Below are 576,716 nucleotides of genomic sequence, written 5' to 3' on the forward strand. Positions count from 1 at the left end.
GTGTTTTTATTCAAGTGCTCTAAATTGGATGGGTGGTTGCAAATCGGTGAGGGGTGATGGGTGGAGGATTGTCCATGGCAGAGTCCAGACTATCAGTTTCACAGGTGCATTGTCCAAATGCCTGTGGGAAGTGGAGCAGGGGCAGTTTAAGGTTGGACAGGGTGACAATGTGGGACAGTGGGATGACAATCAGGGCGGTATCCTTTGCTGGCGGGGGTCTTGACATCTTACTCTGTCTTCTTCCTGGTTCTCAGGGCCCGCTTGCGGGATGGTTCTCCTTCTGCAGGGGGTGGGGTGCTGGTGGCCTGATGGTCTTGTGTTGGGGCCTCCTGTCCACTAGCGCCGGCGGAGGTGGTAGGCAGTTCTTGGTGCATGCTAGTGTCAGGGACCCTTTGAGGTGCCACAGTGTCCCGCAATGTGGTTACTACCTGATTTAGGGCCACTACGATGGTACCCATGGTGGAACTTATGTTTCTTAGTTCCTCCCTGAACCCCATATACTGTTCCTCCTGCAGAAGCTGGATCTCCTGAAACCTGGCCAGGACCGTCGCCATCGTCTCCTGGGAGCGGTGGTATGCTCCCATGATGGAGGAGAGGGCCTTGTGGAGAGTGGGTTCCCTGGGCCTGTCCCCCCCCGTCGCACAGCAGCCCTCCCAGTTCCCCTGTTTCCCACTACCACTGCCTCCAGGTCCCTTTTGTTGTTGGGGTGTTGGGTTAGCCTGGGTTCCCTGTAGTGGTGGACACACCGCTGATTGACGTGTCCTGGGGACAGAGGTATGGGCCCGCTGGGTGGGTGCTGTGCTGGTGTTTCCAGAGAGGGGAAGGTCTGCTGTGGCCTGTGGCTGTGTGAGGGGAACCGACTGTCCCGAGGTCCCCAATGGACTGGGCTGGTCATCTAGATCCAGGGAGACAGAGCTGCTGTCCTCACTGTGGGCCTCTTCTGGGGGTGGAGTGGACATATGTGGACCCTCCTGCGCGGTGACGTGGCGTTCGGGTCCTGCAGGGGTATAAAAGTATGGTTATTGCTTCTGTGTGTGCCATAGCGTGCAATGGGTGGGTGCCCGTGTACCCCAGTGCTGGCATTCCTTTGTGGGGGCTGTTGTGACGGGGGTTGGGGGGGGTTGTATGTGTATGTGCAGTGGGCATGCTTAGGTGATGGGTGCCCATGCTTTGTGGACGCATGCAGGGCTAGGTGTTGGGATGGGTGGGTTGTGATGGTGAGACATTTGCAAGGAGTAGGTGTGATTGGGGTGGGGGTGATGGTGGGGGTATGAGTTGGCATGCAGGTGGGGTGGGGGGAAGAAGTAGTTAAGATTTGACTTACCAGAGTCCATTCCTCCGCCTACTCCTGCGAGGCCCTCAGGATGCAGGATGTTCAAGACTTGCTCCTCCCATGTTGTAAATTCTGGGGGAGGAGGTGGGGGTCCGCCGCCAGTCTTCTGCACCGCGATGTTGTGCCTGGATACCATAGAACGCACCTTCCCCCGTAGGTCGTTCCACCTCTTCCTGATGTTGTCCCGATTTCTTGGGTGCTGTCCCACAGCGTCGACCCTGTCGACTATTCTGCTCCATAGCTCCATCTTCCTGGCAATGGTGGTGTGCTGCACCTGTGCCCCGAACAGCTGTGGCTCTACTAGTACAATTTCCTCCACCATGACCCTGAGTTCATCATCAGAGAACCTGGGGTGTCTTTGCGGTGCCATGGGGTGGTGTGGGTGATGTGTAGGGTGGATTGTGTGGTGCTAAGTGTGGTGATGTGTATTGTTGTGTTGTGTGAAGTGCGTGCAAATATTGCTGGGTGACAGTGAATTGGGCGTCTGGGTGCTCGGATGTCTTTTCTCTGTGCGTGTTCACGAATCTCTAGGAGTGGAGGTTTGTGGGTGATGTGGGTGTGTATTTTATATTGTAATGGGTGTGTGGGAGTGGGGTGTGTATGTGTATCAGGTGTGTTTATTTTGAATTGTCCAATGTGGTTGTATTTTGTAGGTGTGTGTGTATTTTGAGCGCGGCGGTGTGTACCGCCAATGGAATACCGCGGTTGAAAGACCGCCGCGTGGATTCGTGTGTCGTGATAGTGTGGGCGTATTTCTGTTGGCGTGACGGTGGAGGTTTGGTCATCGCCAGTTTCTCTCTGCCCTTTGGTGTGGCGGACTTTTGTGGATGTCAGTATTTTGGCGGTTTGACTGTTGTGGGTCAGAATGACCGTGGCGGTTTACCGCGGCCGCGGCGGTGTTATGGCAGTCTTCTGAACGGCGGTAAGCGCCTTTTACCGCCGAGGTTGGAATGACCACCTTAGTCTCTTTTTCTGAGATTTTCTTTACCGGGACGAACCAGCAAATCAGGCTGAGTCGCGGTTGAGGCAAGCCAGCTAGAGTTGCCGTGGCGGGTCAGTCCCTCTATGGAGCTTTTTTTCAAAAGTTCTCCAAACTTCTGGGGCTTCTCCCAGATGTCCTTTTAAGGTTCTTTTGGGGTCCACAGCTCACCCCAAGGGTCCAGAAGTTCTGAGATGGTCCTTGGGGGGTGCGGACTACAACTCCCAGAATGCACCTGGCGCAAACTCCTTTTTGGCCACTGGACAGTGGTCAGCTGGTCGCTTTCTTCAGGAGTTGGTGCAGGGGACTCTGGATAGCAATTTTTCACCTGTCGCAAACAGGGAGTCCCTCCTTGAACCAGTTGAAGCCAGACAAAGTCCTTCTTGTGGTAAAGCCCAAGTGTGCAGCTGGTGCAGTCCTTCTGAGTGTAGGTTCCAGGTGCAGGCCAGGGGTCCAGCTAGGCAGTCCTTCTTCTTCTGTTGTTCTTCCTTGTTGGATGTGGTAGTGAACTGAGGTGTGGGTGCAGGTCTGCCAGTTTTATCCTTGCTCCTGGGTGAAAAGCAGGGGGGTCCTGGTTCTCCAATCGGGTGCAGGGTCCTTCCCCCTGTGATGACCACTTCCTGGGAAGTGTGGCAAAAATCAATCCCAGGAGGCAACATTCTCTAAAAATCCATCATAGCGGAATCTGATTTTTGGAGGTTACATCTGGCTGAGCCCACCCACTGGTGTGGCTAAAAATCATAAACACTCCCTCTCCTGCCCTCTCCTAATCTAATCAAGGGGGCACCTAGTTGTCTGGGGTTGCAGGATGTGGGGGTGTTGCTGGTTGCTCCAAATGTCCTTCTCTGTCTTTGAAGACCAGTTTGGCAGCCCTCCCCCTTCCTGCCTCACCATCTGCTGAGGGGAGATTCCTTCCCACAGGCACATTCCTTTGTCTGAAGCCAGGCCACTTCACACCTCATCAAGGCAGCTTGGCCAAGATGCTAAAGGCTGGCCAATCAGAGCACAGCAGCAAAAACAATGCAGGGCTGAAATTGGCAACTTTTTAGGTAAAGTTTAAAACTCTTTACCTGAACAAGTTATATTAAATCCCACAACTGGAAGTTGTGGGATTTAATACAACAATTAATTTGATACCAAACTCTTGGTATGCATCATTTAAGGAGACTTTAAAAATTAAAATAAAGTCTCCCCATTTTAGCCTATGAAGGCCATTTATTACAATGAGGGAAAAACGAATTTGGCTGTTTTTACCTCACCAGGGCATATAAAACTATTTTTATAAGGTCCCTGCTTATAGTTACATGGCACCCAGCCCTAGGGGCACATAGGGCACACCTTAGGGGTGACCTATATGTAAGAATAAGGTAGTTTAAGACTTTGGAACTACTTTTAATTCCAAAGTCGAATTTGCATATAACTTTAATTTAAAAACAGCCAGCAAGGCAGGCCTGCCTTTAAAATGACACTGGGCACCTCAGCAGTGCACCTATGGGTGCACTACCTATGCTGTGGTCCCTAAACCTACATGCCCTACCATATACTAGGGACTTATAGGTAGGTTAACTTAGCCAATTATAATTAGCCTAATTTGCATATCCATTTTACACAGAGCACAGGCCCTGGGACTGGTTAGCAGTACCCAGGGCACCATCAGAGTCAGGAAAACACCAGAAAAAGTGGAAAATGGGGGAAAGAAGTTAGGGGGCCTCTGCAATCAGCCCTGTTTTCTCACATTGTGGTATAGGTGTTCGAATTGTGACATTCTACTCACTTCTGTGTCCCTTAGATACCTACAGCTGCAGATGGATAGGAGATGGAGACATACTCCTGTGTATAGACCCCTGCTGGATTTAACTACTCTGGAGGACAGGCACAAAATACTCACCTAGAGACTGGACAGTGCCATAATCACAAAGCTGTGTGCCCAGTTGGAGACTGACCTGATATCAGCTATCCGTCATCCGACTGGGTTCCCCCCTCTTGTGCAAGTTCTATCAGTGCTCCATTTCCTGGTAACTGGTTCTTTCCAAGTGACAATGGGCTTGGCAGTAGGAATGTCACTGCCAATGTTCTCAATAGTGCTGGCAAGAGTCTTGTCCACCCTGATAAAACACAATTGCAGCTACATTACTTTTCCCCAGGAGGAAGATTTGGCCACTTTGAAGGCCTGGCTTTATGCAATGAGACATATCCCTGATATAATTGGGGTAAATGACAGTACACATACTGCGTTTGTCATCCCCCCTGGAAAAATTAACAGGTGTAAAGGAATCATAAGAGTTTCCACTCCATGAATGTGCAGATGGTGTGCCTGTCACACCACTACATCTCACACATCAATGCTAAGTATCCTGGGTCTGTGCATGATGCCTTTGTCCTGAGGAATAGCAGCATCCCATATGTGATGGCCCAACTACAAAGGCACAGAGTGTGGCTTATAGATGAGCCTTGGTCCCCACCCAATGTATGTTGGTGTATGCCAATGCTGTTGGCCAAATAGGATAGTGTGTGGCTAAATGTTGTCCATCAATATTTGGAGGAGATTCTGGTTACCCAAACCTATTGTGGCTGCTGACCACTGTGAGGAATGCCAGGAAAAGGAAAGAAGAATGTTATAATGATGCACATAGGGGAACCAGAAGGATAATTGAGAGAACCTTCAGCCTCCTGAAGGCCAGGGTCAGATGCTTCCATCTGACAGGTAGATCCCTACTCAACCAAGAATGTCTGCCAAATAGTAGTGGCATGCTGCATGTTGCACAACCTGGCCCTCAGATGCCATGTACCTTTTCTGCAGGAGGAGGAGACTGGAGATGCCCCTGTGGCAGCAGTGGACCCTGAGGACAATCAGGATGAGGAGGCAGAGGATGAGGATGTGGACAACAGAACATCAGGGATCTGTCAGTACTTCCACTGACACACATGTGTGGCAGTGCAACTTCGCATTTCTATGACTATTGTATTCTGTGTGGCATTGGCATGCGGCATTACCCACTTGTTTCCCCTACTTACTGTTACCTATGGACAGTCATTTTACAGTTGTTGGTGATATTACAACAATGTCCTGATGTGATCACAACAGCCAGCAGCAAGTCATTCATTCTATAATCTCACTATGTACAGTTCATTTGCAATGGTTGTCGCTGTTTCAATCAATAAAATGTGCAATACATGAAATACTATTAGTAGAGTTTTATCCAAGGGTGTTTATTGTAGTGTTAAAAAATAGAGGGGAAGGTGCAATGGATGGGGGAGGAAAGTCTAGGGTATTGTTCCAGTCTGTTTTTGGCACAGGTGCAGTGTCCAAAGGGGTCATAGGAAGGGCAGTTTAAGCTGGACAAGGTGAGAGAATGGGACACAAGGGGGACAATCAGGAAGGTCTCATTTCTTGGCGCTGGTCTTGGCATTTGTGTCTGGCTTCTATCTGGTTCACAGGGAATGTTTGAGGGGAGGTTCACCTTCTTCAGGGGGAGGGATGCTGGTGGCCTGAGAAACCTGTGGCCTCCTGTCCACTAGCAGCAGTGGAAGTGGAGGGCTGGTCGATGGACTGGCTAGTGGTAGGGGCCTGCTGGTGTGCTGGGTCTCCCAGCTCCCCTGCTATGGAGATCAGGGTGGTGTGGATGGCCTGCAAGTCCTCCCTGATACTGTCCCTCCTACAGCCGCCTGTTCTCCTGCAAATTGTCAAGGATCTGGCCCATCGTGTCCTGGGAATGTTGGTAGGCTCCAAGGATCTCGGAGAGTGCCTCCTGGAGAGTCGGTTCCCTGGTCCTGTCCTCCCCCTGGCACACAGCAGTCCTCCCAGTGTCCCTGTTGGCCTGTGCCTCTGTCCCCTGAACGGTGCCCACTGCCACTGACCACAGGTCCCTGATTTTCTTGGCTGTGAGATGTGGCCTGGGGTCCCTGTACAGGTGGGCACGAGGAAAAGAGGTGTGGGTACGCTAGGTGGGTGCTTTGGTGTTGGTTCCTGATAGGGGAGGCTCTGTGGTGGTCTGTGAATGGTCTTGGGTGACCGACTGTCCAGTGGTCCCTGATGGGCCAGGTAGGTCCACCAGATCCTGAAGTTCAGAGTTACTGTCATCACTGGTGCCTCTTCTGTTGGGGGACTGGCTAGTGGTGGCACCTCCTCTCCACTGACATTGGCTGGGGTACCTATGGGGATGTAAATTATGTATTATGCTTCAAGTGTATGCCATTTGTACTTCCGTAGCTTCCCCTCTATGGTTGGTGTTCCCCTGCCAGCTTTTGCTTGTGTATGGTGATGTATTGTGGGATTGTTAGTTTCCCTATTCTGTGTATGCTTTAGTGATGGGTATCCATGCAGGGCTGGGCTAGGAGGGGTATCCACGCTTTGGTATGGCATGCAGGGCTTGGCATTGGGATTAGTGAGATGTGTGGGTGCAGTGTGTGGGATGGAGTGGAGTGATGGGACTGAGGGTGAGGGTGTGAGATGGCATGCAGGTATTGGGGTGAAAAGTGTTAAATATTGACTTACCAGTGTTCAGTCCTCCAGCTACTCCAGCGAGTCCTTCAGGATGCAGTATTGCCAGTACCTCCTCCTCCCATGCTGTGAGTTGTGGGAGAGGAGATGGGGGTCCATCTGTATGGCAAGCTGGTGTCCTGCCATGGAACGTACCTTCCCCCGTAGGTCATTCCACCTCTTCCTGATGTTGTCCCTTGGTCTTGGGTGCTGTCCCATGGCCCTGACCAGGTCCATGATTCTTCTCCATAGCTCCATCTTCCTTGCAATGGAAATCTGCTGTACCTGTGCTCCAAACAGCTGTGGCTCTATCCTGATAATTTCCTCGACCATGACCCTTAACTCCTCCTCAGTGAAACGAGGGTGCCTTTGTTGTGCCATGGGTGTTGTGTGATGTGTGTTGGTGAGGGTGTGTTGGGTACTGTGGTGGGGTGTGTGCTATTGAGTGCGTGAGGGATTTATGGGTGTAAGTGGTGTGTGTGCCTAGTTGTCTCTTTGCTCTTCTTCTCAGTCTCTTGGTGGCAATTGGTGTTGTGTAGTGGTAAGGGTGTGTAGGCGTGGTGTGTATATGGGTGTCAGGTGTGTGTATTTGGTATTGGACAATGTTGTGTTGTTTTGTTTGTGGGTGACCATTCTGAGCATGGCGGTGTGTACTGCCAATGGTTTACCGCTGTTGAATGTCCGCTGTGGTGATTCGTGGGTCATAATGTGGTGGACATTGTTTTGTTGGCGTAACGGTATGGGTTTTGGGACCGCCATGTTTATCATTGACCTTTGGGCTGGCGGATTTGTGTATGTGGCTGTATTCTGTCGGATTGGTGTGTGTGTGTCATAATATGGTGAACGGATACTCGCCACCGCTGTGGTAACTTGGCAGCCGTCACCGTGGTGGTAAACAGGATTTACTGCCAATGTCATAATGAGGGCCTGAGTAACAAAAGGACATGCATGGCTTTCTGTCAGACACAACGCCACACACATTGACTCAAACATGATTAGAGTGACTGATAGCATTGTGGACTGCCACAAAATGTTGGCATTTTTCCATCATGTAATAAACAGGTACCATACAAGTTTACACATTGCTTGTATGATACAGAACACAAGTGTCTGGAAATACCTTGGATGGTTGCACCAGTACGACATTGATGTGACAGCCAAATTAGACATATGTAAGACAGAAGGGGCAGTCATGAGTGTGTCAGCATCTATTTCCCAATTGGGGTGAAGTGCAATGTTCCAAACTTTTGACCAATATTTGTTGCATTAATTGCCTACACAAATATATGGTGTCTGATTACCTGTTTTGAAATTTGTATCCATGCTTAATCATAGTGTCAGGTACAGTACTGAATAGTGTATTGGGTAGATGATGTAATACCGCTGCCAATTAGACAGATATTTGGCCACAGGGTATACACATAATCAAACATGTAAATCACTACTGAATGCGCACACATGATAACACCCAGATAGTTAATCATCATGCAAACCATATTGTAGGAAACTAACATCATCAAAACGCTTTATATGGTATGAAAATAATCAACCATATCAATAAATATACAGCACATCATATAAAAACAAAATTCTTTCAACCAATATATATGTCCCCTTATACCCTGCTCAACAAATATACACAAGTAAAAAAATTGCAATCCAGAGTTCATTAGGAAGAAAAAATAAATAAATAAAGCAATCAAGATAAAAATATAAAATCATTTAAAAATACTCTAGATTATTTCGCCAGGTTATGGCTCCCTTAAGAAAAGACCCCAGCCCACACCACACCAGTGCATCAGAAGCCATGCGCAGCCACAGAAAAGCTGGGCGATATTGCACAAAACCCCTAGGCCTCAGCAGGGGGAGTAGAAAACGCCGCCTGAAGGGCGCATAAAAAACGCAGAATTTGGTAAAATGGATCAGAGTCTGCGGAGACACTCCGTCACAGGGGAAAAGTTTTATAGATTTTTCATCATACTGACCTAACGGAAAGCATAAATTACTTCTGATTGCCCCTAGACGGAATCGTGAGATAAGAGTCCTTTCCCTCACATTTCTAATCTTCAGAAGATAGGGCTCAGGACCCACCCCCATCTTCAACATTATAAAGTCCCTTACTGATTTTTTCCTTAACTCCTCCTCCTCTCTTTTAGCCCCCAGAAATTTCAGGAAATTTTCCTTAGCCCAACGTCTGTCACGGCTGGTCAGACCCTCAGGAGCCTCAAACATATAAGGCCGCCCCAGTACATAGGCTGCTTTTCTTATATACATCAGCCACAGGATATCCTTCGCATGATCACAGGCCAGGCAATCCTGCAAGACCTCTCTGTTAAAAGAGGCATATTCATTTGTCCAAATAGAGATCCATAACAAAAAGGGCGCAAGCTGGATGGTATCTTGTAAAAACTCAAGAGCTAATTCAATATGCAGACAGAAGCCTTAGGCAACAACAATTTTCCTCTACTACAGGGGTCCTATTATCCGTATACCCCCAAAGTAGAGCCCCATACATCAGGACTGAGAGGCATTTACGCCTATAGACTTCAAGCAAGGGCTTAATAGGTTTACTTCCGACCCATGCAGCAAAGTCAAACGTGGCACCAACTGTAGCATTAAAAAGCACCCCTCTCCTGGAAACCCAAGGTTTCCATGAGCCTTTGTCATCAAAATTGACCCCTAAATAGGGGAAGCCCTGAACCTTGCTAATTACTTGAACTTTAATCTTCAGCTCCCCCAGCCTCCTGTGAGGTTTCCCAAATACCATAAAATTTGATTTTTTGCAGTTTATCTCTAAATCTAGGGCTGACATAAAGGATTCATAACCTCTATCTACATCCCGAAGGCCATTCATAGTATGGGCCATAAGCACCGTATCAACTGGTACAGTATTACATTAATTTTGGGAGCATCCCTACAGTGTTCCACTAAAAAATCAAACAGTCCATTGGTATACAAAAGAAAAAAGTGTAGGCGCCAGGACACATCCCTGGCGCACACCCCTGTTAAGCTCAAAAGCATCCGAACATTTGGAGGTATCAAAGCAACTCCACAATTTGGGGATCTAACCGGTTTAACCTCTCCCACAGCTTAATCCGATTAACCTTGTCAAAGGCACAGCTAAGATCCATGAATTCAAGATATAGGGTTCTTTCCTGGCTTGCGTGTATTTCCTAATCACCATCAACAGGCTTAAACTCTTGTTCCTGGGTCCCAAGCCGTACTGTACCCGGCTCAAAATTTCATTTTCAGCCATCCAAACCTCAATACGCCTTAAAATAATCCGGCCCAAGATTTTGGCCGATGAATCAAGAAGGGAAATAGGGCGATATGACTTAGGATCATTACAGTCCCCTTTTTGAACATAGGAATAATACAAGCTGATCTCCATGAAGCAGGAATTCCCACACTGACTGCTGCATTAAGAACATTTAACAATATGGGCACCCATAAAAGGGGACAAGGTTTATAGAGATCCATAGGAATTGAATCCGGGCCTAGAGCTTTATCGCTAGCACTACCATGAAGCGCCTCCCTTACCTCAAGGAGTGTAAACCTGATAGCTAAGCTGGGGAAATCATCAGGCTATATACCCCGATTGTTTCCTAAAGGACTCCCCTGAAAAATGCTGCAAAAATGATTCACCCAGACCTCAGGGGCAATATTACAGCCCAGGCCATCAGATGTTTCTGATTCAAAGAAACCCTTATTTATAACCTTCCAAAACAGGCCGGGGTTCTTAAACTCCACTGCATGTTCCAATTTCTCCAAAGCTAGCTCCTTGAGCTTCAACTTTCTTGCCATCAGAACACTTTTGTACTTAGCCCTCACAACTCTAACATGTTCCATGTCTCTTGGGTACTCCTTTCAGGCCTTCCTCAGGAATTTCCCAGCATCATAGCAGGACTTACTGAACCATCCACCCTTATTCTTTCGGGGGACTGAACAGCTGGGATCAAGCAGTCTTTCAAAGTTTTGTTCACTCTGAGCATCGCAGCCATAACTTCCCCTGAACTAGAAGTCTCTTCCAGAAGTATACCTGTAATCAATTTTAGGTTATCACCCACCACCCTAACTACTACTTGATGGATAGTAACCTGTTTACAACCAACTCTCTTGCCCTGGTCTTTTATCCTCACCAAAGCTGGCCCTCCTCGACCTGGTTTGGATAGAGCCTCTGGGAAGTTGAAGAGAGCTGCAAGAGGGTTATGATCACTAAGGTATTTCTCTACCACATCTCCACCTATGACCAAATCTTTTAGAGGTGGGGACACAACAATATAATCAATAGTTGTACCAGCCCCTCTACCTACAAAGGTTGGAAACTGGTGAGTGCCCACCACTTCAAAGTCACAAATATTCAACTGACCCATATTCCGTAGGCCCTTAATCAAAACCCTGCCCCTGGGATCCTGTCCACCATCTGCTGAACATACCTCGCGATCTAACTCAAAGGGATTCACCACAGTGCTGTGTCGTCCTATCTTAGCACTAAAATCACCTGACACAATACTGCAGAAATCCAAATCCACCTCCTCCATTCTGATCTTCAGTATCTGGAGAGCTGAGAAAAGGTCCCTGATTTGGCACCCCACATCCCAGACAGCGTTATAGAAATTGACCACAAAAACATTGGATTTGTTAGGGAAAACTACCCAGACAATCAGTGTACCCTGGTGATTATAATTGTTTTGAAATCCTTTTGTTGTTTTAGTAAATCGGATTAGGGTAACCAAACCACCTTTGTGGCGGCCACCGTGGGGCCGAACTGCCGGGACTGCAAATCTATAATAACCATGACCAGGTCTCTTGAAGCATGAAAAAATCATAATGCGCCAAGCACTTTATCCATGCATGGTCTGAAAGCTTTGTGTCATACCCTGCAATGTTCCAAGAGATAAGGCAGCACTTTGTGGTCTTCTCCCCCTCAGCCTCCCTAGTCATAACAGCATTAGGGGTACTGCCAAACTCTCCTGCATAGCGTCAATTCACCCCCTCCAGGTCAGGGATGCTAATAATATCATTCCTCCAGCTAGCAAGCTGTGGGATACTCTGGGCAAGATGGAAATTCCTACAACTCCTAATTAGAGACTCAGGGGCATATTTATACTCCGTTTGCGCCGAATTAGCGTCGTTTTTTTCGACGCAAATTCGGCGCAAAACTAACGCCATATTTATACTTTGGCGCTAGATGCGTCTAGCGCCAAAGTATGAGTAAAGAGCGTCATTTTTTAGCGTGAACGCCTTCCTTGCGTTAATGAGATGCAAGGTAGGCGTTCCCGTCCAAAAAAATGACTGCGACGCAAATGCGTCGTATTTATACTCCCGGGCAAAAATCACGCCCGGGAGTTGGCGGGGCAGAAAACCCCGCATTTGCGCCACTTTTTAACGCCTGGGTCAGGGCAGGCGTTAAGGGACCTGTGGGCTCAAAATGAGCCCACAGCTGCCCTCCCATGCCCCCAGGGACCCCCCCTGCCACCCTTGCCCACCCCAGGAGGACACCCAAGGATGGAGGGACCCACCCCAGGGACATTCAGGTAAGTTCAGGTAAGTATAAATATTTTTTTTAATATTTTTTTTTGTGGCATAGGGGGGCCTGATTTGTGCCCCCCTACATGCCTCAATGCCCAATGACCATGCCCAGGGGACATAAGTCCCCTGGGCATGGCCATTGGGCAAGGGGGCATGACTCCTGTCTTTACTAAGACAGGAGTCATGTAAATGGCGTCTGGGCGTCGTTAAAAATGGCGCAAATCGGGTGGAGGCGATTTTTTGCGTCAACCTGACTTGCACCATTTTTAAGACGCCCTAGCGCCATTTTCCCTACGCCGGCGCTGCCTGGTGTACGTGATTTTTTTCCACGCACACCAGGCAGCGCCGGTCTGCTTGCGCCGGCTAACGCCATTCAATAAATACGGCGCCCGCATGGCGCTTCAGAATGGCATTAGCCGGCGCAAAATTTTTTGACGCTAAACTGCGTTAGCGCAGTTTAGCGTCAAAAAGTATAAATACAGGCCTCAGTGCCCTGCCGCATATGAATATAAAACAAAACAAAAGGACCATACCAATCTTTCCCTCTCTCTGGGAAACCATGCTTTGTGTGGAGAGGAGCTGTTGGGCCAGTCCAGGATATCTACAGTTTATAATAATAGAGTCGCCATTTCTCTCTTTTAATTGGGGCCCAACCCTGTCAATTCTTCTGACAAACAAGATATCTCTCAGGTCATTGCAAGCAAAATCACAGTTTTTACTCAGCCAATGTCCAGTCTTATATTTCAGTTGGTCCGTGGATTCACTAGAGCCTCGATCCAGAGCAAGAACGTCTGTCAACACCACCACATAGGGGGGAACAGGCCGGGGGGTGCTCCAAGCAAACCAATAGGGAACTTTTCTTCATGAAATGCCGATTTTGTATTCTGCCATTATATTGGGACTCCCTCCCATTCTCCACGGGCCCATTGTCAAATTGCCTACCAACTCTTGGTCTGTTTTCCTTTGTCGCACTTATCGAAGGGGCAGAAGGAGCAGCCAGAACAGTCTCTGCACACAAACCCTGAGCTCCTGGATTAACAATGTTAGCAGGCTGCTGAGTGGCTCTCTCAAAGTCCCTGGGAGCACCCTCATATAGAAGCTCCCCCTCACACAGTTGGTTTTGGCAGTTAGGATCCAGGGCACCGCCTATGTCTGGCTAGGCCTCTCCTGCTCACACAGCCGGAAAACTACATTTTCAAGAGCCAACAATTTCGCCAAAAATAGAGTCAAACTCGCCTTAATCATTTCCTTGAATTTCGGCAATAGATTGTTTACTCCACCACCCGGGGGCAGGCTAAAGTCAATGCCATCTATCAGGCCAGTGGAATTTGCAGTATGCTTCTGACTTTCTTCGGTGCCTTTTTCTTTTTCAGGGGAGGGCTACAGCTATCTAGAGGGTGAAGTGGCGAAATGACCATTAAGAGCCTCTTACTTTTCCTTGAGAGCCCAGTCCCACCACAAGCCTCCGTTTCTGCAGGTAGGGGAATTACAGAGGCAGCAGATTGCTCCTTCCCAGAAGGAACCACTACATCTTTCGAGACCCCCAAAGCATCGCTTGCTACAGAAGCTTGGCGGCAGTCACCCATTTCCAGAGAAAGCCTCCCCTCCGCCAGGTCAATCTCCTTAGTCACAACCCCAACCGATCTTGCGAGAAAGTAGTCCAGGGCTGTATTTGAGCTTTTCTGCACTCCGCCACCATAATGGGCCCCAGTTTGCAGGCCCCTTCTCCTGCCCATCGTCACAATGCACAGTGAATGGTTTTAGATGGAACAGCAGGTCAGCAACAGACACACAAATACAAGTTGGAGTAATGAATTTTACCTAGGGAGGGAGCCAAAAGGCACTAAAGGCACTAAGGCATGGCACAAGTGCCTTCAGAAGTCAAAGAATGTAAAAGCAATAAACTCACATTTACCCTCTGTGCGCGAGATAAGAGGGGTGGCCAAGCCCGGCCTCTGTCGGTCGCTGACAGGTGAAGGATGGGCCCGCCCTTGACCCTGGCTTTGCCCGGGCACGCCCCTTGTGCGTCCCACGCAGCGGTGTAAAGTTCGCCGCTTTGAAGCACTCACCGTGGGTTCGCTCCTCCCCCTGCCTTCTCTCCTTCTGGGACACGAAGTCCCTTGACCCGTAACTGCTCACAGAGCGTAGGAAACTAACAAGATTTATTGAGACTACAACATTTCTACCTATCACATAACTAAATTACACTCTAACCTGCACTAACCTATACTGACCGAACATAACCTATCACTACAGCTAACTAATCTAATCTAAAATTTAGCCCCATCCCTCTTAAGAGACATCTGATGACAAGGACAACATTAACTAAAGCTAAACAATGACTAACTAAACATATTGCCTAAACAAATATATACATTTTTGGTATTTTTTTTTTTTTTCACAAATACCCAAACACAAAACCCACCCCACTGAAAAAACTCCAAAAACAGTAAAAATCCCAAAACCATCCCCCATAACAATACCAACTATGGCCTAAAGCTAATCTACACTATGCTAACTAACCTATGCCTACCTATCTAAACCCTACCATAACTATAAACTATTAATTCTAGGGGAAGGGAAGGTACTGGGAAAAGGAAAAAGGTCCAAAGTCAATGCCTCTTCATCTTTTTCATGAGGTACATAAGATTAAGAATTTAGTCATTCTTGAATGTGTGTTCAGCCAATTTGTACAACCTCAACTTTAAGTCTGCCATGTCCTTCCGTGTTTCCGCTTCAAATGTTTGAGCCATGATAGCTGGTATTGGCTGGGGATGTGATGCTGCTGGAGTAGGGCCTGTAGATGTTGAGGTGTCAGAACCTGCGGAACCACCCCTGACCTTCTGCGTTGAGTTTGCACTTGTGTGGGTGCTGGTGACAACCTGTTTGACCGGTCCACCATGAGGAAATGCCTGCCACAGCCCCAATGCTCTTTTGATGTTATGTCTCCTGGATATCTTGCTGTACCCTTTCTCAACAGCAAGGATGAGCCTATACCACTCTGCCCTTTTTTCAAACACATGCTTCTGTACTGGAGACATTATGGCCACTAAAATATGAAGTGAACATGTCTTGAAAATCTGCATTGGGCAGAGGAAGATCAAGCATGCAACGGAAACAGCATCTTCATCACAGCTCACCAATTTCTACAACATATTTTTCATATTGCAGGGATAAAGACTAACCAATGCTGCACACTATCAGTGCACAATTTGTTGTATTCCACATCCTCAACATGACATCAGACATACTGTCAGTACCCAAGGATAGATAATGGTGTCTTAATTGACACAACTCTTGCTCTACACATTAGGCATTGGGGTCTGCAATTCTTGCAACCTCACCAATGGTGTAGGGGGCAGGTCTACTTGCAAAACAGGACATGAAAACATAGCTTTGTGAATGTTGAACAAAGAAAAGCATGGACAACTGTTATGCATACCACATGTTTAGCTGATTGACCTAGATAACTCAGGCTAGGGATTGACTGGCCCCTATAAGTCATGTCAGTTTGACAGACATTGTCAGCCCACACAGATATGTCCAGATATGGGCTTGGATCATACGAACATGTCTCAACTACATACGTAACAATTTGCTGGGGACAGTAAACTGACCATTGTGAGAAGCATAGCACTTTTATGAAACTCTGTGTAAAATGGTTCTTCATCACTGATGCTCCACTTTTTCTGCACCCCGCCTACCACCACCTAACGCCACCATGTGTGTGCCATATTCAACATATGGAGCGCCATGGCGCATGTTAGGACAATAGCATTGTAACATTTTAAGTTAATGTGGTACTTTGCATGATTTACACCATACATGTAGGTGAATTGAGGCACATTGTAAACAATGGGAGTGACATTTTACCACCTGCCTTAAGCAGGCATTCAATATGACGCCAAAAATGGTAGATCTAGTAGATTTAACTGCTCTATTTTTGTGGGCCTCCTAATGCTGGAACACAACCCTTGCATAAATTATGACTGGTGCAGGTATCATATGGCGCTAGGGTTTGAAAAGTGGCACAATGCTTGCATTGCACTACATTGTAAATATGGGATGGCAATCTGCCACATTAGCGTCATAAAAAATGATGCTAATTTTGCACTAGGAGCCGCTAGGCTACTCTTCCATTTGGGCCTGTGTTGTGTCACTCTGCACATGCATGACTCAAGGACCACACACATCCATGACTCCCTATACTCCTGTGTCATGTTTGGTATCACATAAACATGAATATGCAAAATTACCACAGCAGTCAAGCCCCTGATGGACATGGACAGTTGTGCCTAGAAATCATGTACCGTTGCACCATGACACATGTGTGGTTACGTTTGTGCACCTAAAAATATATATGCGATACATATTGTACAAAGATAGGAATGTGCTACTTGTCAGTTTCCCTGTTCTCGTGAATGCAGGTTGGCAGAGACACACTACTTGCTCTCCTCACCTTTGTCATGATTTGGTGAAGTTATCCCTGTGGCCTACTAATGCAAATAAGGATGAAGCTACATTTAAGGGGTGCTTACAAACAGTTCCATTGACCTTAATTCCCAGGTGAGCTAGGAGCTCCTATTCCCATAAGATCAGGTCTGCAAACCGGTACCTCAGCTGGGGGTCAGTGCGCTAGACAGAGAAGAGCTAGGTAAGGTGGAAGAGCACCTTGCCCAGCCCAACTTCTGTGCGTCTGTTTGCTAGCTCATAATGACACCCATGGCCACATATTTGGGAGGTAGAGGCAGGCCAAACAGATTAACCTTCCGTATTCATCGCCAGTCATCCTCTCAGCCTTCCTTTCCCTGACATGTTGCTCAAAACCTCCACTGTAACCTAAAAATCCACTAAAATAAAATACTAATGCCCAACTAACCCCAACTACCCCAACAAATGTATCTAACCCAAAGACAAACACCATACAATATTATGACAATAACAGCACAAAATGACAAATAGAATGACAAAATGGACTTTAGGAACAAAACACAGGCAGCACACATCACAAAAGACACAAAATACATGACTCCGCACACCAGCACAAGCACCACTCAACCTCTACCAAGCACAGAAAACAAGACTGTAAAATAAAAGTGAAAGTAAGTTCACTTTTCCATGTGTGCAGCAAGGAAGTCCTATTACATCACTTCCCGGTCATATGTGTCATGTTTTCTGATATGTGTCATTTTTTTTTTGACGCATGACAGCCATGAACACATTTTTAAAGGATGGCTGATAGAGCATAATGTTTCAGTTTAGAGGAGTAGGTGTGATGTGCCAACTTGAGTAGTTGCGATGGTTAAAAATGACAGGTTGAGTCACACTTTTTCATACATGACAGGCATGTGTGAATTTTAAAGGGAAGGCTGACAGGCACCCAGAATCAAATTTCATAAATAGGTGCAATGCATCTTTATTTTTGAGTGGTAGGGCAAAATATGAATGCATGTGTATTATAGTGTGTACCGCAAACACAGAAATGTGTTTCCATGTGTATGTAGGTGTGTGGGATGTATGGGAGGACTGATATTGTTTGCAAAAGTGCATGTGTATGACACCTTTTTTACACATATATGTTTCCACATGTGTGCAATGTGTGAACTGGGAGTGTACATATGTGATGGAAATCATATTATTGGTCTAACACAATGTAATGCCAGAATTTCCACTGTTTCTTTCACCACACAGCATATGACAGCTGGCCCATGTGCAAAACATGTTAATTCACATGATAGCCTTGACATATGTTTAGCTAAGGATGGTTGTGACTTCGCCTGGTTTATGATCCAGTAGCCCATAACAATGTAACTGCAAGCATGCGTCAAACTCTGGTGTGTCCCTTTTATCACACCATCTGTACGGCAGGGCTGCTCTCAGACAGTGATGACAGACTAGTCATCTCTTTCCAATGGCGCTTTGTATGCCCATACAGCTCCATTGTTGCTAGTGTTGGCACAAGTCCACTGTGATTCCCTCAGCACAGTTCACAGGGCACAGGCAGCAGGCCCCTGACTGTGTCAAGACTGGATGTAGCCCCCTCTGGGGATGGAGGTATTTGGGATCCTCAACTTTACCATCAGTACTGCAGTTCACAGTAAACTACACAATTGTGGTCCCATACCCAACTAAGTTTTGGTGACTTTTACGTTGTTGATGTCAGGCTTGCCCTATCATTTACTAGAGACTTACTGCTTGTTTGTTTTGGACATGTCTCATTATTTGCTAAGGTTTGACATGACTATGTATAAATATGAGGGATAATTCCTCTGTTGCATTGTTTCGTCATAGATAGATTGTGTATCCGGCTCATATATGCAGACCCAGGGTATAGATACTGTCAGTTGTCACTTGCTTCTTTTGCACTTGTTTGTGCTGGCTAAGTGCACTGTTGTAGTTGTTGGTAATGTGACTGGAATGTTTACTGAGCTACCCAGTTTCTGGGAATATGTGTCTGGTGTTACATTGTTGTGTTGTACAGTGAGCATTTGTCAATGTGTATTCCTTCACACACATTGAAGGCAGATTTTGTGAGGTATGTGTCTAGTTCAACGCTGCTGGCATACTTCCTGCGGATTACCCTTAGTACATATCTTCATGATCTTCACTGCCCCTTCAAGCATGCACATCGTAGTAAGTCATTCTTGTCAACTATATTGATGGGCATAGCTTCTTCTTCAGGCTAAGCAATATTTACCCTACATTTCCAGGATTTATAAGATAACATAACTGACCCCCACACATCACTAAACACCAGCTACAGCACTTGTGTATTGTATGAGTCACCTGCACATATTGGATGTCAATGTTGAGAAAGGAATTCTCTCAGCTATCCTTTCCCATTTCTTTGTTCGACATGAGCACACACACACATCTGCATTTTACACCCTTTGTCACATGCACCATGAGTGTACTTAGATTGTGGGATTACACCAGACAGCTATGAGTAGGACATGCACATTTCAACATGTCTGTGTCCTTCATCAAATGTACATTTTGGCAAGGGTCTATGACTTGTTTTGTCATCGCCTAGCATGCATGCACATTGCAAAGTGGATTGAGTCTGACAGACTTAGACATTTAGGTGTTTTGGTCCCTGTATTTAATACGTTCCTGGTCAAACATGTGAGTGCTCCTAAGGGATATGTTTTAAGTTTTCACCTGTTATTGTGACATTCAGACATTGCTTGGTTACATAGCAGAAACAAACTTACCATTGTAGGTACTGACTACTCGTTTCCTACCTACGCCAGTAATCTGTACAGCAGTCTTCACATGTTTTTCCTGGGTTTCTGCTGTCAAATGGCAACACCTTCATGTAGTAGTGCATTGTGTGTCGTTGTTTCTTTTTTCTGTCTCTGTTCCTAACTTATTTACATCTTTTTTGGTCAAATCATGCTCTCTGAGATGTGGGTGAGCTGATTAGGTATGTGTTGGTGAAAAGAAGTACTCTAAGAAGTACTCCATGACAAATCTTAGTTAAAGTCATTTATTGACAACATTTTCCTCATTGATGATTTAAGTACAGTCTCTAAGTGAAGAAGTTGTGCACATTATTGTCTCTTCTGCATACTCGAGCAGCAGAGTTGTGTTGTTTCCCATCCTTCTGTTGTGTTTCATTGCCCTCATCCTCCTTACTGGGGATATCTACCTGTTTGTCCCAGGGGACATTGGTGCAAACACAAATGGTGTGCAAAATTGCACAGACAAGTATCATTTTGCACACAAGGGGTGGGGCATTTAATATACTTCCTCCAGTTAGACCTAAACACCTGAACTTGGATTTCAGCATGCCAAATGTCCTCTCCACCACCTTCCTGGTACTTATGTGTGCTTCATTGTAAGCCCTCCCAGCATCAGAATGTGGGTTTCCATATGGGGTCATGACCCCTGACTTGATGCTGTAACATTGGTCCACTGCAATAGAATGTGAGGCGTGGATATGTGTGTAATGTAAATTCCATGGCACTGTTTAGTTTTAAGTGCAGTGGTGAATGTGACTTGCATTTGGTATTGTGTATGTTCCTGTTTGAATGCATTGATGTATTGGTGTGTGGTGGTCTACGTTCCAGTCATGGGCTGTGCGTCAGGGTTCTGGTAATTGCAGATTATTTTCAGGCATGACAGTTCACATGAAGAAGATGTGTGGCGTTGTCTTTATTTGTCCCATAGTCCCATTACGTTTGACCTGCAGAAGAGTGATGTAGGCAAAATTTTGACCTATTTTGTGTGTTGTGTGTCATGAGACAGGTGTTGTGCCCTGTGTGTTGCATGTGAATCCCACCCCCTTGGACTTGGAATGCCTTCCTTGCAAAAAGAGTTGTAGCAAATTGCTGGCTAGCATGCATATGTGTATGTAGTCAATATGCACAGTATGGCACAGTTGGATGGGAGACACCTGTGGAACAAGACAGGGCATGAGGTACTTTTATGAACTGCCCTGCATCACCAGTCCAGCCCAGCAAAGTGCCATGTCTCCTTTATTTTGTGTGTTTCTAACCTCTACCAGTGTGCTGGAAATAATTTAGCTACAACTGTCCACTGTAGGCACCCTTGTATCATGGTAGAGAAATGGGGAGTTTACGGGTATGATTGTTACTGTGGTGTGAGATGTCCATTTCTACACATGACCTATCAACGATGGCGATGTCCTACTTCAATGTGTGCTGCAATATGCACCACACATGGTAAAAGTAAACACTATGAGAGTATCCGGTATTTTTGATGATCTTTACATGGTGATGCACTACTAGGCTGGCATTAATTGTTGGTGCAGCCTAAGGTTTCTACATCACGGTAAATGTGGGGCAATGCCAATATACAAGTTGTTTGATGGTGGCATGGTGACCTATTCCATGTTAAGTGTTATGTGCGAAGGATCCGTATTTTGTACACAAAATGGGGACACATGTAGTGGCTTGACTCCAGCTTTTTAATGCAGATGCGGCATGGCTTCATTAGAGCATCATTAGAAGTATCAGTCAGGTGGAGTTAGGAACTTGTACATGTGGACATATGTGAGGGTGACGTGCATTGTGCAAAATGTTGGTGAATATCCCATGATGGTCCACAATGGCCTGCACCTTAATTCAGTGTGTGCCTTTCCTGTTCCTATAAAGGTGTTCCATTGCAGCAGGAGGGACAAGTTGGACATGTGTGCAGTCCATTGCACCCAACACATCTGGGAACCCAGCAAATTGGTAGAATCCTTGGTTGGTCTACTGCTGCAGTTGTTGGGTGTTGGGGAACCAGATGTGGTGGGGTGTGAGGTAGATAATGGCATCCAGGACCAAAGGGAGAAGGCAGAAAAGGATGGTTGTGAGATACCTCCCACTTGTGCTGCAGTGGTCTGAAATGATTCAGAGGCCAGCATGTGGAGGACAACTTTAGCAACACAAAAGGATGATGGACGGGGTGCTGAACAATGCAGACACTCACCCCCAGTCACAGATCTGGGTTTAATCCATTGTTCTTTTGCTCACCATGCCACCCCAGTTTGGACCCAGCCATAAGCAAATCAGTCTTGACCCTGTTCCTCATGGGAACAGTCCAGCCCGAACTGCCAGGCCAGGTGCTCCCTGGACCGGAAACAAGCATCCTGGGACCGGTAACAGCATGGGAGGAGCAAGTCTTGGCAATAATGCATCCTGAGGGACTCGCAAGAGTAGCAGGAGGACTGGACTCTGGTAAGTCAAATCTTTACTACTATATCCCCCACATATACCTGAATGCCATCACAAACTCCTACCCCTACCCTCACCCCATCACTCCACCACCTCACAAATACCCCACTATCACAACCCACCCATCCCAATACCAAGCCCTGCATGCAGCACCTATGTATGGACACCCATCACAGACCTGTATGGCCACCCATCACTAAAGCATGTCCATTAGAGAGAAGCACCTAGCCCACAGAATCACCACGCACACAAGGCAAAGCTGACAGGGCACTCACAACCGTACAGGGAAACACACCCATGCACAAGATGGCACACGCAGATACAATAACAGTGCATTTTCATCTCCACAGGACCCCCACTCAACATCACCGGAGAGGAGGTGCCACCAACATCCAGTCCCCCACAGAAGAGGCCCAGAGTGATGACAGCAGCTCTGCACGCCTAGATCACGATGACCAACCTGGCCCATCAGGGACTTCTGGACAGTCGGGTACCCTGTCACTATCCCATACCACCACAGAGCCTCCCCCCTCAGGAAATACCAGGTCAGCACCCATCCAGCGGGCCCATACCTCTGTCCCCAGGACACATCATTCAGCAGTGTGTCCACCACTACAGGGACCCCGGGCAACCCCACAAACCCAAGAAAATCTGGGACCTGGGGTAAGTAGTAGTGGGCACATGGTTCAGGGGACAGAGGCACAGGACAACAGGGAAGCTGGGAGGACTGCTGTGCGACAGGGGGAGGACAGGCAGGGAATCCACTCTCCACAATACACTTGCAGGGATCCTGGGAGCATACCATCATTCCGAGGAGACCTTGTGCCAGATACTTGCCAAATTTGCAGGAGACTCAGCGGCTGCAGGAAGGACAGTACCTGGGGATCAGGGAGGACCTCAAACACATCCACACCATCCTGGTCACCATTGCAGGGGTGCTGGCTGACATGGCCAACACCATGAGGGAAGCAGTGGCACAACAACGGGCCCCTGACACTAGCCACACCGATAAACAGCCCTCCACCTCCACCAGCACTAGTGGACAGGAGGCCCCGCCGCTGGAACAACAGGCTACCAGCACCCCAACCCCTGGAGAAGGAGAACCACCATGCAAACGGTCCCTGCAATCCAGTCAGAAGCCAGAGAACATTGCCAAGACCCCCGACAGGAAATAAGACTCTCCTGGTTGTCACCCTTCTGTCGCACTATGTCACCCTGTCAACCTTGAACTGCCATTGCTCCCCTTCCTATGCCCCATTGGACAATGCACCTGTGATACCAAGAGACTGGACTCTAACTGGACATTTCTCCACCATCACCCCAGCCCATTGCAATACACCCTCTACTTATTAGCAATTAAATAAACACCCTTGGAACAAATACAATTGTGGAGTGTGTCAACTGATTGAAATATGTATTAGTACAACATTCTGAAAACACTGCAATTCATATGTACAGTATTTTATACATTGGTATGACCTGTAGTGGGCAGCAGTAAACATACCAAGAGCCAGAGTGGGGCACAGAGATCTTAAAATAGAGATGCCAAAGGGTACAGTAAGTGGCCATAGACACAGCGAAATCAGGCTGCCATGTACAATGTCCAAAACAAAACTGAAAAGTAAAGTGAAGTTGCAGAGTCTTACCTGTGTGTCACTGGAAGTACTGCTGTATGATATTACTTCTGTTGTCCACATCTTCTTTCTCTGCCTCCTCTTCCTCACTGTCCACAGGCTCCACCGCAGCCACAAAACCATCTCCAGGCTCATCCTCCTGCAGAAAAGGCACCTGGCGTCTCAAGGCCAGGTTGTGCAACATGCAACGTGCAACGATGATCTGGCACACCTTCTTGGGTGTGTAGTACAGGGATCCACCTGACAGATGGAGGCACCGGAACCTGGCCTTCAGGAGGCTGAAGGTTCTCTCAATAATCCTCCTTGTTCACCCATGTACCTCATTATAACCTTCCTCTGCCCTTGTCCTGGGATTCCTCACTGGGGTCAGTAGCCATGAGAGGTTGGGGTAACCAGAGTCACCTGCAAATATCGAGGGGCAACTGTTAGACACACACTAACCCTTAGGGACAACCCCATACCCAGACACCAACATATACTGAGTGGGGACCTTGGGCTCATCTATTAGCATCACCCAGTGCCTCTGGAGTTGAGCCATCACATTTTGGATGCTGCTATTACTCAAGATAAAGGCGTCATGCACAGAGCCAGGATACTTGGCATTCCCATGGGAGATGTACTGGTCAGCCAAACACACCATCTACACACTCATAGATTGATAGCTTTTTCTATTCCAGAACACCTGTTCATTTCTCCGGGGGGAGGTACAAATGCTACATGTGTACCATCAATGGCAACAATGATATTGGGGTATGTCCCAGGGCATAAAAGTCAGCTTTCACTGTGGCCAAATCCTCGACCTGGGGGAATACGATGTAGCTGCACATGTGTTTCAGCAGGGCAGACAACACTCCGGTCAACACGTTGAAGAACATTGGCTGAGACATCCCTGATGCCATGGCCACTGTTGTTTTGAAGGAACCACTTGCCAGGAAATGGAGCACTGACAGGACCTGCACTAGAGAGGGGATACCTGTGGGCTGGTGGATAGCTGACATCAGGTCTGGCTCCAATTGGGCACACAGTTCTTGGATTGTGGACTGATCAAGTCTCTATGTGAGGATAATGTGTCTGTCCTCCATTGTTGCGAGGTCCACCAGGGGTCTGTACACTGGAGGATGTCTCCATCTCATATTCATCTGCAGCGGTGGAAGCCTAGGGAATAAAACGGTGAGCAGAGGGTCATATTCACACATCAATTGCAATAATGATGCATCTCTTCATTTACAGAACTAGTATGTGAATCTGAGAGTCAGTTGATGTGCCAATGTCTGCTGTGACACAGTTAGGTGCCATCGCCTGTGCCCCCCTGAAATGGCGGCTGCCTGACCTGTGAGGAGGGACAAGTGGAAATGAGGTAATTCCGCTGGCATTGTATGCCTTTGCAGTAGGCAGTCGACGACCACCGCTCAACTTCGCATTGGTTATCATTGGGCCCTGCGGGTTCCAGGAGCCAATGGCGATGTACGCCGGCGGTGACGCACCACTGCGGACTTGACCGCCATTTTCTATCTCTTCACTCACTTGCTACCTGGCCTTCAACAGGAGAGGTCCTACACTGCAAGTGCTGCTGTGACCTGTGTCTAGAAGAAACAATGGCCCCTGACTTCACTGCTGAGGAGTTAGAGAGGCTGGTGGATGGGGTCCTACCCAAGTACACTTTACTCTATGGTCCTCCAGACAAACAGGTGTGTACACTGTGAACATGATAAGTGGGCCATGAATGTATGTGTGTACGCCAACGGTAGTGTTGTTGCTGGCATTGACTAAGTGTATCCTCTGTCTCTCCCCCCCCTTTTGTTTTGTCACCCTGTCCTTGTGTGCATTAGCATCATCTGGCGGAGGAGCAGAGGCACCGGCGACGGAGGGAGCTGCATTCCACATGGGCCTGGAGGCCGAATCCACCGAGGGAGAGGGCACCAGTGGGACGGAGGGTGAGGGGAGCACCACAACAGAGACAGGAGGGGACACTACAAACAGCGACTCCTCCTCCGATGGAAGCTCCCTGGTGGTGGCGGACACCTCTGTGTCCACCCCAACAACAGGTACAGCTGCCACCCCCCCTACCAGCACCGCCCTCCCAGCAGCCCCTCAGCATGTTTCCGGTGCCTGTTCACCCAGCAGGGTGGGCATCTCCTTCGTCCCAGGCACCTCAGGCCCTGTCCCAGTCAGCCCTGCTGCCCTCAGTGAGGAGGCTATTGACCTCCTGGGATCCCTCACTGTTGGGCAGTCAACCGTGGAGAAGTGTGGCTCAATGGTTAGAGCGGCAGACCCTGAAGCAGAGATCTGGCTCAAGACCAGGGTTTAAGTCCCGCTTCGGCAGGTCTTGGGCTCAATTCCCCTTGACCAGATAATTCTCGCCTCGGTGCTTAATCTAATTCATGGGTCCCACTCTGCAACTCTGGGCAATAGCTTGCTTAATCTCCACAACGGCCCCAACAGCGCTTGGATGCCTGGCTTCACCCTGGGGGTGCTCAGGAGTGGGCGCCTCACAGGGAAAAGCCAGGAGGGGTTCCATAGCGGTATGAGTACAGCGCCTTGAGACCCTAACGGGTGAGTAGTGCGCTATACAAGTGCTAATTTTAACCATTCTGAATGCCATCCAGAGTGTCCAGAGGCATTTGCAACAAACAAATGCATACCTGGACGGCATTCACTTTTGTGTGGTGGCCCAACAGAGAGCATTTCAAGCTCTGGCCTCCGCACTGATGGCAGTCATTTTCCCTGTCACTAGCCTTCCCCACTCCAACGTCCTCTACCCAGTCCCAATCCCCTCAACCCCAGAGTATCCCAAGCACACCTTCAGACCAGCATTCACCCAAATCAACACACAAAAGTGGCTCAAGCACACTCAAGCACCACACTTCATCTCACAGACACTCACATAAGCACCATCCCCATGCAGACACACCAACATCCACTGCCTCCACTGTTTACTGGTCATCCTCGTCCTCCACCTTCCTCCCAGTAGTGTCTCCCCTCATACCTGCATGCACTACATCCTCATCCACTACCTCCATCACCAGCACGCCCATCACTAAACACCCTTCACTGGCAGTCACCACTTCAACATCCATGCACATGTCCCCTGTGTCCTCTCCCACTGTGTCTGTGATTCCTCCTCCCAAAGCACACAACCGCAAGCACACACCCACCCAACAGCCATCCACCTCACAACAGAATCCAGCTCATGCACCTGCACCCAAACTCAGCAGACTGACACCTCCTACAACCACTCCCTCTTCCTCCCTTCCCAAACCTTCACCCTCCTCCCGCCCCAATGTCCCTAAGAAGCTTTTCCTAGCCAACGTTGACCTGTTCCCTACCCCTTCCTCCTCCCGTCCTTCCCCTCAGGCCAGGGTGGCCAAAACCCAGCCCAGCACCTCAGCCACCAAGTCCATGTCTGCTGTGGTTCCTGCAGCTGTCAGAGGCTCAAAGGCGGCACCCGTCAGGCCAGCCAGTGTGCCACCAACCCCGGCCAAGGCAAAGAACATTCCGCCACCTGGCAAGGTGAAGAAGGGGACAGCATCCAGTAAGGGAAGGAGCCACAACCACCCAGCAAAGCGACCTCAAAGACTCCAGCCCCAAGTTGACACCACCATCTGCCAAGGGCAGGAAGGGGCACAAAACACCAGCCAAGGCACTTCAGTCATCCGAGCCTGCAGGTGAAGGCCTGGTGGCTACCAGCACAACCGCCAGCACCGCCACCTGCACCGCTGCAAGCACTGACACAAGCACCACCGCAAGCACTGCCACCTGTACCGCCACCTGCACCGCCGCAAGCACCACTACTGTCAGCTGCAGCATCCCCAGTGGGCAGCCTTCTGAGGCTACTGGAGAAAGGCTGGAGCCTCCCCCCACCACTGGCAGCACCGGCATCCCCAACGCAGCCAGCCCCCACCACCTGCACCGCTGCAAGCCCTGGTGCAAGCACCCCCACCTGCACTGCTGACAGTAGCACCACTGCCAGCAGCAGAAGCCCCAGTGGGCAGCCGTCCGAGGCCGCAGGAGAAGCGCTGGAGCCTTCCCCCACCACTGGCAGCACCCCCACCAGCACTGGCACCACCACCACTGTGCAGCCGTACCCGTTGGCGGATGGACTGTGGCTCTGCCTCCATGGACTATCATGCGTCCTGACCACTGCAAATCTCATGGCTCTGACACCCAGGTAAGGAACTGTGACCTGGCACCCCCCAAGTGCTGCATCAATGGGCACAAAGCCCCCTCCAGAACCAGTGGAAAAAGGCATCCACTCACCCTATCATTGGCAGGATGAAGAAGACTGGGCACAAAGCCCCCTCCAGAACTAGTAGAGAAAGGCATCCTTGGCAGGATGAAGCAGACTGGGCACAAAGCCCTCTCCAGAACCAGTGGAGAAAGGCATCCACTCACACTATACTTGGCAGGATGAAGCACACTGGGCACAATACCCCCTCCAGAACCAGTGGAAGAAGCCATCCACTTGAGAGACTTTGGTCTTGCACTCCCCAGGACCAAGCAGTGGGCAAACCACCCACTTGAGAGACTGTGGTTTTTCACTCCCCAGGACCAGGCAGTGGGCGAACCACCCACTTGAGAGACTGTGGCTTTGCACTCCCCAGGACCAGGCAGTGGGCAAACCACCCACTTGAGAGACTTGAGAGACTGTGGCCTTGCACTCCCCAGGACATCGCTGTGAGCATGGAGCCCCCTCCAGGAGCAGTGGCGTTGTACCATCTTCTGGCTGAGGTCCCCCCCCACTTCCCCATCCCCCTGAGGTGCCAGTGTGTTCTCGACCTGATGCCCCTGCAGTGTTCTCTCCATTTTGAGGCAGGAGTCAAGTGTTGGCTTGGCCTATGTGTTATGGCCCAGTGGGCCACGGACTATTTTTATGTGGACATTGTCCCTCATTTTATATATATTGTACATATTGTTTATCTATGTATGAACGTATTCCTCTAAAATTCTAATGTTGCACTAATTTGACTCAATTCCTTTTTCTCCTTGCGTTCTTCCAGAGAGTTACAGGGTGTATATGTAATGTTGTTGCATGTTTTTGTGTGTATGGTGTTGGGGGTGAGGGTGGGGGTGGGGATGTTGCGTGTTGTGTGTGTGTGTCTGTGTCACACTCTTTTTCCTCCCCCCCTCCACTGTCTACTATGTGTTGTACTCACCATGGTCGTCATCGCTGCAGTTGCTACTCCTGATATATGAGAAGATACACCTGTATGGGCAGGATGTACAGCTCGGGCTCCATGGCATCCTGGTTCTTTCTTGAGTGTCGAGAGGTGAGTGGTTTCCCTTTCAAGTACTGTTTCCACCATGCTTTTGATGGCATTGGTACCGCTCCAGAAAAGCTGGCGGATGGGCGGGTTGTAATGGGGTGGGCGGTACATTGCCTTCCGTCTGGCTGTTGGCGGTTACAGCCGCGGTGTTTGCTCCTACTGCCGTGGCGGTTGGAGTGTTTAAAGTGGCTGTATGTGTTGGTGGTTTCCGCCATGGTTGTGATGCCATTTTTTTTACAGCCGTCCTGTTGGTGGTATTACTGCCGCTTTAACACAGACTGCCAGAGTTGTAATGAGGGCCTTGGTGTCATCACTGCTGTCTTCTTCGGGTGCCAAGCTGTAGCAGTAACAGTTTCATGTTGTCCAGTTGTTTGCCAGGGTTCCTTCTGTGTGTTTTTCTTATGTAGTTGTGGCTGGACCTCTTTTTAATTCCTGGTCTGACCAGGCGTTACATTTTTAATATTAATCGAAGTTAACGCCATTTTTTGGGACCGATCCTAGGCGTGCGTCATTTTTCCATTGACTTGTAGATTTAACTTTAGCGGGCTAGTGTGATTTTTTAGTAGGGAACACCTAGCTTGCATATCATTGTCTTTAAATGAAGCAAGATGAAATGGCGCTCCTAAAAAGTGATGCTAATACCTGAATGTAGTGTGCGGAAACACTACAACTCCAAACAGGGGAAGTGGGAAGCATAATGATTTGGGCAACAGTACACAAAGATAATGAAGCCCTAAAGGAATTACAGGAGGCCCCATTAGAGTGTAAAGAGGCCTAGTATTGGGAAAACCAGACCCTACACAATTGAAAGCATGGACTGTACATCAAAAAAGGCATTGAAATATAAGGTGACCTCTATCAAATGTATCAGTATAAGGAAATTAAATGTGATTCCTGGAAAGTGAGGGGAGGGTAATTGAACTGTTAAATTGTATTATTAGTTTGTAAATGGCAATAAGAAATATTTTTTTAAACGTACACTATCTATTTTCAGGTCTAATAAAATCCATCAGCCTCTGGAATTTTTCTGCATGGATCAAACTTCACAATTTATAGTTTTTTGGCATGAAATAATGGGGCATATTTACAAAACGTTGCGCTGCACAAAGTGCAGCCCCACTTTTCTTGCACACCTTAGTGCCCCCCTAACACCACCATGTGCATCGTATTTGAAATACGATGCACCATGACAGAAGTTAGGGGACTAGCGTCAGAGTTTTTTGTGTTAGCCCAGAGCTTTGCATGATTAGCTTAAAAAATTTTGAAGCTAATCTTGCAAAGCTCATTGAGTCCCATGGTAATCTCTGAGCAGGCGTTAAAAGAGCTGAAAAAATGGTACAAAGAATCTGTTAGATTTCTTTGCACCCTTTTTTCTGCCCCCCCAATGGGGGAACGCCCCCATTGCATACATTATGCCTGGCATAGGCATAATGTAGAGCAAAGGGTACAAAGTGTTAGAATGCATGCATTACGCCACTTTGTAAATATGGCACAGGGATTTTGGCCTCATTGGGCCACATTAGAGTAAAAAAATGATGCTAATGTGATGCGAGCAGCTGCTAAGGGCTCTTAAATCCAAATGTGCCCCATGGCTTCAGTTTTCTTCTGAAATGCTTCTGTAAAAGCATGATACACACACTGTCATTTTAGTTTACTCCCCTTATTAACAGACATATGGGATTCTTGAATCAGTGGAACATTAGCCATACACTTAGATAAATGGGAAAGAACTATTTGTATCCTGATAGGGTTAATCGGAACGTTCACTTTCCATGACACAAGTCTACCTACAATACTTGGCAAGAAAAATCATAAAACCAAAAACTTTATAGACAACATGATGTGTAAGGCCACAACATACATGGAAATAATTTTGCCAATGCAGGAATATTGAAAGTGAAAATGAAAAGATAAATGCAATGTAACGAGAGTGGTTCCAGATAAGGAAAATGACAGTTGGGAGCAAATGAACTACACTGAAAGTATGAAAATATATGCAACAGTTTTAAAAGGAATGAAGAGAGCCACTGGAAAAAACAGAACCTTAAGAACACCCACACAAAATGACAAATAATACAAGACACAAAGGAAAAACGAAACCATTCAATTAGATATTACAGCATAAATGGAGGAACAGTCCATCACCTATGCATGAGCACAAACAAATATTAAAATGCATTAAAATATGACAAATATGTATATCAACAGCTCTAACTAGTCATGTCTTCTCCATGACATTTTTAAAATGCATATTCCCTGAGCGTCTGAGCATACTCAAATTTCACGATTTTCTCATTGTGAGTCACAATTTCACACATGGATGAACTAAACCAAACATGCACTCAATTGCCTCAAAAATGCTTTGATTTAATAGAATTGTTTACACTTGTTAGCTGTACTGTTTGTGATGTGATGTATATGGAAATGCAGTGTTAGTCTATGGGAGAGCTGTGCCCTACACTTGTAGAAATAGCTTTTAGGTTAATTTGATTAGGATATGTTTATTCTGCAAATAAAGATGCATTTCTTTTTATTCCTTTCTCGTTTGTTTTTTCTTTATTGTTAGATTTTCTTACTTCAAATAACTCCATAGTGTGGACAAGAAGACACCCAGGCAGGCAGCAAGCATCAGACTCATTCTTATCCCAATTGTTCATTAATTTGCTCCTCCACATTCTGCTCTTATGTGTTAATGAAACCAATGCTGTATTGTGTCCTCTTCTTTTTAAGTGTCAACAGAAAATTAGTTTAAAAAAAAGATGTCCTTCTTTTAATGTCACATGCAGTCTACCCTCTGACATTTGAGGCCCTAACTTTTAACTTAGCTTTAAAAAAAGAAAATTATATTTGGAAAAAAATAATTGTAGACCGGTAGATTGGTAGACTGCACTGGAAATAAGCCAACAATCCAACCAGTCAGTAGGTTTTCTGAATGGCATACTCTGTGCTGTGTCTGAGATACAGATAGTCTTGGTACAGAAGAGGCCCCTCAAACAGCACTGCCTCCCACCAATGACTACCTGCTCCATCATCTCTGCACTCTTCATCTACCCACACCCGTAGTCCAACTACCATTCCCAAGCAACCTCCTCTCTTGAAACCACCACAACTCTTCAGCACAACACACCACACTTACAAAAACCCTCAAACCAAAACACAAAACTAAACAACCATACACCTCACAAAACGCTACCTCAACAGATCCTAGCACCAAACACAGACTCTACAACAACCTACCAAACCTCACAAGCCACTACCACCACCAACCACCACACAGACTCAACCACATCCCAGAAACCAACACAATGCACCACCACCACAGACACCAGACACCAGACACACAGAATTATACACACCTCAGCACACACCCAACAAAGATTACACAATCTCAAGCACTGTACAAAATCCACAACCTCACCTAAGAAAGCAACAAAAACCATACCCTCACTCAGGCACAGACCTAAAAAACACCATCATGTCCATGTAAACATCAAACCAAAACTAAAATCACCCCTCACTCAAACACCCATCCAAAGCCACTACCATACACCCACCTAAACAAACAAATTAAAGTTACCACTAACACCACTGAACACAACACACACAACCACCAACAACACACTCATCCCAACAACAACACCCACTACCTCCCAAACAATGCTATCATCCACCCAATCTACCCTTGCTCCAACCTCACCCACATCCACTCCTAAACCCATCAAAGGCCCACTCTTACCCCCTCCTAAATTCTCTTAGGTGCCTGAGCAACACCACCTCTAGGGGTGTGACGATCCCGTTTACTAGTAAGACATTTAGAACAATCAGGAAGCATTAAGAACAGAGTAAAAATATTTCAAAAAGTTACACATTTGCTAAGTGTGATTAATATCAGTATTCCTATTTGACCAGATTTGTTAAAAATTCAAGTTTTGTTTATTCATACAATTATACAAAATAAGAAAATAGAATTATTGGTTCAATGCACATCTTTTATTTATATTTCTTAAAAGCAAAATGTATTTTTTTTAAATATAAAGATTTGATTAGGAAGCCAAGATTTTTGAAATGTGAAAATGAGTTAAAAACAGAAAAAAAAATTGTGCATCAAATGTAAAACAAATCGTCGAGTGAAAAAAGACTAAGATCAAAAGAATGATAAAAATACATTAATGGGAAGTCAAGGTTCCAATTTATCATAATACCTTAATGTGTAATGAAATGAAACATATGTTAATGTATGTCAAGCTCTTATTAGTAAGCCTATGAGAATTATTTTAAATTTGAAAATTCTGTTACAATCGCATATATATGCATGCAAAGTCAAATATGGGGTCAATTTAATTTAATGACAAACAAAACAAATATTTTACAAAAAAGGAAAAGATTGTTTGTCTGATATAAGCTTTTGTGATGTGGTGACGCAGACATACATCAAAGTGATCACAGATTTTAAAGATGGGTAAACAAGAGATATTGATGCATGTTTCAAAAACTTTTTCCATATAAAGTAGGCCTGGGCAGAGTTTGAATCTGGTGCCAGTGCACAATGCAGCCCAGTTATGGGATACACAGTCCAGGGTGAGCTCTGCTTCGCTGGTGGGGCTAGCAGAGTTTTTGGTGAACTCTGCGCTTCAAATGGAGCGTGGAGTGTCAAAAACTCTGTTATCTCTGCAGAAAAGCAGAGCAACCCGCCCACACCTAAAATAAAGGCAATTCTGAATTAATTTTAAAGAAATGAAACATACAAAATGTATGTTTCATTATATTTTTTAAAATATATCACAAATATAATGAAAGAAAAGCACAAGTATAATTTATGTTGTCTGACCAATTTATTTTGAGCACGTAACACCAAAGCAACATATAGAAAAAGGTAAGTATGAGACCTTTTTTATTAAAAAATAACACAACTGTGATTCAGTCACTAACGTTATGGCTGATCTTGCATGTCGATTAGCAGGTAACTATAGTAAAGCAACATGAGATCCACAGTCAAAGAGCAAATGGAAAAGCTTAAAGATTTGTGTTCGAGACTTTTATATGTATGAGACCGCTATGTAAGGTATGGAGGGTTAGCTGTCAAGAATACGTCAATGGTAAGCAAAGGCTTGATTAGGCAAGTAAAATTCTAGCCGAAAGCGGCTTTGAGGCCAATACTCTGGGGAAAGCGGAGTTGGAAGGCAATGGGAACAGAGAAGGTTTGACAGAGTTTTTTAAATCACACTGCCACGATCTAAATCAGGTGGGCAAACAATTATGACAGCATACCCGACGCAATATTTTTTCTGTGGGCCACGTGATCTGCCAAGACATAAATTGGGCCCTGAGATTTGTATGTAGACTTTTTTTATGAAAGTAAGAAGGATACATTTGAAGAAAGAAAAAATGTGTCTTGGCTTGAAAAATTATTTTTATGATTTTTGTTTTATTGGTGTTGACTGGCATTTTAGTGAGTATGTATTGCTCTGTTGCAGATGCTTTGATTCATCAAAACATTGTTCACTGTTAGACTTGGCATCCTTGGTGTGGTCTCCCCTAACTTTCTGCCTTTGTTCTCAGGTTGTTGATGTGTGCTGGACTCTGTTTTTGCTGTTTGTGTTACTCTGGGCACTTGACCACTGCTATCCAGTGCTAAAGTACAAGGGCTCCTATGTAAAATGTATGTGTAATTGGCTTTCCATGATTGACATATTTGCATTACTAGTAAGTCCCTGGTACAGTGCACTAGAGGTACACATGGCCTGTAACTCAAATGCTACTAGTGGGCCTGCAGCCCTGGTTGTGCCACCCACATTAGTAAACCTGTAAACATGACTCAGACCTACCACTGCAGTGTTTGTGTGTGAAGTTTTAAACTGCCAATTCGACTTGGCAAGTGTACCTACTTGCCAGGCCTAAACCTATTATTTTTATACATGTAAGAGGTATCCCTAAGGTAGGCGCTAGATAGCCCTATGGGCAGGGTGAAGTGTATGTAAAAGGTGGGACATGTACTTATGTGTTTTATATGTCCTGACAGTGAAATACTGACAAATTTGGTTTCATTGTTGCAAGTCCTATCTCTCCCATAGGTTAACCTGGGGGCTTTTAAATATTATGAAAGTGCAGATTCCCTTTGAGAACAGATAGAAATGTGGAGTTTGGGGTCCCTGAACTCACAATTTAAAAATACATTGTTTAGTAAAGTTTGTTTTTAGATTGTGTGTTTGAAAATGCCACTTTTAGAAAGTAGGCATTTTCTTGCTTTAACTATTCTGTGACTCTGCTTGTTTGTGGATTCCCTGTCTGGTCAGTTTGACATTTGGACTGTTTGCACCTCTCTCTAGAGAGTGACACAAAGGAAGTTGGGTTGTAGCCTGCATATCCTGAAAAGCCATCTGTGCAGGGAGGGAGGGGAGGAGTGGTCACTTGCACCTGAAAGTGCTGTGCCTGCCCTCACACAATGGATTCTTCAACACCCTGGTGTGTGTCTGGGGCCAGGCCTGGGAAAGGCAGCAAATTGAAAACAACAGAGACTTGTCTTTGAAGTAAGCCTACTTCAAAGGCAGAGAGGGGTATAAGAAGAGCACCCAAAACCCCTTAAAATTAGATCCCTTCAGGAATAAAAGGAACCTCAGCCAAGGAGAAGAGCTGAATAGTTGAGAAGTACCACCCCTGCCTGTGACTGTTCTTTGTTGGGCTGTCCTGCAGTTGCTGCTTCTGCTTGTGAAAGGGGACAAAGACTGGACTGGACAAAGACTGGACTTTGTTGTGCATTCCTACTTAGGAAGAATCTCCAAGGGCTTGAACTGAGCTTGTATCCTGCTGTTGAAGTCTCAGGGCCATCAAAGACTTCCCCTGCCAGCACCTGGACTCTCTGCTTAGACTCCTGCCCTGCCAAGTGGTACCCTATCCAGTTACTGGGCCCTTGAAAGGTGAAGTTGGCAGACAAGAACTGAAAATCCACGCAAAGACAGCCGTGCGGGGACATTTTCGACACACCTTCCGTGACGTGGCTGATAAATGACGTGATGCAGGCTGAAATCAATATTCCACTTGCATCGTGGCTGTAAGATCGACACAACGTGGCTGGAGAAACGACGTGCAACACCTGCTAATGGAGGCTGATAACTACACAGACCCCACATAGCACGGTTTTGTGATACTGTGCAACTGGATTTTCAATGCAAAATTACTGGGCGTAGAAAATCAACGCAAAGCCTTCACCGACCCAAGGTGCCTGTCTGGATCGAAGCATTGCTCTCTTGCAGGAGAGAAGAAACGACGCACGCCGGCCCAACCGGAGGACGGAGGAGGAATGACGCATGGTCTTGCTTGCCAGTGAGAAATCGACGCATTGCTGGCCTATTTTGATGCACACTCTCCCGTTGTCGTAGTTGGACTCTTCCTCTGGGCAAGACTGCTGGTTTAAGGATGACAGTACTTATGTTTGTAGGTGACTATGCTTATCCTACAAGTTGCAACTGTAGTCCCAACCCTTCCGGCTCACTAGCAATACCTCACCAAAATCACAAACAGTTAAAGTTGATTTATGGCAGCCTTTACGCATGGACTCAGAAGTATGACATCTCAGGGAGTGTTGTGGTTAAACGGAGATTACCCCTTTCTCACACATACATCATGTCTAAACCAAACACAGACAATAATGAAGATGCAGTAAGGTTTCAATAGTTTTTATTTAACACAATCTGCAATCTACGATAAATTGCATGGGCTGCAAGAGACAGAATTGTAAAGACAAGAGCCATGATTATAAAGACCCCCACCATCTTGCAATAACATGGAAAGACATAGAGTGCATAATATGCCCTAATACCCTAGAATAGTAGGCCTAACCTTCTACCTAGAGGAGAGTTGGGTATGTTAAACCTAATCTGACAATGCCATGTCCGTGGAAGGAGATCCCAAACATTGCTACCTTGGAATGAGGTTTCATGCTCAGACTCCATAGGAACCCAAAGTCCGGGTCAGCGTCAAGGTGACGTTTAGCATCGATAGCAGCAATGGTATTTGGTTGGAATCCCTCTGATTATCTGTCTAAAGTGTGATGTATTTCTACAGATCTACTTGGACCCCGGACGTAGGTTGTTCCCAAACAATAGATAACACAGCATGCTTGGGACGGTAATTAATATAAACAATTCCCTCAAAAGCGTGAAGAGGGAAAGTACCTAATGTGAACGGCTATATGTCCGAACAACGCATGCTCAAACCACGCATGCCTGAACAATGAGGTCGGAACAACGACCTCTTTGTTACCACTAATGCCTTTACCACGAATGCCTTAACAACGATTTTTCGTTATGAAGGCATTCCTGGTAAAGGCATTAGTGAACGTCATGCATGGTTCCACCATGCATCCCACCTGGTCCCCCACCCCCACCCCTACAAATTTCTGTGACCTCCCCACCCCCACAACCACCCCAACTCCCACACCCAAAATTACCGCAACCCCAACCCCCTCCCCTAAAACCTAAAGCACCCCAACCCCCACCCCACCCATAACACCTAAACCCTGACCCTCCTCTCCCCCACCCCCATGCCCAAGATTACTGCAACCCCTCACCCCGCCCCTAAAACCTAAAACCACCCCAATCCCTCCCCTAAAATCTAAACCACCCCAACCCCCCACCCCACCCCTAAAACCTAAACCTTGACCCCTCTCCCCACCCCTAAACCTTAATCACCAGAGACCCCCACCCCACCCCCAAAAAGTAAAAATACCCGGGCTCCCCACCCGCCCCTAAAGCCTAAAGCACCCCAACCCCCCACCTCACCCCTAAAACCTAAACCCTGACCACCCTCCCTGTCACTAAACCTTAATCACCCCGAGCCCCCACCCCCAAAAATTAAAAGTACCCCAACTCGCCACCCCACCCCTAAAACTAAAAATTTCCCGACTCCCCACCCCGCCCCTCAAACTAAAAATACCCTGACTACCCACCCCTGCCCCTAAATCACCCCCACCCCCTAAAACTAAAAATACCCGACCCCCCTGCCCTTAAAACAACCCCAATCCCACCCCAACTTACCTCCTCCTTGATCGCATCGTCCTCCTCAGCCGACTCCCTTCTTCTGTGCCTTAACCACGCATGTACATGGTTCAGCACATGCGTGGTTAAGGCCCTGAACAAGTGTCATGACCACACAAACTTGCCAAGTCAAATCAAAGAAGTGCATGAGAAAAGCAAAGAGATATCCTCAGTGGAGACAGCAAAGCCCAAACTGGAAGAAGGTTTGCAGAGTAATCTTGCGCTTATTTCAAAGGAAGAATCAAGAAGAGAAGATCCAAGATGGCCGCTGTGAGTCCTGAAGGTTAGTTGCAGTTCTAGTCTTGCAATCGGTTGGTTGCTAGGTTACGAGCTCGCCACCTGGAAGCCTTGTACTTCAACTGAGGTCTGACAGGAATCAGCTGTGTGGAGAGAGAGCGCGCTTCAGAACAGAAACTCGTGTGAGGTAAAATTACATTTGAAGATTATATTACAGAAAACGGATAAAAATTGTCAAGGTTTATTCGAAGAGTTTGATAGTAGACCATTCCCGTGGAAGTCGGCAAGGCTACAGAGTTAATGTATGAATTAACCTTATGTTTACAAGGTTCTTGTTTAAGATATTAAAGTCAAAGAAAAAAACGAACTTTAAAAGAGCAAGTATCTACAAATGTCAAGGTTATAAACAAAGGCCAAGTTTAAAGGAGAAACGAACTGTTAACAAATAAGCATTTACAAATTCAATGGTAATAAACCAAAATAGAGTTTAAAAGAGAAACAAACTTAAATAAACAAGCATTTACAACTACAAGTTATCGACAGATGTCGGAGTAAGGAAGGAGAAACTAACTGTAATAAACAAGCATTTACAAATACAAGTTATCAACAAATGTCGAAGTAAGAAAGGAGAAACGAACTTTAATAAACAAGCATTTACAAATACAAGTATTGACAGAAGTCACAATAAGACAGGAGAAATTAAATAACATCAGCTGATTTGAAGAACGCATTATCACCAACTATATATATATATATATAGCAACATAAAACCAATCTCTAACAAAGGTTGAGAAGTTCTTCCAGAATCAGTAATAAGCATTTTTTTAAGAAGAGCTATCATTTATAGAGAGAAGCAAGGCTACAGAGAACTCAGGGTGAGTGAAGAAATAATAGAATTAAAGAGAATTAAGTGTTGAGAGTAGAAAGTGAAAAACTGATGTTGTATGTCCCTAGTAATTGCGACTGTGACTCTTGCAGGTGCTGTATCCAATCTTAGATGTGAAGAGGCAGACTGAGTACTGGCGTTCATCATTTCTGTGGCAGTCTCTCTACCATCCCATTCCCCGTTCTCCCTCCGGGGTACTCAGCACGAAGGATTAATATTCATTGTGAGTAGCTCGGGTCGGGACTGAGGAGTTATCTTCTGCTTCTGAGGAAATCGAATTGAAGTATCCTGACAACAAGGAAGTCGTGGAAAACAAAAGCGTTGTTCCGCTTTTGTTTTCCATGACTTCGTTGTTCAGGACTCGTTGTTCGGGATGCTTCCCAATGTGAACACCTACAGTTTGTTTGTCTTTTGTCGCCTGATTTGAAGCCTTAGCGCGGTAGCACTGATAACATAAACTTAAACAAATGGCCTAACTATAAACACGGCAGCCACCTTAGAAGAAATAATTAAATAAATGGGCTCAGACAGAGCAAGTTAAGTAGGTTAAAAGTCAGTAGGTGACGGGTGCACGAGTCTGCAAGCCAAAGACTAAGCTAACTCCTGTTATCCCATTAAAACAAACTAGGATTCACTACATCGTGCAGCTTTATTTTGACGGTACCCAGGTACTTTTGTGAAATAACAGCATTCTCACTGTTTTCTAAGGATTAAGACTCTTATTCTTTTGAAAGTTCATAACTTGACTTGTGTATGTTGGGTTTTTGTTGTTTTGGTCTTGTTTTGTTTAGATAAATATTACCTATTTGTCTAAACCTGTGTTGTGGCATTTTGTAGTGTTTTCACTGAGTTACTGTGTGTGTTGGTACAAATACTTTACACATTGCTCCTAAAGTTAAGCCTGCCTGCTGGTGCCTAGCTACCAACTGGGTCAGCGAGGGTTAACTGAGGGTGATTCTCCTTTTCCCTGACTACAGTGAAGGTCCTTGCTTGGATAGGGGTAACCTGACTGCCAACAAAGACCCCAATTCTAACAGTAATGATACTAGAGATAGAAGATTATGCTATAGAGATAGTTCTAATAGAAATTCTGAAGAAAATACTTATGCGAATCTACTAAATGAATATCAGTTAAACATGAACATGTCAAATTGCTGTATTTGCACTTACTTTCCACCTTCGGTTTTAGAAGCTATTACATATTTCCATCAACCAATTTCCAAATTTAGTTTAACTGTGTTTCAGTTACCATACCCAGCCTTCAATTGACATGAAGAGGTTGAAGTCACACTGCATTAACATGCATTTGGCAGTTACAGAAAGAACATGTGCTCTTTTTAATTAAATGAATTAGTTTCCTATGTGCATGTGCATGCTTGTCCTCTGTGTTTTTCATTTCAGAAATATGCTAAATAGAATATGGGGCACATTAAAGAGCCCCTAGTGCCACCGGAGCGTCACGTCACATTTGCTGATGCTCCAGTGGCATAATGTCCTGCTTCGTACTAACAAGACAGCTTTAAGCCACTTTTTGTGTCTTAACCCCCTCCTTGTAAATACGGCCCCTTCACACACAGCACTTTGCGTGGAAGTGGGGTGAAATGGGTGTTGCTGTGGGCGTGCCACAGCAACACCCATTGCATTTTGATGGTGCCTCAGATTTACAAGTGTTCGTAAAACTGAAACAGCACCACAATCTAACGCCACCCCAGGGGTGAAGCTAGCATGGTGCAAGGAGAAATGTTTTCATTTCTTCTCTTTTTTTTTGCTCTTTCTATGTGTGCTGCATTCTACATTCTGTAGCACACACAGAAAGAGCAAATCGACATTTAAGATTTTTTTTTTGCAGGAAAGTGTTCCTTCCTGCAGAAAAACAATCTCCCCCTCAATGCAGCCATCCTTGGACTATGGTGCAAGGGTGAGTGCATTGGAGCACAGCAGCAAATTTATCACCAGCACAGGGGGAAACACAGGGGTATGCGTATTCCAGTGATTATGGCTGATCCTTGCATTTTGAAAATGATTGTGCGTGACTCTGCCAGATTTAGCACAGTGTAGCGCACCGTCATTTTCTGTTAAATCTGGCCCTTAATTTCATGGTGGTGTTTATATGTCAAGCTGAAATGTATTCATTTGTGTTCCTTGCAAATAAAGCATTAGCAGAAAGTTCCTGTATTTGCAGCATCATTAAGGATCTTGGCCTGGGTATTCTCCAAGCCGTTGCACAGTCTATTGTTTTAATTTGTTGCACAAATGTCATGTTATTTTCTTCATTTCTCCTGTATTCCTTACTAAAATTCTGTAAGCAAGTAGGTGATGCATCATCTTTTATTGATTTACTAGTGGCTTATGTGAAAGCTACTTTATTAGTACAGCCTCATGATGTAAGATCTCACAATGTCAAGGATGTAGTTTTCACTTGCTGAAACCTATAAATTGTGTCCTTTTGGGAGATTTGCCAGACTTTCACGAAGGGAGAGTCCATTTCAGTATGTCAATACTCAGGGCCTCATTAGGAGTTGGGTGGTCTTGAGACCTCCAAACTCGTGGTGGCGGTCGGACCACGACGCTCTTGGCGGTCCAACCATCAGAGTATGATCCTGGCGGGCACTGCACCACTTTGTAAATCTGGCGCTGCAAATTTGGCCTCGTTGAGCCACATTAGCATCATAAAAAAGTATGCTAATGTGGCACAAGGAGGCACTAGGCCCACTTAAATGTGGGTCATATTCCTTTCCAAAATGAATAAATGTGTGAAAAGTGGAAGGGTCTACTCAGGGGTACTACCTACTTTATGTTGTCCAGTGGAAGACTGCTATGCATAGGCCCAAATGTGTCTTATAAAATACACAAGACAAAGGTAGACAAGGCAGGCAGGTACACAATAGTGAAGGCGTCCCTTGATGATCATTCCCTCACCATAGCCAGTATGTATGTACTAAATTCAGGTCATCTACAATTTTAGATACACTCTCAGCACACCTAAGAATTGGGAGGAGATTTTACTTTGGTCACTGACTGAGATAGGGATTATCCTTTTCCCCCACACCAAGCCCTTCCCTGTAAAATGTTATCTTGTGGCTTTATCCGATGATCCCATCAATGAGATTTGCAGGAACTCAGGACAAAATTACACTAAAAGGGCTGGGAGTATTCCAATTACTTGGCAGGCTATAAATGTGCATTGGCTTGGTGGATTTAGCACACAGGTGACAGGAGGGGAGGGCCAATGTCAGACAGACTCTTATAATCCATTGGTGCTTCTGATGATCTTTGGGAGAGAGACATAGGGCATGGTTACATGATGGCTACAACCTAACTCTTTGCTGGACGCTCTCATCAGGACTATAATATGAGCAGCTGTAGACCATTCTTAAAAGGAAATTGAGGGCACAGCCTCCCAACCTAACGTTAAACACAACTCATATAAAACTTGTGTGGCATGAAAATAACAGTGACTGGAGAAATCCTCTCAGCATACTCAAGAATTTGGTTGGGAGCAGGACTGCTGACAGGGCGGTGATGGAAGCCTTTAAAAAACATCAATCTCCTTTAGAGCACCTCAGATATTTTGAATACCAAGAAAACGTCAGGATACCCTCTGGTGCTGATATGCTCCATAAAAATAGACATACAAACTGACATTGATAAAACCTTGTCCTCATATTATCAGACAGTGCTATGTCCTTGAGTAACCCTCTCTCACACATAATGCTGTTTTTTTGTACTGTCCTATGCTGGTCCTGGAACCGCAACAAACACAAACATTGAATTCTGATCTAAACATATAGGTGATAAAATATGCCATAGATCAGTTGGCTGAAGGGAAGGTGCAGGGACTGTATGACTGTCTTCTGAATTTTGAACCACTTACAAAACAGTTCTTGCTGATAAACTTGTTACTGTGTATAAAGATGCATTACAAAAGGGGGATTTACCTGAATTGACATGCAAAACAGTAATAACCATCCTACCTAAACAAGGTAGAGATTCCTAGATATCAAATTTTAAAAGCTTTACCATTGTTTAACACAGAGTCTAAAATCTTGGGCAAGATGAGCGCTAAATGACTGTTTGCTCATATCTCCCAGGCCTAATGCAACATAACCAGTATTGTTTTGTTCACAGTAGAAACACCATTATTAATATGGACTGTCTACATGTCTATCATGGACTTTGTGTGTATGGACCCCTGCCCTCTAGTTGTGACCTCATTAGATATAGAGAAGACTTTTGTTTCTCTCCTGTGGTTGCATCTTTTTGCAGCACTGTCCAAAATAGGAGTTACTTGGGATATTCTGTATTGGATACAGGTGCTGTATGTGCAGATGTTAGCTAGAATTTATTATTGCTGAGATTTCCCTAAATAGATGGAGGGTCCACAGAGGAACAATACAGGGGTGCCCCCCACACCTGTTTTATTCATGTTTATAACTTGCCTTTTGTGAGCCAGAAGGTAAGATTGGGGTATTTAAGTAGGTGGCAGGCCTTATAGAGTGTCCTGTTTTGCAGATGATACCCTTTTATTCCTAAGAGAAGCAGATGTCAGTATTTCTCCCACAACCTTAATATTATCAGACTTCAGTGACATATATCCAGCCTTCACATGAACTGGGGCAAGTCATTCTTCCGACTATGACCCCAGAGTTCAGGTCTATCACACGGATGATTTGTGTAAGGGGCGGGGGGTGACCTGCATAGGATATTCAGAAACATTATAAAGACTTTCTGGAATAGGTTCTCATTGTCTTCATTGGGGAGATTGGCCAAAGGCAAAATCATGATGCTACCTATATTGCTGTGCCTTTTTATGGCCCTCCCTTTGCTTCTTCCTCAATGATTTTCCAACTTAATATTGCGTCAGCATAGACAACGAATTGTAATAGATAAAGCTGAGTGCTGCAGGATGTTGGAGAGATGGGGGCACCTTACCTACAGATATACTACTTGTCATTTAATTTCACATGGTTGTCAAGGTAGGTGGTAGTCAGTGACAACCTGATAATATAGATTTGAGGAAGTATACAGGAGGTCCAGATCTCCTACAGGTGGTGCTTTGCAGGTCATGGCCACAGGATGCTCGGTCAAGGACGTTGCATGTGATTAAGGGGTTGTTTGGTAACATATCTTGGGAACATGAAAACTACTGACCCTTATTTACTGGACTCAGCCGTATGATATATGCCCAAAATGGTGGGGGTGAAGAAAACCTGCTAAGTGTGGCCATGGATTTGGACAGTGGTGACCACGATGGGGATCTACATAGTGATGGTGAGACAATTACGTTTGGAGACTTGTTGGCACATTCAGGGCTCAGTGCTGGATATGTGGTGAAAGCAACGATTGATCATCCTCCAAATTTGAGGTACAGTATATTCTTTTGCATGCAGCATAGTGCAGAGTAGAACTATAACAATGTCCCACACTGCTCTGCCTCTCACATTATGGAATGCCTTAACAGTTCTTAAAGAGACCTGGAACAGCAGCTTGGAAGAGAGTTGTCTGATAAAGAATGGTTGCCTACTTTGGAATATACTAACACTATTATTAGAATCTGCATTTTGAATTTACTCAGTTCAGTTACCTACACTACACTTACCTTTTACCAGTCCAGCTGGTGAGGATAAATCGGATGGCATCTGCAGTGTGTCCTGGATGTAATGCAGATTCCTCTGACGTTTTTCACATGGTCTGAAATGCTGAGCTTCACTAATAGCTACCATGCAACAGTTAACAGGTATAAGAGTGGAAGATATCACAGGGGTCTGCATGTTTGCCAGATCGACCCGAACCAAGGACGTATCTATGTTTATAGATCTAGGACTGGTCCTGAGGCAAAGTGCTATAGTCATGAATTATAAGGTGGTTAGCGCGCCTGAAGTTGGAAGCCAGATTTACAAAAAAAAGGCCACCATATAAATTAATGTTATAGAAGTTACACAGAAGCAGAGGAGAATAGCTTCTTATCTTACAGCATGGGAATACGTTTTTACTGGCCATTCATTCTAAACTTGATTACATTCCTCCATGATGAAACCAAGCTCATGGATAAGAACTATTAAGAATTGACAAGGTAATGAAAGAGCCAAGGATAAGGATGGAATAGAGATGTTGATGATGGACTAGGGTTAAACACATGGAACTTCACGTGTCAATATAATAAGCTGTTTTGCTGGAGTAACAGCAATCATGATGGTATATGCACTAAAGTGGTACTGCATGTATCTTTGACATTATGGTTTTCAAGTTCCTACTGTTTTTTTTGTATTTTTATTTGGCTCTACAACACTCTACAATCCTAATGTGTACCTGGGATATATCTTGTAGAACATGCCCTGAAGAATTGTAAAAAAAAGTGGAATTACACCTGATATGTACTACTAACATACTATCAACATACCAATATAAATACCTATGCGCTATTAAAAACATAAAAACTGTACTGAGGCCACTGAAAATAAAGAAATTATACTAATAAAAAATAAAGAAAACTGCTTAGCATTTTCTACATCTGGAGCGATTTAGAATCTACAACAGGATGTGAAAAAGAAAAGACCACCCAGAGAAGGTATTATACTTATCATTTATTTTTAACTCAAATATGTATGTAGGGAATAAAGTGTAAATGTTGAAATATGAAACCACATTTATTCATGTCATTATTCATTGCACCATGATAATCAAGTCTTCTTGAACATATTCATGTTATTTCATATGAATTTTCTTTTCTTTTCTGATGATTGTTTAAATAATGGAGGAGGTTTCATTGAATCTGATAATTTCAGTTTTAATTTATTGTTGTCAAAACAATGAGCATGGTTGCACAAAATGTAAGTAACGAAAAGACTGGCAAGGCCTTTTCTGCTAATTGTTTACTTTGAAAGGTTAAACAATTATAGAATGTGCTATAAAAATAAAGACATTGAGAAGCACTTTGTACAAAAGTATCGATATAGAGGCCCTATAGAATCATATCACCTTCATTTCCTGAATGGTAAAAGAGGAATATTAAGGTATCGCTCGGTGAGCTTATCAGCTTGCCTCCCAATTCAAATAAGAACAGGAGAAACTAGACATTGGTTCTGTTGTTCAATAGAGGTATGTGGGTGTGAACCAATTTTGAAACTTGAATTAGACCCATTCTTTGATGCTAAGGTAAGTTTAGTTAGCCAAAGAGATGAGGGTGGAGTTGGTGATATTAGTATGAAGAGAGTTTTATGATTTCACCAATATATTACTATATTATTGGGTGGTCAGTCTTCCAGTAAATCTTTGTGGAAAAAATGGCATCCTCAGAAGCATTTGCTTTAGAAATGGGGTCTCTTGTTGGTAGTCAGGTTGCAATCCGTCCAAGCAGGGACCCTGCTAATCCTGCAAAGTACTGAACTAACATCAAAAATGTTAACACTAGTTCCCTAACTACCACTATGGTGAACCACATCTTAGATATGGTGCACACATGGTGGCATTGGGGATGCCATAAGTGGCACAAGAAAAGTGACACTCCAAGTGTGTTTTGCAATATGTTTTTAAATATGGTGGAACTCGGGTTGGATGGAATAGTTTGCTAGCGGCCTAAGGTAACTATAACTCGCATTCTCACCATACACAGTGTTTTCTACTATAATTTGACTTCCAATGTATCATAGATTTTTTTATTGTTGTTATAACAGTTTTCATGAGTGCTGTAATATCTGGGGTAATTAGCAGTGCATGGCGAGGGTGTGAGTTATTGTTACCTTAGGACGCAAGTTATTATTACCTGAAATAACTCTAACCATAACTGCTGAATTTCTGTGGTTTTATGCGTATAAAATCTGAACCTAATGATAACGTTCCTGTAACCTTTGTTTTTCAGTGAATTTCTAGATATTTTACATTCTAATTACTAACTATAATGCCCCGTAACCTTTTGCTTTGTCAGTAAATTTCTATGGTTTTTTTAACGTTAAGTATGATGCCCATCACAATGCACGGTGGGGGCAGGGTTGGACGCCGGAACTGGCTCCCTAATTTCTTTATTTACTACAGTGTCCTCAGTTGAAAATGCTTCCCGTTTTCTACTTAAATTCCATCAAGATGGCATTCAATTGTGACACACTTCTGTCATAAATTCAGAATTTTTGCTCTCTAGTTTCTCATTAGAACATTGTAAGCTGCTGATCACCAGAAAGTTAACTAGCAGTCTGCTGCTGATGTTGAAATTACATCTTCTAGTCCACATGTCAGAATGTTCCAATGAAATAGAGGATAAAGATATTTGAAAACTCACTTAAAACATGTGCTAATTTTTCATTGTATCAACACAAAAGGATGATGGATGGAGTGCCGAAATTTTTCAAACACTCACCTCCAGTCACATATCTGGGTTTAATCCATCATTCTTTTGCTCACCATGCCACTCCAGTTTGGACCGTGCCATATGAAAATCAGTCTTGACCCTGTTCCCCATGGGAACAGTCCAGCCCGATCTACCTGGCCAGATTCTCCCTGAACCAGGAGCAAGCATCCTGGGACCGGTTTCAGGGTGTTACCCTCCATCAGCCAGGCTAGCTTGAATCCAGTGGCACAGTGAGCACGGGATCCACGTCTGGGCATTGCTTGGTGATGTGATTCACGGACAGCAATTACTATTCATATTCCCAGTTTACAACCATTTTTCTAATATTCTTATCAGTCTGTTTACAAATACACATGTAGCTCTTCATCATTGCTTAATCCATGAGGGATCTTGGTACAAAGCCTAATAATCAGACGTGATTCAAGTCTATGTAATTTCAATTCTCTGTCCCCTCCACTTTCATTGTTTTTTATGCAGGCTATGCCAAAGTACCTCATAGTTCTCCAGTCACTGTATGCATAGCTCATATCTTTGTTATGGACTGCTCAGATGTGTTCTAATATATGTTTTTTTAAAAACTACATATTGTACTTCCTCCATATCGCCACACATGCAATCAAAGACATAAATCACATATCTGGTTTAACAAGTAATTCTCTCAGTGATCAGTGTTTCTTGTTGTGTGTGTGCCTTGCATTTATTACATATATAAAAACCTCATTTTGTTATTTTAATCCATAATGTTTGTACAGGCATAGTAAAATGGATTCCCACTAAAGTGTCCTTCAATGACAGAACTTTGTTATATGTTACTCTTGGATTCATACCTACGTTTGTTCTTATATCTGGATTTCTACTGATCAAATTCCAGTATTTTTCTAGAATCGTATAAATCAAAAAGCTTTCCTTACTGTATGTCACTATCATTCTTATTATTTCTCCTTTCAGTTCTTTATTCACTCTTTGTGTCAGAATTTGATTTTGATTACCTCCTCTGCTCTCTTCATTCCTTAATTGATACCTCCCTATTTATATCCTCGCCATCAGCATCTCTGTTCTACTTCCTTAAATTGTACATGCATGTTTCTTCTTATCCTTAGGAATTCACCATGGGCTATATTCCTGATTAAATGTTGTGGATGGAATCTTGTTCCATGTAAGACACTCTTTGTCACAGTAGGTTTGCAATTTAAAGTTGTTTCCAGCATTCCATCTTTAATATATACCTTTCCATCCAAGAAATATTTTTCTGGGTCACTGATCTTATATGTAAACTTAAACCCACAATGATTGTTGTTTAAAATCTTAAAATACTCCACAAATAGCTCTTTTGTGCCCATCCATATGATGAACAGATCATCAATGAATCAAAGGCACAAGGCAATATTTTCCACATATATATTGTTCTCCTCTCTCTAAGCTACTTCTCTCTCCCACCACCCCATGGTGAAATTCGCATAGCTGGAAAAAAAGGAAACTATTATTCTTCAAGCACAATTCAATCATTCTTAGTAGCATGCAGGAATGTTGGTGTTCTTTTATGTTTTTCTGTTGTAAAAAATGTTCCACTGCATTCAGACAAATCTCATGGTCTATCAATGTATAAAGCGAGACTACATCTATGGTTACAAACACATATTCTTCCTGCCAGATTGTTTCTATGGGAAACTTTAAAAAGTCTCCTGTATCTTTTATGAAAGAACTGAGCAATGTCACTTATGGTGCCAAGAAGTAGTCAACTTATTTAGACATGTTCTCAAATAAGGAGCAACAACTGGAAATGATTGGTCTTCCCAGTGGTTTTATCAATCTTTGGTAGAAAGTGGATAGTTGGAATTACATGAGCATCCACCTTCAAAATCTGGTAATTCCTCATCACTTAGGAGAGATTCCTAATGCGAACTGTTCAAATTTCACTCACGTTCAAGGGTCGAGTCATTAATAGGATTTGACTTTAATATCATATAACTTGTAATGTCATTTAATTGGCAAAACACCTCCTTCCTCCTTTTTCTGCTGATGTAATTTATATTGTTTTGTTTACCATCAAACCAGCCAATGCTTTCCTTTCTTCCTTAGATAGGTTCTCCTTCATATCGCTATTGTTTTTTCTTAATTTTTCCAGGTTGCTTATAACCAGTTCAAAGAATGTATCAATTTTGTTCCCGGGGCCAATGTGAGGCAGAACGTAGATTTAAGTTTCTAGGTTTATGATCATCTGTATGTATTTCCAATTTGTTCAAAACTTTAGTTCCTGTCAGGCAATCATCATGTACGAGATGATATACTGTTTTTATATCTTTTGTCTGTGCTATAGTCCAGTTAAAATCATTGGTTTGTTCTTGTGCTTTTACTGACTCCTTCGGTTACATTTTTGCAAAGTATTTAGCCAACTTTACATTGCGTACCAACTATTAGATATCAATTTTAGTTTGCACAACGTCAAAGTGTGCCTCCGGGCAAAAGGTCAATCCTTTATTAATTAGTTTTTTTTTCTTCTTGGTTCAATTGATCATTTGAAAGATTCACAAAATTAACTTTCTTCCATAGGTTTTTCCTTTTGATTCATTGGTTCCATTTCTGGCACCTCAATTAGTGCCTTCCTCTTCCTGCCCTTTCCTGTTTTGCTCCATCTTGGTGTTTGTTTCTCCCTTGACCTCTACCTTTGTCCAGTCCCCTTCCTGTTCTTCTGCCCCTCGGTGTTCTCTGATCTATGTGCATTGATTGCGTCTTCTCCCAAAAAGTAGTTTTGATGGTCCTCTGTGATGTACCTTTTCCCTCTGTTATTTCAGCGTCTGATTCACTCATAGTGCCCTTGGGTTATACAATCTGCTTTTTCTGATTGTCTAGTATTGCGCATAAATCGCATAAATTCACGACAATTCATGAATTTTTGTGGATACTGTGCATGATGAAGCAAAGTTATTTTAAACCCATAATTTGCCCCTAAAACATATCTATATCACACCCCTGGGGTCAGGGTACCTTCACCCTGACCTCTTCTGCCTCTTTCAAATGGGATTTTCACCTTTGGGGACCGTGTCCCGTGAAATAAAATGGTGGCTGAAACTTTCTAGTCAGTTTGCGGTCAGCCAATCACAGTGCTTCTTTCCACGTGCATATTCAAGAAAATTTGCAATTTTCCATGAAATATTTGTGAAATAATTGCGAAGTTGCAGGGGCCATATAGATACAAATTTGGATTTCATCAAATTTCTCATAAACTACTGAACAGATTTACACCAAATAAACAAAAGCACAATCTGCATACCAAAAGCTAGCTTTCTGCCAAATTTAGTGTCATTCCGTCCCTTGGTTCGGGCTGTAGTCATGTCTAAGGGTCCTATGCAGACTAACATGGGAAAAGCAACTTTTTTTACACCCCTTTTTCTCGGTCCCTGCTCATAGGCAAATGCACCTGGAGGATAAAAGATATATATCTTATATATATAGTAACAAAGCTGAGCTGAAAGACGTGGTGATTACATTCATTCCACACATGACCATGTGATTAGACCCCAATAAACTTGCATCGTTGTGGACCACTGCCTCAGGTTTTTTTCTAACAATCTTGTTGCCAGTTTTTTGTCGATTTTCATACTAGTTGCTATTCAAATTTGCTAGAACTAACAGCCTTTGTTGTAGTACTTCACAAAACCTTTTGATTTCTGCCATCCTCTTGTCTGAATTTCATTTTTGTTGGCATTAGGAGTCTATGCACTTTACGACAGCTAACTCATGCTAAAGGGCTTGTGCTCTCTCCCTTAAACATTGTAAAATTAGATTACATCCAATGTGCACATTTAATTTACTTACAGGTCCCTAGTAAAATGGTACTTCACGCACCTCGGGCCTGCAAATCAAAGCCTTCTAGTGGGTCTGCAGCACTTATTGTGGTACCCAGAAGGTAGACCGTTGAAGCATGCCTCAGGTCTGCCATTGTGGACTATAAGAGAGGTGTCTCCAGGGCAAGGGGCATCACACTTAAAGGTTGGACATTTGTTTTTTAAGTTTTACATATCCTGGTAGTGAAAAAGTGCCAAATTTGTTTTTCTCTACAGTGAGGCCTACGTCTCCAAAGGATAACATTGGGTTTCCTCATTATATTTATTGAGTGCTAACTTTTGATTGGGAACAGGTGGAAATGACATGTTGGTCTTTAAAGATTTATAATTTTAAATCCTCTTTAGTAGTAAAGTCAAGTATTAGGTCATCATTCAGAAAATGCCACTTTTTAAAATTGACATTTTTCCTGTCCTAACCATTATGTGGTTGCTACCCAGGACGGGTCAGATGACTTTGAATAGTAGGAAGTTGGCATTTGTGTACTCCTCCCCGACTGTGCGACAAAGGAGAGCTAGGTATTGACAAGATGGGCCATCCTAGCCGGATGAGTGGGGCAGAGCTGTTTCCTGCCACACTTACATTTCAAAGAACTGCCTCCAGCACACTCACAAATGAACTTGTTGCTAGCCTTTTGTTACCTTACTATGGGCAGAGGAGGGAAGGACATTTCTAGAACCAGATGAGGGGAATGCCTAGAAATTTCTCCTATTTGAAAGGATGGTTCAGACCAACTCTTCACTCCTGGACCTGTAGGCTACAAAAGAAGGTCTACCTTGTTCCCCTGAGGACTGCCCTGTTAAGTGAGGCCTGCCTTATTCTTCAGAGGGCTACCCTGCCGTTACTAGAGGACTATCCTGGTACCTGAGACCCGCCTTGTTCTCCAGAGGACTTCCCTGGTGCTTGAGGCTTTCTGCGCTCTCTGAGAAGGAAGACTGGACCTGCCCCCTTCATCCCAGCCTAACCTGAGTGACTCCAAGAGTCAGTTAGCTGACCTCATGTTCTGAGCTACAGAGACACAAAAAGCTCCAGAGGCCTCCCTGCAACTGCCCACCTAACCTGCTGCAACTGTAACTGTAACTGGACCTCCCGAAGCCTTGCTGGCCTCTGCTAGAGTGAATCCCTCTTCCCCAAAAAGTGCTTCTTTAAGTCCTGAACCCTTGGCTGGCATCAGTTTGCACTCCTCAGTAAGAAAAGGGGAAATCCTGAAATGTGCACCCATGATGGCCCATGTAACACTCCAGTGAACCTGACTTTTCACGCTACACTGACCACTAGAGATGGCCAGCAACACAAAGGGGGTCATTCTGACCCTGGCGGTAAAAGGCAGTTACCGCCAGTCAGAAGACCGCCATAACACCGCCGCGGTAACCCGCCAGGGTCATTCTGACCCACAACTGGCAAACCGCCAAAAACCCGACCTCCACTGAAGGCCGCCACATCAGCGGTCAGCGATAAACTGGAGATGACCAAACCTCCAACGTCACGCCGACAGAAATACGCCCATGCCATTACGACCCACGAATCTACGCGGCGGTCTTTCAACCGCGGTATCCCATTGGCGGTACACACCGCCGCGGTCAAAATACACACACATCTACAAAACACTGCCACATTGGACAATTACAAATACACACACTTGATGCACATACAAACACCACTCCCACACAATCAATACGATATAAAACACACACCCACATCACCCACAAACCCCCACAAATCGAAATTCAGAGACAAGGCGCAATACACAGAGAGAGTGCACAGGGAACGCAAACCACAACACACACAGGAACCCAACATCATCCCCCACACTACATCTACGCACAAAACACCACACACCACTACACTCATCACCACAAACACCACCCCACACCATATCCACACCACCCCATGGCACCCCAAAGACACCCCAGGTTCTCGGACCAAAAACTCAGGGTCATGGTGGAGGAAATAATTAGGGTAGAGCCCCAGCTCTTCGGCACACAGGTGCAGCACACCACAATAGCCAGGAAGGCGGAGCTATGGCAAAGGATCGTCGACAGGGTCAACGCTGTGGGACAGCATCCCAGAAATCGGGAAGACATCCGAAAGCGCTGGAACGACCTACGGGGGAAGGTGCGAACGATGGTGTCAAGACACAACATCACTGTGCAGAAGACTGGCGGCGGACCCCCACCCACTCCACCCGAATTCACAGCATGGGAGCAAGAGGTCTTGAACATCCTGCATCCTGAGGGCCTCGCTGGAGTAAGCGGAGGAATGGACTCTGGTAAGTCTAATCTCAACTACTTCACCCCCCCCAACCACCAGCATGCCAACCCACACCCCCACCCTCACCCCCAACCCCCCAGCACATATCCTCCCTGCTAATGTCTCACCAGCACAACCCACCCAAACCAACACCAACCCCTGAATGCCAACACAAACCATGGACACCCATCACCTAAGCATGACCACTGCACATACCCATCCCCCCCCCAAACCACCCTCACAACTCCTCCCACAAGGGAATGCCAGCACTGGGGGACAAGGGCACCCACAAATTGCACGCCATGGCACACACAGAAGCAATAACGCCAACACACCGGCCCGGAGGGTCCAGAAATGTCCATCCCACCCCCAGAACAGGCCCCCAGTGATGACAGCAGCTCTGTCGACCTAGAACCTGATGACCAGCCCGGACCATCGGGGACCTCTAGACAGTCGGTTCCCCTCAGGCAGCCACAGGCCACAGCAGACCTACCCCCCTCTGGAAACCCCAGCACGGCACCCACCCAGCGGGCCCATGCCTCTGTCTCCAGGACAGGTCAAGCAGCGGTGTGTCTACCACTACAGGGCACCCAGGGCAACCCACCACCCCAACAACAACAGGGACCTGGGGGCAGTGGTAGTGGGCACACCGGCCAGGGGACAGAGGCCCAGGAACAAAGGGGAACTGGGAGGGCTGCTGTGCAACAGAGGGAGGACAAGCCTAGGGAACCCACTGTCCAAGAGGCCCTCACCACCATCATGGGAGCGTACCACCACTCCCAAGAGACGATGGCGACGGTCCTGGCCAGGTTCCAGGAGATCCAGGCCATGCAGGAGGGCCAGTACATGGGGTTCCAGGAAGAACTGCGCAGCATCAGTTCCGCAATGGGTACAATCGTGGTGGCACTCAACCAGATTGTCACCACATTGCGGGACCATGTGGCCTCCCAAAGGGCCCCTGCCACTACCTTCCACAGGCATATGGACAATGCACCTGTGCGAACGAGAGTCTGGACTCTCCCATGGACATGCCTCCACCATCACCCATCACCCTTTTTTGAACTACACACCAATTGTTGCACTTCAATAAACACAATTATTGCACAGAAACCATCTGGAGTCTGCTATTTATTTTTTTTAACCAAATGTATTCGATATAACCAACCAAAAATGTCCACTTACATTGTGATGACAACATACCAGTGTCACACAGCGGTAGTCCATGGGGAAATAAACCAGAGGGCACTCCGTGGGGACCAGATCACTGAAATAGGAAGGCAAATTCACAACTAAGTTACCATACATTGGGGTGAAAGGTCAGACACTAGACAGCCAGTACTGTTACAGATATAATAAAATGCAGGAGTAGATTCTTACCCGTGTGTTACTGGAAATACTGCAGTATCACTCTGTCCTTGTTGTCTGTGTCGTCCTCTTCGTCTTCCTCCTCTTCACTCTCCGCAGGATCCACAGCGGCCACAACACCACCATCTGGACCATCCTCCTGCAGGAAAGGCACCTGGCGTCGTAAAGCCAGGTTGTGAAGCATGCAGCAGGCCACGATGATATGACACACTTTCTTTGGTGAGTACATTAGGGATCCACGTGTCATATGCAGGCACCTAAACCTGGCCTTCAGGAGGCCGAAGGTCCACTCGATCACCCTCCTAGTACACCCATGGGCCTCATTGTATCGTTCCTCTGCCCTTGTCCTGGGATTCCTCACTGGGGTCAATAGCCAAGGCAGGTTGGGGTAACCAGAGTCACCAAATAGCCACACACGCTGTCTCTGTAGCTGTTCCATCACATAAGGGATGCTGCTATTTCGCATGACGTACGCGTCATGCACTGACCCTGGGAACTTGGCATTTAAATGGGAGATGTACTGGTCAGCCAAACAGACCACCTGGACATTCATCGAATGATAACTTTTTCGGTTCCTGTACACCTGCTCATTGTCTTTTGGGGGGACCAAAGCCACATGGGTACCATCAATGGCACCAATGATATTGGGAATGTGTCTAAGGGCATAGAAATCACCCTTCACTGTAGGCAAGTCACCCACCTCAGGGAATACGATGTAGCTCCGCATGTATTTCATCAGGGCAGACAACACTCCGGACAATACCTTTGAAAACATAGGCTGAGACATCCCAGATGAAATGGCCACTGTAGTTTGAAATGATCCACTAGCCCAAAAATTGAGTACTGACAGCACCTGCACTAGAGGCAGAATCCCTGTGGGTTGGCGGAGGGGTGAAATCAGGTCTGGCTCCAGCTGGGCACACAGTTCCTGTATAGTGGCACTGTTGAGTCTGTAGGTGAGTATGACATGTCGTTCTTCCATTGTCGACAGGTCCACCAGCGGTCTGTACACGGGAACATTCCTCCGTCTCCTCGCAAGTCCCAGCGGACGGTGCCTAGGAAGGACAACATGGAGCACATAGTCAATCAACCCACAGGTAAGTTCCCACAGCCTGCACAGTACACGAATCTCTCTGGTTTGAATGGCTTGTGCAAGGCCTAGCCATGTGTGACACAGTACGAATTAAGCCATGTGGGCCCTTGAAATGGCGGCTGCCTGACCTGTGAAGTGTGACAATGTGAAGTGAGGTCATTGCGCTGGCGTGGCACACCGTGGCGGTAGGCGGTCGGAGACCGCGGCGCAAAGCAGCATTGGTTAACATTGAACCCTATGGGTTTCAGGAGCCAATGATGATGTGCGCCGGCGGTCGCGGTACGCACCGCCACGGTACGCACCGCCGTGGGCGTGACCGCCATTTTCTCTCTGCTTAATCACACGAGACCTGAGCATCCACAGGAGAGGACCTATACTGCAAGTGCTGCTGTGACCTCGGTCTGGAAGTGACAATGGCTGCTGCGACTGGGGAAAGGGCCCCGGCCTTCAGTTCCGAAGAGTTGGAGAAGCTCGTGGACGGGGTTCTCCCCCAGTATGCGCTACTCTACGGTCCTCCAGACCAACAGGTGAGTACACGGGGGCCAATGCAGAGTGGGCAATGCCTGTGATGAGTGGGGTGGATGTACGATGGAGGGGAGGGGAGCGAATTACGAATGCATGGCACGACAGATGAGAGCATGTGCCACATGGCAAGTTTGGGGAGGGGGGGCCACTCACATCGAGCATGCAGAAAAGTGATGATGTTTCTTTTCCCCCCCTGTACATGTCACATAGGTCAGCGCCCATCAGAAGATCGATATTTGGCGTGCCATCGCCAAGGATGTCCGGGCCCTGGGGGTCCACAACAGACGGGGCACCCACTGCCGCAAGAGGTGGGAGGACATCCGGCGCGGGAGCAGGAAGACCGCCGAGGCTCTGCTGGGGATGGCCTCCCAACCTAGGAGGGGTGCCAGTCGTACCTTGACCCCCCTGATGTCCCGGATCCTGGCGGTGGCCTACCCCGATTTAGATGGGCGCTTGAGGACATCACAGCAGACACAAGGGGGTGAGTACCAGCACATTCAGCTATATTTGCATGCAGTGGAGGTGCCTGGGTGGGGGAGGAGGGCTGTGGGTATCCCTAGGCCAGGGCGATTTCTGTAGGCTAGGCCCCTCCGTGAGGTATGGTCCTGTGCCCCCGCCCCCCATCTCTGAGGTGCGTGCGCATGAACGCAAGGCTGAGTGCAGGTGCCTAGTAACGCTATTCATGGACCTGTGTATTCTGTGTGGGCAGTTGTCGCCCATAGGCTTGTAGGGCATGTCCCAGTGAATGAGTAGTGTACCCCAAGTGCGCAGCGTAGTGCAGGGGGCTTCTGTGTCTGTCCTCTCCGCCAACGGTGTCCCCAATGCATGCACTCAACTTGTCTTTATTTCTCCACCCCCCCCCCAATTTTCTTTGTTTTTCTGTGAATGTGTGCTTTAGCATCATCAGGCGGAGGAGAAGTGGCATCGGCGCAAGAGGGAGCTGCATCTCACATGGCCCCGGAGGGCCATGCAACGGACTCCGACATGACCAGTGAGACGGAGGGCGAGAGGGGCTCCACCACGGGGACCCGTGCAGACGTCAGTGACACCGACACGTCCTCGGATGGGAGCTCCCTTGCGGTGGCGGCAACATCCGTGCCCACCGAAACTACAGGTACAGCCCCCACCCAGCGCACCAGCTCCACCCTCCCAGCAGCCGCTCGGCCTTCGGCCCGTGCCCGCACGGCCAGGAAGGCGGCCATCTCCTTCGCCCCAGGCACCTCAGGCCCTGCCCCAGTCACCCCTGCTGCCCTCAGTGAGGAGGTCATTGACCTCCTGAGGACCATCATTGTTGGGCAGTCTACCCTTTTGAATGCCATCCAGGGTGTGGAGAGGGAGGTGCATCAAAGCAATGCATACCTGGAGGGCCTTCATTCGGGTCAGGCTGCCCAGCAGCGATCGTTCAACGCTCTGGACTCAGCACTGACGGCAGCGATTGTCCCTGTCTCCAGCCTCCCTCTTCTAACTCCCTCCACCCAGTCCCACTCCCCTGTTCCTCTGCCTATCCCATCCACACCTACAGACCAGCCTGCACACACCTCAACACCCAAGGGAAGCTCATCCAGACATAAGCACCACAGAACACACAAGCATTCACACAAGCAACATACAGATGCAGACATGCCAACAGCCACTACCTCCTCTGTGTCCCCCACCTCCTCGTCTCCCTCCTCCCTCCCTGTGACGTCTACACTCACACCTGCAAGCACACCACCATCAGCCAGTACACCCATCACCAACACACCCTCCAGACCAGTCCGCACACGTGCAGTCACCACCCCCACTGCCATGTACACGTCCCCTGTGTCCTCTCCCAGTGTGTCTATCACCTCTGCTTCCAAACCACACAAACGCAGGCAGGCACCCAACCAACAGCCATCCACCTCACGTCAGCCTCCAGCCCAAGCACCTGCACCCAAAGACACCAGACTTGACTCTCCTACAACCACATCCTCTTCCTCCACTCCCATACCCACTCCAGCTACCCTTCCCATTGCTCCTAAAAAACTATTCCTCTCTAAAGCGAACCTCTTTTTCCCACCTGACCCACCCCCTCCATCTCGTAAGAGTTCCAAAAACACCTCAGCCACCACCAGCCCAGCAACTCCCAAGAACGTCGTGCCTGGTTTTTGGAGTCCGCCCTTTCCTTGGGCAGGGACATCGGCCAGCAGCAAAGGCACAGCCAGCCCCCCCCCCTGGGAAGAGGAGCAAAAAACTGAAGGGCAGGCGCGAGAGGCCTGATACGTCTGCCCCCAAGGAGGGTAGCCTTGCACTGTCACCTGCCACATCGGGTAAGGGAGCCAAGGGCCACGGAGAGTCTGCCAAGGAGGGCAAGGGAAGCAAAGCGCCGAAGGCAGGGAGCAGCCGACCTGGCCATGAGGGCCCCACCAGCCCCATTCCGGGGGTATCAGAGGAGACCCAGGGCCCCAGGACTCCATCAAAGGAGGGCCCCGCAACGGAAAGGTCCGATGCTGACTGAGCGGGAAGTATTGGCCAGGCGTGGTTCACTCGAAACACAAGACAGGCACTGCTGAACAGGGCCCCGCCGTGAGAAGCACCGCTGAACAGGGCCCGCCGTGAGAAGCACCGCTGAACAGGGCCCCGCCAAGACAGGCACCGCTGAACAGGGCCCCGCCAAGACAGGCACCGCTGAACAGGGCCCGACGTGAGAAGCACCGCTGAACAGGGCCCCGCCAAGACAGGCACCGCTGTACAGGGCCCGCCGTGAGAAGCACCGCTGAACAGGGCCCCGCCAAGACAGGCACCGCTGAACAGGGCCCCGCCAAGACAGGCACCGCTGAACAGGGCCCGCCGTGAGAAGCACTGCTGAACAGGGCCCCGCCGTGAGAAGCACCGCTGAACAGGGCCCCGCCAAGACAGGCACCGCTGAACAGGGCCCGCCGTGAGAAGCACCGCTGAACAGGGCCCCGCCAAGACAGGCACCGCTGAACAGGGCCCCGCCAAGACAGGCACCGCTGAACAGGGCCCGCCGTGAGAAGCACCGCTGAACAGGGCCCCGCCGTGAGAAGCACCGGTGAACAGGGCCCCGCCGTGAGAAGCACCGCTGGACAGGGCCCCGCCATGAGAAGCACCGCTGGACAGGGCCCCGCCAAGACAGGCACCGCTCCGCTGGGCCCTCCTGTCAAGCACCGCTCCGCTGGGCCCTCCTGTCAGGCACCGCTCCGCTGGGCCCTCCTGTCAAGCACCGCTCCGCTGGGCCCTCCTGTCAAGCACCGCTCCGCTGGGCCCTCATCTCAAGCACCGCTGCGCTGGGCCCTCCTGTCAAGCACCGCTCCGCTGGGCCCTCCTGTCAAGCACCGCTCTGCTGGGCCCTCATCTCAAGCACCGCTCCGCTGGGCCTTCCTGTCAAGCAACGCTCCGCTGGGCCCTCCTGTCAAGCACCGCTCCGCTGGGCCCTCATCTCAAGCACCGCTCCGCTGGGCCCTCATCTCAAGCACCGCTCTGCTGGGCCCTCATCTCAAGCACCGCTGGCCCATTGGCAGGCCCGGTTCTGTGTCGGGCAGGGCTTCACGAGGCACTCTGCCCACCATGCCTCCTCCTCTGTAATCCACCTGATGGACTGTGGCTTTGCACTCCCCAGGATGGCACAGTGGGCAATCCACCCACTGTAGAGACTTGAGAGACTGTGGCTTTGCACTCCCCAGGATGGCACAGTGGGCAATCCACCCACTGTAGAGACTTGAGAGACTGTGGCTTTGCACTCCCCAGGATGGCACAGTGGGCATGGAGGTCCTTCGTGGATCTGGCGTCGTGGACTCATGTGGCTGAGGTGCCCCCCCTTCCTTTCCCCCTGAGGTGCCAGTATTTTATTATTGTGATGCCCCAGCAGTGTTCTCTCCAATGGACTCGATCTCGTGTGTGGGCTTTGCCCATGTGTTGCTGCACATTGGCCCACGGACATTTGAACTTTGCAAAACTGTGCCGGACTTTTGCTACTTGTATATATATATATAGTTCTAGATGTGTAATAATTCTGTATATATTGCTAAGTTCACTATACTTCGTTTTTGCTATAATATAGTTCTATTTTTACAATCATTGCCTTTTGTCTTTGCATTTTTGTTTTGAGGGTTTGGGGGTGTCACTCTGACTTTTTAATCTGCATTGGTGTGTAGGTATTTCGGTGGGGGTGAGGGTGGGGGTGGGTGTGTGGCATCTGTGTGTGCCCGTAACCTTTCCTCCTCCCCCCTCCCCTGTGTCGTAGGTGCAGTACTCACCGTTGTCGTCTGCGGCGACCTTCGTGATCCTGGAAGAAGAGCAGGAAGGCAATGGCTGGGAGGATGTGGAGTTCCGGTTCCATGCTGTTCTGATTCCGCTTGGAGTGTGTCGAGGTGAGCGTTTTCCATTTGAAATGTCTGTTTCCGCCGTGTTTTTATCGGCGGGGCTCCCGCCCCGGAAAAGGTGGCGGATTGGTGAGTCGTGATAGGGTGGGCGGCACATTGTCTGCCGCCTGTCTGTTGGCGGTGACTGCCGCGCTGTTTGTTTGTGCCGCCGTGGCGGTCGGAGTGTTAAAGCGGTGGCCTGTGTTGGCGGTTCCCGCCAGGGTCAGAATTCCATTTTTTGGACCGCCAGCCTTAACACTGACCGCCAGGGTCAGAATGACCCCCAAAATCTGCATTTTGTGCAAGAGCAACAACAGCTCACAGTTACTGACAACTTTAAGTTCCAGCAATGGCCCTCTGTGATCTCCAACCAGATATTCGCTCTACAGTGATGACTGTGCGGGGTACCCTCCTTGCTCTTTGTGGCCTCCTCCACTGCAAAATGGACTCCTCTCACCAGACTTTAGGAAGGTAAGCTTTTTCTGTATCTGTCCTGCACTCCATTACGATCCGCCTGTTGTATGACTTCTCCCAGGTCTAGAATGACCACAACACCGTGGTGCTTTGTAACTTTAGGCGCTAAATTCACCTAAAATTTTGAAATTGCATATGTCTCATTCTACTCATTGGACTTTTGTTGTTTTGGTATACTTTTATGTATTAAAATGTCTCTATTTTTCTAAATTGGTTTGGAATATTTCCTGTCTTGTATTTTTTCTTTATTATTATCTGTGTGCTGCTAATCATTAGAAAGTGTATCCAGGTGCTTGAGCTGGCCTGTCGGTTTGTGGTCGCTGCCACATTATTCGATGAACCAGGTCTTCACCTTCTTGTGAAACTCAAGTAGCAAAGAGGAGTCTCTGATGTGTTGTGGGAGTTGTTCCATGTTTTGGTGCTATTTAAGAGAAAGAGTGATCTCCTGTTTTTTCATTTGTGAATGCAGGAGGTGCGTGCGCATGAACGCAAGGCTGAGTGCAGGTGCCTTAATGGGTTATGTAAGTACTTTGGAAGTTAGGAGGCATTTTTCAACTCACTGCATTTGTCAATGAAGAGCCAGGGGAGCTCCTGGAGGTGAGGTGAGATGTGGGTGCATTGTTGGTGGTTGAGTATGAGTCTTGTGGATGCATTCTGGATGGCTTGAAGTCTGATCAGGAGTTGTTTGGAACAGTGCGTTTCCATTGTCGAGCCGGCATGTGATGAGTGCTTGCATGACGGTTCTTCTGGTGTTCTGTGGAAGCCACTTGAAGTCGTTCAAGATTTCCTCTAAGTTAAGCCTGACTGCTTCTGTGCCAAGCATCCAGCAGTGCTCATGGTGCTGGACGGTGGTAAGCTGACGCTGCTACCACCAGTACTGCCATGCCAGTAGAACGCCATCAGCCGTATTATGGCCAGTAATACGGCCTGGTGGTGTTCTGCTGGCGAGACACTGCTGGAGGTAGCAGTGCCCCTTCCCTGCCGGAGGACCTCTTCGCCCAAGGTAAGTCGGGCTTCTGACAGGGGAAGGGTGGTGGAAGGGTGGGGTGTGTTGTGTGTTGTGTGTGTGTGTCTGAGTGTGTGCATCGATGTCTGAGTGAGTGTTTGAATGCATCTGTGTGCGTTGTGTTGTTTGCGTGGTTGTATGCGTGTGAGTGAATGCATGTATGAATGGTGAAGTGAGTGCATGTCTCTATGTCAATGTGCTTGTTATAAGAATGTGGGTGACCATGTCTGAATGTATGCTTGCATGAATGCGTGTATGCCAGTGTGAGTGATTGGGTGTATGCGTGGCGCATGTCTGCGGGTGTGTCAGTGTATGGGGGGGTGTTTGAATGGAGGGAGGTGGGGGTGTCAGGTGAGTGTTGGGGTCAGTGAGGGAGCCAACTACAGGTGACAGGGAAGGAATTCCTTGTCACTGGTAGGTCTTACCACCATGGTTTTCGTGGCATTGCTAACACCACAAAAACCATGGTGGTAGGCCAGCTCACAATGCTGCCGGCATTACTATGCCAGCTGCTGGACTGGAGATGCAAATCTCTGGCCCGGCGGCTTATCCCACCAAGGAGGTATGGGTGAAGAAGTGGAAGGTTGGCTGCAGCCAACCCGCCAATCTCATAATGTGCATGAATGTACCGTCAGCCTGTTGGCGGTCACACCGCCACATTAACACTCACTGCCAGGGTCATAATGACCCCCTATGTGTCTTCTCTTAAGAAGCTTGCTATCAATTGTAAATTTAGACTGGACAGTGAATTAGATATCAGATATTATTATTAAAATGAAAGTGTACATGAACTGTTGTGGGTGCACTGGTGTTTTGAAATGCAAGATTGTTATTGTACATAAAGATGAACTGCTGCCAATATGGTAGTTCTTCATTCAGTATCAATATCTACAGATATTGAAATCATGGTAGTTTAGATGACCCAGCTTTTAGCAAGAGTTGCCCAGATATCAATCACAAACATTCAGGAGTAGGATTAAGGGAAACTTTGCAAAATTGGAAAATTGGATTCAGGAAGTTCCAATTCAGAAGAAATAATGTCGGTCAAATAAAGTGTGAGAACAGAGCAAGGACACCTCTGTAGTGTCAATAAGGAGTGTAGGAATAAGAATTTTTGTGCAATGAAGGTAGAAGGTGTTTAATGATTATGACAGATTCTGGTTTTCCCTACACAACTGTTGATGGGAATGTGTGGGCAAAAAATCTTGCAAGTGTTCTAAGACATTAATTATTATCATTCAACATTAGACCACACAGCTAGACAGGTGAGCCCATAACTATGATTGGCTAAAAGACTGTTTCATTTGAATTTAAATTTAGAAACATGACAGAGAACTATAAATAACAGAATAAGGTCCCTCAATCTAGGGTACATAAATCAAAGGGCCCAGGATATCATATTAGACCAAATAGTGCTTCTGCAGGTACTTGTTATTGAAGACAGTGCTAACACAGGGAAAAATAAATGAAGGAATACCCTACAATCTTTTCAGGAAAGAGACAATCTTGATTGGATTTCCATATGGGATTTTCCTGAAGAAAAGAAGGCACTCGCAAAGTACATAAATTGAAGAATAGAAATTACAGGAAAGAAGTTAATTAAGAGATAGAAAAATTCTGAAGGCTAGCTGACTGGGTAACCCATTTAGTAATTTCCAGGAGTACAAATGACAAAATTCACCCATCCATTTACCTGGGGGATCTTAACAACATTGTTAACAAGGTTATATGAAATGCTGGTCATGACTAAAGGTATGCAGTGGTTTCCTTTAATTGAGGTATAATTTGTGTATCATTAAGTGTGTATTAATGCTGATAACAAAAAAATTGCACCGTGGGGTGTTTCCAATATGTCTGCAGGCCAATATATTGGTGAGGGTATGGAAATGAATAATACTACGACCAACTGAGAATGATCCTGAATATTTTGCGAAAACCTGGATGAACTGCAGAGTACATGGAACGTAAAATTGCTGTACAAACTTTTAACTATTTGGGGCATGAAGTCAGTGGTGAAGGAGTCAAACTGAAGAAAATGTTGGTAGAAAAAATTAAAGATGCACTTGCTCCCACAACACTATGAGAAACGGAGGTGCATTCATTGGATTAGTAGAATTTTATGCACAGTTTGTTCATAACTTCCCTGATAACTCTTATGACTTAAGACAACTTCCAATGGACAAAACCAAATCTATGTGGACGCAATGTAAAAATTCTACTTTTTAATGTAAATTCGAGTTGATTTCCAGATGCTCCCATTCAAAACACTGCTGGTCACATGTGATTTGTACTTTCACACTCAAAAATTACCGAAAGGACCCGCTCGAGTAAAAAATCTACCTGAAAGTTTTTATTGACCGACTATGATAAAAGAACTGCTGCTTGAATTCAAAACTCTGCTGCTTGAGCACAGATTTGTAGTTTTATGCACAAAAATTACCCAACTGTCATTTAGGGAAACAAATCTTCCTGAAATGCTTGTTAACTGCACACTTTAAATTAACTGCCGTTCTCAATCAAAACACTGCTTCCTGAGCTCACATTTCATTATACAAAATTGCCAAAATGTTCCCAATTATGGTGGCATAGTTAACATTTCACCCAGGCCTACCTGAGCCATATACATGATTGAAAAGAAGCAACTTTATTGTTGGAATCAGGAGCCTTAACACCATAAAACAAATGATGCTCAGTAAGTGTGCAGGAAATTATAACAGTATAGGTGAGACTAGACCATTCCACCAATTTGATTGAGGATCAAAATATAATTTGACCATAAGTCAATATAAAAGATTTAGGGGGTCATTCTGACCCTGGCGGTAGACTACCGCCAGGGCCAACGACCGCGGATGCACCGCCAACAGGCTGGCGGTGCATCCCAGGGCATTCTGACCGTGGCGGTACAGCCGCGGTCAGAAACGGAAAACCGGCGGTGTCCCGCCGGTTTCCCGCTGCCCTGAGGAATCCTCGCCATGGGGATTACGACCCCCTTACCGCCAGCCTGGTTCTGGCGGTCTTGACCGCCAGAACCTGGCTGGCGGTAAGGGGTGCCGTGGGGCCCCCTAACAGGGCCCCACTAAGATTTCTAAAATCGCGACAGGTGCAACAGCACCCGTCGCACCCTTCCCACTCCGCCGGCTCCATTCGGAGCCGGCATACTCGTGGGAAGGGGTTTCCCGCTGGGCGGGCGGGCGGCCTTCTGGGGGTCGCCCGCCCGCCCAGCGGGAAACTCAGAATAACCGCGGCGGTCTTTTGACCGCGCAGCGGTATTCTGGCGGTTCCCGTTTGGCTGGCGGCGCCCGCCACCAGCCAAACTCAGAATCACCCCCTTAATAACTAACTGCCTGTTCATTGCCACATCTAGAACTGCATGTTATCAATGAGATGAATGGACAATAATTAATTCAATATGTTCCAGACTTTAAAAGCAGGGTGGTTGATTGTTTGAGTAGGCTTCCATTACCTTTGAATGAAGTTCTGAAGTATTGGGGGGAAAGATAATAGTTTGGCTTGATTCAGTGGTGAAAGTGTCAGTGTGTTTTTGAATAACGGATTATAACACTTGAGTTGAATGTGTTTTAGTTAGCATAACCAGGCTTCAATTGACATGACTGGACCAAAGTCAGCATGAATTCACATTTCTTTCACAGTGACAAAGAAAATGTGTTTTTAAAATGCAATCAATACAATCCCTGCTTGTATGTTTTTCTTCTGTGTTTCCTTTTCAAAGATAAGTAAAATATAATTCATTTCATGGTATTTATTTGTTGAGCTGAATTCTTTTCATTTGTGTTTCTTGGGAAGAAGCCATGTGCAATATGTTCCTGTATTTACAACAAATTCTAGACTCTTTGCTGAGTCTGCCTGAGCAGTTGTTCTATCTATTGCTTCATTTGTTGCACAAATGTCATGTTACTGCCTTCATTTCCTATGTCTCATTATAATTATGCATGAAAGTAGGTGTCCCTGAATGTTTCTTACCTGATGTATTATATTTTCTTATTTTACTATTGGTTCATGTGTAAGTTACTTTATTAGTACAACCATATGATGAAAGATCTCACCATGTCGAAAGTGTGGATTTTGCTGCCTGAAACCTAAGAAGTGTGCCTTTTTTGGGACATAGGCCAGATATTTGTCTTACATTTTTGAAGGCAGCCTCCAGTTTTGAGAAAAGTGCATGTTAAACATTCCTATGTTCTGGTAAATGCAATATTGGGGCAAAATAATGTAGATGCATTCTGTGATGCACATTGTAAAAAGGATGTTTATTGAATGTATTTTATGCCAATTTGTTAAAAAAATTTTTTAGACAATCTCTTTTCCTGTGATAATATTTCACCATTCTAAACTATGTTATAATTTAAATGTGCCAGTATAAGTCTGGTTATGAGCGTTTTACAAAATGCCTCCCTTTCAATCTAATTTTGAGTCTTAAATAACAATTGTCTTTTTGGGAGACATAAATTATTAATATTTTTAGGTTTGTACCATTGTCTCTCCTACCTTTGTTTTTAATCATCATCCAAGGAGTAGCTATGACATAATGTCCACATCCCAGTGAGTTGTAATCTTAATTGTCCAACCTAGCTTTGTTGACACACATGTAACTCAGCGGGCCGCCTCCTCGTGCCCCCATTCGCCCACCGCTCACGCCTCCCAACTGCTCCTCCTTCCCATCTCCCCTTCTTAATGGCAGCTGCGTGCAACGGGCGTGCTAGAGGGAAGCCCATTTGCGATCATCCGTGCCTGGACCGCGCCCAGCGCCAGGCCCCAGCCCCCCTGGCCCCCGCGACCACCACGCCACCCGACACTGCTACAGTGCCATCGCCCTCCATGCCCTCAATGCTGGCCGATCAGCCACCTGCTTCCAAGCCACCCCGAAGCTCACCCACGGACCCGTCTCCTGCCAGAACTGCATCTTCACCTGCCCCCGAGTTGCCACCCCTCCCGCCAGAACCGGACGGAACCACCTCACATGCATCCTCCTCAACACCCGCTCCGTCCACAAGCACGCCATTGAAGTCTGGGACCTACTCATCTCATCCTCCCCAGACGTCGCCTTCTTAACAGAGACCTGGATGAACCCCTCCTCAGAACCCAACTTTTCCATAGCCATCCAAGATGGCTATAAGATCACCCGCAGAGATCGCACCAACAGACCTGGAGGAGGAACCGTCCACAGGAACACCATCAGAATGTCGACCAACACTGAAGGCACCTGCACTTCCAGATTCACATCAAAGCAAACACCACCCACCCTGAGAGAAACACTTGTCTACAGACCCTCTGGACCCTAGCCACAGTTCAGTGACTCCATCACCGACGTAATCAGCCCTCACGCCCTTGCATCCACAGACTACATCCTCCTCAGTGACCTGAACTTTCACCTCGAGAATGCCAATGACAGAAACTCTACCGCCCTGCTCGACATCCTCGGTCTCAAACAACTAGTCACGACACCCACCCACTCCGCCGGCCACACGCTCTACCCCATCTTCTCTGCCAGCAGCTACGTCACCATCAGCCACACCACCGAACTACACTGGACTGACCCCCGCTTGTTCACTTCACCTTCAAGAAGCCTACCACGCACCACCACCCTCATAAGATCCCCCGCCGCAGCTGGAACAAGGTAACTGAAGACCAACTGATCTCCTCCCTCGCCCGAGCCCCGCCACCCAACTCTGCCGACACCAACACAGACACCCACAACCTGAGGCAATGGATGGACGACTGCACCAACACCCTTGCTCCAATTAAGAAATCCTCCAACAAACACACCAACACTGTGAGAAAACAGGGCTGATTACAGAGGCCCCCTAACTTTTTGCCCCCATTTTCCACTTTTTGCTGGTGTTTTCCTGACTCTGATGGTGCCCTGGGTACTGCTAACCAGTCCCAGGGCCTGTGCTCTGTGTAAAATCAATATGCAAATTAGGCTAATTATAATTGACTAAGTTAACCTACCTATAAGTCCCTAGTATATGGTAGGGCATGTAGGTTTAGGGACCCCAGCATAGGTGGTGCACCCATAGGTGCACTGCTGAGGTGCCCAGTGTTGTTTTAAAGGCAGGCCTGCCTTGCTGGCTGCTTTTACATTAAAGTTATATGCAAATTTGACTTTGAAATTAAAAGTAGTTCCAAAGTCTTAAACTACCTTATTTTTACATATAAGTCACCCCTAAGGTGTGCCCTATGTGCCCCTAGGGCTGGGTGCCATGTAACTATAAGCAGGGACCTTATGAAAGTAATTTTATAAGTGCTGGTGAGGTAAAAACAGACAAATTCGTGTTTTCCCTCATTGTAGTGAATGGCCTTCATAGGCTAGAATGGGGAGACTTTAGTTTAATTTTTAAAGTCCCCTTAAGTAATGGATACCAAGAGTTTGGTATCAAATTAATTGTTATAATAAATCCCACAACTTCCAGTTGTTGGATTTAATATAACTTGTTCAGGTAAAGATGTTTTAAACTTTACCTGAAAAGTTGCCAATTTCAGCCCTGCATTGTTTTTGCTGTTGTGCTCTGATTGGCCAGCCTCTGGCAGCCTGGTCAGGCTGCCTTGATGAGGTGTGAAGTGGCCTGGCTTCACACAAACAAATGTGCCTGTGGGAGGCAATCTCCCCTCAGCAGATGGTGAGGAAGGAGGGGGGCTGCCAAACTGGTCTTCAAAGGCAGAGAAGGACATTCGGAGCAACCCAGCAAAACCCCCACATCCTGCAACCCCAGACAACTAGGTGCCCCCTTGATTAGATTAGGAGAGGGCAGGAAAAGGGTGTGTTTATGATTTTTAGCCACACCAGTGGGGGGGTCAGCCAGGTGTAACCTCCAAAAATCAGATTCAGCTATGATGGATTTTTGAAGAATGTTGCCTCCTGGAATTGATTTTTGCCACACTTCCCAGGAAGTGGTCATCACAGGGGGAAGGACCCTGCACCTGATTGGAGAATCGGGACCCCCCCTGTTTTTCACCCAGGAGAAAGGATAAAACTGGCAGGCCTGCACCCACACCTCAGTTCCCTACCAGATCCCCATCAGATTCCAACAAGGAAGAACCAAAGGAGAAGGACTGCCCTGCTGGACCCCGGGCCTGCACCAGGAACCTGCACTCAGAAGGACTGAGCCAGCTGCACACTTGGGCTTCACCACAAGAAGGACTTTGCCTGGCTTCAACTGGTTCAAGGAGGGACTCCCTGTTTGCTACAGGTGAAACATTGCTAACCAGAGTCCCCTGCACCAACTCCTGAAACAATCAACCAGCTGACCACTGCCCAGTGGCTAAACAGGAGTTTGCACCAGGTGCATTCTGGGAGTTGTAGTCCACACCCTCAAGGATCATCTCAGAGCTTCTGGACCCTTGGGGTGAGCTGCGGACCCCAAAAGAACCTTAAAAGAACATCTGGGAGAAGCCCCAGAAGTTTGGAGAAGTTTGGAGTACTTTTAAAAAAAAGCTCCATAGAGGGACCGACCCGCCGCGGCAACTCTAGCTGGCTTGCCTCACCCGGCCTGATTTGCAGGTTCATCCCGGTGAAGAAAATCTCCAAAAAAGAGACTAAGGGGGTCATTACGACCTTGGCGGGCAGCATCAGCCGCCCACCAAGATCAGACCCTTGTGCGGCCGCCAATGCGGCCACACTCCTGCTGCAGCCATTTGGAGATCCCCGCTTGGCCGGCGGGGAACTGGGCCGCAACACAGAAGCCGGCTCCAAATGGAGCCGACGGTGTTGCGGCTGTGCGACGGGTGCAGTTGCAACCATCGCGCTTTTCACTGTCTGCTGTGCAGACAGTGAAAAGCTCCATGGGGCCCTGTCAGGGGGCCCGCAACTCCCCTTTCCGCCAGCCTTTTACTGGCGGTTCCAACCGCCAGGAAAAGGCTGGCGGAAAGGGGACTCGTAATCCCCTGGGCAGCGCTGCTAGCAGCGCTGCCCAGGCGGATTATCCTCGCCGGGTCAAATGTGTCGGAATACCGCCGGCCCCAGCGGTGCAACCGCGGCACTTCTGCCACGGTCGTAATAGGCCAGGAAGCACCGCCAGCCTGTTGGCGGTGCCTCCGTCATTTTAACCCTGGCGGTCTCGTACCGCCAGGGTCAAAATGACCCCCTAAGTCTGAAGGTAAAAAGTTGACGGGGACCTCCCAGCCAGCATATCCGAGGAGGGCTCCAGGGACGTCGGCTCAAGATCCAGGTTTTCCCCGGTCGAAGGATTTTCACCTCGAAAAAACGACTAAGTCCGAAGGTAAAAATCTCCACCGAGGATTCCAGCAATGCGTATCCGGAGAAGGGCTCCAGGAGGTCGGATTGGACTGGCAGGTTTGTCCCGCTGTGTGAAGGTAAACTTTTGACCGTGGCCTCCCGCAGCCTCTAGCCGAGCTGGGCTCCATCGCGGTCGACCTTAAACTTTGACTTTTACCCGGTCGAGGTGCAACCAGATGACCCGATTGGAGCTTTTTGTTTCTAGGCGCTAAAAAAACAATAATTCTTTAAAAATTCATAGTTCCGGTTCCCCTTATCTGATTTTATTAGTTTTTGTGTCATTTTAAAGATAAAAATATAATCTATGTTTATAAATTGGTTTTGGATTTTTAAACTGTTTCCTGTGTTTTATCTAATTACTGTTTTGTGATATTTGAATGTTCCACACTCTGTCTCCTAAGTTAAGCCTTGTTGGTCGTTGCCAAGCTACCAAGGGTTGAGCTGAGTTTAATTTACTGAGACCTAACTGGACCTAAGAGGAGGTTAGTGGTCTATTGCTAAGTGTAGGTACCTACCTGCCCTTACCAATAACCCATTTTCCAACATTTTTAGTGCGCAGTGGTGGAATCCTGTACTTGTGTTCAGTATCACATTACAGTTTTAAGTAAAGCAAAAGTCACAAACGTTGGGAACCATGGAGCTTGATTTTGTTAGCCTACCCACACTGACAGTAGTCCAGCTTAGGGGGTTGTGTACTGAAAGAGGGTTGACTATAACCACTGACCTCAGGAAGCATGTCCTGATCAAATCCCTGACAGCATGGGCTGAGGCCCAAGAAGTAGGCCCAGAGGAAGCTCCAGAGGAGGAAGAAGTAGGGGAGGATGCTAGCTCCTACCACTCAGGGGAGGGAAGGCATCTGAGCCTAAGTGAGGATGAGGAAGACAGGTCCTCATTACACAAAGTCACTAGGGTCACACCCAAAGCTCGTTGGGGGAAAGGGGTCCCTTCAGGAGGAGAGAACCTGTCACTCAGGGAAAGAGAGCTGGAGGCCCAGCTAGCATTTATAGCTTTGGAAGCACAGAAGCTGGCCCTAGAAGAGAAAAAGTGGGCAAAGAAAGAGAAAAGAGATGGTGGCAGCGACAGAGAAGCTGAGGTGTCCATGGGTGATGGGGTTTTGCCCCGGATTACCCAAGGGGGTGGTTCCTGCTTATGTAGAGGGGGATGACATAGACAAGTGGTTGGAGGCCTTTGAGAGGGCACTCCAAATAAGAAGGGTTAGGCCTCAACACTGGGGTTCACTTTTATGGGAGTTGGTCCCAACCTCAGGGAGGGATAGGCTTCTGACCTTAAGGGGGGAGGAAGCAGATTCATACCCTAGCATGAAGAGGTGCTTAACCAGGAAGTTTAGTCTGACCCCATAGTAGTATAGAATGAAGTTCAGGGACACCCAGAAGGTCAGTACCCAGTCTTGGTTTGACTTTGCACACACCTCACTTAAGGCACTAGAGGGCTGGATTATTGGTAACAAAGTAAATACTTGTGAGGGGTTATACAATCTGATCATGAGCGAGCACATCTTGACCAATTGTACCCACGAAAGGTTACGCCAGCATTTAGTGGACTCTAAGTTGACCAACCCTAGAGAGCTTGGGGAGGCAGCTGATGAGTGGTTGAGAACCAGTTTGGTTTTCATGTCCCTGGGGGGAGACTCCAAGAAGGGGGGGGTCAGGTCCCCAAAAACCTAAGGAGGGAGGTGGTAAGCCCACCACAGAGACTCCCTCTGTACCCCAGAACCCTAAGAAGGAGGAGAGTAAATCCCACTCCCACTCTGACAAGCAGAGACAGGGAGAACCAGGGTTAAAAAAGCTCTTGGACAGTAAGGCTTGCTTTGACTGTCAGCAGACAGGTCATTTCAGAGGAGATGCAGCCTGTCCAAAGAAGGTGGTTAGCCCTGGGCTGTCCAGTGTAGCCATGGAGGAGGACTCCTCAGATGACGAAGTCCTCCTAGCATTGAGCTGGGCGACAGGACCAAATGGTAAGCTGGTGATCCCTGAGGGTGGGAGTAGGCATTTCCACCCCATTCAGGTGAATAGGATCCCTACCACTGGCATGAGAGACACCTGTGCCAGTCACACTATAGTGAGTGACCGGTTAGTGACCCCAGACATGTATGTCCCAGGAGAGACCAGGAAAGTCAGGATAGCCACAGGGGAGGTCACCTCCAAACCTGTGGCCATAGTGCCCCGAGAGAGGGAGGGTATCCTTGGCTGGTTTAGGGTGGTAGTCAGTGCTGACCTCCCCCTAGATTGTATCCCAGAGGTTAGTCTGGTCCGAAGTGGGGCGGTCGCCCAAGGCGCCCCTCAACCCAAAGTCTTGTGGAGTCAGTCCCTACAGTTAGGAGACAGTTACAAAGGTGACCGGGACCTCCCAGCCAGCGTATCCGAGGAGGGCTCCAGGGACGTCGGAGGAAGATCTGGGTTTGCCCCAGTTGAAGGATTTTCACCTCGAAAAAACGACCAAGTCCGAAGGTAAAAATCTCCACAGAGGATTCCCGCGACGCGTATCCAGAGAAGGGTTTCAGGAGGTCGGATTGGACTGGCAGGTTCGTCCCGCTGAAGAAAATCTTCAGAAAAACGACTAAGTGTGAAGGTAAACTAGCTACCTACCTGCCCTTACCAATAACCCATTTTCCAACAAACACTAAGGCCATCTGGTTCACCGCGACCCCCCAGGCCTCCAAACGGGAGTGCCGAAAACTCGAGGAGAAGTGTTGCCTCGAACAAACAGGGACCAACTACACTGCCCTCAAGAACGCCATCAGCAGGAACCACCAGCTCATCTGGATCACCAAGAGATCCTCCTACAAGGAACACATCAACAACAATACACAAGACAGCAAAGAGCTCTTCAACATCGTGAGGGAACTCGCCAACCCCAGATCCTGCTCCAATGACACCCCACCTTCGCAAGACCTCTGCAACTCCCTCTCCACCTTCTTACACCGCAAGATCACAGACATCCATGGCAGCTTCAATACTTCGACCCCCACAACAGCCGCTGTCACCACAAACCCCGACTCACCGGACAACAGCCACACCAACCTCCTGCTGTCCTGGACCCGCATCAACGACAATGATTCCATCAAAATCATGAACACCATTCACTCCGGCTCACCATCCAATCCCTGCCCTCATCACGTCTTCAACAAAGCAAGCTCCATCATCGCCCCCCAACTCCGAATGATCGTCAACAGCTCCTTCGTGACCACCACCTTCCCGGAAAGCTGGAAGCACGCCGAAATCAACGCCCAACTAAAGAAACCCAAGGCAGACCCAAGAGATCCTAAGAACTAATGGCCCATCTCCCTGCTCCCTTTCCCGGCAAAGGTCACCGAAAAGATCGTTAACAGTCAACTGACCCACTTCCTTGAAGACAACACTCTGGACCCATCTCAATCCGGCTTCTGCAGCAACCGCAGCACTGAGACTGCCCTCATCACCGCCACCGACGACATCAGGACCATGATAGACAGAAGCAAAACTGCAGGCCTCATCCTCTTAGACCTCTCGGCCGCCTTCAACACTGTCTGCCACCACACCATATGCACACGCCTCCACAACGCAAGGATCCACCACAAAGCCCTGGACTGGATTACATCCTTCCTCACCGGCAGAACCCAGAGAGTCCGCATCCCTCCCTTCCAATCTGAAGCCACTGAGACCATCTGCAGCGTTGCTCAAAGATCCTCCCTCAGCCCAACCCTTTTCAATGTCTACATGACACCGCTCGCCAACATCATCCGATCACACAACCTCAACATCGTCTCATACGCCAATGACACCCAACTGATCCTCTCACTCACCAAGGACACTGCTGAAACTAACCTCCACGATGGAATGAAGGCCATCGCCAACTGGATGGAGAGCAGCCGCCTGAAACTGAACTCGGACAAGATGGAGATCCTCATCCTTGGCCGGCCACACTAGGAACCGCACCAACACCCACCTACCACGCACGCAACCTGGGATTCATCCTGGACTCATCACTCTCCATGACCCAGCAAGTCAACGCCGTCTCATCATCTTGCTTCAACACCCTTCGCATGCTCCGCAAGATCTTCAGGTGGATCCCCACTGAAACCAGAAAGACGGTCACCCAGGCCCTTGTAAGCAACAGACTGGACTACGGAAACGCTCTCTACGCGGGAACCAAGGCCAAACTCCAGAAAAGACTGCCTCCGCACGCCTCATCCTCAACATCCCAAGCCGCAGTCACTTCTCAGCCTCCCACCTGAGAGACCTACACTGGCTCCCCATTAACAAGAGGATCACCTTCAAGCTCCTCACCCACGCCCACAAAGCACTCCACAATTCCAGCCCAGCTTACCTCAACGAACGACTCACCTTCTACACCCCCAACCTTCAACTCCGCTCCACCAACCGCACCCTCACCACTGTTCCACGCATCCACAGGACTACAGCCGGCGACAGATCATTCTCCCACCTCACCGCAAAGACCTGGAACACCATCCCCATCCAACTACGGCAGACCCCGTACATGCTGACCTTCAGGAGATGCCTCAAGACCTGGCTTTTCGACCAGTAGCAACTCCCCACCCCCTCTCCAGCGCCTTGAGACCCTTGCGGGTGAGTAGCGCGCCCTTCCAATGAGTGATTGATTACTACAGCTCAGGAGGTTGTGATCAATTCACACTGTCATTTTCATGATTACAGACACTCTTCAAACATTTCAGTAGCCAACCACTGTTATGCCATTGATTCAGATTTATGTGGTACTTCTGCATACTGTTCAAGTCCTTACACTCAGCACATCAAAGTTGAGTAGCTATTTAAAGGGCACTAGAACTCTGTATGAAGCTAAATAAATATAGTTTCTCTCATAAGAGAACAGGCTTTTAGCCAACAGATCACAGTTGGCTTATCATAGGTTAATAGGTTGTGGGCTATAGTAGAACACGCTTGTAAATCATTCTGCAAACAGCCACTCTTTCCAGTTGCCTAATTTCATGTTTTTGTTTATTAATCAACAGGTGTTTTTGTCAAAACTCAATAAAAGCTTACTCGTCTAATCTATTACATTCTGCATAACCCCAAATATGTGTGCCCCACCCAGGTACGTAGAACAAGTATTGCCTACATATTTAAACAAGTTAAAGCTGCTCTTCAGAAAGAAAAAACATTTAAACGCAAGACAAAAGTAGAAAGGTGCAATTTATGCAGACAACAAGGTGTGATATATACACATTTTACTGCTGTATGTATTGTAAGATCACTGTAAAATATGAAAATATTATTATATGGTCTAGGATGTGCTTCGCAACCAAAGATGCCCAATAAAATATATAATTTGTAATCATTTTTGTAATCATTTTTTTATTACAATTAAAACATTTTGGATGGCCAATCTTTTCACTGCTGACAAGTCCAGAGAAGGCTACTGTGCTTTTCTTAAATAGTCCTTCAAACTAAGTAAGGAGAATCCATGACAGATATTCCAGATAATGTTCCCCCATCTGCATGTTCTGTGGACTTGGTACGCAGGAGGTGCCCAACTTGCTCATTTAGAATCATATCTTTACTTTGTCTAGAACATAAGAAAATTCAATTACAACTCTATTTTAAATATGTTCCCATATTCTTGTGCAATTTCCATAATTTTATTGTTGGCGAATAACACCATCAGCAAACGAGAAGTAGAGCTATCCAAGACTTTTGACAAGCAGAAAAGCTGTAGAACCTAAGAAAAAACATGTTTACATTGGAAAAACTGGCATGTTATAATTCTGTTTGGATTTTATTCATGTTTTGAAACATTTTTATTGAGTTCTAACATACAGATTTCTATATCATACTCCCCATTAATCGTGTAATATATATAATCAGTACATGAAAAGTCCAAAACTGCATATGAATGACTTATCCTCTGAAGCATAACGTAATAAAGTACTGTCATAAATTCACCTTTTCTGTGTGGTAACCCTGGAATTTTTACCTACCCAGGAGTAAAGTTCCTGTTCTCCTCATTTAAACAATGATAAATTGACTTTTTTAACTTGCCTGTAAGTCTGTATTATATGGTGTAGAAAAAGCTTCAGGTCCTGAAAGCTAAATGCCACTTTGAGACTGCAACACCTGTTGTGCACCTACTGTTTTCGCATGAATGTTTTTTAACCTACACAGTATAGTCTGACTGCTGCTGTGTAACACATGCAGCACGTTCTGTCAAAATGACCCCTTTTTTGGTCTTGTAGTCCTCTTGTAGTCCTCAAAGTAGGGTGCATGGTAATTGAAAGTGAGATGGATAGAAACATATTATTGTCATGTCTTTACAGTGATAAGGCCCTAAAAGCTATTTTCACTGGCAGGTCTACCTGTCCTATGTAGAAAATGAGAGTATTACATCTCAGGAATGTAGTCAGCATGATCAGTGGTTTCCAACCTTTTGACTCCTGATGACCCCCTCTGAATCATTACTGGAAGCCGGGGACGCCCAAGCAACTTGTACAATTTAAATTTCAAACATTGAAATAGTATTTCGCAAAACAAATACACAAACAAGTACTCACAAATAATCTAATTACTATAGATATAATTATTTGATGTTGAAAAAATATGTAAGATCAACATTGTAATGGAAAGGTGCAACTCAGCGACTAGCTTTTCCAATGTTTTAGTTATATTTAGGAGACCAGAATCCTCAGGTCAGATTCAACATTTCCCAAGGGATTTCTGTTTTGATTTTTTAGGTATTTAAGATCTGAGAAAGTTTTTTCACATAAATATGTGGTGGGGAAAATAAGTAAAACCATAAGGGCCTCTCATCTTTCACAGTCTCTCTGCCACATGTAATCCAATTGTTTTATAGCACCTCTCATACCAGTGTAGGGTGTCAGAGCATTTTACAGGGGACAACCAGGGGTAGGATTATCGTTATTCCCGCTCATAGGCATTTTCTAAGAGTGCTTGGTCTGGAGAAGCACAAACTCAGGATTCAGAACACTACACAGTGGTTAGTGTTGACTTTAATAATAAGAATGTATTTCTATGCAAAAAAACTTTTTTAGCAGCATAAGGAGAATTAGTCTAGGAAAACAGACAACTTTCCAATTTGTGGCTTGACCATGCAGATTCCTAATGGTAGTTTATAGCTCACTGTATTAGATTATGATTGTAACTTATGTACTGCACAGTAACAAAAGCATCTGTGACAAAAGCACTGTGCTATGAACATAAAATCCAGTCTTTGCCTGATACATGTTATTTGCAGCAGGCATATTGACCATCTCTGCTATCTTTGAGTCAAAACTACCACTAGACAAAATTTCCATCTCTCTCCAGCAGGTACAATATTAATCACTAGAGTATTATTGATGCTTTTATTTTGTCCGAAAGCTGCTTTTAAAACTGCAGCACAAAAGAAGCAAAACATTTTTAAAAACATGCACATGTTTGTCAGTGGCAACAGCTGGAGAATTGCCTTCCTCCCAATCCAGACCTGCGGACCCCCAGGGAATTTTTCACAGACCCCAGGGGGTCAGCGGACCACAGGTTGGGAACCACTGAGCTAGTTATTAAAAGTCCAATTCAATTGAGAAGTGTATTTCCTTAATGAACATCACTGAAAAGTGATTTTTTTAAAGTAACGTTTTCACTGAAGTTCTTGCAGGATAATTTGCATTGACACTCAGTCCAGAAAGATGTATGAAAAAAGTGTGAAATTCCTCTCATAATCACACTATAAGCTGACCTGAATAGGCAGAGATGACCTCCTTTGAGCTTAAATGAATATGCAGAGTGGGTTCTGTGGACATTGTATTGACCACACAGTGTCAAACCTTGCCTGAGCCACATATAACACTTTGCTGCATTTGAATGGGAGAGAATGGAATGCCCGATCAATAGTTATGTATCCCCTGCCTGGTTGCTGAAGGATAATTCTGTTTTCCTGCCAGACCCCTGTCTTTAGATATGTTTTTGGTTACAGCACTTACTTCAACTGGAGTTTAATGTTCGATGTGGGAGGACACTAGTAATTACTTTAGTGCACTACCTTAGATACCCACAACACTCAAAGCTCAAGTTTAGCTTGACTGAAGATTTTGGCCATCTTCAAAATGCCCTTTCACATGGCATTTAGGGTAAGACTTGCAAATTATTAACTACACAAGAGTCATTGGCATAATTTTGGTAATTTTGTGTAAAAATTACTGAAATTGTGCAATTATGCCACATTGCTTAGTTTCAGGGAGAAAGTTTAACACAAGTTGTACCTTGTGGGTTGTTTATTTTTTTTTGCAAAGTGATGCATTTTAGGTAGATACTATTACACAAGCAGACCATTCGGGTATTTGAGATATGAACCATACATACAAATGCAACCAGTGGGGTTTTGAATCCACAAACATTTCATGTACATTTTTTCCCAGACCAGACCATTCTGGTACTTTTTGAGATTAAATCTACAAATCTAAATATGGGCAGCATTTGGGCCATTTTATGGAGTGTGAAATGCAAATTGTGTAAATGTGGAAATTTTGTGTACTTTTGCTGCTATTTTGCGTAATACAAAATATGCCCATTCCTAATTTTGGGCCTGTTTCCAGCAACATAAACTGGAACAACTGAAAAACTGGGCTTTTACCCTATTAGTTCTGGGTGTTCCCAGGAGTCACCTATCCACTAGCTAGAAACCAGGCATAAATGTGGCACACCAGGGTACCCCATTAGAAAAATCTTTGGGCCAGTGGAGAACAGAAATGGACTGGACCTGTTGCCTGTGACTGAGGTGAGCTCTGAAGGAGTGGTCCTGCTCCATTTCCATCCTGGACAAAGATGTGGACTCCAATGGTCGGATGGTTGATCTAATGTGTGGCGACAGAGACACAACAAGAGGCCTTTTCCCTTAAGTGACTGGCTAACCAGTAGCAATGGGCCTGGACAATAATGGCGGTCTCTGCTGGAGTGAGCCCTGACCCCTAAATGCTGCCCTGGGATTTTTAGAAATGACCCAGAAAAGTTGCTCCAGAAATCCTGAAACGTTGGGACTCAGAAGACTAAGGGGAAGATTTGAGAGCCCAGTGCACCACTTTAGCGGCACCGTAGTGTCATTTTTTTAATGCTAAGGTGGCCTCTTCCAGGCTGAGATTAAACAGATTTTTTCCTGAATTAGATTAACTGGGTTGAGAGGCTACTGTGTTAGTTCAACATTGTAGTAATAACAAACACATTGTAAAACATACTATATATATAGGTAGGGAACACAGTAATCTTAAATTGGTCCATACCTGATATATACTCCAAAAATACCCAGTTCAGAGATGCAGTTGGATAACGTTAAATCACTTCCTGTTTTCAACAGATAATTCTTTATTGGATTTGCCATAAGTTTTTCCATAAGTATGTAGGATGATCTGCCAAGATGGCCATTAGTATGTCCCAAAATGTGCTTTATTTCATCACCATAAAAATTGTTTCCTTAAAACATAAAAAAGTTAAATAAAGTAGCAGTAGTCCATATAACAAATACACAAATACATTTCACCCACATAAATAATACTGAACACAGAACTTCTGAAAATTAAAGTAGAATACGTGTTTCAGCAAACACAGCAATCAGCAAAATACTAAAGTTAATTATAATAAACTTTGTTTAGAAAATCAACCTTCCACCAAAAATAATCAGGGCTTTATACTTAGTTTACCCTTGATGGGAAATGGTTTCCTGCATGCAGAAGACACATAAAACTGCATAAACTTGGAGTGATGTCATAATACAATGGGACCTGGACCTTTCTTTAAGAATGGTAGCAGTGTGCAAAGGAGGTTTCTTGTGCAAACTGAAGCCTCTCTGATTAATCTATCTTCAACTGTTTTTTTCTTACTAGAACAAATGTTGTTTGGCAATTAATTGTTCAGTGTGAGAGAGGCTATGTGTTGAGATAGGAATGTTCCCTGCATTTTATACAGACTTGTACTCCAACCCCGACTGACCCAAATTAATGTGAAACTGGTATCTTGATTTTACCAGTATTGCACTAAATTAGCATGTGTGGTATGGCCTAGGCCATCCCTGGTATTGCCAAGGTCCATAAATGGTTCTGTGGCCTGCAGAGGAACACCAAGATTGTCCTTTTCTAATGACACAGGATGACTGTCCATGATCTGACTTGAAACCATAAAGCTGTGATGGTAGTGCACTGAATTTTGTTTGAATTAGCAGCCCTGGCCAGACCCTTTTTTTCTGTCAGAAAATAGTATGTCCCACTGATCTCACCTGGTTAAAAGTTCTGCCCCATTGTACTACAAGACCATTATTCCTACATCATATGTGTGCTTCAGTACATGACATGTGTCTGTGGTACATACATGACAGTGAAACTGTGATCTATGTGGAGATGGTTTATGTGAAAAGTAAGAGCACTTTTGAATGGTTCCTGGTTTTGTTGTGGCAGAAGATTCTGGATGGATAGAGCTTCCTCAAGGCAACTGATGTATATTGCTTTCAATCAATCAATTAAATATTTCTGTAGTGTGGCAATTCAACCTTGAGGGTCTCGAAGTACTAATGTCTGAGGATGGGGACCCAAGCACTGAAGTTTGGATGGAGGTAGCCCTTAAAAATCTTTGAAGACCTTATTAGCAGGAGATTGCTGATTAGATTTTCCATAGAACTGCCATTTGGTAAATGGTGGGAGAAAGTGGGTGAGTCTGCAGATTCTATTGTTGAAGATGGGGAAGTTTCTTGGCAGAGACTTCCCTTTTATCCATCTGAGATTACTGCCTAAGGAGGCTGAGTTCACAGCCAAATGCAGTGTCTTCACACTTCATTCTGCCCATGTTTGGATATTCCTCCTTGGAGTTCTATCATCACTACCTGCTGTGAGGGCAATCATCTTGTACTAAATCTGCCTGCATTACAGCCAGAAAATTATTTTTGAAAGGGAACCGTTCCAAACAAGTTCAAAATAACTTAGATAGTGTTACACCTAACACAGAAGAGAGTACCCCTGGTGGCCCCTTCAGAGGCTGAGACTCAAGAGGTGATGGGCCTGGGGACAATTTGGCTGCTGTTGTGTCTTCTTCAAAGAGCAGTTGTGACTGGGTGTATAGCATGCCCTTATTAAAGGCCATCTTGTTGCTTTGGGTCACTCCTCCACATTGGGTGCTAGCAATGCTTATCGGCCAGCCTGCTGGTTGGGCAAGGGTATTTCTTACAGCACTCTTGGGAAGCATGTGGAAGGAGGGGGCTGAACACTACAAGTAATGGTTATACCTTCTAGAAAATGTTGTAATCATTATTACCAATCCAATATAACATCCATTTCTTTAAGATTAATTCAAGCTCCTCAATTCAAGATGGTGACCCTTCCCATTATGTAATTTCCGGTTCCAATCATACCAATGTTGTCAGGTGGATATGTTTCTTCAGAGTCCTGGTTTGCCTGTTAATGGTCATAGGCACACCTTACCAGAGCATCCGGAACAATACTATTCTGCAAGTTGGGTCTGCAAACGAGGACCAACACATCTCTATTTTTCAAGTGGTTCATCACTTAAGCAAACAAGCAAGTGGCTGTACTCCATTGTGGATGAGTTTGAGTCTCCTTGCTACTCTATGAGTTGCGACTCCTTGCCCAGTTTTAGCAAGGATGGCACTCTGCAGAAGTGACCAGTTTTAATACTCGTGCGGCTTGCAGTGAGTTACACTTTAGGTATTATTTGTGGCCTATCGCTGCAGTCACTGTTGCCTTTGATTTCTGGTTGGTTGTATTATGGCAGCAAAACAAATAAATTGAGATATGGAAGACAAATTTCTGCATTGTGTTGCCAAAAGACCAAATCCAACCGATTAAGAAAAAGGTGCTGCATTTGGGTATTTTAAAGAAGAATTCAACAATTCAATCTTACTTCTTGAGATCAAGAGAGGAGCACAGAAAATGGAAGTGGAATTGTTTTCTTGGAGAGATTTGCCAGGAGTTACCTGTAATAGAATAAATCCACAGTCAGATAATTATGTGGCGGATCTAAAAGATAACCTTCTTGGCTCTGTTTGTAGTGGGGCTCCAACTAACACTGCGTTTGCCTCCATAGATAATGACCTATTTGCAGCCATCAAACAGCATTTTAATTATGGCTCCTCCTGACTAGATATATCCGGGTCTCTGCATTCGTCAAAATCATGCTCTACAAGAGGCTTGTCCTGGTAATGCCCGTATGATACTAGCGCATTCCCTTTCAGAGATATCACCTTGTAAGTCTGTTTCTTCTTCAACATCTTTGTCCATTAAAAGTGCTGGGCACACACTGCAGAGAAAGAAAAAGTCAATGGAATTTTTTTGTAGTACACCCAGCATTACCCTTTCATCAATGCCGAGTCTTGTTGGAGGTTTAGGTTCAGAGCCTTTGTTTAATCCAGCAACAAATCCTTTTGGTGACTATGGGGGTCATTAATACCTTGGCGGGCGGTTACCGCCGCCCGCCAAGCTGTAACCGCCGTGCGGCCGTACTCCCGCGGTCCCCATTACAACATTCCTGCTGGGCCGGCGGGCGCAAACCTAGTTTACGCCCGCCGGCCCAGCCGGGATGCGGCCGCAACTAAGGAGCCGGCTCTTAATGGAGCCGGCGGTGTTGCAGCCGTGCGACTGGTGCAGTAGCACCCGTCGCGCTTTTCACTGTCTGCAATGCAGACAGTGAAAAGCTGCATGGGGCCCTGTTAGGGGGCCCCTGCACTGCCCATGCCGGTGGCATGGGCAGTGCAGGGGCCCCCAGGGGCCCCAGACTCCCCTTACCGCCAGCCTCTTCCTGGCGGTGCAAACCGCCAGAAACAGGCTGGCGGTAGGGGAGTCATAATCCCCAGGGCAGCGCTGCTTGCAGCGCTGCCCTGGTGGATTATCACCGTCGGGGCTAAAACGGCGGGAAACTGCCGGCCCCGGCGGTGTGACCGCGGCGCTACCACCGCGGTCATAATATGGGTCTCCGTACCGCCAGCCTGTTGGCGGTACGGACGCCACTTTAGCCCTGGCGGTCGTAATGACCCCATATGTTTGGTTTTTTAGACTTCTCCAGTGCCTTGAGAGAATGTTGTCTTCTATTTTGCAATTGTTGAAAAGAACTACTGATAGCTCTGATCACGTGTAGAAAATGTTAATAGTAATATTAAAAGAACTTCCAATGAAATGTATGGAGAATTGATGTATCTGTTCTTACGCAGACAGGTCCCATTAATGTGATTAATAAACTTGACATAGCACTTCAAGTTGGCTGTCCCACATCACAATTATGAACACCTACTAATAAGTCAAGTAAAAAGTGGGAAGCAGATCCATTGTCATTAGAGCTCTGCTTCATGGAGAAAAGTCCTTATCCTTGAACTTCTTTAAAAGCGACTTCGGGGAAATACAAATTTCCTATATGCAATCGGGATCTGAAGTTTTTCCCATTTTTAAAACAAAGGGATTTTTGAAGGAGGTAGTTCAAAAACAATCTATGTTAGTTTCACGCCGTGGAAAAACAAAGAAGGAAGATAGAAAAATGGCTAAAAGGAAATTAAGATGTTTAAGTAGAAGAGAAGTTAGAAAAATCTAATTTACGGAGGAGACCTCACCTTTTTATGATCAACGGTCCACAGGGAAAGGGAACAGTCCAATACAGAGCTGGAGAATCAATTAATGGTCTCTGCTGGGAGTTTTGGTGACTCAAATAATGTAAAAGTAGATGTGCCAGCAAAGGTGTTGGTGCTAGGACCTGGAAGGGATGGTATTCCGGAGAAGGAAGTACAAAAGGTATCTTTGGAGACTAAGGTTTCAGTACCTCATGCCTATGTACAATGGGACATGAACGATTTAAAAAATGAAATAATGATACCACCAGTGGGATTGAAGTCAACTTTATCTGATTCTGTGTTTCACAGAGAATCAGAGAAAGTTGAAAATGGTTATCAACATCATCATGTTGTACAGAATATATCACAAAATAGAATGGAAGAAATTACATATTTAGACTTTATTGTTGTATTTCAGGACAATTCTTTCTTTTCAAAGCAATATTTTGTGTTAAATCTCCGTGTAGGAAAGTCCTCCTTTTTGCCCTGTTCCCCCTCAAACTTTTTGGACAGAAACTGGTGGTGACTGACTCTTGGCTGTGCCCTGGGTACTGCTTCCCAGTCCTAGGGCCAGTGGTCTGTGTAAAGTGGATATGCAAATTAAACTAATAATAATTGGCAGTATCAACCAGCCTATAAGTCCCTAGTATGTGATAGGGCATGTAGGTTTAGGAACCCCAACATAGGCAGTGCACCCATAGCTGCACTGCTGAGGTGCCCAGTGTCATTTTAAAGGCAGGTCTGCCTTGCTGGCTGCTTTTAAACTAAGGTTATATACAAAATCGACTTTGCAATTAAAAGTACTTTCAAAGTATTAAACTATCTTATTTGTAAATATGAGTCTGCTCTATGTGCCACCTGAAAGTTGCCATCTTCAGCTCTGTAGTGCCCTTCTCTGATTGGCCCACCTCTGGCAGCCTGGCCAGGCTGCCTTGATGAGTGTGAAGTGTCCTAGGCTGAACACAAAGGATATGTAAGGGGGAGAAGATCTGCCTCAGCAGGTGGTGAAACAGGATGGGGGAGAGCAGCCAAACTGGTCTTCAAAGGCAGGGAAGGATATTTGGAGCAGCTGAGGACCTCCCCCATTTCCTGAAATCCCAGACAATTAGGTGCCCTCTTGATTAGATTAGGAGAGGGCATGAGAGAGGTGTGTTTAGGATTTTTAGCCACACCAGTGGGTGGGCTCAGCCAGATCTAACCTCCAAATATATGTTTCAGCCATGTTGGATTTTTGAAGAATGTTGATCATTGGATTGATTTTTGCCACACTTCCTAGGGAGTTGTCATCAAAGGGGAAAGGAGCCTGCTTGTGATTGGACAATCACACCCCCCTGTTTTCCACCCCAGGAGCAAGGATAAATATGGCAGAGCTGCACCCACACCTCACTTCCCTACAAGGAAGAATATCAGAAGAAGAAGGACTGCTCTGTTGGCTCCCTGGCCTGCACCTGGACCCTGCACTCTGAAGGACTGCACCAGCTGCACACTTGGGCTTCACCACAAGAAGGACTTTTCCTGGCTTCAACTGCTTCAAGAAGGGACTCCCTGCTTGCTACAGGTATAAAATAGCTATCCAGAGTCCCCTGCATCAAGTCCTGAAGAAACTGACCAACTTACCACTGTGTGGTCGTTTTAGAGTTTGAGCCATGTGCATTCTGGAAGTTGGAGTCCTACCCCTCAAGAGGCAACTGAACCTTGTGGTGAGCTGTGGATTCTTAAAGGACCTTTAAAGACCTTACAGAAGAAGATCCAGAAGTTTGGAGAATTGTAGAGAACTTTTGGAAAAAAGCTCCAAAAAGGGACCGACCCGCTGTCAAGAGTGAAGCAAGCTTATGTCGACATGACCTGGCCTGACTTGCAGGTTCGTCCTGCTGAAAAGCTCAAGAGCCCCAGACTTCCAGGATGTACTGGGGGCTCCTGTACAATGTTGACTCAAAATCGGCTTGCTGTGATGGGTCGTCCGACATCAGAGAGAAAAAGCTCAAAAAAGTGACTTTTTGTCTAAAAGTAAAAAATTGACCGGAACTTCCCATGCAGCGTATCCGATGAGGGCTCCAGGGACATCAGATCAAGATTCTACTTTGGCCTGGACAAAGATTTTTGTCCCGAAAAATCATCTAAGTCCGAACATAGAAATCTTCACCGAGGTCTCCTGCCACCCGTATCCGAAGAGGGATCGAGGGAGGTCGGATCTGATTGGTGACTTCTTCTAGCTGAATAGAATTTTCAAGAAAACAACAAAAGTCCAAAGGCAAAATTTTGACCAAGACCTCCCACTTGCTGTAGTCGAGCAGGGCTCCATCGCAGTCGGCCTGAAACCTTGACTATGCCCCATCAAGGTGCGACCAGATGACCAGATTGGCACTTTTTGTTTCTATGCGCTAGAAAACATTAATTATTTAAAAATTCATATCTCCAGTTCCCCTTATCTGCTTTTATTTGTTTTGGTGTCAAATTAAAGTTAGAAATATGTCCTATTCTTATAAATTGTTTTTGGATTTTTAAACTGTTTCCTGGTATTAATGTTTTGTGACACTTGAATGCTTTACACATTTTGGGCCTCATTATGAGCAGCCACCCCGTGGCGGTCCTACCGCCACATTACAAGTTGTGGGGCTTGGCAGACACAAAGCCTCCACAGATCTGCCTAGCCCGCTGGTGTGGTCGCACCGCAGCTGCCAGCAGTGAGCACCTCCATCCAGGCGACAGCCTGCCGTCCAGATTACGAGACTGCAGACCGCCAGGGTTTCCCTGGCAGTCACCCCACCATGAAAACCCTGGCTGTCACGCACCTGGCCACAGCAATCTTCATTCCTGTCATCAGCATACACACATGTCTCCACACACTCAAACCCCCACTTGTTCACACACTCACCCCCACACCCTTTCACGCATGCCTGCATTCACATACACACCCATTCAGCAGACACATACATGCACTCAGACACCCCCACTCACTCACATTCATCCACACAGACACCCCCACTCACTCACATTCATCCACACTGACACCCCCACTCACTCACATGCATCCACATAGACACCCCCATTCATGCGCACATACACACACACTAACATTCACATTCAAATACATACACATACGCATTCATCACCCCTCCCTCCTCTTCATTCATGCACTCACAGTACCCCCTCCTCATACTCGCACCCACACACTCACATGCAGACACCCCACTCATCCACAATCATTCACACCCTTACCCCTCCACGCATGCATACATTGCACACTCCCCACTCTGCACACATGCAACGACACACAGGCCCCCTTCCCCCACTTTCAGACACCCACTTACCTTCTTGGTTGAGGAGGACGTCTGGGGGGGATGGGTCCTGGCGGTCTTGCACCGCCAGCACCACCACACCAGCAGGATTCCACCAAGCCGTATTACGGCTTGTGATACGACAGAAGGAGTCCCGCTGGCATGGCGGTGCTGTCGATGCACCCCCGTCTGCACAGCGACTGTCAGCATGAGTGTTGGCGATTTTCCACCAGTAACATGGCGGATGGCTGCCAGCACTCGTGATATAGCGGTCTGCAGACCGCCAGCACTGGTGGTCTGCTGACAGGTCTGGCTACAGCAGTGTGGCAAAAAGATTGCCGAAGTCAAAATGAGGGTCTTTGTCTCCTAAGTTGAGCATTGTTGCTCATTGCCAAGCTATGAAGGGCTGAGCTGTGGTTAGTTTATTGAGACCTAACTAAACCCAGTGGGGTTTAGTGGCCTATTGCTAAGCATAGGTACTTGCCTGTCCTTGCCAATAAACCACTTTCCAACATCGTGTCTCAAGTAGATCAACTTAAATTGGTAAGGAGTAGTGACTTGGAGCTGGTGGAACTATTAGACTCTAGTACAGAGAATAAATCTACAGTTATATTTAAGTCACCTGTTATTGCAAATTTAATTTCGATGAACTGTGACTTTATAACGTCTCAAGGAATTGATCTTCTTCTTCTCAAATGAAGGATTTGTTGATGGGGGAAACAATTGCTCACTAATGCTATGTCCCATTAAAGAATGCTCAGTGTCACAGGAAGAGATGGCTATTAATGCTAAATTAACTTTAATTTCTGGTTATGGTGGCACTAGAGTGGTCAAATTTAATGATCATAAAGTGGGCCTTGCATCTAAAGGTGAAGTTATGTCTCAATGTGCATGGGTAGTTAGCTGTTTAAACGCAGGGAAAATCTCAGCCCAAAATTTGCTGAAGAAGGGTGTTTAGTAGTATGTCGCACAATATCAAAATTCAATCCTGGAATATAGCTGGCTGCTGGAATAATTTGGGGAAATTCAAAATTTGGATGCATTGTCTCCTGCGATAATCTGATTGTAAGAAACATGGGCGCTTGCTGCTTTTGATGTTGAAAATGTTTATGTAATTAGCTCCAATTCTGTCTACAAAATTCTCATGGGTATACCAAGTATATAGGCATCAATCAAGCTACATTGTAATCCCAGAGCAGGTGGGGGGTCCCTGTCCTATTTTTCCTTTTATATTGGGCAATGTGTACATTCTGCCAGTTCAAGAACATACCCGTTTGTTAAGTGAGTGTTTTGATTATATTAGTGTGATCATGTGTAAGGTGGGGATCGCCAACGTTATAATCATGGGAGATTTTAATGCAACTATTTCCAGCTATTATCCTGCCCTTTTTGTGAATAGAGAAAGAGAGCAGGCTGTTAATATTCCGGCTAATGAGTTATCTTGCACCTCAGGGACAGGTAGAACAGGATCTTTGCCCTTGGGGACATGCAGAGAGTGTGGTCTCATTGTCTTTAATGGGGAGTTACAGGGTGAAATGCCAACTTGTTTCACTCACATTACAGCAAACTCAACTACAATAAATGATTACATTATTAGCTCAGTCACAGTTTTTCCCTCAGTATCTGACTTAAAGGTAAGAAAGAATGTCTGGAGTGATCCCAACATTCTGCTTCTTACCATCATTGGGAAACCTGAGGATTCCTGATAATGAAGAGGTAGGAGAAATGAATGTTAACAAGTAAGCATTTTCAAATGCAACGGTAATAAACCAAAGTAGAGTTTAAAAGATAAACGAACTTTAATAAACAAGCATTTACAAATACAAGTTATAGACAGATGTCGAAGTAAGAAAGGAGAAACTAACTTTAATAATCAAGCATTTACAAATACAAGTTATCAACACATGTCGAAGTAAGAAAGAAGAAGCAAACTTTAATAAACAAGCATTTACAAATACAAGTATTGATAGAAGTCAAAATAAGACAGGAGAAACAAACTTTCACAAGCAAGAATTACCAATGCAATAAACGTAATTGAAATCTCTAATGTAAAGTAGAAACCAACTAACATCAGCTGATTTGGAGAACGCATTATCACCAACTATATATATATATATATATATATATATAGCAACATAAAACCAATCTCTAACAAAGGTTGAGAAGTTCTTCCAGAATCAGTAATAAGCATTTTTAAGAAGAGCTTATCATTCATAGAGAGAAGCAATGCTACAGAGAACTCAGGGTGAGTGAAGAAATAATAGAATTAAAGAGAATTAAGTGTTAAGAGTAGAAAGTGTAAAACTGATGTTGTATGTCCCTAGTAATTGCGACTGTGACTCTTGCAGGTGCTGCATCCAACCTTAGATGTGAAGAGGCAGACTGAGTACTGACGTTCATCATCTCTGTGGCAGTCTCTCTACAATCCCATTCCCCTTTCCCCCTCAGGGGTACTCAGCACAAAGGATTAAAATTTGTTGTGAGTAGCTCGGGTCGGGACTGAGGAGTTATCTTCTGCTTCTATGGAAATCGAATTGAAGTATCCTGACACTATGGTGGAGAATCATGGACAGGGTCAACGCCGTGGCAGCCACCTGACCTGTGTGGAGGGACAGGTAGAAATGAGGTAATTCCGCTGACATTGCAGGAGGTGGACCAGTGGAAAAAGGCATCCACTCACCCGCTCCTTGCCAGGATGAAGCACACTGGGCACAAAGCCCCCTCCAGAACCTGTGGAGAAGCCATCCACTTGAGAGACTGTAGCCTTACAATTCCCAGAACCAAACTGCGGGCAGACCACCCACTACAGAAAGCCTCTGCATGCCTCATCCTCAACATCCAATGCCACAACCACATCTCAGCTCACCTCAGAGACCTACAATGGCTCCCCTTCACCAAGAGGATCACCTTCAACTCCTCATCCATGCCCACAAAGCTCTCCACAACACAGGCCCTGCCTACCTCCACGCGCGACTCACCTTCCACCTTCCACACTCCCACCTGCTAACTCCGCTCTGCCAACCTCACCCTCGCCACCGTCCATCGCATCCATCGAACTACAGCCGGTGGCCGATCCTTTTCCCACCTCACCACCAAGACCTGGAACACCCTCCCAGTCCCCCTACAACAGACCCAGGACCTCCTGACCTTCAGGAAACGCCTCAAGACCTGGAATCCGAGCAGTAGCAATTTTCCCCCCTCCATCAGCGCATAGAGACCCTAGCGGGTGAGTAGCATGATTTACAAATGTTTGATTGATTGATTGATTGAGAGACTGTGGTTTTGCACTCCCCGGGACAAGCAGTGGGCAGATCACCCACTAGAGAGACTGTGACTTTGCACTCCCCAGGACAGAGTCATGGGCATGTGGCCCCCTCCAGAAGCAGTGGTGTTGTACCATCATCCGGCTGAGGTGCCCCCCGTTCCTCTTCCCCCTGAGGTGCCTGTGTATTTTCGATCTGATGCCCCAGCAGTGTTCTCTCCATATTGAGGCAGGAGTCAAGTGGGGCCTTCACCTATGTGATATGGCCCTGTGGCCCACGGATATTATGGACTGGGCAGTGTCCCTCCATTGTATATCTGTAAATACTGTTTTGAAGTATTTCTAGAATTTTATCTTATTACACTCACTTCAATTACTTCCTTTTGTCCTTGCATTATTCCTGAGGTGTATGGGGGGGATATATGATGTTGTTGCATCTGTTTGTGTGTATGTTGTTGGGGGTGGGGGTGTTGCGTGTGTGTGTCACTCTCTTTTTCCTCCCCCCTCCCCTATGTGCTAGGTGGCAGTACTCACCATGGTGGTTGTCGCCGGCGTTGGTATTCCTGGTGTAGGAGGAGGCATACCTGCATGGGGAACACCTGCAGTTCGGGCTCCATGGTGGCTTGGTTCTTCCCTGAGTGTCCAGAGGTGAGTCCTCTGACTTCTGAGATCTGTTTCCGCCGTGCTTTTGTTGTCATTGGTACCGACCCGGAAAAGGTGGCGGATAGGCCTGTTGTAATACAGTGGGCGGAGCAGTGTCTTCCGCCTGGCTGTTGGCGGTGTGATAAAGTGGCTGTCTGTGTGGGCGTTTTCCGCTGTGGTCATAATTCCATTTTCTTTTTACCACTGGCTTGTTGGCTGTATTACTGCTGCTTTATCACCGACCGCCAGGGTTGTAATGAGGGTAAGGGGCATATTTATACTCCGTTTGCGCCGGAATTGCGTCGGTTTTTTTTACGCAATTCCGACGCAAAACTAACTCCATATTTATACTTTGGCGTTAGACGCGTCTAGCGCCAAAGTTCATGGAGTTAGCGTCATTTTTTAGCGTGGACACCTACTTTGCGTTCATTATATGCAAGGTAGGCGTTCCCGTCTAAAAAATCGACTCTGAGGCATGTGCGTCGGATTTATACTCCCGGGCAAAATTCACGCCCGGGAGTGGGCGGGTCAAAAAAAATGACGTATGGCCGCTTTTGCGCCGTTTTTTAGCGCCTGCAAAAGGCAGGCGTTAAGGGACCTGTGGGCTCTGAAGGAGCCCAGAGGTGCCCTCCCATGCCCCCAGGGACACCCACTGTCACCCTTGCCCACCCCAGGAGGACACCCAAGGCTGGAGGGACCCATCCCAGGGACATTAAGGTAAGTTCAGGTAAGTTTTTTTTGTGGCATAGGGGGGCCTGATTTGTGCCCCCCTACATGCCACTATGCCCAATGACCAAGTCCCCTGGGCATGGCCATTGGGCAAGGGGGCATGACTCCTGTCTTTGCTAAGACAGGAGTCATTTCTATGGGGGTTGGGAGTGAAAAAAAAATGGCGCAAATCGGGTTGAGGCGAAAAAATTGCCTCAACCTGACTTGCCCCATTTCTTGACGCCCAAGCCCCATATCCCCCTACGCCGGCACTGCCTGGTGTACGTCGTTTTTTTTAACGCACACCAGACGGCGCCGGCGGCTAACGCCGGCTAATGTCATTCAATAAATACGGCGCCCGCATGGCGCTTCAGATGGCGTTAGCCTGCGCTAATTTTTTTCACGCAAAACTGCGTTAGCGCAGTTTTGCGTCAAAAAGTATAAATATGGGCCTAAGTGTCTTACTCCATAGAAAACAATGGAAACATTGACTTTACACAAAGTACCTTGCTTGCATCAAAAATAAAGCTCAAGGGGCGAGTGTGCATCAGAAAAGTCAGCGATGTGCCATTTCCTTACTCGCAAGTGAGGCTATGCATTGTTTCTTCTCCGGTCGGGTCGGCGATGTGTAATTTTCTCGCCCTTGCAAGAGAGCGATGTGTCGATTTCTGGGCGGAGCACCTCGGATCCGCACAGGGTCTGGATGACTTTGACGCCCAGGGATGATGCGTGAAAAATCCTGTAGCACGGTGGTAGAAAACCACGCTGTGTGGGGTTTGCGTCATTATCACCAGCCACTAGTGGTTACATCGATCTCCCAGCTGCGATACAGGTGGAGCTTTGATTACAGCCACGAATCCGGTGGTGCATCCTTTATCATCCGTGTTCCAGATGGTGTGTCAAATATTTTCCCACATGGCGTTCTGTGCGTGTATTTCAAATCTTGTTCTGCCAAATTCAGCTTTCACTTGACAGGGCAGGATTCTCAGCAGAGTGTCCAGGTGCTGGCAGAGGAAGTCTTTGATGGCCCTGAGACTTCAAAACAGGACGCAAGCTCAGTTCAAGCCCTTGGAGATTCTTCACAAGCAGGAATGCACAACAAATTCCAGTCTTTGTCTCCTTTCACAGGCAGAAGCAGCAAATGCGGGATAGCCCAACAAAGAACAGTCACAGGCAGGGACAGCACTTCTACTCAGCTCTTTATCTCTTCTCCTTGGCTGAGGTTCCTTTTGAATCCAAAGCTGATCTTGAAGAAATCTAAAGTCTGGGGTTTTAGGTCTACTATTAATACCCCTTTCTGCCTTTGAAGTATGAAAACCTCAAAGGAAAGTCTCTGTTGTTCACAAGATATTGCCTTGCCCAGGTCAGGCCCCAGACACACACCAGGGGTTTGGAGACTGCATTGTGAGAGTGCAGGCACAGCCCATTCAGGTGTAAGTGACCAGTCCTCCCTCCACTGTAGCACAGATGGCTCATCAAAATATGCAGGCTACACCCCAACACCCTTTGTCTCACTATCTAGAGGGGACTCACAAAAAGCCCACCTGTCAAACTGACCCAGACAGGAAATCCACAAACAGGCAGAGTCACAGAATGGTTTAAGCAAGAAAATGCATTTCAAACTGACAAAGTAAAAACCAACTTTACCAAAAGATGTATTTTTAAATTTTGAGTTCCGAGACATCAAACTCCAAATTCCCATCTGCTCTCAAAGGACATCTGCACTTTAAAGTTATTGAAAGGCAGCCCCCATGTTAACCTATGAAAGAGATACGCCTTGCAACAGTGAAAACCAAATTTAGCAGTATTTCATTGTTAGGACATATAAAACACATCAGTACATGTCCCACCTTTAACTTACACTGCACCCTGCCCATAGGGCTACCTTGGGGTGCCTTACATGTATAAAAAGGGAAGGTTTAGGCCTGGGAAGTGGGTACACTTGCCAGGTTGAATTGGCATGTTAAAACTGCAGACACAGACACTGCAGTGGCAGGTCTGAGCCATGTTTACAGGGCTGGTAATGTGGGTGGCACAACCAGTGCTGCAGGCCCACTAGTCGCATTTGATTTACAGGCCCTGGGCACCTCTAGTGCACTTTTCTAGGGACTTACTGTAGGAGGCTGGCCTAGTGTGTAGTGGGTACCTATGGTACTTACACCTTTTACCAGGTCCAGTTTTCCTTTATTAATGAAATGTAGGCAGTGTCTAGAAGCCAGGCTCTCTAGAGGCAGCTGTGGATGAGCAGCCAAGGCTTATCTAGGAGAAATGCAAAGCCCAGGCAATACCACTGTAGTCTCATAGTACTCACACACATGAAAGAAAATACTCAGTGTTACAAAAATAAGGGTACTTTATTTTGGTGACACAAATACCAAAAATACCATAGAGGCTATACTCCCTTAGGAGGTAAGTAATATACAAATTATATACACTAGTATACAGAAATAGGCATAAGAACAGTTAGAAAACAGTGCAATTAGTGAAAATAACAATAGTTAGAAATGGGCGTAAGGAGCACAAACCATATATTAAGAAAGTGGAATGAGAAAGTCGGTCTCCTACCTAGGCAAGTGAAGTGTGTAGAGGGGAGCTGGTAATACTAGAAAACCCCAAAGGTAAGTACTAGAAACCACCCCAGTGACCAGGAAAGCCAGAATAAATCAAAGTAAGTATCCTAGAAGACACACAGAAATTAAAAGAAGAATTATGCAGGTATCAGAAGAGACTACAAGACACCAACAGTGGATTCTTGAGCCAGGAAATCTGTGGAAGAAGGAGACCAAGTCTAAGAAGCACAGAAAAGTCCAGGACGAAAAGGAGCCCCTGCAAACCCGGATGAAGGTACAAACGAAGAAACACTGGTGAAGAAGAACAGTCAGTTCTGCACCCAAGTAGAGAAAGTCAGAGATGAGTCCGCTAACAAGCCTTCGCACACACAAAGCTCACGGTTAGCGGAAAAGGCACTGTCCAGGACCAGGAAGAACCAGGTGGACTCTATCTGGGGGAGGAGTCAGAGGGGACTCTCAGCAACTCAGAGAGCTCACAGAAGACCAGGCAGCACGCACAGGAGTCCCAAAGAATGGGGACAAGGAAGGTGTAAAAGAGGCCCAGGCAGCACAACGATAAAAGCTCCCACGCTGCCGGAGAACCACTTAGGAAGCTGTGCATTGCAGGATAGAGTGCTGGGGGCCGGAGCTACAAGAAGCATGAAGGACTTGGAGGAAGGATGCTAACAAGCCTTGGCAGCTGTAAAATATGCCATGCACAGTGGTACTGTCTTGCGTGGGTAGGCAAGCTCTTACCTCCACCAATGTTAGATAGTTGGACATGAGGACCGTCGGTACCACTTCAGTCCACCATTTGTGATGCAGGATCCATGCAGCTAAGCAGGAAAGGGGTTCCACGCAGCTGGTCATCATTGCAGTTGGTGCCTGCTGAAGCAGGGAAGTGACTCCTTCACCCAGAGGGAGATTCCTTTGCTCTTCTGGTGCAGGCTGAAAATGGGCTGTCATCAGCAGATGCACGACTGGTAAACAGTTGCAGTTGCTGGCAGGAGCTGAAGATACAATGTTGCAGAAGGTGTTCTCCTTCTTTGTTGAAGCTTGTACAGCTCCTGCAGGGTCCAGATGCAGTTTCTTCAGTGAGAAGTCAAAGTGGAGGATGAAGAAGATTCCTGCTGGAGTCTTCTGATTTGAATCTGAGGAACCACCTAAAGGAGAGACCCTTACTAGCCCTGAAAAGGGGATTGGTCACCTAACCAGGTAAGTACCCATAAGGGAGGGCTCTGATGTCACCTGCTGGCACTGGCCACTCAGATGCTCCCAGAGTTCCCTGCCAACCTCCAAGATGGCAAAACTCAGGGACCCTTTGGAGAAGCTCTGAGCACCACCCCTGGGGTGTTGATGGCCGGTGGAGTGGTCACTCCCCTTTCCTTTGTCCAGTTTCATGCCTGAGCAGGGACTGGGGGTCTCTGAACCGGTGTAGACTGGTTTATGCAAGGAGGGCACCACATGTGCCCTTCAAAGCATTTTCAGTGGCATGAGGAGGCTACCCCTCCCAAGCCTGTAACACCTATTTCCAAAGGGAGAGTCTGTAACACCTCTCTCCCAAAGGAAATCCTTTGTTATGCCTTCCTGGACTCAAGCTTTTCAAGCAACAGGAGGGCAGAAACCTGTCTGGGAGGTGGCAGAAGCTTGGGCTGCCTGGAAACCCTCAGAAGGCTGAAATGACAATACTGGGGGACCTCTAAGGAGCCCCCAGAGTGCATGGAATCATACAAACAACGTTTGAAAAAGACTTGGGGTATAATTACAACATGTTTGATACCAAACATGCCTATGTTCGGAGTTACTGTTATGTAGCTGGACATAGGTAGTGACCTGTTTCCAGTACATGCGTAAAATGGTTTCCCCGCACTCGCGAAGTCTGGGAAAATGGGCCTGGAGTTCATGGGGGCACCTCTGCTAGTGCAGGGGTGCCCTCACACACAGGTACTTGCAGCCTGACCTCTGGACTTGAAGGCGTGCCATAGGGGTGACTTATAAGTGACATGGGGTAGTAAAAAATGGCAGTGATAGGACGCTTGCACCTTCTCGCACAGGCTGCAATGGCAGTCCTGCAAAAGCCTTTGCATGAGTTCCCTATGGGTGGTTAATATATGCTGCAGACCATAGGGATCCCCTGGAGCCCCAATTCCCTGGGAACCTAGGTACCATACACTAGGGACCTACGTATGCAAATTGTGGGTGAAATACTGTGGAAACAATAACCAACAAGCAAATTTAAAGGAGAGAGCATAACTACTGGGGTCCTGGTTAGCAGGATCCCATTGAACACAGTCAAGCACACTGACATGAGGCAGAATATGAGGGTAACCATGCCAAGAAAGAAGGTACTTTCCTCCACCTAGTTAGCAGGATCCCAGTAAACACAGTCAAACACACTGCCAAACAGGTCAAAATTGGGGGTAATTGTTAGAAATGGGGTCTTTGGTTGGCAGTCAGGTTACCCCCTGTCCAAGCAAGGACCCTCACTTTAGTCTGGGTAAGTCACACACAATCCAAATTATCCTGTGCCCACCATTTTGTAGCTTTGGACTGAGCAGTCAGGCTTTACTTAGAAAGCAATGTGTAAAGTATTTGTGCAATAAATCAGGCAATAACACAGTATAGCACCACAAAAATACACCACAGAGTGTTTAGAAAAATATATAATATTTATCTTATATAATGTAGGTCAAAACGTTAAAATGCAATAAGTATATGTTGAGATATCACTGTAAAATGGATATATAATGTCTTTAGTCTTTTAAAAGCAATAAATGCCTCTTTCAAGCACAAAGTACATGGTTTGCGTTCAAAATCTCAGCAAAGAACCGCAGAGGACGAGATGCGTGGAAAACAAGGGAGGCGGGTCGCACATGGTGATGCATTGTTTAGTTTTCACGCAGGGACGGCTGTGTGTCGATTTCTGGCGCTCGGTCGTGGATCCCCTTCAAGTTGTGGGGTTTTCGAATGCCCCGGGGACAATGCGTAGATTTCCGGTGCTGACAGGATGAAGTCACATGGGCTGCGTCGATCCGGTGGGCGTTGCATGGAAATTTCTACTGCACGGCAGACACTGTGTTGATTCCTCTCTGGAAGTGGGCTGCGTCATTCCTGCTCGGCTGTGCTTCGATCCAGTGGGCTGTGTGTAGAATTTCCGGTCGCTGCGCTGGCGCTGCGTCGATCTTCTCATTGCAAAGTCGGGCTGCGTGTTCCGGTGCGCTTTGAATTTTTCACTGCGGTGCAGGCTGTGCATCATTTTTGGCCAGCTGTGCATCGATTTTCGCCACACAAGGAGTCCTGTAGAGATGAAGTCTTTTTGGTCCTGATACTTCAGGGAACAGGAGGCAAGCTCTATCTAAGCCCTTGGAGAGCACTTCTCACCACAGACAGAAAGCAACAAGGCAGCAGGGCAACAGCAAGGCAGCAGTCCTTCACAGAAAGCAATGAGGTGAGTCCTTTGGGCAGCCAGGCAGTTCTTCTTGGCAGGATGCAGGTTCTGGTTCAGGTGCTCTTCTCCAGGAAGTGTCTGTGAGGAGAGTGTCCACCCCAAGAAGTGTCTGAGTTGGTAGGGTCAGAGACCCTGCTTAAATATGCAAATGTGCCTTTGAAGTGTGGGAGACTTCAAAGAGTGGCTTAGAAGTGCACAAGGTGCCCTTTCAGTTCCATCCTGTCTGCCAAGGTCCCAGTAGTGGGTGTGGCAGTCCTTTGTGTGAGGGCAGGTTACTGTATTTGACATGTAAGTGTCAAGCCCTCCACCCTCCCAGCCCAGGAAGACCCATTCAAATTACAGATGTATGCAAGTGAGGCTGTGAATCCTGTGCTTGGGGTGTGTCTGAGTGAATGCACAAGGGAGCTGTCAACTAAACCTAGCCAGACGTGGAGTGGAAGGCACAGAAGGATTTGAGTGTAGAGAAATGCTCACTTTCTAAAAGTAGCATTTCTAAACTAGTAATATAAAATCCAACTTCACCATTAAGCAGGATTTTGTATCACTATTCTGGAATTACTAAATATGACCTGGCTACTCCTTTCAGATCAGGATCTACCACTCAAACAGTATATGAGGGTAGCCCCAATGCTATCCTATGAAAGGAACAGGCCTCACAGCAGCGTAAAATGAATTTAGGAGTTTTACACTACAAGGACATATAGAACACACATGTTCATGTCCTGCCTTTTATCTACATAGCACCCTGCCCTATGGGCTACCTAGGGCCTACCTTAGGGGTGACTTATATGTAGAAAAAGGGGGGTTTAAGGCTTGGCAAGTACTTTTAAATGCCAAGTCGAAGTGGCAGTGAAACTGCACACACAGGCACTGCAGAGGCAGGCCGGAGACATGGTTAAGGGGCTACTTATGTGGGTGACACAACCAGTGCTGCAGTTCACTAGTAGCATTTAATTTACAAGCCCTGAGCACATGGGACTTACAAGAAAATTAAATAAGTCAGTTGGGTATGAGCCAATGTCACCATGTTTTAAGGAGAGAGCATGTGCACTTTAGCACTGATTAGCAGTCGTAAAGTGCGCAGAGTCCTAAAGCCAGCAAAAATGAGGTCAGAAAAAGAGAAGGAGGAAGGCAAAAAGTTTCGGGGTGACCCTGCAGAAAGGCCATTTCCAACAGTAACCAAACTAGAAAGTGGCTACTTTCCTACACTTACTAGTAAATCAAATATGCCAATCATGGAAAAGCCAATTACACATACACTTTACACAGGAGCACTTGCACTTTTAGTACTGGTCAGCAGTGGTAAAGCACCCAGAGTAGCAAAAACAGCAAAAGTCCAGCTCACAGTCAAATCATGGGAAGCAGAGACAAAAAATACAGGGGAGACCACACCAAGGATGCCAGGTCTCACAGTACTGAAGCTGTCATTTTCTTTTGCTTAATCCTTGCATTTTATACATTCTTTTGTAGTATTTACTGCTTGAATATGTCTGAGCGGACTGGGAACCAAAACCTTATCTGTGGAAACATCAAACATACATGAGGGAAGGAAGAGTAAGTAAAATGTGGTGATACTTGGATGGGACCAGTTGATAGAGAAATATTTGGGGGATCACCAGTTTGGATAATTCTGGAAAGGCAGGAGGGTTGCTGGGAGGACATGAATGGTTGGCTTGTGATCGAGAGTCAGAGCCAGAGCTTTGTTGAGGCCATATCTCATGTTGAGTTTTGAAGAGCAGGGGCCATGCTATAAATTTCAATGACTCATGCCCTACCATATTTGCAATTCTCCTGGTCCTGATTAAAGGTGGGGAACTGCCAGTGAAGCCTCCACTGCAACACAGTCTTTGATGGTGGCCCATCTACCTATATGTGCTGCCTTTAGTATGTTGTTAAGTCCAACATACTTAGGGCAATCTTCCTGTTGTTAGTCTTCCCTATCTGGGCCCACCATGCCACACAGGAAAAACTGAAATGGCCACATGAACACGTAGACAACTCCTTATGCTTGCTGGACATTTTTTCTTTTTTTCAGAAATAAAAACATACTTTGAAGGCTTGGGCATTGGTGCAACCACTTGGTGGCGAGAAAGCATTCAGTTTTGACAAAAGTACATCCACACTGTTGCCCGGGTTCTCTCAATGCAGCAGATGGTCCTTCACTTGGAAGGCAGACACTTTAATGTCCCAAAGGCATAACATATCAGATGCCAGAGTCTAAATCACCCTCTATATATTGTTGAAATATATGTGTCCAGTTAAGAACACCTTTTACAATATCATAATCCCCACAAGGTTATGGGTACCTATTTAGTGTGTTCTTTCTTCCAGTAATGAGTTCTATGCAAGAGATATTCCAACAGGTTCTGTCACATTTAGTCAAAAGAAATGGACATGAGATACCAGTCCCTTCCCTTTTCTTACCACAATTGTAAGTTTTATCTGCATCCCTAGGAGCTAAGGTGATCTAACTGGGTGAGCCCTCCCAAGGACCACTATGTTGGAAATGACTGTCATTTTCATGGCATTCCCCCAGATTTTGACCTCGTTTTACCGAACCCCTCGTACATGGTATGATCTGTACCTAGGGCCTTTAAATTAAATGCTTTTGGGCTGCAACACTCTCTGTGCCAACTACTGCAGTATCACTGCAAATCATGTCTCCAGGCTTGCCTCAGTAGCCTTAGTATGCAGTTTTAAACTGCCATTTCAATCTGGCAAAATACACCTTTTGCATGCCAAACCTTTCAGTTGTAATACTAAATCACCTCTTAGGTAGGCCATAGATGCCCACATTAGGACATAAATATTTAGGGCCTGATTACAACTTTGGCGGAGGGTGTTAATCCGTCCAAAATGTGACAGATATCCCGCCCACCGTATTACGAGTTCCATAGGATACAGTGGACTCGTAATACGGCGGGCGGGGTATCTGTCACATTTGGGACTTATTGACCCCCTCCGCCAAAGTTGTAGTCAGGCCCTTAATATTTTAAATGTCCTGACAGTGAAAAAACCTCCATAGTCATTTTTCACTTCAGCACGGCTGGCTCTCTCATAGGAAAACACAGGAGTATACTAGAACAACTCATAGTGCTTAATTTCAGTTTTGGAACAACCACAAATATGCTTCCAGGCTACCTACCCTGTCTCTGACAGATGGAGCTCACACCTAGTCCTGCCTCCCTTTAGTCTTGCTAGTCAGTTTGTTTCCAAAACCAGTGGGAAGTAAAGCTTCTGCAGAACTGGTTTGGAGTGACCACAAGGGATTTGATTTGATTTGATTTGATTTATCATAGCCACACCTCTGCTTGGGCACAGGGAGGTCTGACCAGGGGAAGAAAGGTTCTGTCCTGTTGGATTTTAGGTAGAGATGGGCACTGGGGACAGTTTACAGTACAACATGCAGGAAGTGCTGCAAACGTGGGTAGGGTCACCCCAGGAAATGTTTATCCCCATTGGTTATGAAGTGGCCATGAGTTACCCCTGCCCACAGGCTGGCACTGAACATATATGTGACATCCCTAGTACCTTCCTCAGACCACTCCTGGAGTTGTGAATAACTAGAAGAAGGACTTCTCACCTGTCTATGGAAGACTAGACCTGCTTGCCTTCAACCAGGGACCTCAGAAGTGGCATGGGCTGGCCACCCTATCTGAACTACAGGGCCAGAACAAGCTTCAAAGTCCTTTTGCTGCAACTGCCCAGCTGAGCAGATCTAACTGGGCCTGCCTTGGAACCTGCTGCTGACCTCACTGGTGTGACTCCTAACCTCCAAGTTACCCCTAGGTCCTGAACCCCTAGCTGGGGAAAGAGAGTACTCCTCCTAACCAAACTACAAAAGTTGGGACTCAGAAATTGTTGGCAACTTTTCCTCAAAGGTACTGGTGGGAGACCGGGACTGCACACGACCCAAAGCCACTGACATTTAATTGCCAGTCTGATTTAACTTGCTGGTTTACCCTGCTGAAAAAGAGTAGAATTCAAGAAAAGTTTCTAAGTGCAAACGTAGAGGACTTCATCGGTACTGATGCTAAGTACCAACTTGTCGAAGTCAAAGCCTTCGTGGTTACAAATGTCACACTTCGCCTGCTCAGAGCTTTTCCGCCTTTGTCTGTGACCAGGCCTAGACCCCGCTCTTCAGCAACCTGAAAAGGTCGACCGGCTAGTGACTCATTGATGATCACATTCTCTTGAGAAAATTGATGAAGGTAAACATGCTATTTGGGCAAAGCTGGTGTCACTCTCTGATCTGTACTCCATTACATTTGGCTTTAGCTTTTCACTTTGACCCATTCTAGAACAACTATTTGACCACAGTTGGTGATTTGTGCTTTTGGTACTATGCTTAATTTGGACTTTGAAAATTCATATCTCTGGTTCTAGCTATTCGTTTTTTTTTGTCCTTTGGTGTCATTATGATTATTTTATTATTAAAACATGCTTTCATTTTCTAAATTGGTTTGAGATTTAATTATATTATTACTATTTGAGGACTGCATAAATATTTGCATATTGCCTTTAAGTTAATCCTAGTGTCAAGCTACAAGATGGTTAAGCACAAGTTTACCTATTGACTGTTGTGTTTCACCCTGACGTGGATTGTGATTACTATTTCAGGTGGGCTCTCAATCCTTCAAATATTAATCCAACCTCTTGCACTCTAGAACAGGATCTCAAACAACAGTATATTTCCTCAAAGGTATTTCAAACCCTTGACATTGTGATCTGTAGAAATGAGCACTAAGGGCCAGATGTATCATCACGGCCTTTTGCGATTCGGAAATAGCGATTTTTAAGAAATCGCTATTTCCAACTTGCAAAGTGCCATGTATCACATTTGCGATTCGGTAATAGCGATTTCTTAAAAATCGCAAATGCTATTACCGAATCGCAAATTGCGATACCGGCCCCATTCGCAGCTATGGGCCTGTTGGCCCATATCTGCAAATATTTTGCATTTACAAAATTGCGATTTCTGAACCAGAAATCGCAATTTTGGAAATGGAAAACCCCAAGGTGCTGGAGGCCTAAGGCCCCCTCTGCTGCACCCCAAAATTATTTTGGGGGACATGTAAGGTGCACACATGCCAAAAGGGCATATGTGCTTTACATGTACAATTTAAAAATGCATTTTAAGTGCATTTTTAAATTTTGCACCAGGTTACCACCTGGTTTCAGATAATGGCATTTTGCATGTGCAAAATGACATTCTGCGAAAAATCGCAATTTGCGTTTTTTTGATGCATCTCTTTGCGACTTGGATTTTGCGACTCACAATTTGCACCTCGCAATTTCCTACTGGAAATACCGAATCACAAATTGTGACTCGCAAAACCAGGTCGCAACGCAAAAAATAGAATTTTTTGCGATTTCTCATTTTTGGTCTGCGAATGCCTTTCATGCATTGCAGACCACTTTTTTGCACTCGCAAACCGCTGATTTTTACGATTCACACTGTTTGTGAGTGCAAAAAAGTTTCATACATCTGGCCTTAAATGACTTTACCATTTCAATGTTACAACCTCTGTGTATTGTATAAGGCTATCTTCATGTGTGAAGGGTTTTGACATCAGTTCAAACATTGTGCTAGTGAAAAAAACTGAATATGATTTCTAAATACTGTAGATCGGTTTTGGATTCCAAACACAGTCACTCTGCCTATACCAACCTGATTGAATGTTCCATCCCAACACACATGTACAGTAGACTAGGGAGTCCCTTCTACTAAATGTCTCTAAGGGACTTTGGACACATACTATGTGACTCTTAACTCAAACGTACTATAAACGAGGGGTGCCATACCTCCTCCCTCCTGCTGAGGTTTGAGCACAAATTGTTCGGGATTCTTGATGGCCATTGCAGCATTCTTATCGCCTTCTTCACTCTTTTGGAAAGGAAAATAGAAACCAGTGGAAGACCATTTACTTTTCGCTCTAACTTTATTTACAATGTATTTACAGCAGAAAAATGTCACATATTTATTCTAGTAATATACTTATTATATGCCAACCTAGGACATCATTGCGTGTTAAGGCCTCATTGAGAGGAGTGACATCAAATATAACTCTGGAAGCTGAAATGCAAAACAAGCACTTGGAAAAAACATCTGTTAACAAGAAGAACATCCTCCAACAAGAGACTAGAGCTATGGCGAATACTGCAAATACATTCAACTAAACGCAATTAAATCAAATACTGCATTGACAACAATATATCTGGGTGACCTGAGTGCTGGTATGTCAGTAAGTGTTATTCCCTCCCATTTTTGATTGAATCCATGTTGAGTAATTTTAATGAGGAACTCATTGGGATCCACCTGTGATTTGTGGGTGGAACAGAATCCTGAGACAACTGCAAGTAGCGTTTTTCAGGATCCACAGATTTAAGTGGTACTCTCTGTGAATGAAGGACAAATATTGTAAAACATGTTTAGAGAAAAAAAGATAGACTGCACCTACAATGGTAAATACTACAACAAAAGTGAGTCCTATCATACTCTGCACTTAAGACAAAGGGGCATATTTATACTCTGTTTGCGCCGGATTTGCGTTGGTTTTTTTGACGCACATTCGGCGCAAACACTGCCCCATATTTATACTTTGACGTCCGACGCAGCGGGCGTCAAAGTTCCACCATGTGCGCCATTTTTTAGAAGGGGGAACCAGCCTTGCGTTAATGATATGCAAGGTAGGCGTTCCCTTCTAAAAAATGACTCCCAGGCCTGTGCGCCATATTTAAACTCCCGTGCAAAAATGACGCACAGGAGTGGGCAGGTCAAAAAAAATGACGTCCAGCCACTTTTGCGTAATTTTTTAACGCCTGCTCAGGGCAGGCGTTAAGGGACCTGTGGGCTCGGAAGGAGCCCAGAGGGGCCCTCCCATGCCCCCAGGGACACCCGCTGCCATCCGTGCCCACCCCTGGAGGACGCCCAAGGATGGAGGGACCCACCCCAGGGACATTAAGGTAAGTGCAGGTAAGTATATTTTTCCGTACTTTTTTTGTGGCATAGGGGGGCCTGATTTGTGCCCCCCTACATGCCACTATGCCCAATGACCGTGTCCAGGGGACAGAAGTCATTGGGCAAGGGGGCATGACTCCGGTCTGTGCTAAGACAGGAGTCATTTCAATGGGGGTTGGGAGTAAAAAAAAATGGGTTGAGGCAGATTTTTTGCCTCAGACGGACTTGCCCCATTTTTTTACGCCCAAGCTCCATTTTCCCCTACGCCGGCGCTGCCTGGTGTGAGTCATTTTTTTTACGCACACCAGTCCGCAGCGCCGGCTAACGTCATTCAATAAATAAGGCGCCCGCATGGCGCTTTGGAATGGCGTTAGCCGGCGTTAAATTTTTTGACGCACAACTGCGTTGGCGCAGTTGTGCGTCAAAAAGTGTAAATATGGCCCAAAGTATCTGGGAATTGTGCACAGGCAATGAGCTCTCCACCCTCTCCAGGGGTATGATATGTGTTGGCAAAAATCTCAAAGAATTCCATTGTCACCCGGGGTCAGATGTACACAGATCAGTTGCTTATTTGTTTGTTACCAGAACGAGCCTGCAGTGTTCCAAGGCTGCAGGTGCAAGCAGGCTTTAGGAATAACAGGTTAAACATTCAAAGGAACAGATGACTGTAATGCATGTTTCTATAGGTATCCGTAGTGCTTAATTTGCAGGCAACCTGGAAGAGGTTTCTTATGTATCTATCATGAACACTTCATCTTTAGTCCTGCATAGTTAAGGTGCCTACAAAACAAGGGTAACCATTAGGCAGGGAGTAGAAGGGGTGCATGCATTGCACCAATTTGTAAATCTGGTGCAACACCTTTGGCCGCGTTGGGCCACAGTAGCGTCATAAGAAATTACGCTACTATGGCACAAGGAGGCACTAGGCCTTCTTAAATCTGCGCCTACATTTTCTGGTAGTCCTTGAACCATCAGGTTATTTTAGTTGGCAGCACTGGGGAAAGATTTCATAGTGTCTCATAGTGCCTTTGCTAAACAATTGCATAGTAATCGTGCTATAACCATGACCTTGCTAGGTGGATTCATGATTTATTTTTAGAAGAACATTTGGTTCATCTAGTAAATAAGGTGCTCCTGTACAAGGAATTACAGGTAAGTTCAACATTAATTCTACTTGAAAGGAGCAGCCAGCAATCACAGCCAACTACACAGAGCTCACTCGGAAATCCCAATCACTTTTACTAGACCCCCACAACCTTCAATAGTCCACCCACATCTTGCCCCCTCCCAGGTTCAGGATACAGAATATCATAGTTCCTTGTCAGATTACTGGAGAACATCTTTCTAAAAATATAGACATCGGGCCTGATTGTGAGTTTGGCTGTCAGACTTCCAGGATGCCAAGCCGGCGTCCCAAAAAGACTTACCCTTGGAAGGTCACAATGGAGTGTTGTGTTTCTTAGTGGCTCACATCACAGTACATGTTGGCTGGTCCTGGGCTACATAATGTCAGTGTGCTTTCTTAGTCAGCAGATGACTCCAAAAGTGTGTATTGATGTCCCTGTACTTGTGCTCTCACATGTTGTGTGTTGTGTGTTGACAATTACAAAATACCTGTGCTAGGTGTTTCTTTAATATGTGTTAAACAATGAGTTACCCTAGAAAAGTACAAATCTGACCTCTTCATTTGTCTATTGCATTCGCACAAATCAACACCCATCAGAAGCAAGGGAATTGGAGCACCATGACCCAGAAGTTGTGGATCCTCAGGGACTATCTGCGGCAGAGCATCCACTGTTGCAAAGGTGGGTCGACCTGAAATGCTGGGCCCGGAAGATTGCAGAGGTCCCGCTGGAGCTGTCCCCTGACCCCCATTATAGCCCACATACTGGCGGTGGCATACCCCAACCTTGATAGGCAGTTGAGGGGAACACAGCAGCTACCAAGGGGTGAGTCCTGAGCAGATTCATACCTGTTACAGTGCCAAGTTGATGTGTTGGAGTCAGTCATCTCCCATGAATATTGGAGAAGGCCAATGTGAGATACACAAGATGAGTTATTGTTTGTGTAGGTATGGAACTTGGTGCATACTGATGTGCCTTTCTTATTGTCCTAGTGACCAAGGACACAACAGAATATAGGCCCTCATTACAAACCTGGTGGTAAATCCCGCTTTCCGCCGTGCAGAAGACCGTCAACATACCTCTGCGGCCGCAGAATTCCTCTACAGGTATTACGACCAACAGCTCAGAATCCGCCACAATACAGACACCCACACAAGTCTCCCACACCAAAGGTCAGTGATAAACTGGTGATACAAAACCGACACAGTCACGCCAACAGGAATACACCCACACTACCATGACCCACGAAACAACGTGGCGGTCTTTCAACCGCGGTATTCCTTTGGTGGTATACACCGCCGCGCTCAAAATGCGCACACATTTACAAAACACAACCACACTGGACAATTTGAAATACACACACCTGATACACATATACCCACCACACCCACACACCCAATCCAATATAAAGCACACACCCACATCACCCACAAACCCTTACTACCAAAATCTTGAAAGAAGGCCAGAGAGAGAGACTACCGAAAACAACACCAGCATCCACAGACACACAACACCATCACTTACACAACTTCCACGCACCTCAAACAACAAACACCAACACATCCCCTCACACATCACAACAGACACCACCTCACACATCACCCCCACCACATCATGGCACCTCAAAGGCACCCCAGGTTCTCTGAGGAGGAGCTCAGGGTCATGGTGGAGGAAATCCCCTGGGTAGAGCCACAGCTATTCGGAACACAGGTGCAGCAGATGTCCATTGCAAGGGAGATGGAGCTACGGTGCAGAATTGTTGACAGGGTTAATGCAGTGGGACAGCATCCAAGAACACGGGATGACACCAGGAAGCGGTGGAACGACCTACGGGGGAAGGTGCGTTCAGTGGTATCCAGACACAAGATTGCTGTACAGAGGACTGGCGGTGGACTCCCACCTCCTCCCCCACAACTAACAACATGGGAGGAGCAAGTCTTGGCAATACTGCGTCCTGAGGGCCTTGCAGGAGTGGCAGGAGGACTGGCCTCTGGTAAAACACATCTTTACTACTTTATCCCCCACACCCTACCTGCATGCCATCACGTCCCGCCACCCTTACCCTCACACACATCACCCCAACAACCCACAGATACCCCACTAACACAACCCACACATCCCAAAGCCAAGCCCTGCATGTAACACCAATGCACGGAGACCCATCACCAAAGCATGTCCAGTACAGAGATTCACTCATGCCCCAAAATCACCAATCACACAAAGACCAAGCCAATAATGCAAGCACAGGAGTAGAGGGTCACTCACCCATTGCACAAGATGGCACACACAGATACAATAACTATGCATTTACACCCGAACAGGACCCAACCCAACGTCACCGGACAGGAGGTGCCAGACATATCCAGTCCCCCCACAGAAGAGACCCACAGTGATGACAGCAGCTCTGCACGCCTGGATCAAGATGACCAGCCCGGCCCATCAGGGACCTCAGGACAGTCAGGTCCCCTGACACAGTCACAAACCGCCACAGAGCCTCCCCCTTCAGGAAACACCAGCACAGCACCCACCCAGTGGGCCCATCCCTCTGTCCCCAGGACACGTCAATCAGCAGTGTGTCCATCACTACAGGGAACCCAGGCAACCCCACTAACACAGAATGATCAGGGACCTGGGGGCAGTGGCAGTTTGCACACGGTTCAGGGGACAGAGGCACAGGATAACAGGGAAGATGGGAGGACTGCTGTGCAACAGGGGGAGGACAGGCCCAGGGAACCCACACTCCACGAGTTACTCTCCAACATCATGGGAGCTTACCACCATTCCCAGGAGACCATGGGCATGGTACTGGCCAAGTTTCAGGAGACCCAGCGGCTGCAGGAGGAACACTACATGGGGATCAGGGAGGACTTGAAGTCTATTAACAACACCCTGGTCACCATTGCAGGGGTGCTGGCAGACCTTCTCAACATCAGGAGGAACACAGTGGCACACCAACGGGGCCCTGACTCTAGCCTGGACGATTAAAAGCCCTCCACCTCTGCCGGCGCTAGTGGACAGGAGGCACCGCCACAGGAACATCAGGACACCAGAACCCCATCCCCTGCAGATGGAGAACCACCTGCAGACAGTCCCTGAGATCCAGGAACAAGAGAGAGAACATTGGCAAGACCCCCGCCAGGAAATAAGACCCCCTTGAATATCACCCTTCTGTCCCACTATGTCACCCTGTCCATCTTTAAACTGCCATTGCTCCACTTCCTATGCCCCTTTGGACAATGCACCTATGAAACAAATAGACTGGACTCTGCCATGGACATACCTCCACCATCACCCCAGCCCATTTTACAACCCCCTCCACTTATTTGCACAGGAATAAACACATTTCAATCACAAAACAATCTGGTGTCAGTGTGTGCTTTCACAAATGTGTAATTGCAAAAACTATGGATCATAGCAATGTCAATTTACTTGTTCACATACCAATGTAACACAGCTGTAGGTCAGGAGTAAACATAGCAGAGGGCACAAAGTGGGACCCAGATCTGTGAAATGGAAAGTCAAAGTGACAAGTCAGTGTCTATACACTGAGTGAAAATGACAGACTTATGCGAGCTCCAACAATAGTATGAGATGTGGGAAGCAGTGACATCTTCTTACCTGTGTCTCACTGGAAGTATTGCATGATGATGTTGTTTCAGTTGTCGATATCCTCTTCTTCTGCCTCCTCTTCTACACTGTCCACAGGCTCCACAGCTGCCACAAGACCACCATCTGGCCCATCCTCCTGCAGAAAAGGCACCTGGTGTTGCAAAGCCAGGTTGTGCAGCATATAGCAGGCCACGATAATCTGGCACACCTTCTTTGGTGAGTAGTATAGGGAACCACCTGTCAGATGGAGGCACCGGAATCTGGCCTTCAGGAGGCCAAAGGTGCGCTCTATTATCCTCCTAGTTCGCCCATGTGCCTCATTGTAGTGTTCCTCTGCCCTTGTACTGGGATTCTTCACTGGGGTCAGTAGCCATGACAGGTTGGGATAACCAGAGTCACCTGCAAATGTCGAGGGACAACTGTTAGACACACACTAACCCTTAGGGACAACTCCATACCCAGACACCTATGTCAACTGTATTGGGACCTTGGCCTCACCTATTAGCCACACACGGTGCCTCAGGAGTTGCCCCATCACATAAGGGATGCTGCTATTTCTCAATTTGTAAGCGTCATGCACAGAGCCAGGATACTTGGCATTGACATGGGAGATGTACTGGTCTGCCAAACACACCATCTGCACATTAATCGAATGGTAGCTCTTCCGGTTTCTGTACACCTGTTGATTCCTGCAGGGGAAAAAATGCCACATGTGTACCATCAATGGCACCAATGATGTTGGGGATGTGTCCCATGGCATAGAAGTCACCTTTCACTGTGTGCAAATCCTCCACCTGAGGGAAAACGATGTAGCTGCGCATGTGTTTCAGCAGGGCAGACAACACTCTCGACAACACGTTAGAGAACATTGGCTGGGACATCCCTGATGCCATGGCCATTGTTGTTTGAAAAGACCCACTGGCCAGGAAATGGAGTACAGACAGGACCTGCACTAGAGGGGTATCCCTGTGGAATGGCGGTTGGCGGACATTAGGTCTGGCTCCAACTGGGCACACAGTTCCAGGATTGTTGCACAATCAAGTCTGTATGTGAATATGATGTGTCTCTCTTCCATTGTCGACAGGTCCACCAGGGGTCTGTACACCGGAGGATGCCGCCATCTCATCACCTGCCCCAGCATATGTGCCCTATGGAGGAGAAAGGCGAGCAGAAAGTCATCCAACACTGAGGTATCACAATGTGTTATTTGCAGAAACATTATTAATCCGCAATGTGCCAGGATCTGTCTGTATTCCCAGCCTAGATAGGTGTGTCGCAGTTTTTATCCATCCCATGTGGTCCCCTGAAATGGCGGTTGCCTGACCTGTAAGGTGGGACAGGGGATATGAGGTAACTGTGTCGCGGTGGGCGGTCGAAGACCGCAGCTCAATTCTGCTTTGGTTAACATTGGGCCCTATGGGTCCCAGGAGCCAATGATGATGTACGCCGGCGGTGACGTTACGCACTGCCGCGGACGTGACCGCCATTTTCTTTCTGTCAACTCACTTGATACCTGACCTTCAACAGGAGAGGACCTACACTGCAAGTGCTGCTGTGACCAGTGTCTGGAAGCGGCGATGGCTATATTGTCTGGGGAAAGGGCCCCTGCCTTCACTTCAAAGGAATTGGAGAAACTAGTGGATGGGGTCCTCCCCCAGAACACGCAACTGTGCGGTCCTCCAGACAAACAGGTGAGTACACTGTGAGCATGCTGCATGGGCAATGCCTGCTTTGAGTGGTGTGGATGGAAGATACATGGGGGGGGGGGCAGAGGCCTGCATGTGCGGATGGTAAGTGTATGTGCATCAGGGCATGGGTGGGAACTAGTGGCCAATGAGTATGACGGTCCGGATGGGTGAGTAATTTCCTTTCCCCCTGTACCATTCCTCTAGGTCAGCACCCACCAGAAGAAGGGTATCTGGTCTACCACAGACGAAGCACCCACTGCCGTAAAAGATGGTAGGACCTGCGCCGCTGGAGGAAGAAGACGGAGGAGGCCCAGCTGGGGATGGCCTCCCAACGTGGAAGTGGTGCCCATCCCACCATGACCCCCCTGATGTCCCGGATCCTGGCAGTGGCATATCTGGAGTTGAATGGGCGCTTGAGGGCATCACGGCAGCCACAAGGGGGTGAGTACACTCTCATTCAGCTGACTGCGCGCATTACGAGGTGTCTGGGTGGGGGAGGTGGGCAGTGGGTTCCCCTAGGCCAGGGCGAACTGGGTAGGCAAGGTCCCTTGTGAGGCAGGCTATGTGGCACCCCAACCCCACTAGTGGTAAGAGCCATCTACACCTAGTCAGGCTCCTGTGACTTCCAGGTGTGCAGCAATTGGGCTTAGGCCTCATACCCCATGGTCAGGGGAATTTTCTAGGAACTGTTAGTTCATGGCGTAGTGCTGAGGGCTGCTCCCTGTGTGTTGTGTCCGCCAACGGTAGTTGCATGCACTGAACATGTTTTTCTTCTGTCTTTCCCCCCCTTTTTGTGGTCTCCCTGTTCTTGTGTACAATAGCATCATCAGGCAGAGGAGCATTGGCACCAGAGCAGGAGGGAGCTGCAAACCACTTGGCCCTGGAGGGTAAAGCAATGGAGTCTGAAGCCAGCAGTGGGACGGAGGGTGAGGGGAGCTCCACGGCGGGGACAGGAGCATACACCAGTGACAGCGGCTCCTCCTCTGATGGGAGTTCCCTTGCTGTGGCAGGCTCCTCTGTGTCCCCCGCATCAACAGGTACAGCCGCCACCCCCCCTACCAGCACCGCCCTCCGAGCAGGCCCTCAGCGTGTGTTCTGTGCCCGCTCACCCAGGAGGGTGGGCATCTCCTTCGCCCCAGGCACCTCAGGCTCTGCCCCAGTCAGCCCTGCTGCCCTCAGTGAGGAGGCTATTGACGTCCTGAGATCCCTCACTGTTGGGCAATCTACCACTTTGAATGCCATCCAGGGTGTTGAGAGGCATTTGCAACAAACAAATGCATACCTGGAGGGAGTTGATTCTGGGCAGGCAGCCCAACAGAGAGCATTTCGGGCTCCGGCCTCAGCACTGATGGTAGCCATTGCTCCTGTGTCCAGCCTCCCCCCTCTAACTTCCACTACCCAGACCCATTCCCCTGTACCTCAGCCTATCCCAAGCCCTCCATCAGACCAGCATTCACACACATCAACACACAAGAGTGGACATGGCAAACATAAGCACCACACATCCCACAGGAACTGACACAAGCACCATCCCCATGCAGACCCAGCAACATCCACTGCCTCCACTGTGTCCCCCTCCTCCACGTCGTCCTCCTCCCTCCCTGTCTCGTCTCCACTCACACCTGCATGCACAACATCCTCAGCCACTACCTCCATCCCTAGCACGCCCATCACCACACACAGCTCACATGCAATCACCACCCCCACTACCATTCACACATCCCCTGTGTCCTTTCCCAGTGTGTCAGTGAGCCCTCCTCCCAAAGTACACAAACGCAGACACACACCCACCCAACAGCCTCCGGCCCATGCAACTTTACCCAAATTCAGCAGACATATACCTCCTACAACCACTACCTCTTCCTCCACTCCCAAACCCCCTCCATCTTCCCGTCCCTGTGTGTCTAAAAAACTCTTCCTGGCTAACATTGACCTCTTCCTTACACCTCCTCCCCCGTCCTTTCCCTAGGGCCAGGCTATCCAGGTCCCAGCCCAACACCTCAGCCACCAAATCCCCAGGCACAGTTGTGCCAGCAACTGCATGGTCATCAAGTGCACCACTCGTCAGGGCTACCAGTGTGCCACGTAGCGACGGCAAGGACATTCCACCACCTGCCAAGGTGAAAAAGGTGCCCACATCCCAGAGGGAGAAGCCAAAACTAAAAGCCACCAAGGGCTCAGCAAAAACAAAAGGGGATAGTGGCAAGACAACTGCTGCACCATCAAAGGTGGGGAAGAGACAAAAGCACAAGAGCAGGTCAGGAGAGGGCACAGTGGCACCGACTGAGGGACCAGTGTCACACCTTCTGTCCACGATCACACCAACCTGTACAGCTGCGAACAACGCAAGCTGCCCCGCCACTACAACCGCCACCAGCACCGCAACCTGCACAGCCACCGCCACGTCTACAGCCTCAGCGACAGTCCCCAGCCTCTTCCCCAGTGGGCGCCGTCCAAGGTAGCAGGAGACGTCCTTCTGTGTCCCTCAGCAGGTGCTGACCCATGCACCACCGCCAGCACCGCCACCACAGACACCGCCACAAGCACCGCCCCCAGCCCCGCAACGTGCTCCGACAGTAGCTCCACCGCTGACATGGTTACCATCCCCAGTGGTCAGTTGTCCGAGGCTGGAGGAGAGTTCCTGGACCCTGGCAGCTTCCATGAGGCATGACTTCCTTCACTTTTTGCACCTGCAGGTGGAATGCGAAGCCGCAGCAGTGTGGGGTATGTCGCTGCCTCCATGGCGTATCATGCTACCTGTACCTCTGCAATCTTGTGGCACACACACCCAGGTGAGGGAATTGTACCGGCCACACTGCACGTGGAGCACTCTGGGCACCAGGCCCCCTCCAGAACCAGTGGAGATTCACATCCACTACCTCAGTCCTTGGCAGGATGAAGCACTCTGGGCACCAGGCCCCCTCCAGAACCAGTGGAGATTCACATCCACTTGAGAGACTGTGGCTTTGCACTCCACAGGACCAAACAGTGGGCAACCCACCCACTTGAGAGACTTGAGAGACTGTGGCTTTGCACTCCCCAAGACCAATCAGTGGGCAAACCACCCACTGGAGAGACTTGAGAGACTGTGGCTTTGCACTCCCCAGGATAAGGCAGTGGGCAAACCACCCACTGGAGGGACTTGAGAGACTGTGGCTTTGCACTCCCCAGGACCAATCAGTGGGCAAACCACCTACTGGAGAGACTTGAGAGACTGTGGCTTTGCACTCCCCAAGATAAAGCAGTGGGCAACCCACCCACTGGAGAGACTTGAGAGACAGTGGCTTTGCACTCCCCAGGATACAGAAATGGGCATGGAGCCCCCTCGTGCAGCAGTGGCATTGTGCGTTCATCTGGCTGAGGTGCCCCCCCTTCCCCTGAGGTGCCTGTATATTTTCAGTCTGATATCCCAGCAGTGTTCTCTCTGTTTCCAGTCAGGTATCTAGTGTGGGCTTCGCCCACGCATTTTGGGACCAGTGGTCCATGGACAATAATTGGTACACTATCCGGGCTTGTGTAGTTGGTGTACATATTTGTATATACTGAATTTAGATTTTTGACTATCTGATTTTTCATGATTACACTTGTTACAATCATTTCCTTTTGTCCTTGCATTCTTCCAGGGGGTGGGGAGTGTATATGTAATGTTGCTGCATGTATTTGTGTGTATGTTGTTGTGGGTGAGGGTGGGGGTATTGCGAGTTGCGTGTGTGTGTCACTCTCTCCCCCCGTGTTGTAGGTGCAGTACTCAACGTGGTCGTCGCCGCCGCCGTTCGTACTCCTGGTAGATGAGAAGATACACCAACATTGGTAACACCTGTAGTTCGGGCTCCATGGCGTTCTGGTTCCTCATTGGGTGTCGAGAGGTGAGTGTTTTCCCTTCTGTGTACTGTTTCCACCGTGCTTTTCATGGCGTTGGTTCCACCCTGGAAAAGAGGGCGGATAGGCGTGTTGAAATACAGTGGGGGGTACTTTGTCTTCCGCCTGTCTGTTGGCGGTTACCGCAGTGGTGTTTGTTTCTACCGCCGTGGCGGTCGGAGAGTTAAAGTGGCTGTCTATGTTGGCAGTTTCCGCGATGGTCTTGATTCCATTTGCTTTTTCTGCCGGCCTGTTGGTGGTATTACCGCTGCTTTAACACTGACCGCCAGGGTTGTAATGGGGGCCATAGTCCACTACCAATATAATCTCTTGGGCAGACACATAGCTGAGTGTAGTAGTCAATAATATCATGTTGTTTCATGTTGTGGGTATCATTTGTACCCAACAGTCCACTTGTCTTCAGTGTGTCAGCCCCAAGATCAAACAACATGAGGTAATAGATCACTGTCTGCTCAAGAGATTAGATTGGCTCCTGTACCCAACAGGCCACCTGTCTTCAATGTGTCAAGAATGCTGGTGCCTCACTACTGTCTCTCATGTGGTGGTGGCCATCATACATGTGACATAGCATACATTGTCCTTTGTGTATAGTCACAGAGCAGTCCTTTACCTTGGTAAGCAGGGAATGTACCGTTGAATTATGTGGGTAACATTACTGTTGGCATCAGTATTGTGCTTACATGTTAGCATGTGTACCTTGCACTTTTGTAGTATCATTTAATCTACTACTTCATACCTGTCTTCATGGGATGATGCCTGATTCCGTTACAAATGTGTGCATGCCAAAATCTCTAGGAAAATAGTTTTATATAATGGGTATACAGTTCATGAGGCACCACAGACTGGAGTGTGTCAACACCTGTTACTCCATGTCATTTACCATGAACAATTGCAGAAGCAATGAAGGACATGACACTTAGACCTACAGTATTTACTCCTAATGTGCACTTCCATGCCATTGATGTTGAATCATTTAACTAAGTGCATTGCATATGTCAATTGTTGAAGGTTTATTACCTGACTGTTGACATGCATCAGGGAGTGACATGCAGAAATGTTGCAATCATATGTGAGTGTGTGTACACTCTGTTATACAATGGAATCTGTGTTTACATGGTAAAAAGGTTCAGAGATATGCCTTCACATTGAGAAACATGTTAAAGGCCCTTTTCAGATTTTGGAGATTCCCTGAGCCACAACAACATTGAATGGACTATTGCCTTTTAGATTCAAAATTAGAAGGGAGTTCTCACAAATACCAATCAAAACAGGTGATTGCCCTAGGCCTAGCTGATTCCTTGTGCTGTGGATATGTGTAGACAAATCTCCTAGACATTTTGACCAGATTGTCTTCAGTGCAATTTTCAAGATGTGTATTTGAACATTTGCCAATTGCAGGACCTTGTGTGAAATCTGTGAGAATGTCCTTGGCATTGCCATTATATTTGATGCCAACAGGTTAGCAAGGAGTGCTACAAGAGCCAATTCATTCAAGGTGAAAAGGTCTCCTACTTGAACCATGGATATAGTGATTCAACAACTTCACTCATGCAATTGAAGTTGTCTCTGATTCTGCTTTTCCTATGTGCAAATGTCTACAGTTCATTTAGCATGCATGCATGTGGTGTTGCAAATATTGGAGGCACTTTGGTGGACCTTGTGGCTGGGGGCTGCTGTACATTATGGTAATGTTTTGTATCAAAGCTGTTGCATGACCCTATTTGTATTTGTCACTTCAGCATCATCACAGGCAAGTGGAGGAGACAGGGCCGATATCAGTTGGGAAGTAGCTGGCCATGGTTCCTCTGGTCATGAAACATCAGACACGGAGAACCCAGTGGCCCAGATGGTGAGGGGAGTGCCACAGAGGACACTGGCTCAACATAGTCTTCTTACAAGTCGACCTCCAATGGACACACCCTAGTGATGGTGGAACACTCTTGTTCTACCCTTGTCCTCCACCCCAGTTCCAGCTCCAACCTCCCTGTTGTTCCAGAACCAATCGGCCGGGCCCGTTTCCCTAAGTGGGTAGCCATCTCCTTTGCACCAGGCACCTCACCCCGTGCCCCTGTTACTCCTGCTGCCCTGAGTGAGGAGGGTATTGACCTCCTGAGGAGCATCTCTGTGGGCGAGACCGCCATTCTGAATGCCATTCACATGCAGGGCACCCAGCTCCAACAGATAGTTGAGTACCTGGAAAGCATTCACAGTGCTATGTCTGCCATACAGAGATCTTTTCAGGCTTTGGCCTCCTCCCTCATGGCAGTCTTCCACCCCCCACAATCCTCCCCCACCACATTCCTCTTCCCTGTCCAAATTCCCTATTCCCATACCTGACCAAAGCATACTTACACATATGCATGCACACACCTCAACAGCCACAAGCAGCACACATAAACACAAACACCACAAGATACACAAGTACACAAGCCCTCAACAGTCACTCAACCCATTCAAAACCACCATCACATCCACCATACCCCAAGATACCACCCCAAAACCCACTGACATAACTACCACATCTACCATAGCCCCAAATACCACCCTAACAGCCATAGACAAAGTCACCACTCACAACATATCTCCAGATACCACCCTACTCACATAGACACACCCATCACACCCACCTTACAGCCCACCAAGAGATGCAAATGCCCACACTCACACATGCAACAGACACCAACAAAACACAAACAGACTTCAGACACACACACCAGGACCAACAGCACCCAAATCCACAGCTGATTTCAGCACTCCCCCAACTTCCTAACCCCTAATCCCTCCTGTACACCCTCCCCATTTTCCTAAAGAACGTTTCCTGTTTGGCCTTGCCCTTACCCATGTGAAACACCCCCTCCAAAAGCAAATAGGACCCTGCCCACACCCCAACCCATGATTTCCACGTCCAAGTCCTCCCCTGTGGCAGCTGCCTCCCCACCCCACCCCACCAGGCACAGCCATACCCCACCCAAACCCACGAAGAACCTGACCCCTACCAAACTGAAGCCCACCCATTCAAAACCAACCCCACCACACCCAAGGGTGATCATTGAGGTGCTTAGAATGTCCACTAGATGCCCCATCCTGTGGAGGTTCCTGTGGTGATGATTTGTGAGGCAATTTGTGGGGCAAAGCCGTGTGCTTAGGACACAGTTTTACCAAGGACTGGCCATTGGCTTTTTCTCCATTTTTGGAGTGTTGTAAATAAAGTTCAGTTGTTTGCTGTGCTGAACATTAGTCCTACCATTATTTTTCTACCTTTTGGATGTTCACGAATGTATGACTACAGTTGTGTCAGTTTCACCCTTAAAGATGATCCATTTGATGTGGTTGGTAAGATCCGACCAGTGCTGGAGTCACCCAGGACAAGAGGAAATGTTTGATAGATGGATATGTAGAGTGTAATCCAATTGGGGTAGCATTGCTTTGTGTATTGTTTCATATGGGAAGTATTTCTTATTGGCTTGGCCAATGTCAACATGTATGGGGTTACATTTCTCTCCCTAATGTAGATTGGACATTTGTTTAATGTGTGCAAGCTAGAGGTTTGTTTGTCCACAGATGGAGGGTGTTCAATTTTGTTGCCTTCCCATACACTTGAATGGACTTGTGTCCATTTTAATGTGTGTACATCACACCACTTTATCTAAATGTGTGACATATGTTGTTGCTGGTGTATTTGCTATCTACTCTTGCACTTACACATTTGCCACATTGGCATGACACTTGGGTATACTATTGTTTGAACCTGATTCATCAGGACATAGTACCTGTGCAAATAGTTTTTTTTGAGGCATGTGCAAAATGAAATGTGTCCCAGGGCAGTAGCCTTCCTGGGGTCCCACTGATGCCACCATACCTTTTCTGCAGGGATTGTTTACATTGTGAGCTTTGGATATTCATAACACAATTCATTCTGCATTCTATTTACCTTCAATTCTATTGCATTGTGGGTGCTATGTGTGAGTCCGTCCATTACAAGTATTTTGCAGGGAAGGTGTGTTTGGGTTCAATGACACATCCATACAGATGTACATGTTCTGTCATGACAAGCTGTAGCATGTGAACAATGTGAGAGTGTCAATTCAATTTGTAGGCGTGATCCTGATGAAGATATGATGTTGTGTGACACACTGCTATGGACACAACACTATCCCTGAAACTTGTATGTACACACATATCAAGTTTTGTAGAGTGTGGAGGTGCAGTGTCAGTGAACTGGCCAAAGTGAGTGGCATAGGGCTTTAATTGGGACATATGTCGTATACAACACTGAACTGGGGCACATGACATATATTTGGGCCACGGAGCATAGCCCACATACCAGGTCAATGGTGGCCTGTGAATTTGCTGTGGAGTTGGAGGAAATGGGTAGCTGTTTGTCTTACTGTTAGTTATGTCCACAATGACGTTGATTTTGTGCACCATCTTGCAGCACAAGCAGCAGCAGGACATATAGGACTGGCTCCATGGTGGCACAGGATATGTGACGCTGCCTGAAGGTGAGTGTTGTCCTTATAACCCTCCATTTCCGCCTACTCAAATGCGATGGTTGGACTGCCACAGTCACGAAATGGCAGCCTGCCAACGATAGACACACTGGCCTATCTCACCAATGTGGTGGTCTACACTTGCTGGTGGTGTGGGCGGGGCTGCAGCGGTCTTTCGTCAATGTAACCGCATGTATTGTAATAAGGTAATCAGACCGCTAACACTGCAGTGGTTAGATCTCTGCCATGACTGCTCTTGGACCCCCAAATTCATAACCAGGCCTATATAATGAAAACCAAGTTATGTTGGAAAACAAAAATTTGTATATTCGATGTAAGCATTTATTTAAGATTTTAGGCATTGTGTGCATTTGACCTTTGGGGTATTTTATGAAGGAATGTAAAAGAATTGTCAAGTGAAAGTAATGACCGTACACAATTTGTTTACATAATTAAATAAATGAAAAGTGTTAAGGTAGAACGAGTTTCATAGCAATTGTTATATGTATTGCTATTGATAGGGATCACAGAATATCAATGTCTACTAATTGTCTTTCACTTGCACAATAGTTAAGTAGAAGCAAAACTTGTCTTCATCAAAGCATGCACGGGTACGAAGCTTGAGATAATTATCCTATGAATAGAAGAGTAAGGTCAGTGAGCATATTTAAAGTTGCTGAACTCTTATCATGCTTTAGGGTCAGGAATATCAGTTTCACACGAGAAGAAAGCGAGTTGGTTAAGGGATATATTTTCACTGTTAAGGATATATACAGTATATATATGTACCCCTATTATGACAGATTATTAAGATATCTTCAATTCCCTTTCTTTATTTACTTCGACCTGCAGATGTCAATGCCCAGCAGAGTGACAAGTCAGGGGGGTAATTTCCAGTGTTTTTTTTTTTTCTCTTTTTTTTTCATGTTTCTACTGTTCGCCAACATATTCATATTATCAGTAGTGGAGGTGGTGAAGGATGAAGAGTGCATTGCTCTTGTTGAAGTACAAGGCAAGTGATCTCTGACAAGGCAAGTGTTCTCTGACACACAGTCTGCTTTGTTGATAATATGGATCCACTTGCCTTAGTCAATGTTAGATTAACATTGCAGGACTTGCACATGGCATTCAATAGAGGAGAGCCTTTCCCATTGCTTCAACAGCTAATGATGCATGCCTGAGAATGTATGAATGCTGCTCCTGCTTAGTTTCCTTTTTAAGAAAATACAATGCTTATTGTTTGAAGTTGCAGCCAATTTCAATCTCCTGGGCCGCATTCCAGCCCATTGTTTTTTACCACTGTGCCACTATAGACTGGTAACAGCCATAGGCAAATCATGTATGATCCTCCTCCACCCAAAGTGCTTGGCTAAGTCTAACATGAACGGGAGCACTAGTAACTCCAGATTGATTTCAGGCGTATTGCGCCTCATCATTGAGGTGCAACTAGTGTCTTACAGCATAGTAAGCATGGGACCCATATTCAGGAATACCTCTTGCAATTAGGGTACGGCAGGGAAACCAATGGGCATGTATTGACCTCTTTTATGAAATTACCTCTTCTCCTCCAGACTCTGTTTCTCTTAGTTATAATCTCAATTGCTACAATTTGCTTCTGGCTCAGCTTCCCCAAGGGGAAGAGCCAGCACACCATGTGAAAGACTTTGATATACAAAATTACCTCACAGTCTTTTTCACATTGAACTGCCTCTCACAACTAGATTTAAAGTCAGTTTCAAAAGCTAGATGAAAAACAGTTGACTCTGCCATAATAACAAAGATATAGACCACCCTATGTGGATGCAGTTCAGAAATAACTCCTCAGTTCCCTTTGGACAAACTCAAATGTTTTGTAAGAGTGTGTAGAGTTTTATTACATGAACAAAGTGTCCTACAGTTTACAGTTATTGGCCTTAACATATGTTCCTGTATTTGCTTCAACTGTGCTCAATAGCAGTTTTCCCCTAAGATTGTTATTTGACATTGAATCCGGGTTGCATTTTCTTGCTGATTACTGGGGAACCTTAATGCCTACATACAGTTGTACACTCATACAGTTGCAGTGGAATTTCCTTGTAAATGATTTGAGTATTGTGAAACCACTAAAAACTGTTAACTCACAGTGAGATTTTGCATCGCTTTTCAGTTAAAGTGTCTTAACTCATGAGGAAGAAAATGTATTTGAAATTACATTTGCTTGCAACATGTTGAAAATGTGGAAAATGCAATCCTATTGCATTGCAAAGCTACTGATTTTCACATGGAAGCCCAGCGTATATAGAACTTTGTAACCTTAAAATTGGTATTGTGAGAAATACATGAAGGTTGGAAGAAAGAAAATTCACTACTTTGCCCAAATTCCATTTTTTGGACAAACGTGTTGCTTTCTCTTAATGCAGCTTATAAAGTGTAGATTGTCTAGACCTCTAGAAGCGATAGTCTCGTGCTGGCAAGAGATACTAAACAATACATTGACTCCATATCTACTGAGTTTGACAGCCTACAGGTAACTATAACTCAGGGTGCTAGGCAAAATATCAAATTTTAAATATTGAGTTTTAAATATTGTGATCCACAAATATTGTCAAGCAGGAATATCGTTGACAAGAATATTGATTTTAGAGGTAAGTAACATCGATGTTAAAAAAAACTATTTTGTAAATATTGATGTTAAAAATATCTATGTTGTTGAAATAGTTTACAAAAATACCTATGTTGTTAATATCGATGGTAGAAATATCTATGTTGGTAATATCGTTTGCAAAAAGATGGTTGTCACTAGTATTGTGTTTTCATTATTTGTATTTGTTTTAGTATATGTTTTCATTGTGTTTTAACTTAATTTGTTTATTGTAATTTTTTGTGTTCTAACTGGTTGTGGGTTTTGTAGGGGAATAGGGTGGAAGGTGATCTAATTACAATTATTAATTATTGTTTAATTATTAATAATTATTTAATTGATAATTAAATATGTACATTCCCTGATTAGTTCATTTTTGAGCTATGTTTTAGGTGTGGATTGTGGGGTTAGTAGGAGTACAGGGTGGGAAGTGAACACATTATAATTAATTAATAATGAATGTAAATTATTATTAAATATTTAATTGATAAGTAATTATGTAAATTGTGTAATTATGATATTTTTTAGATTATATGTTGTGTTTTAAGGGTTACAGGGTAGGAAATTAATTAATAAGTAATTTATTGATAAATAATTATTACTTTAATTTTTAATTTTTAATTGAAAATTAAGTTATGTTTTAGATGTGTGTTGTTTAGTTTGTACAGTAAGGGGGAGATGTATTTAACTAATTATAAATTAAAGAATGGTTTGCAATTTTTTGAAAATGTCTTTTTTATATTATTTCATAGGTCATCATCATCAACAATACTTTATTTGATTGTATCTCACAATCATAAAACCAGATAAAATATACAAAGTAACACCAAACGACAACCACATAAAATAAATAAGATAAAATAAATCAGGACATACAACAATTTATACTATATGATACAATTCGCTGCAAGAACTAAATCCAATTATTCTTCTAAGAACCAGTATAAAGTCAATAAGAACAAATATTTAAAAAGCAAGGAACTTTTGTCCTAGCTAAAAACATTTAAAAATGCAGGACCTCCACAATTTGCCTAGAAATCTAATCTGGCCTTAATTACTGCACATAAGTATAGAGCTAGACCATTACATATTTTGATTGATGGAAGAGACAAGAAATAAATAAAAGCTGGGCGACACTGTTTAAAATGCATAGAGTTAAAGAGTGGAATCATGAACCCTTTCCTTAAATCAGAGTAAAATTTGCAGAAAAAAGCTATGTGCATTGTGCTTTGGTCTGAAACTGAGTCACAAGGACATTTTCCCAGGACTGGAGTCCAGTTGTTGGTGAGAAGAAAACTGACAAGTCAATGGAATGTCTCTAATCTTAGGCGTGTGAGGACATATCGATGCCTCGGATTCAATACATATTTTAAATATGGTTCCATACCATCTGATTGCTGCAGCAGAAGGTTCCTCCTTACACTAGGGTTCTTTGACTCAGTAGCCCACCTCAAATCAGTCAGATAAGTAAGACAGATGTTTTTTCAGATCTTTCCTGGAAAGTGTTTCCATTTTTTCAGGTGTAAAATAAAACTCAGGATGGCCCAGGTCCGTAAAAAAGTTCTTCATATAATCCAGCCATGGAATTTGCAGCGAATGACTTAATGATTGAGCATCTTCTATAATGGTCCTATTCAAGCTAGCAAAATCAGAGGTCCATACTTTATGCCAGAGTAAAATTGGTTGCATACTTATGAGATCTGTGATGTATGTTACCCCCATTTCTGAATGGCACGCCAAGGTTGAGGTAGATTTTGGCACACTTAGGATGGACTTTAAAAAATCGTTTTCAGCTAGCTGAAGGGCATTGCATTTCCTATATCCCCATAGGCCTGCACCATGCAGTGCAACAGAGACACATTTTGCACTATAAATTGTCAACATGTCTTTGGGAGTGGCCCTACCGACCTTTTTAGAACTTTTCTTTACAGCCATGATAGTTTTCGTAAAAAGTAATTTCCTAGACCTAATGGCTTGCAGTCCTGTGCCTTTGTTATCAAACATATTACCAAGATATGAAGAGGTTTCTATGTCATCTAATTTGACACCCTTAAAAATGACATGGGATTTTTTTGCGGATTTTATACCACAGGTCATCGTAAAGGTTTTAAAGTGTAAGATTTTAAGGCATAGGTCTTCCATATAATTCTCAAAAGCTGTTAATAGTTCCTGCAAAGCCACTGGGGTACGAGCCATCAAGACAGCATCATCCGAGAGCCAACTTTTGGAAGATCTCTGCAAGAATAGATGGAACAGCCTCTAATTTATTAATGTATAGTGCAAACAGTAGGGGAGCTGAAACACAGCCTTGGCGTACCCCCCGCTTTACAGGAAAGACGGAGGTACACTCCCCCTGAGACCCATAATGCACCCTAGCTTTAGCTCCAGAATATAGTTCCCTGATAAAGTGGACTATTGTAATGTCTACCCCCATATACAGCAAAATGGGCCAGAGTTTGCTGTGAATTACGGAGTCAAACGCCGAAGTCAAGTCTACAAATACAAGGGGTAGAGCTCCTGATTTAGCCTTCATATAGTTGCCAATTAAAATATCTAAATTCAGGGCCTGTTCCACAGTCCCTATCCCAGCCCTGAAGCCGTATTGTAGATCCATTAGTATATTATTAGTTTCCGTCCATTCCCGCAACCTATTTAGGACAATACGTCCTGCAATCTTTGCAAGGGTATCGAGCAGTGAAATTGGCCTGTAACATGCTGGATTTTGGCGGTCTCCTTTTTTAAATATTGGGACAATAATGGACTCTGCCCAGGTTGGGATAAAGGCTGTGGCACAGCAGGCTCGTAAGACCTGTGTCAATAAGGGGCCCCAAAGTGACACATTAGACTTATAGATATCAATTGTTACTCCATCTGGACCTGGTGCTTTTCCACTCCTGCTGGCGTTGATGGCATCAATGACCTTATTTAAACTGAATGGTGGAGTAATGGGCTGGAAATCCGCTCTGTGGGCATTTGTATCTGAGACTAAGGGGGTCATTCCGACCCCGGCAGTCAAGGACCGCCGGGGCCGGGGTCGGCGGGAGCACCGCCAACAGGCTGGCGGTGCCCCGCAGGGCATTCTGACCGCGGCGGTTTGGCCGCGGTCAGAACAGGAAAACCGGCGGTTTTCCGCTGCCATGGGGGATTCCGACCCCCTCACCGCCATCCTGTTCCTGGCGGTCTCGCCCGCCAGGAACAGGATGGCGGTGAGGGGTGTCGTGGGGCCCCTGGGGGCCCCTGCAGTGCCCATGCCAATGGCATGGGCACTGTAGGGGCCCCCGTACGAGGGCCCCACTTTGTATTTCAGTGTCTGCTTTGCAGACACTGAAATACGCGACGGGTGCCACTGCACCCGTCGCACATCCTCCACTCCGCCGGTTCCATTCGGAGCCGGCATCCTCATGGAGGGGTGTTTCCCACTGGGCTGGCGGGCGGCCTTTTGGCGGTCGCCCGCCAGCCCAGTGGGAAACCCAGAATACCCGCGGCGGTCTTTTGACCGCGCAGCGGTATTCTGGCGGTTCCCTCCAGGCGGGCGGCTCCCGCCGCCCGCCGGGGTCAGAATGACCCCCTATGTTTTTTGAGGAATATATTTTAGAAAAATAGGTAACCCACTCCTCATTCATGATGGCTATTTCGATATATTTCATAGGTCAATTGTGTTATAATTTCTTTTTTTATTACATTTTAGTTGTTGTCTGTTATGTTTATGGGAATATACTGTGGTATTTTATTTATATTAATAATATTTGTGTTGATTGATAATATTTATGAAAATGTATAATAGTTATGTTATTTTAAATTTTTTTGATTAAGTTAAGAACACCTCTCATCTTGCACTGATGAATGTATAGAGCTTAGCAACAAACCCTCCTTACCCTCTTTGCTACTTACTTCAACCACTTGAAAAAGTATTCATGTTTCTCACCTGCTTCCTGTAAATGTACCAAGTCTATTTCCACCTGTCACACTAGGGAGCAAACTGGCTTCCTCACTATGCCCTTGTACCTGGCCACTGTTTTGTATCAACATCCTCACTTGTTCGTTGACTCGGCGTATGGTACCGTTATTGCACACCATGAGGCGGCTCATCAAGCACATCCCTAGCTTTCTCCTCATTCTTATGTGTTTAAAGTATGTGTAAAGGTTACACTAATGCGAAGTCTATGGAGCTTTTTCTTTACGGCAATAATAATAATAATATGTTCCTGTGATATGCATTAAAAGTAGAAAATGGAAACTGTTTCCTCATATGTTCTAATGACACCTGCCTACTAGAAAACACCCTTATGTTTTATTAAAATGATATCGAATGGTATATTACTGGTTGTATGTTGGAACCAAGCATGCCTTAACAACAAATGTCTTTACAAGGACGCTGGAACAAGAAATGCCTTGTTACAATGAAAGTCTTTACAATTACTTTTTTACCATGAATATGCCTTTACAATACATGCCTTTTCCACAAAAATTTAAATATTTTACCTGTAAGTATAAATCCCTTGTTTATATATAAATGTATGTATAATGGGTTTATATATACCTGTACCATACTTGAATGTTTGTGGTAAAGGCATGCATGATAAAGGCATAGGTGTGGTAAAAATATTATAGGTAAGTATTAACAATATCTATCTATCTATCTATCTATCTATCTATCTATCTATCTATCTATCTATCTATCTATCAATATATTGATGGATATTTTAGCTATTGTTGCCAGTAGGTAGTTATAGTTAGGACCATGTTTCCATAGGAAAGCTGTTTTTTGACCAGTCTGTATCTTTGTCACCATTTGACGGATCTTCACAAACTTTTCCAAAATAAAGCCTGCCAGTAATTATTGTTGCACATAGAAAGTTTCGGGGTGATCCGTCAAGAAGGGGCTAAGAAAAGGGGGAGGGGGTAAAATGTATGTTTCTCATGTAAATTCCTCAGGAGTTTTGAACACAACCACAGCCTGAACCGCTGGGCGGAATTACACCAAGTTTGGCGAAAAGGTAGATTTTGTTCCACAGATTGTGCTTTTTGTTGATTGGTGTAAATATGTTCAGTAGTTTTTGGGACATTAAAGGGAAAATACATTTTAATATCCAGAGCCCCAGAAAACATTGCAACATTTTCATGATCATTGCAGCGAATTCATGAATGCACATGCAAACGGAATGCTATGATTGGCTGGCTGAAACCTGACCGGAAAGTTGTGGCTGCCATTTAGGTTATAGGACACAGTCCCTGGGGCTGAACAAAAAAAAGAAAAGTGGCATTAAGGATCAGGGTAGAGGTACCCAGACCCCAGGGGAGTGATATGAGGGTCAAATTATGACCTTAAAGTAATTTTTCATGACATGACATGATTAACAAATATGTTGCAACGCTCACCATTGCCTCCCCCCATGTGACATCAGGACTAATTTGTGAATATCAGTGAAAAAACATAAAAATATTCACAGAATCAATCATAGACTAAATCATTCACTCATAGAACCACTCAGACAAGTATGTACTCACTCACAGAGTCATACATCCATTTTCAGACCCACTCAGACACTGACCCACCCACTCACAGACCCACTCAGACACTTACAAACTCACTTAGACCCTCAGACACCTAAGGTTCAAAATTCCTATGGGAATTAACATAGGAAATGCATGTTATTTGACAACCCCTTTTTCTCAACCCCTCTTGATGGATCACCCTGAAACTTTCAATGCACAGTAAGAATCACCAGAAAACTTGTTTTGTGAAGATTTGCCAAATGGCATCAATGATATAGGCAAGTCAAAAAATCCTTTTTAATTTGTTTTCTCCTTTATTATTTTATAAAGCCAGACCTACCTTAAACCCTAAAAAATTCCTTGCTACCCAAAAAAAAAACATATCCACCCTAAACACTAAAAAACCCTTACCATCCAAACACCCACACCAACCCTAAACCCGAAAAACACTCTTGCCACCCAAAAACCAAAACCCATACCCACCCTAAACCCTAAATATACCCTTGCCACCCAAACACCCACACACATCCTGAACCCTAAAAATCTCCAGCCACCCAACCATCCACACCCATCCTAAACCTTAAAAAACCCTTGTTACCTAAAAACCCATACCTACCCTAAAACTTAAAAATACCCTTGCCACCCAAAAACCCATACTCACCCAGCAGTACTCTGCTTTTGGGTTGAGTATACAAAATGTGCACATTAAAAAGGTGGTGATCTCAGACAAATGGAGCAGACATTTCCCAGGCCATTGCCGAGGGGGTGGGGGGGTGGGGGGGCAGTTGGCAAGGGAAGATATGCCCATTTGGTAAATGCAGGACACTTCAAAAATAGATGCACAGCGGTCAGGTTGGTTACTCTATGAAGCACATGTTTGAATAAAGTCATGATAAACAGTAAAATAAGAAACCCATGTGTCCTTTAAATGTATTTTATAATGGAGATCTGTTCCACCTTGTTCAATACACAATTTTGAATTTTCACATCTCAAGTGCAGAGCCCAGATCCAGTTCTGCAAGGACAGTGCTTCAACTTAGTGTATCAATAAGACCTACAAAAATATGACTTCTACATGTTCCACAATTAGGTTGCCTCGCTTATTCTTTCTTATTACCAAAGTAAACACACAATAGTAATAAGTGAACATGACTTTGTGTAAGATAGTTCTGTAATATATATTTATATTGTTTTGCATACAAAATCATCTCTGATGGAAATAGGATGAGGTTGGGGTGTGTCTAGAGAGACTGCAGGAGTAAGGATACCAGTTAGATGGTTTCACTAAGAGCTAAAAAGTAAGAACAAAGGAATTCTTCAATTGTAAGCAATGAAGGGATTAACCATGATCCCTCTTTCTCCTGCATATGATATACGATGGGGGGTTTGGACTTACCACATCCAGAGAGTAAAGGCCGGCAAATGTGGCCCGTATTCGAGCTACAGATTCCAGATCACTGGGCAGAAATTTCTCCAAGGCCCCTGGTCGACTCAGCTCTTGCTGCACCTTTTTGGTACCAGCCAGTTGAGTGGCAATATCTGGGCACTTGACGGCTTTGGACCTTTCCATCAGCAGCCGGGCCTTCCAGCCCTAAAAGAGAAAATAACAGTATTGGCCTTGAACATTTACCTATTTTGGGTTTATCAATGGAATGGTGTATGAGAGTTCTTAAATCTACTTACTATATTTCACTTGACTACAAACCTAAATATTGGATGTCAACTGCAACTTCTATGGAGTACAAGAGAATTAAACTAGCCACAAAGAAAATTTGTCTGCTGTATTAGGAGATTTACCTCTCTGTAGACGTATATCAATGGGCTTCTGAAACCTGTTTTAGGGACTTTTCTGCAGACAAGAGGCGCCTATAAAAAGGTTTATTATATGGCATGGCTTAATAGGGTTCCAATTGACATCAAACACAACTTGACAACTCTTCAGTTGGAACCCTGGGGTGTGGGAGAATGGGTAAGGGTGAAAAACTCACTCTTACCCAATAGTTGTGCTTCTGTAGTTTTATCCATTTATAGTTTTATCTATAGTTATAGCTACTTCTGATTGAACATAATTAATGTTATAAAACTCTAGACTAAAAAGGCTACTACCACTTTCATTTCACTACACACCTTCAGACCAACAAAACAAGATAAGCAAAAGCAATACACCTTTGAAGAAGACATTTAATCAGCATTTCTTATCCAGAACTGATGGAAGACCTGAAATCCATAATAAATATTAAAAACATGCCACTTTTAACAAAATATATTACTTACAGCCACAATTCCCTCAGCAATAAAAACATAAACAAACTGCTACTTCTCAAAAATCACCAAAGGGAAAGACACTCCGCCCTATGTTAACACTAATGGGCTAACTGCAAAAACATTTGGCATAAGCAACAAACTCTAAAACTGTACAGTTGCCTATAATACAGAGGAAAAACACAAAGATGTATGTTTCCCCAAACACAGATCAATTAAACCCGTAATAGACTCAGTACTTTTTCAGACAATCAAACCAAGTTCTAAGCTAACTCATAAATTAAACATCCCATGTGTTGCCCCTATTGTTGCTAACATTGGCAACATTTTCTCTATCTTAAAATACACAAAGACATAAACTCATACTGAGATGCAAAACTCCAGCTAGAGATTCCCAAAAAGAAATTTTAACAAATGATCAGTGTGAGCGATGAGGTTGTTTGTTGCCTAGGATATGAGCCTGGGTCAAGCAACAGTCAAAGTCCTTTGCAGGATGAACCACAAAAAGTAATTAAATTAAGCTGTGCGTAACCTTGATATTGTGGCACAGAAAGCAGTCAGGTTTCACTTAGAGGCCATGTGTAAAGTATTAATGCAGTACACAAGCAGTAATACAGTGAGAACACAACACAAGAAAAATCCCAAACCAATTTAGAAAACTAGAATACAGCTGAATAAATTATTTGACACCAACACAACAAAAATCCAACCTGTACAGTCGAAGTTATTAATTTTTAAAGTTTAAGGTTCAGTATAGTGCATAAATGAGGAACGTGCCAACCATGGACATCTGCTCACCTTTAGCACCACAACCAAGGGTTTAGGAGTATATGGAGACCTCTTTGGCATTCAGGACTCACTCAGGTTGGGGCCAAGTACAGATTCAAGATGGTGGGAGCCTATTATGTCCCTGTGCCTCTGAACAGAGTTCAGCAAACTAGCACTTAGAGTCACTTTGGTAGTCCTGGGTGCAGGAACAAAAACAAGGCTCAACAGCAGGGATTGCCTCTGAGGCTTCAAGGCTGGCTCTGGGCAGCAAAGCAGTTTTCAGGTACAGGAGCAATATGGTAGAGAGCACAGCAGGTCACAGGAGCAGCCAGTCCTCTGAGAGTCCTACTGCAGGTCCAGCAGTGAACTGAAGAGTGGGTCAGAAGGTCTTATTTTTATACCTTGGTGTCCTTCCCTAGAAGGTAGGAAAGGTTTCTGTCAAGGTTTTTTGAAGTTATTGGAATTTCCTAACTCCCCTGCCCAGGCTCCAAGCTGGCTGCAGTGGCAACACAATGTTGTTAGGCCTTTTGTGAGGAGACAGGGCACAGCCTATTCTGGTGCAAGTGGGGCTGTGCTTATCTCCACTCTCCCCATCAAGCCATACCTAATTCTACTATTGTGTGACTGTCTGGGAGGAATTCACAAAGTCTAACTGTCAACAACATCCAGTCATTTGACACAAGACAGGTTACAGGCACCAAGGGCAGGAAAATGTAAACTTTCTAAAAGTGCCATTTTCAAAAGTCTAATAAAAAATCTGACTTTTCCGTTAAAGAGGGTTTATCATTACAATTCCAAAGCTACAAAACATGACATATCGACCTCCTCTCCTTTGGTATTTACAACGTATCAAATGTAATAAGCCCTGATTCTCCTTGACCTTACTGCAGTCTTCAGCACCATATCCCACCACACACTGGTCAAATGACTTCACCACACAAGCATCCAAGGGGACACACTCAGATGGATCACCTCCATCCTCACCAGAAGTATATAGAGGGTCCACCTACCACCCTTCACCCCCAACCCCAAGGAAATTGTCTGCTGTGTTTATTCCTCAGCCCCACGCTCTTCAATGCATATATGACCCCACTAGCCAACATCTTCAGATCTCACAGTCACAACATAATATCTTACTCAGACGACACCAAACTCATCCTCTCACTCACTAGTGACTCCAAAACCACCAGGACCAGTTTTCATAGATGAATGACAAGCATCGCTGACAGGATGAAGAACAACTGCCTGAAGCTGAACATGGACAAGACAGAAGTACTGATCTTTGGCAACAACAGCAACCCATGGAACAACTCCTGGTGGCCATGAGGCCTGGGACCCACACACCCCTAGACCCTCTGACTATGCCAGTTATAAACTCACCATGAAATCATAGATCAACACTGTCTCCTCCACCTGCTTCCTCACTCTGTGCATGTAAGCTCTTCAAGAAGCCACACCTGCACCCAAGACACACCGTGACACAGGCCTCATCAACAGCTGACTGGACTATGGCTATGCTCTATACCTAGGAAATATTGCACACCTCCTACAGGAACTACAAACCATATAGAACACTGCAGACAGACTCATCCTTTACCTCCACTGACAAACCCACACCACACTCCACCTCAGGCAACTCCACTGGCTCCCCTTAAAGAAAAGATTCCAATTCAAGTTGCTCACCCACGTATACAAGGCTCTGTACGATAAAGAACCGGTCTATATTGACCACCGCCTGAATTCCCAGCAACTGCTGAGATGCCTCCCTATCACTTGCCCACACTCCCGGCATCTACTGGAGTGGAAGACGCTCATTCTCCTACAGTACAGCAAAGACCTAGAACAGCCTCCCAATGAAGTTCTGGACAATCACCTCACTTTGGGAATTCTGAAGAGCCTTCAACACCTGGCTGTTCGAAAGACCCTTCTGGGACCTTCAAGCATGTGGATACCCTAGTGGATGATTAGCAGTACTATATAAATCTTGATTGATTTAGTGCTTGATTGAGTGAATAGGGATTCCCCAAGTTATCCTAGAGGAGGGTTAGGCCTCACAGTAGTAAAAATGAATTTGGGAGTTTTCATCACCAGGATATCTAAAACCTAAAAGTACATGACTTCCCTTTTAATCACAGTGCACTATACCCTATGTCTGACCTAGGGTCTACATATGGGGTGACATACATGTAATAAAAGTGGAGTTTAAGACTTGGAAGGGGGGTTTAATGCCAAAATGACATGACAGTGTGACACAACATTCAGGCTGCAGTAGCAGGCCTGGGACAAGTTTTAAGGTGGTAGTTAAGTGGGTAGCACAATAGGGCTGCAGGCCCACTAATAGCATTTGATTTGTAGGCTCTGGGATGTGGTATAGCACTCCACAGAGGATGTACAAGTAAACGAAATATGCCAAATAGGTATACACCAGTCAAACCATGTTAAGAGGAGAGAGCACAAGCACTTTAGGCCGACAAAAATGAATTCAGCAAAAAGTGGCCTGATTTAAGGTCAGGTTTCACTCCCCATGCCGCGCAGCTCCTCCTGACTGCGTCCGTGCCCTCTACCCCACCCTCGCAGCTGCTGCGAGTTTGAGGCCCTCCACCACCCGCAGGCACCTGCCTGCACCTCATCACTGGTGTCTAGTGGTTGCCATAAGTACTGTGTGTCTGTCCTGTAACTGTCTTTCTTTAGCGCCTTTTTTACTGCTGTATCTCCATTTTTCAGACTCTTTTTCCTTTGCTGTGAGCCTCTTTGCCTTTTTTCTCCTTTTTCTGCCATTTTCGGCTTCTCTGAAGCCATTCTCTCTGTTCCCTTAACCGCCGCTGCATCCCCTGCGGCCCCACCACCCTTGTACCCCCATTCGCCCACCGCTCCTGCCTCCCAGCTGCTCCACCCTCCCACCTCCCCTTCTTAATGGCGGGCGCTGCAGAGGTGTACCAGAAGCAAGCCCATCTATGCCTGTCTACACCACCTGTCTGCGCCACCTGCCCGCACCTGGACCGCGCCCAGTGCAAGACCCCTGGCCCCCGCATCCCCACGCCACCTGATGCTGCTACAATGCCAATGACCTCCTCGCCCTCAACACAGGCCACTCTGCCACCTGTTTCCAAGCCACCCTGGAGATCACCCACAGACCCTTCTCCTGCTGGAACTGCAGCTTCTCCTGCCCCCAAGCCGCCAAACTTCACACCAGAACCAAACGCAACTACGTCAACTGCATCCTCCTCAACACCCGCTCAGTCCACAAACACGCCGTCAAACTCTGGGACCTACTCACCTCATCTTCCCCAGATATCGCCTTCCTCACCGAAACTTGGATGAACCCCTCCTCGGAACCCGACATCGTCATAGCCATCCCTGAGGGCTATAAGATCACCCGCAGAGATAGCATCAACAGTCCGGTAGGAGGGATCGTCATAGTCCACAAGAACACTGTCAGGATTTCGACCAACACCGATGACGCCCTTGACGCAGCCGAACACTTACATTTCCAGATTCCCATCAACACCACCCTCAGAGGAACCCTTATCTACAGGACCCCCGGCCACAGTTCAGTGAATCCATTGCCGACTTAATCAGCTCCCACGCCCTTGCCTAAACCGACTACATCCTCCTTGGCGACCTGAATTTTCACCTTGAGAACGCCAATGATAGCAACTCCACCGCCTTGATCGACAACCTCGCCAACCTTGGTCTCAAACAACTTGTCACGACGCCCACCCACTCTGCCAGATACACGCTCGACCCCGTTTTCTCCATCAGCAGCCACATCACCTTCAGCCATACCACCGAACTCCACTGGACCGACCACCGCTGCGTCCACTACACCTTCCAGAAACCCGCCACACAGCACCATCCACAACAGATTCCCCACCGCAGCTGAAACGAGATCACTGAAGACCAGCTGATCTCCCCCCTCGTCCGTGCCCCGCCACCTATCACCACCGACCCCAACACAGCCGCCCTCTACCTCAGACAATGGATAGACGACTGCGCCAACACCCTCCAGCACTAAGGCCATCTGATTCACCGCTGACCTTCAGGCCTCCAAGCGGGAGTGCCGAAAAATCAAGAAGAAGCAGTGCCACAAACAAAAAGAGAACAACCACACCGCCCTCAAGACAGCCATCCAGCAAGCACCACCAGCTACTCCGGACCACCAAGAGATCCTTCTACAAGGATCGCATCGACAACAACACACACGACAGCAAAGAGCTCTTCAACATCGTCAAGGAACTCACCAAGCCCAGGTCCTGCTCCATCGATCCCCCCCTCACAAGACCTCTGCGACTCCCTCTCCACCTTCTGCCACCGCAAGATCACGGACATCCACAACAGCTTCAACACATCTATCCCCCACGACCACCACGGCCACCACAAACCCCAACACACCCAGTCACACCAACTTCCTGTTCTCCTGGACCCACATCAATGACGAGGAACAAAACCATGAGCACCATCCACTCTGGATCACCCTCCGACCCCTGCCCCCCCATGTCTTCAACAAAGCAAGCCCCATCATTGCCCCTCAACTCCGCATGATCGTCAACAGTTCCTTCAAGACTGACACCTTCCCGGAGAGTTGGAAGCAAGCCGAAGTCCACGCCCTGCTAAGGAAACCCAAAGCAGACCCCGAAAATGTCAAGAACTACTGGCCCATCTCCCTCCTCCCCTTCCCGGCGAAGGTCATCAAGAAGATCGTCAACAGCCAACTGACCCGCTTCTTGGAAGACAACAACATGCTGGACACCTCTCAATCCGGATTCCGTGGGAACCACAGCACAGAGACCGCTTTCATCGCCACAACCGACGACATCAGGACCATGCTCGGCAAAGGCGAAACTGCGGCCCTCATCCTCCTAGACCTCTCGGCTACCTTTGACACCGTCTGTCACCACACCCTCCACGACGCTGGGATCTGCCACAAAGCCCTGGACTGGATCACATTCTTCCTCTGCGGCAGAACCCAGAGAGTCTGCCTCCCTCCCTTCCTTTCTGAAGCCACCAAGACCATCTGCAGCGTTCCCCAAGGATCCTCACTCAGCCCAACCCTTTTTAACATCTACATGGCACTGCTCACCAACATCGTCCGATCCCACAAACTCAACATCATCTCCTACGCCGAGGACAGCCAGCTGATCCTCTCACACGCCAAGGACCCCGCCACCGCCAAAACCAACCTCCACGACGGAATAAAGGCCATCACCAACTGGATGGAGAGGAGATCCTCATCCTCGGCTCCAACCGATACGCATGGGATGACTCCTGGTGGGCAGCCACCCTTGGAACCACACCAACGCCCACCAATCACACACGCAACTTAGGTTACATCATAGACTCAGCACTCACCATAACCCAGCAAGTCAGCGCCGTCTCATCTTCCCGCTTCAACAGCCTCTGCATGCTCCGCAAGATCTTCAGATGGATCCCCACCGAAATCAGAAGGACGGTCACCCACGCCCTCGTCAGCAGCAGACTGGACTACGGCAACGCCATCTATGCGGGAACCACGGGCAAGCTCCAGAAAAAATTGCAGCGCATACAGAACGAATATGTGACAGAACAACTAGGTCCTAAACAACTATAGCCTAAACCACTACTGCTAAACAACTAAAAAGTCTCTACAACTGAGTACTGAACAACTACTGTCTAAACAACTATTGTGCCTGAATAACAATTGCCTGAACAACTAATATATATATATATATATATATATATATATATATATATATATATATATATATATTCTAAACAACTAATAAACCATAACAACCAAAAAGAAAACCTTACCTTAAAAGTTGTTGTTCAGCCAATTGTTATTCAGGGACTATTGTTGTTTAGACAGTAGTTGTTCAGTACTTAGTTGTAGAGACTTTTTAGTTGTTTAGCAGTAGTGGTTCAGGCAAGTAGTGGTCTAGACCTAGTTGTTCAGGATGTTTCCCATACAGAACGCTTCTGCACGCCTCATCTTTGACATCCCACGCCGCAACCACATCTCAGCCCACCTGAGAGACCTACACTGGCTCCCCGTCAACAAGAGGATCACCTTTAAACTCCTCATCCAAGCTCAAAAAGTACTCCACAACACTGGCCCTGCCTACCTCAATGAGCGACTCTCCTTCGACACTCCCAACCGTCAACTACACTCCGCCAACCTCGCTCTAGCCACCGTCCCTCAAATCCACTGAACTACAGCCGGCAGCAGATCTTTCTTCTACCTTGCCGCCAAGACCTGGATCTCCCTCCCCGTCCACCTTCGACAGTCCCAGGACCTGCTGACCTTCAGGAAACACCTCAAGACCTGGCTGTTCGAGCAGTAGCACTCCCCCCCCCTTCCTTTCGGCACCTTGAGACCCTAGCGGGTGAGTAGCCCGCTCTACAAATGATTGATTGATTGATTTATTGATTAAAATGCAAAAGGTTTGTGGATGACCCAGACAGAGGGCCATTTCCAACAGCTAGCTTTTCAACACATTGATATTCACAACATACTCAAGATAATTGCTTTAACCAACTACTCATCATATGGAGATGACCAGATCCCTGTAAACTTGCTTAAACTAAAACTGAGCTTAAGACATACCTTCACTTATTTTACTGGCTAGATCTATCAACAGCATTGTAGACCATTGTCCATGTCACACTGCTTTCCATTCTGATCATCAGAATAGGAAATAAGGACCACCATCTAGGAGAGTTTAGACTGGATCACTAGATTAGAATGGTCCAGATTGCTCATCCTCATAGTTAAATGTGTTTTCCTCCAAGCCTCAATAACCTTCCCTTCACTATTCAGCCTCTAAGTAGGACTGCTTGTTCAAAGGCTCTGGGAAACAGATCATTAAATTGCAAGGTTTCAGTACCAACCACAATCTCACTCTGGTACCTAACACTGCAAAACTCTTGGAAAAAGTTTAATTTCAAAGGCAGCTACTAATAAACTAAAACTACACATCCTGCATATAGACACCAGCAAAGTAGGTTCTAATGTTCTAGAACCTTGAGAAAGCCAATGCCCTTCTTAGAGGTCTCCTGAAATCTATTCTGGTGCCCCTCAAAGTGATTCTCTAACTGACAGCTCACCTCAGCACCATACAAAGACACCATAACCTTGATTCCAAATGATATTGTCTCTCCCTCAAGGACAGACAAGCTACATTCCTCAGGAGCTGATTTAGAGTTTGGCAGATGGGGTTCCTCCGTCCCAAATGTGACAGATATCCTGTCTGCCATATTACAATTCCATGATATGGGCATCCTAACACAGAGGACGGGATATCCATCACATTTGTTATGGAGTAACCCATCTGCCAAACTCTAGATCAGTCCTAAAATCACTGAAACATGCATTTTACCTACTAAGCCTCATGAATTTGGAATCTACTTGAGAATGTTGTTTCTCTGGACAAATCTTCTGTCTTTTTTTAAATGGCCCAAAGGCTCAGCTATTGAAATTGCATTTACCAATCCACAAAAAGTCATACGTCCTATTATGTGGCAGTACCTGTTCCCGGTCAATGGTCATTGTACTTTACTAAATGTTTTACATAAAGTACTCCATTGCTTATGTGGCTAGGTCAGTGTTTCATAAATCATTTTGATAACATATATGGGATAAAGTACCCCCTACATTTTATTATACGGCTATTGCAAGTCACCACGGAGTTCCATAACCATATAGAGGAATAAACCTGAAGGCTGAGTTTCTCCATAAGGTAATGGAACTTCAAGGTAACTTGCAATATTCTCATAATGTACATCACTGGGTAATGTATTCTTTATAACATATGGTCAAACCACCTCCCTTACCAGAACCCACTTAAGACCTTGGTTTGTTCCTCTGTTATATGAAAGAGATAAGATGTTTGTAAACATGAACCATAAAACCTGAATCTGTAGTGCAGAATGAAATATGCCAAAAAGGTAGTTAGATATTTGTTACAAAATATATTACAATTAGCTGAATACAAGCCATATTTAAAGAAAAACACTGTGAGTGGCTACAACATTTATTTTTTACAGGTGACTAGATGAGACACAAAATATTTCCCCTCAAGCCTCTCCACCCACAAGTCCCCACTGATGAACTGATGTCTTTGGGCCAGCTGTACTGTGGAAGGGGAGGGAAAAGAAAAAGAATGCCTACTATGTTGACACTGTGCCTTACGTTCAATGGTTCACCACATCAAACTCTGAGTCTCCCCTTCATCTACTGGCGTGTAGTCTGTGCTCTCTGCACTCAAGTAAGACATCGGGGAGATGGAAAACCATCATCTGCCATTTCACCATCTACTTTGAGACTCTGAACACTTGTAGATGGAGGTGGATCACCATCCGATTTAACAATGTTTTTGCTGTTCTTAGACTAGTACAATGAACAAAATGTGCCTTTAATGGGACACATGAAAAACAAAAGGTTTTTTTTCTTTTTCTCAGTATGTATACGGGGCACCACGTTGGATAATTGTGGCTAGAGCAGACGTTTTTCTGTGACAGTCGGTCAGTCAGAGCATGGCGGATTGGTGAATCTGCAGCCAGGCTCATGAATGACCAGTACACGATGGGAGAAAGAGCTCCTTAGTCAATGGTATGCCTTTATTCTTTTAAGGTGATTCATGAATCTGCAGCTGATTCTTGAACTATCAGTATAGATATCTCTAAAATTGAACCTCTTTACACCCAGATTGAAACACATTTTAAACTCTAATTTTGCAAAAACTACTGAATGGATTTACACCAAGCTAAGCAAAGGCACTTCCTTGAGTAAATGTATTTACATGTTTGGTGCAATTCCATTCGCCCATTTTTTTCTGTATTGAGGAGCTAAAATCGTACTGGGGTAAAATTAGAAATGTCCTTGTGAGGATCCTAAGTTCCCCTTTTATCTTGGCTCCCATTAGAGAATTTGTATGAAACTAGATCACTATAAGTGCACTTTTTGAAAAAATATTTGTACATATTTGTTGAACTGTGCTAAACCTACAAAAATTACTTTTCTAAATGAAACCTTGATCTAAGCATAACTATAGAGGAGCTATCACTCACCACATTTGTGAAATATGTAGTAGAATGTAATAAATGAATGATAAAATGTGTCTTTTTCCTGTTAGTTCTTTTTTCAACTTGTACCTCTAAACCCACAGCATAATATGAACACGTTTGCAAAAAACATTAAATGTATTTAATATATAAATAAAAAAAAAAGTGCAAAAGAGTCTTTTAAGCAAATGACAGATTGGTCTCCAGAGTGTGTAAGGTTTCTGGCCCCTGGCCCAAAAAACATATTGTAGAGTACTTAAAGAAAATCATTCTGCAGGTATGATCTCCAGATGGGGAGAGGAGGAGTCTTGTAGATTCACTAACAGGATGGATGTCTGGTAATGTTCCTGGTTTATGAGCATGCACACCCACCTCTTGACTTCTGTTCCTGTTCATTGTATCAAACATCTCCTGTAGGATGTGGCTCTCCTGGCTCAGCATGCATATTAGATCGTGTCAGAAAGACTTCAGACCTATGGCAGCACACAGGACACAGGTGAGCATCGGATGACTAGCCCACTAATAGCAACTACAGTGGGATGCTCTTCTGCTGCTACAAATTTGCTCTGGCATGGTGTCCTTGACTTCAATCAAGTGCATGAGGATGCATGAATAGTAATCTGAGAGAATTATATATAATAGCCATTTGTACATTGCACTGTTACCAAAGATGGTGTCCTGGCCCTAACTGGAACAAGATTGTATTCAATGGGACCGTACTGATAATAAGTCTTAGCTGCCTTGCAAACATTGCTGAGCAGCCCATAGCCGAAGCGGCAACATATCCAGGGCTTTGGAACTAGCAGAAAAACTACTACCTGCCTAGTCTAGCATTGTTAACTCTAGGATCCTCTACTATCAAAGCTTCAAGAGATCTTAATTGCCGAGTGTGAGTATGTTCCTGAACCTTATCCTGCACATATCGTGGGCCTGGGTCATAAAAGCTGAAAATACAAGGTACAGCAAAGCTTATCCTGTGAGTCCTGGGAAGCTAATGTTGTCTCCTCGGTGCTGCAGAGGAATGGTGCTAGTAAAACAAGCAAAATCATCAGTAGATAATAAGACTAGGGAGAGCAATTTTATCATCAATGAGAACACCAAGGATACGAACTGTGGTAGCCAGACCCAGTGGCAAGCAGAGTTTCTCTGGCCAAAAGCTGGAAATGAGGTAAGAAGCTGTGGGCTTATCAGAAAAAATAGGAGTGTCTTAGCTGGATTCATTTTCATGGAGTTATCCATGAGACAGTACACCGCTGCGTGCATGGTATTTTGGAAATTCTCCAGGGGGGCACTATAATCAGAGCAGGACAGTTCCAACAAAATGAGCAACTGTGTAACATATGCATAGGTCATAAAATGAAGGACAAATGATTGAATAAAGAGTCCAATGGGCAAATGTATAGAAAGGTGGTTCCTAACCTGTGGTCTGGGGACCCCTGGGGGGTCAGCAAAGCTCCGCAGGGAGACCTTGGCTGCTTAGAAAATTAAATAATATTAACAGAATAATGAAGTGTATGTAAATAATGGGGCTGGCGGTCTTGAGACAGCTAACCTCGCAGTGGTGGTCAGACCACCACACTGCAATTCATCCTACCGCCACATTACAACACTGGCGGTCACACTGTAGGTCATCCTACCGCCACATTACGACGCTGGCGGTCAAACTACCACGGGACACAATCACCACCAGGAACATGGTTCCCAATGGGCTGATGGTGATCGGAGTCGTGCTCTGCACTGCCGCGATGGTCACAAGTCCATTTTCTGCCAGCCATTTCATGGTGGGGACCTGCCATGAAAAGGCTTGCGGAAACCCAGTATGGGCGACCAGAGAGCAGCCCAGCAACCTCTACATATGCACTGTTTGCTACAGCAGAAAGTGCTCATTGCGAGAGTTCTGGGGGACATTCGATGTAGCAACAGTATCCTTGGCTCCATGAAGAGCTGAGGCTATGCCTCTGCATGGTTTCCTCTAGTCTGACAGGGTGAACTCCTCTGATTTCAGAGAAACCTTGTAATGGGGCCGAGTGAGAGATCGCCAGCTCACCAGCAGTCTCCTATTCACTGGTCTGGCGGTCCCGATTTTGGACCCCTAAACTCGTAGTGAGGTCCAAAGTGGCTAAAGGTAAATCGAAAATTTTAAAACGTACTGTAAATGTCAAGGAATTTGAAATTGGAGGCTAAAAGTTAAATTAGCACTTTCAGATACAATAAGTGAAGCAGTGCGTGTACATCAAATAGAATATAGTAAGGACGATGTGTGGCTTTAATTGAACTTAGAAAAGATTTAACCTTTCGATTAAAATTACATTTTTTTTAATTTTTATTCATATTTGTTTGCAAATTAAATAAAATGTGTTTTCATTTGTGTTTGATGATTGCTTGTTTCAGTATTTGTTGTGTATTGTTTTACATTTCAAATCATCAACAATACTTAGGCCGGGGTTCCCAGAGTAGTACCAGCAGTCGTGTTCAGCAAAGCGAGAAAGGAGACGGCGATTTTAGAGATTTTTTCTTCAAAATAATCTGACAATTTTTTAAAAGCAACTGTGAGTGTGATGCAGTTAGGTCAGGCTAAGAATGTAATTATCTGTTAAAGCTCTCTTGTAGCATTGTATTCTTTTAGTAACTTATTGGCAAATTAATTTGCTTTAGTGGCTAAAATTAGCTTTTAATAAAATTTAAGATAAGATTAAATAATACGTTTTAGGTTCTTGATATAAAAATATTTTTTTTATTTATTATCTTTCTTTCAAAGGTTAAGGTGTTGTCCTAGATGGACAAAATATTTGGCCATTATGTTTGTCTATCTCTTTGTGACTGCATTATGTTGAGTAGTGTAGGTCCTACATGTAGGTATGTAAGTTTACTAATTAAAATTGATCAACAGTTGTAAAGTTTTTACTGTTGTAAGCAGCAATGTAATGAGCTACACATAACTGCACTAAAAGTAGGGGATAGGTAAAACAAATTGTAAAAAATAAGACAGATTCCAAGAGCAAGCTTCAATGAGTTTACAAACAATATTATCTGTGGTGTATTCTGGAAGGAAGCCAGATTATAGCAAAGAAGCAATGAATAGAAAGGAAGAGACTTAATGGTGACCAATCTGTTTCTATAAAGTAGATAAACCGAATAAAATGGTATAAAATAAAAAAAAGTATAAGAATAAGAATGGAGTGGAACAGGTAAAGTTTCCTCATCCTTAGCAGATGAAAAATGGTCACTAGGAACCGTGTGTTGAAAACTAAAAAAACACAGAAGAGATTGCCATAAAGGAAAGTTATATGGCAATAAGTAGGACAAATGCAGAAAGTGAAATAGTTCAAAATTGAAGAGTGCTGGGTAAACAGGAGAAATCGAATGTGTACGGCATTGGAGCTAGTGTAGGTATGATGCTCAGATCAGTTCAGAAAGAAATGTTACAGACCAACCATAAATCTCAGTCAATAAATAAGAAGAGGTTAACTCTACAGACCTGCTCATTATAGTTCCGCGGTATGTAGCCAGTTCTGAAATATATCACAGCAACTTCATGGCCATCTCTACAAACATAGATTAAGAAATTATTACACAGTATAAAAAAATGTATGGTCACAAGAAGGGGTCTATAAAATAAATGGTGAGCAGAGTACATAAACATTTAAAACAAGTCCTCAACAATCAAGAAGATATCTGACACAGCCCGTCTACTATTCTCAGACAATAATTTCTATAGAATTCCAAAACCAAACCTCAGGTACTACTAAATAAGTTAATCAATGCTTTCTTCAGAAGAAAGAATTTAAGAGATTGTTGTTTATTATTTTAGCATGTTATTTCAGTTAACATATTTCATGAATTTGGCAGTTTATTTGTGACTTTCTACTTCTCTTGTCAGATTCTCTTTTGGCTGGTGCTGGTGCTGTTGCATTGCAGATTAAAGTTTCCTCCCCTGTCTGCTATTCGCTTGGTTTCTTGCAACCTGGTATAGCAGCCAATTAACTAGGACTCTGGTGCATCAGCGCAGCAGATCAGCTCAAGAAACACATAAGGTAAGCTTATCTGGGTTTAATCGGGAACAGAAGCCAGAAATCCTGGCCTCCACTTCTTCTATTCCTTCCCATGATGTACTTTGCTCTGCTGCTGACCATTGCTACATGAATACTGTATTCCTGGTACCAATCTGCAAACTTCACCAGTAAGACAAAAAACAGAGTTGAACCTTCTCTCTAATGATGACATTAGACCCGTATCTACGCTGCTTCTGACATGTCATATCTCCATTTGAACTTAACTAATGTTTTGGAAACTCATGCTGTGGAAATCTGAGAGATAATATGCACATTCACTATACATTGCACATTTACTGTGTTGCGGAAGCCAAGTTGTTAATAGGGGTGGGTGACAAATTCTGCTCCTCCAGTAGCAGAGTTCACAGAACTTTGGCCACTTGGTGTTATGCATGTAAGACACAGTTCCAGGTAAATGTCCCCTAAAGGCACTAGGATGGCAGCTGGCAAGATTTTCCCAATGCAGACAGCTGTGACTGTTCGTGTTGGAAAAGCTGCCACCCAAGTAAAAAATATACTTGAATGGCTGCAAAACCAATTTTAGCAGCAGTGCCCTCAGTGCAAAACAAGCACCTGCTGCTAAAAATTGGTGCGGCCAGCGTGACATGTCAATTTCCGCCAACTCGTGGAACTCTGCAGACTCTTGCACAGCTTTTTGGTAACAGAGTCAAACCCTGCGAGTTTCACACATCCCTACTTGTTAAGTACACCTCTAAACCCCTAACAAGTAGATATTTTGCTCATAACTCTGGGGATATTGTTAACACAGACTATGCGTTGAATATAGTAGAAAGAGACTTTGCATGGTGCAACCTGATGAAAAATGCAATATTATGATTATCAAAGCTAAATATAGTGTTACCAGCAGAATTAATTTTTGTGATTTGTCTTCACAGCGCAGCTCTCGTCAGACAATCATGTGAGTATCATCAGAATGGGGGCTTTAACAGAGCTCACATATTGTGAGCCAGGAGTATGTTTCCATTGAGCAGAAGGCGTGCACTTTTACAAAAAAAGCTCATCCTCCATGCAGCTGTGAATATTTTGTTTATTTTATCCATATGCCTGAGCTTGAACTTTCTGGGGCATACACATGACATGTTAATGCTATTCAAGTGTGTTAGATCACTAGATAATTTATGGTTACTTTCTTTGTGCTTTCTTTTTCAATATTCTCTAAACTTTGTGCTAATAGCTGCACAAAGAGGTCTTCTTCATGAAAGTTCTCCTCTGCCCCACCAAAGTCGATTTACCAAAATGTTAGGGATATTGGAAATGCCACCATATGTTCTTTGACTGGTGATAGCATCACAGAAAGTGACATTACAACACTGGGCCTGATGCATTAGAGTGAGTAATGCCACTGGAACCAAGCTACACCTGACTGAAGAAGGCCCATCAGGCCAAAACTGGTCTTGTATTGCTTGTGTTCCGGTTTGGAGAGGACCTGGCTTGGCAGTTGGAGTGGACTTTTCCTGCTTGAGGACGACCAAGCCTAATTGGCATATGGCTGGGTCTAATCTGAGGTGAAATGGTGGGAAAAATAACAATTGGTTGGAATGTTACCCAGAGCGATTGTCAGTTGTTGGACTTTTTGCAAGCATTCTCCCATCAACTTTTGTGTGTCACTGATCCAGCCATCACATATATGGAAGAAGCAATTATCTTCCAGTCACTCTAAAACCCAAAACATCTTAAAAGGCGAAGCACAGCTCCGAATGACAAGGTACACATTCAATAGAAAAATAACCAAAAAGGAAACAAGAGCTAATATTACTTTTGAGGGTGAGGCATGCTATCAGAGTGGCTGGATACAGCCCTGAATAGCTCACAATATTGGGCCTAACTCCAGATATTTATTCATGTCTGAGTGCTAATCCACTAATTTATCTAGGGTTTAGGAAATGGATTTGCACCCTCTCTGCTGATAAAGCTGCCATACATTTCCACCACCTCATGACACTTTTATATTACACTTGTTAATCTTACAAATTGCTTTTGTAGTAGCTGGAGTGATATTCCAAGGCTTTTGTGATACGTTTTAACAAATGTTATCTGGGCCAATATTCCTTGTGTCTACAGATTTTTGACAACTCCAAAACAAACTGAATAAACAGTCTGTAGAATGACCCCAATTAAGTATTAGACATGGACTTTACCTAGTAGTGATCTAATGCTAATAGGAAGCAGCTTATATAAAGCTCCCCTATCCAGCTCTAGCCACTTAAAGACACAATGCGACAAAAGTACTACAACACACAGTGTAGCTAAACACATTGGAGCTCATTTCAAGGTCCCAGTATTTAAGGTACCTGTGCCTCTGTACTTTACTCACATCAGATCTGCACTCCCTGTGAGTTCTGTATAACTGATTGCAAAGGCACATGATGCCTAGGCAAATATAGGCAACACAAATCTCACTCTTTTCACCCAGGCAATATACCTGAATGGCAGATCTGGCCCAATGGATTGCATAGGTAGCAGTATCTTAGTGTTAGACCTGTTATCCATCCAAACTTTGTGCCTTCACTGCCTTACTTTACTGAACTCGGTTCTGTTGGCATTAGGACTCTGTGCACTTTACCTCTGCTAACCAGTGTTAAAGTGCTGGTGCTGTCTTCCTAAAACAGTAAAATTGGCCTACACCTAATTGGCACATTTAATTTACTTGTAAAGTGTAAATTACACTAACTGTGCCCAGGGCCCATAAATTAAAAGCTACTAGTGGGCGGCAGCACCCATTCTACCACACTCTAAAGTAGCCTTTTATGATCAGGCCGGCCACTGCAGACTGTAGTGCAGTTTTGAACTGGCATTTTCAAGTGGCAAAATAAACCTTTTGGCAGGCATAAACCTTCCTCTTATTATGTACATGCTACCGCTGAGGTAGGCCCTAAATGTTCATAGGGCAGAGTGCATAGTATTTAAAAAATAGGGTATGTGTGTTTAGATTTTACATGTCCTGAGAGTGAAAAACTCCTAAAGTAACTCTTGCTGTGAGGCTTATCGCTCCCGTAAGCCAAAGCTGGCTAACCTTATTTCAATTAGGGTTGACTTTAGATTGGGAGCAGCTAGAGATATGCTATAGACACTCAAATACATTTTCATGTAAAATTATCTTTAATGGAAAAGCCTGATTTTAGATTGGATTTGGATTGGACTATAATTTTGAAAATGCCACTTTCATAGAGTTAAGAGAGTTGTGATTTCCCATGCCTAATGTTCCTGAGGCCTTTCTAGGTGCAGGTACCTGGGCCTGTTAATGGTTTACCCATCAAGAATATATTTGTTGGATGCAGACTGTGAACAATGGGGCCTGGGTGTAGTTGAGCGAGAGACCTCATGACAGAATGACTTAGAAGGAGCTGTACCCTGCCCTGATTACATCTCAAAGGACCTTGCCCACAGCACACCATAGGCACTGTACTTCCCTGCCTTCTATCATCCTAGTAAATCTGAAGCCAGGACCAGGGGAAGGGGAAGAAAAAAACAGAACATGTTTTAGGGTTAGGTCAGGGAATTTTTCCACACAAAGGTTGGCACCTTCAGAACCATGCATCAGAACAATCCTGGACTTGTGAAAGATCCATACGGAAGACTGCCCTGCTGCCTGAAGGATTGCGCTGCTATTAGGACTGCCTTACTGTCTGAAGAAGGAAGATTGGACCTGCTTGCCTTGAACCCAGCCTACCTAGAGGGATTCTGGTATGAGATACAGGAACACAACAGGCTTCCAGAGGCCTACCTGCAGCTGCTCAGCTGGCCATCACAAACCAGACATGCCTGAACCTTCCTGGGCAAAACTGCTTCTGACCTCCTCCTGGAGTGAGTCCTGATCCCCAGGAGATGCCCATCAGATACTGGGCTTTTGGTCGACATCAGAGTGTATTCTTCCTTAAGAAAAGGTGAGAATCCTGAAGTTTGTGCTCTTGGTGACCGTGAACTGCTCCATGACAATTGCCAACGCAAAGTTCCAGTGAGACCTACTCTTTGCACTAACAGTGATCGCCTGTGATAACTGGCAATGCAAGACCTGCACTTCACACCTTCGGTAATGATCAACCAACATGAAGCTCCACCTACAAATGGCTATTTGTGCTACAGCAATTACTGCGCTCAATGCCTGATCTGCTCTTTGCACCGAAAGGCTCTTCCTCTCTGCCTCTTCCAACATGAACAGAGCTCTTTTGGATGCACCAGAAAAAGTACCTCTTCAGCGGCACTAGTTTGGCCACTGAATCCAGCCTGCGCACCATTGCCATCAGCCTGATCTTGAGACTTTCTCTCAGTCTAGCATGATTAGATAAGCATGAGTGGCATTTCTGCTTTTTAGTGTTAATTTCACAACAAACTTTAAAATTCAATATTTCTGTTTCTAATAATTTGATTGTTTTCATTCTGGTCTCATTTTATTTAAAAACAATAAACTTGTTCTAAAGTGGTTTCAGATTTTTCTTGCATTGTGGTTTTACTGTTTGTGTGTTGCATAAGTACTTTACATATTGCCTCTAAGTTAAGCCTGACTGTGTTTGAGCCAAGCTACCACAGGGTTAAGCACAGGTTAATTTATTGACTTTTCTTGTACAACCTAACATGGAATATGGTTGTTACCTGAGTAGGGCATCCACCCCTCCCAGTCAATAACCCAATTTCTTACACTGGGCACTACTGATGAGCATTGCAACCAGGAAAAGGAGATGAGTGGGATGAATTAACACTGGATATACAATCAAATAATCCAAAACAGCATAAACACTGTGCACTTGCAGGCTGCCTCTTGAAAATACTGAAGGAGAAAATCCCAGCACACAAAGAAGACTATAACGTCAGATTTATGCAAAATAAAGAAGTCATGAGAGCACACATTTATTATGATAAAAGGATTATGAAATATTAGAACACCACTAACGGGGGGCGTGGCCGAGCCGCTCAACATGGCGTACGCGAACTGAACGAGCTCCGCGCAGCGCCCGGCTTATCCAGCGTAATCCGAGGGGGGAGAGGACCTGTGAGGCCCTGCGGGTGGCCGGGTTCGGGCCGGGACGGGGCTTTTCCGCTTTTGACCGGCAGCTCGCCTGCCGGCACCAGATCGCAGGTGGCCTGATCAGAGCCGCGTGGGCCGGGGCCCGCTGAGCCGGGTCATGTGACGTTGTTGCCGCACTGTGTGGAGTGGTGCGCACGGCATTAACGGGGGCCGCGGGTTGGAGCGGCCCAGCGGAGGTGCTGCTGCGCAGCCGTTGCTTCCCTGGAGGAGGGGGAGATGGCCCAAAGGAAAAGAGGTGAGCTGGAGGTGAGGGCTGCTGGTGGACACCCCGCCTGTGGGAGTGGAGAAGCTGTGGTGCCCTGTGGGGCAAGCTGCCAGTTACCGGTGACGAAGGTGCCGTGTGGAGGAACACCCTTGGTACCTGCTGCTGCGGATTCGGCTGTCACTGGGGATTGGGGTGCGGTGTCGGAGGTGAACACTGGCTGCACCAATCAGTGCCGGACAGCTGCACCCTTGGTGGAAAATTCTTGCATTGGAACCTCTGTGCCAGTCAGGGTCAGTTGATGGAACATTTTAGGTGCAACTAGTGGTGAGACGACGAGCGTCGCCCCGAGAGCAAGTGTAATTAACCTGAGGCCTGGAACATGGTGGGGACGGGACGCTTGCGTTCTGGTACCGGAGCTGGGAGGACACAGGACACGACATTGCAGGACAGCCAGAAGCTAGTTGCAGTCCTTGCCGCAGTGTAGCGCATTGGAGACTCGTTGGAGCGGGCCCGCACATCATTAGAAGCTAAAATAGACAAGGTGACCAGCGACCTTGTACTACTGTGGAGAAGTGTGGCTCAATGGTTAGAGCGGCAGACCCTGAAGCAGAGATCTGGCTCAAGACCAGGGTTCAAGTCCCGCTTCGGCAGGTCTTGGGCTCAATTCCCCTTGACCAGATAATTCTCGCCTCGGTGCCTAATCTAATTCATGGGTGCAACTCTGGGCAATACCTTGCTTAATCTCCACAACGGCCCCAACAGCGCTTGGATGCCTGGTTTCACCCTGGGGGTGCTCAGGAGTGGGTGCCTCACAGGGAAAAGCCAGGAGGGGTTCCATAGCGGTATGAGTACAGCGCCTTGAGACCCTAACGGGTGAGTAGTGCGCTACACAAGTGCTAATTTACATTTTTACATTTACTGCATGCTGATCACCGTAAGCTAGTGGACAGAACTGGCGAAACTGAGGCAAAGGTGGACGATTTGCAGCCGACAACCTCCCGCTTGAAATCGGAGATGGAGGATGTGCTCGCCCGTGTAGCTGAATTGGAGCGTCGAGTAGAGGACGCGGAAGGGCGCTCCAGGAGGAATAATATTCGGGTGGTTGGTCTACCGGAAGGCACTGAGGGCCAGGATACGGTAGCCTACTCAGAGAGATGGCTGAGGGAACTGCTGCCAGCGGGCACGCTCACTTTCTTTTTTTCTGTGGAGCGAGCACACCGGATACCAACATGGCCCAGACCTCCCGGGAGTGGCCCTCGCCCATTCATTATCCGCCTCCTTCATTATGCAGACAGGGATGTCATACTCCGTACTGTGTGTGCCTCACAAACCCGGGTGGATGATGCGCAGATTTTGCTGTTTCCGGAATACACTCTAGAGGTGCAGAGGGATCGGGCCTCCTATCTGCCCTTGAAACGCAGACTTAGGTCTCTCAGCCTAAATTACTCCTTGTTATTTCCCGCCAACCTGCGCATCGTGGCTGTGAACAAGTCGCACTTTTTTTCCACACCTGAGGCAGCATGGGAGTGGCTCGAGTCTACGGGCCATGCTTCGGGCCGTTCAGAGGGGCGGAAGGTCCCGGTATCGCGTGGTAAGCGCAGTCGGGCCAGACGTGCCTGGAAGAGAGGTGAAGCTGGTGAGGGACCTGCAGCACATGCACCAGACTTGGAGCAGCTCATACAGGAGAGGAGAGAGGCGATTCATTTGGCCGTGGCTATTAGTGCCTCCCCGCTGATCTGGGATATTGGAGACTGAAATCTCGCAAACACCCAGTGACCGACCCACCACGTCTGATCAACTCTCTGAATTGGGCCTCGTTGAGGGCCTGCCTGTCACGCCTGCTACGGCGGACGAACTTTTTAAAAAAGTGGCCTGAACTGTGTTGGGAAATTATGCGCCGCTGGGGTTGTGCGTCTGACCTGTTGTATGTGTTTGAGTCCAGCCAGTGTGCTTGAAGTTGTGACCATATGGCAGACTTGATTGCCGAATATGGACCCCTGGCCTTGCGGTTTTGTGCAGGTGGATGCTGAGTATGAGTCTGTCCTCGCTCCCTGCTCATGATTATAGCTGATGAGAGTGGTCTCCCCCTCTTCCGATCTTCCCCTTCCTGTTCCCCTCACTATTATCTGCCATAGCTGGGCAGTGCGATTCACGTAGGGATTGTCTGCCTGTGGGATTGGCCTACCTCACACTCCTATTTGTGGAGTTCCAAAATGAGTGGTTGTGTTGTTGCACGCTACGGTTTTTGTTGTTGGATTTGGGCAGCGACCTGTTGTGTGACTGCCCTGATGGTATTGGATATGTTTTGGTTATGCTAGAAGACATATGTAGAGCATCCAGTCGGAGGTTGGGCCACTGTTAATGCGGGCTATGGTGCTATGCGAGAGGGGGGGTGTCTGTGGACTGGGGTGGTTGGTTATTTATGCCATGTCTTCATACACTGCGATCACATAGAATGTGAGAGGCATACACAGCCCTAAACGCCGATATGCTATTTACTCCTATCTTAGACAGCACGCAATCCATTTGGTGTTTCTGAAGGAGACGCACCTGGTGGGCTCGGAAATCCCCCGATTGCAGCGATGCTGGAGGGGGCAGCTCTATGCGACGAGTCACTCGGCGTACGCTAGGGGCGCCATGATCTGTATTCGAGCGGGAGTTCCCTTGCGGCGGAGGAGTGGATCCTAGACCCGCAGGGCAGATTTGTACTGATCCGTCGACGACTGGCGGGTCATGCCGTGGTATTAGGCTCCATCTCTGCTACTAACGTAGACCAGACCTCTTTCCTATGCGGATTATCCCAGCACTTAGCGGGCTGGAGTGAGTTTCCATGGCTGCTGGGTGGGGACTTCAATAGTGTCCTTGATGTTGATCTTGATCGCTCCTTCCCTCCGTTACCAACGTCTCCAGTTGTGACCGCTGCGCGAGGCCTGATGTCATGGGCCCAGCATTGGCAATTAGTTGATATCTGGAGGCAGTGCCATACCGGGGACAGGGTTTACTCATTCTACTCTGCTCCGCACTCCCTACATGTGCGTTTAGATAGGATATTTTGCACTCAGAACCTGGCCTCAGTGATCGTAGACACAGATTACTTGGGGCGTACGCACTCAGATCACAATCCGCTACTCACGAGTCTGAGCTGGGACTCTGCTCCTCCTGCCATTCCCACCTGGCGGTTGAGACCGGAAATGTTGGAAGATGCTGACTTTCGGGCGTCATTGGGTGTTGCGATCCCGGAATATTTTGAGCACAATGAGGGCACAGCCTTGTCGGGATTGTTGGAATGGGATGCGTTTAAAGTTTTCATTTGCGGGCACTGCCTGGGGACCCAGTGTAGTCTGCGCCGATCCGTTGAGCATGACTTGATCCGAGTGGAGCGTTCTGTGCTGCTTCCGGAGGGCGAGGTGGCTGGTGGCTTGACGGAAGATTCGAGGTTGTCTGCAGCTCACGCAGAGCACCTGTCGTTACCTGAGCGGTTGCGCTGTGTGAACTATGCCGCGCATTCCGCGAGAACCCATGCCTCAGCCGATAGGGCGGGAAAGCTACTGGTTTGGCTGATTCGCCGTGACTGCGATAGGGGACCGATTGTGGAGATTCGATCACAGGTGGGGGGGATGGTGCATACGCCCTGGGAAATACACGCCGAGTTCACGAAGCACTAGCTGGTGTGGCGCTTCCATGTTTGGAGGAGGAGCAGGTGGAGGCACTTGAGGAGCCTCTCGACCTTGAGGAAATAAAGTCCAGTATAGGTGAGCTTGCATCCGGTAAAACCCCGGGTCCGGATGGTTTGCCTGTTGACTTTTACAAGGCCTTTGCATCTCAGTTGCCGTCCCGGTTGCTTCACATATACGAAGAAGCTATTCAGAGGGGCTGCTTGTCAGCCTCTCAGAGGGAGGCACTGCTGGTGTCTCTTCCTAAGCCTGGGAGGGATCCAGCAGAGCTGGGATAGTACTGGCCCCTAGTGATGCTGAACACCGACTACAAAATTCTGGCTAAAGTGTTAGCGGTGCGTCTTGCCCCGAGGGTGCCGGACCTGGTCCACCCCGACCAGAACAGGTTTGTGCCGGCCAGGGACAACTCGCATAATATTAGATGGCTGTTTCGCGTCATGCAGTATGCGAGGCGGGACTGGCCGAGGGTGGGCTGCTTGGTCCTGGATTTAGAGAAGGCCTTCGACTCTGTGGAGTGGCCTTACCTGTTTAGAGTGTTGCGGTGGTTCAGTGTGGGACCCTCCTTAGCCCGGTTGGTGCGGCTGCTGTATACTCGACCGCAGGTTCGAGTGAAGCTCGGGGCGTGATATCGGAGCCGATAAATGTGTGCAGGGGCATGAGACAGGGCTGCCCTCTCTTACCGTTGCTGTTTTCTCTTGCCATGGAGCCCCTGGCGGCAGGACTGCATGAAGAGGGGACTGACTGGGGCAGCGCTCTGGGGGACAGTATGCACACAGTATTGTTGTATGCTGACGACCTTCTCCTGTACTTCCGTGATATCACGCAGATCCCCCCAAGGGTGGGGGCGCTGTTACAGCGCTTCGCGATGATATCCGGGCTCAAAATCAACTGGTCCAAATAGAGTCTCTTCCCCTTTGACCCGGGGCTCCATGATCCGGGACTCATAATAGCTGGGATTCCTGTACTGTGGCAGCCATGCATAATCCGATATTTGGGTATTCGTGTTTACCATTGTGAGAAGGACCTGATTGATGGCAACCTCACAAGAGCGGTGTCTTTGATTAAGTCACGATGTCCTTCTGGAAGACTCTGCCGCTGTCGGTAGCTGGTAGAATAGCCCTTTTAAAGATGGTGGTTCTGCCGCGCTTATTGTACTTCATTTCAAACCTACCGTACTATGTCCCTCCTGGCTTCTTTAGGTCTCTGGAGTCGGAATTGCAGGACTTTATCTGGAATGGAGGCCGTTGCAGGGTTGCCCTGAAGAAGTTGTATTTACCATCCGAAAGGGGTGGGCTGGCGGTACCTAATCTAGAGCACTACTACCTGGCCGCTCAGCTTCAGTGGGTGTCTAGATGGCTGGTGGGCACCCAGCTCACTGATATGGCGTCTGAGTGTGGTCCCTGGTCAGCGCAGCAGATCCTGCACTTATTTCATACGCTTACGCATGCGCCGACCCCGCAACAGGTGTTTCAGAAGTGACTGGGTCTGGTAGGTTTTTCTAGGTAGCAGTCTACCCAAGTCCAAAAAGTGCAGCCGCTCACCATTGCAAGTGGGACTATATTGAGAGTTAGCCAAGCTCTGGTGGCCCATATGTGAAATCAACACCCAAAATAGTTAAATCTCCTTTACCTTGCCATTGGGATGAGAGGCTTTAATCAGCAGGGTAGTTAGAAGGACTGTGCCCATTTTGGGGGGTGAATTGCCATGCCCATTCTGGACAGCCCCCACTCAAAACAGTCACTTGTGCCCAGCCTATGGCTCCCATCTGCCCCCCAAGGGGGGCAGAAAGACTGTGCTCATGTTTGCATGGTGGGGACACTACTGTGCCCATAATGGACAGCCCCCACCCCTACACTAATAAAAGCAAATAATTCCTGGTGCCTAGTGAACTTTCTGCCACCCCCCCCCCCGGGCCTAGATCAGAAAGACTGCCTAATTTTGGGGGGTAGGGGCATTGAGAGGACCATCATGGCCCTCCCCACTCCTTCTCTATTTAAATAAAACAATCCCTGGTGTCCTAGTGTGCCTTTTTACCCCTCCCCACCCCCCAGGGGGCAAAAAGTATGTGCTAACTTATTTTGGGGTGGGGCATTGACAAGGCCATCATGGCCAGGCTCACCCATACACTAATAATGGGCAGGCCCACCCCTACACTAATAATAAACAAAAACAAATCCTTGGTGTGCTAGTGGGGTTGCTGCCCTGCACTCTCTTCAGGGGGGCAGATTAGAGGCTATTGCCTAAGGTCTTAACTTGGACTTCAGGTCCAAACTTAGACATCATGTCTAAATTTACCTTTGTGAGTGCAGTCTTTAGTCTGCAGGTCTAAACTTAGACTTCAGGCCTCATTTTACCTTAGTGTTATGGGCCCTCGGTATTTGCATATCTATCATGTCTGTCACAGGCATGCAGATGGTGAGTGTGAATGTACATAAATTAATGTTTTCTTTTTGTTATGTTCTATCTTGCCTTCTTAAAGTCAGTTGCTGAAGCTATATGCCACTTTACTTTAAAACTAACTATGAGAAAGATCTTTCATTCTCACAGTTGCAGTCATGCTTGAGAATGGCATGCTTGTAATTTTTTGCAAAGAGCTGAAGGCAGCTTCAGAGCACCTTTTGGTTTAGTTACAAGATTACAAGATGAGAAGTAGGTCTACATACGTAGGGCAACAATAATGCTACACCACAGCCTCCCAACAATGGTAATCAGTTGGATAAAGCCTGAACACTCTTAAGAGGTGGGGTAGTTTAGGCATCTAAGCAGCCTGCATCAGGTGCAAGCGAAGACAGGAGAAAAGGTTAACTAATTGCATGTTTAGATAGGTATGTTTTTAGATGCTTCCTGTATCTGCTGACAGCGGACTCAAGAATCAGATGATTTGGGAGGGAGTTCCAAAGTGAGTTAATGCGTGTGAAGAGTCCTGACTCCAAACTTCTTGCATCGATACAAAGAAAGTTGTAGTTGACTGATCATAGGCTTCTAGATGGGAGATAAGGGAGGACCAGTTATAGGTTGGGGAACAGCCATGCAATGCTGTGTGGATGATGCATAGGTATATGAGCTTAGCTCTTTCTTTTTTTCGGGGAGCTTATGAAAGGGATCTAGAGTAGGTGGGATGTGGACATAGCTATTTAGGCCAAACAGGGGACGGGCATTGTGATACTTGGAGATTAGTCATAGAATTTATAAGAGGAATACAAGAAAGACTTCCTTCAAACAGCACACCTATGTTATGGGCTTTTTCCACTGGCTGGCGGCAGATATCCCAGAACTCAGGGCAGGGGAAAGGGAGATGGATTAGAAAGATGGGTCTCAGCAGTATTTCAGTTTTCTCACCATTCAGGCACAGCCAATTTTTCTGCATCCACCAAAGAAGCACAGATAAGCAGTTAAAGACTTTCAACGAGTTGCAAGAGCTGTTGTCAAGCTTTATATAGCTGTGTCTCATCAGCATACATATAATATTGACTGTTTTAGGAGTCAAGGATTCTGATGAGAAGGATAATGCACATGTTGTACAGTATAGGTGGTAGAGCTGAGGCCAGCAGGATTCCACAGAAGATTGCAGCAGATCTGGAGAGGAAAGGACTCAATCTGAACAGTATGGTATGCAAGATATGAGGATACCATGATGCAGTTCTATTGATACTGAGAGATTTGATTTACACAGTTGAGGAGTACATGATGGACGATGGCATGAATACCACTGAGAGGTCCAGAAGGACTAAGGCATAAGGCAGTCCTCAACATAGAGAATTGAGAAGTGCTTTCCTAATGTTTAGAAGCCTAGATTCTATGGCCTACTAAGATCTGAAGCCTGATTTAAGGTCAATGAAGAGGCCATAAATTGGCAACTGGTCTCTTTCTCACTTGTACCAACATAAAGTGTATTTACAGATGCATAATGCATGCTGCTTCATGTATTTACTATGGGTGTTGTAATACATCACTTTGGGAGTATGTTAAGCACTTCAATTAAATATCAGATGTGCGATATGATGCTTTAATAGTATCAATAATATAGCCCCTGGTCTGTCCACATTTAAAAAAAACAGGAACACAAAACATTTCAAAATCCCTGAGGAGTTGGCAAGGCTAAATAGATTATTTAATTTAGTATGGCCCGAATGTCATGTATAAGTCAGTAGGTCTGGCTTTTAATATGCTAAAGTGTGCAAACACAAGCATGGATTAATGCAGATCTTATGCAGTAGCACATTAAAGCCAGCCCTATTGGTTTTGCCAGTGCTTGTTCATCTTATGATTCCAAAAAAGACTGTATACGTTTGTTTCAGTACTATTTGCCTGCTGAAGCTGCACAAGTCTTACCTTTGAAAATTTTCATTTTGCTTCATGTAATATTTTGTTGTGGTTGTATTCTTCCACAAACTACAAGGCATTTGAGGATTCCTCTTGCAACAGACGATTTACAAGTATAGTGGTCAACATTGTTTACATGAGAGTCAGTTATTTCAAATTAGCTTTTAATATTTTGATTGGCAGTTTCGTATAATATCTGCAAGCTGCTTTGACTTCATCAATGGTTAATTACATTATGTGAGGGTGGATACTTTTGAATTGCGTTTCATTTTATCTAGATGGTGATTTATTTTTAACTTATTTTCACCACTTTATTTTCATTTTCATGTACCTCAAATTTTAACTTTTGAGCTGTTAGTAACAGATGCGCTTATTATGAGACACAAGTCTATAATATGTTCTTATATTACTGTAGCCGGTGGGGGTGGATTCCATTGTAAAGAGAATTTACTTTATCCATACGGTCAATATTTTTACTTTTTAGGAATGGGTTCTACATTGTGAACTCTTACAAATGCAATTGGAATTTGATTTACATTGATTTTCATTGTAAATTCTTTGGTAAACACAATAGGAACAGGTTTCACATTTTGACAAATACAATAGGAAGGAATGCTACATTTTGAACTCTGATAAATGCAGAAGAAGGCGAGATGTGGCAAATAATGCACTTTGTAAGGCAATGCTGATGAGTTCTGTTGACTAAAATACCCCACCCCGAATAGCAGCACAGAAAGGTACTATTGGTGAGGGAGACACAGGGTTGGATATACCAGAACCAATACCATTCCCCAGTCCCAGTAAGCAACCAAAAGTGTGGTGAAAAGAAGTTGACCCAGGCGTTAAAAAGTGGCGCAAATGCAGGGTTTTCGGCCCCGCCAACTCCCGGGCGTGATTTTTGCCCGGGAGTATAAATACGACGCATTTGCGTCGCCGTAATTTTTTTAGACGGGAACGCCTTCCTTGCATCTCATTAACGCAAGGAAGGCGTTCACGCTAAAAAATGACGCTCTTTGCCCATACTTTGGCGCTAGACGCGTCTAACGCCAAAGTATAAATATGGCGTTAGTTTTGCGCCGAATTTGCGTCGAAAAAAACGACGCACATTCGGCGCAAACAGAGTATAAATATGCCCCCAAGGCCCGTATTTATACTTTTTGACGCTAAACTGCGCTAACGCAGTTTAGCTGCAAAAAATGTTGCGCCGGCTAACGCCATTCTGAAGCACCATGCGGGCGCCATATTTATTGAATGGCGTTAGCCGGCGCAAGCAGACCGGCGCTGCCTGGTGTGCGTGGAAAAAAAACACGTACACCAGGCAGCGCCGGCGTAGGGAAAAATGTCGTTAGGGCGTCTTAAAAATGGCGCAAGTCAGGTTGATGCTAAAAAATCGTCTTAACCCGATTTGCGCCATTTTAAACGACGCCCAGACGCCATTTACATGACTCCTGTCTTAGTAAAGACAGGAGTCATGCCCCCTTGCCCAATGGCCATGCCCAGGGGACTTCTGTCCCCTGGGCATGGTCATTGGGCATTGCGGCATGTAGGGGGGCACAAATCAGGCCCCCCTATGCCAAAAAAAAAATATAAAAAAAAATAAAATTATACTTACCTGAACTTACCTGAATGTCCCTGGGGTGGGTCCCTCCATCCTTGGGTGTCCTCCTGGGGTGGGCAAGGGTGGCAGGGGGGGTCCCTGGGGGCATGGGAGGGTACCTCTGGGCTCATTTTGAGCCCACAGGTCCCTTAACGCCTGCCCTGACCCAGGTGTTAAAAAGTGGCGCAAATGCAGGGTTTTCGGCCCCGCCAACTCCCGGGCGTGATTTTTGCCCGGGAGTATAAATACGACGCATTTGCGTCGCCGTCATTTTTTTAGACGGGAACGCCTTCCTTGCATCTCATTAACGCAAGGAAGGCGTTCACGCTAAAAAATGACGCTCTTTGCCCATACTTTGGCGCTAGATGCGTCTAACGCCAAAGTATAAATATGGCGTTAGTTTTGCGCCGAATTTGCGTCGAAAAAAACGACGCACATTCGGCGCAAACGGAGTATAAATATGCCCCCAAATGTTTCCACTCAAAACTGACCCATTTTTTTGCAAACGGGTTTGCTGTGGTTTTTGGGCCCTAGATCAGTCAGCACCTAGGGAAACCTAGCAAACTTGTATGTTTTTGAAAACTAGACACCTAGGGGAATCAAGGACGGGGTGACTTGCATGGCTCTCGTCGTATTGTTTTACCCAGAATCCTTGCAAACCTCAAACTGACTGAAAAAAACAACCACATTTTCCTAACATTTCTGTGATGGAAAAATCTGGAGTCTGCAGAAAGCTACAAACTTGCTTCCACCCAGCATTCCCCTAAGTCTTCTGATAAAAATAGTACCTCACTTTGTGCAAGGGTACTAGTGTGCCTGTGTTGCAGGGAATGATTATTTATGTGCAGGAAGGAACACCTTCCTGCACATAAATAATCATTCATGGCGTTTTGCTCTTTCTTTCTGTGCTGCAGAATGGAGTACACATTGAAAAAGCAAAAATAAGGAGAAAAAAAGCATTTCTCCTCTTTGTGCTGTGCTAACGCCACCCCTGGGCTGATGTTAGCTTTTGGCGCTGCCTTAATTTTACGTGTCTTATAAATGAGGCCCATGCTTTCCTTGGGAAAACATTGAAGGATCTGCACGAATTACTGCATGCTGAATTTAGAATTTTGCCTAGTTATCAGAAATGTATAGCTTTCCGGGATCCACCATGTGTTTCATATCTGTTCCTGCCACAAATGGTCCAAAGCACAAAAAAATAGGAAAAACCTCCCAGTAAAATGTCAAAACTGTGTTAAAAAATGTGTTTTTCTGAATCAAGTCTGCCTGTTCCAGAAAGCTGGGAAGATGTTGATTGTAGCACAACACACTTTTGTTGATGCTATTTGTAAGAACAAAAACAGGCACTTTCTTCTGCAGCACTTTATTCCTCATTTTTCACACAAAAAAACAAAATGTAGCTACATGTTCACTAATATGGACAAAACACAGGCTTATTCAGCTGTTGTTAAAAAACTCCCACCAAAGTTCTAACATTCTGCTTCAGAAAGGTGCCCTATAATCTAATCTTTGATAGCTGGCGTATACTGTCCTCTTGGCTTTCTTTGAGAAGAGGTTAATGGAGATGCCATCATTGTGATCATTACATCAAAAATGTATTATGGTGAGACAAAGAATACATATGTAAGGTAGAACCATGAAATTGAAGGGTTTTAATTTATATTAACATAATTACCTATATTAATATTTTATTTCTATTGTTTTACTTTTTGAACTCTAAGACAAGCAGCATAGGAAGGGACTTTGCTTTGTTTAACACTGACAGACCATGTTAACCAGAGTTCAGTATGGACTATAGAAGTTTGGTTTTGATTTAGTAGGTCTGCAGTTTGATTGATTAGTATTTAATGGTGTGAGTCTTAGAAGAAACCATCCCACTAATGCCCATTTCCTCCAGCACTGTCTTCTGCGATGCCTGTAACTCACCTGAAATAGGAGCAATGGCTCCTCAAATTCTCTACTTTTTAGATGGCCATAACATCCAATATTGTATGGAGCTGTAAAAAACTGCTGTGAAGTAATTCTGTGAGGCAGGATGGATAGCCCCAGAGCAGAGTGTGAGTGTCTGTGAGGATTACCAGATCAGGTGAGAGGAATATAATCAATGTAACTGCTGCTTGGTGATGCCAATTGGTTGTGCATATGATGTGGAGATCAGTTTTCTATGCTGGGAGTTGGTAGGTGAAGGCTGCCTGGCGGGCGGCCAAGTGACAAGCATTCTCAAAAGAAAACACATGAAAATCTGGTCATTATTGCCCCTTTTTGCTTTGGACAGCCTTATTATTCAAAGCAGGTCTTCAAGTCTCACAAGTGGAGGAAGGGGAGTATCATTAGGAATGATTTTTTGCAGACATGTTTCAAAAGTAAGTCTTGTTGATTGTTAAATAGTGCCATGAGGTTATTTTAGCATTTATTCAGGCACGTTATTTTACCTCTGGGCCTGTGACCTGTGCCCTTTCACCTAGTTATAGTTCATTTTTATTACTCTTATTATTGTAGCAAAGCCTCATTTTAGTGGAGATGTTTTACTATTTTATCAGTCCCCCTTCCATGCAGAATTTGTTAGTCATTCTGTGCTCAACCCAAGGCTGCACATAATAGTTTACTGGACATTGCCAGTACAAAGAGTACGATGTCTACCCTGAACAAAAAAATATGTCTTGCCACATCAGGGCAGTTCTTAGAATATCAGATGTTTTATTATAAAACACTACACTTCCCCCCCTTGGAGGGGACATTTCAGACAGCCTGCCAGCTTATTCTGCATGTTGTTGTTGCAGTGTCTGCTGAGGCTCTGCGTCTTCTCTTCATCCATGTGGGAAGACTCCCTCTTCTCTGCCGATAGCACAGGTATGGGGATTGAGTTTCCTTCCAGCGACTAGATAGGCAGATTGGGGTTAACACTGCTATTGCTCTCATCTAGAATCTTAGTAGTGCAGGTAGGGATTTTAGAGTCACTATTGTGACAGTATGGTGGGACTTTTCTTTTGTTTAACTTTGCTAGGCATCGTTCTAATTTTGTTGTGTTTGATTATTTTAATAATTACAATGTATGCTTTTTTTTACATATAATGCAGTTGCTTTAATAAACCTATTGAACCAAATCCTGCTTCTATTTGTCTTTGCATGTATGAGATGTGTATAACTGAGAGAAAGGGGTAAGATCAATTCTACCATGACTTCCCCAAGGAGTCTAAGGGCCTGATTTAAGAAAAAGTGGTGCTACATTACATGTAGCGCCACTTTTCTTGTGGCCCCTTGCACCCCCCCACATCCACTATGCGTGTGCTGTATTTAAAATACAGTGCACCATGGCGCAGGGTAGGGGACAATAGCATCAGAATTTCTGACGCTAGTGATGTACTGTTCAGGGTTAGCGCCAACATGCTGAAAACAATGGCATGCCCCCTTATAATGCCTATGCTGAGCAGGCGTAAGAAATGGCAACAAATATGATGCACAGAAATCTTTTAGATTTCTTTGCACCATTTTCTGCCCCCCTAATGGGGAAACACCCTCCTTGCATACATTATGCCTGGTGCAGGCATAATGTGGTGAAAGGGGTTAAAAAGTGTCTCAAAGCATGCATTGTACCACTTTGTAAATTTGGTGCTGCGATTTTGGCCTAGTTGGGCCACATTAGCATTAAAAAAATGACGCTAATGTGGTGCAAGGAGGCGCTATATGCCCATTAGAGTGTTGTGCGAAAGTCTGCCACAAATCACCTTTACTCTTCGGCTCTAGTAAGCTGCTGCTAGCAAGCTGAAAGGGTTAGGCCGACAGCTGTCACACGGGGTGGGGTCAGACTCAGTCCCCCATGCACGGTGGTGCTGCTGCCCAAAATCCAGTAGTCTTGTTCATAAAATGAGAGTCCTATGACAAGAGGTAACCAACCTCTGCCAGACCTCTTCCATGGCCTTAAGCAAATAAATGCCAACAGTACTCTGGATCTCCTTAAAGAGTACTAGTCACACATTACTGTCAACCCTCTCATACCCATCCCAGAGAAGAAGTCAAACACTACTGGATGCACTCTCACTAAGAAGTAGCCTCAGAGTACAGCATGCACTCTCACACTGCACTGACCAGCAGTTACAAACTTTAGTAAACACTCTCATACCCCTCACAAACTATCAGTGAAGTCACTGAAATCTCACTAATAACTGTAGGTGCCTCTTCATTGAATTGTGAGTAAATGTGGATGGATGGGGCAATGCAAAAATTAGTCAATAGGTGGATAAATAGAAACATACGTGCAAAAATGAGTTTGTCTGTGAATGGGTGGATGAATGATGTAAGCATCCAAGTACTTTTGTTAATGGTCCAGAACGTTTGGCTCTGTCAATGCATGTTGTATTTAGGAAACTGAGACAATCACCAGGGACTTTTTGTTACTCACAAGCATCACCTATTTTAGGAGAGTTTAATTTTCATCTTCATGTCAACTATAACTAGTGCTTTCAAGACATTTCTACTCTTCTTTTTTGTTGCAACATGGCTGAACTAATTCAAATTCCTGGCTTTACCCAGGACCTGTTGGGCACCTTATGGGTTGGTCCAGAACCTTGGGGCTAGATGTACCAAAGGATTTTACCCATTCTGTGTCTATGGGAAAAAGCTTTCGTACATATGGCCCTTGATACCGACCTTGTCAATTGTCAGAGCATAACTAGATTGTTTGCTAATTTTGTTTGCTAATTTTGGTCTCACCCTAAATGTGCTATTATGTCAGTGATCAAATAAAGTAGGGTTGTAAAGTAGTGTCCCTAGATAGTAGTTATCCTGAATTGTGCTCTTGGATTTAATCAATGGCATATAAAATCTCACCTGTATTGGTAATAAATACCAAGTGTAGAGTTTAGTACTCTACCTGGTTTCTCTGACCATTTTGTTCAGGTGAAATGTGTAACTAGATCTGTGGAGAGTACACCATCCCGTCTTACTTAAAAACCTCATGTAAGCATCTAGAAAGCTGCCATGACGATGCCCTTAAAGCTAATTATTGTGAATGGATCTTACCCAATAATAAGCAAAAAGAGCTGACAGTTACTTTCTCGTTTTCACCACCCATCCTTCCTCACAAGTGACAAATGTGTGTCTCTACTAATAAAATTGCAATGATGAGGGATACCATCACCACAGTCAATGTGGCTTTTTCCATATTGAACTCTATTACAAGCCAAAATCTCCACATGTGGAAGCAGTTCAAACTCCTTTCATTTTCTGAACTTAGCTTTGTGATTATCAATTTCAAATAAGTATTTCCTTTAAACCTTGTGGCTCATCAGTTTCCTTAAGTTGACTTTAGATATCACCAAGGTCTTAGTAGAGGGCAGGAAGGCAGATGTTTGGTGTATCTGTATTTGGCTTGCTCCTTGTCCCACACATTGATCAATGGCAAAAAATAAAATAAAGTAATGAAATCCTAAGTTCAAATGGCCCAAAAAACAAACATAGGTGGGGGAGCTCAGCACTAAAGGGGTGAACTGTAAACCCATCATCATTAAATGGTCTAAATCCCTTGAGTTTATTCTTGATACGCTTCTCATCCTCCACAAACACATTAGCAACATGGTCAAAATTGCTAATCATACTAATTTGAGGGAGAACACCTAATTCCTGAACACTAAAAATATATCTTGCTCCACTTACAGTGGCTCTACACACTATTGCTCCACTCGTTTCTTGGAAGAACAAAATTCAGCCAAGGTCCTGGCACCTCACCTTTGCACAAACATAATTGTATGAGGTATTTGGCGAATGATCTTAATACTGAGATTGCTGATGACATATGGACTAAGATCAGGGCTACCATGACCTCTATAAGTATACAGCACAACAAAAATGCATAGAAAATATTTACAAATAGCTGTCACCAACCTAGTTAGGAGTGATGTTCAGATTCCCAGTTACATGTTGGAAGGGTCCAGGAGAAAAAGGAACCTTAGTCTAAATGCGGTGGTTGTGCACACAAACACATACAGGAAAGAGATCCCATCCCACAATAAAGCCATCATATGGGTGCATTTGCTGCTACTCTCCATGATCCAGTTATTTTAATACCCATGGGATACTAGTACCTTCCCACTCACAACCTCAATAGAGAAACTAATTGCTTGTCTACTATTGGCTGTCAGACCTGAGATAGTGCACGTTTGGAAAAGCTAAGCATTCCCTGGTACATATATTGTGGGGGACGACGTGGAACAGATATGCAATGGAAAAATAATTTGCCGTAATTAATAACAGAATACATAGTTGTGAGAAGGTCTAGCTACCATTTAAATCTCACATGAAAAAGAACAGAATTGTGACATTTTGCTCTGCTCAACAAAATGTGAATTTCTTTTCATATTTTGTTCCCTGGAAATTCTACAGAGGGAGGGCTTCCCTCTAGAACTCATTTGATGAATATAGTTGGCTAGTATATTAATTCTTTCATGCATTCCAATGCCAGAACTTACAAACCACCCAACAACTATGCAGGTTTGTAACTCTACAGTTGTATTGTAACTCTATGCTTGTATTGTATCTAGTGATAAGTCTATACTGTACAATGTTGATTGTAACTGTGGAACATTTAAATAAAAGTGTTAAAGAATAGAGACACATTCCAAAGGGTTTCAAGTAAATAGAGATAGGAAATAAATGTTTACACAATGGTTATTTAAACTACCAAATATTTCACTTTTGTAAACAAGCATATTGTGTTCACAAATAATGAACATTCACTATTGTGATTTGTTTCAAATTCTCAATAAACAAGGAATGAACAACAAATTGAAGCATTTGCAGTGGAATCTATTCTTCAATAGGGAGACTCAAACATACTTACATGTGCAGTCTTCGATCCTCATCCAATGATGCTCTTTCAGACACATCTTTCAGTTTCCTTCGGATAACACAGATATTTCTTTGATAGAAGAGAGACTCACACTTATATATTTATTATATATTTGTATATAAGATTTGAACTGGTTTGTCATAAAACATGCAACAATTTTAACAGATACACAGCCTTTAAACAAAATCATAGTAATACATAAATGAAAATATTGATCTTACATCATAATCAATGCCTTATATAATACCAATTGAAAATACATTTTTATAAATTGACAACTTTCTAAAGCATGTACAAAAACACCATTAGGTTGTTATACTGAACAGGCACATTTTATAAAAAAATAACCACAGCCCTTTTGTATTAACTGTAATGCACAATACCATCAGCACTGTCTTCAGTTGCATTCTTAATATTTAGGTGGCTCATCAAACCATCAAAAGTTACAAGTAACACAATATAGGTTAGATACACATAGGTGCACATGGAACTTAAACATACATATATTAAGTGAAGTATGGGTGTCTACGTTAGGTCCAAGAGGGCTGTATACATGTGAGAGTTTCTTGAAATTAAAAAAGATGTATAGCAAGGTATGCAAATGGATCGTATGTGCATACAAAATGTAATATTGATCTTCTCCTTATGAACCTAATTCGGACACCACTGTAGTAAATCTAACATAGTGCTTTGTGAATGGTTGTCTTGAGCCTGTCTTGACTTGCTCTACAGCCTAAGGTCTAGATAACAACTGCCCTAGAATGCAGATTTAATGCAGATTTTGCAACCTTTTAAAAAAAATCTAAGACTTGTCCAATGAAACTTAATGGTGTTCATGTAACAGCTTTGGTATATGCAGATGATTCTGATTGATTTAACTTACATATGCCTGAAAAGTGAAAAGGCTTCATTTTAGGTAAGTTTATTAGAACAACAAGACAATACAATCTCAAGTCTTTTCCGCACGGCTTCCTTCAACCATCCCTCACATCGCCTTGCCGTTCCTCTGTCGAGTCGCGTGCCTCCTGGTTCGACAGCAAGCACGAGACTCCACAGCACGGGCCGACAGACGAGGCTCAACAGCATGAGCCCGACAGTATAAACCCAACACATCTTCCCCCTTAACATAAAAACAAAAACAAAGTGATAAGTACAATAATAAATAATGACTTAGAAATATTTATATCAACTATAAGAATTACACAAAAATACATTTTAGTGGAACACATTTTCTATGAAAAATGTATATTGAATAAGTCATATCAAGTTGAACAAGTACATTTGAAATGCATCTAGTTAAGTAAATATCTCATAATCTTGATATTTGCTAGGGAACCTTTTACTCCTTGAAGAAGCTTAAGATATTTCATCTTCTCTTCTACTTTGCTAGTGCCTTCACCCTTACCTTTATCCTTGAGAACATTCAGTTCCACTCCATGAGCTATGGACAATTTCTCCTTATTCCACCATCATTCAACTTAACTACATTTCTGCTAATTTTATCGACTCTCTTGGGCGCAGAAACTTTTGACATACCTTTCTGAATGATACGTAAACTCTTAACCCTCACATAATCACCCACCTTCACATCAATTATGTTTCTCAGCTGCCTTTTATACTTATTCTGAGCTATCTCTCTTCTTTCATCAACCTTCTCTACCAAGTTTCTGTCAATGGCAAACTCACCCATCCACTATCTTGTTAATTTGGTTGCTGGAACTCTGTCTCTCAACAATACAAAAGGAGATACTCCTGTATCAGCATTGGGGGTGGTACGCACTGCCTACAACAATTTCTTCAATACTACCTTGCAATCCAAATGACTGGCCTTGGCTAACTGCACATTCTCCTTCATCACCCATTCAAATCGTTCCACAAGTCCATTACTTCTTCGAAGATACAGCGATGTTTTAGTATGCTTAATGCCCATGTGTGTCAGGAAATTGGCAAATTGAGTGGAAGCAAATTGACAGCCATTATCTGTCAAAATTTCATCAGGGATTCCTTCCCTATCAAAAACAGATTCTAAAAACTCAATGAGTTTCTTAGAATTTGCCACTTTTACAAATTTAAGATCGGGCTAACGGCTGTGAAAATCAATTAATACCACACCATATTCAAACACACTACTCAACAACACTATAAGACCAATAATGTCTATAGCAATTTTGCTCCAGGGTTTACTAGGTATCTTTATAGCCTCAATAGGAGAAGGTGAAGTGGCTTGATGCTTGTCACTTATAGCACACATTAAACAATCTCTTACGAAATGTTCAACACTATTATCCAATCCTGGCCACCAAAACTTGTCGCAAATTCTCTTCTTCATTGCCCGCATTCCTATGTGACCTTCAAGGCACAGCATTAGTATCTTGTTCCTCATGCCCTCCGGAACAACCAGAACATCAGACCCCATCAACCGGTGATTAACGATTGACAATTCTCCAAAAACTTGTCTGTAAGCTCCACTTACTTTTTGACCAGTATTACACACAGGCCACCCTTGAAGAATAGATTTTTTAAACTTCACTTAACTGCTCATCTTTTTCACATGCTTCTCTCCACTCAGTTTCTTTCACAGCCCCATCCAGTTGGCACTCAATGGAGCACACCAACACATCATCCTCATCAATTCCTTCTTCATCCTCCTTATTTCTACACTCACTAGGAAGATGAGACAGACAATCTGCAAGTACATTTTTTGTCCCAGGCACATATTCAATGTGGTAGTCATACATTTGTAACCTGTACTGCCATTTCGCTATTCTGGGAGTAGCATGTTGTGCTCCACTAGTGTAAAACAACTGTACCAAAGGTTTATGATCCACCCTGACAGTAAAATGCAGGCCCCACAGGTATGTTTTAAAATGCATAATCTCCCACCAACAGGCAAGAGCTTCCCTCTCTATGGTTGAATAAGTGGATTCAGCACACCTCAAACTTTGTGACGCAAAAGCAATCACTTTGTCCTTACCAACTTTACATTGCAACAAAACAGCACCCAATCCTTTTGGCTGGCATCAGGCATAATTACTATTTCATCCTTTGTGTTGAAAGATTTAAATGGAATGGCATGTAAAACTTCTTTCTTTATGATTAAAAATTCCTCCTCACACTTTGAACACCACTCAAACTTGACATTTGTTTTTAGAAGATTCCTTATGTTATAGGTTTTTTCTGCACAGTTGGGAATAAATCTGGCATAAAATTTGATTAATCCCATAAAAGACCTAACGTTATCCTTATCACATGGAGATTGGAAATCCTCAAGAGCCTTAACTAAACGTGCTTTTAGTTCTACACCTCATTCAGATATTCTGTAACCTAGATAATCAATGCATGATGTAGTAAATTTACACTTGTTTACCTTGAGAGTGATACCCTTGTCTTTTAAAATTGACAGGGCTTGCCTCATCCTTTCATCATATTGCTTTTGATCCTTCCCAAAAATCAAGATGTCATCCTGAAATGCCATGACTCCCTCCAGATTTTTGAACAAATCATCAACAACCCTTTGGAATACGGCAGAGGCCGATGCCAAACAAAATGGCATGTGTTTGAATTGGAACAAACCTTCTGGTGTAATAAAGGCCGTTGAATGTCTTGACTCAGGATGTAAATTGACTTGGTGGTACACAGACACCATATCCAACAAACTAAACTTACTAGTATCCTTAAGGGTGGACAACATTTCAGTAATGTTAGGTAAAGGGTGACGATGTACACAAATTTGTACGTTAAGATCACGCAAGTCCACACACATATGCATTGATCCATTAGCTTTTCGGGCAATTACGATTGGTGCAACCCAATCAGAAGCTTCTATTCTTTCAATTAAACCATGGACGCATTACTTGTCAAGCTCCTTTCTCAACTCCACTCATAAAGCTAAATACACTCTCCGAACCTTATGCACCTTAGGCACAGCATTCTCTGCCACTTTAATCTTGTGTGAGAAGCCCTTGAACATCCCAAGCGCATCCATGTATACATCAGGAAATTCATCTTGCCAAGCGTTCTCCTTGACAGAAAGTACTTGCCTGTAGTTCTTGCTCAAGATTACTTGTTCAGGGTTGTTAGGATCAAGTAAAATTCCCAATTTGTTTTGATCATTCCACCCAAACAAACATGTATCATCCCTTGCAACATACACAATTACTCTTAATGTACTTCCTTTAAAATTAAATTTGAGTTCAAACTCCCCTAACACCTCTATAGGTTTTCCTCCATATCCCACCGGTCTTACGTCAGACTTCCTAAGTTCATTATGATCAAAACATTCCTTTCACTCAAGAGAGTACATGGTGAACCTGAGTCAGCCATAACCCTTACTTCAAACTCATTAATAAACAAGTTACAAAAAGGTCTTCTAGACTTATTGGAAGCTATTCTACAAATGTTTCCCTCACTCAACTTCATAATTGTTTGTAATGTTTAGAATTTCATCCTCTTTACTAGTGGTTACCTCCAAGCCACCAACACTATCATTAAGTATCCTGAGAACTTGTGTTAGACACCAATTTACCTTTAGCTTTGCATACCCTTGCAAAATGACCCCTTTTGAGACACTTGGAACATTTGTTTTCCAAAGCCGGACATACACTTGCATTTCCCAAATGGAAAGGGCTACTGCATCTATAGCATTCAGATTTCCTAAAATTCTCTCTTTTTCCGGATGTCTCTGATTTAGCTTTTGTGTGACTTTCCTTAGGTCTCTGCCTAATCATCGATACACTCTGGTGTGAGTCTTTGTCATCAGACATGTTCATTTGTTCCATGTAAGTTGTTGTATTTTCTATTCTAGTTGCAATTTCTACTGCCTTTTCAAGTGTTATATTTGGTGTTGACAGCAGAGTTTCTTGCACCTTCCTATTGTTTGTTTTTTCAACGAGTTGATCTCGTATCATTTCATCTTCGCATGCCTTATAATCACACGACACAGCTAAAATTCTCAAGGCGCCTACAAAACTTGCAACAGATTCACCGGAAATTTTAACTCTTTTGTAAAATGTGTGTCTTTCCATAATGACATTCTTACATGCTTTAAATCTAACATCAAGAGACTTAATAGCTGAAGAATATTTATCAATTCCTCCATCACCCTCTCCTTCCGCCAAGGGTACAACTACTTGAGGAATCTGTTTCAAGACTTTACGGCCTTCTGGACCTAAACATTGTCGAATAATGGAAAATTTCCTTTTGTCAGTAAAGGTATCACCATCCAGAGCTTCAAAGTAAGCCTCGAATCCTTCTTACCACAATTCCCCATCTGACTCTGAAGAAGCAGGATCCGGAGTAAAACCAGGAGGTGGTAAAATAGGGTGGTGCATTTCATAAGAATCAGCAATCGCAATATGACACGCTTAAATTGATGAGATGTGCGTGACACCATTAATTGATGGATACTTATTTCCAATCAATACAATGTATAGTGCAATGTAGCATTCAAAATAACAATGATGGTGTAATGCACGAAAATGACACACCTTGTGCAAAGTGGAGTGTGTGTCACCGTTATCAGTTCAATATGTTCAATAGTAGCGCATTGACTAGATGCAGAACACTGAGATAGGCTATGCCGCATTTAGATTGCAGGTTGCAATGGTGCCACGTTGAAATGTGTGAGGTTGCCACAGCAATGTTATATACGCACTGACAGCGTGTCAGCAATGAAGAATCGCCGGCGTTATGTAGTTTTATGTCAATTAATGTTGCAGAGCACGCACGTTACAACTAGACATTCGCGCTCCAGGAGTTTAACTATTGCGCTCCCAGAGTTAAATTATTGTGAATTGGAGTAGACCGACCGGCGGAGAGCCGGAAGAAAATTTGTTCTTCCACACCTCGGTTTCGGCCGACTGTGAAGAAGACTCAGAGAGCAGTGGCCCCAAAGAAAACGCCTCACTGTTGGAGTTACTCTCAAGGGAGGGAGTACCGTGCTGGAGATACAGCTTGTTGCCAATGAAAAGTCCTTGTTTCAGGTAAGTTTATTAGCACAACAGGACGATACAATCTCAAGTCTTCTGCGCACGGCTTCCCCCAAACGTCCCTCATGTCGCCTTGCCGTTCATCTGTCGAGTCTCATGCCTCCTGGTTCGACAGCAAGCACGAGACTCCACAGCATGGACCCGACAGACGAGGCTCAACAGCACGAGCCCAACAGTATAAACCCAACAAAAAGCCAGGTAACAGTGATAACCAAGTATATTAACACTGATTATTTCTCAACACATGAGAATAAATCAAACCATTATTTTTAGTTTTAGATACTTGAACACTCCTTATCAGTGATGTATAAATGTAAACATACTTGAAATAACTGAAAAACAGAAATATCTTTGGATGGTGAGGATTATTAACCTTTCTTTGTCATTACATTTTGATCAACAGTTAGCCAAAGCAAGTTATGCCCTAGATGCAAAGAGCAATACATTGTGCTGGCAAATCTTGAAAGTTTGTTTAAAATGCTAAATCACCAATGCCTAATAACTTGCTTGCTGAGTCTGACAGAGGTTGATCAAAAATCAATTTTGAAAGTGATTTTAATACTTTTTTACTTTTTTGACAGTGTGCTTTATTTACACACGGTTTGGGGATGGTCAGAGGAGGTTTTAGCAGCCATTTTGTTTGGGCCACAGAAAAAAGCCTGTGTTCTGCGGTTTGTGGGCTATTGTATTGCCACATGCTGGAGTGAACAAACCCAATCACCCATAAAAAATGAGCTGATGCGTTGATGAGCTCTACATGATAGCTAAAGAAGGGTGAAGCATTGTGTTGACAAGTCTTGAAAGCTTTTTTAAAATTCAAATTGGCTAATGCCTGATAAACTGTTTGTTGAATCTGAGAGCGGTTTATGAAAAATCGATGTGGTTTTAATACTTTTTTACTTTTTTGGATGGGGTGCATTTTTACACAAGGTTTAGGGACAGGTCAGGAGAAGTTGTAGCAGCCATCTTGTCTGGGCCACAGAAAAGAGCCCGTATTGTATGGTGTGTGGAGCCAACAAACCCAATTGCCAATAAAAAGTGGGCCAATGTGCTGATGTGCTGCTGGTGTGCCGAAGGAGCATCAAAGACAGGCCAGTGGGTGCCAGGGGCCAGTAATTATACCAGTCTGACCAGGCATATTTACACTTCTGCACAATTAAAAATTCTATGTCCCTCTGTAAACACAGGGTGTAGCAAAATACTGTCTCAATGAAAAAAGAAGTGATCTGTAAGTCTTGTGCTCTCCCCCTACATCAAGCTAACATGAGTAACCTTGTTTCGGGCTACTTCCAGAATCAAGCTAACACATGCAAAACTAGATATAATGTCGTAAAAAGAATGAATTTGACAATGATTGGTCTGAACTGTCGTTCGATGGCATCTTGTTACACAGATGTCTATGACCTAGCTCTGGATGCACTATTCATAACCGTGACCTGGCTTAATCAAGCTACCAACCTGGCGGTGGCCTTGACACTCCCAATGTGTTATAAGAATTAAAGATGCAACAGGGAAATAGGCAGGAGAGAGATTACCATAATACTTAAGAATAATTATTTGTATTCTCTGGAACCTCATAATGCTCTGAATTGTCAAACTGCTCTATTCTCAACTGGGGTGAATAAGAAAGTTACCTTTTTGGGCATTTGGTGTACAGACCCCTGGGGTCCGATTAGAAGTTTCAGGAAGCACTTAAGGAGGCTATTTCACAATTGATGTTAAAGTTGGCTAATTTGACCACAGTTGGTGATCTAAATTTACATCTGGAGGCTCAGAACACAGCTCCAATTCTCAATTTTTTTCAAGCTTTAGAAACAATTGAACTTACCCAACTTGTTAAGAGCCCCAGTCATGATAGGGTAATTTGTTGGATCTGGTGATCTCTAATGTGTCTCAATAAGCTTTGGTGACCCCGGTTCCAGTCACATGGTCTGATCATTGAGCTGACCCCCACATTTTAGATGTGCAACCCTTATCTCGTCAGGCAGAGGGCAGAATTTTTAAAGGTAGGCAATAATAGAAATTAGATTATGACATTTTTTTGTAGGCTACAAGACAATGTCCCAAAGGATAATGTTGGTAGTAATGAGGCAACACTTATTACTATTCCTGGATAAGTTTGGAGCTTGATGAACTGAACCCCGTTACGGAGTTTAATCAGAGGAAGAAATTACAAGCTCCATGGTTTCCTGAATAGATAATTGCCCAAAAAGGCACTGTAAGATGTTAGAGTGGGCCTGGAGGAAACATCATAGCATAGGAAATAAAGAAGGTTTATGGTGCTAGATTACAGAGGCCCATTCTGGGTATTATATGACTAAATTTAAAGAACGTCAAATTCCTACCAAAGAGATATTTGCATTGTGCAGGATCTAATGGAACCAGACAACAATGTTTCTTTGAAAGATGCTTCTGATGAGAAATGTAATTTGCTCGCTGATCATTATGCTAGTTTTTCAAAAACATTTGTGAGGGCACTGCCTACTCAATTAGAACCATGTCCATTTTCTAATCTTTCCAGTTTTTGTTTGGAAGAATTTGTGTCAGTTGGCCTTGTGGGGCTCCAAATTATAATAGTCAAAATGAAACTGGGATGTCTGGACAATACAGTTAGACCAGATGTTCTGAAGAGAGCTGGTTCTGCCCTCTTCCCCATATTTTTTTATATTGTGAATTTATTCATATCAGCTATGGAAGTGCCTAGTGATTGGAAACAGGCTAAAGTGGGTAGATCTGTGAATGTAGCCAAAATGAGTCTTCAATTTCTTTGTTTAGATCTGTTTATGACTTTTTTGTGGTAGTTTTACTTGTTGCGATACTGAATGCATATGTACATGGCATTTCAACAGTACAATATAACCATCTGGCTTAGCATTCATGTACAATACTTTACTGCGCTCTCATGGGATTGAGCAAACTATGCAATCTTCAGCGACTTCCAAAATTAGTCTTCATAAGGAAGATTTGGCCTGAATGCTTTTACATTGACTACATAAAGAATGGGGATTGAGGCAACCACCTGACCTGGTACTCATTTCCATTGACCCTCATTGTCAATGTGTGATATTGACTTATGACAGGCCCCTTACTACCACAGGTCTGTTGTCAACTTTCAATAAATCATGTTTGTACAGTGCAGGTCTAGTGCACAAGTGACAAACACACGGTGCAGATAGTTGGTTAATTCAGGGGGAATCATAAAATGTGAATCACTGGCTTCATAACAAGCAACCAATCCCACCAAACATACCTTGCTAATTTGGATGTCATCCCTGTTGGAGTTCCACATACGATAACACATGTCCCATGTGATACCAGTACATACCACACAAACCAACTCATAAGTGGTTTGAGATTCCATTAAGTAGACAATTTGTCAACACATTCACGGAGAAGAAGCTTTCATTGTCACCTAAGTCTTATTGTTAAGTCCATCACATGGTAGTTGCCTGTATGAACCATACACAGCAAGTCATTTTGTCTGGACGGTAAGGTGTCTGCACAATCATGCACAAGTAGTTTACCTTTCAGAAGGTCACAGTGGTGTGTTGTGTGTCATTGTGGCTCACATCACAGTACAGGTTGGTTGGGCCTGGGCTGTATGATGTCAGTTGGCTTACATAGTAAGTGTAGGCCATGACCTAGGTTGTGGATAGCCAGCAGTGGACTCTAAAAGTGTGTATTTGTGTCCATGTACGTATCACCATGTGTGTTTTACATATGTAGTGTGTTGACAATTACCGAATGCTTGTGTTTCCAAAATGTGTATTGACCAAGCAGTTAACCATTAAAACAATTAAATAGAGACCTCTTCATTTGTCTATTGCATCCATTCAGGTACACCTTAAGTAGCAAGAGAATTGCAGAGCTATCGCTCAGAAAGTGCAGACCCTGGGGGGTCTATCACTAGTGGTGCGTCCACTGTCAGAAAAGGTGGGAGAACCTGAGATGCTGGGCTTGGAAAATTGCAGCGGTTCTGCTGGGTCTGTCCTCCCAATGTTGGCATGGTGCACGCTGGACCCTGACACACCTGATGGCCTGCATACTTGGGATGGCCTACTCCATGCTTGATGGGTATGTGGAGGAAGCACAGAAGCTACAAGCAGGTGAGTTCTGGGCAGATCCCTGCCTGGTACATTGCCAGGTTGATGTGTTAGAGGCAGCCAACTCCCCATTAATATTGGAGATGGCCCATGTATGATACACAAGATGAGTTGTTGTTTATGTAGGTATGGTGGTTGGTGCATGCTAATATGCCTTGCCTTTTGTCCTAGTGACCAGGGATGCAACAGAGTACAGTCCATTACCAATATACTGTCTTGGACAGACACATGGCTGAGTACAGTGGTCAATCATCTCATGTTGTTTCATGTTGTGCGTGTCATTTGTACCCAACAGTTCCCTTATCTTCAGTGTGTCAGCATTAACATCAAACAACATGAAGTAATAGATCAGTGTACTTAGACATGTGTCTGCTCAAGTAAGCATATTGGCATCTGTACCCAGCAGGCCACTTGTCTTCTTAGAGTCAGGAGTGCTAGTGACTCACTACTGTCTCAGATTAGATGATGAACATCACACATGTGACATAGCATACATTGTCCTTTGTGAGCAATAACTGAGCAATACTTTTCCTTGGTAAGTAAGGAATGTACAGTTACATGACTTGGGTGACATCACTACTGTTTTATACATGATCTACTGGTCTTTATGGGATAATGTTTAATTCCATAACATATATGTGCTTGCCAAATTATTTTGGAAATTATTTATGTATGATGAGTATACAGTCTATGTGGTACCACAGACAGGAGTGTGTCAACATTGTTTTTTGGGTCACACATACCCTAAGCCATTACTGCATATCATTTCTCATGAACAATAGCAGGAACAATAATGGACATGACAGGTAGACCTACAGTACTTACTCACAATGTGCATTTCCATACAATTGATGTGGACTCAATTGTCTATTTGCATGTAGGTTCATTACCTGACTGTTACATGCATTAGGGAGTGACATGCAGAATTGTTGGAATCATGTGTGATTGTGGAAACTCAGGAATCCAATGGAATCTGTGTTTGCATGACAAAAAGATCCAGTGATGTGCCTTTCCGTTGAGAATCATGTTAAAGGCCCTCTTCAGATAATAGAGATTCCCTGAGCCACAACAACATTAAGGGCCGGATTAGAACTTTGGCGGCGGGGGTTAATCCGTCCCAAATGTGACGGATATCCCGCCCACCGTATTACCAGTTCCATAGGATATAATGGACTCGTAATACCTCAGGCGGGATATCCATCACATTTGGGACGGATTATCCACCCTCCGCCAAAGTTCTAATCAGGCCCTAAATGGACTATTGGTATTAGTTTTGGAATGTTAGATGGGTGTTCCCAGCTGTATCAAGTGAGACAGGTGATTTCCATAGACCTAGCTGATTCATTGTGCTGTGGATATTTCTGGACAAATCTCCCAGACATTTTGACCAGATTGTCTCCACTGTACGTCAGTGCAAGATATGTCATCTAGCAAAGCAACTGTAGTACAACTTCTATGAGACTATTTAGACAATGTACATATTGTGACAGTGTGACATGGGTGTGTCAATGTCACCTCCTTCATGCTACTGTACTTCCTACTGCAACATGGCTGGATGAATTTCCCAACACTGCCTCATGATGTGGTATTGTGTATATGTATATGAGGTGATTGCAGGACCGTGTGTTAAATCTGAGAGAAGTAAGTTGGCATTGCCATAAAAATTGATGGCAACAGGTTAGTGAGGGGTGCTACAAGAGAAAAACCATTGAAGGTGATAAGGTCTTCTACTTGATCCATGGGTATTGTGATTGGACAACTTCACTCATGCATTTGAAGTTGTATGTGAATCAGATTTTCCTGTGAGCAAATGTTCACAGTTCATGTAGCATGCATGCATGTGGTGTAGCAAATTGTGGAGGCAATTTGTAGGACCTTGTGGCTGGGGGTTGCTATTCATTTTGGTGATTTTTTTTAATCAAAGCTATTGTTCAAGTGAGTTGAGGCACATACATGATCCTATTTGTATTTGTGATTTCAGCATCATCACAGGCAGTAGAGGAGACAGGGTTGACATCAATGGGGAAGCAGCTACTTTCGGTCATGAGACAACAGATACAGACGGACCCAGTAGCCCAGAGGGTGAGCAGAGTACAATGGAGGACACCAGCTCCATGTCATCATCTTCAGAGTTGACCTCCAGGGGACAATCCCTAGTGTTGGTGTAAAACTAATGACCTGCTCCTGTTCCAGCCTTGTCTGCCTCCCCTAGTTTCATCCCCACCCTTCCTGTTGCTCTCCACCTAGTTGGCCAAGCCTCCTACTCCAAGATGGTAGCTGTCTTCTTCGCACTAGGCAACTCACTCCCTGCCCCTGTTACCCCTGCTGCCCTGAGTGAGGAAGCTATTTTCCTCCGGAGGAGCATCTCTGTGGGTCACACTGTCTTTCTTAATGGCATCCAGGCACAGGGCACCCAGCTCCAATAGATGGTTGCATACCTGGAAGGAATTCATTGTGCTACATCTGGCAAACAGAGATCTTTTCCTCATGGCAATCTTCCACCCCCACAATCCTCCCCCACCACCTTCCTCTTCCTATTTCCCCATACCCATACCTATCCGAAGCACACTCACTCATACACACACACACCAACAACCACAAGCAGCACACATAAACTCAAATACCACAAAACACAGAGGCACACAAGCACTCAACAGTCACTTACCCCACTCACAACCGTCACCACATCTACCATCCCATCAGCCAAAGACATAGCCACCACTCCCACCATACCCCCAGACAGCACCCAACACCCACAGACCCAGCCACTACTCCCCATCCCTCGACACCACCCCAGCACCCACAAACACACCAACCACTCCCACCACATACCCAGGCACCAATCCAGCACCCACTGACCCAGCCACCACTCACGCCATAGCCCAGATACCTCTCCAACACACACAGACACAGATACCACCCCCACCCACACACACACAGCCACCAATCCCTCCTTACCCATCACATTTATATATAGCAGCTTACCAAGAAACGCAAATGCCCACACACACAACAGACACCAACAAAATACAAAACATACTTCAGACACACAGCACCAACAACACACAAAGGGCCTGCCAGGGATAAAGTGGCGTTCGTACCGCTGGCGGTTACGACATGCCACATTTTGACCGTGGCGGTACAGCCATGGTCACACCGCGGGGACTGGCGCTATACTGCCCTGGTGGTCCCAGCGGTTGCATTCACCGCCAGGGCAGCGCTGCCCTGGGGATTTTGACTCCCCTTACCGCCAGCCTGTCCATGGCGGTAGACACCACCATGGAAAGGCTGGCGGTAAGGGGACTTGCGGGGCCCCTGGGGGCCCCTGCACTGCCCATGCACTTGGCATGGGCAGTGCAGGGGCCCCCAGGCACAGCCCCATCGCAATTTCCACTGTCTGCTTGGCACATTGCCGCCGGCTCCATTAGAAGCCAACTGCAATGTTACGCCCCACATCCGCTGGGCCGGTGGGCGGAAACTCTGTTGAAATGCGGCCGGCGGGTTTGCGGCTGCATAGGCAGCCGTTTGGCTGTTCAACCTTGGTGGGCGGCCTCCGCCAAGGTTGAAATGAGGGCCAAAGTCTCATTGGACTTAGGCACATCCTCATCCTTCCAATCCCTAATCCCTCCTGTACACCCTACTTATTCTCCCAAGGACAGTTTCCTGTTTGGTCTTATCCTTATCCCTGAGAAATCCACCCCACCCACAACCCAAACCATTCCTTCCTGCTCAAGTCCTCCCCGGTGACATCTGCCCCCCCGAGCCCAGTTAAACCCCATCCATACCCAAGAAGAAATGCACTACTCCCAAAGTGAAGCCCACCCATCCCAAGACCAAACCCACCCATCCTAAAGCCAACCCCATGCTACCTCACCCACCCCTCCCAAAGGTGATCACTGAGGTACTTGGAATGCCCATTAAATGCCGCTTCTTGTGTAAGTTTCTGTGGCAGTGGTTAGGGACTTCTGGAGCACAATAGTAGGCTATGCTCATGTTTGCGTGGATTGGACATTGGCCTTTACTGCATTTTTTGAGTTTTTTCAAAAACATTAATTTGGTTGTTCTGTTACACATTGGCCATTACGTTACTTTTCCACCTTTTTGATGTTCCTGTGTAATTTGTGATGTATGACTACAGATGTGTTTGTTTAAGTGTGATTGATGATCCTTTTAATATGGTGGTGAAGATCTGACTTTGGAATCAGTGTTGGAGTCACCAAGGACATGGGGACATTTTGGGTGGATTGATGTGTAGGATGTAATCCAATTGGGGTGGCATTGCATTGGGTGTTGTTTCATATGGTAAGTATTTCATCTTCGCTTGGCCATTGGCAACATCTATTTGGTTTCATTTTTCCCCCTAATGTAGATTGGCTATTTGTATCATGTGTGCAAGCTAGAAGTTTGTTTATCCACACAATGATAGATGTTCAAATGTGCTACCTTCCTCTATAATTGAATGAACATGTATCCATTTTGCGAATGCAGGCTTGTTATGGGGTTGCTCAGGAGTGAATTCCAGGCATCCCCGTGCTATTAGGAACCTTAAAGCAATTTCCCATTTTGATCCTGTCCTGCTTCAAAACATCTATGTCCAAAGCCAAGTTAGTTTGTAGCTGTAAAATGTGTTTTGATGAAATATTGTCCCTGCTTAACTATTCTGAAATAAAATAATATGGAAAATTAAGCGGAAGAGAAGACTACATTGACGGAATAAATCACTACTGGAATAAATGTTTCTTATAGCAGAAAAAGCACAACACAATTTTTGTTAACTCCTGCTAACTATTTGCTCTGAAGAGATAAAAACATACTTCTTGTTTTTAACTAATGCCAAAGAACATTTGAATTTAAACACTAATATAAAGATGTTTACCGGTCTGATACACGAATTTCTCTGCATCATAAAGTTATTGTGTGATAACGGAAAAGTTCACTAAAAAATGAATACGACCTATGGAAATAAGAGTTCAAATTACATTCTATCAGTTACTGATATTGTATGACTCAGATTCCTGCCAGATGTGCTGATCAATGCACTTCCCACTACATTTTATACAGTGAATAATCAGACACCAAACAGCAACGCCACCAACCTAAGGAACCTGTAGGCTTCATCAGTGGTTCCGAACCTGTGGTCCGGGGACCCCTGGGGGTCCGTGAAGCCCCCTCAGGGCATCCGTGACTGCTTAGAAAGTTTAATAATATTAACAGCTTCATTGGGGGAAGGGGTGTCCCTGGATTCCAATAATGATTCAGTGGGGTTCCCCGGGTTCCAATATTGATAAAGTGGGGATCCACAGAAATCAAAAGGTTGGGAACCACTGGGCTATGTGGTTAGAATCAGAGGACATTCTTCATGTTTGTTCAAAGCCCCTCTAGAAGACCATTGCACACTCTTGCAAAGCATATAGATTATGAAAGGCATTAGAACATGTAGACAGGCAGTTGTAGCCTCATTCAAACCAGCAGATCCTTGATTGAACTGTGCAATAGTGAGATTTCTACAGAGGATAGAAATAAGTGTGTTAACCAAAGAGCTGATGAGGTAACCTGAATTTATTTAACCAATAGAGGCAGGGGGAGCATTAGAAATATCAGCACCTTACTAATTACAACACAAATATCTCAGTAGTAATCACTTTGGATAGTCCAGGGTATTTTAAATCCAATTGAAGGGAGAAGAATTAGGATATATATACAGCCACACTTTAAGCCTTGACTCCGTTGTGAGGAAGAGCGGTCTGCCACTGTGATCCAAATAAGGTATAGACACATGCATAGTGATCAGAATTGGGGTGCACTGGGCAGCTTAAAGATCAATGTCAAGGAATTGCAGGAAGTCACCTCCTTGGAGGAGGAACTTCCCAGTCTGTAAGAGCAAGAGCACTTCACCAACTGAAGCACAAGCACCTTACATGGCACCTTAAAAGGTACCCTTAAGATTAACCTCCAGGTACAGAAATTCATTATTGTCCCAGCACCATTGTACACTACCCCCCCGAACTTGAGTTCAGACCGGATGAGATACATGATCCCTAACGCTTTTCTAACTCGAGGCACAAGCACTTTAACAGCTAGCAGAAAAAGGGCAGCACCGGGCAGTGTAAAGTTAACTGTAAAGCATGAGAGACAGAAGATTCCAAGTCACATTGGTACTTTAATCCTTGGATCTTCTAACATGGCAAGAAGTAAAGGCACTATAACTTCACTAGCTTATGAGTAACACTCTAATCTTATTCATTTTGGATAGTGGAGGACACTGAAAAGACACTTTAAAGAATAGCATCTGGGCTTCTTGGTCCTACAGCACCTTACCCAAGAGACACTTTTGGTAGTATGACTCCGCCATCTCCTAATTGTTAGTAGAAAGTATTGACTCGGTCAAAGGAGTCACCATGGGGGGCTCACCACCTCTTTAAAAACTGTTTTTGTGAGGTTGAGCTATCAGTCTTATTAATGGTGTCTAAACTAACACTTCTTTATTTTTATTACACTTTAAACGAATGTTGTCTTAGTGTTAGCATAAACTCTACACTGGGAAGCCAGTGATGCTTTGATGCCAGTCATAATACTGTAAGGAAATACATACTAACTTGGTTTTATATAGGATTAGTCCAATGTACACTGTCTAAATGCTGGATTTGATCTGTGGACTACTTTTAGGAGCTGCAGTGTTTGCATGCATCACACTGGTTTTAATTAAGCACTGGTTTTAATTAAAGAAGTAATGAACTATTTTTTTAAAACCTTTTTTTACTTAAATTCTCTACACTACTATTGTAAATGGTGCTCAAAGTGCATCTGTGACATGAGAAGGTGAATTATATATTTCAATTTCAGTGTATATTTGCAACACCCACACATTTGAGAGAAACATTTTTCACCAAAGAATACCATTGTACTCTGGCTAGGTTTCAGTTTAAATGTACAGTACGGGCATATGGCAGGGAAATATCATTGCCATGTAGAAAATAACAATGTTTATATATTCATACGTTAAACCTATAGGCCCACATGGTAGGATGTAAACATAAAAATGGGGCAAGCTGCATATTAGTGTTAATGTTTCCTCATATTGAACTACAACCCAAGAGCTATTTCACAGTGGTAGACTTTTCTCTAGGATGACTCGCTGAGAGCAGAGATTCTCTCAGTCAGACCTGTGTTTGACCTAATCAGAGTGTCCACTTCCAAAATGAATAACTCCAATTCTGTCTTGGTCATTGTGCAGTAATTACCTCCCTACATGCATAGAATTCCACCTACCTCTTTAGTGGATCTTAAATGGCAGAACCAATGTGCTTTGGCTATAGGCTCCTTTCTTATTTTAATAGAAAATATGTTTCCTCAGTCTCTATTGATTGTGGAAAACTTGTGCCCACTTCAAGAGCTAGTATCAGAGATACAAACTGCTGTGATTCGTTGCAGAATCCATCTAAGACAAGAGTAATCTTGAATGACTTACAGGTCACTTACAGCTACTTTTTCTCCCTCTGCTGGCACAGGCGCAACAGAGCATCCATAAAAAGCCTCCACTCTGATTGTGGCAAGCTGGCAAAGGAGTGTGCAGGCTGAGGGTTGGAAGTGGGGCCAACTTTCACGCATCATGGGTTAGTCTAACACATTTTATTGAGTGTCCTCACATCACTGAACTAAAATGCAGGCTCACCTGTATGTTGATTTTCTTCAGCATTTCTCCAGGCACTTCTTTCTATTTTCTACAGCCAACGCTCAACTACTTGAAGTTTAGTGAGCTGGCCCAGAGATGTGACTGTGGTTGTTATGGAAACCTGCTCTGAGCCGTCCTTGTTATTTGTTACAATGTATGTGTCTGGAAACATGAGCACAGTGTCTCTGGAGAGACATATAGGATGCTTCCTGAGCAGCATGCAGCACACAGTAATCAAGCTTTGAAGACTGTGTTCAGCCAAGTACCAAGCAAATGGTCTGCTCAGACAGCCATAGCGGGAGTCACAAGGCAGCAGATGTACCAGCTCAGCAAAACAACATCTTCAAATGCAGCACAGCAACCCCAGATTGATTTATCAAGTTCTAAAACCAGGTAATCCATATGTGCAATGCAGTTATATTTACAATTCTAGTTATATTTAATCTTGCATTTCATATGACGGTATTGGTTTTTTGACGTATGTTGCATTTCTGTAGCTTGGTTCCATGCAACATATAATTCATCTATATTATACATAAACTGTGATCTGAGTTCCCTGTAACTGTCTGGATAAGTGCAGGATATGGGTGGCCATGCATGATTAAGCATGATTCAGAGCTCAGGAGTAGAGGATTAAGGCAGTGAAAGTTTTGCACAGTGTCTATTGGTGGCTCATGAAAGTGTTCAGACCCACATGCTCATCCAATCACTTGTCCCTCTAGGGAGCTGTTGAAATGATGGTGAGCACTTCCCTTAAGGCAATCCATGTCAGCGACTGAGCCCCTGCAAGTGTTCCCATTTTATGTGAAAGTGTGTGAAGGAGATACGCAGTTAGAATACTGACCAAAACAAATTGAGCAAAAGAAAATAATGTATTTTCCTGTGAGGAGAGAGGGTAGGGCTGTGTGTGTGACAGAGAGATAGACAGACAGACAGAGAGAGAGAGAGAGAGCATGTTGAAGGGATGACTCAATGAAGACAAAAAAACAGTGGGGAAGAGAAAGGGGATTACATGTGAGATATGCAGATGGAGGATTTCAGAAACATGTGAGAAGTAGCTAGCACACAGGTTTACCACTTTGATCAGAGAAAAATACTGGACATTTGTTTACATTTTAGGTTTCTGCTCATTGTTGTATGATATGTCTGGACACGGTAACAGAAAAACTCAGATTAGCACTCAAATACCAGCCAATACTTTTGAGCATACTCAAATACTAGCCATTACTTTGAGTTGCTTGAAAGAAAGTGTCACTTGAAGTGTCACACATTTGACATCATAATGTAACTCATATACACATATAAGCCTTGGAAATGTGACGTGTAAACAACCTGAAAGCTTGCCAGCTTTCAATCAATCAAGTATTTGTACAGCTTGGCATGTCCCCCGCGACAGTATCCAGATGATTGAAATAAGTCTCAATCGAAAAGCCAGGTTTTGAAACCTTTCCTGAATTTGGTCAGCGAGGGGGCAGTATGGAGGTGGAGAGGGAGGGCATCTCAGGCCTGGGCAGTGAGAAAGGAGAAGGAAAGCCCGCCGGCATGGCAGCCATGAATGCAAGGGATCTGTGCAAGGGCCTGGTGTGCGGAGGTTCCTGCGGGGTTGGTGGTGCAGGCACTGGTTCAGGTGGGCGGGTCCTTGGTGGGCATGAATGGCTTAGTAGCACTGGTGACTAGATTGTAGTGGCATATCTTCTGGACCAGGAACCACTGGAGGTATTTTAGGTGCTAGGAGATGTGGGTTCTCTTGGGCAGGTCAAAAACCAATCTGGACGCAGCATTCTGTATTGTTTGGATCCTTGCATGAGTTTGGTGTTGGTACCTGCATAGAGCGCGTTGTCGTATTCAGACAGACTCGTAATGAGAGCATGAGTAACTGTCTTTCTTGTGTTGTGGAAGACACTTGAAAAATCTTCTGAGTATGCGAAGCATGTGGAAGCAGGCTGAGGCAATGAAGTTGACCTGAAGTCTCATGGAGAGTTCACTGTCTAGGGTCTTTTTGTGGGCGTAGTGTTTCAGCGTGGGGGTGGGGACGAGTTCTTCAGATGACCAGGAATCATTCCAGAGGGTAGAGTATTTGCGGAAGGTAAGAACTTCCTTCTTGTCCGTCTTCAGCTTTAGGCAGTTGTCCTTCATTCACACTGACATGTTCTTCCTGCAGTTGTGGTAATTCATCTTGGTTGAAGTGGGGTTCGCGGTTTGGGGATCAAAGTTTTTTAAATGGTTGCTATTTTGTTGTGGAAATGCTCAGCAAGTGTGTTGCAGATCTTCTGTGATGAGGGGATTGTGTTTTCAGGGGCTGTGGGGCAGATGAACTCTCTGACAATGTTGAAGAGTTTCTTGGTTCGGTTGGTACTGGTATCGATCCGGACGCTTGAGGCCTCCCTTTCTGCTGTTCTGATCTTTTGGCAGTAGTTGTTGAGGGCTGATTTAAATGTGGCTCTGTCGATTTCATTCCTGCTGCTGTGCCATGTTCTCTCAAGTTGTTTGCATCTGCGATTTGTCTTGCTGAATTCTAGGGTGTATCATTTGGCTTGTTTGGCTGATCTGCGCGTTTTGGCTGGTTTAGTGGGAGCGACTTTTTCGACGGTTGGGGGGTAGTTGCGCTGAGTGGTGCCAAGGGCACCAGCCCATTGTTGTTGAGTGACCTTAGTCCAGCTGTTTGAGGGAGCGCTGTGGTGGGGGTGGACCGAGTATGTCTGGTGATGGTGAAGTATATGATGGAGTGGTCCCCCCAGGTGAGGTCCGAGATGTGGGTGTACCTAATTTTGTTGCTATATGGGAAACTGGGGTCCAACATGTGTCCTGCTATGTGCATGGGGCCAGTGACTAGCTGCTTGAGGCCGATGTTGTCCAGTCTTTCAAAAAGGTTGGTGGAGTTGGTATTAGTGTCGATAGGTTCTTCCAGGTGGAAATTAAGGTGTCCCAAGAAGATGTGGCGTTCGGATACTATGATGAGAGGAGTGATTAAATCTGCAATGGCCTGGCAGTCTGTATGCGAGGGTGCCTTTAATGGTAGTTTTATTGTTGGTGTGGAGCTGGAAGTTCATGTGTTCCATGATTGGCATGGTCTGATCATCATTGATCGTGCAGGTGATCGACTCTTAGTGTATGATGGCAATGCCACCTCTGTGTTTGTTGGGGCAGTCCCGGTGTTTAGTCTGTTATCCGATGAAGGTTGCTGTGGGGATATTCAAAGTGGAAGCTGGGGTGATCCAGGTTTCAGTGATGAAGGTTACATTGGGGGCGAAAATGGAGATGTCCGAGATTTCAGTGGCTTGCAGAGGGATTTGGCATTGAGAAGGATGCAACTGAATTTGTCCGCTGTAGTCTTGGTCAGTGCTGATGGTGAAGAGAAGGATACTGTGGGGGTATTGGTTGCTGGCGTGTTGGTGAAGTGGCAGTGGCGACAGTTGAAAGGTCTTGCTGCAGAGCTAGGCGATGCTAGGCAGACGTTGTTGTTGCACCTGGGATATAGGAAGTGAAGCTCAGTGGCGGAGTACCTGAGGGGGTCTGGGGCTCCAGGGTTTTCCTAGCGCTGGGCGTGGTCCAGGCACAGACGGACGCCGACGGGCTTACCTTTGGTGCACCTTCGGCATGCCGGTGGTGGCCCTGCTGAGGCCTCCATTAAATAGGTCCTGGGAGAGGAGCTAGGACTGGTAGGAGAGCAGGAAGTTGAGTGCCGGGGGTATCAGAGAGGAGGCAAGCCATCTATTAAGGCTGCTGGGCAGGAAGCCTTGGTGCTGGCCTAAGCTGAGGTTGAGGCTGGAAAGAAGCCTGGGAAGAGACCTGGTACTGCCGGCTGCTGGTGACCATCAGGTCAGGTAGGCCTGTGGTTGCTGGCAGCAGACAGGGACAGCAGGAGTGAACCTGCTATGGCTGCACATGCTGCAAACGCACAAATCTCATACACATTTTCATGATACCGCATCAACCAAGACACCTGACATTCATTATGCAGAAAGTGTTAAGAAAAGTCCCACCTACTGCCTCTAGGTGGCACAAAGGAGAAGGATACACGGAAGGGGCTAAAAACACTTATTCCAGGAGAAAGGACCAGCATCAGAAAAGAAGTGTGTCTCAAAAATGGAATAGCATTAATACAAACCACATACATAACACCAAGAGCCTCTGATAGTAACCACCACAAGATGTCCAATCAGCTTTTTATAGCCAATCACAAAAGCTACCTTTATTTATGAAATACAATTCATGCACCATTGCACTGACTGACAGCTTCAAAATGTGTGCATTGCAACCGAATAACTTCTTAGGCAGTGTAAGCATATGCACATGCTTGTAAATCATTTTGTAATGAATCCACCATCTACTTTCTGCTGAGGACTTCAGTTTTCCAAAATACATTCCAGTCTTTTTGGCAAGGGGTGTTTTGGCATCCCGCTCAAAAACATAAAAATAGATGATAACATTACAGAGTCAAATAAGGGAGAGCAGAAGGTTATGTCACTTTTTCCAAACCATCTTTATACTTTTGCTTAAGGTAGAATAATAAAGTTAGAACATCAGACCACAACTAGTGCAAAATTTGGTATACCACCATAATATTGAGTTTTGAACACTGTGGTGCTAAGTTATCCATGAATACATTGAAATACATACCTTTCATTTTCTAAATAAGAACACAACTGAACACCCATGAATTGGGAGAACTGTTCCTGTAATCTGGTAAACCTGAGACAGGAAATTTGTTAAGAGTCTGCAACTGTACAGATCTTTCCACATTAGGGTGCAACCAGTATCTGATTCATAGAAGATAATGAGTATGGAAATTAATACTGGATGAGAACTCCTTTACACATTCTTACCTGCCTCTGTAGAATATCCCTGAAATGCCTAAATCCTGATTAATAAAAGTGAAAAAAGGCAACAGCCATTTCAGTTTGTTATAATTGCATATACATATTCCTATTTTATTGCTGTAAGAAACTGTAATTTGTTTTTGGGAGTGGCTATCCCATTTTTCGCTGACTGGTATTGCTTGTTTTTTAATTATGCATGCAGGGGCTCTGCTGCTCAATCTCCAGAGCATGTGCTTTGAGCCCTAAAATATGGTAAAATTGGCGTATCCCCAAGTTATAAATGTAACTTTACAGTAAGGCTATAGCACATGGTACAGGAAAATATATCAATGTCATGGAAATGTAATTGTCACCTGTGGACTGCAGCATTTATTGTGCCATCCATTAAAGTGATAAAGAAGCAATGGTTTATGGCCTAGAAGTTTCACCTCATTTCTAAAGCCTTTAAACCTGCAGGAGAACCTGTCATAACAACCCTTTTTGACAGGAAAGAACCCTACATTTAGGTATTAACCTGCAAGTAAGGTACCAACTATTTACATGTGGTGCAGGCAAGAATTTAAGTTTGGCATGTTCCCACAGTGTTCAAGCTCTGAAAAGACATTTTCACTGGAAAGGACTTGAACTGTCGTATGGGATAATCTAGAATTAAAAATAAAATCATAACTGTGATATTTCTAGTTTGGAATAAGCTACTGTAATAATTAAAATATTGATTTGAATGTTTAATAACATCCAAGTCAATGGTGAAGTCAGATTGTAATACATATTGAGGAAAAGTTATTTTTTAAAGTTTTAATTTACCTGCCTGAGCCTCTAGTAGCCTAATTACCCCTGCTAGTACTCCTCCTTGATGAGGTGTGAAAACTGCTCCCGGAGAAGGAACAATATCTCAGGCCTTTTCACTGGAAGACTTGGGCATGAGGCATGTGACAGATATATGCTCGGGAAGGACATCTAGATAGGGTCCAGGAGCTGCATTAACTTGAAAAGGACCAGGGTAAGGCCCGTCATTCATAATGTAAAAGAACGTGGCGAAAGAGAAGTATTTTGTTCTGCCTTGCTCCATTGAAAAAGGAAGGACAGCTAGTCTCAGAGGGCCGTATTTATACTTTTTGGCGCACAACTGCGCCAACGCAGTTGTGCGTCAAAAACATTAACGCCGCTAACACCATTCCAAAGTGCCATGCGGGCGCCTTATTTATGGAATGACGTTAGCCGGCGGAGCTGACTGGTGTGCGTCAAAAAAAATGACCCACACCAGGCAGCGCCGGCGTAGGGGAAAATGGAGCTTGGGCGTCAAAGAATGGGGCAAGTCGGTCTGAGGCAAAAAATCTGCCTCAACCCGATTTGCGCCATTTTTTTTTTACTCCCACCCTCCATTGACATGACTCCTGTCTTAGCAAAGACAGGAGTCATGCCCCCTTGCCCAATGGCCATGCCCAGGGGACTTCTGTCCCCTGGGCATGGTCATTGGGCATAGTGGGATGTAGGGGGGCACATATCAGGCCTCCCTATGCCACAAAAAAAAAAAAAAAAACTAACCTGAACTTACCTTAAGTTCCCTGGGATGGGTCCCTCCATCCTTGGGCGTCCTCCTGGGGTGGGCAAGGGTGGCATGGGGTGTCCCTGGGGGCATGGGAGAGCACCTCTGGGCTCCTTCCGAGCCCACAGGTCCCTTAACGCCTGCCCTGACCAGGCGCTAAAAAATTACGCTAAAGCGGCTGGACGTCATTTTTTTTGACCCGCCCACTCCCGGGCGTCATTTTTGCCCGGGAGTATAAATACGGCGCACATGCCTCGGAGTCATTTTTTAGACGGGAACGCCTACCTTGCATATCATTAACGCAAGGAAGGTGTCCACGCTAAAAAATGACACAAACTCCAAGATCTTTGGCGCTAGACGGGTCTAACGCCAAAGTATAAATATGGAGTTAGTTTTGTGTTGGATTTGCGTAAAAAAAAAACGACACAATTCCGGCGCAACCAGAGTATAAATATGCCCCAGAGTTTTTTAGGCAAATTATCAAGTAAAAAAGGTATGAACATTGTTTTAAGTGACTTTTTTAATATTGTATAAAATATCAAATTGAAAATATTGTTTGTCTTATTTTATATTTTATTGCAGTGCATTTGAATTTAAGTGTTTAATAATTTCTTTGTGTGTTTGGTAAGATAATTTTCAATTAATATTATTTTGAAATGTGTATTTTTAGTTGTAATAATGTCTAAAACAATGTATATTTTTCAGTAGCAGGATGTTGGGTTTTTAGGGGAAAAGGTTGGGAGATTTTTAATAAATTGAGTATTTTATTTTAAATGTAATGACAATTTTTTTAATGGTATGCAAATTGATATTGTACCATCTATGTATTTATTTCATTAGCTGAATACTTTTTTCTAAAGAATGGTTTTTAAAATGTATTTTATTGTAAGTATTTGGATAATTATTTAAATTTAAAACAATTATACATTCCTTATAAATGTAAATGTATAAAAAATAAATACAATAATGTACAATATCGGTAGGTGCAGGTTGCAGTCAGCCAGGGCAGCACTGCATGCAGTTTCTCCCTGCTGATTATAACCTGGTTCACTGCCATGAAAAGGCTGGTGGAGAACAGGTGCAGGGAGAACAGAAGGGCCCCTGTACTGCCCATTCCCATGGCAAGGGCGGTGCAGGGATCCCCCCTGCCCAACATCCTTGTAATGCACATTGTCTCCTGGGCAGACAGTGCACATTACGAGGGTGATGGTGCCCCCTGCTAGCAGCAGCATTGCCGCCGGTGACAATGCCACCACCACTTTACCACTGAGCAGACCGGCCGAAACTTTGGTTTCCACCCATCTGCCCAGCGGGAAATTCATAATAGGGCTGGCTGGGAGGTTGCCACTGCAGAGGCTGCTACCCTGTTGAGAGTTTGGCAGACAGGTGTTCTCGTCCGCCAAACTTGTATTCAGGGCCTTTATTTGGTTTAAATAACAAGAAAGTACTCAAGCTAAAAATGACACTGCGCAAAGAGTTCAAAATAAAACAAAACTAAATCACCATACAATGAACAAGAGCTTCCCTGTTGAAGGCTGGCAGATTTGCAAATATCATGCGTAAAATCATAAATAGGTTCACAACTGCATTTAAACAATGTGCTAAACAGCAAGTGTGAATGAAAACAATGTTCAAAGTCTTTGGTCCTAGAACTGATCCTGAAAAAATATTTGGATTGTGATAGTTCATTCATTAAAAATAGTTCTGGGCCATTAAAGCTCATGGGTATAGATTCCCCCAATTAAAACCAAAGTGCAGAATGTGATATATTCAGTCTGCTGGCGGCCAGGAGGAGACTAGTTTTGCCCAAGTGTTTTAGATCTTATTGACCAATTCCAGTGCAAATGTTTAGCTCATATCCTGCAAAGGGGAATGGAAAATGTAACATGTTATCATCTGCCTGCAGGCACACTGTGCATACGTTGCTCATATCAGCTGTAGCTTTCCATTTTGAGCAAAATGAGTTAACAGGAAGAGTGCCATGCTGAAACATAGTATACAGTTGTCTAGCAGTAAGGATCATAATAAAGTGAGAGAAATATTCAAACCTACTCTGATTTTTAAGATCTATAAAGTCTGGGGTGAAAGATCCTTGGCTCTTATTAAGCATTACTAACTCCTATTTGTATGTCCAGAATACATGCTTAACACAATCCCTAGTAAAGGGTTTCTAGGTTGAACTGCTTTCCTAGTGGTCATCAAGGCCTAATTGTGACAGAGGGCCTCATTATGATCACCAGACTGTCAGGGTAATGGTCGTGGTTGTACTGCTGCCAAAGCGGTGGTCCAACCACGACACAACGACCATGGTGAAAACGCCACGGTCGGACCGCCTGCGCTGCCAGGTTGCAGCCAGTTGACACCTGGACGACCCTACCGGACTGCTTGCAGCACTGCCCTGGGGATTACCAATCCCCTTTCTGCCAGCCTTTGCATGGCGGTAGCCCCACCACGTAAAAAGCTGGTGGAAAGGGGATGCCGGAGGCGCCATGAGGGCAGTGCAGAGGCCCCCATGGACAGCCCCATTGCGCTTTCCACTGCCTATAAAATGCGATGGGTAGTGCTGCACCTGCTGCACTGCCACATTGGCGTTGGCTCGATTATGAGCCACCGTCAATGTTAAGGCCCTGTTTCCACCCACTGGCCCTTCGGTGAACTCCTAATAGGCCGGCATTGTTCAGGTCGCACAGGCAGCCTGATGACGATACATGTTTGGCGGGCGGCCTCCGCCACCCGCCAAAACTCATAATGAGGGCCAGAGTTCCTTAATATTAGGTAGGCACTCTATTTTATTGTTACTATTAGGCCTACTATTTCTTAAAAGCATCCTAGCATTTTTCATGAGTCTCTGCCAGTATAAAACAGGTCTTAAGGCCTGAATATGAGTTGACTGTCTGACGGGCAGACCACAGTATTGGCAGTCCTGACAGGACCACCATGCCAGCGGTCCCCCAGACCTCAATATTACAAATTATACAGGCAGGACCGCAAGCAAAAAAGGCAGACCACCAGTGGTGCGGCCGCCTGGATATAGGTGGTCCAACCTCCAGCACTATCAGCGCCAAGGTCAACCACTGAGTATATTTCAATCACATGTCACCATGGAGGTCCCCTCATGATAGTCAGCCAATGGCGGTCGACCACTGTGGTTTTTGGTCACCAAAGTTACAGACAACTGCACATTGGATGAATTAAAAAACAACACAGCTTACAGACATAGGCCAAGTGGACACACCTGCAACAAACATTATAAAATACACCCCTACACAGACCACAATCCTTTGCATTTCCAATGGAAGACAAAGAAGAACAATGAATGACAAAGAAGAATGAGCACCTTTTTGTGGAGTACATAGATTAGGCTCCCTCCATTTTCACCATCCAATAGAACCCTACACGGACACACTTTTGTCAATTCACACCCTATTGCAGTTCTCCTGTTAAGTAAGTCCCTGTCACCTTCTTTTTATTCCCACCATGTCATGTGTAAAAAATCCCTGTTTTTCTGAAGATGAGTTAAGAGTCATGGTGGTTCAAATCATAAAAGTGGAGCCACAATTGTTTGGAGCACAAGACCAGCATACTCCTCTCAGTCAGAAAATAGAAAAGTGTGACAGGATCGTCGACAGAGTGAATGGTGTATGCACCACCCTGCACACAAAGGAGGACATCACGAAGAGGTGGAACGACCTCAGGGACAAGGTTTGTTCCCTGCTTTCCAAGTACCAGCTACAGGCCAAGAAGACTGACGGTGGCCCTCCCAGTGCCCCAGTGCAACTCTTTCCCTGGTAGGAGAAGGTCTTGGCCATCCTGCATCCTGAGGAATTGACAGGAATACCTGAGGGAGTGGAGTCTGGTAAGTTACAACACAGACAATTTCACAAAAATACATTGCCTTGCATGCTCACAGCTCACCTTTTGCCACTGTCTTGTTCATGTACCTCATCAACATTCAATACCCATAGCATCTGAGTTTGAACACTGTCAGTGGTTGTCTTTGGATGCAACATCACATTTACTAAGGCCCATTACATGCCATATGCCTAAATGGTGCCTGAAATCTCACAATAACAGAAACACATTCCAGGATCCATGGTATGTCCCAAAATGAAAATGTATGCTCAAACATAAATGCAGCATGCATACAGATATGTAATCCACAATAGTTGTCAACTGTTGGGGAGTAGAGAGATTGACCTAACTGCAACTCAGAGAAGGCCCTGTTTCTGTAACTTCAACCACCAGCCCAGTTTCCACTTATCCACAGACCCCTGTTTGTAAACTCCGAAATGGAATTTACTCACCTGGGGGTATAACATTTGTCAAGTATTGGGGAGTAGAGAAAGTGACCTGACTGCAATTGCCTGGAGGCCTTGTGTCTGTAACTCCAAACACCGGATCAGTGTTCACTTGTCCAAATATCCCTGTTTGTTAACTGCCAAATGAAGTTTACTCACCTGGGTGGACACTATTTGCCAAGTGTGCGAAGTAGAGGGAGTGTCCTGACTGCAACTTCCAAGAGGCCTTGCGTCTGCAACTCTAAACATCAGCCCAGGGTTCACTTGCACAATTACCCTTGTTTGTTAAATCTCATTTAAAGTGTATTCACCTGGGAGGATACCATTTTACAGTGTGTGCAGTAGAGGGAGTGGCATGATTGCAACTGCCTACAAGTCCTGTTTCTGTAACTCTAACCATCAGCCCAGTAGTCACTTGTCCAAAGAACCCTGTTCGTCAACTCCCAAATAGAATTTACTTACCTGAGGGGATCACATTTGTCAAGTATTAGGGAGTAGAAAGATTGACCTAACTGCAACTCAGAGAAGGCCCTGTTTCTGTAACTTCAACCACCAGCCCAGTGTCCACTTGTCCACAGACCCCTGTTTGTAAACTCCGAAATGGTATTTACTCACCTGAGGGGATAACATTTGCTAAGTATTGGGGAGTAGAGAGAGTGATCTGAATGCAACTGCCTGGAGGCCTTGTATCTGTACTTTCAACCACCAGCCCAGTGTTCACTTGTCCAAAGACCCCTGTTTGGGAACTCCCAAATGAAATTTAGACACCTGGGGGGATAACATTTGCCAAGTATTGGGGAGTAGAAAGAGTGACCTGACTGCAACTCCCAGCAGCCCCTGTTTCTGTAATTCCAACTATCTGCCAAGTCTAAAACCCCTGTTTGTCAACTCTCAATTGAAGTGTACTCAACTGGGAGTGATCAAGCACAGATCATGCTCAGATCAGAGATGTGTCTGTCTGCCTACCTCCATCTTGACTTGCTATGCCAAGATGAAACTATTGCAGACAGGAATTACACCTTACCTAGTATGTAAAACAAGTATTCCTAAGGACTCAAGATGCATTGCCAGATTGGTAGCAGCAGCAGACATATTGACATAGCACTGTGCACATGATGACTCCAGTCACATATACAACAATGCCCTGGGTCTGCCTGCATCCCACTCAACTAGGCCTCCAAATGGTCAAAGCCATATCTTGACTCTCCCCTGTGTTTGCTGCACTTGTGGTAAAATGTCATTTTCAGGCCATCCTCCAAAGTACAACTGATCTGCACATCTCATAAGCTGCTTGAGTCAAATTGGACTCCCATGCTTCGTCATATCAAATCACACAATACCATGATTACTGGGCACAACTTGATGAACTACAACTTAACTTTGTCTGCTCACTGTAACACAAAACCGTTGGAGGTAGATGTCACAATACAACTAGTAACAATGTGCATTTTACATCAACAGGTGGATCTGCCTCTGGCCACACAGAGGCCACGTAACAAACTACAACTACTGCCTAGATGAAGCCCTCAGTGACAACACTCATGGACTTCTGGATGTGGAGGACGGTTCTAGCCCATCTGGGCAACCTGTTCAGACAGCAACAGTGAGTGAGTCTCACTGTGGTCACAACGTCACCTCCCAGCCCTGTTGCTTGAACATCACAGGGAGCCATTCGCCCCCAACTTGTGTCCCTAGCACAGTGTCCGCCATCTCGTGCCCCCCAGTCCTGGATCCTGAGTTGACCGAAATCAAGCAGCTACAGAGGGACATGCATGATCAAATAGAGGTCCACAATTCCAACATAGCTTTTCTAACAGCAGGTCTTTTCAAAGCCAGTCTACCCTTTCCTTTGGCTCATCAACAGCAGGTCCATCAACATCAGTGCCAGGCACAGGAAAAGAGGCCCTGCCAGAGGAACAACAAGCCCCAGACACCCCTACCTCTGTAGCAGCAGGCACCCCACCCCAAGCGGGGACGTCCAACAAAGGGTCCAGGCGTTGCGGATGGCAAGACACCCACCACTGCCAGCAATTACCCTCTTCCTCAAAGACCTCCTTTGTGTGTAACACATTCACTCTGGACTGATCCTGACCCACCTATTATTCCAATGGGAGGAGTGCTCTGGACTTTGGACTCCCAATGGTATGGCACCTACTCCAATGATTTCATTCACAATGACTGAACCCTTCACATTTGAATTTTTGTTAAGTCATGTCACGTATATTTTCTGTTAGTCGTAGTTGCATAATAAAATCACCCTTCACTGACTCATTGTCTGCTGATTTTGATTTCATATTTAGCCATGTAGATATGTCAGACCATGTGACCCATACGATGATGATCCAAAGTACTTGTTCAAGATAGGATATGTACACAGTTTGTAGCTCAGGATTACAAGCCTTCCACACAAACAAAAACATACAAGTGTCTAGTAAAACTAAAAATGTTATTAAAGTGTTCAGCATATAGGCTGTTGGTAGACCTAAAAACCTTAGGGTGGTCATCCGCAACTTTTTGCCTGCCTCCCTCCACTTTTCTGACACTGTTTTAGCTGGTTTTAGGACACTGTGCACTTATCTACTGCTAAAGTGCAAATACTCTCTCCCTTAAACATGGTAACATTGCTTCACTCTCAATTGTCATATTAATTTACAAGTTCCTAGTAAAGTGCACTACATGTGCCCTGGGCCTGTAAATTAAAAGCAACTAGTGGGCCTGCAGCACTGAATGTGCCACCTGCATAATTAGCCCATTATCCATGTCTCAGGGCTGTAATTGAAGGCCTGTGTGTACAGTTTCACTGCCACTTTGACATCGCATTTAAAAGTACTTACCAAGCCTTAAACTCCCCTTTTTCTACATACAAGTTACCACTAAGGTAGGCCCTAGGTAACCTATAGATCAAGGTGCTATGTAGGTAAAAGTCAGGACATGTACATATGTGTTTTATATGTCCTGGTAGTGAAAACCCCCTAAATTTGTTTTCCACTACTGTGAGGCCTGCTCTTTTCATAGGCTAGCATTAGGACTGCCCTCATACACTTTCTGAGTGGTAGATTCTGATCTGAAAGGGGTAACCTGGTCATATTTAGTATGGCCAGAATGGTAATAGAAAACCCTGCTTATTGGTGTGGTTGGATTTTATATTACTATTTTAGAAATGCCACTTTTAGAAAGTGAGCATTTCTCTGCACTTCAAAACCATCTGTGCCTTACAGCCTGTCTCCAATAAACGTCCGGGCTGGGCTGGTTGACAACTCCCTTGTGCATTTCACCCAGACAACCACAAACACAGGACACTCAGTCACACCGTGCATATTGAATGGGTCTTCCTGGGCTGGAAGGGTGGAGGGCCTGACACTTACATTTTAAAGGCTAGTGGCCTGCCCTCACACAATGGATTGCCAAACACCCTACTGGGACCTTGGCAGATAGGACTGTACTGAAAGGGAAACTTGTGAACTTCAAAACCACTCTTTGAAGTCTATCCCACTTCCAAGGCATTTTTTGGGTATATAAACTGGGTCCCTGACCCCACCAACTCAGACACTTCTGGACTTACACATGCATCCTGTCATGAGAAACTGCCTGGCTGCCCAAAGGACTTATCTGGAGTGCTTTGCTGAGAAGGACTGCTGCCCTGCTGTTCCTCTGCTGCCGTGCTGGCCTCTTTCTTTGCTGAGAAGGACTCAGCCTTCCCCAGCAGTGCTCTCCAATGGCTTGGATTGAGCTTGCCTCCTCTTTTCTGAAGTCTCAGGGTCAAAAAGGCATCATCTCTTCACGAAAGTCCTAATGCGTCGAAAATCACCGCAGCGTCTGCCAGAATCGACGCAAAGCCTACATTGCAACTGAGAAGATGCTGCACAGCTGACCGGAATGAGGCAGCCCAACTTCCCGAGTGGAAATTTGATGCAGCGCCTGCCTTGCAGTGAAAAATTTGATGCATCACCTACCTGATCGATGCAGCGCCCGTGTCTACTTCAGCGCATCAAAGATTTTCACCTGCATTGTACGTGGGTGTCAAAATTCCTCGCATCCAGTGAGGAACCAAGACTACGTGGCGAAACACTATGCAAACCCCTTGCAGCGTGAAAATAAACGATGCATCGTCTATGCTACGTCAGAAAATCCGATGCACACCTTATTTTTCCATGCATCCCTTCCTCTGCGGCCTCCATGCATCCTTATTTTTGACGCAAACCATGTACTGTGTGTAAAAAACAGACAACTGTTTATTTTTAAGGATTAAGACTCTTTTTAACCTTTTAAAAGTGATATTTCAACTTGTGCTTATTGGATCTCTGTCATTTTCACCTTATTTTATTCTGATAAATATCTATTTTTCTAAACCTGTGTGATGTATTTTTGTGTTGTTTTCACTGTGTTACTGTATGATTTATTGCACAAATACTTAACACATTGCCTCTAAGTTAAGCCCGACTGCGCAGTGCCAAGCTACCAGAGTCTAGGCACAGGATAATATGGATTGTGTGTGACTTACCATAACTAGACTTGTGGTCCCTACTTGGACAAAGGTGTATACCTCTGCCAACTAGAGACTCCATTTCTAACAGCCGTCAATATATCTGAACTGTTGGAAATCATAAATAATCAACTCACACTGAGTAAATGAACATATTGTACAGGTACAGACCTCAAGACCACAGAAGGAAGGGATTTGTCAGACATCGTCCCATAAAATAGGGAAACATTTCAGTGGTTGATGTCATCAGCTTGAGCATTATCACATACCATACCAAAGAAATTCAACATCACATAATCCAAGATACAGACAGATGGCAGTACAATAGCCCCTGATCACAGGGTCATCACAATCCAATGCTGATGCAAATAGTGATATGATGCAAACATACGTCTGTGCTGTGGCACAGGCACTGTGGCCTACAGTGATGAAACACATTAACAGTTTTGCCAATGTGAAGAAAATAATTACTTGGTCGTAAGCTAGGACTACATATTTTATAACCACATGATGACACATATGATACATCAAACCCACCAAAGCGCACAAAACAAGTCCAATGGGCACTTCTGACCTTCCACTCAAACACTGTGTAAGCTGTTTTGACTTAGGTCTCATACACCCAAACTCTGTGACCTACATAACCTAGAACAATCCATGTCCACTTCATATGTCAGAACAGCATCTCATACCTCCCAATGTCACATCTGTGAAATGCCCACATGAAGAGGTCATAGTGAAGGTACCTGTAGGACGAACAAAACAAGGAATATAGGCTTGAAACCATACATCTGACACAAGTCACATAGCAAGCATCTGGAAAACAAAGTACATTGCAAGGAAACTGACACAAACAAAGCAACATCATCAAGGTGGGAATGTTGCAAAAGCTATGCTACGAAGCAGCCTTTGGCTGATTTTTGCAGAGTATCAGCTCCCTAGCTGCATCCAAAACACTCAACTCCACAAATTATCACAACTATAGTTCATTGTACAGTCACAGTCATGACAGCACATTATCCACTTACGCTCATGAGAAGTAGTTGTAGATGAGATCTTCTCCTAAGTAAGCTCCTTCCTCTTTATCGCTATCATCCTCACTTGGCATTTTAAGATTCTCACCCGGTGGCACTGCAGGCCTGCCCTCATCTGGGATGTACGGGATATTCCTCCACAAAGCGATGTTGTGGAGCATGCAGCATGCCACAGTGATCTGACACAGTTTACCGGACGAGGAGAGCTTCATCAGTCCTGTTCATACACTGAAATCTGGCCTTCAGGAGCCCAAAAGCCCGCTCCACTGCCCGCCTTGTTCTTCGATGGGCCTCATTGAAGCAGACTTGTCTACAACTAAGGACGGTATGGATATGCTGAGTCTCCTGTTAAGGAATGAGTCACTCACTTCATAATTTTAGCATCTGACATTGCTCACACACAATCAGGACAGACATGACTTACCAACCAACCAGGCCCTCTCGGGGTGCAGTTGTGACATCAGCTGGGATATGGTACTGTACCACATTATGAAGGAATCTTGTGCCGATCTAGTATAACGGGCAGGCACATTTGAGATGTAGAGATCTGCCAAACAGACAGCTTGAATGTTGATAAAATGTAAGTTCTCTCTGTTCTGATAGACTTGTTCAGTGGCCTGCGGTGGCACCAAGCCAACATTTGTGCTATCAATGGCCCCCACCACATGTGGGAGGGAGGCAAAACAATAAGTCAGCCTTCACATTGGCTTAATCCTCACGTCGGGGACCCTGGTATACCTGTCAATTTATTTCAACATTGTTGAGATGAATTTCTTTAACACTAGACTGAACTTAGATTGGGACATACCAGCAGATCGGGCTAATATATGTTGGAAGAAACTTGTGACCAGGAAGTGCAATACTGACATGACTTGCACAATGGGTGACATGCAAGTTGGATTACTGTTAGCTGGCATCAGATCTGGGTTCACCTCACGGCATAACTATTGTTTGCCTATTCGGACTATATAACTGGATAACACACTGTTCATACTTGTTCTGAAGGATTGGCAGTAAACGGTAGACAGGAGGTTATCACATCCTCCCTCTCCCAGGGTACCTATGTGTGACAAGACATGATTTGTAACATTACTCATTGTATCCACAGCAACATACATGATGGATGCCAAAAATATCACATGACAAAGCATTTTTGACTGGATAAACATGACACCCAGTTCACATCCCAGCTAGCAACTAAACAAGGGTCAAATGTGAGCCCCATGGTTGTCAACTTAAGTGTCCACAACATGGATTCGGGTGACACCCAACTATCTGCTAAACAATTGTCCCTCTAAATGTGACTGTATTTTCTGACTGCCAAAAATACTGCCGGCGATGGTAGCACATGCAATGCCACCATATACCATCTGTGCCCTGCAACACACTACACTGGTGGTTGTGTAGTCGGGCTCACATACCAAGACAGATTTAGGATGTTTCTGATGATATGACTCTTATATTGTTGTTGTGACACATTTTACAGGGCCATATACAGCATTTCATGCTGTCATTCTGCCAGATAACTAACCTACTCCACTAGACGTCAAGAACCGCCCACATCCACCATTGGAAGCTGTCTGCGCAGTAGTCGGCTCCAACCATGGCAGACACAGCCATAGGATAATGCTGCTGCCTATGGCAGTCTCCACCCAATGGCTGTGTCCGTTGGCGGTGATGACCGATTATGTGGCATACATATACACTGCGTTCTGCAAATTCAGTCACTTGACTTCTGACACTGCTGCCAGCAACACCTCCACCACTTCAGCTGCTGTGTGCCACCTCTGAGAGCAACCATGCCACATCCAGCAGATAAAAGAACCCCTGCCTTCTCTCCAGAGAACCTGGAGAGGATTGTGAGTGAGGTCCTTCCCTGTATGTACATCTCTATGGCTCACCAGAGGAACAGGTAAATACAACATTGGCACTATTGACTCTATTCAACACCATCCTTTCCCTCCTCATAGGCTACATTGTGCCCATGTTTGCCAGGCAGACTTCTTATGTTGTTGTTGCAGTTTGTTTGGTATCTTGTGTGGTACCAATAGGATGTACATTGTGCAGGTATTGGTGACCAGTACTATATGTTGTCTTCATTCACATTGTGTTGTTTGATGTGCCTTTGGGGTCCTAAATCCTCTTTGTGTTGGATGCATATAACTAGGCAAGGACACTTAAATGCCATCCAGAGACATTTCCTTGTGTATGATAGTTGTACATGTTAGACAACATATATATGCATGACAGCATGAGCTGTGTATTCATATTATCTGAGAAATGTGAGAATCTTGGAGGCAATGTGTATTGTGCCAAAAATCGTTTACCCCACACCTGGGATGCTAAACTGTTGTCTGGAAGGCATATCATGACTCACTGTGCCCTTCAGGTTGACACAGAAGCCACATTGCTGAAGGCCACATGATATACTGTCATGCATTGAAGTGATGGAAATGTGAGTGTCATGTAGGTTCTGTATGCTCAGACTGCAGAGACTTGGGCCTGTCAAATGTATCTCCCAGTATGGGACGTATTCCAAGCAGTGGGCAAGGCACTGTGGCAATGCAACTGTGGCACTGTGCCCACTCCCTGTAGACCTGCAGATCCTGTCATGTGGCTAATAATAGGCTCTAGTGGCAACACTTTTCTTGAATGACTCAATCCATTCACTAGGTTAGGAATGGGTACTGATCTAAATCCCAGAAGTAGTCCATATGTGCATTTTGCATCATTGTCAATATGTGTCTTTGATTCATGACAGGTCACTTACTCCTACATCTCTGTTGTCACCTTCACAGATGTCATATTTGTTCTGTACAGGCTTATTGGACAAAAGACAGACCCACAGTGCAGACAGTGTGTAGATTCCTGGGAGACCATGACATGTGACGCAGTAGCTTGGTTACATAGCAGAAATCGTACAATGCACTTTGTATGTTGGATGACATCTCTGTAGTTTAGAAACATATGTTAAAAGGAGTATTGTGTGGTACAGGTACATACCACAGAAATCCACCCTAAAGTGGCATCAGTCTGCATTTGGAAGGCCACATGTCCACACATACACAGAAAATACACTTTCTGTACTTATCCTGCCAGCTATTTCATTGTCACTCGAGTCTTGGGGTAAAGTCTGTACTATGGTAGTTGGCTGTAGGGACTGTATCAAATGAGTCAATCTTCCAGAATGTAAATGTGTTGGTCCAGTCATGCCAAAGGAGTTTACCCTTTTGAAGCTACATTGGTGTGTAGTGTTTTATTGTGGCTCACATCACAGTACATGTTGCTAGAGCATGGGCTACCTGATGTCAGTAGGCTTGCTTAGTCATTATAGGCCATGACCAGGGTATTGGGTTAGTCTGCTGATTAATCCAAAAGTCTATAGTCATGTTCCTGTACTTATTGGCATGTGTACTTTGCTCTTGTGTTATGTTGCCAAATTGTCAATTTTTGCTTTTTTTTCCTGACATGCATGTTGTGCACAAACTTGTGCTTGTAACCACTTGATTTATCTCTTGCATCCATATAGGTAAACACCCATCAAAAGGAGATTTGGAGAGCCATCGCAGAAGGTGCGGACCCTGGAGGTCCACAGTGGGTGGAGCACCCACCATCGCAAAAGGTGAGAGGACCTGAGACGCTGGGTCCGGAAGATTGCAGAGGTCCAGCTGGGGCTGTCCTTACAACATGGGCAGGGCGCCCAGTGGACCATGAGTTCTCCTAATGGCCTGCATTCTGCCAGTGGCATACCATGACCTTGATGGGCATTTGAGGGGAGCACAGCAGCCACAAGAGGGTGAGTATAGAGCATATTCCTGCATGTCATATAGCCAACTTTTTGTGTTAGGTTCTAACATCTCCCCCTGATGATTGGGAATGGGACATGTGTGACACACTAGATGAGTAACTGTTTTGTGTAGATATGTAATGTGATGAATACTGATGTTCCTTGCCTATTACCCCAGGGACATAGGACACAAAAGGGTAAAATCTATGTAACAATTTGCTGCTGTTTCATGCATGGTTTACCTGTGTTCTTGGGATGCTTTTTGAATTCCCTCGCATACATGTGTATGTAACCAGTGTTTGAAATAGGACATATGAAATGCGGCTACATTTAATGTGATGCCACAAACAGGAGTGTGTCCCCATTAATTGTTGGCTTACGGATACCCTCAACCATCATTGCATGTCATTTGCCACGTACAACTGCAGTAACAATGAGGGACATGACAGGTAGAACTTGAGTTTTTACAAACAATGTGCATTTCCATGTCATTGATTTTGGATCATATGGAAATGTGCACTTCACATGTGTAATGGGGAAAGTTTGTTACCTGACGGTTGGCATGCATCTAGAAGTGTCTTGCAGTTGTGTTGGAATCACATGTGTTTGGATACAATCATTCATCCATGGACATCTGGGTTTGCAGGACCAACATGGAGACAGTAGCTTCCCATTGGGCAACATGTTGAAGGCCTTCTACAAGTTCTTACAAATCTCTGGGCCTCTCCAACATACAACATACAAAGGACTGGTGGCTTCTAGTGTTGCAATGAGAGTATGTTATTGTCAATGGTGCAAGACAGTAGTGGTGATTTCCCTGGGCCTTGCATTTTCATTTAGTTGTGTATTTTACAGGCACATCTCCTTGAAAAATTGCACATTTTGTCAACAGTTGACTTTTCCATGCCAAATCTGAGCAACATCAGTACCACCTCCATGATTTCATTAGGACAAATTACACATGGTGAAGTATGCACTTTTTGATAGGTTTCCAGTGTGACATGAGTATTTCAATATCACCTTCTTCAGGCTACTGTACTTCTGTCTGCAACGTCCCAGGTTTCTGGAGCATCATTTCTCAATGTTGTGTTATTGTGTATGTGATAAATAGATGGCTGCATGACGTTGTGTGGGATCTGTGGGCATGGACTTGGCACTGGCCTACTATTGTGTAACTGCAGGTAACTGAAGTATGCTGCATGAGACAAAGCCTTGATGGTGTTGTGGTCTCCTACGTGTTCAATGGTTACGGTGATTGCACACCTTCAGCCATGCAATTGTAGTTGTCTGAGATCCTGATTTTCCTGTGGACAACTATTGACAGTTCATATGGCATGCATGCATATGGTACATGTAGGAGGCACGTTGATGCAGTTTGTTGTTGGGGACTACTTGACGGCATGGTCACTAATCTAAGCTAATCACAGCTATTTTTCAAGTAGAATTAGGAACATGTGGTTACTTTTCCTCTTTGTCTTTGCAGCATCAGCTCAGGCAAGCAAGGGAGACAGGGCACAACCAAGTGGGTAAGCATCTGGCCCTTGTACCTCCAGTCATGACACCTCTGACATAAAGGGACCCAGTGCCCTAGAGGGTGAGGGGAGTGCCACAGAGAAGACATGATCAACACCACCATCCTCAAATTCTACCTCCAGTTGCCACTCCCTACTGGTGGCAGACCCATCAGGACCTGCTCCTCTACCATCTTTGTCCGCCACCTCCAGTACTAGTGCCATCCTCCCTGTTGCTCTCCACCAAGTTGGATGTGCCCGCTCACCCCAGAGGGTGGGCATCTCCTTTGCAACAGGCACCTTAGCACCAACCTGCTACCTTGAGTAAGAAGGCTATTGACCACCTGAGGAGTATCTCTGTGGGGCAGACTGCATTTATGAATGCCAGCAGACATGTGCTTTCCTGGAAGGCATTCATAGTGCCATTTCTGGCCTATACTGTAGAGATAATTTCAGGCTCTGGCTTCCTCACTGATGGCAACCAGTAACCCCCCACATTCCTGCCCTCTCCACCTCCCTCTTCCCAATCCAAACCCCCTATTCTCCTACCTCTCCCAAGCCCACAGACACATCTGCATGCACCCACCTCAACACATACAAGCAGCACTCATCGACACAAACACCACAAGTCACACCAGCACACAGGCATTCGTTATTCACCCACAAACACCACATCAGCCACCACTTCACCAGATATCCAACACCCCCACTGACCTACACACCACATCCAGCAAACCCACAGACATAACCACAGCCAGTACCACTTCCACCATACCCAGACAGCAGCTCATAACCCACCGACCCACACACCTCAGACACCATACCTCCAGACACCAGAACAATACTCACAGACACACCCACCACATCTGCCCGCAGACACCACCTCAACACACAGACACATTCACCACATCAGCCATACCCACAGACACCACCCCAACACACACAGACAGATCCACCACATCCACCATACCCACAAAAACCACCCCAAAACACATACACTCATCTACCCCTCCCACATCAGCCAGCAGCTCCACCTCCTTGCCCCACAAGACATGCAAACATCCACACACATGCAGCAGACACCACCCAAACACAGGCATACCTCACACACTCACAGACCAAAGGCATATAAACCCATACGCAAGGCAAACACTGCCTCAACCTCCAACCCACAACCCCATTTGATGACCCTACCCATTTTTCTTAGGAGAGTTTTCTTTTAGAGCCTACCCTTTCCCCTGTTCCCTCTAAACTCCATCCCAAAGCCCTAACCATATCCCAACCCATCACTTCCACATCCAAGTCCTCCCCTGTCAAATCTGCTCCCTGCAACCACCCACACCCCTCCCCAAAAGAAGAAGTCCAACTCTCCCAAGAAAAAGCCCACCTCTGGCAAAACCAAACCCAGCCATCCTAAATTCAACCCCAATCCATGCAAGGGTAATATAGAGGTTCCATGGCAGCGATTAGAGTCAAGTGTGGGCACGGTAATGTGCATGGACATACATGGACTGGCCAATGGCCTTTGTTCTAAATCATTTGGATAGAGTAAACCCAAGTTGTTCTTTTTTTGGGTACACATTTGTCCTGCAACTACGTATCTACTAAGTTGTTCCTCAGTAACTTATTTTGTATCCCTACAGTTGTGTGTGTTTCACCCTGATTGCTGATCGATTTGCTATTGTTTGAAATATCTGACTTTGTGGGCAGTGCTGGTGTCACTCAAGACAAAGGTAGATGTTGACTGTATGGATATGTGGGTGGTGATCCTATTCAGATGTCATGGCATTGTGTTATCTTTGGTATGGTAAGTACGTCATCTTGTGCTGTCCAATATCAGCATGTATGGTGTTTGAGTTGACCCCCTGATGTGGATTGTACATTTGTTTCATGTGAGGGAACTCAAGTTTTGTTTCTCCATACATCAAGGGTGTTCAATTGTGCTATCTTTCTTTGCATTTAACTGAGCATTTGCCCATTTTGGTGTGTGTTCCTTGCAGCTACTTCACCTAGATGCATGGCCCATGCTGTTGCTGTTGTATGTGCTCTCTTGACTTGCACTTACACATTATGCAGATATGAATGTCTCTTGGCTCTACTATTGTTTGTCCCTGAGGTACATGAAGGGCCAGTTTCTGTGCAAATGTTGTTTTATGGGCATGTGCAAAGTGAAATGTGTCCCAGGGCAGCATCCTTCCATGAGTGTTCCGTATGCCCCCATCCCTATTGTGTAGGTTTTGTTTGCATTGTGAGCTTTGGATATTTGTCTCAAACTTTTGTGCATCTCATCGGCCTTACATTGTGTTGCAATGTGGGTAATGTGTGGGTCCATTGATGGACTTTTTCATGGGAGGGGTGTTTTTGTTAAATGACACATCCATACATATGTGTCTTCAATCTGACAATAGTCTATGGCATGTGATCAATGTGTGGGTGTCATTTGAATTATGTGTGATAATGTTGTGTTGTTGCGGTTGTATAACATAATGTTCTGTGCCTAAGATGAGCAGATGTGTTTTTGTGGAGTGTGACAGTGAAGTGTCATTGACCTGCCCAAAGGGGGCGTTTGATGCCTGAGAATGTGTAATTCTTAGTGGATGAGTCCAACTGTGGACACACTGACATGTGTACTTGATGCCCATAGCAGGACCCCCATATCATATGGATGACTGCGCGATGATCTGTTGCTGAGCTTAATGACACAGGTAGTTGTGTGTTCATACTGTTGGTTGCGTCCACAGAGATGTATAGTTTGGATACCTTCGATGAGCAGCATCAGTGGCAGGACATGTGTGATGGGCTCCATGATGCCACAGGATGTGTAATGTTGCCTGCAGATGAGTTGCTTCTTTCATACTCTCCGTTCCTGCACTGCCTTGTGGTATCGGCAGAACCACAAACATCTTTGCTTTATGGGACCACCAACATCGTAATACAGTGGTCTGACTGCCAAGCCGATGGAGGTCAGGCCACAATAATGGCAGTAGCCAAACCTCCAAACTCATACTCAGGCCCTTAGTTAAACCATGTGTGTGCTACTTTTTGTGCCCATATCCCACCGCAGATGAAACAGGGAAGTGCTTTTAGGCAGACTCAGCAAAGATCTTAAAAGGTTTTTTTTAGTAGTAGCCAACATGGTAAGCCCTGAAAACCCTCATAATTAATTCCCATATAATACACTTCCTACTGCCTTGGTATGGTAAAAATTCAGGACTGGGGAAACCTGCCTTGTATTTGTGGAACTATGCAGTCTAAGTATCGTTGAAGCTTGTTGGCATGGGTTCAAACTACTTTTCTTAATGTGGGGAAACCAGGGCATATTCGTTGTTAGTCTAATTCCCAGGTAGTTAAAAACAAATACTGTGCCCAGACTGCAACCACCCAAATTGATGGGTCCTCTACATGATTTAATAGAGTTGATAGATATGAATTTAGTTTTGGGTTGGTTTATCTCCCACCCCAGTCAATGGAGAGAACTGTAAAACAGTCCACCAAGAACTGAAGAATAGCCAGAGTTTTTGACACCAACACGGTGTTGTCCGCAAATAAGAGAAAAGGAGTCTTTCAACTGACAATCTTTCGTGCATCATTCTTGCAGTCCTTTAATTCGGCTACCACCTCATTTAGGTAGAGAGAAAAGAGGGTGGGGCTAGCACACATCCTTGTTGTACCCCTTTTGGACCCCTGTGCAATCAGTTAGCTTGCGCTGGGTCCCAGAGCATACTTGCGCGAAGGTGTCTTGATGTAATCAGATCAAGATGTTTAGAAAGTATGGGGAATCCCATTTTGTTTCATTTTCTCCCATAAACTCCTATGGGGGACAAGATCATATGCAGATTTTTAAGTCCAAAAAACTGTGTATAAATAAGACAACTGTCTTCCAATAGATTGTTAGAAATCTAAACACCTGGTCAATCATGCTAATATATTCCTTAAAACCTACCTGCAGGTACAATAGAGAATTATGATCTTTTAAGCAATGATCACTTTATTCAAAATTTACTAGCAAAACACCTTATGGGTGGCATCAATAAGGCTTATAGGTCTGTAATTCAATGATATGTCTCCAGGGACCTTGCTATAAAATGAGACAACCTCCACCGCTTTCCAGGTTTTAGGAATTCCAACACTCTCTGATACGTTTATTTAGAAAACATTTTCAACAACATTTCAATAATGAGATTTTTAAATGTTAAATATTTGAAAATTCGTTTTTTGTAAATTTTATATCTGTTCTTTTTGGACTATGAAATCTCTATGTTATATTTCAAAGTTTATGATTCTTAGTAAATATTAACAAAAATATATCAATATATGATAGGGATAAACATATTATTTTGTATGTTAATGTAATTAAAAATATGTAGCTTCTGAGTTTGGGTGATTGTGTTTTTTTAAGTATTTGTTATTTCATATTATGGACCAAAAATGATGAGTATAGAGTATTAGTCGTGTATTTAAAATATTTAAGGTGCAGCATCTTACATAAACTGTTTTAGATTTTAGAAGAAATAGTAAATGTCCACCCTTTGGTGTGTAATAACTTCCTCAAATTGATTTAGATTGCAGTGGGAATTGTAAATATCACCCATTTACTATCCGACATCTTTTCCAAACTGATATAAATTGAGGTGGGGATTGCAAATGTCATGCATTTAGAGTTCAATAACTTCCCTAAATTGGTTTACATTGGAGTCAAAATAGTAAATGTTGCCCTTTTAGTGTCCAACATTTCTATGAAAATGGAATACGTTGGAGTGCAATTATTTAATTTCATCATTTTCGTGTGAAAAACCTTTTAAAGTTGTATTTCTATGCAGTAGGAGTAGTTTATGTTATTTAATTATTATTATTGGTATATTGAAAGATAATTTAAAAAAGTAGGTAGCCAAATATTTGTCAAGTATAACATTATTATTTACATACTTTCATAGCATAAAGGCATGTATTATATTTGCCAATTTGTATTTAAGTTTTTCAACTTTATTCAATGTATATTTTTACATTTTTAAACACATATAGGGCCTGATTCTAACTTTGGAGGACGGTGTTAAACCGTCCCAAAAGTGGCGGATATACCACCTACCGTATTACGAGTCCATTATATCCTATGGAACTCGTAATACGGTAGGTGGTATATCCGCCACTTTTGGGACGGTTTAACACCGTCCTCCAAAGTTAGAATCAGGCCCATAGTACCTAAAAAGGTGTATAGATAAATAAAACAATTTTAAAAACATTTTTATTATTAAATTAACATTGTAATTCATATTTAAATAGTATTTCTGTTACACATTTTCCAGGGTTTATTTATTTATTGTTTAACATTTTTCTAAAATTTCTTAAATTATTGCATATACATAATTGTAACATCATTTTAACATAAGACTTTTAGTATAAATTATATAATTGCATATTTTCTTATGTTTCTTCTGTTTTAAATGTTTAACATTTTTAAATATTTTTTAATATATTTATTTAACAATTTTTACTTACTTTCCCATTCAATTCTATAGGGAGATAGTCCTTTTGTAGTTTCATTTAACAACCATTTTTCACCGCTATCTTGTATCTTGTAGTTTATTTGCATCATTTCTAGTCTATTTTGGGATTCAGATCACAGTAAGGTGGTGCTGTTGGTCAGTACAGGTAAATTCCTTTTAATGGTCTTTTGTCGTTTTTTGAGGGTAGGAGAATGGAGGGGGGAGGCCAACAGGTTAGTTATACGGTTGTTTGTGAATTTTGTGTACAATTAGTTGTATTAATTGTAGTGTTTTTACTAGTGTGTAGGTTTGAGTTTTTGTACACAGTTTTAGTAATGTATTGATATGCTGTATAATATTATATTATTTTACCTGCTTTACAATGATTAAGTGTAATGTACATGCACTTTTGCTAATGTAATGGTTTTTCTGTTTTTTGTGTTTTATTTTGCAGGTTTTTTCCTACAGATGTGTCCCCTGGGTATTGCGATATGCCATGCTAAAGAGAATCTTTTTTGGTGTATAATTAAACCTATATTTCGTAACTTTAAATAAAAACGTTCTAAGAGACTTTGGGAATCTCTATTGGATTGGTTTTATGTTTGCATATTTTTAGACTTTCTGGATTATACTTTTTGACTGCATGTATACAGAAGATAATCTGTAGTTACAAATTAGTAAATCAGATTAAATTTCTTTGTTTTGGGTGGGAAATGTATTTTATTCTTCTTGTAGCTATTATGTGATTGTTATTTGGAAATGTGTATTTTGTGTGTTGCAATTATTTTATGTAAAATATTTAGATTGTTAATTGAGCTTTTATTATTTAAGATTGGAGTATCATTTAATGTTTTTACTGATGCAATAATATTGTACATTTATTATTTATGTAATAAAGCATGTGTCATGTTGGTTACCAATAATGGGAGCTTTGTAGGTTTGTATTTATTTTATAATATGCTTTTGGCTATTATTGCTGAGTAATCTAGTCTTTATGAAGAGTTTGACTTTAAATTATAGTCCGTTGTACATTGTTTTGGTTTGTGTGCTAGGTTTAGGAGCAATTTGGATTACAGATTACTCCAGTCACAATTGTTGTTGCTTTGCTATTTTTGTAATGCTTCTGTAAATTTATAGAGTACAGGTTGGGTTCTGCCTACTGTGAATAGGAAGGCATTGCGTCACCCTTCCACTGCATTGTTTGTTTTGGCTTCCTATGGCAAGGTGCTGTCATAGCAATTCTTCCATGGTATTTGGAACTTGGTTGGCATCTGTGCCCAGAGTGATGCAGTCTGCCAACCCAACTGTCTTCAAAATAATTAATTAGGAGATTTGGATTGTGTTCATTTTGTTGCTAGAAAGTGCTTACTGTTAATAAATTGCGGTGGTTAGCTACCTCAGTGACGGAGGCATAGGTTAGTGCTATATTTTTTTTAATTTCAAAGGCAATTTAATTGTTTGTAGCATATTCTACAGTTAGGGACTGATTGGGAGTTTGGTGAACGACCGACGGGGTGATCACTGCCAGGCTGGTGACCTTCCTGATGGCCGCATTTCGGAAACCGTGGCCAACTCAGTGGTCAACCCAGTGGGAAGGTGCAGCAGCATTGGCACCGGCTCATAATAGAGCCTCCGGCAATGCTTTCACACTCAGGGAGTCGCTAGCACCCTTGAAATGATCACTGCCTGCACAGAAGGCACTGCACACTTCAAGGGTGCTGGACAAGGGGCACCTGCTCTCGGCCAGCCTTTTCATTGTGGTGGTACCAGCATGAAAAAGCTGGCGGAGAACAAGGTTGTGTGATATTAATTGTTTTTGACCAATGACTTTGTGTTTCACCAGTGCGCATATTAGTTGCTCAATGTTCACCAGTAGCACATTATATATTTTGTTCCGTTTAGCTGCCTATTGGCTTTGACATGGCATTAGACATTACATTCTGTATTCAGTTTAGCTGCCTATTGGTTTTGACATGGCATTAGACATTACATTCTGTATTCAGTTTAGCTGCCTACTGGCTTTGACATGGCATTAGCCATTACATTCTGTATTCAGTTTAGCTGCCTATTGGCTTTGACATGACATTAGACATTACATTTGATATTTAGGTTAGCTGCCTATTGGCTTTAACGTGGGGTTAGACATTGCAATTGAGACATTGCAGATGAGCTGTGTATTTCCAAGCTGTGTTTTTCCACATGGTAGACCAAGCAGTGTTTTTCACACCAGACCTTAGCTGATAAGAGCACGTAGATTTTGTGTTTACCTCGCAATCCAGTCTGAGAACGAGTGAGCTCAGGAGAATTGGCCACTCTCCAAGTTTCTTCGGTTCTCACACTGAGTTTGCTTTTAAGGATGACTCTGGGCTACAGCAGGGGTAGATTGAATCTGCTTGACTTCAGACAGGAACGAAGACGTCAGTTGCCTGTCTCCCGTTTTGGTAGAAAATCTCTTTTGCGCAGTTGACGGGAGTCATCAACTTGCAGACCCTAGAAAGATGAAGCTGAGCTATAGGCCCTACGGTGATGAATTTTGACTTTTATGCTTTGCTTTGAAGTTATGCTATAATATAATCACATATATTTGCCGTGTACATTGCAACTGAACTGCTTTCATTGCTGCGACTACTTTTGAACGTGTGCTTCCAATCTACTAATTTCGTCTCTCAGGAACCTTGCGGTGAAGAAATAATAACAATAAATGTCTTCTTTAAACTCAGAAGTGCATTCCAGAGAGGTTCTGTAAGCTGTTTTATGAGATAAGAGCAGGAAAGCAGAACAGGTTGTAATCAGCAGAGCCGCTCTGGCTGATTACAACCTGCACTGCCATCATCCTGTCGGTATCCGGGATCCTGGCAGAGATGTGGTAGGTTGGCGGGTCTGCCCGCCTACCTCATAATGTGGCAGTCGGACGGCCAGATCCATGGCAGTCTGACAGCCACCAGGAGGCCGGCAGTCTTCGGATCGCCAGCCTCGTAATCAGGCCCTTAGTGCTGATTGTTGGAGGTCTCGCCATATGCTTTGATTGAAATCATAGCAACATCCTTGTATGGCTATGTGGAGGAAATGTAAAAAAAAACTTTGAATCATGGCTTGTTTAACTTCTATGATTATTATTCATGGGTAGTAGTTATTTGTTTTATGTTTAATGTGGTTAAAAGTATTAAGTAATGTTACTTTGTTTATTTGGTAGTGGGGCATATATAAAAGGGATATTTGTGTTTTGATATTCACCAAGTATGATGTATATCTGAGTGAATGGTTTAGGACACATTTTGAAAGTCTATCATTCACATTTACAGTGGTTTTGTTTTAGTATGTTGTCAGCTGTAGAAATTGTCAAACATTGTTTAAGGTGTCATATAACAGGAAAGGTTCCTTATTATTGGCCTCATTTCGAGTTTGGTGGGCGGAAAAGCCCATTTGCCAAACTCATAACAGAGCGATCCAAGATCCTGGTGGAGCTGGTGATTCACTGGAGGTCGAACCACCAGGGTTGTCATGTGACATTCGGCCCGCCACATAGGTGGCAGTCCAGATTTCCACCAACACTTGTAATGTGGCCCTATGTTTTTAAGTGGTCAGGTATTTCTATACCTTGGTATCTTCTAGGAGCAGGAGAAAGATCATTGGGTGTTATTTTTAGTTTGCGCAATTAAATGTTTTAAAAAGGTATGGCTGGTAGATGACCTGTAATATGTTCAAGGACTTTCAGGAGTATGTATTTTAGAATTTTGGTTGTGGGTTCCTGGACGCTAGTACCTACCTCTCTGCTATTCCGCAGTACCTCCCTTACTTCTATTTTTGTCACATTTAGGTGGTGGTTGTGTTCCCTACCATTAACTACAACATCATCTTTTGTAGTGGCCCTTCCATAGCATGCATTAGAGTAATATTTGGTACATTTCCAATTCACATTTTCCATCAACATACTTTCTTGGTTGCAGGTATAGCCCATTCCACAAAAAAAAATTATTATTTTCTTATGCATGTTCTCCTTTCTGTCATTATGCCTGAAAGTTGTGTAATAGTATAAATAATTACAATTGTAAAACGTTTATAAGTTTGTTATTTACATATAAAATTACTAAACTACTTTTGTAATTTATACCTACATGAATGTTCTTCTTAGATGTTTAAAACTTCTTTGCAACTTTTCTGTTGGGGGTCTTGTAATATGGAGAAACTGCTTTTTTTTCTTTCAGAAGAAAAAGTGTCAATTTCATTTTAAATGTTTATTTGCTGGTAGTTTGTAGAGGTTAAGGTTAAGTATTGTTTTTAAATTGCTATAGTGGCAAGCCTCTATTTTAGAATGATGTTTATATGCTTACTTTTCTATGTCTTGTTTCTGGTTCGTAATTAGTATTGTTTTTTTGGAAGGTTAGTACTTTTCGAAATTGTAGTATTTTCTTATAGTAAGTATATTAGAAATGGGGTCTTTGGTTGACAGTCAGGTTACCCCCTGCTCAAGCAAGGACTCTCACTCTAGTCATGGTAATAGAGAATCACCCTCAGGCAACCCCTGCTTACCCCCTTGGTAGCTTAGCAAAGCAATATGCTTAACTTCAGAGTGCTAGGTGTAAAGTATTTGTACCAACACACTCAGTAACTTAATGAAAACACTACAAAATGACACAACATCAGTTTAGAGAAATAGAAAATATTTGTCTAAACAAAACAAGACCAAAATGACAAAAATCCACAATACACAAGACAAGTTATCAATTAAGAATCAAAAAGAGTCTTTAAGTAGTTTTAAACACACACTAACACTGTTAGCATGAAAATGTACCTTGGGTGCGTCAAAAATAACTCTGCACGGGTGAGTGTGCGTCAAAAAGGGCTTAGGATGCGTCGATTCCACTCACGAGCGGGACCTTGCATCGTTTCTCCTTTCATTGGGTCGGGGTGGGTCGCTCTTCTCTGCGCAGGAGAGCGATGCGTCAATCCGGTCAGCACTCTCGGGTCCGGGCAGGCCTTGCATTGTTTTTACACGCCCAGCGGTACTTGCGTTGGAAATCCGGCCGCACAATGATTAGAAAACCACGCATCGCAGGTTTCGATCTCCGAGTCTCCGTCAACGATGCTGTGCGTGGTTTCTACCACTCCGTACGTCGATTCTTCGGTCGCGTTTCCAGCGAGCATTGATTTTCAGCCGCAGAGCCGGCGGCACCGTTTCTTCAGCTGCAGATCGGAGTTGCATCGATCTTTTCCCCGCACGGTGCTCTGTGCGTAGATTTCTCACTCTTGGGCTGCCAGCTTCTCCTTTCAGGGTCCCAGGAACTGGATGGGCACCACAGGGCAGAGTAGGACTCCAGGAGCTGGCAGAGAGAAGCCCTTGCTGTCCCTGAGACTTCAAACAACAGGAGGCAAGTTCTATATCAAGCCCTTGGAGATTTCTTCTCAAGAAAGAAGGCACACAAAGTCCAGTCTTTGCCCTCTTACTCTGGCAGAATCAGCAACTGCAGGATAGCTCCACGAAGCACAGTCACAGGCCGGGCAGCTCTTCTTCCTCAGATCTTCAGCTCTTCTCCAGGAAGAGGTTCCTCTGGTTTCCAGAAGTGTTCTAAAGTCTGTGGTTTTGGGTGTCCTTCTTATACCCAATTTCTCCGTTGAAGTAGGCCTACTTCAAAGTAAAGTCTCTTTTGAATGTGAAATCCTGCCTTGCCCAGGCCAGGCCCCAGACACTCACCAGGGGGTTGGAGACTGCATTGTGTGAGGGCAGGCACAGCCCTTTCAGGTGTGGGTGACCACTCCTCTCCTCCCTCATAGCACAGATAGCTCATCATGAAATCCAGACCAGACCCCAGCTCCCTTTGTGTCACTCTCTAGTGTGAGGTGCAACCAGCCCAACTGTCAAACTGACCCAGACAGGGAATCTACAAACAGGCAGAGTCACAGAAATGGTATACGCAAGAAAATGCTCACTTTCTAAAAGTGGCATTTTCAAACACACAAACTTAAAATCAACTTTACCAAAAGATGTATTTTTAAATTGTGAGCTCAGAGACTCCAAACTCCGCATGTCCATCCGCTCCCAAAGGGAATCTACACTTTAATCAGATTTAAAGGTAGCCTCCATATTAACCTATGAGGGGACAGGCCTTGCAACAATGAAAAACAGATTTAGCAATATTTCACTGTGAGGACATATAAAACACATTACTATGGCGGTCATTATGAACATGGTGGGAAAGACCGCCGACCGCCGTGTCGGCAGTGAACAGAATCCTGCCGTTGGCGGTGAATGGAAACCCTCCATATAATGAACGAAAAACCCAACCCCGCCAAAAATTCCCAGACCACCACTCCCTGCCATGACTCTGTCAGTGGGAATCCCGGCCCACCCCACCCCTCCACCGCCAAGCACCCACATCCCAACCTCCAAATAATGATGCACAAATCACCTCGGTGGCAAGTGGAGGCTGGACGACCATTGGCGGCTGCGACCGCCACGGCCGGCAAGTGGACTCAACAGCAAGAAGTGCACACATTGGACAGGCGTATCACCCACACACCTGACACACATCCAGAACCCCATAAAACACCCCCAGACACACCACAGAATCCCTTGCAACGAAAGCAGGATAAGAAGACGGAGAGCACCAGAGCCAGACAGCGAACGTCAGCATACAGGACACGCACATCGACCCACAGAAGAGCACCCTTACCTCATTCCCAGTCCCGACACCATCCACCACACTCACCATGCCCCCCCAAAAAAATCCACGCTTCACCGAAAGAGAGTTAAGGACCATGGTGATCCTGAAGGTGGAGCCACAAATCTTTGGGTCCGAGGTGCAGCACACACCCATTGCCCAGAAATTGGAGCTGTGGCAGACCATTGTCAACAGGGTGAATGCAGTGGGACACCATCTACGCACCAGGGACGACATCCGGAAGAGATGGAACGACCTGCTGGGGAAGGTCCGTGGCATGGCATCCAGGCACCACATCGCAGTGCAGAAGACTAGGGGAGGACCGCCACCAACACCACCCGACTACACCGATTGGGAGGAAAAGGTACTCACCATCCTGAACCCAGAGGGACTTGCAGGACTCACTGGAGGAATGGACTCGGGTAAGTCATCTACAATTACCCCATATGCACCACAGCTGCAATGCATGCACCACCCCACCCCACCCACATCCACCTGGATCTACACCCCACCCAGCCATTACCCACCACATCCACCCCCCTGCATGACCTCAACCCCACTAACAGGGCCACATCACTCCCGCTGTGCACAGCCACCCACCCCTGCACGTACCCACAATGGAACAATACCCCCCACCCACAATGCAACCCCACACTGGTGCTAAATGCAATGGCAACCTCACAAAGGCACCCTGGAAGGCCACTGAAAGTAACAACAGCACAAAATAGCCCAGTCCTGTACACCTCAAACCTACATGCATATGTAACAGACATGTCTATGTCACCCAACAGGCACCACCACCCATGCAACCCTAACAGACGGGACAAGGAGTGCCACTGCCCTCCAGGGAGACAGAGGCACCTCACAAGACACTGGCAAAGGATCCCTAGACACTGATGAGCAGGCAGGCCCCTCACACAGTCCTGGATTCTCACCATGCAACAGTCCCACCCAGGAAACCACTGACACCCCTACCACCCAGTCAAGACCAGCAGGCCAGGGTAGGTGTACCCACACCAGTGTACCCAGGGCACAGACTGGAGGAACACAGCTAAAGAGGCACAGTCTCCCACTCACAACATGCAGGAAGGCGAGGGCCCCAGTACAAGTGGAACTGCCAGATCTGTGCAGGAGACACAGGCACAGGGGGCTAGGGCAAGTTCAAGGGCCTCAGTGGGCCAGGGGGTAGGCCACAGGATGGATGCAGCAGCCCAGGATGTTATTTCAGAGGTATTGGGGGCCTACCAACATACCCAAGGCAGGTTGGCACAGATTGTGTCCACCCTGGAGCAAAGTCAGAGGATGCAGCAGGAACAACACCAACAGGTCATGGAGCAGTGGCAAGAGCACAATGCCACAATGGCCACCGTAGCTGGAGCACTGCTGCAGTTGGTCAAAAACCAGTCTGACACCCACACTGGACAAGTGGCCCCCACAACAGCCCTGGACAACCAGCATCAGATGACCCAAGCAGCAGAAACATCCCAGGAAATACCCTCCCAGGAAACCTAAGGACCAACCATGTCATCCCAAGAAAAAGTTGGTTTTGAGGACCCCCAGCCCTTACGATTCCCATCACTGTATATAGCACAATTCACTCACTTCTACCAATAAAACACATTTAACACCTGTAACTCTGTCCCCTGTCTTAAATTGTGAACAAAGTGGAGTATGGATGCAACTGGCAGAGAACAACTTTATTGTCAATTTTGTGCATGATGGTAGTCCTGTGTGCCCAAATGGTGGCAAGGAGGGAATGCAAATATTTTCAGTCAGTACCATGCAGAAGTGGGCCATGTATCGCCTATCATGACCAACCCCCCTATATGACAGAGCACACTGACAGTATTAGTCACTAACCCCAATGACAGGCTTAAGTCCCACACAGTTATTGGAAGTAGAGTTGTATCAGTTGGTTCCTGGAATTGACATCTTCCCCTTCCTCATCTTCCCCTTCCTCATCCTCACCATCACTCTCCTCACCTCTCTGAGGTAGCTGATCAGGACCTATAGCACCCTCCACCTCCAAGAGGGGGATAGAATGTCTCACTGCCACGATGTGCAGCATGCAGCAGGCCACCACTATTCTACACACCTTGTCAGGCCCATAGGCCAGGGAACCCCCATAGATATGTAGACACCGGAATCTAGCCTGCAGGAGACCTATAGTTCGCTCTATTACCCTCCTAGTACGTCCATGGGCCTCATTGTAATTCCTCTCTGCATCCGTCCTGGGATTCCTCACTGGTGTCAGGAGCCAACGCAAGTTTGGATAGCCAGAATCACCTAGTAAATGGTGCAATACAGAGTCATCATTGTTATGTCCCTTAGTCAGACAGGCTGGTTTTCTGCAATGTGTCCGTTAGTGACAGGCAAACTTACTTTTGATCCACCCTCTGTCCTCTTGTAGTTGTTCCATCTTCTGTGGCACACTATTGTTCCTCAACACAAAGGAATCATGGACTGAACCTGGAAACATGGCATTCACATGGGAAATGTATTGGTCTGCAGTACACACCAATTGGATGTTCATGGAGTGAAAGTTCTTCCTGTTTCTGTACACCTGTTCACTCACTCTTGGGGGGATGATAGCTATGTGTGTGCCATCGATGGCACCTTTGACATGGGGAATGTTGGCAAAGGCATAGAAGTCAGACTTTATGGCAGGGAGGTCAGTTCTTTAGGGAAACTTCACACAGGATTGCAGATGTACAAATGCATTCAGAAATCTTGTCAGTACCTGGCTGAATATTGGCTGTGAAAAACCAGCACCCATGCCCACTGTCACCTGAAATGAGGCCGTGGCCAGGAAATGGAGTGTAGAAAGCACCTGCACCTCAGTTGGAATGGCATGCTGATTTCAATTCCCCGGAGTTAGTGCAGGATCCAGTAATGCACAAAGGTCCTGAATAGTTGCACGTGTGAGTCTGTAAGTGGTTATGATCTGATGCTCCACCATGGTCCCCATATCCACAAGTGGTCTGTACACCGATGGTGCCCTTCCTCGCCAAAAGGGTCGATACCTACGAGGGGTTACAAAAAGGAATGATGAAGACACATACATAGGCACACTTGTCATCATATGTGCACGGCATTGTTCATTGCGTTGTCTCAATAATAACTGCTACCTGACAGATATACATGTACATCACAAGGAGGGAACAGAGTATTTCATGTGTGTTACAATAGTGAATGGACAGAGGCCTATGTGCATCATGTGGCTAGTAGGGCCTACATTGTGAGTAGCAATTAATTGTAGATGCGTAGGTTAAGGCAAAATGTCTGCCCACTTTAAATCTGCCCTTTCGTTGTGGAAGTGACCTCATACCGCTAGCGGTTGATGTCACAGCTTAAGGCAGTGTTTACCGCTGTTCACACCCTCATTGGTTAACATGGGTGACAATGGGGAATCCTGGAGTATCATGATCGACGGAACATACGGGCGTTCGTCATCGTTTGTTCACTTGACTCCCTGATCTCGTGCGGACAGGTACTCCACTCTGTGTACTGCTGTGAACTGCCTCTGGCTATGGATGTGCCACGTGTTGCAGGGTAAAGGGCCCCGGCCTTCACCCAGGAAGAACTGGAGAAGCTAGTGGACGGGGTCCTGCCCCTGTACGTGAAACTGTACAGAGGGCCAGAGGTACAGGTGAGTCTGGGTTTGGAGGGCACTGTGTGTGCATAATGGATGGTGTTAATTGCACATATGTGTGCACCTCTGAGCCTGCATGGGCCATGGTGCATGGCATGCTGCGTGCGACTGTCCTGTGTGTCTGGAAGTACTGTCCGTCCCATAGTGGATGATTAACCAGCTGTTCCTATCGTGCAAGTGCCTGATCTCTGTGTTCTATTTCTGTGTCACCCTTCTAGGTCAGCACCCACCAGAAGAGGGCACATTGGCATGCCATCGCCAAGGAGGTGCGGACCCTGGGGGTCTACAACCGGCAGAGCACCCACTGTCGAAAGAGGTGGGAGGACCTGCAGGGCTGGACGCAAAATATCATTGAAGCCCAGCTGGGGAAGTCCTCCCAACATGGAAGGGGTGCCCGTCGGGCACTGACCCCCCTCATGCGACGGATCCTGGCGGTGGCATACCCAGACCTGGATGGGCGCTTAAAGGCTGCACAGCAGTCACAAGGGGGTGAGTACTTATTGACCATACTTCAGTCTGGAAGGATGCCTGGGTGTGCAATAGGGCTCATGCTGCTTAGAGGCAGGGAATTTGACTGGTGTACATCTACTGTATGTTCCCCAAAGGGTGTACGGGTGTCCCTGTCAGGTTTCACCTACTTCTGCTCCTAAGGTATTTCAGGGGATGGGTGTAGAGCAGTATTCTGGTCATTAGTCAAGGACATGGCCATGGGCATGCTGAACGGTGCTGCCTGTTGGGTGTGTTTTCTGGGTGGGTGTATGTCTAACCATTATCTACCTGCATTCAGCTATTTACAAGTGTCTCTCCTGTTTTGTCTCCCCATCCCTGTTCTCTTGTGTTGGTTGGGTACAGCATCAACATCAGGTGAAGGAGCTGAGGCACCGGCATGTGGGGAGGCAGCGGCCCACGGATCCTCCGAGGCAGAGACAAAGGACGCCAAGGGGACCAGTGGGTGGGAGGGCGAGGGGACTTCCACGGGGGAGGCTACTACCACAGGAAGTGGTGACTCTGAGACCTCCTTCGATGTGGGTCCCACGGCGGTGGGGGACCCTAGTGCACACACTGCCACTGTTACATCTTCCACCACCCCCATTCCATCACCGCCCTCCCTTCTGCTCCCCACCAAGTTGCCCGTGCCCACCCACCCAGAAAGGTGGGCGTCTCCTTCACCCGAGGCACCTCCTCCCCTGCCCCAGTCAGCCCTGCTGCCCTCACAGAGGAAGCTATTGACCTCCTGAGAACCATCTCTGTAGGGCAGACAACCATCGTCAATGCCATCCAGGGGCTAGCATCAGAGGTGCAGCAGACAAATGCCTATCTGGATGGCATTCACAGTGCTGTGTCTGCCCTACAGAGATCTTTTCAGGCTCCGGCCTCCTCTTGGATGGCAGCCAGTTTCCCTGGCCATTCTGTCCCCCCTCCAACCTCCTCTACCCCATCCAGCACCCCACTCCCTTCACCTGTCCAAAGCACACATTCAGACACGCTGACAGGCACTTCAACACACAAGAAGCACACTTCCAAACACAAGCACAACACCTCCCACCACAAGCATTCACACAGCCAACAGACACCTGCACACACAACTACGTCCACTTCCCTCAGTGTGCCCAGCTCTTCTGCCCACCTGTCTGTCCCCTCTACATCCACACTCTCATGCACTGCACCTTCACTCACTGTTACTGCTCCTCTTCCTGCACTCACCACAATAGCTGACAGCCATACATGCACCCCATACACCACACCTGCACTCAGCACCTCTACTGTAGTTGACACATGCAGCACACTCACCAGACTTGCAGACACCCACACAACATACATCCACACTAGCTGTCTGTCTTCTCCCACTGTGTCCATCCCCCACCTCCCAAGACACACAAACGCACCAAGACACCCACCCATCAGACATCCACTACACCACAGCATACAGAGCAGTCACCTGCACCCACTAAGCGCACCCCTACACCCCATACATCCACTCCCTCGGCCTCCACTCCCACGCCCTCATCCACGCCCACGCCAATTGCTCCCCAAAAAACTTTCCTCTCCCATGCTGACCTCTTCCAGCTCACTGGCCCACCCCATCTTGTCCCCAAACGTGCACACCTCCTTGTCCTTTCTGCTCCTTCCACATCACAGCCCGACCCGGTCCGCCCTTCACATTCCTGTGCCCCTTCCCCAGATAAGAAGAAGGCCCGGACAGAGCCTAAGCCATCCAGCTCCACCCGAGCCAAACAGCCCCAACCCCCTTCAAAGGAGAAGCCCACCCCCTTCCACCCTCCACAAGAAAGTCAAAGGCCCACCCCACCAAAAATCCCCACCCCCCACCTCCCCTACTCACCTTCCGTGAGGTACCTGGATGCCCATATGGTGCCCCATTATGTGGAGTACCCAGCACTTGTGGGAGTCAGGTGGGGCCCATTGTGGCCCATGACAATTGTCAGTATATGGGCCCTGTTTGCAATGTTTGGCTCAGTGAGCTTCATATTAAAGTTTCTGTGTGGCCTGTGTTTGGGCTGCACACCGTTAACGCTGGTCATTTGTTTTACTTTTTTATGGGTGTGGGGCTTTTGTATGTACTATGGTCAAGTTGCATTAGCCTTGTGTTGGGTAAGTACCTCTTGCAGTGGGGTGTATGACTTGTGCTGCTGGGAAGGGTTGGGGGAGTGTTGCTGGATGGGTGAAGTGGGTGGGTAATGTAACTGTGCCCTTTCCTCCCTTGTGTCATAGGTTGCAGTACTTACCGTTGATGTCTTCGTCAGCGGTCTCGGTCGTGTAGGTATATGGCAAGGAGCAGGGCTGACATGATCTGCAGCTCTCTATCCATGGCTGCCGCAGCGCGTTCTGTGGGACTCCAGTGCGTGGTTCCTTATATTTTGTTCATTTCCGTCTGGCTTTGTGTGGCGGTGGTTCCCGCCCCGGAACTGGCGGCAGAATGGTGGTTCATAATTTGATGGGCGGGTTGGGCCTTTCCAACAGCCTGTGGGTGGACTCTGCCATCGTCGGCGGCACTCCCCTCCTGGCGGTGGGTGGTTCGCGGGATGCCTGTGTTTCATTTGGATCATTATTTGGCTGTCCGGACCACTCCTCTGTTGGCGGTTTCTACCGGTTCATAATGAGGGCCTATATGTCGTACCTTAACCATACACTGCACCCTACCCTCGGGGCTACCCAGGGCCTACCTTAGGTGTGCCTTACATGTAAGAAAAGGGAAGGTTTAGGCCTGGAAAGTCGAATTTACAGTTAAAACTGCACACACAGACACTTCAATGGCAGGTCTGAGACATGATTACAGAGCTACTTATGTGGGTGGCACAACCAGTGCTGCAGGCCCACTGGTAGCATTTGATTTGTGGGCCTTGGCACCTCCAGTGCACTTTACTAGGGACTTACTAGTAAATCAAATATGCCAATCATGGAGAAGCCAATTACATACACATTTTGTAAAGGAGCACTTACACTTTAGCACTGGTTAGCAGTGGTAAAGTGCCCAGAGTAACAAAAACAGCAAAATCAGAGTCCAGCACACATCAACAACCTGAGGGAACAGAGGCAAAAAGTTAAGGGAGACCACGCCAAGGATGCAAAGTCTAACAAAGTACATGAAAAGACATAGGTGTTCATTCCAAGTCTGGCGGGCGGCGGTAGCCGCCCGCCAGGCGGGAACCGCCATTTGGCCGCTACACGGCCAAAAGACTGCTGCCGGCATTACAACCTTCCCGCTGGGCCGGAGGGCGCTAACCATGTTAGTGCCGGCTGGCCCAGCGGGAAGGAGGCCTGCAACACAGAAGCCGGCTCCAAATGGAGCCGGCGGTGTTGCGGCCGTGCGACATAGCAAAAACTTCAAAAATGGGCTATGAAGCACCACCAACCTGTTGGCGGTACTTCCGTCATCCGCGACCCTGGCGGTCATAGACCGCCATGGTCAGAATGACCGCCATAGATTTTAGAGATAATTTTGGAAATTTTTTGCTATGTCGCAGTTATAATTATATTGACAGCTACATTTTAGTTTAAATACAAGTTGTATTTATTTTGCAAGGTAGATGTTGAGATGTACATATTTTGTTTTTCAAGGTTCTGGTCCAAGAATCCAGCAGAGTTTCCTCGGCCTTTGAAGTATTCATTTGATGAAAGGTGTATGCTTTATACATGGTTCATTTATTTGTTTGTGTGTTTTTATTGGTAGCATTTGTTTATGCTTTGATTTTATTGCTTAATTCAGGATTAGTGTGATTTTGTTATCAGTTATGTCCTTCAATGGAACTCTAATTTAGATTTTTTTTATAATGTTTAATATGTAGTTCAATAGTTTTGAAAAACTATCTATCTATCTACCTATCTATCTATCTATACACACACCCCCACTAAACGCACACACGTGCCCACACACAGACACGTTACCACACGCACACACAAATACACACATATGATGATGCTCTGGTTCCATATACTTGTTTTTCATCTTCTGGTAGAACTTTTTAGAATGCTTGAAATCAACCTTTCAATTCAATTGACAATATAACCTATTTGGTCACACATTAAATCCAGAATGTAGACAATGAAGTTCAAAGGTTTATTACACATTAAGGGCTAAACAGAATCTCAGAAATATGGGATATAAGTACAAAAGCACCAAAGGTGAAATGAAGCATCAAATGAAGTTATATCATATAAGCATAAGGCATACGAGAATTTCAGTTGAAGCACTATAAAAAAATAAGAAACGGAATCTGATGATTGGTATACAAATTCTTCTTCTTCCTTCCTAATCATTGAAGAAACTAAGGTAATCTAAGTACCCAAAACTGAACTAAAGAGAAATCCTAATTAAGTCTTAGGAGGTATCAGAAAGAGTCAGCATAACAGAAACCTCAGTGAAAGTTCCGATGGAGAGGTGAAGCATAGCATAAAGTTGCACAAAGGAAAAGGAAAGAGAGGTCTGTACCCCTCCAAGTCTCAATGAAATCTGCCATTGTCTAACTAAGGGGCCTGGGCAGAATGCACACAGCCACGATAAGCGGAACTCTGCAAAGTGGAAAAAAACTCAGCTGTGCTACACAGAGTGGGCTGAGTTCTTTGTTACACCCGTTTGCGTAGCATTTGATATCACACGCAATGCGATATACCTACTCACGTTCAAAATCTTGTGCAAATGATAAAACGCAATTCGCAAGGGTGTAGCCATCTTGTTTCTCAGTCTGATTTTGGTGCTGGGACTTCCACTTCAATCTGCCCTCAATCTTTCTAATCCTTTATCGCATGCTTCATCTACCCCTATTTTTTTATTTATTGTATTAGTGTTTCTTTTTGTGTCTCATTTGTTTACGTTGTTTTAATTTTTGTGTGTTTTTCGTGACTTTTTGTATTTTTATTTATTTTTTCCTTCCTTCCTTCCTCCTACCCTACCCACCCAGCACTATAGCAAAGCAGCGGGGAAACAGTGGCTGTCTGCCTTGTGGGTGGCGCCGGCATCAAGGGATCCAGCCTTGTCTGATCTTCAGTGAGAAGGAGCACTTATTTCTTATGTGCAGTGCCACCTCCCCTCAATGCTGGCAGCAGGCCTAGGAACTGTTATACCCTCTGGGAGCGCTGGCAGTGCTAGGCTAGGGTGGACAAGTTGGCCAGGGCTGCCACCCTGGTCCAGCACACCACTCAGCAGCTGACACACCGCTGGGTGGATATTATCAACTGTGTGAAGGACCTGCTCGACCTGCTAGGTGTGGAGATCCGGGGCATGGTGAGTATTATATTTTTATTGTGTTTGTGTTCTACAATGCTAACATTTTATTCCGAATAGCATGTGGCTTCCACTCACAGGTAAGGTACGTTTAGTTTAAATTAAGAAAGATTATTATTTGTTATGTGATCCAGTTAGACCTAGGCAGGTGCTCGGTGCTACATTGTTGATTTTTATACCTATAGGTAGGCATTCACTTTGGCTGATTAAATAAGAAGCCAATTCGATGTAGATTGCTCTGTCCTTCTCCTAACTCCATTGTGAATTAGTGATATCAGTGAGTTAGCATTCTTTGTGACTTTATGTGGTGTGTACTGTCCTAAGTAATTTCACAGTGATGCGAGTATGCATGCATAGAAAAAAAGGGAGACTGAGTCGGTCCATAAAGGGGCATGAGAAATGAGAATAGAATGAAAGATCATTCACTGAAATGTAGATTTTCTATTGTTCTTAAGGAAATTTGGAATAGGGATTTTAGGAGTATAGCCAACTCAACGATAGTTGATCATACTAGTATAATACCATAGTCAACCTGATTTAAGTACAATGTTATTGCATTTGCCTGTAATATAATACTTTTGTGGAGATTAACGGTACCACTAATGTATTTTTTAAATCTTTTTTCTAATATTACATCAGCACCCAAGGGCAAGAAGAAGGGCAATGCAGCGGCGGATCTGTCAGGAGCTGGGGAGGCGCCAACCACCAGTGCCGATACTGATGGCTCTGCTCATCCCAGTAAGTCCCATTATTTAAAATTATTATTATTATTATTATTTCCCTAACTTTTACCTCTCCCAACTTATATACTTACTTTTTTATACTGTCTCCCATTTTTCCAACTCCCCTATCCAAGTTTTGTTTAATTCCTATTATTTCTGCATTATCTTTATCTACTGCCTTTCTTGGACCATTTTGTATTCCACCCAATTGTTGCTCTTCAATGATTCTGAGTCATCGTCAATCATAGGCTATAGCTGTGCCCCTCTATTATGAGAAGTTTTTAGTTGTCTTGTCTGCCCCTCTATTACGCAATGCTTTTAGTTGGCTTGCGTTCGTGGCTTTTCTAATATTTCAACAAAATGCCCAGAGTGATATTTTTGACAGAAGATACTGCAGTGCTAACTGAACTGTAACAATTGCGGCTGCATTTTGTTCATTTAAAAAAATTAGAATGGTATCTAGCATCTAAAAACTGCATACTGTTTTTTATAGCTACACCAAACACCTGTGGAGCTCAAGTTTGACTACTGCAGGAGCAGATGGAGCAGAGGGAGACACAGCGGCAGGGACGGGCGCTGGTAAGTCACATTGTTTGCTTATAGACAATTACTCTAACTCACTAGCTACAAGGAAATTTCCATGATCGGATTCATGGACCCCCTGCATTACAGCTACAGCAGTGGTTGGGATACTTATGGCCTCTTCTATCTGCAACTCAGCAAAACCACATAATGTGTGCTAAAAGTTATGGCTTGATGGAAAAGGGAAAGAACAGAAGGTTAAAAGAAAGGATGGGTGAAAAGAGTGGAAATAAAGGATGCATTGGTGGATGAAAAAGGATGCGTGGGTGAGTATTGGCATTGGGTAAATGGATGGATGGGTGAAAGGATGATTGAAAGAAAGGGTGGATATTGTGGGTATTGAATGAATGGATGAAGGATTGTGAATTTGGGTGGAAGAGTGGATGAGAGAATGCAAAGCTTATATCATGGTGGCTCTGGGTGTATATAGGGGAAGAATGAAAGGACGATTGAGTAATTGCTTGGATGAATAAAGAAGGGAGCTCTTCCTTTGTGAATAGATCTGTAATGCCCCTCCATTCTTCTAAAGCAAAAGCTCTACCTACATGCCTTATCCAACCGCCTTACTCTGCAGTCGCGTAAGTCAAGTTTCTTTACTTTCCTTACTGCTAAGTGAATCAATTTGTTGGAAAACATTTGGGATATTGGGCGAGACCAGTAAGTAAAATGGAACTAGTAAGTGCCCAATTTGATTTCAAGTTTGGCGTAGTAGAGTGCATCGTTTCCCTCATCTACTTACGTCAGACAGGATGAAATATCTTCATTTCATACATGACATGTGTGTTGTACCTTATTTATTCATCTGCCTCTTTGAAAGGCATGTGGGGAAGAGTAGGGCCACTGGAATTAAAGACAGATAACTGCCAGCTATAGCTGCCCGAGCTGCAGACAGTCACAATGTACTTGAAGCACTGGCTAGCATGCCTCCAATAATTTGGCACAGTAACCTATAATCCATAGAATATAATGCCTTACTCATCATAATGAGAGGCAAATCTATTTTTCCACTAAATGTGTCTAATTAGTTACTAGAAAATCCCTTAAAAGTAAAAAAAAAATGAAATCATCAGCTTTTTAATCTGGTCTTATTCCACCTTAATTCTTTTCTACCAGACAGTTAGTGCTTCATCCCTAGGGGATCAGAAATGTAGTGCTACTGTGCAACCCACTGTCTATCATTTGAACAAGTGTTTGTTCAGACCATTGTTTACAATTAGTCTTTGTTATTCCTTGTTTTCTCGATACTGCTACTCCTGCCAGATGACCACCACCAACTAAGCAGGAGATAGCAGCCCGTCTGCGGTAGCAGAGCCTGGGAAACATTCAGGCCGAGTACCAGTGCCAGGTGATCCTGGAGAAGGAAGAGATCAAAACAGCAGCCTCTGACCCAGGACCCAGCAGAACAGCATGCCAGCACCTGGACTCCTAGCCTGAAAATCGATGATGCCACCACCAGCAGTCAGGGTCCCTAACTGCACCTGCTGCTGCACCATCCCGCTCCACTAGGGCAATTCACCGACGCCTCCTGCAGCGGATGGACCAGATGGAGAGCCAGCTTGCCAGGATAGAACAGAGCATCTACGAGCTATGGACTCATATAGACAGTGACCCTTTAAAAAAATGTTTTGTTTTGGTAGTAGGGACTTGTTGTGGATGGAGAGGACGGGGAGGAATTTGGGCTGGACATCAAGTTTGGACTTTTTGGTTTTTTTGTACTTTTTGAGGACGGGGTTGTATTTGTTCGGTGAAAGGAGCAGGACTGTTATGGGTTGAGAGTGACGGCTTTGTATTTGTAAATAACTCATGGGATATCTTTTCACTTAATTTGCCCCTCAAATCTTTATTTTTGTGTTTTAGACTTTTAGTTAGCACTGATGTCTTTTAGTGTAGCCTGTTATTTTATAATATGCTAAAAAGTGTATATCATTTCTTAGACCCTTGCTCCCTTGCCCTCTACAAATATTATTGACCACTAGGAGATGATTGCCCTTTCCTATTATGCCAAACAAACAGTACACACAGACATTTACTTCAATAGGAGTTAAATACCAGCTAAACAAATTCACTTCAATTCATAGTTCTTCCCCTACCTGAATAGATGAAGTGAGGGAGTTTTCTTCTTATTGCAGGGTTTTCCTAAGATGTCATCTTAAGGGGGTGGTAGGTAGGTAGTAGTAGGCTAGCACAGTAACAGGGAAGATAGAACATGACAGAAAATGCCACTCATATCTATGTGAACTCCAACTAGAGGATTAATCAAAGGGTTAGCCATAACTGTCAACTTGATTGAAAGAAAATAGAGAGTTAGGGGTCATCATCCATAAAGCATAACTGCAGGTAGACTGAGACCAGACTACCACAATGACAGTATTGTCAGCAAAGAAGTCCTGATATGATAATAAAATATAGGAATTTCAATTACTGCTGAGCAATGGTGGGGAGCTATAGTATAAAACTAAACTTAGGAAATAAGATCATGGAGTCAGAAGTGGGTTCGGACTCAAGAGCATTTGGACCAGGTTAAGCATTTACGGAAAACACACACAAGGTATGAATGAAGATGGGGCCAGTTAGAAATGAGGTCTCTGGTTGGCAGTCAGTTTGCACTCTCTCCAAGCAGGGACCCTCACTTTAGTCAGGGCAATGGAGAATCACACTTAGATAAGCCCTTTCACCCCCTTGGTAGCTTGGCACAAGCAGTCAGCCTTATCTCAGAAGCAATTTGGAAAGTATGTGTGCCAACACACACAGTAATACAGTGAAAACACTATAAAATGGATATCACACCAGTTTAGATTAAAACCAAAATGAGAAAAATCTAACATACACAAGTCAAGATATGAATTTGCAAAAGAATAAGAGTATCACTCCATAGAAAACAATGGAAACGTTGATTTTACACAAAGTACCTGGTTTGCGTAAAAAATAAAGCCTCACGGGTGAACTTGCGTCTGAAAAGTCAGCAATGCATCAATCTCATACTTGCAAGTGTAATATTTCTTCTCTGGTCGGGTAGGCGATGCGTTGATTTTCCCCCCCTCAAGAGAGCGATGCGTTGATTTCCGGGCAGGGCACATCAGATCCACGCATCTTAACGATGACTTTGATGCCCAGGGATGATGCATGAGAAATCCGGTTGCACGGTGTTGGAAAAACGGACTGCGTGGCGGTTTGCTCCGTTATTACCAGCCATAAGCAGATATTGCATTGTTTCTCCAGCCACGATGTATCGCTGTCCCAGGCGTGATACAGGTGGAGCGTAAATTTTTGCTGCAAAGAGGGTGGCCTATTGTTCTCCAGCTGAGTTGCAGGTTGTGTGTCAAACATTTCTCTGCACAGCGGTCTGTGTCTGAATATCTGTCCTTTTCTACCAGCTTCACCTTTCAAGGGCCCAGGGACTAGATGGGGCACCACTTGGCAGGGCAGGAGTCTCACCAGAGAGTCCAGGTGTTGGCAGAGGAAGTATCTGATGGCCCTTTAGCTTCAAAACAGGAGGCAAGCTCAATCCAAGCCCTTGGAGTTTCTTCACAAGCAGGAATATACCACAAAGTTCAGTCTTTGTCCTCTCTCAGACAGAAGCAGCAGCTGCAGGCCAACCCAGCAAAGCACAGTCACAGACAAAGGGGCATTACTCCTCCTCCTGCTCTTCAGCTCTTAGTAATCTAAAAATGTGTGTTTTGGGTCCACTGATTATACACCCTTTCTGCCTTTGAGGTAGGCAAACTTCAAAGGAAAGTCCCTGTTGTTCACAAGATCCTTCCTTGTCTAGGCCTGGCTCCAGACGTACATCAGGGGGTTGGAGACTAGGTTGTGAGGGTAGGCACAACCTATTCAGGTGTAAGTGACCATTACTCCTGCCACTCTAGCTCAGATTGTCCATTAGGATATGCAGGCTACACCCCAGCTCCCTTTGTCTCACTGCCTAGCAGGGATTGACAGGGAATTCACAAACAGGCAGAGTCACAGAATGGTTTAAGTAAGAACATAACCACTTTCTAAAAGTGGCATTTTCAAACTGACAATTTAAAAAACAACTTTACCAAAAGATGTATTTTTTAATTGTGAGTTCATGTTTCTATCTGCTCCCAAAGGGAAACTACACTTAAAAGATATTTAAAGGCAGCCCCCATGTCAACCTATGGAAGAGATAGGCCTTGCAACAGGGGAAACTGAATTTAGCAGTATTTCACTGAAAGGGTGTGTAAAACACATAACTACATGTCCCACCTTTAACAGACACTGCGCCCAGCCCATGGGGCTACGTAGGGCCTACCTTAGGGTGCCTTACATGTACTAAAAGGGAAGGTTTGCACCTAGCAAGTGGACAAACTTGTCAGGTCGAATTGCCAGTTTAAAACTGCACATACAGACACTGCAGCGGCAGGTCTGAGCCATGTTTACCTGGCAACTAGTGTGGGTGGCACAACCAGTGCTGCAGGCCCACTAGTAGCATTTGATTTACAGGCCCTGGGCACTTCTAGTACACTTTATTAGGGACTTACTAGTAAATTAAATATGCTAATCAGGGAAAAGCCAATTACACATACAATTTACAAAGGATCACTTGCACTTTCGCACTGACAGCATTGCTAAAGTGCCCAGAGTACCAAATACAGAAAAAACAGAGTCTATCACACAGTTAAAACATAGTAAGTAGAGGCAAAATAGACAGGGGAGACCACACCAAGAATGTCAGGTCTAATAGGGCCTATGGTGGTTCATGCACAGCATCTGCATTACCGGATCCCCTCTAAATGGTTGCAGTTTGTCCTGTGAGAGTACCATAAAAGGGTGTCCAAATTTCACTAAAATCCAAGTATTGTACCAATAATATGGCACAAACGCCTAGCCCCCCCAATATGTTAGGCAGACATGTTATGGTGGTATTGGCTAAGGAGCCTCACTTTGAAAGTACATTTCCAGGGCCCACAAGTTGTATGCGATTCAACATGGGCAGTATAAGAAATTTCACCAGGTTTTTCCCTTGAGACATTTTGTTTACTATCAGTGGGCTTGTAAGTTGTCCATTACTTACCAGTGGTTGGCTTTATTGTCACTCGCTTGCTTCTTCTTGGTCAGCTGCTGTAGACTTCTTGCCTCTTCATATGGTTGTCCCTTCACTGAGTATGAATGTATTACTTTTGTCCTTCCACTTCTTATTCTCTTAGGCATTGCTTTTATCTTTAGATTAAGCACACTGGTAGAGTGTGACCTCTTCAACTGGATCTGTCCCTTCCTCCTGTGTATTGCTTAGACTCACCCTCACTCCATCCCTTGATGACCATGTTGTTGCTTGTGCTCTCCTAACCTCCTTTTCTCCTTTAATTTTTTGCGTCCGGTTCTTGCTTGCTCCAACTCCTCTCTCCCACCCTCCATTGTCTGTGTGCTTGCTTCATCCTCCTCAATACCTCCTTTTGTTGTCCATGTTGCTCCCAGCCCCTCCTCCATTGTCATGTTGCCCTTGCCTTACCATCCCTTCCAGAACTTTACCTGCCAACCCACCATCTCTCCACAATAAACATAAAAAAGTACAGTGGCAGGGATGGCGCTGGCCGTGTCATGATACTCCCACATGCCAACCCTAAAAGTTGCCCAAACACCACCCGCCGACCTGCAATAAACAAATAGCTTTATGATGTGGCCAGTGTTGGGATTTCCAGTTGAAAAGTTTGTTGCTTGCCTATGAATGATGCTTCTTTATCTCCCCATGCACCAGCACATGCAAAGTAAATCAAAGCATCATGTGCATTTTTGGCTGCTCTCTAAAGTGTTAAAGAGTGGAAGATCGAAGAGTCTGATTGGACTTCTAGCAGAAAATATTCTTTTACCTTTAATCGCCTGCATATTAGTTTGTACTGATGCAATCTTTACCTGTGACGCATTCCTATCAGACTTTTTGTTTACTCCAGAGAGTAAACAGTGCCCTATTACAGTTGTAGTATTTACAGTACTCTTGAGGGACCCTGCAATGAAAAAGCTGGAGGAAAGGAAAGTTATGATCAGTGCGACTTTCCCTGCCACCATCCCATCGGGATCCCTGGTCCTGGCGGAGACAGTGGCCCCCAGGCAGTCTGACCGCCAGGATTGTAATCTGGCAGTCAGACTGCCAGGATTGCAGCGGTATAACCGTCACTAAGCGTTTGACAGTCTAAGGACTGCAAAACTCATAATGAGGCCCTAAGTCCGAGGGTAAGAATCTTGGCTAGGCGAAGGAGTGAAATGTATCTGCTCAGCATGAGTACTTTGTCAGCTGTGAAATCTCAATTCCTCCTGCTCTGAACCTTTCCTGCCAAATCCTTTGTATTTTTGTAGGACTTTGGATATGGGCTATCCATCTTCGTAGGGACTTTGGCAGATACAGCATACAAACTTGCTCCGATGAAGGATGTCAATTTTGGAGACTAAAGGGCATTACCTATGAGAGGCTTGTGCTGCCATTGCACCGCTTTTAGTGATGCAGCAACAGTGCAAACCTTTCAACCATATCTATGAGACCACGCAAACCCACTTTGCATAACTTCATATCGCCTCATAGATATAAAGTAAGACAAGGCAGCGCAAATCAAACGCAGGCCTTACTCTGCATTAGGGAGGCATTCCATGGGCATAGCAATTGGTGTTCTCACGTAACGTATGGAATTTTGCATTCCCAGATTTACAAGGCCATGTAAACCTGGGGATGTATCAAAACCTATCCCCAGGGGATGCGCAACAAGGAGATATATCTTTCTTCCTCCTCATTTTTCCTCTTTCCATGTGCTCTGCATTGTGTAGCACACACAGAAAGAGGACAAAGCCTCCCAGGATTGTGTTTTGTATAGGAAGGTGCCCCTTCCTACTCAAAAACAATCCGGCATGCATTGCAGACACCTTTGCACCATGGTGCAATGGTGCCTGCATTGGCATTAGGAAGCCAAAACAACACCAGCGTAGGGGAAAGGATAGGAATGTGCCCTATTGCATAGATATGGCACATTCCTCCCCTTTCCCTTTCATGCAGGGCAGCAGAGCGGATGACTTGCTGCACTGCCCTGCAACAATAGCCCATAAATATAGGCCTGAGTCAGACAGGAAAAATATTTGACTAGGACGTATCCGTTTGATATATCTGACCTGTGCTCCATCGCAGTTAGCCTGAAGTCCTGTCTAGGCCTTGATCAACTGCGACCAATGATTACTGATTTGAGCTTTACTTTTTGTTGGTGCTTTTGCCATAAATGCTGAAAAATGTATGTCTCCGGTACCCCTTGTTAGGTATCTTTCAGTTTGGTGTCACTTTACTCTTCAAAGTTTCTCTATTTTTCTAAATTGAGGGCAGGATTTCTATTGTTTTGGATTTTTACCTTTTAACTGATTTGGTACTGCTAAATTCTTAACACATTTTTGTAAGTTAGGCAAGCCTGATCTGTGCCTTAACTAACAGGTAGATAAACTGAAGTTTTACGTTAATGAAACTGTGTTTTAGCCTGTCATGTCTGTGATCTTATTCCTTGTGGTGGACTCACACCAACCCAAACAATAACCTCTTTCCTTAAAAGTACCTTTTAGATGTTTTGGGACAAACTCACAAAGGCCCGTGATAGTATGGAAAACGTTATTAGAGGATTACTACTTTATGTGTTCTAAACAGGGGTAGCGGTTAACCGTAAGAAATGGGGGGGCGAGTGAAGTGCCCCACTGCATCCCAAAAAAAATCCCCCCTCCCCCAAAAGCCCATAATAGAACAACCCTCCCTCCAAAACCAAAAGCTAAAACTGCTATTTAAAGTAAAATTAAATTAATGTGTACTTACCCACTGCAGCACGTCCTCCTCAGTGTTCTGCAAGCTGCAAACTGTAGTCCGTTGTGGAGCTCTATTAACCAGCATGAGGAAAGAGCCTGGATTGGATGGAGAGGGCTGGCTGGATGCTTCTTCAGGCAATGGAGGCCTGTGCTTTCTTGATACCCAGCTGTCTAAGACAGCTCGGGATAAAGAACTTCAAAGTGGGCATGCCAGGCTGGCCATTGCAAGATAGCCAACCAAAGTGACATGCACACTTTAAAGCATCCAAGCAGCCACTGCTCCTGTCCTCCGTGCTGCCAATCTGAAGCAGAGGGCACAGTCTACATGACTTTTGCCTTGGGGCACTGCAGTGCGCACATCAGGAAAAAATAAAATGGCAATTAAACTATTTCATTTCTATTTTATGTTTTTCAGCAGTGGCATGGAGAAACAGACACTGGTACTAAATCCCCTTTGTGTTTAAGCCCAATGGTACATTAAAAGTTCTTCATAAATGACAATGCTTACAGAGAATGAATTAACACTTTTAAAGTACGTATCATACCTCTTCCATAGCTCGATTTCAGTGCATCGCTGGTCAAAAATGTTCCTTTCGTACCCATCAACCAGGATCATGACATGAGCCCTACAAAATATGAATAACATTACTACATGCAATATGTGACAGTCTGGACAGCAAAGGCAAGCATACTATTGTAGGTCAGTGTTGAAAATGGCCCCTCTGAAGGGTCACCCCAAACCTTTTTGCCTTCCTCCTCCTCTTTTTCTGACCTCGTTTTTGCTGGTTTTAGGACTCTGGGCATTTTACCACTGCTAACGAATGCGAAAGTTAATGTACTCTCTCCAGAAAACATGGTAACATTGGCTCATACCCAGCTGGCCTATATAAATTACCTATAAGTCACTAGTAAAGTATACTTGATGTGCATAGGGCCGGTAAATTAAATGCTACTAGTGAGCCTGCAGCTCTGATTGTGCCACCCATATAAGTAGCCCCTTAACCATGCCTCACGTCTGCCATTGCTAGACCTATGCGTGCAGTTTCACTGCCACTTCGACTTGTCATTTAAAACTACTTGTCAAGACCTAAATGACCCTTTTGTTCCACACAAGTCACCGTTAAGGTAGGCCCTAGGTTAACAATAGGGCAGGGTGATATGTAATTAAAAGGCCAGACATATACTTATACGTTTTACATGTCCTGGTAGTGAAAAAGTTGTGAAGTCATTTTTCACTACTATGAAGACTGCTCCTTTCATAGATGCTTTAAGCAGTAATTTCTGATCTGAGAGAAATATACCTGTCATATTTGGCATGTTTCAAATGATAGTAAGAAATCCTACTTACTGGTGAAGTTAGATTTTACATCACTATTTAAGAAATTTGACTTTTAGAAAGTAGGCATTTCCCTGACCTTATGGCCACCTGTTCCTTACAGCCTTCCTCCAATCCACTTCTGGTCTGTGTTGGTTGACATCTCCCCTTATGCATTCCACCCAGACAGACATAAACACAGGACACTCAGCAGTATCCGCATCAGTAGTGGCTCGGGGGCCTCGGAAGCGGTGGGGTGGGGAGGTGTAGGAGACGGGGGAAGGAGGGAGTGAATAAACATTAAATTTAATTTTAAAAACACTTACCTCCTCTGCTGCTCCTTGTCGCTGGGCTGGAGAGAGCCCACAGCGCATGTGTGTTTTCGCTACATTACTGTGTGTTTTAGTACAAATACTTTAGACATTGCCTTTGAGATAAGCCTGATTGCTTGTGCCAAACTACAAAGGGGGTGAGCAGGTTTCATCTTGAGTATATATCTCTATTGCCCTGACTAGAGTGAGGGTCTCCGCTAGGGCAGTGTGCAAACTGACTGTCAGCCAGAGACCCCATTTCTTAAAGTGGCCAAACCAGGTCCTGATCAGCAACAGAAGCCACTGATGGGTCTAGTGAGGGAGAGTAATCCATGCAGTGATTTTGGCATGGTTGCATGCTGTCGGAGCTGCTGCCAGGAGGCCGGACACAGTCAGCTGGCATATTCAAATTCTTCAACTGGGCTCTTAGCAGGGTGTCCTCAGGCCTCCTTAAGCTCTTCATGTGCCAGGAATGGCTGAGGAATCGGCTGGCAGAGAGAGAATATGAGAGAGCCAAAGCAAAGTTTAAATAGTCATACTCGCTTAAACAACTTTGAACCTCAAGACTCTCCAATAGCCACTAAGGTGCTAGTGTGTATCATAGGCTACTCCAAGCCCCGTCCAAGTGATTGAGGAATGTTGCATGATTCTCTGAAACATTACACTTCATTAATTTGCTTTTGGAACAATAAACTAATGATAAGTGGTAAAGGATAACATCTACACTAAACTTAAACAAACAAGTCATTTTAACTACAGTATAAATAAAGTAAAAAATAAATAAATCAATCAACAACAAAGGAGCAATCAAATGAGAACTGATGGGGTCCTACCAAAATCTAAGCAATTGCAAATAACACCTCTTGGTTTGCTCTACATGGAAGGAAGTAGCCAGAGTCACACCCCCAGAAGATGACAAATAAGCAGCCCATCAACTTCAGGGAAACTGCTAAAACAAAAGACCAACAGTCACCCAGACTCTGCTAACAAAATAGAAATCTAGCCAATAATGTCTAAATTGGACATCATCACCCAACCTACTTTCAGAGACTTCAGATAGAAAAGCAGTTTAATAACAATCATGTGCCCCAAATATGAATGAAAGTATTAGCTGCAAATCAAGAGCTAATCCATCTGTCCTCAAGAAATATTGCAGCCATGAAATTTCTCCATTTTCCTTGGAAGAAATAAGGTCACTGTTGTTACCTGGATGTCTGAAAAGGCTGTTTAATGGAAAGAATTTAGTACTCCAGAATCAAAATTTTGAAGAAGAATCTCAGTGAAACAGTCAAACAGGGTCTATTACCCACCAACCTTCCTCACAGAGCAACCAAGAACCCATTCACTTAAATTGACAGGAGGGGCTGGCATTGATCAAGACTGCTGGGATATAGTCAGATTATACATGACAGCCATCTTTAAGTATACAATATAGAAAGACACCTTTGACATCTCAAGGTTCCAGAATCTTAACCCAATCAGTGAACAGGAAAACAAGCAGGAACAGTTAATACTTATCCTTTCTTATCCAGATTTAGCAAATCGACAAAACAAATTACAACCTCATAATCAATGGTATAAAAAACTATAAAACACAGACAAGTCCAGAGCAGGTAAACAAGAAAAATAAAAACTCCAGAAGGCCAACACCCACAGCTGAGCAAGGTTAACCAGCTATACAAAGCTTACAAATAAAACTCATTAAAGCAAAAAGAAAACTTGAAGATTGTGAATGGATGGAACATTACCATGTTTGTAATACTAACAATCAGAAGGAATTATTGTGATTACCACCTGAAAAAAGGTCCCTGTCAAGTAAATGTAAAGAACTTCAGCATCTTGGAAAAAGCATATCATTACACCATAATAGGATGTTCTGAGCCAAAATAATGAAACAACATATGACCAAAGAAAATACACCATGGTGTTTCAGTTCAACACCAAAGAGACTAAAGAATGCACAAAGAGCCGCAACCACTTAACAGTTGGATGATTTTCTCCATATGGGTATTTATATCATTGCTTACTGTACATCATGGCCTGTATTTATACTTTTTTTGCGCCGCATTTGCGTCGTTTTTTGACGCAAAAACGGCGCAAACTTGCAAAATACCATTGTATTTTGTAGGTTTGCGCCGTTTTGCGCCAAAAAGCGGCGCAAATGAAGCGCTAAAAAAAGTATAAATACGGGCCCATATGTTTGTTCTTATGCCAACAGTGTTCATTATATCTCATCAAAAATACTTTATATTCATCAGCCAAGACTGTTGTTTTTCACAGCTCGGATCATCTGATCAATTTTATTATTTAATTTCCTAGTGCACTGTTCTCATTGCATTTATCATACAGTGCCATACCCATTTGATGTCTGGTGTATATTGGCAATATAATATGTATATGTGAGTTTATGTATTCCTTTTTATGAGATTAGTTTGAGTATACAAACATGCAATCAATACATCTTCCATTTTTAGAGTTACCAGGCAATCGTACCATTCTCTGGAAACATTGGTTTGATGCCTTTGAAATGCATTTGGAGCTTTTCATGATCAACTGGTTAGGGAGCAGTTCATTGTCCACTGCTCAGGTAGGCAAATTCAACGAATACTATTAGCAATAGGTTATCTGACTATGGAAAATATGATTGTGGTGACTAAAAGTGTGGAATTGGCTCACATATCCCTAAAAGAGCTAAGTGTACATCCATCTGTAAAGGAGAATGTAAATTCTGTAACTAACATCCCTCTTGTATTTAGAGATACCAAAAACACAGAGAAGAGTTGTTCTAAAAGTGTTAACATATGATTTAGATGCAGAAATAGTCCACATGTCAAGGAAAGCAAAGGGTGTTCTGCTAAAAATGTAGTACGTTAAAAATGTAGCAAGGTAAGGCACTTTTCAAAAATATGTCACATTGGTCAAACAGAAGTATGAAAGTTAACAGTGTGGTAGATGATCATAGTCTAAGTGATCAAAATATGCGAAAAGAAATCCAGGACATGGTAGTGGTCATGACTGATGAAGAAGTGGACAGTGACGATCTGAGCAAATGTGGAAACCCCTACATTGATATTGTGGTGGGTGATAAAGTGTTGCATTTGTTGGCGGAATTAGGGGCACGTATAACAATGGTATGTCTCAGCTATTCCACAAGACATTGGGTAACAGGACGTTTTTCCTACCAGTTAGAGCACTGGTGACTTATGAAGGCAAGAGGATAGAATTAGGAGGATTTATTGAGGATATTCTAGAACTCAAAGGACACAAAATTCAAGGACGTAGCTGTTAGAGGCTTCAATACTTTAGGGTGGTTTTACAAGGGTCTCTTTGGAATTGTGCTCAAAACAGGAGCTACTGAACAATTACGCTAAGAAGTGCCTTCTTCAGACCCAATTTAGAATGAGTTCTCTAATGTCTTCTGAAGCAACTTAAGAAAATTGTTGGTTTCAAACATAAAATGAAGGTAAAACAGGGGGCAATTCCTGTCAAGCCTTAAGATTAGATCTGTGCCATCTAGCCCCTGGGAGGACTTAAAATGAAAACTACAAAAGAAAAAAGTGATTGAACATGTTGAGTATAGGCTTTGGTTTTTACCTTTGGTTGTGGCTTTAAAACGCTATGCAGAAATGTGTTTGTGCATTGACTTGAGTAGTCATAATAAAGAAATCTACTTAGTTTGGTGTTTCACATATTTGAAAACAACGGTGTGGTGGTAAAAAGAGACAAATGTGAGTTCAGGAAGCGTTTCTAGAACATAGTATCTTGTGTGAAGGTGTTAGTCCTAGACTGGGGTTATTCAGAGCAGTAGTTAAGTGTCTCAGCCCCAGAAATAAGGACAAACTACACTCATCTATTGGGCTGTGTTTATTCCTGGGTATGCCACACAGATGCAAAGTTTGACTAACATGTTGAAGAACAAAGTTCTGTTTGTGTGGGACAGTGATTGCCATGATACACTTAATAGGGTTTAATTATAAATGATGAATGCCAAGACTTTATGTTCCTATGATCTGTGCATACCTTGTACCAACACAGTGGAAGCAAGTACGTACAGATTGGGGGCTGTTCAGACTCAAAATACATCTTTTGGAGAGATTATTATTAGCTATGCATCTATGGTACTCCATGAACCTGAGATGAACTACTCTGTAATTGAAAAAGAGTTGATGGAATGTTAGGGTGCAAGTGAGAAATTCAGAAGTTATATATGGGGTAGGAGGTTTGTGTTACAGACTGATCACAAGCCGCTTTTGTACATTTTTAACCACAACAAAGTTAAATACACCAACATACCACTAAATGACTTCAATACTATTTTGAGGTCAAGTACATTCCTGATAAAGAGAATGTCACAGCAGACTTATTATCAAGATTACCGGTTAGTGATGTGGACTTAGCAGATAAAGAATACAATAGAGAAGATTCTTTCATAGCATTTGTAGATGGATGCGGTTAAAATCAAAGAATATGCAGAGGTTATTTGGAAGAAAGTGAATGATGAAGATGTTATATTGGGGCAAGTGAAAGAGTTCATTGTCATTGGATGGTCAAAAGAGATACATTTAAGCACTGGATTTCAACCTCACTGTAAGGTTGCAAATGAGCTCCCGATAGAAGATGAAGTAGTGATAAATGTTTACCACTATACAACATTTGTGCATTGTTAGTCAACAATGTCCATGAGGGGCATTATGGTTCCACCATGACAAAAAAGAGGATCAGGTGCCATTACTGGTGGCTCTCCACCAGAACAGAGATGTAGATATGATTGTGAAGGAATGTATTGTGTGCAGCAAAGCCAAAAAAGGACATAAGGTTGTCACACACCCTCTACAACTTGTGGTCATACCTGAAAGGCCTTGGATGAAATTTTAAATTGATATGGAAGGACCATTCAATTTTCTACCTTATCATTTATGTTATGCCTTTGTGTTAATGGACTACCATAGCAAATGGCCTGAAGTTTGTTTTTTCCGCACCCACTGCAGGTAATACGGTTAGATTTCTGAAAGATGTATTTATGAGAGAAGGTTTCCTAGAGTTCTTAATCTCAGACAACGGAGTACAATCTATGGAAATGGAATTGTTTTTTAATGAGTTTGTCATGAAACATCTTAGGAGCTTGCTTAATCACACTCAAATCCATGGTTTGGTGGGGACGATGAATAGAATGGAAGTTGATTGTGTAAAATGGCCCAAGAACATGTATGAAACAGAAGAAACCATGAAATATATGTTATGGTTTTATCATACAATGTCACATTCTCTCACCAAGTTGTCTCTGTTTGAGTTACTTAGGTTACATAAATCAAACTCAATTCTTCATCCTGCATGGCTATATAGGTCTGCACAGAACAATAATGTGAATTGTGCAGCTATGCTGAGTAGGATGGTATATGGACAGAATAAAATGAAGGACAGATATCATGACATTATAAAATCTATGACTTTCATCCTGGTGATGTAGCACAGATAAAGAAATCACATTTTATGAAAAAGGGGGATGCCAGCTATGAAGATCCAATGAAAGTTAAAAAAAAAGTCTGTGGAAATGCTGTATTGGTCGGGCGGTCATTGGTGGAATGTTGGTAAAGTTGTAAAGATACATAATGATACAACAGAGGCTAAGTAAAAAAACAGGTGTGGCAACAAACCATGTGCTGGTTGAGTCGATTGATGTTTCCACAGAGGTGAGATCATAAAGGTTTACTCGTGAAAAATATGTGCCATGGAAGTTGAGATAATTGTTCACTCATATTATCGACATTGTGCAAAATATTAAATTGAACTTGTTATAATTGCATGTTTGTACATTCATCATTACTATATATTCTTATAAGTTTCATTTATTGTTTTCTATTCAGTTGGCGCTCTTCACCACAGAACAAGCTCCTGGCCCCAAAAATCAGTCATCATGTACTTCCCTGCGTTCCACCCACCTCTACAAATATATATACTTTATTGACAGGCTTCTAGCAAGGAAATTAAGGACACAAATAAATAGTATACCAGTTCCTCACAGCTAATCGTCAGTAAGTGATGTCTCTCTGAGATATCATGTAATTTAAGTAGAAAGTACTTTTCAACAGCTTAATAACTGCTTGATTTTTAATCAATAATTCTGCTCTTTTGGCACAATGTGTTTCATATAAACCTTTAATTCTTATATACTTGCAATTTTAAGACAGTTTAAATTGTAGTGTGATTTTAACTTTGAATGTATATGTAATGGTTTTAATTAACTGAAAATAAAATTATACAATGCTTCTGTACTATACAGTTCTGTACATCATAGCATTGAAGTTTCAATTACAAAGCATTCATATTAGTTAGAAAATATTATTTAAACCCAAAATAACACCAACAAGTTGTTCTCTGAACTTCCTTGTGGTGTATCTCTCCGTTTATTGATATCACATGGCAGGGCCCCCCTCTGTGTTCATTCTTCAATCTATCTAGGGATCTAAGATCCAGTTGACCAGTCAGGCACATTTGGATCCTACCATCCCATTCAGCCAAACCTCTTAGATTGGACCATTGGTGGGAGGTCCATATCAATCATTTTGCGCACAATCACCATAAGAAAAGACAACCGTCAGCATGCATTCTATTGTCTCATTCTACTGAAGGACAGATAATTGTGGTATGTCAAGTATTTTCATAATTTAGGAAACACACTAGTGCACCTTTTGACAAACTAAATAGGTAAAAGACAAAGAGGAGAAGAACTCTGGAAGTACCAAACAAAAACAAAGGTGAAGCCTTACTTTTCAGATCCGTACAGTTTCCAAGCTGTTGCAATGCCATCACAAATCCCCTTTGATGGGTTGTTGGATAGCAGTTCTGAAGCCTCCCTGGATTTTCCTATTACATTCAGCACATGACTACAAAACAAAGAGTGTGAATGCTTTAACATACAGAAGATTTAAAGAACAAAATAAGCAGCCTCATGTTGCAACCACTCTTTTATATGACGCTCCCTAAATTTGTAATACAATTACAAGTTCATATTTTTTCATTTAGAGACAACTAGCACAGGAATAATTAAATCAAAACCTAGTGTGGTTCATATGTTTTCATTCAGAGACAACTAGCACATGAATAATTAAATTAAATCTAATGTGGTTCTAATGTGGTACTGCCATTAGCAATATGTGAACAATATTACACCCCCTCCACCCTTCCAGGCAGTAGTAATGTGGTAAGCATGGACTGGAGACAATTAGGCTTGAATTATGCAAGAGAAGCATTGTAGATTCAATAGATTGAGACGAAAAAACACTTCCAAGGTAATCACTTAAGTGCAGAAGCATCCATTCTTCCCATTAGCCTTGTAAGTGCCCTCTTCCATCTCCTATTAACCTCTGTGCACACCCATGTCAGTGAAGGAGTGGCATTGATTTTCAGGAAGCCTCTGGATATTTACATTTCTCTTAAAAAAGGATCTGGTGTAATTCTACCCAATTTAGGGATTTGGGTCACCATCAAAAGCAGGTAGAATACAATGTACAAAATCTTCATAACTAGGCAATCTTTAACCCTTACCATCATTATTCATGAGTACTAAATGCCATGTACCTTTATTAAAAGTCACAATGCAATCTCAAGGACATTAGAACCAGTTCTTATTACCCATCCATGTGTTTCTGCACACCTTTTAATACCTAATATGTTCCAGCTTTCTACAGGGTTCACCACAGTGTAAAATATATATATACCTTTGTAAAAGATGGAGACACGCTTGTCACTAGTCATTGGGTAAATTTCGGAGAAGGTGTTTGCCCATAGTGTAGCACTGGTGTTTGAAAGGTTAGGTACCAAAGAGGGATGCAACAGCTTCTTTAATTGATCTACAGAGAGGGTCAACATGACTGCCTTCATTTTATCAGATAACCATTACATACAACAATGCCCTAACGTGGAGAAGCCGACAAATTATTTATACATCATAAAACAACATAGGTGAAAGCAAAAAAGCTATTTATTCATATAAATAAATATATATATTCATTTATTTACTTATACATAAATATCAATTTAATATATTCATCCTAAATGGACAGCCCATCTGATAAAACAACACACCCAGGGACAGATAGTGTGAGAAAAATTGCTCGTGAAACATAGAAAGGAGAATAATACATATTCCAATGAATCAAAAACCTATACAAAAAACATTAAAAACAGATGGTTGGTTCTTTTTTGTTTGCTGCATTAACTCCATTCCAAATCCTCAGAGATTCTAAATCAATGCCTTCAATCCTCCAAAGATCTTATGCAGAAACCAATCCAGACTATGATATATCCGTTGACGTTCCGACCCCTCTATATCTTGGGCCAAATCCCAGCTCCACAGTGGGTCTTCTTCAGGACTAATACGATGGGATTCCCATACATATATCCTCTGACTTCTTCACTTCTTTTTTGTTGTAAAGGCATGCTTAGTAAAGTCATGTGTAGAAACGGCATGTGTGATTGTTGCATGCTACCCCCCACCCTAAAAACAGAAGTACCCCGACCCCCCACCCTTAAAAACTACCATGATACCCCCACCCACCCTCAGACCTAAAACCGACCGCACCCCAAAAATAAAACAACCCAACCCTGAAAAACAAAATTACCCCGGCCCCTCCACCCCCCTAAAAACAGAAGTACCCCAACCCCCACCTTTAAAAACGACCCGATACCCAACCCACCCTGAGCCCTAAAACCAAACCCCAACCGCCTAAAATAAAACTACCCAACCCCTAAAAACAAAATTACCCTGACTCCCCAACCCCAACCCCTAAAATCCAGAACCCCCTGCCTGCCCTGAATGCAAAACTACCCCAACCCCCGCTCATAAAATGCCACCCCCACCCACCCTGAGTACAAAATTACCCCAATCCCACACCTCTAAAAACCCACCCTGCCTTAAATACAAAACTACCACAACCCTCCACCCCCACCCCCACCCCTAATAACTCGCCCCAGCTGCCATAAATACAACATTACTTCAACCCCATCCCACCATTAAGAACCCAACCACCCACCTGCCCAGAATACAAAATTAACCCCAACCCTCGCCCCCACCCCTAAAACCAGACCCCTCTTCCGGCCCTGAATACAAAATTACCCCAACCCCTCACCCCCCTCCTAAAAACCTGACCCCCCACCCACACTAAATTCAAAATTATCACAACCCCTCACCCCTCAAAACCCACCCGCCCTAAATCCAAAATTAACATCACCCTCCCATCCCACCCCTAATAACCTGCTTGCTACCCGCCCTAAATACAAAATTACCCCACCCCTAAAAACCCAACCTCTTCAGCTGCCCTTAATACAAAACTACCCCGACTTCACCCCAAAAGACCCACCCCCACCCACCCTAGAAACAGAATTACCCAAACCCCCAAACACAAAATTACCCTGACCCCCCACCCCACCCCTAAAAACCTGAACCCCCTGCCTGCCCTAAATACAAAATTACCCTGACCCCCAACCCCTAAAATCCCGACCCCACCCACTAAATATAAAATTACCCCAACCCCTAAAAGCTAAATAACCCGACCTCCCACCCTAAAAACCATAGTACTGACCCCCTCCCATTATAAAAATAAAATAACCTAACCACCCCAAACCCTTCAACCCCGCCCCACCCCTAAAAACTACCGCCAACCGTGCCCCAGCCCCACTTACCTGACTGCGTCCTCTCCCGATGGATCTTCCTTTTTCTCTGCCTTAACCACGAATGTGCTTTGTACAGCACATGCGTGATTAAGGCAGAGAAAAATACCTGTGGTGTTCAGGTAAGCGTTGTTCTGCATGTGTGAACAATGCAGGTGTGGTTCCTGATGTGTTGTTATGGATGTTTTCCATCTTAGAAACCTTGGTGCAGTCTAGCTTCAGTGAATCACAATGTGCAGATCTGCAAGTGGATCTTTGAACAACAACGCAGACAATGATGCTAATGTGTACATGTGCAAATTCATCTCTGAATTTATCATTTTTCCTGTTAAAGCTGATAATTCTTTTGTATTTGTCAACCAGAATTTACAAAATAAGACCCTACAAATGCACTTTTTGGGATAAGGAATAATAATATTTGACTGAGTGTAGTTGTGAATAGCAAGCAATAATTCCCTTTACCGCTTTCCATCTTCTAATGAGTGCATATTTGTTAAATATGTTTTTATTTTTATAATCTACTGTTGTCACACAGTTAATCCTTTTAAAGCTAAGGACAATTTTAAATTTGTGGCAGTTTGGATATATGTCAGTACAATCAGAGGGCTCTTAAAGTTTTGTAATTCTGCAGTTTGAATATATCGTTTGTATCCGACTGGTTTAATTGTTTAAATTGTAATTGTAATGGTTTTAGCTAACTATACAATAAAGAGGCTAGACTTTTTAGATCCTCATTTTCTTTTTAGGTTGCGTGTTTTCTTTTTCTGTTTTTATTTTATTTACTTAATGTTATTATGATTATTATCATTGAAATACTTTTCCTGTAATATCGTTTTATTAATAAATAAATATATAAACAAGGATTGGTGATTTGTGATAACCCCAATCATTGTATTTCTCAGCCACCATTCTTTATAACAGCTCTCTACAAGAACACTAGACATACTACTGAGTAATTCTGACAGCTTTCACATTGGAAAAAAGCCTCATACAATAATTTCTTCACATGTGTTGAGCAAAGGATGGCAAGAAACACAGGTTGTGACATCACATTCATTAATATCCACTAGATACACTAGCCAGAGTATTTATCTTTCTCCTATTCTATAGCAAGATCAGGTTTAAACTCGGCCCATTTGAAGATGCAGCCGAGTCAAAAGAAGTTCCTTTGACTAAATGCAAAAGGTGTCTATGTATATCAACCAAAACTCTGCCTTTGATTCATGAACCTTTAGTGGTAATGCCACTGAATCAAGGACTAACCTAGACTTGAAATATCATACTGCACTGGGATTCTGACAGAATGCAACAACTGACTAAGTTGCTCACCACAACTAAGGTTATCTGAGAATCTAACATCTAAAATGCAGAAGGTTGTTACCCTTTTTGCTACTTCACCTAAAATACAAAATTACATCTTCAGTTGTTTTTATCATGGCCTACTCTCATTGTCTTGATCATATGAGCATTTAATGTGAGATCTTTTTCAATTGAGTGATTAGTAAATGCTGTCAAGAACTTGTCAGTGAAAAATGTAAGTAAGAAGTGCTGCATTGTCTATGAACAATAATACCTTTGTTGGCATTCCATTTTACTTTGCATCATCTAACTTCAGTCCTATAAAAATCTTTTCAAGAAACTCTCCAGATGTGGTTCTTCTACAGGAGACTTATAAAAAAGACTAATTAATGAAAAATACTAAAAATAATAGGTGCCAACACAACCTAGTCTCTCCCACAAAGTTATACCGAAGGCATTTGCCTGTTTGTGCTTGCTATCTAACCGAATCCTTACTGAGTTACCTTTAACTAATTCTTGCAAAATTTAAAATATCTCCAGTTTATGAAACATAGACTGCAATTGTATTTGTTATCAAGCTCTAAAGGACTTTTTAGGCTCCTAAATGTGAAATATAGTAATGTTGTCCTCAATGTAACATATTGTGTGTATATCAAGAACACATACACAGAGGCCAATGATTCCAAAACTTCTTGGGCATCACTCATGGCTACTTCTTGTCAAGGCAATGTTTGGATCCTACTGAGGAGTCCTAATGCCAGCAGAGTCAAATAAACGAATAAGGTATTAAAATGTTATTTCTTTTACTATTCTTAATAAAATAAGGCCCCATATCTTTATATTAAACCTGACGATGTCAACTGGGAGCCAATTAGAACCAGGCATTTACATTACATTTTCTCTTCAGTGTGAGTAAAGTTTGGTGCTCCTGCCTTTTTTGTTGCCTGTTCCTCCGTCGTACCAGGCATGTATGTAACCATGAGGAGATAGAACCACATTGTCCCACTTCAAAGCTCAACAGTGTCTATCACTAGTAAGAAGATTCTCTTACAAAGAGCTCAGCCACTGGGTGATAGATGGGGCAGAACACATCTTTTTAAAGTGTTTTGCTGTCAGCAATACCTGTGTGCAGGGTAACTGCTGAGCTTCCTTTTTTCCTGTTACTAAATTCTTATAGCAAGTCTAACTGATGGCAAATAGTGCACACAACTCATATTATTATCTAGGGGTGGGTGACATATTCCCCTCCGCTGTTTGAGTGACAGAGTTTTCTCATTTCTGAGTTGCACTTGTAACACAGAGTTCTCTGAGTTGCTTTTGTAATGCAGAGTTCTGGCCAAATTCTGCCAACTGCTGTGTGGCACAGTTTTTTCTCATGCGCAGCTTGCAAACAGTAAGTTAGCAAGCGAGATTAGGCATCCCCTAGAGTGATTTTGCAGACGCAAAGAGTGCACATGGCAAGATTTGTCCAACACGAGCAGTTGCAATTGTTTGCGGTCAGAACGCTGTCTCTCAAGTAGAAATTCTACTTGATTGGCAGCAAAATCAACTCGAGAAGCTGCCCCCTAAGGGGCTTTGCATGGTGCCATTTGCGCAGATTTTTCAGCATAGCTAAATCACAATATAAGCAGCAAGACATACCTACTTCCACCCATTTGCAAAATTCAATGGAATGTCGCTGAGTTCCATAGGGTAAAAAGTCAGCAAATTCCACCCAGACCTACTATTAGCCTTCATCAATTCTATAAGATATAGTCTTAGTGCCTTACAATAATGATGACCCCACAGAACATTTACCCAAGGCCTGTATTTAGACTACAAACCAGTAGCTACATATAGAGGAATATGTACCACTAGTTCTTGAGAGGGAGCATTTACTCTCATTGGACTTCTGAAGTATTTTAGATTCTTTCCTGATGACAGGAGTCATGAGTTAAGAGAAGATCATTTAAGGCTTTAATTCTATGAGGATATGCTCAACCATTCTCCTGATGTTCCAAACATACCTGTAAAGTTGCTGGATCATGGTGAGGTTCAGCCTTATTGCTACCATCAAATTGTTAAATGTGTGCCAAGTTACATAGTTAATTACAATGTGAGCTTTCTCTTGACCCTATGCTGAAGTACTCTTTGCAGAGGATTATGAGGAGGTAGTGACTACCCTGTTGAAATATACAGCATGGCAATTCTTATCTTGGTGCATCTTCCAGCCCCTGACAGAACTTTTCGGAATGCCTTAAATCTCATATTCCACTCCTCTTTCCATCAGCTCACCTAATCACTGTGAAATGAAGGCACTAGCATTTTCACTTCTAAAAGCTAATGTTGATGTGAAATTTTCCCAGCACTCATTTATCCTTACCATTAACACATTTAGATCACTCATGACTCAAAAAGAACAATTGTGTTCGATATTCCCGTTATCCATATGATATTTCCCCATCTTGCCATCCTGTGTGAGGGTGCATAAAGTATAGCCACCTTGAATCTCATGAGGTGAATGCACCAGGACAAGATCCATAGGGATCTTAGGGTCTCAGGATCAAATCTCAAAAAGACTGACTCAGTCCTTCATGCTTCATTGTTGAAAGGAGTATCAATTAGAGAGCATTCAAGGTTTAAAAGCAAAATACTAGCACAGCTATGCCTCTACCACAGGACAGCGCATGTACCAAAAGACAAGCGTGTTGGGCAATGCGCCCCCTCATTTTCATGGCTTGCCGGTGGCTCGGTCAGTGTCTGAAGAGATCTTCTTACTTGTGCACTTCAGTGATCCTTGGTGCAAGGCCTCCTAAACCTGCAGCGATGGTGTTGATTTCAACTTGTTTCAGTGCTGTGGTGCCATCAGCCTCACAATGGAACATATAGTCACACCGATTGATTCCTAAGAAAACAGACTGAGAAAAATAAAATGAATGCCAAATGAGAAACAGATACCTAGGACATCATTTCACCAAAATGAATGATCTCTAATACATGTAAAAATACAAGAAGATTATGTTATGAAGGCTTTTTATGAAAGGTAAATGTTTTCACATTTTTTTAATGGGCAGTGATCACCATGGTAAGTGGCTAACTGCAAAAACAAACAAAGCAACTGTAAAATTTGACACAACAATGTGTTTAATGAAAGTGGTAAAACAGTTGGATGTTTTTAATGCAGCAAAAGATTTTCATTATCAAAATAGGTACATTCAGCTATACAAAATACATATCAAAGTGAATATGTATGTTCCCCTGATTTGTTTTTAACCAAGAAGTAAATTCCTCTTTAAGTCTAACTTGACAGCTCAGGTGCCTGCAAGACCTATTGTTTCCATTACAGAAGAATCAGCTTTGAGACAGTCATCTTCAGCCATTGGCTTGTATGTGTCAGCTATCTTCAGCTATTGCTTTGAGGCTTTGTCAACCAACCACATGCTGGCTCAGCTACGAGGAATGAAACTCTGTCAACTAATGCTAATGGCTTCGGGTGTAACATTAACCCTCCTAGAATGAGGTGTCATTGCATGCCCTACTGTCAGGAGCACTAGCTGGTAGAAACTATTTGTTGAATCTAAAGCCATCTTGAAAACAAGGCTTTCAGAACCAAAAGCAGTAGGCATTTGCAGCATTTCAATTACACTGGAGTAATCACTGTCATTTCAGTAATACTGTGTTACTCTATGGTGCAATATTACAGATTATTACGCAATTACTCCTGCTCATGTAATTTGGAGGAAGTTTCTTAGTACAGAAATGCATCTTGGCATCCATTTTGGAAATAGCTCTAAACCATCATTACTCTTTTCATGTAGTCCAGTGTAATCTTGAGGAATTCTTAGCTATTTCTACTTGATTATGTTACACAGAATTATGCAAGCCATGCCCACCCCTAAAAGCATCACATGCCATGTGATTAAAAAACATATACAATAAATATGAGCTAGATAAGTATGGTAATCCACCATTATTTTTTCAAGGAATTTTTACTTTTTTTAAGATGATAATTTGTTAATGGGCTAAAGAACACCACATCACCAATACTACTACAATTATTGAATTATAAAATAATAGATCATAAGGACTTATCTTTTTCATGTTCATTATTTATGTGGCTAGTGTTGGTTGTTCTACTGAAAGACACATTTTCAAAAATGGATACTAGTGTCATATGCTGGTCTTGTAATTGTGTGTGCCTTGACTCCTTCATTGCTAGAGGCACTCCCATTATCAGTTCCCACTTGAGCTGGAGCCCTTGGTCCAGCTAGCACAGTGCCCAACACCATGCTACTTTCCCTACAGCCAGACACATACATGTCCCATTAATGTTTAAACATATAAATCGAACTATGGCCCAAATACCTTGCAATCTCTGCTTCTAATGAAAGTCGCATTTGTGTTGGTTACTGTGCGAATACAGGGCTGATTGCAGAGGTCCCCTAAGCTTTTGCCCCGTTTTTCAATTTTTGCTGATGTTTTCCTGTCTCTGATGGTGCCCTGGCTACTGCTAACCAGTCCTAGGGCCTGTGCTCTGTATAAAATGAGTATGCAGATTAGGCTAATTATAATTGGCTAAATCAACCTACCTATAAGTCCTTATAGACTTATGGAAGGGCATATAGGTTTAGGGACCCCAGCATAGGTGGTACACCCATAGGTGTACTGCTGAGGTGCCCAGTGTAATTTTAAAGGCAGGCCTGCCGTGCTGGCTGCTATTAAATTAAAGTTACATGCAAACTCGACTTTGAAATTAAAAGTAGTTCCAAAGTCCTAAACAACCTTATTTTTACATATACGTCACACCTAAGGTGTTCCCTATGCCCCCTAGGCCTGGGGGCCATATAACTATAAGCAGGGACCGTATAAACATAGTTTTATAAGCTCTGGTGAGGTAAAACAGCCAAATTAGTCTTTCCCTTATTGTAGTGAATGGCTTCCATAGGCTAGAATGGGGAGACTTTATTTTAATTTGTAAGTTCCCTTAAGTGCCAGATACCTCAAGTTTGATATCAAATTATTTGTTATAATAAATCCCACAATTTACAATTGTTGGATTTACTATAACTTGCTTAGGTAAAGAGTTTTAAACTCTGCCTAAAAAGTTGCCAACTTCAGCCCTGTAGTACTCTCTTGGCCTCAGATTGGCCAGCCCCTGGCTGCCTGGCCAGTCTGCCTCGATGAGGTGTGAACTAGCCTGGACTGAACACAAAGAGATGCTCCAGGAGGAGGAGATCTTCCCTCAGCAGATGGAGAAGCAGGAAGGGGGAGGGTTGACAAACCTATCTCCAAAGGCAGGGAAGGACATTTGGAGCAACCCAGCACCTCACTCACACCATGCAAATCCAGACAATTAGTTTTCCCCCTGATTAGATTAGGAGTGGGCAGGAGAAGGGTGTGTTTAAGAATTTGAGCCACACCAGAGAGTGGGCTCAGCCAGATGCAACATCCAAAAACCACTTTCAGCCATGATGGATTTTTGAGGAATGTTGCTCCTTGGGATTGATTGTGCCCCACTTCAAATGAAGTGGTCATCAAAGGAGGAAGGACCCTGCACCTGATTGGAAAAACAGGACCCCCCTGCTTATCACCCAGGATCAAGGATAATAGTGGCAGACCTGCACCCACACCTCAGATCGCTACCAGGTTCCAACAAGGAATACTACAGGAGAAGAAGGACTGCCCTGCTGGACCCCTGACCTGCACTTGGACACTGCACTCTGGAGGACTGCACCAGATGCACACTTGGGCTTCACCGCTAAAAGGGCTTTGCCTGGCTTCCACTGGTTCAAGGAGGGACTCCCTGTTTACTACAGGTGAAAAGTTGCCAACCAGAGTCCCCTCACCAACTCCTGAAGATACTGACCAGCTGCCCACTGTCCAGTGGCCATTTTGGAGTTTGCTCCAGGTGCATTCTGGGACTTGTGGTCCACCCCCCCCACACACACACACACAAGAGCATCTCAGAGCTTCTGGAACCTTTGGGGTGAGCTGTGGACCACAAAAGAACCTTAAAAAAGCTTCTGGGAGAACATACAGAAGTTTGGAGAACTTTTACAAAAAAGTCATATAAAGTGACAGACCTGCCATGGCAACTCTAGCCTGCTTGCCTCAACCGTGACCCGGCCTGACTTGCAGGTTCATCCCGATGAAGAAAATCTCTGAAAAAGTGACCAAATCTGAATGTAGAAAGTTGACCCAGACCTCCCAGGCAGTGTATCCATAGAGGGCTCCAAGGACGTCGGAACAAGATTCAGGTTTGTCCCAGTCAAAGGATTTTCATCGAAAAAAACGACTGAATCCAAAGGTAAAAAACTCCACAGAGGGCTCTCGCGATGCGTATCCGAGGAAGAGTTCAAGGAGGTTGGATTGAACTTTTGCCAGTGTGGCAAGGAGCCACAGCACGGACAGTCCCCCACCTGTCAAGCATCAAAAGTTGGCCAGTGCCTGGCAGGAGAGGGGGAAGACACCAGCCACCAAAGCCGCTCCCAGGGGTGCAGTTGGGATTGTGGAGTCCGCTGCGACACCTTCCAAGGTGGGCAAGGGGCACAAGAAAACCGGCAAGTCTGGGAAGATCAGCACGGCGGAGAAGACCGCCATCACCCCCGCTGCCCAGGAGGCAACCGCCAGCAGCCCCACTGCCCCAGACAGGACCACCAGCAGCAGCCCCACTGCCCAGAAGGTGACCGCCAGCAGCCACAGTGCCCCAGACAGGACTGCCAGCAGCAGCCCCGCTGCACAGGAGGCGACCGCCAGCAGCCCCACTGCCCCAGACAGGACTGCCAGCAGAAGCCCCGCTGTCCAGGAGGTGACCGCCAGCAGCCCCACTGCCCCAGACAGGACCGCCAGCAGCAGCCCCGTTGCCCAGGAGGCGACCGCCCCAGACAGGACTGCCAGCAGCTGAACCACTGCCAAGGACACCGCCGCCACAAGCACCGCTGCCAAGGCCCCCACCGCCACAAGCACCGCTGCCAAGGACACTGCCGCCACAAGCACCGGTAAAGACACCGCCGCCACAAGCACCGCTGCCAAGGACGCCGCCGCCACAAGCACCGCTGCCAAGGACACCGCCGCCACAAGCACCACTGCTGCCAAAGATACCGCCACCACAAGCACCGCTGCCAAGGACACCGCCGCCACAAGCACCGCTGCCAAGGACACCACTGCCACAAGCACAGCTGCCAAGGACACCGCCGCCACAAGCACTGCAGGCCCATGAGCGCCAAAAGCTCTGACGCTACTGAGGCCGCCACAAGCAGGATGAAGCACTCTGGGCACAAAGCCCCCTCCAGAACCAGTGGAGACTGTTATCCACTACCTCAGTCCTTGGCAGGATGAAGCACTCTGGGCACAAAGCCCCCTCCAGAACCAGTGGAGATTGACATCCACTACCTCAGTCCTTGGCAGGATGAAGCGCTCTGGGCACAAAGCCCTCTCCAGAACCAGTGGAGACTGTTATCCACTACCTCAGTCCTTGGCAGGATGAAGCACTCTGGGCACAAGGCCCCCTCCATAACCAGTGGAGATTGACATCCACTTGAGAGACTGTGGCTTTGCACTCCCCAGGATATAGCAGTGGGCAAAAGACCCACTGTAGAGACTTGAGAGACTGTGGCTTTGCACTCCCCAGGATATAGCAGTGGGCAAACCACCCACTGTAGAGACTTGAGAGACTTTGGCTTTGCACTCCCCAGGATATAGCAGTGGGCAAACCACCAACTGTAGAGACTTGAGAGACTGTGGCTTTGCACTCCCCAGGATACAGCAGTGGGCAAACCACCCACTGTAGAGACTTGAGAGACTGTGGCTTTGCACTCCCCAGGATACAGCAGTGGGCAAACCACCCACTGTAGAGAGTTGAGAGACTGTAGCTTTGCACTCCCCGGGATATGGCAGTGGGCAAACCACCCACTGTAGAGACTTGAGAGACTGTGGCTTTGCACTCCCCAGGATTGAACAGTGGGCATACGGCCCCCTCGTGGATTTGGCGTCGTGCACTCAACCGGCTGAGGTGCCCATCCTTTCCCATCCCCCTGAGGTGGCTGTTTTATTTCTATCTGATGCCCCTGCAGTGTTCTCTCCGTCTTGTTCGGGTATCTTGTGTGGGCCTCGCCCATGTCTTTTGGGCCCAGTGATCCACGGACTATGATGGTGGACTCCCTTGGACTTGTGTTCTTGGTGTATTTAATTGTATATAGTATAAATGTATATATTTGTAAATATTTTAGATGTATGCAATTGAATATATCAAAATTTTTTTACTCATTTCCTTTTGTCCTTACATTCTTCCGGGGGGGAGGTTAGGGGGTGTAACTATGATGTATTGATATGCATTAGTGTGTGTGTTGTAGTGGGTGAGGGTGGGGGTGGGGGTGTTGCGTGTGTGTGTCACTGTTTTTTCCCTCCCCTCTCCCCTGTGTCATAGGTGCAGTACTCATCATGGTCTTCGCCGCCGGCGTTTGTACTCCTGGTAGAGGAGCAGGAAGATAAAGGCTGGAAAAATCTGGAGTTCTGGTTCCATGGCGTCCTAGTTCCTCGTGGGGTGTGCAGAGGTGAGCGTTTTCCCTTCGAAGTCCTGTTTCCGCCGTGTTCTTGTTTACGGTGAATCCGCCCCGGAAAAGGTGCCGGATTGGTGGGTTGTAATTCTGTGGGCGGTACATTGTCTGTTGGCGGTGACCGACGCTGTGTTTGTTTGTACCGCCGAGTGTTAAAGTGGCTGTCTATGATGGCGGTTTCCGCCACGGTCGTGATTAGATTTTTTTACCGCCAGCCTGTTGGCGGTCTTACCGCCGCTTTAACACCGACCGCCAGGGTTGTAATGACCACCTAAATTTCATAAGGTAACCCAATGATATCCAACAGGAGGCCTCACAGTAGCCAGATGTAAGCTTTTCCCTACCAGAACATGTACAACATAAAAGTACATGTCCAACTCTTTAAATACTATGCACCCTGTCCTCAAGGCTTTTTAGGGCCTACCCTAAGGGAGACATATGTAATAAAAGGGAGTCTTATGCCTTGTAAGGGGTGTATTTTGCCAAGCGAAACTGACAGTTTAAAACTACTCACAAGCTGCAATGACAGCCCTGGGTAATATTTTAAGGGGCTACTTAAGTGGGTGGCTCAATATGTGTTGCAGGCCAGTAGTAGCATTTAATTTCCCTGCCCTAGGTATAAAATATGCCACCTTATTAGGGACATATAAGTAAATTAAAAATGCTAAACGGATGTAAGCCACTTTTACCATGTTTTATGGGGCGCACACAAGTACCTTAGCACTGGTTAGCAGTGGTAACATGCACAGAGTCTTACCGCCAACAAAAATAAATACAGCAAAACATCAGGGGTTAAGGCGTAAAGTCAGGGGGAACACCACCCTAAGGCTGACAGGTCTAACATTGCTTCACTTGCAATGGCATGGAATGGCTGATTGGCCCTGACATGTGCACAATGGTTGCAAGACTTGCACAAGTGGACGTTCAGAATATTGACTATTATTCGGGCTGTGGGCCCTGATGCCCGAGTGGGAGTGAAAGGGGAATGGCTTAGGTACATTTAGTGAAAAAGGTGTTGTCTATTGATTTTAAGTTCTAGCGTTTTCAAGATTATGACTCATTGTGCTATTGCATATTTTTTCTACTTAAAAGTGATGTATCCCTATCAGCATTAACAATATAAATAGAAAACAATAAAGAACAATTAAACAATATATTGTTGCTCCACTAGCTGAATTAATCAAGGCTCATTGGCTGCCCTGCATGTGTTGTGCTGATGATGAGATAGTCTAGAGCCTAGGTGGCAAATGTGATATTCTACATTCCAACATCATCAATGGAATGAAAGCAGTTGTAGTTGCAGAATGGATATTCCCCAACTGCCTCAAACAAAAGTGAGGTTTTGTCTTTTGGTGACCCTCATCCTGTTGGTTTTCTAACTGGTGGTTTTCTGTGCTGGGACTGCACCTTGTCCAAGCCCATGATGTCTAAAATCTGGGTCTGACTCTAGGCAGCGAACTGTCATTTTGCCTCATAGATTGAGTTACTTCCTCCTGAATCTTACACTGAATGATTTCGAGGAAAGCACTGCCAGTAACTCTAAAATCCACTCACTGTTTCTTGAAGAATGGGGGAGTCATTCCTGGAATGTGCTAATGCCATGTATCTCAAATTACAGGGATAACAGGTTCACTGTTTTCAACTAGTTGAAATTGCCCCGTTCAACGTTTACTTAATCCTCCGGTGTCCACATATCCAAACAGCCTTGAGCTCTCCACAGGCTTCCAGTGGATAAAGCTATAAACCAAACTACTAAATTATTACCCTCATTCAATATAATCACAATTTCTGATTGAAAAGTGTGGATGTTATTATATTGTCTTAAATAAAATGCTACAACTGGGTGCAAAGGCTATTCACACTATACAATGTGTGTTATTTTGTAACAGTAGTTACGAGCTCATGGACAGCCTCCATTATGTCCACTTCAAAGCCTACTTGATGTTGAGGCTAAATAGTATGCCTCACTCCTTTTTGGGAGACCTTGCCACCTGAACTGAGAAAAATAACCTTGTGCCCTAATTTCAGAAGGATTTAGAGCAACCAGTAGAAGGACTGATAACCTCATAGCAATGTTGATACCAGATAAAGTCCATACAGGGTGTTAGACCTGACAGCAGTAGGGTGGTCACCCCTAACTGCCTGGACCTGGCACAAGGTGTAAGTACCATCAGGTACCCACTATAAGTCAGGCCAGCCTCCTACAATTTACCACTGCTAACCAGCGCTAAAGTGCATATGCTCTCTCCCTTTTAAACATGGTATCATTGGATCCCAGTTAGACTATTTTATTTACTTATATGACCCTACTAGAGTGCACTATGTGTGCCTAGGGCCTGTAGATTAAATGCTACTAGTCGGCCTGCAGCACTGATTGTACCACCCACTTAAGTAGCTCCTTAACCTTGTCTCAGGCATGTGTGTGCAGTTATACTGGCAATTCGACTTGGCATTTAAAAGTACTTGCCAAGCATAAAGCTCCCCTTTTTTTACATATAAGTCACCCCTAGGTGTGCCCTAGGTAGCCCCTAGGGCAGGGTGCTGTGTAGGCAAAAGGCAGGATATGTACCTATGTAGTTTACATGTCCTGGTAGTGTAAAACTCCTAAATTCGTTTTTACACTGCTGTGAGGTCTGCTCCCTTCATAGGCTAACAATGGGGCTACCCTCATATACTGTTTGAGTGGTACCTGCTGATCTGAAAGGAGTAGGAAGGTCATTTTTAATATGGCCAGAATGGTGAAACTAAATCCTGCTGACAGGTGAAGTTGGATTTAGTATTACTATTTTAGAAATGCCACTTTTAAGAAGTGAGTATTTCTCTGCACTTAAATCCTTCTGTGCCTTCCAATCCACGTCTGACTGGGTTTAGTTGACAGCTCCCTTGTGCATTCACTCAGACTCACCCCAAAAACAGGATACTCAGCCTCACTTGCATACATCTGCATTTTGAATGGGTCTTCCTGGGCTGGGAAGATGGAGGGCCTGACACTAACATGTCAAAGGACTGTAGCCTGATCTTACCCAAAGGACTGCCACACACACTACTGGGACCCTGGCAGACAGGATTAAATTGAAAGGGGACCTTGTGCACTTCTAAGCCACTCTTTGAAGTCTCCCCCACTTCAAAGGCACATTTGGATATTTAAACAGGGCCTCTGCCCCTACCAACTCAGACAGTTCCTGGAGAAGAAAACCCGAATGACTCACCTGACTGCTTTCTGTGAAGGACTGCTGCGTTGCTGTTACCCTGCTGCCTTGCTGCTCTCTGGCTGTGCTGAGAAGTACTGTCCAAGGGCTTGGATAAAGCTTGCCTCTTGTTCCCTAAAGTCTCAGGACCAAAAAGACTTCGGCCCGTATTTATACTTTTTGACGCTAAACTGCGCTAACGCAGTTTAGCGTCAAAAAATTTTGCGCCGGCTAACGCCATTCTGAAGCACCATGCGGGCGCCGTATTTATTGAATGGCGTTAGCCGGCGCAAGCAGACCGGCGCTGCCTGGTGTGCGTGGAAAAAAACCACGTACACCAGGCAGCGCCGGCGTTGGGAAAAATGGCGTTAGGGCGTCTTAAAATGGCGCAAGTCAGGTTGACGCTAAAAAATCGTCTTAACCCGATTTGCGCCATTTTAAACGACGCCCAGACGCCATTTACATGACTCCTGTCTTAGTAAAGACAGGAGTCATGCCCCCTTGCCCAATGGCCATGCCCAGGGGACTTATGTCCCCTGGGCATGGTCATTGGGCATTGTGGCATGTAGGGGGGCACAAATCAGGCCCCCCTATGCCAAAAAAAATATTTAAAAAAAATAAAAATTTATACTTACCTGAACTTACCTGAATGTCCCTGGGGTGGGTCCCTCCAGCCTTGGGTGTCCTCCTGGGGTGGGCAAGGGTGGCAGGGGGGGTCCCTGGGGGCATGGGAGGGCACCTGTGGGCTCATTTTGAGCCCACAGGCCCCTTAACGCCTACCCTGACCCAGGTGTTAAAAAGTGGCGCAAATGCGGGGTTTTTTGACCCGACCACTCCCGGACGTAATTTTTTTAGACGGGAACGCCTTCCTTGCATCTCATTAACGCAAGGAAGGCGTTCACGCAAAAAAATGACGCTATTTGCCCATACTTTGGCGCTAGACGCGTCTAACGCCAAAGTATAAATATGGCGTTAGTTTTGCGCCGATTTTGCGTCGAAAAAAACGACGCAAATTCGGCGCAAACGGAGTATAAATATGCCCCTTCATCTCTACAAAAAGGACTCCCTGTGCGGCGAAAATTGACGCACAGCCTGCCAGAAATGACGCACAGCCTGCACCGCAGTGAAAAATTCACCGCCCATCAAACCGGAGCAACGCAGCCCTAATTCGCAAAGAAAAGATCGATGCAGCGCCAGCTTAGCGACCGGAAATTTAACGCATGGACCACTGGATTGATGCACAGCCAAGCCAGAACAATGCAGCCCGACATCCAGAGAGGAATCGACGCAGCGCCTGACGTGCAGTAGAAATTTCCACACAACACCCATAGGATCTATGTAGGCCCTGTGACTTCATCAAGACACTTTATATCACTTTTACAGTGATATCCCAACACATACTTCTTGCATTTTATATGTTTTGACCTGCATTTTATCAGATAAATATTATATATTGTTCTAAACACTGTGTGGTGTTTTACTGTGTTATTGCTTGATTTATTGCACAAATACTTTACACATTGCCTTCTAAGTTAAGCCTGACTGCTCAGTGCCAAGCTACCAGAGGGTGGGCACAGGATAATTTGAATTGTGTGTGATTTACCCTGACTAGAGTGAGGGTCCTCACTGGGACAGGGGCAACCTGACTACTAAACAAACTCCCCATTTCTTACACAAGGGTAGGCACCAAAACATTTTATACACAATGTATTGCTCTTAAAATTGCCTTTTAGGGCATAGACTCTTACAGGTTATGGACAAAGCTCCTGGGTACACATGGATACACATCCTTTTTCCTGTACAATTACAGGTTTGTGCAAGGAAAGCTAGGTAACAAATCTTTATTGACAATTAAAATAGGGTTGTGTGTTTCTGCTGATGCTGGTTAACTAATCATTATATTGAACAAGGGGAGTGATTGTTCTGCAATATATGTGACCATCTAGAATATTTGCTCCTAGTTAATTTACCACTTATCATATCTAGTATAACTATATCTTTCAAAGAAAGGGGAAGCTCCTAAAAACATAGGAACAATAGCAACAAGCAGACCAAAAGGTAAAAAAAGTAATCCAGGATTGGAGCTGAGGTTCACTATTAAGAAATGCCACTTTCTTTCTTTCTTACCTGAGCCAATCCTTCTTTCACCACTTGCTTGTAGATTGAAAAAAGTTGTGAAATGAAATTGTCCACTTTAACTGTACTGAAAGATAAAAGCAGAATAAAAAGTTGTGATATCAGATACATTTCAAGGATTGTTCAAAATGAGTAATTGCCAAGGGCCAACATCTTTGAAGAGGGCCACCACTTATGTGATCTAGATCCCTTTTTTAAAACAATAACATTATTCATCAAAGTCTTTTTAATTTCCTTACCTGCCAATTCATACTGACACTGAAAGAATTAAGATGTGTGAGACTGTAGTCAGAGCAATCAGAGAGATTTTATGGCATTGGTAAAATGAGGCCCCCTTGAAGTGTTGGGTACCTTCTCAACTGTGTGCCTGAGTTGCCATGATAACCTCAAATGCTGGCAAACATTGGTTGTTTTAAATATCTTTTTTCATGTAATTTATTTTTGGTAAGGTAGAGACAGAGTGATATGTAGGAATCTCCATGGAAATGTTGTAGAGACATGTTGTACTAATGTTTTTAACCCCGTGCATTGGCCATAAAACATTCCATTTAAATCAAAACTGTAGGGACCATTTGTGTTTATAATTATAAGTATAACTTATGGTCCTACGAATATATTTGAGCCCAGGGCCCCAGTGGTTCTTAAGATAGAGCTGCCTGTGAACTGGCCTAATAAGCCATGAATGAGCAGAAATGATTAATAATTTTGAACATGTTATGAAACAGATCCCCCAAAATATGTTTGGCTCAGGGCCACCAAAATCCATAAGATGCCCATGTGCCATATAATTCCATGATGTTATGTTATGTTATGTTACTATGTTTTATATAGCGCCTATCTACCCGGAGGCTTCGTGGCGCTATCCAGACTAAATATTAAACAAGCTGGAGGGATAGTGAGTACTATACTAATATGTACTAATATGTACTAATATGTATCTCCACAGTAGAATTAGAAATTATTACCAATACGGAATTATTTACTGTAATAGTTGTACTTGAATGTAGTGTTCTAAATGGAGCAAAAAGCGTCTTGAAAAAGGATGGCACACTCTGAGCTTGGTGCTTTAGAATTACCATGCAATGGAACGGAAGGCTACAGAGAGTTGACTTCTGTATCATAATCCACTTTATGAAGGTGTGAAAAACTGAGCTGCTGACTGAAGGGTGAGCAAGACAGGAAAGATATAAAGCAAACTTTAAGTTTGAAAGTACCTAAGAAAATGAGCTTGCCAAAACTGAGTCTGAAGAAAAACTAGGCATCATGAACCTCATGAACTCTTCTTGCAAAAACAGGAGCAACTAAATGTTAACTTGTCCTGTTGTAGAGATATAGTAAGTTATCTTGTCATGCTATAGTTTTCAACTTACAATATGCTTGGAAAAGAGATAAGGCCCTGTACTGTTAGCCAGTAACAAAGCATTTAGGTTTTTCAAGAGTGAAGTGGAAGACTTGGCACACCCTCTGGTGACCTTATGGTTATCACCAACATGAAAATACTGCCAGTATGGTCTAGCAAGAAGTAGCAGAGAGCACATTCACACCCACACCCACACCACCCATTCTTTTGACCCAGGTATGGCATAGGAATTCACTGAAGTGAAAATGCCTCCTTTCGATGAGTTTATTAGTCAGTTACACTACAAGAAACCCTGGTCTGACAAATAGTTCATGCATTATTCCTCAGCTATTTTAAACATCAACATTATATGATTAGATAAAAGTCTTAGTTGTAAATTTAAAAAAAACTGCCCGAAGATTCTGGCAGTCAATGGGAATTGCCTCATGCAGTACAGGGGTGGTGGCAAGGTAATCAAGACCAGAAATATTACATATAGTATCTCTGAACAAACAACTGATTGCGGTAACCAGCTAAATTGAGTATGATAACACCAAATACCATAAAAGGACTTGCAGAGCTGTTCAAAGCTTTCAGCTTATTGAAAACCACAAAATTAATACTTTCACTCACACTTCTTCATCCATCACAAAGCAACATGCTGCATCCCACAGCATAATAATGGCACCTTAGTGACATGAAAGTACTTCCCACATAGAATCAAGACAAAGAAAGCACACTTCCAACCACACACCCTACACAGTGTACTCTCTACTGTATGTCCTTTCCCCCTGTATTGGCCTTTTGGCTGCCTACGGCCAATGCAGGCACCCTTGCACCATGGTGCAAGGGTGCCTATGTTGCATTTAGGATTGTTTTGTGCAGGAAAAGGAACTTTCCTACACAAAAACAATCCTAAGAGGCTTTTTCTTCTTTCTATGTGTGCTGCAGAAAGCAGAACACATAGAAAGAGAAGAAATGGGGAGAAATAAAGATATTTCTTCTTGTTACGCCTCAACTGGGGAGGTGTAGGATTTTGGGGCATCCCTAGGTTTATCAGGGTTGGTAAATCTAGGAATGTGTCATAGACGATTGGAGTGGTGTGGGCCATGCAATGTCCATGGAATGCTTCCCTAGAGCACAGAAAGCAAGCAATTTGTGCTGTGTTGCCTTACTCCATATATTTGTAGCCACTCAAAGCCACGCAAAGTGGCTTTGTGTGACTTTAAAAATAGGAGTTAGCAGTTTGCGCCACACATGTACGATGTTGCATGGTGCAAGCATGGCGCAAACCCCTCATAAATATATCCCTTAGCTCCTCCAACAAAGGTCCACCAAAGTAGTGTAGCATGTGTTATGACATAGCTGGATGTGTGGTACTTCCATCAACATTTGGCCATGAAATGGGACATCCATTGAGAAACAGAAAAAGAAGAAACAAAAACTCACGGTTTAAGAACAACATTAGTGGTGTGCCTCCAAATACACTTTAAAACCAGGAGTGTATAAAGGATGGAATTATTCTGGAAACAGTCTGGAAGATGCTGGAAGGTGCTGACAAAACCAAGCCCAATCGCTTCCCGCATTGTTGGAAGCACTAAAAATGTGACTCACAAGTTCACCAAAGTTTTTTGGAAAATTGTTGTTTAAAAGTGACTGTATCTTAGAGGATGACCTGACTACTTACAATTCAAAGATTTTACTGCCAGGTGTAAGCACCATGTGTTTCTGAAACAATAGTGGTTTATTCTGCTCAGCTTGTTGAAGTTAATATTAAAGGTCGGAGTGAAAAGCCACAAACTCGATCTCCTAATTTCATGTGTTGAGGGAAAAGATGCATTACAACAGCAGGTCACTATTTGAGAAAAAGAAACCATAATAAGGGACAGGTGCTCTCATCCAACAACAGCCATAATCATTCAGCACCAAGTAACTTCCACTTGAAAGTAACTGAAACACTGAGTAAAATTTGCAACACACACATTGCATACTCTGTGCAATGTTACATGTTTACAAATCATTGAGTGGCTTACAGAAGTTTTACAGTGTTTTCTACTGAGAAATACTTCCTTTTACCGCTCACATGTTTGTAATGGAAAGGTTATTCCTACAACCCATGTAAAAAAATCTCCCCTTAAGTCTCAAAGCTGCCTACAGGGAAATGTTTCAAACATAATGTGAACTGAATCGTGGAGATTGGCAGAGAGATAACTCCACGTCTTAGCCCTACTGCTCATGATATGTTTTCAAATATAGGTCCCTGGTCTGAGTTGAATGCAGCTACTGCATATGTTCCTATGAAGATTTGCAAATATTTACTAACAGTGCGAGAGTCAGCCGATTGCTGTGGTCACCCACAGAGAAAACTGGACCAAGAATCAACAACAGGTAGAAAGTATTTGAATGTCCCATCCATATTCAGAGGGCCTGTAATGGTCTAGATATACACACTGCAGAGACTTGTTAGAAGCCAGGAGGGGTGTATGCGATGGGCATTTAATGGTGGAACAACTAAGGACATACTGCTTGTCAGCTTGTACAGACCTGGACACAGTAATACAAATCACAAGCTATGGCCCTAATTATGAGTTTGGCAGGCAACAGAGGTCGCCACATGACCACCAGTGCGACAAGAACACCCCTGGACCTATTTTGAGTCTCCCAGTGGGACACAGGGCCTTCACATTGACGGCGGCTCGTAGTCAAGCCAGCGACAATGTGGTAGGCGGATGCAGCAGTTCCTGCAGCGCTTTCCACTGCCCGTAATTCAGGCAGTGGAAAGCATGATGGGGCTGTCCATGGGGGCCCCTGCACTGTCCATGCCAAATGCATGGGTAGTGCAGGGGCCCCTAGGGGTCCCCTGACACCCCATTCTGCCAGCCTTTCCATGGTGGTCCAACCGCCATGAAAAGACCGGCCGATTGTGGAGTCGTAATCTCCAGGGCAGTGCTGCATGCAGCACCGCCCTGGCAGATTACAACCACCGAGACCACCAGGCTGGCGACTGGCAGCAACCTGATGGTGTTGGCAGTCGGACAGTGGCGGCTTCGCCACCGTCATAATGTGGCGGTCTGACTGCCACCATGAGTCTGGCGGTCTTAAGACCACCAGACTTCTAATGAGAGCAATAATTTTGGGGGAATTCAGGATCCGTATGCTCTAGGGACAGAATCAGAGATTTTAGTTCAGCTAGTTGTGCTATATGAGAGTTTACTCATTACTCCACAAACAGCTGCACAAACCGTGGAGTGTTGGTAGTTGGTACCAGGAGGCAGTCGAGCTAAACCATCAATATATATGATATTTTTAATGATCATGAGGCAAAGTGTTAGTGGCATGGGGTATTGCAGTTTGTGCTAGAAAAATGCATGAGTTTGTAATTTAGGGTCAAATGCATAATCTACATCAGTGGAAGTCAATGAAGTGGCCCATTGGTTCGACCTAGGATGTAAGGTTTTTGCATTTGACAGGCTAGCCGTTATAACGGCCTCTAATGCTGCAAAGGGGGAAACAACAATAAATTGTTTTTCCTGAGTCGTCTTTCCTTAATGCCAGCCATCTGAACTGCAGTCATTACTTTTTCAGTGGATGCATTCCATCATTTGAATATAAATATGATCTATATGCATTCAGCACTGTGTCACCTTGATTGAATGTGGCATAGGTAAAGCCAATGGTGCTAGGTATTATCCGGATGACTAGGTGTGTTTTGTTTACACATGTGTGTAAGTGTCATGCTTCAAGCATTTCAGTCTGAAGTGATCTGAGTATCTGTGTATGTTCTGGGGTCCGATGTTTACTTGAAAATTTGGGATAAATTAAATCATACAATGGTTTTATGCATTGTGCATAATCTGGTGTGTAATTTCTGCCAAATTTGAAAAATCATGACAAGGGTTACACATTTTTGATTGTATTTAGTGGTTGTAATTGAGCACACTTCTCAAGGAAGTGTGGTTCGAGAGAAGTGTGGTTCCAGTCTCTTCCCTTCATTTAATAAATCATATCCTAGAAAGAGGACACTGAGGAAGGCAATTTTTGTTTTTTTTAAATTAAATTTGGGCTGTGTTCTCCAAATCCCAAAACAATGATCTACTCTGAATAAATGAGTGTTTAAGTCATCAACTGTCAGATAAATGTCATTGACATAGAACAATGCTTATGGATCAATATCATGTTATTTTGATGTTATGTGGGCAGAGAACAGCCCTGGGCTGTTCTTATACCCTTGGGGGAGCCGGCAAAAATGATGCTTGATAGAAGAGTGTGAAACAAACGCAGTTAGATTCCTGCTTTTAGATATTATATTTTGGCAGAAAAACTCATTGGAAATATTCAGGGATGTTTTGTATTTTTTTACAGACAATATTGTTCATCAATGTCATACTGTGTTTGTTTTGTATTGCAAATTTGTGTTTGTGGCAATTTAGATGTTTGTAATCCAAAAGTATTATCTAGGATTGATCCGGCTTAAGCTACTTGGTTACAGGGGGTTGTTTATGGAAGATATATAGGGTTCAATTACTCCCTGGTATGCAAGTTGTGAGAGAATTTCCTTCATGTTTTATTAGGTATGGAGGTAACATTTGCAGGCTGGACCTTAAGGGTATTTCATGATACGGCAAGTCCTTATCTCAGCCAACATGGTTGCGGTATAGTGCAAGGGTTTGTGCAGGAGCCCAATCTGCAGCATATGCTTGCTTTCCTTGCTCAGGAACTAGGATTGAGAAGGATAGTAAAATCACATCTTTCTCTTGTGGGAGCATTTTAACAAACTCCGTGGCCAATCTTTTTTAACCAAGAAAATGTCGTACTTAAGTGTTAGTGTTTCCCAGAAAATTACTTTAACTGTGGACATTATGGGGGTCATTACAACATTGGCGGTAAAAGCCGCTTACCGCAGTGCAGAAGACCGCCAACACACCACCGCAGCTGTGGAATTCCGCACGGTCATTATGACCCAAAGCCCAGAATCCGCCAAAATCTAGACACCCACACAAGTTCGCCACACCAAAGGTCAGTGACAAACTGGCGATAAGAAATCCTCCACCGTCACGCCAACAGGAATACGCCCACACTATCACGACCCACAAATCCACACGGCAGTCTTTCGACCGTGGTATTCTATTGGCGGTACACACCGCCGCGCTCAAAATACACACACATTTACAAAACACAACCACATTGGACAATTCCAAATACACACACCTGAGACACATACAGACACCACTCCCACATACCCAATACAATATAAAAGACACACCCACATCACCCACAAACCCCTATGACAACAATTGCGACTGAAGGCCAAAGAGAGACACCACCATCTACAAACGAGCATCCACTGGAACTCTGCACCATCACCCACATAACATCCACGCACCTCACACAACACACCACTAAATATCACCCCAGACATCGCCAACATCACACCATGGCACAGCAAAGACACCCCAGGTTCTCTGAGGAGGAGCTCAGGGTCATGGTGGAGGAAATCAGACGGGTAGAGCCACAGCTATTCGGATCACAGGTGCAGCACACCTCCATAGCTAGGAAGATGGAGCTACGGCAAAGAATCGTGGACAGGGTCAACGCAGTGGGACAGCACCCAAGAACACGGGATGACATCAGGAAGAGGTGGAACGACCTACGGGGGAAGGTGCGTTCCGTGGTCTCCAGACACCACATTGCGGTACAGAGGACTGGCGGCGGACCCCCACCTCATCCCCCACAACTAACAACATGGGAGGAGCAGGTCTTGGCTGATGCATCCTGAGGGCCTCGCAGGAGTAGCTGCAGGAATGGACTCTGGTAAGTCAAATCTTTCACTACTTCATCCCCCACCCTACCTGCATGCTATCACATACCCCCACCCTCACCCCCATCACTCCTACTCCTCACACATGTCCCAATATCACAAACCACTCATCCCAACACCAAGCCCTGCATGCAGCACCAAAGCATGGACACCTATCACCAAAGCATGGCCACTGCACATCCCCATACACCCCCCTAAACCATCATCACACAAGGTCCTACACAGGAATGCAAGCACTGGGGTACACGGCCACTCACCCATTGCACACCATGGCACACACAGATGCAATAATCATCCTTTTACACCCCTGGAGGACCTCTACCCAACGTCACCGGACAGGAGGGTCCAGACATGTCCACTCCACCAACAGAAGAGGCCCACAGTGATGACTGCAGCTCTGTCCAACTGGATCTAGACGACCAGCCCGGCCCATCTGGGACCTCGGGACAGTCGGTTCCCCTCACACTGGCACAAGCCACTACAGGTCTTCCTCCCTCTGGAAACACCAGCACAGCACCCACCCAGTCGGCCCATACCTTTGTCCCCAGGACACGTTAAGCAGAAGTGTGTCCACCACTACAGGGAACCCAGGCTAACCCACCACCCCAACAACAACAGGGACCTGGGGGCAGTGGCAGTGGGCACACGGTTCAGGGGACAGAGGCCCAGGAACACAGGGGAACTGGGAGGGCTGCTGTGCGACAGGGGGAGGACAGGCCCAGGGAACCCACTCTCCGCGAGGCCCTGTCCAACATCATGGGAGCCTACCACCATTCCCAGGAGACAATGGCAACGGTACTGGCCAAGTTTCAGGAGACCCAGTGGCTGCAGGTGGAACAGTAGTTGGGCTTCAGGGAGGAACTCAAATCCATAAATTCCACCCTGGGCACCATTGTAGGGGTGCTGAAGGAACTCGTCAACACCAGGAGGGACACTGTGGCACAACAAGGGGCCCCTGACACTAGCCTGAACGATGAACTGCCCACCACCTCCGCCGGCGCTAGTGGACAGGAGGCACCGCCACAGGACCACCACACCAGCACCCCACCCCCTGCACAGGGAGAACTACCCTGCAAACGGTCCATGAGATCCAGCAAAAAGACAGAGAACGATGCCAAGACCCACGCCAAGAAATTAGATCACCCTGATTGTCATCCATTTGTCCCACCTTGTCACCCTGTCCATCCTTAAACTGCCCCAGCTCCACTTCCTATGCACCTGTGAGACTAATAGACTGGACTCTGCCATGGACATTCCTCCACCATCACCCCTCACTATTTTACAACCCCCTCCAATATTGAGCACTTAAATAAACTCCCTTAAAGCACAAAACAATCTGGAGTCTGTCTGTGATTTCGAAATAGTGTATTAGCAATTACAGTGCCAAAATGCTCTTTCAAATGTAATGTCACTATTACTATATCACACAGCTATAGTCCATGAGGAAACAAAGCAGGTGTCACACAGTGGGACCCACATCTGCTAAATCGTAAGGGAAAGTGACAATTTAGAGATCATACATTGGGTGAAAATGACAGACAGTAGAGTGGTATTAGATTTAAATTAGATGTAGCAGGCATTGTTGTCTTCTTACCTGTGTCTCACTGGACGTATTGCAGGATCACCGTGTTCCTGTTGTCAATGTCCTCTTCTTCTGCTTCCTCATCTTCACTGTCCACAGGCTCCACAGCTGCCACAACACCTCCATCTGGACCATCCTCCTGCAGAAAAGGCACCTGTCATCGCAAAGCCAAGTTGTGAAGCATACAGCAGGCCACGATGATCTGGCATACCTTCTTTGGTGAGTAGAATAGGGAACCACCTGTCATATGGAGGCACCGGAACCTGGCCTTCAGGAGGCCGAAGGTCCGCTCTATAATCTTCCTAGTTCGCCCAGGGGCCTCATTGTAGCGTTCCTCTGCCCTTGTCCTGGGATTCCTCATTGGGGTCAGTAGCCATGACAGGTTGGGGTAACCAGAGTCACCTGCAAATGGCGAGGGACAAGTGTTAGACACACACTAACTCTTAGGGGCATCCCCAGACCCAGATACCTAGTCACACTGTATTGGGTCCATATCCTCACCTAATAGCCACACCCGGTGCCTCTGTAGTTGCCCCATCACATAAGGGATGCTGCTATTCCGCAGGATGTAAGCGTCATGTACTGAGCCAGGGAATTTTGCATTAGCATGGGAGAGGTACTGGTCTGCCAAACACACCATCTGCACATTCATGGAATGGTAACTCTTCTGGTTTCTGTACACCTGTTCACTCCTGCGGGGGGTACCAAGGCCACATGTGTCCCATCAATGGCACCTATGATGTTGGGGATATGTCCCAGTGCATAGAAGTCACCTTTCACTGTAGGCAAATCCTCCACCTGAGGGAAAACGATGTAGCTCCGCATGTGTTTCAGCAGGGCAGACAACAGGTTGGAAAACATAGGCTGGGACATCCCTGATGCTATGGCCACTGTTGTTTGAAAAGACCCACTTGCTAGGAAATGGAGTACTGACAGCACCTGCACTTGAGGGGGGATTCATGTGGGATGGCGGATAGCTGACATCAGGTCTGGCTCCAACTGGGCACACAGTTCCTGGATTGTGGCACGATCAAGCCTGTAGGTGATGATCACATGTCTTTCCTCCATTGTCGACAGGTCCACCAGCGGTCTGTACACTGGAGGATGCCGCCATCTCCTCACATGCCCCAGCGGACGGTGCCTATGGAGGAGAACAGCGAGCACAGAGTCAACACACTCTGAGGAACGTAAACACAGCTTACTCTGAAAATATTCATAAATCAAAATTTGCCTGTTTGAGTGTTTAGGCAAGGCCTAGGCATGCGTGACGCAGTCAAAAATAATTCCATGTGGGCCCCTGAAATGGTGGCTGCCTGACCTGTAAGGTGGGACAAGGGGATATGAGGTAACTGCGCTGGCGTTGTATACCGTCGCGGTAGGCGGTTGAAGACTGCAGCGCCATCCTGCATTGGTTAACATTGGACCCTATGGGTCCCAGGAGCCAATGACGATGTACGCCGGCAGTGACGGTACACACCGCCGCGGACGTGACTGCCATTTTCTCTCTGTTCAATCACTCGATACCTGATCTTCGACAGGAGAGGACCTACACTGCAAGTGCTGCTGTGACCTCAGTCTGGAAGAGACAATGACTCGTGTGTCTGGGGAAAGGGCCCCTGCCTTCAGCATGGAGGAGTTGGAGAAACTTGTGGATCAATCAATCAATCAATCAATCAATCATTGGATTTATAAAGCGCACTACATACCTGTGAGGGTTTCAAGCTGCTGGGGGGGGGGGAAATTGGAGTTACTGGTCGAAGAGCCAGGTCTTGAGGAGTCTTCTGAAGGTGAGTAGGTCTTGGGTCTGTCGCAGGTTGGTGGGGAGGGTGTTCCAGGTTTTGGCGGCGAGGTATGAGAAGGATCTGCCGCCGGAGGTCTTTCTTCGGATGCGGGGGACGACGTCGAGGGCGAGGTTAGAGGAGCGGAGCTGACGGGAGGGGGTGTAGAAGCTGAGGGCCATATTTATACTTTTCGACGCACAACTGCGCCAACGCAGTTGTGCGTCAAAAAATTTAACGCCGACTAACGCCATTCTGAAGCACCATGCGGGCGACGTATTTATTCAATGATGTTAGCCGGCGTTAGCCGGCGCTGCGGAGTGGTGTGCGTCAAAAAAAATGACACACACCAGGCAGCGCCGGCGTAGGGGAAAATGGATTTTGGGCGTCAAAAAATGGGGCAAGTCAGGCTGAGGCAAATTTTTCGCCTCAACCCGATTTGCGTCATTTTTTTTCACTCCCAACCCCCATTGAAATGACTCCTGTCTTAGCAAAGACAGGAGTCATGCCCCCTTGCCCAATGGCCATGCCCAGGGGACTTATGTCCCCTGGGCATGGTCATTGGGCATAGTGGCATGTAGGGGGGCACAAATCAGGCCCCCCTATGCCACCCAAAAAAAAAAAAAAAAATACCTACCTGAACTTACCTTAAGTTTCCTGGGATGGGTCCCTCCATCCTTGGGTGTCCTCCTGGGGTGGGCAAGGGTGGCAGGGGGTGTCCCTGGGGGCATGGGAGGGTACCTCTGGGCTCCTTCCGAGCCCACAGGTCCCTTAACGCCTGCCCTGAGCAGGCGTTAAAAAATGACGCTAACGAGGGTAGACGTCATTTTTCTTGACCCGCCCACTCCCGGGCGTCATTTTTGCCCGGGAGTATAAATACGACGCACATGCCTTGGAGTCATTTTTTAGTAGGGAACGCCTCCCTTGCATATCATTAACGCAAGGAAGGTGTCCACGCTAAAAAATGACGCAAACTCCATGAACTTTGACGCTCGACGCGTCTAACGCCAAAGTATAAATATGGAGTTAGTTTTGCGTCAGATTTGCGTAAAAAAAAACGACGCAAATCCGGCGCAAACAGAGTATAAATATGCCCCTGAGTCTGTTGTTTAGGTAGGCTGGTCCGGTGTCGTGGAGCGCTTTGTGAGCGTGGGTAAGAAGCTTGAAAGTGAACCTTTTGTCCACGGGGAGCCAGTAAAGGTTTCTCAGGTGGTGGGAGATGTGGCTGTGGCGGGGTACGTTGAGGATCAGTCGGGCGGAGGCATTTTGGATGCGTTGGAGGCATAGTAGTTCTTTCGCAGGGATGCCTGTGTAGAGTGCGTTGCCGTAGTTCAGCCTGCTGCTGACGAGGGCCTGTGTCACTGTTCTTCTTGTTTCTGTCGGGATCCACTTGTAGATTCTGCGGAGCATGCAGACTGTGTTTGTAGCAGGAGGAGGAAACTGCGTTGACCTGTTTAGACAAGGTGAGGGAGGAGTCGAGGATGAAGCCCAGGTTGCGAGCGTGGTCGGTCGGTGTCGGTGGGGTTCCTAGTGCGGTGGGCCACCAGGAGTCGTCCCAGGCGGAGGGGGTGGATCCGAGGATGAGGACCTCAGTCTTGTCCGAAATTAGTTTCAGATGGCTGATTCTCATCCATTCGGCGATGGATTTCATCCCCACGTGGAGGTTGGTTTTGGCGGTGCTCGGGTCTTTGGTGAGTGAGAGGATGAGCTGGGTGTCGTCGGCGTAGGTGTGAATGTTTAGGTTGTGTTGTCGGGCCACTTGTGCGAGGGGGGCCATGTAGATGTTTAACAGCGTCGGGCTGAGGGATGAGCCTTGTGGGATGCAGCAGATGATGTCGGTGGCTTCGGAGCAGAAGGGGGGAAGGCGGACTCTCTGGGTTCTGCCGGAGAGGAATGAGACGATCCAGTCGAGGGCTTTTCCTTGAATTCCGGTTTCGTGGAGGGGTGATTCCAGGGTGCGGTTGCAGACTGTATCAAAGGCGGCAGATAGGTCCAGGAGGATGAGGGCTGATGTTTCGCCATTGTCCATTTTGGCATTTGATGTCGTCTGTGGCGGCGAGAAGGGCGGTTTCGGTGTTGTGGTTTCGTCTGAATCCGGACTGGGAGGGGTCTAGGATGCCGTTATCTTCAAGGTGGCTGGTTAGTTGTGTGTTGATGATTTTTTCAATCACCTTTGCTGGAAAGGGGAGCAGGGAGATGGGTCGGAAGTTTTTGAGGTCGTTGGGGTCTGCTTTGGGTTTCTTGAGGAGAGCGTGGATTTCGGCGTTTTTCCATTTTTCAGGGAATGTCGCTGTTTCGAAGGAGATGTTGATGACCTTCCGTAGTTGGGGGGCAATGGTGGCGTCGGCTTTGTTGTATACGTGGTGTGGGCAGGGGTCTGATGGAGATCCTGATCCTGAGTGGATGGGGTCCTCCCCCAGTACACGCTACTCTACGGTCCTCCAGACAAACAGGTAAGTACACTGTGAGCATGCGGTATGGGCAATGCCTGTGTGGAGTGGGGTGGATGAAAGAATTGGGGGGGAGAATGAAGCGTGCATGAAACAACGGTGAGTGCATGTGCGTCATGGCAAGGGTAGGGATGCGGACCAATGACTGTGATGGTGCAGTTGGTAATTACTTCTCTTTTTCCCCTGTACAATTCCTGTAGGTCAGCGCCCACCAGTAGAAGAACATGTGGCGTGCCATCGCCAAGGAAGTGCGGACCCTGGGGGTCTACCACAGACGGAGCACCCACTGCCGGAAAAGATGGGAGGACATTCGCCGCTGGAGCAAGAAGACAGCAGAGGCCCAGCTGGGGTTGGCCTCCCAACGTGGGAGGGGTGCCCTTTGCACCATGACCCCCCTGATGTTCAGGATCCTGGCGGTGGCATACCCGGAGTTGGATGGGCGTTTGAGGGCATCACAGCAGCAACAAGGGGGTGAGTACACTCTCATTCTGCTGATTCAGCGCGCATTGTAGGTGTCTGGGTGGGGGAGGTGGGCTGTGGGTTCCCCTAGGCCAGGGCGAGTTTGGAAGTTAAGTTCCCTTCTTCAGGCAGGCCCTGTGGCACCCCACCCCACCTGTGTACAGTGCCAACTACACCTAGTCAGGCTCCTGTGACCTCCATGTGTGCAGAAATCGGCCATAGCCTTGTAAGCCTGTACCAGGGATTGAACAGTGGATCCCAAGTACGCGGCGTAGTGCAGGGGGCTTCTGTGTCTGTCATGTCCGCCAACGGTAGCGGTATTGCATGTACTGAACATGTCTTTCTTCTGTCTCCCCCCCCTTTTTTGTGGTCTCCCTGTTCTTGTGTGCATTAGCATCATCAGGCGGAGGAGCAGTGTCACCGGAGCAGGAGGGAGCTGCATCCCACATGGCCCTGGAGGGCGACACTACAGACTCTGAATTCACCAGTGGGACGGAGGGCGTGGGGAGCTCCACGGCAGGGACAGGAGCTGACACCAGCGATACGGACTCCTCCTCTGATGGGAGCTCCCTTGCTGCCGGTGCTGGGCGTGGTGCAAGTGTCTGTTGTGGTGGAGGGAGACACCATACCGTCTCCAGCAGCCACGGTTGGTTGATTGAACGCAGCCACACACCCCCCCAACAGCCATCCACCTCACGACAGCTTCCAGCCCTTGCACCTTCACCCAAAGTCAGCAAACGTACACCTCCTACAACCACTACCTCTTCCTCCACTCCCACACACCCTCCATCTTCCCGTCCCAGTGTGTCTAAAAAACTTTTCCTAGCTAGCTTGAACCTCTTCCCTACACCCCCCTTCCGTCCCTTAGGGCCAGGATGTCTAGATCCCAACCCAGCACCTCAGCCACTACATCTGCGTCTGCTGTGATCCATGTAAGTCGTCGTGGTTCGAAGGGGGCAACTGTCAGAGCTGCCAGTATGCCACCTACAGATGGGAAGGACCACCCTATTCCGACACCTGCAAAGGTCAAAAAGATGACGGCTTCCAGCAGGGGAAAGTCCCACCAACCACCCAGCAAGGTCTCGCCCAAACACAGAGAGGACAGTGCCAAGGTCCCAGCAGTGACTGCCAAGGTGGGGAAGGGTCACAAGGCAAAGGGCAAGTCACCTCAGGGCACGATGCCTCCTGGTGAGGGGCTGGTGAGCACCATTTCATCAGGGATGCCAGTGACCTGTTCCACAGTAACCACCGCCACCTGCACCGCCGCTGCCACAACGCCAGTCTGCAGCATCCTCCCCAAGGATCAACCAACCGAGGCTGCTGGAGATGGTATGGTGTCTCCCTCCACCACAACAGACACTTGCACCACGCCCAGCACCGGCAGCATCACTGCCGCAGCCACCGCCACCTGCACCACCATCTGCACCACCACGTGCCCAACCGGTACCACTCTGTCAAACGTCAGCAGCATCACCAGTGGGCAGGCATCCGAGGCTGCAGGTGACGTCCTGGACAACCCTCTTGAGGCACCACCTTCAGCACTGGCACTACCAGCAGTTGGCAGCCTAAGTCGCCGCAGGATGGAGTGTGGCTCTGCCTCCCTGGAGTATCATGCTACCTGTTCCAGGTACATGGCGTGGCTCAGACACCCAGGTGCGAGGATGTTAACTGCCACACCCCAGGTGCAGCATCACTGGGCACAAAGCCCCCTCCAGAACCAGTGGAGATATACATCCACTCACCCATTCCTTGGCAGGATGAAGCACTCTGGGCACAAAGCCTCCTCTAGAACCAGTAGAGAGATACATCCACTCACCCAATCCTTGGCAGGATGAAGCAGACTGGGCACAAAGCCCCCTCCAGAACCAGTAGAACATGTCACCCACTTGAGAGACTTGAGAGACTGTGGCTTTGCACTCCCCAGGACCAGACAGTGGGTAACCACCCACTTGAGAGACTGTGGCTTTGAACTCCCCAGGACCAGGCAATGGGCAAACCACCAACTTGAGAGACTTGAGAGACTGTGGCTTTGCACTCCCCAGGACCAAGCAATGGGCATGGAGCCCCCGTGAGGAGCAGTGGTGTCGTACCATCTTCCGGCGAAGGTGCCCCCATCCCCTTCTCCCTGAGGTGCCTGCGTTTTTTTGACCTGATGCCCCTAGAGTGTTCTCTTTGTTTTGAGGCAGGTGTTATGTGTGGGCTTCACCCATGCTTTTTGGGACCCTCCCCTGTGTGCTAGGTACAGTACTCATTATCATCGCCGCCGCCGCCTTCTTGCTACTTTGTGGTGTATTAGTAGATACACCAGCAAGGGTAGGATCTGCAATTCGGGCTCCATGGCATCCTGGTTCTTCGTGGAGTGTCGAGAGGTGAGTGGTTTCCCATCTGTGAACTGTTTCCACCATGCTTTTGATGGCGCTGGTACCGCCCCAGAAAAGCTGGCGGATTGGTGCCTTGTAATACGGTGGGCAGTACATTGTCTTCCGTCTGTCTGCTAGCAGTGACCGCCTCGGTGTTTGTTGCTACTGTCGTAGTGGTCGGAGTGTTTAAGTGGCTGTCTATGTTGGCGGTTTCCGCCGTGGTCGTGATCTCCTTTTTTTACCACCGGCCTGTTGGCAGTGTTACCGCCGCTTTAACACCGACCGCCAGGGTTGTAATGAGGACCTATATCTGGAGGGGCAACTCGCCTATCTGGGGTTTTGACTTCTATATAGGCGCTAGCTGTCCTCACACCCACAGTAAACTATTGTGACCTCGGCCAGGCTGTCTAGCAGAGTCACTTCCCACGTCCTGTTCTGCAGTAATGTTCTCAGTATGTGTGGCATATTTTGCTGAAATTACTACAACCTTCTTCTATTAGATCTGGGTTTTTTGTTCTGGAAGTGTTTCTTCCTTTTTTATGCTCATGTCAGTCGAGTGTTGTGAGTCCCTTTTTGATTTCACATGCTTTTCTTGTCTGCATTCTGACCACCCTGCTCTCTCGGACCATTTGTCAGATGAGTCATGAAAGGAACGAGAAGGCCATGTATCGGTATACAGATACCTGCCAAGCTATTTCAAATTATCACAGTTACGTAAATTATTAAGTTTTTCAGAGCTCTCTAGTTGTGGAGATTCTCCCAGTTTGTTTTTATCTTTATTTGTTGATGTTTGTCCCCATTGTAGACTCTTGCACTTAATTGGTTTTATCCTTTTCAGCATTACCTTTAAGCTGTGGCTTATTTGGTCTGGCTCCATGTTTTTGCGACCTATAGATGTATAGGTTTCTGCAATAATTTTTGCCAACTTGCACTCCTTTTCTATTAAAGGAACTTGTGTGAGACGTTGGTAAACTGCCAACGCCGCTGCTTCCCATTTATTGCCAATTAATTTTATCCCCAAGTTCAGGACAGGGGCAGCCCCATATTCATGTTGTATCTGCTTCAACATGTATGGGAGTACAGCAAGAGATGGTGTGTCATAGATAATAGTATATATCATAGACTGTACTCCATGTTGCACAGTAACAATAGAGGGTACAATTGCAAGTAGCAAACATATTGATTGTGAGAATTCTATGTTTGTCTTTGGGGTCCTAAATGGGGAAATAGTGCTTCAAACTAGTTTGTTTTTTCAGCAATCGAAAACAGAATTCCCTCCCGTCTGCTGGTTACCGTACCCACAATAGCTTTAATACCTACTGGGTTAATCCCAGGGTTTGGCAATTGTGGGTAAACGGCAGTGTTCAAAGTAACAAATTGGGTTAAGCCTCTGTATAATCTAACTAGGTTATTATATCATGGGTGCAGAGCTCCTGCTACTAAATGTTTGTTTGGATATAGTGTGTAGGCAGCTAGAACTGGCTATGTGACCCCATCATTACTGGGAGGACCCAGTCTAACGTGTTCAACAACATGTGGTGGGGTGTCCAGTTTTGTGGTAGGGTGTCCAATTTTCATGGTCCTGATATGTTAGAGGCAATTTAAAGTATTAGTATACTCTGTATTAGGCTAGTGGATTAGCTACTACATGTATATTAAATGTATTTGTGTTGGCAAAAAGCTGTGTGCCCCTTCTGGGTAAGTGCACTGTTTATATAATAAACCCATACTGTGTTGAAGCACACCTCTGATGCAATGTTGTGTCTAAGTGTTAGAATCTGTCTCCTGAATGGGCAACATAAGAACTAGGATATCCTAGCATTGAACAGAAGGTACCGATTACGTCATGCAAAAGCTAACTAAACATGCAACTCGTACCACATATTCCTAGGAAACTATCATATGAGAAATACCTGTAAAATGTCCTTGCTAAAAGAAGTGCAGCTAAAACTTGGGTCCAAGAGTTCTTCATGACAGTCACTGCTGCCAAAATGCAAACAGTAGTAAGTCCAGCACCATACATGGCCAACCACTGATACTGCATCACCCTACCTTAGAAAATTATCAAGACAGGAACTTAAAATAAAAGCCCATAGAAAATAATGTTAAATTAAAATAAATTATTATAATAAAATGTATAAAAATAAAACATATTTATTATACAATTATAAAATATTGTGAAACCTTTTTTGAGTTTATGCATACATGTAACATGAATTTTAATGCTGACTTATGCTAATTAATTATATACATAACTCTTAATAATTATTAGTGCATAGTAAAAAATATATTTTCACTTCAGGTGGGAATGTTTTTATATTTAAACTTCAGGGAAAATATACATATATATTTACTATATTTGAATTAATTAAATATTTACCTCAAAGTAGGTTAATTGTATTGCAGCAGTATTTTATTTTATTCCATATTTAAAATAAATGTATAAAATTAATTTACACTGGATTTAACATAAAAATATTTGTACTAGACTATTATAAAGTTTAAGAAACACGCCCCTTAGATACAAGAACATTCACCACAACCTCATCAACAAACACAGAGGTGGAAGTGCCTTCACCCACAAGGAATCCATCCACTCCATCACAGCGTCAGACGACCACACATCAATCATGGGACACCTCAACTTCCAGCTCAGAGTAGATGGCAAGACCACTATAAAAGGGACCCTTGCCTACAGACCTCCAGGACCACGACTCGGTTTCTGCAACATAAACACTGAATTAATTGTCGCCCACACCATTGACACCAAATACTACATCTTCCATGGAGACCACCACCAAATTCAACTGGACAGACCACATCATTGTCCATTTTACATACTCAACACTTCCCAGCCATGCCTTCAGACCGATCAGCACCTCTTCCTTCAGCTGGGATAGAGTATCAGAAAGCTAATGGAAAGACGCCCTCATCTCTTCCCTCTTCAATATCTTCTCGGACATCGAACAAGCCTTCAAAAACTTCACCACCTGGGTCTCTGGCAGCGCCGACTGAGTTGCCCCAAACAAACACTCCAATCCCAACAGACCTTCCGGACAAGCGAGCTGTACACCCCGGAACTGAGAACCACAAAATGTGATTGCAAACAACTCGAAAAAAGATGGTGCACCATCAAGGAGCCCAAAACCGAACCGCCCTCAAGATCTCACACAGTCAGTACCGCAGACACCAGAAGGAACGTCTTAACCAAGCAAATCCAAGCTAGCCCCAAACACAACAAAGAACTCTTCAGCAGTATCAAGGAGTTCTCCATCCCCCCAGTGAATGAGAACAGCATCACCCCTCCCAGGACCTCTGCAATTTCTTTGCCAACTACTACTATGACACAATTGCCACTATCTACAGAAACGTCATGCCCCAACCCACCACCACCAACACCCTCAGCCTCTTAGACCCCTCAGAGTCTCCACTTACAACAGGACTACTACCTGGAACAAGCTCACCACACAGGACTCCTCCAACATCATGAGCGCCATCCACTTAGGATCTCCCACAGACCCCTTCCCATACCACATGTTCAACCTCAGCAAAAGCACCATTAGCAGCAAGCTCACTGGCATCCTCAATAATACCATCACCTCAGCCACCTACCCAGACTACAGGAAACACACTGAGGTTAAACCACTCCTCAAGAAACCGTCCACAAACCCAAACAAGCTCAAAAATGTTTGACCAATGTCCAAAGTCCCCTTTCCAATCAAGGGCCTCAAAAAAGATATCTACCAACAATTCAAGGAATATCTAGCGAACAACAATCTCCTGGACACAACCCAGATTTCGCTCCAACCACAACACCAAAACCACTCTTATTGCTGCCATGGATGACATTAGAACATTTATGGACCAAGAGCACTCAGCCGTCCTGATTCTGTTTGATCTCTCAGCGGCTTTTGACACTGTCTCGTCCCACCCCCTGATCAAGAGACTTCACCAGATCGGCATTTAGGATCACATCCTTCTCCCTACAATAACTCAGAGAATCCTCTTCCCTCTCTTCACATCGGAGCCCAAGAATATCCTCTGTAGCATCCCCCAAGACTCTTCCCTCAGCCCCACCCTCCTCAATACCTACAAGACCCCCCTGGTCAACATCGTCAGAAACCATGGACTGAACATCATCTCTTATGCAGATGACACCTAGTTCATCCTTCCGCTATCCAAGGACCCCTGCACCATGAAGACCAACTTCTACCTCATCATGTCCAACACAGCACAGACATAACAGAAGTTCTGATCTTCGAGAACACCACCTCACTGTTGGACAACTTCCTGTTAGCTCGCCGACCTAGGACACACCCTTGGACCAAGGAAAGCTCGGCATCATCCTGGACAACAAACTCTCCATGAAGAGCCAAATCAACACAGTGCCGTCTGCCTGCTTCCTCACCCTTTGCATGCTACACACGATCTTCAAATGGCTCCCAGTCTCCACAAATGAACCGTCACACAAGCACCCTTCAGAAGACGTTTGCACTATGGCAGCGACCTGCACACTGGAATCTCATCACACCTCATTAAGAGACCTCAAATCATCCCTAACTCAGTGGCTAGACTTATCCTGGACATCCCCAGATGCACCCTCATCAGCACTTGCCGGAAGGGCACCAAATATGCCAGTTCAAGACTCTGACACTGGGTGGGTTTGGTGGGTCACATTTCCACATCAGTGGAGTTGTTACTGTGCAAATTTCAGTTCAATTATCATCCTGGTGTTGTGTTGCTTCATATGTGACATGTTTGTGCGTTTTCAGTGTTCCCTGTACTGCCATATCAACTGCAATATGTGTACTATACATTTCAGTTTTAACAGTATTGCTACCTATGCTAAGAGTCCACAATGGAAGGCAGTGCAAAATTACTTTTTGGACTGTGGGACATGCCTTAGGTTTAGTTGTGTCTGCTGTGATGGAAGGATCATTAGAGATAGCTGTTTTTGGAATGGGGGTCTGCGAAGGACATTTGGTTAGAGATGACACTTGCCAACTCATCCTTGGGACTTTATAATTGTAGTGCATGTGTGTTGTGTGGGCATTTTTGACTCCGATAGTAATTGTTGTCCCTGTCTTGTTCTTCTTGAAGGGCATTTGTGTGGTGCAGTCTGGTTCCTACATTAGCTGTTGCCTCCCTTGACACATGTGTACAGCCTCTGCCTGTTCCACTATCATCCATGCTGTATATTACTCCCCCTTCTGTTACTCTTACAAACTTTGCTAGAACATGTCATGCCCCAGTAAATTATACTTCTCAATATTGTTTATTTGTGACTGTAAGAAAGTACCCTCTTTCTTGCCATGATTACCCCCATTTTCTGCCTGATGTCAGTGTGATTGAATGTGTCTACTGGGATCCTGGAAATCAAGACCACAGTAGTTATGGTCTCTCCTTCTGAAATTGTTTGTTGGTTACTGTTAACACAGTATTTCACCAACAATTGGCATAATGGTGCCCCCTTATAAGTCCCTAGTACATTGTACCTAGGTACCCAGGGCATTGGGTTTCCATGGGATCTTTATGGGCTGCAGCATATATTTTGCCACCGATAGGGAGTCCATGCAAACGCGTCTGTACGACTGCCATTGCAGCCTGCGTGAAAAGATGCATGCATCCTTTCACTGTCATTTACACTGCACCAGGTCACTCAAAAGTCACCCCTATAGCAGACCCTCGAGTCCTGAAGGCACTAGCAGGGGTGCCCCCATGGCCTCCAGGACCATTTTCCCAGACTTTGTGAGTGCAAGGACACCATTTTACACGTGTACTGGACATAGATCACTACCTATGTCCAGCTACATAATGGTAACTCCGAACATAGGCATGTTTGGTATCAAACATTTAGGAATCATACCCCCATGCTTTTGCCAGCATTGGTTGTATGATCCCATGCACTCTGGGGGCTCCTTAGAGGAACCCCAGTACTGCCATTACAGCCTTCTGAGGTTTTCCAGACATCCCCAGCTGCTGACACCTCACAGACAGGTTTCTGCCCTCCTTTTGCTTGAGAAGCTCAAGCCCACGAAGGCAGAACAAAGGATTCCCTTTGCGAGAGGGGTGTTACACCCTCTCCCTTTGGAAATAGGTGTTACAGGCTTGGGAGGTGTAGCCTCCCCAAGCCACAAGAAATGCTTTGAAGGGCATATTTGGTACCCTCTTTGTATAATCTAGTCTGCACTGGTTCAGGAACCCCCAGTCCCTGCTCTAGTGTGAAACTAGACAAAGGAAAGGAGAGTGACTCCCCTGTCCATCATCAGCCCAGGGGTGGTGCTCAGAGCTCCTCCAGAGGCTCCCTGGGTTTCACCATCTTGGATTCCAAGTTGGCAGGGAACTCTGGAAGCATCTGAGTGGCCAGTACAAGCAGGTGACGTCAGAGCCCTCCCCTGATAGGTGCTTACCTGGCTAGCTGACCAATCCCCCTTTCAGGGCTATTTAGGGTCTCTCCTTTGGGTGATTCTTCAGATTCGGATTGCAAGACTCTAGCAGGAATCCTCTGCACTCTCCACTTCGACTTCTCACTGAAGAAACTGCATCTGGACCCTCCAGGAACTCTACAAGCTGCAACAAAGAAGCAAGGCACCCTCTGCAACATTGTATCTTCAGCTCCTGCCAGAAGCTGCAACTGTTTTCCAGTAGTGCATGTACTGAGGACAGCCAATCTTCAGCCTGCACCGGAAGAGTGAAGGAATCTCCCTGGGGGTGAAGGAGTCACTCCCCTGCTTCAGCAGGCACCAACTGCAACGACGACCGGCTGCATGGATCCCCTCTTCTGCTGAGCTGCGTGGATCCTGCATCATGGGTGGTGGACTGAAGTGGTCCCGACGGTCCTCTCTTCCAGCTGTCCCACTTTGGTGGAGGTAAGAGCTTGCCTCCCCACGCAAGACAGTACCAGTGTGCAGCCTGTTTTGCAGCTGCCAAGGCTTGTTGCGATCCTTCTTTCAAGTCTTTCATGCATCTTGTATCTCCAGCCCCCAGGACTCTATCCTGTGACGCACAGCTTCCTGAGTCATTCTCTAGCGACAGGGGAGTCTTTGTTCTAGTGCTGCATGGGCCTCTTCTGCAACTTCTTTGTCCATGTGCTGTGGGACTCCTGTGTGCGCTGTCTGGTCTTCTGTGGGCTTTCTAAGTAGCTGAGAGCCCCCTCTGGCTCCCTCTCCTGGTTAGAGTCCACTTGGTCCTTCCTGGTACGGTCAGCGCCATTTTCCGCTATCTTCTGTTCTTCCTGGACTCTTCTGTGCTTCTTGGACTTGGTCCCCTTCTTCCACAGGTCCTCTGATCCAGGAATCCACTGTTGGTGTCTTGCAGTAACTTCTGGTTCTTCCATAACCTTTCTTTTCGTTTCTGTGTGTGTGTTCAAGGAAACTTACTGTGATTTGCTCCTGCTTTCCTGGTCAGTGGGGTGGGTTCTAGTACTTACCTTTGGCGTTTTCTAGTACTCCCAGCTCTCCTCTGCACACTACACTTGCCTAGGTGGGAGACAAACTTTTGCATTCCACTTTCTTAGTATTAGGTTTGTGCTCCCCCAGGCCCATTTCTCACTTTTGTGATTTTCACTAATAGCACTGTTTTCTAACTGTTTTATGCCTATTTCTGCTTACTAGTGTATATATTTTGCGTATTACTTACCTCCTAAGGGAGTATGGCCTCTATGGTATTTTTGACATTTGTGTCATCAAAAAGTGCCTTTATTTTTGTGGGAGTGCTGTGTGACTACAGTAGTATTGCATGAGCTTTGCACGTCTCCTAGATAAGCCTTTGCTACTCATACACCTCTACCTCTAGAGAGCCTGGCTTCTAGACACTGCCTACATTTCACTAATAAGAGATAACTGGACCTGGTATAAGGTGTAAGCACCATAGGTACCCACTACAAACCAGGCCAGCCACCTACGGTGACTGACACGTGCAAAGGGTGATGAGTGGGTTCATGGTGGGTGAACTCATCAGTGTAGTCAGAACAGCTGTGTGTAGTCTGGGTCCAGGATAGGAGGCCATAGGAGAACAGATAGATACCAGTGGACAGTCAATGGGATGTCTCTGTGGCACACAAGGGAGAATATTCAGGAGAGGGTTACTTCTTGGTGGTGGTGTTGGTCTTGGCATCAGTTCCTGCAGGATGACTTGTTGGATGTCCTCGTTTGCGTGGTGGTCCCTCAGCTACAGGGGGAGGGGTGCTGGTGGTCTGTGGTCCTCAGGCAGGGCCTCCATTTCACTAGCTGCTGCTGTAGTGGAGGGCTTCTGTTGAGATGTGGTTAGTGGAAGGAGTTTGCTGGTGGGTGGAGGACTCACACATGATGCTGGTCAGTTCCTTCAGCACCCCTGCAATAGAGACCATTGTGGCATTGAGGGAATGAGGGAATGCCACTGCTGCATGTCTTCCTAATGGTGTTCCCTCTGTAGTGTTTGGTTCTCCTGTAAGGTCCTGAGTATGTGGCCCATTGTGTCCTGGGTTTGGTGGTATGCACCCAGGACTTGGGAGAGGGCTGCCTGAGCAGTCTGTTTTTGCAGATGCCCCGTCCCTTGGACCACAGGTCCCCTCCCACTACCCCTGGCCCTATTTGCTTGTTCCCCTGACACAGTGTGCCCCCTCCACGTAGGACCTGAACCTTCATTGTCTTGACTGGGTGCCATTGATTCTGGCCCCTGTAATGTGGGGCACATTTCTGATTGATTCGTCCCTGGGGCACTGGTTTGGGAACGTAAGGCTGGCTGCGGTGTAGTTGCCACATGGAAGGGGGAGTCCTGTGTGTCCAGGGTAGGGCTGCTGGGTATGGACTGACCAGTCGCTCCTGATGAGCCAGGCAAGTCGGCACTGTCCAGACATCCACTGGGGCCTTCATCCTGGGGAGGGCTGTCTGACCCTAGCATCCGCTGGCAGTTGGTAGTGGCAGCGGGACCTGTGGATGGAAAGGGCGTGAGTACCATTTTAGAGATGTACTTATTGGCCACATTGTGTGATGCGTGGTGTAGCCCAATTTGCCTCCCAGTGATGATAATGACAGCTGCAGTAATGCAGACATTGTTTGGGGGATGTGGATTGTGCCATTGTTTCATTGTGCCTTTGAGGGTTGAGGATAGTGGATAACATTGCTGTCATCGCCATGTGTTGAAATGCAGTCAAGGCTGCCAGTTGGTGTGGTATGTGGTATAGTTTTCCATGTAGGTGTTCCACTGTGAAATGGGACTGTGATCCCCTGATTTGTAGGGAGTGTTGCATTGTGGGAGGTGTGGTGCTTGGCATTTTGCTTGTTATACGTGCATTATGGGGTGACTGTGTGGGGATGGTGGCAGAGGAGTGGTGTGTTGTGGCATGCAGGGGAGGGGCGTGGAGTGCATGGGGGTACAGAGGTGTGGGATGGGGTGGATTGGGGAGTGATGGGTGGTGGGGACACATGCAGGGCAGGAGTGGTTGGTGGCTGGGGGATGTTGTTGACGTTTCTAGAGTTGATCCCTCCGATGATTCCAGTCAGGCCCTCAGGGTGCATGATGTCCAAGACCTTCTCCCTGGATGTTAAATCAAGGGGTAGAGGTGGCAGTCCACTGGCAGTCTGGTTCAGGGCAATCTGGTGCCTGGACACCATGGAACGCACCTTCCCCTGTTGGTCATTCCACCTCTTCCTGATGTCTTCCCCTGTGCGTGGGTGTGTGCCCACTGAGTTGACCCTGTCAACAATCGTCTGCCATAACTCAAATTTCCTTGCCAACGATGTTTGCTGGACCTGAGCTCTGAAAAAGTGTGGCTCTACCCTGACGATTTCCTCTACCATAACCCTCAACTCATTGTCAGTGAAACATGAGTGCTTTTGACGTGCCATATTGTGGGGGATGTAGTGAGTATAGGGTGCAGTGTGGGGTGGTTGGTGGGTTGAGGGTGTTTGGATGTGGGTGTAGGTGGGTTGTGATATTAATGTGTGAGTGTGATATGTTGCTAGTGAAGTTGTGTGTGCTCAGTGTGCAGTGTGAAGGTGCCTGTGGTGTATAGGATCTGTGTGAATGGATCATCGCTATGTGTCATAGCTATTTGTGCTGTTTGCAGGATTCACAAGGGATCGTGGGGGTTTGAGTGGGGGTGTGTTATGGTGCTAGGAGCAGGTTGTGTGGTTTGTATATGTGTCTCCTGTGTGGGGTATTCAAACTGTCCAATGTGGTGTTGCCTACTATTGGCGGTACCCTTTGGATCTGCAGCAGTGCCCACTGCCAATCATGTTCCGGCATGCATGGACAGCTGGGCAGGAAACTGACACGTAATAGGGCAGACAGAATGGTGTCAGCGTGGCGGGCTGGTGGTCAGACAGACAATCTTTCGTCATCGGTCATCCTGGTGGTGTTGCATTTGTGGTTGTATTTGGGTGGTTTCCACTTTGTGATTCGTAGTACGGCGGTCACTGTACCACCAGCACCGGCAGTATGGTGGCGGTATTCTTCTCGGCGGTCTTGCCCGGAAACTGCCAAAGTCATAATGAGGGCTTAAATATGTTTTAGTTACAGCAAATAAAAATGATCAGTGAACAGTGTGGTCCAAAATAAAACAATCTCCATTGCATTAAAAGGAATAAATGCAATTTGAGTATATGCAGGAAACATTTAGAAGGATTGCACTCATACCAATTATTCATGAAGAAAGCAATGACCAGAATGCCCCTGACCTATGGGAATGAGATTAACAAAAATAGTATACTACTATCTTGAAGAACTCATCATTCTTTGTTGTACGTTTATACTATTTTGCTTGATTTGCAAAGGTAACACTTTTTGGTGTGTTTACTACTTTCTGTATTCACAAACTTCAAATTTAAGCTTAATAAAAACTTGTAAGTTACTTAGCTACAACCCAGAGTAATACAATTAGAGTAGTCTTGTGTGATGGGTGACATCTATCCCTAAACCCCACCCTTACCCTCACTAACCCCCTCTTACTCTTCCCCAATTCCACCCCCTTCAGTAGTAAATGTGCATCCTTTTCTCACCCACTCCCCTGTGCCCCTCTCACATTTCCAACTAAAATCTATACTTACATGTGGGACAACTCCACAGTTGGCGCGAAAAACTTTGCACGCATTTTGTAGTTTGTTTGGTAGTACGTTTTGTGGTAGAAGTAGTATTTAAAAACATACTTGAAAGTGCCATTTGAGAATCAGGCCAATAGATGATTATGCTAAGTTGATTCATTAGTTTTATCCTGATACATGTCATGATGATAGTTTTATGGTGTTATTTGTCCTATCCTTCCTTTCTTAACAAAAAATAAATAAAAAATATCAGCTTTACACCTTATACCGAACCACACTGCACCTTTAGAAAAAAAAAAGAATTGTCTTAAAAAGAAAGGAGAACAGTCTTTTGACTCAGGGCTCATCAGACAGTGGACTTCAAGAATCAATTGTCTAGGGATGCAGTAAAAGGGAAGCAACATTGAAGTCTACCCTTACATGAAGCATCGCTACCTACATTCTGATGCTCACCGTAAAGTCCATTCCCTGTAGGGAGATAGACCACCTCAACAGTTTTGGGTTCTAACCCCTCATCTGTACTCACCATCTGAGAGGCCTGTGGTCTGTCGGAACCCATAAGTGAGTCCCAAACAAGTAGGGTCTTAGGGCCAGATGTATCAAAGGATTTTACCCATTCTGTGCCTATGGGAAAAAGCTTTCGTACATATGGCCCTTAGCTCCTTCAGCGCCCAGACAACAGCAAAAGCTTCACACTCAATTGCACTCCACCTAGGTTCCTGGTGGGAACACCTCCTATTAATGAAGGTTACAGGCTGGTCTAGGCCCTATTCATTTAGTTGTGACAACACTGCTTCCACACCATGCTCTGAAGCATTAGTCGGTACAACAAATTCTTTAGAGAAGTAGGTGCCTTCAGCACGGGTGCAGTGCACATGGCTGCCCTCAGGGCATCAAAAGCGGTCTGGCAAGCCTCTGTCCAGCTCACTTTCTTTGGTTCTTTCTTGGAAGTTAACTAAGGCAAGGGAACAACAATAGTGTCATTCCCCTTGACAAACCTCCTATAGTAACCTTTGAGATCTAAAAAGGCTCTCACCTCAGTCTGAGTAATAGGAGGCTCCCAAGCAGGAATGGTTTCAGTCTTTAGCTGGAAGGGTGCTACCTGGTCACTCCCCACCTGGTGTCCCAAGTACACCAAAGAACCCTGCCCTATTTGGCACTTACTTACCTTAAAAGTGAGGACTGCCAGCTGCACGGCCTCTAAGGCTTTGCAGTGGTGCTGCAAGTGTTCCTCCCAAAGTGGAGCTGAACACAGCAATGTCATCCAGGTAGGCTGCACTGAAATCCTCCAATCCAGCCCATACCTGGTTAACCAGCCTCTGAAAGGTGGCAAGGACATTTTACATCCCAAAGGGCATCACCCTAAACTGGTAGTGCCTATCTGGGGTAGCAAATGCAGACCTCTCATTAGCTCCCTCAGTCAGCGCAATCTGCCAATATCCAGAGGTCAGATCAAACATACTTAGATATTTGGCAGCACCTAACCGATCAATGAGCTCATCAGTTTGGGGGTGGGGTGCTCGTCAGTCTTCGTGACTGCATTGAGTACCCGGTAATCCACACAGGACCTGAGATCTGGAGTGGCACCAGGAGCAGCTGCTTTGGGACCAAGACCAAAGGACTGGCCCAAGGGCTACTGGAAAACTCAATAACCCCAAGAGCTAACATTCTGGATACCTCATCCTTAATGCTGGCTCTAACCTTGTCAGTCACCTTGTAAATGTTATGTTTCACAGGTGGACAGTCCTCAGTGTCTACATCATGTGTGCACAAGTGCATGACCCCTGGATCAAAGTAAAGAGAGGCAAATTGTCCCAATACATGGCAAAAGTCCCTCTGTTGTTCTAGAGTCAGTGAGGGGGAGAGGTTAACATCCTCCAGTGAACCATTTTTCTCTTTGGCAGACAGGAAGTCAGGAAGAGGCTCATTCTCTTCCTCCACCCCTTCATTTCTTGCAAGAGCATAGTCACCTCTGTCCTCTCAAAGTGGGGCTTGAGGAGGTTCAAATATAGAACCCTCAAAGGGTTACTAGGAGTCTGCAAGTTCACCAGATAGTTGACATCACTCTTGCGATCCACCATCTCAAAAGGACCAGTCCACTTATCTTGGAGAGTGCAAGGCTCCACTGGGGCGATCACCCACGCTTTTTGTCCAGGATGAAACTCACCCAGAGTGGCATTCTGGTCATGCCACCATTTCATATCTTCCTGGCTTGTTTCCAGGTTCTCTTGAGCGAGCTTCCTGAAGCAGGCAGTCTGGTTCCTAAAAGCCAGCATGTAACTGAATACATCCTGTGGGGGGGGGGCATACTTGGAGGCCTTCTCCAAGCCTTCCCTAACCAGACTCAAAGGTCCCCTCAAAGGGTGGCCGTACAGCAACTCAAAAGGGCTAACTCCAAGACCCGTTTGTGGTACCTCTTTGTAGGTGAACAGAAAGCATGTCAAGAGAACGTCCCACTTATGCCTCAAGGGCTCTGACAGGCCCATAATCATGCCCTTCAAGGTGCAGTTGAGTCTCTCAACCAGAACCTTTCCTTGGGGATAGTAAGGAGTGTAAACGTTTAGGTTACCCCATGCTCCTTCCACAGAGACTGCGTATATAGATATGAAGTTGGTACCCCTATCAGATACCACCTCCTTGGAGAACCCCATGCGGGTAAAAGCCCCCATCAATGCATGTCTCACAACAGGGACAGTGATTGATCTCAAAGGAATGGTTTCCGGGTACGGGGTGGCATAGTCTACCAAGACCAGGATGAACCTGTTGCCCATGCCTATCTTGGAATCTAGAGGCCTGCAATGTCAATACCAACCCTTTCAAAGGGGTGCTGACTACAGGTAAATGTTGGATGGGAGCCTTACATTTCTCCCCACTCTTGCCACTTGCCTGACAAGTTTGGCAAGACCCACGTTGTATGCCTGAGTGCCTGTGCATTTGGGGCCAGTAAAAGTGGGTTACAAGCCTCTCAAATGTCTTGTTCTGCACCAAATGTCCAGCTCAAAGCATATCATGAGCCAAACCCAGTAGGAAGGCTCTGAAGCACTGGGGTACCACCAGCACATGGGCTGGCCCAGGCTCAGCAACCTTAGGCTCGCTATATAGGAGGTAATCCTCCTAGTAGATCAAGTGTGATCCAGACTCTGCCAGACACCTGGTCTGCAGTCTGCTGCTGCAAACCCTCCAGAGTAGGGCATATTTTCTGTGCCTCGCAGAATGCTTCCCTTGTGGGCCCCCCCTTCGTGCTGCCACTGTGTCAGCTTGGGTGCCCCCCCCAGTTCAGCCACCTGTTTCCTTGTTAGGCTCTAGGGTGTCCCCCTCAAGTTCAGCCTCCTCCCAGACTGTGGGAACTTCTGGGGGGCTCCCATGCCCCTTGGCCTTCCTCCTTCTGGCAGGCACCTGGGCCAGTCTTTCAGGCTCCAGGGCCTCCTGATCACCTTGGCAGGCTGCCTTTGACCGGGTGGACATACACACCCACCCAGGCAGACCCAACTTCTCCAAGTGAGACCTATGCTCTACCTCCTTCCAGGGGGAATCCTCCAGGTCATTATGAAGCAGACAATCTTCAGGCATAGTTGGACTCACAGATACACTCAAGGAACCTGAGACACCCCTTACTTAAAGTGAACCTGCATCACTCTGCGCAGGTGCTCGTAGCTGTCTACTACAACTACTTGGTGAAGTACATGGGGATCTATCTGCTCTTCAGACACCAGGTGACTTCTCACAGTAGTCACACTGGCTCCTGTGTCTCTCAGCGCCACCCCCTCTGTTTATTGATGGTCACCCACTGCCTGTATTTCTTAGTGTTCTCTGGCACAAGAGTCCTCTGGACCATCTCCATCTCACGCTACCCTAGTCAGACAAGGGTCATCTGAGCTGGTTCTCACCCACCTGGAACCAACTCCTCCCCAAGAGCTACACTGGCCAAACTCTGTGACTGAGAACCAGTGGGTGCCTGTGTCCCCTTGGGCCATTTGGGATCCCCCCTTATGTGACCTACCTGATCACATGTCTATCACTTGCAGGGACCCCTCTCTGCAGGTTTCTCTGTGGAAACCCATGGTTTCTTTTCAAATGGGGGCTGGGAATCTTTACACTGGGAACTAGGTTTGGGCCCTTTAGAGAACTCCCCCTGTTTACCCTTACCACCCCACTTCTTCTGATAGGGACCCTAACCACCCTTGGCATGGTCTCCCCCATACCTGTACTGGACCTTGGTGCATTACCCAGGGTCCATAGTGGAGCCCCGGGGATGCATGGGATTGGCACCCCAATACCAGATTTGGCATTGGGGGACAATTCCATGATCTTAGACATGTTACATGGCCATATTAGGAGTTACCATTGAGAAGCTACATATAGGTATTGACCTATATGTAGTGCACGTGTGTAATGGTGTCCCCGCACTCACAAAGTCCGGGGAAATTGCCCTGAACTATGTGGGGGCACCTTTGCTAGTGCAAGGGTGCCCTCACACTTAGTAACTTTGCACCTAACCTTCACTAAGTGAGGGTTAGACATATAGGTGACTTATAAGTTACTTAAGTGCAGTATAAAATGGCTGTGAAATAACGTGTGCGTTATTTTGCTCAGGCTGCAGTGGCAGTCCTGTGTAAAATTTGTCTGAGCTCCCTATGGGTGGCAAAAGAAATGCTGCAGCCTATAGGGATCTCCTGGAACCCCAATACCCTGGGTACCTAGGTACCATATACGAGTGAATCATAAGGGTGTTCCAGTGTGTCAATTAGAATTGGTCAAAATGGTCACTAGCCTATAGTGACAATTTTAAAGGCAGAGAGAACATAAGCACTGAGGTTCTGGTTAGAAGAGCCTCAGTGACACAGTTAGTCACTACACAGGTACACACATTCAGACCACAAACTATGAGCACTGGGGTCCTGGCTAGCAGGATTCCAGTGAGACAGGCAAAAACAAACTCACATACATGTAAAAATGGGGGTAACATGCCAGTCACGATGGTACTTTCCTACATGGGTCAGTCAGCTTGCTGTCAATTATTTGCTGGCGCAGCTCCGGAAAATAAAGACTATAAAAGTGCTCCCAAGCAATTAAGTTGTAAAGTCCCTCATAAGGTGTTACCTTACTGCCCTTCACCCAACAATCCAGTGACCTGCAAAAAGAGTCTACACACTCCAACCAGGTTTGGGATTCCCTCTTTTTGTAGGACCTAAACTTGTCCTTGTGCTACTCAGTGGTTAGTAGGGTATCCTTCATAATAGATTTAGTGAGCCCTTGACGATCCCCTAAGGATGTCAGAGTAGTCCTCCCCTCTACCTGAAAGTGCTTCCTTAGACCTGCCCCCAATGTGCTTCAGGCACCATGTTCATGTGGAGAGCAGACTCATACCCCTTGAATCACAGATAGATGGCATCCTTCTTCGTGTAATCCTTCACCAGATCTTTAGGAATGCGTAGCTTTCTCTCAGGCTGCACTGCACTGCACTGAGGTACTGATCCCAACCTCTCTACTAGACTGGCTCCTCTGATTCAGCTCCCTTAAACTGAGCTCATAAGTCAATAGCCTCCTCTCTTCCATCTCCATCTCCATCTTAAGCTTCTCTAACTCAAACTCACCCTCTTTGCCTTTCTGTCCTGCAACTTCTCAGCAGTCAAGCCCGTAGATGATACATTGCTACCTGCCCTAGAGGCCCTCCCCCAGGCAGAACAGGTACATCCACTAACCACCTGGATTACTCTGCACCTCCCTACCCTCATCCTCCAGCTCTCTGTGTTCCCCTCAGTCTCCTTGGCTGCCAACGAGGCCCTCAATGTCTTTTGCAGCTCCTCTTTCCTGGTGGAGCTCCTAATCGGGCAGGAAAGATCCTTGCAAAACTGCTTCAGTTGAGCCACTGTATACTCTTCCAGTTTCTCCAACTCAAAAACAGCCTTTGTAGCCACAGCTGGTGCATCCCTAGATTGAAACATGTTGTTAAGGTTCACTCAAAAAATGCAAAGTTCCAAAAAGAACAGAGATTTCCCAAAAGAAGTTAAAAATCACAAAAAATTGAAGCAGAGAAAGTCAGAAAAGAGAAAAAGCTAAAACAAGTAGCGTGTGGTCATGTAATGGTCTGCACTGAAAACAGTAGTGTAAACCTAATACCTTTTTGTCAAGTACAAATACAAGTTCTATCCTCACCGCTGATCACCAATGTTAGAAATGGGGTCACTGGTTGGTAGCCAGTTTGCACTCTATCCAAGCAGGGACCCTCACTCTAATCAGGGTAAGGGAGTTACACTCCTAAGACAACCCTTGCTCACCCCTTTGGTAATTTGTCACAAGCAGTCAGGCTTATCTCAAAGGCAATGTGTAAAGTATTTGTACCAAAACACACAGTAATACAGTGCGACACTACAAAATGGACACCACACCAGTTTAAACAATAGGCAATATTTATCTACATCAAACAAGACTAAAACCACAAAAATCCAACACACACAAGTAAAGTTATGATTTTTTTAAATAATAGATTCTTACACCTTATAAAACAATGGAAACATTGTGGTTACACAAAGTACCTGGTTTGCGTCAAAAATAAAGCTGCCCGGGCGAGCGTGCATTTAAAAAGCCATTGATGCATTGATTTCTCACTCGCAAGTGAGGCCTTGTGTTGTTTTCTGGGCGGGGTCCTTGGGTCCGCGCAGGTTTATGTTGATTTTGACACCCATCGATTATGCGTGAGAAATCCGGCCGCATGGTGTTGGAAAACTGCACTGCATGGGGTTTGCGTCATTTTCAGCAGCTGCAAGCGGGTGTTGCATTGTTTCTCCAGTCGGGATGTGGGTGATTCATTGATTTCCCAGCTGCGATGCAGGTGGTGCTTCGATTTCAGCCACAAGGTGGGTAGCGTGCCATTTTTACAGCTGCGTTGCAGCTGGTGCGTTGAAATTTTCCCCGCTCAGCTTCCTGTGAGTGGATTTCAGTCCATATTCTACCAGCTTACCTTTCAAGGGTCCAGGAACTGGATAGGGCATCTCGTGGTAGGCCAGAAAGTCTCTGTTGTCCACAAGATCCTGCCTTGCCAGGCCTGGTTCCAGACTCACTCCAGGGGCTTGGAGACTGCATTGTGGGAGGGCAGGCACAGCACATTCAGGTGTAAGTAACCACACCTCCCTCTACTCTTGCCCAGATGGTCCATCAGGAGATGCAGGCTACACCCCAGCTCCCTTTGTGTCACTGTCTAATGGAGTCTGACCCAGACAGGGAATACACAAGCAGGCAGAGTCACAGAATGGTTTAAGCAAGAAATGTCCAACTTTCTAAAAGTGGAATTTTCAAACAGACAATTGAAAAAGCAACTTTACCATAAGATGTATTTTTAAATTGTGAGTTCAGAGACCCTAAGCTCCACATTTCTATCTGCTCCCAAAAGGAAACTGCACTTGAAAGTTATTTAAAGGCAGCCCCCATGTTAACCTATGAGAGGGATAGGCCTTGTGACAGTGAAAAACACATTTGGCAGTATTTCACTGTCAGGACATGTACAACACATCAGTATATGTCCCACCTTTAACATACATTGCACCTTGTCCTGGGGACTACCTAGGGCCTATTTTAGGGGTGCCTTAGATGTATAAAAAAAGGAAGGTTTGGCCTGGCAAGTGGATACACTTGCCAGGTTGAATTGGCAGTTCTAAAACTGCACAAACAGAGACTGCAGTGGCATGTCTGTGCCATGTTTACAGGGCTACTCATGTGGGTGGCACAACCAGTGCTGCAGGCCCACTAGTAGCAATTGACTTACAGGCTCTGAGCACCTCTAATGCACTTTACTAGGGACTTACTAGGAAATCAAATATGCCAATCATGGAAAAGCCAATTACACACAATTTAAACAGGGAGCACTTGCACTTTAGCACTGGTCAGCAGTAGTAAAGTGCCCAGAGCACTAAAGGAAGCAGAGGCAAAAAAGACAGCGGAGACCATGCCAAGGATGCCAGGTCTAACTGACACTCAAGGGGCTGATACACTTGAGTGTACCGTAAAAGATAAATAGAAGTATTAAAAATGCTGCATGGTGCTAATTTCCAACACATTGTCAATTGAGGAGGGCTGGGTCAGCAAGTTCTTGTCTATGTGCTTTAGTGTCTATGGGGCAGACACTGAGACTTCCTGCAAAGTGTAATTATAAACATGTGATAAATAATGTCATTCATTCTTGAAATCCAAGCTTGATGTACATGATCTTGCATTGTCGTACAACTTTCACTGTTACTGAACACCCTGGCTGTCCAGTTAGATTTACACTTGAAACATGCACACATAAATAACCTTGGCACACAGGCATTGGTAGAGCTCAAGCCAACATGAAACAAAGTATTATTTCTGTAGTTACCTTGCAAGGGCTTCTTCTAGGAACCCATAATCCTGGCTAACCAGGTCCACGAGCATGTTAAAATCTTGCTGAACAGCATTGGCTTGGCCGAAGAGAGCTTTCGGCACAGGAGAGGGAAGCAATGTAATTGGAAAGTAAGTCACCACCTAAAAAGGGAAATGCTCAATTTAACCAGATCTGTCCTTGCAAAAAACTGTACTAATACTTGAACCAATTAATGGACACTGTACCAATATTTGCCTGCAAGACTGTCCATCCGAGTGAAACATTACCTTAGCCTCTGTCCACCTGGAAGGAAGACAAGTTGCAAACATCAATGAGAATAGTGCTGGTAAGTGAAACAGTTACTAAGGTTAAGGAACTATGGGCCTGATTACAACTTTCGAGGAGGTGTTAATCCGTCCCAAATGTGACAGATATACCACCAGCCGTATTACGAGTTCCATAGGATATAATGGACTCGTAATACGGCTGGTGGTATATCCGTCACATTTGGGACGGATTAACACCTTCCTCCAAAGTTGTAATCAGGCCCTATATCCTTGAATCCATAAGGACCAACCCACCAGGACAGGCTAATAAACCGTGACTGAACCATACTGTAGCTTTGGTGCCAGCATTTCTATCTTAGTGCTAAATGGCCTTTACCTTTGGCATTTGCTTGTCATCTCCTCCTCCACCCCTTACCTCTGTCTTCGACCTCTATGATTTGTAGTTCTCAAACATCAACCAAATCTCACCCAGTATACAGTAAAGGCAACTGATGAAGTATGCAGTCTTTAAGGTGAAGTGCTGAGATATTTCCCCTTCATTCCTTGATGGTCTCCTCCTTGCCAAAGATCAGGCATAGAGGCTCATCACCAAGCTGCAACCCTTTGTAGCACCAACCACCTAATTAATAAGCTTTGGTTTTGACAGCATACTTGTCCCTTCTGCAATGCTGAAACATCTGGAAGTCTAACAAATAAGTGACTAGGATAGTAAATTGAGTTTTCCACAAGAAGTGGCCTGGCTCTTCAGCAAACCTACATGTCACAACATTACCATTAGCCTGGTATCTAGAAGATTGAGCCTTCTGCTTAAAGGCTTCGACAAAGTATTATTTTCTCTCTCTCATTCTCTCTCACTCACTCTCTCTCTCTCTCTCTCTCTTTCTCTCTCTCTCCAGCATTTTGTGCCATAAAGTATGATTCAAACCTTTTACATGCTTTGTAAAAGATTGATTACTACCAAATCTGAATGTAGACTGGACAGTACAAATCCCTATAGATGGCACAACTGCTTACCATCTCTTAAATGATGTTTTCTTGCCATTATTCTGTCCTATGAAAAGGACTAATTGTCTTGGCCCGTGCTTGTTCATGGTCAGTCAATCAGAGGCAAAGCAACATAGGTTTAGAAAAACATGGTAAGTAATTGAGCTCTAGGTAGTGAAATGTTTTAACTTTCTTTATTCAGAGGGATAGAATGCTCTTTAAAGTTATGTTAAAGATCTGTGCCATTGTATGTATTCTCTTTGTGCAAATAAGTTCAATAAGGATCCAAGAAATGAACAGCTAGCAACTGTTTAGGATCACAGCATCTGATAACTAGACATTTTTTTAACATCATTCACTTTACCTAGAGTACATTTTATACTAGGAGCATATATATAAACTTGAAGATAATGTTTGAGGTAATGACATTTTTGTGTATTTCATACCAGCAATTTCAGGTGCTCTCCCCAAGTCCCATCCACCTCTGGTCCTGGGCATTATCGGCTGTTCGTTTGACTCCAGGATTATAGAGTGACATGTTCTGCCCATTTGGAACCACTTGTGACCAGCACCGTCAATCTCCTGTTCCACTGTTGGCACCCCAAAACCAGTGAATAAGTGCCACATCTGAGTGGCAGACTACGACAGGAAATAAGGATCTACTGCAAGATTTGAGGATTTGGTAGTCTACGTAAACCACACTCAGGGTATGGCCAAGCACTTAACTTTTCTCCTTGTTGATGAAAGGATGACCCTGCTGGGGCTCTGCACTTCACCTGCATGTGGTTTGGTTCAGTTTTTCACCTGTGTTTCTGGCTCTTTCTGTTTGTAGTGTTTCCTGAAATTCTTTGTGCAGCATCATCTCAATTTCTTGTCTTAGATCCTTGCAATTATTCCACTTCTCCCAGTGCTGTCTTTAGTGGTCTCACATAAGTGGTAGCTAGGGAGTTATATATGACTTATTTGTATTGTTGGACTTCTGTAGGGGACCCTCTGCTGTTCCTTGCACCTACCTACTGGGATTCCATTATGCCTTCAATGTTGTGCTTTAACAACTGTCTCCTGGTTTCTGCCGTGTTGTATGCAGATCCCATGTTAACCTTTCATTGTGAGTGATGTCTCAAGTTGTGGAGCATTAACAACTGCTATTAAACATCAGAACAAGACCCATAGTATGGCTATTCTTTCGGTTCTAGCAAGTTAAAGTTTCAGGATATGTTGAATGTTTCCTACAGTGCATTAGTTAAAACGGTAAATCAAGTGTTAAATTATTTTCCAGTAAACATTCATGCAAAATCTATGTAAGTTTAAAAAAAAGTATCTTATATTGCTATAGCAGAGAGTAATAGGCCTGTGTTCTTTTTGATCTAAACGCGAATAGTCACTCATGAGAGACTGCAGAAAATCCAAGAGAGCTCCCATCTGACAAGATGAGCTATGTGACTACAAATAGGCGTCTGTCTTGTGTGTGCTCTCTCATATCCCTGTCCTCCTCCCCCACCTTTTTGCATTCAACTTCAAGAGCAATCTTGGACATATTCATTGCCATCGACATGAAACACGATTGCTTCCACGTTGTTCCAGCAGCAACATTCGGATCTATGAGTTAGCTATAACATCTGACAGCTCAGCAGTATTTATCGCACTTGAAAACATTTTCTGGAATTTAGATTCTCCCCAGATTTCCTGGTTTCCCTTTTGTCAAAAACTATGGGTTAGATACATTTCTAATGTTGGAGCTGGTTTAAAATGCCACATGTGCATGAAAACTGGGAGCTAATACAAACCTAGTGCAAACTTGTATAAAAGCAAATACTTTATGATATGCAGGGAGGAAGCAATCCTTTGGGTTACTTAATAATGTAATAATGAACTAGTGTGTATTTCCAAACAATTGTCACACCCACTGAATCATATTGTATTTCTTCAAATGACGTGTCAAGCTTATTCCCAATAATACAACTGCATTTGTACTGCATCATCTCCACAACCTGGATGCTCTCTGTTTATTGGGAGACAAGGCTGACAAGTCATACCCAGCGAGACGAAGTGAGGTTATTTTTGGCTGTAGGTTTTGAACTTATTTAGAAACACACATACTCTATAAATCATCTACAATTAATATTGTGAAGTTACTAATGACAAATGTTTGTCATTGCAGACCACGCATGCTCCACCATAAACAGGTTGCATATGAGGGAGCAAACATGGTCACCCTGGCACGGAGGTGGGGCTACAACTCCGCATCCTATGGCATGACAGGAGAGAGGAAAGAAAGAAAGGACACTGGATAAAATATGAAACAGGCAACACAGCAGCAGGCACATTTTCCAGAGTTCTTACAGCTCTCACCTTCCAAAGTCAGTCACTGTAGGAAGGGACCAATACCATTTCACACGCACTCTGTATCAAGGGTGTTACAGTCCACTGTGATCTCGACAAGTCACAATAGCGATACTGATATAAGGATCAGGAACAATAAATGGCCCTCAGCATTGATGCATAACAACACGTCATGCTCTGGAACTTTAGAAATGAAACATTAATAACAAAACTGCACATAACTCTAAATGCCAGATTGATAATCTGCAGAAAGAAAAGATGTTGATACACCGTGATGCACTTGGCTGAAATACAGAGTTGTCTATTGCATGACTGTTTTTAAGGTGATTACCTCAGATTTGTTTGGTTGCTCCCTGGTTCTTACAACAAGACCTTGCATTAAAGCAGCATCAATTGCATCTGAAACAATGTCCTCCATCTGTTCCTGGTCATTGAGAGCATCATCCCAAACTCCTGCCATTATGGATGAACACTGAAAGGCAGACATTTAATTATTGATTAATTGTCTATCATGCTCTCCATTGAAATCAAGAAATCAGCAACAAGGACTGGCAAAGCTGGGGTGGCTCATCACAAATTGTTCCTTGTTTTATTGTTCTGGATATACACAGTATGTTTTCTTGTGCATGTTTTCTTTGCGTATGTTGCCAAGTCACAAGTGTCCTAGCAAGTGCATCACAAGGTTAGGGCATGGAGCTCACCAACCAAGTGCAAGACTCCATCCAAACCATACTACTTTTAATGTGGATGGGGCAGCCCCAAGAGCCAGCTCCAGCACTACTAATAGTTAGTGGAAGCTAATTATACTAGTGGAGTACCAGTCCCTTTTTCTTACATCCAAGCAGAGAGATAGCCTATTGTCTCTGCTTGACAAATCTGTGCAGTATTTCAAGAGTGGGGCCTCTTTTATTGGTATGTGAAGCAGTTATGAGTATTTGTAAACATTTCAGAGGCTATCCATGTTAAGGAATCCCTTTGTAGGTAGGAAAACTTTTTTGGAACTGAACACAATACAATATACAAATCAAGGAGGAAAAATTAATTTGAAACAGAGCAGTGTGGCAATGTGTCCTAATAAAAGGGTAACACACTCTGAGTTCTTTGCTCCCCCTCATATAGTTGGGGCTAACCTTGAATTAGACTGGCAGTTAGATTGGTCCAATCGCCACCAGAAGGGAGATACGCTGACCTATTCAGAAAACCCTGTGTCCACAGTTTGCCTGAAGTCAGCTCTGCATCCCTGTGCAGATGAAGCTGAGGACCAGATGCAGAAATCTGAGCTGTCTCCCTTTGAGGGGTCAGGACTATGCCCTCAGGGTGCAGGAGGAGAGGCATACAGCTGAGCTCTGCTGAAGGAGATGGACTACCCAGACGATGTACAACCGGACTTGCACCACAAGCGTGAGAGAACCATTGTGCATATTCTACTGTGAGGCATTTAGCAGGCAGTACACTCCCCAACCTTAATAGGCCCTGGAAAACTCCCTCCCCTTGTGCCAAATTCAACAAAAAAGGGGAAGGGGGACACAGGGGCCCCTCTTCTTGGGCCTCATTTGGCCACAGGGACCCCTTCACATAGGGAACAATACAATTACACAGGGGAGTGGCTGTGGGACTACCCTCCCCAATCCTTATTGGGCCTCAAACCCCCATCCCCCAGCAAAAATCCAATTGGAAGAGGGCACATGACCCCACTCTTTGAGCATTAATAGGCCCCAGGGGCCCCATACACCAGGACCCAACACAATAAAAAAGGGGAGATGGGCCTTTCAGCCCCTGTCCCTGAGCCTTATTATGCCCTGGCGACCATATCTCCTGTGGAAAAATAAAATTAAATAAAGGAGGGGGCCACACATCTCAGGGAACAATTTGAAAGGGAGGGGAACACGTGGCCCCAGTCCCTGAGCCTTTATAGGCCCCGGGGAGCCCATCCACTGGGGCCAAAGATAAAAAAAGGGGAAGAGGGCCACGCCGCCCTTCTACCTGAGCCTTATTAGGCCCCAGGGACCATATCTCCTGGGGGCTTTTTCCATGACCAGATCACCACCATCTATTTGAACTTCAAACCCCAACCCAAGTCCTCAGACTTTCTTCACTTTCAAGAACTCACTGAAATCAACATCGACCACCAACTTACCTCATTGGATTAGCTCATCCCCCCAGGACACCACCACCATCATGAACTACATTCACTCAGGAACCCCCACAGACCCCTGCAGCACCATAGTTTCAACCTTGAAACTCGCAGTATCAATTGTGAGCTCACCCTCTTCAACTCCTCATTTGCCATGGCCATCTCTCCCGAAGACTGGAGACATGCAGAAGTCAAACCACTCCTCAAGTAACCATCTCCACATGTGAACCACTCCATCTCCCTTTCCCTGCACAGTCCTGGAAAAAACCATCAACCGACAACTCACAAAATATGTGGAGCAGAAGCTTCTCCTAGACACCTCCCAATCTGGATTCCATACCAACCACAGCACAGAGGCTGCCATGATCGCAGCCACTGATGACATCAGAGCCCCCTTTGACAGGGGAGAAACATCGACCCTGATTCTCCTCTACCTCTCAGCAGCCTTTGACACCGTATCTCATCACAGAAGACTGCATCACATTGGTATCCAAGGATCGCCTCCTTCCTCACTGGAAGAACACCAAAGGTCTGCTTTCCTCCATTCACCTCCTAACTCAAGGACATCAACTGCAGTGTCCCTATAGGATCCTCCCTCAGCCCCACCCTCTTCAACAGTTACTTGATCTCCATTGCCAAGATCTCATGGAGTGAACATAATTTCCTACCCAGACGACACACAGTCCAACCTCTTGCTTTCAGAAGATTCTGCTAACACAAGAACCATTCCCAACATGGACACAAGAGAACGACTCCTGGTGGCCCTTGGTACTAAGACCATCACTCAAAAGACTGAACACACCGGAACCTCAGCATAATCCTTGGCAGCAACCTGAGCATGAGGTCCCAGATCAACACAGTCACCTCTGCCTGCTTTTGCACACTTTGCATGTTAGAGAAAGTCTTCAAATGGCTCTTCCTGAACTCCAGACTACCATCACTCAGGCCCTAATAACCAACCGATTAGACTACAGCAATGCACTCTACACTAGGATGACCACACACTTCTGCAGAGACTCTAGACCATTCAGAACTCCACTGCCACTCATCCTGGATATCCACAGAGAGACCCACGTCACCGCCCACCTCAGAAAACCCCACTGGCTCGCTATAAAGAAGAGATGCCAATTCAGGCTGATGATCAACACCTACAAAGCACTGCACAACTAACACCTAGCCTACATCAACAGTCTCTTGAACTTCCACCACCCTAACAGACAACTACGCTCTGCCTCCCTCTCACTCACCCACACCCCCACACTCCCTGCATCCACCAAATCAACATCAGAGGATGCTCCTTCTCCTGTCTCACAGTAAAATCCTGAAACAACCTCCCTCTGCAGCTATGGACATCCTACATTCTACTGAAATTCCAGAGAGCACTCAAGACCTGGCTGTTCTACTGAGTCACATGAGCCCTCATGACTCTCAAGCTCCTGGATACCCTCTCTGGTGATTGATTGATTGATTCTCACAGGGCCTGCATTAATTATAGGTGGGTGCCCCGCTACCTCCCCCACCCCTGGGCAACCACCAACCTCCTTGGTGTGGGGAGAGACCCAGGGCCCCCAGGGCTCCAGCTGGCTTCTCAAGTGGTAGCCGCCATTGTCCTGCCCAGGTGACACTGTTTTTTGCATGCTCCCTTTAGGCAGGAGCGATATGTGTTTTGTTTTCCTGTCTGTAGGAGTGTGGGCAGGGAAACAGAACACAAGTCTGCTCATAGCCATTGGGAGGATTTTCAAAACTCCAACAGGGTGGGAGCAGACTTGCATGTTTGCTTCTATTTGGTGGGAGATTTAAAATGCTCCTGTCAGATGGAAGCAAACACATGTTTCCCTGCCCCACAGTAGTCCAGGCAGGGAAACTACTGTGTTCCAGGGGTGGGCTCCCTAGGACACAGTTACTGAGCTGGCCCTGGGGAATGGGGTCCATGGTGCCTTTAAAAGCTCAGGGAGGGGACCATGTGGTCCCCTTCCCTAATAATTAATGTGATGGCCCCAGGAAATTGGGTAGCAGGGACAGGGTAGCAGGGGACTTTATAAGGCTCGAGAAGGGGTCCCCTCTCATTTTGTTTACATTATGGCCCTGGGGATGGGGTGCACTTGGCCTAATTATCCTTGTGATGGGGTTCCATGTGCCCCCCTCCCTTCATGTAGTTACACGGCCCCCATTATAGGCCTTTTTAGGCTCACCTCTTTAAAGCATTTTGGCCCCATTATTAAGCTCTCAGAGAAGAACTGGCACACCCCTTCCTCTTAAGTACTATCTGCACCATCCCCTGAGGTCCTGGCCAACCTGTTTTTTAAAGGCACAGGAGCTTGGTTTTTTTTAAATCCTCCACAAATCTGCATCAATAAATGCCACCAGGCCTAGGGAATCTGGGGATCCCTTCCCTCCCTCCCCTCCCTATGTCTTTTTTGCATTAGTTTTAATGGTTCAGGTTTAGTGATGCAGATCATTAAATATATTATATGGGTCCAAGGCATGGATGGTACGGGCCTTGCTGTCCTACACCAGATTGACCACAGGCATTGTGATTTTCCATTTGTGATACTATTGCATAGTATGCCTGGACACTGGGCAAGAAACACAATGGTTGGGATTATTAGTAATACAGAGTCAAATTAATACATTCTTTAATGGATATGTGAGAACTAAACAATGTTTCCGCCCAAAATTAATTTCTCAAAAAGTGCATAATGTTTTTGACTACAAAAATCCTTGTTATCCTCAGTCAGCTTTTTTTTCTCCTAGAAGTGGATCATACAGAGCCCTCCATCCTAGATAAAAACATGTTCCCTCCCTCCCCTACTCCCCACATCAATCTCCCTCAATCTCTCAATCCCCATTCCACACACATGCTCTCTCAGACACTTAACACCATGTCTAAAAAGTAAAAACACAAAATATGGGGATAACTTGTGGTTCTCTAATGGGGGGAGTCTCATTTAGTAATTCTTAACTCCATGGGATTTTACATGCAATTGCATAGACATGGATGATTTTACCAGGCTGTAGGAAAGTAGCCTCTTTCTAGCATGGTTACCCCCACTTTTGGCCTAGTGTGCGTCAGTGTGTTTTTACTGAGTCACTGGGATCCTGCTAGCCAGGACCCCAGTGCTCATAGATAAAAACCTATATGTCAGTGTGTTTTGCCTGTCTCACTGGGATCCTGCTAGCCATACTTTTGGCATATTGTCACTAAAATAAACTACCTTTATTTTCAGTAACTCTGAGTATTGTGTTTCTTGTGATATAGTGCTATATGATATAAGTGGTATACTAGGAGCTTTGCATGTCTCCTAGTTCAGCCTAAGCTGTTCTGCTATAGCTACCTCTATCAGCCTAAGCTTCTAGAACACTACTAATCTACTAAAAAGGGATAACTGGACCTGGCACAAGGTGTAAGTACCATCAGGTACCCACTATGAGCCAGACCAGCCTCCTACACCAGTATGCCAATTTGGGATGAAATACTGGGTTACCAATATGCAGTGACAAATTTGAGAGGCGAGATAGCATAATCACTGGGGCCCTGGTTAGCAGGATCCCAGTGAACACAGTCTTACAGACTGACATCAGGTAGAAAATTGGGGTAACTAAGCCAAAAAGATGGCACTTTACTACACAACCCACCCCCCCAAGCGAGGGACAGTTAGGCTAACCTTGCCCAGATGAGTATCCATTGTCTAAGTTTAAATATCTGGAGAATCCATCTGCGTTGGAGTGGTTACTCCCAGGTCTATGTTTCCATGTAAAGTCCATCCCCTGTAGGGAAATGGGCCACCTCAACAATTTAGGGTTTTCACCTTTCATTTGTTTTAACCATGAGAGAGATTTGTGGTCTTTCGGAAGTATGAAGTGAGTCCCAAATAAGTATGGTCTCAGCTTCTACAGTGTCAGGAATCCCCAAGGTGCCTCCTGCATTATCTGTCAGCATCCCCAGGGATTGGGGTTAAATCATATCTCTGTTCTTGGTTAAACCGTCATGTTTCTAAGTAAACATAAAGTGATGTGTTACACAATTGGTTTTATCAATGCTTGTTTTACCAATGCTTGTTTGCTAATGTGAGCAGATGTGGTCATGTGCTTCTAATTGGGTGTGGTGTAGACATGTGCTTCTAATTGGGTGTGGTGACTCATCCACATGTGGAAACTCAACTGTTTTCCTGATTGGTTATAAATAGCAGAGTGAAGCATGCCTCCCTGCTTTTTTTTGCATCCTGATCTCAGCATCTGATTTGGCAGTCCAGCCCCTGCTGTCATCCTCGTATTCAGGACTTTTGAGGCAATTATTTTCTTCGTTCCTGTACCAGGTGACACCTGGCATTCCTCCAGCACTCCGGAAAAGACTACAGCTAAGTGACTAGTATTCTCCAGGGAGTTTGTTCTTTGAGCGATGCGCTATCCTAGAACAGCTGGTGTATTTCAGACCTTATATTTTGGCAGAGTGCTTATCTTGAAGAGACAAATGCATTTCTGAACATTCTACATTATTATTGTAGTTACTTGCCTAAATGTGCTTCAGGAAATCTGCTTGAGCTCAAGTACCACAAGTGACAGTGCAATTTTAAAAGAGCATTTACGTGACTTTTCTTTCTCTAATAGCATAACTCTTGGATTTAACCCGTCTAATCATGTCCCTATACCCGATTCTGACCCAACGACTTCCACCACACAACCCATGCAGGTAATGGTCACAACACCAACCCCTGTGCCCTTAGCTCCTCCAGAAAGGTTTTTTGGAGATATTGCCAAGTTCAAATTTGTTTTCAACCAGTGCCAGCTTCAGTTTTTTTGTCAGGCAGCTGCATTCCCCAATGATGCTGCAAAGGTATCTTTTATTATCTCTTATTTGGGAGGCAATGCAGCTAATTGGTCTATTCTGGTGGTGGAGCGCAATAACCCTATACTGTATGATTTCAACCGGTTCAGGGAAGCCTTGCGGAAACTGTTTGCCAAACACCTCTTCGTGCAAGCCAGTGACAATGAGTTGCTGAATTTTCGCCAAGGAAACAAGGATCTACTGTCCTATATCACCTCTTTCAATTGGTGGTGGCAGAGACTGAGTGGCCCGAGGAGAAGAGAACCTCCCTCTTCTATTGTGGCCTTCGAGACGATCTCAAGGATGTTCTAGCCCAAATCGTGGAACCTCCTACGGAATGTTCCAAGTTCATTGACCTTTTGGTACGATTGGATCACTGCTTGAGTGAACGTAAGGGAGAAGAATTCCAGGGTGACACGCTTAGTGGTGTTCAAAACTGAGACAAAGGAGTCCACCATTCCCACTCATGATAAACCTGAGCCCATGCAAATTGGTAGTGTACGGGGCCCACTATCGAAGGAAGAGAAAGAACGTAGGAAAAAATTTAAACTGTGTTTATACTTGCTGGGAATGTCCTAACAGGCCTACTGCTCCAAAGAAATCCATCGGAGCGGTAACAGGGCTTGAATTCTCTCTTTCTGACCAGGCAGAAAACTAACTGGCTCGATAACTTCTGAGACCATTTTATCGAGCGCTTCTCTCAATATGGTCTCGCATCTTCTGGCTAATAACACCAGTCAGAGCCGTGGATGGCTCAGAATTGTCCTCCGGGCTTATCGTTTATCATACAACACCCTTGTCCATGCTTTGTGAAAACAACCATACAGAACAAATTCAGTTTGACCTCATAGATACCCACATATTTGGAGCCATTTTGGGGATACCCTGGCTTCAGTTACACCATCCCAAAATAGACTGGGCAGCAAGGACAGTGACATCAGTGTCTAAACACTGCTGGCATTCCTGTTACCAAGACGAACCATTACTAGTGACACCCTTGCATTGTGGGTCCACACATAGTACAGCTATCAAGCCGGACGACACACTGGCCATTCCTACACCGTATAAAGACTTCCATGATGTCTTTAGTGAACAGAAGGCCACCCAGCGGCCGCCACATAGGTCATACGATTGTCGTATAGACTTGATTCCAGGGGCAACGCTACCATTTAGTAGGGTGTATGCCCTTTCTGAGCCTGAGAATCAATACCTGCAAGACTACCTTGATGATCTATTGGCTAAGGTTTTCATTCATCATTCAACATCACCAGTATTGTCGTCTTTGTTCCTCGTGCCCAAGAAGAATCGTGAGCTGCAACCTGTATAGATTATCACGCAGTGAACAAAGTGACCATAAAAAAATCGGTATCCACTTCCGTTGATCCCGGTACTTTTTGATCAGGTACGTCACTCGCCCATTTATACTAAACTCGACCTTTGGGGCGCCTACCACTTGATCCGAGTGATGAAGGGGGATGAGTGGAAAATGGCATTCTGAACTAAATTCGAACTCTTCGAGTACACAGTGATGCCCTTCGGGTTGTGTAACGCTCCTGCAGCATTTCAATTTTTCATCAATGAAGTGCTGCAGGAGTTTCTGTATATTTGTGTAGTGGTATACATAGACAGAATTTTGATCTATTCGTCTTCCACTGAGGAACATAAAGGGCATGTAAGAGCGGTTTTACAACAGCTTCAGGAGCATCATCTCTTCGCCACGCTGGAAACAAGTGTTTTTCAAGCTACAACTGTAGAATATGTGATCACTCCAGATGGAATTTCCATGGATAGGTCCAAGGTACAGGCCATCCTGAATTGGGTAGCCCCAAGATCCATCAAGGAAGACAACCGTTTTTGGGCTTCGCACATTTTTATCAGAGATTTATACCCCACTTTTCTACCGTGGTATCTCCCATAACTCCTACAAAAGGGAGTTAAGTTCCTCTGGGATGCAGAAGCTGAGAAAGCCTTCCAACATCTTAAAAACACATTCACTAAAGCTCCCATTCTCCATCATCCCGACCCAGTTCAGCCATTTTTCGTGGAAGCAGATGCCTCACAAATGGCAGTGGGTGGTGTCTTGTCCAAACGAGATCCTGAGTCTGGGTATTTCCATCCAGTAGCTTACTTCTCAAATAAATTGCTACCCGCAGAGCAAAATTACACGGTGGCGGAGCGGGTACTTCTGGCCATCAAGCTTGCCTTCCAGGAATGGCGTCACCACCTACTAGGAGCTAGACACAATGTAACTATTTACACAGATCACTGTAACTTACAGTTTTTTCAAGCGACCAAGTCCCTGACACCTTGTCAATTATGCTGGCTTCTATTCTTTAACGAGTTTGACTTCGTAATCACCTATAGGCCCGTTACTAAAAAACAAAAGGCAGAGACATTGTCTAGGATGGGTTTCTCCTCTGATGTTGCGCTAGAACAGGTCAGAAGCATTATACCCCCAGAAAAAATTGTGGCTGTGTGCACTTCCTAAGAGTTCCTTGGGAAAATACGGGTAGCCCAACACAAGGTTCCCTGTTCAACTGATGTGTATGAAAAAGAGGGTTTACTATACCATGCTGATCAGTTGTACGTCCCTACCAAAGAATTACGGGATACAGTGTTACATTGGGGACATGATTCTGTCCTCGCGGGTCACCCGGGTGAGAAAAAGATGTTAGATCTCTGTCAAAGATGGTTTTGGTGGCCCACACTTGTGCAGGATGCTAGAAGCTATGTCCAGACTTGTTCCACCTGTGTTCGGGCTAAAACCCCACATACTCCAGCCACAGGATTGTTACTTCCCATGCCAATTCTGGTGGCCCCATCGCATACCATAAGTATGGATTTTATTTCTGATCTCCCAGCTTCCAATAAGACACACTGTCATATGGGTGGTTGTAGATTACCTAACTAAAATGGCTTATTTTGTTCCATTAATATGCCTCCCTATGGCTTCCAAGCTCTCTGATTTGTTTGTCCAACACATTGTACGGCTTCATGCGTTGCCCACCACAAGTGTTTCCAATCGTGGCCCCCAATTTATATCATGGTTTTGGCGTAGCTTCTGTTCCTCTGTCGGTATGGATGTCTGCTTGTCCTCTGCATATCATCCACAAACGGATGGGAAGACGAGGCATGCCAACCAATCGCCGGAGCAAATCCTGAGATGTTACATTGACACATGGTCTACTGAGTGGGATAAGGCTTTACCTCTTGTTGAATTTGTATATAACAACAGTGTCCACATGGCTACAGGAGTATCCCCATTTTACTGTTTGTTTGGTCTGCACCCAAGAGTGCTACCTATAACTGGGTCCCAAACATCCACAAGAGTCCCATCAGTACATAAACTCCATAAAGAGTTATAGGAGATTGAAAAACAAGTACAACACCATTTAAAACTCTACCAAGCTCAAGTAAAAAAATAAGCAGGCAAAAGAAGGAGACCTGCTCCCTCTTATCAGATAGGAGATCAGGTGTGGCTCTCATCAAAAAATCTCCATCTTGCATGATCCTGAAAATTAAACCCACGATTTGTAGGTCCCTTTCCTATTGCCAAAATCATCGATCCTATGGTAGTAGAACTAACACTGCCAGAGGATTTCAAGGTACACCCCATGTTTCTTGTGTCATTACTCCGTCCCTATTCCCCTGATATCGGCAATGCCCCACCACCTCCCCGGGTAAAAGAACACGGGCAATGGGAATTTGAAGTGACCAAAATTCTTGACTCCAGGCGCATCTGTGGTGTTCAACACTATTTATTGGCTTCGAAAGGCTATGGGCCTGAGGTCAATTCCTGGAAACCCGCGTCCACAGTTCAGGCTCCACGTCTTACTAAAAAATTCCATCTCCTGCACCCTTCCAAGCCCCGCCCTTTGAGAGGGTCCTTGGTGGGGAGGACTGTCAGGAATCCCCAAGGTGCCTCCTGCGTTATCTGTCAGCATCCCCAGGATTGGGGTTAAATCATATCTTTGTTCTTGGTTAAACCTTCATGTTTCTAAGTAAACATAATGTGCTGTGTTACACAATTGGTTTTATCAATGCTTGTTTTACCAATGCTTGTTTGCTAATGTGAGCAGGTGTAGACACACTAATTGGGTGTGGTGACTCATCCACATGTGGAAACTCAACTGCTTTCCTGATTGGCTATAAATAGCAGAGTGAAGCATCCCTCCCTGCTTGGCTTTGTTTTGCTTCCTGATCTCAGCATCTGATTTGGCAGTCCAGCCCCTGTTGTCATCCTGGTATTCAGTACTTTTGAGGCAATTCTTTTCCTTGTTCCTGTACCAGCTGACACCAGGCATTCCTCCAGCACTCGGAAAAGACTGCAGCTAAGTGACTAGTATTCTCCTGGGAGTTTAGAACAGCTGGTGTATTTCAGACCTTGTATTTTGGCAGAGTGCTTATCTTGAAGAGTCAAATGCATTTCTGAACATTCTACATTATTATTGTAGTTACTTGCCTAAATGTGCTAGAGGAAATCTGCTTGAGCTCAAGTACTACAAAAAGTGAGAGTGTAATTTACATGACTTTTCTTTCTATAATAGCATAACTCTTGGATTTAAATTGTGTCATTCATGTCTCTGTTTCAGGTTTGAGGAATTTGCTTTTGAAGGGTTTTTCACACACAGAGTGAAACCAAAGCAAACTGTGCCACCCTAGCTGTGAGTGGACATTTGTATTTCTTGGATTGTTTTTGTTCCTTTTAGTTTAACCCTATGCATGCAGGAAAGTTATATGTGATATAATTAATGCCCTTGTTTGTCTTTCTTGTGCAAGATAAGTGCAAACACAGTTTTAACTGTAGTGTGCAACAGTGAATCTCTGTGAAGCCTGCACTAGTGTCGCAGTACTTATTGTTATGGTACGAAGTTTGGATTTTTCGTAATGCAGTGTTAGTAATTGTGCCAACAGTTATTATCCAAGAAAAGTGCTGGAGCATCCCAGTGTTCTTTTACCGCTCCCGTGTCCATATCAGAAAGAGAGATTCAGTTTCAAGGAAGTTGAGTGCACTAACTCTACTATCACTCTGTTAATGATGACCTGCCCCCTCGAAGATACAGGGTGCCTGGCTGGACCGGCAAGACGTGGCAGTGGTTTGTCTCTTTCTCTTCCACCCCCCCTTTCCTTTTGGGACACCTGCCACCCACCAGGAACTGTTAAGAGGTGTTCCAGAAGGTCGGGCATACCATTGCCCCTGCAGACATCCTGCTTTTCAGGTGAGTTGCCCCGTCCCCACATACAGGGCCCAGACCACAGCAAATGCCTCCCTCTCTATGGTTGACCAAAGGTTTTCTCTAGGGGTCAACCTTCTACTAATAAAAGCAACAGGTTGATCCTGGTCCTCTGAATTGAGCTGTGATAGCACTGCCCCAACCCCTACCTCTGAAGCATCTGTCTGCACAATAAACGTCTTTGAATAGTTTGTGCTTTATACGATAGGTGCAATACACATAGCCTGTTTAAGCTCCTCAAAAGCTTTTTAACAGCTAGCTGTCCACAGTATCTTTTTAGGCATCTTCTTAGAAGTGAGGTCATTAAGTGGGGCAACAATGGAGCCATAATTCTTAATAAACCTCCTGTACTATCCAGTGAGACCAAGAAAGGCTCTGACCTGGGTCTTTGTAGTAGGGGGACACTAGTCTAAAATAGTCTGGATCTTCCCCTGCAGTGGTTCAATCTGTTCCCCACCAACTAGGTGTCCCAGATAAACCACCTCACCCTGCCTTATCTGGCACTTTGAAGCCTTGATAGTGAGGCCTGCCTTTTGCAGGGGCCTCCTAAACGTTTCACAGGTGGACCAGGAGGTCATCCCAGGTGGAGCTGAATACAGCAATACCATCTAGATATGTGCACTGAAAGCTTTCAGACCTTGGAGGACTGTGTTCATCAGCCTCTGGAAAGTGGCAGATGCATTCTTCAAACCAAAGGGCATAATTGTAAATTGATAATGCCCTCCAATGGTAGAGAATGCATTTTTGATTTTGCATCTTCTGATAGCTTGATCTGCCAATGCCCTGCGGTCAAGTCAAAAGTACTGAGATACTTGGCAGAGGCCAGTGTGTCTATAAGCTCATCTGCCTTGGGTATGGGGTGAGCATCAGTCTTTGTGAATGTATTGAGCCCTCTATAATCAACAGAAAACCTCATCTCCTTTTCACCATTCTGTGAATGAGGCTTTGGTACTAGCACCACTGGGCTGGCCCAGGGGTTATCTGAGTGCTCAAGTCCAACATTTTCTGAACTTCAGATTTAATACAGTTCCTGACATGGTCAGGATGTCTATAAATCTTACTTTTGACAGGTAAACTGTCTCCAGTATCAATGGTGTGTTCACACCAAGTGGTCTGACCAGGTGTCAGAGAGAAAAGCTCAGAAAACTGGCCTAGGAGGTTCCTGCAATCCTCCTTTTGGTCTTCTGAAAGGCAATCTGCAAGAACAATTCCTTCCACTGAGCCATCAGCTGCAGTGTTGGAGAAAAGATCAGGGAGAGGGTCACTCTCTTCTTCCTGTCCCTCATCAGGGGCCATGAGCAGGGTTGAGCCATCCCTGTCATAGTAGGGCTTCATGCGGTTCACATGAAGTACTCTGAGAGGTTACCCATTGTCAGCTTAAGAATTGTGGGGGCCTTGGACAAGACATACTGTAGGGGCCCCTATTCAGAGCAACTTTTTAATTTTGTTACCCTTTTGCTATTTCAAGACCCATGATGTCGAACAATATTGAATATGTTAAAGGCTGAGATGGGGAAATAGACTGGAGTTATAGAGAAAGATCACTTTCCTTGGGGGCCCTGGCAATTGTCCACATTGTACATGCCTTAAAATGTTAGTGATGGCACTGTTTCATTTATAGTTTTAGACATTTCATCTGCCGTTCCCATAATATGCATCATTGTAAAAAGATAGGAACATATATGTCTGCCTGTGACCAGAAATGTGAATGCATTCTTTATGAATGCAAGTTGTACTGAAATGTATGCACTTTAGTTGTGTGATAGTAGTCCACATTAGTGATGACCCAAGATGGCCACATGTTGCAATTCTGCCTCCAGAGTTCCATGTGAAGAAGGATGTTGTCATGCGAACAGTGCTAGCTAGCCATGGAGAGGGACCCTGACAAAACACAATTTCTCTCAGATTGCTGTAGGGATAAGGTTTTTGACATTCTTTCCATAGTGCTCCACTTCCTTTCCTATTATATAGATACCACATACATACCCCATACACACTTTAGCAGCTGATTTAACTTGAGTAGAGAGATTGTGAACTTCATTTCAACTGACAATGGGTATCACAGGTAATGTTACAATTGAATCCATGCATATGCCATAGGCGTGATATGATAAACATCATGTCTGTAACATTCCAAGTGAGGAGGTGGAGGAGGGAATAAATAAGAAGCAAGCACACCTGACCAGAATAACAATCTAAAGCACATAAATACAAGCAGTTCACATATGTGTTTTCTTCACCTTGTGCTACATGTTGTTTTCAAGTCACACAGTGCACCAACGAGTGCAAACATGCTGAGCATCCCATTCAAGATGAAGATGTGCTTCACTGATGAGGAGGTAGATATTGCAGTCGGAAACCTGCCCTGACAAATAAACTTTTTGAAGACGTTAAGATGGTCATTATGATGGTCAGAAGAGTAAAATGGGTGGGTAGAAATTGTAAAATATTCAAGGGCGATTGCGTAGTTCTTTCATTCAAAACCCCTATGCTGGTTAAAGATATCTTAAGAAGTTTAAGTCCACATCAGATTACTGACCATGGTGTTGCCCTGCTTCCTTTGGGTTTCTTTTATACGAGCACCAAAAACTATGATGACCTGGCCTTTGTCTTGAGGATCATAGAACCAGGCCTGAGTCGCAATATATGATTCCTACCGTGAACAGATTTTGGGGGCTCAGTATGGAAGATACTGATTGACTATTATCTGACAAGGAACCCTGCAGACTCAAGCACCCTACAGAAACATTGGACCTCGCCCATCTTGGTACAGACAATTCGGCAGCAGACGTTGGAGAAGAACGATCTGATATGGAACCCTCTTTTAGGCAATCTGTCAATGATGAATTCTTTTTAAGAGCCCTGCCAAAAACAACTTCTACCTGTGCCCTGACTCCTTTGGTATGCACAGAAACCATTATTACTTCAGGGAAAACTCAGATAACAGTCTTTTGCTGGCCAGGCTAAAACAATGCATAAAGACCATCTCTCTTTTTAATTTTGGAATGTGGCTGGCCTCCGATCTAAGGTGGAGAATGAGGCCTGGTTAGAATGCATCCAGCGTTTTCCCTGGGTATGTCTCCAAGAGACCCGGTCTGTGAATCCGATTCACATAAATGGCTATAGGACACTACATACTCCTGCCGTTTCTTCCGCACGGGGCAGGGCTAAGGGTGGTTTGTGCACTTTTATATCCAATAAGTGTGATATAATCAAGGACATTGCTCTAATATCTAACATGTTTTACCAAGTGATTTCATGTCATTTAAAAAATATTGCACAACTTGTGGTCATCAATTTTTATAATAATGTACCTTTTCAAGATCTTCGATCAATACTTAACCTCCTCCAGGATGATATAGACCGAGTATGTGATTCTTCAAATAAACAATCTTATATTCTGTGGGGAGGCGATTTTAACATTTACCTGTGTCCCAGCTCCACTAAGGGCTACTGCCCTCACAACCCTGATGGTGAAGATGACTCATTACACTTCATACACAACAATTCAGGCAATTCGTTGAATGAAGTTTTATTTAGCCTTGACCTCATCCTATGCAACTGCCTCACTCAGGGTAGGCCACAATTGAAACCCACTTTTAACGGTAGGCAAGCCAACACGACAATTGATTTTATTTAAATTTCCAATAACCTTTTTACCTATGTACTTGATTACGTCATTCAAGACACCATATTCAGCGACCATAACCCTCAAATCGTAGGCCTTAGATTTCCCCAACACGTCTTTATACATAGGGACACGAAGAGATAGTAGAAAATATTGAATTGGGAGCAAGAAATGGTTACACCATCCGGTGGTCAGACATTGAACCTATAGGTTTTATGAACCGACTAGTGACCAATTATGCCAACAAATTTAATATTTGCCTTGCAGACAACACGAGTCTACAAGTCTGCATTGAGGCCTTCATGGTAATCACAGCTGGTATAAAACAGTCTCTTAAGGCAACTTTTAGTAAATCGAAAGCGAAAGAGGGCAAAGGTTGGTTCAATGCTGAATGCACGCATGCTCGTAAGAATTTAAAATGTCACTTACATTCACAAAACCCGGATAAACACCAATTAAGTTCAAAGAGGAAGGAGTATAAAAATGCCATAAAGAAAAGAAAACAGAACTTAAAAAATGAGGCATGGCAATCCCTCTATGATGCAAGCATCCGGAACGATAATGTAAAATTCTGGAAAATCGTGAACTCCCCGCTCTTATGTGATGAAGAAATACCAAATATTGAAATTGCCATCACGGAAGAAGAGTGGGTTGTCTTTTTTTCCACCATATACTCCTCAGAAAATTTGGCACTAGAAACAAATCACCCTAAACTAGACTCCTATGACCTCATCTTACCATTTACTCTAAACGAGGTCACTGGCGCCATAAATGCAAGTAAAAGCGGAAAAGCCCCAGGCCCAGATGGAGTCCCAGTTGATATCTATAAATCTAATATTTCTCTCTGGGGTCCACTACTGACGCAGGTGCTACGTGCCTGCTGTTCAACTACTTTCATCTCGACCTGGGCTGAGTCTATAATTATTCCAATCTACAAAAAGGGAGATCGCCATAATCCCGCATGTTATCGTCCTATTTCACTGCTTGACACACTTGCAAAGATTGCGGGACGTATCATTTTAAATAGATTACAAGAATGGATGGAGGAAAATCATATCCTCTCTGACCTACAATACGGGTTTAGGGCTGGCATAGGGACAACGGAACAGGCTCTTAACTTAGAGATCATACTTGGTAAATATACAAGGGCCACGCCCGGAGCATTATACCTCGCATTTGTCGATCTAACCTCCGCATTCGATTGTGTGGTGCATTCAAAATTGTGGCCCATCTTGCTGGACATGGGGGTCGATACCACCATAGTCCATTTTATCAGGGAATTGTACGCTGGTGCAAACGCCAAGGTCCGCTATGGGCATCAAGGGGAATGCACCTCATCTTTCCCCATTGAACGAGGGGTGCGTCAAGGCTGCGTGTTAGCTCCCCTATTGTTCGCTTTGTATATTAACAGTTTAGAGGGGACCCTTTCCGATGCCTGTGGTGATCTTCCACAAGTAGGCTCTCGGAAGATCCCGGCCCTCTTGTATGCGGATGATGCCGTTCTGATGGCCCGCACCCCAGTTGCTTTGCAAAGATTAGTTACAACCTTTGATAACTGCATGGACATCTTGGGCCTCAAAATTAATCACACTAAAACTTTTTCTATGACATATCCTAGATGCCGCACAAAGAATCGCCATATAGACTTAAAAGGTGCAAAACTAGTCAACACAGGGACATCTCTGTATTTAGGCATTGTGTTAGGTACATGGGTACAAGCCATAAAAGCGAGAAAATTGTTATTTACAAAAACCGTTATGGCGGTAAAATATTTCTCTAAAAGGGTGGGGGGAGAATAATTCCCAAAGACATGGTGACTCTTTACAATGCGAAATGTGTTCAGTAGCACTGTACGGGGCTGGACTTTGGGGATATCGAGACTGCACTACTTTACAGCTGACCGAAAACGCTCTCCTGAAAACAATCCTAAGTGTCCCGCAATCAACATCAACAGTAGTATGCCATTCAGAAATGGGAGTAACATACCTCACAGATCTTATTCGTGTCCAACCAATTCTACTCTGGCATAAAGTATGGACCTCAGATCCTGCGAGGTTGAATAGGGCTATCATAGTAGATGCCCTAGCACTTACTTACTCGTCTAAAATTCCATGGCTAAATTATATAAAGCACTTTCTTATTAAAGTAGGCCACCCTGAGCTGTTTTTTACCCCAGATGAATTGAAAACAATTTCCAGGAAAGACCTGAAAAACACTTGCCTCACCCATCTGGCCGAATTGAGATGGGACGTGGAGGCAAATAAATATAGTGTCAGGAGAAATCATATGATACAGCAAATGAATGGCATGGAACCATACTTATGCAAAGTCACGAACCCAAGACATCGGTTTGTCCTTACGCGCTTGAGATTAGAGTCCTTTCATCGCCTCGTTAGTTTCCCCCTGATCAATGACTGGTCTTTACAATTGGAAAAATGTCCCTGTGATAATGTCTCCGATCAAAACACAATGCACACACTTCTCTTTTGCAAATATTATTCAACTTTTAGGAAAATGTTTGTGATACCACTTTTAAAATTAATGCATTTTAAACAATGTCGTCCAGCTTTCTTGTATCTTTTATCCCTTCCATCTATCCTGGTTTGCAATGGATTAGCCTTGTTCCTGTGTTCAGTGATTAAGGCCAGAAAATGTCTTGAGGCAAATGGGTGAGACTTCCAAGCACTATATTTGAGGTCTTCTTTGTTACTTCTTTTAATCAAATTGTTTATTAACTTTTACTTTTTTTTTTTTTAACTTTAAATTTTTTACTTGTTTATATTTATATTCATATTTATACGTATTTTATTCTCTGCATCCTTCCTCCTTCTTTTTCTGAAAATTGTTTTTTATGTACAATGACTTTTATGATTGCAAAAACAATTGAATAAAGTTTTTTTTGATGATGATGATATTGCAGTCCTCTGCACTATCGCCTTAGTGCCAAGCACGCACACAATATTTCACGTCTTGCTGCAATATGGCCTTTGCTACATGCGGAGTGCTAGGGGCTGTCCACTGGCAAACACCAGCACAAATTTAGCACTTTTGAAAAGTGGCGGTGCCAAGAAGAAAAGAATAAGGAAAGCTAAAAGAAGTACCTAGGGCTCTGAGCTCTATTCAGATATCCGCTTCAAGACCATGGCCCATAAAGTATCAAACAAAATACTTGTCCCCATTATATAGCAATTCACTTGTCCCAAACCCATTGTGACTAAACTGATGACAGCAGGATTTCATCATCCTAAGCCAGTTGACCTTATCTTTATTGTGTACCTTGTGAGCAGCTCCAAATAATATTCTACACAGCACCACCTACCACAGAGAAGCAAGCAGCAAAATTCCTAATATTAAACAAAGATTGTATTTTACAAAATTCATCATTTTTCAATGATTAATTTGATTTCAAAATAATAGTAAATAGGGCCGGTTTACAATTTGGGACTGTTAGAAATTGGGGTTTCTAGTTGGCATAGGTATACACCTTTGTCCAAGTAGGGACCACAATCCTAGTCAGGGTAAGTCACAACACAATCCAAATTATCCTGTGCCCACCCTCTGGTAGCTTGGCACTGAGCAGTCAGGCTCATGTATTTGTGCAATAAATCATATAGTAACACAGTGAAAACACCTCAAAAATTCACCACACAGGTTTAGAAAAAGAGATAATATTTGTTTTTAAATATTAACCCCTAGGGTGCCAGGTACAAGCTGGTCTCGTCCTCGCACATGGTTCCTGTGTGCCAGGGACGACCCAGCTCGTCCTGCACCCGGCCCACGGGGAGCGTTAGGCAGAAATCCCCTAGACACCAGGGATATTTTTTTGTTTGTTTATTTTTTGATATGTGGGGAGCGACCCCTTAGGCAAAGGTCGCTCCCTGGGGGGCCAAATTATTTTTAGGCCATTTCTGCCCCCGGGGGGGGGGCAGAAACCACTAGACATCAGGGAATTTCTTTTTTTTTTATACTTATGCATAAGGGGAGCGGCCCCTTGGGCAAATATTTTTAGGCCTTTTCTGTCCCGCCTGAGGGCAGATCGGCCTATTATAATTAGGCCAATCTGTCACCCAGGGGGACAGAAGACACCAGGTATATACATATTTTTTTTATTTACTTTATGTTTTTATGTATGGGGAGTGACCCCTTAGGCAAGGGTCGCTCCCCTGGGGGGGGGGAATTTATTTTAGGTCATTTCTGCTCCCCTTGGGGGCAGATCAGCGTATTTCTATTCGGCGATCTGCCCCCGGGCGGGGCAGAAGACACTTAGGCACCAGGGATTGGTTTGTGTGCATGTGTGTATGTGTGTGTTTTGTTTGGGGGGCAGCCCCTTGGGCAAGGGTTGCTCCCTATGAGGGCACATTACTGTTAGCCATATCGGGGCAGATCGGCCTATTTTTGGAAGGCCCATCTGCCCCCAAGAGGGGCAGAAAGCACACCAGAAACCAGGGAAGATGTTTTCTTCCAAATAAATGGGGACAAAGTTCTTCTGCACCCCAGTGGGCAGATTGGGCAATTACCCCCGATCCACACCCTGGGGGGGCAAAAAGTCTACTAGATGCCAGGGAATAAAAAATAAAAAAATAGTGGGGTGGTGGCTTCCAACCAGTATGGGCCTGGTTATGCCCCAACTGAAGGGGGTAACAGTCTTTCAGCTCTTCCCCCTCAAACTAAAACATCTTATCCCACGGCAAGCAAGAGGACATTTGATTATTTGGGGTTTTGGTTTTACATTTGGGCCATGAGAGCTTGGCTAATTTTCAAAATCGTCCCACTTGGAATGGTGAGGGCTGCACTTTTTGGACTTTGAGACGCTGCCATGTAGAAAAATCCACAAGACCTAGACACATCTGAATACTAAACATCTGGTTGATTCCAGGGTGGTGTGCTTCACATGCACCCGCACCATTTTCATACCCACAATGCCCTGCAAACCTCCAACTTTGCTGGAAATCACAAATTTTTCTGACATTTTTGTGATGGAACCTTCCGGAATCTGCAGGAATCCAGAAAATTCCTACCACCCAGCATTGTCTCATCTATATCGATAAAAATTCTGCTGCACTTGTCAGCCTTTTTTCAAACTTCCCTTTTGGACCTGCTTTGGTTCCCCCTCAATTTTGACATGTTTTTGGTAGTTCCCTGTCACAGGCACTTGGCCCACCTACACAAGTGAGGTATCATTTTTACCAGGAGACTGAGGGAAACGTTGGGTGGTAGGAAATTTGTCCCAGTGTGGTGATCCTATACAGAAAAGTGGGAAAAATGTGATTTTTTAGCAAAATTTGGGGTTTGTTGAGGATTCTGTTTAAGAAAACATTGGGGGATCCAACCAAGTCACACCTCCCTAGACTCCATCAGGTGACATTTCAGAAATGTCTGGGTTTAGTAGGTTTCCCTAGATGGCTTCTGAGCCCAGGACCAAAAACGCAGGTGCCCCCGCAAAAACAGGTAATTGTATTTGATAATTTTGATGTGTTCAGATACTGTTTTGGGACATTTCCTTTCGCGGTCACTAGGCCTACCCACACAAGTGAGGTACAATTTTTACCGGGAGACATGGGGGAGCGCTGGGTGGAAGGAAATTTGTGGCTCCTCTCAGATTACAGAACTTTCTGTCACCGAAATATGAGGAAAACTTGTTTTTTTGGCCAAATTGTGAGGTTTGCAAAGGATTCAGGGTAACAGAATCTGGTGAGAGCCCCACAAGTCATCCCATCCTGGAATCCCCTAGTTGTCTAGTTTTCCAAAATGTGCAGGTTTGGTAGGTTTCACTAGGTGCCAGCTGAGCTAGAGGCCAAAATCCACAGCTAGGCCCTTTGCAAAAAACAGCTCTGTTCTCTTTTGGAAAATGTGATGTGTCCATTTTGTGTTTTGGGGCAGTTCTTGTTGCGGCCGCTAGGCCTAACCACAAAAGTGAGGTACCATTTTTAACGGGAGACTTGGGGGAACGCTGGGTGGAAGGAAATTTGTGGCTCCTCTCAGATTCTAGAACTTTCAGTCACCGAAATATGAGGGAAATGTGTTTTTTTGGCCACATTTTGAGGTTTGCAAAGGATGCTGGGTAACAGAACCTGGTGAGACCTCCACAGGTCGCCTGATTTGGAATCCCCTAGTTGTCTAGTTTTCAAAAATGTGCAGGTTTGTAGGTTTCTCTAGGTGCCGGCTGAGCTAGAGGCCGAAATCCACAGGTAGGCCCGTTGCAAAAAAAAAAAAGCTCTGTTTTCTTTGGGAAAATGTGATGTGTCCATGTTGTGTTTTGGGGCATTTCCTGTCACAGGCGCTAGGCCTACCCACACACGTGAGGTATCATTTTTAACGGGAGACTTGGGGGAACGCTGGGTAGAAGGACATTTGTGGCTCCTCTCAGATTCTAGAACTTTCTGTCACCGAAATGTGAGGAAAAAGTGTTTTTTTGGCTGACTTTTGAGGTTTGCAAAGGATTCTGGGTACCAGAACCTGGTGAGAGCCCCACAAGTCACCCCATCTTGGATTCTCCTAGGGTCTAGTTTTTAAAAAAGCACAGGTTTGGTAGGTTTCTCTAAGTGCCAGCCGAGCTACAGGCCAAAATCCACAGCTAGGCACTTTGCAAAAACAGCTCTGTTTTCTTTGGGAAAATGTGATGTGTCCACTTTGTGTTTTGGGGCATTTCCTGTCGCGGGCGCTAGGCCTACCCACACAAGTGAGGTACCATTTTTATCATGAGACTTGGGTGAACGCTGAGTGGAAGGAAATATGTGGCTCCTCTCAGATGCCAGATCTGTCTGTCACCGAAATGAGAGGGCAAAAGTGTTTGTTTGGCCGGATTTTGAGGTTTGCTAAGGATTCTGGGTAACAGAACCTGGTGAGAGCCCCACAAGTCATCCCATCTTGGATTCCCCTAATTTTCTAGTTTTCAAAAATGTGCAAGTTTGGTAGGTTTCCCTAGGTGCCAGCTGAGCTAGAGGCCAAAATCCACAGCTAGGCAGTTTGCAAAAAAACGCTCTGTTTTCTTTGGGAAAATGTGATGCGTCCACATTGTGTATTGGGGCATTTCCTGTCGCGGGTGCTAGGCCTACCCACTCAAGTGAGGTACCATTTGTATTGTGAGACTTGGGGAACACTGGGTGGAAGGAAATTTGTGGCTCCTCTCAGATTCCAGAACTTTCTGTCACCAAAATGAGAGGAAAAAGTGTTTTTTGGCCACCTTTTGAGGTTTGCAAAGATTCTGGATAACAGAACCTGGTGAGAGCCCCACAAGTCACCCCATCTTGGATTCCCCTAGTTTTTTAAAATGCGCCGGTTAGGTAGGTTTCCCTAGGTGCCGGCTGAGCTAGAGGCCAAAATGCACAGCTAGGCACTTTCCAAAAAAGCTCTGTTTTCCTTGGGAAAATGTGATGTGTCCATGTTGTGTTTTGGGGCAGTTCTTGTTGCGGGCGCTAGGCCTACCCACACAAGTGAGGTACCAATTTGAACGGGAGACTTGGGGGAACGCTGGGTGGAAATTTGTGGTTCCTCTCAGATTCCAGAACTTTCTGTCACTGAAATATGAGGAAAAAGGTTTTTTTGGGGCCAAATTCTGAGGTTTGCAAAGGATTCTGAGTAACAGAACCTGGTGAGAGCCACACATGTCACTCCATCGTGGATTCCTCTAGGTGTCTAGTTTTAAAAAATGCGCAGGTTAGGTAGGTTTCCCTAGGTACCGGCTGAGCTAGAGGCCAAAATCTACAGCTGTGCACTTTGGAAAAAACACGTCAGATTTCAATGTAAAAATGTTATGTGTCCATGTTGCATTTCCTGTTGTGAGAATTAGGCCTACCTATGCAAGTGAGGTAGTGTTATTGACCCTTGTCTTTCTCTACATTTTCTCCTTCCAAATGTAAGACAGTGTGTAAAAAAGATATCTATTTGAGAAACGCCCTGTAATTCACATGCTAGTATGGGCACCTCGGAATTCAGAGATGTGCAAGTACCAACTGCTTCTCAACATCTTATATTGTGCCCATTTTGAAAATACAAAGGTTTCCTTGATACCTGATTTTCACTCTTTATATTTCACCAAATGAATTGCTGTATTCCTGGTATAGAATGAAACTCCATTGCAAGGTGCAACTCATTTATTGGCTCTGGGTACCTAGGGTTCTTGATGAACCTACAAGCCCTATGTATCCCCACAACCAGAAGAGTCCAGCAGACGTAACGGTATATTACTTTAAAAAATCTGACATCACAGGAAAAAGGACAAAGTGGAGAAAAATGGCTGTTTTTTTCACCTCAATTTCAATATTTTTTCATTTCAGCTGTTATTTTCTGTAGGAAACTCTTGTAGGATCTACACAAATTACACCATGCTAAATTCAGAAGTTTGTCTACTTTTCAGAACTGTTCAGCTTTCTGGGATCCAGCATTGGTTTCACACCCATTTCTGTCACTAACTGAAAGGAGGCTGAAATCATAAAAAATAGTAAAAATGGGGTGTGTCCCTGTAAAATGCCAAAATTGTGTTGAAAAATGTGGTCTTCTGATTCAAGTCTTCCTGTTCCTGAAAGTTCGGAAGATGGTGATTTTAGCACCACAAACCCTTTCTTGATGCCATGTTCAGGGAGAAAAACCACAAGCCTTCTTCTGCATCTCTTTTTTCCAATTTTTTTTAAAAAAAGCTAACTTTTCGCTGTATTTTTGCTCATTTTTGCTCATTTCTTGGTCTCCTTCAGGGGAACCCACGAAGTTTGGGTACCACTAGAATCCCTAGGATGTTGGACGCATATTTGGCGTGGTTAGCTAATGGGGACAAAAAGTTATGAGGGCCTAAGAACGAACTGCCCCAAACAGCCAAAATAGGCGTGGCACCTGAGGGGGAACAGGCCTGGCACCGAAGGGGTTAAATATCACTAAAGCGCCTAGAAACACAATAGCTGCAACTGGGGCTATCACGGCATCCTTGATGGAGTCTTTCTCAATAATGTGGCATCGGTCATGGAGTCGCATGTTCCTTCAGACACAGTACCTTTGGAAATGAAGAAACAAAGACGTGGAGATTAAGCGTCGTAGGAGCCGGTTTGGAATCAGTCCCTTAGGGGGTCCTGGGAGGTGAGGCATTGGTTCCATACTGCGAGGCAGGGGAGGTGAGGTATCGGTTCCATCTGGTGTCAGTGGTGAGGCATTGGTCCCTTGGGACCCGGCACTGTCGATGAATCCAGTCGGTCAAGACGTGATGACTCAACTTTGCGGTGTCACGATCACACTGCGTGACGTCAGAGGTGTCACGCCAATGTCGGACTTGCGTTGCAGGCTGCGTTTGGTGCGTGCAGCAATGTCCACAGAGTGCGAGCAACTGCGGCGTTTGTGCTGGCAGCTGAAGTTGTTCTTGGCGTTGCTGAAGTCAGAAAACTAGCTAAAAGCTTCAGCAAGGTCATAGGCCAGCCAGGCAGCAGGGCAACAAGCAGGGCAGTAGTCCATCTCAGCAAAGCAGTCCAGATAAGTCCTTTGGGCATCCAGGCAGTTCATCTGACAGAGTGCAGGTGTAGATCCAGAAGTGTCCGATTTGGTGGGGTCAGAGACCTAGTTTATATAGCCAAAAATGCCTTTGAAGTGGGGGAAACTTCAAAGAGTGGTTTTGAAGTGCACAAATTCCCCTTTCAGCCCAGTCCTGTCTGTCAGGATATCTATGGGGGATTATCAGTCCTTTGTGTGAGGGCTGGCCACTGGCCTATGAAATGTAAGAGAGAGCTACTCCACCCTCCCTGCCCAGGGAGACCCATTCAGTATGCAGATGTGAATGAGTGTCCTGTGTTTATGGCTGCCTAGGTGGAATGCACAAGGGGAGCTGTCAACCAGCGCAGACCAGACGTGGATTGGAGACAGGTTATAAGGCAAAGATGACAGTAATTGCAGAGAAATGCCTACTTTCTAAAAGTGGCATTACTAAAATAGTAATATTAAATCCAACTTCACCAGAAAGTAGGAGTTTCTATTACCATTCTGGCCATACTAAACATGACAATGCCGATACGAATCTGCCACTCAAAAGTATAAACACAGTGGTGGAAAATAAATGTATAATTGTTTTCACTACCAGGACATGTAAAACACATAAGTATGTGTCCTGCCTTTTACCTACATGGCACTGTGCCCTATGGGTTAGCTAGGGCCTACCATAGGGGTGACGTATGTGAAAAAGGGGAGTTTAAGGCTTGGCAAGTAGTTTTAAATGCAAAAGTGGGAGTGAACAACACACACAGGCCTAGCAATGGCAGGCCTGAGACATGGTTAAGGGTCTACTTATGTGGTTGGCACAATCAGTGCTGCAAGCCCACTAGTAGCATTTAATTTACAGGCCCTGAGCACATGTAGTGCACCTTACTAGGGACTTATAAGTAAATTAAATATGCCAATTGGGTATGAGCCAATGTTACCATGTTTTTATGGAGAGAGCACATGCACTTTAGCACTGGTTAACAGTGGGAAAGTGTCCAGAGTCCCAAAGCCAGCAAAAATGAGGTCATAAAAAGAAGAGGAGGAAGGCAAAAAGTTTGGGGTGACCCTTCAGACAGGCTATTTTCCAGTGGGCACCATTACAATAATCTCAGCTATTGAGGAACTCAGGTTCTGGCTGTAGGAGGCTGGCCTGGTTTGTAATGGGTACCCTAGGTACTTACACCTTATACCAGGTCCAGTTATCCCTTATTAGTGAAATGTAGGCAGTGTTCTAGTAGCTTAGGCTGCCTAGAGGTAGCAGTAGCTGAGCAGTTTAGGCTGAACCAGGAGACATGCAAAGCTCCTGAAATACCACTATAGCTAGACAGCCAGTACATATACACAATAAAAGACAATACTCACTGTTGCCAAAAATAAAGGTACTTTATTTTACTGACACAAGGTAGAAAATACGATAGAATGCAATAGGCCTAGGGGCAACACAAACCATATACTAAGAAAGTGGAATGAGAATCACAAATTCCCCCCTAGGCAAGTGTAGTGTGTAGAGGGGAGCTGGGAGTGTGAGGAAACACCAAAAGTAAGCAAAGTACCCCACCTCAGAGCCTAGGAACGTAGGAGTAAAGTACTGCAAGTTTACTCAGGACACACTACAAGTTATGATAAGAGTTATTGCAAGAACCAAGCAAGACTGCAAGCAACAAATGGTGGATTCCTGGACCTGAAGACCTCTGAGGAGAGGAGACCAAGTCCAGAAGTTGCAGAAGATTCCATGAAGGACAGGCTGTTTGTGTCGCTGTATTCGTCCAACAAGCCTTGGTTCCAGCAAGGTCGCAGTTTGCATCAAAATGGCACTGCCTGGACCCAGAAGAGACCCGGATGCCTCAACTCGGACTGAGGAGGCAAAGGGGGCTCTCAAAACTGGAGAGAGCCCACAGATGACCAGGCAGCATCCACGGGAGTCCAGGACACGAGGACAAAGAAGGTGCAAAATGCGGTTGGTGCAGCACAACAAAAGAAGGTCCCACGCCACCAGAGAACAACTCAGCGAGTTGTGCATCACAGGATAGAGTGCTGGGGACCTGGGCTACACTGTGCATGAAGTATTCTTGGAAGAAGTGCACAGAAGCCCAAGGAGCTGGAGATGACGCAGTGCATAGGGGTACTGTCGCAAACCGGGAAGGCAAGCTCTTACCTCCACCAAACTTGGACAGCTGGACCCAAGGATAGTCTGGGTCGAGTTGGTCCACCACCTGTGTTCCAGGGAGCATGCTCGTCGTCAGGAGAAGAGTCCCAGAGAAAGGGTCATCGTCTTGGAAGGTGCCTGCAGGAGCAGGCAAGTGACTCTTTCACTCCACAGGAGATTCCTTCAGTTCTTCTGGTGCAGGGTGAAGACAGGGAGTCCTCAAAGTGTGCACAACTTGCAAACTGTTGCAAATGCTGGCTGGAGCTGAAGTTGCAGGTCACAGGAGTCATCCTGGATACTTTGTTGCAGTTACAGCAGTTCCTGGAACAGTCTGCGGTTCATCCGACTGTCAGAAGCTGAAGCAGAGGATGCAGAGGATTGCTGGAGGCGTCTTGAAAATTGAATCTGAAGAGACACCCACAGGTGAGACCCTAAATAGCCCTGAGAGGGGGATTGCACGTATCAGGAGGGATCTCTGATGTCACCTGCTGGCACTGACTACGCAGAGATCTCCGGAGTGTCCTCAAACCTTGGAAAACAAGATGGCTAACACCAGGGACACACTGAAGGAGCTCTGGGCACCACCCCTGGGTGGTGATGGACAGGGGAATGGTCACTACCCTTTCCTTTATCTAGTTTCACACCAGAGCAGGGACTGGGGGTCCCTGAACTGGTGTAGTCCAGCTTATGCAAGGAGGGCACCATCTGTGCCCTTCAAAGCATTTCCAGAGGCTCTGGGAGGCTACCCCTCCCAAGCCTGTAACACTTATTTCCAAAGGGAGGGTGTAACACCCTCCTCTCAAAGGAAATGCATTGTTTTGCCCTCCTGGGACTGAGCTGCTCAGACCCCAGGAGGGCAGAAACCTGTCTGTGAGGTGGTAGCAGCTTTAGCTGCAGTGCAAGCCTCAGAGAGCTGGTTTGGCAGTACTGGGGGTCTATGGTGGAGCCTCCAGGATGCATGGGATTGGCCTCCCAATTCCAGATTTGGAATGCGGGGACAATTCCTTGATCTTAGACACCTCACATCGCCACATTCGGAGTTACCATTGTGAAGCTACAAATAGATATTGACCTATATGTAGTGCACGTGTGTAATGGTATCCCCACACGCACGAAGTCTGGGGAATTGGCAGTGGACAGCATGGGGGCACCTTTGCTAGTGCAAGGATGCCCTCACACTTAGTAACTTTGCACTTAGCCTTCAGTAAATGAAGGTTAGACATATATAGGTGACTTATAAGTTACTTAAGTGCACTGAAAATGGCTGTGATATAGTGTGGGCACTATTTCACTCAGGCTGCAATGGCAGTCCTGAAGAAAGGTTTGTCTGAGCTCCTTATGGGTAGTAAAAGAAATGGTGCAGCCCATAAAGATCTCCTGGAACACCAATGCCCTGCGTACCTAGGTACCATATACTAGGGACTTATAAGTGGGGGGCCTTGTGCCAACTGGAATTTAAATATGAAGTCACTAAACTATAGTGACTAATTTGGAAGTAGAGAGAGCATAAGCACTGGAGTTTTGGTTAGCAGAACTTCAGTGACACAGTTGAGCACTACTGACAACACACACATTAGGCCACAAACTATGAGCACCGGTGACCTGACTAGCAGGATTCCAGTGAGACAGGCAAAGCACACTGACAAATAGGGTTTTAAGTATGAGCACTGGGGTCCTGGCTAGCAAGATCCCAGTGAGACAGGCAAAGCACACTGACAAATAGGGTTTTAAGTATGAGCACTGGGGTCCTGGCTAGCAGGATCCCAGTGAGACAGTAAAAACACACTGACCACACTCACAAGCAGGCCAAACGTGGGGGTTCCCATGCTAGAAAGAGGCTACTTTCTCACACTGGCTTCACCTATTTAACATTTGGACAAGAAATTGGAGGTTTTTCAGTTACCCTCAGATGGGCTCATGTCAAGGGTGGGTGTAGCTCATGTAATTTTCCATATTGTACTTATGTGAAATTGAAGCAAAACTACACTAGATTTTGTGGAATCACACAAGGTGCATGATCCTGCATTAACACTACTTTCTTAGTGCAACATGCACACTTCCATCCACAATGAATCTGAGGATGCGTTTTTGTGCTAAGAAAATAGTATAGTGTGAATGCAACAGACGAGCAGGAGCCAGCAGGCCCTCTGGATTTTTTTCCTGTGTACATGGGTAGGTATTTCTTAACTAAATAGCTCCAAACTACTTGATTGAGTGTGAGTGCATAATTATTTGTAGTTTTGTGTCACTAGAGTAACGCAAAATAACCAAAATAATTCAGATTATTCTGGTGGAATTAAAATTTCTCCCAGGCCGAACTCATTTACTTTATTATTTACAAAAATATGGACACAAAGCACAAGACACTGGAACACGCACGACAACTCGACTAGTGTGCTGAAGGCGTGACTAAGACAACCACCTACGCCAATGAATATGATTAAGAAAGTCCCTTTACATATGTCAACAGAGACAGGCAAGCAGATTGAGTGGCATATTTATCTCGTGTTTTGAATCACCCTTGCGCTACGCAAGAAGGCAGAATGCAGCACACCTAGACCGAGAAGAAAGCCTTAGAGCATTGTTTTGTCTTTTGTGCAAGAAAGTGTCCCTTCCTGAAAAAACGAACATGTCTGTAGCACTGGCACCCTTGCAACATGGTGTTATGGTGCCAGTGTTGGCGCAAGGCAGCAGGCTGTGTGCCAGGGTAGGCAGAGAGCAGGAGTGCACTGATAGATATGGAGCATCCCTACCCTTTCCATTTCACTTCGTAATTAAATGTATAGATGTGCCCCAAAAAAGGCACAGCCCTTTTAACAGTTAATGTAAGGATGGCCATGCTGAACTGATCCACATAACACTTTACTTTATAAAGTGACAATTGTCTCTAATAACTTGTCATAACATGTGGTGCCCAGGGCTTAGCAATGTTCCTTCTTTAGGTAATCATGGGGCACGCAAAGATTAGCAAAATGTAAGTATAATTAGGAGATAGTGAGTCAAACAAATATTAGCAGATTGGCAGTACGATTTGAAGATTGTTGATCAAGCAAAGATTAGCCTACATTAACAAAAGCATTACTGCTGCTTCTTTTGGGGATCATGACAAGCACAGAAAAACAAGGGCCCATATTTATACTTTTTTAGCGCTGCATTTGCGTAGTTTCTTGACGCAAAATCGGCGCAAACTTATAAAATACAATTGTATTTTGTAAGTTTGCGCCGATTTTGCGTCAAAAAATGACGCAAATGCGGCGTTAAAAAAGTATAAATAAGGGCCAAAGTGTCAGCATGATTTGGGGCAAGCACAGATTTACAAAGTACGAGTAGGTACATGTTTTATTCTGACTGGGGAAACCAATGTTAGCAAAGTAGCAGTGGCTGTATGTTTAGGAGAACGAGGACAAGTGCAGAATAATAAAGCGTCAGTAAGATTAGTAGCTTATGTGGCAAGTAACTGCACACATAGTAAAAGAAACACAGTGCATGCATGTTAATGTGATTGCGAGCAAGCATGGATTCACAAAATAGCGGTCTGTTTAGGGGGTTTGGGTGCAAGCAGAGATTGATAAAAACGTGATAAATAAGGTGTTAAATTATTGCAGGCAAGCGCAGAATACCAAAGTGATTAGGGGCACACAGAGATGAACAAAGGAGCTGTGTCTGCAAGTTTAGGTCAACTAGGCACCTAAGAAAAGATTAACGAAATCACAGTGGTGTTAATGGATTTTGGAACAAACAAAGAACAACCAATGTTTTTAAAAACATGATAATTCAATGTTTGTGAGTTGTAGGAAGCACAGATTAGCGAAATGGGTGTGTGAAAGAGAGGTTTTGGAGCATGCAAAGTGTGAAGTGTAACAAAGCTGCCACACATGGAGTAGGTGGAAACGTGATGAGAGGCATTAAGGTGACCCAGCCACCATCAAGGCAACCATCAACTTGATCACCTGGAATGTTCTTTACTCTTGACTGATCATTCCATGATACACCTCTAAAAGGGAGATGATGTAGCAGAATCATAAACTGCCACACAGCTTCCCTCTTAGACAACAAAACTTAAAAACAAACAAAAGCAAGAATACAAATATATTAGCGCGGAAATAACAAAACATATGTCTCAAAATATGATGAACTTAACTCAATAGACCTAAAAGTAATGTAAAAAAAAAGCTATCAAGTGACACTGTAAAAATGGCAAGTGAAAAAAACGGCAGCTAGTATGTAACAATCCTGAAAATAGGCTTCTTCCATGTTATCCCTAAACCTGCCAATTTGCCTGTGGTACTAGCTCCACCTATAAATCCTTAATAAGCGTCTCTTGTGTCACCAAGATTTCCCCACAAGCCAACATATCCATGCTCACACACACAAACGTGACTCATGTTCCAAATCCCTAATTTCTGATTTGGAGAGAGACCTTAAATTGTTTGACATCTCAAACTGACTTAGAAAACTTAGACCATGCAACACATCCAACTAGATATTTACCATTCACTAAGTCTCCCACCTTTCCCTTGCATTCTTTGGCATTGTGCCTCTTCCCAGAATAGGATATTCCTCTTCATCCACCTGCATGGATCCACTTCTCCCTTCACTCTCAATCTACTGCAATGGCCACCTATCCTTTGATCTGAGAGATGTATCTAGGCTCTAAAACAGTATGTGGCCTTCCAAATCTACACACGTGCTTAAATTTGTGGGAGTGTTTGCGGGTGATCAACACTAGAATCTTATTCTAAATACTGGTACTATTTATCCATCACTTGGTAGTGCTGTGTGCCTATTTACTTTTAGCAGATTTCCTCAGTGGTGATTTAATAATGCTTTTTAAAAAGTAGCAAGTAGATACTGCTGTCACTGGCAGTTAGCTGCAGGTGCAGGAGCTCTGGCAACCCCAACTGCAGTGGACTACCAATAAACATTTTGGACCCTGGCATTTAATTTTGTTTTACAGATTAAGCACTGGCCTAAACAGTTCAAAAGGTTATCTACCCCTGATGGCAAGTGGAGATAATCTATAAGAATTCGAACAATTCACCTCCTCTTTCCAATTGAATACATTCACTCTAGCCAGCTGAATACTTTCTTTAATTATCCTACTGAAACTCTCCACCTTCCCATTGGTCTGTGGATGACACAAGGAGCATAGGAGGTGCTTAATTTAGTTTTACACCAGAAAGGCTTCCACTCCTCAAGAACACTATTGTGTCCCATTGTCTGTTGAAATGAGTAAATACGTCTTATTTCAGGCCACTGGGAAAACACATCTATTAGAACCATTAGGTAAGGGGGCAGCTTCAGCTCCCTTCAAAGGTCTTACTTTTGCAAGGCTTCCTCATCTCACAGGTATCAGACGATATACAATTGCTTGTACTTCTAAATTTTGTCACTCAAATCACAATTACTGACACTTCTGAAGACCATCTCAACCTACAAGTCCATTCTCGGGCACCAGAATTTCAGACACAATCGCTCGTTAGATTTCACAACACCATCCTAATATCACTATACCTTACTGCTTTAGGAGAAATAAATTATGTTCCTTTGAACACAACCTCATTTTTTATGGACTCAAGTAGCCTAAATGTCTTTGCTCAGAAGACACTTCACGCCCAACCTAACTAAAAAAAACACAAAATTCACATAGTATCTCATTCTTGGTTTCTTCTAAGACTACCCCTTATATCACCAAGCAAAAGCTCCCCTGAGCCACATGTACTCTTTTACAAATTCACCTCCTCACCTGAAACAAGAGGAGCCAGCAAAACACTGGACAAATGGTACTACCAGAAAAGTATTCCACCTCAAAGACTTACTCAAAGGTTTAGATACTGTCATGTACAGCATCTTAGTCTTTCTTTGGGAAGATCTCCTTAAGTGATTTATTGTTAGTTCTTACTACAAAAACCTCTTCCTATAGGTAATTTCTGTGTCTGCCCACCACCCACTTCACTGACAAAGCTTATTTCTCAATTATAAAATAGTTGACTTTCACTCCTGTCAAATCCCTTGCTGAAAATGCAATGGGCACCTCCTCTTTGTCATTAACCTGTAAGCAGATAGCCCCCACTCCTTTCGAGCTGGCCTTCTTCAAAACAGTCTCACTTCCTGGAATAAAATCTTGCACAGATCTTTTTTGGACTTACATGAACTCCAGTTCACAATGCTTATCCCATTTACACTTTTCTTTAGATGTTTCCTTGAACTAGCCAGTTTCCGAGGGAGCATCTGAGTGAACCTGCCATAACCCTACCATGCCCATAAAATACAGTAGTTTGCCCGTTGGTTTGCAACTTACTCTGAGGTGTCTATGAAATCTTCCTTAGAATTTACACCTTCAACTGAAATAAAATGTCATTGTTAAAGAATGTATGTGTTGTCAATGCAGAACCTATCCCTTATACATGTGATATCTTGCTCCTTAATCGTTTGAAGACAGCATTTTATCATGCATTGTGTTCAGCCCAGGACTCACCATAGATCAAAACATCATCCTGGAAAAACTTCACAACTTGCAAATCACCCAGCATCATAGGCATAGCCCATTGAAATACTTAGGCAGTAAATCATTTATTTATCTATGGTTGATAACATGACATCATTAACTAGTAGTATTTAGCCTTTTTATATCTTAGCCAACAGCTAAAGTGAACTCAAAATGCATCTTCATTTTGATCCCACTGGTAGGCTGCTGTGACTGAGGCATGTATGGCAGGTTCAAGCGCTGGGCACCACTTTGACCTCTGACCTTGGCACCCAGCCAGGTGACAATGTACAGAATTGAACCTTGAGATGACTCACTAGTACAAAAAAAACCTTCAGTAAGCCCAGCCTTGTTTCAAGATACAGCTCACCATGGCATAAACTGAATTTGAGCAGGCACTGTTAGTGGCACTATTCTATAGTCAGTACACTGCCCTGGGATGTAGTAAAGTTTTCTACTCAATGGATTTCATTTAGAGGAACCATATTTATATTGCTGCATCTGGTCTCCCTAATTTAATCTAATTTGGCTGGCTTTTAGATTGAATGTGGGTGCTTTGAACAAACTATTTGCTGTAGCTCAGTGCTCAGTAAAAAAAGTAAAGCTTGCTCATTTCAATGGCTCAATTTCAAGTACAACTGGCAATGCCTATTTTGAAAGGTTCCCTGCGCGAGGTGTGAGAAGTAATCACAGTAGTATCCACAAACCTTGCCTCATGTCACCATAGCAGGCCATCAAGGGAAAGAATTGTATACTCGGGCTAAAAGCAGGTCACCTGCTATAAACTGACATGAAGTGCTCTAATTTCCAGCCTCCTTAAGGGACAAAGGATTTCTCTTTTTGCAACTCTGGTGGGAATTTAGAGTTTGATGGTTGAGCTACATCAGCTACAATTTGGCGGATATCGCATCCATCCTATTTATTATGCCCCAAAGGTTCGACTCTATGGGGATCATATAACTGACAATGAAGCAACTATCAAGGATCAATTCTTCAAATGTGAAAGGGATAAAGAAGCGCCATACAACGAGTACTCCTCAAGCATTAGCATTATTCTTCAGTGGACAGAGTGGCTTAGGCTACCTAATCAGTAAGGTAACAAGGGCCCCTCCACAGTTAAAATGAATGTTCATATTACTCCCGCTGGGAGTGACAGGTAGACCTCAGTGTGTGTGTGTGTGTGTAGGGGGGAATGAAACAAAGTGAGGCTAGGGAGGGTAAACAGGAAAATCAAATCGGGAAATAGAGCAACCAAACTGGTAGGCATTAAGAGTAGGTAAGATGTGGAAAACATTTCTGTTGGACTTTTTTGCTTATGCAGGGTCATCCCCAATCTTTTGCCTGCTGCCTCCTATTTTTTCTGACCTGTTGGATTTTGAACTCTGAGCACTTTACCACTGCTAACCAGTGCCAAAGTGCATATGCTCTCTGTGTAAATTGTATGTAATTGGTTTATCCATGATTGGCATATTTGATTTATTAGTAAGTCCCTTGTAAAGTGCACTAGAGGTGCCAGGACCTGTAAATCAAATGCTACTAGTGGGCCTGCAGCACTGGTTGAGTCACCCACATAAGTAGCTCTGTAATCATGTCTCAGACCTGCCACTGCAGTGTCAGTTTTAACTGTAAATTCGAATTGGCAAGTGTACCTACTTGTCAGGCCTAAACCTTCCCTTTTCTTATGTATAAGACACCCCTAAGGAACGCCCTAGGTAACCCCAAGGGCAGGGTGCAGTGTATGGTTATGGTAGGACATATAGTAATGTGTTTTATATGTCCTGACAGTGAAATATTGCTAAATTCGTTTTTCACTGTTGCAAGGCCTGTCCCTCTCATAGGTTAATATGGGGCTACCTTTACATCTGATTAAAGTGTAGATTCCCTTTGGGAGTGGATGGACATATGGAGTTTGGGGTCTCTGAGCTCACAATTTAAAATTACATCTTTTAGTAAAGTTGATTTTGAGATTATGTGTTTGCAAATGCCACATTCAGAAAGTGAGCATTTTCTTGCTTAAACCATTCTGTGACTCTGCCTGTTTGTGGATTCCCGGTCTGCTTTGGCTGTTTGCACCTCTCTCTAGACAGTGACAGAAAGGGAGCTGGGGTACATATCCTAATGAGCCATCTGTGCTAGGAGGGAGGGGAGGAGTGGTCACTCACACCTGAAATGGCTGTGCCTGCCCTCACACAATGCAGTCTCCAACCCCCTGGTGAGTGTCTGGGGACTGGCCTGGGCAAGGCAGGATTTCACATTCAAAAGAGACTTTACTTTGAAATAGGCCTACTTCAAAGGAGAAATTGGGTATAAGAAGGGCACCCAAAACCAAAGACTTTAGAAACACTTCTGGAAACAAGAGGAACCTCTGCCTGGAGAAGAGCTGAAGAGCTGAGGAAGAAGAACTGCCCTGTCTGTGACTGTGCTTTGTGGAGCTATCCTACAGTTGCTGTTTCTGCCAGAGTAAGATGGCAAAGACTGGACTTTGTGTGCCTTCCATCTTGCGAAGAAATCTCCAAGGGCTTGATTTAGAGCTTGCCTCCTGTTGTTTGAAGTCTCAGGGACAGCAAAGACTTCTCTCTGTCAGCACCTAGAGTCTCTGGAGAGACTCCTACTCTGCCCTGTAGTGCCCATCCAGTTCCGGGGACTCTGAAAGGAGAAGCTGTTAACCTAAAGACATGGAAATTCACGCACAGAGCGCTGTGCGGGGAAAGGATCGATGCGACTCCGATCTGTGGCTGAAGAAACGACGCACCACCAGCTCCGCAGCTCAGAATCAACGCTCGCTGGAAACGTGACCGAAGGATCGACGCAAGGAGCATGAGAAATGATGTGAAGCATCGCTGACAGAGGCTGGGAGATCGCAACACGCGCTGCGTGGTTTTCGGATCACCGTGCAGCTGGATTTCCGACTCAAGTTCCGCTGGGTGTGTAAAAACAACGCAAGGCCTGCCCGGATCCGAGAGTGCTGACCGGATCGACGCATCACTCTCCTATGGAGAGAAGAAACGACGCACCCGACCCGACGAAAGGAGAAACTACGCACGGTCCCGCTTGTGAGTGGAATCAAAGCATCACAAGCCCTTTTTGACGCGCACTCGACCGTGCGGGGTTATTTTGGACGCACCCAAGGTACTTTTTCACGCTAAAAGTGTTGGTGTGTGTTTAAAATTGCTTAAAGACTCTTTTTGCATTTTTATTAATAACCTGACTTGTGTGTGGTGGATTTTTGTCGTTTTGGTCTTGTTTTCTTTAGATAAATATTTCCTATTTTTCTAAACCTGTGTTGTGTCATTTTGTAGTGTTTTCATTAAGTTACTGTGTGTTGGTACAAATACTTCACACCTAGCACTCTGAAGTTAAGCCTACTACTCTGCCAAGCTACCAAGGGGGTAAGCAGGGGTTAGCTGAGGGTGATTCTCTTTTACCCTGACTAGAGTGAGGGTCCTTGTTTGAACAGGGGGTTACCTGACTGTCAACCAAAGACCCCATTTCTAACAATTTCCAGTAAGGATTGCAGAGGATGAGGAAGGGGAAGAAGGGTCAGGGGAGTGGCAATGGGGTGGGGATATAGAGCAATATTTGAAGGGGGTAAATGAAGCAGGTGTGAAAGATTGACCACAATTTAGTAATCCTCATGAACCCCTTAGTCTTTCCTTCGTCATGTGCCCCATTACCTAAATATATGTCAAGTGAATTTTGGTCACCTTTCAGAGAATAGTGTCTTCTGCATCTTATAAATATTACTCATGGCTGTTGTGGGTGGCAAGTTTTTTGTCCATGATACATTTATGTTACATACAAGCCAGGCCTACGTTTATGTCAAGTGTGTGCATGATTTTATTCTTGCTATTTTTTCAGAGCTATAAGTTCTCATTAGTCAGACTAACAAAGCAGAGAGCTGAAAGCTTTCTGCTCTCCAAAAAAGATGCAGAGATATATGCAGTGATTACAGCTACAAGGCCACCCTGCCTTGTATAAGTCAGAGCTGGAAGGAAATAGAGGTGGGCATTTGCCTCCCTTATGTGCGAATCTATAAAAGAGGCATTGCTGGTGTTCCTGTGCAGTTATATGAGAAAATGTGCGGGAGCGCTACCTTCCCACTCCACTGAGAATGAATGGACGAGGAAATATAAAGGAATGTGAGCATTTGGGAGGAGCTGACACCAGAAATGATTGCTGATTTCAGAAGGGACATGATAAAGTGATGATATTCAACTGCAGACCTACTATCATTTTTAAATATGCTGGGATATTTACACAGCTTACATGGATTGGCATAGAAATAATTTGTGAGTAATGATTCAGTAAATATAGCAATAATAAGGCTCAGAAGCAGTATGTAGATATTGAATAGAACTACACTAATCAAATAAGAAAAGCATGGATGCGTGATGAGACATGCTTGAGGTTTTCATAATATTCATTTTGTTTTATATTATGACTGTTGGGATTGCCATAATAATTACAATACTTCCATCATAACAGTTACCATAATTCTTATACACAATATTTGCAATATCATTTATTGCAACTATTCATAACTCTTCTTTCCATTGAAAATTAAAGTCCTTGTACCATACCTTCCCTCAAATATATTATTTTGAACTTTAAAATCAACGTGACAACATCTATCCCTAAAACACTTGTTTAATATCCTCTAAACTCTCAGATGGACTCCAATTTTAAACTTTCACAACATATCGCTTCTTACATTCTCAGGGCCTTATTTACAATGATTTGACGCAGGGCAGTGCCACAAGCCTTCTTGCTGTGCTGCCCTGCATCAAAACAAAAGATACTAGGCCCAGAACTCCCCTTTTACTACATGTAAGTTACCCCCAAGGTAGGCGCTAACTAGCCCTATGGGCAGGGTGCTATGTATGTAGACGGCAGGACATGTGCCTAGTAGCGTGGCCTGTCCTGGGAGTTACAAACAGCCAATTGGGTTTCTCACTGCTGTGAGTGCTGCCTTCTCATAGGATTGCTTTGGAAATGCCCTGCCTTATGTCTAGGGGGTATCGTCTGATTTATGAGGGGTTGCGCAGGCATGTTTGGTATGGTTCTAATGGTAGTGAGAAATGATTCTTACTAGTGTAAGTGGATTTTTTATTAGTATTACAGAAATGCCACTTCTAGAAAGTAAGCATTTCTCTGTGCTTATGACTCTGGTGTTTTGCAGCCTGACTGCAATTCACGGCTGGGCGGAGTGGCAGTTCGGCTTTGTGCATACTTTTCAGACAGCCTGTACACAGGGAGGGTGGAGGTGTCACAGAGGTGCATCTGCATACTGAAAAGTCTTCCTGGGCTGGGAGAAGGGAGAGGTGGGCACACATGCATTTGTAAAGGCTGTGCCAGGGCTCACACAAAAGGGTTGTTTACCAACAAATGATGTTTGGAGCCTGTGCTGGAGGAGAGAGGGGACACTCCTAGAACCAGTTGTAACTGGTTGAAGCCCCCTATTCTCCTCATTGAAAATGCTTTGCAGAACTGAGTATAAGTACAGGGGATTTTTCCCCTCAATTTGGAAATTTCTGGACAAGAAACATACTTGGAACTGGACACAGATTGCTGCCAGAAGGACCCCACAAACCGCCTTGGACTGCTGCTGTTGTGCTGACCTGTGATCTGCTGGATCACCAGGAGGACTTGCCACTGACTGCATCTTCCTTGTGCAGGCCTGTTGCTGGGCCCTGCAGCCTGTGCCTCCATTTATGGTCTCCATGGGCTGGGTGCTTTGGCCCCTGTTTCTCCTGCATCCCTGTTTTTCCCTGCACAAGAGTAGTGCAGGAGGAACATTTTGCCTTGCAGACGGTGCCCTGAAAGTGCCTTGCTCCTCTCTGTATAGCGCCTGGAGTGCGCTCTGCGCCGTGGTCCCCAAGCGCCCTGAAAGCACCATGCTCCTTCCCTTATAGCACCTGGGGATTAAGTTATCGTGGGACCGGAGTGAGCCTCACTGCTGCGACCTGGGCTCTCTCTCTGTCCGAAATATGAGCGTGTCGGAGATGTGCTACAGCAGGTGCCCCTGGGGCACAGGTGAGGGAAGACAGGAGCTGCTGGGCTTCACTAAGTCCCCCCGGGGTGAAGCCCGCTGAGGGAGACGCCCCAGGGGGACAAGCAGGCACCAACTTTGGTGCTGTCTCACTGCCACGGCCCGGGGAAGGGCTGAAGGGAAGCATGCGTACTTCGTCGGAGGTTGCTCTCCCCCAAGCGGGACGAAAGCCTCATTGGAGGCCCCCACTTTCCCAGGCCCCAATCTAGCAAGGAGCTTGGGCGGGGAAGGAGGCCTCAACGGAGGCTCCCCACCTCCTTAGTGTCACACGGAGATCATGGGTGGGTGGGAGCCTGATGTGAGGCCTCCGCACCGGCCGGTCTCTCTATTCCCCTGTGGAGGGGTTTTCTGTTCTGTCCCGCCCCTTTTTGTTGAGGGCACGTAGCGGCCCAGGCATAACCCAGGAGATCGCAGGTCTCAGGAGGGGCCCCGACCTACAAACCCAAGGGGGTGTCTACCTCCCCCTCCCCCCAGGATCAACACACGGCCCCCGTTTTGTGCATAGGAGCGGCAGGGGCCCCCAAGATTGATCTTTGTGGTACAGGAGGTGCAGGTCATATAAAAACAGGTACTTTCTAGAGACAACCTATGCTTTTCTAATGTTTCTGGTATGGACAGTATGGGCCTCCGATGTTAACCTGTTTATTGTATGACATGCCATATGCTCTCTAATGTCCCTCTTATGGACATTTATGGTAATACCATGAAAAGGGTATTGGTTTAATGATGAGATTCCTGAATACTGCTTATGTTGCAGAATTATGAGTACTTATGTGTTCTAATGTGACTACTGATTATTCTTGCAGAGTATTAGTAACCTGTGTGATGTTCTGACAACTGCTAAGGTAACAGGGTATTGCTGACATGTTGTGTTTGGTCTAATTATGTTTTGTGCAATACAGTTCATTTTTACATAACTTGGGGCCATATGTACGAACACTTTTTCTCATAGGCACGGAATGGGGAAAAACCTTTGCTACATCTGGCCCTTGGTGTTGTGTTCCTTTGTGGTGTATTTATTGCATCTCTTGTGTTGTGTGTGTTATGCAAACACTTTACACATTGCCTCCGGGTTAGGCCTAACTGTTCGTGCCAAGCAATCAAGGGGGTGAGCAGCGGTTACATGGGACGTGTAACTCCCTTGCCCTGACTAGAGTGGGTGGGTTCTGCCTGGCTTCGGTGCATACCCTAGCCAACCAGAAACCCCGTTTCCAACAGGAGTCAACCCATGCTTCTGCAAATGAGCACAATCAGCTGAGACTCATGGTGCACAAAGACCCCACTTTATGTCATCCAATGCCTGTCATTTTCAGGAGCAGAAATTCAGTTACTGTTGAAGCCCCAAGGACTGTTGTCACAGCATACTATTGACACATCTAGTAAGTTTCAAGTCCTGACGAACACATGGCTCCAGATCACACAAAAGTAGCTGAACATTCTACACAGAACAAAAGCTTCAGCACACCACTAATTCAGGTAAGTGTCCTGGCCACCTCTGTGTGGATGAGAAAAGTAAAGGATGTGTTACAATGTGTCCGCTCAACCCAGGCTTGATGGACATGCACCATACTTGTAAAGTGTTACAACTCCCTGTGACAACAGTATACTAACATGGAGCCTGATCTGTGCTTTCAACGTGGGAGATAACATGTAAGCCATTGCTAATTACATCAGTGAGGATTAAGCTGAGCCAGTTCCTGCACCAACTTGCCCACTCCATGTATTGTTGACAGGGGCAGCAGAACTAATTAACACAAATCAGTGAGTGAGTTACCAGTGCCAATGCAGCACCCAGATAGAACATATGGATCGAGCACCTTCACAAGTATTTTAAAGCCACCAAAAAAAAACAATGGAAAAGTCAAAAGATTTGTGCCAGGAAGCAAATCTTTGAACAGTGTAAGAAGCTCCCCAACTCCAGAGGTGAATATGATTCTGAGTGAGTTAAGTCGACGCTCAATGCACACTTCAGTACACAACTAAACCCAGATTATGAATGATTTAGAACGAGGCCCGTCCAAACAAAATTGGTCCAACTGTAGAGAACTATCACCTGAAGATCAGGGACAGCCATAGCCACACGACCTGTCAAGTAAGGCACTGGAAGGATGGATAAAGAGTGTCCAGGAAGGTACCTGGAAGTGACCCGAAGAAGGGCGGTCCTGGTCTCCCTCAGCAAAAGGCCAGGATAATACAGAAATGTCCTCCATAAGTCCTGCCATATCATCAGTCCCGGTCTTATGACTGTCTACGGCCAGGCATTAGAAGGGAGATGCTTCATGGCCAAGGCGGACACTCACTAGTGGGCATTTCACAAGGTTGTCTGCTGTAGCACTCGCAGGAGGTTGTCCCCTCTGTACCCTAGTGTCCATTCGTTGGGAAGTGGCACCTCCAGATGGCCTAACTATACTGATCTGCAGTTTACCTGTGTCAGAGGGACCCTGTGGTAGAGAGGCAGGAAGGTTACTTGCCCTGAGAAGGTTACTTGTCTTCCCTCTGATGCCCATAGACTGCACACTTTGCAGTGACCTCTCACAGGCAGAGAAAGCACATGCAGGGCCAGCTGCTGAGACGGATTCCAGGTGCCAGTGTCTCTAAACAGAGGGTACAGAGGCCCTCAAGAAGAGTAAGGTGTAGGGGTGTAGGCGTGTTACCGGTAATGATAATTGCTTCACCACCATACTTCATGGTAGTAAGCGCTATACAAATGCTCCATTACAGGGTGTAGTTGGTATGCCAAGGGCCCTACTGCAAGGAAGGAAATGGGCCTCTTGGCTTCTGCTGGGATTATAAAAAAAAAGCAATTTATAAGGTTTGAGGGTGGCCTTCGGACCTGTGTGCCCCGGTTCCACTACGCCTGCTGCACCAATGGAGGCTACGCCCCTGGTAACACTGTAAAGGTTTGGACTGCGCTTCCCTGGTATCCGTTCTTTACGCCGCTCGGAGATTATGAACATTAAAGGACAAACAGACACCCTGTGAAGTGCCTCGGGGCAAGGGGAGGAGAAGTGCCCAAGAGAGGGCCGTAGAAGGCAGCGAGCAGGGGAAAGATGCGCCGTCCCAACACATCACCTACAAGTCTTCGGCATTTCAAAGCAAAAGATGTGTTTAAATTAATATAAATGTATGCTTCTGTTCTACGCACAGGGCTGGAAACAATGTCATCCAGTGTCAAGGAAAGGACACGGACATGTCACACATGAGCAATTAGAAAACTTGGCAGCTCTGTTCGTGCACAAACGTTTCGGTAGCTGAGACTTCGCATTGAACCGCCTTTGAACGCTGCATGCAAAAGAATCTGCACAAAGTCCTCGCCACGTTTGAACTGCCAGAAAGATGGCTACATTTTCTGAAGGCACTTGAGTCAAATAAAGACAGGTAGTCACGCGTCACCTGCGAAATAGGACGATTTATGAGACCTTCAACAAAGACTGAAAATCTGCATTGTACGAGATAGCGATGAGTTTCGCGTGAATACACCCCTCTCTTGACTTCCAGTGCCTGGTATAGTGCCGTCTCGCGTGGCTCCCAGGCACTGCTCAGAGGCATTGAAATACATAACGATGAGCGAGCCAGTTACCGTTTCCTGTGAATACACCTGTGGGCACACCCCTCACTTCGCTGCGTGCCGTGGTGCGGTCTGGTGTGGCCGCCCTGGCACTGCTCCGAGGCACTGCTCCTGCGTCAGGCAGCTGCCGCCCTGCGCCGGATCACCGAGGTCTCAGAGGCGCAGACGTCGAAGCAGCAATTGAAATTGAACTTCCATTTATATAGCGCTTACTACGCCCGAGGGGGCGTTGACGCAGCCGGCTGTAGCCGCGGGGCGACAAACAAAGGCATAAATTCGGCGACACTGTTCTAATGCTAAACTGGAGTCCTGGAAACAAGGCTGACCTCCATTTCGAGGAAGAACGCGTGGAAGTGACTGTATCACAGCCAGATCACCGAATGCATTCATTAACCTCCCACAAACCAGCCGCCTCGACTCTCACTCACTGACATTATGCTTCTCTTTGATCCTGTACAGGGTTGCACTGCCTTTAGGGTAGGGTCACACTATGGAAATAGCATATACATTCACGGAGACATGGGAAGATGAGCCTGTACTTTCAGCGTCCCCTCAACTGGTCCTCCTCCCTCGACAGCCATTGCTGATGGAGTGTGATTAAAATCTAATAATTAACACGAGAAGCTTGCAATATAATGCTTAGTGAAATCGCACAGAAAAAGTAAATGTTAACGCATGTGTATGAAACGTGCCAATGGGGAGTGGCCACCATTGTATTTGATGATTAATGAAATTGACTAATAATGAAATATTAATGTACTAATGTATGATTTTTTATTAGTATTAAGAGTTATATGCATTAAAATAGCTAATTAATCACTAGGCCTTAGTTAGCATGAGTCGGGCCTAGCTGCCCGGTTTCATATTAAATGTGTTTTTCTAATGTGCAGTGTGCTGACTTGCTGATGGACATGTAGTCGTACTTTTCCAGAAGCTGGAAGATGAGTGTAACCGTAGTAAAAACTTTCTCATGAGACTCGACTTGCCCAAAGAGACATTCTTGCGCAATGCAACAGTGTAATTTGCAATAGGTACAAGGTCATTTAGACTAGGGAAAACAATGGGACTACTGACTTGAGTAACAAATGTCACTTATTCCTCACCTGACATTCTACCCGTTGAAGACGTCAATTACAGGAGCCAATAAATGATGTGAGAACTGTTATGGGGTGACAATCGTAATGTGGTGACCGATGGACTATTGGATGGAGATGATGGTGCGTGTTAGAAATGGGGTTTTTGGTTGGCAGTCAGGTTACCCTCTGTCCAAGCAAAAGCCCTCACTCTAGTCAGGGTAAGTCACACACTATCCAAGATTATCCTGTGCCCACCCTCTGGTAGCTTGGCACGAGCAGTCAGGCTTAACTTAGAAGGCAATGTGTAAAGTATTTGTGCAATAAATCATACAATACCACCATATAGCACCACAAAAATACACCACACAGTGTTTAGAAAAATATATAATATTTATCAGGATAATTGTAGGTCAAAAAGAATAAAGATGCAATGGAAAATTGTAGAAATATCACAGGAAAGTGATATAAAGTGTCTTAAGTCTTTAGAATGTAACAAAAGTCTCTTTCAAGCACAAGTACCTGGTTCGGAGTGGAAAATCTCCTCAGAGGGCCACAGGAGAAGAGATGCGTGGAAAAAGGGTGTGTGCGTCGATTTCTCCTCAGCACACAAAGACTTGCGTCGTTCTTTTCCACGCGGGGAAGTCGGGCGTCGTTTACCGGCGCGCAGACAGTCTCTTTTCGTGGATCGCGGGGATTACCAGATGTCCCGGGTCTGTGCGTGGATTCTCCGACTTGTTTTCCGGCTGTGCGTCGTTCTGCGGGGCTGCGCGTCGAAGTTTCGATCTCACGGTAGGCGTCGCGTCGATTTCTCCTTGGAAGTCGGGCGGCGTTGTCCTTGCGAGGCCGTGCGTCGAAATTTTGGTCTCACGGCAGGCGTCGCGTCGATTTCTCCTCGGAAGTCATGCGGCGTTGTCCTTGCGAGGCCGTGCGTCAAAGTTTCGCACTCACGGTAGGCGTCGCGTCGATTTCTCCTGGAAAGTCGGGCGGCGTTGTCCTTGCGAGGTTGTGCGTCGAAGTCTCGATCGTCCCGAGGGCGTCGCGTTGATCAGCGTCGGTGTGCGGCGTTTTTCTCGCCGCGAAACAAGCTGTGCGTCGAAATTTTCGGCGCACGGAGCGTCCAAGTGAAAGGAAGAAGTCTTTTTGGTCCTGAGACTTCAAGGAACAGGAGGCAAGCTCTATCCAAGCCCTTGGAGAGCACTTTCACAGCCAGACAAGAGTTCAGCAAGGCAGCAGGGCAACAGCAAGGCAGCAGTCCTCTGTAGAAAGCAGACAGGTGAGTCCTTTGAGCAACCAGGCAGTTCTTCTTGGCAGGATGTAGTTTCTGGTTCAGGTTTCTTCTCCAGCAAGTGTCTGATGAGGTAGGGCAGAGGCCCTGTTTTATACTAAGTTGTGCCTTTGAAGTGGGGGTGACTTCAAAGAGTGTCTAAGAAATGCACCAAGCCCCCTTTCAGTTCAATCCTGTCTGCCAGAGTCCCAGTAGGGGGTGTGGCAGTCCTTTGTGTGAGGGCAGGCCCTCCACCCTCCCAGCCCAGGAAGACCCATTCAAAATGCAGATGTATGCAAGTGAGGCTGAGTACCCTGTGTTTGGGGTGTGTCTGAGTGAATGCACAAGGAGCTGTCAACTAAACCTAGCCAGACGTGGATTGAAGGGCACAACAAGTTTTTAGTGCAAAGAAATGCTCACTTTCTAAAAGTGGCATTTCTAGAATAGTAATATTAAATCCGACTTCACCAGTCAGCAGGATTTTATATTACCATTCTGGCCATACTAAATATGACCTTCCTGCTCCTTTCAGATCAGCAGCTGCCACTTCAACAGTGTATGAGGGCAGCCCCAATGTTAGCCTATGAAGGGAGCAGGCCTCACAGTAGTGTAAAAACCGAATTTAGGAGTTTTACACTACCAGGACATATAACTACACAGGTACATGTCCTGCCTTTTACCTACACAGCACCCTGCTCTAGGGGTTACCTAGGGCACACATTAGGGATGACTTATATGTAGAAAAAGGGGAGTTCTAGGCTTGGCAAGTACTTTTAAATGCCAAGTCGAAGTGGCAGTGAAACTGCACACACAGGCCTTGCAATGGCAGGCCTGAGACAAGGTTAAGGGGCTACTGAGGTGGGTGGCACAACCAGTGCTGCAGGCCCACTAGTAGCATTTAATCTACATGCCCTAGGCACATGTAGTGCACTCTACTAGGGACTTACAGGTAAATTAAATAGTCAATCATGGATAAACCAATCAATAGTACAATTTACACAGAGAGCATATGCACTTTAGCACTGGTTAGCAGTGGTAAAGTGCTCAGAGGTCAAAAGCCAACAACAACAGGTCAGAAAAAATAGGAGGAAGGAGGCAAAAAGTTTGGGGATGTCCCTGTCAAAAAGCCAGGTCCAACATGACCCCCTACCAGCCTAAAGCCAGGGGAGAACAATCACTATCCTGATGTACTTCCCTGTTTGAGGCGACAGAACAAGGACCCAGGCCCACAACAGCAGGGGCATGCTCCATTTCTTCGCCTTCCTGACTCCAATTGGATCCCTCTGTCCATACTCTCAGGGCCCACTAAGCCCATCCATGGGGAACCTTTCTCCTTTCCTGCGGATCCCATCTGTGCAGCACCTAACCTTACTTTGCTCACAGATGTATCCCAGGAGCAGGATAGTACCACCAGGACCAACACAGTGGTGTTGCCCATTCTATCCCCGGGGTGTGACACTTGTCCCCTCCCCAGGGATAACTCTGTCCACCCGGACAGCAAGCCACCGTTGTTACTGACAGTTGTCAGGGATGAGAGCCAGGCCACAGGCCTCTCAAAGCTCTCCCACCACTGTGGCTGTGGAGAGTGGGGGGCGGTAGCCCCAGGTGCTGGGCACCCTTTAACCACTCTCCCTTCCACCAGGTCAGGGATGACAGCCTGAACCTGGTCCTCCCCTCTGGGGCTCTGTACCCTCCCTCCTGGAGCGGTACCCCCAGAGTCCACCATGGTCAGGGTGCTTATAGAAGTCGCCCTGTACCATTCCTCCACCAGTGCAGGGCTGTTAACCTGAAACTGGCCCTCCAACCTGGGGTCTGTACCTTCAGGTTGGACTAGGGCCCGGGGTGAGGCTTCCCTCCCCCTGCCCTCCCTTCTGGGGTCCAGCACCTTCCAACTAGGAGTGGCCTCCTCAGAAGACAATAGGGTAGGGGCACTGTTATCAGTAGCCCCTCTCTCCAGGTCCGGGGGGACACCCTGAACCTGGTCTTCCAGCCCAGGGTCTGTACCCTCAGACTGGATCACTGCCTGGCAAACCAGGACTTTCTGGGAGGCACACCTACCCCCCACCAGGTCAGAGTTTAACCTCTGCACCTGACCATTCAACTCAGAGTCGCCACCCTGAAGTTGAACAATTGCCTGGCACGCCAGGACTTCCTGGAGGGCACACTGACCCTCCACCAGGTCAGAGTTTAACCTCTGAACTGGGCCATTCAACTCAGAGTCACCACCCTGAAGTTGAACAATCGCCTGGCACGCCAGGACTTCCTGGAGGGCACACTGACCCTCCACCAGGTCAGAGTTTAACCTCTGAACCTGGTTCTCCAACCTAGGGTCACCATCCTGAGGTTGGACAACTGCCTGGTACACCAGGGCTTTCTGGGGGGCACACCTACCCCCCACCAGGTCAGAGGTTAACCTCTGAACCTGGATATCCAACCCAGAGTCACCACCCTGAGGTTGAACCATTGCCTGGCAGGCCAGGACTTTCAGGGAGGCACACCTACCTCCCACCAGGTCAGAGTTTAACCTCTGAGCCTGGTTCTCCAACCCAGGGTCACCACCCTGAGGTTGAACCATTGCCTGGTATACCAGGACTTTCTGGGGGGCACACCTACCCCCCACCAGGTCAGAGTTTGACCTCTGAACCTGGTTAGCCAACCCAGAGTCACCACCCTGAGGTTGGGCAATTGCCTGGCACCCCAGGACTTTCTGGGAGGCACACCTACCTCCCACCAGGTCAGAGTTTAACCTCTGAACCTGGCCATCCAACCCAGAGTCGACACCCTGAGGTTGGACAACTGCCTGGCACGCCAGGACTTTCTGGGGGCACACCTACCCCCCACCAGGTCAGAGTTTAACCTCTGAACCTGACCATCCAACCCAGAGTCAACACCCTGAGGTTGGACAATTGCCTGGCACAGCAGGACTTCTTGGGAGGCACACCTACCTCCCACCCGGTCAGAGTTTGACCTCTTCACCTGGTAAGCCAACCCAGAGTCACCACCCTGAGGTTGAACCATTGCCTGGCATTCCAGGACTTTCTGGGGGGCACATCTACCCCCCACCAGGTCAAAGTTTAACCTCTGAACCCGGTTATCCAACCCAGAGTCACCACCCTGAGGTTGAATCTTTGCCTGGCATGCCAGGACTTCCTGGGGGGCACTCTCACCCCCCACAAGGGACACGCCGTCCCCAAGGGCCACACAAGAGTCTGGTTGGCGCAGGTCTCCCGACCTCTGCCCATCCGGCAGAGTCTGGGTTTCCCCCAAACCAGAAACGGTCTCACCTGGGTCATTCCTGGGGGGCTCTGCTCTCAGAGCTGACCCCTGACTTTCAAGATCCTCCACTGGGGTCTGCCACCCCCTCTCAACCCTATGTCTGGACTTCTGCACCCCCTCACTAGGAGTGGTACTGCCAGACACCAGAACTGTTGGGATGCTGTCTACAGTCATCCCCCCAAGTTCTTCTGACACTGCGGGGCTTCCCTCAGAAGGTGCCCTACTGTACAGGTTAGGCTCTGAGACCTACCTGGGACACTACAATCCTCTCCCACCTCACTTGGTCGGGAACCACCTAGACCACTCCCTTCAGGAGCACCCCCAAATGCCTCTTCAGACTCTCTGGTACTCACCCAAAAGTCTGCCTCCACTGTAAGTTCCCTGGGGTCAGAGAACTCACACTCCACCTGGTGTTGGCGTAGCTCTGGAAAATAAGGACCAGACATATGCTCTCCAGCAATTACATCACTCTGCCCTTCACATGTATTAACCACAGTACCCTTCACCCAACCACCCAGTAACTCAGCCTTGGAAAAGCACTCTATGTCACCCTCTTGAGACTGGTGAGACAGTATCTGCCTGTCCCTGACACTCAACCCATACTCTTCTGGGATGTCTCTACACTCTATATCCAGGACGTCCACCAGGGGGGAACCCTTTTCTCTGTCACTCTCTGCTAGAGTCAGTAAAGTGTCCCTCCCCCCAGCAGGAATATGACTCCCTGTGCCAGTTCCCCAATCCTTCTCAGGGACCCTGTGCATAACGGGAACTACCTCATACTCTGGAACCACCTGGGGTGTGTCAACTCCCTTCTTCAAGTTGGGCACCACATCTCTGGGCTTGTGCCCTTCTTCAGAAGTACTGGATGCAAGATTTTTGCTGCCACCATCTGAACTGGACTCAGCCCTTCCGGCCTCCAGTTTCAGCTCTTTACAGCTCAGCTCCTGAGCTGCAATCTTTTCTTCTTCCAGGGCTAAGAGACTTGTTGCCTCAGCCCTTTCAAGAAACTCATCTAGTTCTTCCACCCACCGCTCTCGAGCTCGGAGCCATTCTGCTCTCACTGGATCTCTTTCCTCATCTGAGTCGTCATCCTCCTCATTTGAGTAGTCCCCCTCCTCATCTGAGGGGTATTTAGTCATTTGTTTTTTTTCTGCCTCTCTCTCTGCCCAGACTACGTAGGCATGTAGCATTTCCATCTTAGTAGATTTCCTTGATACAGGAAGGCCCCATTTTCTGCAAAGCCTCCTTAAGTCAGCCTTAGTGAGGTGGTCAGTAGGCACAAAGAGTGAGTAGGTAAGCAATCTCATTGCTGACAAGGTCTTACCGGCAAAAACCAAAATCCAAAGTCCAAAATATCAATAGTATATCCAGGAGGACATCAGAGAACCAAAAGCAAAAAAAAAGATGAAAGATCAAGTTGACCTTCAACTGTGGGTAGGTAGTGAAATACTTAGCTACTGTATGTCACTGCACAAACACAAGTCCTATCCTCACCGCTGATCACCAATGTTAGAAATGGGGTTTTTGGTTGGCAGTCAGGTTACCCTCTGTCCAAGCAAAAGCCCTCACTCTAGTCAGGGTAAGTCACACACTATCCAAGATTATCCTGTGCCCACCCTCTGGTAGCTTGGCACGAGCAGTCAGGCTTAACTTAGAAGGCAATGTGTAAAGTATTTGTGCAATAAATCATACAATACCACCATATAGCACCACAAAAATACACCACACAGTGTTTAGAAAAATATATAATATTTATCAGGATAATTGTAGGTCAAAAAGAATAAAGATGCAATGGAAAATTGTAGAAATATCACAGGAAAGTGATATAAAGTGTCTTAAGTCTTTAGAATGTAACAAAAGTCTCTTTCAAGCACAAGTACCTGGTTCGGAGTGGAAAATCTCCTCAGAGGGCCACAGGAGAAGAGATGCGTGGAAAAAGGGTGTGTGCGTCGATTTCTCCTCAGCACACAAAGACTTGCGTCGTTCTTTTCCACGCGGGGAAGTCGGGCGTCGTTTTCCGGCGCGCAGACAGTCTCTTTTCGTGGATCGCGGGGATTACCAGATGTCCCGGGTCTGTGCGTGGATTCTCCGACTTGTTTTCCGGCTGCGCGTCGTTCTGCGGGGCTGCGCGTCGAAGTTTCGATCTCACGGTAGGCGTCGCGTCGATTTCTCCTTGGAAGTCGGGCGGCGTTGTCCTTGTGAGGCCGTGCGTCGAAATTTTGGTCTCACGGCAGGCGTCGCGTCGATTTCTCCTCGGAAGTCGTGCGGCGTTGTCCTTGCGAGACCGTGCGTCAAAGTTTCGCACTCACGGTAGGCGTCGCGTCGATTTCTCCTGGAAAGTCGGGCGGCGTTGTCCTTGCGAGGTTGTGCGTCGAAGTCTCGATCGTCCCGAGGGCGTCGCGTTGATCAGCGTCGGTGTGCGGCGTTTTTCTCGCCGCAAACAAGCTGTGCGTCGAAATTTTCGGCGCACGGAGCATCCAAGTGAAAGGAAGAAGTCTTTTTGGTCCTGAGACTTCAAGGAACAGGAGGCAAGCTCTATCCAAGCCCTTGGAGAGCACTTTCACAGCCAGACAAGAGTTCAGCAAGGCAGCAGGGCAACAGCAAGGCAGCAGTCCTCTGTAGAAAGCAGACAGGTGAGTCCTTTGAGCAACCAGGCAGTTCTTCTTGGCAGGATGTAGTTTCTGGTTCAGGTTTCTTCTCCAGCAAGTGTCTGATGAGGTAGGGCAGAGGCCCTGTTTTATACTAAGTTGTGCCTTTGAAGTGGGGGTGACTTCAAAGAGTGTCTAAGAAATGCACCAAGCCCCCTTTCAGTTCAATCCTGTCTGCCAGAGTCCCAGTAGGGGGTGTGGCAGTCCTTTGTGTGAGGGCAGGCCCTCCACCCTCCCAGCCCAGGAAGACCCATTCAAAATGCAGATGTATGCAAGTGAGGCTGAGTACCCTGTGTTTGGGGTGTGTCTGAGTGAATGCACAAGGAGCTGTCAACTAAACCTAGCCAGACGTGGATTGAAGGGCACAACAAGTTTTTAGTGCAAAGAAATGCTCACTTTCTAAAAGTGGCATTTCTAGAATAGTAATATTAAATCCGACTTCACCAGTCAGCAGGATTTTATATTACCATTCTGGCCATACTAAATATGACCTTCCTGCTCCTTTCAGATCAGCAGCTGCCACTTCAACAGTGTATGAGGGCAGCCCCAATGTTAGCCTATGAAGGGAGCAGGCCTCACAGTAGTGTAAAAACGAATTTAGGAGTTTTACACTACCAGGACATATAACTACACAGGTACATGTCCTGCCTTTTACCTACACAGCACCCTGCTCTAGGGGTTACCTAGGGCACACATTAGGGATGACTTATATGTAGAAAAAGGGGAGTTCTAGGCTTGGCAAGTACTTTTAAATGCCAAGTCAAAGTGGCAGTGAAACTGCACACACAGGCCTTGCAATGGCAGGCCTGAGACAAGGTTAAGGGGCTACTGAGGTGGGTGGCACAACCAGTGCTGCAGGCCCACTAGTAGCATTTAATCTACATGCCCTAGGCACATGTAGTGCACTCTACTAGGGACTTACAGGTAAATTAAATAGTCAATCATGGATAAACCAATCAATAGTACAATTTACACAGAGAGCATATGCACTTTAGCACTGGTTAGCAGTGGTAAAGTGCTCAGAGGTCAAAAGCCAACAACAACAGGTCAGAAAAAATAGGAGGAAGGAGGCAAAAAGTTTGGGGATGTCCCTGTCAAAAAGCCAGGTCCAACATGACCCCCTACCAGCCTAAAGCCAGGGGAGAACAATCACTATCCTGATGTACTTCCCTGTTTGAGGCGACAGAACAAGGACCCAGGCCCACAACAGCAGGGGCATGCTCCATTTCTTCGCCTTCCTGACTCCAATTGGATCCCTCTGTCCATACTCTCAGGGCCCACTAAGCCCATCCATGGGGAACCTTTCTCCTTTCCTGCGGATCCCATCTGTGCAGCACCTAACCTTACTTTGCTCACAGATGTATCCCAGGAGCAGGATAGTACCACCAGGACCAACACAGTGGTGTTGCCCATTCTATCCCCGGGGTGTGACACTTGTCCCCTCCCCAGGGATAACTCTGTCCACCCGGACAGCAAGCCACCGTTGTTACTGACAGTTGTCAGGGATGAGAGCCAGGCCACAGGCCTCTCAAAGCTCTCCCACCACTGTGGCTGTGGAGAGTGGGGGGCGGTAGCCCCAGGTGCTGGGCACCCTTTAACCACTCTCCCTTCCACCAGGTCAGGGATGACAGCCTGAACCTGGTCCTCCCCTCTGGGGCTCTGTACCCTCCCTCCTGGAGCGGTACCCCCAGAGTCCACCATGGTCAGGGTGCTTATAGAAGTCGCCCTGTACCATTCCTCCACCAGTGCAGGGCTGTTAACCTGAAACTGGCCCTCCAACCTGGGGTCTGTACCTTCAGGTTGGACTAGGGCCCGGGGTGAGGCTTCCCTCCCCCTGCCCTCCCTTCTGGGGTCCAGCACCTTCCAACTAGGAGTGGCCTCCTCAGAAGACAATAGGGTAGGGGCACTGTTATCAGTAGCCCCTCTCTCCAGGTCCGGGGGGACACCCTGAACCTGGTCTTCCAGCCCAGGGTCTGTACCCTCAGACTGGATCACTGCCTGGCAAACCAGGACTTTCTGGGAGGCACACCTACCCCCCACCAGGTCAGAGTTTAACCTCTGCACCTGACCATTCAACTCAGAGTCGCCACCCTGAAGTTGAACAATTGCCTGGCACGCCAGGACTTCCTGGAGGGCACACTGACCCTCCACCAGGTCAGAGTTTAACCTCTGAACTGGGCCATTCAACTCAGAGTCACCACCCTGAAGTTGAACAATCGCCTGGCACGCCAGGACTTCCTGGAGGGCACACTGACCCTCCACCAGGTCAGAGTTTAACCTCTGAACCTGGTTCTCCAACCTAGGGTCACCATCCTGAGGTTGGACAACTGCCTGGTACACCAGGGCTTTCTGGGGGGCACACCTACCCCCCACCAGGTCAGAGGTTAACCTCTGAACCTGGATATCCAACCCAGAGTCACCACCCTGAGGTTGAACCATTGCCTGGCAGGCCAGGACTTTCAGGGAGGCACACCTACCTCCCACCAGGTCAGAGTTTAACCTCTGAGCCTGGTTCTCCAACCCAGGGTCACCACCCTGAGGTTGAACCATTGCCTGGTATACCAGGACTTTCTGGGGGGCACACCTACCCCCCACCAGGTCAGAGTTTGACCTCTGAACCTGGTTAGCCAACCCAGAGTCACCACCCTGAGGTTGGGCAATTGCCTGGCACCCCAGGACTTTCTGGGAGGCACACCTACCTCCCACCAGGTCAGAGTTTAACCTCTGAACCTGGCCATCCAACCCAGAGTCGACACCCTGAGGTTGGACAACTGCCTGGCACGCCAGGACTTTCTGGGGGCACACCTACCCCCCACCAGGTCAGAGTTTAACCTCTGAACCTGACCATCCAACCCAGAGTCAACACCCTGAGGTTGGACAATTGCCTGGCACAGCAGGACTTCTTGGGAGGCACACCTACCTCCCACCCGGTCAGAGTTTGACCTCTTCACCTGGTAAGCCAACCCAGAGTCACCACCCTGAGGTTGAACCATTGCCTGGCATTCCAGGACTTTCTGGGGGGCACATCTACCCCCCACCAGGTCAAAGTTTAACCTCTGAACCCGGTTATCCAACCCAGAGTCACCACCCTGAGGTTGAATCTTTGCCTGGCATGCCAGGACTTCCTGGGGGGCACTCTCACCCCCCACAAGGGACACGCCGTCCCCAAGGGCCACACAAGAGTCTGGTTGGCGCAGGTCTCCCGACCTCTGCCCATCCGGCAGAGTCTGGGTTTCCCCCAAACCAGAAACGGTCTCACCTGGGTCATTCCTGGGGGGCTCTGCTCTCAGAGCTGACCCCTGACTTTCAAGATCCTCCACTGGGGTCTGCCACCCCCTCTCAACCCTATGTCTGGACTTCTGCACCCCCTCACTAGGAGTGGTACTGCCAGACACCAGAACTGTTGGGATGCTGTCTACAGTCATCCCCCCAAGTTCTTCTGACACTGCGGGGCTTCCCTCAGAAGGTGGCCCTACTGTACAGGTTAGGCTCTGAGACCTACCTGGGACACTACAATCCTCTCCCACCTCACTTGGTCGGGAACCACCTAGACCACTCCCTTCAGGAGCACCCCCAAATGCCTCTTCAGACTCTCTGGTACTCACCCAAAAGTCTGCCTCCACTGTAAGTTCCCTGGGGTCAGAGAACTCACACTCCACCTGGTGTTGGCGTAGCTCTGGAAAATAAGGACCAGACATATGCTCTCCAGCAATTACATCACTCTGCCCTTCACATGTATTAACCACAGTACCCTTCACCCAACCACCCAGTAACTCAGCCTTGGAAAAGCACTCTATGTCACCCTCTTGAGACTGGTGAGACAGTATCTGCCTGTCCCTGACACTCAACCCATACTCTTCTGGGATGTCTCTACACTCTATATCCAGGACGTCCACCAGGGGGGAACCCTTTTCTCTGTCACTCTCTGCTAGAGTCAGTAAAGTGTCCCTCCCCCCAGCAGGAATATGACTCCCTGTGCCAGTTCCCCAATCCTTCTCAGGGACCCTGTGCATAACGGGAACTACCTCATACTCTGGAACCACCTGGGGTGTGTCAACTCCCTTCTTCAAGTTGGGCACCACATCTCTGGGCTTGTGCCCTTCTTCAGAAGTACTGGATGCAAGATTTTTGCTGCCACCATCTGAACTGGACTCAGCCCTTCCGGCCTCCAGTTTCAGCTCTTTACAGCTCAGCTCCTGAGCTGCAATCTTTTCTTCTTCCAGGGCTAAGAGACTTGTTGCCTCAGCCCTTTCAAGAAACTCATCTAGTTCTTCCACCCACCGCTCTCGAGCTCGGAGCCATTCTGCTCTCACTGGATCTCTTTCCTCATCTGAGTCGTCATCCTCCTCATTTGAGTAGTCCCCCTCCTCATCTGAGGGGTATTTAGTCATTTGTTTTTTTTCTGCCTCTCTCTCTGCCCAGACTACGTAGGCATGTAGCATTTCCATCTTAGTAGATTTCCTTGATACAGGAAGGCCCCATTTTCTGCAAAGCCTCCTTAAGTCAGCCTTAGTGAGGTGGTCAGTAGGCACAAAGAGTGAGTAGGTAAGCAATCTCATTGCTGACAAGGTCTTACCGGCAAAAACCAAAATCCAAAGTCCAAAATATCAATAGTATATCCAGGAGGACATCAGAGAACCAAAAGCAAAAAAAAAGATGAAAGATCAAGTTGACCTTCAACTGTGGGTAGGTAGTGAAATACTTAGCTACTGTATGTCACTGCACAAACACAAGTCCTATCCTCACCGCTGATCACCAATGTTAGAAATGGGGTTTTTGGTTGGCAGTCAGGTTACCCTCTGTCCAAGCAAAAGCCCTCACTCTAGTCAGGGTAAGTCACACACTATCCAAGATTATCCTGTGCCCACCCTCTGGTAGCTTGGCACGAGCAGTCAGGCTTAACTTAGAAGGCAATGTGTAAAGTATTTGTGCAATAAATCATACAATACCACCATATAGCACCACAAAAATACACCACACAGTGTTTAGAAAAATATATAATATTTATCAGGATAATTGTAGGTCAAAAAGAATAAAGATGCAATGGAAAATTGTAGAAATATCACAGGAAAGTGATATAAAGTGTCTTAAGTCTTTAGAATGTAACAAAAGTCTCTTTCAAGCACAAGTACCTGGTTCGGAGTGGAAAATCTCCTCAGAGGGCCACAGGAGAAGAGATGCGTGGAAAAAGGGTGTGTGCGTCGATTTCTCCTCAGCACACAAAGACTTGCGTCGTTCTTTTCCACGCGGGGAAGTCGGGCGTCGTTTTCCGGCGCGCAGACAGTCTCTTTTCGTGGATCGCGGGGATTACCAGATGTCCCGGGTCTGTGCGTGGATTCTCCGACTTGTTTTCCGGCTGCGCGTCGTTCTGCGGGGCTGCGCGTCGAAGTTTCGATCTCACGGTAGGCGTCGCGTCGATTTCTCCTTGGAAGTCGGGCGGCGTTGTCCTTGTGAGGCCGTGCGTCGAAATTTTGGTCTCACGGCAGGCGTCGCGTCGATTTCTCCTCGGAAGTCGTGCGGCGTTGTCCTTGCGAGACCGTGCGTCAAAGTTTCGCACTCACGGTAGGCGTCGCGTCGATTTCTCCTGGAAAGTCGGGCGGCGTTGTCCTTGCGAGGTTGTGCGTCGAAGTCTCGATCGTCCCGAGGGCGTCGCGTTGATCAGCGTCGGTGTGCGGCGTTTTTCTCGCCGCAAACAAGCTGTGCGTCGAAATTTTCGGCGCACGGAGCATCCAAGTGAAAGGAAGAAGTCTTTTTGGTCCTGAGACTTCAAGGAACAGGAGGCAAGCTCTATCCAAGCCCTTGGAGAGCACTTTCACAGCCAGACAAGAGTTCAGCAAGGCAGCAGGGCAACAGCAAGGCAGCAGTCCTCTGTAGAAAGCAGACAGGTGAGTCCTTTGAGCAACCAGGCAGTTCTTCTTGGCAGGATGTAGTTTCTGGTTCAGGTTTCTTCTCCAGCAAGTGTCTGATGAGGTAGGGCAGAGGCCCTGTTTTATACTAAGTTGTGCCTTTGAAGTGGGGGTGACTTCAAAGAGTGTCTAAGAAATGCACCAAGCCCCCTTTCAGTTCAATCCTGTCTGCCAGAGTCCCAGTAGGGGGTGTGGCAGTCCTTTGTGTGAGGGCAGGCCCTCCACCCTCCCAGCCCAGGAAGACCCATTCAAAATGCAGATGTATGCAAGTGAGGCTGAGTACCCTGTGTTTGGGGTGTGTCTGAGTGAATGCACAAGGAGCTGTCAACTAAACCTAGCCAGACGTGGATTGAAGGGCACAACAAGTTTTTAGTGCAAAGAAATGCTCACTTTCTAAAAGTGGCATTTCTAGAATAGTAATATTAAATCCGACTTCACCAGTCAGCAGGATTTTATATTACCATTCTGGCCATACTAAATATGACCTTCCTGCTCCTTTCAGATCAGCAGCTGCCACTTCAACAGTGTATGAGGGCAGCCCCAATGTTAGCCTATGAAGGGAGCAGGCCTCACAGTAGTGTAAAAACGAATTTAGGAGTTTTACACTACCAGGACATATAACTACACAGGTACATGTCCTGCCTTTTACCTACACAGCACCCTGCTCTAGGGGTTACCTAGGGCACACATTAGGGATGACTTATATGTAGAAAAAGGGGAGTTCTAGGCTTGGCAAGTACTTTTAAATGCCAAGTCAAAGTGGCAGTGAAACTGCACACACAGGCCTTGCAATGGCAGGCCTGAGACAAGGTTAAGGGGCTACTGAGGTGGGTGGCACAACCAGTGCTGCAGGCCCACTAGTAGCATTTAATCTACATGCCCTAGGCACATGTAGTGCACTCTACTAGGGACTTACAGGTAAATTAAATAGTCAATCATGGATAAACCAATCAATAGTACAATTTACACAGAGAGCATATGCACTTTAGCACTGGTTAGCAGTGGTAAAGTGCTCAGAGGTCAAAAGCCAACAACAACAGGTCAGAAAAAATAGGAGGAAGGAGGCAAAAAGTTTGGGGATGTCCCTGTCAAAAAGCCAGGTCCAACATGACCCCCTACCAGCCTAAAGCCAGGGGAGAACAATCACTATCCTGATGTACTTCCCTGTTTGAGGCGACAGAACAAGGACCCAGGCCCACAACAGCAGGGGCATGCTCCATTTCTTCGCCTTCCTGACTCCAATTGGATCCCTCTGTCCATACTCTCAGGGCCCACTAAGCCCATCCATGGGGAACCTTTCTCCTTTCCTGCGGATCCCATCTGTGCAGCACCTAACCTTACTTTGCTCACAGATGTATCCCAGGAGCAGGATAGTACCACCAGGACCAACACAGTGGTGTTGCCCATTCTATCCCCGGGGTGTGACACTTGTCCCCTCCCCAGGGATAACTCTGTCCACCCGGACAGCAAGCCACCGTTGTTACTGACAGTTGTCAGGGATGAGAGCCAGGCCACAGGCCTCTCAAAGCTCTCCCACCACTGTGGCTGTGGAGAGTGGGGGGCGGTAGCCCCAGGTGCTGGGCACCCTTTAACCACTCTCCCTTCCACCAGGTCAGGGATGACAGCCTGAACCTGGTCCTCCCCTCTGGGGCTCTGTACCCTCCCTCCTGGAGCGGTACCCCCAGAGTCCACCATGGTCAGGGTGCTTATAGAAGTCGCCCTGTACCATTCCTCCACCAGTGCAGGGCTGTTAACCTGAAACTGGCCCTCCAACCTGGGGTCTGTACCTTCAGGTTGGACTAGGGCCCGGGGTGAGGCTTCCCTCCCCCTGCCCTCCCTTCTGGGGTCCAGCACCTTCCAACTAGGAGTGGCCTCCTCAGAAGACAATAGGGTAGGGGCACTGTTATCAGTAGCCCCTCTCTCCAGGTCCGGGGGGACACCCTGAACCTGGTCTTCCAGCCCAGGGTCTGTACCCTCAGACTGGATCACTGCCTGGCAAACCAGGACTTTCTGGGAGGCACACCTACCCCCCACCAGGTCAGAGTTTAACCTCTGCACCTGACCATTCAACTCAGAGTCGCCACCCTGAAGTTGAACAATTGCCTGGCACGCCAGGACTTCCTGGAGGGCACACTGACCCTCCACCAGGTCAGAGTTTAACCTCTGAACTGGGCCATTCAACTCAGAGTCACCACCCTGAAGTTGAACAATCGCCTGGCACGCCAGGACTTCCTGGAGGGCACACTGACCCTCCACCAGGTCAGAGTTTAACCTCTGAACCTGGTTCTCCAACCTAGGGTCACCATCCTGAGGTTGGACAACTGCCTGGTACACCAGGGCTTTCTGGGGGGCACACCTACCCCCCACCAGGTCAGAGGTTAACCTCTGAACCTGGATATCCAACCCAGAGTCACCACCCTGAGGTTGAACCATTGCCTGGCAGGCCAGGACTTTCAGGGAGGCACACCTACCTCCCACCAGGTCAGAGTTTAACCTCTGAGCCTGGTTCTCCAACCCAGGGTCACCACCCTGAGGTTGAACCATTGCCTGGTATACCAGGACTTTCTGGGGGGCACACCTACCCCCCACCAGGTCAGAGTTTGACCTCTGAACCTGGTTAGCCAACCCAGAGTCACCACCCTGAGGTTGGGCAATTGCCTGGCACCCCAGGACTTTCTGGGAGGCACACCTACCTCCCACCAGGTCAGAGTTTAACCTCTGAACCTGGCCATCCAACCCAGAGTCGACACCCTGAGGTTGGACAACTGCCTGGCACGCCAGGACTTTCTGGGGGCACACCTACCCCCCACCAGGTCAGAGTTTAACCTCTGAACCTGACCATCCAACCCAGAGTCAACACCCTGAGGTTGGACAATTGCCTGGCACAGCAGGACTTCTTGGGAGGCACACCTACCTCCCACCCGGTCAGAGTTTGACCTCTTCACCTGGTAAGCCAACCCAGAGTCACCACCCTGAGGTTGAACCATTGCCTGGCATTCCAGGACTTTCTGGGGGGCACATCTACCCCCCACCAGGTCAAAGTTTAACCTCTGAACCCGGTTATCCAACCCAGAGTCACCACCCTGAGGTTGAATCTTTGCCTGGCATGCCAGGACTTCCTGGGGGGCACTCTCACCCCCCACAAGGGACACGCCGTCCCCAAGGGCCACACAAGAGTCTGGTTGGCGCAGGTCTCCCGACCTCTGCCCATCCGGCAGAGTCTGGGTTTCCCCCAAACCAGAAACGGTCTCACCTGGGTCATTCCTGGGGGGCTCTGCTCTCAGAGCTGACCCCTGACTTTCAAGATCCTCCACTGGGGTCTGCCACCCCCTCTCAACCCTATGTCTGGACTTCTGCACCCCCTCACTAGGAGTGGTACTGCCAGACACCAGAACTGTTGGGATGCTGTCTACAGTCATCCCCCCAAGTTCTTCTGACACTGCGGGGCTTCCCTCAGAAGGTGGCCCTACTGTACAGGTTAGGCTCTGAGACCTACCTGGGACACTACAATCCTCTCCCACCTCACTTGGTCGGGAACCACCTAGACCACTCCCTTCAGGAGCACCCCCAAATGCCTCTTCAGACTCTCTGGTACTCACCCAAAAGTCTGCCTCCACTGTAAGTTCCCTGGGGTCAGAGAACTCACACTCCACCTGGTGTTGGCGTAGCTCTGGAAAATAAGGACCAGACATATGCTCTCCAGCAATTACATCACTCTGCCCTTCACATGTATTAACCACAGTACCCTTCACCCAACCACCCAGTAACTCAGCCTTGGAAAAGCACTCTATGTCACCCTCTTGAGACTGGTGAGACAGTATCTGCCTGTCCCTGACACTCAACCCATACTCTTCTGGGATGTCTCTACACTCTATATCCAGGACGTCCACCAGGGGGGAACCCTTTTCTCTGTCACTCTCTGCTAGAGTCAGTAAAGTGTCCCTCCCCCCAGCAGGAATATGACTCCCTGTGCCAGTTCCCCAATCCTTCTCAGGGACCCTGTGCATAACGGGAACTACCTCATACTCTGGAACCACCTGGGGTGTGTCAACTCCCTTCTTCAAGTTGGGCACCACATCTCTGGGCTTGTGCCCTTCTTCAGAAGTACTGGATGCAAGATTTTTGCTGCCACCATCTGAACTGGACTCAGCCCTTCCGGCCTCCAGTTTCAGCTCTTTACAGCTCAGCTCCTGAGCTGCAATCTTTTCTTCTTCCAGGGCTAAGAGACTTGTTGCCTCAGCCCTTTCAAGAAACTCATCTAGTTCTTCCACCCACCGCTCTCGAGCTCGGAGCCATTCTGCTCTCACTGGATCTCTTTCCTCATCTGAGTCGTCATCCTCCTCATTTGAGTAGTCCCCCTCCTCATCTGAGGGGTATTTAGTCATTTGTTTTTTTTCTGCCTCTCTCTCTGCCCAGACTACGTAGGCATGTAGCATTTCCATCTTAGTAGATTTCCTTGATACAGGAAGGCCCCATTTTCTGCAAAGCCTCCTTAAGTCAGCCTTAGTGAGGTGGTCAGTAGGCACAAAGAGTGAGTAGGTAAGCAATCTCATTGCTGACAAGGTCTTACCGGCAAAAACCAAAATCCAAAGTCCAAAATATCAATAGTATATCCAGGAGGACATCAGAGAACCAAAAGCAAAAAAAAAGATGAAAGATCAAGTTGACCTTCAACTGTGGGTAGGTAGTGAAATACTTAGCTACTGTATGTCACTGCACAAACACAAGTCCTATCCTCACCGCTGATCACCAATGTTAGAAATGGGGTTTTTGGTTGGCAGTCAGGTTACCCTCTGTCCAAGCAAAAGCCCTCACTCTAGTCAGGGTAAGTCACACACTATCCAAGATTATCCTGTGCCCACCCTCTGGTAGCTTGGCACGAGCAGTCAGGCTTAACTTAGAAGGCAATGTGTAAAGTATTTGTGCAATAAATCATACAATACCACCATATAGCACCACAAAAATACACCACACAGTGTTTAGAAAAATATATAATATTTATCAGGATAATTGTAGGTCAAAAAGAATAAAGATGCAATGGAAAATTGTAGAAATATCACAGGAAAGTGATATAAAGTGTCTTAAGTCTTTAGAATGTAACAAAAGTCTCTTTCAAGCACAAGTACCTGGTTCGGAGTGGAAAATCTCCTCAGAGGGCCACAGGAGAAGAGATGCGTGGAAAAAGGGTGTGTGCGTCGATTTCTCCTCAGCACACAAAGACTTGCGTCGTTCTTTTCCACGCGGGGAAGTCGGGCGTCGTTTTCCGGCGCGCAGACAGTCTCTTTTCGTGGATCGCGGGGATTACCAGATGTCCCGGGTCTGTGCGTGGATTCTCCGACTTGTTTTCCGGCTGCGCGTCGTTCTGCGGGGCTGCGCGTCGAAGTTTCGATCTCACGGTAGGCGTCGCGTCGATTTCTCCTTGGAAGTCGGGCGGCGTTGTCCTTGTGAGGCCGTGCGTCGAAATTTTGGTCTCACGGCAGGCGTCGCGTCGATTTCTCCTCGGAAGTCGTGCGGCGTTGTCCTTGCGAGACCGTGCGTCAAAGTTTCGCACTCACGGTAGGCGTCGCGTCGATTTCTCCTGGAAAGTCGGGCGGCGTTGTCCTTGCGAGGTTGTGCGTCGAAGTCTCGATCGTCCCGAGGGCGTCGCGTTGATCAGCGTCGGTGTGCGGCGTTTTTCTCGCCGCAAACAAGCTGTGCGTCGAAATTTTCGGCGCACGGAGCATCCAAGTGAAAGGAAGAAGTCTTTTTGGTCCTGAGACTTCAAGGAACAGGAGGCAAGCTCTATCCAAGCCCTTGGAGAGCACTTTCACAGCCAGACAAGAGTTCAGCAAGGCAGCAGGGCAACAGCAAGGCAGCAGTCCTCTGTAGAAAGCAGACAGGTGAGTCCTTTGAGCAACCAGGCAGTTCTTCTTGGCAGGATGTAGTTTCTGGTTCAGGTTTCTTCTCCAGCAAGTGTCTGATGAGGTAGGGCAGAGGCCCTGTTTTATACTAAGTTGTGCCTTTGAAGTGGGGGTGACTTCAAAGAGTGTCTAAGAAATGCACCAAGCCCCCTTTCAGTTCAATCCTGTCTGCCAGAGTCCCAGTAGGGGGTGTGGCAGTCCTTTGTGTGAGGGCAGGCCCTCCACCCTCCCAGCCCAGGAAGACCCATTCAAAATGCAGATGTATGCAAGTGAGGCTGAGTACCCTGTGTTTGGGGTGTGTCTGAGTGAATGCACAAGGAGCTGTCAACTAAACCTAGCCAGACGTGGATTGAAGGGCACAACAAGTTTTTAGTGCAAAGAAATGCTCACTTTCTAAAAGTGGCATTTCTAGAATAGTAATATTAAATCCGACTTCACCAGTCAGCAGGATTTTATATTACCATTCTGGCCATACTAAATATGACCTTCCTGCTCCTTTCAGATCAGCAGCTGCCACTTCAACAGTGTATGAGGGCAGCCCCAATGTTAGCCTATGAAGGGAGCAGGCCTCACAGTAGTGTAAAAACGAATTTAGGAGTTTTACACTACCAGGACATATAACTACACAGGTACATGTCCTGCCTTTTACCTACACAGCACCCTGCTCTAGGGGTTACCTAGGGCACACATTAGGGATGACTTATATGTAGAAAAAGGGGAGTTCTAGGCTTGGCAAGTACTTTTAAATGCCAAGTCAAAGTGGCAGTGAAACTGCACACACAGGCCTTGCAATGGCAGGCCTGAGACAAGGTTAAGGGGCTACTGAGGTGGGTGGCACAACCAGTGCTGCAGGCCCACTAGTAGCATTTAATCTACATGCCCTAGGCACATGTAGTGCACTCTACTAGGGACTTACAGGTAAATTAAATAGTCAATCATGGATAAACCAATCAATAGTACAATTTACACAGAGAGCATATGCACTTTAGCACTGGTTAGCAGTGGTAAAGTGCTCAGAGGTCAAAAGCCAACAACAACAGGTCAGAAAAAATAGGAGGAAGGAGGCAAAAAGTTTGGGGATGTCCCTGTCAAAAAGCCAGGTCCAACATGACCCCCTACCAGCCTAAAGCCAGGGGAGAACAATCACTATCCTGATGTACTTCCCTGTTTGAGGCGACAGAACAAGGACCCAGGCCCACAACAGCAGGGGCATGCTCCATTTCTTCGCCTTCCTGACTCCAATTGGATCCCTCTGTCCATACTCTCAGGGCCCACTAAGCCCATCCATGGGGAACCTTTCTCCTTTCCTGCGGATCCCATCTGTGCAGCACCTAACCTTACTTTGCTCACAGATGTATCCCAGGAGCAGGATAGTACCACCAGGACCAACACAGTGGTGTTGCCCATTCTATCCCCGGGGTGTGACACTTGTCCCCTCCCCAGGGATAACTCTGTCCACCCGGACAGCAAGCCACCGTTGTTACTGACAGTTGTCAGGGATGAGAGCCAGGCCACAGGCCTCTCAAAGCTCTCCCACCACTGTGGCTGTGGAGAGTGGGGGGCGGTAGCCCCAGGTGCTGGGCACCCTTTAACCACTCTCCCTTCCACCAGGTCAGGGATGACAGCCTGAACCTGGTCCTCCCCTCTGGGGCTCTGTACCCTCCCTCCTGGAGCGGTACCCCCAGAGTCCACCATGGTCAGGGTGCTTATAGAAGTCGCCCTGTACCATTCCTCCACCAGTGCAGGGCTGTTAACCTGAAACTGGCCCTCCAACCTGGGGTCTGTACCTTCAGGTTGGACTAGGGCCCGGGGTGAGGCTTCCCTCCCCCTGCCCTCCCTTCTGGGGTCCAGCACCTTCCAACTAGGAGTGGCCTCCTCAGAAGACAATAGGGTAGGGGCACTGTTATCAGTAGCCCCTCTCTCCAGGTCCGGGGGGACACCCTGAACCTGGTCTTCCAGCCCAGGGTCTGTACCCTCAGACTGGATCACTGCCTGGCAAACCAGGACTTTCTGGGAGGCACACCTACCCCCCACCAGGTCAGAGTTTAACCTCTGCACCTGACCATTCAACTCAGAGTCGCCACCCTGAAGTTGAACAATTGCCTGGCACGCCAGGACTTCCTGGAGGGCACACTGACCCTCCACCAGGTCAGAGTTTAACCTCTGAACTGGGCCATTCAACTCAGAGTCACCACCCTGAAGTTGAACAATCGCCTGGCACGCCAGGACTTCCTGGAGGGCACACTGACCCTCCACCAGGTCAGAGTTTAACCTCTGAACCTGGTTCTCCAACCTAGGGTCACCATCCTGAGGTTGGACAACTGCCTGGTACACCAGGGCTTTCTGGGGGGCACACCTACCCCCCACCAGGTCAGAGGTTAACCTCTGAACCTGGATATCCAACCCAGAGTCACCACCCTGAGGTTGAACCATTGCCTGGCAGGCCAGGACTTTCAGGGAGGCACACCTACCTCCCACCAGGTCAGAGTTTAACCTCTGAGCCTGGTTCTCCAACCCAGGGTCACCACCCTGAGGTTGAACCATTGCCTGGTATACCAGGACTTTCTGGGGGGCACACCTACCCCCCACCAGGTCAGAGTTTGACCTCTGAACCTGGTTAGCCAACCCAGAGTCACCACCCTGAGGTTGGGCAATTGCCTGGCACCCCAGGACTTTCTGGGAGGCACACCTACCTCCCACCAGGTCAGAGTTTAACCTCTGAACCTGGCCATCCAACCCAGAGTCGACACCCTGAGGTTGGACAACTGCCTGGCACGCCAGGACTTTCTGGGGGCACACCTACCCCCCACCAGGTCAGAGTTTAACCTCTGAACCTGACCATCCAACCCAGAGTCAACACCCTGAGGTTGGACAATTGCCTGGCACAGCAGGACTTCTTGGGAGGCACACCTACCTCCCACCCGGTCAGAGTTTGACCTCTTCACCTGGTAAGCCAACCCAGAGTCACCACCCTGAGGTTGAACCATTGCCTGGCATTCCAGGACTTTCTGGGGGGCACATCTACCCCCCACCAGGTCAAAGTTTAACCTCTGAACCCGGTTATCCAACCCAGAGTCACCACCCTGAGGTTGAATCTTTGCCTGGCATGCCAGGACTTCCTGGGGGGCACTCTCACCCCCCACAAGGGACACGCCGTCCCCAAGGGCCACACAAGAGTCTGGTTGGCGCAGGTCTCCCGACCTCTGCCCATCCGGCAGAGTCTGGGTTTCCCCCAAACCAGAAACGGTCTCACCTGGGTCATTCCTGGGGGGCTCTGCTCTCAGAGCTGACCCCTGACTTTCAAGATCCTCCACTGGGGTCTGCCACCCCCTCTCAACCCTATGTCTGGACTTCTGCACCCCCTCACTAGGAGTGGTACTGCCAGACACCAGAACTGTTGGGATGCTGTCTACAGTCATCCCCCCAAGTTCTTCTGACACTGCGGGGCTTCCCTCAGAAGGTGGCCCTACTGTACAGGTTAGGCTCTGAGACCTACCTGGGACACTACAATCCTCTCCCACCTCACTTGGTCGGGAACCACCTAGACCACTCCCTTCAGGAGCACCCCCAAATGCCTCTTCAGACTCTCTGGTACTCACCCAAAAGTCTGCCTCCACTGTAAGTTCCCTGGGGTCAGAGAACTCACACTCCACCTGGTGTTGGCGTAGCTCTGGAAAATAAGGACCAGACATATGCTCTCCAGCAATTACATCACTCTGCCCTTCACATGTATTAACCACAGTACCCTTCACCCAACCACCCAGTAACTCAGCCTTGGAAAAGCACTCTATGTCACCCTCTTGAGACTGGTGAGACAGTATCTGCCTGTCCCTGACACTCAACCCATACTCTTCTGGGATGTCTCTACACTCTATATCCAGGACGTCCACCAGGGGGGAACCCTTTTCTCTGTCACTCTCTGCTAGAGTCAGTAAAGTGTCCCTCCCCCCAGCAGGAATATGACTCCCTGTGCCAGTTCCCCAATCCTTCTCAGGGACCCTGTGCATAACGGGAACTACCTCATACTCTGGAACCACCTGGGGTGTGTCAACTCCCTTCTTCAAGTTGGGCACCACATCTCTGGGCTTGTGCCCTTCTTCAGAAGTACTGGATGCAAGATTTTTGCTGCCACCATCTGAACTGGACTCAGCCCTTCCGGCCTCCAGTTTCAGCTCTTTACAGCTCAGCTCCTGAGCTGCAATCTTTTCTTCTTCCAGGGCTAAGAGACTTGTTGCCTCAGCCCTTTCAAGAAACTCATCTAGTTCTTCCACCCACCGCTCTCGAGCTCGGAGCCATTCTGCTCTCACTGGATCTCTTTCCTCATCTGAGTCGTCATCCTCCTCATTTGAGTAGTCCCCCTCCTCATCTGAGGGGTATTTAGTCATTTGTTTTTTTTCTGCCTCTCTCTCTGCCCAGACTACGTAGGCATGTAGCATTTCCATCTTAGTAGATTTCCTTGATACAGGAAGGCCCCATTTTCTGCAAAGCCTCCTTAAGTCAGCCTTAGTGAGGTGGTCAGTAGGCACAAAGAGTGAGTAGGTAAGCAATCTCATTGCTGACAAGGTCTTACCGGCAAAAACCAAAATCCAAAGTCCAAAATATCAATAGTATATCCAGGAGGACATCAGAGAACCAAAAGCAAAAAAAAAGATGAAAGATCAAGTTGACCTTCAACTGTGGGTAGGTAGTGAAATACTTAGCTACTGTATGTCACTGCACAAACACAAGTCCTATCCTCACCGCTGATCACCAATGTTAGAAATGGGGTTTTTGGTTGGCAGTCAGGTTACCCTCTGTCCAAGCAAAAGCCCTCACTCTAGTCAGGGTAAGTCACACACTATCCAAGATTATCCTGTGCCCACCCTCTGGTAGCTTGGCACGAGCAGTCAGGCTTAACTTAGAAGGCAATGTGTAAAGTATTTGTGCAATAAATCATACAATACCACCATATAGCACCACAAAAATACACCACACAGTGTTTAGAAAAATATATAATATTTATCAGGATAATTGTAGGTCAAAAAGAATAAAGATGCAATGGAAAATTGTAGAAATATCACAGGAAAGTGATATAAAGTGTCTTAAGTCTTTAGAATGTAACAAAAGTCTCTTTCAAGCACAAGTACCTGGTTCGGAGTGGAAAATCTCCTCAGAGGGCCACAGGAGAAGAGATGCGTGGAAAAAGGGTGTGTGCGTCGATTTCTCCTCAGCACACAAAGACTTGCGTCGTTCTTTTCCACGCGGGGAAGTCGGGCGTCGTTTTCCGGCGCGCAGACAGTCTCTTTTCGTGGATCGCGGGGATTACCAGATGTCCCGGGTCTGTGCGTGGATTCTCCGACTTGTTTTCCGGCTGCGCGTCGTTCTGCGGGGCTGCGCGTCGAAGTTTCGATCTCACGGTAGGCGTCGCGTCGATTTCTCCTTGGAAGTCGGGCGGCGTTGTCCTTGTGAGGCCGTGCGTCGAAATTTTGGTCTCACGGCAGGCGTCGCGTCGATTTCTCCTCGGAAGTCGTGCGGCGTTGTCCTTGCGAGACCGTGCGTCAAAGTTTCGCACTCACGGTAGGCGTCGCGTCGATTTCTCCTGGAAAGTCGGGCGGCGTTGTCCTTGCGAGGTTGTGCGTCGAAGTCTCGATCGTCCCGAGGGCGTCGCGTTGATCAGCGTCGGTGTGCGGCGTTTTTCTCGCCGCAAACAAGCTGTGCGTCGAAATTTTCGGCGCACGGAGCATCCAAGTGAAAGGAAGAAGTCTTTTTGGTCCTGAGACTTCAAGGAACAGGAGGCAAGCTCTATCCAAGCCCTTGGAGAGCACTTTCACAGCCAGACAAGAGTTCAGCAAGGCAGCAGGGCAACAGCAAGGCAGCAGTCCTCTGTAGAAAGCAGACAGGTGAGTCCTTTGAGCAACCAGGCAGTTCTTCTTGGCAGGATGTAGTTTCTGGTTCAGGTTTCTTCTCCAGCAAGTGTCTGATGAGGTAGGGCAGAGGCCCTGTTTTATACTAAGTTGTGCCTTTGAAGTGGGGGTGACTTCAAAGAGTGTCTAAGAAATGCACCAAGCCCCCTTTCAGTTCAATCCTGTCTGCCAGAGTCCCAGTAGGGGGTGTGGCAGTCCTTTGTGTGAGGGCAGGCCCTCCACCCTCCCAGCCCAGGAAGACCCATTCAAAATGCAGATGTATGCAAGTGAGGCTGAGTACCCTGTGTTTGGGGTGTGTCTGAGTGAATGCACAAGGAGCTGTCAACTAAACCTAGCCAGACGTGGATTGAAGGGCACAACAAGTTTTTAGTGCAAAGAAATGCTCACTTTCTAAAAGTGGCATTTCTAGAATAGTAATATTAAATCCGACTTCACCAGTCAGCAGGATTTTATATTACCATTCTGGCCATACTAAATATGACCTTCCTGCTCCTTTCAGATCAGCAGCTGCCACTTCAACAGTGTATGAGGGCAGCCCCAATGTTAGCCTATGAAGGGAGCAGGCCTCACAGTAGTGTAAAAACGAATTTAGGAGTTTTACACTACCAGGACATATAACTACACAGGTACATGTCCTGCCTTTTACCTACACAGCACCCTGCTCTAGGGGTTACCTAGGGCACACATTAGGGATGACTTATATGTAGAAAAAGGGGAGTTCTAGGCTTGGCAAGTACTTTTAAATGCCAAGTCAAAGTGGCAGTGAAACTGCACACACAGGCCTTGCAATGGCAGGCCTGAGACAAGGTTAAGGGGCTACTGAGGTGGGTGGCACAACCAGTGCTGCAGGCCCACTAGTAGCATTTAATCTACATGCCCTAGGCACATGTAGTGCACTCTACTAGGGACTTACAGGTAAATTAAATAGTCAATCATGGATAAACCAATCAATAGTACAATTTACACAGAGAGCATATGCACTTTAGCACTGGTTAGCAGTGGTAAAGTGCTCAGAGGTCAAAAGCCAACAACAACAGGTCAGAAAAAATAGGAGGAAGGAGGCAAAAAGTTTGGGGATGTCCCTGTCAAAAAGCCAGGTCCAACAGTGCGCTAAAACTTGCCCAATTGGAAATTGTGGGACTGTACAACAAGATTGATATAAAATTCTTGGATACGAGGAGAGGGGGATTACCAGCCATTACAAGCCATTCCGAGGCGTTATATGCCATTGCGTGCCTTTTGCTATTGCCCAGCCACTTTGTTACTCAGCCCAGAGACTTTGCTGCTTGAACTTTGCAAACTATCTTCACTTACTTTGCCTTGCCCGATTCATACTTTTCCTCCTTATGCGGGAGGTATTCCCTTTTGCCCCGTCTTGCTGAACTTTGCTGTGTTTCCTGGCTGATGACGAACCAACTGATGTCCTGAGGACGAAGACTGACTCTGTATGCTGACCCATTACGGAGGGTAACTACATGATGATGAAATTGTAATTGTCTATTTGCCTTTTCTTTCTAGGTACCAACTGCTTCTTTGATAGAGACCCTAGACAGATGTTTTCTAAATTAATGTTGCTACATTGTTTTGCATGAAGCCCAACATGCCAATGCTAATTCGAGGTTAGTTAAGAAGTTCACTAAACGGACGCAAATAGACAAATGACTGAATCTATGCTTTGTTGAATAATGCACTAATGATACTCTGCTAAAGTTAACCCATGTTGACGTCGTGCTATGTTCTAATATTCATGATCTTTGCTTTGATGAAATCTTATTCGAGTTGCCATATTATGACAATGTTGATGTGCTTCTTGGTTTTGAGACTAATAAACTTGCTATTAGAGTGTAGCCAATAGGGAATAAATATCATAAATCTTACTAAATCCTGGTGTGGTTATTCATGACTAAAAGGTCATGGTGTGTTCCAAGTTTATTGACGTTACTGATTAGTTTGATTGATTTGCTATTGTGAATATAGATGAGGTTATTGATTATTGATTGACATGTTGACTAGTTATCTCATCTTAAGGAGACTTCAATCAGGGTCAAAAGATTAATCGACCTAAAACAAGTCCCAGAGTGATAAATTATCTAAATTGGGACGTGTTAACAGTTCTGGTAGCAGAGGACGGTTTAGGCCCTTTGGGGCCCTAGGATGAGGGACCATTGGTTTAGAATTGTTTTTGAGATAATGCAAATTGGAGGTATGATGTACGTCCAAAGTCCCAAATGACTTTCCCGGAATCTCGGAGCATGCCGAAGTGAGTTGGGTATGTTCTCGGCGTTCAAGTGATAGTATTTGTGGTGTAGAATTTGTGCTTGCTCAGCTTATGCATACCGCAGGTGAATTGTGAGGTTTGTGAGAATTTAGGCCAGGTAATGTTTTAGTAGGAGTGTGCGTACTCCGCAGTATGAGAGTAGGGAAGTCGGAGAACTTTATGTGAGTGTGGCGCTTTGTGCTCAAAAATTGTCCATGTGGTTGTTGGTGATGTACGGACCTGGCGTGGTCTAAGACTCCGGAGTATATTGATAAGTGTATGAGACACTTGGTTTATGTTGTAATTTGTGCAGTTTTATAGGTCAATCGGGCGTGGTTGACGAGTCGAGTTTGAGTCAAATTGTGTGAGTGAAACATTCGATGGAGATTTGTCAAGTTCTAAAGTGCACTAGAATGAACCACTGACAAGTCGAGAGTAGGATTTGTGGGTCGAATTCTGCTTGCGAGTGCGGGATCTGAGAAGGAGAGAGTAGCGGCCGAGGCTTCAAGTGAAATCTCTGTAAAGTTCTGAAGCGATTGTGTTACCCTTCCTGTAGTAAACCGGCAAATTTGGTTTTGTTGTTAAAGTGCTCGCAATATATTGCATTAGGTTTGGGTGACTAGAGAGTGAGGAAGACAAGCCGCAAGACTTTGTCAGCTGCAGTGTGTGTGAGTGTGACGTAATTGGAGCCGGGCTGGGATAGGTCAGTTGCAGAGAGGGGTCGGGCACGGATTGGCAGCCGTCCGTGAGAGGCAATTGGTTGAGAAGGTAGGCAAAGAGTGTTCTGGGAATTAAAGTCACTTCCTGATTAGATTCTAAACAAAATAAAAGACGCAAAAATGAAGTTTTTTAAGGCTTTAAAGAGTGCCTTGAGGGGAGGCACATCTATTACGAGTGTGGGGGAGCCTACACCGCCAGAGGATACTCCGGCTTATATCGTCATGGAAGAGAAGGGAGTCGCGCCATGCCTTTGGCTAAAGCAATGGTGCAAATTGACAGAGAAGGAAGGATGCTTGGCGTTTCCAGAACACGGAACGTTCAATATAAGGATTTTGGAACATTTGCGGAGGGTGTTAAATAAGCAGAAGCCGCCTCCGAGACCAGCTCAGTTTGAGGTGTTAGCAATTTGGGAACTGGTGGCAATTTAGAAACAGCAGCAGAAATTTGAGAGGAGAATGAGGAAAGCAGAGAAGACTCTAGCGGAGGCTAGATGGGATAGTGAGACCTGGATGTGGAGAAGGGAAATAATATACGGAGTTAGGATGTTTCCAGCAATAACTCAAGAAGCTGAAACACAGGGGAGAAAGGCAACTTGTAAAACAGACAAGGGGTCTAGTAAGCAAAAGGAGACTCAGAAGTCTTGTGCAGATGCAGATGATTCTGATGATGATGAGTTTCTAAATCAGTTGTTGCATGATCGACCACCACCATATGCTATGAATGACAATAGACCGAATACTAGTGCAGGTCCTGTGAGCACGACACAAAATCAGGGAGCCACAAGCACAGCACAGCCAAATAATGTTATAACATCAGCTCCGATACAGAATGGTGTTAGTGTATCCACTGCACCAGAGACACAGATACAGTTGCAACTACCACCAATTCAGAGCCTCCATCCTGATGTCCCAGTATTAGAGACAACTACGAGTTTGATGGTTCCGTCTGATCCGGTGTACACAAGAAGAAAGTTAATGCAGATTGAGCCAACTCCAGAATTGCTGCCCCAGCCTCAGCAACAGATGGTCCTGAATTACACTTCGGTCACAGGACCGCAGTCAGCTACAGCACCGATGATGAATCAAGCTATGGGAGTTAATGCTCCACAGGGAGTGGGAAGCGGACAGGCACCAGCTGCTATATCATTGCCGATTACTGTTGGCCCGCCAGTACCGCTATATGCGCAGGCAAAGCCTAGTGTATGCGATCAAGGAGTAATGACTCAAGAGATGATAAGAGGAGGGTTCACATGAAATTCCCAAGGGACGACACCGGGAGAACAGACAGTCGAGGGATCTAGGTCTTTGTTGGACTTCAGTCCGATGAGGGTTCCTATAGAGACAATGAAACAAGCAGGTTTGGGTTTACTGACACCACAGGTGCTGAGTGCAAATACATCACAAGCACCAACAGTGCAAGCTGGAAATATCTCGTTGCAAGGCTTAACAGCGCAACATTTGACTGAGTGGTTAGACAAGCTTAGCACTCCACAGACTACTCCAGTGACAACAGAGCGATCAGAGAGAGAGGAATACCTGAACTTTATAAGATTGGGTGTGGAAGCAGCAGAGTTAGTTGAAGGAACTATGGGAGTGAACAGATTAGAATCATACACTAAAGCGGAATTGAGGTTTATGTGCCCAAAAATAACCAAAGAAGTGAGTTAGGTGCACCAGAGGTTAGCGAACGTAGCGGACAAATACGGCATAGACTTAGACAATACTAAGCATTTGAAGAGGAGTTACAGGGTAGACTTCGAATCTAAAGATTTTGACCATGTGAGGAATACTGGGTTGAAGGCACACCTCAAAGAGATACTACAGAGTGCTCAAGTTTGGGGAGCATTAGAAAAGTGAGAAGGCAGATGGGCAAAGAAAAGAGATAAAGGGAAAGGTGACTGCCCGGAACCGAAGCAGGCGGAAGCTGCAGCAGACATGGGCACAATAAAGATGTTACCAATGAGAGAAACAGCTGGAGGGGTTTTAGTTCATGTACCGTGGTCTAGAGGTGACATTCTGTCATTCACAAATGATTATCCCAGGTTGAGTTAAAAGCCGATAGAGTGGTACCAGCAGACAGACAGGTTTGTGAAGCTTGCCAAATGTCTCTGGGAAGACTTGAATGCACTATTCGAGATTATAGTTCCAGCTGATTTGTGGCTTGAGTGCAAGAGGGGTGTGGATTGGCCGACAGAGGAACCGGCAAGGGATAAGATTACTGGAGCACCGTCTCCTGATGCGATGAGGTATTACCATAAGGTGATTGAGTTTTTAAAACAAAAGGTGTCGCCGAAAGTCACTGATTGGCAGAAAATCGATTGAATGGCTCAAGAAGGCAAAGAGTCGATACATGCTTACTATGAGAGGTTGTTGAAGGCGTTCAAACATTACAGTGGTACGGAGGTCATAGAACCGAAAGACATGAACCATCTTGTGTTCATGTTCATTGAGGGATTGCGACCAGAGATTAGCCAGATGATTAAGAATCATTTGATCTGTTGGCAAGCGAAGCCGATTGATGAGGTGTTGCAGTATGCAAAATACTGTAGCGATGAGATTGAATTGAAACAAAGAAAGCTGAAAGAGAAGGTGATGGTGATGCAAATTACGGAAGCTCAGGCAGGGATGCAGGGAAATGGAGTACAGCAGGTGGTACAACAGCAACCTCAAGGAAACAGAATGTTTCAGACGCAACAAAGAGGCAGAGGTCAGGGAGGTTTTGTGAACCGTGGTCCAGACTTGAATACTGTTGTGGTTCAAAATGATGTGCAAGGGATGAAAAAGATGTTACCATGCCATGCGTGTGGGGGCGTGGGACACTGGAAGCGGGAGTGCCCAATGATGGTGCAGGATGGTGTTGTTCAACAAAGCAATGATGTCAGTACATTTCAAAATGTGAGGGGTCCATGAATGAGGGGTCAAAATCCGAACTTCCAGAATAATATGGTTCAAATGCAGGGACTCCAGCCTATGCAACAAATGCAAATGCCACAAGTTCAACCAGCACAGTTGCAGCAAATACAACAGCAGGTTCCCATGGTACCTAGACAGCAAATGCAGTTGCCTTTAGCTCTGATGGAACAGCACCAGGTGATGCTTCCTCAACAGGTCACAGGCCAACCAATGAGTCAAAATAATACAGTACAACAGTTCCCATTGCATGGTGAGAATAGAATAAACTATGATTGGTTGGATGATTGTTCAGATAGTGAGAAGTGTTGGCTTGCAGCGTCCCTAGAAGTAGATCAGAGGGGACCTTATGTGCAAGGGAAGGTGATGGGTCACAAGGTTTCGTTCCTGGTTGACACAGGAGCTACACACTGTACAGTCAGAAGTGCAGAGGTTCAGAAATTGCCGCTTTCGGGGTGTACCATAAGGGTGGTAGGAGTAGCAAATCAGCTCCTGACAAATCCGATTACAGATCCAGTCCAAGTTGAGATTGGTACCTTCCAGGGATTACATAGGTTTGTAGTCTGTGATTCAAGTCCTGTGTCCCTACTGGGAAGAGACTTACTGTGTAAGACAAGGTGTTCGATCACCTGTTCCAATGAAGGGATTGAAGTGCAGACAAACAGTGATGACGAGGGGGACGATGGTCAGATCTCAGAGACGGAGACCACAGATGCAGAATACCCTTTGATAAGCTTCTTCCCGATGTTCACAGGCACTGATTTGCCAACCGAATTGCAGGGAACAGTGACAGAGAAGGTGTGGGACTTGACAGGAAAAGAAGTGGGACTGATAAAAGGAGTAGAACCAGTCAAAGTAGATGTGAAGCCAAATGCCGTGTTTCCCCAGGTACCGCAGTACCACATGGCACAAGATGTCCTTAAACAAGTGACACAGATAATTGCAGACTTTGTAAAGCAAGGGGTCTTAAGAGAAGTTTTGAGCAGCCCATGTAATTCGCCAATATTGGGGCTGAGAAAGCCTTGTGGGAAAGTTTGAATTGTCCAAGACCTGAGAGAAATGAACGAGCTAGTGGTAAAATGTTGCCCCATAGTGCCAAATCCAGCCGTGATTATGTTTCAGGTTCCATGCGATGCAGAGTGGTTCACGGTTGTGGACCTGTCACAAGCATTCTTTTCGGTGCCTCTTCATGAGTATAGCCAATTTCTCTTCAGCTTCAAATTCTTGGACAAGGTTTACAGTTGGTGTCGAATTCCTCAAGGGTTTTCAGAATCGCCTTCCATCTTCAATCAGATATTGAAGAAGGATTTGGAATCATTAGAACTGCCTTTTAATTCGACTCTAGTGCAGTACATTGATGAGTTATTGATTGCGTCCAAAACGAAAGATGACAGCAGGTATGACACAATTGCCTTACTGAACCATTTGGGAAAGAACGGACATAAGGTGTCCCCAAAGAAGCTACAATACTGTCAGAAAGAAGTGAAGTACTTAGGCCATCTAATTGAGAAAGGGTCGAGGAAAATCTCTATAAAAGAGTGACAGCCATATTGCAGATGATTTCCCCGACATCCAAGAGAGAGGTGAGGATATTTTTGGGAATGGTGGGTTACCGTCATCAGTGGATTCCTAACTTCTCGATTATCTCTAAGCCTTTGGTAAGGTTGACTGTCAAGGAGATTACGGATGGCCCGGGTACTCTGACTATGTCCGAGAAAGAAATGAAGGCGTTAATTGGACTGAGAGAGTGCATGTGCAGGGCTTCAGCTTTAGGTATGCCTGACTACACAAAGCCTTTGTACTGTTTTGTCATGAACGTGATGCTTGTTCTTTGTCTGTCTTGCTCTTTCTCTCACCAGGTGGAAGCAACCACACTGCCACCGATAAGTGATCCAGGTCACAATCTGAAAGCCGGTGACTGGGTTGTGGTCAAGAAACACGTGAGGAAGTCGTGTTTGGAGCCAAGTTGGAAGGGGCCGTATCAAGTGATACTGACAACTGCTACTGCTATGAAATGTGTGGGAGTTCCAAACTGGATACATGTGAGTCACACCAAAAAGGTGACGTGTCCAACTGATGAGGAACTTGAGTTGTCGAAAATAACAGCTGCAGAAAAGGAAGTCTCAGGTCCGGAGAGTAATCAAAGGGGAACTGAGACTGAAGGAGAGCCCGTTGAGGACGGCTTGGTCACTCAACCAGCAAACAAGACCCAGAGGGGTGACAGTTAGCCTATCTCAAATGAGGCACAAGGGGAACCGACGCAAAGAGAGGTTTTCCCAGAAGTAGACGGATACGGTTTTGAAGTTGAGCCCCTGACAGACCCAGAAGGCGAAGGAGGCGAAACAGAAGGAATTCAGTGTTCAGACTCCTCCTGAGCCGCTGGCAGAGCCATCAAGAGAAAACACAATAGCACAAGAGGAGGGCATTGACCAGCAACCTGAAAAGTCGAACAGTAAAAGGACATTAAAAGGAGATAAATGGCCAGGGCCACAACCTGCAAAAGAGAAAGTGGTAATAGATGAAACAATAGAAGAAGAAGTCGATACCACAAGGAGGGAGAATCTGAGTGAAGGAGAATTGCAGGGTGATCGCAAATTGAAAAGAAAGAGAGTCGCAAACAGAAGATATGCAGGTCCTGAATGGGCCTATGCAACATCAGCTGAGTGGCAGCAGGAATTCTTGGAATTCTGTTTTGATCGAGAAATTCCAGATCAATACTTCCACACCTGAATTCGACCACAGAAAAGAGAGATTGTGTTAAAATTAAAAACAAAGCTGAAAAGCTGGGAAGAAAAGAGACTGATAAATTACCGGATGGGACACTGTTAACCTGAATTGACCTGAGAAAACTGATTGTGACAAGCTGCTAACCTGATTTGACAAGGATCCTGGGAGTGAGTGAAGATGCTGTAAATACTTGCTAAAGAGAGACTTTGCTTAAGAAAAAAAAAAAAAGCGAGAGCTTTAGACCTTCCTCAGTTGATTGTTTGCCTCTATAGTGTTCTGCTTTCTGATTCTATACTGATCATGATTAACACTAGAGATGACAACAATAGGAGTAGGATTCGTAGATGGTTGAGTATTATTTTGGGTGTTGTGTGTGCAATAGTAATAATAGCTGTGATTGTGGGAATACCGTTTGGTGGATAAGAGTGAGGCTAACAATGCTTGAACTCCTGAGACTGCTAAATTAACACCATGGGAGAGATTTGAGCAAGATATGAAATATTTGCAAGAGGGAACTAATACGAAAGGGGAACTATCTACTAATGTCTTCTATCGCTTGTTGAATGAGTATGTTGAAACAATGGATGCAAAGAATTGTTATGTGTGCCCAAAGATTCCTTCGTCAGTACAAAAAGGGGTTACTTATCATAGTTTGCCACTAACCTACGGGATAAGTTGTAGTTTGCTATTAACAAGGCTTTATGATCAAGAATATATTCAGTACTTCTATTCCAATCTAGATGTAGTGTTCTTGTTTGTGCCTATAAAGGAATATTTGAGTAAGATAGCTAGAGATCATAGTATAAAAATAGTTAGGGGTTTCCTTGAGCCTACACTGACGTTTGGCACAGCTTATGCGCATCGCAATAATCTAACCTGCTTACTAACGCCTGTAGAGAAGAGCTTTTTAGATCACATTGATGATAGAAGAAAAGCGCTAAAAGAAAAGCTAGAAAAGGGATTAGAGAAACTAACGTTTGCAAATGACTATGTTTATAGTACAATAAAGACTCAGGGCAAATTAGCTATAGATTCATTACACGTAGGAAAGCATTGTATATACAGGCCAAAATCTGATCATGACTCTTTATTTGTGGGAACGAGTGAGTGCAGACATGTGTTTTTGTTTCAGAGTAAGTGGACGTTCATGTTAAATGGACAGGATCCAGCGATCCCCGGGATCTATTACATATGTGGACTTAATGCTTATTACTGTCTTCCAAAAGTATGGTATGGGACATGTTATTTGGGAATAGTTTTTCCAAAGATCTACCAATTTGACGACATAAGGAAGTTTCCAAAATTGTCTGAATTACATCATACTAGACAGAAACGAGAGACAGCGGCTGCTGTTGTAGGTGATATATTTGGAGCAATAATTCCTTCAGTGGGAGTTATCTTAAACTCCATAAAGATTAGAAAGTTGTCTACTATTGTGGATAACATGCTGACTAATTTCACAGGGGCCATACTCCTGATGGATACTGAACTTGCTGCGGAGAGGGCTATGACTCTTCAAAACCGGCTTGCTTTAGATATTTTTTTAGCGAAAAGTGGCAGAGTCTGTAGGATGCTTAATGAGCGCCACTGTTTTTCCTTCATACCAGATAATAGTAATAAGATTAGAAGTATGCTTACTAACCCAACAAGAGATAGTACAGATTTGAAAGAGCCGAAAGAACCTGGAGTTTGGGAAAAGGTTGGAAAGGGACTCGCTAAAGAGGGAAGTTGGTTTAGTAATATTTGGCAGGGGATACTTGCAAAAATAATAGGGGGAATATTGATTGTCTTAGCTTGCTTATTTGGATTATGGTTATCATGTAAACTTAGTAAAAGAATTAGAGAAAAATTGCAAAATGCAATATGAGGAGAGAAGAAAAGGGAGAAAATATTCAAAGCAAAATATGAATAGTCAAAAATGGGGGAACAAATTAAAATGAAGGGATTAAGAAAGCGAGGGAAAAATTAAAGAGTGGATTTGTGTGATGACAAGAGTCATCAGAGGAGGGATTGATGGAGTGTGATTAAAATCTAATAATTAACATGAGAAGCTTGCAATATAATGCTTAGTGAAATTGCATAAAACATATAAATGTTAACGCATGTGTAGGAAATGTGCCCACGGGGAATGGCCAACATTGTATTCGATGATTAATGAAATTGACTAATGAAATATTCATGTACTAATGTATTAGTAGTAAGAGTTATATGTATTAAAATTGCTAATTAATCACTAGGCCTTAGTTAGCATGAGTCGGGGTCTAGCTGCCCGGTTTCATATTAAATGTGTTTTTCCAACGTGCAGTGTGCTGACTTGCTAAAGGACATGTATTTGTACTTTTCCAGATGCTGGAAGATGAATGTAACCGTAGTAAAAATTTCCTCATGAGGCTCGACTTGCCCAAGGAGACATTCTTGCTGAATGCAACAGTGTAATTTGCAACAGGTACAAGGTCATTTAGACTAGGGAAAACAATGGGACTACTGACTTGAGTAACAAATGTCACTTATTCCTCACCGGACATTCTACCCGTTGAAGACGTCAATTACAGGAGCCAATAAACTACGTGAGAACTGTTATGGGGTGACAATCGTAATGTGGTGACCGATGGACTATTGGATGGAGATGATGGTGCGCTAAAACTTGCCCAATTGGAAATTGGGGGACTGTACAACAAGATTGATATAAAATTCTTGGATACGAGGAGAGGGGGATTACCAGCCATTACAAGCCATTCCGTGCCTTTTGCTATTGCCCAGCCACTTTGTTACTCTGCCCAGAGACTTTGCTGCTTGAACTTTGCAAACTATCTTCACTTACTTTGCCTTGCCCGATTCATACTTTTCCTCCTTATGAGGGAGGTATTCCCTTTTGCCCCATCTTACTGAACTTTGCTGTGTTTCCTGGCTGATGGCGAACCAACTGATGTCCTGAGGACGAAGACTGACTCTGTATGCTGACCCATTACGGAGGGTAACTATATGATGATGAAATTGTAATTGTCTATTTGCCTTTTCTTTCTAGGTACCAACTGCTTCTTTGATAGAAACCCTAGACAGATGTTTTCTAAATTAATGTTGCTACATTGTTTTGCATGAAGCCCAACATGCCAATGCTAATTCGAGGTTAGTTAAGAAGTTCACTAAACGGACGCAAATAGAAAAATGACTGAATCTATGCTTTGTTGAATAATGCGCCTATGATACTCTGCTAAAGTTAACCCATGTTGACGTTGTGCTATGTTCTAATATTCATGATCTTTGCTTTGATGAAATCTTATTTGAGTTGCCATATTATGACAATGTTGATGTGCTTCTTGGTTTTGAGACTAATAAACTTGCCAGTAGTGTGTAACCAATAGGGAATAAATATCATACATCTTACTAAATCCTGGTGTGGTTATTCATGACTGAAAGGTCATGGTGTGTTCCAAGTTTATTGATGTTACTGATTACTTTGATTGATTTGCTATTGTGATTATAGATGAGGTTATTGAATATTGATTGACATGCTGACTAGTTATCTCGTCTTAAGGAGACTTCAATCAGGGTCAAAAGATTCATCAGCCTAAAACGAGTCCCAGAGTGAGTAAATTATCTAGATTGGGACTCGTTAACATTGCCACCAGTGCTGAGGATACCCATAGTTCCTAGTAGACTTAACTGTCCACCAGAAGCTGGAGTGAGGGACCACTTTTTCCTTGTCCAACTCCACTATGTCTCAACGGCTGAAAGAAGGTCAAACTTACCATTATTTTTCGGGGGTAATATGCCTGGAATTTAACAGAACATGCATATTTGGCAGAAAAAGCATCAACAACCAAGTTATTATCCTAAAGCTCATATTTAGGTGATAGTTATTGCATTCAATTAGTTCCAACTCAGCACACCAATTACTGGGCCCTTCGTAACTGGAGTAGTTGAGGTGAAACAATGGGTTCCTCCCATAGAGCTCAGAGAAACGCAGCCATTTCCAAGTCTGGGTGTTCATTCCTTTTGCAATTCCATTCATACAATGAATTTCAAAATAAAATGCATATATCGATAAAATAAGAAAATTGAGAGACAACATAATGTTACTAATATTGGGCATTCATACAGAATGTGATAAATCTGAAATACATTGAGTATGTTGTTATATATGGCTCTGGTAAAGAGCTACAAGCGTAACTGGATTAAAATCCAGCAACTTGCTGATAGGGTGTGCAACACTTGTTACCAAAACATCTCACCTTTCAAATGCTGTCGGTGTAAAGGCCCAATGGAGACCCAATCTCAAACTGGGAACCATTTTTTCTCACCACCAGACAGAACAAAGCACCTACCACGTGGCTGACCAGGGCATGTATGCGGTCACCTTTTAAGGAGGAGATTGGGCTTCCACACCTACAGCATTTGAAATGTCAGATGTGGATTCTATAAGCTATCTGCCTCACTTTGCACACTATGGATACCTGTGATGTACAAGCATTTCATCTACAAGATACCTCCAGTACATAAGGCATCTTTTGTGCCACGTGGCTGAAATTCTCTTGTCTTCTTGAGTCCTGAGGATGCCTTAAACAAGCATGGCCGAAACACATTGATCTTTGTTTGGAGGAGGCCAAAAACATGTATCGTTATTAATTAGATCAGTCAAAGGAGAATGTAAGGGGTGTATCCCCAGGACTCTTTTGATTTTGTAAGTACCTCCAGGAGGATTGTATATTGAACTAACATTATAATTGCCCTATGTAAGTAAGCAGCAAGGAGCAGATGGACAATGACTAACTTTGCCCTTTGTGGGCCTTTGTAATATAGTTAAACTCTTTTTTCACTCTTTTGTTGTCAGATAATGGTGACTGTGTTTTTCAATAATTGTTTTCATCTACAAATATGCTTCATCTTAAAATGTTTATAGTTGCAGAGACTTTATATAATTAATTGACACAACAAATTCTATAAATGATTAAAATCTAAGTCTCATTGGAAATTAACTGTTTTATTGTGGAATAAGTACTGTTTGATTTAATTTACTCCTACAGTATTCTGCTGTGTTTTGCTATACTAAATACTCAGTGACACCATACCAGTTTAGAAGAATAGCCCATATTTATCTAACTCAAACAAGACCAAAACAACAAAAATCCAACTTACATAGGTAAAGGTGTGAATGTTTAAATTAAAAAGAGTCTTACTCAATTGAAAACAATGGATGCGTTGTTGTTACATAAAGTACCTGTTTTGCGTAAAAAATAAATCTGCCTGGGCGAGCATGCTTCTGAGATGTCAATGATGCGTCGATTCCTTACTTGCAAGTGAGGCTGTGCAATTTTTTTACTCTGGTCGGGTAGGCAATTCGTCATTTTTCTCTCCTGCAAAAGAGTGTTGCATCGATTTCCAGACAGGCACCTCAGGTCCAGAAAGGTTCAAGTTGATTTGGCCTTCCAGCGACAACGCATGCGAAATCCCTCAGCACGGTGTTGAATTACCGACCTGCGTGGGGCTTACATCAATTTCAGCAGCCACAATTGTGTGTTGCATAATTTCTCCAGCCGCGATGCAGGTGATGTGTCAATTTCCCAGCTGCGATGCAGGTGGTGCATCGATTTCTCAGCCGTGATGCAAGTGGTGCGTCATTTTTACAGCTGTGTTGCAGGTGGTGTATAAAGTATTTCAACACACGACTCCTGTGAGTGGATTTAAACCTTGGTTCCACCACCTTTCCCTTTCAAGGGCCCAGGGAATGGAATTGGCCTCACTTGGCAGGGTAGGAGTCTCAGCAGAGGTCCAGGTGCTGGCAGAGGAAGTCTTTGATGGCCCTTAGACTTCAAAACAGGAGGCAAACCTAATCTAAGCCCTTGGAGACAAAGTCCAGTATTTTTCTTCTTTCAGGCAAAAGCAGCAATTTGCTGCTTCCAACTTCATTTATGGCATCCCTCAAGCTCCATGCTCTTAACATCTACATGACTCGTCATGCCAATATTAAGAATGCACATGGACTCAGCATCATCTCATACTCCAATGTTACTCAGATCATTCTCTCTCTTTCTCTCCCTAGCAGAAAATTCCTCTAACACATAAGTAAACTTCCAAGGACATGGACTAGATGAAAACCAGCTGCTCAAAAATTAACATTAATTAAACAGAAGACACTTCTCCTGGTCCTGAGCCACGTGGCCCATGGTGCTAGGACCAATTGTATGCTGGTCCAATCCAGCTAGGAGCCTATGCATTGTCACTTACAACAAAATAAAGAGTAATACACACACAAAATGCTTGGTATTTTGTATACTTGAAGGGCAAAACTACTTTCCTATGTTCAAGAGACCTCCTTACCTATCTGCTCCAAAATAGATATTTGAGAGGTTACCTCACCCACAGCTTCTCATGGCATGCCTCATCTCCTGCAGCTCCTCACAGTAGAGTAAGATGGTACTACACCAGTGGACTCAACCAAAACTGGAAGTTCTTTGCTATTATTTGTAGGATAATAATCAGAGCCCAGACAATCAATTAAAAATACCTGATGATATACCCCAACAACATTTCTTTATTTAGGGGTACCCATAATATAAGTTATAAGCATGTGGTTAGTAAGTGACATTAATGCCTCACCCAGCCATAACAAGTTGTCAGCATGCTTTGACCAATTTTTATGCCAATAAATGATCAACGGTTCTCGTCAGGGTCTCAGAACTACCTACCTAGCCTATTATTATTTGGCATGCAAAAGAATGAGACATGAGGCTCTCATAGCTGATCTACAATATGGCAGTGTAGGGGCAAGATAGGTAATGACTACTGTTTCTATCTCTTGATGAATATGTGACTACAGGGGAGACACCCCCCATTTTGAACCATGAAGCTCAGACGCATCTCACAATGCGGGCTCATTGCTGACTAATAACAAACAGGTATGAGAGCCTTATGCCTCATTCTTTTTCACTTAAAAGCCTAAAGTATTTACTCTATGTTTCCAAATTGGTGTAGGATTTTTCTTGTGTTATGTTTTACTTTATTTCTGTTTGAAGTGCTGCAATTTATAAATTGCCTCTAAGTTAAGCATGACTGCTTTTGTGCCAAGATATCAGAGGTTTGGGCACAGGCTACACTGGGGTTTGCTTGTGACTTCACCTGACAAGAATTATGGTTACTGTTTGAGTTTCACCCCACTCAACCAGTATTCCAATTTCTTGCACTTGTGAGCCCAGCATATGGAATGTTCTTGTAGTCCAACATGCTAGTGACTAGGGCATTAGAGACAGTTTTTATGTTGTTGGTTGGGGGTCATTTAAACGGCTTCCTCAGCATATTCAGGGCACGAAAGCAGGATGCATTGACAGCCTTGCTTGTGTGTAATGTGTGGTTTGCTGTCAATTAAGTTTCCGAGGTTCCTTGCATGGGTACTAGGTGTTGGTCTGAGTTTAGCCGACCACCAGTTGGAGTCCGATGGTGAGGTGCTCTTCTAAAAATCACTACTTCTATCTAGTCAGTGCTAAAAGGAAATGTTTCAACTTACTATAGAGGACACAGTATACCCTGAAACAGCACAGTAATTTCTCTCTCTCCAATATCCTTGAAGATAGTCTTTTCACTCTTTCAAAATCAACCAGAAGTCTTAAGATCATCTTTCTTCAATATCTCCTGAGGCTCCCAGCTTACTACCCTTCACCATGATGTCAAACTCTACATTGCCAATGTCTCCACTCTGGCACCCAAATGTGGAATCTAAAACATTGTAGTGCTATTTCCCCCAGACACTATCCCCTCTTCTTCCAGCACTGACTTGCACTGGAGAGAAAAGTTCCTGTTTCAGTTAACATGGTGCTGCACACTGCTGGGTGTCATAATACAGTGTCCATCTCCAAACAAATTGACTAACTCGTGCTACAGATATTTTAATGAATTAAGAAATCATGCTGAGAACTTACCAATGTTTCTCTTTATGCCACTGTTGAATGTCCTGTACTGCCTGAAGCTCAATAGGTTATTTCAGAGATATGCATTCTGTAAATAAAAGCTTGTTTCTATAGTTGTGTCTCCACAGTCTTGCCTCCACAGAAGAGTCCTCATTAACACTGTCTCCATAGCATTGTCCTTAAACTAAGGACTTTTTACTGAGACGTGTCTCTGTTTATGCCACCCCTCAGCAGTTTTCTTGTCCTTGCCACACCTTGTCTACGATCCTCAATGAGTTTCTCCTGCTGAGCATCTGGATGGGACACCACTTGCCAGAGGGTTGGCTGGCACAAACTAGTCTTCCTTGGTTAAAGATGTTTCTTCCTTCTCAATACAGGATTCTTCCTCTGCCAGAAATGGCTCCCAATTGCCACCAGAATCTTGCTCATTTTCATGTAGGTCCTTAACAACTCATCGCAAAAATGTTCATGTTCAAGGTCATAGTCTTTATACAAGAGTGTAGAGCCACCCCAGAGAAACAGACGTTAAGTTCTGTCAGGACAGTAGTTTCTTTCCAACTGTGTCTCTCACTTAACTTCCACTGCGGACCACACACCAACATTCTACTACATTCCTCACGCTGAGTATTCCAGACATCAGCTCAGACAGACAGGGAATGCAGCAATACAGGATACTACAACTATATCATAATCTTCAGCAATTTAGTCAACTACTGTAGTGTAAATGGTGATACTTAAAGGAACATACCTTTATACATCCAGGGTCTGGCCCCTCGTAATGCAATGTCTTGGGAGCTGCAGGGCCTTATGTAAATATAATTATAGAAAAAAATCTTAAGTAAATAGGTAGCAGGAAGAAGAGTGAAGTGCAGATATGAGGCCTTGAAGAGGGAAAGGTGGGTTAGGAGGAGGGGAGCACTTATTTCATGATACAGAAAGGGGTTCAGGAATCAGGGGCAAGGTGCTTGCATATATGAAAAGTCAGTACAGGAATGAAGTGTAGTAATCAACAAGAATATCGACCACTCTGCTGAAGTGCGCTGGGGAGTCTTGCACAACTAGGGCCAGACTTTTCAATCTTTCATGTAACGCAATTCACTAAGCCACCTTGCTGTGCTATGCTGCGTGAAATTGAGAGAGCCGGAATGCACCATATTTACCAATATATGCCACATTCATGCTCTCTGCCCATAGGGGGGCACAATATTCTGTCTAGCACTAATGCAGGCACCCTTGCACAGTGGTGCAAAGGAGTCTGCATTGCAGGCAGGATTGTTTTTGTGCCAGAAGGAACACCTTCCGGCAAAAAATAATCTCTAGAGGTGTTTTCCTCTTTCTAAGGGTGCTGTAGAATGCTCTTGATCAGGGTGTGGAGGGACACAGTGTTGAACACTGCTGAGAGGTTGAGAAGAATCCGTGCGGGGCTTCTCCCTGGTTTAGGAGGGTTCTTATATTATCGGTGGCTACGATCAGGGGGGCTTTGGGGATGATTGGGGTGAGTCCAGAAAATTGTTGTTCTCCAAGTATTCAGTGAGTTGGGTGGTTGATGGCCTTTTTGAGGACTGTGGTGGGAAAGGGGAGTAGGGAGATGGGCTGGTAGTTCTTGAGCTCGTTTGGGGTCTGTGGATGATTTCTTGAGGAGGGACTTGACTTAAGCATGATATTGTTGGAAATTACCTTTCTGCAGTGCCTGTGTGTGCAGTTTCACTGCCACTTTGCCCTGGCATTTAAAAAAAGTACTTGCCAATCCTTAAACTCCCCTTTTTCTACATATAAGTCACTCCTAAGATAGGCCTTAGGCAGCCCATAGGGCAGGATGCTATGTAGGTAAAAGGCAGGGCATGAACATGTGTGTTCTATATGTCCTGGTGTCCTGTAGTGTAAAACTCCTAAATTCATTTTTACACTGTTGTGAGGCCTGCTTCCTTCATAGGATAGCATTAGGGCTACCCTCATATACTGTTTGAGTGGTAGACCCTGATCTGAAAGGAGCAGTCAGTTCATATTTAGTGTGGCCAGAATACAAATACAGATACAAAATCCTGCTTATTGGTGAAGTTAGATTTTATATTACTATTTTGGAAATGCTACTTTTAGGAAGCATTTCTCTACACTCAAATCCTTCTGTGCCTTACAATCCACTTCTGGCTAGGTTTAGTTGACAGCTCCCTTGTGCATTCACTCAGACTTTGCCCTGGTATTTAAAAAAGTACTTGCCAAGCCTTAAACTCCCCTTTTTCTACATATAAGGCACTCCTAAGATAGACCTTAGGTAGCCCATAGGGCAGGGTGCTATGTATTCATTTCTGGCTAGGTTTAGTTGACAACTCCCTTGTGCATTCACTCAGACAGACCCCAAACACAGGATGCTCAGTCGTACTTGCATACATCTGCATATTGAATGGTTCTTCCTGGGCTGGGAGGGTGGAGGGCCTGACACTTACATGTCAAAGGACAGTAGCCTGCCCTCACACAAAGGACTGCCACACCCCCTGCAGACAGGATGGAACTGAAAGAGGACCTTGGGCACTTCTAAGCCACTCTTTCAAGTCTCCACCACTTCAAAGGCACATTTGGGTACCTAAGCTGGTTCTCTGACCCTAAGAACGTAGACGCTTCTGAGGTAGATGCTCTACTTCATCAGACACTTCCTGGAGAAGAGAACCTGAACCAGAACCAGAACCTGCAACCTGCCCAGAAGAACTGCCTGGTTGCCCAAAGGACTCACCTGACTGCTTTCTGTGAAGGACTGCTGCCTTGCTGTTGCCCTGCTGCCTTGCTGCCTTGCTGCTCTCTGGCTGTGCTGACAAGTGCTCTCCAAGGGCTTGGATAGAGCTTGTCTCCTGTTCCCTGAAGTCTCAGGACCAAAATTACTTCATCTCTGCAAGAAGAACTCCCTGTGCGGTGGAAATCGGCAAACAGCCAGCAGAAAACGATGCACCGTACCGGAACGACACAGCCCGACTTCGCAAGGAGAAGATCGACACAGCACCAGCGTAGCGACTGGAAATTCATTGTATGGCTCACTGTTCTGGGGTGCTGTCCCACAGCGTTGACCCTGTCTACGATTCTCTGCCATAGCTCCATAGCTCCAACTTCCTTGCTATTGATATTTGCTGCACCTCTGCTCCAAATAGCTGTGGCTCTACCATGACGATTTCCTCCACCATGACCCTTAACTCCTCCTCAGTGAAACGCGGGTGCCTTTGTGGTGCCATGTCTGTTCTGTGATGTGTGTTGGTGAGGGTGTTTTGGGTAATGTGTTGGGGTGTGTGATGTGGACTGCGTGAGATGTGTATGAGTGTGAGTGGTGTGTGGCTCTAGTTGTCGCAGTGGCCTTGGTGTCAGTCTTGTGCCATGATTTGTATCCTTAAGGGGTTTTGGGTAATGTGGGTGTGTGTTTTATAGTGGTGTGGGTGTGTGGGTGTGGTGTGTGTATGGGTGTCAGGTGTGTGTTGTTTGAATTGTCCAATGTGGTGTTGTTTTGTCTGTGGGTGTCCATTCGGAGCGCAGCAGTTTGTACCGCCAATTGTTTACCGCTGTTGAATGTCCGCCGTGGTGATTCGTGGGTCAAAATGTGATGGACATTGTTCTGTTGGTGTAACAGTCTGGGTTTTGGGACTACCAGATTATCACTAACCTTTGGTCTGGCAGATTTGAGTATGTGGCTATATTCTGTCAGATTGGCGTGTGTGTGTGTCATAATATAGTGAACAGATATCCACCAGCGCAGCGGTAAGTTAGTGGCCATCAGTGTGGTAGTAAGCGGGATTTACTGCCAGTGTCATAATGAGGGCCATAGACTACAATAACAATGCACAGAATGACTGTGATGGCAGTAATAAGGCACAAACTACAGTAACAATGCACAGAAAACAATGATGTTGGAAGACTGAAATAAAACCCACAGACAAATCAGGCAAATAAGTGCTAAGCTTATGGCAGTGAGGAGAGAGCTGGCACAAGGACCTGTCAACATGGAGGTACCCCACAACATGGAGGAACTTGACCTGCACTGTGCTTCTCAGACCCTTGCTTCCAGCTCCCTTTATGTCTCCTTATCTCCATAACTCACTTTCCTTTGAATGCTGCACGTTCTCCTACTTTGTGGAGTAGTACCTTATATATTTATTTAGCTCAGATATTTCAGGCTTCCCAGATATCTTGGCTGGAAGAGGAAACAGTGAATACCTCAATATCTTGAAACTTGAATCCTAATCATTTAGTGCAGTCTATTCAAGCGAGCAGACCCCTCACGACTCTGCACTAAGCTAACAGACAATGCCCTCTCTTCTGAAATAAACAAATGTAGTTACTACTATCACAGGCATACCTTTGATCGGTATACACCTTCCCAGGTTAGGTTAGGGCTCAAAGCTCAAGGACAATCCTTGGCTGTGTTAAGTGTAAACCTCCCCAAAAATAAGAATAGGAGTATTCACTGAGTAATCTTATTCTTATTACCATCACCAAAAGTATGCACAGTATGGATGTTTCCCCCATTGCAAATGCCACATCATATCAATGGCACAACTTGTGTTTGAAATAAATTATTTGGTTGGTTCCCACCCCCCTGCACAGTATCTCAACCTTTGTGCACTAAGCTGTCCTGAGAATCAGTTAAACATTTATAATTGACGATAATATTTATTATTTTGGATGGGGCCTACTGGTTAAAGCTGACAATGTTAAATGTTTACTAGTACAGAGAAGAGAATCAGCCATGCAGATGAGAAACCAGCACATCATGAATTACTAAAAGCAAAGCTCATTAAACATTGATCTTCCAGTATTCAAAGGATATGGTTAAAAGGCTGTCTACCAACTATAAGGTCTTTCTGATTGCCTCTCCCCTGTTTTATATAGATGGTTGTGGGACATGCATCTAAATAATTGCAACTGAATTGTAAATGAATTATTATATATAGCTTGCAAACGCAAGCCCCTCTAATATGGTTTGACGCCTACATCAGTAGAGCTGCTGCTGGCATAGACAGGGTTGAAGAGTTGAAGAGCCACAACTGTAAGGGTCTGCTATTTATCAGACAGCTGACATAATTTCTAGCAAACAATGCTATCTAAGTGAAAGAGATAACTTATTGAATATGCAAACCCCAATGAGTGCACAAAGGCAAGAGCACATTGCTTATTCAGGCAGCAGAATACTAATGAGGCACCTCAAAACCGTGGACCAAATTCTCAAACGTGAGGCTATCCTTAAAATATCCAGAGATAAATGTCTGACCTTTTGAAGGGGGCCCCATGTTAGTCAAGGGCTACTGGTCAACAAAGTGGGACCAAAATAATTTGCATTTGGTGCCCTGGGGTCCATCCTATTATCGCTCTCCAAAGTGGGCCAAGTATATCCCTTCCCCACTTGACTCTCAGGGTGAAAAGCATTATCTATCATTGATTTCTCAAGGTGGGACTGGCAAATATTCTGAAGTGGAATTGTTGTCTCCATGATCGTGAATACAAAATAAGGACTATGTAAAACTATCATTTGACATTTGCTTCTGACAGGGAAGCCTCTTTAACCCCTTAGCTGCTGGGCCTTTCCCCCCCCAGTGCTGAGCCCTTTTTTGGCTATTTGGGGTAGTTCGCGCTTAGGGCTTCATAACTTTTTGTCCACATAAGCTAACCACGCCAAATTTGCGTCCTTTTTTTCCAACATCCTAGGGATTCTAATGGTACCCAGAGTTGGTGGTTTCCCCTGGAGGAGACCAAGAAAATAGCCAAAATACAGTGAAAATTTTGTTTTTTCCAAAACAATTGGAAAAAAGGGCTGCCGAAGAAGGCTTGTGGTTTTTTCCCTGAAAATGCCATCAACCAAGGGTTTCTGGTGCTGAAATCACTATCTTCCCACCTTTCAGGAACGGGCAGACTTGAATCAGAAAACCGAATTTTTCAACACAAATTTGGCATTTTACTGGGACATACCCCATTTCTACTATATTTGGTGCTTTCAGCCTCCTTCCAGTTAGTGACAGGAATGGGTGTGAAACCAATGCTGGATCCCGGAATGCTAAACATTTCTGAAAACTAGACAAAATTCTGAATTCAGCAAGGGGTCATTTGTGTAGATCCTACAAGGTTTTCCTACAGAAAATAACAGCTGAAATAAAAAAATATTGAAATTGAGCTGAAAACAACAGCCATTTTTCTTTATGTTTTACTCTGTAACTTTTTCCTGCGATGTCAGATTTCTGAAAGCAATATACCGTTTTGTCTGCTGGACTCTTCTGGTTGCGGGGATATAAAGGGCTTGTAGGTTCATCAAGAACCCTAGGTACCAAGAGCCAATAAATAAGCTGCACCCTGCAGTTGGTTTTCATTCTATACTGGGTATACAGCAATTCATTTGCTGAAATATGAAGAGTGAAAAAGAGGTATCAAGAAAACCTTTGCATTTCCAAAATGGGATCAAGATAAGGTTTTGAGGAGCAGTGGTTATTTGCACATCGCTGAATTCCGAGGTGCCCATACTAGCATGTGAATTGCAGGGCATTTCTCAAATAGACGTCTTTTTTACACACTCTCTTATATTTGGAAGGAAAAAATGTAGAGAAAGATAAGGGGCAATAACACTTGTTTTGCTATTCTGTGTTCCCCCAAGTCTCCCGATAAAAATGATACCTCACTTGTGTGGGTAGGCCTAGTGCCCGCGACAGGAAATGCCCCAAAACACAACATGGACACATCCTATTTTTTTTATAGAAAACACAGCTGTTTTTTCCAAAGTGCCTACCTGTAGATTTTGGCCTCTAGCTCAGCCGGCACATAGGGAAACCTACCAAACCTGTGCATTTCTGAAAACTAGAGACCTAGGGGAATCCAAGGAGGGGTGACTTGCGGGGCTCGGACCAGGTTCTGTTACCCAGAATCCTTTGCAAACCTCAAAAAGTGGCTAAAAAAACAAGTTTTCCTCACATTTCGGTGACAGAAAGTTCTGGAATCTGAGAGGAGCCACAAATTTCCTTCCACCCGGCGTTCCCCCAAGTCTCCCGATAAAAATGATACCTCACTTGTGTGGGTAGGCCTAGCGCCCGCGACAGGAAACGCCCCAAAGCGCAACGTGGACACATCAAAATTTTTGGAAGAAAACAGAGGTGTTTTTTGAGAAGTGCCTACCTGTAGATTTTGGCCTGTAGCTCAGCCGGCACCTAGGGAAACCTACCAAACCTGTGCATTTCTGAAAACTAGAGACCTAGGGCAATCCAAGGAGGGGTGACTCGCGGGGCTCGGACCAGGTTCTGTTACCCAGAATCCTTTGCAAACCTCAAAAAGTGGCTAAAAAAACAAGTTTTCCTCAGATTTCGGTGACAGAAAGTTCTGGAATCTGAGAGGAGCCACAAATTTCCTTCCACCCGGCGTTCCCCCAAGTCTCCCGATAAAAATGATACCTCACTTGTGTGGGTAGGCCTAGCGCCCGCGACAGGAAACGCCCCAAAGCGCAACGTGGACACATCAAAATTTTTGGAAGAAAACAGAGGTGTTTTTTGAGAAGTGCCTACCTGTAGATTTTGGCCTGTAGCTCAGCCGGCACCTAGGGAAACCTACCAAACCTGTGCATTTCTGAAAACTAGAGACCTAGGGCAATCCAAGGAGGGGTGACTTGCGGGGCTCGGACCAGGTTCTGTTACCCAGAATCCTTTGCAAACCTCAAAAAGTGGCTAAAAAAACAAGTTTTCCTCAGATTTCGGTGACAGAAAGTTCTGGAATCTGAGAGGAGCCACAAATTTCCTTCCACCCGGCGTTCCCCCAAGTCTCCCGATAAAAATGATACCTCACTTGTGTGGGTAGGCCTAGCGCCCGCGACAGGAAACGCCCCAAAGCGCAACGTGGACACATCAAAATTTTTGGAAGAAAACAGAGGTGTTTTTTGAGAAGTGCCTACCTGTAGATTTTGGCCTCTAGCTCAGCCGGCACCTAGGGAAACCTACCAAACCTGTGCATTTCTGAAAACTAGAGACCTAGGGCAATACAAGGAGGGGTGACTCGCGGGGCTCGGACCAGGTTCTGTTACCCACAATCCTTTGCAAACCTCAAAAAGTGGCTAAAAAAACAAGTTTTCCTCACATTAAGGTGACAGAAAGTTCTGGAATCTGAGAGGAGCCACAAATTTCCTTCCACCCGGCGTTCCCCTAAGTCTCCCGATAAAAATGATACCTCACTTGTGTGGGTAGGCCTAGCGCCCGCGACAGGAAATGCCCCAAAACAGAACGTGGACACATCACATTTTTTCATAGAAAACAGTGCCTACCTGTGGATTTTGGCCTCTAGCTCAGCCGGCACCTGGGGAAACCTAGCAAACCAGCACATTTTTGTAAACTAGAAACCCAGGGGAATCCAAGATGAGGTGACTTGTGGGGCTCGGACCAGGTTCTGTTACCCAGAATCCTTTGCAAACCTCAAAATGTGGCTAAAATACCACGTTTTCCACACATTTCGGTGACAGAAAGTTCTGGAATCTGAGGGGAGCCACAAATTTCCTTCCACCCAGCGTTCCCCCAAGTCTCCCGATAAATATGATACCTCACTTGTGTGGTTAGGCCTGGTGCCTGCGACAGGAATAGATCACACAACGGTCAATGTTGGTCCTTACGTGAGGCAGCTGTTGACCCTGGGGTGATCCATTCCTGACACAGGCACTAGGTGTAGGCACTCAAGTGGGGTAGTGTTTTTATCAGGACAGGTGAGGAGTCACTGGGTGGTAGGAATGTTGTGGATCCCAGCATATTCCTGTAGTTTGTGTGACAGAAATGCGAGAAAAATAGAGTTTTTTCTCAACATTTCAGCTTTGCAGGGTATTCTGGGTAAGAAAACTTTGGGGAATCCACACAAGTCACACCTCTGTGGACTCCCCCGAATGTCTAGTTTCCAGAAATGTTTGGGTTTAGTGTGTTTCTCTATATGGCCGCCGAATCCAGGACCAAAAACACAGGTGCCTGCCTTACAAAACCAGTTTGTTTTGCCATAGACAATTTTGATGTCTCCACAATATGATTTGGGTGGTGGAATTTGGGGCTGAACTAAATTGGTGAGCTCCCAAGAGAGCACTCTCTCTCTGCTTGCCGCCGCATTCACCTGCTCTCTGGGTTGGCCTAACCCACTATTACCCAGTTGCACGAACAGCTTGCGAAGGGACAGCAGGACTGTCCTCATCACCTCCCTCATAATGTACTGGAAGAGGAGTTTTCGAATGGGACTCCTCTGACTGAAAAATCACTCCCAGAGTCTGCGCCATTGTCCTATCCCTCAGATGCTGTCTCAGTATCTGATGTCTCAGTCTCTGATCCTATGTCAGAGCGGTCCTCTATAACCCGAGTGCAGGCAGCAGTCATCCATCAAGATGCCATCTCTGCTATTGGCTAAACTGTTGCTCTAAAACACTAGCCTACGTAGACAGTCACAAAATCGATGTTGTGTGTGAGATACGTGCAACAGTAGAGGCCACCTTACCTGCGCTTCTTCCCTCAATCAACACGTACTTTCAAGACACTCAAAAAACACCTTGTCACATACCATTCGTCACAGTCTTTAGCACCTCCTGCGCCCAGTCCAACAATCATTATTGGTGCTCCCACTCCCTCCTCCTCGGATTCCCTCATTACCACCCAGCAAAAGTGCCCTTCATCTCTCCATAGACTTTACTAATGTACTCAGCTATTTACATAAAATACAGATGTGCTCTTTGCAGTAGGCATATAAACCTTCTGCGCTTCTTTATGGCACTAAAACTGCCACTAGACAAGTCGGACCCTTTTCCCCCCAGGGAAACCACACACATATTGACAAAAGTGATGTATATATGACAGCCAACCACCTGAAACTCAACTCAAGCAAAACCGAAATAATCCTCTTTGGCCCTCACCAAAAAAACCTGGGACCCCCCATGGTGGCCCACCACGCTAGGCCCTGCACCCACCCCCGCCAACTACGCACGCAACCTCAGCATCATCCTAGACTCCTCCCTCTCTATGACCCAACAAATCAACGCTCTTACCTCCTCATGCTTCAACAAACTCCGCATACTGAAAAACATTAAAATGGATCCCCACAGAGACCAGAAAAACTGTCACTCACGCACTCATCAGCAGCAGGCTTGATTACAGAAACGCCCTCTACGCCGGCACCACTCTAAAACTCAAGTGCAAACTACACGCATCCAGAACTCAGCAGCACGACTCATCCTCGACCTCCACCGACACGAACACATCTCTCCACACCTCAAATCCCTCCACTGGCTCCCCATTGACAAAAGGATCACCTTCAAGATCCTCATCCTCACACACAAATCACTCCACAACACAGGCCCTGCCTACCTCAACGAGAGTCACCTTCCACACCCCCACACGAAACGTCCGTTCAGCTGACCTCTCTCTCGCCTCTGACCCCCGCATCAAACACACCACCACCGGGGGCAGATCCTTCTCCTATATTGCACCCAAAACATGGAACGCACTCACAACCCACATTCGCAAGACCCAAAACCTACTTCTTTTCAGGAAGGGCCTCAAAACCTGGCTTTTTGAACAGTGAACCTCCTAGCCCCTTTCCCTCCCCCCCGTCCCCCACCAGCGCCTTGAGACCCTCACAGGTGAGTAGCGCGCTTTATAAATCTCTTTGATACAGATCTACCTATATATATATATATAAATATATATCTACATAGATATATCTATAGATATATCCATGTACCTAGATATATCTATCTACATAGATATATATATATATAGATATATACATATATTTTTTTTTAGTTGTTGTATGGTTTCCTTGGGGGCCAAAATGGCCCCCAGGGAAACCCTACAACATCTAAAAAAAAAATTGCCCCCACAGGGGGTCACCCTGCCCACGGGCGACCCCCTGTCATTTCATTTTTTTTTGTATTTTATTTTTTTTTTGAGAAAAAAAAAAAAATCCCCTGGGGGGGGGGGGCGCGATCGCGCCCCCCCCCCTCCCCAGGGGGCACCTACCTTTTTATTTTTTTAGGAAAATTATCCGGGGGGGGGGGCGGCCCGTTTTCCGGGGGGGGGCTGCCCCCCAAAAGTGAAATCCCTGGTGTCTAGTGGGGTTTCCTGGCCCCCGATCGCAGCTGTGCTGCGATCGGGGGCCAGGAAACCGTTTCAGAAGGCCTCATAAGAAAGGGGAGACTCTCCCCTTTCTTACGAGGCCTTTTCAAAATGTTTCCTAACCCCCCCGATCAGCTGCGATCGGGGGCCAGGAAACACTTTCAGGAAGGCCTCGTAAGAAAGGGGAGACTCTCCCCTTTCTTACGAGGCCTTCCCGAAAGTGAAAAAGGCCGTTTTCCCCATGAAAGCAGGAAGCGGCCGCAAGGCTGCTTCCTGCTTTCAGGGGGAAAACACCTTTGCAACGTCAGCGCGCCTCGCGGCGCGCTGACGTCACAAAGGGGCGGGTGGGGGGCGGGGGAGACACGGTAGCTTCCGTGTCTCCCGGGGGGGGAAAAAAAATAAAAAAAAAATCCTCGGGTGCGACGCACCCGAGGATTTATTAATGCCCTTCCTGGTGTCGGCCACTGGTCGTGACCCGCACCAGGGAGGGTGTGTGGGCGTCGGCCAGTGGCCGACGCCCGCATTTAAGAGGTTAAGTACTTTCCAAAAATGATCTTCCTGCCGCATATAACAACCACCTCTGAACACCCAGCCCTTTGGTGTTACACTGGAAGGAGCCTTCATAAGTCATTCATATGGTTCCTTCTCACTCATTTACAACATACATAAAATATGATGAACTTCAAAAATATTTTGGAATAGAACAGTAAGAGATTTTCCTTACTGGTGTTTAAAGTAACAGCCAATAACTGAATACATCTGTTTTAATGTGGAACACTCCTTCCAACAGTTTTTCTGTTGTTCAGCCATCCTAGCCATAGTATAATTAGGGGCATATTTAAGAGACCATAGATCTACTGTATTCTAATGCCACATTAGCGTAATTTTTTTCACGCTAATGTGGCATTAGAAGGACAAAAACACAGCGCCATATTTACAAAGTGGCGCAGTACATGTATTGTGCCACTTTGTAACCCTTAGTGCTACATTATGCCTGCGTCAGGCATAATGTATGCAAAGGGGATGTTCCCCCATTAGGGGGGACAAAAAAATGGCACAATGAAGTCTAAGAGATTTCTTTGAATAATTTTTGTAGTCACTTTTTAGTCACTTTAACACCTGCTCAAGCTTTAATTGGTTATAATGGGCCTCTGGGTGCTTTTCAGGATTAGAGTCAAAATTTTAGATGGTAATACTGCAAAGCGCGAGACTAGAATCAAACAATCTGACACTAGTCCCCTAACTACACCCATGGTGCACCATATTTTAAATACGGCGTACACATGGTGGTGTTAGTTGGGCGCTAAGTGGCGCAAGAAAATTGGCACTGCTCTGTGTAAATCGCTACTTTTCTTAAATATGGCCCATAGTTTTGTAGGCTACTCATTGGAAGGACATTGTTAATTATACATTTAAACGTATATTGAACTTATATACACACCTCTCTGTATGGCCTATATGGTCTGTATGGCGGAGAGATAGTCATATTGTCATATTCCAAAGTGTGAGAATGGTTAGACACACATGATCAGTGTGACAGGTTATTGAGTATGTTTAAAAACTACAACTGTACATTTCTAAAGGGACTGGAATGGGTGCTGGTTCCTTGCAATGATTACATCTACCTTACAGACCCTGGGTAAATGTAGTAGTACGTATACTGTGGCAATATTTTTAATGAACACGTATGAATAAACCATAAGTCAAAACACCCACATCTAAAAAGTGTATGTGAGACACTTTGATATATGTTTGCTGGAATATAACGGGAATAATCATATAAAGTAAAATAATAAGCCTCTTGTACAGCCCACAGACATGTTAAGAAATGCATTGTATGGCAGTTTACAGTTACGCACAGAACATTCAATCTATTTAATATTTCAATTCAATTTGGATTGCATCACGAAGAAACACAAAGAAGTGTAATGGAGCCATTAATGTGAACTTTCAACAAGGGCCCTTTATTTGGGTAGTGGATAGATTTTTATATCCTAATTTAATCCTAAATCCTAACTCATTTTGGTATAGGAATATTCCTATATTGTTGCATGTTCAGAACAGATTGCTTCAGGTAAAAATGTTTTGCTCCAGGTGCCACTCATAAGTAGTAAAAAAAATATGGGGCATATTTAAGAGCCCCTAGCACCACTGGAGCATCGGTTTTCATGACGTACCGGTGGCGCAATGCCCTGTGCCATCCTTGTAAATACAGCCCCTTCACGCTTAGCCCTTTGCGCGGAAGGGTCGTGCAATGGTTGTTGCTGTGGGCGTGCCACAGCAACACACAATGCATGTTGACGCTGCCTCAGATTTATGAGTTTTCGTAAACAAAATATAATGCCGCCCCATGGGTGGCGTTAGCAAGGCGCAATGAGGAGGAATACTTTTTTTCTTCCTCGGTTTTTGCTTTTTCTATGTGTGCTGCATTCAGCAGCACACATAGAAAGAGCAAAATGCTAGACATGATTGTTTATGTGCAGGAAGGTGTCCCTTCCTGCACATAAACAATCATTTCAAAATAACTTATTGGCACTTCTGTGTGTGCTGCATTCTGCAGCACACACATAAGTGGCAAATTGCCATTAGTGATTGTTTATATGCAGGAAAGGACTCCTTCCCAGACATAAATAATCAAACCCCTCAACGCAGACATCCTTGCACGATGGTGCAAGGATGCCTGCGTTGGCGCTAGGCAGCTCAATTTAGCACTAGTGCAGGAGACAACACAGGGGTATGCCATATTCAATTAAATACGGCGCATCCCTGCATTGTGAAAATGACAGAGTGTGGCACTGCTGATTTTGGCGCAGTCACACTCTGTCATTTTCTGTTAAAGATGGACCTATGTTTTTTCTGAATGTCTAAATCATTGTACACTCCACATAGAAAGTGCTAAAGGCCTTACTGCTTAAAGTTTCTAATGTAAGGAAAACTAACAGGACAAACGTTGTCCTTTATACTACCCAACACTACACTATGGTGCAAGACATTTTTAACTAACACATCTTACAACAGTACTGCAGCACTGGGTGAGATGAAAAATGGCCCATATCTTATCAACTGATAAATCATTTAAAGTTCATAGTTTTACACAAGACAGCACAGCAAATTAGATGCAACCATACCTTGTCACAAACATTGTTAAATGTATGCACAAATCATCATACTCACATCAAAATCATTACAGTTAGCAATTTCTAATTATCGTTTATCTCCTTTCAATATATAGTGGCCATCATTTGCAGAGACGTCAGTCTAGGCAGGGCAGCAATTACAGTTGCTGTGCTGCTTTGCATGAATGGGAGACACCAGAACAGGCCCATATCTACTAAGATGTGGGGTTGTTCTGCTCTGTACCTACACCAACCCAAACACCCTACAGGATGGTGCGAGTGTGTCTTAATTGTGTAAAACATAGCATTTGTGCTTGAGGCACAGGATTAGAATGAATGTATAATCTTTATATGCGTGATTAATTAAAATCTTAGCAAAGAAGGGGAGGAGGGAAAGGAAAGCAAACAGAATACATAGGCCCTTATTACAACCCTGGCGGTCGGTGGAGAAGTGACTACCATGCCAAACCGCCACTTCTCCACTCCGACCGCCAGGGTGGTAATGACCGCTGGGCTGGAGTCTTCGGTCCCGCATACCACCATGGATTTCATGGGTTTCTGTACTGCCACGCAATCTATGGCGGAAGGCACTATCAGTACCGGGGAATTCATTCCCTGGCACTGATAGGGGTCTCCCCCACCCCTCTCCATAGTCCTCTCCCAAAACCCACAACCCACTGACCAAAAGTCCACCCCCCAAAGGTAGTAGAACCCCCCTCCCCACACTCCCCCAAAACATTTACACAAACCCCCCCACACACACACACACTCACACAACTACTACACATACACGCACACATACACGCACACATACACGTACACATGCACACAGACATAAAGGCGCACATTTCCCACACACACAACACACTTCCTGCATGCATACACGCACACATACACCCCCTCTACACACGCCCACGCACACCCCCATGCAGGCACACAACATCCCTCCTCCCCTAACGGACAATCACCTTACCTGTTCCGGTGATCCTCCAGGAGGGAACAGGATCCATGGGGGCTGCTCCGCTGCCAGCACCCCGTCACCAGAACACTGCCATGCCGAATACTGGGATCTAATTTGGTGGGCGGTGTCCTGATGACGTGGCAGTGGAGGTGGAGCAGCCTCCACTTCACCGCCGACCGCGAGTATGGCTGCTGGTAGCTCTCCATCCGAAAGAGGGCGGAGGGCTGCCAGCAGTCATGATATGCTGTGCGGAAAACCGCCTGCACTGGCGGTCTTCAGCACGGCGGTACCTCAGCGGTCTTTGCAAAAGACCACTGAGGTCCAAATGAGGGCCTTAGTCTCTTCAGATATCATAAATAAGATCAATCCCTGAGTTTCAACACATTTACTTGACGCTTTACATAAATCCGTTAAAATTATTGTGAATATAAAATCCCTTTAAAGTGCTATGAGATTTAAGTCTATTAAGATATAAAGTGCAGATGAAGGGAGAACAGGAATATGTAAACTCTTTACATAGCACTTTACAAAAATCTGTTAAAAATTTTGTGAGTATAAAATCCCTTTAAAGTGCTATGAGGTTTAAATCCATCAGGATATAAAATCCTAATGAAGGGAACACCAGAATACCTAAACTATTCAAGGTACATAATTATAGTCAAGCCCACTGAGTTTCAGCACACATACTTGATGCTTTACACAAATCCATTAGAGCTGTTGTGCGTATAGAATCCCTATGAAGATTTAAATCCATTAAGACGTAAAATACAAGCAACATTACTAAAATAGTACAATTTGTATAGGAGGGTTCATTAAGCCCTGATAGTATACAAAAAATATTTACCACCCATGGACTGCCCCCTTCATGCACAGTAATGCAAAGTGGTCCATTGCACAGTTTTATGTTTCCTTAGGTTACAATCAAAGGCAAACAGCATTTCAAGTGGAATAGTAAATCAAACAATAACACTTTCCATTGACTTATGCAAACCCAAAGTGTTTGTAAATGTGGGCCATGGTAGCTAACAGCATGAAATGTCTTGCCACATTGCGTGAGATGGTATCAGCACACCAATACTGTACTGACGTACAACTTGCTCCACATTGGAGATATCAGTGAGGTGCCTGGTGAACTTTGTTCCACCTTCATCTGCATTCCTGCAAAGAGTTACCCTGCCCTGTATGTCGACCCACTGCAAGCTTACAGGACTTTAATGTAATACCAGCCATACCAATAGTCATTCATATCTCTACTGACAATTACTTTGCCTACACCTAACCAACATTCTACTCCAAAATAACAATCCTCTAATCAACTAATTGTCACAAAATCTATCTTAACAAAAGAAAACCTCACAGAAACAGTCACAATACTCACAGATTAACAACAGTATAATAAACAGACAATACAGAACACTACAAACACAGTCATCGGAAATGCACTCAACATAATCTTGAGATGCCACAAAAAACAATGCTCAATCTGCACCACCAAACTCCTTTAAACACTTCTACAACAGAGACCTCTAAAGAAAAATGTCGTAGCTCTCTTTGCATCTTTTCAGCGTGGCATAACACGACGTATAATGTGACTTTTCTTATGCATACTATGTAAAAATAGCCGCATGACAATGCACAGTAAATAGTGAAGGATGCGTTGTCACCCAAATACCAAATCAAATCAAATCAAATCGTTAATATTTGTAAAGCGCGCTACTCACCTGTGCGGGTCTCAAGGCGCTAGGGGAAAAAGGTGGGGGGGTTACTGCTGCTCGAAAAGCCAGGTCTTCAGGAGTCTCCGGAATGAGGAGTGGTCCTGGGTGGTCCTGAGGCTGGTGGGGAGGGAGTTCCAGGTCTTGGCTGCCGTGGAGTGGCAGATGCGAGGGACGGCAGCGAGCGCGAGGCCCAAGGAACGGAGGAAACGGGTGGGGGCGTAGAAGCTGAGGCGACGGTTGAGGTAATCTGGTCCTTTGTTGTGGAGGGCTTTGTGTGCGTGGGTGAGAAGTCGGAAGGTGATCCTTTTGCTGACTGGGAGCCAATGCAGGTGTCTCAGGTGTGCGGAGATGTGGCTGTTGCGGGGTACGTCGAGGATGAGGCGGGCCGAGGCGTTTTGAATACGTTGCAGGCGTTTTTGGAGCTTGGCGGTGGTCCCAGCATAGAGGGTGTTGCCGTAGTCCAGGCGGCTCGTGACGAGGGCGTGGGTCACGGTTTTTCTAGTGTCGGCGGGGATCAAGCGGAAGATCTTGCTGAGCATGCGGAGGGTGAGGAAGTAGGCGGAGGACACAGCGTTGACTTGCTTGGTCATGGTGAGAAGAGGGTCCAAGATGAAGCCAAGGTTGCGGGCGTTGTCTGCTGGGGTCGGTGCGGTGCCGAGGGCCGTTGGCCACCAGGAGTCATCCCAAGCGGACGGGGTGTTGCCGAGGATGAGGACTTCCGTTTTGTCAGAGTTCAGCTTTAGGCAGCTGAGCCTCATCCAATCTGCGACGTCCTTCATGCCCTCTTGTAGGTTGGTCTTGGCGCTGGCGGGGTCCTTGGTGAAAGAACTCATGCAATGTATCACAGTTTTCCTTTAAATAGCAAAGTATGTATTTAGAGCTAAATAGGCAGAACATGTAGTAATTCTGCTAAATAGGCAGAACATGAAGGAATTTCTGTGTTGTTGCACAAGTCATGATTGAGCTGAAAAAGTGATCTTGTGGCTTTTTTTGCCATACAGCAGCTTGAGGATAGGGGTGACTTCTGGACCAAACAAAATGGTCTTCCTAGCAGATAAAATGGAACAGCACAACACAATCTGACTATGTTATAATCTTTTTAAACACTAATTACACAAAATCAAAGGTAATCACCAGCTCAGTGACACTATAAAGATGAATTTATTTATCCACCATTTACCTCTGCCATTAGTATTTATTTATTTTGTTAAATTATTAAATTGTTTCTCTAAATCCAAAGTATTCAGTAGTAAACTGTTCTTGTAGTATATATTTGCAATAATTCTTAGAACTTAAAGGTATTCGATCCTGAGCCATAACATTGTTAGTAAACATATTGATACAGCTTATGAGTGCTTACAAGTGCACCAGTGACAATTCTAAGCTACATAGTTGTTTGTGTGCTATTCAATGTTACTTTTACTTTTTCTGCACCCTGGCTTCTGAGCTACTTGAGCTACATATTGTTATATATTCAGTATTGCCATTCAGGATTCCACATGCAAAGAAGAAGAATCTCTACATGTGTAGATACATATTCAAGAGGAAAGTGGCATGCTACCTTAGGACAGCTGGGGTTATGTTTATTTTGTGACACTAGTGGATGCAAAGTAGAGTATCCTCTTAGATCAGCACTATTCATGGCAATTCCAACTGAGAGTATGTAGACCTTTTCTAGAATTCCTGCACTGTTGGCTTGATAGAAATGCCAAAGAGAAATAGGTTTGTTGTTATCATGTGTTAAAACACAAAGAAAATGGAAAGTTTAAATACAATCTTTGAAGAGCAATTCTGAAAATGAAAATGATTGCATAGTTAACATAACCGTCATGCGTAATGAGCTAGCAGTGTTTCCATTTTTTAAAATTTTATAATAATATGTTCTAGATTTAAGGAAGCCAGAAAATTAAAAAACCTTAAATTGTAAATACATTTATGATTTTTTTTTACGGACATCAATCTGTTTAGAACATTAAGTAAAAAAATAATTGTGCTGGCTTCTGTATTAATGCATACAATATATTGAGAACCTTAGAACAAATCTGGAAATTTAGAATGTAGTTTGGAATTGGGATAGGGAGCAATGGAAGCTTTATTAAAGGCATACTCAGTTTCATTGGGGAGCTCAGGCTAAACACATTCACATTTACATTACATACTAGATGGTTGCTTTTGTTCAAAAACGACTATAGGTAGGCAATGACTTAAACTAAGGACATTAACAACATGATGAGACGCATATCAACATGGAGTCAAAAAATAACCTGTTTAAAGTAAATCCACTTTTATGTTTGCACAATTATAATGTCTCTTACTTTTTCTTGAATGGAGTCAACTATTTTTTAAAACAAAATGAAAAAACAGAAGTCATAAATCCATTGTGGATAACCTCACTGAGGTCTATTTACCTACCTCTTGACGCAAGATATTTATGCCTTGATCTTCTTCCCCTTATAAATGTTCATGCTCCTTATGCTGTCCTGGAGGAGCAGACAAAGTAGAAAGTCTGTCTACTTATGATGCCTTGAAGGAGGAGATGTAAGCCTCGTGCTAGCTAAAAAAACAGTCAGTGCTGTGAAGGCTAAACTGAAATTCCTAGTAAAGGGTAATCACAGAGATGATGGAGTCCATCTTGTGTTCCAGGCCCTGGTGTAATAAATTGATGGAGAAATGTATGCTCTGTTGCTGCCATGAGTAGTTGCCTCTTCCAGTTACACATGTTCTTCGTGAATAGCAGATACCCCACTAGTCCCTGAAACTGAAAGATGTTGAAATATGTTTACCAGCTCATTTCAACAGCTCAGTGAACTTGTAAATGCCTCAGGAAGCCACCCATGGAAGAACTGAAAATTAACAATATCTCAGAGATCAACAATGCAAGTGAAGAAATTAATTATTCAGTGTGCAGGCCGAATTTACCAGCATTTGATGGAAAGTAACGTTGGTTGCTGCACTGCCTTGCCTCAAAGAGAAAGAGAAAAAATGTGCCATATTTGTTCTGAAAAGGTATATTTTTCCTCTCTTTGTTTCTCCATAGAGAAAAGGTGTGTACATTCTTTAAAGCGTAGCCCTTTTACTGGAAAGAGCCAAAAGCTATCCTATAAGACTGTTCACTCTTTGTAGGAATCTTGTACAATGCAACACACACGCAAGATGGAAAAATACGGAGAAATTAAAAAAATTCTATTAGTTATAGTGGCCTCGAGCAGGGGTAAAGTTTTGGTACACAGTCATGTCTACCAACATTAGTAGATAGTGATTTGAATCAAAAAACATGGGTGGTTTCATGGAAACACCCATGTATGACTCATGGAATGCCCCCTTGACACTAAGGGGCATATTTATACTCTGTTTGTGCAGGATGTGCGTGAAAAATGTTGACGCACATTTGGCGCAAACTGTGCCCCTTATTTATACTTTGGCACCCGACCCAGCGGATGTCAAAATTCTATCAGGGGCATAATTTTTTGGAAGTGGGAAACTGCCTTAGGTTAATGATATGCAAGGTAGGCGTTCCCTTCCAAAAAATTACCTTAGGGCCTGTGCGCCTTATTTATCCTGCAGCATCATTTTGACGCACAGGAGGGGGTGGGCCTTAAAAAACGGCGCACAGCCTGATGTGCGCCATTTTTAACGCCTGGGTCAAGGCAGGCGTTAAGGTATCTGTGGGCTCTGAAAGAGTCCAGGGGTGCAATTCCCTGTCCCCAGGGACACCCCCTGCCTCCCTCATCTACCCCTGGAGGAAACCCATGGATGGGGGGACCCATCCCTGGGAAGTAGAGGTAAGTTCAGGTACGTATTTTTTTACTTTTTTTTAAGTGGCATAGGGGGACCTGATTTGGGCCCCCCTACATGCCACTATGCCCAATGACCATGCCCAGGGGACATAAGTCCCCTGGGCATGGCCATTGGGCAAGCGGGCATGACTCCTGTCTTTGCTAAGACAGGAGTCATGTCATTGGGGATTGTGCGTCAAAAAAAATGGAGCAAGTCCGATTTGAGACTTGATTTTAGCCTCAGACCTGACTTGCACCATTTTTTGACACACAACCCCCATTTTCCCATACTCCGGCGCTGCTTGGTGTGAGTCATTTTTTTTTACTCAGACCAGTCTGCAGCACCGGCTAACGTTATTCCATAAATAAGGCGCCCGCATGGCGCATTGGAATGGCATTAGCCGACGGTGAAATTTTTGACGCACAACAAAATAGAAGTCAAGTGTTTTATAATAAACAAAGTTAATAGTGCAAACATATTCTTTCCACCACACTTGTGCTATGATAGTTATACTTTGTTGTTCAGTCACTCTGAGGCTTTTCCATTGCATTTTTGCATTAACGTCAACCGAAGAGAGACAGGGCTTTTAATGATAAGTGCGTGGATTGGAATTATTACTTTGACTATATAAATACTTGTCTATAATCGTTGCTTGTTCGAGTGAACTCTGACCGACTACCCTTTTTTTATTACCAGCATTTTGTACGTTTTAAGGGTGTTTTTTACAACAATATATATAACAGATATTTTGTGAAATGTCTTAAAATTACTAGGGCAAGTACATATACCAGCATTCAGTTCATTGGTCATGGGAAACAAAGAAAAACATTCTCCTAATTACGTGAGCTTGTCATGTGCCTCTAGCATGAACCCTGTGAGCTGCGTCTGTAAACAGCCATAGTGGTTATATAAGAAGCATGTGTGCTTGGCTGTTTGCACAGGTGTGTTAGAGAAACCAAAATAGGAGACACAAGAAGAATAGATAGGAGCATTGACCCGATTACAGGTATATGTAGGGAAAAGTAGGGGAGCATGAGAGTGTACGAGAAGGTGAGGATGTAGTACTAGACTTTGAGGAAAGCGATTCTCAACACAGCAGTCAGCACTATGGCAGTCATCAAACTGGAGTATCCACAACATGGGCACAATCAGGTGCAGGTTTTCTGTACTTCCAACATGAGACCCAGTGAAGAACTAATCAGGTAGAGACAAAAGGGCCCCTTTCTTCCACAAAACGGCAGTGCTCAAGAAGAACTAATCTGATGTCCTTTGCTAGCAAGATCCTAATTGAATTTCTTACGGCTGACTGTAACAGGGTTGGCGGAACCCTCTTCCGCAACGATACCCCAGGACACATAGAACAGTGCCCCGGGGCGCCTTCAAACACCCGGAAGTGACGTCGCGGACGTCAACCCGGACATCCGGGTTAAGAAGACCGAACGCAAGGAGGATGGCGCATTCCAGGGAGCGGAGGAGGAGAAAGCAGACAGCGGCACGGAGCACGACAGCGGGACACCAAACAGCAGCAAAGCAGAAATATCGCCGTCTACGACGATAGCTGGGAAGGCACCACCGCGGAGGGACCAGACGGACGCCAGAGCCAGCCACGTCCCTCCTGCCTTCTAAATCCCTCGGGATACTGCGGGCAGAGGGGTTATTTAACTAAAACAATCTATGGGAGGGTAGAGTGGTTTCTTTAGGACGGTGCAGACAATTGGGCTCCCCAAAAGACTTGTGAACATTCTGGTGAATGAAACTAAACTTTCTTGACCGAATATATTTATTTTGCCTCGTTCTAACTGCACAAGAACGTTTGTTTTTTTCTATGATTGTTAAGTGCACCCTTTTTGTATTGGGCTCTATTTTTCACTCACTTGGTGGTTTATCCCCGCTCTCCCTACCCCTTTAGGACATATATAGAGAGCAAAGAAAAGTTCACTTACCTTTATTTTCGGTTTCTCCCGTTCTTTCCCTTTGGTCCCACGACGGCGAGGTCCTTCTCCAACAGATTACCCTAAAAGGAGTTGAGAAGAGAAGAGAAACAATACTCAAACATAGGGAAGAAGAAAACCAGAAGAAAGAACAAAAGGGGAAGGAGAGAGAAAATGCACATATAGACTGAGTACATTTGACTGTCCTGACAATTCTTAAAGAATAAAAACACCATATAGTGACCAACGCGTGCAGTCGTCTACCATTACCGGGTAGTCGGAACCCCTACACTCACCTATCTCATTCTTCCTCACTTGAATGTCTGATTTCCATCCCCAATCAGAGCAATGCCGACAATACACTTCCACCCCACAAACACATTAGATGTCTTCTCGGAGCAGCAAAACTTTACAGTCAGTATGTCACACTACTACTGACACAGATAAAAAGGTTTGGGTAACTATATGAGATAATAATAAAACATGATATACTGCCACCATCTCCCTATATGATACATTTAATAGAAGGACTGAAGTTAGGTCTGGGACCTTGCATTGTTAGATTCAACCTATCGAAGCGCAAGGGATAAGTATATGATATGATGATTGCTGTGTACATAATAATATTTATGAATGTAGATAAAATATTTTAAAATGTTACTAACACATTGGAATCAGCAATTGATAATAATAAATAGTTTCAATATTTACTATGCATTGATAACGGTAACAAAGATAACATCAAACTGAAATGTAAAATTTTAATAATTTAAAAACGTAACTCATTACTTATCTAAAATACTAATAAATGCAAATAAATTACTAATAAATTATGTAATATTGCAAAATCTATTTCAATCTAAGACTAGCAGTATATGTACCTAAATACAAGCCCCCCTTATAAATGATCCCTAAAAATGTCACATACATTTGAATCTAACTACACATTTAAATAAAATCTACACATTTATTATGACATATATCTATAAACACCTACTAAAACATTTCTACCCTCCCTCTAATCTTACATCTTCAAAATGTACAATTTAAGAAATGCGTAAACTATATAATCTACTTACAGTAAAACTACCAGTTCTAAAACTAAATTCTAATTGTAATATATTTACAGCACACCTCACCCTCATCACCCATATAAAGAAAGTCTAATGAATATTATTCAAATAAAGTCTTACATTTGTTAGGCAATAGTGTACAGTTCCTTCTGGCATTCACACATTATATTATAATTGTGAATTGTTTCAATTGTCTGCTCATGATCCTTGAGTATCTTTAAAGGTTTCTCCATCTTTAGGAGATCTCCCTTATCCCTTTGTACATTGTTGGACTTTTTCCTTTTGCCGGGTCATCCCCAATCTTTTTTGCCTCCTCCCTACTATTTTTTGTGACCTGTTTTTGTTGGCTTTAGTACTCTGAGCACTTTATCACTGCTAATCAGTGCTAAAGTGCATATGCTCTCTGTGTAAATGGTATTGTTGATTGGTTTATCCAAGACTGGCATATTTGATTCACTAGTAAGATCCTAGTACAGTGCACTAGAGGTGCCCAGGGCCTGTAAATCAAATGCTACTAGTAGGCCTGTACCACTGGTTGTGCCACCCACATTAGTAGCTCTGTGAACATGGCTCAGACCTGCCACTGCAGTGTCTGTCAGTGCAGTTTTTAACTGCCAATTCAACCTGGCAAGTGTACCCTCTTGCCAGGCCTAAACCTTCCCTTTTTATACATGTAAGGCACCCTAAGGTAGGCCCTAGGTAGCCCCATGGGAAGGGTGCAGTGTATGTTGAAGGTGGGGCATTAACTTATATGTTTTACATGTCCTGACAGTGAAGTACTGCCAAATTTGTTTTTCACTGTTGCAAGGCCTATCCCTCTCACAGGTTAACATGGGGGCTGCCTTTAAATATGATTAAAGTGTAGATTCCCTTTGGGAGCAGATGGGCATCTGGAGTGTGGGGTCTCTGAACAATTTAAAAATACATATTTTAGTGAAGTTGGTCTTTAGAAGGTGTGTTTGAAAATGCCACTTTTAGAAGGTAGGCGTTTTCTTGCCTAAACCATTCTGTGACTCTGCTTGTTTGTGAATTCCCTGTCTGGGTCAGTTTGACAGTTGGGCTGTTTGCACCTCTCTCTATTCAATGACACAAAGGGAACTGGGGTATAGCCTGTATATCCTTATGAGCCATCTGTGCTTGGAAGGAGAAGAGGAGTGGTCACTTATACCTGAAAGTTCTGTGCCTGCCCTCACAGAATGCAGTCTCCAACCCCCTGGTGTGTATCTGGGGCCTGGCCTGGGCAAGGCAGATTCTAGAAAACAGCAGAGACTTCTCTTTGAAGTATGCCTACGTCAAAGGCAGAAAAGGGTATGAGAAGAGCCCCAAAACCCCTAAAAATCAGATCACTTCTCAAATCAAGAAGAACCTCTGCCAAGGAGAAGAGCTGAGGAGAAGTGCTGCCCTGCCGGTGACTGTGCTTTGTGGAGCTATCCTGCATTTGCTGCTTCTGCCTGTGAAAGGGGACAAAGACTGGACTTTGTTGTGCGTCCCTGCTTGTGAAGATTCTCCAAGGGCTCGAACTGAGCTTGACTCCTGTTGTTGAAGTCTGAGGGCCATCAAAGACTTCCCCTGCCAGCACCTGGACTCTCTGCTGAGACTCCTGCCTTGCCAAGTGGTGCCCTATCCAGTTCCTGGGCCCTTGAAAGGTGAAGCTGGCAGACAAAGACTGAAAATCCATGCACAAACCGCCATGCAGGGAAATGTTCAACTCACCTTGGCTGGAAGATTGATGCAACGTTGCTGGAGAATGACATGTAACAACCACTAACAGAGGCTGATAACGACGCAAACGTCACATAGCGTGGTTTTGTGATACAGTGCAACCAGATTTTAAACGCAACACCACCGGGTGCAGAAAAACAACGCAAAGGCTGCCCAGACCCGAGGTGCGTCCCTGGATAGATGTATTGTTCTCTTGCGGGAGAGAAGAAACAACGCACGCCGACCCGACCGGAGAAGGAACTATGCACGGTTTTGCTTGCAAGTGAGAAATCGATGCATCGCTGGCTTTTTTCAACGCACACTTGCCCGTGTGGCTTTATTTTGATGCTACTCAGGTACTTTTGAGTGCTAACTGCATTCTCACTGTTTTCTTAGGATTAAGGCCCTCATTACAACCCTGGCGGTGAGTGATAAAGTGGCGGTAATAATGCCATCAAAAGCCTGGTGGAAACAGAGCTCAGAAGTGAAAGGTCTCACCATTAGAGACACCGGAAAGAACTACGCCGCCCTGGAACCCGAACTGAAAGACTTCCCGATGATCTTCTACGTTATGCTCCACATGGAACACGAACGCCAGTGAAAAGACACCGGAAAGAACTACGCCGCCCTGGAACCCGAACTGCAAGTCTTCCCGATGATCTCCTACGTTATGCTCCACATGGAACACCCACGCCGACGAAGACCATGGCAGTGAGTACAGACGCCTAGCAATCAAGGCAGGGAGGGAGGAAAACGAGAGTGACACACACACACGCACAACACCCACCAGACACACTCACACCATACACACAACCAGCTGCACACAGAAAACAATGGCACACAACACACTGCAAAATAAAACAAGGACCAGATTTCGAAAGTACTGACAATGTATTAGCATAGCAAAAGCCACCACACAAACCAAATATATACAAATGGTCATAAAAGGCCAATGCCCAGTCCAAAGTCATAAGGGCACACAAGGCCACAGGGCACAGTCCAAGGCCCAACTTGTATCCTGACATCAACCGGAGAGAACGGTGCAGGGGCATCAGTTTGAAAGTGGGCAGGCACCTCAGGGGAATGGGGGGGGACCTCAGCCGAATACAGGAACTTCCCCACTGCTTCTGGGGGAGGCTCCATGCCCATTTCTCTTTGCTGGGGAGTGCAAGGCCACAGTCTCTGAGCTGGGGAACATGCCCACTGGTTCTGGAGAGGGCTTCATGCCCATTTCCCAGTGCAGGGCCACAGTCTCTGAGCTAGGGAACATGCCCACTGGTTCTGGAGGAGGCTCCATGCCCATTTCTCAGTGCTGGGGAGTACAAGGTCACAGTCTCTCAGGTGGGGAACATGCCCACTGGTTCTGGATGAGGCCCCTTGTGCAGCAGTCCCTGACGGGTGTCCTACATGTACTCTGCTGATGGTGATAGCTGCAATACCTCAGCTGGTGGGGAGTGCTGCTCTGTGGCAACAGGTGACAGCGCCTCCTGGCCAGCCTCTGCTGTCGATTATAGCTGCACTGCCTCAGCTGGCTGGGAGTGCTGCTCTGTGGCAACAGGTGATGGTGCCTCCTGGGCTGCCTCTGCTGGCGCTGATAGCTGCACTGCCTCAGCTGGTGGGGAGTGCTGCTCTGTGGCAACAGGTGATGGTGCCTCCTGGGCTGCCTCTGGTGGCAGTGAAGGCTCTGTGACCACAGGTGGGGCGGTGGTGGTAGTAGTTTCACCCTCCCAGCCTCTGATGGAGTTGAGGGATTCATTCCCTCCATGGCAGAAGGTGTGGACTCCTTCCCCTTCCTGGCTGTAGTTGTTGTGGACTCCTTCCCCTTCCTGGCTGTAGTTGTTGTGGACTCCTTCACCTTCCTGGCTGTAGTCGTTATGGACTCCTTACCCTTCCAGGGTATAGTAGTGGACTCCTTCCCCTTCCTGGCTGTAGTTGTTGTGGGTACCTTCCCCTTCCTGGCTGTGGGTGTTGTGGGCTCCTTTCCCTTTCTGGCCGTAGGTGTTGTGGGCTCCTTTCCCTTCCTGGCTGTAGGTGTTGTGGACTCCTTCCTGGCTGTGGGTGTTGTGGGCTCCTTTCCCTTCTTGGCTGTAGGTGTTGTGGGCTCCTTCCCCGTTCAGGGTGTTGGAGTGGAATCCCTTACAGTCCTGCCTCCACAATAAGATGGTGCCTCCACTGTCCCCGTGGACTGTTTGGCTGGCTGGTTGGCACCTTGGTTCTATAGACAGAACGGGGGGGAGGGAAGAGGTCAAGTTGGGCAAGGAAAGGATTTTTAGGGACCGCGGGAGGAGGGGTGGGAGTGGAGGCTGAGGGCGTGGTTGTTGGAGGTGTATGTCTGCTGGACATGAGTGCAGTTGCATGGGCAGTGTGTGTGTGTGTGAGGTGGATGGCTGATGGGTGTCTTAGTGCTTGCATTTGTGTCCTTTAGGAGGGGGACAGACACAGTGGGAGAGGACACAGTGGACAAGTGGATTTATGTTGTGGAGGTGTCTTCTAGAGAGGTGTGTATGCTGCTTGGTGTGGTGATGCTGGTGGTGGATGCTGAAGCAGTGCATGCAGGTGTGAGTGTGGATGTGACTGGGAGGGAGGTGGAGAGGAGGAGGAGGGGGACACAGTGGAGGTAGTGGATGTGGTTGTGTCTGCAACTCTCTGGTGTTTGCTGAGTGCTTGTGGGATGAAGTGTGGTGCTTGTGTCTGCTTGTGCCACTCTTGGGTGTTGTCTTGTGTGCATGCTCATCTGTATGTGTGCCTGGGATGGGTTGGGTTGAGGAGAATGGGACTGGGAAATGGTAGTTGGAGGGGGGACGGTAGAAACAGGGACAATGGCTGCCATCAGTGAAGAGGCTGGAGCCTGAATCGATCTCTGTTGGGCTGCCAATCCACAGTGAATGTCCTCCAGGAATGCATTGCATTACTGCATCTGAGATGCCAGCCCCTGGATGGCATTCACAATGGTTGATTGCCCTACAGAGATGGATCTCAGGAGGTCAATAGCCTCCTCACTCAGGGCAGCAGGGCTCACTGGGGCTGGGCCTGAGGTGCCTGGGGCAAAGGAGATGCCCACCCTCCCTGGTGACAGGGCACGGGCAACTCGCTGAGTGGCTACTGGGAGGGCGGTGCTGGTACGGGGGTGGCGGCTGTACCTGCAGCTGGGGTGGTCACAGAGGTGTCTGCCACCACCAGAAAGCTCCCATCAGAGGAGGTATCAGAGTCAGTGTTGTCTCCTCCAGTATCCGCCGTGGTACTCTCCCTCCATCCCACAGATTCCCTCGGCGTCCGTGGACTCTGCCTCCAGGGTCCTGTGGGATGCATCTCCCTCTGTCGCTGGTGCCCCTGCTCATCCACCAGATGATGCTAATGCACACAAGGACAGGATGACAAAACAAGAAAGTGGGGGAGACAAAGGATACACTTGGTCAATGACTGCACCAACACCACAATTGGCATGCACATCACCGTCACACACAGGGAAAAGGCTTAAGTACTATTCATTGCACTACTGGTGCATAAAAATGTTAAAGAAAGTTTTCCCGTACCTGCAAAGGGAATGGAAAATCACTGTTACCCTGGCACTGGTAATGTCTAAAATGGACTATGGCAACGCGTTATTGCTCAATATAGACAAACTTTGTCAGAATAAGCTACAAATGATCCAGAATATGGCCGCTAGAGCCATCCTGAACCTCCTCCGCTCCGCCTCTGCTAGTGATAGTTTAAAACTACTCCACTGGCTGCCAGTGGCCCAGCGTATCTTTTTCAAAACACTATGCCTAACTCATAAAGCGGTCCATGGAATCGGCTCCAATTATCTTGTTTCGGAACTCTGCTGGTACAGACCCAAGCGGCCTCTCCGATCATCAGAAGCCTATAGAATCCAGGTCCCTCGCACTAACAAAGTAAAATGGGGAGATAAAGCCTTCACGGTAGCTGCAGCTAAATGCTGGAATTCCCTTCCCCTGACAATTAGGAAGGAAAATAACCTTCTAACCTTCAGGAAGCTAGTTAAAACGTAGGTTATTTTCATGCTAACTCTCTGTCCTTGCCTGTTTTCTCCCAGCATTTTTGCGCCTCACCTTTTTTTCTCTGCAAGCGCTTTGATGCTTAGGCAGAATCGTGCTTTCTAAATACAAATACAAATACAAATACTGGTAATATGGCCAGTCATTAAGGCAAGATGAGGACCACACACCACCAACTGCAGCACACCTGGGACCCACGATGCCGTGCCTGAAATGGATTGCTAACAAGCTAGGTTACCTGTATTTGCATTGCACCCATTTCCCTTCAGTTGACCCACGCTGAAATGTCTGGCCCAGCCTTAGGGGCACCCACTAACACACATCCACCACTCGGATACCACCCCACCAGCCAAAATATGTAATGATACCCACTGTACTCACCCCCTTGTCGCTGCTGTGATTCCCTCAAACGCCCATCCAGCTCAGAGTGGGCCACTGCCTGTATGTGGGCCATCAGGGAGGTCAGTTTCCGACGGGCACCCCTTCGTCTTTGGTAGGCCATCCCCAGCTGGGCCTCTGCGGTCTTCTGTGCCCCACATCTCAGGGCCTCCCACTGTTTCCGACAGTGAGTGCTCCTCCTGCCATAGATGTCCAGGGTCCACACGTCCTTGGCGATGGCACGCCATAATCCTTTCTTTTGATGGGCGCTGACCTGCAGGGGCAATTCAGACAGGAGAACACCATTGAACAAACATTCCAGACTGTCACACAAATGGCCCACCATACCCGTTTCCATCACCATTGGCATACACATAGGCCAGCGCCCAAGATGTACACCGCCAACAGACCCCATACACAATGCTTTCACACACATCTCCATGCCTCCTTGCCACATGCATCGTGGCCAAAGTGTACTCACCTGTTGGTCTGGAGGCCCATACAGCTGTCCGTACTGGGGTAGGACCCCCATCCACCAGTCACTCCAACTCCTCTGAAATGAAGGCTGGGACCCTTTCCCCGGTAACACAGGCCATGGTAGGTTCCAGACACAGGTCACAGCAGCACACACAGGGTAGGTGTTCTCCTGTTGAAGGTCAGGAAACAAGTGAGGAATCAGATTGAAAATGGCGGTCACGTCCGCGGCGGTGTACAGCGTCACCACTGGCGTAGATCCCCATTGACCACTGTACTCCATAGAGCCCCATATTATCCAATGAGAAATTGCATGACGGTGCAAGACCGCCTTCTGCCATGACGCCCAACGTCGGCGGAATTACCTCACTTCTACCTGTCCCTCCAAACAGGACAGGCGGTCGCCATTTCATGGGGGGGAACAGGCCTATCGACAATTACTGCATCACAAATTAGATTGGCATATACTTCGTCGTTTACACTGTCCGAATACATAAGTGCACCATGTGGACTGCAGTTGTGGTTTTGTTGTTCGAATTGTAACAGCCTACTCACTCATATGTCCCTTAGAAACCTACAGCTGTGGATGAATAGGAGGTGGAGGCATAACCCTTTGTTCAGACCGCTGGTGAACTTGGCTACACTGGAGGACAGGCACGGAATACTGACCTATAGAATGGACAGGGCCAAAATCACAGAGCTGTGTGTCCAGTTGGAGCCTGACCTGATATCAGCTATCCGTCATCCCAATGGGATCCCCCTCTTGTGCAAGTTCTATCAGTGCTCCATTCCCTGGCAACTGGGTCTTTCCATGTGACAATGGGCTTGGCAGCAGACATGTCACAGCCAATGTTTTCAATTGTGCTGGCAAGAGTTTTGTCTGCCTTGGTGAAACATATGTGCAGCTACATTTCTTTCCCCCAGGTGGAAGATTTGGCCACAGTGAAGGTAGGATTCTATGCAATGGGACATATCCCCAATATTATTGGTGCAATTGACGGGGCATACATTGTGTTTGTCCCTACCCCAGCCAGAATGAACAGGTGTTCAGGAATCATAAGAGTTTTCACTCCATGAATGTGCAAATGGTGTCCCTAGCGGACCAAAACATCTCCCACATCAATGCTAAGTATCCCGGGTCAGTGCATGATGCCTTTGTTCTGAGGAATTGCAGCGTCCCAAATGTAATGGCCCAACCACAGAGGCACAGGGTGTGGCTAATAGGTGAGCCTTGATCCCCACCCTCTGTATGTTAGAGTATGTCTCTGGTATCAACCCCATATGATTGTGTGTGGCTAAATGTTGTCCCCAATACTTGCAGGTGATTCTGGCTACCCAAACCTATCTTGGCTGCTGACCCCTGTGAGGAATGCCAGGACAAGGGCTGAAAACGTTATAATGAGACACATGGGCGAACCAGACGGATCATCAAGAGAACCTTCGGCCTCCTGAAGGCCAGGTTTAGATGCCTCCATCTGACAGGTGGATCCCTGTGCTACTCACCCGAGAAGGTCTGCTTGATAGTAGTGACATGCTGCATGTTGCACAACCTGGCCCTCAGACGATATGTACTTTTTCTGCAGGAGGAGGAGACTGGGGATGCCCCTGTGGCAGCAGTGGACTCTGAGGACAGTAAGGATGAAGATGCTGAGGATGAGGACAACAGAACATCAGTAATCCGTCAGTACTTCCAGTGACACACAGGTGAGGCCGTGTAGATTAACATTTCTATGACTATTCTGAGTGGCTGTGGCAAGATGGCATTCACTTCCTTTGACCTCTACTTACTGTCACCCATGGTTTGTCATATTGCAGATGTTGGTGATATAACAACTGTGTACTGATGACTGCAGCCAGCTACAGGTCATTTTTTTCTATGCTCTCACAATGTACAGTACATTTGCAATGGATGTAAGTGTTTCCGTGAATACACATTTTCAATACATGACATACAAGTAGTCGAGTTGTGTCCAAGGGTGTTTATTGTAGTGCTAAAATTGAGGGGAAAGTGCAATGAATAGGATGATGATGGAGGAAAGTCCAGGGTATTGTTCCAGTCTGTTTGCAGCACAGGTGCAGTGTCCAAGGGGCCATAGGAAGGGGAGCAAAGGCAGTTCAAAGTGGACAAGGTGACAGTGTTTGATACAAGGGGACAATCAGAGGAGTCTCATTTCCTGGCGGTGGTCTTGGCAAGTGTCTCTGACTTCTATCTGGGTCACAGGGAATGTTTGCGGGGTGATTCACCTTCTACAGGGGGAGGGATGCTGGTGGCCTGAGTGTCCTGTGGCGGGGCCTCCTGCCCACTAGCGGCAGTGGAACTGGCGGGCTGGTCGATGGACTGGCTAGTGGTAGGGGCCCACTGGTGTGGTGTTGCCTCCCTCATGATGTTGGCACCCCTGCTATGGAGATCAGGGTGTTGTTGATGGCTTGCAAGTCCTCACTGATCACCTGATACTGTCCCTCCTGCAGCCGCCTGTTCTCCTACACATTGTCTAGGATCTGGCCCATCGTGTGGATGTTGGTGGAATGTTGGTAGGCTCCCAGGATCTTGGTGAGTGCCTCCTGGAGAGTCGGTTCCCTGGTCCTGTCCTCCCCCTGGCGCACAGCTGCCCTCATAGTGTCCCTTATGACCTGTGCCTCTGTTCCCTGAATGGTGTACCCACTGCCACTGACCCCAGGTCCCTGATTGTCTTGGGGGAGAGGTGTGGCCTGCGGTCCCTGTACAGATGGGCACACTGCTGATTGACGTGTCCTGGGGACAGAGGTGAGGGTATGCTGGGTGGGTGCTGTGGTGTTGGATCCTGATGGGGGAGGCTCTGTGGTGGCCTGTGAGTGGGCTTGGGTGACCGGCTGTCCAGTGGTTCCTGATTGGCCAGATAGGTCATCCAGAACCAGAAGTCCAGAGTTACAGTCGTCACTGTGGGCATCTTCTGTTGGGGGACTGGATAGTCTTGGCACCTCTCCACTGAGATTGGCTGGTGTGCCTGTGGGGATGTAAGTGATGTATTATGCTTCATGTGTATGACATATTGCACATCCCTGGCTTCCCCTCTATGGTTGGTGTTGCCTTGCCACCTTTTGTTTGTGTATGGTGATGTATTGTGGGATTGATAGTTTCACTATGCTGTGCATGCTTTGGTGATGGGTATCCTTGCAGGGCTGGGAGGGGTGTCCATGCATTGGTATACCATGCAGGGGTTGGCATTGGGGTTAGTCATATGTGTAGGTGCAGTGCGTGGGATGGAGTGATGTGAGTGAGGGTGTGAGATGGCATAGAGGTATGGGGGGTGATGAGTGGTAAATGTTGACTCACCAGTGTCCAGTTTTCCGGCTACTCAAGTGAGTCCCTCAGGATGCAGTAATGCCAGTACTTGCTTTGAGCTGTGGGGGAGGAGGTGGGGTCCACCGCCAGTCCTCTGTACGGCGAGCTGGTGCCTTGCTGCTATGGAACGTACCTTCCTCTGTAGGTCGTTCCACCTCTTCCTGATGTTGTCCCTTGTTCTTGGGTGCTGTCCCACAGCGTTCACCTTGTCCACGACTCTCCGCCATAGCTCCATATACCAGGCAAAGAAAATCTGCTGTACCTGTGCTCCAAACAGCTGTGGTTCTACCCTGACAATTTCCTCCACCATGACCCTTAACTCCTCCTCAGTAAAACGGGGGTGCCTTTTGTGGTGCCATGGGTGTTGTATGTTGTTTGTTGATTAGAGTGTTGGGTGATGAGGTGGGGTGTGTGATGTGGGGTGAGTGAGGGATGTATGGGTGTTAGTGGTGTGTTTGTAGTTGTCTCTGTGATGTCGGTGTCTAACTCTTGCAGTCTTTTAGTGTTGGCAAAGGGTTTTGGATACTGTAGATATGTGATTTATAGTGCTGCGGGTGTGTCGGTATAGTGCATGTATGGAGGCCACTGTGGTGTTGTTTTTTATGTTGGTGTAACTTGTGTTGTGTCATTTTGTAGTGTTCTCACTGAATTACTGTGTGTGTTGGTACAGATACTTTACACATTGCTTCTGAAGCTACGCCTGCCTGCTCATGCCAAGCTACCAAGGGGTGAGCAGGGGTTAACCAAGGGTGATTCTCTTTTACCCTGACTAGAGTGAGGGTCCTTGCTTGGACAGGGGGTAACATGACTGCCAACCAAATACTCCTTTTCTAACATACATCATTAGTTTTTCTATCAGGTCTCTTCCTGCTTGGTTGTTATGCTGCAGGTGATGTAGGTGTACTGTAGCTGGCCTAGCTGCTGCTGCAGATGGTGGTACTTGTGTTCATACTGTTGTTGGTACTGCTCCAGCATGCCTTGCAGCTATTTTCTCCTCCTTAGGTTTGTAATCAATACTAAGCATTTTTCTGAAACCATGGATTCCAGTTTATTTAACAGGCCTATGCAACAGCTCTTTTCTTCTTTTTTTGATCATCCAAACTGTCTGCAAAAAATGATTGCATTTTTGTAATCTCTGATTACAAGCATCCTCACAAAGCATGCCTATGTATTTACTAACAATAGCAGATGATTCTATAAAGAAACAATTTCTGTCTGGCAAAATATTTCAATTTGTGCTCATAAACATAACAATGCTGTTCATGTTCACTTCAGCAAAACACATTTCCAATTACTATACTTTGTAAAAATTTTATTGGTATCATTTGGAACCACGGCTTGAATTACTTCTTTGAATACAAAGTAGCTACAAAAATGGTATACACATCTTAACACTGACGCCTCTTAAAATATTAAGGCCCATATTTATACTTTTTTAGTGCCACATTTGCATCATTTTCTGACGCAAAAGCAGCGCAAACGTACAAAATGCAATTATATTTTGTAAGTTTAAGCCACTTTTGCATCAAAACATGACGCAAATGCAGTGCTAAAAAAGTATAAATTTGGGCCTAAGTTTAGACACAACTTCCTCAGTATTCTGAATATTCATGTTTAGAATTTCACATGATTGTGTTATATTATCATTACTATTATTATTATTATTATTATTACTATTATTATTATTATTATTATTATTATTATTATTAATATTATTGTTATTATTATTATTATTATTATTAGTATTATTATTATTATTAAGTATTGGCCATGCACAGTTTTACATTTAATTAGAATTCATACAATACATTTTTTCAGATATATATAATTCTTTTTTTATACAGGTCTACTTTAAGGTGAGAATTTGATTAGTAATTATAAATTGTCACGTCTTGATCGATTTGGTGAAAACAAAACATTGATATAAAGCACATATATCCTACTTATTTCTATCAAATAGGTTATGTAGGGTGCAGGACTCACTCGCACACAAAAGTTATGGCCATCCATAGAAGTTGGAAGCCATGAAACATTCAACTAAACTTTCCTGAACTAGGTAAGCACAGAGGAACAACAGCACATACTGATTGAGAACCTTGATTAAGATTGAGGTGCAGGAAATGCTCATGCTTGTATCCAGTACTAGGTTTTACATTTCAAGGCTCTGTTGAGTGACCTCCTCTGTGAACTACATATCCAAGAGTCGCTTTACTAGAAGTGTCCAGCTGATTGATCCCTACTAACTGGAACTGATTCACCTGGGCTCTGCTGTTGGGCTCTGTTGCTAATCAAGTGTAGTTTTACAGTATGTGGGACCCTTTATGGTATGGTATTTGAAATTACCCTCACATCTATTTCTGTGTGGCATCTGCAAGAATGTATCCACCACTATGCTTTGTTAGGCACTGGCTGCATCCATGTGTGGCTGTCTGAAATGAAATTCAATGACTTGTTTAAATATTGAATGTTAATGCTCATACTGGTGGGTGTCGGCTACAGTTGAGACATATGCACCTTACAGATGTGACCTTCCTGACACAGATAACAAACCACCTCTACACACCTAGCCCTTTGGCGCTGCTCTGAAAGGAGTTTTCATAAATAATTTAAACATTCCCTCACTCTCATTCACAACATACATAAAACATGATGAACTTCAAAATTAGTTCAGAATAGAACTAAGGGCCAGATTTAAGAAAAACAGGGCTACATTATATTGCAAATCAACCGCCACCATGTGTGTGTTGAATTTAAAATACGGCGCACCATGGACCATGGTAGGGGGCAATAGTGTCAGAATTTCTGACGCTATTGATTCACTGAAACCAAAATGTTGGTGCTAACACTGAACAGAACAGAGGGGCCCATTGAAAACAATGGCATGTCCCCTTTTTAACGCCTGCTCTGAGCAGGCGTTAAAAATGGCAAAACAAATGACACAAAGAAATCTTTTAGATTTCTTTGCTCCATTTCTTTGCCCCCCCCATGAGGAATGACCCCTTGCAGCATACATTATGCCTTGGGCAGGCATAATGTGGTGCAAGGGGTTACAAAGTGACGCAATGCATTGGGTTACTAAGGAACACAAAGAAGTGCAATAGAGTCATTATTGTGAATTTTCACCAAGGACCCAATATTTAGGTAGTTGGTTGCTTCTTATATCCTAATTTATTTCTTAATCCTAACTCACTTTTTTACAGAAATATTCCTATATAGTTACTTGTTCAAAACCGATAACTTCAGGTGCCACCAATAATCAGTAATAAAATGTGTATTTTGTGAATGACTAAATCATTGTAGACTACACATAGAAAGAGGTAAAGGCACTGCTTAAATTTGCTAATGTAAAGGACAACTTTATCTTACCCAGCATTACACTATGGTGCTGAGCTTTTTTAATTGACATGTCCCACAATAGTACGACAGCACTGGCTGAGATAAAAAATGGCCTATTTCTTTTCAATTTATACACATTCTAAAGTTCACACATTTACACAAGACAGCACAGCAAGGTGCAGCCTTCCCTTGTCACAAAAATTGTTAGATGTATGCAAAAATCATCATGCCTACAACATCAAAAAAATTACAGTTAGCATTTTCTAAGTATTACTTAGCTCCTTTCAATATATAGTGGCGAACATTTGCAAAGAATTCACGCAGGGCAGCAATTAAAGTTGCTGTGCTACTTTGCATGAATGGGAGATAGCAGAAGAGGCCTTTATCTGCTAAGATGTAGCATTGTTCTGCTTTGTCCCGATGCCATCTGACACCCTACAGCATAGTCCAAAGGAGTTTTAAATGTGCAAAACATAGATTTTGTACTAGAAGGGTCCCTTTAAGGCTTTCCAAACTTTCTATATGCGTGTACAATGCAGGGCAGATGTTGAAACACTAGAAGAAATCTATATCTTTCTTCTTTACAGCTGCCTTAAAGAGGCACAGGATTGAGATCAAATTAGTATCAACAATTCTTTGAAAATAGTGGTTTTCCTCAAAAGCAAAAAGTGATTGTAGGGGGTGCCCATGCACCCCACATGCAATTCCCTCTTGATGCGAAGTATTGCAAGGCAGTGCATTGCACAGCATTTTTTGTTACCTTAGGTGACAATCTAAGAAAATAACATTTCAAGTGGAAAAGTAAATCAAACAGCAACACTTGGGGGGATTATTACGAGTTTGGCAGTACCAGGACCGCCATGTCAGCGGGTGTACTGCCACGGATGGCGTTAGCCACCTTCAGGCCAGCGGACACCATGTTCCTGCTGGATACATTGTGAGGCTGTACTCCACCAAGGTTTCCGGTGCAGTGGCACCAGCATGGAAACCAATTCTATAAAAGGAGACACTCATCTTCTGGAACTCATACCAGTCTGGAGCTGCCGTGCGATCCAGATTGGAAGTCCTCCCCACTGCTCCTGCTCGCACAACAACTCTGGAACCAAAGATGGCAGTGAAGACAACAACCATGAGTCTACACACCTACCTGACACTGTAGGGAAAACCCAAAGTACACACGCACACACAACATAAACATGCGGGGTAGCAGGCAATGACGATACACACATATAACCACAAACACATACACACACACCTACAAACAAACGCATACCCATACTACACACACGCACGCCCATTCTACACACACCACGGCCCACCCACACGTGCAACACACACAGCAATCCGCAAATACACAGCACAGCACCTGCACAGTCGAACACAACAATACACAACAGCACCGATTCACACAACAACACCACAACGGTAACTACACAAACCCTTCGGCAAGCAATATCAGTACACACCTCCACATGTCACCACATACATACTACAATATATAACATCACCTGACCGCCAAGATACACAATCACACAGCCATACAATGAAACATATGTCATATCACATTAACACAACACACAATGTATCTGACATATCCATCACCACACACACGCACACATACACAACTACCACACAAGGGCAAACAACACCACCATTACACCTCTCACCCCAAATAATACACAATAATCCACATGCATATATGTATCAAACACAAACATATCCTACACACAATATACAGCCATCACAACAGGACAAATGCCAGGGCCTAAGTCACATGTGCAGGCCAGACACTACAGCTAGCACAAACAACACACACACACATGTCACACACAAAAAAAACAAAAGACACCAAATATAAAACAGCCATGTGGAAAGAAATGCAGGGCAAGTATGTTACCATCAACTCCAACAACAGGTTGGGCCAGATGTATTAAAACTGTTAATTAGGCAAGAAAATATATAACTATATACAATCAGCAGGCCATTGGCTAGTCCAACGTCCAAAGTGCCAAAGGCACAAATGGCAATTCTGTGTGCCCCTACTTGACTCCTGACTGCTAAATGACTTCCACAGGATAGTGGCATCAAGGGGGTAAGCAGGTACCTCATGGATTGGGGGCTAGAGGGGGGTTTGGGCTTAGGATGGGAAGGTGGGTGCTTGGGCTTGGGAGGGGGGTCCATGGGCTTGTGCTTAGGTGGGTGTCAACTTCTTGGCAGGGGGAGGTGCGTGGGTACTAGCAGGGGGAGGCAGGGGAGGAAGGGCTGGACTTGGGGAGGGAGCGGTCATGGATAAACGGTTTGGGAGTGGAGGTAGAGGGGGTGGTTGTAAGAGGTGTTGGTGTGGATGTCTTGGGTGCAAGTGCATGTGATGAATGCTTGTGGGTGCTGGGTGTCTGTTGGGTGGGTGAGAGTGGGCGTTTATGTGTCTTGGGAAGGGGGGAGGAAGGTCTGGGAGATACCACGCTGGATGGGTGACTGTCTGTTGGGGCAGTGTCTGCAGGTATGGTAGTTGTGCTGCATTTGGCTGTGTCAGTGGTTGTGGTGGCTGTTGATGTAATGTCTGGGGTGGATGTCTGCGGGTCTGTGATTGTTCTGACTGTGAGTATGATATGAGTTGTGGCTGGATCTGTCAATGTTGGTGTAGTGGCTGCAGGTGTGTCTGGTGTTGTGTCTGTGAAGGAGGGGGTGGTGGGGGAGTCGGTGCAGGTAGTGGATATCAGTGTGTCTGCAGCGAGGTGTTGTTTGTGTGCATGTCAGTGGTAGGTCTTGTGGTGCTTCTGTTTGTCAGTGGTACTTTTGGCTGTTGAGGTAGATGCATGCTTGTGTGTCTGTGTGCTTTGTCTGGGTTTGGGAAGAGGGGTTTGGGTTTGGGAAGAGGTAGGTGGAGGGGGATGGTAGAGAAAGGATGACTGGCTGCTGTCAGTGTGGACGATCTCTGTAGGACAGCGGGTTCACCGTGAATGCCCTCCAGGAATTCATTGCTCTGCTGGACTTATGCTGCCAGTCCCTGGATGGCATTCGCAATGGTCAACTGACCCACATAGTTTGACCTCAGGAGGTCAATAGCCTCCTCTCTGGTGGTGCTGCCACAGTTCCTCTTTTTGTTTTAAAAATCCAGATTATCCTCACCTACAACATTTTTGATAGGCTAAAAGCTCTCTTGAGCATGCTGGCGTGGGCGGGTTAACAACCCAGAGTAAGATGGTAGACAAAAGAAAACCAACACCTTGGAGAAACACAGAACTTAAAAAGATAAAGCAACAAATCAGAAAGTTGCAGCGGACCTGGCCCAACACAAACATCAGTCAAGACAAACTGCAGCTACACAACCTTAACAGGATATACACATCATCAATCAAAAAAGCTAAAAAAAAGATACTACTCAGACAGAATTCTAAAGGCTCAATCTACAACCAAGGAATTTTATAAAATTCTCAATGAATTTCGAAAACCTACATGCATGGAAGGAAGTCATCCCACCACTCAAGATTTCACAAACAAATTGGCAACTCACTACACAACCAAGGCAGACACATTGGACTCCTATTTAAAACAGAAGAAAACCATCAGCACCAACCCCTTTACTAAAATACCCTTTAAGAATAAACCATCCCAACCTCTACAGTCCTTCAAACAAATATCCCAGGATGAATTTTTGGATTTGGTCAAAGCAAGCAGACCTTCTGGTTGCCCTTCTGAACCTTGCCCACCACAAATCTTCAAGAACATCCTGCTATCTACTTCTGCTGCCACACCTGTAAGAAGAATCATCAACAACTCTTTAACTTCAGGAACTTTTCCTGCAGACCTGAAAAAGGCATACATACAACCATTATTAAAGAAAACAAACCTAGACCCGCAAGACCCCAACAACTACAGACCAATCACAAATGGACCTTTCCTGGGCAAATTGATAGAAAGAGCTGCATTCGCCCAGATGCCACAATTCATTGAAGACAATTCTATACTTTCAGACTTCCAAACTGGATTCCGCCCAGGAAGAAGCACTGAATCGGCACTCATGGCAATCTGGGACGATCTTAAAAACACATTCGACTGAAATGGAGTTGCTGCACTACTTCTCTTGGACCTCTCAGCTGCCTTTGATACGGTTGACCATGACACCCTAACTCAAAGACTCCAAAAAGCCGGCATACAAGGGATTGCTCTCGACTTGATTACTTCCTATCTCCAAAAAAGAGCGATTATCATCCACTCGCCCCCCTTCTCGTCTGAACCCTACCTCACAAAAGCTGGGGTCTCCCAAGGGTCAATCATCTCACCTTTGCTTTCCTACATCTACATTATATCTTTACCAGAACTGATCAATGATTTCCATCTCACATGCTACAACTATGCAGATGACACACAAATACTACTTAAATTAGAAGACCCCAAAAACATTGAAAACTCACAAATCTTCAGTTGCCTCAGAGCCGTTGATCAGTGGATGACCTGGAGCCATCTCAAACTAAATACCTCCAAAACAGAAATACTCATATGTGGTGACTGGAAAAATTATGACCCTCTGTGTGTCTGGCCTGGCGATCTCGGACCACCTCCTCAATTATCCAAGGAAGTTAAAAACCTAGGAATCACCATGGATTCCAAGCTAACTATGAATGCCCAAGTAGACAAATTAGCACGCACAAGCTTCATCACCTTAAAGACTTTATGACCATCTTCCCACACCTCGGATTTCCACACAAGGTGCAAGCTACTATCTCACTTGTACTATCCAAACTGGATTATGCCAACAGCCTCTACCATGGATCATCTCTATCTGTTATGAAAAGACTACAACGGATCCAGAATTCCGCAGCCAGGGTACTACTACATATAAAGCTGCAAGCCCACATCTCCCCTGCCTTGAGAGCACTACACTGGTTACCCGTTGCCAGGAGATGCACTTTCAAGCTGCTTTGTATCACCCACAAAGCTATACATAGAAAAGGACCGCTTTTTATCAGAAATAAAATTACCAAATACATCCAACAAAGAACCCTCCACTCAAGACTTGCACCCCGCCTTAGAACACCACCATACAAGAAAAAGACTGTAGGTGGTACCTCCTTCTCCGTCCAAGCAGCCAAACTATGGAATTCATTACCCCCAACTACTGTATAAGAGCCACAGATAACTTTCTTGTCTTCAGAAAACTACTCAAGAGTTGGCTCTTTCCTTCATAACCACCTTTTTCAAACAACTATGAACTGCATATGCCTATGTGGATAAATATTTTTTTCAGATTATATGTATATTTCTATTTATTTATAGTTTCTTTGGAAAATATGTATTGCTACTGTCATAACAATAAAATACACACACACTCTTTAAACCTGTCTGATTAAGTATTTTTTACCCATGATTCTAACTATGTATCGTATGTGCATATGTGTGTGTATTCATGTCTGTGTGTGTGTATATATATATATATATGTGTATGTATGTGTATATGTTGTTTCTGTGCTTGGCATGTTCGTGGATCATTGCATGGCTCCTGGTTTTTGGGTTGTTATACTAGATATCTTTGAACTCCTGCTCTCATCTTATCACACTTATCTACTCATCACTCTTATGTCATGTCTCTATCAAACTATCTTCCATTCTCACTCTGACTCATCCCAAATCACTTCTACCACTTTCATCTCCTAAATATCTCTGCCTAAGCTCTTCCCTCCACCTCCACATCTAACTCACCAAACCTCACTCTACCTCTGTGACCTCCCACACAACCCTACTAAATTCTCCTGCATTCATCTCACCCTGCTACTATGCTCTCCCTAACCCTTCCACATACTCTTCCCCCTCCGCCCTCCTTTATTCATCCCAAGCCTTTGGGTTGAGTAAATGAAGGATATACTCCCAATTAACACTTCTGGATTTCTTTCCTCCTCCACCCCTCCATTACTCCAGTCAATCTAACTAACAAACTCTCATATCCGAGGCTCAAATTAACTCATAATAATACTAAAACTTGACTCATTATTAAACAATACTAATCCATCACTAATTCTTGTTGGGTTCCGGATCAGCGTGCTACTCATCGAAAAGCGCTTCGACGCCTCGTCAGGGGTAGTAAGCTCTATATAAATACGATTACAATACAATACAATACATTGACTTTCCCGTATGATATGTGAGTCTGGGGGCCTCAGATCTAGAGTTGTATTACCTGGTTGCACAATCACAGTTTACGCATTATTGGGTCCACGGACTGTCAGACCTGCCCCATGTTCGGCCGGAGCAGAGGATGACAGCTCCAGCCAAATTGCCTCAGGTTCTGTTTGACAGGCTGAGGTGACGGTATGGGATACTGGACTCACTAAATACGAAGTCATTTGCTTGGCAGAAATTAATGGAGAGGCAGGCAGGTTCCTTGCTATACTCACCAGCCATACCTCTGGAGTGGTTTGCTTGGTTTCTGGTGTCGTGGGGGCAGGGTGCTGTTAAAGCACTACAGGAATTTCGGCATATTCACTGTGGTAGATATGTTTGAGGAAGGTCATCTATGGAGCTGAGAAGAGGTGCAGCTTGACATGGCTAATATCACACCCCTTACTAGGTTCCATTTTCATAGAGCAGGTGCTGGGATGTGTCAAATGTTGGGGGACGAACTGCTCAAGCCTCCTCAAGTACTTGTTCTGACGTCGCTGATACAGCACTCCACTCCAGGTCATGTCATATTGAGACTGTATACCGTAACGCAGGAAGCACATAGATCAGAAGTGTCCAGGGCTCAACTGGCATGGCAGAGGGACCTGGGAACCATTATAGATGATAAGCAAAGGGACTATTGTTGTTTGGTAACTAAAACCATTTCCTTAATGGACGCCACTTCAAATACCTCAACCAGGTTTACTATACCCCATCCCAGTTGCACAGGTACGGCATCCGAGACAACACAAATAGCTCTAGATGCTCGGAGGATGCAGCCGGATTTCTACATATATCATGGGCTTGTCCAGGCATACAACTTTTCTGGTAGGCGGTCTTTCAAAACTTAGGCCCTCATTATGATACTGGCGGTAAAAACCGCCTACCGCCGCAGCGTCAGCCGGCAAAAGACTGTCGCCACAGCTACCAGCCATCCGCCGTAATATGACCACAGCTAGATTTCCGGTAGAAGAATGGCAGAAATCCGGCTGTGGCCATGCCGACGGATGACGGTAAGGTGGCGCTGCTGCCAGAAGCAGTGCCACACCAGTAGACCGCCACCATCCATATTATGAGAAATAATACCGCCTGGAGGTGTTCTACAGGTAAGTGGGTGGTCTGACAGGAGAGGGGGTGGGGGGTGTTTGTGTGTGTGTGGGTGTGTGTGTGTTTGTTTGTATGTGCGTGTATGCAGGTGTGTGTTGCGTGTTGGATCCGAGTGTGCCTGTATGAAGGTGTGAGTGCATGTATGTTATGTTTTGTGAATGCGTGTGTGTGTGCAGGTTTGAAAGTGTGTGCGGGTGTGTGTGAGTGGAAGTATGCATGCGTGGATGTTTGTGGGAATGTGTGGGTGTATGTGTGTTTGTGAGTGAAGGGGGACATGAATGTAGGAGGGTGGGGGGCATTAGAGAGGCAGGAGGGGTGGGGGGTAACTGGAGAGGGAGGGGGGAGACCCCTATCAGTGACCGGGAAGGAATTCCCTGTCACTGATAGTGCCTACTGCCATGGTTTTCATGGCGGTAAGGAAGCCACGAAAACCATGCCGGTAGGAGGGGTCATAATCCTGTGGTTGGAACAGTGACGGCTGCCAGGCTGGAGATAGATATCTCCAGCCCGGCGGCTGTCACCGCCATGGCGGTCGGAGTGGTACATTGGCAGGCTGGCTTCAGCCAACCCGCCAATGTCATAATATGGCGGTACGTACCTCCAGCCTGTTGGCAGTACTTGCTGCCATATTTCCACCAACCGCCGGGGTCATAATGACCCCCATAGGTTTCATTACTGACGTGCTGATTGAGCCGGACCCTATGCAGGCAATGCTTGGCTATCACAAGTGACTACCACCCATGACTAGACGATTAATAGCCGTGGCAAAGAGGTGAGTGGCTATGCTCTGGGGCAGGGGCCCTTTACCAACGGTAGGGGACTGGACAAGAGATATGACGTCTTGCAGTTTGCAGTTTGATGCATATGGCAAACTCCTTCCCAGTTGCAGTCACCCATGGGATATCTGGGGCCCCTTCCAGACTTACTTGGTGTGACTGGGGCAGGGACGGAGAGCGGGAAATGTACTCCTCGATCAGGAGTAGAAGGCTCTGGGGAACTAGGCTCCTTAGCTGGACGACCTGCCACGCCCTCACTATTAGCGAAGGAATTGACAAGGGAGAGATGAGGGCTAATATCTGCAAATATGTAAATTGTTGTAGGCTGTCTGCCAACACTTTATAGCAAAGAACGGGCCACTCTGCATTGCCTGGGTTGAGCACAAAGCGAAGACAAAAACAGCGATGTTAGACAAACCATTCATTTGAAGCACTCCTGGTCCTTTGGCCTGGAGCATCACCACTCACCTGTGCCCCTTCTCCTTTGCCTGCTGATGCTGATTCACAAATACAGAGAGAGACGGAGGGAGGGAGAAAGATAGGGAGAGAGAGTGTTAACACATACATCTCATACACACTTGTAAACATGCACTTCTGTGAGAATACATATCCTGCCTAGGCTATCTCAGGTGCCAATACACATGTCCTACATCATGTCACAACATGTCACCACTACCCACCCCTGTATGACAACCGTCACACCTACATCTATATTGAAGTAGCTCTGCACGACTGGAGTCATCCACGTGATCAGCATCATAGCCATGTCTACATCATGCCCTGGATGAAGTACAAATGTCTCCCTGAGTTCATATCATACATCTCCATACTCCTGTCCAAAACTGGAAGTGCAGCTGACTGAAACAAATACATCAGGCCTGTACAGTTACAACAGCTTGTCAGTCCTTGTCGTTAGTGAGATATCTATGAACGTGAATACTACTACACTCTCACACCACACAGCATCTGCCTGTCACATTACATGGCTGACATAGCACTCTGTACAATATTAGCAATTTGAATCTAACAACTGATTAAACCACTACAACTTAGACAGCCATACAAGTGACATCTGATATGTACAATACAAGTTATGGGTACAGGCATGTGATCAGTCTAATCCAATCACAGAGGAAGATCTACTGACACCAAACACATATGTATCACAACTAATCATACATCTAAGTGCATCTACGATGTCCTATATTGCACATATTACACATCCATACCCAATCACCGAGTGCAGTATCACAACTGATGAACATCAGGAATGCACATATGACATCATGGTCCACATACAAAACTACCACACATGCTTTTGCACCAGCAGGACTTCCCAACATCATAACACCGCCCTTAATCACACCATTCCGGATGTGGTAAGACCTGTACCTAAGTCCTGACAATACACATCTCTGATGGTCAAAAGATGTATGCATACATGGTCCAACACCACTGCGTTGGCACTGACAGCACATCACACTATTACATAGGGCTGCCTCAGAAATACAACATTAATTTCACATCAACATGTCATTAGTCATACAATACCCAACACTGTCCTATTCACCCACTTCAGCTAGGGCAAGGGTAGCTGACATGTTCCTACTTCATCAATGTACCCCCAATGAACAACTGGGACAATATGTCAGCAGCTAATAAGCTATGTTGCACTGTAATTAATGATAAAGCATTGGCATACATGGCATTAACATTACACATTGTGAATGACAAGGTCTGTCTAGGCACTCACCACCTCTAGTAAAATCGCATTGTGTTCAAGGTGTCATTCCTACAAGTCTAGCACTTAGAAATGCATGACGATTGAAATTAGACCATTTCAAAGCTACATTTCAAATGAGCTTACTTGAACAACCTTTGCATATCCAATAGATAGCAGATTACCAATATAAGGGAACACAACTATCAAGCCATTAGTTCAGTCATGAACAAGTCATATCTGTGGTTGAAATGTAATGGCTACCTCACATAAAGTCAACAAAATTACCAGTACCTGATTTCTACAGTGCCAATGATAGAAGACGAGTCACACAGTTGCATATACAGGTATGCCATACAATTGGGGGTGGACCGACACCTTAGAGCCAGCCACAAATGCCCAAATGCAGATGGATGGAGAAGGATATACTCAATGAGTAGGATGGTACACAAGCTCACATCCATAGTAAAAGCAGGATGGAGTCACATGTGCTGATTAGACCATCTCCACAATGTAGACATGTAGAACTCTCGCTACGGGAGATGTGCATCCACTGACATCAAACCATCAAGACACATCTACATCTAATGCTCAGGCCAGGTGGTTACTACCTATTCCCCCAATTCTACATACATGTTGCATTGACTACATTTTCACATAAGCTACAGGTAGGCAGCTAATCCTATGCAACCCAAGTCAAGTCCCAGGATACAATCAGTACTCACCCCCTTGTAGCTGCTGTGCTGCACTCAAACACCCATCCACCAGATCCCTTTCTTCTGATGGGCATTCACCTGCATGGATGAGACAAACAAAACAAGAAAGCCATGTACACTGGCAACATACTAGCAGGAGAGAACAATACACATCAGACCCACCAAGTGCCCATATATACCCATCCTCTCTGCTCACACGCTCCCACTTTATGAACTGTGCATGCATCTATACACCCTCACCGGTACACTTACCCCATTCACCATCACACGCACCCCTATCACACATGACAATGGGATTGGGCTCACCAGTTCCACTGGTGCCCCATATAGCTGTTCATACAGGGATAGGACCCCGTCCACAAGCTTCTTCAGCTTTTCTGGGGTGAAGGCTTGGGCCCTTTCCCCTGCAGGATGTGGCATGATGGCTTCCAGAGAAAGTACATAGCAGCTCAGGTCATGGAGGTCTTGCTAGCAACAGTGCCAGGAATCAAGTAAGCGAGGCTGCAGAAAATGGCTGTCACGGCTACCACGTACAGTACTACCACTGCAGGCTGTCATCGCCAGTGGCCCCAATTCCCCATAGGCAGTAATGTTAACCAATAACAAGTTGCATGGCAGTTGCGACCACCTACCGCCATGACGACAATATGCCAGTGGACTTAGATCACGTACATCTGTCCAGCACTGCAGGGCAGGAGACTGCCATTTTGTGCACATCTCATGTATTGATGTGCCAATATAAGTGTCCCATACACATATTAGGACAATTTGGGGAGTAACCCCATGTAGTGCCATCATGGTAGTGCTGACATGTGACATGTATGACACAGTGAAGTGGTGAGCCAGTATATCTGTTAATGGCCTTGCTTAGATACTCGGTGGCACATAGCTGGTGGCAAGATTTAGATGTATCACATTACTTTTATAATGATCTGTGCAGGACAGCGCAGTCTGCCACATATGGTACATTACACATGTGACATGTGACAAATGACTTACAGGTTCAGAATTGTGCTGCAAGGCTGGTGTCCAAAGCACTTCTGCATGCCCATATATGTATATGTCAGCAGTGCTACGCATGTCCAACAGTGTTAGGTGAAAGCTATTTCGACATGTTCTTCTTACATGTGTCAATTGTATTTCTCAGTGTATATTCTCTCTTCTCTACCTAGATATCCTGCCATGAGGAGATTGAGACAACTACCAGTGTACAATCCACTGGGTGACCTTGCAACCCAGGAGGACAGGCATATCATACAAACTAATCGTCTGAATCATCAGACCATCATGGATCTATGTACACAGTTGGAACCAGATCTGTTACCAGCCATATGTAATCCCTATGCCATCCCTTCCACAGTACAAATCCCGTCAGTGCTATATTTTCCTGCCACAGGCTCCCTTCAGAATACAGTGGGCTTGGCAGCAGGGATGTCACATCCAATGTTCAGTCTTGTGTTGATGGATATACTGTGTGTCTTGTTGAAATAACTGGACAGCTACATCAGGTTCCCCCAACGTGTAGGTTTGGCCTATGTGAAGGCAGACTTTTATGCTATGGGACACATCCCTCATGTGATAGGGTCCATTGATGGCACCCATATAGCTCTGGGTCCTCCCAGTGCCAATGAACAGGTGTGTAGGAACAGGAAGAACTACCACTCCATTAATGTTCAGCTGGAGTGTCTGGCAGACCAGTACATCTCACAGCCAAGATTCCTGGATCTGTCCATGACTCCTTCATTTTGAGGAACAGCAATGTACCACACATGATGGCACAACTACACACAGAGAGAGCCTGGCTCCTTGGTATGTATGCATTTCAATGTGGTTCAATGTAATTGCATGTCATCAAAATCTTCCCTGTCGCTGTACCTGTTATGACACTGATACTACATGTTTTCAAACAGGTGATTCTGGCTATCCTACCCTTCCCTGGCTGTTGACACCAGTGAGGTACCCTGCCACAGATAAGGAAGTCCGTCTCAATGAGGACACAGGAGGAGGAAGCGTATAATCGAAAGGACATTTGGCCTCCTGTCGGCCAGATTCAGGTGTCTAGACCTATCTGGAGGTGCCCTCCTCTACTCACCCTAAAAGGTATGCCAGATAGTAGTAGCCTGCTGCATTCTCCACAATCTACCACTGAGATGTCAGATACCATTGCTAGCTGATGAGGGTGAGGCAGCTGGACCAGTGGCTGGTAATGCTAACATGGCAAGTGATTAGAAGGCAGAAGGTGCAGCTGACTCATCATGCAGTACTTCCAGTGACGTATAGGTATAGTGAATGTATGTTGGCAAGTGTTATATAACCACACGATTTGCTGACAATAGTCCTCCTGAGTTGACTCATCAGTGGTGGTGTGATGTGGTCCTATCCCCATGTGTTTGTTGGGGGAGCACACTGTTTGCATGTCAGGTACGCAGTAAAAATATCTCATATCTAACAAGTGTACCCACTGAAGTTTCCTTGAATCTAATCTCCAATGTACAGACCAGTATTGAGCAATGTGTGCTGCGTTCTCCTGTACTTATGTCATTCCACCTACTGACTGTGGTAATCAAACATGTGCCGCTGCTACCTATGACTTGAGGTTTTTATAGTCACTAACCATTGCTGAATGATTTAAGAAGGAAGAGTTGTAAATGACAGATGGCAGCTACAGTGCTTAATGATGAATAGTCTGTGACTGGTGTTGTATAAGTAATCTCTGCGGGGCCCTGGTTAGGAGGTCATCTACACTGAGGACGACTTCTATATGCTGCATATGTGCTTTGTGTAGCTCCATGCATTCCATCCTGATGGTACTCTCTGTCATTGTCTTTTTGCATGTTTGCATGCTGACTCTTGTGTGGGTCAGGGTTTTGGACTGTCTGAGATGTGTACTGGAACATATCTGTTGTACTGTATATCCTGCTGAGGATGCCTCCCTCTGCTGTCCATTACATTGCCTGTTGGATGTAGGGGTGCACAGCCAACTTACATATGGCAATAATAACTTTTGCTAATGCTGTAATGAAGACACATAAACAGTAGCTGTGTTCCATTGGTATTTGTTGTGCATATCTTGAAATTGTGACAAACATATATGGTGCAAACATTGTCCAAGAGGTGATGAGTGGGGTCATGGTAGATGGAATCATCAGAGTATTAGGTACATCCTACGCCAGGCAGCCCTCTCAGAAAAGTTATTTCTCCTGTGACACAGCCATTCCATTCTGAGGCTTAAAAATCTAGATTAGTGTGCATAGGCTCAAGTGAGATTGAGTAGCTACATGTTTCAAGGTGTCCTTCTTTGTAACAATCAGGTGGAGCAAGGTGGCAGTGTGCATGCTTGTTGTATTGTTCCAGTCACGTTTTTTTGCTGTGTATTGTGAGAGTTGTGGTTGTGGTGAGTACTGTTGTACATTGCACTGCAAGTGCCCAAAATACAAAGTTAAGTAAACATGGACTGATGCTACATTTCATACAATGAAGGGAGTACGGTGACAGTTCTTGGCTGGGCTGTGAAAATTGTGGGTAGTCAGTGTGCATGACATGTTTTGGCTGTTTAACCACAGACATGCCACGATACTGTCCTTTGGCCTGCAGACAGTGTATTTTAGCGCTGCGACATAGCTGCCTGCACCTTATGACATTGCCTAGTTTCCATATTGTCCCTCGCTGCAACTTACCCTGTGGTTCTTGTTGTTCATCATATGCCGCACTGTCCTGTCCTGGGACTCCTCAGGGATGACGGCTGCTACCATCTCCTCCAAGTCATCTAGCTGCTCCTGTGGCACTGGACTTCCACCTCCAGTCTGCACTACTGCCTTGCTGTTGCTGGAAAGGTTCTCCTTTGACTGGCACTTGCAATCATGCCAGCTCTTTTTACAATTGATCACTGTCCTCCTGACTTCTGCCACAGTGTTGACCTTGTCGCCAATGGACTGCCATATGGCCTCTTTCCTCCCTAATGGCAATTTAGAGGTGATGAAGAGTTGGTATTGATGCTCCGTCACCTCAGTGATCAGGGTGTTTTTCTCCTCCTCTCTAAACTTGCACTTCCTTTTCCTCTTCCCCTTCTCCTGTGAGTCTGTCCGGATGTCCTAGATGTTACTTGGGTTGTCCATGTTTGCTTCTGAAGTGTCTCCTGTTGTGTTGGTTTTTCAAATTCACATTACGTGCCGCTATTCAGCCTAGCATCACTTTTAAAGCATTAGCATAATTTTTTATTGCAACGCTGTGCACTGGCTAGCATCATTTTTTTACGCTTCCAGGATCCTAGTGCCATAGTGTGCCATTTTGTTAATATGGCACTAGTATGACATTAGCATCTGTTGTACCGCAGCGGTAATGTTTTTGATGCACCTCTGGTCTGTGGCAGCATCATTTCTTGTAAATGAGGCCCTTGGTTTGCCCAGAACTTTATGCTTTGGCTGGGCAGATTGTCACATGGAATTTGTTATGGGTCAAAAGACACTTTTTAGCCACTGCCAAGCCAATAGGGAATTGAACAAGTTTTGAAAACTGAGGGGCATATTTATACTCTGTTTGCGCCGTCAGCGCAAACCGTGTACCATATTTAAACTTTGACACACGAGCCCGCGAACGCCAAAATTCCTCCGTGTGCTTAATTTTCTGGATGTGGGAAACCACCTTGCGTTAATGACATGCAAGGTAGGCGTTCCCGTCCAAAAAATTACTCCAACTCCTGTGCGCCTTATTTATGCTACTGCGCAAAAATGACCCACGGCCGGGACGTGGTGTCGGAAAATGACGCACAGCCCGATTTGCGTTAAAAAAAAATGCCTGGGTCAGGGCAGGCATTAAAATGGGGCAAACACACCTGTACTTAAGGAAAACACACAGAAGCAACAGCAGAGCTCCAAAAGGAAGACATGGAGGTGCTTCTCATCCAGCATGCACGCAGACGCAGAGCACAGGACCATCAACAGCAGATTCCACAACTCCAGCTGGGACCCCAAAGGCAACACAGAAGGCAGGAGAGGATATTCCGCATCAGGACAACCCTTATGGGACTCTGCCAACAAGACATCATTCAAAGGTACATGCTCAACTGGCAAGCCATTCAGCAGCTGCAGCACAACATTGAGCCACAGTTGGCACCCAGCTTGCAGACACCCAGCACTATTCCACCAGAAACTAAGCTGCTAGCTGTACTACACATGTTGGCAAGTGGCTCCTTTCAAACCACTGGTGCCCTGGTTGCCGGGATCTCACAGCCATCATTCTCTGCCTTCCTACCCAAGGTACTGGATGCTTTCATCTCCCTCACACCCCGCTACATCTGCTTCCCAAACACACAGCAGAAGCAGCAGGAGACAAAACAGGAGTTTTACCAAATTAACGGCTTCCCACACGTCCTTGGTGCCATTGACTGCACACATGTACGCCTTGTGCCCCCTGCTGCAACCGAACATCTATACCGCAACAGGAGGCACACAAACTCCATCAATGTGCAGGTCATTGTCGATCACCGGGGATTGATCACCAACATTATGGATAAGTATCCTGGGAGTGTACATGATTCATCCATCTTCCATCACTGTACCATCAATCAATACTTCCAGGATGGACGATATGGAAATGGACTACTTGTTGGTAAGTACAGAAACCCAGTTATATACACACTGCACAGCAACCCTCTAGGACACACAACACATACACCATGACATCGACATGTGGACAGGAAGACAATGAGGTAGTGACACCGCTAGGCATGTTTGAGATCCACACCCAATGCGATACACACCTAGGGACAACTGACAATTCCAAATAACAACTGACTGATGCCACTCCACAGATACAAGAGGACAATTTAAAACAACACAATGACAAAGACATGGCCCCAACAGGCAGTACAATTTGGAAGATAAATCTTTCAATATCACAACAATAACACTCAATCAAACAGCCTTCCAAACAATACGTACTGTGTAAGGGGTGTGTAATGTGTATTACTGCAGGTCAAACACCATGACACACATAGCCTGATGACGATGACTCTAATGAATGGGACATGGAAGCATTGAGGCAGTACCAACATCTCACATCACTCCTGGGGTGACATTGACCACAACCAATAAGCAAGTGGACTGTGCGAAGAACACATCTTATTGGGACAATATTGAAAGTGCACATTCCTACACATACGCATTGTGACAAATTAAAACACACACAACAGATGTACAGGCATACGGACCTTCTGAAACTCAAAATGACAACCTCACAACCAAGTTAGCCAGCTGAACTAGAACATGTGCAGTAGTATAGGTACACGTTAAAACCTGAGTCGACTTGGCAAGGACAGAGAAATAGGTCTGCAGTGAACTTTTCACACATGTGAAATTAGTGCATAGTCAATTGTCAACACGTCAGTGCTGACAACGTATGGAGATGTGTTGCATATTGTCCCCTTGCTAATTCGATGGGTCTCACTGATGTTTAAATAATTCTAGTGCATATGTGAAATTGGATGGGATGTCCAGGGTATATAGATGCAAATGTCTTACCACCACTGTGGAATTGATTCAGTGTATGGAAGTATCATCTCAACCCCAGGTAAGACATAGGGACACCTATTTCACATGACACAATGCAAGGGAGTATACACTGTACTGCAAATCTACAAAACTACTGCTGACATCCAGTCAACAGCCAAACACCCGTTCAGATAAGGAAACAACCCAATGCTGATGGTACATCCTAGAAGTCTAGGATTCCACACAATGACACAAACACAGATGAGTCACAGACAACACAAGAGAACAACTGCCATGTAAAGTGATAATCATGTTGCAAGGTACTTCAACATGTTCCCACTCATTTTCTCTTTCAGCTGATCAGGGGTATGGTATCCAGCCGTGGATCATGACCCCATTTGCAAACCCAGGCACTGCAGCAGAGTGTGCCTATAATGAGGCACATAGGAGGACACGCACCATAGTCGAGAGGACCTTTGGCATCCTGAAGTCAAGATTCAGGTGCCTCGACATCACTGGAGGCAGCCTCCTATACTCAGCAGAAATGGTGTGCAAAATTATTTTGACTTGTGCCATCCTGCACATCATATGTGTAAGAAGGAACATTCCCCTATATGAGCCAGACCCACAAATGCCTGAAAAGGAGGAAGAGGAGGATGCTGTCCATCAACATGAGGGGGACCATCCAAACACAGCTGCAGGATTGCGTCGACGCCAACATATTGTCCACAATTTCTTTTGACTCTATTCACCATCACCACTGTTTTACCATATGTCAATAAACACCTATTCTATTCACCATATCATGGTCTGGGTAATCATTTTTGCATTACATTATCTCTAACTATCAGAATCAGAGTGTATCCTCGTGGAGCATTGGTGAAATACAGATTAGGACACAGGAACTTTCAAATCTATTGTGATGCGTATGAATCTAAAACCACATTCACACACACTGTAAATGACATATATAATGTACATTTCACATTTGAATAGGGCAATACCAGAGGAAAACACCTATTTCACACATACATGTTGCCTACATGGATCATCACAGCATATGGCACACAACTAAGACACCATCAGTCAATAAGGGAAAAAAATGCATCATACATGAGGCTGTGGATGTGGTATTGCATTGGTGACAAGAAAGTATGACCAGACCCCTGACAGCAGTAAGTTTCACATCATCTATCTTTGCAAGGACTATGTGTGACAAGATTTCCATATAAGCAGCAAATAAATAGAACAAGTGCCCCAGGTATGACTAGCATCGCTCACATGACATCCCCTGCACATGGCAGCCCATGTCCTAAGTCCAACTACACCCATGTTCCCTGTTTCAGCCCACCCTTCTTCAGAGGTCCCTGGAATGGGAATATGTGTCCCCAGATAATCCCTCCTCTATACACACCCAGACTCACAATGTTAATCCAGTCTGCCTCCCCCTTTAGGATGGTATGCCACAGTCATTGTACTTCTGTCTGCATGGACGTCAGGTAAAATTAAGTACTGCCTTGTAGTCTGTTGGACCTGTAATCACCTGTACATTGCTTCCCATGTGAAAGGTACTGTTGGCCCTTTGAACTTGAATCTCACCTACAGGACTTGTGAGAGACTGATGCTGCACACACCTGTGAGCACCTCCATGGAGACCAGCCATTTGAACATGCACTGCCCTTGCAGCTGCCTGGTACATCATAGAAGCTGCCATTTAATCTGTAACACTGTTAGGCATTGCCGTAAAAATCAGCTGTGTAACCCAGCCCTTGGGTTAATGTGTTACATTCCAGAACACAGGAGAAACACAGTTGCCAGTTTCAACAGTGTTGTTCCACCTTTGACTGGTCTCAGTCTGACCACTGTTTATTTACCTTGTCAAATGTTGGGATCCTGATTGCCCCTGCATCCTGTTAGCCTGACTGGCTCCTGTCTTTGTGTTACCCTAAAGGTTCCTTGTGGCTACATTTGTATCATAGTTGCTTTCCCAACTCTCATATTCCTCCTGGGGTATTGTGTCAGGTGGGTCTACAATGCATACTCAAATACATTGCATAGCATAATCAGTTTATTTAACGCACCATGGGTGGGAACTTGTCTCCAAATACCCTAATCATGGCCTATCCCTTGTCTGGGTCTCATGTATGCATGAGTGACAAATTGTGACAGTGTACCATGGCTGTATGCAGGGATTGGGTATGGTGCCTCCAGTAAAACCAACAATGTCAGATAATGTGCATGAAATGTCTACCCATGTTAGGACCCTGACAGTCCACACGCTGATTCACATTGCTCCCAACATATTGATGGGGCGTGCATGGTGAATAGCTGTGAGATTAATCAGCATAGAGGCAATGATGTTCCCAGATGCAGTCGAAATTTTAGAGGCCAACCTGTGTACAAATGTTGTGATGACACCTGCTGGTACAAGAATCCTGAGATATTGACTTTCTCAGCACACCAAGGTTGCCCTGTTGACAGTCTCATAACTCTTCTGCAGTGACAGGGTTGGACACTCCCCATGTGTGTTCTCAAATCCTCATTGGCTTTACTTCTGATCTGCGAAGGATACTTTGTAGATACAGGAAATGGCGCCACAGACTCATGACTAGACCTGCATGTAACTGTGACAACATAGACCCCAATAATTATACAGGCTACACATTGGCCCACACAAATGAATCAGACACCTCAGTGCATTTGACCACTGGAAATATGTGAACACGTGCTGTTTGGTCTGCTGGTCCTCCACTGCCACAGGAGAGACATGGCTCGTTATATGACCTCAACTGTGGCGAAACATTACAAATGTGGTTTATCTTTGGGTCTCCGTGTCACAAACACGGTACCCACATAGTATGTACCAGTGCCTGACTCATGGTGGGTTAACAAACAAGTACCTAGGAAGTAGTATCCAACATTCCAGGACATGTGATGGCCACGTTTTGGACCATTGACATGAACAACCGTCTGCTATCTATCCAGTGCATGCTTTATCATTTGTGGTGTCTATGTTACAAAAAAACTAGAAAGTGCACACAGCAGTTGTTGCTACATGTATGACTAACACATGTCCTCTCTCGTTTCCACACTGACTTGCATCTGAGGGTTGGACACATTGCCTCCACATGCATACATGCAAATTTGCTAAAATGCATCTTGTGATGGTCACACAGTGGGTCAACAACAATAGTAGTAGCCAAATCACACACATTGACCCATAGGCATTGAGTTATTGTACTTATGTGCGTCGCCTTGCTAACCTCTCTTGACGCCAAACATGCCCAAATTGGGTAATACATATTTGTAGCCCACACATTTGGCTATCTATTGCATCAGTGAAGAGTGAAAATCCTGTACACCAAGTAGCGGATCATGGTCCGCAGTAGTATGATCTGTCACATGTGCCCATACACCGTAATGCCCAAAGTGAGTGCAATCAGCCTATCTCCGTATTGTCACAACTGTCATGTACCATTAAAATGGAAAAATTACCCAAACCCAGTTATTGTCAGAAATCTTGACGCTTACGTGTCAAAAAAAGACACACATGCGTCTAAAAATGATGCATATGCGTTGAAAAATGATGCACAATGCCCTGGAACATTAATTGGCCCTGAGCGGTATTTCCCACACTGTACCCCCGGAAATTGGTTAAGTTGGAAACATTTTTGAAACATATGGATGCAGGGTTAATTCTACTCATGTGTGTCAAAAATAAATGACGCGCAGACTGTAAGCGTCATAATATTTTGACGCCTAACAATAAAACGCACCACATTTGAGGCAGGAAGTGATGTAATAGGATATCCTGTTTACAGAATTGGTACAGTGGGTGTATTTTCACTTTCACTTTGCAGTCTGTGATCTTTCCTGACTGTGTGGCTGTGTCCAGAATTATCTCTATGTGCATTTTGTGATTTTGTCTCCAGTGTGGTCTTTAAATTGTCTTTTTGTGTTTTATAATTGTCTGTGGTATCCTGTCTGAGTGTTTTTGTGGTCATTTGTGTTGTCAACATTTGTCTTTGTTGTGTTGGGAGTCTGTGGGTAGTGGTAGATTGGGTATAGTTGGGCTGTGTTTGTAGTTTTTTGTATTTTTCCTGTCCTACTTTCTCTCTATTCTCCTTTGTTCCCCTTTATCCCCTCTTTATTTTTCAGAGATAATGTTGGGTAGGCCTCATCTTGGCAGGATGGGAGACAAGGAGCTGGGTGGGTTCATTTGGCTGGTGTGCCATTTCCTACCCCTGATGATTGAGGCAGGTGGTTGTGTGATCCAAGGTTATCACACAGAGGCATGGAGGCTCCGGTGGGCAAAGGTGTTGCACCATCTGTAGAGGATATACAACACACCATGAAATGACCACCAGCTTAAGCACCGCTGGGCTGACCTTGTATCCAGGGAGCAAGATCTGCTGGACCACCTGGGTATTGTGATTGGTGGCCCTGTTGGTGAGTACAAATCACGTTAATGTACACATTTAAATGCTCTGTATTGACAGTAGCTGATTTTTTCATAATCTGTCGGCAATGTTTTTGAACATGTGGAATGCTAGTTTAACATACAGGGCCATATTTCTACTTTGTTAGCACTGCAAGTGTGACCTGTTTTGAAGCAAGAGCGGCACAAACTTACAAAATACAATTGTATTTAGTAAGTTTGCGCCGCCTTTGTGTCAAACAGCAACACAAATGTGGTGCAAAAAATGTTTAGATATGGGCCACAGTTGCCTGTGAGGTGTACAAATTTCTGACACATTACCGTCATTTGTTGACGCAACAGCTAGACTAACTTTATAAACACAATAGGAGCCTGAAAATTTGTGCAGGCTTCACGTCAATTGATGGTGGCAATGTGACGCACACATATGTTTCATGTGTGGTCGGTGAGTGTGTCAGGAAACAGATCATGGAAATCCCGAAAATTGTTAGAAATATTGTGGCCCTCCATTGTTTTCGGATACATGTCTGAACTGGATTTGGACACATACGTAACAAGTTATAGCTGCGCTCAGCTAACATCTTAGACTGATATTTGGAGTTTGTAGTGCCACATTTCAATTAGGGATGGCTGCCAAAAGGTATGCACATGGGTTCATATCTCTATGGTTGGTGCAACTCACCATAGCTGTGGCACATCAAATGAAGAAAATGATACAAATTGAGGGCTAACAACTGTCCCTGGCCCTCTGTACATTGTGCCTGTGTGTCTAAAATTGGTCTTAGTCACAATATCTGGGTGACTGGTATTGCAGTCCTCACGGAAAGTGGCTTTGGATGTCTCTCATGGATACACATGATGAGAGGAATATACTCCATGATTTTGTCTGCTCACTAATGAAGGAGCATGTTTGCCACCACATGATAGTTAGTTTGTTTTGTTCCATGAGTGGAATATCATTTTATCACCATCTTTGAGTTGGCCAATCCTTATCATATTGTCATATTTTGGGATTCTAGGTCAGTCCTGTAGGCACGGCAATGTGAATAGGGATGAGTCATGTGGATAAAACGTGAATCTGAAAAAGTAGCAGTGGACCATATTAGTGAATTAGTCAGACCCTGATTCTCCCAGAATAGGGATGCCAAAGTCTTACCCACAGACTTCAGCTTTCCTATTCACTAATGAACATGTTTTACTGTATGTTAAACTTCCTAGCAGCATGTAGCTCCACATGTAGTGCTACGAGTATGAGGCACAAGGTGTGCATGCAGCTCATGGCTAGAGGTGTGCTTGCATCTATCTGTTTGTTGTAAGTCATGGCTTACTGGTAGTAAATGATGTGGACAAAGGTCTACATTTCCAAAGATAAGTGTTGATGGGATTGTCCAAGGTTTGGATGTATCCTATTTGGAGTTCCTCCTTACCTGTGTTGTGCTGGCCAAACCCATGTACAGCTTTCCAAAGCTTCCTGGGTGTCCTTGTTGTTAGAAATTATTAGTTGATTGTCCACCCCCCCCTCAGACACAGGCGTAGGGTTATGAATAGTGTACCTAGGACTGATGATCCAAGTTTGGTACACAGTCATGTAAATCAGTAAATCACTTGTCCAAACCTAGGATACCCACTCATGATTAGCATATGCTTTCTATACTGGCAAGTCCATTTACAGCTCGCAGATCTTGTGGCCCTAGATTGCCATCCAGTACATAGAAATTTGTTGGCCTGGCAGTGGTGGAGGATATGCAGCATGATTTTTACCTGACAACTGGCAGAACTATGATGCCAAAATCATTCCAGTTGTTACCCATCTTGTAGGGTTTGGATGTGCTATTTGATGATAGGAAATTTGTAGGCTGGCTTGCCATGTACTTCCTCAGGGACTATCAGTGATCTGTATGATGATATGGGCTGTTACAGATACATTAGATGTCTGATTTACTTCTTGAGCCATTTCACACAATGCAGTACCTAATGTTTGTTTTTCTATATGTCTTAACAGCTGCAAATATGACTCCCTCCAGGTTCGGGAGTTTCAACGCCGGGCAATGCGATACCGCCACATTCTTGATGTTGAGTCTGGGTACCGCAACATGGCAAGAAGATGTCACCATGAAAGAGCCTCCGGAGCGTGGAGGGCATTTGCACAAGGGGGCCCTTCCGTGTCTACCACAGCCACCACCACCAGCACCACCACTATCACCCAGGTGGCACCAACAGCAGCTGGGACCTTTGCGGGACCATCAACAGCAACAGCTCCAGGAGCAGTCACAGCACCACCTGCCCGCAGCCTACAGACATTGCACCAACAAGGGCACATACTTCCTCGGCTGGCACCCAGACCACCCCTGCTGAAGCCATAGACCCTGCAGCTTTTGCAGAGATGCAAAGGAACTTGGACCGTGTCCCACGAAAGATGACCAGACTGCAGCAGGAGGTGGCACAGGTCAACCAGCAGGTGTGTGCCATTAAAAGGACCCTGAGGAGGGCCAACCTGTAGGCATCAACGCGGACATAGTTCCCTCCCCTCCCTCCTCTTTCCTGGTTCTTAAACTTTGTGGTTTTAGGGGGCTTAGTGTTAAGTTAGCATAGGCTGTTAGTTTAGTTAGTAGTAGTGGGTGGGGGTTGGGGGTTTCAGAATATTTCTACAGTTTTTTATTATGTGTGCTGGCAATGTTGGGGTTTTGGTGTTTAAAAAAACAAATTACAAAAGAAAATTTACAAAAAAATATATATTTGTTTAGTATAGGATAGTATGTGTTTAGGTTAGTATCTGCTGTCCTCCATGTGTTCCGTCTTATAAAGGAGGGTGGAGGGTTGATGTTTAGGTCGTTTCGTTAAATGTGATAAGTGAGTTTAGCTTAGATTAGTTAGGGACAGTTGTGGGTAATGTGTAGTTAGAGTAGATTAGGTTCGGTAAGGTGTTTCCCCTAGTTTTAACTTCTGTTTTTACTGTTTAATAAATATCTAGGTAACCCTTTACAGTATGTGTCAAATGCTTGTAGATCAGGGCCTTGCCATGAGTGAACAGTGTCTCTTTTGTATTAGCTTTTGTGTCCCATGCTGCAACCTTATCCCAACTGAGCTGTTACATTGGCAGCTACCCCAAAGCTACTTAGCTAAGATTCGGCCATTCATTGCACCCACCATTCACGGTTACTATGGATCCCAAAGTGTGGTTATTTTGTGATGTATGTTTTGAATGTCACATACTGTGCTACCAGATTTGGTATTAGGGACACTGTGTTAAGTCTGCCTGCAGCCTGATGTCACATACTGTGCTACCAGATTTGGTATTGGGGACACTGTGTTAAGTCTGCCTGCAGCCTGATGTCCAAGCAAATCCTTATAAGGTGAGTGGTAGTATGCTCTCTTGTAGTATAGTGTACATAACTCACACATATCATTTGTTACAATGTTCAGCATGGTTACTTATTTGTATGGAAACTCATACACATCCCTTCATGCAGTTTGGTGTGTGTTAGGTTAAATTTGGGGCAAATGTCAAATACGAAAGTTTTCACTTTCAGCAACAATTGAAGGCAGTATTTTCTGGCTTAGACATCCCTTGAGGAAGCGTTATTCTGTCCTACACAGCATTTATACTGTATAGTTTCTATTTCACTCAGAACTAACCCTCAGGAAGGGCAGATGATGGTGCAATCCAGGCCACTGTGCATAGTTATCAGCCCACATTATTTCAGGGCAGTTGTATTGACAATCTATAATCATTGACAGAGACAAACATCACTGATCTACCACACGGTTGATGTGTCACACTATACAGAGACAAAGTGGTTGTGTAAGTGCTATTTATTTTAAATGTGCTGTAGTGCTATATGTGCATTGTCCATGATTGTGAGTCCATTATTGTGACATCTTCCATTGTGATCCTACACAAGTGCAAAAGGACATGTCATTGGACATGCTGGGGTGAAGTGTCAGACAGTTCAGAGGGACAGGATTTGCCAATGAGTTATTGAGAGACAATCACAGGGCAGGCTGACAAGATAAACAGTGGGTTGCAGAACAGTGCTTGAGTACAGTTGTTGAAAGACTGGCATGTTACAAAGCACAGGACCTTGGTAATAGGTGACCATGTGGCAGAGACTAGTGCTACCGGGTACTCTTACGTGTAAAGGTGATCTGTTCCACGTCTTCATCTTCCGATGTGTGTGTAGTCTCCTCTGCCCTTGATGGTGGTTGTGAAGGGGCAACACAAACCTCAGTGTTTGAAGACGTGGAGTCAGACATCCCGGTAGCTGCTAACTGTGGGGGGGCTTAAGGGCAGTACTGCAGCAAGGAGGAGCTGCTGGTTCTTAAGAATAGCAGCCACATCACGGTGGTAGGCAGCCAGGTCGGCCCTGAGGGGTTCAATGTTGCATTCGTGCATGCGTTGACAGGATTGCTGTTGTAGGTGTTGGGTCAACTGTATTATGGCTGTGATGATTTCCTTCAACCTTTTTTCTACTTCCTGCAAGATAGTTGTTCGCCCTTGCATAGCTGCTGCCTGTTCTTCAGTTGACATCATGCACGAACGCACCCCCTCTAGGCTGGCTGCTATATTTTCTATCCCCACCCGCACCTCCTTGGCCAGCTCCCGCTGTACTCCAACTACAGTTTGCTCAAAGCTGGTGCCTGTGTTGTCTGAGTCCTCAGCTGTGTTGGAGCTGGCAGGTCTTACAATTGGGGTGGTGGGTGGGTCCTCTGTGATGGCTGCTTGTTCTGAGCTCCTCCTTGTGACTGAAGGTGGGGTCTGGAGGGTGCCAAGGACATCTTGGAGGGTCTGCTGGCTGATGTTTGTCAGCTCATCATCCATGTCATCAGGATAGTCCAGGACAGGCATATCCTCCCCCTCAATGCTGTTGTCTGAGCAGTATGACAGGGACCCAGCCACAGGGTGGACCCTGACATATGCAGCATGGGTATGACATTAGTGCTGTGTACCTCCTAATGTTAATGACAATGGGTGAAGTTAGTGGCAACGTTTGGCAATCACATTTGACAGGACTGGAACATTTGTCTTGATTTCAGGGGATTGATAACATTGTCATCCTGAACCCTCTAATTTGGGTGTTTAAGATCCATGGGGACGTTACTGCCCTTAGCTACTTGACCTGCACACACAGCAGAGGTGGTAGTGGCAACTGTTGTCAATGTTACATTCCACTTGCAGGTATGGCCAGAGGTTGTTAATTGGTCCCTAGTTAATGTAGGGAGTATACTGGCTGATGTGTGATGGGCTGCCAGTTTTATGTTGTACCCTGCCCTCCTGGCCTGGCTTTACCTTTGCAAGATCCTTGGCATGGCAGCATACCCCCATGCAAAGGTTGTTGGTGTTGTGTAGTGGTGTGTCCCAGGTTTCCGCAGTATGGGCCATGCCCCCGTGCTGTGCCCCTTTACCCGTTCCACTCCCTGAATATTATGACTTACATGCATTGTGTAGTAGGTATGTCCACCCCCTCGGTTGCAGTTAATATTAGTGCATTTTTTCCCCCATGCGACTTAACCTACATGTGCGTTGTCTCCTGGTAGTCTGCGCTGTCCTGTCCTTAAATCCCTGTGACGATCTCCTCAGGGATGACGGCTGCGACCATCTCCTCCATGTGGTCCAGGGGCTCCTGTGGTGCTGGACTCCCACTTCCAGTCTGCAGTGCTGGACATCTTTTCCTTGGTCCTGCTCTTGCAGTCATGCCAGCGTTTCTTGCACTCGCTGACTGTTCTGCGTACTTCTGCCACACTGTTGATCTTGTCAACAATGTGTTGCCATATTGCCTCTCTCCTACTGATTGGCAACTTTGAGGTGACAAACAGTTGGTGCTCGTGTTCCGTCACCTCTTTCACCAGAATTTCCTGCTCTTCTGCCCTGAAGCAACACATTATTTTCTTCTTCTCCCTGTCCTGGGTCTTGTGTGGGTCCTCCCGGCTGGTTCCTGGGCTGTTGTCATCTTCCTGGGGTCTGTGCAGGCATCTGGGATCCTTTTTGACTCTCCTTATCACATTTTGCTGTGTTTGCACCGCTTTTTTACGCAATTGCGTCAAAAAACAGCACACATCCGGTTTGTGACGTCGTAAACCGGCTCACAGTCATTTTCGCCGCGTTAACGTAGTTTTTCTTTACGACGGGACGCATTGGTTTGTGTAAAAAAAAATGACTCAGACCAGTGGTCTGCGCCGCCGTGCGTCAAAGTATAAATTTGATGCCTGCATGGAGCGGGGAAATGGCGTTAGCCGGCGGTAAACATTTTGACGCAAAACTGCATCAGAGCAGTTTTGCGTCAAAAAGTATAAATATGGCCCTGAGTGTTCATAATCATGGCATACTGAGTGCCCATATGGCCATTGAGCCATATTTAATATTTTTCACAAGTACACATTATCAGTTCCACCTGTCAAAATTTAGGTTCAATCTTTTGCACTGAACTTTAGCAGAACCTGCTGCCTGGAACAATTCTATAAGCTGGCGCCTTGTAGTTATGATTTCTTTTCAGAACAAGATAAAATACACTTTACCATGTTTTGTGACCACTATGCTTCGCTCCGGAAACAGTTTCTTGTTCCGCTACTGAATGGGCTACAATTTACCAAAGCATGACCAGCCCTATTTTATTTGCAGCTGTTACCAAATGAACGTGTTTTTTTTAATGTGGCAAGCTTTTTAGCAAGTTCAGTTAGGCGTAGGCGCTATTGCTAGTAATTGGCTACTAAAGAGCCCCATGTTAATTTCTGCTGGTGATTTTATGGTTTTTAACATGGCACATAGGCCCTCATTCTGACCTTGGCGGGCGGCGGAGGCCGCCCGCCAAAGTCCCGCCGTCAGGTTACCGTTCCGCGGTCGAAAGACCGCAGCGGTAATTCTGACTTTCCCGCTGGGCTGGCGGGCGGTCGCCTTCAGGCCGCCCGCCAGCCCAGCGGGAAAGAGGCTTCCACGATGAAGCCGGCTCGGAATCGAGCCGGCGGAGTGGAAGCTGTGCGACGGGTGCAGTTGCACCCGTCGCGTATTTCACTGTCTGCGCAGCAGACAGTGAAATACATTTAGGGGCCCTCTTACGGGGGCCCCTGCAATGCCCATGCCAGTGGCATGGGCACTGCAGGGGCCCCCAGGGGCCCCGCGACCCCCCCTACCGCCATCCGGATCCCGGCGGTCGGACCGCCGGGATCTGGATGGCGGTAGGGGGGGTCGGAATCCCCTCGGCGGCGCAGCAAGCTGCGCCGCCTTGGAGGATTCAATGGGGCGGCGGTACACTGGCGGGAGCCCGCCAGTGTTGCCGGTCCGACCGCGGCTTTACCGCCGCGGTCGGAATCCCCATTGGAGCACCGCCGGCCTGTCGGCAGTGCTCCCGCGGTCCTCCGCCCTGGTGGTCTTTGACCGCCAGGGTCAGAATGACCGCCATAGTTATTTATTGCCTGAAGTAATGAAATCAATATTTCTATTGTATGTATTACCTAAATTGAGTGAATACCTGCTTTTATTATATTGAATGTTTTTCTTGAATCTTTTATAGTTTTTATCTAACTCATTAAAGAACTTGAACTGAATATATGTTGTCCTACTGCATGATATTGCCCCTGGGAGTTATCTTGCATCTAATCTGGTCCAAGAAGTTCCCGGCACTCTTAAATAAAGTAGTCTCTATCACTATTTGTGGTCCAACCAAGTTCAATAGGGAATGGGCGTGAAGTCATTTGTCCAAAATCCATAGCACAATGCACCTCTATTGGTATCACAGATAAGCAAACCTTTACATTTAGAAACTATACTTTGTTTGTCCATGAGAGAATAAGCATATATCAAGTAATTTATTTCTTTTAGACCTTTAGATAGTTAGTGCACTAACCTCTTTTGTTGAATGGTTCTTTCTTTCTTATCTGTACTGTCCTTCTGTGCAGGTTACCACAGTTGCAGCAGACCTGTGAGTCCTAGAGGAAGAAGGTCATTCAGGGACTTCACAACAATTGCAGGTAAGTGGGATTTGATGGGTGGTTTCTGAGTCTGTGCAGAACGCATGTCTCCAGGGACTCTCTCTCCACAGGATGTGAAGCCAAGCAGTGCCTTGTGGTTTGGACATGGTATTTAAACTACGCTCAAAACCAAGATGGCCGCTGGCTCATGTCATCTGAAATTCTGCAAGCTATTTGGTGACATGAGGCACGAAAGGCTGAAAATGAATTCAGGACTCCAGGGGAAAGGATTGGTGAGAACATCAATAAAGGTCCTGGGGAACATGAATAAGGTAGTAGCCAGTCCTAGTGGAAACCGGATAAGTGGAGTGATAATGTACAAAACATAAAACCATTACCAGACTGCATACAGGTCCTGGGGGAATCAATGAGGCCATTCACCATTACATCAGTGTCAAGCCTCACTCGGGCAACGGGGGATGGCAATATGGCCCTATGAGGTGTATCCCAATACACAGATGACACAGGGGGTAAGGTGAACCCACCTTTGGCTATCTCTCCTGGGCCAAATGTAAACCAGATGGTTAACTTTCCCAGACTATCTCCTAAAAAAATTTCTGCCAGTCCAGTGTGTCATAAAATAAATGATCAGACAGTGACCCTCACTCCTAAATTTTAACATGGCAAAAGCAGTTTTTCCTTGGGGTAAATCTGTGTGCCTACACATATGGGTGGAGATGAAATTAAACATCACTTCCTTTGTGTTCAGTGGAACCCAGTTCTTGAGGCAAATATTCTGACAGTGGAATGGTTGCATCTGTTTAAGTACATTCCAGAGCAAACAAAATGTGACCTTCCTGCCACAGATAACAAACCACCTCCACACACCCATCCCTTTGGTGTTGCTCTGAAAGGAGTTATGATAAGTCATTTAAGTTATTTCCTCACTCACATACATAAAAATGATGAACTTCGAAAATATTCTGTAGTAGAACTAAGTATGTATTTGCCTTACAGGTGTTTGAAGTATAGATGGTGAATAACTAAATACATTTGTTTTAATATGGAATACTCCCTCCAACTGTTTTTCTATGGTTCAGCCATCCTACCTGTAGTAAATATAGTTTTGAAGGCTAGTCACTGCAAGGACCTTGGTAATTATAAATTGAAACATGTTGTATGTTTAATTTATATACACACCTCTCTGAATGCTCTACAAGGTCTACCTAGTGGTGACATAATCATTTTGTCATATTCCAAAGCATGAGAATGGTTAGACCCTGTTAGAAATGGGGTCTTTGGGTGGCAGTCAGGTTACCCCGGGTCCAAGCAAGGACCCTCACTCTAGTCAGGGTAAGTCACACACAATCCAAATTATCCTGTGCCCACCCTCTCGTAGCTTGGCACTGAGCAGTCAGGCTTAGCATAGAAGGCAATGTGTAAAGAATTTGTGCAATAAATCATGTAATAACACTGTGGAACACCACAAAAAATACACCACACAGTGTTTAGAAAAATATGTAATATTTATCTGGATAAATGCAGGTCAAAACAATTAGGATGCAATAAGTATATGTTGAGATATCACTGTAAAAATGATATAAAGCATCTTTAGTCTTTTAAAAACAATAAATGTCTCTTGCAAGCACAAAGTATCTGGTTTGCGTTCAAAATCTCTGCAAAGAACCGCAGAGGAGGAGATGTGCAGAAAACAGGGAAGTGTGCGTTGATTTCTCGGGCCGCACACAGCGATGCGTCATTTATTTTTCAAGCAGGGAATGCTTTGCGGCGATTTCCAGCGTTTGGTCTTGGATCCTCTTCGGGTTGCGGGGCTTTCAGAAGCCCCAGGGACAATGCGTTGAATTCAGGCGCAGACAGGAGGTAGTCACAGGGGCTGCGTCAATTTGGTGGGCGTTGCATGGAAATTTCTACCGCACAGTAGGTGCTGCGTCAATTCCTCTCTGGAAGTAGGGATGCGCCGTTCTGGCTCAGCTGTGTGTTGATCCAGTGGGCCTTGCGTCGAATTTCCGGTTGCTATGCAGGCGCTGCGTCAGTATTTTCATTGCGAAGTCGGGCTGCGTCATTCCTGTTCAGCGGGTGGTGAGTTTTTCACCGTGATGCAGGCTGTGCGTTGTTTCTGGCAGGGTGTGAGTCGATTTTCACTGCACAAGGAGTTCTTCTTGCAGAGATGAAGTCTTTTTGGTACTGCGACTTAATGGAACAGGCGGCAAGCTCTATCCAAGCCCTTGGAGAGCACTTCTCAGCACAGCCAGAGAACAGCAAAGCAGCAGTGTGAGAAAACAGTGCTCATTGCAGAGGCCCCCTAACTTTTTGCCCCCATTTTTCACTTTTTGCTGGTGTTTTCCTGACTCTGATGGTGCCCTGGGTACTGCTAACCAGTCCCAGTGCCTGTGCTCTGTGTAAAATCAATATGCAAATTAGGCTAATTATAATTGGCTAAGTTAACCTACCTATAAGTCCCCAGTATATGGTAGGACATGTAGGTTTAGGGACCACAGCATACTTTGTGCACCCATAGGTGCACTGCTGAGGTGCCCAGTGTCATTTTAAAGGCAGGCCTGCCTTGCTGGCTGCTTTTAAATTAAAGTTATGTGCAAATTCGACTTTGGAATTAAAAGTAGTTCCAAAGTCTTAAACTACCTTATTTTTACATATAAGTCACCCCTAAGGTGTGCCCTATGTGCCCCTAGGGCTGGGTGCGATGTAACTATAAGCAGGGACCTTATAAAAATAGTTTTATAAGCCCTGGTGAGGTAAAAACAGCCACATTTGTTTTCCCCTCATTGTAGTAAATGGCCTTCACAGGCTAGAATAGGGAGACTTTATTTTAATTTTAAAGTCCCCTTAAATGATGGATACCAAGAGTTTGGTATCAAATTAATTGTTATAATAAATCCCACAACTTCCAGTTGTTGGATTTAATATAACTTGTTCAGGTAAAGAGTTTTAAACTTTACCTGCAAAGTTGCCAATTTCAGCCCTGCATTGTTTTTGCTGCTGCGCTCTGATTGGCCAGCCTCTAGCAGCCTGGCCAGGCTGCCTTGATGAGGTGTGAAGTGGCCTGGCTTCACACAAAGGAATGTGCCAGTGGGAGGGAATCTCCCCTCAGCAGATGGTGAGGCAGGAAGGGGGAGGGATGCCAAACTGGTCTTCAAAGGCAGAGAAAGACATTTGGAGTAACCAGCAACACCCCCACATCCTGCAATCCCAGACAACTAGGTGCCCCCTTGGTTAGATTAGGAGAGGGCAGGTGAGGGGTGTGTTTATGATTTTTAGCCACACCAGTGGGTGGGCTCAGCCAGATGTAACCTCCAAAAATCTGATTCAGTCATGATGGATTTTTGGAGAATATTGCCTCCTGGGATTACATTTTGCCACACTTCCCAGTAAGTGGTCATCACAGGGGGAAGGACCATGCACCTGATTGGAGACCCAGGGCCCCCCTGCTTTTCACCCCGGAGCAAGGATAAAACTGGCAGACCTGCACCCACATCTCAGTTCCCTACCACATCCAACAAGGAAGAACTACAGAAGAAGAAGGACTGCCCTACTGGACCCCTGGCCTGCACCTGGAACCTGCACTCAGAAGGACTGCACCAGCTGCACACCTGGGCTTCACCACAAGAAGGACTTTGCCTGGCTTCAACTGGTTCAGGGAGGGACTCCCTGTTTGCTACAGGTGAAAAATTGCTAACCAGAGTCCCCTGCACCAACTCCAGAAGAAAGCGACCAGCTGACCACTGTCCAGTGGCCAAAAAGGAGTTTGCGCCAGGTGCATTCTGGGAGTTGTAGTCCGCACCCCCAAGGACCACCTCAGAACTTCTGGACCCTTTGGGTGAGCTGTGGACCTCAAAAGAACCTTAAAAAGGACATCTGGGTGAAGCCCTAGAAGTTTGGAGAACTTTTGAAAAAAAGCTCCATAGAGGGACCGACCTGCTGCAGCAACTCTAGCCAGCTTGACTCAACCGCGACCCGGCCTGATTTACTGGTTCGTTCCGGTAAAGAAAATCTCAGAAAAAGAGACTAAGGGGGTCATTCTGACCCTGGCGGTCCATGACCGCCATGGCGGAGGGCGGCGGAAGCACCACCAACAGGCTGGCGGTGCTTCCTGGGCGATTCTGACCGCGGCGGTAAAGCCGCGGTCAGAAAAGGGGAGCCGGCGGATTCCCGCCGGTTTCCCGCTGGCCCAGGGTATCCGCCATGGCGGCGCTGCTTGCAGCACCGCCATGGGGATTCCGACCGCCTTCCCGCCAGCCTGTTTCTGGCGGTGTCCACCGCTAGAACCAGGATGGCGGGAACGGGTGCCGTGGGGCCCCTGGGGGCCCCTGCACTGCCCATGCCACTGGCATGGGCAGTGCAGGGGCCCCCTAACAGGGCCCCACAAAGATTTTCACTGTCTGCTGTGCAGACAGGTAAAATCGCGACGGGTGCCACTGCACCTGTCGCACCCCTGCAACTCCGCCGGCTCCATTCCGAGCCGGCTTCATTGTTGAAGGGGCTTTCCCGCTGGGCAGGCCGGCGGTCTTCTGGCGGTCGCCCACCGGCCCAGCGGGAAAGCCAGAATGGCTGCCGCGGTCTTTTGACCGCGGGCGGTCTTTCGGCGGGAACCACTTGGAGGGCGGCGACCGCCGACCACCGCGGTCAGAATGACCGCCTAAGTCCTAAGGTAAAAAGTTGACCGGGACCTCCCAGCCAGCGTATCCGAGGAGGGCTCCAGGGAAGTCCGAAGGTAAAAATCTCCACTGAGGATTCCCGCGACGCGTATCTGGAGAAGGGCTCCAGGACGTCGGATTGGACTGGCAGGTTCTTCCCGCTGAAGAAAATCTTCAAAAAAGAGACTAAGGGGGTCATTCTGAACCCGGCGGGCGGCGGTAGCCGCCCGCCTGGCGGGAACCGCCGAATGACCGCACTGCGGTCAAAATACCGCGGCAGCCATTCTGGCTTTCCCGCTGGGCCGGCGGGCGACCGCCAAAAGGCCGCCCGCCGGCCCAGCGGGAAAGACCCAGCAACGATGAAGCCGGCTCCGAATGGAGCCGGCGGAGTTGCTGGGGTGCGACGGGTGCAGTGGCACCCGTCGCGATTTTCAGTGTCTGCAAAGCAGACACTGAAAATCATTATGGGGCCCTGTTAGGGGGCCCCTGCACTGCCCATGCCAGTGGCATGGGCAGTGCAGGGGCCCCCAGGGGCCCCACGACACCCGTTCCCGCCATCCTGTTCCTGGCAGTAACACCCGCCAGGAACAGGAAATCATTATGGGGCCCTGTTAGGGGGCCCCTGAACTGCCCATGCCAGTGGCATGGGCAGTGCAGGGGCCCCCAGGGGCCCCACGACACCCGTTCCCACCATCCTGTTCCTGGCGGTAACAACCGCCAGGAAGGGGATGGCGGGAAGGGGGTCGGAATCCCCATGGCTGATTCCCTGGGCCAGGGGAAAACCGGCGGGAAACCGCCGGTTCCCCTTTTCTGAATGGCCCAGGAAGCACCGCCAGCCTGTTGGCGGTGCTTCCGCGGTCGTTGGCCCTGGGGGTCGGTGACCGCCAGGGTCAGAATGACCCCCAAAGTGTGAAGGTAAACTTTTAACCGAGGCCTCCCGCGGCCTGTAGCCGAGCAGGGCTCCATCGCGGTCGGCCTTAAACTTTGACTTTGCCCCAGTTGAGGTGCAACCAGATGACCCGATTGGCGCTTTTTGTTTCTAGGCGCTAAAAAAACAATAATTCTTTAAAAATTCATATCTCCGGTTCCCCTTATCCAATTCTATTTGTGTTTGTGTCATTTTAAAGATAAAAATATAATCTATTTTTATAAATTGGTTTTGGATTTTTAAACTGTTTCCTGTGTTTTATTTAATTACTGTTTTGTGACATTTGAATGCTTTACACTCTGTCTCCTAAGTTAAGCCTTGACGCTCGTTGCCAAGCTACCAAGGGTTGAGCTGGTTTTAATTTACTGAGACCTAACTGGACCTAAGTGGAGCTTAGTGGCCTATTGCTAAGTGTAGGTACCTACCTGCCCTTACCAATAACCCATTTTCCAATATTTTTGGTGAGCAGTGGTGGGATCCTGTACTTGTGTGCAGTATCACGTTACAGTTTTAAGTTAAACAAATTAAAAATCCTTTAAATTGTCCTAGTGCAAAAAAATATATATATATTTAATTGGGATTAATTTCACTTATTGAATTTTTGTGATTTTTCCAAATTCTTGTTTCCAATTTTTGCAAAAAGTTTTTGTTGACACAAAACTAGGGAACCATGGAGCTTGATCTGGCTAGCCTACTCACACTGACAGTAGTCCAGCTTAGGGGGTTGTGTACTGAAAGAGGGTTGCCTGCAACCACAGACCTCAGGAAGCATGTCCTGATCAAATCCTTGACAGCATGGGCCGAGGCCCAAGAGGTAGACCCAGATGAAGCTCCAGAGGAGGGAGATGTAGGGGAGGATGCTAGCTCCAACCATTCAGGGGAGGGAGGGCATCTGAGCCTAACGGAGGATGAGGAAGACTGGTCCTCATTACATACAGTCACTAGTGCAGACCCAAAGCTAGTTGGGGGAAGGGGGTCCCTTCAGGAGGAGAGAACCTGTCCCTCAGAGAAAGAGAGCTGGAGGCCCAGCTAGCATTCATAGCTTTGGAGGCAGAGAAGCTGGACCTAGAAAAGAAAAAGTGGGCAAAGAGAGAGAAAAGAGATGGTGGCAGCGACAGAGAAGTTGAAGTGTCCATGGGTGGGGTTTTTTGCCCCAGATTACCCAAGGGGGTGGTTCCTGCTTATGTAGAGGGGGATGATATAGACAAGTGGTTGGAGGCCTTTGAGAGGGCACTCCAAATGAGAAGGGTTAGGCCTCAATACTGGGGTTCACTTTTATGTAAGTTGGTCCCCAACTCAGGGAGGGATAGGCTTCTGACCTTAAGGGGGGAGGAGGCAGATTCATACCCTAATATGAAGAGGCGCTTAGCCAAGAAGTTTGGTCTGACCCCAGAGCAGTATAGAATGAAGTTCAGGGACATCCAGAAGGTCAGTACCCAGTCTTGGGTTGACTTAGTAGACACCTCACTTAAGGCACTAGAGGGTTGGATTATTGGTAACAAAGTAAATGCTTATGAGGGGTTATACAATCTGATCATGAGAGAGCACATCTTGATCAATTGTACCCAAGAAAGGTTACGCCAGCATCTAGTGGACTCTAAGCTGACCAACCCTAGAGAGCTAGGGGAGGCAGCTGATGAGTGGTTGAGAACCAGGGTGGTTGTCAAGTCCCAGGGGGGAGACTCCAAGAAGGGGGGGTCAGGTCCCCAAAAGCCTAAGAAGGGAGGTGGTAAGGCCACCACAGAGACTCCCTCTGTACCCCAGAACCATACGAAGGAGGAGAGTAAATCCCACTCCCACTCTGACAAGCAGAGACAGGGAGACCAAGGGTTAAAATAGCTCTTGGACAGTAAGGCTTGCTTTGACTGTCAGCAGACAGGTCACTTCAGAGGAAATGCAGCCTGTCCAAAGAAGGTGGTTAGCACTGGGCTGTCCAGTGTAGCCATGGAGGAGGACTCCTCAGATGATGAAGTCCTCCTGGCATTGAGCTGGGAGACAGGACCAGATGGTAAGCTGGTGATCCCTGAGGGTGGGAGTAGGCACTTCCACACCAATCACGTGAATGGGATCCCTACCACCGGCCTGAGAGACACCTGTGCCAGTCACACTATGGTGAGTGACCGGTTAGTGACCCCAGACATGTATGTCCCAGGAGAGACCAGGAAAGTCAGGATAGCCACAGGGGAGGTCACCTCCAAACCTGTAGCCATAGTGCGCCTAGAGAGGGAGGGTATCCTTGACTGGTTTAGGGTGGTAGTCAGTGCTGACCTCCCCCTAGATTGTATCCTTGGCAATGACCTCCCAGAGGTGAGTCTGGTCCCAAAAGTGCAAAAGGACATGTCATTGGACATGCTGGGGTGAAGTGTCAGACAGTTCAGAGGGACAGGATTTGCCAATGAGTTAGTGAGAGACAATCACAGGGCAGGCTGACAAGATAAACAGTGGGTTGTAGAACAGTGCTTGAGTACAGTTGTTGAAAGACTGACATGTTACAAAGCACAGGACCTTGGTAATAGGTGACCATGTGGCAGAGACTAATGCTACCGGTTACACTTATGTGTAAAGGTGATCTGTTCCACGTCTTCATCTTCCGATGTGTGTGTAGTCTCCTCTGCCCTTGGTGGTGGTTGTGAAGGGGCAACACACACCTCAGTGTTTGAAGACGTGGAGTCAGACATCCCGGTAGCTGCTAACTGTGGGGGGCTTAAGGGCAGTACTGCAGCAAGGAGGAGCGGCTGGTTCTTAAGAATAGCAGCCACATCACGGTGGTAGGCAGCCAGGTCGGCGCTGAGGGGTTCAATGTTGCATTCGTGCATGCGTTGACAGGATTGCTGTTGTAGGTGTTGGGTCAACTGTATTACGGCTGTGCTGATTTCCTTAAACCTTTTTCTACTTCCTGCAAGATAGTTGTTCGCCCTTGCATAGCTGCTGCCTGTTCTTCAGTTGACATCATGCACGAACGCACCCCCTCTAGGCTGGCTGCTATATTTTCTATCCCCACCAGCACCTCCTTGGCCAGCTCCCGCTGTACTCCAACTACAGTTTGCTCAAAGCTGGTGCCTGTGTCGTCTGAGTCCTCAGCTGTGTTGGAGCTGGCAGGTCTTACAATTGGGGTGGTGGGTGGGTCCTCTGTGATGGCTGCTTGTTCTGAGCTCCTCCTTGTGACTGAAGGTGGGGTCTGGAGGGTTCCAAGGACATCTTGGAGGGTCTGCTGGCTGATGTTTGTCTGCTCGTCATCCATGTCATCAGGGTAGTCCAGGACAGGCGTATCCGCAGGAGATCCATCGTCCTCTGCAATGAGATACGGTACAATTAGTGTGTCTGTGTTGTGGGCTTTGTAATGGGACATGCCTGCCTTCCGATTATTTTCACATTGTGATCTTGGTTCCTGTTCATTGTTCCTTTCTTTCAGATTGGCATTCTCCCAGGCCTATGCCTCACCTGCATGTCACATGTATTGTGGTCAGTTTGTGGACTTGTCAGCATCATATCCTCTAGGTGCTGGTTCTGGCCAAATTGTGAATTGCCACCTTCTTGTCCTACTCAACCCTCCATCTACTTCCATCCTCATGGTGAGGCCTTTCACTGGCTGTGGGTGCTCTGATGGCACTAGCACCACACTTAACAATCTGTACCTGCCCCAGTCTCTGATCTTTCACATCCACCTATATGTTGCTGAGACCAAGCACAAACTATGTATAGCATTGGCATGGCATACTACATTTGTCAGCATTGGTAGTGTGTACTGTTGATGTTGGGGAATGTGTGCTACATTGGATTGCTCTGATAGTCCTAGCAGTCTTCCAGTTCCTCCTCTGACTGTGAGGGTGAATCTCACTGGCCGGGGACATATGTCCTCCCCCTCAATGCTGTTGTCTGAGCAGTATGACAGGGACCCAGCCACAGGGTGGACCCTGACATATGCAGCATGGGTATGACATTAGTGCTGTGTACCTCCTAATGTTAATGACAATAGGTGAAGTTAGTGGCAACGTTTGGCAATCACATTTGACAGGACTGGAACATTTGTCTTGATTTCAGGGGATTGATAACATTGTCATCCTGAACCCTCTAATTTGCGTGTTTAAGATCCATGGGGACGTTACTGCCATTAGCTACTTGACCTGCACACACAGCAGAGGTGGTAGTGGCAACTGTTGTCAATGTTACATTCCATTTGCAGGTATGGCCAGAGGTTGTTAATTGGTCCCTAGTTAATGTAGGGAGTATACTGGCTGATGTGTGATGGGCTGCCAGTTTTATGTTGTACCCTGCCCTCCTGGCCTGGCTTTACCTTTGCAACATCCTTGGCATGGCAGCATACCCCCATGCAAAGGTTGTTGGTGTTGTGTAGTGGTGTGTCCAAGGTTTCCGCAGTATGGGCCATGCCCCCGTGCTGTGCCCCTTTACCCGTTCCACTCCCTGAATATCATGACTTACATGCATTGTGTAGTAGGTATGTCCACCCCCTCGGTTGCAGTTAATATTAGTTTTTTTTTTTCCCCATGCGACTTACCCTACATGTGCGTTGTCTCCTGGTAGTCTGCGCTGTCCTGTCCTTAAATCTCTGTGACGATCTCCTCAGGGATGACGGCTGCGACCATCTCCTCCATGTGGTCCAGGGGCTCCTGTGGTGCTGGACTCCCACCTCCAGTCTGCAGTGCTGGAAATCTTTTCCTTGGTCCTGCTCTTGCAGTCATGCCAGTGTTTCTTGCACTCGCTGACTGTTCTGCGTACTTCTGCCACACTGTTGATCTTGTCAACAATGTGTTGCCATATTGCCTCTCTCCTACTGATTGGCAACTTTGAGGTGACAAACAGTTGGTGCTCGTGTTCCATCACCTCTTTCACCAGAATTTTCTGCTCTTCTGCACTGAAGCAACACATTCTTTTCTTCTTCTCCCTGTCCTGGGTCTTGTGTGGGTCCTCCCGGCTGGTTCCTGGGCTGTTGTCATCTTCCTGGGGTCTGTGCAGGCATCTGGGATCCTTTTTGACTCTCCTTATCACATTTTGCTGTGTTTGCATCGCTTTTTGATGCAATTGCGTCAAAAAACGGCACACATCCGGTTTGTGACGTCGTAAACCGGCTCACAGTCTTTTTCGCCGTGTTAACGTAGTTTTTCTTTACGACGGGACGCATTGGTGTGTATAAAAAAATATGACTCAGACCAGTGGTCTGCGCCGCCGTGCGTCAAAGTATAAATTTGACACCCGCACGGAGCGGGGAAATGGCATTAGCCGGCGGTAAAAAGTTTGGCGCAAAACTGCATCAGAGCAGTTTTGCGCCAAAAAGTATAAATATGGCCCTGAGTGTTCATAATCATGGCATACTGAGTGCCCGTATGGCCATTGAGCCGTATCTAATATTTTTCACAAGTACACATTATCAGTTCCACCTGTCAAAATTTAGGTTCAATCTTTTGCACTGGACTTTAGCAGAACCTGCTGCCTGGAACAATTCTATAAGCTGGAGCCTTGTAGTTATGATTTCTTTTCAGAACAAGATAAAATACACTTTACCATGTTTTGTGACCACTATGCTTCGCTCCAGAAACAGTTTCTTGTTCCGCTAGTGAATGGGCTACAAATTACCAAAGCATGACCAGCCCTATTTTATTTGCAGCTGTTACCAAATGAACGTGTTTTTTTTAATGAGGCAAGCTTTTTAGCAAGTTCAGTTAGGAGTAGACGGCGCCATTGCTAGCAATTGGCTACTAAAGAGCCCCATGTTAATTTCTGCTGGTGATTTTATGGTTTTTAACATGGCACATAGTTATTTATTGCCTGTAGTAATTAAATCAATATTTCTATTGTATGTATTACGTAAATTGAGTGAATACCTGCTTTTATTATATTGAATGTTTTTCTTGAATCTTTTATAGTTTTTATCTAACTCATTAAAGATCTTGAACTGAATATATGTTGTCCTACTGCATGATATTGCCCCTGGGAGTTATCTTGCTTCTAATCTGGTCCAAGAAGTTCCGGGCACTCTTAAATAAAGTAGTCTCTATCACTATTTGTGGTCCAACCAAGTTCAATAGGGAATGGGCGTGAAGTCATTTGTCCAAAATCCATAGCACAATGCACCTCTATTGGTATCATAGATAAGCAAACCTTTACATTTAGAAACTATACTTTGTTTGTCCATGAGAGAATAAGCATATATCAAGTAATTTATTTCTTTTAGACCTTTAGATAGTTAGTGCACTAACCTCTTTTGTTGAATGGTTCTTTCTTTCTTATCTGTACTCTCCTTCTGTGCAGGTTACCACAGTTGCAGCAGACCTGTGAGTCCTAGAGGAAGAAGGTCATTCAGGGACTTCACAACAATTGCAGGTAAGTGGGATTTGATGGGTGGTTTCTGATTCTGTGCAGAACGCAGGTGTCCAGGGACTCTCTCTCCACAGGATGTGAAGCCAAGCAGTGCCTTGTGGTTGGGACATGGTATTTAAACTACGCTCAAAACCAAGATGGCCGCTGGCTCATGTCATCTGAAATTCTGCAAGCTATTTGTTGACATGAGGCACGAAAGGCTGAAAATGAATTCAGGACTCCAGGGGAAAGGACTGGTGAGAACATCAATAAAGGGCCTGGGGAACATGAATAAGGTAGTAGCCAGTCCTAGTGGAAACCGGATAAGTGGAGTGATAATGTACAAAACATAAAACCATTACCAGACTGCATACAGGTCCTGGGGGAATCAATGAGGCCATTCACCATTACATCAGTGTCAAGCCTCACTCGGGCAACGGGGGATGGCAATATGGCCCTACGAGGTGTATCCCAATACACAGATGACACAGGGGGTAAGGTGAACCCACCTTTGGCTATCTCTCCTGGGCCAAATGTAAACCAGATGGTTAACTTTCCCAGACTATCTCCTAACATTTTTTCTGCCAGTCCACTGTGTCATAAAATAAATGATCAGACAGTGACCCTCACTCCTAAATTTTAACATGGCAAAAGCAGTTTTTCCTTAGGGTAAATCTGTGTGCCTACACATATGGGTGGAGATGAAATTAAACATCACTTCCTTTGTGTTCAGTGGAACCCAGTTCTTGAGGCAAATATTCTGACAGTGGAATGGTTGCATCTGTTTAAATACATTCCTGAGCAAACAAAATGTGACCTTCCTGCCACAGATAACAAACCACCTCCACACACCCCTCCCTTTGGTGTTGCTCTGAAAGGAGTTATGATAAGTCATTTAAGTTATTTCCTCACTCACATACATAAAAATGATGAACTTCGAAAATATTCTGTAGTAAAACTAAGTATGCATTTGCCTTACAGGTGTTTGAAGTATAGATGGTGAATAACTAAATACATTTGTTTTAATATGGAATACTCCCTCCAACTGTTTTTCTATGGTTCAGCCATCCTACCTGTAGTAAATATATTTTTGAAGGCTAGTCACTGCAAGGATTTTGTTAATTATAAATTGAAACATGTTGTATGTTTAATTTATATACACACCTCTCTGAATGCTCTACAAGGTCTACCTAGTGGTGACATAATCATTTTGTCATATTCCAAAGCATGGGAATGGTTAGACCCTGTTAGAAATGGGGTCTTTGGGTGGCAGTCAGGTTACCCCTGGTCCAAGCAAGGACCCTTACTCTAGTCAGGGTAAGTCACACACAATCCAAATTATCATGTGCCCACCCTCTGGTAGCTTGGCACTGAGCAGTCAGGCTTAGCATAGAAGGCAATGTGTAAAGAATTTGTGCAATAAATCATGTAATAACACAGTGGAACACCACAAAAAATACACCACACAGTGTTTAGAAAAATATGTAATATTTATCTGGATAAATGCAGGTCAAAACAATTAGGATGCAATAAGTATATGTTGAGATATCACTGTAAAAATGATATAAAGCATCTTTAGTCTTTTAAAAACAATAAATGTCTCTTTCAAGCACAAAGTATCTGGTTTGCGTTCAAAATCTCTGCAAAGAACCGCAGAGGAGGAGATGTGTAGAAAACAGGGAAGTGTGCGTTGATTTCTCGGCCCGCACACAGCAATGCATCATTTATTTTTCATGCAGGGAATGCTTTGCAGCGATTTCCAGCGTTTGGTCTTGGATCCTCTTCGGGTTGCGGGGCTTTCAGACGCCCCAGGGACAATGCGTTGAATTCAGGCGCAGACAGGAGGTAGTCACATAGGCTGCGTCAATTCGGTGGGCGTTGCATGGAAATTTGTACCGCACAGTAGGTGCTGCGTCAATTCCTCTCTGGAAGTAGGGATGCGCCGTTCTCAGCTGTGTGTTGATCCAGTGGGCCTTGCGTCAAATTTCCGGTTGCTATGCAGGCGCTGTGTCAAGATTTTCATTGCGAAGTCGGGCTGCGTCATTCCTGTTCGGCGTGTGGTGAATTTTTCACCGTGATGCAGGCTGTGCGTCGTTTCTGGCAGGGTGTGAGTCGATTTTCACTGCACAAGGAGTTCTTCTTGCAGAGATGAAGTCTTTTTGGTCCTGCGACTTAAGGGAACAGGCGGCAAGCTCTATCCAAGCCCTTGGAGAGCACTTCTCAGCACAGCCAGAGAATAGCAAAGCAGCAGTGTGAGAAAACAGGGCTGATTGCAGAGGCCCCCTAACTTTTTGTCCCCATTTTTCACTTTTTGCTGGTGTTTTCCTGACTCTGATGGTGCCCTGGGTACTGCTAAACAGTCCCAGTGCCTGTGCTCTGTGTAAAATCAATATGCAAATTAGGCTAATTATAATTGGCTAAGTTAACCTACCTATAAGTCCCCAGTATATGGTAGGACATGTAGGTTTAGGGACCACAGCATACGTAGTGCACCCACAGGTGCACTGCTGAGGTGCCCAGTGTCATTTTAAAGGCAGGCCTGCCTTGCTGGCTGCTTTTAAGTTATATGCAAATTCGACTTTGGAATTAAAAGTAGTTCCAAAGTCTTAAACTACTTATTTTTACATATAAGTCACCCCTAAGGTGTGCCCTATGTTCCCCTAGGGCTGGGTGCGATGTAACTATAAGCAGGGACCTCATAAAAATAGTTTTATAAGCCCTGGTGAGGTAAAAACAGCCACATTCGTTTTCCCCTCATTGTAGTAAATGGCCTTCATAGGCTAGAATGGGGAGACTTTATTTTAATTTTTAAAGTCCCCTTAAATGATGGATACCAAGAGTTTGGTATCATATTAATTGTTATAATAAATCCCACAACTTCCAGTTGTTGGATTTAATATAACTTGTTCAGGTAAAGAGTTTTAAACTTTACCTGCAAAGTTGCCAATTTCAGCCCTGCATTGTTTTTGCTGCTGCGCTCTGATTGGCCAGCCTCTAGCAACCTGGCCAGGCTGCCTTGATGAGGTGTGAAGTGGCCTGGCTTCACACAAAGGAATGTGCCCGTGGGAGGGAATCTCCCCTCAGCAGATGGTGAGGCAGGAAGGGGGAGGGATGCCAAACTGGTCTTCAAAGGCAGAGAAAGACATTTGGAGTAACCAGCAACACCACCACATCCTGCAATCCCAGACAACTAGGTGCCCCCTTGGTTAGATTAGGAGAGGGCAGGTGAGGGGTGTGTTTATGATTTTTAGCCACACCAGTGGGTGGGCTCAGCCAGATGTAACTTTCAAAAATCAGATTCAGCCTTGATGGATTTTTGGAGAATGTTGCCTCCTGGGATTATTATTTGCCACACTTCCCAGGAAGTGGTCATCACAGGGGGAAGGACCCTGCACCTGATTGGAGAACCAGGACCCCCCTGCTTTTCACCCAGGAGCAAGGATAAAACTGGCAGACCTGCACCCACACCTAAGTTCCCTACCACATCCAACAAGAAAGAACTACAGAAGAAGAAGGACTGCCCTGCTGGACCCCTGGCCTGCACCTGGAACCTGCACTCAGAAGGACTGCACCAGCTGCACACCTGGGCTTCACTACAAGAAGGACTTTGCCTGGCTACAACTGGTTCAAGGAGGGACTCCCTGTTTGCTACAGGTGAAAAATTGCTAACCAGAGTCCCCTGCACCAACTCCTGAAGAAAGCGACCAGCTGACCACTGTCCAGTGGCCAAAAAGGAGTTTGCCCTAGGTGCATTCTGGGAGGTGTAGACGGCACCCCCAAAGACCATCTCAGAACTTCTGGACCCTTGGGGTGAGCTGTGGACCTCAAAAGAACCTTAAAAGGACATCTGGGAGAAGCCCCAGATGTTTGGAGAACTTTTATGAAAAAGCTCCATAGAGGGACCGACCCGCCGCGGCAACTCTAGCCGGCTTGCCTCAACCGCGACCCGGCCTGATTTACTGGTTCGTCCCGGTAAAGAAAATCTCCGAAAAAGAGACTAAGTCCGAAGGTAAAAAGTTGACCGGGACCTCCCAGCCAGCGTATCCGAGAAGGGCTCCAGGGACATCGGATCAAGATCCAGGTTTACCCCGGTCAGAGGATTTTCACCTCGAAAAAACGACTAAGTCCGAGGAAAAAATCTCCACCGAGGATTCCCGCGACGCGTACCCGGAGAAGGGCTCCAGGAGGTCGGATTGGACTGGCAGGTATGTCCCGCTGAAGAAAATCTTCGAAAAAGAGACTAAGGGGGTCATTCCAACCCTGGAGGTCGGTGTTAAAGCGGCGGGCAAACCGCCAACAGGCTGGCGGTAAAAAAAATGCAATTCCGACCCTGGCGGAAACCGCCAATAGAGACCGCCACTTTAACACTCCGCCCGCCCGACACGGCGGGACAAACAAACAGTGCGGCGGTCACCGCCAACAGACAGACGGGAGACAATGTACCGCCCACCCTATCACAACCCAACAATCCGCCACCTTTTCCGGGGCGGTAGCCCCGCCAATAAAAACACGGCGGAAACAGACATTTCAAACGGAAAACGCTCACCTCCATACACCCCACGAGGAATCTGGACAGCATGGAACCCGAACTCCACATCCTCCCTGCTATTGTCTTCCTGCTCCTCTACCAGGAGCACGAACGCCGACGCAGAAGACAACGGTGAGTACTGCACAAGGGTGGGGGGAGGCAAAAAATTTCGGGGACACACATATGCGACACACCCACCCTCACCCTCACCCACTACAACACACACATCAATGCATAGCAACACATCACAGTTACCCCCCCAAACCCCCCGGAAGAATGCAAAGACACAAGTAAATGATTATAAACTTAGAAATATATTGTATGACTGAGTATAAAATATATCACACATCTAAAACTTTCTATACATAAATTGTCCAGTCCGATATGTGTATCAGCCATTGTTCGTGGGCCACTGGGCCAAAATCACATGGGCAAAGCCCACACAGGATACCTGACTCCAACGGAGAGAACACTGCAGGGGCATCAGATAGTAAAACTACAGGCACCTCAGGAGGAAGGGAAGGGGGGGCACCTCAGCCAGATGAGTCCACAACGCCAGATCCACGAGGGGCCTCCATGGCCACTGTGCCTTCCTGGGGAGTGCAAAGCCACAGTCTCTCAAGTCTCTACAGTGGGTGGGTTGCCCACTGTGCAATCCTGGGGAGTGCAAAGCCACAGTCTCTCAAGTCTCTACAGTGGGTGGCTTGCCCACTGTGCCATCCTGGGGAGTGCAAAGCCACAGTCTCTCAAGTCAATATCAGTCTCCACTGGTACTGGAGGGGGACTAGTGCCCAGAGTGCTTCGTGCAGCCCTGCCCGACACAGATGCGGGCCTGCCCCTTCCGCCAATGGGCCAGCGGTGCTTGAGATGAAGGGCCCAGTTCAGCGGTGCTTGAGACGGCGGTGCCCAGCGGAGCAGTGCTTGAGATGAAGGGTCCAGTTCAGCGGTGCTTGAGACGGCGGTGCCCAGCGGAGCAGTGCTTGAGATGAAGAGCCCAGTTCAGCGGTGCTTGAGATGAAGGGCCCAGCGGAGCTGTGCTTGAGACGGCGGTGCCCAGCGGAGCAGTGCTTGAGGTGAAGGGCCCAGCGGAGCAGTGCTTGAGATGAAGGGCCCAGCAGGGCGGTGCTTGAGACGGCGGTGCCCAGCGGAGCAGTGCTTGAGATGAAGGACCCAGCGGAGCAGTGCTTGAGATGAAGGGCCCAGCGGAGCGGTGCTTGAGACGGCGGTGCCCAGTGGAGCAATGCTTGAGATGAAGGGCCCAGTTCAGCGGTGCTTGAGACGGCGGTGCCCAGCGGAGCGGTGCTTGAGACGGCAGTGCCCAGCGGAGCGGTGCTTGAGAAGGCGGTGCCCAGCGGAGCAGTGCTTGAGATGAAGGGCCCAGTTCAGCGGTGCTTGAGACGGCGGTGCCCAGCGGAGTGGTGCTTTAGATGAAGGGCCCAGTTCAGCGGTGCTTGAGATGAAGGGCCCAGCAGAGCGGTGCTTGAGACGGCGGTGCCCAGCGGAGCAGTGCTTGAGATGAAGGGCCCAGCGGAGCAGTGCTTGAGATGAAGGGCCCAGCGGAGCGGTGCTTGAGAAGGCGGTGCCCAGCGGAGCAGTGCTTGAGATGAAGGGCCCAGTTCAGCGGTGCTTGAGACGGCGGTGCCCAGCGGAGCAGTGCTTGAGATGAAGGGCCCAGTTCAGTGGTGCTTGAGACGGCGGTGCCCAGCGGAGCAGTGCTTGAGATGAAGGGCACAGCGGAGCAGTGCTTGAGATGAAGGGCCCAGCGGAGCAGTGCTTGAGATGGCGGTGCCCAGCGGAGCAGTGCTTGAGATGAAGGGCCCAGCGGAGCAGTGCTTGAGATGAAGGGCCCAGCGGAGCGGTGCTTGAGATGAAGGGCCCAGCGGAGCGGTGCTTGAGACAGCGGTGCCCAGCGGAGCAGTGCTTGAGATGAAGGGCCCAGTTCAGCGGTGCTTGAGACAGCGGTGCCCTGCTGAGCGATGCTTGAGACGGCGGTGCCCAGCGGAGCGGTGCTTGAGACGGCGGTGCGCAGCGGAGCAGTGCTTGAGACGGCGGTGCCCAGCGGAGCAGTGCTTGAGATGAAGGGCCCAGTTCAGCGGTGCTTGAGACGGCGGTGCCCGGCGGAGCGGTGCTTGAGACAGCGGTGCCCAGCGGAGCGGTGCTTGAGACGGCGGTGCCCAGCGGAGCAGTGCTTGAGATGAAGGGCCCAGTTCAGCGGTGCTTGAGATGAAGGGTCCAGTTCAGCAGTGCTTGAGATGAAGGGCCCAGCGGAGCGGTGCTTGAGACGGCGGTGCCCAGCAGAGCAGTGCTTGAGATGAAGGGCCCAGCGGAGCAGTGCTTGAGATGAAGGGCCCAGCGGAGCGGTGCTTGAGATGGCGGTGCCCAGCGGAGCAGTGCTTGAGATGAAGGGCCAAGCGGAGCAGTGCTTGAGATGAAGGGCCCAGCGGAGCGGTGCTTGAGACGGCGGTGCACAGCGGAGCAGTGCTTGAGATGAAGGGCCCAGTTCAGTGGTGCTTGAGACGGCGGTGCCCAGCGGAGCAGTGCTTGAGACGGCGGTCCCCAGCGGGGCAGTGCTTGAGATGAAGGGCCCAGTTCAGCGGTGCTTGAGACAGCGGTACCCAGCGGAGCGGTGCTGAGACGGCGGTGCCCAGCGGAGTGGTGCTTGAGACAGCGGTGCCCAGCGGAGCGGTGCTTGAGATGAGGGGCCCAGCGGAGCGGTGCTTGAGATGAAGGGCCCAGCGGAGCAGTGCTTGAGATGAAGGGCCAAGCGGAGCGGAGCTTGAGATGGCGGTGCCCAGCGGAGCGGTGCTTGTGATGAGGGGCCCAGCGGAGCGGTGCTTGACATGAAGGACCCAGCCGAGAAGTGCTTGAGATGAAGGGCCCAGCGGAGCGGTGCTTGAGACGGCGGTGCCCAGCGGAGCAGTGCTTGAGATGAAGGGCCCAGTGGAGCAGTGCTTGAGATGAAGGGCCCAGCGGAGTGGTGCTTGAGACGCCGGTGCCCAGCGGAGCAGTGATCGAGATGAAGGGCCTAGCGGAGCAGTGCTTTAGATGAAGGGCCCAGTTCAGCGGTGCTTGAGACGGCGGTGCCTAGCGGAGCGGTGCTTAAGACGGCGATGCTCAGCGGAGCGGTGCTTGAGATGGCGGTGCCCAGCGGAGCAGTGCTTGAGATGAAGGGCCCAGCGGAGCAGTGCTTGAGATGAAGGGCCCAGCGGAGCAGTGCTTGAGATGAAGGGCCCAGCGGAGCGGAGCTTGAGATGCCGGTGCCCAGCGGAGCGGTGCTTGTGATGAGGGGCCCAGCGGAGCGGTGCTTGAGATGAAGGACCCAGCCGAGAAGTGCTTGACATGAAGGGCCCAGCGGAGCGGTACTTGAGACGGCGGTGCCCAGCGGAGCAGTGCTTGAGATGAAGGGCCCAGCGGAGCAGTGCTTGAGATGAAGGGCCCAGCGGAGTGGTGCTTGAGATGCCGGTGCCCAGCGGAGCAGTGCTCGAGATGAAGGGCCCAGCGGAGCAGTGCTTGAGATGAAGGGCACAGTTCAGCGGTGCTTGAGACGGCGGTGCCCACCGGAGCGGTGCTTAAGACGGCGATGCTCAGCGGAGCGGTGCTTGAGATGGCGGTGCCCAGCGGAGCAGTGCTTGAGATGAAGGGCCCAGCGGAGCAGTGCTTGAGATGAAGGGCCCAGCGGAGTGGTGCTTGAGACGGCGGTGCCCAGCGGAGCAGTGCTTGAGATGAAGGGCCCAGTTCAGCGGTGCTTGAGACGGCGGTGCCCAGCAGAGCGGTGCTTGAGACTGCGGTGCCCAGCAGAGCAGTGCTTGAGACGGCGGTGCCCAGCGGAGCAGTGCTTGAGATGAAGGGCCCAGCGGAGCGGTGCTTGAGACGGCGGTGCCCAGCGGAGCATTGCTTGAGATGAAGGGCCCAGTTCAGCGATGTTTGAGACGGCGGTGCCCAGTGGAGCGGTGCTTGAGATGAAGGGCCCAGTTCAGCAGTGCTTGAGATGAAGGGCCCAGCGGAGCGGTGCTTGAGACGGTGGTGCCCAGCGCAGCAGTGCTTGAGATGAAGGGCCCAGCGGAGCAGTGCTTGAGATGAAGGGCCCAGCGGAGCGGTGCTTGAGACGGTGGTGCCCAGCGGAGCAGTGCTTGAGATGAAGGGCCCAGTTCAGCGGTGCTTGAGATGAAGGGCCCAGCGGAGCGGTGCTTGAGACGGCGGTGCCCAGCGCAGCAGTGCTTGAGATGAAGGGCCCAGCGGAGCAGTGCTTGAGATGAAGGGCCCAGCGGAGCGGTGCTTGAGACGGCGGTGCCCAGCGGAGCAGTGCTTGAGATGAAGGGCCCAGTTCAGCGGTGCTTGAGACGGCGGTGCCCAGCGGAGCGGTGCTTGAGATGAAGGGCCAAGTTCAGCGGTGCTTGAGATGAAGGGCCCAGCGGAGCGGTGCTTGAGACGGCGGTGCCCAGCGCAGCAGTGCTTGAGATGAAGGGCCCAGCGGAGCGGTGCTTGAGACGGTGGTGCCCAGCGGAGCAGTGCTTGAGATGAAGGGCCCAGTTCAGCGGTGCTTGAGACGGCGGTGCCCAGCGGAGCAGTGCTTGAGATGAAGGGCCCAGTTCAGCGGTGCTTGAGACGGCGGTGCCCAGCGGAGCGGTGCTTGAGATGAAGGGCCCAGTTCAGCGGTGCTTGAGATGAAGGGCCCAGCGGAGCGGTGCTTGAGACGGCGGTGCCCAGCGCAGCAGTGCTTGAGATGAAGGGCCCAGCGGAGCAGTGCTTGAGATGAAGGGCCCAGCGGAGCGGTGCTTGAGACGGCGGTGCCCAGCGGAGCAGTGCTTGAGATGAAGGGCCCAGTTCAGCGGTGCTTGAGACGGCGGTGCCCAGCGGAGCGGTGCTTGAGATGAAGGGCCCAGTTCAGCGGTGCTTGAGATGAAGGGCCCAGCGGAGCGGTGCTTGAGACGGCGGTGCCCAGCGGAGCGGTGCTTGTGATGAGGGGCCCAGCGGAGCGGTGCTTGAGATGAAGGACCCAGCAGAGAAGTGCTTGAGATGAAGGGCCCAGCGGAGCGGTGCTTGAGACGGCGGTGCCCAGCGGAGCAGTGCTTGAGATGAAGGGCCCAGTGGAGCAGTGCTTGAGATGAAGGGCCCAGCGGAGTGGTGCTTGAGACGCCGGTGCCCAGCGGAGCAGTGATCGAGATGAAGGGCCTAGAGGAGCAGTGCTTTAGATGAAGGGCCCAGTTCAGCGGTGCTTGAGACGGCGGTGCCTAGCGGAGCGGTGCTTAAGACGGCGATGCTCAGCGGAGCGGTGCTTGAGATGGCGGTGCCCAGCGGAGCAGTGCTTGAGATGAAGGGCCCAGCGGAGCAGTGCTTGAGATGAAGGGCCCAGCGGAGCAGTGCTTGAGATGAAGGGCCCAGCGGAGCGGAGCTTGAGATGCCGGTGCCCAGCGGAGCGGTGCTTGTGATGAGGGGCCCAGCGGAGCGGTGCTTGAGATGAAGGACCCAGCCGAGAAGTGCTTGACATGAAGGGCCCAGCGGAGCGGTGCTTGAGACGGCGGTGCCCAGCGGAGCAGTGCTTGAGATGAAGGGCCCAGCGGAGCAGTGCTTGAGATGAAGGGCCCAGCGGAGTGGTGCTTGAGACGCCGGTGCCCAGCGGAGCAGTGCTCGAGATGAAGGGCCCAGCGGAGCAGTGCTTGAGATGAAGGGCACAGTTCAGCGGTGCTTGAGACGGCGGTGCCCACCGGAGCGGTGCTTAAGACGGCGATGCTCAGCGGAGCGGTGCTTGAGATGGCGGTGCCCAGCGGAGCAGTGCTTGAGATGAAGGGCCCAGCGGAGCAGTGCTTGAGATGAAGGGCCCAGCGGAGTGGTGCTTGAGACGGCGGTGCCCAGCGGAGCAGTGCTTGAGATGAAGGGCCCAGTTCAGCGGTGCTTGAGACGGCGGTGCCCAGCAGAGCGGTGCTTGAGACTGCGGTGCCCAGCAGAGCAGTGCTTGAGACGGCGGTGCCCAGCGGAGCAGTGCTTGAGATGAAGGGCCCAGCGGAGCGGTGCTTGAGACGGCGGTGCCCAGCGGAGCATTGCTTGAGATGAAGGGCCCAGTTCAGCGATGCTTGAGACGGCGGTGCCCAGTGGAGCGGTGCTTGAGATGAAGGGCCCAGTTCAGCAGTGCTTGAGATGAAGGGCCCAGCAGAGCGGTGCTTGAGACGGTGGTGCCCAGCGCAGCAGTGCTTGAGATGAAGGGCCCAGCGGAGCAGTGCTTGAGATGAAGGGCCCAGCGGAGCGGTGCTTGAGACGGTGGTGCCCAGCGGAGCAGTGCTTGAGATGAAGGGCCCAGTTCAGCGGTGCTTGAGATGAAGGGCCCAGCGGAGCGGTGCTTGAGACGGCGGTGCCCAGCGCAGCAGTGCTTGAGATGAAGGGCCCAGCGGAGCAGTGCTTGAGATGAAGGGCCCAGCGGAGCGGTGCTTGAGACGGCGGTGCCCAGCGGAGCAGTGCTTGAGATGAAGGGCCCAGTTCAGCGATGCTTGAGACGGCGGTGCCCAGCGGAGCGGTGCTTGAGATGAAGGGCCAAGTTCAGCGGTGCTTGAGATGAAGGGCCCAGCGGAGCGGTGCTTGAGACGGCGGTGCCCAGCGCAGCAGTGCTTGAGATGAAGGGCCCAGCGGAGCGGTGCTTGAGACGGTGGTGCCCAGCGGAGCAGTGCTTGATATGAAGGGCCCAGTTCAGCGGTGCTTGAGACGGCGGTGACCAGCGGAGCAGTGCTTGAGATGAAGGGCCCAGTTCAGCGGTGCTTGAGACGGCGGTGCCCAGCGGAGCGGTGCTTGAGATGAAGGGCCCAGTTCAGCGGTGCTTGAGATGAAGGGCCCAGCGGAGCGGTGCTTGAGACGGCGGTGCCCAGCGCAGCAGTGCTTGAGATGAAGGGCCCAGCGGAGCAGTGCTTGAGATGGAGGGCTCAGCGGAGCGGTGCTTGAGACGGTGGTGCCCAGCGGAGCAGTGCTTGAGATGAAGGGCCCAGTTCAGCGGTGCTTGAGACGGCGGTGACCAGCGGAGCAGTGCTTGAGATGAAGGGCCCAGTTCAGCGGTGCTTGAGATGAAGGGCCCAGTGGAGCGGTGCTTGAGACGGCGGTGCCTAGCGGAGCAGTGCTTGAGACGGCGGTGCCCTGCGCAGCAGTGCTTGAGATGAAGGGCCCAGCGGAGCAGTGCTTGAGATGAAGGGCCCAGCGGAGCGGTGCTTGAGACGGCGGTGCCCAGCGGAGCAGTGCTTGAGATGAAGGGCCCAGTTCAGCGGTGCTTGAGACGGCGGTGCCCAGCGGAGCGGTGCTTGAGATGAAGGGCCCAGTTCAGCGGTGCTTGAGATGAAGGGCCCAGCGGAGCGGTGCTTGAGACGGCGGTGCCCAGCGCAGCAGTGCTTGAGATGAAGGGCCCAGCGGAGCAGTGCTTGAGATGAAGGGCCCAGCGGAGCGGTGCTTGAGACGGCGGTGCCCAGCGGAGCAGTGCTTGAGATGAAGGGCCCAGTTCAGCGGTGCTTGAGACGGCGGTGCCCAGCGGAGCGGTGCTTGAGATGAAGGGCCCAGTTCAGCGGTGCTTGAGATGAAGGGCCCAGCGGAGCGGTGCTTGAGACGGCGGTGCCCAGCGCAGCAGTGCTTGAGATGAAGGGCCCAGCGGAGCAGTGCTTGAGATGAAGGGCCCAGCGGAGCGGTGCTTGAGACGGTGGTGCCCAGCGGAGCAGTGCTTGAGATGAAGGGCCCAGTTCAGCAGTGTTTGAGACGGCGGTGACCAGCGGAGCAGTGCTTGAGATGAAGGGCCCAGTTCAGCGCTGCTTGAGACGGCGGTGCCCAGCGGAGCGGTGCTTGAGATGAAGGGCCCAGTTCAGCGCTGCTTGAGATGAAGGGCCCAGCGGAGCGGTGCTTGAGACAGCGGTGCCCAGCGCAGCAGTGCTTGAGATGAAGGGCCCAGCGGAGCAGTGCTTGAGATGAAGGGCCCAGCGGAGCGGTGCTTGAGACGGTGGTGCCCAGCGGAGCAGTGCTTGAGATGAAGGGCCCAGTTCAGCGGTGCTTGAGACGGCGGTGACCAGCGGAGCAGTGCTTGAGATGAAGGGCCCAGTTCAGCGGTGCTTGAGACGGTGGTGCCCAGCGTAGCAGTGCTTGAGATGAAGGGCCCAGCGGAGCAGTGCTTGAGATGAAGGCCCCAGCGGAGCGGTGCTTGAGACGGCGGTGCCCAGCGGAGCAGTGCTTGAGATGAAGGGCCCAACGGAGCAGTGCTTGAGATGAAGGGCCCAGCGGAGCGGTGCTTGGGATGGCGGTGCCCAGCGGAGCGGTGCTTGAGACGGCGGTGCCCAGCGGAGCGGTGCTTGAGACGGCGGTGCCCAGCGGAGCAGTGCTTGAGATGAAGGGCCCAGCGGAGCGGTGCTTGAGACGGCGGTGCCCAGCGGAGCAGTGCTTGAGATGAAGGGCCCAGCGGAGCAATGCTTGAGATGAAGGGCCCAGCGGAGTGGTGCTTGAGACAGCGGTGCCCAGCGGAGCAGTGCTTGAGATGAAGGGCCCAGTTCAGCGGTGCTTGAGACAGCGGTGCCCAGCTGAGCGGTGCTTGAGACGGCAGTGCCCAGCGGAGCGGTGCTTGAGACGGCGATGCCCAGCATAGCAGTGCTTGAGATGAAGGGTCCAGTTCAGCGGTGCTTGAGACGGCGGTGCCCAGCGGAGCGGTGCTTGAGATGAAGGGCCTAGTTCAGCGGTGCTTGAGACGGCGGTGCCCAGCGGAGCGGTGCTTGAGATGAGGGGCCCAGTGGAGCGGTGCTTGAGACGGCGGTGCCTAGCGGAGCAGTGCTTGAGACGGCGGTGCCCAGCGCAGCAGTGCTTGAGATGAAGGGCCCAGCGGAGCAGTGCTTGAGATGAAGGGCCCAGCGGAGCGGTGCTTGAGACGGCGGTGCCCAGCGGAGCAGTGCTTGAGATGAAGGGCCCAGTTCAGCGGTGCTTGAGACGGCGGTGCCCAGCGGAGCGGTGCTTGAGATGAAGGGCCCAGTTCAGCGGTGCTTGAGATGAAGGGCCCAGCGGAGCGGTGCTTGAGACGGCGGTGCCCAGCGCAGCAGTGCTTGAGATGAAGGGCCCAGCGGAGCAGTGCTTGAGATGAAGGGCCCAGCGGAGCGATGCTTGAGATGAAGGGCCCAGTTCAGCGGTGCTTGAGACGGCGGTGACCAGCGGAGCAGTGCTTGAGATGAAGGGCCCAGTTCAGCGGTGCTTGAGACGGCGGTGCCCAGCGCAGCAGTGCTTGAGATGAAGGGCCCAGCGGAGCAGTGCTTGAGATGAAGGGCCCAGCGGAGCGGTGCTTGAGACGGTGGTGCCCAGCGGAGCAGTGCTTGAGATGAAGGGCCCAGTTCAGCGGTGCTTGAGACGGCGGTGACCAGCGGAGCAGTGCTTGAGATGAAGGGCCCAGTTCAGCGCTGCTTGAGACGGCGGTGCCCAGCGGAGCGGTGCTTGAGATGAAGGGCCCAGTTCAGCGGTGCTTGAGATGAAGGGCCCAGCGGAGCGGTGCTTGAGACGGCGGTGCCCAGCGCAGCAGTGCTTGAGATGAAGGGCCCAGCGGAGCAGTGCTTGAGATGAATGGCCCAGCGGAGCGGTGCTTGAGACGGTGGTGCCCAGCGGAGCAGTGCTTGAGATGAAGGGCCCAGTTCAGCGGTGCTTGAGACGGTGGTGCCCAGCGTAGCAGTGCTTGAGATGAAGGGCCCAGCGAAGCAGTGCTTGAGATGAAGGGCCCAGTGGAGCGGTGCTTGAGACGGCGGTGCCCAGCGGAGCGGTGCTTGAGATGAGGGGCCCAACGGAGCAGTGCTTGAGATGAAGGGCCCAGCGGAGCGGTGCTTGGGATGGCGGTGCCCAGCGGAGCGGTGCTTGAGACGGCGGTGCCCAGCGGAGCGGTGCTTGAGACGGCGGTGCCCAGCGGAGCAGTGCTTGAGATGAAGGGCCCAGCAGAGCGGTGCTTGAGACGGCGGTGCCCAGCGGAGCAGTGCTTGAGATGAAGGGCCCAGCGGAGCAGTGCTTGAGATGAGGGGCCCAGCGGAGTGGTGCTTGAGACAGCGGTGCACAGCGGAGCAGTGCTTGAGATGAAGGGCCCAGTTCAGCGGTGCTTGAGACAGCAGTGCCCAGCTGAGCGGTGCTTGAGACGGCGGTGCCCAGCGGAGCGGTGCTTGAGACGGCGATGCCCAGCGGAGCAGTGCTTGAGATGAAGGGTCCAGTTCAGCGGTGCTTGAGACGGCGGTGCCCAGCGGAGCGGTGCTTGAGACGGCGGTGCCCAGCGGAGCGGTGCTTGAGACGCCGGTGCCCAGCGGAGTGGTGCTTGAGACGGCGGTGCCCAGCGGAGCGGTGCTTGAGATGAGGGGCCCAGCGGAGCGGTGCTTGAGATGAAGGGCCCAGTTCAGCGGTGCTTGAGACGGCGGTGCCCAGCGGAGCAGTGCTTGAGATGAAGGGCCCAGTTCAGCGGTGCTTGAGACGGCGGTGCCCAGCGGAGCGGTGCTTGAGATGAGGGGCCCAGCGGAGCGGTGCTTGAGATGAAGGGCCCAGCGGAGCAGTGCTTGAGATGAAGGGCCCAGCGGAGCGGTGCTTGAGACGGCGGTGCCCAGCGGAGCAGTGCTTGAAATGAGGGGCCCAGCGGAGCGGTGCTTGAAATGAGGGGCCCAGCGGAGCGGTGCTTGAGATGAAGGGCCCAGCGGAGCGGTGCTTGAGACGGCGGTGCCCAGCGGAGCGGTGATTGAGACGGCTGGGCCCAGCGGAGCGCTGCTTGAGATGAGGGGCCGAGCGGAGCAGTGCTTGAGATGAGGGGCGCAGTGGAGCGGTGTTTGAGACGGTGGTGCCCAGCGGAACAGTGCTTGAGATGAAGGGCCCAGATCAGCGGTGCTTGAGACGGCGGTGCCCAGCGGAGCGGTGCTTGAGATGAAGGGCCCAGTTCAGTGGTGCTTGAGACGGCGGTGCCCAGCAGAGCGGTGCTTGAGACGGCGGTGCCCAGCGGAGCGGTGCTTGAGACGGCGGTGCCCAGCGGAGCGGTGCTTGAGATGAGGGGCCCAGCGGAGCGGTGCTTGAGATGAGGGGCCCAACGGAGCAGTGCTCGAGATGAAGGGCCCAGCGGAGCGGTGCTTGGGATGGCGGTGCCCAGCGGAGCGGTGCTTGAGACGGCGGTGCCCAGCGGAGCGGTGCTTGAGACGGCGGTGCCCAGCGGAGCAGTGCTTGAGATGAAGAGCCCAGCAGAGCGGTGCTTGAGACGGCGGTGCCCAGCGGAGCAGTGCTTGAGATGAAGGGCCCAGCGGAGCAGTGCTTGAGATGAAGGGCCCAGCGGAGTGATGCTTGAGACAGCGGTGCCCAGCGGAGCAGTGCTTGAGATGAAGGGCCCAGTTCAGCGGTGCTTGAGACAGCGGTGCCCAGCTGAGCGGTGCTTGAGACGGCGGTGCCCAGCGGAGCGGTGCTTGAGACGGCGGTGCCCAGTGGAGCAGTGCTTGAGTTGAAGGGTCCAGTTCAGCGGTGCTTGAGACGGCGGTGCCCAGCGGAGCGGTGCTTGAGACGGCGGTGCCCAGCGGAGCGGTGCTTGAGACGGCGGTGCCCAGCGGAGTGGTGCTTGAGACGGCGGTGCCCAGCGGAGCGGTGCTTGAGATGAGGGGCCCAGCGGAGCGGTGCTTGAGATGAAGGGCCCAGTTCAGCGGTGCTTGAGACGGCGGTGCCCAGCGGAGCAGTGCTTGAGATGAAGGGCCCAGTTCAGCGGTGCTTGAGACGGCGGTGCCCTGCGGAGCGGTGCTTGAGATGAGGGGCCCAGCGGAGCGGTGCTTGAGATGAAGGGCCCAGCGGAGCAGTGCTTGAGATGAAGGGCCCAGCGGAGCGGTGCTTGAGACGGGTGTGCCCAGCGGAGCGGTGCTTGAAATGAGGGGCCCAGCGGAGCGGTGCTTGAAATGAGGGGTCCAGCGGAGCGGTGCTTGAGATGAAGGGCCCAGCGGAGCGGTGCTTGAGACGGCGGTGCCCAGCGGAGCAGTGCTTGAGATGAAGGGCCCAGTTCAGCGGTGCTTGAGACGGCGGTGCCCTGCGGAGCGGTGCTTGAGATGAGGGGCCCAGCGGAGCGGTGCTTGAGATGAAGGGCCCAGCGGAGCAGTGCTTGAGATGAAGGGCCCAGCGGAGCGGTGCTTGAGACGGGTGTGCCCAGCGGAGCGGTGCTTGAAATGAGGGGCCCAGCGGAGCGGTGCTTGAAATGAGGGGTCCAGCGGAGCGGTGCTTGAGATGAAGGGCCCAGCGGAGCGGTGCTTGAGACGGCGGTGCCCAGCGGAGCGGTGATTGAGACGGCTGTGCCCAGCGGAGCGGTGCTTGAGATGAGGGGCCGAGCGGAGCAGTGCTTGAGATGAGGGGCGCAGTGGAGCGGTGTTTGAGATGGTGGTGCCCAGCGGAACAGTGCTTGAGATGAAGGGCCCAGTTCAGCGGTGCTTGAGACGGCGGTGCCCAGCGGAGCGGTGCTTGAGATGAAGGGCCCAGTTCAGCGGTGCTTGAGACGGCGGTGCCCAGCGGAGCGGAGCTTGAGACGGCGGTGCCCAGAGGAGCGGTGCTTGAGACGGCGGTGCCCAGCGGAGCGGTGCTTGAGATGAGGGGCCCAGCGGAGCGGTGCTTGAGATGAGGGGCCCAGCGGAGCTGTGCTTGAGATAAAGGGCCCAGCGGAGCAGTGCTTGAGATGAAGGGCCCAGCAGAGCGGTGCTTGAGACGGCGGTGCCCAGCAGAGCGGTGCTTGAGATGAAGGCCCCAGCGGAGCAGTGCTTGAGATGAAGGGCCCAGCGAAGCGGTGCTTGAGACGGCGGTGCCCAGCGGAGCAGTGCTTGAGATGAAGGGCCCAGTGGAGCAGTGCTTGAGATGAAGGGCCCAGCGGAGTGGTGCTTGAGACGCCGGTGCCCAGCGGAGCAGTGATCGAGATGAAGGGCCTAGCGGAGCAGTGCTTTAGATGAAGGGCCCAGTTCAGCGGTGCTTGAGACGGCGGTGCCTAGCGGAGCGGTGCTTAAGACGGCGATGCTCAGCGGAGCGGTGCTTGAGATGGCGGTGCCCAGCGGAGCAGTGCTTGAGATGAAGGGCCCAGCGGAGCAGTGCTTGAGATGAAGGGCCCAGCGGAGCAGTGCTTGAGATGAAGGGCCCAGCGGAGCGGAGCTTGAGATGCCGGTGCCCAGCGGAGCGGTGCTTGTGATGAGGGGCCCAGCGGAGCGGTGCTTGAGATGAAGGACCCAGCCGAGAAGTGCTTGACATGAAGGGCCCAGCGGAGCGGTGCTTGAGACGGCGGTGCCCAGCGGAGCAGTGCTTGAGATGAAGGGCCCAGCGGAGCAGTGCTTGAGATGAAGGGCCCAGCGGAGTGGTGCTTGAGACGCCGGTGCCCAGCGGAGCAGTGCTCGAGATGAAGGGCCCAGCGGAGCAGTGCTTGAGATGAAGGGCACAGTTCAGCGGTGCTTGAGACGGCGGTGCCCACCGGAGCGGTGCTTAAGACGGCGATGCTCAGCGGAGCGGTGCTTGAGATGGCGGTGCCCAGCGGAGCAGTGCTTGAGATGAAGGGCCCAGCGGAGCAGTGCTTGAGATGAAGGGCCCAGCGGAGTGGTGCTTGAGACGGCGGTGCCCAGCGGAGCAGTGCTTGAGATGAAGGGCCCAGTTCAGCGGTGCTTGAGACGGCGGTGCCCAGCAGAGCGGTGCTTGAGACTGCGGTGCCCAGCAGAGCAGTGCTTGAGACGGCGGTGCCCAGCGGAGCAGTGCTTGAGATGAAGGGCCCAGCGGAGCAGTGCTTGAGACGGCGGTGCCCAGCGGAGCATTGCTTGAGATGAAGGGCCCAGTTCAGCGATGCTTGAGACGGCGGTGCCCAGTGGAGCGGTGCTTGAGATGAAGGGCCCAGTTCAGCAGTGCTTGAGATGAAGGGCCCAGCGGAGCGGTGCTTGAGACGGTGGTGCCCAGCGCAGCAGTGCTTGAGATGAAGGGCCCAGCGGAGCAGTGCTTGAGATGAAGGGCCCAGCGGAGCGGTGCTTGAGACGGTGGTGCCCAGCGGAGCAGTGCTTGAGATGAAGGGCCCAGTTCAGCGGTGCTTGAGATGAAGGGCCCAGCGGAGCGGTGCTTGAGACGGCGGTGCCCAGCGCAGCAGTGCTTGAGATGAAGGGCCCAGCGGAGCAGTGCTTGAGATGAAGGGCCCAGCGGAGCGGTGCTTGAGACGGCGGTGCCCAGCGGAGCAGTGCTTGAGATGAAGGGCCCAGTTCAGCGGTGCTTGAGACGGCGGTGCCCAGCGGAGCGGTGCTTGAGATGAAGGGCCAAGTTCAGCGGTGCTTGAGATGAAGGGCCCAGCGGAGCGGTGCTTGAGACGGCGGTGCCCAGCGCAGCAGTGCTTGAGATGAAGGGCCCAGCGGAGCGGTGCTTGAGACGGTGGTGCACAGCGGAGCAGTGCTTGAGATGAAGGGCCCAGTTCAGCGGTGCTTGAGACGGCGGTGACCAGCGGAGCAGTGCTTGAGATGAAGGGCCCAGTTCAGCGCTGCTTGAGACGGCGGTGCCCAGCGGAGCGGTGCTTGAGATGAAGGGCCCAGTTCAGCGGTGCTTGAGATGAAGGGCCCAGCGGAGCGGTGCTTGAGACGGCGGTGCCCAGCGCAGCAGTGCTTGAGATGAAGGGCCCAGCGGAGCAGTGCTTGAGATGGAGGGCCCAGCGGAGCGGTGCTTGAGACGGCGGTGCCCAGCGGAGCAGTGCTTGAGATGAAGGGCCCAGTTCAGCGGTGCTTGAGACGGCGGTGCCCAGCGGAGCGGTGCTTGAGATGAAGGGCCCAGTTCAGCGGTGCTTGAGATGAAGGGCCCAGCGGAGCGGTGCTTGAGACGGCGGTGCCCAGCGCAGCAGTGCTTGAGATGAAGGGCCCAGCGGAGCAGTGCTTGAGATGAAGGGCCCAGCGGAGCGGTGCTTGAGACGGCGGTGCCCAGCGGAGCAGTGCTTGAGATGAAGGGCCCAGTTCAGCGGTGCTTGAGACGGCGGTGCCCAGCGGAGCGGTGCTTGAGATGAAGGGCCCAGTTCAGCAGTGCTTGAGATGAAGGGCCCAGCGGAGCGGTGCTTGAGACGGCGGTGCCCAGCGCAGCAGTGCTTGAGATGAAGGGCCCAGCGGAGCAGTGCTTGAGATGAAGGGCCCAGCGGAGCGGTGCTTGAGACGGTGGTGCCCAGTGGAGCAGTGCTTGAGATGAAGGGCCCAGTTCAGCAGTGTTTGAGACGGCGGTGACCAGCGGAGCAGTGCTTGAGATGAAGGGCCCAGTTCAGCGCTGCTTGAGACGGCGGTGCCCAGCGGAGCGGTGCTTGAGATGAAGGGCCCAGTTCAGCGCTGCTTGAGATGAAGGGCCCAGCGGAGCGGTGCTTGAGACAGCGGTGCCCAGCGCAGCAGTGCTTGAGATGAAGGGCCCAGCGGAGCAGTGCTTGAGATGAAGGGCCCAGCGGAGCGGTGCTTGAGACGGTGGTGCCCAGCGGAGCAGTGCTTGAGATGAAGGGCCCAGTTCAGCGGTGCTTGAGACGGCGGTGACCAGCGGAGCAGTGCTTGAGATGAAGGGCCCAGTTCAGCGGTGCTTGAGACGGTGGTGCCCAGCGTAGCAGTGCTTGAGATGAAGGGCCCAGCGGACCAGTGCTTGAGATGAAGGCCCCAGCGGAGCGGTGCTTGAGACGGCGGTGCCCAGCGGAGCAGTGCTTGAGATGAAGGGCCCAACGGAGCAGTGCTTGAGATGAAGGGCCCAGCGGAGCGGTGCTTGGGATGGCGGTGCCCAGCGGAGCGGTGCTTGAGACGGCGGTGCCCAGCGGAGCGGTGCTTGAGACGGCGGTGCCCAGCGGAGCAGTGCTTGAGATGAAGGGCCCAGCGGAGCGGTGCTTGAGACGGCGGTGCCCAGTGGAGCAGTGCTTGAGATGAAGGGCCCAGCGGAGCAATGCTTGAGATGAAGGGCCCAGCGGAGTGGTGCTTGAGACAGCGGTGCCCAGCGGAGCAGTGCTTGAGATGAAGGGCCCAGTTCAGCGGTGCTTGAGACAGCGGTGCCCAGCTGAGCGGTGCTTGAGACGGCAGTGCCCAGCGGAGCGGTGCTTGAGACGGCGATGCCCAGCATAGCAGTGCTTGAGATGAAGGGTCCAGTTCAGCGGTGCTTGAGACGGCGGTGCCCAGCGGAGCGGTGCTTGAGATGAAGGGCCTAGTTCAGCGGTGCTTGAGACGGCGGTGCCCAGCGGAGCGGTGCTTGAGATGAGGGGCCCAGTGGAGCGGTGCTTGAGACGGCGGTGCCTAGCGGAGCAGTGCTTGAGACGGCGGTGCCCAGCGCAGCAGTGCTTGAGATGAAGGGCCCAGCGGAGCAGTGCTTGAGATGAAGGGCCCAGCGGAGCGGTGCTTGAGACGGCGGTGCCCAGCGGAGCAGTGCTTGAGATGAAGGGCCCAGTTCAGCGGTGCTTGAGACGGCGGTGCCCAGCGGAGCAGTGCTTGAGATGAAGGGCCCAGTTCAGCGGTGCTTGAGACGGCGGTGCCCAGCGGAGCGGTGCTTGAGATGAAGGGCCCAGTTCAGCGGTGCTTGAGACGGCGGTGCCCAGCGCAGCAGTGCTTGAGATGAAGGGCCCAGCGGAGCAGTGCTTGAGATGAAGGGCCCAGCGGAGCGGTGCTTGAGACGGTGGTGCCCAGCGGAGCAGTGCTTGAGATGAAGGGCCCAGTTCAGCGGTGCTTGAGACGGCGGTGACCAGCGGAGCAGTGCTTGAGATGAAGGGCCCAGTTCAGCGCTGCTTGAGACGGCGGTGCCCAGCGGAGCGGTGCTTGAGATGAAGGGCCCAGTTCAGCGGTGCTTGAGATGAAGGGCCCAGCGGAGCGGTGCTTGAGACGGCGGTGCCCAGCGCAGCAGTGCTTGAGATGAAGGGCCCAGCGGAGCAGTGCTTGAGATGAATGGCCCAGCGGAGCGGTGCTTGAGACGGTGGTGCCCAGCGGAGCAGTGCTTGAGATGAAGGGCCCAGTTCAGCGGTGCTTGAGACGGTGGTGCCCAGCGTAGCAGTGCTTGAGATGAAGGGCCCAGCGGAGCAGTGCTTGAGATGAAGGGCCCAGCGGAGCGGTGCTTGAGACGGCGGTGCCCAGCGGAGCGGTGCTTGAGATGAGGGGCCCAACGGAGCAGTGCTTGAGATGAAGGGCCCAGCGGAGCGGTGCTTGGGATGGCGGTGCCCAGCGGAGCGGTGCTTGAGACGGCGGTGCCCAGCGGAGCGGTGCTTGAGACGGCGGTGCCCAGCGGAGCAGTGCTTGAGATGAAGGGCCCAGCGGAGCGGTGCTTGAGACGGCGGTGCCCAGCGGAGCAGTGCTTGAGATGAAGGGCCCAGCGGAGCAGTGCTTGAGATGAAGGGCCCAGCGGAGTGGTGCTTGAGACAGCGGTGCCCAGCGGAGCAGTGCTTGAGATGAAGGGCCCAGTTCAGCGGTGCTTGAGACAGCAGTGCCCAGCTGAGCGGTGCTTGAGACGGCGGTGCCCAGCGGAGCGGTGCTTGAGACGGCGATGCCCAGCGGAGCAGTGCTTGAGATGAAGGGTCCAGTTCAGCGGTGCTTGAGACGGCGGTGCCCAGCGGAGCGGTGCTTGAGACGGCGGTGCCCAGCGGAGCGGTGCTTGAGACGCCGGTGCCCAGCGGAGTGGTGCTTGAGACGGCGGTGCCCAGCGGAGCGGTGCTTGAGATGAGGGGCCCAGCGGAGCGGTGCTTGAGATGAAGGGCCCAGTTCAGCGGTGCTTGAGACGGCGGTGCCCAGCGGAGCAGTGCTTGAGATGAAGGGCCCAGTTCAGCTGTGCTTGAGACGGCGGTGCCCAGCGGAGCGGTGCTTGAGATGAGGGGCCCAGCGGAGCGGTGCTTGAGATGAAGGGCCCAGCGGAGCAGTGCTTGAGATGAAGGGCCCAGCGGAGCGGTGCTTGAGACGGCGGTGCCCAGCGGAGCAGTGCTTGAAATGAGGGGCCCAGCGGAGCGGTGCTTGAAATGAGGGGCCCAGCGGAGCGGTGCTTGAGATGAAGGGCCCAGCGGAGCGGTGCTTGAGACGGCGGTGCCCAGCGGAGCGGTGATTGAGACTGCTGTGCCCAGCGGAGCGCTGCTTGAGATGAGGGGCCGAGCGGAGCAGTGCTTGAGATGAGGGGCGCAGTGGAGCGGTGTTTGAGACGGTGGTGCCCAGCGGAACAGTGCTTGAGATGAAGGGCCCAGTTCAGCGGTGCTTGAGACGGCGGTGCCCAGCGGAGCGGTGCTTGAGATGAAGGGCCCAGTTCAGTGGTGCTTGAGACGGCGGTGCCCAGCAGAGCGGTGCTTGAGACGGCGGTGCCCAGCGGAGCGGTGCTTGAGACGGCGGTGCCCAGCGGAGCGGTGCTTGAGATGAGGGGCCCAGCGGAGCGGTGCTTGAGATGAGGGGCCCAACGGAGCAGTGCTCGAGATGAAGGGCCCAGCGGAGCGGTGCTTGGGATGGCGGTGCCCAGCGGAGCGGTGCTTGAGACGGCGGTGCCCAGCGGAGCGGTGCTTGAGACGGCGGTGCCCAGCGGAGCAGTGCTTGAGATGAAGAGCCCAGCAGAGCGGTGCTTGAGACGGCGGTGCCCAGCGGAGCAGTGCTTGAGATGAAGGGCCCAGCGGAGCAGTGCTTGAGATGAAGGGCCCAGCGGAGTGATGCTTGAGACAGCGGTGCCCAGCGGAGCAGTGCTTGAGATGAAGGGCCCAGTTCAGCGGTGCTTGAGACAGCGGTGCCCAGCTGAGCGGTGCTTGAGACGGCGGTGCCCAGCGGAGCGGTGCTTGAGACGGCGGTGCCCAGTGGAGCAGTGCTTGAGTTGAAGGGTCCAGTTCAGCGGTGCTTGAGACGGCGGTGCCCAGCGGAGCGGTGCTTGAGACGGCGGTGCCCAGCGGAGCGGTGCTTGAGACGGCGGTGCCCAGTGGAGTGGTGCTTGAGACGGCGGTGCCCAGCGGAGCGGTGCTTGAGATGAGGGGCCCAGCGGAGCGGTGCTTGAGATGAAGGGCCCAGTTCAGCGGTGCTTGAGACGGCGGTGCCCAGCGGAGCAGTGCTTGAGATGAAGGGCCCAGTTCAGCGGTGCTTGAGACGGCGGTGCCCTGCGGAGCGGTGCTTGAGATGAGGGGCCCAGCGGAGCGGTGCTTGAGATGAAGGGCCCAGCGGAGCAGTGCTTGAGATGAAGGGCCCAGCGGAGCGGTGCTTGAGACGGGTGTGCCCAGCGGAGCGGTGCTTGAAATGAGGGGCCCAGCGGAGCGGTGCTTGAAATGAGGGGTCCAGCGGAGCGGTGCTTGAGATGAAGGGCCCAGCGGAGCGGTGCTTGAGACGGCGGTGCCCAGCGGAGCAGTGCTTGAGATGAAGGGCCCAGTTCAGCGGTGCTTGAGACGGCGGTGCCCTGCGGAGCGGTGCTTGATATGAGGGGCCCAGCGGAGCGGTGCTTGAGATGAAGGGCCCAGCGGAGCAGTGCTTGAGATGAAGGGCCCAGCGGAGCGGTGCTTGAGACGGGTGTGCCCAGCGGAGCGGTGCTTGAAATGAGGGGCCCAGCGGAGCGGTGCTTGAAATGAGGGGCCCAGCGGAGCGGTGCTTGAGACGGCGGTGCCCAGCGGAGCGGTGATTGAGACGGCTGTGCCCAGCGGAGCGGTGCTTGAGATGAGGGGCCGAGCGGAGCAGTGCTTGAGATGAGGGGCGCAGTGGAGCGGTGTTTGAGATGGTGGTGCCCAGCGGAACAGTGCTTGAGATGAAGGGCCCAGTTCAGCGGTGCTTGAGACGGCGGTGCCCAGCGGAGCGGTGCTTGAGATGAAGGGCCCAGTTCAGCGGTGCTTGAGACGGCGGTGCCCAGCGGAGCGGTGCTTGAGACGGCGGTGCCCAGCGGAGCGGTGCTTGAGACGGCGGTGCCCAGCGGAGCGGTGCTTGAGATGAGGGGCCCAGCGGAGCGGTGCTTGAGATGAGGGGCCCAGCGGAGCTGTGCTTGAGATAAAGGGCCCAGCGGAGCAGTGCTTGAGATGAAGGGCCCAGCAGAGCGGTGCTTGAGACGGCGGTGCCCAGCAGAGCGGTGCTTGAGATGAAGGCCCCAGCGGAGCAGTGCTTGAGATGAAGGGCCCAGCGGAGCGGTGCTTGAGACGGCGGTGCCCAGAGGAGCGGTGCTTGAGATGGCGGTGCCCAGAGGAGTGGTGCTTGAGACGGCGGTGCCCAGCGGAGCGGTGCTTGATATGAAGGGCCCAGCGGAGCGGTGCTTGAGACAGCGGTGCCCAGCGGAGCGGTGCTTGAGACGGCGGTGCCCAGCGGAGCGGTGCTTGAGATGAGGGGCCCAGCGGAGCAGTGCTTGAGATGAGGGGCGCAGCGGAGCAGTGTTTGAGACGACGGTGCCCAGATGAACAGTGCTTGAGATGAAGGGCCCAGTTCAGCGGTGCTTGAGACGGCGGTGCCCAGCGGGGCGGTGCTTGAGATGAAGGGCCCAGTTCAGCAGTGCTTCAGACGGCGGTGCCCAGCGGAGCGGTGCTTGAGACGGCGGTGCCCAGCGGAGCGGTGCTTGAGATGAGGGGCCCAGCGGAGAGGTGCTTGAGATGAGGGGCCCAGTGGAGCGGTGCTTGAGATAAAGGGCCCAGCGGAGCGGTGCTTGAGATGAAGGGCCCAGCAGAGCGGTGCTTGAGACGGCGGTGCCCAGCAGAGCGGTGCTTGAGATGAAGGCCCCAGCGGAGCAGTGCTTGAGATGAAGGGCCCAGCGGAGCGGTGCTTGAGACGGCGGTGCCCAGTGGAGCGGTGCTTGAGACGGCGGTGCCCAGCGGAGCGGTGCTTGAGATGAGGGGCTCAGCGGAGCGGTGCTTGAGATGAAGATCCCAGCGGAGCAGTGCTTGAGATGAAGGGCCCAGCGGAGCGGTGCTTGAGATGAAGGGCCCAGCGGAGCGGTGCTTGAGACGGCGGTGCCCAGCGGAGCAGTGCTTGAGATGAAGGGCCCAGCAGAGCAGTGCTTGAGATGAAGGGCCCAGTTCAGCGGTGCTTGAGACGGCGGTGCCCAGCGGAGCAGTGCTTGAGACGGCGGTGCCCAGCGGAGCGGTGCTTCGGATGAGTGCCCAGTTCAGCGGATCAGCCCATGGCGTGGAGGTCATTCGCCACCTGACCTGTGGCTGGCTGCGCCTTCCTGCCCACCTGGGATCGGCTTGGTGGGGCCCTCCTGGGCTGCAGTCCCGGGCCTGTTGGTGTCCTCCTGCCCACCTGGGATGGGGCATGCGGGGCCCTCCTACTCAGCTGGGCTGCTGGTGGTCTTGTCGGGCGTGCTGCCCTTTCCAGCCTTCCCTGGTCGCCTGTGGCCCTTCCCCACCTTTGGCGGTGTGCCAGGTGGCACCACACTCCCTGCCGGAGCCATGGTAGGGATTTTTGTCCCAGGTGTTTTAGGCCTCTCGTGCCGGGCACTGACAATTTTGGCATGTTTTTGCGGCGGTGGGCTGCCCGTGCCTTGGCTCCCTACTGATCTGCCTGCCCTTGAGGGTGGGGGACTCCACAGTCCATGGCAGACTGTCTTCAGAGGGCCCGTTGTTGTGGTGGCTGAGGTGCTGACTGGAGTCTTTTTAGATGGACGGGTGGGGGTGTTGTTGGGAAGAGGTCAAGTTTGGAAAGGAAAATAAGTTTAGGAAGGGAGGGACGGGTAGGTGTAGTAGGTATGGGAGTGGAGGAGGAGGTTGTGGTTGTAGGAGTTTGAAGTCTGGTGTCTTTGGGTGCAGGTGCTTGTGCTGGAGGCTGTCGTGAGGTGGATGGCTGTTGGGTGGGTGGCTGCCTGCGTTTGTGTAGCTTGGAAGAGGTGGTGACAGACACACTGGGAGAGGACACAGGGGACGTGTGAATGGTAGTGGGGTGGTGACTGCACGTGTGTGGGGGGTTCTGGTGGGTGTGCCGGTAATGGACGTAGTGGCTGAAGATGTTGTGCATGCAGGTGTGAGGGTAGACGTGACAGGGAGGGAGGAGGGTGACGAGGAGGAGGGGGACACAGTGGAGGCAGTGGGTGTTGGTATGTCTGCATGTGGATGTTGCTTGTGTGAATGCTTGTGTGATGTGTGGTGCTTATGTCTGGATGAGCTTCCCTTGGTTGTTGAGGTGTGTGCAGGCTAGTCTGATGGTGTGTCTGGGATAGGCAGAGGTACAAGGGATTGGGTCTGGGTGGAGGAAGTTGGAGGGGGGAGGCTAGAGACAGGGACAATTGCTGCCATCAGTGCTGAGGCCAGAGTGTTGAACGATCGCTGATGGGCAGCCTGACCCGAATGAATGCCCTCCAGGTATGCATTACTCTGGTGCACCTCCCTTTCTACACCCTGGATGGCATTCAAAAGGGTAGACTGCCCAACAATGAGCGTCCGCAGGAGGTCAATGACCTCACTGAGGGCAGCAGGGGTGACTGGGGCAGGGCCTGAGGTGCCTGGGGCAAAGGAGATGCCCACCTTCCTGGGTGAGCGGGCACGGGGCAAACACTGAGGGGCCGCTGGGAGGGTGGTGCTGGTGCGCTGGGTGGCGGCTGTACCTGTTGTAGCGGGGGCACGGATGTTGCCACCACCACAAGGGAGCTCCCTACAGAGGATGAGTCGCTGTCACTGACATCCGCACGAGTCCCCGCTGTGGAGCTCCCCTCGCCCTCCGTCTCACTGGTGAAATCCGAGTCAGTTGCATGGTCCGCCATGGCCATGTGAGATGCAGCTCCCCCGTGCTCCGATGCCACTTCTCCTCCGCCTGATGATGCTAATGCACAAATGAACAGGAAGACAACAAAAAAGGGGGGTGGGGAAAAATAAAGAAATGTTGAGTGCATGCATTGGCGACACCGTTGGCGGACAGGACAGACACAGAAGCCCCCTGCACTACGCTGCGCACTTGGGGTCGACTACGCAATCCGTGGGACATGGCCTACAAGCCTATGGGCGACCTCTGCTCACATACATGACACAGGGCAATGAATAGCTGTACTTGGCACCCTACAGAGGTGGGGGGCGGGGGCACAGGGCCATACCTTACGGAGGGGCATAGCATACAGATATCGCACTGGCCTAGGGATACCCACAGCCCTCCTCCCCCACCCAGACACCTCCACTGCGTGCAAAGTAACCAGTATTTTAGTGTACTCACCCCTTGTGTCTGCTGTGATGTCCTCACGCGCCCATCCAACTCGGGGTAGGCCACCGCCAGGATCCGGGACATCAGGGGTCAAAGTACGACTGGCACCCCTCCCACGTTGGGAGGCCATCCCCAACTGAGCCTCCGCCGTCTTCCTGCTCCAGCGTCGGATGTCCTCCCATCTCTTCCTGCAGTGGGTGCCCCGTCTCTGGTGGACCCCCAGGGTCCGGACATCCTTGGCGATGGCACGCCAAATACCTATTTTCTGGTGGGCGCTTACCTATGTGACATGTACAGGGAGAGAAGAATAATCATCACCTTCTGCATGCTCGATGTGAGTGGCCCCCCCATCCCCACCCTTGCCATGTGGCACATGCTCTCATCTGTTGTTTGATGCATGCCTCAATCGCTCCCCTCCCAACCATCTATCATCCACCCGACTCAACACAGGCATTGCCCACAAAGCATGGTCCCAGTGTACTTGCCTGTTGGTCTGGAGGACCGTAGAGTAGCGCATACTGGGGGAGGACCCCATCTACGAGTTTCTCCAACTCCTGAGCAGTGAAGGCAGGGGCCCTTTCCCCAGTCGCATGAGCCATTTTCTCTTCCAGACCGTGGTCACAGCAGCACTTGCAGTGTAGGTCCTCTCCTATGGAAGATCAGGTATCGAGTGATTAAGCTGATAGAAAATGGCGGTCACGCCCGCGGCGGTGCGTACCGCGGCGGTGCGTACCGCGACCGCCGGCGCACATCGTCATTGGCTCCTGTGACCCATAGGGTTCAATGTTAACCAATGCAGCTTTGCGCCGCGGTCTTCGACCGCCTACCGCCACGGTGTCCCACGCTAGTGCATTGACCTCACATCCCATTGTCGAACTTCACAGGTCAGGCAGCCGCCATTTCAAGGGCCCACATCCCTTATTTTCTACTGCGTCACACATACCTAGGCCTTGCATCGACACTCATACAAGCCATTCAATGCATTGGGAATCGTGTTATGTGCAAGCTGTGGTTATGTACCTGTGGGTTGATTGACTCTGTGCTCGCTGTTGTCCTTCATAGGCACCGTCCACTGGGACATGTGAGGAGATGGAGAAATCTTCCCGTGTACAGACCGCTGGTGGACCTGTCGACAATGGAGGAAAGACATGTCATACTGACATACAGGCTTGACCGAACCACTATACAGGAACTGTGTACCCAGTTGGAGCCAGACCTGATGTCACCAATCCGCCAACCCACAGGAATCCCCCCTCTAGTGCAGGTGCTGTCAGTACTCCATTTCCTTGCAAGTGGGTCATTTCAAACAACAGTGGCCATATCATCAGGGATGTCCCAGCCCATGTTTTCCAAGGTGTTGTCCAGAGTGTTGTCTGCCCTGCTGAAACACATGCAGAGCTACATCGTGTTCCCTGAGGTGGGGGATTTGGCTACAGTGAAGGCTGATTTCTATGCCCTTGGACATATCCCCAACATCATTGGTGCCATTGATGGGACACATGTTGCTTTGGTCCCCCCCAGCAGGAGTGAACAGGTGTACAGGAACAGGAAGAGTTATCATTCCATGAATGTCCAGATGGTGTGTTTGGCTGACCAGTACATCTCCCATGTTAATGCCAAGTTCTCTGGGTCACTGCATGACGTGTACATCCTGCGGAATAGCAGCATCCCTTACGTGATGGGTCAACTCCAGAGGCACCGTGTGCGGCTATTAGGAGACTCTGGTTACCCCAACATGTCATGGCTACTGACCCCAGTGAGGAATCCCAGGACAAGGGCAGAGGAACGGTACAATGAGGCCCATGGTAGAACTAGGAGGTTGATCGAGCGGACCTTCGGCCTCCTGAAGGCCAGGTTTAGGTGCCTCCATATGACTGGTGGATCCCTAATGTACTCACCAAAGAAGGTGTGCCAGATCATCGTGGCCTGCTGTATGCTTCACAATCTGGCTTTGCGACGCCAGGTGCCTTTTCTGCAGGAGGATGGTCCAGATGGTGGTGTTGTAGCAGCTGTGGAGCCTGTGGAGAGTGAAGAGGAGGAAGGGGAAGAGGACGACATAGAGAACAGGAACACTGTAATACAGCAGTATTTTCAATGACACACAGGTAAGAATCCACACCGGCATATTACATATACTGAACCCCTACTACCTCTCTACTGTCTGTCCTTTTCCCCCAGTGTATGGTAACTGAGTTGTGACTTTCCCTTCCAATTTCAGAGATGTGGGACCCACTGCGTGACATCTGCTTTATTTCCCCATGGACTACAGCTGTGTGACATTGGTATGTTGGCATCACAATGTGAATATGCCATTTGGCACGGTAATGTCTAATACATTTGTACATATTCATAGCCAGACTCCAGATTCTTTTATGCAATAAGTGTGTTTATTACAGTGCTCTAAATTGGTGGGTGGTTGCAAATCGTTGAGGTGTGATGGTGGAGGATTGTCCATGGCAGAGTCCAGACTATCAGTATCACAGGTGCATTGTCCAGATGCCTGTGGAAAGTGGAGCAGGGGCAGTGTAAGAATGGACAGGGTGTCAATGTGGGACAGTTGGATGACAATCAGGGAGGTATCCTTTGCTGGTGGGGGTCTTGGCATCTTACTCTGTCTTTTTCCTGGATCTCAGGGCCCGCTTGCGGAGTGGTTCACCTTCTGCAGGGGGTGGGGTTCTGGTGGCCAGTTGGTCTTGTGTCGGGGCCTCCTGTCCACTAGCGCCGGCAGAGGTGGTAGGCAGTTCTTGGTCCATGCTAGTGTCAGGGGCCCTTTGTGGTGCAACAGTGTCCCTCAATGTGGTGACTACCTCATTCAGAGCCACTATGATGGTGCCCATGGCGGTACTGATGTTTCTTAGTTCTTCCCTGAACCCCATATACTGTTGCTCCTGCAGAAGCTGGATCTCCTGAAACCTGGCCAGGACCGTCGCCATCGTCTCCTGGGAGTGGTGGTATGCTCCCATGATGGAGGAGAGGGCCTCGTGGAGGGTGGGTTCCCTGGGCCTGTCCCCCCCCCTGTCGCACAGCAGCCCTCCCAGTTCCCCTGTTTCCCTGTGCCTCTGTCCCCTGGACCGTGTGCCCACTACCACTGCCCCCAGGTCCCTGTTGTTGTTGGGGTGGTGGGTTAACCTGGGTGCCCTGTAGTGGTGGACACACCGCTGATTGACGTGTCCTGGGGACAGAGATATGGGCCCGCTGGGTGGGTGCTGTGCTGGTGTTCCCAGAGGGGGGAAGGTCTGCTGTGGCCTGTGGCTGTCTGAGGGGAACCGACTGTCCAGAGGTCCCCGATGGGCCGGGCTGGTCATCTAGATCCAGGGAGACAGAGGTGCTGTCATCACTGTGGGCCTCTTCTGGGGGTGGAGTGGACATTTGTGGACCCTCCTGCGCGGTGACGTGGCGTTCGGGTCCTGCAGGGGTATAATAGTATGATTATTGCTTCTGTGTGTGCCATAGCGTGCAATGGGTGGGTGCCCGTGTACCCCTGTGCTTGCATTCCTGTGTGGGGGCTTTTGTGAGGGTAGTTGGGGGGGGATGGGTATGTGCAGTGGGCATGCTTAGGTGATGGGTGTCCATGCTTAGTGGTTGCATGCAGGGCTTGGTGTTGGGATGGGTGGGTTGTGAGGGTGAGACATTTGCAAGGAGTAGGTATGATGGGGGTGGGGGTGAGGGTGGGGGTATGAGTTGGCATGCTGGTGGGGTTGGGGGGATGTAGTAATTAAGATATGTCTTACCAGAGTCCATTCCTCCGCCTACTCCTGCGAGGCCCTCAGGATGCAGGATCGCCAAGACCTGCTCCTCCCATGTTGTAAATTCTGGGGGAGGAGGTGGGGGTCCGCCGCCAGTCCGCTGCATCGCTATGTTGTGCCTGGATACCATGGAACGCACCTTCCCCCGTAGGTCGTTCCAGCGCTTCCTGATGTCGTCCCGATTTCTTGGGTGCTGTCCCACAGCGTTGACCCTGTCCACTATTCTGCTCCATAGCTCCATCTTCCTGGCAATGGTGGTGTGCTGCACCTGTGTCCCGAAGAGCTGTGGCTCTACCCATACAATTTCCTCCACCATGACCCTGAGTTCAGCGTCAGAAAACCTGGGGTGTCTGTGCGGTGCCATGGGGTGGTTTGGGTGATGTGTGGGGTGGATTGTGTGGTGCCAAGTGTGGTGATGTGTATTGGTGTGTATTTTGACGTGCGTGGTAGTATTGCTGGGTGACAGTGAATTGCGCGTCTGTGTGCTCGGGTCTCTTATCTCTGTGCGTGTTCACGAATCTCTAGGAGTAGGGGTTTGTGGGTGATGTGGGTGTGTGTTTTATATTGTATTGGGTGTGTGGGAGTGGTGTGTGTATGTGTATCAGGTGTGTGTATTTCGAATTGTCCAATGTGGCTGTGTTTTGTATATGTGTGTGTATTTTGAGCGCAGCGGTGTGTACCGCCAATGGAATACCGCGGTTGAAAGATCGCCGCGTGGATTCGTGTGTCGTGATAGTGTGGGCGTATTTCTGTTGGCGTGAGGGTGGGGGTTTTGTTATCGCCAGTTTCTCGCTGCCCTTTGGTGTGGCGGACTTTTGTGGATGTCTGTATTTTGGCAGTTTGCCTGTTGTGGGTCAGAATGACTGTGGCGGTTTACCGCGGCGGTGTTATGGTGGTCTTCTGCACGGCGGTAAGCGCCTTTTACTGCCGAGGTTGGAATGCCCACTTAAGTGTGAAGGTAAACTTTTAACCGAGGCCTCCCGCGGCCTGCAGCCGAGCAGGGCTCCATCGCGGTCGGCCTTAAACTTTGACTTTGCCCCGGTCGAGGTGCAACCAGATGACCCGATTGCCGCTTTTTGTTTCTAGGCGCAAAAAAAACAATAATTCTTTAAAAATTCATATCTCCGGTTCCCCTTATCCGATTCTATTCATCTTTGTGTCATTTTAAAGATAAAAATATAATCTATTTTTATGAATTGGTTTGGGATTTTTAAACTGTTTCCTGTGTTTTATTTAATTACTGTTTTGTGATATTTGAATGCTTTACACTCTGTCTCCTAAGTTAAGCCTTGACGCTCGTTGCCAAGCTACCAAGGGTTGAGCTGCGTTTAATTTACTGAGACCTAACTGGACCTAAGTGGAGGTTAGTGGCCTATTGCTAAGTGTAGGTACCTACCTGCCCTTACCAATAACCCATTTTCTAACATTTTTGGTGAGCAGTGGTGGGATCCTGTACTTGTGTTCAGTATCAAGTTAAAGTTTTAAGTTAAACAAATTAAAAATCCTTTAAATTGTCCTAGTGCAAAAACATTTTTTAATTTTTAATTTGGATTAATTTCAATTATTGAATTTTTGTGATTTTTCCAAATTCTTGTTTCCAATTTTTGCAAAAAGTTTTTGTTGACACAAAACTAGGGAACCATGGAACTCGATCTGGCTAGCCTACCCACACTGACAGTAGTCCAGCTTAGGGGGTTGTGTACTGAAAGAGGGTTGCCTGCAACCACTGACCTCAGGAAGCATGTCCTGATCAAATCCCTGACAGCATGGGCCGAGGCCCAAGAGGTAGACTTAGAAGAAGCCCCAGAGGAGGGAGAAGTAGGGGAGGAGGCTAGCTCCAACCACTCAGGGGAGGGAGGGCATCTGTGCCTAAGTGAGGATGAGGAAGACTGGTCCTCATTACATACAGTCACTAGGGGCAGACCCAAAGCTAGCTGGGGGAAGGGGGTCCCTTCAGGAGGAGAGAACCTGTCCCTCAGAGAAAGAGAGCTGGAGGCCCAGCTAGCATTCATAGCTTTGGAGGCAGAGAAGCTGGACCTAGAAAAGAAAAAGTGGGCAAAGAGAGAGAAAAGAGATGGTGGCAGCGACAGAGAAGTTGAAGTGTCCATGGGTGGTTTTTTTTGCCCCAGATTACCCAAGGGGGTGGTTTCTGTTTATGTAGAGGGGGATGATATAGACAAGTGGTTGGAGGCCTTTGAGAGGGCACTCCAAATGAGAAGGGTTAGGCCTCAATACTGGGGTTCACTTTTATGGGAGTTGGTCCCCAACTCAGGGAGGGATAGGCTTCTGACCTTAAGGGGGAGGAGGCAGATTCATACCCTAGTATGAAAAGGTGCTTAGCCAAGAAGTTTGGTCTGACCCCAGAGCAGTATAGAATGAAGTTCAGGGACACCCAGAAGGTCAGTACCCAGTCTTGGGTTGACTTTGTAGACACCTCACTTAAGGCACTAGAGGGCTGGATTATTGGTAACAAAGTAAATGCTTATGAGGGGTTATACAATCTGATCATGAGAGAGCACATCTTGACCAATTGTACCCAAGAAAGGTTACGCCAGCAGCTAGTGGACTCTAAGCTGACCAACCCTAGAGAGCTAGAGGAGGCAGCTGATGAGTGGTTGAGAACCAGGGTGGTTGTCAAGTCCCAGGGGGGAGACTCCAAGAAAGGGGGGGTCAGGTCCCCAAAAACCTAACAAGGGAGGTGGTAAGCCCACCACAGAGACTCCCTCTGTACCCCAGAACCCTAAGAAGGAGGAGAGTAAGTCCCACTCTGACAAGCAGAGACAGGGAGACCCAGGCTTGCTTTGACTGTCAGCAGACAGGTCACTTCAGAGGAGATGCAGCCTGTCCAAAGAAGGTGGTTAGCACTGGGCTGTCCACTGTAGCCATGGAGGAGGACTCCTCAGATGATGAAGTCCTCCTAGCATTGAGCTGGGAGACAGGACCAGATGGTAAGCTGGTGATCCCTGAGGGTGGGAGTAGGCACTTCCACCCCATTCAGGTGAATGGGATCCCTACCACTGGCCTGAGAGACACCTGTGCCAGTCACACTATGGTGAGTGACCGGTTAGTGACCCCAGACATGTATGTCCCAGGAGAGACCAGGAAAATCAGGATAGCCACAGCGGAGGTCACCTCCAAACCTGTAGCCATAGTGCCCCTAGAGAGGGAGGGTATCCTTGACTGGTTTAGGGTGGTAGTCAGTGCTGACCTCCCCCTAGATTGTATCCTGGGCAATGACCTCCCAGAGTTGAGTCTGGTCCCAGATGGGGCGGTCGCCCAGGGCGCCCCCCAACCCAAAGTCCTGGGGAGTCAGTCCTTACAGTTAGGAGACAGGGGTCCCCAAGAAAAGGAAAGAAGAAAAGGAAGGGTAGGCCACTCTTAAAGAGAGTTCCAGGAAGCCAAAGGCCTTCTGCCCCAGTAGAGGGGGAGCCCAGAGTTGGCACTGGTGAGGCCTCACCTGACCCCAAGGAAGACCTGAGTAGTCAGGCAGCTGTCCAGATGCAGGGTGTTGCACCTGCACTGACAGAAGGGAGAGTGGAAGGAGGGTGTCTGCCACAGGAGGTGGTAGCCTCCCACTCTAGACAGCAAGAGGGGTGCCAGGACCCCACCGTTGCCCCTAAAGCAGCTCGGCCACCTATCAGTGGAGAGTTTAGGGTATGGTTCTGGGTACTGACAGCTGTCAGAAGCCTCTGCTGGGTGCTAGCCTTCCTGGCAGCACTGCACTTGGCCTGGGAGGCAGACCCCAGGGCCAAAAGCAAAGTAGGCCCCCTGACCCTGTTGGTCATGGTGGGGTTGCTCAAGTGTTGGGTGACATCTTTGGGTGAGCTAGGTGTTGCCCTAGCAAAGTTAGGAGTAGGGGAGGTGGGCACCTCACTACCCAAGTTGGCAGAGAGAGAGGAGGAAGACCCCCTAGAGGGAAGTTTCAGTTTGAGATTGGTCCTTTCACTGTTGGGATGGCTTCACTACCCAGAGGGAGTGACCACGGCAGGAGGATGTAGTAGCAGAGTAGGCCCTGCAAAGGGACAGCCAGTTTTCTTCACTGTCTTCCTCGCCTAACAAGCCAGGAAGACTCTCCCAGGGTTGGGCTGAGTCTCCTGGGCGTGTGGGCCTGGGGGGGGGGGCTTGTGTGAGAAAACAGGGCTGATTGCAGAGGCCCCCTAACTTTTTGCCCCCATTTTTCACTTTTTGCTGGTGTTTTCCTGACTCTGATGGTGCCCTGGGTACTGCTAACCAGTCCCAGGGCCTATGCTCTGTGTAAAATCAATATGCAAATTAGGCTAATTATAATTGGCTAAGTTAACCTACCTATAAGTCCCTAGTATATGGTAGGGCATGTAGGTTTAGGGACCACAGCATACGTAGTGCACCCATAGGTGCACTGCTGAGGTGCCCAGTGTAATTTTAAAGGCAGGCCTGCCTTGCTGGCTGCTTTTAAATTAAAGTTATATGCAAATTCGACTTTGGAATTAAAAGTAGTTCCAAAGTCTTAAACTACCTTATTTTTACAAATAAGTCACCCCTAAGGTGTGCCCTATGTGCCCCTAGGGCTGGGTGCCATGTAACTATAAGCAGGGACCTTATAAAAATAGTTTTATAAGCCCTGGTGAGGTAAAAAAGCCAAATTTGCTTTTCCCTCAACAGGCAGGCGGCAGACAATGTACTGCCCACCCTATCACAAATCACCAATCCGCCACCTTTTCCGGGGCGGGAGCCCCGCCGATAAAAACACGGCAGAAACAGACATTTCGAAGGGAAAACGCTCACCTCTATGCACTCCACGAGGAATCTGGACAGCATGGAACCCGAATTAAACATCCTACCAGCTATTGTCTACCTGCTCATCTACCACGAGTACGAACGCCGGCGCAGACGACAACGGTGAGTACTGCACCTACGACACAGGGGAGGGGGGACGAGAAAAGTTTACGGCCACACACATACGCGACACACCCACCCCCCCCAACTATCTACACACCAATGTAGAGCAACAAGTCAGAGTGACACCCCCCAAACTCCCCCGGAAGAATGACATAATTAAAAAGAACTATAAAATTTATGTATAAAATAGGTTCATTGAAGTCATGGTAAATATGCGATATGAAATATACAAAAGAAATAATGAACATAGTGCAAAGTATAAACATAGTCAATAAGTCCTGCACAGTCCGTTAAATATCCATAGTCCGTGGGCCAATGTGTACAAACACATGGGCAAAGCCCACACAGGAGACCGGATACCATTGGAGAGAACACTGCAGGGGCATCAGATGATAAAACTACAGTCACCTCAGGGGGAAGGGAAAGGGGGGCACCTCAGCCACATGAGTCCACGACGCCAGATCCACGTGGGGCCTCCATGCCCACTGTACCATCCTGGGGAGTGCAAAGCCACAGTCTCACAAGTCTCTACAGTGGGAGGGTTGCCCACTGTGCCATCCTGGGTTGTGCAAAGCCACAGTCTCTCAAGTCTCTACAGTGGGTGGGTTGCCCACTGTGCCATCCTGGGGAGTGCAAAGACACAGAACCGGCACTGTCAATGGACCAGCGGTGCTTGAGACGGCGGTGCCCAGCGGAGCGGTGCTTGAGATGAAGGGCCCAGCGGAGCGGTGCTTGAGACGGCGGTGCCCAGCGGAGCGGTGCTTGAGATGAAGGGCCCAGCGGAGCGGTGCTTGAGATTGAAGGGCCCAGCGGAGCGGTGCTTGAGACGGCGGTGCCCAGCGGAGCGGTGCTTGAGATGAAGGGCCCAGCGGAGTGGTGCTTGAGATGAAGGGCCCAGCGGAGCGGTGCTTGAGACAGCAGTGCCCAGCGGAGCGGTGCTTGAGATGAAGGGCCCAGTGGAGCGGTGCTTGAGATGAAGGGCCCAGCGGAGCGGTGCATGAGATGAAGGGACCAGCGGAGCGGAGCTTGAGATGAAGGGCCCAGCGGAGAGGTGCTTGAGACGGCGGTGGCCAGCGGAGCGGTGCTTGAGACGGCGGTGCCCAGACGAGCGGTGCTTGACAGGAAGGGCCCAGCTGAGCGGTGCTTGAGACAGCGGTGCCCAGCGGAGCGGTGCTTGAGATGAAGGGCCCAGCGGAGCGGTGCTTGAGATGAAGGGCCCAGCGAAGCGGTGCTTGAGATGAAGGGCCCAGCGGAGCGGTGCTTGAGACGGCGGTGCCCTGTTCAGCGGTGCTCTTCATGGCGGGGCCCTGTTCAGCGGTGCTCCTCACGGCGGGGCCCTGTTCAGCGGTGCCTGTCTTGGCGGGGCCCTGTTCAGCGGTGCTCCTCTCGGCGGGGCCCTGTTCAGCGGTGCCTGTATTGGCGGGGCCCTGTTCAGCGGTGCTCTTCACGGCTGGGCCCTGTTCAGCGGTGCTCCTCACGGCGGGGCCCTGTTCAGCGGTGCTCCTCACGGCGGTGCCCTGTTCAGAGGTGCCTGTCTTGGCGGGGCCCTGTTCAGCGGTGCTCTTCACGGCGGGCCCTGTTAAGTGGTGCTCCTCACGGCGGGGCCCTGTTCAGCAGTGCTCCTCACGGCGGGGCCCTGTTCAGCGGTGCAAGAATTGGCGGGCCCTGTTCAGCTGTGCTCTTCAAGACGGGGCCCTGTTCAGCGGTGCTCCTCACGGCGGGGCCCTGTTCAGCGGTGCTCCTCACGGCGGTGCCCTGTTCAGCGGTGCCTGTCTTGGCGGGCCCTGTTCAGCGGTGCTCTTCACGGCGGGCCCTGTTCAGTGGTGCTCCTCATGGCGGGGCCCTGTTCAGCGGTGCCTGTCTTGGCGGGGCCCTGTTCAGCGGTGCTCCTCACGGCGGGGCCCTGTTCAGCGGTGCCTGTATTGGCGGGGCCCTGTTCAGCGGTGCTCTTCACGGCGGGGCCCTGTTCAGCGGTGCCTGTCTTGGCGGGGCCCTGTTCAGCGGTGCTCCTCACGGCGGGGCCCTGTTCAGCGGTGCTCTTCACGGCGGGGCCCTGTTCAGCGGTGCCTGTCTTGGCGGGGCCCTGTTCAGCGGTGCTCCTCACGGCGGGGCCCTGTTCAGCGGTGCCTGTCTTGGCGGGGCCCTGTTCAGTGGTGCTCTTCACGGCGGGGCCCAGTTCAGCGGTGCCTGTCTTGGCGGGGCCCTGTTTAGCGGTGCTCCTCACGGCGTGGCCCTGTTCAGCGGTGCCTGTCTTGGCGGGCCCTGTTCAGCTGTGCTCTTCACGGCGGGGCCCTGTTCAGCGGTGCCTGTATTGGCGGGCCCTGTTCAGCGGTGCTCTTCACGGCGGGGCCCTGTTCAGCGGTGCTTGTCCTGTCTTTCAAGGGATCCAGACCTGGCCGAAGACTCCCTGCTTAGTCGCCCTCCGACCTTGCGGTTGCAGGGCCCTCCTGTGATGGAGTCTTGGGCCCGTGGGTGTCGTCCGTCACACCCGGTATGGGGCTGGTGGGGCCCTCCTGGTGTGCTCGCCTGCTGCATGTCTTCTCCGCCCTGCTGCCCTTGCCCTCCTTCGCTGCAGCTCTCTGGCCCTTGCCTCCCTTAGATGATGTGGCAGGTGACGGGGCAAGGACACTCTCCTTGGTGGCAGCCGTCTCAGGCTTCTCGCGCCAGCCCTTATTTTTTTTGGTCCTCTTCCCAGGGGGTGGGCTGGCTGTCCCCTTGCTGCTGGGCGATGTCCCTGCCCTAGGAGCTGGTGGACTCAAATAGCCCTGCACTATGGTCATACTAGATGCAGGGCTGGTGGTGGCTGAGGTGCTCTTTGGACTCTTACCAGATGGAGGGGGTGGGTCAGTGGTTGGAAAGAGGTCAAGGTTGGAAAGGAAAAGCAATTTGGAAAGGCTGGGACGGGTAGGTGTAGTGGGTATGGGAGTGGAGGAAGAGGATGTGGTTGTAGGAGAGTCAAGTGTGCTGTCTTTGGGTGCAGGTGCTTGTGACGGAGGCTGTCATGAGGTGGATGGCTGTTGGGTGGGTGGCTGCCTGCGTTTGTGTGGTTTGGAAGAGGGGGTGACAGACACACTGGGAGAGGACACAGGGGATGTGTAAATGTCAGTGGGGGTGGTGACTGCACGTGTGCGGACTGTACTGGAGGGTGTGCTGGCTGATGGTGGTGTGCATGCCGGTGTGAGTGGAGACGTCACAGGGAGGGAGGAGGGAGACGAGGAGGAGGGGGACACAGAGGTGGTAGTGACTGTTGCCATGTCTGCATCTGGATGTTGCTTGGGTGAATGCTTGTGGGATCTGTGGTGCTTATGTCTGGATGAGCTGCCCTTGGGTGTTGAGGTGTGTGCAGGCTGGTCTGATGGTGTGGATGGGATAGGCAGAGGAACAGGAGACTGGGACTGGGTGGAGGGAGTTAGAAGAGGGAGGCTGGAGACAGGGACAATGGCTGCCGTCAGTGCTGAGGCCAGAGCGTTGAACGATCGCTGATGGGTAGCCTGATCCGAATGAATGCCCTCCAGGTATGCATTGCTCCGATGCACCTCCCTTTCTACCCCCTGGATGGCATTCAAAAGGGTAGACTGCCCAACAATGATGGTCTGGAGGAGGTCAATGACCTTCTCACTGAGGGCAGCAGGGGTAACTGGGGCAGGGCCTGAGGTGCCTGGGGCGAAGGAGATGCCCGCCTTCCTGGGCGAGCGGGCACGGAGCGAAGGCTGAGGGGCTGCTGGGAGGGCGGGGCTGGTGCGCTGGGTGGCGGCTGTACCTGTTGTGGCGGTGGGCACGGATGTTGCCGCCACCGCAAGGGAGCTCCCTTCCGAGGACGTGTCGGTGTCGCTGACGTCTCCACGGGTCCCCGTTGTGGAGCTCCCCTCGCCCTCCGTCTCACTGAAGCCCCCAGCACTACGCTGCGCAATCGGGGTACACTACTCAGTTGTTGTGACTAGGCATACAGGTCTATGGACGACAAATGCACACATGGATGATGCAGGACCATGGATAGCTGTACTTGGCACCCTACAGAGGTGGGGGGCGGGGGCACAGGGCCATGCCTAACGGAGGGGACTAGCCTACAGAAAGCACCCTGGCCTAGAGTTACCCACAGCCCTCCTCCCCAACCCAGACACCTCCACTGCGCGCAAAGATAGCAGAATGTGCAGATACTCACCCCCTTGTGTCTGCTGTGATGTCCTCACGCGCCCATCCAAATCGGGGTAGGCCACCGCCAGGATCCGGGACATCAGGGGGGTCAATTGGCGGCTGGCACCCCTCCTACGTTGGGAGGCCATCCCCAGCAGAGAGTCGGCGGTCTTCTGGTCCCGCGGAGGATGTCCTCCCACCTCTTTCGGCAGTGGGTGCCCCGTCTGTTGTGGACCCCCAGGGCCCAGACGTCCTTGGCGATGGCACGCCAAATGTCGATCTTCTGATGGGCGCTGACCTATGTGACATGTACAGGGAGGGAAAGGAAATATCATCACTTTTCTGCATGGTCGATGTGAGTGGCCCCCCCTCCCCTACCTTGCCATGTGGCACATGCTCTCATCTGTCGTGCGTTGCACTCCTCATTCGCTCCCCTCCCCACCATCTTACATCCACCCCACTCAACACAGGCATAGCCCATACTACGTGCTCCCAGTGTACTTACCTGTTGGTCTGGAGGACCGTAGAGTAGCGCATACTGGGGGAGGACCCCATCAACAAGTTTCTCCAATTCCTCAGATGTGAAGGCTGGGGCCCTTTCCCCAGTCGCAGCAACCATTGTATCTCCCAGACCGAGGTCACAGCAGCACTTGCAGTATAGGTCCTCTCCTGTGGATGATCAGGTCTCGAGTGATTAAGCTGATAGAAAATGGCGGTCACGCCCCCGGCGGTGCGTACCGCGGCGGTGCATACCGCGACCGCCGGCGCACATCGTCATTGGCTCCTGAAACCCATAGGCTTCAATGTTAACCAATGCGGCTTAGCACCGCGGTCTTCGACCGCCTACCGCCACGGTGTGCCACGCCAGCGCACTGACCTCACATCCCACTGTCACACTTCACAGGTCAGGCAGCCGCCATTTCAAGGGCCCACATGGCATAATTTAAACTGCGTCACACAGGCCTAGGCCGTGCATTGCCACTCATACAAGCCTTTCTATGCATTGCTAATCTTTTACTGTGCAAGCTGTGTGAACGAACCTGTGGTTTGCTTGACTCTGTGCTTCATGTTGTCCTTCCTAGGCACCGTCCGCTGGGACTTGCGAGGAGAAGGATTAATCCTCCCGTGTACCGACCGCTGGTGGACCTGTCGACAATGGAAGAACGACATATTATACTTAGATACAGGCTTGACCGAGCCACTATACATGAACTGTGTGCCCAGCTTGAGCCAGACCTGATGTCCCCCATCCGCCAACCCACAGGGATTCCCCCTCTGGTGCAGGTTCTGTCAGTACTCCATTTTTTGGCAAGTGGGTCTTTTCAGACAACAGTGGCCATGTCATCAGGGATGTCTCAGCCTATGCTTTCTAAGGTTTTGGCCAGAGTGTTGTCTGCCCTGATGAAATACATGCGGAGCTACATTGTTTTCCCTGAGGTGGATGAATTGGCTACAGTGAAGGGTGATTGCTATGCCCTTGGACATATCCCCAACATCATTGGTGCCATTGATGGGACCCATGTGCCTTTGCTTCCCCCCAAAGGAAGTGAGCAGGTGTACAGAAACAGAAAAGGTTTTCATTCGATGAATGTCCAGGTGCTCTGTTTGGCTGACCAGTACATCTCCCATGTAAATGCTAAGTTCCCTGGGTCAGTGCATGACGCGTATGTTATGCGAAATAGCAGCATCCCTTATGTGATGGAACAGCCACAGAGAAACCGTGTGTGGTTATTAGGTGACTCTGGTTACCCCAACCTGTCGTGGCTACTGACCCCAGTGAGGAATCCCAGGACCAGGGCAGAGGAACGGTACAATGAGGCCCATGGGCGTACTAGGAGGGTGATTGAGCGGACCTTCGGCCTCTTGAAGGCCAGGTTTAGGTGCCTGCATATGACAGGTGGATCCCTAATGTACTCACCTAAGAAGATGTGCCAGATCATCGTGGCCTGCTGTATGCTTCACAATCTTGCTTTGCGACGCCAGGTGCCTTTCTTGCAGGAGGATGCTCCAGATGGTGGTGGTGTAGCAACTGTGGAGCCTGTGGAGAGTGAAGAGGAGGAAGACGACGGGGACGACACGGACAACAGGGATACAGTCATACAACAATATTTTCAGTAGCACACAGGTATGAATCACCCACGCCATTTCACATTTACTTAAGGCCTCCTGGGTCTCTACTGTCTGTGTTTCCCCCCAGTTCCTTTTAACTGAGTTGTGACTTTCCCTTCCCTTTTCAGAGCTGTATGACCCACTGCGTGACTTCTGCTTTGTTTGCCCATGGACTAAAGCTTATTGACATTGGTATGTTGTCTGGACATTATTGCACCGTTATGTGTAATACATTTGTGAAAAATACAAGCAGACTCCTGTTATTGTAAGTGAAATAAGTGATTTATTTCAAGTGCTACATATAGGTACATGTTTGTAAAAAGGTGATGGGTGGGGGTGGAGTAATATCCATGGCAGAGTCCAGTTCTCAGTTTCACAGGTGCATTGTCCATATGCCTGTGGAAGGATGGAGCAGGGGCAGTTTAAGGTTGGACAGGGTGACAATGTGGGACAGTGGGATGACATCAGGCGGTATCTTATGCTGGTGGAGGTCTTGCAATCCTACTCTGTCTTATTGTGAGATCTCAGGTTCCGCTTGCGGGGTGGTTGTTCTTCAGCAGGAGGTGGGGTTCTGGTGGCCTGTCGTTGTGTGGGGGCCTCCTGTCCACTAGCGCCGGTGGAGGTGGTAGGCTGTTCCTGGTCCAGGCTAGTGACAGGGGCCCTTTGGGGTGCCACATGGTCCCGCAATGTGGTGACTATCTGGTTAAGGGCCAGGACTATGGTCCCCATTGCGGAACCAATGTTCCTCAATTCCTCTCTGAACCCCATGTACCGTTCCTCCTGCTGTGCTTGAATCTCCTGGAACCTGGCCAGTACCGTCGCCATCGTCTCCTGGGAGTGGTGGTATGCTCCCATGATGGTGGTGAGGGCCTCTTGGAGAGTGGGTTCCCTGGGCCTGTCCCCCCCCTGTCTCACAGCAGCCCTCCCAGTTCCCCTGTGTCCCTGGGCCTCTGTCCCCTGGACGGTGTGCCCACTACCACTGCCCCCAGGTCCCTGTTGTTGTTGGGGTGGTGGGTCAACCTGGGTGCCCTGTAGTGGCGGACACACCGCTGATTGACGTGTCCTGGAGACAGAGGCATGGGCCCGCTGAGTGGGAGCTGTGCTGGTGTTCCCAGAGGGGGTTAGGTCTGCTGTAGCCTGTGGCTGAGTGTGGGGAACCGACTGTCCAGAGGTCCCCGATGGGCCGGGCTGGTCATCTGGGTCCAGGGAGACAGAGCTGCTGTCATCGCTGGGGGCCTCTTCTGGGGGTGGGATGGACATCTCTGGACCCTCCGTGGCGGTGTGGTGGCGTTCGGGTCCTGCAGGGGTATAAGGGTATGGTTATTGTTTCTGTGTGTGGCATTTCGTGTCATGGGTGGGTGTCCGTGTACCCAAGTGCAGGCATTCCCTTGTGGTGGCTTTTGTGAGGGTGGCTTGTGGGGGTGATGTGTGTGTGCAGTGGGCATGCTTTGGTGATGGGTGTCCATGCTTTGTGGTCGCATGCAGGGCTTGGTGTTGGGATGGGTGGGTTGTGATGGTGGGACATTTGCAAGGAGATGGTGTGATGGGGGTGGGGGTGAGGGTGGGGGTATGTGCTGGCATGCAGGTGGGGTGGGGGTGGGAAGTAGTAGTTAGAATTGACTTACCAGAGTCCATTCCTCCAGATACTCCTGCGAGGCCGTCAGGATGCAGGATGTGCAAGACTTCCTCCTCCCATGCTGTAAATTCTGGGGGAGTAGGTGGGGGTCCGCCGCCAGTCTTCTGCACCGCAATGTTGTGCCTTGATACCATGGAACGCACTTTCCCCCGTAGGTCGTTCCATCACTTCCTGATGTCCTCCCGATTGCGTGGATGCTGTCCCACCGCGTTGACCCTGTCGACTATCCTTTGCCATAGCTCCATCTTCCTAGCAATTGTGGTGTGCTGCACCTGTGCCCTGAATAGCTGGGGCTCTACACGTACTATTTCCTCCACCATGACCCTGAGTTCTGCGTCAGAGAACCTAGGGTGTCTTTGGAGTGCAATGGGGTGGTGTGGATGAGGTGAGGGAAGTTGTATGTGTTGTGGAGTGTGATGTGTGTGGTGGTGTATGGTGTTTTGTGCGTGGTAATTGTGTGGGTGATGTTGTGATTTGCCTCTGTGTGATGGTCTACTCTAAGCAGTGCTGTCTCTCTCTGTCCTTGATTCGCAATTGTGGTCGTAGGGGTTTATGGGTGATGTGGGTGTGTGTTTTATATTGTATTGGGTGTGTGGGAGTGGTGTGTATATGTGTCTCAGGTGTGTGTATTTCAAATTGTCCAATGTGGTTGTGTTTTGTAAGGGTGTGTGTATTTTGAGCGCGGCGGTGTGTACCGCCAATGGAATACCGCGGTTGTAAGACCGTCGCGTGGATTTGTGGGTCGTAATGGCATGGGCGTATTTCTGTTGACGTGGCGGTGGAGGTTTGGTCATCGCCATTTTTTCGTTGACCTTTGCTGTGGCGGACTTTTGTGGTTGTCGGGTTTTTGGAGGTTTCAGGTCGCGGGTCAGAATGACCGTGGTGGTTTACCGTGACCGCGGCGGTGTTATGGCGGTCTTCTGACCGGCGGTAAGCGCCTTTTACCGCCGAGGTCAGAATGACCACCTAAGTCCGAAGGTAAAAAGTTGACCGGGACCTCCCAGGGACCTCCCAGCCAGCATATCCGAGGGCTCCAGGGACATCGGATCAAGATCCAGGTTTACCCCGGTCGAAGGATTTTCACCTCGAAAAAACAACTAAGTCCGAAGGTAAAAATCTCCACTGAGGATTCCCGCAACGCATATCCGGAGAAGGGCTCCAGGAGGTCGGATTGGACTGGCAGGTTCGTCCCGCTGAAGAAAATCTTCGAAAAAGAGACTAAGGGGGTCATTTTGACCTCGGCTGTCTTTTTTAAAGACCGCTGAGGGACCGCCGTGCGGAAGACCGCCAGTGCAGGCGGTTTGCCGCTCAGCCTATTATGACCGTTGGCAGCTCTCCGTCCTTTTTCTGACGGAGAGCCGCCAACAGCCATACTGGCGGGAGGCGGGGAAGTGGAGGTTGCTCCACCTCCACCGCCACGCCAACAGGACACCGCCCAGCGAATCACGTCCTGTGATTCGCCGTGGCGGTGTTCTGTTGGCGGTGTGGTGTCGGCGGAGCTGCCCCCATGGCTCCCGTCCCCTCCCGGAGGATCGACGGAACAGGTAAGTCGATCGTCCGTTAGGGGAGGGGGGTGGTGGGGTGTTGTGTGTTGTGTGCGTGCATGGGGGGTGCGTCTGAGTTTGTAGAGGGGGTGTGTGAGTGCGTGTATGCTTGTGGGGGTGATGCATGTTTGGGAATGAGTGCATGTATGTCTGTGGGTATGTCTGTATGGATGTGTGCGTGTATGTATGAATGTGGGTGTGCGTGTCTGAGTGTGTGTGTATGTAGGCACGTATGTCTGTGTGTGTGCGTGTGGGTGTTGATGGTGCCTGCATGCGTGTCGGGTGTGTGTGAGTTATGTGATGTTGGGGGTCAGGGTGGGGAGGGGGGCCGTGCCACCTTTGCGGGGTGGCAGGGGTGTTGGGGGGTGTAGGGGAGGGAGTCGGGGAGGGGGTGGGAGGTGAGGGAGACCCCTATCAGTGCCAAGGAAGGAATTCCCTGGCACTGATAGTGCTTACCGCCATGGATTTCATGGCGGTTCAAACTGCTGGAAATCCACGGCGGTAAGCCCGGTCCAAATAGCGCCGGCGGTATTGTGACGGCCGCCGGGCTGGAGACCCAGGTCTCCAGCTCGGCAGTCGTCTCCATCCCTGGCGGGCGGAACGGAGAACCGGCAGATGACCATGGCGGTAACCGCCATGGTCATAATCCCACAAGGTAAGACCGCCAGCCTGTTGGCGGTCTTACCGCCGGTTCTCCGCCTTCCGCCAGGGTCGTAATGACCCCCTAAGTGTGAAGGTAAACTTTTAACCGAGGCCTCCCGTGGCCTGTAGCCGAGCAGGGCTCCATCGCGGTCGGCCTTAAACTTTGACTTTGCCCCGGTCGAGGTGCAACCAGATGACCCGATTGGCGCTTCAAATGAACCTAGCCAGACGTGGATTGGAAGGCACAGAAGGATTTAAGTATAGAGAAATGCTCACTTTCTAAAAGTAGCATTTATAAAATAGTAATATAAAATCCAACTTCACCAGTAAGCAGGATTTTGTATTACCATTCTTGCAATACTAAATATGACCTGGCTTCTCCTTTCAGATTAGGATCTACCACTCAAACAGCATATGAGGGTAGCCCCAATGCTATCCCATGAAAGGAGCAGGCCTCATAGCAGTGTAAAAACGAATTTATGAGTTTTACATTACCAGGACATATCGAACACACGTTTACGTCCTGCCTTTTACCTACTTAGCACCCTGTCCCATGGACTGCCTAGGGCATACCTTAGGGGTGACTTATATGTAGAAAAAGGGGAGTTTAAGGCTTGTCAAGTACTTTTAAATGGCAAGTCGAAGTGGCAGTAAAACTGCACACACAGGCACTGCAGAGGCAGGCCTGAGACAAGGTTAAAGGGCTACTTATGTGGGTGGCACAACCAGTGCTGCAGCCCACTGGTAGCATTTAATTTACAGGCCCTGGGCACATTTAGTGCACTTGACTAGTGACTTATAAGTACATTAAATAAGCCAATTGGGTATGAGCCAATGTCACCATGTTTTAAGGAGAGAGCATATGCACTTTAGCACTGATTAGCAGTGGTAAAGTGTGCAGAGCCCTAAAGCCAGCAAAAATGGGGTCAGAAAAAGAGGAGGAAGGCAAAATGTTTGGGGGTGACCCTGCAGAAAGACCATTTCCAACAGACCCAAAAAGTAATTGAGGCAGGTTATTGAGTATGTTTAACACTACATCTGCATATTTCCAAAGGCACTGGAATGGATGCTGGTATATTTCAAACAGTGCAATGATTACATCTACCGTACAGGCCCTGGGTACAATTAGAGATACATATACTGTGGGGCTATATTTAAGGAACACATATAAATTATTCATAAGTCAAAAGTCCAATGTCTAAATATGCATCTTGTACAGCCCTCAGACATACCTAGAAATGTATTACTGTTGTTAGCTGGCTTACTGTTACTTTCATTACGCAGACAACACACAATCTACTTAACATGATTATACTATACATAAGAACTACTGCTTCAATTTGGATTGCATCATAAAGAAACACAATAAGTGCAATTGAGTCACTACTGTGAATATTTTCATCAAGGGCCCATTATTTCGGTAGTGGATGGATTTTTATATCTTAATTTATTCCTAAATCCTAACTTATTTTGGTATAGAAATATTCCCATATAGTTGCATGTTCAAAACAGATTTCTTCAGGCAAAAATGCCAAGCTTCAGCTGCCACTCATATTTAGTAAAAAAAACATGTATTTTTAGAATGTCTAAGGGCGTGATTCCAAGTTTGGCGGTCCAGGGACCGGCATGGTGGCGACAGCAGCCGGACTGCCACTGTGTTGTCAGATTGACCGCTGTATTACATGCATGCGGTTACATAGATGAAAGACCACCATGGTACTGGCCACACCGCCAGCAAAAATAGACCACGGCATTGGTGAGAGAAGCCAATGCATCTATTGGAGGGTGGACCGCCAGGGTAACTGCCGGTCCAATCATGATGTTGCTGTCCGCTGATGTGTCTGTGGTGGTCCAATCATCAAAACTGAGCTGGCAGAAAAGGAGAAATTAAAGGCAGAAGCCCACCTGTAGGCAACATCACATATCATGTGCCACAATGAAGCCAATCCTGCACATGCTTCTCAATGGTGCACAAAATTATCGCCGTTGTGGACACAACTGACCTTAAGCCAAAAACATACCCGTTTGTAGGAGGCTGGCTCTCTATGTAGTGTGCAAAGCTAGTTACACTGTGCAGGGAGTGCAGACAACAACACGTTGATTTACAGGGGCAAAAACTAAACCGCCTAATTCTCTAAATTGTATGGTAGCCTGGTCGAGCAGTTAGGTCAATCTTGGAGAAGTGCAAAGCATTTGTTGTCCTCTCAGCATCAATCTTCCAACTCACACACTAAAAGGAATAACTCAAGACCAATTTATAAAATACTTCAGATTTTTATATACATTTTGAGACCAAGATCATCAGAATTGTTTAAGTACTTTTCAAGATATACATTTTTGAAGGTTAATAAAAATAGGTTTTTTTGTGCATAATTACGTTTCATAGGAATCAATGGTGGATAACCTTTAAAAACACATATAAAATCACAGAGTAGGTTTAACAAGTTCTTCTTTTTCAGATTGGTCAAGGTCCCCGGTGGGCACACTGTGCCACCTGGAGAAGTTCGGATGGTTCCCGGCTCTGATGGGAACAGTTGGAAAAGGTCAATGGAGCTGGTGCAGGGCCCCAGCGTGGGCCACTTGGGAAATCACTGCAGAGTTAAGTTTAATGGTGAATCCTGGGGGTCCCCTTGGATTGTTACGGTTGCAAGGGGTGGGGGACCCTTAGGGCACAGCAGGTCCTTTGGTGGAGGGCACAGGACGGCTGGGTGCAGAGCACATCGGTGATCCAGGAGCTGTGCGCAAGGATGCCTCAGTGGCAAGAGGGAAGTTTGTTCAAGGGGCGTTTGCAACATAACGGTTGTTACTCTGGTGGGGGGACCAAGTTGTTTCTGAAGTCACTTGATGGGGGCTTACTCCTGGTCCTTTTTCAGTTCCAGGTGAACTGCTTTTTTGCTGTCCAAAGTCAGGTGAGCAACACCCAGGGTACTGGTATGGTTCAGGTGCTAGAGGGCACAGTTTCACCCAAATTGGCATTCTGACAGAGTTTGTTCTCACAGTTGTCGTTGTGAAGTTTAGTCTAGCTATAATATCGGGTTCTGGAGTCAGTGTCCGGTCCGTGAAGTAGACCCCACTGGCTTGTTAGCTCCCTGTGGATATAGAGTGGTACCTTCACTCTGGAGGGGGTTCTCCGGCAATCTGTGAAGCCTGGAGGTCCTTTGAGGTTTCTTAATATGTTTACAGTTGTTCAGCAGCTCCTCAGTGGTGAGTGTCAGGTCCTGGGTGCAGCAGGCAGGATTTGGCTCCTTTTCTTTGGTACAGCAGGTCCACAGTTCTCATGCGTTGGATATTCTTGGTGCTGGTCTTCTGTCTGTTGAATTTGATTTCTTGGTCTAGGGATGCCCACTAAATACTATATTTTGTGTGTGTTTTAGGGAGAACCTTGTAGTGACCAATGGTTTATCTACCAAGGGGGTGGCTACACCCACTAAGTGACCACTTCCGGTGGGCAGAGGTCACTTTCTTACACCTGATTGGCTGTTTTCATTCCATCCAAGAGGGACCAAAATGAAATGGAGAGCCCGACTCGAATGCAACACCTTTGGGGTGGTACATGCCAGGTAGGGCCATTCCTCCTGTCCTTTGCTTGAGTTTCCCGCCGTTGCTCCCACCAGAAGTGGGGGTTGCAATGGGGCGGCCATCTGCTGCTAGAAGCAGACCTGGAAGTCGAGTTTCAAAGGTGGTGAATCCTTTAAAGCTCACCAACAGGGCAGTGCAAATTCCTGAGGGAAGGGGAATTAGCACCCCCTTCCAAGAAGGATTTTGTTCTACATCCCAGAGGGAGGATGCCCTCACACCAGGGGTGCCGATTTGTGTCTGGAGTTGGCAGGCTGGATGTTACCAGCCAGCAAACATGCCAGGGTAGTTAGCTTTTGCAGGGGGCACCTCTAAGGTGACCGCTGGGTCCATTTTATAAAAAATCCAACACAAGTACCAGTTTGGACTTATCATTCTGAGTTGTTTCATTCCAAGCAACCAAGGATTCAGACATCATGTAGCTGTGAAACTCATATTGACCAATGTCCAGCACATGCATTAAAATGGTTGCTCTTTTCACTCTCTATGCCCCAGGTTTGGCAAGGACACAGTGGGGGCATATTGCTCATGCACCCTTCCTTAGGGCAGAAAGTCCTGCCAGAGGAATGACCAATGGGTAGGGAACAGGGCACACAGGGTGATTCTGACCGCGGCGGACGGCGGTCGCCGCCCGCCAAGCGGTTCCCGCCGAAAGACCGCTCCGCGGTCAAAAGACCGCGGCGGTCATTCTGGCTTTCCCACTGGGCCGGCGGGCGACCGCCGAAAGTCCGCCCGCCAGCCCAGCGGGAAACACCCTTCCCACGAGGACGCCGGCTCAGAATGGAGCCGGCGGAGTGGGAAGGTGCGACGGGTGCAGTTGCACCCGTCGCGAATTTCAGTGTCTGCAAAGCAGACACTGAAATTCTTCGTGGGGCCCTCTTACGGGGGCCCCTGCAGTGCCCATGCCATTGGCATGGGCACTGCAGGGGCCCCCAGGGGCCCCGCGGCACCCCCTACCGCCATCCTGTTCCTGGCGGGAGAACCGCCAGGAACCGGATGGAGGTAGGGGGTGTCAGAATCCCCATGGCGGCGGAGCGCGCTCCGCCGCCATGGAGGATTCTCAAGGGCAGCGGGAAGTCGGCGGTACACCAGCGACTTTCCGTTTCTGGCCGCGGCTGAACCGCCGCGGTCAGAATGCCCAGCGGTGCACCGCCAGCCTGTTGGCGGTGCTACCGCCGACCTCCGCCATGGCGGTAATTACCACCAGGGTCAGAGTGACCCCCAGAGTGTTGTGTCGAGTTTGTATTTTAGGTTTGCATCAGGACATTCAGCTTGCAATAGCAGTGCTGGGTGCACCTGCATGCATGGCCCTAGAGGGTGGCACAGTGAGTGCTGCTGCCCTCAGGGGCCTACCCTTAGTACCTCCTGTCCTGGGTATCTAAGTACCACTTTCTAGGGCATAAGGGGGTAGCTAAAGGTGTCTCCAATTGTGCCAAGACATCACAACAGTTTTGGGAAAGAGCTCCAGCCCAGGGAACCTGGTTAGCAAGGGCTCTGGGAAGCAACAACTTCTAGGCTACATAACATACCAGGCAAAAACTGGGGCTAACCATGTCATAAAAGAGGCCTTTTTTCAAACCTTTCCCAGGAATCCACAGAAACTCGACAGGCTGCCATTGACCTGGTATGTTGGCTGCTCTCAGTGGTCCAAAACATTTCTGCAACCCGGTTTGGAGTCGCACACAACATAGGGCAGAATCACAGGCTCATGGCACCCCCTTTTGCCAGGTCACTGACACTGCAAAGCCATACACTACACACCTTTCAATGTGTGCCTATTCCAGTCACAGGGATAGTTATGTGTTCATCATTGTGCCACACAACAGCAGATCTTGATCAGTCTCACACCTATACATTGAAGTAACACTCTCACAGTGTTCATATGCCATGGCCTGTCATGACATAAAAGATACATCTGTATGAGTGTGTCATTGAACTCAAATGTACCTCCTCTGGAACATCCTTGTAATGGACTCATACATATCACCCACATTGCAAGATGCTGGAAGGTAAATGGGATGCAGATTAATTTGTGTGACAAACATCCAAAGCACACAATGGAAACAATCCCTGCACAATAGGTACGGCAGTATCAGGGGGATTCCACGAAGACTGCTGCCCCGGGGTACATTCCACTTTGCACATACCTCTAAACCACTATTTGTACAGGCACTGTGGCCTGATTAATATCATGCACAACCACTAGCATTACCAAATGTCATGCCCACGTGGCAAAAGTGGAAGTGCAAGTCTAGAAAGCAAATACACCAGTAACAGCATGGGGCATACATTTAGATAAAGTAGGTGTAAGGTACACACCTCAAAATAGACACATGTCCATTCAATTGTATAGGAAGGTAGCACAATTGAACCCCCTCTATGTGTGGACAAACAGATTTCCAATCTACATCAGGGGGAGAAATGAAACCCAATATGTATTTACAATGGCCGAGTCAAGATGAAATACTTACCATATGAAACAACACCCAATGCAATGCCACCCCAATTGGATTACAACCCACACATCTATCCATCCAACATCTCCCCATGTCCTGAATGACTCCAGCACTGTTTCTAAAGTCAGCGTTTTATGACTAAATCAAATGGATCATCAATCAGGGTTAAACAAACACAACTGTAGCCATACATCAAAAATTATACATGAACATCAAAAGGCAGGAAAGTATTGACAGGACCAGTGTTTCGCACAAGACCCAAATGAACTTTATTGACAAAACTCCAAAAATTGATTAAAGGCCAATGGCCAGTCCATGAAAACATGTGTATAGCACACCGCTGCTGTGCCTCAAAACTTGCCTCACTAATTACTGTCTCCACAAGGAAGTTCCAGAAGAAGGGGCTCATACAGGGCATTCCAGGCACCTCAATGATCATGTTTGGTTTGGGTGGGGATGGGTTTAGGATGGGTGGGTTTGGTTTTGGGAGTGGTGGGCTTCACTTGAGAAGTGGTGCATTTCTTCTTGGGTAGGAATGGGGAATGGGTGGGTCGGTGGGGCAGGTGTCAACAGGGATGACTTGGATATGGAAGGAATGGGTTGGGTTGTGGGCAGGGTACTTTTGGGTTTAGTAGGAGGGGTTTCACAGGGGTACGGGCAAGGCCAAACAGAAAACTTTATTTGGGAAAATGGGGAGGGTGTATAGGAGGGATTAGAGATTGGGAAGATAAGGAAGTGCCTGTGTCTGGTGTGGCTTTGTGTGTTGTTGTTGCTGGTTCATGTGCATCTGACGAATGTTTGTATTTAGTTGGTGTCTGTTGCGTGTGTGAGTGTGGGCATTTGTGTTTCTTGGGGGTCTGGGATGTGGATGTGATAGCTAATATAGGAGTGGTGGCTGCATCTGTAGGTGGGAGGGGTGGTGTCTAGGGGTGTGGTGGAAGTGGTGGGTGTGTCTATGGGCATCTGGATTGATGTCTGGGGGTATGGGGTGAGTGGTGGCTGGGTTTGTGGGTGTTGGGGTGGTATCTGGGGGTATGGTGGGAGGAGTGGCCGTGTCTGTGTATGTTAAGTTGGTGTCTGGTAGACGTGGTGGTGGTTGTAAGTGGGGTGAGTGACTTTTGAGTACTTGCATGATTGTGTGTTTTGTGGTGTTTGTGTTTATGTGTGCTGCATGTGGCTGGTGAAGTGTGTGCATGCGTACGCGTGAGTGTGCTTTGGATATGTATGGGAAAAGATAAATAGAATGGGAAAGAGGAAAGTGGTGGTGAAGGATTGTGGGGGGTGGAAGGCTGCCAGGAGGGAGGAGGGAGGATGCCAGAGCCAGAAAGGTCTCTGTAGGCCAGACATGAATGCCTTCCAGGCATGCAACCATCTGTTGGAGCTGAGTGCCCTGCACCTGGATGGCATTCAGAATGGCAGTCTGACCCACAGAGATGCTCTTCAGGAGGTCAATAGCCTCCTCACTCGGGGCAGCAGGTTAACAGGGGCAAAGGGTGAGGTGCCTGGCGAAAAGTTGATGGCTACCTTCTTGGGGAGCAGGCCCGGCCACCTGGGTGGGGAGCAACAGGGAGGGTGTGGATGGAACTGCGGGTGGCGGACAAGGATGGAACAGGAGCATGGCCTGAGTGTTCCACCACCACTAGGGAATGTCCACTGAAGGTCAACTCTGAAGATGATGAAGTGTAGCTGGTTCCTTTGTGGAACTCCCCTCACCCTCTGGATCACTGGGTCCCTCCATGTCTGTTGTCTCATGACTGGAGGTACTGTGGAAAGCTGCTTGCCTGCTGATGTCAGCCCTGTCTCCTCCGCTTGCCTGGGATGATGTGGAAATCACAAATATAAATGGGGTCATTCCACGTGCCTCAACACACTTGAACAGCAGCTTTGATCACAAAACATTACTAAAATATGCAGTAGCCCTGAGCCACAAGGTCCTCCAAAGTGCCTCCAAAATTTGCTATACAACATGCATGCATGATTCATGAACTATACACATTTTCACACAGGAAAATCAGAATAACAGACAACTTGAATTGCATTAGTGAAGTAGTCCAATCACAATATCCATGGATCAAGTAGGAGACCTTGTCACCTTGAATGGGGTGGCTCTTTTAGCACCTCTCACTAACCTGTTGGCACCAATTAATATGGCAATGCCAACTTAATTCTCACAGATTCAGCACAAGCTCCTGCAGGCAGCATATGCACATACACAAAATACCACATCATCAGGAACTGTTGGGCAAATAATCGGGCCATGTTGCAGTGGGAAGTACAGTAGCAGTAAGAAGGTGACCTTGACACAGCCATGTCACACCCCAAAAACTAACCAATGGTTACTTCACAATGTGTACATTGTCTGAGTAGTCTCATGAAAGTTGTACTAATGTTGCTTTGCTAGATGACACATCTTGCACTGATATGTACAATGGAGATGATCTGGTCAAAATGGCTGGGAGATTTGTACAGAGATATCCACAGCACAATGAATCGGCTAGGCCTAGGTAAATCACCTGTCTCTCTTGGTACTGCTGAGAACACCCTTCTAACATTGCACAACTAAAAACCAATAGCCCATTGAATGTTGTTGCAGCTCAGGGAATCTCCATTATCTGAAGAGGGCTTTAACATGATTCTCAATGGGAAGGCACATCACTGTTCATTTTTGTCATGCAAACACATATTCCGTTGGATTACACAGACACATATGATTCCAACATTTCTGCATGTAACTTCAAGATGTATGTCAACAGTCAGGTATCCAATCTATAACAACTGACATGTGTCAAGCATGTAGCCAAATGATTCCATATCAATGGCATGGAAATGCACATTGTGAGTAAGTACTGTAGGTCTGCCTGTCATGTCCATCATTACTCCTGCAATTGTTCATGAGAAATGACATGGAGTAACAGCTTAGGGTATGTGTGACCCAACCAACAATGTCGACACACTCCTGTCTGTGGTACCACATTAACGGTATACCCATCATGCACAAATGTTTTCCAAGAGGCATGCACACACATGTGGTGGAATCAGACATTATCACATGAAGACAGGTAGAACATGTATGAAACAATTGTTAAAACAGTACTACAAAAATGCAAGGTACACATGTTAACATATACTATTGCCAACAACGATGTCACCCAAATCATGTAAGTGTACACTCACTTACCAAGGGAAAGTATTGCTCACTGACTGCACACAGAGAACAATGTGTGCCATTTCACATGTATGATGGCGACTAACACATGAGAGACAGTAGTGAGGCACCAGCACTGATGACACGCTGAAGACAAGTGGCCTGTTGGGTACAGATGCCAATATGCTCACTTGAGCTGGCACATGGATGGGTACAATGATCTATTGTCGTATGTTGTTTGAAGCTAGGGCTGATACACTGAAGACAAAGGTACTGTTGGGTACAAATGACACCCACAACGTGAAACAACATGGGATGATTGACCACTGTACTCAGCCATGTGTCTGCCCAAGAGAGTATATTGGTAGTGGTCTGTGTTCTGTTGTGTTACTCGTTCTCGCGTTTACCGGACAGCTCACCACTACGCTGCTTCATGGTCATTTATATAGGCTTATCAGGGCCTCCTCATATCTCCATTTTCACGCAAGCCTTTTACGTACGTACCTGCAGCTGCCTGGCGCAGCCACACTTATTACAGTTCTTTACCACTTACTCAGCCTTGATGAAGTCACCTGTGTGACGAAACACGTGTTGGCTGTATCTCCACGATGACTCAATGCTTTCTAAGCATCTACAAATAAAGACACCATCTGCAAACAGGATTTGAGACTCGTTTCAACTATATACTTCCCTCAACCCATGGAACCACACCAGGAATATCTTTTCCTGCTTTACTGTTGGACATTACTCTCTGTGTGCTGTGGCCAATTTGTCCCATTGTGTTCTGTTGTGTCCCTGGTCACTAGGACAATAGTCAAGGCATATCAGCATGGACCAACCACCATACCTACACAAACAACAACTCATCTTGAGTATCGCAAATGGGCCATCTCCTATATTCATGAGGGTAACACATCACCCTGGCAATGTAACACACAGGAATCTGCCCAGGATTCACCCCCTTGTAGCGGCTGTGCTTCCCTCGAATGCCCATCAAGCTCGGGGTAGGCCACTGCCAGTGTGGGGCCATCAGAGGGGTCAGGGTCCGGCGTGTGCCATGCCCACATTGGGAGAACAGCTCCAGCTGGACGCCAGTATCTCAGGTCCTCCCACCTTTTCAGACAGTGGATGCTCCACTGGCGATGAACCCCCAGGGTCAGCACCTTCCTGGCAATGGCTCTCCAAATCCCTTGCTTCTGATGGGCGTTGACCTGAATTCATACAAAAGACAAATGAAGAGGTCACTATTTAATTGTTTTAATACTTAACTGGTTGTTCAATACACATCTTCAAAACACCTTGGAAAAGCATTTTGTAATTGGCAACATACTACTGGACTTAATTACATCCCCTAGTGGCACAGGAGCAGCACTTGCAGCGACGCTCAAGTGGTGATGTGCACATTTCCACATTTATAAGGTGGCGCTAAGCCACTTTGTGTGGCTCACCGCTGCCTTGTAAATATGGGCCGCCCGACACAGTTTTCTGCGGCAGAGGGGAATGCAATGGATGTTGCTGTGGACATTTCCACACAACTTGCTTTTAACACTGCCCCAGATTTACAAGAAATCGTAAATCTGAGGCAGCACCAAAAGCTAACCCCACCCCAGGGGTGGTGTTAGAGTGGTGCAACGAGTTGAAATTCTGCAGCACACATCGAAAAAGCAAAACACCAATAATGATTGTTTATGTGCAGAAAGGAGTCCCTTCCTGCACATAAACAATAATTTAATAATGACGATTTGCTACTTCTATGTGTGCTTCATTCTGCAGCTCACATAAGAGTAACAAATCACCATTATTGATTGTTTATGTGTAGGAAGGCACATCTTCCTGCACATAAACAATTGTTCCCTATAACACAGTCACCCTTGCACTTTGGCGCAAGAGTGCCTGAGTTGGTGCTAGGCAGCTAATTCTAGTGCCAGTGCAGGGGTAGAAGACAGAAATGTGTTGTCTCTTGTAGCATTCTGCTCCTTCCTGGTGGCGCAGGGAGGTGCAGCAAGACGCTTGCTATGTTCCCTGTGCCACAGTGGCTTTAAATATAGCCCCTACATGTGTCGCACACATGGTGATATGTGCTGAGACACAACCACATACTTTTGGAGTCATCTGCTGACTATCCACAACCCTGGTCATGGCCTACAGTGACTAAGCAAGGCAACTAATATCATGTGGCCCAGGCCAAAGTAACCTGTACTGTGATGTGAGCCACAATGACACACAACACACCATTGTGACCTTCTGAAGGGTAAACAACTTGTGCATTATTGTACAGACATCTTTAACATCCCTGGCAGAGGGAGGTTACACCAACCTCCACCCTAACGTCAATTTCAATACCTTCAGACCATAGAATGTGATGTGATAAAACAGTTCTGTCTGTATAGGCAAAACATTCTGGATTTATGTTGTCAGTTGGAGCCAGTTCTCATGCATGAGAACATTAATCTGAGATGTATACCATCGATTGTGAGACTAATGGCAACACTACACTTACCGGCCACAGGATCTTTCAATATACAGTGGCTATATGTGGTGGAATGTCACAATCAATGTTCGGTGGTATTTTAAAATATGTGTTATCAGCAATGAAGAAACACATTGACAGCTATATGGGGTTTCCCAGATATGAGGATTTAGCCAATGTGAAGGTTGACTTATATGGATTTGGTCGCCTCCCACATATGGTGGGAGCCATTGCTGCCACACATATTGCATTAATGCCACCGCATGCAAGTGAACAAGTCTATTGCAACAGGAAGAACTTCCATTCTGTCAAAGTGAAAGTTGTCTGCTTTGTACATTTCAAATGTTTGTACCCAGTTCCCAGATTCCACCCATGCTTCTTTTGTAATGTGGAACAGCAACATACCCCAGCTGATGTCACAACTGCAACCAGAGGGGCCATGGCTTGCTGGTAAGTAACATCTGCCGTAACCTTGTGTGTTCAGTTTCAGGTGCTATATTCAGGAAGTGTGTGAATCATTGTGACACTTATGTCTCAATACAAAACAGGAAACTCAGCATGTACCAACTGTCCTTGGTTGTTAACACCACTGAGGAATCCAACTATGGCAGGGGAAGTCACCTTCGGTGAGGCCCATGGAAGAATACGGCGGCCAGTGGAGAGGGCTTTTGGGCTCCTGAAGGCCAGATTTTTCTGTCTGGAAAAGACTGGGGGAGCCCTCCTCTACTCACCCGGGATGATGTGTCAGATCACTATGGCCTGCTGCATGCTCCATAGCATCACCCTGCGCAGGAACATCCTGTAAATCCCAGAGGACAGAGAGCCTGATGTGCCACTGGGTGAGAATCCTGAAATGCCAATTGATAATGATAGTGTTGAAGAGGAAGGAACTGATTATAAGTGAGTATAAGTATGTCATGATATGTCATGACTTTGACTGTACAATGAACACTTGTTATGAAAATATAAGGACTACAATTATAGTACATGTTAGGAAGCTGAAGCTCTGGAAACATCTGGCAAAAGGTGTCTGTTGTAGAAGCTTTTGACACAATCACACTTTGATAATGTCGCTTTGTTTGTGCCACATATTTTTATGGACTGCATCCTACTGATGTTTGCTATGTGAATTGTGTCATATGTTTGTTTTTATAACTATACTCATTGTTTTGGTGTTTGCTTAGGTACCATCTCCATGGCATCTTAATTTGAACATTTCTGAGTCGCAACATTGGCAAGTATATGATGCTGTTGGGACATGCAAAGTGGACATGGGTTAATCCTGGGAATGTATGTCATAGACTTTGGGTGTACAAGACATGTGCCAAGACAGCTTGCACAGTGATTGGATGGAAGTTGAGGAGACTCCATTGGACTTGTCGTGTGGTGGCCATATGCATCATGTGTGTGATCATGTGGTCAGTAAATATGTAGTTCTAGCCCATATTCAGTTAGTTTTCCTTCACATTCTCTAACACTCTTTTTATATGAACTGTATGTAGCTGTTGTATTGTTTCATCATTTTGGGCCAAAGTGCATGTGGCACATCACTGACATGTGTTTGTGTAATACAACAAGATGCAGATGTACTGGATTGTAATAACCCTGTGATCAGGAACAATTTTGCTGCTATCTGTCTAAATATTGCATGTTATGATGTTGGCATGCTTTGTGAGGCAGGGGACATAGCTCTGGCTGATGTAATCAAAAAATTAATTTTTTGCCTATTATACAGGACAATGTCTTATATATCCATTCATTCCATGTTCTGGAGGCCTATTCCTGTACATTTGATCATGTACACTGTATGATTCCAGCCTGTCTGTTTTGATATGTTTCTGACATCTTCACAGCCTAAGATTTGGACAATGTAATAAAAATCTTCTTAGACCAGACACTTTTATGTATGTGTGGGTGTGACATGGTTCTGAAACTAAGCCAAACATTGTATACATGCAACATATCCCTGCTTCCACAAGTAGCTTGTTTTTCAATGTATGATTCACATGTTCTTGCATATCTACATTGCTAAATGTGACATGTAAGACAGCAGTCAATGAGTTTGTGACTATTATTTTAGTGCTAAGGGTGAAAACAAACGTGTAAAAAAGATGACACACAAGTGTATTTCGTCAAGTGCAGTATGGCCTGTTGGTTTGAGTTACAGAAACAAGGCCTTCTGGTAGTTACAACAAAACACAAAAGATGGACGGAATGCGGAACCAATCAAACATTCACCCCCAGTCACAGACCTGTGTTTAATCCATCAATTCTTCTGCTCATCATGCCACCCCGGTTTGGACCCAACCATATGCTAATCAATTTTGAACCTGTTCCCCAGAGGAACAGTCCAGTCCAAACTGCCAGTCCAGGTCCTCCCTGGACCAGAATCAAGCATCCTGGGACCGGTTTCAGGGTATCACCCTTCATCAGCCAGGCTAGCTTGAATCCAGTGGCATAGTGACCACGGGACCCATGTCTGGGCATACCTGGCGCACTTAGGGCAACAAAAGCAAACAAACACAAATGATGAATGGAATGCAGAACAAATCAAACATTCACCCCTAGTCACAGATCTGGGTTTAATCCATCAATTCTTTTGCTCACCGTGCCACCCCAGTTTGGACCCACCCATATGCAAATCTGTCTTTAACCTGTCCCCCGTGGGAACAGTCCAGCCCAAACTGCTAGGCCAAATTCTCCCTGGACCAAAATCAAGCATCCCATGCTTGCTATACCACCAGATTCAAGCTAGCCTGGTTGATGAAGAGTGATATCCTGAAATCGGTTCCAGGATGCTTGTTTCTGGTCCGGGGTGAGGTCCTGGCTTGGCAGTTCGGGCTGGACTGTTCCCATGGGGTATAGGGTCAAGACTGATTTGTATATAGCTGGATCCAAACTAGAATGGTATGGCAAGCAAAAAAACTGATGGATTAAACCCAGATCTTGGACTGAATGTTTGATTTGTTCTGCATTCTATACATCATCTGCCGTTTTTGCTCTTGGTAGTTACAGGCATGTCACTTGCTGGCTCCCAACACTACACACATGCTAAACTCCCAGGGTTGGGTAGATCATTTTAAAGATTGCACACATGTGTATTTGGTCAAGTGCAGTGTGGCCTGTTGGTTTGATTTACAGAAGCAGTACCTCATAGTAGTTGTAAGCATGCCACTTGCTGGCTCCCAACATACACAAATGCTAAACTCCCAGGGGAGGGTACATTAATTGAGAGATTGAGAGAAAGGTGTATGTCGTCAAGTGCAGTATGGTCTGTTGGTTTGAGTTATAGAAACAGGGCCTCCTGGTAGTTGTACACATGTCACTTGCTGGCTCCCAATTCTTCGCAAATGCTAAACTCTCAGTAGTGGGTACATCATTTGAAAGGTGGCACACAGGTGTATTAGGTCAAGTGCAGTGTGGTCTGTTGACTTGTGTTATTGAAACAGGGCCTTCTTGTAGTTGTAGGCATGTCACTTGCTGGCTCCCAATACTACACAAATACTGACCTCCCAGGGGTGGGTACCTAATTTGAAGGATGGCACACAGGTGTTGGTCCTCGAGTGCAGTGTGGCCTGTTGGTTTGAGTTACAGAAGAAGTACCTCCTGGTAGTTGTAGGCATGCTACTTGGTGGCTCCCAACACTACACAAATAATAAACTCCCAGGGGAGGGTACATCAATTGAGAGAGGGCACATAGGTATATGTGGTCAAGTGCAGTATGGCCTGTTGGTTTAAGTTATAGAAACAGGGCCTTCTGGTAGTTGTAGGCATGTCACTTGCAGGTTCCCAACAATACACAAATGCTAAACTCCCAGGGGAGGGTACATCATTTGAGAGATGGAACTCAGGTGTATTTGGTCAAGTGCAATATGTCCTTTTGGTTTGTGTTACAGAAACAGGGCCTCCTGGTAGCTGTAGGCATGTCAGTCTCTCAACTCCCCAACACTTGACAAATGTTTATTTTTTATACCTGTTTGCACAATGCAGTTAGGCGGGGCCATACATGTACATGTGGAAACATTCCATGGGTCCTGGGAGGATCTTTTGATGTTGAAAAAGTTTCAGGCCCCATTTCAACATGAAGCATATAATGGGGATTGATGCATGTGATGTTCTGTAGGGCAATATACATTGACAAGCTTACATCTCTGCTACTCTGGGTGTTGAATGGTGAGAAACAAATTGAACAATCCAGTGTCAAAAAGTGAGAGGTGAGCATACAGGACAATGAGAATTTGTGACAGATTTTGTGATGTGACTTACCAGGCTCTGCTTCCCCAGCTATTCCTGTCAAGCCCTCAGGATACCGGATGGCCAAGACCTTCTCCTCCCCGGGAAAGAGTTTTAATGGGGCACTGGGAGGATGACCACCAATCTTCAGGGGCACCAGGTGTTGCCTGGAGGCCATGGAACCCGTCTTCCCCCGCAGTCCCTTCCACCTCCTCCTTATGTCCTCCTTTATGCACACGGTGGTGCCTACAGCATTCACTCTGTCGATGATTCTTTGCCACATTTCTATTTTCCTACTGAAAGGTGTGTGCTGGACTTGGGCTCCAAACAATTGTGGCTCTACTCCTATGATTTCATCCACCATGACTCTCAATTTATCTTCTGAAAAATGAGAATTTTTGGGACATGTCATAGATGTAATTTAAAGTGGGTGACAAGAACTTACTTAGCATGGAAAGTGAAATAGGCAGTAAATGGAAAAAAGTGTGTTCAAGGTGTGAAATGGGATTGTGACAAAAAGGGGTGGCAAATCTATCTGTGGTATTCAGTAGTAGTCTGTGGTGTCTGTCTTGCTGTGCTGCAGTGGAGTGACAAAAGGTCATGGTCTGGGAAGGGGTGTGTTTTATAGTGTGATTTGCAGGTGTGTTTTGTTTTTATTCCATCCAATGGCCACTTATCTATTGCTTTGCTGAATTCGTACTGCAGAGGCCGACCACCGTCAGCTGACTGCCACATGGAGACCACCACAGTGACTGTTTTTGTAATGGACTCAGTGGTTCCAAGTGTCCATGACCGCAACAGAGTGTGCAGCAGCAAGGTTGCTGACCGCTGCATAGCTGGGGGGGAGGGGTGCCATTTGACTTGGCTGTCAGTGGTTCAGCCTACATACATCATGGTACGGTGGTCTGGAGACGGCTAACGCAGTGGTCTTCTTGGGACTGCCAACACGACAGTCTGGCGGTCTGACTGGCAAACTCGTAATTGGGCCCTAAACCCTTGTACACTACCCATAGAAAGTGGTGTAGGCCTTACTGCTTAACATTGCTAAAGTAAGTGACAACTTAAAGGACTAACGCTCTGCTTTATCGTACCCTGGATTACACTATGGTGCAAGGTTTTTTTAATTGTCACGCCCCACAACAGTACAGCAGTACTGGGTGAGATATAAAATGGCCCACATATCACCAACTGATACACTTTTTAAAGTTCACATGTTTACACAAGATAGAACAACAACTTGGGTGCAGCCTTCTAAAGAATTGGTAAATATATGCACAAATCATCATGCCAACCACAGGAAAATCATTACAGTTAGAATTTTGTTAGTATTACTTACCTCCTTTCAATATGTAGTCACCACATTTGCAGATATGTCAGACCACAGAGGGCAGCACTTAAAGTTGCTGTGTTGCTTTGCATGAACGGGAGACAGCAGAACAGGCCTATATATATTAAGATGTGAGGTTGTTCTCCTCAGTCCCACGCCAACCAAGACAACAAACAGTTTGGTGCAAAAGTGTCTTAATTGTGGTAAACATAGCTTTCGTACTGAAAGGGGTCCCTTTAAGGCATTTCAAACTTTGCATATGTGCTAAACAATTCAGGACATATGAACATTTTCAAACACTAGGAGAAATGTATATATTTCTCTTCTTTACAGCTGCTTTTAGGAGGCACGAGATTAGGTTCAAATTCCTATCTACAATTCTTTGAAGACAGTGATTTGCCTCAAAAGCAGTGGGTGGTTGCATGGGAGCACCCATGGACCACTTATAGAGTGGACCCTTGATACAAAGTAATTTAAGGCAGTGAATTGCACAGCTTTTTGTTACTTTACATCATAATCAAAGGCAAACAGCATTTCAAGTGGAATAGTAAATGAAACAACAACACATGTGTTGGCTTTGTATTTCAAAAGGTATGCAAACCCAAAGTGTTTTCTAAATGTGGGCCATGGAAGCTAACATCATTCAATGTCTTGCCACACTGGCAGTCTGTATGTTTTATGTGAGTAATGCAAGGACGTTTACATTTGAGTAATATATAAAAAAGGAAAAACTAAACATTTTCCAAGGCTGAAAAGATCTTAAAAGGCAGGTTTGCCACCTGCCAAAAACAAAATCAAATAATGACAATAAAGCACATTTCGAAATTCACAAGATTGAACTACCAGTCCATGCACATAGTCAATGCCTATTACAGTGAGGCTACACATTTCTAAAGAACAAGTTTAATTTATTCTTCTTTCAATTTAACAAGACACAAATTGAATAAACTTACCAACAGGACTAACTACTTTGATGCTAATGTGATGCAGAAGGTCACCCTCACGTGAGATGGCATCAGATCATCAATGCTGCACTGACATGAAACTTGCTCCACATTGCAGACAACAGTGAGGTGTCTGGTGACCCTCTTTCAACTTTGTCTGCATTCTTGCAAACAGTCGTCTTGCCCTGTGCATCAACCTGTCACAAGCATACAGAACAGGTATTGTAGTACCAGCCATACTAATAAACGTACTTATCTCTACTATCACTTTGCTTATACCTACCCAACATTCTACCCCAAATAACAAACCTTTAATCAGCTACCTATCACAAAAACTATCCAAACAAATAAGAGACAAAACTCACAAAAACCATCACTACATTCAAATACAACAATATAAAATGCAGACAATACTAAACACTTCGAACATAGTCACAGGATATGCACAACACAATCTCCAAATTCCACAAAAAACAGCACTCACACTCTGCACCACCAAATGTCTTTCCACACTCCTACATCAGAAACTCCTAAAGAAAAATGTGACAGCTCTCTGTGCATCATTTAAGCTTGACATAATACAACCTATAGTGTGACTTTTCCTATGCCTCTTCACTCAAACGCAAAAACAATCAAGCAATCAATCACCGTTTTTTAAATAGCAATGCATGCATGTCCAGCTATTTAGGCAGAGCATATTAGTGTCGATGTCTGTGTACTGTAGTATTATAATGTAATTTATTTAAAAAACAATCAAAAAATGCTTTACTTTTAATATAATAAATGATTAAAATGAATTTTAATGAGAAAATACTTGTTAAGGCCTACATAGAGTTATCTTTAAATTAGAAACCCAAACTGAAATTTAAAAATGGGCACTTTCAGCATTCAATAATATGTAGACCTATTCCTTGTACTGCAGTTTTCCCTAATTACAAGTGAAAGGAGGTGCAGCCCTTCATTTACAAAACCATGTTTGAAACTGCATAGCAACTGATTTCTGTGTTGTTGCACAGGTCATGATTGTGGTGAAAAAGTGTGTTATGGCTTTGTTGATTGGCTTATAACAGTATGCCATCAACTTCAATTACCACACTTTTCCAAACATTGAACCATTGTGCTGAAACTGTGTGCCCCAAAAGAGGTGTGGATAGGGTAATGAGCACACTGTCCTCTGTTTACATTATCAACAAATTGGGTGGTACAGCTTACAATTTGTTTTGCGATGTATGAGGGTGAAAAAGAAAGATCTCTTTACTGGGGTCATTGGAAACCTGCTTATCAAAGGGGAGGCCCCATTGAACAAATTTAAGTGGCAGACACAAAGATACTGGCAGATAAAATAACACAACACAACAAGGCCTGGCTATTTTAGAAGCTCTTTGAACACTGATCACACATAATCAAAAGTAATCACTCAAAAGTAATCACCAGCTTGTTGACACTATGAAGATTAATTTATTTATCAACCCTGAACTTCTGCCATTGATACTTATTTATTTTGCTAAATTACTAAATTGTCTCAATGAATCCAAAGTATTCAATATTAAACTGCTTGTGTCGTATGTCTTTATAATGACTCTTAGAATTTAAAGGTATTGGTTTCCTAGCCATAATATTATTAGAAAGCACATTGAAACAGCATATAAGTGCATCAGTTACACTTCTTAACGGTATACTTTTTGGTGTTGTATACTATGTTACTTGCCCTTTTCATGCACTGTGATTTGTGAGCTACTTAGGCGACATACTGTTATCTATTCATTAATGTAATTTAGGATTTCACATGTACAGAAGAATAATTTGTGCATGTGTAGATACATATGTAAAAGGAAAGCAGCCATGCTACATTGGGACAACTGGAGTTATGTTTATTTTGTCACACTAGTGGAAGTTAAAGTAGCTTTGTACTCTACATTCGTAAAGCAACTGGACATGTCATATGTGTAACGCAGAAGGTCATGTACTATCCTCTTAGATCAGCATTAATTATGGTAATTACAAACGAGAATATGTAGATATTTTTTGGCCTGAAAACACCTGCAGTTTTGGCTCATTAGCAGTATCAGAGCGAAACAAGAGTGTGATTATCATGTCTTAAAACACAAAGAAAATGATAATTTTAAAACAATTATTGAAGGGAAATTCTGAAAATGAAAATGGTGACATAGTTAACATACCCTTCTTGCCTAATTAGCTCTCAGTGTTTTTATATGTATCAAGGTTCATATGTCAGTGTATGTATTTTTTTATTTATAATAATATGTATTAGAGAAGTCAGAAAATAAAAAACCTCAAATTTTAAGAAAAGCAGTATTTTTACGGCATTAAGTAAAAAAAGAAATATGTTGGCTTCTGTAATAATAACAATGTATATAATACATTGAGTAATGTGAGAACCTTTGAACTGAACAAATCTGGAAATTTAGAATTTAGTTTGAAATAGAGACAGAGACTAATGGTAGTTCAAATAAAGTCATACTCAGCTTATGGTGCAGATCAGGCTGAACTCATTCATGTTTACATCACATGCTAAATGGTTGTTTTGTTAAAAAATAACTACAGATAGACAATGACTTTAACTAAATCAATTTTGTATGCTTGCATCATTATTCTGTCACTTAATTTTTCTTCTATGGCATCAAATAATTTTTAAAGCAAAATTTTAAAAAAACTGACATAATTCCAATGTGGATAACAAATTAAGTGAGCAATATAATAATACAATAACATACAATTGGAAATCACCTTATGTGAGGAAAAATATTTTGACAAGTGCTATACTGCCACAAACATACGGTATTACCAAGGTAGTGCTGCTGATGAAATGCAAGTGGTTGGCATGAGAAAAACATCAAGACTGAAATGGACACTGTACAAGAAAACCTCACTGATGGCTTTTACCTACCTTTCAATGTAAGATATTAATACCTAGATCTTCTTGCCCTTATGACTTAAAGTAGAACGTGTGCCCAGTTAAGTTGCATCGAAGAAGAAGATGTAAGCCTCGTGCTAGCTAAAAAATCAGTCAGTGCTGTGAAAGCTGCACTGAAATTGCTGGTAAAGGGTCTGCTGAGATGTTAAAACAGTGAAATTGTTTTCTTAAAGAACAGTCATCCATCTTGTTGTCCAGGCCATGGTGTAATACATTAATGGATGAACTTATATTCTCTTGCTGTCAAGAATAGTTACTTTTTAGAGTCAGAGACAAGTTCCTGTTAGGAACCAGACACCTGCAGACTCCTGCAGAGTGTCTGAAAGGGTTTCCACCCCGTTCTAGATTGACTCAGTCATGTTTTGCTATGTTCTATGGATTTGTCTCTCAAAGGTGATTTGGGGATCATCCAATGGAGCATGCTGAACAGATGTTGTCTGACACAAAATCTGTTGAGGTACTTGTGGAGACTCTGCCACATTGCAATTCCTTGCCAAGGTGGGTTCAGAATTCTCCAGAACATCCATGAGTTCTGTGATGGTTTAATTATCTAAAGAGGTCAAGGTGGGATCGAAGGCAGCAAACATGCCATTGGACTGATCCTTTTTTCAGGAGATGGATTGTATGCCTCTGAACCTTAAAGAGGTCAATTGTCTGCCTCTAAAATATAAGAAAGATTCAATTGTTATTAATATTGTTAAAAGTATTTTAATACATTATAGTATGAAAACAAGATCACAGGGAATTACTGAAATACACAAAGTTTGATAAAAGTAAAATTAAAAAAGTTATGAATCTTAAACATATAAGATGAATGCAGCCTTATGGATCCTAAAACAATTTAAATACTATGGGTGCTATTTAGAAATTGTTAAAACAGAGCTCAGGATTTAAGGTTTCAACTGCGTTAGTGTTTTAATTATACCAAATGAAGAGATGCTAAGCTAATACAGTGTTAGAAATTAGGTCTCTAGTTGGCAGAGGTATTCACCTTTGTCCAAATAGGGACCACAATTCTAGTCAGGGCAAATCACACACAATTCAAATTATGCTGTGCCCACCCTCTGGTAGCTTGGCACTGAGCAGTTACGCTTAACGTAGAAGGCAATGTGTAAAGTATGTGTGCAATAAACCATACAGTAACGCAGTGAAAACATCACAAGAACACACCACACAGGTTTAGACAAATATAAGATATTGATCTGGTTAAATAAAGGTTAAAATGATAAAGATTTAATAAGCACAAGATAAAATATCACTTTTGCAGGATTAAGAAGAGTCTTAAATCTTAGAAATCAACAGTTGTGTTTTGTTAGCTCAAAGTACCTGGTTTGTGTCAAAAATAACATGCACAGAGACCGCAGAGGAGGAGATGAGTGGAAAAATAGTGTGTGAGTTCAAATTTCTGGCGTGGCAGGATATGTGTCAGTTTTCTCATTGCAGGGCAGGCTGTGCGTTGTTTCCAGCAGGCTGTGTGTCGAGTTTCAGCGCACAAAGAATTTCCTTGAAGAGGTGAAGTATTTTTGGCAACAAGAGTTCAGAAAACAGGAGGCAAGATCAATCCAAGCCCTTGGCGAGCACTTTTCAGCAAAGTCAGAGGGCAGCAGGGCAGCAGGGCAACAGCAGGGCAACAGCAGGGCAGCAATCCTTCACAGCAAAGTAGACCAGATGAGTCCTTTGGGCAGCCAGACAGTTCCTCTTGACAGTTTGCAGGTTCAGGTCCAGAAGTGTCTGAGTTGGTGGGGTCAAAGACCCAGTATATATACCCAAACATGCCTTTAAAGTGGGGGAGACTTCAAAGAGTGGATTTGAAGTGCACAAGGTCCCCTTTCAGTACAGGTCTGTCTGCCCGGGTCCCAGTAGGGGATTTGGCAGTTCATTGGGTGAAGGCAGCCCACTAGCTGTTGAAATGCAAGTGTCAGGCCCTCCCCCCTCCCAGCCCAGGAAGACCCATTCAGTATGCAGATGAGTGCAGGTGTGACTGAGTATCCTTTGTTTTTGGTTGTCTGGGTGAAATGCACAAGGGAGTTGTCAACCAGCCCAGCCCAATTGTGGATTGGAGAAAGGCTGTAAGGCACTAATGGATTTTAAGTGCGGAAAACACTTTCTAAAAGTGGCATTTCTAAAATACTAACAAACATTATATGAACAAGGTACATTTTATGAACATTGATCAGTCATGGGTGGCTTACCGAGGTAGGTACACATTTATTGAGCTGTTGAAATTAGCTGATCAATATAATTCAACATCTTTTAGCTCCAAGGACTTTGGAGTACCTGTTGTAAAATCTTATGCAACTGGAAAATGTATTTTCTAATATCTCAGACATCAACAATGTAGGTGAAGAAAGTAACTATTCAGTGTGTACTAAAAAATGGGGCAATTTAGAGATATGGTTCTACAATACTTCAGACAATAAATGGAGACAATAAACAGCCAAGGTTGAGGCCATCTTACCATCATCAGATATGCACAATGCTAAAAAAAAGCAGGTTTCAATCATATGATGAGCCAAACGTTAAAAAATAAGACACCAGCAACATGGGTATAGATGGAACATGACCTTTCTCAGATCTCACATATGCAACCACTGGCAACTCACAAATAATATTTTTGGGTATTTAAGGTTTAGATATATATGCCTTACATAGAAGGTAAGCAAACATGCTTTTGTTTGTCCCAATAACCACATTGCAAAACATTATTCTCAGTTTATATTATCATCACAGACTGTAATGTGGATGGATTTTGTTTGCCAACATAAACAAAGACAAGTAAGGTGTGCAAAAGGACAAGTAAGGTGTGCAAAAGGACTACCCACATTCAAAATCTTTTTCATCCATTTGAGAAAGTGACTTCACAAATAATCTTCCTTACCAGATAGAAGTATTTGTATTTTAGTGGATCCTAAACAAATGAGAAATATGTTTTTTCATTTTACACATACCCTGATATACAGCTAGTATCATCATCTTGGCAGTGCCTATTCCCTCTATGTCAGCAACCATATCTGGTACGAGTGCTGCTGCTTGCTTCTATGCTGGTGTCAAATCCTTATAGATGTCTGATCCTCCTTCAATTCTCATTGAAGCTTCACATTTCTTTCCATTTTTTCATTTCTCCTGCACTGGTAATTATGCAACCTTTTCCTACATTCTACAACAGTGATGTGTCTTGGAGCTACTTCATTTGTTTAGTCAACTATTGCTCTCCATAAAGATTCCTTCTTGTATATTAGTAATTCGTAGGTGACAAACAGATACTTGACTTGCTTGATGGCCTCAGAAATCCAAAGTTCATTCTCCTCTTGGATGTAACTCACCTCCTCTTCCGCCTCCCTCCTAGACAGCACCTCCTTTTTAAAGGAACCCTCCTGAGTGGTAGTATTATCTTGCCTTGCCGTGTTGAAAGTGCAGAACTATTGTGGGAGAAAAGCATTGCAAATGGCTCTTGCATGATGCAACTCTGCCTTGTGGCATCCAAGCCTGATTTGCTGCATGCAAGAATGAGCTGAGTTGCTCACTGTGGTACAACAAATAGGTTTGCTTCATAGCGTGGCAGTTTGAAAAAATGGCACTTTGAACAAAAAGTACATAATGCAGCACAATTATCTCTGACACAACACAGCTTTGTGTGTTTTTGTAAAACTGAGCCTGGCCTCTTCAAATGGGCTTGGCAAATGTGATAACGCACAGGCCTGTATTTACTAGCATTTGATGGAAAGTAGCTTTGGTTGCTGTGCTGCTTTGCATCAAAAAGAAACAAAAACACTGAGACGCATTTATTAAGATAAGGCCCATTTTTTTTATTCTCTTCCTTTCGCTGCAGAGTAAGGGAATGTACATTCTCTGAAGCATAGGCTTTGTACTGGAAGGAGATCCTTCCAGTGCAAAAACTATCCTTTAAGACAGGTTGCTCTTTGAGTGCTGTACAATTCAGCACACCTGCAAAGTTGGAAAAACAAGGAGAAATTAAATAATTTGCATTATTTTTACCAGCCTCGAGGAAGGGTAAATGTTGCTACAAAAACATATCCATCGATGGTAGAGGATAAAGGTTTGCATCAACACTCTTGTATGGGCCTCTTGAAACACTCATGTATGAGCCAGGGAATACCCCCCCTGATGCAAAGAGTGCGAAGTAGTGCATAGAGCAACTTTGCAATATTTAGGTGAACTTTCCATTGCAGATGTTGGCTTGCTTTGCATAATAAATCCCACTCCACTTTTGTACACATATCTAATGAACAATTAAATAAATCTAGGCCCCACTTTGACAGGAGCATGCTTTCAGGTAGTAGAATGTGTGCCTGCCCTAACACCAGGTAGCAGATCGTTTTCACTTTAAAGCCTTTTCAATTCAAGAACCTTTAAATCGCTTTCAACTGCGCTGTTTAAATACAGGTTTAACAAGAAAACCTTAGCCAAACTCCTGGTGTTAAGTCAGATCTATTTTATCAAAGCATGTTATAAAAGGGCATTTAGATATTTAGAGAAAAAAACAAATGGGAATCAATTGTTCTATATTAACCAAAAGGTTAATCTGTTCTATAAAAGTTACGTTTTTTCGTTTTTTCATTAATGTCATCCAAAAGCAATGTTCTCCCATAAATAAAAGCAAAGAGAGACAGGGCTTTTAATTATTAGTATATGTTGATTGAAGAAAGGATCATTGTGTGCATTAGAATCATTGCATTGATTGTAGAAATACCTGTCACATGTTTTAGTGAACTCGGACTACCCCTTGCAGTATTTTTCCAACAAGAATTTTGCAAGATTTAAGTGGGTTTTTCAGATACAGCAACATATAACAATGGAGCACTGGCCACATGTTGAGAAATCTTTTAAAATTACGTATGGATGATACATACAGCAGTATTCAGTTCATTGTTCCAGGGAAAGAAACAAAACATTTTCCTAGTTCCCAGAGCTGGACATTTGCCTCTAGTGTGAATCTAGTGTGAGGTGTGCCTGCAAAAATCCATAGTACTTTTAAATTTTAAAGGAATCCAGTGTGATTGGCTCTTTACACAGCTGTGCCAGAGTAACCACCACAGGAGTCACAGGGAGAAAAGGTGAAAACAGTGATCCAGTTACAGGTACTCACGGACCAATACAGGGGAATATGAGGGTGTATGAGAGGGTGAGGATGTAACACTAAACTTTAAGTATAGTGATTCTTATCACATAAGGGAGCACTGAGGGAATCATCAACCTGGAGGGTCACAGAATGGACACAATGAGGTGCAAGTTTTCTGTACTGCTGTCAATAGACCAAGTGAAGGAGTAATCAGGTTGAGACAAAAGGGTGGGCCTCATTTGGAAACATCATCACCTACACAAATAATTCAGTCCCATCCATCACACCTACCATCTCCCAAACAGCAGTGATCAGAAATAAACTATATTTAGTCCTTTGCTAGCAAGATACTGAAATCGCCTGGCTAATTACAATCCCACTTTCTGCCAGCCTTTTCATGGCAGGGACCTGTCAAGAAAAGGCTAGTGGAAAGCCAGTGCTGGGAGCCACTCTGCCCAGCACTGTCAGATTGGGCACTGTGTGGGTGCTGGTCGGTCCCCTATGTGCTATGGTATAGGCTTCGGCTTACTTAAGGGAGCCGAGTCCTATATTGTAGCACTGTTCCCATCGGACTGACCTGGCGGAACGCGTATTACAATGTTCCCGCCGGTCAGCTCGGCAGGAACATTGTAATACTCTCAGGGGGACATCACTGCCATGGTGGTGGCATCCTCTCCATGAGTCTGATGGCCCCCCTCTGAGGCCCTTAGTCTTTTTTACCATCGTACGGATCACCTTAGCCTCTTGCAGGAGCTTAAGTGTCCTCTTCCCTAGCTGCAGGAGCCAAAGTAGCTTATTGGGAGTCTAAACCCCAAATAATCAAGAGTGTTGACTTGTTCAAACAGATCACTTTGTGCTCAGATACTGCACCATCTGGATTGGTAGGGTTAGAATGGCATATATTTTGTGTTTTGGATATTTAATTCCAAACACCTTTCAGCACAGACTGACAAGAAACGATCTACCAGGACATATAACCCTGATGTTTTTTTTTAAATTAGCAAAGTGTTGTCCGTGATTAGTAATGTCGGGAATTTGGGTGCACCATTTTTTGGTGCATCGTTGCCCAGGACATCCAGGTAACTCACTAAATTATTTATGTACTGAGAGGAGACAGTCAGCTAATATGCAGTCCTGGTGCGCTCCCGTCTGTGTTTGGATACTGTTTGTCACTTCGTCATTTCTGCTACACCTAACCTAAGCATGATTTAGTTCATGCAGTCTTATGATAATTGATAGGATCCCGTCAGTTACTCCCATATTCCCCCGATGTGTTGCGGGGTAGAGTCAGAGGCTGATTTCAGGTCTAAAAGACCACCTATAGGTGGACTTTGACTACTAGAACCAATTTACTACATATCATGCGTAGGCTGAAACCTGTTCAATAGCGCTTATCTTCTGGCAAAATCCAGCTTGAAAATCAGAGAGTACATTATTTTCCTAGACACACTTAGCCAATTTACCCAAAACTTGGTGGCAGAAAAATTTCTGCATCCTGTCAAGCACAAATATGGGCCTGTAGTTACAGAGATGGTCATGGTTGCCTTTTTTATATATAAGTGCAATTTCTGTATGGAGCCATGGCTTCAGTGTAGGCCCTTCCTTTGGAATTGGTGAGGAAATTTAAATAGGGACCACAGATTGAAGGGTCAGCAGCAAATAAGTTACATGGAACATTATCAAGGTCAGGGGCTTTAACGTGGATAACAGCTTTCAAGGCCTCAATACACTCACTAATTGATACTTCAAAGGGATGTGACAGTTCAGTGTCCTTTGGTAAATCTAAGTGAGAAACAACACCAAGCATTGTATCTGCATCAATATAGAGTCCCTCAAAATGATCAACCTGTGTTTGTGGCTCGGAAAAGAAACCCACCTAAGTAACTGCAGATTTACTTCCGTGGGGAATTATATTCCAGGGAAATTTGGTGTCCTTAGTTCTCGGTGTCTTCCCACACTTCTCTCTCCCATTAGCATTTAGCGTACTTGAGCTGCTTCTTGTATGCCCTCCTAGCTGGTGCAATTTGGTCCCTTCTGTTTAGTTTAATTTTCTGTATTAGTGTCACCTTGACAGATCTACAGCGCTTGTTGAACTGTATTGATATGGCCTACTGTGGGTTTTCAGATAAAAAGCTCCTAGCTAAGCAACCAGGTGTCATGATGTTAAAGGCTTTGCTCTACGCAATTCACTTCAGATGACAGGCTTACCATTTACTCAATTGAGTCATCTACTTTCCCATATATCTGGGCCACCTTTTTGGAATCACAGGAAACAGAAGGCAATTTTAAGGACTGTTTATTATTGACTAGAATAATGCCCCCCTGATGCCTGGAGTATTAGAGTCCATCTTTCCTGAACAGAGACCCCGCCATTGTTAATTGGAGGGCGTTATGGCTATTATAATTTCTGGGGACTGCCATCATATCTTCCATGTAGAGTCATATATCCAGAGAGAGAGGGGAATATGATCTACACATGTACGCAAACATATAACTATAAACACATACTGAGACAGTTCCACCCTCCCTTGAATCCTTACATCTTCAAAAAGTACAATTTAAGGGTTCAATAAACTCTCTAATCTACCCACACTAAGGCCCTCATTCCGACATTGGCGGGCGGCGGGTGCCGTCCACCAAGCGGAAACCGCCATTTGGTCGCTCCGCGGTCAAAAGACCGCGGAGGCCATTCTGGCTTTCCCGCTGGGCCGGCGGGCGCCCGCCAAAGGAGCGCCCGCCGGCCCAGCGGGAAAGACCCTGCAACAATGAAGCCGGCTCCGAATGGAGCCGGCGGAGTTGCAGGGGTGCGACGGGTGCAGTTGCACCCGTCGCGATTTTCACTGTCTGCAATGCAGACAGTGAAAATCTTTATGGGGCCCTGTTAGGGGGCCCCACGACACCCGTTCCCGCCATCCTGTTCCTGGCGGTAAAAACCGCCAGGAACAGGCTGGCGGGAAGGGGGTTCGAATCTAGCGCCGCCATGGAGATTCAGCCCAAGCAGGGGAAATCCGGCGGGAAACCGCCGGATTCCCTTTTCTGACCACGGCTTTAACGCCGCGGTCAGAATGGGTATTGAAGCACCGCCAGCATGTAGCCTGACATTTTTTCAGCTAGAGCAGTTTTGCTATTTCTGATGCGTCTTATACCTACATGTGAAAAGCAGCATATATATCATGTTCCCCTTCTTTGTGTTGTGTTTTTGTATTTTAATGAACTTAATTATTCCAAATTTTCAAACCTAAAGTAAAAAAAACAACAAAAACAATTATAGTGTTTTCTTTTTGACTTCTCACCAGCAACTGTTTTCCCCAGAATTTACATTGTTATTCAAAGTTAGGGCTCAAAAATGCATTGTAGTTAGTAATATTATATTGTTTGTTTTTTGGTGGTCTAGTAACCTCAACACAAAATGACCTTCTGTTAGAAATGGGGTCCTTGGTTGACAGTCAGTTTACCCCCCGTCCAAGCAAGGACCCTCAGTGTAGTCAGGGTAAAGGAGAATCACACCCAGTTAACCCCCGCTCACCCCCTTGGTAGCTTGGCATGAGCAGGCAGGCTTAACTCAGGAGCAATGTGTAAAGTATTTGTACCAACACACACAATAATACAGTGCAAACACTACAAAAGGGACACCACACCAGTTTAGAAAAATAGGTAATATTTATCTAAATCAAAAAAGACCAAAACAAAAATAATCCAACATACACAAGTAAAAATATGAATTTTCAAAAGAATAAGAGTCTTACTCCATAGAAAACGATGAGTTTGCACAAAGTACCTGGTTAGCATCAAAAATAAAGCTGCACAGGCGAGCGTGTGACGGAAGAGGCAGTGATGCGTCGATTCCTATCGCGCAAGGGAGGCAGTGCATTGTTTGTTCTCCAGTCGGGTCGTCAATGCGTCGTTTTTCTCCCTCGCAAGAGAGCGATGCATCGATTTCCGGACGTGGCACCTTGGATCCGAGCAGGTTCACGATTACTTTGATGCGTAGGGATGATGCATGGAAAATCCGGTTGTACGGTGTTAGAAAACCGTGCTGCGTGGGGTTTGAGTCATAATCAGCCACAGTATTTCACTGTTAGTACATGTAACACACACCAGTACATGTTCCACCTTTAACATACACTGCACCATGCCCAAGGGGCTACCAAGGGTCTACCTTAGGGGTGCCTTACATGTATGAAAAGGGAAGGTTTAGGCTTGGCAAGTGGGAACACTTGCCAAGTCGAATTGGCAATGCAATACTGCATACACTGCAATGGCAGGTCTGAACATGTTTACAGGGCCACTCAGGTGGGTGGCACAACCAGTGCTGCAGGCTCACTAGTAGCATTTGATTTACAGGCCCTGAGCACCTCTAGTGCACTTTACTAGGAACTCACTAGTAAATCAATTATGCCAATCGTGGACAAGCCAATCACCAATACAATTTACACAGGGAGCATATGCACTTTAGCATTAGTTAGCAGTGGTAAAGTGCCCAGAGTCCTAAAGACAACATAAACAGGTCAGAAAAAATAGGAGGAAGAAGGCAAAAAGATTGGGGATAACCCTGCAAAAAGGGCCAAGTCCAACACCTTCATTTTCCTGATTGTACTAATTTTGGAATATTTATTACTTCAAAGATAAATACACAGCCCAGATCGGGCATCACTTTGGATTTTAGTCTTTTTAAGGGATTAATCAAGCTTTGATCATATGAAATTTAAATCGCCAGTCTCAAATTCAACGTTCTGCTAATTGTTTATGAGCTATGGTTCTGATTTATGCTTTTTTGCCTTTGTTGCCTACAATGACTGTAAGAGAAACCTCTTGTTCTATATTATTCATCTATCCTTTTGTGTAAACAATTATTTGAAAAAATATATTTTTAAAAATAAAATACAAAAGAAAAAAAGAAAAAGAAAATGCACAACCAACATTGCTTACCACAGACGATGCTAGAAATGTGAGTTGGCCACAAATAAAATATGTAGTTTTTCTAGAACAGTGTTTGCTGTGGACCAGGATCAATGGCATTTTCAAGCTCTTTGCAATTGATTGATCTTATAATATTGCAAGCATGTTGCTCCCGGTTGGAGGCTCAACCTTGAAACTTTGTGAATCATTCAAAAATATCTTTCCTTTTATGAGTCAACAACACAAGATTGTAGTTGATAAGGGCTAAATGAGTGTTTCAAAATGCATCCAGATTTACTAGATCAGGACCCCAATGATTATACTCTCTCTCCCAAAAGTCTGTATTTTACCCACAATTGCCACACTGGTGCCCCATTATAAGTCCCTAGTATATGGTACTTAGGCGATTTCTATGGCTGCAGCATATAGATTGCCACCCATAGGGAGCCCAAGCAGAGGGTTCTGCAGGACTGCCATTGCAGCCTGGGTGAAAGGGTGCAAGCACCCTTTCACGGCCACTTTTCACCACACCAAGTTAATTATCAGTCACCCCTATGGCAGGCCTTCCAGCCCAGAGGACAGAGTGCCAAGTACCTGTGTGTGAGGGCACTCCTGCACTAGCAGAGGTGCCCCCATGAACTCCAGGCTCATTTTCCTGGACTTCATGAGTGCGGGGATGCCATTTTATGCGTGTACTTGACATAGGTCCCTTTCTATGTCCCGCTACATAATGGTAACTCCGAACATAGCCATGTTTGGTATCAAACACGTTGAAATCATATCCCAAGGCTTTTTTAAGCAATGGTTATATGATTCCATGCGCTCTGGGGGCTCCCTAAAGGACCCCCAGTATTGCCATTACAGACTTCCGAGGGTTTCAGGCAGCCCAAGCTGCTTCCACCTTCCAGACAGGTTTCTGCCCTCTTGTTGCTTGAAAAGCTCGAGCCCAGGAAGGCAGAACAAAGAATTTCCTTTGGGAGAGGCGTGTTATACCCGCTCCCGTTGGAAATAGGTGTAATAGGCTTCAGAGGTGGTAGCCTCCCCAAGCTACTGGAGATGTTTTGAAATGCACATTTGGTGCCCTCCTTGCATAATCCAGCCTGCTCTGGCATGAAACTGGACAAAGGGAAGGGGAGTGGCAACTCCCCTGGCCATCACTACCCGAGGGGTGTTCAGAGCACCTAAAGAGGGTCCCTGGATTTTGCCATCTTGGATTCAATGTTGGCAGGGAACTCTGGGAGCATCTGACCCGTTTCCTTGAGGAGAACAACACTCTGGACCCATCCCAATTCAGATTCCGCAGCAACCACAGCACCAAAACTGCCCTCATCACCGCCACCGATGACATCAGAACCATACTGGACAACGGCAAAACCGCTGCCCTCATCCTCCTGAACTTCTCATCTCAGCCACATTCGACACCGTCTGCCACCTCACCCTACGCACACACCTCAGTGACGCAGGAATCCGCAACAGAGCCCTGGACTCTATCACCTCCTTTCTCACCAGCAGAACTCAGAGTCCGCCTCCCTCAATTCCGCTCTGAAAACACCAAAATTATCTGCAGCGTACCCCAGGGTTCGTCCCTCAGCCCGACCCTCTTCAATGTCTACATGGCTCCGCTCGCTAACATCGGCCAATCTCACAACCTCAACAACATCTCATATGCCGATGACACCCAGCTCATCCTCTACCTCACCAAGGACATCACCAAGAATCTACGAAGGAATGAAGGCCATCGCCGAATGGATGAAGAACAGCTGCCTGAAACTGAATTCCGACAAGACTGAGGTCCTCATCTTTCGCTCCACCCCCTCTGCATGGGACGACTCCTGGTGGCCTCCCACACTGGGAACCGCACTGACACCCACCGACCATTCATGCAACCTGGGATTCATCCTGGACTCTTCACTATCTATGACCCAGCAAGTCAATGCCATCTCATCCTCCTGCTTCAACACCCTCCACATGCTTCGGAAGATCTAAAAATGGATCCCTACTGAAACCAGAACAGTCACCCAAGCCCTCGTAAGCAGCAAACTGGACTACGGCAATGCCCTCTACATAGAAACCATGGCTAAACTCCAGAAAAGACTGCAACTCCAATCCAGAACACCTCTGCACGCCTTATCCTGGACATCCCCTTCCACTGAATCACAGCCCACCTGAGAGACCTGCATTAGCTCCCCGTCAACAAGAAAATCACCTTCAAACTCCTCACCAATGCTCACAAGGCACTTCACAACACCGGACCAGAATACCTCAGCAGTCCTTCTACACCCCCACCCGACAGCTTCGCTCCACCGACCTTGCCCTCGCCACCGTCCCATGCATCCGCAGAACAACCACCGGCGACAGATCATTCACGCACTTCGCCACCATGGTGTGGAACACTCTTCCCACCCACCTGCGTCAGACCAGGGACCGCCATACCTTCAGGAGATATCTCAAGACATGGCTGTTTGAGCAGTAGCAGGCCCCCCCTCAGCGCCTTTAGACCTTCATGGGTAAGAAGATCACTTTACAAATTCTCTGATTGATTGATTGATCTGAGTATTCAGTGTCAGCAGGTGACATCAGAGCCCCCTCCTGATAGGTGATCACCCAGCTAGGTGACCAACCCCCCTTTCAGGGCTATTTAGGGTCTCTCCTTTGGGTGGTTCATCAGATTCGGATTGTAAGACTCCAGCAGGAATCCTCTGCAACTTCCACTTCTACTTCTGACTGAAGAAATTGCATCTGGACTCTTCAGGACCCTACAAGTTGCAACAAAGAAGCAAGACGCCTCCTGCAACATTGTATCTCTGACTCCTTCCAGCAACTACAGCATTTCCCAGGCGTGCATCCTCTGAAGACAGCCCATCTTCGGCTTACTTTAGAAGAAAGAAGGAATGTCCCTGGGGTGAAGGAGTCACTTCCCTGCTTCTGTGGGCACCAACTGCAAGGACGACCGGCTGTGAAGATCCCCTCTCCTGCTGAGCTGAATGGATCCTGCATCACCTGTGGTAGACTGAAGTGGTCCCAACGATCCTTTCTTCCAACTGTCCAACTTGGGTGGAGGTCAGCCATTGGCTGCCTATGCATGACAGTACCCCCATGCACTGCATCCTTTGCAGCTGCCAAGGCTTGTTGGCATCCTTCCGCCAACATCTTGAAGCTCCAGCCCCCAGTACTCCTTCCTGTGACGCACAGCTCCCTGAGTGGTTCTCCAGTGGTGTGGGAGCCTTTTTCATAGTGCTGCGTGGGCCTCTTCTGCAACTCTCCTGTCCCCGTCCTGTGGGACTGCTGTGGGTGCTCCCTGGGCTTCTGTGGGCTCTTTGTGTTGCTGAGTGCCCCCTCTGACTCCTGCTCCTGGGTAGAGTCCACCTGGTCCTTCCTGGTCCCCGGCAACCCCATTTTCCACTAACCGCAAGTTTTACGTGTGCCACGGCTTGTTGGCAGAACCCGAAGATGCAATCCCGACTGCAATCCTCCTTCCGGCATGGGACATCACCTGCATCCTCCAGGAATCTGACTTCATCGTCTTGGGTGCAGTGGTGACTGATCTTCTTCACGTGTGGTTCACCTTTTGCACCTTCATCCTGATGGTTAGGGTCTCCTGCCCTTCCTGGACTCTGCTGTGCTTCTTGGACTTGGTCCCCTTCTTCCAGAGGTCTTCTTATCCGGGAAACCACTGTTGGTGTCTTGCAGTCTTTTCTGGGTTTTGCATAGTTCTTCTTTTCTTCTCTGTGTGTGTTTCTGGGAAACTGTCTGTGATTTACTCCTGTTTTCCTGGTTGCTGGGGTGGGTTGTGGTACTTACATTTGGGCTTTTCTAATACTCCCAGCTCCCCTCTAGAAACTACACCTACCTAGGTGGGGGACCGACTTTCGCATTCCACTTTCTTAGTGTATGGTTTGTGCTTCCCCTAGCCCTATTTCTTTCTACTGTGATTTTCACTAATTGCACTTTTTTCTAACTGTTTTTATGCCGATTTCTGCATACTATATCTACTGTATATAATTTGTGTATTACTTACCTCTAAAGGGAGTATAGCCTCTATGGTATTTTTGGTATCTGTGTCACCAAAATAAAGTACCTTTATTTTTGTAACACTAAGGCCCTCATTACAACCCTGGTGGTCGGTGATAAAGCGGCGGTAATACCGTCAACAGGCCGGCGGTAAAAAAAATGGAATCAGAACCATGGCGTAAACCTCCAACACAGACAGCCACTTTAACACTCTGACCGCCACGGCGGGAGAAACAAACACCGCTGCGATAACCGCCAAAAGACAGGCGGAAGACAGTGTACCGCCCACACTATTACAAGGCACCAATCCGCCAGCTTTTCCGGGGCGGTACCAACGCCATCAAAAGCACAGCGGAAACAGTCTTTGGAAGGGAAACCACTCACCTCTCGACACCCAACAAGGAGCCAGGACGCCATGGAGCCCGGGTTACAGGTCCTGCCCATGTTGGTTTACCTCCTCATCTACCATGTACATCAAAGATGGCTCCGATGATGACGGTGAGTACTGCCCCTAGTACACAGGGGAGGGGGAGAGGAAAAAGAGAGTGACACACACACACGCAACACCCCACCCACAACAACATACATACACCCACATCTAATAACATCACAGATACGCAAGGACCAAATGATATGAGTTTAACAAGTGTAATAATCAAACAATCAGGTAGCCCAAGATAACTTAAAATCATCAGTTTATACAAATATTTACAGCAAGTATACAAGTCTGTATACTGTCCCATTAAATGTCCGTGGACCAGTGGTCCCAAAAAGCATGGGCGAAGCCCACACATGACACCTGCCTCAAAATGGAGAAAACACTGCAGGGGCATTAGGTCGAAAGAAACACAGGCACCTCAGGGGGAAGGGAAGGGGGGCACCTCAGCTGGATGATGGACAACACCACTGCTCCTCGAGGGGATCCATGCCCACTGCTTGCTCCTGGGGAGTGCAAAGTCGCAGTCTCTCTAGCGGATGCTGTTCTCCACTGGTTCTGGAGGGGGCCTGGTGCCCAGAGTGCTTCATCCTGCCAAGGACTGGGGTAGTGGATGCTGTTCTCCACTGGTTCTGGAGGGGGCCCGGTTCCCAGAGTGCTTCATCCTGCCAAGTACTGGGGTAGTTGATGCTGTTCTCCACTGGTTCTGGAGGAGGCATGGTGCCCAGAATGCTTCATCCGGCTAACGACTGGAGTATTGGATGCTGTTCTCACCTGGATCTAGAAGGGGCATGGTGCCCAGTGATGCTGCACCAGCGGTGTGGCAGTTCCCATTCCCTCGCATGGGAGTCTGAGCCACGAGATTTACCAGTAACAGGTAGCATGATACTCCATAGAGGCAGAGCCACATTCCTCTTTGAGACGACTAAGGCTGCAAACTGCTGGTAGTGCCAGTGCTGGTGGTGGTGCCTCACGTAGTGTGTGCAGGGTCCAGGACGTCTCCTGCAGCCTCGGACGCCTGCCCACTGGGGATGCTGCTGATGTCCGCTGTAGTGGCACTGGCTGGGCACATCGCGGGGCAGGTGGCGATGGCTGCGGCGGAGATGCTGCCGGTGGTGCAGGTGTCTGCACTTGTGGAGGGAGACACTAGGCCGTCTCCTGGAGCCTCAGAAGGCTGCCCACTGGGGATGATGCTGGTGACTGTAGTAGAGGCACCAGCCATGTAGGTGGCGGTGCAGGTGGTGGGCGTTGAAGCGGTGCCCAAAACTGTACAGGGTGCTGGGCTGTCTTACAAAAGGGGTGACACCAGTCCCTCATCCGGAGGCTCCGTGTCCTGAGCTGACTTCCCTTTGCTCTTGTGTCCCTTCCCCACCTTGGAAGTTGCTGCTGGGACCGTAGCACTGTCCTCTTTCGTTCTGGAAGAGGCCTTCTGGGTGGTTGGTGCAGCTTTTCTCTTTGGCATGCTGGCCCCTTCTTTACCTTGGCAGGTGGCGGAATAGGGTGGTCCTTGGCTTCACTAGGTGGCACACTGGCAGCCTTGATGGGTGCCCCCTTTGATGTTCCTGGACTTGCAGGGACCACACTGGACGAGGATTTGGTGGCTGAGTTGCTGGTCAGGGCTCGAGACAACCTGGCCCTAGGGGAAGGACGGGGGAGGTGTAGGGAAGAGGTCAATGCTAGCCAGGAAAAGTTTCTTAGACACACTGGGATGGGAAGATGGAGGGGGTTTTGGAGTGGATGAAGAGGTAGTGGTTGTAGGAGGTGTACGTCTGCTGAGTTTGGGTGAAGGTGCATGGGTTGGAGGCTGTTGTGAGGTGGATGGCTGTTGAGTGGGTGTGTGCCGGCGTTTGTGTACTTTGGAAGGAGGGCTCACAGACACACTGGGAGTGGACACAGGGGACGTGTGCATGGTAGTGGGGGTAGTGATTGCACATGAGCGGTGTGTGGTGATGGGCATGCTGGTGATGGAGGTAGTGGCTGAGGATGTAGTACGTGCAGGTGTGAGTGGAGACGAGACTAGGAGGGAGGTGGAGGACGTGGAGGAGGGGGACACAGTGGAGGCAGTGGATGTTGGTGTCTCTGCATGAGTATGGTGCTTGTGTGAGTGCCTGTGGGATGTGTGGTGCTTATGTTTGCCTGAGCCACTTTTGTGTGTTAATGTGTGTGCATGCTGGTCTGATGGTGTACTTGGGATAGGCTGAGGTTGAGGGGATTGGGTCTGGGTAGTGGAGGTTGGAGGGGGAGGCTGGACACAGGGACAATGGCTGCCATCAGTGCTGAGGCCAGAGCCTGAAATGCTCTCTGTTGGGCCGCTACTCCAGAATGAATGCCCTCCAGGTATGCATTTGTTTGCTGCAAATGCCTCTCGACACCCTGGATGGCATTCCAAATGGTTGACTGCCCAACAGTGAGGGATCACAGGAGGTCAATAGCCTCCTCACTGAGGGCAGCAGGGCTGACTGGGGCAGGGCCTGAGGTGCCTGGGGCGAAGGAGATGCCCACCCTCCTGGGTGAGCGGGCATGGGAAACACGCTGAGGGGCTGCTGGGAGGGCGATGCTGGTAGGGGTGGTGGCGGCTGTACCCGTTGTTGCAGGGGGCATAGATGTGCCCGCCACCACAAGGAAGCTCCCATCAGAGGAGGAGTAGCTGTCGCTGGTGTCCCCTCCTGTCCCCGAGCTCCCCTCGCCCTCTGTCCGACTGGTGCCTTTAGACTCCATACATTCACCCTCCTGGGCCATGTGGGTTGCAGCTCCCTCCTGCTCCGGTGCCACTACTCCTCCGCTAGATGATGCTAATGCACACAAGGACAGGGTGACAAAACAAAAAAGGGGGGAAGACAGAGGACACACATGGTCAATGCCAGCAACACCACTACTGTTGGGAGACACAACACACAGGGTGCAGCCCTATGCACTAGCCCATGCACTAACAGTTCTTAGGAAACTCTCCTGCCCAAGGGGGACTATGCATAACCCCATTTGCTGCACACCTGGAACCTGACTAGTTGTATATGGCCACTACCACTATTGGGGTTGGAGTGCAACAGAGCCTGCCTAACAAGGGACCTACTGTAGCAAGTTCGCCCTGGCCTAGGGGAACCCAGAGCCCACATCCCCCACCCAGACACCTCGTAAAGCGTGCAGAGTCAGCTGAATGAGACTGTACTCACCCCCCTGTGGCTGTTGTGACGCCCTAAAGCACCCATCCAACTCCGGATATGCCACCGCCAGGATACGGAACATCAGGGGGATCCTGGTGCAGCAGGCACCCCTTCTATGTTGGGAGGCCATCCCCAGCTGGGCCTCCGCCGTGTTCTTGCTCCAGCGGTGCAGGTCCTCCAATCTCTTGCGTCAGTAGGCCCTCTGTCTATCATAGACCCCCAGGGTCCGCATTTCCTTGGCGATGGCATGCCAAATACCCTTCTTCTGGTGGGCGCTTACCTAGAGGAAAGGTAAAGTAAGAATGGAACTTACTTCCCCGTCCTGGTTCTTCTTTATCATTGGCCACCACTTCCCACCCATGCCCTGAAACACATACACTGACCATCCTCACTTGCAGGCCACAACCCCCACCCACCACATGCATCTTCCATCAAGACCACTCCATACATTCATGTCCCATCCATCATGCTCACAGTGTACTCACCTGTTTGTCTGGAGGACTGTAGAGTAGCATGTCCTGGGGGAGGACCCCATCCACCAGTTTGTCCAACTCCTCCGCGGTGAAGGCAGGGGCTCTTTCCCCAGGCACTCGAGCCATTGTCACTTCCAGACTAAGGTCACAGCAGAACTTGCAATGTAGGTCCTCTCCTGTTGAAGGTCAGGTATCAAGTGAGTGAACAGATAGAAAATGGCGGTCACGTCCTGTAGGAGGCTGGCCTGGCTTATAGTGGGTACCTGATGGTACTTACACCTTGTGCCAGGTCCAGTTATCCCTTATTAGTAGATTAGTAGTGTTCTAGCAGCTTAGGCTGATAGAGGTAGCTATAGCAGAGCAGCTTAGGCTGAACTAGGAGACATGCAAAGCTCCCACTATACCACTTATATCATGTAGCACTATATCATGAGAAACACAATACTCAAAGTTACTAAAAATAAAGGTACCTTATTTTAGTGACAATGTGTCAGAAATATCTCAGAGGATATATTCCCTTAGGTGGGAAGCAAAATACACAAAATATACACACAAACCAAAATCAGGTAAGTAAACAGTTAGAAAAGTAGTACAAACACTGTAGAATATAATATGATGCAATAGGCCCAGGGGCAACACAAACCATATACTCCAAAAGTGGAATGCGAACCATGAATGGACCCCAGGCCTAGTGTAGTATGTAGAGGGTCGCTGGGAGTGTAAGAAAACACTAAGGGTGTCCAAGATACCCCACCCCAACACCCTGAAAAGTTGGAGTAAAGTTACCCTACTACCACAGAAACACACTAGTCATGCAAGAGTCCCGGGGGGGCAGGAGCCCACCAAACCCCGGATGAAGGTGCAAAAGGGCTGCCTCTGGGTGGAAGAAGCTGAAGCTTCTGCAACAACAGAATATGCCAGGAACTTCTCCTTTGCACAGAAGATGTCCCACGGTGTGCTGGAGGAAGCAGAGTTGTTTCCATGCAGAAAGACTGCAAACAAGCCTTGCTAGCTGCAAGGATTCCGGTTAAAGAAAAAAGGTGCTGCCCGGGCCCAGGAGGGACCAGGAGGTCGCCACTTGGAGGAGGAGACAGAGGGGGGCGCTCAGCAACACGGAGAGCCCATGCAGAAGCAGGCAGCACCCGCAGAAGCACTTGAACAGGTGTTCAAGGAATCTGAGCATGGCGGTTGTCTCAACACTGCAAAGGAGGGTCCCACGAAGCCGGTGGTCAACTCAGCACGTTGAGCAATGCAGGATGGAGTGCTGGGACCTTGGCTACTCCTCTCAGGCCCTTGACACCTATTTCCAAAGGTAGAGGGTGTAACACCCTCTCTCACAGGAAATCCTTTGTTCTGCCTTCCTGAGACTGGGCTGCCCAGACCTCAGGAGGGCAGAAGCCTGTCTGTGGGTTGGCAGCAGCGGTAGGTGCAGAGAAAACCCCAGAGAGCTAGTTTGGCAGTACGCGGGGTCCATGCTGGAGCCCCGTGGATGCATGGGATTGGCACCCCAATACCGGATTTGGCATGGGGAGACAATTCCATGATCATAGACATGTTACATGGCCATGTTCTGAGTTACCATTGTGAAGGCACATATAGGTATTGACCTATATGTAGTGCACACATGTAATGGTGTCCCCGCGCTCACAAAGTCCGGGGAAATTGCCCTGAACTATGTGGGGGCACCTTGGCTAGTGCCAGGGTGCCCTCACACTTATTAACTTTGCACCTAACCTTCACTAGGTGAGGATTAAACATATAGGTGACTTATAAGTTACTTAAGTGCAGTGTAAAATGGCTGTGAAATAACATGAATGTTATTTCACTCAGGCTGCAGTGGCAGTCCTGTGTAATATTGCTCTGAGCTCCTTATGGGTGGCAAAAGAAATGCTGCAGCCCATAGGGATCTCCTGGAACCCCAATACCCTGGGTACCTAGGTACCATATACTAGGGAATTATAAGGGTGTTCCAGTGTGCCAATCAGAATTGGTGAAAATGGTCACTAGCCTGCAGTGACAATTTTAAAAGCAGAGAGAGCATAAACACTGAGGTTCTGGTTAGCAGAGCCTCAGTGATACAGTTCGGCACCACACAGGGAACACATATAGGCCACAAAATATGAGCACTGGGGTCCTGACTAGCAGGATCCCAATGACACAGGCGAAAACAAACTGACACACAAGTACAAATGGGGGTAACATGCTAGGCAAGATGGTACTTTCCTACACGTCTGCGGCGGTGCGTACCGTCACCATCGTCATTGGCTCCATAGGGCCCATGATAACCAATGCTGAATTGCGCGACGGTCTTCGACCACCTACTGCGACGCTGCACAACGCCAGCGCAGTTACCTCATTTCCCCTTGTCACTCCTTACAGGTCAGGCAGCCGCCATTTCAAGGGGCACATGGCAGGGCACCTAACTGCGTCACAGCACATTTGAGCAGGAATACAGACAGACAGCACCACACACTGATTAAATCACATTAATGCAAAACACCCTAGTGCAACCTATATGGTATATGACCCTCTGCTCACCATTCTCCTCCATAAGGCTCATCTGCTGGGGAAGATGATGAGATGGCGTCATCCTCTGGTGGACAGACCTCTGGTGGACCTGTTGACAATGGAAAACAGACACATCATTATCACCTACAGACTTGATCATGCCACAATCCAAGAACTGTGTGCCAAATTGGAGCCTGACCTGATGTCAGCTATCCGCCAGTCCACAGGTATCCCCCCACTAGTGCAGGTTCTGTCAGTGCTCCATTTCCTGGCCAGTGGTTCCTTTCAAACAACAGTGGCCATGGCATCAGGGATGTCACAGCCAATGTTCTCTAACGTGTTGACCAGAGTGTTGTCTGCCCTGCTGAAACACATGCACAGCTACATCGTTTTCCCCCAGGTGGAGGATTTGCCCACAGTGAAAGGTGACTTCCATGCCCTGGGACATATCCCCAACATCATTGTGCCATTGATGGTACACATGTGGCATTTGCCCCCCCCGCAGGAATGAACAGGTGTATAGAAATCGTAAAAGCTACCATTCAATGAATGTGCAGATGGTGTGTTTGGCAGACCGGTACATCTCTCATGTGAATGCCAAGTATCCTGGCTCTGTGCATGACGCTAACATTTTGAGGAATAGCAGCATCCCTTATGTGATGGGCCAACTCCAGAGGCACTGTGTGTGGCTAATAGGTGAGGCCAAGGTCCCCACACAGTATGAATAGGTGTCTGGGTATGGGAGAGTCCCTAATGGTTGGTGTATGTCTAACAGATATCCCTCGATATTTGCAGGTGACTCTGGTTACCCCAACCTGTCATGGCTACTGACCCCAGTGAGGAATCCCAGGACAAGGGCAGAAGAACGCAACAATGAGGCACATGGGCGAACTAGGTGGATTATAGAGCGGACATTCGGCCTCCTGAAGGCCAGATTCCGGTGCCTCCATCTAACAGGTGGCTCCCTATACTACTCACCGAAGAAGGTGTGCCAGATAATCGGGGCATGCTGTATGTTGCACAACCTGGCTTTGCAATGCCAGGTGCCTTTTCTGCAGGAGGATGGGCCTGATGTTGGTCTTGTGGCAGCTGTGGAGCCTGTGGACAGGGAAGAAGAGGAGGCAGAAGAAGACGATATTGACAACCGAAACAACATTATCATGCAAAACTTCCAGTGAGACACAGGTAAGAGACTGGCACTGCTCTTCTCATATCAGACTACTGTAGGACATTGTATAAGTCTGCCTTTTTACCTCTGTGTATGGACCCTGACAGTTCACTTTGCCTTTACTCTTCACAGATCTGGGTACCACCTTCTGCCTTCTACTATGTTCACTGCTGCTTAACGACTGTAATACTTTGGTATGTGCAAATGAAAACTAACCTTGATATTTGTCAGAGAGGTTGTAATAACACATTTGTGAAAATACAGACTGACTCCAGATTGTTTTGTGATTCAACTGTGTTTATTTCAGTGCTAATAAGTGGAGGGGGATGTGCAATGGGCTGGGGTGATGGTGGAGGAATATCCATGGTAGAGTCCATTCTCTTTGTATCACTGGTACATTGCCCAAGGGGGCATAGGAAGTGGAGCAATGGCAGTTCAAGGTGGTCAGGGTGACATAGTGGAGCAGAAGGGTGACAATCAGGAGAGTCTTATTTCCTGGCGGGGGTCTTGGCAATGTTCTCTGTCTTGTGCCTGGATCGCAGGGGACGCTTGCGGGGTGGTTCTCCTTCTACTGGGGGTGGGGTGCTGGTGGCCTGTTGGTTCTGTGGTGGGACCTCCTGTCCACTATCGCAGGTGGACGTGGAGGCCTGTTCCTCGTTCGGGCTAGTGTCAGGGGCCTGTTGGTGTGCCACTCCCTCATGGTGTTGGCCATGTCTGCCAGCACCCCTGCTATGGTGACCAGGGTGGTGTTAATGGACTTCAAGTCCTCCCTGATCCCCAGGTACTGTTCCTCCTGCAGCCTCTGGGTCTCCTGAAACTTGGCCAGTACCGTGCCCATCGCCTCCTGAGAATGGTGGTATGCTTGCAGGATGTTGGAGAGTGCCTCATGGAGAGTGGGTTCCATGGGCCTGTCCTCCCCCTGTCGCACAGCAGTCCTCCCAGGTTCCCTGTTGTCCTGTGCCTCTGTCCACTGAACCGTGTGCCCACTGCCACTGATCCCAGGTCCCTGATCATCCTGGGTTAGTGGGGTCACCTGGGGTCCCTGTAGTGGTGGACACACTTCTGATTGACGTGTCCTGGGGACAGTGGCATGGGCCCGCTGGGTGGGTGCTGTGGTGGTGTTTCATGAGGGGGGAGTTTCAGTGGTGGTTTGGGACTGTGGCAGGGGAACCGAATGTCCAGAGGTCCCTGATGGGCCTGGCTGGTCATCTTGGCGTGCAGAGCTGCTGTCATCAGTGTGGGCCTCTTCTGGGGGGGTACTGGATGTTGGTGGCACCTCCTCCCCGGTGACGTTGAGTGGGAGACCTGTGGGGATGTAAATGCAGTGTTATTGTATGTGCATGTGCCATCTTGTGCATGGGTGTGTTTTCCTGTATGGTTGTGAGTGCCCTGTCAGCTTTGCCTTGTGTGAGTTGTGATTTTGTCGGCTAGGTGATTCTTTCTAATGTGCATGCTTTAGTGATGAGTGTCCATGCAGGTCTGTGATGGGTGTCCATGCATTGGTGTTGCATGCAGGGGTTGGTTTTGGGATGGGTGGATTGTGATAGTGGGGTATATGTGAGGTGGTGAGTAATGGGGGTGAGGGTAGGGGTAGGAGTTTGTGATGGCATGCTGGTAGGGTGGGAGATATAATAGTAAAGATTTGACTTACCAGAGTCCTGTCCTCCTGCTACACCTGCAAGGCCCTCAGGATGCATGATCGCCAAGACTTGCTCCTCTCATGTTGTTAGTTGTGGGGGAGGCGGTGGGGGTCCACCGCCAGTCATCTGGACAGCTACCTGGTGTCTGGATACCATGGAACGCACCTTCCCCCGTAGATCGTTCCACCTCTTGCTGATGTCATCCTGTGTTCTTGGGTGCTGTCCCTCTGCATTGACCCTGTCGACAATTCTCCGCCATAGCTCCATCTTTCTTGCTATGGATGTCTGCTGCAGCTGTGATCCGAATAGCTGTGGCTCTTCCCGGATGATTTCCTCCACCATGACCCTGAGCTCCTCCTCAGAAAACCTGGGGTGTCTTTGAGGAGCCATGATGTGGTGTAGGTGATGTGTGAGGTGATGTTTGTTGTGATGTGTGCTGTGATGTGTTGGGGTGTGTTATTTGAGGTGCATGGATAGTGTATGAGTGATGGTGTTGTGTGCCTCTGGATGCTGGTGTTGTCTTTGCTATTCTCTCTCTCTGCTTCTTCCAAAGTTTTCGTTGTAAGGGGTTGTGGGTAATGTGGGTGTGTGTTTTATAGTGTTGTGGGTGTGTGGGTGTATTGTGTATATGTGTGTCAGGTGTGTGTATTTTGAATTGTCCAATGTGGTTGTGTTTTGTAAATGTGTGTGTATTTTGAGCTCAGCGGTGTGAACTGCCAATGATTTACCGCGGTTGAAAGACCGCCACGTTGATTCGTGGGTCGTGATACTGTGGGCTTATTCCTGTTGGTGTAACCGTGTGGATTTTGCTATTGCCAGTTTATCAATGACCTTTGGTGTGGTGGACTTGTGTGGGTGTCTGTATTGTGGTGGATTTCTAGATGTGGGTCATAATAACTGTAGCGGATTTCCGCCACGGTATGTTGGCGGCCGTCAGCACGGCGGTCAGTGGCCTTTAACGCCAGGGTTGTAATGAGGGCCTGAGTGTTTTCTTTCATGTGTGTAAGTACTAAGGCCCTGATTTATTCTTTTTTGTGCCGCATTACCGTCATATTTTGACGCAAAATTGGTGCAAACTTACAAAATACAATTGTATTTTGTATGTTTGTACCAATTTTGCATCAAAAAGTGATGCAAATGCGCCACAAAAAAAGTATAAATCAAGGCCTAAGTGTGACTTCAGTGGTATTGCATGTGCTTTGCATGTCTCCAAGATAAGCCTTGGCTGCTCATCCACAGATACTTCTAGAGAGCCTGGCTTCTAGACACTGACTACACTACACCAATAAGGGAAAACTGGAACTGGTATAAGGTGTAAGTATCATAGGTACCCACCACACACCAGACCAGCCTCCTAAAGTTACTAAGCCCCATATTTATACTTTTTGACGCAAACCAGCGGCGGCGCTGGTTTGCGTAAAAATCTTTACCGCCGGCTAACACCATTCCTACGCGCCATGCAGAACCTTATTTAAGGAATGACTTGGTCAGAGTAAAAGAAAACGACTCAAACCAGGCAGCGCCGGTGTAGGGGAAAAGGGGGGTTGTGCGGCAAAAAATGGTGCAAGTCAGGTTTGAGCCAAAACTCATGCCTCAAATCGGACTTGCCCATTTTTTTGACGCTCAACCCCCATCGAAATGACTCCTGTCTTAGCAAACGCAGGAGTCATGCCCCGTTGCCCAATGGCCATGCCCAGGGCACACCGGTCCCCTGGGCATGGCCATTGGGCACAGTGGCATGTAAGGGGGCCCAAATTAGGCCCACCCTATGCCATAAAAAAAAAAATAACTACTTACCTCAACTTACCTGTACTTACCTGGGATGGGTCCCCCCATCCATGGGTGTCCTCCAGGGGTGGCCGAGGGTGGCAGGGGGTGTCCCTGGGGGCAGGGAAGGGCATCTCTGGACTCCTTCCATGGTCAGAGACCATAGAAGTGAGCCCACAGGTCCCTTAATGCCAGCCCTGACCCAGGCGTTACAAAACAGCACACATCAGGCTGTGCGACGTTTTTTAAGGCCCACCCTCTCCTGTGCATCAAAATGACACAGGAGTATGAATAAGGTGCACAGGCCTTAGAGTTATTTTTTGGGCGGGAATGCCTACCTTGCATGTCATTAACGCAAGGCAGTTTCCCGCATCCAAAAAATTACTCACACGGAGGAATTTTGACGTCCGTGGGCTCGGGCGTCAAAGTTTAAGTATGGTGCACGGTTTGCACCGAATGTGTGTCAAAACTTTTGACGCACATTCTGTGCAAACAGAGTATAAATATGCCCCTAAGTATGCTAACAATCTACAGGTGTATATTTCTAAAGGCACTGGAATGGATGCTGGCACATTTTAAACAGTGCAAAGATTACATCTATCGGTATGGCCCTGGGTAAACTTAATGCTAGATATACTGTGGAGACATATTTAATGAACACATGAATATGCATAGGTCAAAAGCCCCATATCTAAAACCTGTGCCTGGGACACTCTAATATATGTTTGCTTGACTTTAAAAGGAATAGATATATAAAGCAAAAATAGGCTTCTTGTACAGCCCACAGACATGTTTAGAAAAGTATTAATGTTGCATGCCAGTTTACTATTATTTTTGTAATGCAAATGACACACAATATATTTATCATGCTTATACTACAATGAAGGAATATTGTACTGATTTGGATTGCATCAAAAAGAAACGCAAAGAAGTTTAATGGAGTCATTATTATGAATTTTCATTAAGGGCCCATTTTTTGGGTTGTGGACGGGTTTTTATATCTTGTTATTCCAACGTCCTAACTCGTTTAGGTATAGAAATATTCCTACATAGTAGCATGTACACAACAGATGCTTTCAGGCAATAATATTTTGCTCCAGGTGCCACCCATAAGTAGCAAAAAATATGTATGTTCCGAATGTCTAAATCATTGTACACCACGCATAGAAAGTGCTAAAGGCCTTACTGCTTAAAGTTGCTAATGTAAGGGACAACTTAAAGAACAAACATTGTGCTTTATCCTACCTAGCACCAAACAACGGTGCAAGGATTTTTAACTGATACGTCTGACAACAGTACTGAAGCACTGGGTGAGTTGAAAAATGGCCCATATCTTAAAACTTTAAAGTTCAATCTTTTACACAAGACAGACCAACAACTTGGAAGCAGCCTTGCCTTGTCAACAAAATTGAAAAATATATGTACACATCGTTATGTACCCAACATAAAAATCATTACAGTTAGCATTTTCTATTTCTTACCTCCTTTTAATATGTAGTGGGCCATATTGGCATAGAAGTCAGTCCACGCCGGGTAGCAATGAAAGTTGTTGTGCTGTTTTGCATGAATGGGAGACAGAAGAACAGGCCAATATCTGCTAAGATGTAGGGTTGTTTTTTGCTTTTTCCTTACACCAACTCAAACACCCTGCCGCATGGTGCAACACCATTCCTACGCGCCATGCGGAACCTTATTTAAGGAATGACGTTAGCAGGTGCTGCGGACTGGTCAGAGTAAAAGAAAATGACTCAAACCAGGCAGCGCCGGTGTAGGGGAAAAGGGGGGTTGTGCGTCAAAAAATGGTGCAAGTCAGGTTTGAGGCCAAAATCATGCCTCAAATCGGACTTGCACCATTTTTTGACGCTCAACCCCCATTGAAATGACTCCTGTCTTAGCAAAGACAGGAGTCATGCCCCGTTGCCCAATGGCCATGCCCAGGGGACACCTGTCCCCTGGGCATGGTCATTGGGCACAGTGGCATGTAAGGGGGCCCAAATTAGGCCTACCCTATTTCACTTTAAAAAAAAAAATACTTACCTCAACTTACCTGTACTTACCTGGGATGGGTCCCCCCATCCATGGGTGTCCTCCAGGGGCGGGCGAGGGTGGCAGGGGGTGTCCCTGGGGGCAGGGAAGGGCATCTCTGCACTCCTTCCATGGTCAGAGACTATGGAAGTGAGCCCACAGGTCCCTTAAAGCCAGCCCTGACCCAGGCGTTACAAAACGGCGCACATCAGGCTGTGCGACGTTTTTTAAGGCCCACCCTCTCCTGTGCATCAAAATGACACAGGAGTATAAATAAGGTGCACAGGCCTTAGAGTTATTTTTTGGGCGGGAATGCCTACCTTGCATGTCATTAACGCAAGGCAGTTTCCCGCATCCAAAAAATTACTCACACAGAGGAATTTTGACGTCCGTGGGCTCGGGCGTCAAAGTTTAAGTATGGTGCACGGTTTGCACCGAATGTGTGTCAAAACCTTTGACGCACATTCTGTGCAAACAGAGTATAAATATGCCCCTAAGTATGCTAACAATCTAATGGTGTATATTTCCAAAGGCACTGGAATGGTTGCTGGCACATTTTAAATAGTGCAAAGATTACATCTATCGGTATGGCCCTGGGTAAACTTAATGCTAGATATACTGTGGAGACATATTTAATGAACACATGAATATGCATAGGTCAAAAGCCCCATATCTAAAACCTGTGCCTGGGACACTCTAATATATGTTTGCTTGACTTTAAATGGAATAGATATATAAAGCAAAAATAGGCTTCTTGTACAGCCCACAGACATGTTTAGAAAAGTATTAATGTTGCATGCCAGTTTACTATTATTTTTGTAATGCAAATGACACACAATATATTTATCATGCTTATACTACAATGAAGGAATATTGTACTGATTTTCATGGCATCAAAAAGAAACGCAAAGAAGTTTAATTTAGTCATTATTATGAATTTTCATTAAGGGCCCATTTTTTGGGTCGTGGACGGGTTTTTATATCTTGTTATTCCAACGTCCTAACTCGTTTAGGTATAGAAATATTCCTACATAGTAGCATGTACAAAACAGATGCTTTCAGGCAATAATATTTTGCTCCAGGTGCCACCCATAAGTAGCAAAAAATATGTATGTTCCGAATGTCTAAATGATTGTACACCACGCATAGAAAGTGCTAAAGGCCTTACTGCTTAAAGTTGCTAATGTAAGGGACAACTTAAAGAACAAACATTGTGCTTTATCCTACCTCGCACTAAACAACGTTGCAAGGATTTTTAACTGATACGTCTGACAACAGTACTGAAGCACTGGGTGAGTTGAAAAATGGCCCATATCTTAAAACTTTAAAGTTCAAACTTTTACACAAGACAGACCAACAACTTGGAAGCAGCCTTGAATTGTCAACAAAATTTAAAAATATATGTACACATCGTTATGTACCCAACATAAAAATCATTACAGTTAGTATTTTCTATTTCTTACCTCCTTTCAATATGTAGTGAGCCATATTGGCATAGAAGTCAGTCCACGCCGGGTAGCAATGAAAGTTGTTGTGCTGTTTTGCATGAATGGGAGACAGAAGAACAGGCCAATATCTGCTAAGATGTAGGGTTGTTTTTTTGCTTTTTCCTTACACCAACTCAAACACCCTGCAGCATGGTGCAACACCATTCCTACGCGCCATGCGGAACCTTATTTAAGGAATGACGTTAGCAGGTGCTGCGGACTGGTCAGAGTAAAAGAAAATGACTCAAACCAGACAGCGCCGGTGTGGGGGAAAAGGGGGGTTGTGCGTCAAAAAATGGTGCAAGTCAGGTTTCAGGCAAAAATCATGCCTCAAATCGGACTTGCACCATTTTTTGACGCTCAACCCCCATTGAAATGACTCCTGTCTTAGCAAAGACAGGAGTCATGCCCCGTTGCCCAATGGCCATACCCAGGGGACACCTGTCCCCTGGGCATGGCCATTGGGCACAGTGGTATGTAAGGGGGCCCAAATTAGGCCCACCCTATGCCACTTTAAAAAAAAACAACTACTTACCTCAACTTACCTGTACTTACCTGGGATGGGATCCCCCATCCGTGGGTGTCCTCCAGGGGTGGGCGAGGGTGGCAGGGGGTGTCCCTGGGGGCAGGGAAGGGCATCTCTGCACTCCTTCCATGGTCAGAGACTATGGAAGTGAGCCCACAGGTCCCTTAAAGCCAGCCCTGACCCAGGCGTTACAAAACGGCGCACATCAGGCTGTGCGACGTTTTTTAAGGCCCGCCCTCTCCTGTGCATCAAAATGACACAGGAGTATAAATAAGGTGCACAGTCCTTAGAGTCATTTTTTGGGCGGGAATGCCTACCTTGCATGTCATTAACGCAAGGCAGTTTCCCGCATCCAAAAAATTACTCACATGGAGGAATGTTGACGTCCGTGGGCTCGGGCGTCAAAGTTTAAATATGGTGCACGGTTTGCACCAAATGTGCGTCAAAACGTTTGACGCACATTCGGTGCAAACAGAGTATAATTATGCCCCTAAGTATGCTAACAAACTACAGGTCTATATTTCCAAAGGCACTGGAATGGATGCTGGCACATTTTAAACAGTGCAAAGATTACATCTATCGGTAGGGCCCTGGGTAAACTTAATGTTAGATATACTGTGGAGACATATTTAATGAACACATGAATATGCATAGGTCAAAAGCCCCATATCTAAAACGTGTGCCTGGGACACTCTAATATATGTTTGCTTGACTTTAAAGGGAATAGACATGTAAAGCAAAAAGAGGCTTCTTGTGCAGCCCACAGACATGTTTAGAAAAGTATTAATGTTGCATGCCAGTTTACTATTATTTTTGTAATGCAAATGACACACAATATATTTATCATGCTTATACTACAATGAAGGAATATTGTACTGATTTGCATTGCATCAAAAAGAAACGCAAAGAAGTTTAATGGAGTCATTATTATGAATTTTCATTAAGGGCCCATTTTTTGGGTCGTGGACGGGTTTTTATATCTTGTTATTCCAACGTCCTAACTCGTTTAGGAATAGAAATATTCCTACAAAGTAGCATGTACAAAACAGATGCTTTCAGGCAATAATATTTTGCTCCAGGTGCCACCCATAAGTAGCAAAAAATATGTATGTTCCGAATGTCTAAATGATTGTACACCACGCATAGAAAGTGCTAAAGGCCTTACTGCTTAAAGTTGCTAATGTAAGGGACAACTTAAAGAACAAACATTGTGCTTTATCCTACCTCGCACTAAACAACGTTGCAAGGATTTTTAACTGATACGTCTGACAACAGTACTGAAGCACTGGGTGAGTTGAAAAATGGCCCATATCTTAAAACTTTAAAGTTCAAACTTTTACACAAGACAGACCAACAACTTGGAAGCAGCCTTGAATTGTCAACAAAATTTAAAAATATATGTACACATCGTTATGTACCCAACATAAAAATCATTACAGTTAGTATTTTCTATTTCTTACCTCCTTTCAATATGTAGTGAGCCATATTGGCATAGAAGTCAGTCCACGCCGGGTAGCAATGAAAGTTGTTGTGCTGTTTTGCATGAATGGGAGACAGAAGAACAGGCCAATATCTGCTAAGATGTAGGGTTGTTTTTTTGCTTTTTCCTTACACCAACTCAAACACCCTGCAGCATGGTGCAACACCATTCCTACGCGCCATGCGGAACCTTATTTAAGGAATGACGTTAGCAGGTGCTGCGGACTGGTCAGAGTAAAAGAAAATGACTCAAACCAGACAGCGCCGGTGTGGGGGAAAAGGGGGGTTGTGCGTCAAAAAATGGTGCAAGTCAGGTTTCAGGCAAAAATCATGCCTCAAATCGGACTTGCACCATTTTTTGACGCTCAACCCCCATTGAAATGACTCCTGTCTTAGCAAAGACAGGAGTCATGCCCCGTTGCCCAATGGCCATACCCAGGGGACACCTGTCCCCTGGGCATGGCCATTGGGCACAGTGGTATGTAAGGGGGCCCAAATTAGGCCCACCCTATGCCACTTTAAAAAAAAACAACTACTTACCTCAACTTACCTGTACTTACCTGGGATGGGATCCCCCATCCGTGGGTGTCCTCCAGGGGTGGGCGAGGGTGGCAGGGGGTGTCCCTGGGGGCAGGGAAGGGCATCTCTGCACTCCTTCCATGGTCAGAGACTATGGAAGTGAGCCCACAGGTCCCTTAAAGCCAGCCCTGACCCAGGCGTTACAAAACGGCGCACATTAGGCTGTGCGACGTTTTTTAAGGCCCGCCCTCTCCTGTGCATCAAAATGACACAGGAGTATAAATAAGGTGCACAGTCCTTAGAGTCATTTTTTGGGCGGGAATGCCTACCTTGCATGTCATTAACGCAAGGCAGTTTCCCGCATCCAAAAAATTACTCACATGGAGGAATGTTGACGTCCGTGGGCTCGGGCGTCAAAGTTTAAATATGGTGCACGGTTTGCACCAAATGTGCGTCAAAACGTTTGACGCACATTCGGTGCAAACAGAGTATAATTATGCCCCTAAGTATGCTAACAAACTACAGGTCTATATTTCCAAAGGCACTGGAATGGATGCTGGCACATTTTAAACAGTGCAAAGATTACATCTATCGGTAGGGCCCTGGGTAAACTTAATGTTAGATATACTGTGGAGACATATTTAATGAACACATGAATATGCATAGGTCAAAAGCCCCATATCTAAAACGTGTGCCTGGGACACTCTAATATATGTTTGCTTGACTTTAAAGGGAATAGACATGTAAAGCAAAAAGAGGCTTCTTGTGCAGCCCACAGACATGTTTAGAAAAGTATTAATGTTGCATGCCAGTTTACTATTATTTTTGTAATGCAAATGACACACAATATATTTATCATGCTTATACTACAATGAAGGAATATTGTACTGATTTGCATTGCATCAAAAAGAAACGCAAAGAAGTTTAATGGAGTCATTATTATGAATTTTCATTAAGGGCCCATTTTTTGGGTCGTGGACGGGTTTTTATATCTTGTTATTCCAACGTCCTAACTCGTTTAGGAATAGAAATATTCCTACAAAGTAGCATGTACAAAACAGATGCTTTCAGGCAATAATATTTTGCTCCAGGTGCCACCCATAAGTAGCAAAAAATATGTATGTTCCGAATGTCTAAATCATTGTACACCACGCATAGAAAGTGCTAAAGGCCTTACTGCTTAAAGTTGCTAATGTAAGGGACAACTTAAAGAACAAACATTGTGCTTTATCCTACCTAGCACTAAACAACGGTGCAAGGATTTTTAACTGATACGTCTGACAACAGTACTGAAGCACTGGGTGAGTTGAAAAATGGCCGATATCCTAATACTTTAAAGTTCAAACTTTTACACAAGACAGACCAACAACTTGGATGCAGCCTTGCCTTGTCAACAAAATTGAAAAATATATGTACGCATCGTTATGTACCCAACATAAAAATCATTACAGTTAGCATTTTCTATTACTTACCTCCTTTCAATATGTAGTGGGCCATATTGGCATAGAAGTCAGTCCACGCCGGGTAGCAATGAAAGTTGTTGTGCTGTTTTGAATGAATGGGAGACAGAAGAACAGGCCAATATCTGCTAAGATGTAGGGTTGTTTTTTGCTTTTTCCTTACACCAACTCAAACACCCTGCCGCATGGTGCAACACCATTCCTACACGCCATGCGGAACCTTATTTAAGGAATGACGTTAGCAGGTGCTGCGGACTGGTCAGAGTAAAAGAAAATGACTCAAACCAGGCAGCGCCGGTGTAGGGGAAAAGGGGGGTTGTGCGTCAAAAAATGGTGCAAGTCAGGTTTGAGGCAAAAATGATGCCTCAAATCGGACTTGCACCATTTTTTGACGCTCAACCCCCATTGAAATGACTCCTGTCTTAGCAAAGACAGGAGTCATGCCCCGTTGCCCAATGGCCATGCCCAGGGGACACCTGTCCCCTGGGCATTGCCATTGGGCACAGTGGCATGTAAGGGGCCCAAATTAGGCCCACCCTATGCCACTTTTAAAAAAATAAACTACTTACCTCAACTTACCTGTACTTACCTGAGATGGGTCCCCCCATCCATGGGTGTCCTCCAGGAGTGGGCGAGGTTGGCAAGGGGTGTCCGTGGGGGCAGGGAAGGGCATCTCTGCACTCCTTCCATGGTCAGAGACTATGGAAGTGAGCCCACAGGTCCCTTAAAGCCAGCCCTGACCCAGGCGTTACAAAACGGCGCACATCAGGCTGTGCGACGTTTATTAAGGCCCGCCCTCTCCTGTGCATCAAAATGACACAGGAGTATAAATAAGGTGCACAGGCCTTAGAGTAATTTTTTGGGCGGGAATGCCTACCTTGCATGTCATTAACGCAAGGCAGTTTCCCGCATCCAAAAAATTACTCACACAGAGGAATTTTGACGTCCGTTGTCTCGGGCGTCAAAGTTTAAGTATGGTGCACGGTTTGCACCGAATGTGTGTCAAAACTTTTGACGCACATTCGGTGCAAATAGAGTATAAATACGCCCCTAAGTATGCTAACAATCTTCAGGTGTATATTTCCAAAGGCACTGAAATGGATGCTGGCACATTTTAAACAGTGCAAAGATTACATCTATCGGTAGGGCCCTGGGTAAACTTAATGCTAGATATACTGTGGAGACATATTTAATGAACACATGAATATGCATCGGTCAAAAGCCCCATTTCTAAAAGGTGTGCCTGGGACACTCTAATATATCTTTGCTTGACTTTAAAGGGAATAGACATATAAAGCAAAAATAGGCTTCTTGTACAGCCCACAGACATGTTTAGAAAAGTATTAAAGTTGCATGCCAGTTTACTATTATTTTTGTAATGCAAATGACACACAATATATTTATCATGCTTATACTACAATGAAGGAATATTGTACTGATTTGCATTGCATCAAAAAGAAACACAAAGAAGTTTAATGGAGTCATTATTATGAATTTTCATTAAGGGCCCGTTTTTTGGGTCGTGGACGGGTTTTTATATCTTGTTATTCCAACGTCCTAACTCGTTTAGGTATACAAATATTCCTACATAGTAGCATGTACAAAACAGATGCTTTCAGGCAATAATATTTTGCTCCAGGTGCCACCCATAAGTAGCAAAAAATATGTATGTTCCGAATGTCTAAATCATTGTACACCACGCATAGAAAGTGCTAAAGGCCTTACTGCTTAAAGTTGCTAATGTAAGGGACAACTTAAAGAACAAACATTGTGCTTTATCCTACCTAGCACTAAACAACGTTGCAAGGATTTTTAACTGATACGTCTGACAACAGTACTGAAGCACTGGGTGAGTTGAAAAATGGCCCATATCTTAAAACTTTAAAGTTCAATCTTTTACACAAGACAGAAAAACAACTTGGATGCAGCCTTGCCTTGTTAACAAAATTGAAAAATATATGTACACATCGTTATGTACCCAACATAAAAATCATTACAGTTAGCATTTTCTATTGCTTACCTCCTTTCAATATGTAGTGGACCATATTGGCATAGAAGTCAGTCCATGCCGGGTAGCAATGAAAGTTGTTGTGCTGTTTTGCATGAATGGGAGACAGAAGAACAGGCCAATATCTGCTAAGATGTAGGGTTGTTTTTTGCTTTTTCCTTACACCAACTCAAACACCCTGCAGCATGGTGCAACACCATTCCTACGCGCCATGCGGAACCTTATTTAAGGAATGGCGTTAGCAGGTGCTGCGGACTGGTCAGAGTAAAAGAAAATGACTCAAACCAGGCAGCGCCGGTGTGGGGGAAAAGGGGGGTTGTGCGTCAAAAAATGGTGCAAGTCAGGTTTCAGGCAAAAATCATGCCTCAAATCGGACTTGCACCATTTTTTGACGCTCAACCCCCATTGAAATGACTCCTGTCTTAGCAAAGACAGGAGTCATGCCCCGTTGCCCAATGGCCATGCCCAGGGGACACCTGTCCCCTGGGCATGGCCATTGGGCACAGTGGTATGTAAGGGACCCAAATTAGGCCCACCCTATGCCACTTTAAAAAAAAACAACTACTTACCTCAACTTACCTGTACTTACCTGGGATGGGATCCCCCATCCGTGGGTGTCCTCCAGGGGTGGGCGAGGGTGGCAGGGGGTGTCCCTGGGGGCAGGGAAGGGCATCTCTGCACTCCTCCCATGGTCAGAGACTATGGAAGTGAGCCCACAGGTCCCTTAAAGCCAGCCCTGACCCAGGCGTTACAAAACGGCGCACATCAGGCTGTGCGACGTTTTTTAAGGCCCTCCCTCTCCTGTGCATCAAAATGACACAGGAGTATAAATAAGATGCACAGTCCTTAGAGTCATTTTTTGGGTGGGAATGCCTACCTTGCATGTCATTAACGCAAGGCAGTTTCCCGCATCCAAAAAATTACTCACATGGAGGAATGTTGACGTCCGTGGGCTCGGGCGTCAAAGTTTAAATATGGTGCACGGTTTGCACCGAATGTGCGTCAAAACTTTTGACGCACATTCGGTGCAAACAGAGTATAAATATGCCCCTAAGTATGCTAACAAACTACAGGTCTATATTTCCAAAGGCACTGGAATGGATGCTGGCACATTTTAAACAGTGCAAAGATTACATCTATCGGTAGGGCCCTGGGTAAACTTAATGTTAGATATACTGTGGAGACATATTTAATGAACACATGAATATGCATAGGTCAAAAGCCCCATATCTAAAACGTGTGCCTGGGACACTCTAATATATGTTTGCTTGACTTTAAAGAGAATAGACATGTAAAGCAAAAATAGGCTTCTTGTGCAGCCCACAGACATGTTTAGAAAAGTATTAATGTTGCATGCCAGTTTACTATTATTTTTGTAATGCAAATGACACACAATATATTTATCATGCTTATACTACAATGAAGGAATATTGTACTGATTTGCATTGCATCAAAAAGAAACGCAAAGAAGTTTAATGGAGTCATTATTATGAATTTTCATTAAGGGCCCATTTTTTGGGTCGTGGACGGGTTTTTATATCTTGTTATTCCAAACTCGTTTAGGTATAGAAATATTCCTACATAGTAGCATGTACAAAACAGATGCTTTCAGGCAATAATATTTTGCTCCAGGTGCCACCCATAAGTAGCAAAAAATATGTATGTTCCGAATGTCTAAATCATTGTACACAACGCATAGAAAGTGCTAAAGGCCTTACTGCTTAAAGTTGCTAATGTAACGGACAACTTAAAGAACAAACATTGTGCCTTATCCTACCTAGCACTAAAGAACGGTGCAAGGGTTTTTAACTGAGACGTCTGACAACAGTACTGAAGCACTGGGTGAGTTGAAAAATGGCCCATATCTTAAAACTTTAAAGTTCAATCTTTTACACAAGACAGACCAACGACTTGGAAGCAGCCTTGCCTTGTCAACAAAATTGAAAAATATATGTACACATCGTTATGTACCCAACATAAAAATCATTACAGTTAGCATTTTCTATTACTTACCTCCTTTCAATATGTAGTGGGCCATATTGGCATAGAAGTCAGTCCACGCCGGGTAGCAATGAAAGTTGTTGTGCTGTTTTGCATGAATGGGAGACAGAAGAACAGGCCAATATCTGCTAAGATGTAGGGTTGTTTTTTGCTTTTTCCTTACACCAACTCAAACACCCTGCAGCATGGTGCAACACCATTCCTACGCGCCATGTGGAACCTTATTTAAGGAATGACCTTAGCAGGTGCTGCGGACTGGTCAGAGTAAAAGAAAATGACTCAAACCAGGCAGCGCCGGTTTAGGGGAAAAGGGGGGTTGTGCGTCAAAAAATGGTGCAAGTCCGGTTTGAGGCAAAAATCGTGCCTCAAATCGGACTTGCACCATTTTTTGACGCTCAACCCCCCATTGAAATGACTCCTGTCTTAGCAAAGACAGGAGTCATGCCCCGTTGCCCAATGTCCATGCCCAGGGGACACCTGTCCCCTGGGCATGGCCATTGGGCACAGTGGCATGTAAGGGGGCCCAAATTAGGCCCACCCTATGCCACTAAAAAAAAACCAACTACTTACCTCAACTTACCTGTACTTACCTGGGATGGGTCCCCCCATCCATGGGTGTCCTCCAGGGGTGGGCGAGGGTGGCAGGGGGTGTCCCTGGGGGTAGGGAAGGGCATCTCTGCACTCCTTCCATGGTCAGAGACTATGGAAGTGAGCCCACAGGTCCCTTAAAGCCAGCCCTGACCCAGGCGTTACAAAACGGCGCACATCAGGCTGTGCGGCGTTTTTTAAGGCCCGCCCTCTCCTGTGCATCAAAATGACACAGGAGTATAAATAAGGTGCACAGGCCTTAGAGTCAATGTTTGGGTGGGAATGCCTACCTTGCATGTCATTAACGCAAGGCAGTTTCCCGCATCCAAAAAATTTGTCACATGGAGGAATTTTGACGTCCGTGGGCTCGGGCGTCAAAGTTTAAATATGGTGCACGGTTTGCACCGAATATGCGGCAAAACTTTTGACGCACATTCGGTGCAAACAGAGTATAAATATGCCCCTAAGTATGCTAACAAACTACAGGTCTATATTTCCAAAGGCACTGGAATGGATGCTGGCACATTTTAAACAGTGCAAAGATTACATCTATCGGTAGGGCCCTGGGTAAACTTAATGCTAGATATACTGTTTAGACATATTTAATGAACACATGAATATGCATAGGTCAAAAACTCCATATCTAAAACGTGTGCCTGGGACACTCTAATATATGTTTGCTTGACTTTAAAGGGAATAGACATATAAAGCAAAAATAGGCTTCTTCTACAGCCCACAGACATGTTTAGAAAAGTATTAATGTTGCATGCCAGTTTACTATTATATTTGTAATGCAAATGACACACAATATATTTATCATGCTTATACTACAATGAAGGAATATTGTACTGATTTGCATTGCATCAAAAAGAAACGCAAAGAAGTTTAATGGAGTCATTATTATGAATTTTCATTAAGGGCCCATTTTTTGGGTTGTGGACGGGTTTTTATATCTTGTTATTCCAACGTCCTAACTCGTTTAGGTATAGAAATATTCCTACATAGTAGCATGTATAAAACAGATGCTTTCAGGCAATAATATTTTGCTCCAGGTGCCACCCATAAGTATAAAAAAATATGTATGTTCTGAATGTCTAAATCATTGTACACCACGCATAGAAAGTTCTAAAGGCCTTACTGCTTAAAGTTGCTAATGTAAGGGACAACTTAAAGAACAAACATTGTGCTTTATCCTACCTAGCACTAAAGAACGGTGCAAGGATTTTTAACTGATACGTCTGACAACAGTACTGAAGCACTGGGTGAGTTGAAAAATGGCCCATATCTTAAAACTTTAAAGTTCAATCTTTTACACAAGACAGACCAACAACTTGGAAGCAGCCTTGCCTTGTCAACAAAATTGAAAAATATATGTACACATCGTTATGTACCCAACATAAAAATCATTACAGTTAGCATTTTCTATTACTTACCTCCTTTCAATATGTAGTGGGCCATATTGGCATAGAAGTCAGTCCACGCCGGGTAGCAATGAAAGTTGTTGTGCTGTTTTGCATGAATGAGAAACAGAAGAACAGGCCAATATCTGCTAAGATGTAGGGTTGTTTTTTGCTTTTTCCTTACACCAACTCAAACACCCTGCAGCATGGTGCAACACCATTCCTACGCGCCATGCGGAACCTTATTTAAGGAATGAAGTTAGCAGGTGCTGCGGACTGGTCAGAGTAAAAGAAAATGACTCAAACCAGGCAGCGCCGGTGTAGGGGAAAAGGGGGGTTGTGCGTCAAAAAATGGTGCAAGTCAGGTTTGAGGCAAAAATCATGCCTCAAATCGGACTTGCACCATTTTTTGACGTTCAACCCCCATTGAAATGACTCCTGTCTTAGCAAAGACAGGAGTCATGCCCCGTTGCCCAATGGCCATGCCCAGGGGACACCTGTCCCATGGGCATGGCCATTGGGCACAGTGACATGTAAGGGGGCCCAAATTAGGCCCACCCTATGCCACTTTAAAAAAAAAAACTACTTACCTCAACTTACCTGTACTTACCTGGGATGGGTCCCCCCATCCATGGGTGTCCTCAAGGGGTGGGCGAGGGTGGCAGGTGGTGTCCCTGGGGGCAGGGAAGGGCATCTCTGCACTCCTTCCATGGTCAGAGACTATGGAAGTGAGCCCACAGGTCCCTTAAAGCCAGCCCTGACCCAGGCGTTACAAAACGGCGCACATCAGGCTGTGCAACGTTTTTTAAGGCCCGCCCTCTCCTGTGCATCAAAAGGACACAGGAGTATAAATAAGGTGCACAGTCCTTAGAGTCATTTTTGGGCGGGAATGCCTACCTTGCATGTCATTAACGCAAGGCAGTTTCCCGCATCCAAAAAATTACTCACATGGAGGAATTTTGGCGTCCGTGGGCTCGGGCGTCAAAGTTTAAATATGGTGCACGGTTTGCACCGAATGTGCGTCAAAACTTTTGAAGCACATTCGGTGCAAACAGAGTATAAATATGCCCCTAAGTATGCTAACAAACTACAGGTGTATATTTCCAAAGGCATTGGAATGGATGCTGGCACATTTTAAACAGTGCAAAGATTACATCTATCAGTAGGGCCATGGGTAAACTTAATGCTAGATATACTGTGGAGACATATTTAATGAACACATGAATATGCATAGGTCAAAAGCCCCATATCTAAAATGTGTGCCTGGGACACTCTAATATATGTTTGCTTGACTTTAAAGGGAATAGACATATAAAGCAAAAATAGGCTTCTTGTACAGCCCACAGACATGTTTAGAAAAGTATTAATGTTGCATGCCAGTTTACTATTATTTTTGTAATGCAAATGACACACAATATATTTCTCATGCTTATACTACAATGAAGGAATATTGTACTGATTTGCATGGCATCAAAAAGAAACGCAAAGAAGTTTAATGGAGTCATTATTATGAATTTTCATTAAGGGCCCATTTTTTGGGTCGTGGACGGGTTTTTATATCTTGTTATTCCAACGTCCTAACTCGTTTAGGTATAGAAATATTCCTACATAGTAGCATGTACAAAACAGATGCTTTCAGGCAATAATATTTTGCTCCAGGTGCCACCCATAAGTAGCAAAAAATATGTATGTTCCGAATGTCTAAATCATTGTACACCACGCATAGAAAGTGCTAAAGGCCTTACTGCTTTAAGTTGCTAATGTAAGGGACAACTTAAAGAACAAACATTGTGCTTTATCCTACCTAGCACTAAACAACGGTGCAAGGATTTTTAACTGATACGTCTGACAACAGTACTGAAGCACTGGGTGAGTTGAAAAATGGGCCATATCTTAAAACTTTAAAGTTTAATCTTTTACACAAGACAGACCAACAACTTGGATGCAGCCTTGCCTTGTCAACAAAATTGAAAAATATATGTACACATCGTTATGTACCCAACATAAAAATCATTACAGTTAGCATTTTCTATTACCTACCTCGTTTCAATATGTAGTGGGCAATATTGGCATAGAAGTCAGTCCACGCCGGGTAGCAATGAAAGTTGTTGTGCTGTTTTGCATGAATGGGAGACAGAAGAACAGGCCAATATCTGCTAAGATGAATGGTTGTTTTTTGCTTTTTCCTTACACCAACTCAAACACCCTGCAGCATGGTGCAACACCATTCCTACGCGCCATGCAGAACCTTATTTAAGGAATGACGTCAACAGGTGCTGCGGACTGGTCAGATTAAAAGAAAGTGACTCAAACCAGGCAGCGCCGGTGTAGGGGAAAAGGGGGGGTGTGCGTCAAAAAATGGTGCAAGTCAGGTTTGAGGCAAAAATCATGCCTCAAATCGGACTTGCACCATTTTTTGACGCTCAACCCCCATTGAAATGACTCCTGTCTTAGCAAAGACAGGAGTCATGCCCCGTTGCCCAATGGCCATGCCCAGGGGACACCTGTCCCCTGGGCATGGCCATTGGGCACAGTGGCATGTAAGGGGGCCCAAATTAGGCCCACCCTATGCCACTTTAAAAATAAAAAAACTACTTACCTCAACTTACCTGTACTTACCTGGGATGGGTCCCCCCATCCATGGGTGTCCTCCAGGAGTGGGCGAGGTTGGCAGGGGGTGTCCCTGGGGGCAGGGAAGGGCATCTCTGCACTCCTTCCATGGTCAGAGACTATGGAAGTGAGCCCACAGGTCCCTTAAAGCCAGCCCTGACCCAGGCGTTACAAAACGGCGCACATCAGGCTGTGCGACGTTTTTTAAGGCCCGCCCTCTCCTGTGCATCAAAATGACACAGGAGTATAAATAAGGTGCACAGGCCTTAGAGTCATTTTTTGGGCGGGAATGCCTACCTTGCATGTCATTAACGCAAGGCAGTTTCCCGCATCCCAAAAATTACTCACATGGAGGAATTTTGACGTCCGTGGGCTCGGGCGTCAAAGTTTAAATATGGTGCACGGTTTGCACCGAATGTGCGTCAAAACTTTTGACGCACATTCGGTGCAAACAGAGAATAAATATGCCCCTAAGTATGCTAACTAACTACAGGTGTATATTTCCAAAGGCATTGGAATGGATGCTGGCACATTTTAAACAGGGCAAAGATTACATCTATCAGTAGGGCCATTGGTAAACTTAATGCTAGATATACTGTGGAGACATATTTAATGAACACATGAATATGCATAGGTCAAAAGCCCCATATCTAAAATGTGTGCCTGGGACACTCTAATATATATTTGCTTGACTTTAAAGGGAATAGACATATAAAGCAAAAATAGGCTTCTTGTACAGCCCACAGACATGTTTAGAAAAGTATTAATGTTGCATGCCAGTTTACTATTATTTTTGTAATGCAAATGACACACAATATATTTATCATGCTTATACTACAATGAAGGAATATTGTACTGATTTGCATTGCATCAAAAAGAAATGCAAAGAAGTTTAATGGAGTCATTATTATGAATTTTCATTAAGGGCCCATTTTTTGGGTCGTGGACGGGTTTTTATATCTTGTTATTCCAACGTCCTAACTCGTTTAGGTATAGAAATACTCCTACATAGTAGCATGTACAAAACAGATGCTTTCAGGCAATAATATTTTGCTCCAGGTGCCACCCATAAGTAGCAAAAAATATGTATGTTCCGAATGTCTAAATCATTGTACACCACGCATAGAAAGTGCTAAAGGCCTTACTGCTTAAAGTTGCTAATGTAAGGGACAACTTAAAGAACAAACATTGTGCTTTATCCTACCTAGCACTAAACAACGGTGCAAGGATTTTTAACTGATACGTCTGACAACAGTACTGAAGCACTGGGTGAGTTGAAAAATGGCCCATATCTTAAAACTTTAAAGTTCAATCTTTTACACAAGACAGAAAAACAACTTGGATGCAGCCTTGCCTTGTCAACAAAATTGAAAAATATATGTACACATCGTTATGTACCCAACATAAAAATCATTACAGTTAGCATTTTCTATTACTTACCTCCTTTCAATATGTAGTGGGCCATATTGGCATAGAAGTCAGTCCATGCCGGGTAGCAATGAAAGTTGTTGTGCTGTTTTGCATGAATGGGAGACAGAAGAACAGGCCAATATCTGCTAAGATGTACGGTTGTTTTTTGCTTTTTCCTTACACCAACTCAAACACCCTGCAGCATGGTGCAACACCATTCCTATGCGCCATGCGGAACCTTATTTAAGGAATGACGTTAGCAGGTGCTGCGGACTGGTCAGAGTAAAAGAAAATGACTCAAACCAGGCAGCGCCGGTGTGGGGGAAAAGGGGGGTTGTGCGTCAAAAAATGGTGCAAGTCAGGTTTGAGGCAAAAATCATGCCTCAAATCGGACTTGCACCATTTTTTGACGCTCAACCCCCATTGAAATTACTCCTGTCTTAGCAAAGACAGGAGTCATGCCCCGTTGCCCAATGGCCATGCCCAGGGGACGCCTGTCCCCTGGGCATGGCCATTGGGCACAGTGGCATGTAAGGGGGCCCAAATTAGGCCCACCCTATGCCACTTTAAAAAAAAACAACTACTTACTTCAACTTACCTGTACTTACCTGAGATGGGATCCCCCATCTGTGGGTGTCCTCCAGGGGTGGGCGAGGGTGGCAGGGGGTGTCCCTGGGGGCAGGGAAGGGCATCTCTGCACTCCTCCCATGATCAGAGACTATGGAAGTGAGCCCACAGGTCCCTTAAAGCCAGCCCTGACCCAGGCGTTACAAAGCGGCGCACATCAGGCTGTGCGACGTTTTTTAAGGCCCGCCCTCTCCTGTGCATCAAAATGACACAGGAGTATAAATAAGGTGCACAGTCCTTAGAGTCATTTTTTGGGCGGGAATGCCTACCTTGCATGTCATTAACGCAAGGCAGTTTCACGCATCCCAAAAATTACTCACATGGAGGAATTTTGACGTCCGTGGGCTCGGGCGTCAAAGTTTCAATATGGTGCACTGTTTGCACTGAATGTGCGTCAAAACTTTTGACGCACATTCGGTGCACACAGAGTATAAATATGCCCCTAAGTATGCTAACAAACTACAGGTGTATATTTCCAAAGCCACTGGAATGGATGCTGGCACATTTTAAACAGTGCAAAGATTACATCTATCGGTAGGGCCCGGGGTAAACTTAATACTAGATATACTGTGGAGACATATTTAATGAACACATGAATATGCATAGGTCAAAAGCCCCATATCTAAAACGTGTGCCTGGGACACTATAATATATGTTTGCTTGACTTTAAAGGGAATAGACATATAAAGCAAAAATAGGCTTCTTGTACAGCCCACAGACATGTTTAGAAAAGTATTAATGGTGCATGCCAGTTTACTATTATTTTTGTAATGCAAATGACACACAATATATTTATCATGCTTATACTACAATGAAGGAATATTGTACTGATTTGCATTGCATCAAAAAGAAACGCAAAGAAGTTTAATGGAGTCATTATTATGAATTTTCATTAAGGGCCCATTTTTTGGGTCGTGGACGGGTTTTTATATCTTGTTATTCCAACGTCCTAACTCGTTTAGGTATAGAAATATTCCTACAAAGTGGCATGTACAAAACAGATGCTTTCAGGCAATAATATTTTGCTCCAGGTGCCACCCATAAGTAGCAAAAAATATGTATGTTCCGAATGTCTAAATCATTGTACACCACGCATAGAAAGTGCTAAAGGCCTTACTGCTTAAAGTTGCTAATGTAAGGGACAACTTAAAGAACAAACATTGTGCCTTATCCTACCTAGCACTAAAGAACGGTGCAAGGATTTTTAACTGATACGTCTGACAACAGTACTGAAGCACTGGGTGAGTTGAAAAATGGGCCAT

At 46.6% G+C, this 576,716-nt stretch overlaps 1 protein-coding gene across 2 annotated transcripts; it reads right to left on the reverse strand.

The window, feature by feature from the left end:
- Positions 1-75,712: 75,712 nt before the first annotated feature.
- On the reverse strand, positions 75,713-344,458 carry LOC138282983 (glutathione synthetase-like). 2 transcript variants are annotated; one of them, XM_069221071.1, is made up of 13 exons: positions 344,288-344,458; positions 301,083-301,223; positions 297,153-297,298; positions 261,984-262,059; positions 250,892-251,031; positions 243,934-244,050; positions 236,086-236,166; positions 165,671-165,748; positions 143,416-143,482; positions 129,265-129,459; positions 103,807-103,888; positions 79,799-79,988; positions 75,713-76,098 (listed from the first exon to the last, which is right to left on the reverse strand). In XM_069221071.1, exons 2-13 carry the CDS (start codon positions 301,209-301,211, stop codon positions 75,975-75,977), a joined length of 1,425 nt encoding a protein of 474 aa, XP_069077172.1. In that variant the 5' UTR covers positions 301,212-301,223; positions 344,288-344,458; the 3' UTR covers positions 75,713-75,974. The 2 variants fall into 2 exon arrangements, with proteins under 2 accessions (XP_069077172.1, XP_069077174.1); XM_069221073.1 differs by lacking the exon at positions 75,713-76,098 and adding an exon at positions 76,105-76,251.
- Positions 344,459-576,716: the final 232,258 nt, after the last annotated feature.

The sequence above is a fragment of the Pleurodeles waltl genome, chromosome 2_2, assembly GCF_031143425.1.
Source record: "Pleurodeles waltl isolate 20211129_DDA chromosome 2_2, aPleWal1.hap1.20221129, whole genome shotgun sequence".
In the NCBI taxonomy this organism is placed as follows: Eukaryota; Metazoa; Chordata; class Amphibia; order Caudata; family Salamandridae; genus Pleurodeles; species Pleurodeles waltl.

Coding starts and splice junctions, on each gene's coding strand:
- LOC138282983 (XM_069221071.1), bottom strand. CDS start 301,211: ATGGCAGGAGTTTGGGATGATGCTCTCAATGACCAGGAACAGATGGAG. Junction 129,460..143,415: donor CGCGGAACTATAATGAGCAG/GTCTGTAGAGTT, acceptor TTTCTCTTTTAG/GGCTGGAAGGCCCGGCTGCT. Junction 103,889..129,264: donor GCCTTTACTCTCTGGATGTG/GTAAGTCCAAAC, acceptor CCTTTCCAAAAG/AGTGAAGAAGGCGATAAGAA.